General features: G+C 40.1%; 10 protein-coding genes and 1 long non-coding RNA gene across 17 annotated transcripts; 7 read left to right on the forward strand and 4 right to left on the reverse strand.

The window, feature by feature from the left end:
- The first annotated feature begins 925 nt into the window (after positions 1 to 925).
- Positions 926 to 1703, forward strand: LOC128742572 (60S ribosomal protein L44). The gene is made up of 3 exons (XM_053838974.1): positions 926 to 992; positions 1229 to 1402; positions 1468 to 1703. Exons 1-3 carry the CDS (start codon positions 990 to 992, stop codon positions 1603 to 1605), a joined length of 315 nt encoding a protein of 104 aa, XP_053694949.1. The 5' UTR covers positions 926 to 989; the 3' UTR covers positions 1606 to 1703.
- Positions 1704 to 1749: 46 nt separating this feature from the next.
- Positions 1750 to 2325, reverse strand: LOC128739419 (follicle cell protein 3C-1). The gene has a single exon (XM_053834905.1). It carries the CDS (start codon positions 2323 to 2325, stop codon positions 1750 to 1752), a length of 576 nt encoding a protein of 191 aa, XP_053690880.1.
- Positions 2326 to 2560: 235 nt separating this feature from the next.
- Positions 2561 to 4081, reverse strand: LOC128743406 (armadillo repeat-containing protein 7). The gene is made up of 3 exons (XM_053839969.1): positions 3750 to 4081; positions 3457 to 3623; positions 2561 to 3383 (listed from the first exon to the last, which is right to left on the reverse strand). Exons 2-3 carry the CDS (start codon positions 3563 to 3565, stop codon positions 2947 to 2949), a joined length of 546 nt encoding a protein of 181 aa, XP_053695944.1. The 5' UTR covers positions 3566 to 3623; positions 3750 to 4081; the 3' UTR covers positions 2561 to 2946.
- Positions 4082 to 15109: 11028 nt separating this feature from the next.
- On the forward strand, positions 15110 to 22183 carry LOC128744138 (GRIP and coiled-coil domain-containing protein 2-like). Its single transcript, XM_053840940.1, has 5 exons — positions 15110 to 15272; positions 15350 to 15464; positions 15543 to 19381; positions 19434 to 19542; positions 19611 to 22183. The coding sequence occupies exons 1-5, from the start codon at positions 15246 to 15248 to the stop codon at positions 19655 to 19657; spliced, it is 4137 nt and encodes a 1378-aa protein (XP_053696915.1). The 5' UTR covers positions 15110 to 15245; the 3' UTR covers positions 19658 to 22183.
- Positions 22184 to 32815: 10632 nt separating this feature from the next.
- LOC128744139 (elongation factor 1-alpha 2) lies at positions 32816 to 75099 on the forward strand. The gene is made up of 4 exons (XM_053840941.1): positions 32816 to 32895; positions 63411 to 64340; positions 64421 to 64626; positions 74609 to 75099. The coding sequence occupies exons 2-4, from the start codon at positions 63518 to 63520 to the stop codon at positions 74966 to 74968; spliced, it is 1389 nt and encodes a 462-aa protein (XP_053696916.1). The 5' UTR covers positions 32816 to 32895; positions 63411 to 63517; the 3' UTR covers positions 74969 to 75099.
- Positions 75100 to 84621: 9522 nt separating this feature from the next.
- LOC128743320 (nucleolar protein 16) lies at positions 84622 to 85477 on the forward strand. The gene is made up of 2 exons (XM_053839874.1): positions 84622 to 84842; positions 84904 to 85477. Exons 1-2 carry the CDS (start codon positions 84739 to 84741, stop codon positions 85439 to 85441), a joined length of 642 nt encoding a protein of 213 aa, XP_053695849.1. The 5' UTR covers positions 84622 to 84738; the 3' UTR covers positions 85442 to 85477.
- An 8996-nt stretch (positions 85478 to 94473) lies between these two features.
- On the reverse strand, positions 94474 to 326513 carry LOC128744541 (spectrin beta chain, non-erythrocytic 1). 7 transcript variants are annotated; one of them, XM_053841617.1, is made up of 15 exons: positions 326457 to 326513; positions 324848 to 325182; positions 186639 to 186811; positions 176094 to 176261; positions 138197 to 138313; positions 125816 to 126202; positions 120968 to 125749; positions 120758 to 120903; positions 120521 to 120583; positions 110566 to 110680; positions 104730 to 110498; positions 104409 to 104666; positions 104098 to 104344; positions 103881 to 104045; positions 94474 to 95410 (listed from the first exon to the last, which is right to left on the reverse strand). In XM_053841617.1, exons 3-15 carry the CDS (start codon positions 186756 to 186758, stop codon positions 95112 to 95114), a joined length of 12636 nt encoding a protein of 4211 aa, XP_053697592.1. In that variant the 5' UTR covers positions 186759 to 186811; positions 324848 to 325182; positions 326457 to 326513; the 3' UTR covers positions 94474 to 95111. The 7 variants fall into 7 exon arrangements, with proteins under 7 accessions (XP_053697592.1, XP_053697593.1, XP_053697594.1 ...); XM_053841618.1 differs by having other exon boundaries at positions 326453 to 326501; XM_053841619.1 differs by lacking the exon at positions 326457 to 326513 and adding an exon at positions 326341 to 326408.
- Positions 326514 to 383795: 57282 nt separating this feature from the next.
- LOC128744548 (uncharacterized) lies at positions 383796 to 384718 on the forward strand. Its single transcript, XR_008412397.1, has 4 exons — positions 383796 to 383938; positions 384001 to 384289; positions 384348 to 384493; positions 384556 to 384718. It is a non-coding gene; the product is annotated as an uncharacterized LOC128744548 (long non-coding RNA).
- A 2828-nt stretch (positions 384719 to 387546) lies between these two features.
- LOC128739420 (E3 ubiquitin-protein ligase TRIM37-like) lies at positions 387547 to 389120 on the forward strand. Its single transcript, XM_053834906.1, has 4 exons — positions 387547 to 387925; positions 388144 to 388435; positions 388516 to 388617; positions 388676 to 389120. Exons 1-4 carry the CDS (start codon positions 387547 to 387549, stop codon positions 389118 to 389120), a joined length of 1218 nt encoding a protein of 405 aa, XP_053690881.1.
- Positions 389121 to 400406: 11286 nt separating this feature from the next.
- Positions 400407 to 402544, forward strand: LOC128744545 (acid phosphatase type 7). The gene is made up of 4 exons (XM_053841628.1): positions 400407 to 400808; positions 400868 to 401278; positions 401339 to 401759; positions 401882 to 402544. Exons 1-4 carry the CDS (start codon positions 400588 to 400590, stop codon positions 402179 to 402181), a joined length of 1353 nt encoding a protein of 450 aa, XP_053697603.1. The 5' UTR covers positions 400407 to 400587; the 3' UTR covers positions 402182 to 402544.
- A 10935-nt stretch (positions 402545 to 413479) lies between these two features.
- LOC128744546 (beta-1,3-galactosyltransferase 5) lies at positions 413480 to 414940 on the reverse strand. Its single transcript, XM_053841629.1, has 2 exons — positions 414643 to 414940; positions 413480 to 414582 (listed from the first exon to the last, which is right to left on the reverse strand). The coding sequence occupies exons 1-2, from the start codon at positions 414938 to 414940 to the stop codon at positions 413693 to 413695; spliced, it is 1188 nt and encodes a 395-aa protein (XP_053697604.1). The 3' UTR covers positions 413480 to 413692.
- Between the last annotated feature and the right edge of the window lie 3886 nt (positions 414941 to 418826).

A 418826-nucleotide genomic window follows, 5' to 3' on the forward strand; every position in this document is an offset into this window, starting at 1 on the left:
ACCGTGGACCCCCGTTCGTTTGACCGTTTTTAATCTGAACTCTTTTTAATTTGAAACCCGTTGGTTTGCACGACGTGCAAATTAAAAATGGTTCAAATGTCATACTCAATATGACATCATTTGCTTACGCAGACAATGCACATAAACACGATTTGTTTGTACTGATCTAGCGTGTTCAATCTATTTCACAATGCGCTTTCCCAACGATTATGGTAGAAATCTGATCGGAGAATGAAATATTCGCTGCTTGCAACTGCCACTGAATCAAACCACCAAAACTATAACAAAGAGCAGGGCAGCCAGTTTACACAAGCTCCGGCATATTTAGGGTTACCAGTTGTTCAAATTAAAAGCTAACCCCGTCAGTTTGCATGAGGAATCGTTCAAACGAACGGGGGTCCACTGTATTATGAAAGTTTACATACCGTTAAACAATCCAATTACCGGGCTATTTGCAACATTCTGAACAACTTCTATTAATAACAAACTGAAATTTGCTTAAATTTACCATCCGTGCCCGTGTTCGTTATATCTTCTGTTTGACATGCACGAGACTAAATTTCATCTAAAACATTTGTTTGTGCATTTGAGACGACTTTCCAAAAACCGATTTATGTTTTTTTAATTCAAGAGCATGTCAGAAATATTTGCAAATTTCATTGGATATAATTAAGAAATTTCACATTTTCAAATCATTTCAAATTCGGAGAAGAGAATATAAAAAAAAACTTTTAACATTTTTTCTCAGTTTTCGGCTTCTGGCACACCGACGAGCAACTAGGGCAATTTCGCAACAGAGGAATGTTTTCAATGCTCACCGCCAGAGTGCAGAGCCGTCGTTTTTGCGTTTGAAATCATTCCACTTGGCGACGATTTTCTTGCCACTTCAAAAACCGGAAACTGTCACAGTTGACAGATACAGCAATTTGACAGTTACCATTTCCTGCGCTCTCTTTTCGTTTGAGACTGAATCAACGAGAACATCGAAAATGGTACGTCGAAAAAGATTTTTGGTTGTTTTTTGCTTTAAACTTGTGTAATATCAATTTTTGGTGATTTACTGTTAAAGTACAAGACGTTAGCTTACGAAAAACCATAGTGTCTATTATTTTTTAGTGCTGTTTTATGAAAATATCTTTTGTTTTTATGTGCTTCGATTGCGACTGACCAGCGCGAGGTTATGAGAGAAACATTAATCGGTATTTTGTTGATTTGTTCTCTTCCGTAGGTTAACGTTCCGAAGCAGCGCCGCACCTACTGCAAAAAGTGCAAGGTCCACCGCGTCCACAAGGTGACGCAGTACAAGAAATCGAAGGAACGACAGGCTTCGCAAGGTCGTCGCCGTTACGATCGTAAACAGAAAGGTTTCGGTGGTCAAACCAAACCCATCTTCAGAAAGAAGGCAAGCAATCAATTGTACCTAATTGCATTCAAGATGGTAATTTTAACTGAATGTTTCTTTTTTAGGCCAAGACCACCAAGAAAATTGTCCTGCGTATGGAATGCGTCGACTGCAAATACCGCAAGCAAACCCCGCTGAAGCGATGCAAGCACTTCGAGTTGGGTGGTGATAAGAAGCGTAAGGGACAGATGATTCAGTTCTAAACCAACTTTGGGACATTTCCAAATGAAAGAAAACTTATTCTTTACTGTTTAATTTCCACTGAAGAAACGCACTCAATATAAGCGGAGTTTCGGAAGTACCAACGTAAACCCAGTTTAGATACGGTAAATATCACAGTTCTTTATTTATTCCGACGACGCATCAAGTTTTGTGCCGCTCGTTGTGGTCGTTGCATTATTGGTTAGTAACGTCCTTCGAATCAATGCTGCCATTTTTGTGCATCGAATGGGTCGGTCGTTTTGGCAGCAAAATTCCCGTCCTGCCGAAAAATTGGTGTTGATCCAACGCGGAGAGCAATTCTGATAAAACAAGTAGGCTCGCTCGCGGAAGCAATCCCGATCGATGGTACCGCATATCAGTGCCGGAGAGTTCGGTAAGTGCTTGAGAATGGCATCCAGACACCGGTTTGAGCACAGTTTATTTCCCGCTGCATTACAAGGAAAATTTTGCATCAGTTCCAACTGAATTGCCGGATTTCCTCGCGGCGGTTCCGTTCGGTTGTGCTTGTTGAATTGTCCGGTTAAAAAGATGGCACACGAGCAAGGTTCGATTTCCACCGACTTTTGAACATAGGAATTGCTTTCCAGGTCGGTTTGTTTCGCTTTTCGTGATCTTATTTTTTGACTATTGGCGAAAGAGCTTATGCTTAATATGCAAACTATTTTGATGATGATGACTACGGCACGGATTCGGTTAACCATTTTGCTACACGAATAGAACTAAATCAGACTTTGCAAACCACTAGCGGTTTTTGTTCACTTTCTTTGTCTGCGGAAGGTGGAAGTTTGTTTGTTGATTTTCAACACTCAATGTTTGCAACAACATTTTATTTCTTCAAAGTTGTTTTTCAGTTTCAAAACCAGGGTCAAGAGTTGCTTGAGCTTACATTATGTCATCAAAAATAATCAATGCCAAATGCAGATGTATTGCGAAAAATTTGTATAATACCTGCTTCTATCTACGATAACTTAACAGCAAACAATTTAGCCGTACCAACAAAAACGGTCTGTCCAGCTTGAACACACTTGTAAGAAAGACCGACAATTTTTCTTGCATCCTCAACTTTAACTTGAAACAAAACTTCTTCGTCCAACTTGCATCGATTCGGAAAGCGAAATTCTTGCGAAGTTACAACATAACCAGGAAAGGCATTTCCAATTATTCCTGCCGTAACCGCATTTAGCAGAGCACCGTTTACAAAACTGCTACGACTATCCTTCAGCTGATGAATTGGATTGCCATCACCAGTTAGTTCGACAAACCTAACTAAATCGTCCCGCTGAAAAGTTTTGCTGAGCGAAAGAATTTGTCCGGCGGGCTGTTTACTGCTGCAGAAGCGTCTGACTTGTTGTACCAGCATTATTCTGCTGCAAAAGCACTTCCACCAGGTTGGAAATTTTTCTATCGTTTCCGTTCCGTAAAGTTTCCAACAATTTGCGGAACTCACTGTCGAACCGATCTCCTTTGATGTAAATCAAAGTGGTCAATAAATGTCCTATCAGATCACTGCTATTCCTATGTTTCGCTATTAACGATTTGAGTTGTGTTATCGTTCTACCTCGTACGATATATTCCGCAATGTGATCATCTAAGCAGAAATTACAGATTCCGGCTGCTGCATGAAGCAACAATAGTGGATCGACTGAGTCGTTTAAAATTTCCACAAACAGTTCATGAGCTTTGGATTGCTTCAGGAAGTTCCAATTGATAGGATCGTATGCAAAATTTGCCAAATTAGCAGTTACCTGTTGTTGTGCTTCTGCAAAGAAAATATATTATAGGTACATAATTATTGTGATTGATGACAAATTTTTAAATGTTTTGTAACTTACCCAGACTTTTGGTTTCGTAATATTCGTCTACGAGTAGTGAAATGTATTCTCGCCGATCAATTCCTACCTTTGGAGTGCGCTTCCTCAATCGGTCATGAGTGCTAAACATTCTCTGATACCGCTATGTCGTCCCTCAAGTATTAATATTGACTTCGTAGGCTTACAAACTATTTTGTCGAAAAATACCGGCAATTTTAGCAAAATACATTCCTCATTCCAGATGTTTTAAATTTTGATTTTATCAACAACAAATTTGATAAGCTACGTTTAGTAGTATTTGTTCATACCCGTACCAGTGATATGTCATATGTGTGTGTGTCCTCCTATGTTCAGAACATGGGTTCGGTTCATTTTACTGCAGCGACATTTTATAGCATGAACTTATCCCAATGAACATCTAATTATTGCAGATTGCATCAAAAACGCGAAATACAAGGAACTTGCAGACAAAATGCAAGTAAAATCCCAGCAGCGAGCTGTCATTGATTCATGTCAAATTTTTGCAAGCCGTCAAATTGGTGATTACTAAACAGTAGATGCAGAAGAAAAGTGAGATAATAGATACGTTTTGGGATCGTTTGTTGGTTATTTCGAAATATACAACTGCAAATAATTCAACATATAGTGCAAAGTGACCTAAATTTAATAGCAGAAAAATTTACGTTACGAAAATTCGGTGCCACTATGTTTGTTTACTAGGCATGGGCGATACTAGTAATCGATACACTCGGTATCGATACCTACCCTAAAGTATCGAGTATTTTGGCATCGATACCTCCGGATACCAATGAGTAGTGGTATCGATACTTTTCAAGCGATACTTATAGGTATCGTTTGTTTTTTTCTAACCCGTCGTAAGGCTGATTTAGACTAACCGTGCCACCCATCCTTGCACCCACCAACATTTACGGTTGCCCAGCATGAGACCCTCGTAGAGAGAGGTTCTTTTTATCTCGAGTTCGAGAAGCGAAGCATGTTGACAGATTTAAAACACCATGCGCTCGGTTTGAAACGTCGGATCACCATACCTACGCATAGACCTGATACTTGAATACAGTACTTGATCTTGCTACAACAGACAAAATGACGCGAGATTTTCATCAGTGGCTAAGTCCAGCTCCACATGAAAATAATTGTGAACGATTAGTGTTTCTAGCTGATTCCGGAGTCAACCTCTCTGGTAGGAAAAGGACTCAAACTATTAGAACTCCACCAACCAAAGACATGAGAACCCCCACATGGAGGTTCGTCGCATTATTTCTAAACTAGAAAACTAGCAAACTAGAATTATTTAAGATCGGCCCTTAACGAAACTATTCGCTCTTAAATTGTATAAGTTATTTATTCACTGGTTTTTAATAACTTTCATTTTGCCTAGACCTAATTTTTCCTATCCTTTTCCATTTCTATTTTCACTGGCTAGCTACAAAATACGGTCGTAGAAAACTTTAAGTCGCATGCGCATTAACAAATTAACGAAAAATGTACTTATTCAATACCCGAGTTTTTACTTGAAGTTTACCGTTGCTGCGGGTTGTTGGTGTGGGAAATTAACATCCGCGCCACGCAGATCCCGATACTGCTTTTCCTGCGTACAGCGCACAGTGTACACTAAATTTGTTGGTTTACTCAATGGTTGCTTAAGCTCATTGGCTTAGGCGGTTGAGCTTAATGGCTAGTTATTAGACGATGCTTGTTGCTGTTTGATGTTATTCAATGTTACCGAATTCTTTTAAGCCAACCTATCTCGTACAGGGCGCAAGTTGACGGATGCAACCGGATGCTATGTCCGGTGTTGTATCATACAGGGAAATCTTGATACTGAACAACGGAACAAGAACAAACACTGGTACAATAGTGTGTTCCGTGACGAATCTGTTCAACTGAAAGATATCCCATACGTGGTATCTCAACATACCGCCTCTTGGCAATAATAGGTGTCATGCCTCTCGTACCGTCATCTGGGGAAACTTGCAACACTTTTGAACTTTGACTTGGTATAACTTTCGAAGTGTACTGTTTAGGTCCAAGTATAAGTAGCCAAAACTTGTATAGTGGTTAGTACTCTTGATTTATGATTATGAGAAAAATTATCAACTAAGTGAATTTGTAGAATGAACCCAGTAAACGGGGTTACTGGCAACACTTTTATGACTTTGCGTTTTTTATGATTTTAAATTTGATTTCAAACCGCGAATGACTATTTTTAGATATTTTGAGTGTGTTTGCAGTAAAACAAGTGGTACTGGAGGCGTATTTGCTTCCCAATTTCGTCTATCTCATTTTTTAAAGATATTCGGTAAAAATTCAGCATGTAGGCGAACTCCAAATTGCCGTTTTAAGGCACGTGGAATTTTTCACAATTTTAATTTTTCTGTAGACGCAGTAGATAAAATTACATCGTACAGACGCAAACTTAGCTTGTACGTACAGTCTATTACGATAATTATCTATTTTACAAGTGCTGAAAGCCGCGCCATATTGGAAGTAACAACACGAATTCATCGTTTCTTCTCCAAGTTCAAAACATAAACAAAGCTCAAAGTTGTTATTTGTTAGCTGATATGATGCACTAATTGTGTACAGGAACTAAACGATAAAAAATAATGTCAATGAACTGACGCAACTTTGCACATTCATTTTTCCTACTCTGAAAGTGAAATTACTTTCCAATCTTATAAAAACAAGCGAACAAATGATATAACGGATTAAACTTAACTAATCAGTAACTAAACGTCTCTTCTTTCAAACGGTATTGGCTACAAATAGTTATGTTAACAAACAAATGCGTTAGAGCTGTCAAAAGCGCGATGCGCAGAAATGTTGCAAGTAACCCCGGTATTGCAAGTATCCCCGGAAGACGGTAGCACATTTGTCCGCTCGAAATACGGTTGCACACGGGAGTTGTGGTAGGGAAAACTGCCTATTTAAGGGAAAAGATGATTGCTAAGCTAGACTTGTGACAAATCTTCATGCATTTCATCACATTACATTACTGCACATGCATTAATCACGATGTGAACAAAATTATGGGCCACTCGCCTCTTTCACAGGTAACATCAAAGTAAAAGATCAAGGCAAGGTGATCCTTAGATAGACCGTCCTTGGTAACCGGAAAACTGCCTCGCGAGGTTCTTTTGCGCAGTGCTTGAAATTGTACTTTCGATTAAAGTTGTCTTCTAGCGAACAGTTTATATAGCTAGCCAACCTCTCCCGACTGTACACGGGTCATTGGCCGTTTTCGGCAGGTCAAACTCCTCGGTAGCGTTAACGATACAGGCAAATCAAGCAAAGTAAGCGAGCCCCTAGAATCTCATTCTGATGTTACATTAATTTATTGCAGGTTGCAGTGAAACGACTAAATGCACAGCAATTGCAAGGAAACAGCCAAACATCTGCAATCAGTGTTGCGATCTAAATAGAGCCATTACAGTGCTTCGTAATAGAGAATATTATCAGTCGTTTTTCTTCTTCAAACAAATTCAATCATATTGTTTCCATGCTATTTTCAGAATATCTTTAACAAAAATTGTGTGATAGAATCTAAAAACATCACATGTTATGCTGCAAGCATGTTTGGTACACTAATGCAATTTTTTATTCTAAAGTTTTTCGAAATTTTAGCATCACTGGATACGAGCGCAGCAGCTCTGACAGCTTTTGGTAAACAAACATAGTGGCACCGAATTTTCGTAACGTAAATTTTTCTGCTATTAAATTTAGGTCACTTTGCACTATATGTTGAATTATTTGCAGTTGTATATTTCGAAATAACCATCAAACGATCCCAAAACGTATCTATTATCTCACTTTTCTTCTGCATCTACTGTTTAGTAATCACCAATTTGACGGCTTGCAAAAATTTGACATGAATCAATGACAGCTCGCTGCTGGGATTTTACTTGCATTTTGTCTGCAAGTTCATTGTATTTCGCGTTTTTGATGCAATCTGCAATAATTAATTTTATAAAAATGTTATGCATTGGGGTCCAAATGACCAGTTTTGAGCTTGCGCTCAATCATTCATTTTCAATCCGAAATTCGTTTTCTTTGCGTCATTTGAAAGATACGACCCCAAACTTGCACTCGAAGTAAGTTAGGGAATATTTTGTTGACTAATGGCCACTTCGGTTCCGGAACATTAGTTAAGGGCAGAATAGCGGTACGTGCCGGGAACCAACTGAGTATCGTAGAACGGATTTGAAGGATGATTTTGAAGCTTTAGGTTAATACCTAAATTGTTACGTAGCGGTTTTTGAAAATTCGAAAAATTACCAACATTTTTGATAATTCATTTTACATGCTGAAAAAAAAATTCAGCCAAATCGGTCCACTAGATTCTGAGATACACGTACCGTAGAGATGGTCGGGTAGCGGAAAATTTGCCCGAAACCCGCACCCGACCCGTACCCGCCGGGTTCGGGTCGGGTTCGGGTATTGGAAAAAAATAATTTGCGGGTTCGGGTCGGGTACGGGTTCTTAATTTTTGTTTTTGAAACCGGGTACGGGTCGGGTCGGCTATCTCTATTGACCACATTTAACACTAAGGATGGTCGGGTACCCGTACCCGACGGGTTGCGGTCGGGTTCGGGTATCAAAAATAATAAACTTGCGGGTTCGGGTCGGGTACGGGTTTTCAATTTTTTTCTTAATCGGGTACGGGTCGGGTTCGGGTATTCAAATTTTCATACCCGACCATCTCTAACGTACCGCCAGCTAAAGAAGCATGGTTTCGGGGAAAACGCGTTCAAAGTTTCGTAGAGCAATGGACTTGCTCGCTTGAGGTGACTCCACAATATTTACCTTAAGTTTTCAACAAGATCAGATATTAAAAAATCCTGTTGGTATGACCTTTCTTAATGGTTAAGCGTCTCGAAAACGCAAAAAAATTCGATTTTTCCGACTTTCTAGAATAGTGCTTTCTAAGATTGTTTTTGTTAGAAATCTGACGGTTTCTAACTTTTTTGTCGAAATATTCCAAAAGGTTTTCAGTGGGATTGATATCTGGAGATATTGTGGTGGAGTATCAATAAGTTTTGAGCAGTTGTAAAGCAACCGTGCGTTTCTTAAGTGCTTTGTTCTTTGGGTCATTGTCTCGGTAAAACTTGAACCTCTGACTAAATCTTATCTCACATAATGGTAATTGTCGTTTTAGTGAAAATATTCTCCGTACCGTAACAAAACGCGCTGCACAATTTTCTGGCAGCTTGAAATCGTTGGAGGCAAAAAAATTAATTTTGCACTCGTGACCTGAGATCAGCTCGGGGCGAATTTGGCGACGATTTCGTCCGCGACAGTTACAATTTATCGCGTTCGATAAGGTGGAGAATTTACAATAACATTTTCATCTTTTTTCTTGCATTTTGAAAAAAAAGGTTCGATACCGGTGGTATCGATAGTATCGATACTTTATCGCCGATACTTCGATACTTGGTATCGAATATTGGTAAGTATCGCCGATACCAAGGTATTCGATACTTTGCTTAGTATCGCCCATCCCTATATGTTTACCAAAAGCTGTCAGAGCTGCTGCGCTCGTATCCAGTGATGCTAAAATTTCGAAAAACTTTAGAATAAAAAATTGCATTAGTGTACCAAACATGCTTGCAGCATAACATGTGATGTTTTTAGATTCTATCACACAATTTTTGTTAAAGATATTCTGAAAATAGCATGGAAACAATATGATTGAATTTGTTTGAAGAAGAAAAACGACTGATAATATTCTCTATTACGAAGCACTGTAATGGCTCTATTTAGATCGCAACACTGATTGCAGATGTTTGGCTGTTTCCTTGCAATTGCTGTGCATTTAGTCGTTTCACTGCAACCTGCAATAAATAAGGTAACCTATTGCGAGCCTGCTGAAGTAAACTTTCGCTGCACTATCAGGGATTTTCATTCAAGCAGGCGGACAAAAATATTTTCGAATTCTTTTTAGGAATTTTCATGTTTTCCTAGTTGGTATGATTAAAATATGTTCTTGGAGTACATTTGCAAACATTTCACGAACATATTTTGAAAAGGGTTTACCTTTTTGCCTTTGTCATATGCGAAAAACTAATATATGACTTCGTAAAATCGCCGTTTTAAGATAAATTCTTAACCGATTTTCGATCTGTTTTGCATTTTTGCATTAGGTTTGTAAATCCTGTCTACAAATGTAAACAAATGGTTTTTTATATTAGACAAGATGGCGGTCATAAAACGTTAAAAAACCCTTATTCCTTAAAATTTCAAAATCGGCCTTTCGACTTAACTTTTTTCCCAGTGGCCAAACTCAAAACAAATTAGTTTTAAGTTGAAACTCATCAAAAAAATCGTAAAAGGAAGCCAGACTAGAACAAGAATTGAAAAATTGTTGCACAGTAGAAGACCTGACTTTTTAGCAAAGCTCAAAGGGCTGAGTGTCATTCATTGTTTAACTCAGGTCGATGAGATCGACAAATGTCTGATTGTATATATGTGTATGTATGTATCTATGAATTTATATATACACGTATGAGTTTCTAAATTTTCTACCAACGTTTTCTCGGAGATGGCGCAAACAAATTTCACACAATATGTTTCATTTGCTAGATACTATCGTCCCATATAAGCTTTGTAAGATTTACCGAAATTGGTCCATAAGTTCAGCAGATCTAGAAGATAGATCTCTAAATAGGCTATATAGGTCTAAGAATTCAGCCCACTCAATATGCATTGCAGTTTTAAATTTTCGAAGACGTTTCTTCGATGAACTTAGTAGGAGGAATGTATGCTTTCTTCATAGTTCCAATAACGTCGTTAGGAGGAAATCTTGATGGTGACTCCAGTATAATCAATATATATAGAATGCCAGTGTCGCTGGTGTTTCATGGATGTTTTGGTGGCAAACATCTTGTTGGTTCGTGTCTTGGATACGGAAACAACACTGTCAAATTGCCCAACACAAAAATTTCCCAGTCGACGAAATACCCCGAAACGACCAAATCGGGTGATTTTTCCTACGTGATTTACGGAAAAGCAGGAAGGGTTTTATTGGGTTGCCTTTTCAGTTTGACAATGAGATTCTTGTTTCGAATCGAGCACTCACACATATGCGCAGACAATGTAAATACATAGTTTTCAAATGTGTGATGTTTACCACGAGCACTGTAGCGACACTGGCATTCTATATATCGATTCTACTGTGACTCCCTATGAATTACTACATATGGAAATCTGCTTAACCCAGTTTCTAGATATGATTACACAGACAAACAGACATAACACTCGTTTTCCATTCTTTGTACCGATTAAACCGTCATTTCAAATTTGTGCTTAGTTCGGAATGTCTCCGTTTTGGTCAAAGTGGCGCTTTCTGACGAAAGAAGGGGAATTCCCCATAAAAAATACTTGCTACTTCGAGGGATACTCTTGCTGCTATTTGATATTTGGGAATGTCGATCATAGATGGTGCTAGTGTTCAGGGCAAATGTGAGGTACGATAATTTTTGTTGATTTTTCTTCCAAGAGTTAGTCTGTCTGTGATTACACTAAACGCTGCTTCTGTTGACACCATTGGTGGCTTTAGTTTTCAAAAGGTCGCCTAATCAACCCTTTTGTATGCATTATGCACCCCATCGGCATCTCTATATCGAGCTGCAGTGAACGTCAGCGACAGCATGTCCTGGGCTCAAAATTTGACAGCGGGCCCAAATCAGACTGCTGGCAGTTGAGTGAAACGCAGTGCTGACATGCTATCTCATTTTCGCACACACGAGATGTTGGCGGCGAAAACATGGTTGTCTGCCGATGGGTTGGCATTATGCGACCTTTTGAAAACTAAAGCCACATTTCCACATGTGTGTGGGTGCGTGCGTGCGTGTGTGTGGGTGTGTGTGGGTGTGTGTGTGTGTGTGTATGTGTATGTGTGTGTGTATGTATGTGTGTGTGTGTTATAAGAAGTTAGGGAGGCTATCATGCAGCTAAAGAACAACAAGTCAGCTGGAAAAGATGGCATCGGGGCGGAGCTTATTAAAATGGGACCAGAAAAGCTGGCCGTTTATTAACACCGACTAATTGTTAGAATTTGGGATACGGAACAATTACCGGAGGAGTGGAAAGATGGGGTTATCTGCCCGATCTATTAAAAGGGCGACAAATTGAACTGTGAGAACTATCGAGCGATCACCGTTCTCAATGCCGCCTATAATGTGATGTCCCAAATCATTTTCCGCCGACTATCACCAATTTCGAACAGATTTGTGGGAACTTATCAAGCCGGCTTCGTTGAAGGTCGGTCTACAACGGATCAAATATTTACACTGCGGCAAATCCTCCAAAAGGGCCGTGAATACAGAGTTCCCACGCATCATTTGTTCGTTGACTTCAAAGTCGCATATGATACCATCGACCGGAAAGAGCTATGGAAAATCATGGACGAGGAGAGTTTTCCCAGGAAGCTCATCAAACTGATTAAATCTACGATGGATGGTACACAGTGCTGTGCTCGGATTTCGGGTAATTGTCAAGTTCATTCGAATCACACAGAGGGCTTCGTCAAGGTGATGGTCTTTTATGCCAGCTGTTCAACATAGCGCTACAAAGTGTTATGAACCGAGCGGACATCAACAAGTCTAGTCAATTCGTCTGCTTTGCCGATGGCATGGATGTTATCGGCAGAACATCTGTGGCGGTGGCTGAACAGTACACCAGACTAAAGCGTGAAGCAGAAAATATTGGGTTAAAGATACGTCTGGGACGTGGGGGGCTCCGTAGCCGCAAGGTTACCGAGTCTGCTTTGACAAGCGAGTGGTCGTGGGTTCGAATCTTAGTAGAATCAAGCCATTGGATATCAAGTGACTTTAGCATGGGTTTATTCTCAGGCCCCTCGATTTACCCTTCCTTCGTGCTGAATTCTATATTTACCCTCTGAAGCCTCTTGACAGTGCAAATGTCCCTCCTATAGTTAAGTGTACTGGTCAGTAGAGATGGTCGGGTATGAAAATTTGAATACCCGGACCCGACCCGTACCCGATTAAGAAAAAAATTAAAAACCCGTACCCGACCCGAACCCGCAAATTTATTATTTTTGATACCCGAACCCGACCGCAACCCGTCGGGTACGGGACGGGCCCGGGTACCCGAACATCTTTAGTGTTAAATGTTGTCAATAGAGAAACCCGACCCGACCCGTACCCGGTTTCAAAAACAAAAATTAAGAACCCGTACCCGACCCGAACCCGCAAATTATTTTTTTTCAATACCCGAACCCGGCGGGTACGGGTGCGGGTTTCGGGCAAATTTTCCGCTACCCGACCATCTCTACTGGTCAGAGGTACGAATGAGTCCTCGCCAGGGACGGCTATAATATGGGATAGTGCTGGCAGCGAAGAATAAGTGGGTAAAGTAGATCAAGCTTTGAAGGAAGGGTAAACCCCAATACACGCAAGCACGCATACAAATAAGCATATTGCTCACTCAATAGCGATTATAGCAAAAAGAAATGCAGTGCAGGTCATACAGCAAACACCCGGGCGATATTACAATAGATCAACTATACTGGTCGCAGTAATGAATCCGCACATGGAAATACGTCTAAAACAAAGTACATGCTGGCCAGCGGAACCGAGGTCGAACGACACCGCTTGGGCAGTAGTATATTGATCGACGGCGATGGGTTTTGAGGTAGTCGATGAATTTGTCTACCTTGGCTTACTAGTAACGGCGGACAATGATACCAGCCGTGAGATTCGGAGGCGTATTATCAGCGGAAGTCGTGCTTACTATGGGCTTCACAAGCAATTGCGGTCGAGCAGACTAAGTCCCCGTACAAAGTGCACCCTGTACAAGACGCTATTAGACCGGCTGTTCTCTACGGGCATGAAACATGGACAATGCTCGAGGAGGACCTGCGAGTGCCCTGAGCTTTCGAACGACGAGTGCTAAGAACGATCTTCGGCGGCGTACAGGAAAATGGAGTATAGAGGCGGAGGATGAACCATGAACTCGCACAGCTCTATGGCGAACCCAGTATCCAGAAGGTGGCTAAAGCTGGACGGATACGATGGGCAGGGCATGTTGCAAGAATGCCGGACAACTACCCTGCAAAGATGGTGTTCGCCTCAAGTCCGGTAGGAACAAGACGACCAGGAGCGCAGCGAACAAGATGGTTAGACCAGATGGAGCGAGATCTGTCGGAGAGCACTCGGTGTCCGAGGAATTGGAGAGCGATAGCCCTCAACTGAGTTACATGGAGAAACTTTGTTCAACAGGCTTTGTCTTAGGACGACAAGCCACCGAAGTAAGTATTAGTGAAAGTCAGTTTTCTAATTTTTGTCCGCCTAATATCTCATAGTGCGCTGGCTTTAAAAGCTCAAGAAAAGGCAAAAAAAAGTTTGTAATAATTAGTTTTCCCGATAACGTTATACGGAAATATTTTAACTCTAAATCATCATTAACTGTTTCATCATCATCATCATCATTAACTATGTAACGATTTTGCTATCATCAAAATCTCAACGAACGAAAAAAAATAAACTTGTGAGAGGACCTCAGCTTCATGGCCTGTGAATAACATCGCACGCAAATCACTTTGATGATCACCGCTCGAATCGATACACCAATTCAATCAAGCGAAAGCAGAAATGCAGCGTTGTTCCTGATACATAGCAAAATGTGCCTCATCCGATAAACGAATCGTCTACTGTTTCCGCATTAAATATTTTCCGAAGGTTGTACCCACCGGGCGCCATCACGCACACGAAAAGGTGGATACGCGAATTTTTTTCGAAGCAAAAATTTTTCCCAAAGCACACAAACTAATACCAATACAGCCACACATCAGCAATCCTTTTGAAATTGCTAAGCCCAAAAGGCTATAAAAACTTATCATTTTTCATTACGCCGTATGTTTTTAACCGGGGTATAACTGGGGGGAAACAAACAAACGTGCAAAATCTACCAGCAGCAACAACAAATTGCGCGACGTTATTTGCGTAAGCTAAATGTCAGCAAGCTCAATTACGCATAACAAGTCAAATGGCGATGCGGTTTAGAATGCATTTGTCTTTGAATTCCAGTGTGATTCAAGGTGTCGCATGAAATCCATCATTTCAAATTACTTTCATTTTCATATTCCGAATTTACTGAAAATTATTCTGGCCATATCTTCGGGACTGGTTAGTCGATTACAACCATAGACTATAGCAACGTATTGGACATTATCACCTTCCACTTGGCAGTGATTGCTAAAAAATCGGTTCGGTTGTTGTCGAGTTAACTGATTAACAAAACCAGTACCTTGGGTCCGATTTCAGCCGCACTAGTTGATGAGCACCATTTTTTTAAATATTTAATCGGTACTTACTAAGCAACCAATGAAAAGCCCTTACAGTCTCTCATATCTTATTGAAAACAAATAAAAAATAATTCTTTGAGAGGAAATTAGCAATCGTTCCCCTCAGATCTTACAAAATTATCATTTCTCTTTAGGGAGACGGTCTGGCCCCGCAGATCACTATACATCGTTATAGCGCTCGCTATCGCTATTATGGCACACAAAAGATGGATACTCGGTAAAATAGACGACACCTTTCAAGCATTATTTTGACAGTGCGGCGCTGCACTTGCACTTGCAAACGTCATCTTTTCCATTAAACGGAGAAAGAGTTTTGTGAAAGTTTTTTGTTCCTTTTCAAAAAGCAATTTTTAGCAAGATTTCACCGCTATTGATTTTAATTCATATCAACGAAATGCACTAGTATTGTAAGCTTTACATTTCGTTTTTAATTTAGCCCTAAAAGTGATAGCAAACCACGTAAAAGATGGAAGAAAATGCGTCTGCCAATCTGGTAAATGTCGAGTCTTGTGATAAGATGATGTCAACATCCTTGACACTATTACCCAATTTTCGCTGTTTTATTTAAAGGATTCGTCCGGAGCAAAAAAAGCCAGCCCTTTCGATAACCTGAGCAGAGACGATCTGGTGAAGAAGTGTCGCGGTCTGCTTGGCATTGCGCAAAAAGCAAAACAAGCTAAGGATGGTAAGAGATCGTTTTTTTTGTTCAATTATTGTTTACATTTCGCCACAGTGTAATGAGTCATTTCTATATCGATAACAGAATGTCAGGAAGAAAACCGGAAACTGAAAGAGCAATTAGCACAATGCGAGACGCAAAAAGCGGCCGATAAGGAGGGGCTGAAAGCGATGCAGGAAGTGGTCGAGTCGCTGACGGATCAAAAACTAAAGGCTGCGATGCGGGTGGATGAGCTGGAGAAAAGTGCGTCCGGTTTGAGGCGAGAACTGGAGGGAGCTGCCCTGTTAAGGGAGAAGCAAGATAAGCTGTCCGTCGAGAATGAAGCCTTCCGGCGGCAGATAAAACGACTGACCGATGAGAACGAACAGCTTCTCGACGATCTTGGAGGGATGGAGAATAAGCTGAAAATTTTGGAGGATGACAATAGGAAAGTGAAACAGGAGATGACTGAAGTGAAAACAGATGCCACGCAATCCGGAAAGGAAGAAAAATTGGTGCGAAAGCTGAAGTTGTACAAAAACAAGGTACAGGAAATATCGGCTAAAATTCTGCTGCTTAAGTCCGATCGAAAAATTTTACTGAAAACCGTTAAGGAATATTCAGAGCAGGTTCCGAAATGGCAGAAAGAGCTGCTGAACGCTTCGGAAGCGTTATTTAGCCGAACACATGCCCTGGAGAAGGAGAATCATGCCCTGACGGAACGGTGCGCTTTGCAGGAATCAATTGAGGTCGAAAACCAAAAACTTCTTGCGGAAGTTGATAGTCTAAAGCTTCAAATTGTATCAAGCGGGAATCAAGGTCAAAGTCACGAAAGGGAAATTCTTGCATTGACGAATGAGCTGGAGGAAGTAAAAAGAAATTTACAAGTTAAAGAATCAGAGGCAGTAGAATTACAAGATCTACACGCAAAGGTAGTTTCAAGTAACAACGAAATTGAGCAAAGACTACAACAGGCGCTGGAAGAGAATGAAAAATTGCGTACGAAAATGAAAGTAAACGAAATGGAGATTACCCAAACGCAGTGTGGCCCACTGGAAGAGAGAATCACAGAATTAGAACAAAGCTTAAAGGATGAGAAGCAAAAACATGAACAGCTCAGTCTCGTCTTGTCAGAAGCTAAAACCCATTCTGACGAGCTTGCGGCACATTCTCAAGCACAATTAGAAAAATTGGAGGCAAATCAGAGTATAATCGAGCAGCTTGAGATGCGAGTTGAAGAAATCAGTAAAGAAAATGCTCAGTTGCAACATGAAATAGATCAAATTCATGCTCGTTACTCCAACCAGGAACATGAATTAGACTCTAAGCTTAAGGATTTCGACGAACTGGACAAATCCAGTGAAATGCTCCAGGAAAAAATTCGGCAATATGAAAATGATCTTCAGAAAAGTACGCAAGACCAAGCCGAACTTCAGAGTAAACTTTCCGAATCGACGACCGCTTTAGAAACCCTGCAAGGTCGCTTTAATGCTCTAACCGTTGAAAATCAGCGATTGCAGGTTGGTAACGCGCAGTTATCACAAGATCAAGCTGATGATCGTGAGGAACTAGCAACTGTTCGTTCGAAGTTCGAGCTGATTAAGCTGGAGAACAGTGAACTACTTTCGGAACTGAAAGAAATCAACGAAATCCTAAAAGAACGAGGAGGAGTCATCTCTCTGCAACTATCGAAGATTTCCGAGCTGGAATCGCAAAAGACTGCCCTGGAACGGAGGCTAGCCGAACTGGGCAGTCCGGACGTGGAGCAGCTTCGAGTGCAACTGCAAGAGGCCGAGTGCTTGGCGGCTGAAAAAGAAACCGAATTGAACGTCCTACGCGAAAGGGAGCGAAATCTGGACGCCCAAAGTGACGCAATGTCAACGTCGACAATTTCCAGAGCGGAAGAAGTGGCCAGAATGCGTGAGATTGACGACAGCTTTGAGGAAAAGTATAACAAGCTGCGCTCGCTGGCTGTGAAGTTGAAGAAGAAAGTCGCCGAGCAAACGGTTCTACTGCAGAAACACGAGAAGGAAAAGGAATCGGTTGGACTGGGCAAGAACCTTCAATCTTTACAAGCGGAGAATGATAAGCTGCTAGATTTGTTGGAAAGCGAAAGGAAGGCGAAAGAGCATTTAGATGCGGAACTGAAGGAGTGCAAAGAACTCGTGGATAAACAAAAGGTGGAGATAGAGACTTTCAACGAAGTTCGTTCGTCGGAGATCGACAGCAGTAAGCAGGACAAATCTTCTCTCGAGTCAACCATACGCGAGTATCGTGAGCAGCTGCAAAGCTTGAAGCGCGAAAAGGAAGCCTTCAATTTGGCTAAAAAGGAAATCGATTCGGAAAATCAAAAGCTGAAGTCTGCACTCAAAGCTAAGGAAAAGCAACTTAGCGATGAGCAGGAGGCTCAAAAGGAACTGAAAGCGGAAGTCGAAAGATCTCGGCTGGTCGTGAAAAAAGCGAATGTGTTGAGTTTAGAAATGGAAGCTTATGAAAAATCATTGGCCGAGCTGAACAAGAAGCTGGAAACGAAAAAGGCTCAGGTACAAGACCTCGAAGGAACGATCGATGCCCAGGAAGGAACAATCAAAAGTCTTAAAAGCCAGATGACTCTGTTAGAGCAAAGTTTAAGTTCGGAAAAAGTTCACTCGCAGGAGCTGAAAAAGAACGTCGATTTGCAGCAGGAAAAATTACGCATCAGCGAACACCAACGGGGAGAAGTTAACGTGGAGTTGGCCGAACTAAAACTCGAACACGAACAAATCAAGCTCGCCATTGAATCGAATCGAGCGGAATTAAGCGAAACCGTCAACGAAAAAGAGAAAATGTGCGCCGTTCTAGAGTTGGAGAAAGGCAAGTTGCTAAAGCAAGTCTACAGTTTAGAGAATGAATTAGCAGAACTGCGAGCAACGCTAAGTGAGAAGGAACAGGAAGTTGAAGATGTGAAAACTGAATTTGCTAGCTATAAAATAAGAGCGCAAAGCGTCCTCAAACAGAATCAAAACAAAGACACTGGAAAAGAGCGTGAGCTTGAAGAGGAAACTCAAAATCTTAAGAAAACGCTGGAACATTCGCAAAATAAACTCCAGCACGTGACTCAAGAAGCTGCAGAACTCGGTAAAACCTGTGATGAACTGAAAACGGATAAAGTGCGTCTTCAAAACCGTTGCAAAGAACTTCACGACCTGCTGGAGGAATCGCGCCTACAGAATGAATCGCTCCTAGAGGACAACCGTCGAAGCAACCTCAACAGCCAGGAGGCGCTGCGGACGCAAAGGCTTCAATCCGAAACGCTGGTAAACTGCTACAAAAAGCAGCTGGAGGAACTGCAGGAAAAACATTCGCAAGAAATTGAAACCCTCAAAACACAAGCGCAAAAGTCAGCGCGTGACGTTCCGGATACCTCCGGGGGCGGGGACCACCGGCACAATAACAACCTACCCGCCTTCGCCCGCGGTCAGCATTTTTCGGACGAACAAAAAATCAGTCTCCTTCTGCTGGAACGCGAAGAAGGTGAAGGTTCGGAAAGTACCAGCTCGCAAAGTGGTGGTGCCGCCGCCGGCACCCAACGAAATCGCAAAATTTCCAACTCTAGTCAAACCTTTCGGTCGTCCCGATCCCACCGGGATCTAGTGCCCCTGGACGAACTGCTAAATTCTTCTTTCGATGATTCGGCAACGCTGTACGATGGAACGAATGACTCCTCGCCGCCGCGAGCAGCAATTTCGCCGACGCTGGAACTCCGCCTAACCAAGGAGCAACTTGGCAAGCATGAAAGTCGAGTACGCCACTTGACGGCACTGTTGGCCGAAACCGAACAGGACTTGGCCAAGCTGACACAACTGAACGAACTGCTGAAGGAGGAGGTTCGCCGCCACGAGCGGTCGATCGAACGGGAGAAGCACGTGCACAATTCAGAGTATCTGAAAAATGTGATTTTCAAGGTAGGATTCGGAGATGATAAAGTTTGCAGCCAACTAAATGTTTCGTTTTCAGTTTCTAACTTTGAATAGCGGCGATGAGAAATCGCGACTGGTTCCTGTGCTAAACACGATACTTAAGTTAAGTCCAGAGGAAACGCAAAAGTTGAACAATGTGGCCAAAGGTAGCGAACAAACGATGTTCATCTGAAAAAAACCTCGATTTAATAACAACATCTCGTTTATTTTATAGGAGCGGAGGGCAGCGGACGTGGTTGGACGGGGATCCTCTGGAACTAGCGTGTCCGGAGAGCACACGCGTCAGTAAGCAATTCAAGTAACATTGAATAGTTCTTTTCGTCTGTTTCCTTTCCTATTTACTGAACTGACTTAGTCTATCCGTAATAAGTGTTAAATCATTTAATCGTTTAATCGGAAAACCGAACCCCGGCAAATTTTGGTTGTCAAATTTGTTGTAAAACTTTGCAAAAGGTGTGTTTTTGAAATACTGTCTGAACATTTGCCGTACCTGTTGTCGTACTATAGCATTGAAATGCAGCTTTATTCACGGTCTGCTGCGGTGCAAATTAAAATGACGAATTAAGAATTAATTTAGGAGTCCGTCGCCTTAGGCGAACAAAATTCTGATGGGAACTGTAATTAATTAGATATAGCATAGTAAATTTTATGGAACTATCAGAAATCAAAATGACGGCACGCAGTGTGAGGCTTGAAATTCGAGTGTACATTAAAGTAAATCACGTGGCACTACCTTTGGTAATGTTTATGTTTCGTCCGCAAAGCAGTTTGTTTTATTAAAGTTAGTTTAAAGGCGAGTTTCAAAGGTGTCTGAATCTATTCACGGGGTCTGAAGTGGAAGCGAAAGCAGACCAATGTTTGCATGTTGTTTTTATCGATGAGGCATTCCATGGCAAATATTTTTAACGATCTTTTTCGATTTTGCTGAAAATTTACTATGATTTATCTTTTTCTATACCTATAACAATGAATTTTTGCCTGTCGGTTTGTAGGTACCTTATAGATTCGGGAACTACTGAACCGATCGGCCTAAAAATTTGCATGCAGGGGTTTTGCGGTCAAGAATGGTTCTTATGATGGTTCGAGACCCCTCTCCTCTCTGGAAGAAACGCACTAAACTATGGCATACCGATGTAAATTCTGGGATGAAATATCAAAATGCTTGAGCAGGCAACAAATACCAGTGAAATAAGGCTGTTTAACGCCATATTTCGCAAGAAACATATAAAGGGATAATCCATTACATCCTTCAAATTAAAAATGCTCCTATGAAATGACCGCATTGGAGTTTTGGCATTCAAATTAGCAAAATAGAAAATTTCTCATTTATTCGATAAAAGTGGTGGTTTTCAGATAGGACTGGCTCAGCAAATGTCATAAAAGGCACAAGCAACTTTAGACTCGAAACCCTTAACAAACTTCAATCCCTAAAGTTCGAGACTTGTGACTATTGGTAAACTACTCGAGTTACCTAAAAATGTCCCATCTTGCCCCGTGGAGGTGCTCGTCTTGCCCCAGTATGTTTCAGACGGGTGAAAACACAACTATCACGCATATCACGTTTTTTGTCAGTATAGTTTCAAATATTTCAAATCAAAATTCTATAGGAATGTTAGATGTATAATAGAAAAACTGTTTATTTAGCAACGGTTAGCTGGAGATTAATGGAGCTTTTATAACAAAAACTTGAGCTGAGCTAACGGTGCTTATTAACGGAAACATTATAAAACCCGATCGAGTATTGTCGACTTCTGAGTGAATTTGCTGCCATCTAAATAAAACGGCAATACCCAAACTAACTCTTAGATCACGAAGCTGCGTTACTTCTTTGTCTAGTAGAAGACGATAACACAAAATAATCAGACTTCTAACCAGCTCTAGTTGCAGGTCAACGAAATCTATAAAAGGTTCATTTATGGCTATTATCGGGAAATTTGGTCCTAAAGTACTACTCTGTGGCACGCCAAATATATTTAAAAACCCGCAATCTCATTTTTTGCAACAGGTCCGCCTGCTCGCTACCCGATTAATAAGCGGGTGGCTTAAGCGCCACTCTCCAATGGAGAGACCACCCACCGAGATTAACGGTTGCCCAGCCTGAGACCCTCGCAGGGAGAGGTTCACTTTTATCCCGAGTTCGGGAAGGGAAGCGGGTTGGCAGACTTAAACACGTGACGCTATACTCCGTATGGCTACGTCACAAAACTTTACCTACGATACAGACCTGGCACTTAAGAACAGCAGCGTTTGAACTCGCAGAGGCAGACAAATGAACGGGGAATTCTCATCACTGGCCGAGTCCAGTTTCCACCTAGAAATGACCGCAAAATGATTGAAGAGAGTCCTTGGCTGATTTCGGAGTCAGCCGCCCCAGTAGAAAATGCTCAAAGACTAACAAGGAACGCAAACCGAACACATGAAAAATCCCTTCTAAGCCTACTGCATGGAGGTTCGTTTCATAACTTAAATGCGCCTTCTATCGTACTACTACAAATTTATATTTGAGAAAATTGGCATTCATCAAACACTCCACTTCCATTTCTTAACATGGTTTATTCGATCGATTGATTCTCTCTACTTGCCTAGGCCTAATCATTTCTATCTTCTAATCTTTCCCATTCATTCCCTACTCGCTAGCGGTGTGTGCAAGACAAAAAAAGAACGTACGTTCACTGTGCGGTGTGGTGGGTTGCTATCAACCGGCTGCTGTTGGTTTCGTTAGGGTCTCGGCCCTATTCAAGTCACATGCGCATGGACAATAGAAATATAAAAGTACTCACTCAATACCCGCGGTTTACATGAGGTTTACCGTTGCTGCTCAGTGGTCCATGAGGTTTCTAACAAAATGGCTGGGCCGCCATCACTGTCCTGGGCAATACGCGATCTATCTGATCCGCGCCACGCGGATCCCGAAATTCACTCCTGCTGCTAACGACACACGGTTTGTGCGAACTTGGCTGCCTTTTTACTCGACGCTAGTAGTCTGCTGGTTGTTGGGTGCTGCCGATTGCTGTTCGGCCAGCCTATCCCGTACAGGGCGCAAATTGACGACGCTACCCTCGTCCGGCGTTGTAGCGGGCCGGGAAAACTTGAAGCTGACGGTGGGGTCCGAAGAAGTCGCTGACAATGTAACGTGGTGTCGATGATGTGTTCCGTGGTGCATCTAACATCACAAATTTAAAGAAAAAACCACACGCAATTTTACGCACACCGCCTTATGGCAAAAATAGGTGCCTTACCTCTCGCAGCACACTTGCAGGCACGAACTGCGGTCGCACACGGGTAGCACTTTTAAAAAGCGAAACGTTCTATCACTGCCTATCTATGGGAAAGGGAAAAACTGCTTATCTGGCTAGAAAAAAGATATCTTCATGCGTTTCACTACCTTTGCTTTCAAATCACGTCGCGAGTTAACTTTACGGACAACTCCTGCCTCTTCCACAGGTCAGATCAAAGTGAACGATCAGGACAAGGTGACCCTCAGATAACCGTTCTTGATCGAAACCTGCCTAACGAAATTCTTTATCGCTGTGTTCGAAAGTACGAAGTTGCATTTTCGGTTAAAGCAATCTTCTTCCAGCGCACGGCTTGCATCTTGTCAACCCGACCAACCCCCCAAGGTTAGAGAGCAAAGTGAAACACTCTCCCGATTGCGGGCGGGTCATCAGCCTTTATCGACAGGTCAACCTCCTCGATCGAGTTAGCGATGATAGGCACATTAGGCAACGTAAGCGAGCGTCTGGGATATCATTCTGATAGCAGCACGTATGCAAATTTGATTTGATTTTGTGAGTCGGCGCGCGGTACCGCCGACCACAGATTTTTATTGAAAATTTACTTGGAAAAGTAACGATATGAAAAATGAATTAATATCTAAATTTACAAATAATACTAATAATACTACTGATGGGATGTTGGCGATTATTAAATTAATTCTAGTAACTTTGTACATGTGAGTTCGTTACATTTTATACAGTTCCATATTCCGATCGCTACATTAAGGATCATTCTCATTTCACGCCTATCAAAGTAACGTATTAAAAGTGGGCAAGCGAACCTCAACTCCGGTGTGATGTTAAAACGAACTACCAGGTAGAATCGGGCTTTTTATGTCACTTTTTGACTACCTATATACTGGTATCGATATACCGCGTCGATTTCAGCACCAACATTCCCGTTTGTGCAAAAAGTGGCTTTACGCATCATTATTACTTTTTGACCCTTGATACTTCTGTAGTTGCACACGTTATCACCTTTCTCGTATGCAAAAAATATGAAAAATTTTCGACGTTAGGGAAATGCACATCGTATGTGCAATAAATTTTGCTGCTTATAAATCGCAAGCATATATGTAGGACACATAAAATGCATGATGCAATGCCCCTCAGGTATTACAGTACAATTTTTGTAGGACCAAGTAATTATGATGGAGCATATGCACTACGTTACAACTGCAGCGGGAGTCATTGTCATCTGCGACTTGGCCGACATTTTTCGAATAATAAAAAATGGAACAGTTTCCTATCGGGAGTTTTGTGCTAGTACGTATTTAATTTCGATTTCATTAAGATACAGGTTTTGGGTACATAACTCGTTTAACCTGCCTGCATTCTTCAATGAATGAATTATTAGATTCGTGTTAACACCGTTAAAGAAATGTATTTATAAGTTAAATTACAATGTCAAAACGGCGAAGCACGTCTGATGAAAGGCCATAGCGTTATGTTGGAACGCTATAAAATAGACGATGTTGCTCTAATTCCACACCTACTATTATTTCTCTTAATATTATTTTATCTAATTGATTTGACGGAAATGGTCATATCTTGGATGTCTCTTAATTTATGTTCATTTTTTTAACTAATCGGCTAAAAATTGATTCTAGTTTTTGAATAAAATATAAATTATATAGACTTTTCACGCTGTAGAATGACACAAGCAGTAAAAATATCAGTTTTTAACATGTCTTTTTTGTAGAAGCTATGATCATTTGAATTTGGTCAAAATTTTTACTGTTCCGATCATTTTTTCTAACCCCTGTACTTACTTTACTTTAGTGGCGACGGCTGTTCTTCAATCCTCTTCAACACCAGCTGAACGTGTATCGATAGCGCAGCTATCAGCTGACTGCGTAATCCACAAGAATGTCCAATTCGCAGTTCACCAGTTTATTGCGCTTTTTCGACCGCGTTGCTTGGACTGATATTGAGCAACGTTAAAGTTGCTCAAATATTTTCTATTTCTTAACCATACTATCCAGCTAGATGCAGGAACTCTCTTTCTTCTGTTGGTTGGTAGCACGCTGTAACCCGCGTTCTAAATCTGGCAACGACTATTTATTTCATATTTCATTTAACAATCCTGAACCAGCAGGAATCCAACTATTCTCCAGTACTGTTTTTCCAGATCAGAACAAACCTCGGTGTCTCAGAGATCAGAAGTTTTCAATCCTACTAATCCTGCAACTGCATTTATTTGTCCATGTGCTTTTATGTTTGTCGTTTTATCTATTAAGCACTTACCTCGCAGGTCCACCATCAAATTGTAGTGTTTCAGGAAATCTGCACCCAAAATTGGAGATGTTACATTCGCAATTATGAATCGCCACGGAAAATTTCTGCGCATACCGAAGGTGGGTTTGCATATTTCGCTGCCGTAAGTAGAGATGCGGGAGCCGTTGGCTGCATACAGACTCATTCCTGGCGTTTGCTTTCGATTTTGATTAGATGGGCACGGCAGAACCGATAAGTCTGCTCCGGTGTCAACCAAGAATTTGTAGTTAGTGGCCGGATCGAGGATAATTAGACGGGATTGGTTGGTTTCGCTGCTAGCGCCCGTCGCCGGTTGCAGCTGCACTAGTTTTTTGCCTTGAATTGGCAGGGTTTTCGGCAGTTTCTGGCCTCAGCGCCGTCAGTGGCCGGTCAACGACCACGCTCAGACCCCTGAAATTCAATTCCAGACGACTAACTTTTCTTACCCGTTTTCCTTAGTTTGAGGTCTCTATCTCCCCGATAAGGCTACAATCTTGGGAACCATGGTTTATTAGTGGGAACTGTATATTGCGCCTTGAATTCAGTCATTCGCGAACCGTTCCTCAAGTTATTCTACTGAATAAGGTTGCGTAACATTTCGCCGGAAGACCACTATTTCGCGGAGAAAACTATTCTGCGAAAATAAATAGCATTTGCACAAGGTGCTATAAACGCTTTAGCACCTAGGCTTTACTCGGTTATTAATCTCGGGAATTCGCTGTCGAAAGACCTATTTCTTAAAGAAAACCTCTTACAGGCCGGACTCGATTATCCGGGGATTCGATTAACCGGGGATTCGATTATCCGGGTTTTTAGACTCGATTATCCGGGTGAAAAAAAAATATTTTTTTTCAGTGATTTATTTTAAACCTTAATGTTATAGTTTTCATGCTACAAGAGGATTGCAACTTGACAAGTATTGATATACCTCCCTAAAGCTACAAAATTCCTTTCTTGGATTCCTTTTATCGGCGAACAAAACAAAAATAAATCCTGCGATTATGGAATCAATTTTTTTACCTAAAAATCATCATCATCATCACCATTACCATCATCATCATCATCATCATTGTAATCAATAAAAAAATTGCAAAAAAGGAATTTTATGACTTTATGGGAGATTGATCAATAATAAAAAAACGTTTATAATACCTAAATATTGAAAAAATATAATACCTAAATATTGAAACATACAAAAAATAATATGGTACCAAAAAAAATTATCAGTGGAAAAAATCGTAAGAAAGGAATTTTCTGACTTTTGGGAAGATAGATCAATAATAAATAAAACATTTCTGAAACCTAAAAGTCAAAAAACTTGACATGCCTAAAATTTTTTTGTACCAAAAATGATGATTCGATTATCCGGGTGATTCGATTATCCGGGCTGAAAATAAAAATTGTCACCCGGATAATCGAGTCCGGGCTGTATTTACTTTCCTGTCCAAGTCCGCCGTTCCTGCAGAATAAAGGGATTAAACCGGAGATCTTCACTGCCGAGGGTTACCCGCCATGGCTTTCACCTGACACCAAGACACTTTCTCATTTACAATTAGGATGTCGTTGACTAAGCCGAGTCGCCATGAGCCTCTGGGTCTGCCTCTTCTACCTTGTATTTGCGGATTACATGCGAGTGCAGATCTCGTTCGCTGTTTTCCTCAAGGTGTGTCCGATACACTTCTACCCAGCAAAGCCTTGGATTTTATCGTCTTTAGACATTACCCTTCTTTATCGACAGATTTCATTACTGGTTATTAGAGTACATGACAATTACGAGGCTAATGTAAAGATCCTACTAACTCTAGCAGCACCGCCCAGCCGAGATTCCAACATACGACGACTGATTTCCTAGACCAGCATCGAACCTCGAAGCTAACTGGGCGGTCCAGTCCACTTTCACCTAAGTTATCGAATTTCTGTTGCTATCGGTCGTTGATGACACCGACGATGGAGTTCCTCAGCTGGATATCCAGCTGTTAGGTTCTGCAATCTCCGCTAAGACGCACCGCAGGCATACAGCAGTACGGATTTGAGTTAAAAATTCGGGTTTTCGTATGCAGAGTCATCCATAACGATGAGAAACAGCAGCGACGATAAAATGCAACCCTATCTCACACCACCAGTAAACCTTATACGGTCGGACAAAACGCCATTGTTCAACATTTTTCACGAGAACGCCTCATACTAAGCATCGATGAGATGGACTAGCTTTTGTCGTGGTTGAGTCGGTCGAACGCCTTTTCGATGTGCACGAACACGACCAGAAGAGAGTCTTGGAATTCGTTGATCTGCTTCTACATAATGCAAAGCGCTGTGATATGGTTTACACATGATCGGCCAGCCTGGAATCCAGCTTGCTGCCGCCACACAGTGGGACGGATTCAAAAGAAGACGGACATCGATATTTGTGACGAAACTTAAAGATATCAGCTTACTATCTTCTGCGATGTTTCTTCGATTCACGGGAACTTTTTAATAGTAGGGTAGGACGGGGCAAAGTGTGTCACGGGGCAAAGTGTGTCGGTGAAGCTTTCTATGTCCTATGACAGCGGTTCCCAACCTTTTTTCGGTTCGCGTACCCCCTGACGGATTTCCCTATACTATTCTGCAGCGAACTAAAGTTTTGGCGAACCCCTGGGGGTTCGCGAACCCCCATTTGGGAACCGCTGTCCTATGATATTAATCCAAGTTTGAAATATTTTTCTTTAAAAGAACGCATGAGCTGCTAAATAGACTAAACGATAAAACGCTCAAAACAACGTGTCGAAAATATTATAGAGTAGGGCGAGCATAAGTGCGATGCTTGAAGTTGTCATCAATTTTCGTGAGATAAAAAGAAGGACAGCAACATTATATATTTTATAGTGATGCAGTAACTTAATGTCTGCACATTCAACTATAAATCATCTGCGGTAATAGTATTCTGCAAAATAAATTCTTCTTTCTTCTGATCCACTGCCGATTCGCATTTTTACGCCACTAGCGGGGCAAAAGTGCGAATACCGCGGGGCAGAAGTGCGAAGCTCGAATCCATGAAATTAGCACGACAGTAGCTAACAAAACTATATTATCTTCAATCTGCGTTATGTTTCGGTAAGAAATATTCTCAATTTGCACCTTTCCTATTTTGCGCTGGTGTATTGCAGCCTCCGTTAGATCGAAACTTTTTCAAACGTTTATTTTTTGTTTCATCAGCGGAAAAACATTGTTTTCCGCAGTGCCTTAAGCTGTAAATAATTAGCTATACATTTTTGCCTCGTCTATGAATCGCACTTTTACCCCGCTAGGCGCTTGACGGCGTTAGATTAAATTACGGAAAAGCGAAATATATTTAGTAAATTCTTTTCACCGTATTTTCAAAACAGATATGTGGGTGATGTAAAACACTGCCACAAATTTTCAACAAGTAATATCCTCCTGTTGATAGTGTATTTGCCGTACAACGGAAAATTACATCAAAACCGCCCTAAAATAACATTTCTCATAACTCAGCAACTATGCTTCGTAAGCAACCAAAGTTTACGTTAGATTCAAGCTGTCAAAGTAGTCACCCATCCATGCCAATGTAGACAATTTACTCGGATTCTGCACCGATAAATCATTGAATCGCACTTTTGCCCCTCCTTACTCTATAGGGTTTATTTCTAATTCCCGTCGTAGTAAGTCATTCTAATTTTCATCATTTGTTGGATGGATTTAATGAATACTCCAAAAGTTTTTGTGCTGATTTGACTAAAACACACTTATCTTTCGATCCGTGAACTTTGAAATCGCTGAAAAGCGACTATTAAAGCATATTATTGAAATTACGCAACTGACTTTATTTCTTAAATTCGTCGTACCGTTTTATAATCCGTCAGGCAAAATTTTTCATCGTCCGAACTAAAAATCACAGCAATGTTTACAAAGATGACGCGCATGTATTTGTGTAGGACGGCATGACAAATATTATTCTGCAAAATTTCTGCAGGTCAGGCAAGTTTTCCTGGTTGTACAATAACGACAATGCCTTGCGTAAGTTATTTTCATTTATGAATGACGGAAATTAAAATTGTCTTCTTCGTTGCATGAAAAAATGTAGGAAATTGGCTGGTAGAACTTCTTTAATGATAAAAAGCATTTAAATAGATCTCAGCTCACTTTGATTGATCGCATGTGGTAGACAACAAACTAAAATATTAGGGAATAACTAGTTTTGCATTATGTGGCATAAAAATGCTGATATTTTTAATAATTTGTGTTGGATAGGACGGGAATAGGCAATTACGACAGGGTGGCAACTACCTGGGAAAACCTGGAATTGTCAGGGAATTTAAAATTACCTGGAAAAACCTGGAATAATCAGGGAATTTTTAACAAAATCAGGGAATTTTTCAAACAACACCAATGATTTATTAATTGATTAGTCAAAAACACTTACAAATAGATAAAGAAGCATGGCACACAAGCGATAGATTGGGTTAGCGATAATTAGCTCAGTGTTTTGCAAAGGGCCTTATTCTGCGAGGCAAGTGAAGTGATATAACAAATTTAGTTTGCACTCACTTTGCGCGTTTCGTTTGGCGTTAGTCAAGTCGAATCGAATGACACTGAAGTTTCAGGACGGACATTTTGCGGCATGTGACACAATTCGCAGAACATCGAAGTAAATGCCAGTGGCACCGCAGCGAAATTCGGTTTTCGAGAAAAATGTTGGAGAAATTCCACTGACTCACGACAGTACATAAACTTGCCATACTTTTGTAACAAATTGTAACCGAAATGCGGGTGTAGCGACCCTACCTTCCACGTTACGAATTTTTGGCTCTATCTTGGGCCCGGCAGAGTAAATCCCGATCAATCCATGCAAAGTGAAATAAGCCGCGTTGGTCAGAGAGTAGAACAGCCACCAGTGGCAAAGCGAAATTAAAAATTAGCTCAATTAAACTGCTTTTTTGCATGGCTTATGGCTCGAACATTTCCGCGTGGGTGGCAGAAAAAGCACCACGATGGGTTCGAGAGCTAGCCGCAATGGGCAGTAAAACTCCGCTTGCGCCTGAGTTTGCGAATAAACTTGCGCGGGAAAAAGAACAGATGATTAACTCACGGGAGGAGTGTAATTTGCTGGTAGGCAGAATAAGAGAAAGTGATTGAAGAATTCGCCTAGGGAAATACAGTAGGTGATGAAATTTTTCTCAATACCTCGTAGATTGATAAACAACTCAAATATCAATGATCGAAACACATTTTCAGTTAAAATTATATCGCAATATGAAACCTAGAACTTTATTAAACAGCTGGAAAAACCTGGAAAAATCAGGGAATTTGGTGTTTCGTATCCAGTTGCCACCCTGTACGACGAAGCAGCAACATACCCTATAACAAATTTTCAAAAACGAAAGTACTGGTGTCCGTGCTGGTAAAAAATACTGTTTTGTACTGCAAATGACCAAAAAGTAAACATTTGGCAATACTTCAATAGCTTCAAAATGAATAGTTTTATTTACTGGTTTCGATGCATAGATTTTTTCCTTCGACTGTCGCAAAAATATTGAAAATCGATCAGGAAATCGCTGAGTCATTAGCGCTCAAAACACAACGACACGCTTCTTTTCCATGAGACGTTATCCTACGTCCATAAAAGAACAGTAAGAAAACTTGTGCTGAAATCTTAAAACGTATTGTTCAATTTTTCCGTAAACCGTAGTCTGTCTTTTGCAAAAAAAACGTTATTCATCAAAGGTTAGAAAACTGTCTCGCATAAGTTTATTAACAAATAAACAAGTTGACAAGTATTAGGTTATGATGCACAAGCATTTTATACGTAAATTTTCAGCTGAATCGAAAAAGGTTTCCAATGGTAAAACGAACGAACTCTACACAAGTGACACAGGTCGAGCTAGTTTCGTGCGTGTTCAAAAAAAGGTGCATATATGCCAAGCCACATGATTACGCGTTTTGATTTCGCTTCATAAGTATTATTATTTACATGATACAGTCCATTACCTACAGGTTGAAAAGTTGTGTTTTATTTGAACCTAGTACCTTAGCATAGAGGTTGTACCGAGTGTAGTTTGAGCGAGATTAGTGTGCATGAAAATAAAGAAAAAGCAACGACTAGCATAGCAAGTTATCCAATAAAATATGATTTTATTCAAGTGGACATGTTTTGTTCCGATGTTTGAAAGAAATTCCATAAATTCGTACGGTGTGATGATAATTCAATGTTTAGGCACCTTCTGGACTAATTTATGTGACCGTATGGTTGCATTAAGAACTATTCAACTTTGCTAAACCAATTCAGTCGTTCGACATCATCTTATTATATTCAAACACTAGTCACTAGCAATTGATTTTCTGGTTATAGACTTTATATGAATTTTATACATGAATAAATCATGCTGTAATAGATCAAACATTTTCTTTCACGTGCAATGTTTTCCAACGGTACATTCAAAGTACGTTACCGAAAAGATAAATTTGATTTCGAAAGAAGTACCGCTGAAAGTAGTAACTCAGCAAAATTTCGTTTTTCTGTTATCTAAAAGAATTCATTTCGTGGTTCCCACCATCCACTTACCGCTTTAATTACCGCTTTTAATTCAAAAAGTTAAAAATCTTCCCCCTACCATTTACGTACAGATGGTAAGAAAACTATAGATACTTTTAGGTATAGACTAGCTTTCAACAGACCCAACACTGACTGCTTTCATGACGGCAGCCTACGTTGATCGCTCAGAGACAATTAATCATGTTTTTCACGAAGCCAAATGTGGGCCAGTCTGCTACCGTTACCGCCTTTAATGAAAAGATGTGCGAAAATGAATCGCCGCTCAAAAGATTTTTCATGTCGCTTTCCCTTCGACATGTGCGAATTTTTTCGTCGGCTCTCAACTGCTGCTCGTTCGCCATTCGCTCTCTGTATACAACAACGTTCACCGATTGCTCCTTAAGGAAATCGACAGCCGGCGAGGCAAGGCAAACCGGAATTGTCGCGATATTCGCTCATTTTCACATTTCATTCCATGGTGGCTGGAAGTGTTGATGCAACAGCAGAGCAAGTCGACTGCCGACTGCTGGCTCAATGAACCAGGCATAAGGCTTCGAAAAATTATCGATTATTTTGCCCGGGTTTGACCGAGCCGGCATCTAAGCGCGCGGTCAACACGTGGGTGGGTGGGTGGTTGGCTGGTCGGTTGGAGGAGATATACTGCCGGCCGGTGGCATCGCCTGTTGTGGGCAGAAGCACTTGCGGGGATACACACACGTATGGCGAGCCGGCCAATCGTTTCGTTGGGAGACTTTCCGTCAAGGACCACCACCGCACCGTCGACGTTCGATGGGGAGGTGGTGAAAAAACGGGTTCATTCTCTCTCGGGTGAATGGTTCTGCCGCGACGCCGCCGCTGCCGCTGGTCGACGCGAACAAACGGGCGCGCATGTGCAAATTCGTGCAAAACTCGGCCTTTCATTTCTTTGTGCTCGTGGTAAGTGGAACGTTTTCAGTTAGCTCCTGTTAATTTTGTGAAAATTTGTGGAAATTCTGGTCCAAAATAGTTATCCAGTTGATTCTGGCGCTACCGATAGGCTTTCCGCTTGTCGATGGTGTTTAGATTATAGCAGAAAAGTGTAGATTTTCCAGAAATTTTCACAAATCGCCCAGGACCGATCGAGGTTCGATTTTCCCTTCTCCACATTTTGTGAGTTCGGCAGCGTGTTGGAGCCACCCGGTACCGGCACGAACAGGGCGCCACAGTTGCCAGCACTCGGGTGGGTCACCATCGGTAAAGCATTTATCGAAGCCCTACCTCACTATCATTCCAAGGTTCTCCTCAGCTCGTGCTGACGTGCGGAGCGATTTTTCCAGAGACTGTGTGTGCTACTGTGGAAAAAACGGCAGCCATTTGTGGTGTGCTAGTGGACAAGGTGGAAAAACCATCCAGAAAATTGTGCGTGAATTGCCGTTTTACCACCGGATCAACCTGAAACCGTAAGTGTTAACCGCACTTTTTTCGCGAAACCGATGAAACATGTGGAACAGTAAAAAGGAAAATGTGCTTTTTCTAAATTTAAAATTCCTTCACGGCTGACTCAGCAGCGGCAGAGCCGTGAATCAGCGTGCAAGAGCCGATAACCTGACACCGGACTTGGTAGGGAAGAGGAAAATGGAAAATGTCTGCCATGTGGAACGTAGAGAAACTTCGAATTGATTTTTATCGTTACGCTATCGTCGTAGCACGAAAAGGATACAGTGTGCGAAATTATTGATTTCTCGGCTCAAAATCAGTTTTAGGGAATTTTATGCATACCAAACAGGAACGGTATGATGGAAATTTTTCATAAGATGGTGAAATGGCTGCCGTGGTGAAGTGTCTGTCTAGATGCTGACCGGCCATCTTTATCGTTTGCAAGGACGTTTTTTTCTTGCAATCTTAAGTTGTAACCAACCATGTGTTTGGATTTTTCTGCAACAATTTGTGAATACTTCATTTTAATCGGCCTTCCGTTTTCGATAGAAGAATTTTAGTAATGTTGAAAATATTTTACATTAGCCATTAAAGGAGCAGCATGGTGTTTGGTGGCGCTCTACTTGCAAATGTACTGTTCTGTTAAGGTTCTTTGGATAACATGACTGATTGTACTAACTGTGTGAATGTCTTAAACAATTTTTTTTAAATAGGTAATTACTTTGGTAATTTATCCACATGCTGATGTTAAGAACCATTATGCAATATGCGTTGTCATTTTCTACAACTCTTCTTCTCTTCAAAAGTGATTGCAGTAAAATCGATTTAAAACAAATGAAAATATAAAAATATCCAAATTTGCAACAAAAATAAGACATTTCGTTAATTAATTTAGAGGAATCAAGATAAGTTTTGCACTTTATTGCCCAGTGTGAGAGATGAAGCGTAGTAAATTTGCAGCCGATCGCATGTCCCTGCATCGATTTTTCTTATAGAAGTTTACGATCTACACTTTCCTTATTTATTAAAATTAGAATTTATGGAAAACCACGCACTTATTGCAAGTCTGTACAAAAACCCTTTAAATAAATGTCAATTTTATACTTACCCTTTCTGTTACTGGGCTTTTCTCAATAAATTTAATTTCAAGCATGTCTAGTGGACAGAGCTCAGTGGACCTCATGCAAAAGCTGCTGCCTCGCATGCGCTTTCTAGGCAAATTTGAAGCAACGCACTATCCTGGTCCTTATCGTTTAGTTCCGTTTTATTGGAAGAAAATCCTAACGACACCGGCCTAGGCACACAATAACAAACTATTATATTACATTAGTTCAAACGCTTCCGATTAAAAATATTACAAGACAACTCGCGACCGTTGTCAAGGCCAACTTTGTTTTTCTTTTAACACCATAATGAATGGAACCTCGGGTGAACAAGGTTGTTCACTTTAGCATACAAATATCCATGAAATATCGATTAAATTGAAGTCGGAATAACACAACCGAAAAATAAAATGATTGATTTGTAACAATTAACTTGAACAAAAAATTGTCCGAAACCATCTTTACCATCTTCCCAGAAACGTGCATCTTAATATTGGTCTTTTTCAAAGCATTTGTGGGTGCATGTTTTCTACTCAATGTTTCAATTGAGTAAAATAGGGTAAGGGACGGATTAATCAGGAGCCGCCTGTACAAACCAGTTGAACATATATAATATAAGTTGAGCTTAAAATGCAATATTATGTAAATATTTTCAGAATCTTTTGATAAGAACATCATCTAGAATAACTTAACCATAGATGTAATTTATTCAATCGCAATTTACTGTGTTTTCAATAAAAAAAACTAGCATTTTTCAAGCTGCTGAAACGAATCGTCACCTCGCTACTGCTGAAAAGGATCCTCGCACCTCGCTAGTTTGAGCACTGATTACTTACAGCATTTCTAAATATGTCTAAATATGTCAGCGCTTGCGTCATTTGAGGTCATGGTCACAAGCCTATGACAGTGGTAATTTGAGACAAGTCAGTAAAATTCAGGTCTGCTTAAGAAAGCACGCTGGTGATTAAAATTCGTTCGGACGGATTAAAATCAGTTCCAGCGCCTCAATTTTTAATGTAAAAAGTCAGAATTTTAGCTTAATAATAGTGACTTTCAGTGGTAACAGCTGAATTAAAGTTAACAAAAAGATTGGTATGCTGATATTCCCCACTTAGTCAACCCATCGCTAAATAGTAGGGCAAAATAATATCACACTTACTGAGCTTTCGACTAGACTGCTTAAAATAGGTTCCTTACCCCAAAATCATTGGGCCGGAGTTAAACTGAAGAAATTTTTTGTACTTATGTTAAAAGGGCAGCCTAGAATGCCAAAGTGGATCGGAATATATTTATGGCTTTTTATCCGTTTTCTTGAAGTAAAAAATACATTATTGAATTTGATTTCTTTGAAAAAATGTATTATAAAACAGAAAAAGTACAATAAAAAATAAAAGTCTACAATTTTGTTATAAAAAACAATCTCCGTTTTTTAGAGAACAAAAAGTTTCTTGGAAGTTTACACCACGTATACATGGAAAACACATATTGCAGTTATGCAAATATTTGGGCGTAAGACTTAAGTTCAATGGTTTAAAAGATGTGACTTTCAAAATAAGAGCTTGTGACAAAAATGATGATTTTTTGGACCACCACAATCCAAGAGGGACCACCAAATAAAATATTGTACCCATTTGCAAAATAAAGGGCGAAGAAAAAATTGTAGCGAAAGAGCGAAAAAATAAAACCGGCCCAAAATATCGATTCATTGAAAACAGGATAATGAGTTTATCATCATCAGTTCACTCTTCTACGATATCAACATTATTTTTATTAATAAACAACCAGCTGATACATTCCTCTTCAACTACTCTTTTGTTTACCACAGAGTAAAGACGTTCATCCTAATGTCGAGGGATGTGCAGAAAAATAAAAACCGTTATTTTGAAAGTGTAGCGTGGCGCTTGCTTCATTACAACACACACAGAAGTCTACACAGAACTCAGAAGTTTATGCATTCCGGGGATTTAATATGGTGCTGGATGGGTTCGTCTATGACGGGTTTTCGCCTATTTACCCAACATAGAGAGGAAAAATAGTCCTCCTAAATAGAGGAAATAGTCAGCATTAGAACCAACTTTGACATTAATATTTATGGATTGTCTTTTCATTATTGACAAAAAGATATTTGAAGAAAACCACTATTTCTCACTATTTTTCAACAAACAAAAGTCCCCTTGGTTTTGCTACTTGCTTGAAATATGACGAAGAGCTGATCACTCGGGGAAAATACTGGAAATTTCGAGCTGTGATTCAATTTATTCCATATTTTTTTTTGTGACAGTTGGATACCTCGTGCACTCAATTACGACTCAATTAATACATGAATAAATTTTTGTAAATGATTGCTGTTTGTCCATGATAGATGAAAGAAATCTTGCATATGCCGAACTTCCGCTGGAACATGAAAATTTGTTTCACTAAGAAATGTAACTAACTAACTAATATTTTATCTGACTGAATGGGTGTACATGTACAAACAAGAAGTGTCAGACTCATCTCGTGCCAAAAATTAAGCAGTTGCAGGTATAACCGGTGGCAACTAAAATTTTTGAATGTATTTCTCAAGCTATATTTTTAATTATCAGTTATTAAAACCGTTATTTCGCAGCAAAATTCACAAGGTTAGTTTTCGCAGCGCTAGTCTTTTTTGATGGCATGGGATTTCCTATTTCTTGCACTAAATTTGTATGAATTTTGTATAGATTCATATGGGAAAATCAACTTTCATTAGCATTTTCAAATCTAGACGCTACTATATATGCTTAAGTTTTAGCACAGACAAACAGACGAGACACTCGCGTAAGTTCCATCGTCCAATCAAAAACCACTCATTTTTCAAAAAAGCAAGTTTCGCAACATGACCACACCGCGGCGCGCGAGTGTTGCTTCGAGATTTCAGTACAAAACCATACAAATGTAAAAACCTTACAGCATAAAACCGTGCAAATGCAAGCTACTCCGCGACATGCCATAACAGAGGGTGCTAGTGTGCAAGCAAAATGTGTAGGACGATGGTTTTTAAAGGATTTTCTTCTATGTGTCATGTCAGTTCGTCAGTGGTTTTAGTTACTCGTACGAACCTAGATTCATAAGTATGCTTAAACAAAACAGAATTCACTCGAATACTTGCGCTACTTGGCGAAAAACTTATGAAATCTTGGTCTGTGCATCAACCTTACTGAAAACAGTAGTTTTCTTTATTGCCAAAGTCGCGAGATATACAGAGATAAAGCCTACGTTCCACAGGCGTTGTCCAAAATAGGGGAGAGACGTTTACAGTGGGACACTTTTTGTTCCAAAAATTAAAAAAAAAATTCATGATAGCTACCAACGAGGTCTACAACAGGGCGAGTAATCATGGGTTTAACAAACTGATTTTCTTCGTATAGATGTCCGATTGCGAATAACAGCAAGTGGATAAAGTTAAATTAAATTAAAATTTTGAAAAATTGAAATGAAATAAACTGCATTGAAAATTGACGATTATGTTTCATTACTTTTCCTGTATTTCAACGCAAATTGTACACACATACATCATACATACACATATACAGAAACATACACACCTGAATGCATGCATGCATCCATACACACACACACACACACACACATACACACACACACACACACACACACACACACACACACACACACACACACACACACACACACACACACACACACACACACACACACACACACACACACACACACACACACACACACACACACACACATACTTTGAATACAATCGATCCTTGATTGGAATATTCTGTTTTTACACGTTTTGAACGGTTCAATAGGGGAAACAAGGGAGACTTGATCCCCATTTTGTTTTATGTATATTTCTCAAAAGTCTACTAGAAAAAAAACCTGGGTTTTCAATTTTTCGGTAGTTTACAATACAGTTTACTACCTACAATTTATCAATTAGTGATACGTAGCGCTTAACAAAAGATATGAGATATTTTGGAAAGTACAGAAAATTGTACATATTCAAAATATGCGGGAGACTTGATCCCCCGTCTAGGCACAATTGATCCATTTGTAAATATATACTTTTAAAGCTCAACTTTCATTTGGAAGTTTTATTAAAATAGGCCTAGTTCATATAGTGCCATTATTTAGTGTACAACAGTTTAATTCAAAAGTATAAAAAGTATTTAGAAATCGTTATGTGCATTGATCTGTAAAAGTATAGCTTTGGACATCTTTTATAATTTGCGACGAGAACTTTTTCGTTGGGTTTTAATTTTTGAAGCATTATATTTTTCCTGTTTAATAATCAGAGCGGTCTCCAGCTTCAATTTCGTTGGTGCATCTGTAAGGATGTGTATCTCCTCGTTTTCTTACTCTTCGCACATTTTTACATGGTGATGCCTTTGGAAATGGTTTTATATTTACAGGTGTTTTGATAATTGTATTGTACGGAATCATCGATTTTGGTACCTGATTAATAGAATTCTTCAAAGAAGATGAGTTGTTTTGTTCAGATGAATTCTTTGTCCGAGCAGTCTTTCTTCATCCTTGGAAAATGCACAGGTTGCTCCTCCGTAGTCCGGTTGGTAGATGAACTTTTCAGAAGCATTTTTTCGCTCTCTCACATATCGCTTAAGTGTCATTACATTCAAATTGAACATTTTTGCGGTCGTTCTGACCGATTTTCCAAACTATTCGTGATTTTTACATAACGAATGTTTACGATATGGAGAATTGTTCATTTTATTATTTACGACATAACGGCCTCCAAGCTCTTCATTTCCTAACAAAAGGATCAAGTGTCACTGAAATTATGTGGATCAAGTGTACCTGTCGTAGTAAGTTTTACTGAAAATTAATTTTGTAAAATATATACAAGTTTTATTGTAAAATGTATACAGCATCAATGAATAAACATGTTTAGCTAATTTTTTGTTTGAAAAGTAATTCAAAAATTTCAAGGCAGTTTTCCGTAGCCAAAAAGTTGGACTTCACTAAAAAAAGAAGTATAGAGAATTATTCCGTTGCAAATCTTATTATATTATATTTTCTTTGCAATGTAAAAATTTATTACATTTTTGTTTTGCAATTTTGTTAGTTGAATGAAATGTACAACTTTGTTTTTTTCTGCATAAAAACAGCATTGTATTTACTGAGAAACAATGAATGGATCAAGTGTCCCAAGGGAACAAGTCTACCTGGTCTCCCCTAAGCGTCATGTTAAGTGTTTAAGTTTGAATAACTTTTGAATGAATTGTTCGATTTTCAATAACTTACTTTAGTTTGATAGATCTGAGCCGCAATTTCCAAATGATAATAATTTGCAGAAAGTTTACCATTGCATTATTACTAATTGTCGGAAAAATATGTTTTAAATACTTTTTTTGCACATTTCTTTTCTGTAACTTTTAAACCACAAGCTCAATCATCATAAAATTTGAAGGTTGTAGCTTTAAAAGGGTCTCCTTTCATTTGCAATTACTTTTGTTCAAATCGATTGAGGAACCTCTGAAAAAATTAGGTCTCGTATTTTTTATATTTTTATACATAACTTTTGAACTGAAAGTCCGATCAATATGAAATTCAATAGCGAACAATGGGACAACTAGACCTTTCATTTGATACTAAGATCATCGGAATTGGTCCAGCCATTTTTGAGAAAAGTGGGATAGAAAAAAGCGCTGCATACATACATACACATATACATACAGAAAATGCTCAGTTTTCGAAACTGGTACTATGGTACTAGACACTCGGCTCACAGGGCCTCCTTTCGAAATTCGGTTTTCCGAGTGATTGCTATACCACTGACGAACTGACATGACACATAGAAGAAAATTCTTCAAAAACCATCGTCCTACACATTTTGCTTGCACACTAGCGCCCTCTGTTATGCATGTTGCGGAGTAGCTGGCATTTGCTGGGTTTTATACTGTAGGTTTTTTACATTTGCAGGGTTTTATACTGTTGGTTTTTTACATTTGTATGGTTTTATACTGGAAACTCGAAGCAACACTCGAGCGTCGCGGTGTGGACATGTTGCGAAACATGCTTTTTTGAAAAATAAGGTGTTTTTGACTGGACGATGGAATTAACGCGAGTGTCTCGTCTGTTTGTCTGTGGCTATACCTTTATACTATATATAGTAGAAAGGCAAAAAGATCTGATTTACGGAATTTGTCCATTGTTGAAAATAAATTGACTGAAGCTTTTGGAGCGTCTTAGTAGAATACGAAACCTGGAATTAAATAAAAAGAAAACTAATCCAATTTATTTCTACTATGTATATGTATTCGTGACAGAGACGTATTTCGCCTACGACTTGCGGGCTTTCCTCAGTGTTTGTTTTCAAACTAAATTAGCGAAAGCAATTTTACAGTTTTTATAGGAACTTAAGATTACGTAATCTATGTGTGGGTATATAAAATTAGTGTGGGTAAACAGATGCAATGTGTAATTTGGTGCTTAGGACTACGTACGTAAACCTATGTGTAGGTAGGTAAACTATTTTTATTATACAGTACCACCCCGCTAATCCGACAAATTTATAGCCGGATTAGCGAATTTTGACTCGATAATCCGACTGTCAAACTGACGTCAGTGTGAATTTGAAATGTGGTTTTGTTTACATCCATACGTAAACAACTCCGGAAATTTGAGAAAATATTTGTCGTAAGTACACAATAACTATGTTTAATACTCAGTAATGCTCAATTTCGTCAACAAAATACTTTGAAACTCTTAGTTAGTATCGAAATAAGCGCAAGCACATCAGTCTATTGAGAATAGCAATGAAAATATTATGGCCATGGCAAAAGTTAACATAGTTAGAAGCAGCACCATGTATCATTTCCATTTAGTTAGAAAGAGTACCATTCTGACTCTAACGGAGACACCAAACGAAGGTAGTATTCGATTGAAAGAAGTTAAGTGCAATACTTTTTAATTCGTAATTTTCCGGATTAGCGAGATCCGGACTATTGAGTCGTCGGATTATTGGGTGTCGGATTAGCGGGGGGATACTGTAGATAGTTTAAGTGGTGTCTTATGCAAGAGTTTGAAATCTAAGAAGAAGAATTGTAAATCTTTAAACTCTCCGTTACATCCATCTTCCACGTAGAGCAGTTGTTTAGTACTGTTGCGTTGTCAATGGTCAGCGGGTGGTTGTCGTTCAAGATATGCTTAGCTACTTTTGATCTAAAATAGTGTGTCAGACCCTCCTGGGCATCTAACGCTTTTGTTACCTCTGCCAAGTGTTCTTTAGTACGTGTTTCTAGATTCTTCCTAGTCTGGTCGATGTAAACCTTTACGCAACGTGGGCAACTGATTTCATAAATCCCGAATTTTCTATGTTCTTCAATCGGGTCTTTAGTTGACACACCATTTTAGATGAAAAGTGGCTGAGCATATCTTTAACGACAACCACCCGCTGACCATAACTACGACACTATGCAGGCCCTTGCGACTTACAAAGTACTGCGCGAGACGCTGTTCGTCTGTCAGCGGGTTAGCCGCGATTTTCAGCGCGGGTTTTCGGAGAAAGGTTCCGTTCCTATGAAATAGACCAAACTCGTGTTTTTAGTCTTTGACCTTGAAATGCGGTCGGGCATTAATATTAATATTTTTTTGTAACGGTGGTTCTGCAATTGATGGAGGGACGGTAGGGGAAAGTAATGAATTTTTTTGAACTGGAGGAAAAAGAGCAGGAAGGTGAGGGGGGGTTAATAAAGGGGTTGCGCAGTCTCCTTTTGTCCAGCGCCTCTGCGGTTCAAAGGTACACGGGTACCAACGAGCCACATGCAGATGCAGTAGATTTATCCATGGAATAGTATCGATCATTTCCAGAAATGTGCGACTTCGAACGAGGGAAGAAACTTTAATCATCCAAAACAAAGCATTTTTTGAAATAATTTTTTATCAACCACCGGCACTGGGATTTCAGCATCGATATCTGTCCCTCAGTATATTTCGGGACTCTTATGTTCTTTCGGTACTTTATTCCGACTCATTTCAATGTTTTGCAGATGTACTGGTGAGAACAATTGAACTTTTTTTGCGGCATATCGTTGGCTCATGGAATCATTGTTGTTGAAGGCACGAGAAAGAGAACGAAGTCCTTCTGAGTCCATAACTTTGGCTGGTCTTCTACTACCTTGTTTGCGAGTAGTTGTTGGGGATCTTAGGCTTCGATCTACCATATAGTCGAAGCCGCAACATTTTCGCTTTTAAAATGTTGTACCGTAGGATACTTTTTGCCTAGATCTTTGTGCAATTTACAGAAGTGTACAACGCGCTCTTGTTTTAGTTGCTACCCGTTAATCCCTTTATCATCAGCTTTCGCATGGTTATCGTCCAATGCTTCTCTGCTGGATAGAACTGAAGACAATTTGGTGGATTCAGCTTTTTTGGGATAAACTGAACTCCATTGTGGTGGTACATTATCATTGCAGCACGTCTTTGTCATATTAGCAGCTGGCTGAATCTGGTCAAAACGTTAGTGGACCACCACTGGGCTTAATACGTAAAATACTTTTGTTGAGAGACTCACTTTTATATACTTCCGAATATAGTGTCTTATCCATCACAAAACGCTGGATTTGATGCCATAGGAACAGATCCCTTACCAAATCACGATTTTTTCCGAACTTATCCTCGAAAACCAACATGAATCTGTTAGAAATTTAGCCCCATGGATTTGCTTGCAATCATCGTTCGTATATGCTTTAACGTCGAGCTAGAATTTTTTCACTAGACCATAGTCTGGGAAGTTGAGCATAAGCCTTGAGCCTCCAACCGTAGTTGACGATATAAGGTTCCATTATGGCGCCTCAGTACTTTTGCAATAATCCAACAATTTTGCTAGCTTCCAAGTTGAAGCTAATGATCTTGCAGGTGACCTCCTGCATGATGAATATCTCAGAACCACGTTAGTTTATAACTTGCGAAAAAATAGCAGAACTGTTTACAAACAATAAATCGCAGTCGAAAACTGACAAATTCGACTACTGGAATTGCCACTTTCGCCATAATGAAGTGTTTTTTTGGCTCTTTCAATGAAATGTTGAAAATGATGAAATCTGAGAACCTTGAAATCGAAGGTCACCTATTTTATTTCAGAAATAAATACCTAGCAATAAAAGCTTTACTGCTGCTTTAAAACTTTTCAGTTTGTAATTTGGAAAACATGTTGAAATTGGTTATATCTAACAAAGATGTTTAAAGAAAACGTTAATTATAGAATTTGGCTGGTAATGCAATAATGGCTCCTAGTCTCTAAAGAAGTAATTCAAAGATTAAATAAATTTCAGATCTCATCATTATCAAAAATCTTCAGTACCGTAGCCAGGTTCTGTCAACCACTAAAAATTCGTCCTTACAGCCAACTCAAAATCAATGTACCTATACCCGGAAGGAACGCATGCGCATTTCTACTCCGTTCGTGTTCTGCAGACTGCCTCCTACACAGCAGCGGTTTACCAAGGTAGACTCATAAATTTCCAACAGCCAACAGCCTCATCCACATTGACCGGGTCAGTGTTCGGTGGATTTTTCAGGTGGAAATCTCACTCTAAACTCGTTGAAACAAATCTTTCCCATCCTAGCGTTCCTTTTTACATTTAAATATCTTATCGTAAGGGTGAAAACCCGTCTGCCGGCAGTAAAATCGGAACCGACAGTAGGTATCGATTTTCTCCGCCTTGCCGTCTGGATGGTTCCACGGATAGTAAAATGAACTTTGATACCTACACAATGATTTCCTATCGATCCAGCTCGGGTGGTACACCATGCGGCTCCACTGGAATGCAGAAATTACCTAACCCGAAAGCAGGAAGTTTTCCTTTCACGTTCGGTACGTGACATGTACTCGTACTTGTACGATGCTTATCGGTGAATAATAGTTCTTGAAACATAGTGGATGTTGAAATCAATTTTACCGTAATTGATCACGATAGCAACGGAAACTCATCACTGCAATTGCAGCTGCTGCTGCTGCAGCAGCAGCAATTGCCGAATGTGATAATGAGTCTAATGAAGTTATGACAATGTGCACATCTCACTCTCGCGGCGAATCCGATTGTGTGACGGTTGTTTTTTGCTATCACACGTTTAAAAATAGAATGCTTCGACGAGAAGCATAACAAAAAGACAAAATAAATCGTTACTTCGCGGTGTCTTACAGCGGCACTGCAAAACGCACCACAAGCCACCATGTGGCAAAATATTTTGCCTGATATGTTGAGGATTCACTCGCAACCGTTTTGCTGTTGCTAAGCAACCTACGAACCCGATCGTTCGTTGTAATGGCTCACATGCGTGACGATCTTTGACAGTTGAACGTACATGCGGAAATAAGAGCAATTAGAATTGTAATCATTAGAACTATAACTATCATTGACGGTGGCAAATAACTAGTTTTACATACTGTTTACGTAGGACAAACTGTTTTACATAGGACAATTTTGTCTTTTCAGTGACAACTGAAGCAATCGAAACTACCATGTGCTGATGAACTTTATAGCTCACAGCTAATCGCCGAATGGCCCCCGGTGGAGTATTTAATGTTGGCTATACGTTGTACCTAGGTTCGCGATGTGATAATGAAATTATCACCATGCCATGATGTTCGTATGCTAAGCGCAGTGCGTTCTATGTCTAGCTGGCGCTGAAGCACACAGTTGATGCTGACCTTGAACACTTTATTCGTCATTAATCGAATCTTTGAAATGGCTATTGCAATTGGATGAGCTTGATACACTTTTTAGGAGCGAACGCCATATAATCTGTCTGTTGCAAATATTGTCAGAATAATTTGATAAATCTTTTCTGTAATCAAGAAAATAAAGGGAAGCCACACACTCGGGAAAAGTGAGAAATGAGGGAAGAAGTCGGTAATTCAAACCTGCCGGGAAAAATCCAGGAATTTGGCAAAAGCTGCTCTAAATCGAGAATTTATGAATTTACGTGCCAACATTCAAGCTGTGTTCGTTGTTAGAATGTTTCATTAGTATGCCCGGATATAAACAAAAGCTGGGACACCGATCCTTAAAAAGCATGTTTTGACCTGGAAAAATCAAGTAGGGTGAACTTCCCCCGGGAAAGTCCTCTATGGCCGGACACTAGCATTTCTCAAAACTTTCGTTTCAATCTGGAAAAGTCAGGGAATGTCAAGGAATTTTATTAGATGTCAGGAATTTTTGGCATGAAAAAAAATATACTGATGAAGTTATGGCATCGCAAGGATAACATTTACTTCATGTATCTGTCACCTTTTTATTCAAGGCCTTCGCGTATGCCCAAATCAAATAGAATATGACATGTTATTTTTGCTCGCGTTAAACCAATCTCTTGTGTACAAATTTCCCAGTTTCATTAAAGTGGATTGATCTGCTTTAAACCATTATCAATAACTTTTGGATTCTTCGATATTAATCGGGTATTTAGATCAGAAGTGGTGTATAGAAATTTGCTTATTTTATAGGGAAAGTGACATAAAAACTTGGTGGATGTTAACACGCAAAGCGCATTGGGACAATATTTATTCTGTTTTCACTGCAGCCAATTCGGTCAGATTGTTAAAACACTCTTCGCTGCTTCGAGAACAAATATCCATTGATATTTAAACAAACCAGCATTTAAAACAAGCAAATTTTACCTCTTGATAATTCCAGACTTCCGGACCTAGATCGGTTTGTAACTGGAACGAGGACTAATCAAACTGAACCAAGATCAGCCTTTAAAAATTTGCTTCGATATTCAACCTGAACGGGTCAGAACCCGGACTTTAATTTTTATTCTCCTGTCGATTACTAGTGAAAACCCACGCTTAATGCGAAGTGAAAGACCATCTCAGCCTCAAAATTCTTATTTAGTCTAACAAATCAGTCATATCTTTGAAACTCGACTGCGAGTACAATCGATAGAGGTCGAATAAAAGCAAATTATACAACGATGCTGCGTTGCTCAATTCATCGTTGAGTCATTTTTCATCAAAAAAATTTAAATTCCTGAGGAACAATTATTTCCTTAAATTTTGATAACAAATAGCTGCTTAGACAAATCGAGCTTTGTGTCAGAAAATTACTTCAAATTATGTTCTAAACTAAAGATCAACTTTTATATTTGTTGTTTTGCATAGTTAAATGTGTGAAGTGGATTTATGCCCATTCATTACATGTGATCAAACAGACAGAACGATTTAATTTCGATGTGCGTTAATTAAGTTCGAAATAGTTTTAATTTTGCATATAGAAATTTCGCATAAAAAATGAATTTGAATTGAAATTTAAAAACGTTTAGAAAATAATTCAAGAGTAACCAATTAAGCCAAATGAACACTTTGAAATGAGGAATTAACGAGATATTTTGCGTCTGGATTTTTTCGAAATACACCTGGAAAAATCTTGAAAAGTCAGGGAATTTTATTTTCGCTGGATAATCGACACCCTGTTTAAATAAATTGGAGGTAAAATTAGATTTAAATTAGAATTGGAATTGGACCTGAAATAGGACACGTAATTCAACAGAAAATAGGACTTGAATGTAACATGAAATTACTCGTGATATTACACTTGAAATTGGAATTAGTTTAGACTTGAAAATGGACTCGAAATTGAGCTCATACTTATCCTGGTGCGATGTCGTTTAAGATTTCACCTGCATAGCAATGTTTCCGCGAACAAACTCGCTCCCTGGCTGTCCATCTCCAATTTTCGAATGCACTTTCCAGGGTCATCCTTCATTTGGCCTAGCCATCTGCACGCTGCACATCTCTGCGTCTGGTAGCAACCGGATTTTTGCGGGGTTGTTGTCTGCCGAAGCCGATTGAATTCGTATTGAACTTGAAAATAGACTCGAAATTGGACACGTATTGAACTTAACACTAGGCTTAACATTGAAAATGAAATCAAACTTACACCCCTATTCTGTATTTCGAACGAATCTTTATTTCGTTCGACTTGTTTCGAACGAGATGTTTTGCGCATTTGATTTTGCTGGCGGAAATTTCGTTCGAAAGAACTTTCGTTCGAAATACAAATTCGTTCGAAATATAGAATAGTGGTGTTTAATTGAACCTATAATCGGATATGAAATTGGGATTAAATTAGACTTGAAATTGGACTTAAAATGGGAAATAAAATTGCATCTGAAATTAAGCATAAGCATAAGCGTAGGATACCGCCCGTGTGAAATAGAATTGCATCTGAAATTAGACTTGAAATTGGAATTAAATTAAACTTAAAGTTTAACTTAAAATGAGTCATTAAATTAAATTGAACTTGAAATTTTAGTTGAAAATGGATTAATAATGAACTTGAAATTAAAGCTAGAAATGAACTTGAAATTTGATTTATAATTGGAAACTAAATTGAATTTTAACATGAAAATAAACTCAAATTGAAATAATTTGCTTTACCGTGACCGCTCCTAATTCTGCGCATTTTTCTTCATATAAGTATTTTTTTAACATTGTGCATAACTATGATCATTGCGTTATTTTTTATAAATGTTTATAAATTATAAATGTTGAATATTACGCCATTATTCACAAACGGGCCATAATATTTGAGAGCGAAATAATTTAACGTGAAACTGAAAGTATTTTATATGGCAGAAAACATCGTCGTTAGCGCCAACGCTAAGATTGTCCTTCTAGAAAATGATCAAATTTATGATCGAAATTCTTTGCAATGATCGAATTACCCAGCATAATTAGAAAGAATAATTAGTTTTAGTCATGTTTTAGACAAAAAGAATGATTGCATGCATTGCTTTCCTTAGAAAAATGCCATGCAATAATGCGCAGATTTAGGCACAGATTTTTTATTCATGTTCCAAATTCTGCGCAGTAATGTATCCTACAAAGAAATCGCGAAAGAATACGCAACCTCACCCAAATGGCTAAGGTATAGAGGCATGAAAGTAAAATCTTTGATTGGAATCCTGTGCTGTGTCTCGGGGTCCGAACCTACGAGCGCCGATTCATGAAACCATGTCCACTATTTTTTTTTTAATGTTCAACCTCATGGGGCTGTCAGAGAGTGTGGAAGTGGTTTCTATGTGAAAACACAATTTTTAGTATTAGTCTAAAGTTCAGTATGCAGAAAACCCGAATATATTCGCCCTTCACGTTATCGAGAATAAAATATTTAAAATGAGGCAATCAAAATGATAACAACATTCCTTTGCCACCCGGACAGCACAAGAAGGCCGGATCATGGATTTAATAATGGTAATGGCTAATGCCGAATTTTTTGGTGTGCTTTCAGCGTATAAAGGCATAAACAGCATGGCAGGAGTGTTTATTTTCACTTTTTGGGTGCGCAGAATTAGGAACATGGGCAAGAAAGTGCGCAGAATTAGGCACCGTGGATAAGTTTACAAAACGAAAAATATACTCAACTGTTGGTCGACTTATAATTCCTATATTTTTTTACCAGATATTATAGACCGTAGCACTACACGTTGCTGCTATCCGCGTTGTAAATTTAAAACTAGAATACTTGGAATAGCGGAAGAATCATAAAAATGTCTTTACTGCGCAGAATATGGTACGTTCACGGTACCAGTTTCTTTTTTTTTTTTTCAAATTGGACTTGAGGCGGACTGGATCTTCTTTACAGCAAGTAATATTGGCTCTTGAAATGATAACGCCAGACTTTCGGGTAATACTTTGAGGAACTACCTATGTAGTTTTATATTAATTTTTTTAGAGAATGTGGGGCACGTACCCTAACGTGGTCCACCCTTGGCACGCCAGTAGATAATTCCGGTTTCTATCTTCTTCTACTATGCACGAAGCTTGCAGCGAGACAAGTATCAATCAGGGATAACCTGGTTTAGGTATAAAACTTGTCTGCGTCCTATTAGGACGCCACAAATTTTGAGCAAAAATTTCGAGATTTTACTCTTGGCATTACAAATGCGACAAATATCATCTTGAACGAAACCAAGATTTCGAAGTTGATATCCTGTTATGAAATCGGTAAAGAGGCTGAGATCTCTCTTAATGTAATTGAAACTCAGCAACATTTGAATAAACTCATTACTAAATACAATAATTTTGCTTGATTGATTAAGAACTTGTAATGGGCCGTAACTTTTCGGCTTTCTCATTGTTTCAGCTTGCACTTAGTCAGTAATTCCTCAGAATGGTCATCGTCGTCAGAAGCAGAGAGTCGAGGTGGCCCGCTGTTCCAAGCAGTCGTCTCCATTCAACTCTATTCTTGGGCCACTCGTCGCCAATTCCCCAGTCGCCTCAGAAGTCGCAAATACTTTCGACCTAGTCGAGCCATCTTGCACGTTGAGCCCCTCTGTTCCTGGTACACCGTTGAATCTCCATACTAGTGTTGTTGTTTGCAGTTACCAGCAATTCCAAATACACGAATTCATCTACCACTTCTAGTTCGTCGTTGTCAACGGTTACCGTCCGTGGAAGGCTCGCGTTTGCTTCCTTTGAGCCTCTTCTTTCCAAGTATTTGGTCCTAGACGCATTTATTTTTAGCCCAATTCCTCTCTCCTTGGTAAAAATCGTGTCCCTCGTTTCGATGCCCGCTCGTCGGATTACCCTCTCAAAAGTGATGCTGAACAGCATGCAGGATAAGCCGTCACCTTGTCTCAACCCTCGCTGCGTCTTGTAGGGACTCGAGAATGTCCCCGAGATGCGCACGAGACACATCACTCGATCCAATGTAGCTCTGACCAGTCGTGTCAGGTTATCCAGAAACCGGGTTCATGCATTATCTGCCATGCAGCTAGTCTCGATCAACTGTATCGTATGCTGCTTTGAAATCACTAACGATGTGATGTGAGGGCGCGTTGTATTCCCGAATTTCTGCAAGATCTATCGGATGGTGAAAATTTAGTCCGTAGTGACGCGAGGGTTTTGAAACGCACCTTGGCTACCAAGAAAATGCAGATATTATTTGTATTTCTTCTTAAGGCAGATTTGTTTTTTAAATTCTATTGCAATTCTAATGATAATTCAGCCTCAAATTGTTATGTCCGCTTCTGGTACCGGTTGAGGCGCTACGATTAGGACGTTACGCACTTGCAAAAGAATTTGGTCAGCACACTGGAACAGACTACGGAACGGGTACGGAAGCGTATGTTTCTAAATTCAGCCTATTTTCCTTTTCTCTCGCTAATGAAATGACTTTGCTGATATACAATTTTAATATGTTATAACTATTTTTTCAAGACTGTAAGTAATCAGCTGTTTTTTTATTGAAAGAACGTCAAAACCACTTGTTCTTCCACTAGAACTGGGCCATAGGCCGAAATAGATGCAATCGCTTAATGCGCCGATAATACCCTCCCGTGCCCTAGCTGGCATTATTAAACTATCCTCGTCAGAAATGGTTTTTAGAAGGGACCCCCTGGAATTTTTTAATAGAATCTGGTAGTTCAATTAGTATAGAGTAGGGTGGGGCATAAGTGCGATGTTTGAAGTTGTCATCAATTTTCGTGAGATATAAAGAAGGACAACAACATAATATATTTTATAGTGATGCAGTAACTCAATGTCTTTACATTCAACTATAAATCATCTGCGTTAATAGTGTTTTGCAAAATAAATTCTTCTTTCTTCTGATCAAGTGCCGATTCGCACTTTTACTCCACCAGTGCGGCAAAAGTCCAAAGCTCGAATCCATTAAATTAGCACAATAGTAGCTAACAAAACCATATTATCTCCAATCTGCGTTATGTTTCGGTAAGGAATATTCTCAATTTGCGCCTCTCCTATTTTGTGCTGGTGTATTGCAGCCACCATCAGATCGAAACTTTTCCAAACGTTTGGTTTTTGTTTCATCAGCGGAAAAACACTGTTTTCCTTCGGCCAACATCTGAAGAGCACACAGTTTTCTGCAGATCTTCCATTTCTATTATCTGTAATATAGTGCCTAAAGCTGTATATAATTAGATATAAATTTTTGCCTCGTCCTTGAACCGCACTTTTGCCCCGTCCATGAATCGCACTTTTACCCCGCAAAGCGCTTGACGGGGTTAGATTAAATTACGGAAAAGCGAAATATATTTTGTAAATTCTTTTCACCGTATTTTCAAAACAGATATTGAGTGATGTAAAACGCTGCTACAAATTTTCAACAACAAATTATCCTCCTGTTGATATCGTATTTGCCGTATAACGAAAAATTACATCAAAACCGCCCTAAAATAACATTTGCACATAACTCAGCAACTATGCTTCGTAAGCAATCAAAGTTTACTTAGATTCAAGCTGTCAAAGTAGTCACCCATCCATGCCAATGTAGTTAATTTACTCGGAATCTGCACCGATAAATCATTGAATCGCACTTTTACCCCTCCTTACTCTATAGGGCGTAATAAACTGTTTTATAGATTTTAAGATACACGTAATTAACGCCTTTCTTTACGCTATCAGGACAATAAACAAACATTAAAAATGAAAAAAAAACAGTTTTGTTGGAAAACCATATTTAAGCATAATTTGCCACAGCTTATTTTGTTTGATTGAATCGTACGTCGCCTTGAAGTCTATAAACATATGGTGAGTCTGCAAGTTGAATTACCGGAATTTATCGAGGATTTGTCGCAAGGTGAACATTTGATCCATGTTGCGTTGAGGTGTTTCCAGATGTGCTTCCGAATGCTTCGTCATGCAAAATAGGTACTACAGATAGCCATTCCTCTGGCTGCAGTGAGGTTGATTAGCCGCAGCCCATTATTGTTTGTTATAGAATAGAAGCTTACTCTACCGGTACTCCGGTGAAGAACTTTCCCCAACACGTACAGACGGTCATTAATGGGTCTGCACCTAAAGACATCATCCTTCATCTTCTGCATCTCTCTTGCTAGGACATCCGCGCGTGACGGTTCAAATAGAGTCTTGACATTCCAAGCACCGAGGTTCCAGTAATCGTTGTTCTTTTTTGTTCGTCTAGATCCATACCGATTATTCGGTTGTGGTTCATTTCCGAAGCACAGCGTTTCATAAGTCAGCCACCCGCTCCGGTTCAGTCGCTGTTGTACGTCGCCCCTAACCTGGGATACAGCGGCGTACTCGGGAAGCCCCAGCCTACCTTCAACAACTTCAACAGATTAAATATAGATTCCAAAAAGATCAAGTCACTTCCAAAAAGTGCTTACAGGAAGCTGTTGCATTTGTTTTTCTTTCAAGTTCAAAACTATAGAACTCTATGCGAGTCGAAACTAGTCAGTTCGAAATAGAACCATTTTAACATCCTGCATAATAACTGTAAACTTTCTAACATAATAAATCCAATCGTGTAAGTCCCACAACTTATTTTACTATAATATTCAACTCAATTCAATTCGATCCGATAGATGAACGCCTTCTTTTCTAAGAATAGTAAAGATAAACAATGTGGGCACCGTCTTCAATTTGAACCCGAGTATCACATGAACGCCAAATAAGCTCTCCGATATCTGATAAAACGTAATCCGGTAAAGTCTTTGTTAGGGACAATATTCCACCATTCCATCTTTCCCCTTGATCCAGCCGTGGAATTATCACCTCGCCTCGTGTAAGACGACGACCGACGTGACGACGCGACGTGCTCGGTACCTGCATCACCTGCCCGTCACGAGAAAATCCAAATGCATTAGCAGATAACAGCAAATCCGTTCGGAAGGCTTACGAATATTTCACAAACACCCAGGTACTACATCCGTTGTTCGTCGTTAGCACCTTTGAATAGTTGCAACAGAACAAAAAACCGCGCGCCATAAATCAATCAAAACTTTCTAGCACACTAAAAAGTGAACTCACACGTCGTTTAATTATACAATTTCGAAGCTGCACTAATGATTGTCTTATCTGCATTTCTACATGTTTTTAATTGATTGAGCGGTAAACACTTAGCTGAAATACTTTCACCAGCACTTTCTTATCAATTTCACCGATGCGTGAGTTCGAGTCAAAATATGCTTCCCGCCAAGCAAGATTAGGGATTAGGGGTTCGCTGCAATAGTCACTGTATACCAGAGAGTTACCACTACTATATAGTTTGGCGGAATTAAGGAAGAGATTATATTTCAAAGATTTGAAAAATTTCTGAATACGTTTTGGAGGAAAATAATATCTACTCATATTTTTATATCCGCCAGTCTATATATTTAAAAACTTTCGGGGTTTGTCCCGCCGTTAAAGATTATGGACCGTACCAAAAATGAGCAATTTAACCTCTGGCATGGCCTGTTGGCGGTTGGTGCTTACATTATGCGCGCGCTGCTCTTATCAACTCGAACCAGCGCAAATGTTTACGTTTACGGTAGCAGACCGAAAGGTGCCTGAAGATGAGACATCAAGTGTAGACACGTAATATTTTTTTTCACACCCCCTCGAGAATTTTTCTTCTGAGTCAGGTTCAATCACTACTCAACCTGTCGGAGTTGTAATTACGAAATTAATTGATTGTTGAAGATTTTTTTCTTTGAAGCACTTGAACAGGACAAGGGCAAAAATGTTACACCTGTTGTCTGATGAATTGTTCACCTTAACATTAAAAAAATCTTTTAGAACACTTGTTCGAACAAAATGGGAAAATAAACCCAAAAAAATCCGCTATTAGTGATAACTACGAAGGAAAAAAGTGATCGTTAAACGTTCGTAGTAACTCTATGAGTATGTAACTTTACCATAGATACTTACACTGAAGTTAGCTATTGGTGCTAAGGAAAATCATCCTATCCGGGAGGAAAGTTCAAGGTCTGCATCAGGATAGCCTCTGCCGAATAGAAGCTTTTCGCTATCAGTTTTGTTTCCGGAATAGCTGTTTCGTCGCTTAGTGACCGTTGGCCAGCAACGATACTTTTTGTGTGATTTTGCTTTTCGAAGCAGAAAATGTTTTTGCGTTCTAGAGGAGAAATATTATTGTTTTGTAAGACTCAACTTTTGAAATTACAGATTCTATCGATATTTTGTTAAGCTTTCCTGCAGTCTAATTCTAATAAACGTCTTCAAACTGAATTTCCAACCAAGACACATAGATCAACTCAAAACTTAAATAGAATAAATGCACGTCAAGTCAAAGTCCGCGCAGCATTGCTCTTGCATACAGTACGCGTCTTCTACCATTTATAGAATCCGAGATTCAAAGTCCATATCGATCACAAAGAAAATCCGACAATCTGTTGCTGAACTTCTGCTGCTTTGAAACCATAATATTCATTATGGCCTTCAGACTTTTCTTAGATTGCCGGCAACTATCCGAAGTAATCCCCATAGTTTTTTCTGCCGAAACGTCTTTGATTAGTCACAGACGGACGCTTCTGAGTGCTTACTTATGTTAGAAAGTCAGCTAACTTTTGTAGGTTTCTCCGCAACTGCCAAGTTCTTGGTATGTGAAGAACGGCCATCTATCAACAGTAGCACGGGTTTGCACTTTCTTTAGCGTACACGTGTTCTACGAAATGATCAAACCAAATTTCGAACGCTTCGGTAGTCATGTACCCTGGAAAGTTTTGTTCCAGGTTGGGCTCTGAATTTGGGAGCTTCTAATGTTCGAGCTCTAGGAAATACAATGAATTGGCGGAAGGCACTTGCCGCTCGCCGACAGAGACATTGATTATCTCCCGTTGTTTTTCTGAAAAAACATTGCTTACTCGTTTTTTGTCTCGAGGGTAGCATACAGTGAAAATAGCCGTCTCCTCAATATCAAATACAATACGCTTCGGAGTGAAATTTGTCCCTTGAGATGCATCTTCCTGCGCAACGAAGAAGGCATTAACGGAAATTTGCCCTTGCAGCTGATGTTAGCTACTGTGTTACCTGATTCATAACGAACCTCTATTTCCGAAATTCTAAAATCTCTCATGCTTTTAATTTTGGATTGACCAAACTCGTGACTTTAGTCATGACCTTGAAATGCGGTCAGGCATATATTAATATTTTTTGAAACGATGATTATACAATTGATGAAGGGACGGTAAGGGAAAGTAATGAAGAAGGATTTTTTCGGGAATGAAGGGGAAAGAGTGGAAAGGAAGGGGGGGGGGGGGGGTAATAGGTAGCTACGCTTAACAAGTTGTCGTTGTGACTCCTATCTTTTGTCCAATGCTGGAAGGTGCATGGGTCGAACCAAGCTGTTTCAAGATTACAGCTTGGTTCGACCCATGCACCATCCAGCATTGGACCTAAGATAGGAGTCACAACGACAACTTGTTAAGCGTAGCTACCTATTACCACCTCCCCCTTCCTTTCCACTCTTTCCCCTCCATTCTCAAAAAATCCTTCTTCATTACTTTCCCTTACCGTCCCTTCATCAATTGTAGATTCATCGTTTCAAAAAATATTGGTAGAAAATGGTTAAAAAATAAGAATTACACTTTTGATACCTCGAAATAGTCGGCCCCTCGTTCTTCAGGGGCCTAACAGTTTCAAAAAAAGTTGAATTTTGAGCAAACTTTGTGATCTACATAATGTGATATTTCATAAATTTGCCATGAAACAACTAACAAATAGCCCGGTTTTGTAAAGAAGAAGAACAGGGCTTTCAAATTAAACAAAAAAATGTTTGCCGGCCATCTTGGATTTGGTCGTCATACTGGATTTTATCAAAAAATCGCCGTTTTCATCATGAGCCCCCTAACCGATTTTCATTTTAAGACCACCATTGGAAAGCTGAAAAACGCTACAAGAAACATTCATAAAATTAGGTGTGCAATGGCATTAACTGAATAACACAACCAGTTATTTGTAGCAAGGTTCACAATTTTCATATAATTATTGATATTTCCAAAATTTGCTATGAAACAAACTACAAACGACACGGTTTTATAAAGAGGACAGTTAGGGTTTATAAACGAAGTGAAAAAAATTGGCGGCCATCTTAGATTTGGCCGCCATGTTGGATTTTATCAAAAAGCACCGTTTTCGCCATGATCCTCCCAACCGATTTTAGTTTTAAAACCACTATCGGAAAGCTGAGAAAAAATGCTATAAGATACATTCATCAAATTACATGTGTAGCGGCAGTAAATAAACGAAACAATTAATTATCTGTATCAAGGTTAACAACTCTCATATAATGGAACATCTTGCTACAGAAAATTGTTTAGTGTACAGAAATTTAGTTAATGCCATTGCACATCTCACTTGATGAAAGTTTCTTATAGCATTTTTTCTCAGTTTTCCGATGGTGGTCTTAAAATCGGTTGGGGGGATCATGGTGAAAATGGCAATTTTTTGATAAAATCCAATATGACGACCAAATCCAAGATGGCCGGCAAAATTTTTTTTATTCCATTTGGAAGCCCTGTTCTTCTTCTTTACAGAACCGGGCCATTTGTTAGTTGTTTCATGGCAAATTTAAGTAGTATCACATGATACAGACCCCAAGGCTTGCTCAAAATTCAATTTTTTTTGAAACTGTTAGGCCCCTTAGAGAACGAGGGGTCCACTATTTCGAGGTATCAAAAGTGTAATTCTTATTTTGCAACAATTTTCAACAAATTAAGCGCAAAAGTTCCAATATTTGAAGACCTCGTGTTAATACTGGCCCCGCTTTTAGCGAGAATTACTCAAATTCGAAAGTTCCCTCCCATACGTCGTGTATTTCCGCAACATCGGCTTCAGATTACTTGATAAGTATAGTAAATATGATAAAAATTTGTCAAATCACTATTGATATAATCATGAATAGAATGCATTGTCAAGATCAAACCAGTGAAGCAATCACAGGTAAGCATGATTTTGCTCCGCAGGTCCGCGCGACGGCAAGTTTATACACTTGCGAATTCAATGACCTCGATATTAGAAATAAAGTGACAAGGCAGGAAACATCCAATAGTATGTAAAGAAATGTGTTTCGATTAAACCTAGAGCGGGATAACTGAAGTTGTTAGAGCGTCTAAGTGGAATACGAAGATTGAAATTGAAAACTTTCTGATTAAATTCGACTTCTAATTAAGGTGAAATTAGTCGTCATCGATTCTGCAAGTGTCGAAAGCAGTTTTTTTCATTGAAAAATTTTGTTCATGAAAATATATTTACTGTATTCAGGTTGACAAGAAGAATGCAGTGAGTACACTTCTATAAACAGAACCTCGCTCTTGGGTCCAAAAACTGCTTCCGAAATTGGGCTTTCCGACGAAAAGTTAATGACTGCTAGTTTTCCGTTAGTTCAAAAAATTAATGGTAGGGTAGCACGGAGCAAGATGCCCACGTTAAGCTCACTATCAATATATCCGAAGAAATCTACAGCAAAGGGCTCAAAACCCTCGCTACGTTATCTTTTACAGTCTTTTCTATAACCTGTATGCATATTGGGTGCTAAAAGTTATAACGCATATCAAATATTCACGAGCAAAAATTCATCGATTTTTGGGAATTTTTCCAACCAGCCGGGCAAGATGACCATCCTTTCCAAAAGCTATTAAACCTTCATTGTATTTCACGTATAATCTAAATAATAAATATTATGGATTCAAGCTGGACATAAACTATTTTAAACATTATTTGAATAATTTGGAGTGTATAGTTAACCATAAAAAAGTTGTTCATTGAATGTACGTATTCCTCTGTAGTCATTATTAGACAGAAATATGTTAAACAATGTATTTTTATCGAAAACAAATAAATATGCAAGTTTATTCCGTTACAAATATTTTATGCAGCGATTGTTGCTGATTTAAGGTTATGGTTATGCAATTCAGGGTAGCAATCTTGGTCTATAAAGCGGTGCGAATTTTGCCCCGCAAGTAAATGTATGTTTTAAAAGTAATTTGTGGTAAATACATTATCTGCATAATTCCGGCAATATCAACATCTGATTCATTACTAAAATCAATGCCACGATAACTCTTTCGTTAGATGAAAAATTTTTTAAATCACGATTAAAACCTTATTTTATGGCTGCGCAATCTTATAATAAATGCAGTATTTTTAATCATCGATCTATTATTTATGTTATCGAAGAGTTCAATGATTTTATTTTTGTAATTGTTTGAATTATTGTTAGATGTAGTGTTTATTTACGCGTACGGTTACTAATTATATAGCTTTATTATGGCGTATATAACGATTGGAAGGGTGGTCATCTTGCCTCGGGTGGGTATCTTGCCCCTTCCTACCCTAGAATTCAATCGGAAAAAGGTTACTTTAATTTCAATCTAAATCAAGTTAATGTCCCGAAAGTAAACAATTTTGTAAAAGTGTAAAACTACCCTTTATCTACAATTAATTTCATTATTTGAACGTTGAAGCTAAACCAAATTGACCCATTATATCGAGAATTGTACGAATTTACTTGAAGCGTGCGACGTATTTAAAACTCTACCACATTCTATTGGAGAGTTGAGTTATTTTCCTCCTTTCCTATTGAGTTATCTGTCCTCTGCAGAGATGCCATATTTTCTAAAAAAAATGTCTGCAACTACTCGAAAACCGAAAAAATCGAGCAGTTTTCCGGCTACTCGAATTTTCTGGTTTAAAAATAATCTGCGAAAATCTGCACACTTTTTTAGGAAGTCTATGAAAGTTTAAAGAGCTTCGAACAAAAATCTGCACCAAAACAATAAAAGTCAGAAAAACTGCAAATATCTGCAAATTTATAATGATCTGCAAGACCGTTCCAAAAATCTGGAATTTGCAGACAAATCTGCATGTCTGGTATCCCTGGTCCTCTGTCAATTGTCAAATCACTGGACTGAGAAAGTCTAGTCTAACTCGTTTTACTGACGAGAAGATGAAACTGTGCAGGCACTTGCCATTTGGCACTGCACGTGACGTTGCTCGTCCGCTAATGTGTTCGCCGCGATTCTCAACGTGGCTGTTCAGGGAAAGGTTCCGTTCCTATGGAATAGACTAGTCTCGTGTTTTTGTCTTGACCTTTTAATGCGGACAAGCATATAATTAATTGTTTATAACGGTAGTTTTTTACAAACAACGAAAGGGACGGTAGAAGAAAGTAGTGAAACAAAGATGTTGATAGGATCCAAACAGAATGGGACAAGGCGTGATGCTCCTTTTTCGCAGAACTAGCAACGCAATGACAATGACATTTCAGCAACTCTACTCTACTATCTATAGCTTCGATCTGGAATGATTAACACTAGCATGTTCAGTGCTCATAAACACAGTTAATCGCTGTTTTATAGTATAACTCCAAATGACTTGAGGGCCAAACAGCATTGTGCGTTAATGCACCCAGCGTTATTTTGATAGTTTTCTCAAGGATTTACCGACAAATTGACTCTGCTGATGGATGCGTTGACGGCGTCAACTTGACGCATAGCTCTATTTGGCCATATAACCCCAAGGTTGGTCTTATCCACATTACTCCTAATCGCATTACTAACGTATGAGTAAAAAAAGTTGACTAATCTCGAATGAGGCTGAAATAAAACCACAAAAGATATTTCAAACATGTTTTTCTTCAGTTCTACGTTTTTTTTTGACGTCTACGTTTACTGATGCTTCCGCATAAAATGTCCATATTGGCCAAATACTTTTTTACCGTTTGCCCGGAATGATGAAGCCATCTTGCTGTCGGAGTGCCTCTTCAGCTTCTGCTGCACTTTATGGTCGCTCAGCACCGTCGAGCAGCTGAAATCAGTCTTTCGTTCGTTGTTCTTGTTGTTGTTGTGTTTGACTTTCTCCAGAAGGGAGGTAGATTCATTGGATCGCGCCATGTCACGCAGGTCTCTCAACGCTTGCAGCTTGCCTCAGGAAACATTTTTGTACCCGTTCGATATGCAGATTCCACGACAACTGATAGGGGCACCATACCAAGCAAGCATTACCAATCAGTGAGCGTACCAACGGACAGTACAGCGCCTTCATTCAGTAAGGAGAACTGAAGTCACGTGCAATTTTAGTGATGAAACCGAGCTGCCGGGAGGCTAGAGCCCCTTGAAATTTGGCAAAGCGACCCTGGCAGGGTATTAGACTTTATAAAACGAGCCGAGCCTAACTGGGATCGTGTGCCATGTCAACCTTTGTCCATTACACCTTAATTGTGACAGGATATTTGACTAGCACCATGTTTGATTATGAGTTATACAACAATATTCCTTATCAATGGACGCAGTTGTAATATGGCTCTACACGAAAAAAATTGAACGTGAGTTTGGTGTCAAGCAGTACCCCAAGATCATTGACTTGGTCGACTCTCGTGAGTACATGCTCATTTATTCGGTACTTGGAAACAAACGCACTTGTAATGCGGTGGAAAGTCATCCCTTCACATTTTGTGATGCTGATAGCAAGCCAATTTTTCTTGCAGCAGCCAACAAACACCATAGACGATTGAATCCAAGGACCTGGATACAATCGTCTATGGAACGAACTGCTGAATATAGTTTCAAATTATCAGCATACATCAGTTTGAATCCAAATCCAAGCAGCGAGAAGCAATATCGTTCACAAATAGCAAAAACACAATCGCTCCCACGTTGCTACCTTGTGGTACACCCGAGAGGTTGGTAAACTGGGAAAAGAAGCAGAAGTCAAGCTGCACATGTAGAACTCTGTCACAGGTAGGAGCCGAGCCATTTCAGCAGCAGCAGTATTTTATGATCTATACGATCGAACATAGCCTTAACACTAAACATACCGACTGCACTCTACGAATAATTTTCGCTAGCGGACCGAAAAATGCCGTGATTGTCGACAGATTGGCGTTAATATTTTTCTCGATAAAAAGAGAAATATAAGAGCAGTAACCTTTGCATTATGTTTTGATATATTTTCTAATAAAAATAGTTAAGTGGAATAGTGTTATAACGCCGTGAAGATGAGCCAAAAGAGCGAGGGTTCAAATGACTCCTTCACTGTATGTTTAGTGTTAAAATCCGTGTAGATCATATCAATTTGTGCCTTTTGTTCCATGTTGAATATACAAGTAGACGTGAAATTCAATAGGTTTGTGCTTACCGATCGACCAGACATAAATTTATGAAGTAATTTGCGGTATCGTCACCAACGAGAATGACATTAGCTGCGGATCGTTTATGTAGGAGTGAGAGGGGAGCAAAGAGTGGAGGAGGAGATCCGGGAGTTTGAAACTTGATGCTGTTGATATTATTACTACTGCAAACAGCCTCAGCGAGGGCCTCAGCTAATGTCAAAAAATCTTTATATGTGTGCGTGGTGGAATACTTCATGTTGGTCGGTGGATATATAGTATTTTGTTCTAGGAAGAATAAAATTGCTCACTATTATTTCAAATAGCTAGCAAAGACTACTAAATCAGCAAAAACATTAGCAGATGCAACGACAACCTCCGAGTCAAATACAGATTTTTCGGTAAAAGTAGGCGCGAAAATTTTCGCGAACAGCTCACATGATTCCAAAATACTACTTCCTGCAGCGTCATCGAAAAACGCATTAAAAGGGGAGTAGCAGAATGTTTTCGTTTCTATATAACAAAATTCCAAAAACTTTTTGGATTTCTGCGGAGGTCAATTTGAACCCGCATAACATAGGATTCGAACAATGCAGTATTCAACCGTCGATATGCATCACTTGATCGTTTGAAATTCTGTTTTGCATTGCAATCTTCTAAAAACAATGTTTACGCTGCCAGAAGTTGCGTGCTCGTTTCAGCTCACGAAGGCGAAGAGTGGACCATGGAGGGGATCCGGTGGACACGAAATGCCTCACGTTCAACTGTTCAACTTTTTCGCTCCGGAGAAAGCTGGTAGTATGTACAATGTTTCGAACGTAGTTGCTGGAGTGTTTTCGCCACGGCTGCTGCAGCTGCAAATCAACTGATAACACTGTCAAATCTGTACACAACAGGGTTGCTACGATTGTCGACGCATAGGTGGATTCACCTCCAGGTGGCAGGGTAAACGCATAAAAATTTGTCCTCTCTCTGTCTCACCCACACACACATACAAACACTCATTCTATCTCTCTTTCAATCAATTTCTCACTCTTGTACTTCCACCCTATAAATTTTTTGTAAAGTTATGGTCATAGGCCACATTGTTTGTAGAAATCAGAGATTAAATCTGTGTGCCTCCGAAACCTGTTCTACGGCCATGGGGAGCATGATCACATTCAAAAAATTCACAAAATTCGAAAATTTTTAATACCCAACATGATTGCTCTTTGTTGGAATCAAAAAATTGGCCTCTTTCTTTGGACAAACCGGTTTCCAGTAGAACCTATGCTCTATCCGGCAATTCACGCACGCTATTTTTTAGTTCTTGTTCAAACCTATAAGTTTGCTAAACATCGTTTGATTCTAATGTGCTATTTAAGCTACGTGGATACACATTGTATTTGCCCTGGTTAAATTTTAAAGTTGTATACCCGAAAATCTTAAAAGCATTTATTTATCTTAGATTTTATGCTTTATGACCATTATGAATGTTCGATTCAAATGCTAATAAATCCAGGCAGTCACGGCAAGATAAAATACCTAAACTGTGCGCTAAAATCAGAACGGAAAGTTACCATTTCAACACCATTCAGCCGACAGACACAAAACGATCACGCACTCTGCTCGTGCACTCCAGACTGTGCCCGTTGCTGTGCGCGTGTGCAGGATTTGTGCGCGTTGTTCACACTGCGGCAACGTGCACAGACCAATCTCGCAGATACAAAGAAAAGCACGCAAACAGGTCAGTTACGTCGTCCAGCATGATTGCGGTTGATGAATCGGAAATTGGCAGTTTTTTGCCGGTTTGTTCCTTCTCGAAAAGCGCACAGTTTGCGGGCACTTAAAGATAAAGCTTATCGGGCCAAGTGACCTCGGAGCACCAACCGAACTGGATCAGCGTTTCCAGTCCGAATCGAATTATTGGATTGGAGGGCAATTTTATTATTTGGCAATACACATCCGTCAGCAATGCAGCCTTGAGCATAATCGTAATTCTGGTGAAATGCTGAACCAGTTGCCATAATTCAAAATATTTACTTCCAAGATTGATTGATTAATAAACTAACTATTTCCTTTGTTGTCCACCGGTTGGACTTTAAGACTATCGACCCCAATTGAAGCTCTCAAAAAAGCTTCCAGTAGGTACATCCTCTCAGTTCGACGCAAACAATTTTGAAAGCACCGCTTATCGCGGCTCATCTCTCGTTTTGTTTGTTGACGCGTGCTGCCGCTCGGCTTACCTTTTTTCGGCGGCCACTGGCGTGCGCCGTCCGTCGTCTAGAACTAAGAAAATTCGTTCCACGCACAATCAGTTCGGTGGAAGACTTTGGCTGAAGCGGTTTAGCCTTAGCACTTTCGATCCGCGCTGGCTTTCGGAAGTATTTGCCTCTTATTTCGAAGTTTACTGTTGTAAGAATTTTTGTTGTTAATTATGAAGATTTTTCACATTGCCCTTATGCTGTACTTTTGCTGGGTTCTGATGGTACATTCCAAGCAGATTACTGCCAAGTTCAAGCACATAAAATGCGAAGAAGAGGAAAAGGTGAATCCTGTGGCTTGTTTGCGGAGGTTTTTTTAACTGCAATTTTTACACAAAAAATACTTTTGTTTTTTCTTCCACAGATTTTCGGGAAACCTAGCGAGTGATTTTGTGGAATAGCACCAAGCCGAACCGGATCTCAATTAGTGTCGTTTGTGTTGAGTAAGCAGCAGCGGAAGCAGGTAGCAGAATGGGCAAGGAAAAGACTCATATTAACATCGTCGTCATCGGACACGTCGATTCCGGCAAGTCCACCACGACCGGTCATCTGATTTACAAGTGCGGCGGTATCGACAAGCGTACCATCGAGAAGTTCGAGAAGGAAGCTCAGGAAATGGGTAAAGGCTCGTTCAAGTACGCTTGGGTTTTGGACAAGCTGAAGGCCGAACGTGAGCGTGGTATTACCATTGATATCGCCCTGTGGAAGTTCGAAACTGCTAAATACTACGTCACCATCATTGACGCCCCCGGACATCGTGATTTCATCAAGAACATGATTACCGGAACATCGCAAGCTGATTGCGCCGTGCTGATCGTTGCCGCCGGTACCGGTGAGTTTGAGGCCGGTATTTCCAAGAACGGACAAACCCGTGAGCACGCTCTGCTTGCTTTCACCTTGGGTGTCAAGCAGTTGATTGTCGGTGTCAACAAGATGGACTCCACCGAGCCACCGTACCACGAGGCTCGTTACGAGGAAATCAAGAAGGAAGTTTCGTCGTACATCAAGAAGATCGGTTACAACCCGGCTTCCGTAGCTTTCGTTCCGATTTCCGGATGGCACGGTGATAACATGCTGGAACCATCGGACAAGATGCCATGGTTCAAGGGATGGGCCGTTGAACGCAAGGAAGGCAAGGCTGAGGGTAAGACCCTGATCGAGGCCCTGGACAACATTCTGCCACCGTCGCGTCCTACCGACAAACCACTGCGTCTGCCTCTGCAGGATGTGTACAAAATTGGCGGTATCGGCACAGTCCCGGTCGGTCGTGTTGAAACCGGTATCTTGAAGCCAGGTAATTTCCCCCGAAAACTGAATACAAAATTAACAACGATTCTAACGAGATCTCATTGACATACACACACACACAAACAGGTATGGTGGTCGTTTTCGCTCCGGTTAACATCACCACTGAGGTCAAGTCGGTTGAAATGCACCACGAGGCACTGTCGGAGGCTCTGCCCGGCGACAACGTCGGCTTCAACGTCAAGAACGTCTCCGTCAAGGAGTTGCGCCGCGGCTATGTCGCTGGCGATTCCAAGGCCAGCCCCCCGAAGGGTGCTGCTGATTTCACCGCTCAGGTAAGTCCCGTTCTTGTTTTTAGAAAATAGGTAAAAAGTATCAAGTAAAAATGAAGTGTAATTCCTTATTATTGTTGTTGACCGTGGTTCAATGGAGACGCACTGTTTCTAGTAGGAGAACGAAGTGTCGTCGTACGGTTGTTAGTTTCATTAAAATCACAGAAATATGTTTTTTGTGGTGTTTACTGTTTTCGATTTGTTTTGACTTCAAAAATATGCTTTGTGATGTGTGCAAACATCCAAGCAAGTCATTACTGTACTGTATGGAGTCAACAAAGTGGTGCACGTTCACAGTTTACACGACATTAAATTTGACTGCTCGAATTATCTGAAATGAAAGTTTTCTATAAGTGTAACAATGATCGTGCGCTATCGCATGCAGTGCAGTTTTTATTGGATTGAACAAGATGATGTTATTATTTTTTTCGTTCAAACTGACTTTTGCTCTGACTCGTAACATACGGACAGCGAGAATCTGTCCAGATTGCTTCACAAATAACCTACCGCAATCAATTGTGTCATACTGTACATGGTTATTGTTTTACAACGCCGGTGCTATTTTTATGCTTTCCCACTTCGGCGGTAGAATGGTTCAAAGGGAAAACTGCCTTGAGCCTAGTATCTTAATGAGATCTACCGGCTCGTGTGTTTTCTAGTATCACATTCTACATTTATTGTAGAGAACACATCAAAACATGAATTTAAGGACGTTTCTAGAACCATTCACTGATAACAATTCGCACTGACCCTTGGACTCTTTGAATGGCAACGGTTTTAAAAATTAAAATTTAACCAGAACCGGATAATTCTAGGTATAAGAAGTTGGCAAGTAAAAATGTAATCGCACAGATTATTCGATTTTTTTTTCTTCTTTTTCTGTAACTTTGTGATTCACCCTAACCGTTAGAAGTTGATTGGAAATTCGCAGCTGGCAGCGGATAGGGTAAGCTCTCCAGTAATGAACATGAAACCCTTGGTTTATCTTGCAAATCATTCTGGATTTAACATGCAAGTAACTGTTTTTTGAGTAATTTTAATAATACAGAAAATTGTTGCCAGTCCCGATATTATATTAATTTGCCGGAGAAAGCCTAAATTCCGGTAAACGTACCCTAAACGCGGTGGCAAAAGAAAATGAAAATAAAAGTCAGTTGCGTCAAACTTCTTATTCTGACTGACTGCTGAAAATAAACTTGTTGACATGTGAAATTTTCCTTCGCGCTGCACAGTACGAGCAATTTTCAGATGCATTAAAACTGACGGAGTTCCACACAGCCAGCAGGGAAGTTTTAGTTGGCTTTAGGAATTTTCTCCGAACCTCGCATTTATTCTGGAGATCGTAGCTTTATCCATAGCAGCACCACTGCACTTGCTATGCAGAGCGCATTGCACGAGTGTTCATATTAAGAAACTTAACTCTTATTAACTTTTAACTTTTCGAAAAAAAAGAAAATTTATCGAAATTGCTTTAAATTGAGGTAATTACATCGAGGTATTAGTACTGTACTAATATTTGTTTAGCAGGAGTACGACAAAAAAGGGAAATATTTGGATTTCTATTTCACAAATTTCGATAGTTCCTAATATGATTTCTGTACTGCGTTAGAATTTCAAAATTTTATACTACTGTGAAGTTAAAAAGATTATTATTCATAACCAAGTAGCTGGAATCTTTGCTCTATTTGCATTACCCTTTTTTTACACGATTAAGACTGTAAAAACTGTTCAGAAAACACTACAAAATGGCGATGAAAAGATGACTAAAATACGAAGAAAAGCCATGGAAAAGACGGCGAATCGACAGCGTAAAGACGACGAAGATGCGAAGAAAAGATGACGAAAAAGTGATGAAAAGATGCCCATTATACTGAAAAATTGACATAGAGACGACAAAAATACGTCGGAAATAATATAAAAATGACGGAAAGATGCCAAAAAAAAAAGAAAAGAAAATACAAAGCGTCAAAAAGACAACCAAACATGCAAAACAGACGAATATACGACAGAAATGTAACGATGTAAAAAAGAAGAAATGTCAAAATGACAGCAAAACGACGCCAAAATGGCAACAAAAAAGCCGCCAAAAATGTCAAAAGACGACAAAAAGACTGTAAATAGATGCAATAGAGGCGAACAAACGATAAAAAGACGGTAAAACAGCAACCAGAAATACCGAAAAAGGCTACAAATGACAATTAAAAAACGCCAGGAAAAGCCACCAAAACGTCACAAAAAATAACGGCAAATCTCTGAAAAGAGGCAAAAAACGATATAGATCCCAGAAAGGCAGATGTAAAAAGGAACAAAAAGCGGCTAGCAAAGCAAAACCTTGGGCTTACACGTCTTTTAAAGACTTGACCCTTCTTTATCGATAAACTGTTAGACTACAGGACAATTAGAAGGTGGCTACCTTATATGGCATAAAGACATTTGGCATAAATCCATTTGGCATTACGGTCATTTGGCATAATGATCATTTGGCATAATGATTATTTGGCATAACGACTTTTTGGTATAATTGATAATCTAGCCAGATTTCGTTGTTTAGTGCTTCGATCGCCTCACAAAGAAAGAGTGATCCGTCCTTACTCGCTATCGCTCGTTCGGACCCAACTGAAGGAAAGAACTAGAGATCAGTAAACCTAGGAAAACAAATAAACCTAGACAGATGTGATTTCTGCAGGGGGGCTGCCCCCCGCAGTGGCCGGCGCTTCCGACGGCGGGTCACCAGCGAACACTCGCCGTTGCCTACGGCCTGCTCGCCCTGAATCATCTAGGAAAACGAACATTAGGTCATAAAATAAGTTTGAGGAATTATGCCAAATGGCGTTATGCCAAATGGGACTGCTGGGCTCAATAACTGGAACTACGAATCTGTGTCAAGAAGTGCAATTCTAGGCTGTGACTGTCAATTTTGAGATTAAGCCTGGGTCTGGAACTGAGACTTTGTCAAAAGAAAATTGAAGGTTTTATTAAATTCTTATGATGGTTTTTATGACCAAAATTAGGTGGGCTGGGATCAATACGCTGAGAATGGGCCTCTGGGACTGTGACAGGAACTTTGACCTAGGCCTGGGATTGGGATTCTGGGGCTGAGATTTGCGGACTGCGACTGGAACGGGGATCCTGGGGTAGAAATTCCCTTCACTGAGCTGGTGCTCTGGAACTTAAACTAAGATGCTGGGACTCTAGGTTGAGACTGAGATCTCGGGACTGGGAATGAGACTCTAAAATTGAACCTCACAGCTGGGGCTGAGACTCTGGAACTAGAACTGGAACTCTGGGACAAAAATACTCGGGCTAGGATTAAGACTGGGACTGAGACTCTGGGAGTAGGGCTAGCAATCAGGTACAAATTTTCGGGCTAAAACTGGGACTGGAATTCTAGAACTGAGACTTTGTGCTGGAACTGATACTCTAGGCTTGGACAGAGATTCTTGGGCTAGGACTGAAGTTCTGGAAGATACTGGGACTACGACTAGAACTGGGGTCGGCAGTCTAGAATTGTATCTCAGAGCTAGGACCGGGACTCTGGAACTCTAGAACTGGAACTCTAGAATTAGAACTCTACGACAAGGATTCTCGTGCTAGGACCGGGACAGAGACTCTGGGAATAGGACTGGGAATCTGGAACAAATTATCTACCTAAAACTGGGACTGGGACTCTAAGACTGACCCTTAAGCTAAAACTGAGACTCCGAGCTGGTACTGGTACTCTAGGCTCGGACAAGGATTCTTGGGCTAGGACAGGAACTGTGGGATGCTCGTACTAGGAGTGGGATTCTGGTCTAGAACTGGAACAAGGATTCTCGTACTAGGACTAGAATTAGCACTCTGGACTATGAGTGGGACTTTGGGATAGAGATATATGAGCTAGAATAGGACCCGGAGTCTAGAATTGTATCTCAGAACTGGGACTGCGACTCTGCAATTATAATTGAAACTATGGGACAAGGATTCTCGGGCTAGGGCTGAGACTGGGACAGAGACTCTGGGAATAGGACTGGGATGGGAATCTGGAACAAACTCTCGAGCTAGAAGTGAGACTGAGACTATAAAATAGAGACGCTGAGTTGGTACTGGTACTCTGGGCTGAAGCTGGAAATCTGTGACTGGGACTCTAAGCTTAAAGTGGGAATCTGGGGCTGGGAGTTTCCTACTAGGGTTTGAACTCAGGTACTGAGTGCGTGCGACTCTAGGACAGAGATTCCCGTGCTAGAACTGGGACTGGGACTCTAGAATTGAATTTCAACTATAGAACCAAGACTTTGGTACAAGGATTCTAGAGCTATAATTGGGATCGAGACTGAAATTCTAGGAATCTGAAACAGAGCTTCTCGGACAAGAACTAAAACTCTACTGGTAGATCAAATAGATCAAAAGAATAGTCGGAGTGGTCCTAATCTTCCGACAAACTGGAACTGGAACTGTAAAACTAGGACTGGGACTCTGAAACAAAATTTCTGGCTTGAACTGAGACTGGGACTGTAGGACTGAGGCTGGAACTGAGACTCTGAGCTGGGATTGGTACTCTGAACTGGGACAAGAATTTTTGGGGCCAAGAATGGAACTGTGAAACAGGGATGCTCGAACTAGGAGTAGGATTCTGGGCAAGAGTTGGGACATGAACTCTCGAACTAGGACTAGGACTTTGGGACTATGAGTGGGACTCTGGGACAGAGATTTATGTGCTAGTACTGGAACCGGGAGTCTAGAATTGAATCTCAGAGCTGGCACTGAGACTCTGAGACTAAAACTGGAACTGGAACAGGGATTTTCGGGCTATAACTGAGAGTCCCAGTCTCGGACTTTGAGCTGGAAGTGAGACTCTGAGCTGAGACTGGTACTATGGGCTGAGACAGGGATTCTGAGTTAGAGCTGGGACAGAGATTCTTGAACTAAGACTAGGGATAGGACTCTGGGACTATGAGTGGGACTCTATAAGAGAGTTTCCCAGGCTAGAACTGGAACTGTAGGTCTGAATTTTTGTATATCAGAGCTGGGACCGGGACTCTGGAACTAATCTGAATGTCGAAAACGTGATGACAACCTGGCGAAAAGGCCATTGGAAAAGGACGGAAGATGATAAAAAAGCGATCAATAAAAAACGCCATAAAAGATGATAAAAAATGACAACAAATGGCTAAAAAAAGACAACGAAACTATTTAAAGATGGCGAAAATACGATGAAAAGACGTTAAAACAGTGAAAAAATAACAAAAAAAAAACACAAAAAGTGACAAACAGAGAGCTGTGAAAAAGACAACGAAAAGGCGTCGAAAAGACAACAATAACATGACAAAAAGAAGCCGAAACAGCGACAAAACGACAATGAAAACTTAGACTCGGCAAAAAAACGATTGAAAGTGTCAAAAAGGCGTCGAAACCAAAATGACGATTGAAACGGAAAAATCCGACGCAAAAAGCGACAAAAAATGGCAAAAGCTGACGTCAAAAAAAGACGAACAAAGGACGAAAATACGTCGAAATAATGACAAAAAAACCCTGAAAAGCCGATCGAATAAGACTACAAAAAGATATCAAAAAGACGGAGAAAAGGTATCGAAAAGGCAGCTGAAATAAGCTGACGAAAAGGCGACGAAGGTGCCTCGAAAAGATGATGGAAAAATGACAAAAAGTGATGACGAGCAGGCGAAAACACGATGAAAGACAACAAAAATACAATCAAACGAGGCTGAAAAAAACGTCAGTGCAACAACAAAAAATGCCAAAAGAGACAATAAAAAACCACGAAATGTCTATAAATAAATGCAAATAATCTGGGAATCTGGGACAGAGATTCGCGAGCTGGTACTGGGACTCTATTTAGAATTGACTGATAGAATCTCAGAGATGGCACCGAGACTCTTGGACAAGGATTCTGTAGCTAGGCCTGGGGTTGGGACTGAGATTCTGGCAATCTGAAACAGAGCTTCTCGGACAAGAACTAAAACTCTACTGGTAGATTAAATAGATCAAAATAATGATCGGAGTGGTCCTAATGTTCCGACAAACTGGAACTCTAAAACTGGGACTGGGACTCTGAAATAAATTTTCTGGCTTGAACTGGAACTGGGACTGTAGGAGTGAGACTTTGAGCTGGAACTGAAACTCTGAGCTGGGGCAGTAATTCATGGGCTAGGACTGGAACTGTGGAACAGAGTTGCTCGGACTAGGAGCGGGATTCTGAGTTAGTACTGGGACAGGGATTTTCGAACTAGGTCTAGGACTCTGGGACTACGAGTCTATGAGAGAGATTCCCGGGCTTGAGCTGGAATCGAGACTCCGAGACTCCGAAACTATGACTGGAACTCTGGGACTAGGATTTTCGGACTAGGACTGGGGCTGGGATAGAGACTCTGGCAGCAGCACTGAAAACCTGGGACAAATTCTCGAGCTAGAACTGAGACTCTAAAACAGAGACGCTGAGCTGCAACTGGGAATCTAGTATGGGAACTTCGGTACTATGAGTCTATGAGGACTCTAGAATTGAATCTCAGAGGTGGGACCGAGACTCTTGGACTAGGATTCTGTAGCTAGAAATGGGATTGGGACTGAGATTCTGGGAATCTGAAACAGAGCTTCTCGGACAAAAACAGGAACCCTACCACAATAGATCAAAATAATGGTCGTAGTGGTCCTAATCTTTGGACAAACTGAAATATTGTCTTAGTCTTAAAGACTAAGACTAGACATCTGGGATAAAGACTTTCGGATCAGGACTAAGGCGTCGGGACTATTTATGGGACTTTGAAACAAAGATTCGCCGGCTAAAACTGAGACTGAAACTGTAGGATTAAATCTCAGATTTGGGGCTGGGATACTGGGATTGGAATTCGAACTCTGGGACAAGGATTTTCGGGCTAGGACTGGGACTGGGACTCGGGAGCAGGACTAGGATTGGAACTCTAGAACAGGGTTGCTCGAAAAAAGGGCTGGAACTCTGAGACTAGGACTAGGACTCTAGAACTATGAGTGGAACTCTGGCACAGAGATTCGCAGACTAGAACTGGGACTTTGGGCTATGATACTCCCGGCTGGAAATCTTGGATTGGGACTCTGGAATACGAATTCTTGGACTAGCAATCGAACTCTGGAACAGGGATGCTCAAACAAGGACTAGAACTCTGGGATTGAGCTAGAACTAAGAATCTGGGACAGGGACTCTTGGACTAGGACTTGGACTGGGATTGAGGGATTCTCGGACAAGAATTCGGACTTTGGAATAAATTCTCAAGCTAGAACTGAGACTCCGAGCTGGTACTCAGGGCTGAAACTGGGACTGAAACTGGGATGCTCGGAAAAGGACTGAAATCTGGAACAAATTACCAGGATAGAACTGAGTATCAGGTATCAGCATCTTTGGCTCTAGCAGCACGTTCCTCACAGTGATGTGGAAGATTGTGCCCCTAGAACTGGGACTGGGCCTCTAAGACTAAGACTCTGAGCTGGCCCTGGTGCCAGGTAGCCAATAAGCATTACCAATGCCATTCAAATGCAAGACAATAAACATTTAAGTCAACTTAAACGCTGCTCAAAAACTACTATGGCACAATATACGACTACTTTACTGCTAACCCTCTAATAGTGCTGACAATGCTTATTTGCGGCTGATTATTACCGACAAAAGGAGTTTAGATAAAATTTTGGATGCCGATTTAATGCAGTTAGGCAGTCAAAAGGCTAATAAACAGCAACATGCAGTACAGAAGGCCGGATATGCTAATAAGCGGCTGATTTACTGCTTATATTAATGCTTATTGGTTACCTGGGGGACTAAGACTCTGGAACTAGAACAGAAACTCTAGAACAGGGACACTAAGCCTATGACTTGGACTGGAACACTGGAATTCTGGAATGGTACTGAAACACTAAGCCAATGAAAACGGCAAAATCAAACAGAGGACGAAAATAGGTCGAAATAATGGCAAGAAGACCCTGAAAAACCGACAGAAATATGGAAAAAATAAGACAACAAAGAGATGTCAAAAGACGAAAAAAAGGTATCGAAAAGGCAGCTGAAATAAACTGACGAAAAAGAGGCGAAAAGACGATAGAAAAATAACAAAAAAGTGCTGACGAGCGAACGAAAAGACGATGAAAGACGGCAAAAATACAATCAAAAGAGGCCAAAAACACGTCAGCAGCAAAAAATGCAAAACAAAAAGATAGTTAAAAACGACAAAGAACTCTACCACAATTGATGATAATAATGGTCGTAGTGGTCCCAATGTTTCGACAACCTGAAACTTTGAAATTTTAGGACTAACTTGGACTTGGACGACGGGCCTGTTTGTAGGACTTTGGAACAAAGATTTGCCGGTTAAAACTGGGACAGAAACTCTAGGATTAAATCACAGATTTAGGGATGGGATATTGGGACTGGAACTGTAACTCTAAGACAAGGATTCTTGGGTTTGGACTGGGACTGGAATTCAGGTGTAGATATTTCCAGACTAGGATTGGAACTTTGGAACAAGGTTTGTGCGAAAATAGACTGGAACTCTGGGGCTAGGACTATGAGTCTAGGACTATGAGTGGGACTCGGGGACAGAGATTCGCAGACTAGAACTGGGACTTGCTTTGATACTCTGGGCTGGAAATCTTGGATTGGGACTCTGACATAGGAACTCTTGCGCTAGCAATCGAACTCTGGAATAGGGATGCTCGGACAAGGACTGGAACACTAGGACAAAGATTTTAGGACTAGGACTTGGACTGAAACTCTGGGAATAGAACTGCGAATCTGAAACAGGGATTTTCGGACAATAACTAGAACTTTGGAGCTAGAAGTGATACTTTGGGCTGGGACTGGCACTCTGGAAAAGGGATTCTTCGGCCAGGAAACTCTGGAACAGGGTTGCTCGAGAAAAGACTGGAACTCTGAGACTAGGACTGAGCCTCTGGGATAGGGATTCTCTGACTAGAACTCGGACCTTAGGACTATGAGTGAGACTCTGGGACAGACATTCCGGGGCTACAGCTGGGAGAATTATCCTAGAATTAAATCCAAGAACAGAACTTATAACTCTGGGACTAGAACTGGTACTCTGGAATAAGGATTCTCGGGCTAGAGCGGGAACTGAGACTCTGAGAATAGGACTGGGAATCTGGAACGGATTCCCAGGCTAGACCTGGGATTGTAACTCTAAGACTGAGACTCTAAGCTGGGATTGGGACTCTGGAACTAAAACTCAGTCTGCGACTGAGACTGTGGGACTGAGACGCTGAGTTGGGACTGGTAATCTGGGCTGAAACTGGAACTCTAGTACAGACGGTCTTAAACTAGGAGTGGAACTCTGAAGCAGTGATGCTCGGACAACGACTGGAACCGTGGGACTAGGACTGGGACTCTGGGCTAAAACTGGGAATCTGGAACAGAGATATTCTATCCATGCCTTGGACTCCGGGACTATCAGTTGGATTCTGGAATTCTGGAATCAGCAGGATTCCTGGGCTAGAACTGGGATTCTAGAATTAAATCTCAGAGTTGAGAGCGGGACTCCGGAACAAGGATTTCCGGGCAAGGACAGAGATTGGGACTGAGATTGTGATAATCTGGAATAGGAATTCTCGGACAAGCACTGAAACTCTGAAGGAGGACTGGGGCTCCGGCCCAAACTCTCGAAATAGAGCTGGGAATCTGAAACTGGGATTGTACTGAGATTCTGTGGCTGGAACTTACACTTTGGGATTGAGATTGGAATTCTAACCTGGGATTGGGATTTTGGGAAGGGACTGAGACTGGGGGGCTGCTTATTTCCCAGATTTTATCTATGTATCAGAAAAGTAAGCTTGAACGGAAGTTGACATAAACTTCTTAACTCTGAATTTTTGAAGTAAAGTAAAAAATCAGTTTTCCGGGAAAAATAAAAGTGAAAAACAAGTGTAACAATCTCACGTTTTGCATGCATTTCAACGTCTTCCTGCCTCAAGCAATACTAACTGCTTCTGTTTTTTTTTTCTTTTCACCGTTTTCCAGGTCATTGTCCTGAATCACCCGGGCCAGATTGCCAACGGGTACACCCCGGTGCTGGATTGCCACACCGCTCACATCGCGTGCAAGTTCGCCGAAATCAAGGAGAAGTGCGACCGTCGTTCCGGCAAGGTCACCGAGGAGAATCCCAAATCGATCAAGTCCGGCGATGCGGCCATCGTCAATCTGGTGCCAAGCAAGCCGCTGTGCGTCGAAAGTTTCCAGGAGTTCCCACCGCTGGGACGTTTCGCCGTGCGCGATATGCGTCAAACCGTCGCCGTCGGTGTCATTAAATCGGTCAACTTTAAAGAGGCTACCGGTGGTAAAGTAACCAAAGCCGCCGAGAAGGCCCAAAAGAAGAAATAACTAGAGACACTGGAACACCCGAGTACCGTAGCGGCAGCGAAGAGCACTGCTAGCAGCAACAACAGCAACACTACTATAACTACTATTAAACCAAACCAATTCTCAACATTATTATTATTGAATAATGATGATCGTACGCGGATTTTGATTGAGTGCGCAATCCAATCGGTTGCCTTCAGTGGAAATCATCCATTATTATTAAATAATAATTTAAGAAATAATATTAATCATAAACTACAATTTAATAATAATCGTAATAATTTAAAGAAAAACACAGAGAGAAAAATTCAGGCCGGTTGGTGCATAGAGGATTTTATTGGTAACTTTGCTTACAAAACCACAGCAACAGCAAAAACAACAGCAACGCGATCATCACCGTCATCGTCATTGTCATCTTCAACAGTTTGTTTAAACCAATTGTTTGCATCGTCCTTCTTATCATCAGCCCTTTCCTTTAATTCCAACAACAGCAACAGCAGCAACAACAACAGCAGCAGCAGCAGCAGCAACACTAGCAACAATGATTACTCATCACCATCGCCATCTCTATCCGCAAAGAAGACTAATTTATTTTACCACCATAGAAAAGCATTTCGCAGGAAAGAGGAAAACCTTTTGCAGCAAGAACAGAAATTCTTCGCCTACATTACCACCATCGCCATCACTATCGAGTATGTTATCTCTGTAGCCATCAGTAATACTCTACTATCCCCACTCCTCACAACTGCTAGATTATTAGTTGGTTCTACTAATTATACGACCCTAAAATCATGATAAGATCCGTTTAGCACTCGTATGATACCAAAGATTTCGGATAATTTTGCTAGGTTTACTTGTTGATGCGTAAAAAATTAAAAAATTGATTTGAAAAGACACTCCTTTTTTGGTTCCAGTTAACCATTGACTATGAGAAAGAGAACAAAACATTAAATAAAGAACGATATATGAAAAATTGTACTCAAAATCGACTGTACTTTTTGTTGTTTCTTTCTGTCAAACAATTTGTGATATTCAAATTGCTGTGTTTTTGTCTGTAGCAAATGCGTTGCATGAAAATCTAATTTTCGAAAGCTGATAAATACACACATAAAAGACACACATACACACTCGCACGAAAAATCGAACAAAAAGCAAAAATGCTGCTATGTAGATGTGGCTGACTCCGTGTAGGTGGCGCAAAGGCATGATCTTTCTCCGTATTTATCCCTCAATCTCTCTACACGCACATTGTAGTATTGCCCTTCAAACAAACACAGAAATGGAACAAAAGGAAAGCCCCCACAAACATGGGCTTTCCTGCCAGCAGAGGACCAGTTTTCCATCCCGAACAGTAGTAAGCAGAAATTCTTTCGAACGTGGTATGCTAACAACCACTGGATTGAATACTAATGGCAAAGGTCAACACACATAGAAGAGCAAAACAAACACAGTACACACACTACACACAGATACAATTTCACCGTAATAAACAAAAATTAAAGAACAGAAGAGAAAATAACAATATATTGATGTAGCAAGATGCAAACATAAACGGAGAACAGTACTGACATTGAAATGAGAAAAATTGCCAATAAAAATCAAGATGAGGCTTGAAGCATTTCTGTGTTGCATGTAACTATTCGTTTCTTTTCCGAACTCTTGAAACCAATGCCCACCTTATACGTCCAGCTTTAACCGCGATTTAACTAATGGCAATGGGTTCACCATGAAGCTGCGTGAGTTCGTGGTTCAACATCCCCCCTCCACAAACTAAGTTCTCCTGTACTCCGAAGAAGATGGTTCTTAGGGTTAGCATCTCGAAAATTGTATGGGGCTTTGTTCGAATATAGTTGCTTGTGAAGCCCATAGTAAGCACAACTTCCGCCAATAATATGCTTCCGAATCTCACGGCTGGGGCCATTGTCTGCCGTCACCAGTGAGTAGACCAATTCGCCAACCACATATCTCGAAATCACCGCTACCAGATAATACTGAATACGATTCCAGGAAACTCGGAATGTATCCGCGTGAGATGTTCATTCCACAGACGGTTGATGAATGCCACTGAAGTCACCCAAAAGAATGTGACTCGGTGTCAGGGCTTCCCATGTAATGGCTTATCCTCCACTGTAAACGCAAGGACTACCAAAACGACGGCACATACATATCAGAAGTGTTTTTCTCTTTCGAGTCAAAAACTTCAGAGAGAACTAAAGTTCTTTCCCACATTGGTTCAAAAACATAAGAATGTCTTTTAGTTTCAACTGTCTAACAGTATGATCCTCTATATAGGGTTGTCCAAAGACCCGTAAACGCAATTGCATTTTTGTAGGACAGACACATATCAAATGATATGAAGTTCCATAATTGGACTCACAAAGATCACAAGAGTAATATTCTGCACGTTGAATAGCAGCCATATGATAATTGTGTTTACAATGACCAGTCAATGCTCTAACAAGAATCTTCATATTTTGCTTAGAAAATTTTAATAAATTCTTTGAAAACGCTAGATTAGGCTCTGCCAAAAATACTTTAGTTTGACGACATGTTTCAGAATTTCGCCAATAGGAGGCATGTTCAATTGAAGCCCAGCAGCGAATCTTTTGCTTTATCCAACAGCAGAAAATGGGCAAAGCTGGTTCCGGACCAATGAAGTCGATTTCTGCTCCGGCTCTTGCTAATTCGTCAGCCAATTCATTTCCAGATATACCAGAATGACCAGGAACCCATTAAAGGTAAACAGCATTTAAGATGCTCAAAACTTCTAGTTGAGTCCGACATTTAACTACAGTTTTTGATTTAGAATTTGTCGCATTTAGTGCTTTGATAGCAGCCTGGCTGTCAGAACAAAAATAAATTCTTTTGCCAGACAGGTTTTGTTGTAGTGCCGATTGTACTCCGCACATAATCGCAAAGATTTCAGCTTGAAATACCGTGCAGAACCTGCCAAGTGGGTACGATTCTTCCAATCGCAATTTATGGCAGTAGACTCCAGCACCTGCTCTACCGTCCAACAGTGATCCATCTGTATAACAAACAATATGTTGTTCCAGTTCTCTTTCTAAGTAACCAGACTGCCATTCACTCCGGGCAGGAATCTTGGTATAAAAAGTTTTATACGGAAAACTGTAATTTAGTCCAAAATCACTGGGAGCAACAACATATTTGTCCCAGGCCACACGCGGGTATGACTCGTGTTACGAGATAATAAATTACTATTCCAGTGTGCAGTTACCTGCAAACGGTAGGCACATAACAGTGCTTCTTGTTTCAGAAAAAACATGAAGAGGTTTGATGCTCAAAAGTACTTCGAGAGCGGTAGTTGGAGTTGTAGTGAAAGCACCAGTCATTACCATAAGTAACATTCTCTGAAGGTGATTTAGCTTTGACTGTATGCTAGCAACTTCTCCTTTCTGCCACCATACTAGGCAGCCGTACGCCAAAGTAGGTCGAACAACGCTTGTGTATATCCAATATATGTACCTGGGTTTTAGACCCTAAGTTTTCCCAAATGCTCGTCTGCACTGTCCAAATACCATGCATGCTTTTTTGATTCTGGAATCGATGTGAGCAGACCAGTTCAACTTTGAATCAAGAATGACCCCAACGTACTTAACTTGGTCTGTAATGACGATTTCAGAGTCAAAAAATTGCAGAGGACGGATACCAATTATTATTTTTTTATTTGTAAAAAGTATCATCGAGGTCTTGCCCGGATTAACTAAGAGTCGGATTTGCCGACACCATTGTTCACCAACATGCAAAGCTTCTTGCATTAAGTCAAACAGTATGCTTTCGCGCAGACCGGAGATCAATAGAGTACGGCGGGGCATAAGTGCGATGTTTGAAGATGTCATCAATTTTCGTGAGAGATAAAGAAGGACAACAATTTAATATATTTTATAGTGATGCAGTAACTCAATGTCTTCACATTCAACTTTAAATCATCTGCGGTAATAGTGTTTTGCAAAATAAATTCTTCTTTCTTCTGATCAAGTGCAGATTCGCACTTTTACCCCACTAGCGGGGCAACAGTGCGAATACCGCGGGGCAAAAGTTCGAAGCTAGAATCCATGAAATTAGCCCAGCAGTAGCTAACAAAACCATATTATCTTCAATCTGCGTTATGTTTCGGTAAGGAATATTCTCAATTTGCACCTTTTCTATTTTGCGCTGGTGTATTGCAGCCTCCGTTAGATTGAAACTTTTCCAAACGTTTGTTTTTTGTTTCATCAGCGGAAACACATTGTTTTTCTTAGGCCAACATCTGTAAAGCACACAGTTTTCTGCAGATCTTTCATTTCTAGTATCTGTAATATAGTGCCTAAAGCTGTATATAATGAGCTATACATTTTTGCCTCGTCCATGAATCGCACTTTTGCCCCGTCCGTGAATCGAACTTTTACCCCGCGAGGCGCTTGACGGGGTTAGATTAAATTACGGAAAAGCGAAATATATTTTGTAAATTATTTTCGCCGTATTTTCAAAACAGATATGTGAGTGATGTAAAACGCTGCTACAAATTTTCAACAAGTAATATCCTCCTGTTGATATCGCATTTGCCGTATAACGAAAAATTACATCAAAACCGCCCTAAAATAACATTTGCACATAACTCAGCAACTATGCTTCGTAAGCAACCAAGGTTTACGTTAGATTCAAGCTGTCAAAGTAGTCACCCATCCATGCCAATGTAGAAAATTTACTCGGAATCTGCACCGATAAATCATTAAATCGCACTTTTACCCCTCCTTACTCTATATGATAATCATCGATCCGCAAAGCCTTAAGTTGGATAACCCAGAGCATTTAATTTGCTATTTGCTGTAAGCTATCCGCAACTAGGTTCCATAGGAGTGGTGACAGAACACCACCCTGAGGGCAGCCACAGATGCTCAGCTTCCTTATTCCTGCTAGTCTCAATGATGAGCAAAGAATCCGGTTGCTAAGCATTTGGTGTATCCAGCTTATTATAGTACATGGAACTCCATGGTTTTCTGCTGCTTCCAGATAGAATTGAAAGATACGTTATCGAAGGCTCCTTCGATATCGAGAAATACTCCTAAACAGGAGTTTTTGTGAAAGAATGCTTTCTCGATCTTGTAAACGACATTATGTAACAGAGTTACAGTAGATTTACCACGTTGATATGCATGTTGCATATCATGCAGTGGATAATCACTCAAACTAACATCACGAATATGGTGATCAATAATTCGTTCTACAGTTTTGAGGAAAAAAGAACTTGATAGGCCTAAAATTTTTCGCTTCTTCATAAAAGACGCGCGACCATCCTTGGGGATAAATTTTACAACTGTTTCCCGTCACGTTGTCGGGATATAACCGGTGGCAATACTGCATGTAATAATCTTGTTTGAAATATGTTTGAAATGTTCATACCCTTTCTGAAGCAAAGCAAGGAAAATTCCGTCTTTTTCAGGAGTTTTATACGGAGCAAAACTCTCGATTGCCTATTTAATCGATTCAGTTGTCTCGAGTTTCCTGGCTAATGCCCAAGACTCGTAGTTTGCTGAAAAGATTTCACAATCAATCGTTGGAGTTGGCTCCGTACAACCTGGAAAATGAGTGTCCAACAAACACTTAAGTACTTCATCTTCATCCGATGAGTATTCACCACTAGCAGTTTTTAGTGAATTTACATTAAAATCCTTCGTCTTGGAGAGAATTTTATTGATTCTAGATGCTTCGTTTGTACTCGAGACATTAGAGCATAGGTTTCTCCACCCAGAGGTTTCTCCGGTACCAGAGCTGTAAACGTATGCTTTCTAGGGAAGATAATGGGAAATTTTACATCTTCATTCACATTTGAAGCTTCAATTCTGCTGTCGATTACGAAGGATTCCGTTTTCGTCAAGTAACGGATACCATTTTCGTTTTCTAACGGGATCTGCTGCCCTTTTGGCTTCGAACGGTTGCGATACAACAACACCATCTCATCAGGAAAACATTGGCATAGTGTTTCTAGTACCAACAATCTGTCAGCTCTTTATAGTTCTTGCGGCGTCAAAGGGACCTACTGACCGTTCCGGTCCTATTACCGCTCGTTTTGCATTGACAATGAACCGACAGACGTAGGATCGGGTCAACCGCGAAAACCTTTCCAGATTAATAAGAACGAGAATCTCCACCGCTTAATGGGCGTAGCATGGACAAAAGCTCTTCGTCAGTGGGAAGTGCCGGAGTCTTTTGTACCTGCCACTTTACTGCCGGTAACTGTAGTAATTCCAAGTGGGGCATCAACTGCGTCGTCTTCAGCGATGCAACCTTGGTGTTAGCCGTGACAAGTACGTTTTCAGGAATTCCCTCGCGATTCTACGTCCGAAAGTAGGTTGCGGCGCAGCGGGCAGACTCATTTGCGTCAACGAAGATGTGTAATTGTAGCTGTCGGTAAAGGTCACTTTGCAGCTTCCGGGAAGTACGGACGTCCGCGAACAAATTCGTCCAATTTCTCCACCTTCGGTGCAGATCATCGCCCATTTTCTCAACCCATTAGATTCCAGCTCTCCACAGGTCCTGCTGCAAAATCTTTCCGTGTACTATAAAAAGGTACAAAGCACCTAGAGGGTCGAAAAGTGACATCAGGCATATTGTCATCTGTCTCTTAATGGGAAGTTCGTTGCTGTTGCTGTGTTGCTGCTCGTTGCTATCAAACTGCCATTTTTTGCATTATCGCCGTTAAGAAACTCAGGCCTGTCAAACATTAAAGTCCAAGCACGCGCTCACAGTCCTTCGAATTATCTGCTGCCAACTGTTTATCCTCTCTGGCTTCATCCACCGATTCATAACTCTTCAAGAAGTTGTCCACATGGTGGTTTTGCACAATTCCTTCGACGGCTCGGTGGTACAGCTCTCTGAATTCTTCGGTATTTTTATTTTTAATGAATTGCACCGACGTAGGAGAGCATATTGAACCGAAAGTCATTACATCCATCCATGAGATAAAAGTCCAGAACATTAGATGGTTCACTGCACCTGCGGAACCGTTGCGAGTGGCGATCCTCTTTGCGTATGTACACTTGGGCGAATGGTTCCTTGATGTTCGCGGAGACGGCAATCTTAATTTGTCGAAAGCTGCCTAGAATGCCAGGGTTCGAACCCATCAGCCAGCAGTACTGAATTAAGAGATATTCCGTTTACAGCCGCTCTAACTTCCCAAATCATGCTAATTTTGGGTATGAAAGCAACTAGGAAAAAGCGCTCAACATAAGTCTAGGCCTAAGTCCTAAGATTTGTATAATCGAGTACCCAACCAACACCGAAGCTGAAATAGAATGATACTTATTTGGTTACAACTGATTTAACAATGAATGCAGGTGGCAGACGCTGAATAAATCTAAGCATAGGTCTCCGTACTCTATGAGTGTTTAAGCAGCCAACACGCTGTAAATCAGCTGCTTCACATAATAGTGTCACAAGCAAATTAGGCGCATCTTCAACCTCTCAACAACCCGTCAATATTCTCATTAATTGCGCTATACTAGCTGAATAAGCGATTGGTCATTTTAATAAAAAGCCCTTTAACGCCTACTGCATATCAAACCTATCCCGAGTAACAACGTTAGTTGAATTGCAAGCTCAATTCCTGTTTACGAGTTGGTTTAAGACGCGATCAAAGCTGCATAAAGGAAAGCACTTAAATAGTGTTTCAACAAGCGATGTTTAAGCTACTTTAATTTTTTCAAACCAGCTTTCCTCCAAAGCTTGTTAATAGCTGATTTTTCTGCTAAACAATCCGCTTCTAAACTGCCATAAACATCAAACTGTTTTACGACTGTTTACAGGTGTTAAAGTGGCTTTATAAACCAGTGGAGGCTTTCATTAGGCTCATAGTTTTCAAACTACTTTAAAGCTGCTTAAGGGTGTTAAAGTGGCTTTGTGTGGCTTAAAGTGGCAAACTAATACCAAGCTTTCATTCGGCTCACAGCACACATACTGTCAAATCATAGAATTTCGCAATTCGGTTGGCAGCAAAAATATATGCCAGTTATCGGTATTATCTATTGCTTCAATCAATGCTGATGGATCAGAAGATAGCGGTTCAATTCCCGAAAGAAGACGACATGCATTTTTAATTAGCTTGCATACACGAATTAAAGTTATTCTAAATTAAAAATATAGCATACGACGCCATAGCAAAATAAATATGACGCGTTCCATTTTCTGATTAAGCGTTGATTAAGCGGCTGAAAAAGCATTGCAAAACTATTTCTCGTTCTAAAAATAGCTATACGTTCTAAAAATGGCTATTTAAAAACGCCCAAAAGCCTCTCATAAGCTTCATTGCAGCTTCGAAAGTAGCTATTAACAAGCCCCGAAGCTTAATAAATCAGCAGATTTAGATGTTTAAGAGCTGAAAAAAGCTTTTTAATTCTAAAACTAAACCATAGTTCAGCCACAGAATGAATAAAACCAGCTATAAACGAGTTTGAGCAGCCTATAATTGTTACTTGGGTAGCCAAGCCAGGAGGTGCGGGGTCATGTGGTTTGCAGTTCCTAACTTTACAACTGTAGGCAACCATTGAACCACACGACTTTATTTTCAAGTGTAATATTATTTATACTAATATTTTTGGTAGACTTATCTAGTGTCAGAGAGCCGAATAAGGCGCTATATTCTCGGTCAATTACAGCCTGGCTTCAGGTTTAAATGCCATTAGTTGTTCTCGAGGGTCCGGACTCCCAACAACTGTAAATAAATCATTTTCTATATGGGAAACGTTTGGTACGGGAGGTCCACGCTTTCTTCCTTCTCATTGATTTTATGGAATTTAATGGAGTTAGGTATTAGGCTGTATGCATAACAGAGTTAGAGCAAACTCTCCCATAAGATTTACACGGCAAAGCAAACTGTATTATTCATACGGCATATTATTTCTGGTTCCAATTGATTCCTTGAAATTCTCTCTGCGGTACATGCTGCGCAGTTGGCCTGGCCGTTGACTAGAAAAATAATAGAGTCAAGTAATCCTCATTTTCCAGGATGCTTTCAAGAATTGGCCGCGTTAGTGTGAGATTAGATTAGATTAGAAATTACCTATTTCACGAGGAATTACTCTATATAGTGCTTAATCGAAAATCCGGCAAAATCCAGATTTTTTAACAAAATGGCAGCAGTGACCAAACTCGTACACAATTTTCTCATAATTTCCACCGAAAATTTAAAAATATTTAGTGATTTTTTTTTCTACAAACAAACTCTATCATAGGTTAGTTCTAAACACCACCACCAGCTGCCCATGAGTCGAAAGTGTGAATTTACGCATATGCCCTTTTGTTGATTTATGCAAGAAATGAACTGTCAGGCTTGTAAACATCTTTCCTAGCAGGGATACCAGATATGCAAAATTGTCCTTGCAGAGCAGTCTTTTGCAATACGAATGCAAACATCTAGAATTACAATTCAACATAGATATCTGTGGTTAATTTATAATTTTCTATAAATTTTCTAATATTTACACAAAATGCATGATAATCTGTGATGATAGATCATTAAATGAAATCTTCTTTACTGTTGGTGAGAGTGTATTGGTGACACCGGGCTGACTGTTAAGCTTTTTGAACTGTTTGAACTTGTCTGGCGAATCGCATAATTTTGCAGATATAACTGGCAGCTCTGTTCGTTGGGTTGTTTTCATTTTCTAGCACGTGTACTCTGTACAGAGTACAGGTAAATCGACCTGTTTTATTTAGCCAAAATCGTCGGATTACGGATTAGTTAATTTTGAAAACTATTCTTCTACTGTTAAGTTCGCTGTTAGCACTTCAGAATGGTTAAACGGTTACGGAAAACGAGGAAAAATCAAAAGTACAATTACAACAGAAACCGTAAAAGGCTCAACAAGAAGATTCGCAACACCGGCGTTATAAAATGGTGAGTTTACATTATTTATTTCTAGTTTAGTGCGAGATGTTATAGCTTTAAACTTTTCCAGCAAGGAAATCAGCAAAGCCCTTGATAAAACACAAAAACTTTCCACTAACATCCGTCAAATGGGCCTGGCATTCGACGTAAATAAAGCTCTTCCGGTTCCGAATGCCAAACAGGAACGTCTTCATTTGACCAGATACGTAAACGGATTTCTGGAGGAAGACAACTCGGATGATGATGCTCCGAGACCCAGTAAAACGAAAGCGAAAACACGCAAGCCGGCAAAGGTGGCCGTCCGCCAGCAGCTGGAGAAGGATGCTAACGAGTACGTGGAAAGTCGCTTCCGACTGCCGAAGGGTCAAGTGCAGTACATAACGGAGTTTATCGATGCTCACGGTTTCAACTATCGGGCAATGTCACGCGACAGGAGGAACTACGACCAGGAGACGTGGCGTCAGCTGCGCCAGAAGGTGCGCAAATTCCTGTCCATCCCCGAGCAGTGTACACCCTACCTGGAGCGGAAAGGTTGGCTCGACTGCGATATGGGTGATCCGAATGATGCCCGGTGGAAGGAGTACTGTACCGACGATGAGGAATGTTGAGTGAGAGGGGATTGTTAATTTTTTTAATATACTATTTGCGATGCTGCAAACAATGGTTGTACTGATTTTAGGGAAAGTCCTTATTATGCTAGAATATGAGTTCCTGTTATCGAATTTCAACCAGCTGCCGTTACCAACTATGTCAAAGCAATTTGTCTTAAATCGAGGTTGTCTTATATCGTGGTATCCCTGTATACGAGGCGAGCTACCGTTACCGTTACGAGGCGAAATGACCACCGATGAAAGTGAAACCAATCCTGCCACAAAAAGTTTCTCTGGAAAATTCTCACGTCATTCGATGCGAGATTTGTCTCCATTAACGGCGCCTAATTAAAATATTATCACTTCACTCGCCGTGCAGAATAAGTCCTATTATCTTTATGAAAGTTGAAGCAGATCAAGGCCATTCGGTTGATGGACAAAGTTTACCACTAGACGGCATTAGAATAATATGAGAAAATGTGTTTAAAACTGGTCAGTACGGGAAGACAATCCGGATAAGGGTGCAAAAATGAACCCTCACTCAATTTGTTCAGATTACTTCAGCATTATTGAATTGTTGGTCTTCAAATAGGATAGAAATAGGAACGTATTGCATACCATTTCCCAGAATGACCCCTTCCACAGAAAGTCTACCAGAAGTCATTATCCCGAAAGTCTACTTTAACCGACAACAGTTTGACTATCAAGCGTGTAGGGCGCTATATTGTTTATTGGCTCGATTTAGCCCCAAGGATTGTCACGTTAACATATAAATAGTCAAGTCAAATCAATAGTAAAATGCTATCAAACGTATAAAAATAGATCTTAAAATAAATATATATTCTTTGGGGTTCACCACTCCTGAAAAAAGCAAGCGAATCTTCCGAGTAGTATTGGTCATGCGTCGTGGCAGATTGATGTCGACAACATACAAGATAATATGATGCTTGCATGTTAACAGCGAATCTAAGATAACACCCAAGTCCCTAATTTGCGAAATACGTTCAATAACTGTGCCTTCGACTCGCAGCATTGAATCATTCCGCAGTGTCCTGGTCCTGGAACGTACATTCAGATTAATCGTACCCAAAATAGCAGGACAATCGATTCTTCCCTGCAACATATCAGCAGCAAACAAAGCTCTTGCGACGTTCCTTCGCACCTGAAGTGTCTCCAAATGGATCAACCGGCATCGTCTCTCGTAACTCGGCAATCGGAACGGATCTCGCCAAGGTAGATGACGGAGCGCAAAACGTAAGAAGCGGCGTTGAATCAACTCATTCCTAGCAATTCCGTTTTGATTATACGGATGCCAGACGATGGAACCGTATTCGAGAGTCGAACGGATGAGTGAGCAGTATGCCTTAAGACACTACACGTTGGTGAAGCCTTTAGCGATGCGGAAGACGGATCCTAGAGTTCTGGATGCTCTGTCCACAATGTAGGAAATGTGTCGCCTAAACGATAACTGACTGTCCAAGATAATGCCGAGATTCTTCACTTGGTCGACACGTTGAATTTCAGTACCAACGAGCTTGTAGTTGAAAATTACTGGCTGACGGATTCGGGCGAAAGAAATAATGGAGTATTTTTCAGGATTCACGAGCATGCAGTTACACCAATCAATAAAGGTATCAAGCTCTCGTTGAAGACGGATTGCATCGACATTGGAGCGAATCCTCAAGTAAATCTTCAAATCATCGGCGTAGGGTAAACGAGGGCCTTCAAGAACGTGGTTGACATCATTGAAGTATAGCAGGAAGATTAACGCTCGGGTACTTTTTCATTTCGACGTATCTGCAAATGAGAGATTTTCTTCGTGTCTCCTCTCTTCCGCTGTTTATGGCGATACTAATGCATTTTGACACATCAGCTTTGCATGAATCGGTTGCCGGAGTCACTAGCTAGCCAAATGTTTTGAAAATTTTCTTTTCAATACATTAGTATCGCCGTAAAAAGCGGAAGAGAGGAGACACGAAGACAATCTCTCATTTGCAAATACGTCGAAATGAAAAAGTACCCGAAAACGGTCCCAAATGACTGCCTTGTGGGATTCCAGGCGAGGCCGAAAACGCATTAGATTGAAAACCTTCAACCGTCACAATCAGTTTACGACCTACGAGATAGGAATTGAACCAACGCACACTTCCGCTGATACCGAGTCTTTCCAATTTGGCAATTGCAATAGCATGATTGGTTTTGTCGAACGCCGCAGATAAATCAGTATAGATGACGTCCGTTTGAGCACGATCCGCTAAGCTTTCCGCAATATATGATGTGAGACACATAAGATTTGTAGTGGTTGATCTGCCAGCTATGAATCCATGTTGATCATCACTTAGGCATTGTTTGCAGTGTGACAGCAGCGGAGTCATGATAAGAAGCTCGAATAACTTCGAAATGGCACATAATGATGAGATTCCTCTAGTCGAAGATTTTAACGTTGAGGCGGCTCTAGAGATCATTGTTTCGTCGATGTTAAGAGTACCCAGCGTATTCGCAGTCATTAGCGGAACCTTGTTGGCAGCCTGATTAGCTTGGTCGTCTGGGATCTTACTTTACTTTACTTTAGTGGCAACGGTCCGTTACCGATCCTGCGCCGAACGAATTATAGTCCTCCAGTACCGTCGGTCCTGGGCTGCCGTTCTCCAATCCCCACGAACACCAGCTGAACGTGCATCGTCTTCGACAGCACACACCCACCGGGTGCGGGGTCTGCCTCGGAGTCTACGGCCTCTTCCTGGTTCTCTGCTGAAAATAGTTTTGGCTACTCTTTCATCGGGCATTCTGGCCACGTGTCCAGCCCACCGCAGCCTGCCACATTGCACTACCTTCACTATATCAGCATATTTGTATACTTGGTACAGCTCGTGATTCATGCGTCTGCGCCACACTCCATTTTCCATTTTGCCACCAAGTATAGATCGCAGAATTTTACGCTCAAAAACCCCAAGCACTCGCCGATCAGCTTCCTTTAGCGTCCATGATTCGTGTCCGTAAAGGGCCACCGGGAGGATTAGTGTTCTGTAGAGCGCCAGTTTTGTGCGAATTTGCAAACTACGGGACTTCAGCTGGCTACGTAATCCGTAGAAAGCCCGATTCGCGGCTGCAACTCGTCGTTTCACTTCGCGGCTTACATCGTTGTCACATGTCACGAGTGTACCAAGGTATATAAATTCCTCCACTACTTCATATCGTTCCCCATCTAACTCCACCTCGGCACCAACACCACTTGAGCTCCCACGTTCCCTACCAGCAACCATGTACTTCGTTTTGGCGGTATTAATGGTAAGTCCCAATCTCGCTGCTTCCCTTTTAAAGGGCCTAAAGGCCTCTTCTACTGCTCTACGGTTGATTCCGATGATATCGACGTCATCCGCAAAACCAAGAAGCATGTGAGATTTCGTGATGATAGTTCCATTCCTTTCCACGTTTGCTCTTCGTAAAGCACCTTCCAAGGCAATGTTGAATAGCAGGTTAGAGAGTGCGTCCCCTTGCTTCAGTCCATCCAACGTCACGAAAGCAGCTGAGGTCTCACCCGCTATTCTAACGCATGATTTGGATCCATCCAGCGTCGCACGAATCAGCGTAACTAGTTTCGTCGGAAAACCATGTTCTAGCATTATCTGCCACAGCTCATTTCGTTTAACTGAATCGTACGCCGCTTTAAAATCCACAAACAGATGGTGTGTCTGCAAGTTGTACTCCCGGAACTTGTCTAGCAACTGGCGCAGGGTAAACATCTGATCCGTCGTGGAGCGACCCTCACGAAAACCCGCTTGGTACTCGCCGACGAAGGACTCCGCTAACGGTCTCAGTCTGCAGAACAGGATACGGGAAAGCACCTTGTAGGCAGAATTGAGCAATGTAATTCCTCGATAGTTTTTACACTCCATTCGATGTCCCTTTTTGAAAATTGGGCAAATGAGGCCATCCAACCACTCCTCCGGCATTTGTTCTTCCTCCCAGATCCTGACAATGATCCGGTGGATTGCTTCGTACAGCCGCTCGCTCCCCGCTTTTAGAAGTTCAGCCGGGATACCGTCCTTCCCAGCAGCCTTACCGTTTTTCAGCTCACTGATTGCCTTCTTAACCTCTTCCTGTGTTGGTGGCTCCACAGCTTGACCATCGCTTACAATTTCTATCCTGTCCCTGCTGATCTCCTCATTTACCTCTCCATTCAATAGTGTCTGGAAGTGCTCCTTCCACCTGGCTGCTACCGCCGTTTTGTCGGTAAGCAGGTTGCCAGCACTATCATTGCACATCACAGGCATGGCAAAATTCCTGCTTCTCACCGTTTTATAGAAACTCCGTGTGTCGTTGCTGGCGTATCGCTCCTCTGCGCCGGCAAGCACGTGCTCCTCGTACTCGCGTTTCTTTAGACGATGAATTCTTTTTTCCGCAGCTCTAGTCTCTCTGTATCTCTCTCTGTTTTGACGCGTTGCCGCAGTGAGCATGCGACTCCTGGCCTGGTTCTTTTCGTCTGTCACTCTCTGGCATTCGGCATCAAACCAGCTGTTACGCTGTCTTCCACGCGTCGTGCCTACCACCTCTCTCGCTGTTGTTTGGATGGCACCATGGATGTTCCTCCACAGCCCATTTATATCTTCTTCTTCTACCTGCTGTTCTGCGATTCGCTGGTCAAGCTTCCTGGCGTACTCCACTGCAACGCCATCTGCCGTTAACCGCTGGATGTTGAAACGCAGCGTCCTTTCAGTGCGAGCTTTCGCCGTGTTCGACAGCCTTGCGCGAATCTTACTCACTACGAGATAGTGGTCAGAGTCGATATTTGGTCCACGAAAAGACCGTACATCGATAACATCCGAAAAGTGTCGACCGTCAATCAAGACATGATCGATCTGAGAGCTAGAGTCTCCATTTGGATGCCTCCAGGTTTGTTTCCGAATATTCAAACGTGGAAAGTAGGTGCTACAGATGGCCATCCCTCTGGCCGCGGCAAAATTTATGAGCCTCAGACCGTTATCATTGGTCGACAGATGCAGGCTATGTCTTCCAATAACTGGACGGAAGAATTCCTCCCTCCCGATCTGCGCGTTTGCATCTCCGATGATGATTTTCACGTCGTGTTTTGGGCACTCTCCATAGGTCCTCTCAAGCTTGTCGTAAAACTCGTCTTTAGCATCATCGGATTTATCATTTGTCGGTGCGTATAAGTTGATTAGGCTATAGTTGAAGAATTTGCCCTTAATCCTCAACACGCATATACGGTCATCTACGGGCCTCCACCGGATAACTCGTTGCTTTTGTTTTCCCAACACTACGAAACCGACTCCATGTTCAGCTTTCTTACCGCCACTGTAGTAGATGTGGTACTTAAAAGAAGTGCCTGCAATAGGGTCTACTGCACGGAACTCCCTTTCTCCGGAATTTGGCCACCGAACTTCCTGAATAGCAGCGATCTCCACTCCGAGTTGATGCAGCTCTCGAGCAAGCAAGCCAGCCCGTGCCGGTTCATGGAGAGTTCGGACATTCCAGGTACCAAGTTTCCAATCGTTATCCCTTAATCGTTTCCTTGTCCCTTGCCGTGTCCTATACCGATTGTTCCGTCCTGAATTCCTTTGTTCGTTGTTCGTGGTAATTGAGTTTTCGGTATACTACCTCACCGGGGTCGCGATACCTACATCCCGCTGATGGGTCTGCCATCTTAGGTATAGCTTGCGGGATACAGCATTTCATATTCAGCCGCCCGTTACGAGACAGACGCTGTGTGAGCCGCCCCTCACCTGGAGAACAGGCGCTCTAGTTCGCACCTCCTAGCTTAGCTGCTTCAGTAAGTACATGAAGCATTTCCGGGTAAGGCCATCGACCGTCATCATTTGACTTAGATCTGCGTGGAGGCGCCAGGTGGGAGCTTGAGAGAGCCAGAGCTATGTTTGACGCTCCTTCCAGGTAACTCTCTCCATTTCATACCCACGTCTGGGATCACTTCATTGCAAAACGTTCGCCCGAATTTATCAGCAAATTGTTGACTGATCTACTGAGGATCCGGAGCAACCTCACCATTCAGGGTCATGGTTGAGGGAAGGCCCGATTCTTTACGCTGATCGCTAACATACTTCCAGAAAGTTTTCGGTTTCAACTTCAGATTATGCTGAATTCTGTGTAGGTATCGTCGATAGCATTCCCGACTGGTTCGTTTGTATACAGCGTTCAATCTCTCACGCAGCGAACGGGTGCGGAACTTGGAGTATGTCCTAAGCGCAGCCCTTTTTTCCGTCTTCAGAATACAAAGCTCGCGGGTCAACCAAGGTTTACTGTTTGGCGAATGTGCTATCTTAGCTACATGACGATCGATTGCGTGCCCAATTATGTGCGAAAGAGTCAATGCTGCGTTGTCGGCATCGTTTCCGTCGAGAACACCAATCCAGTCGATAGTTGCAAAGAATTCGGCAATGCTTCGGTGATCAGCATTCCGAAAGTCGTATGAAGCAGGCGGGATGATTTTCATTTGATCAGAATGATGGTCGTGGAGGGCTAGGATGAGTGGGAGGTGGTGCTTACTAGCTTAACCAGAGGCGACGGAGCGAGCGAAATCACTGGGGCAACATCTTGTACGCTGACGAAGCAGAGATCCAGACTGCGATTGTTCTCGTTGGTCACGTGGTTGATTCGTCGCAATGTGACAGAGCTGTGACAGCCGAGAAACCGTAAAGCTCCGATGTGTACAGTAGAGTGATCGGGATCCGGATGAAGAAAACTATTGCTGGATGGTTGCCACAGAAGTCCTGGAAGGTTGAAATCGCCGATAACAATTAGCTCGTCGGTTGCGGTAGCCAAATCGATTACTGACATAACCGACCGGGAGTGAACATCGCTTAGAGCATCATCGCGTACTCGATCAGGCGGAATGTAACTTCCACACACAAAAAGTTTGCTGTTTGCGAGTTCGATACACACCCATACCTGCTCAATACTGCTCCATTGATCATTTTCAATCACATTTGATTTCAGTTTCTTGTTCACCGCAACAAGCACAGCGCCGCCCATTGACTTTCGACTGTTTCCGGGCCCACGATCACAACGGAAGACTTCAAATTCGGGACCAAACACCTGACAAGAGAGAGTTCGCGGGTCAAGCCGATGATATCGTAGCATTCATCGGGTGCAGCCAGGAAGTAGTCGCTCATGTAGTCGTTATGCATGGCATTTTAGCCTCGATTGTTTTCGTGTCTCGCTCGTTACAAAACCAACCATTTTTCTGACAGCGGTTACTTTTGAAAGTCATTTCAGTCATTGTATTCTCCTGGTCATATTTAGCAATGACACGTTTACAAACCGGGTACTAATATTGAGGTACTATGAATATTTATTTCGTACATTCAACGAACGTGGGTTTCCCGCGACGGCCGAACAGAAAACCAAATCGACCACAGCTGCATCAACCGAAAATGGCGAAGGAGCCTTCTTGATGTACGCAACAAATGCAGCGTTGATATCGCATCCGACCATCATCTTGCTGTCGCTGAAACATGTTTGCGCATCGCACGTATTCAATGACGGGAGGTGAAAATTGGGTGCCGTTACGACGTCCGCCGATTGGAGAATTCTGAGTTGAAAAGGGCCTTTGTCGAACAACTTGAATCCCGGGCTTCGGAGTTGCCACCTGGTGGAACCGTCGAAGAGCAACGGATCGGCTTCAACAACGCTTTCATCACGACCAGTGATGCCAGCGCGCACCGGGCGAAGGGAATGGATCTCGGATGAAACTTGGAGGAAGATGGACGAGCGGACAGAGGCGAAAGCCAGCATTGAGCGAGCGCGAACCAGATCGGCCAAGACAGCTACCCGTCAACTATACGCCGAACTGGAGAGGGCTGTTAAACGTGCTTGTAGGCGGGACAAGAGAGCCTGGACTAACTCCCTAGACGAACAGGGAGAAACCGCCGCCGCCAATGGTGATATCCGTTTGTTGTACGATATTTCTCGCCGCCTTAGTGGTGCCAGGATGAATACAAAGATGCCGGTTAAGGACAGAGCTGGTCAGCTACTGACTGACCGTACAGAACAGCTTAAGCGATGGACTGAACACTTTGAACAACTCTTCCGAGTTCCTCGTTGTCTTCGTCGAATTAATCGCGTCAACTCAGAGGCGCCATCGCTGGATGAAATTGTAGCAGCCATCAAAGAGTATGAAATTCAATAGAGCATCAGGGACAGGCTGTATTTCAGCCGAAATGCTCAAAGCTGACCCATCTTTGTCAGCCCAGATGATGCATCAGTCAGCAATATATGAGAAACTGCTACTTTTCCGGTGGACTGGATGCAGGGCAAATTGGTCAAAGTCCCTAAAAAAGGAGACCTAATTGAATGCGGTAACTGGCGTAGCATCACATTGCTCTGTATTACTCTCAAAGTACTCTGTAAGGTAATCCTCAACCGGATCCAGGAGACTGTCCGGCGGCAGCAAGCTTGATTCCGTGCTGCCCGATCCGCATTATATTGGAGCAGATCAACGAATTCCAGGACTCTCTTCTGCTGGTGTTCGTTGACTTCGAAAAGGCGTTCGACCGACTCAACCACGAAAACATCTGGAGCGCACTTAGGCCTGTAGAGCAGTTCCAGATAAGCTAGTCCATCTCATCGAAGCTCAATACGAGGCGTTCTCGTGCAAGGTTTTGCACGGTGGCGTCTTGTCCAACCCCATAATGGTTACTGCTGGCGTGAGACGGGCTGCATTTTATATGAAGCCCCCGCTTTCAACCGCGGATCATAGGTGATTTAGGGTGAGACGGCCACAGGCCACGAGTGTTTGCTAGTGCCCCGCCATCGTAAGGGTTCATACAACGGTGGATAAATGCTTTAAGTAATCGATTTGCAATGGCTCAGCGATGCTAAATACTGAAACGGTTTCCCTAACCCAAGAATTATCTTCGGCCAAGCCGAATTTGGATTTAGAGTGATATCATCACTGTTACACTACTCCAATCGAAGTATATAAACATACAAAATCAGTTTTGAAAGAAACAGAATCGAGCCTGACACTGCTCTACAAAGATAGCGGCGAGAAACATACAATTATAAGTGCAGTCGAATAATTCGAAATTTTATTAAATTTACTTATCTAAAATCTATACGATAACAAAAACTAAGGTACTACAATAGTAAACATGTGTATATACTATTTTACGGTCAACCATCTCGGACGATGACTTCCTCCTCTAGACTAACGTTGCATATGGATATTGATCCTAGCAGTAAACCAGCTATTATTTTGTTTGATATTTTACATAATCGCTAAAATTTCGAACTCATTTCTGTGGGGATATAAATAAGATTCCTAACTATTCGCGATTTATAAACTCAACCCCATTCTACATAAACTGTTCTCTTGGCTAGATGATAAAAGATTAAATTTCTTTATTATTCTTTTTTTTAAGACAAAGCAGTATTCGATTGTAGATACAAGCTGCTATGGATACGCGTGATAAAATAACATTTTGCACTTAAATAAAAACAAAATACGGGGCTTCCAGAAGAACAAAAAATAAACAAGTGTTTTCAAACGAGCTGCTGGTGCTTATCTCTTTAAAATTATACAAAATAATTAATTAAAAGTAATATTTTACAACCGGATTACGTTGCCTACGAATTGCATCGCAAAAGCGAATCCACCAATCTTGGTTGATCAGTAAATTAGGGCACCCCTTCAAGCAAAGACTCCCCCAGCCTAGTTCTGATGCTTGGACTTTTTCTTGGAAAATATTCTAAACACGCCGCCTCCGCCTCCACTGCTGCCGCTGCTGCTCTTCTTGTCCTTGGCGGCACCGTCTTTGCTGCTGCCACCGCCCTTGATAAAGCTGGCTTCGCTTTCGCTCGAACTTTCCGCCGATTGGCCGGCATGCTGACGGCCCAGCAGTAGATCGGCTGTCGTTGGCAGTGTGGCGGCTGAGCCGGCCGCCGAACCGCTGCCTGTCACCACCGGTAGCGAAGCCGGCCGCGTCGTTTCGTGCCGCGATTGACCCCAACCTGCGGGAATAATGAGATCGAGATTTGTTTCGTGTCGCTTTGCTCGGGGCATGCATAAGTAGGATTGGTTTTTAGTGGTTTATTCGCTCGTACTAATGATTTTGGATTGGTAGTGTCCCAGAACCATACAGACCTACAGACAGTCTATGCAATGAGATGTTATTGATTAACCGGTCAGATTTGTTTGTTTTGAGGTCTCAACTTTTGAGAGTTGTTCATGGCGAACTTTTGATTGGGATTCTTAAGTTACTAATAGAAGCTTTTTTATGTTTAGTCGGTATTTAAGTAAAGATAGTAGCACAATAAAAGCAGTTGTATTAAAAGAGGTTAATTTCTAATTCAATCGTGTTAAATTCTAGCATTTTTGAGACTTCGCTCATTAATTGATTACACTAGAATCTCTTTTTACGTCCACATTTTTACGTCCGAAATTAGAGTTCTTTGGTTTTAAGACCAAATTTTAAATTTAGTCCACTTTTTTACGTCCAAAATTTTGAATTACGTCCTCGTCAAATATCATGAGGAAATCTCAAGGAATTCGACATAACGTCTGTTCTTTTTCAATCCAAAATTACAGTGTTCCTTTCCACTGAAAAAGGGAAAATGAGATAAACAAAGAAAAGACTAGACAGAAAAAGAGGAAGAACAGTAGAGAAAAGTAGAAAAATGAGAGAAAAGAAAGAAAAACGACCAAAAGAGGGGTAAGAAAATTAGGATATAAAAGGAGAAAAACGAGAGCAAAAAGGAGGCAAAGAAAAGGAGAAAATGTGGGACCATGAAAATTGAGAATCGAGAAAAGAAAAAGAGGAATTTAGAGAGAAACAATGAAAACGGAAAACTAACCGAATAAAACGAGCAGCAGAACGTGACTAGAAATGAGAAAAGGTAGGACATTGTGAGATGTAGAATGGAACAGACGAAAACAAAATATAGAAAAAGAATTAACCAGACAGAAAACAAAAACCGAGAGTGGAAAAGAAAAAGAACAAACCTGAAAATAGAAGAAAAAGGTCGAAAAATGGAACAGAAAAGAAAAAAAAATATATCAAAATCAGAAAGGGGCGAAGAACTGGACATGAAAAGAACAGAGAGAGAGATGAAAAAGCGGACAGAAAGAAAACGAAAGAGAAAAGGAGGGAAACCAAACAAGTAGTAGGAAGACTGGACAGAAAAAGAAAAAAATCGTAACAGAACCGGGAAAGCAAGAGAAAAATCCAGACAAGAAATGGAAACGGAATAAAAAACTAAAAGGGAAAAGAAGATAGCTAGAGAGAAAAAAACCGATAAAGGAGGCGAGGAAAACGGGAAAAAGAGATTAAACGGAATATAAAAGAAGAAGGATGGAACAAAATAGGAATGGGAAGGGTAAATTAGACAGAAAAATAACGTAAGAAAAACAGAAAAAAGGGTCAAAGAAAAAAAATTAAACTGTAGAGAAAAAGACGAAAAACGAGAGACAAAAAGTGAAACCGGAGAGCAATAGAGAGAGCAAAAAAAGTATAAGCGAGACAGAATAAAAGAAAAAATTGGGCATAAAAAGAGAAAAAATGAAAACAAAAAGAAGAAAAGTAGACAAGAGATAGAAAGACACAAAAACGAAAACAGGAAAATAGAAAGATAAAATACAGAAAACACGAAAGAAAATTGCAAAAAACAACAAAAAGCAGAACACACGGGACAGAAAGAAAAGAAAAAGAAGAAAAACAAAAGGAAATGGAAGAAAAGTGAGAGCAAATAACAAGAAAACGGTACAGAAAAGAAGAAAGGACGGAACAAAAAGTGGAAAAACGGGACTAGAAAAGAGAAAACGATAAACAAAAAAAGTTGAACGTGTAAGACGAAATATGTCAATCCTAGTTTAAAGTAAAACTTGATATCGCTGCCATCGCTATACTATGTAACTCCAGCACAATGTAATATTGGTAAAGGTGCATGCATATTTTTTATGCGTTTGGCAAACTATCCAATTTATTGTACTTTTTGATCTGTTACTTAAATTTGTTATCTGTTGTTATCAGTGACTGATATACTGAATCTTGTTGTTAGCAGATTTAAGAAGCCTTGGATAATATTATGTTGATTTTTAGCTGTTTTGGTGGTTTGTAAAAAATCGCATAAGATGACGTCAAATTCATCGTCAATTTTTCGTCTGTAAAACGTTTGTGTCGCCCACAAGCACTTCAAATAAAAGAAGCTTAACATACTTTTTTTATAGTAAAATCAATAAGGAAACAAAATAATTGATTTATAATGACTAGTTTTGTTTATCCTGCTTGTTACCACATTATTCGTAAAACGAGCACTTAAACGGGGTAACTTGCAACAGCTGGTAGATATAAAAATCTGTGTTCCGTTAACTTCACGAGGCAAATAACAATTTATTTTGCATCAAGCAATACTAAAGCACAACTGAAGAGTGTAAGATACTTTCGGTAAGTCGGAAATATGCCAGTTTTTCTCTGGATATACCGAAAATGGCCATAGAAGAGGCTAAAAAGAAAATATCCTTACTGAGAGAAATCGACCAGCGATATGACAGTGTCTAATTACGATCACTCGTAACGTAATTAACAGTCATACATTATGTAATCAAGATATCGATGATTTAATTGCCCCACTCCACTTCAAAACGCGATTTTGCATAGTGGATATACGACGTGTAATGAGTTGTTACACAACTTCCGCTCCCCTAAGTGCGTTACGTAATATGTGAATGGTCCTTGAAGAAGGCAGTTCTATCGGATCCAGACAAGGAATATCAACTACATGAATAATATAAAAAGTTTAATTCGTAATTTTCCGTTACGGGGTTCATAAATTACTTTCACCAACGTGACATAGGACGTTTTTGCGTATATTCATAGCAAAAGCATTAAAAATCGCAAGTCGGATTATCATTTACATATTCAAGTCAAAAGAAACTCATACAAATCATTGAATTCGTTCAATTTCCAAAAAATATTGCTTGTTGCAAGTTACCCCGTTTAAGGGGTTACTAGTAAAGTAGTAACAAATTAGTTAAAAAATTCTCCAACAGCCAATATTGATCGCATATTTTTTCTCAATATGTGAAATTGTTCTATCCTAGACCTAATAACTTTGTATTTAAGGAACAGATACAGATAAGTTCACAGATAAGTTTTTACTTGCACTAATAGTTGAGAACTGTTGCAAGTTACCCCGTTTGACGGTACTTTCTTCGAGCCTGTTAATCTGTTCTCTGTGGTAAAACTTCGTGTCTAATTTCATGTTCATGTCCATATTCAAGTCTAATTTAATGTCCAATATCAAGCTCGAATCCTCAATAGGCCTCCCAGTTGGCTTTGAAGTATGACGCTGGCCTAATAAGCCAGTCATCGTATGTTCGAATCTCGACTGGGAGAGGCTGCTAGAGTCAATAGGATCGTATCAACTGGCCCTGCAATTGGCCTGCACTCTAACAGCTGGCTGCGAAGTCTGTCGTATGAAAACAGAAGGTCAAGTTTCGATAACGGAATGTAGCACCTAGGCTTTGCTTTGCTTTCATGCCTACTTCCGAGCAAAACTTCCAGTCAAAGTTACGATTTACACGAACCTTTAAACGCTCATGAAATCACATCCTGTACAAATACAGCTAAGACAAACGCAATTTCAATCCACTGTAATAAATCAAGCCACTGTTTCAGCAAACACGTCCGGCGTCCCTTAAAGTAGTGCCTGATTCCGAAGAGCTAGGCTGTTTTTTGCCGACGATTTGCAAATATTTCTAGTGATTAGATGTAGCGAGGATTGTGAGAACTTTTTTCTGCATGAACATTATCATTGCGACCAGTATTTTGATCTATTGTGATATCGTTTAGGTGTTTTTTTTCTGTATTCCGAACCAGAACCATTCTTATAACCAGCTTTGACTAGTGGTTTCATGATCGGTTAAGCATAGTTCAGCACTAAGGGAGGGTGTTGTGGGAGATAAGAATAATAATAATAATTAATGATGAATAAACATCATGAACAAAAATAATAATAAAGCGATTCACTTCGGTCTGCTCTGACAACATTGTCAATGCAACGTATTGTAATCCAATATGGCAACGGCGCGTCAGCTGCCGAGCGATGCTATATAAACGGACGTCATCCATATGAATCCTCGCGGAGACGAATGAATCTCAAGATTTAAAGTCTCCGTTAACAAATAAAAAACGAACGAACGATGAATCCTCATTCTTGTGACGAACTTTGGAGAGGCAACAACTGGAGGATCATCCCACCTTGGACCATGGAGCAGCAGTGGCAGAAAGGAGAATCGGTGGCTAAACTGATGGCTGGGCAGATGGACGCCTTTTGGACTGAAAGGTACTGCCGCAGCAACAGGAGCGGAAATCCACTAGCAGCAGCAAGGACAACCGGTAGCAACACCGAAGGGTTCGGAAGCGCCGCAGTAAAAGGTGGCTGATACCCACCAGCGGCGCGGATCCTTCCGCTTACTGGTTAGCAGCTGTAAGAGCACGGACGGATGAACGCAAGCCAGTCGCTTCGGTTCACGACAGGTGTGTATGTATTTCTCCTTAGTACTCGCCAATCATGTTCCTCCGTTGTTGCTAAATACAGAATTTAGCATGAAGGAAGGATGTGGAAAGGTCAGAGAATAAATACATGCTGAGAATTCTAGAATTTGGATTTTGGATCGAATCTTTTGGATATTTCTTGGTGTGCGACAAATCTGTTAGCGTTGAATATCAACAAATGTTTTTTCATCGGTTACCATCGATCGCACTAGAAACGCTATATTGTTTGACTACAACGTCCTGGAGATTAACCTCGCTCGAGTTGAACAGGTGAAAGACCTAGAGGTCATTCTTGATGAAAAACTGACTCTACAGCCACATATTTCTGCAATGGTCCAGCAAATCGTGGCCTGAACTTTATGTTCAAAATTGCTAGATTTTGTTTTTGTCGGAATGTTAGCATCATTGCGACCATTATTTTGATCTACTGTGGTTTACTTCTTCTTTTGTCTAGATATTTGTTGCCAATAAAATACTATTGATGGAAGTGTTCGTCACTATCAATTCATACCTCTTCGCAGAGCAGATGTTCAGCGGTTTCGCTTTCGAATCCGCAGCCAACCAATCATTTTTAAATGGAGTTTGCTCGGACGGTGACCGGTAGCCGGACCGGGTCTTATTATTATATTTAGTTTTTTTTTGTTCAGATTAAACAATGCTAGGCTTTTTTGCAGTCTGGCTGTATAAAGCGCTTTGACTGTCTTAGTCCTGCAGAGGATTTTCAGTTTTCCTCTATTGTTTTTGTGTTACACGATGTTCGGATTTAAGTGCGCTTGGTGACATTCTGCAGAAGAGTTCTGGACCGATGAAGTCAGTAGATGAACCCTGCCTAGCTGAAGTATCGTGTTTTTCGTTTCCTGCCACTCCGCAATAGCCAGGAACCCAGTAAAGATTTACTTGATTATTTTTCGTCAGAGAGAGAATACACTCCCATACTAGGTTTAATACAAATACAAGATCAAAGTGCTTTAAGCGCTGCTTGGCTCCCACAAAGCTGGATATAACCTCCCACCTTTTTTCTCCATGCGTTGTCCTCATGTTGTTTCAATAGCCAGTCTTCCAAGATCAAACAATAGAATTCAACAATCTTAAGCAAAGTCGTAGGTTGGAACAAGAACTAATAAACAGCATGTTTAGACTTCCGAATAGAGACTCTGTTGTACCGGAAACAGATTCCTATTGTCCTAGGAGAATGACCAATCGCCGCTTCCAAAACAATAGGCATATCAAAATTTTCTGAATTTAATGAGCATGTTAATGGATTACAAATCAATTTAATTAAGTGATAATGCACATTCTATGGCTGTAGGTAAGGTTCCGGAAGAATACAGCGGAAATGGTTGATTTTGTAATGAGCATAGAGCGTGAATGGCAACTCAAAGCAATAAAATAGGAGACTGATGTTTTAGGTAGCATCATTGATATATCTCATAGAATACATGGGCTTCCAGAAACTGAGCTAAGTGAACATTTGTAGTGGATTCATTTGTGACATGTTCGTAAAATTCTGGAAATTTTGATATGCCGCATGACCAATTTTTGTTAAAATCACGGATTGTTTCTTTTCCTTGTGACTTCCAGCAGCCATTTCCGCGACAACCCAAGGACAATCCGCAAATTCATGCACGCTACCTTTTAGATTTTGTCCAAATCTACAACTTTGCTGAACATTGCCTGGATCTATCTTGTTGTTTAAGCTTCATAATAAGCATGGGTACACGGGTACCCCGTCGCCCTTCTACGTAAGTAAAAATCGTCACCCACACAAGGGTTAATTATAAGCTTGCTCAGCTCAGCTGCTAGAGAATTTAACGATCCCCTTACTTTAAAGCCCTCTACTGTTTCATCGTTCGGTATTCGCTGGAATTGGGTACCAATATAGTATGACCCCCTCAAAGCTGCCTTCGGATTAGCAGTCTAGGGAGCGTACATCGCAAGTTCGCAACTCGTGGATCGACAACTCACAGCACTTGCCTCCGTATGAAGATCGCTGTAAGTTGCTGGGAATCGCAACGTTAGCCAAAATGATAAATATGTCACAAGCAACTTTCATTTACAAGCTGCTGAATGTGCAAATTGATGCACCAGATCTACTGTCACAGATTGGACTGTTCGCACCATCGAGAAACCTGCAGGCTGGAAAAATACTGCAGGAGAGATTCCATTCTTCGCAATACGCCGCCAACGGACCGGCGACCGACTTTTTAGGCTCTCTATCGTGCCTTTTTGAGGTACTGAAGTCTGCGTCTTACTAGTGTCCCACAATTGCAGAGCGAAAATGTTCTAAGGTTTGGTTCTCGATATTATAATACAAGTATCACAGATATCTTATTGTAAGAAACCGAAAATTCGAAAAAGATATTTGCTCGGATAATACGCGGTAAATAGACACTTCTATTGAAACTCGGCAAATGTTTAAGTGACTTGTAAACTCGGTGTTATAAACTGGCAGGTTAAGCATGCGTAGGGCCTTACAGTTGACCACGACTTCTCGATTTTGCTATTACAACTCTTCGAAAAACAGCCAGAAATTACCCAGAACTGATCTGGAACACATCTGGTCCTTCTACACCGCAATGATTAGAATTTGATACAGATTTACTGAGTTTATTTGACTATTTTTGGCTTTAGATCCCATATTTTTCCTCCATTTTTGGAACCCATCATCCAGGGCAGATGTGTTAGTTGTTTTCTTATGAGAGGAGCAAATGTTTCTGGAAAGATGGAAGCATACCATTGTGGAACGTGAAAAAAATTGGCAGGGCAGGTGAATCTACAAATCTCTAGATTGGCGGTCGAGTGTGGTTCCAATTACACCACTGCACAAGTTTTCTTATCATTCTCACCTGCACAAACCTTTCACTTTTAAAACTTAGATGTTAGTTTCTAAAATTTACTTCATTTAAATACCGACCAATAGTCTAAGAAAGAAGTCAATGAATGAGTATACCTAAGATATTAGTTCGTAGCTCGTTCCTCTAACTAACGCCATGTGTGAGTGAATCCTACTAAGTACCTACTGACTAGATGTTTTTTAACTCGGATGAATTACACATGCTAAGCAAAGTATATGAGCTTTGCCAGCCATTTTAGTAGATGATCATTTCCCGAAGTGTGGTTAAGACGAACCGAAAAAAAACAAAACAGATTTACAGCAAACTCCCACACACCACAACAGACCACGCAAAGACAAAGGGTTTGATTGAGCAGGTTGTTTGTGAGTAAATTTTAAGGGTAAGTCGAAATACAGAGAAGAGGCCATCACCATCATTCAACAAACAAAACAACCATCGGCAAGGCAAGGAAGAAGAGGAGCAATATAAAATCCACCAAGCTAACCGGAAGAATATCCGTCTAGGTTGATATTGTTGCCGAAGGTATTGTTCCCGTTGTTCATCTGCTGGTGATGATACTCGACGGGACCACCGTTGGAACCGGCGGCTGCCGCCGGCAGATGCTGATGCCAGGTCGTTCGCGACAGGTTGTTATTGTTCTCCCGTCCGGCCGAGCTGTTCATCTTCAAGTAGCCACTGTTGTTGTTGTTGTTGTTGTTGCTAACGTTCGCTTGTTCCCGTTCACGCCGGATGAACTGATCCTGGAGCATTTTTTGCTGTTGCTGCTGCTGCTGCTGCTGGTGATGGTGGTGATGCTGATAGCCGGAAGGTGGCTTCAGTGGGGAAAATGTACTCAACGGAGGAGACGTAGCTGGTAACGGTGGTGGAGGATTCTCTGATGACGGTACGGACGGAGGGAGACCCATGGACACACACACACAGAGAACGACACAGTGGGACGAAACGAAAGTCGGGCGGGCGGGCAGGCAGGTGCACATGCGGCATGGCGGGTGAAAAAAGGGTGAAAAACATTTAGGACACATGGACACGCTTATTCGAAATGGGTATAAGGGTTTTGGGGCGCTGATTTACCTGATGACCTCAATTCACTGTGACGTAACCAGACGTCTTCGCCGCTTCCGTTGTTGTTATTGTTGTTGTTTTGGCTACCGTTTTGGGCGTTTCCCCGTTGGTTGGTCGAATTGTATTGGTAGGAAAAGGGTCGCGTGCTGCTGGTATAGTTTCCGTTATCGTAATCTAAAAGAAAGAAGTTATTACCAATCGATTTTTGAAATTAGTAATCACTCACCATTGCCATTAAAACTACCGCCGGCAGTTCCTGGCTTGGACCGGATTTGTACTGCACTGTTGTTGGCATTGTTATTGTTGTTTAGCACGTTGTCGGTGCTTGACTGTCGTTGGGGTACTGGCGGAGGAGCACAACGTGGGGGTATCGGTGGCTTATCCGCCAGTCCATAGTGTTCCTGGGGTGATTGAGGTGCCTGGAAGGTACTCATGTGTTGCTGATGCTGTTGCGGTTGTTGCGAGTGTCGTTGCTGTAACGTAGAAAAAACTCCATCAAGCCTTCCTAGGGAGCATAAGACATTCGTTAGGCCTCACCTGATTCTCTAACTCGCGAAGTTCTTTCTGCTTTTGCAGAAAGTTTATCTGAGGGGTTGGTACACTGTTACTGTTGTTACTACCGGAGCCTCCGGACTTGGCACTGTTCAGCGAGGCACGCGAATCCCGCCGCTGGGAATCTGGCGACGAAGTTCGTGAACTGATGGATGAATTGGCATCACTACGGTCTAGTATCGGGGATTGGGGATTGATCTGCAAGCCTAGCATTTTGGCAGGTTCAACACCATCGGAGGATTGCTAGACAGAGAATGGAACGAATTATTTTTCAAACATCAAGAAGGGAAACTCCCGTTAACTTACCTTCAGCGACTCATCGTAGCTCATCAGTTGCAGATTTGGCGGCAGGGCGGCGTGGAAGGCGATCTTGTTGACCCATTCGTTCATCGAGTCCTTGGAACCGGTTAGAAAGAGGAACTCCGACCCGTCCAGCAGAACCAGTCGGAAAACGTTCTTCTTTTTGGTGTAATCTTCCGCCCGTTCACATTTGGCATTCAGAATGTTTACCGGAGCGGTAGCTGCCTTCTTTTGGGCAAAATCTTCGACGTCCTTGAAGAAGCACAGCAACTGTCCGCACAGAACCGTGTGGAATGGCTTCCAGGAACGGACGGGAGCTTTTTTGCCTCCGGATTGTAGTTCATGTTTTCGCTCCAACATACCCTGAATTTCCACCGGAGGTAGATCGAATTCCGCGGGTTCGCTGCCGCGATGATTTTTACGGAAGCTTTGTGCTCTCCGCCGTGTGGTAAAGGACGGGGTACGTTTGGCTGGTTTTGGACCGATTTTCATGCTCTCGGCTCGTTTGATGTTACCCTCCGAGCCTCTTCGAAGCCTTTCCTGCAGCATGGCAGCAAATGAATTGGATTTCTGAACCGCCGGAGATACTTCCGGAGCTTCTTTCGATAGACGGGCAGTTACGGCAGGCGATAGATGACTAGGTGTGGATGATTTGTTGGGTGTACCGTCGGAGTATCCGTTAACAACCGAAGGTGAATTGCTGGCCTCGTGCCTTCTACGTTCTTCGGTGATTCGCTGGACTTCCTTCTGCTTCAGCGCTTCGTGACGTTCACGTTCGACTCGTTCCTTTTCGGCGATGCGAGCAGCTTGCTCGGCTTCCAGTTGTTTCTTGAACTTCTGCTCCAGTAGCGTGATTCGCTTAAGCGCTAGAACCTTCTCCTCCTGTGCGGCAACGGTCTTTTCGAAGTCTTCATGCTTCCGGATGAGATCCTCAACCTGAGCAATTGAATCCCCGAGTTTGGCATCCTTCAGCTGAACCTGGCGGGTGATGATCCAGTTTTCGATCACTTCGGCCTCCTTCAGGAACAGCTGCGTGTCCAGATTGAGTTCGTATATTTCCGCCCGTTGAATGATGGTGTTGTCCAGCAGACGCTTTCGCTGTCCGAGAATGGCGATCTTTTCCTGAATTTCATTCGCCAGGAAATGACCGTCCCTTATCAGCTTGGTTCCCGTTTTGTAGAATGTGTCGAAAGCTTCGTTGCGGGAGTCGACTTCCGTTTTCTGCTCTTGAATCTTAGCGATCAAAGCTTCCGCCCCGGCGACATCCTTGGCCAGCTCGGGAGCCGTGATTTGAGCTAGCATTTCATTGATCCAAGCCATCAGATCCCGATATTCGTCAAAGTAGGCTTGCAGCTGTTCGGCTTGCATGAGTTTCTCCTTCCGCTGGAAGGTTTTTTCTTTCAGCTCGGACCACGCCTCGATTGTTTCGTCCCGTTTGACTTCGATGTGTTCCTTGGCATCGGGGAACGTATCGCCAAGCTTTTGAGCTTCCGTAACCACCGATTCCAGCTGTTCTTTGATTGCACCGAGTTCTGCTTCGAAGCTTTCATGCGTGCGAACCAGCGCTTGGATGGTTTCCAAATCGTGACCGTAATCTTCGGAAAGAACAGCGGAGATCTTCTCATTGATCCAGGTGATTGTTTCATCCGCTGTGCGGTCGAATAGATGAACCTGTTTCGCCCCTGCTAAAGCTTCCTGCCGAGCCAGAACCAAATCCTTCAGTTCCTCCCAGAGTTGTTTCGTCTCATCCCGTTTACCTTTGATTATGTCCTTGTTAGGATTTCCCTCATTCAACAGTGACTTTCCTTTAGCAAGACAGGCAGTGACTCGACCCTCGTTGGAGTTCATGTTGGATACGAACGACTCGAATTGCGCCGCCAGCTGTTCGACATGCTCCACATCTGTTCCGTACTCTTCCGATCCAGCCGTCGTCATTTGCATCTCAATCCACTCCTGCAAATCATCGATCTCTCGAATAAACTCGTACAACTTTTTCGTTTCGGCAAGTTTCTTCTCCCTCTCCCCGGCAAGGCGATTCAGCTCCTGGAACTGATACTGAATCTTATCGTTCTTAACCTTGATTTTTTCACTATCAAAATGTCCCCGTTCTTGAAGCCCGGCGGCCAACTTATCGATCTTCTCGACAATCGGCCGGAAAGCCACCAGCTCACGCTGTAACGCATCCAGTTTCTTCTGTAGCGAACTAGCAGAGTCCTCGTCTTTGCCATAATCGTGGGACGAAATAATCGGTTTTTTCTCGCGCAGCCAAGATTCGGCTTCGTTCGCCTCGGCGTAAAACTGTTGACTTTCGACCGCATCCAGCAACCGTAGCCGTCGAACGCTGGTCAAATTTCTCAGATTAACCAGCTTCTGCTGCAGCTGGTTGGACTGCCGTTCAATTTGTTCCATGGCGTAATGATTTTCCCGAATCATCTGCTGACCGCGTTGAATTAGCGAGGAAATTATCGGTTCCTGGGATAGGATTTCCGCCTCCAACGCTTGGTGTTTCTTTTGCAGGGTTTGAACGGCAGTAAGACTGTTTCCCAGATCTTTGGAAGCTGCCAGTGACTCTTTTTCGTTAAGCCAGAACAGCTCGTCTTCGGCATCCCGCAGGAATTGATGCAGTTGCAGCGAGTCTTCCAAGTTATCGCGCCGGATTGTAGTCGGTTCGTGGAGCGAATGATAACGCTTGACAGTCAGCATGGCAATCTCGTGTAGTTCATCCTTCAGGAAGTGATCGGAAGCGAGGAACTTCTCATCGGTGGCCGTAACTTGCTCGCACGTTTCCAGGTGATGTGCAACGTCGGCTTCCAACATTTCATGTTTCTTTAGTAGATTGTTGACCGAAGCCAGATCACGACCGTAGTCTTCGGAGGAGAGCTGTAGTTCAACTTCGTCCATCCAGTTATTGAAATCTTCCAAATTTCGCTCGAATAATCTTGCCTCGTAGGCTTCTCCCAAGCGTTCCTTCTTTTGACCGGAAGCCTCACGCAGCTTCTGCCAATCCGCCTCCAGAATATCCAGCTGTTCCTGCACCAATGCCTTCGCGTAATGATCTGCTTTAATCAACGACTCCCCTTCCTCAATAATAGCCGAAACGCGAACGGAGTTCGCACCAAGTTCTGCATCAAAGGCCGTATGCTTCTGTATTTTGCTCTGCAAATTGCTCGGTTCCCGATAGTTTTCATCCAGAGCGACTTGCATTTTTTGCGAGATCCACTTCGTAACTTCGTACAGTCCTCGCAGGAATTGCTGCAGCTGCCAGGACTCCATCAGTTTCTGTTTCCTTGCAGCCGATGAAGCTAGCAGCTTCCGCTTTCTAGCCATGACGGCGCACAGTCTTTGCTTGATGACGTCCGCCTCGAAGGGACTCTCAGCGAGGATTCCTTCCGCAAACTTTTCCAGTTCATCCGTTCTACTAGCGGCAAGCAGTTTCTCGAAAGCTTCGTGCTTCTTGATCAACGCTTCCACAGCAGTGAACGATTCTCCCAGATCGTCGTTGTTGAGGAATGCTTCCTTGTTAGCGAGCCAAGCCTCAATCTGGTCGGCTTGTTCCTTAAACTGCTGCAGCTGATGTGCTTCCTTCAGGCCACGATCTTTACCTTTCCAGGAATCGTGCAGATGCTTGTTCAAATCCTCCAGCTGACGCAGGGCCTTTTCTACGTAATCGTTTTTGATTCCTTGGGCTTTGTTTTCAGCCACCAACCGCTCACCGTGCTCCTGCAGAGCTTTGAACACTTTATCGCGTCCATCGATCTCCGCTTTCCGTTCCCGATGCAGTTGAATTTGCGCCTGACACTCGCCGATCGTAGCAGGATTCGCAACCGAATCCATCTTCTTGATCATATCGTTCGTCCACAGTTCCAATTCTTTCACGTTTGCTGTAAACTTGTGCGCCGTGTAGCCATTGTCCAAGGCTTCAGCTCGCTTCACGCTCGCCTCTTGCAAATTATTCCACTGTCGTTTCAATTCTTCTAGTTTTTCCTCAATATTATCGGCATTGTCGGGGTATTTCTGAGCCAGTACAGCTGCTCGTTTATCATGTTCCGCGATTTTCTGCTGCACCGCAGTCATGTCTCGCTGCATTGCATCTTGCTTTCGCTTCAGCGATTCTACCGCATTCAAATCGCGTCCAGTATCCTCCACACTCATCGCCAGTTGCTTCTCAGCAATTCGCTCGGCAGTATCATCGATATCTCGATCGAACACATGAATCTCGTATGCTCCATCCAGCAGCTCTCGGTACTTGTTCAGCGCTCCCTGCAGTGACTTCCATTTATTGTTGAAATTATTTCTTCTCTGTTGTACATTCTTAGATTCGTTTGGTGCTTTACCTTGCGTTACCAACTTATCCGCTAGCACGTTGATAGTTTTGATTCTCTGATCATCAACTCGCATATCGGAATCGACATCATCCAGCTTTCGCTTGAGAGCATTGCAATGCTCCAAATCTCGACCGGTATCGCTGGCATTAACCATCATCTCCTTATCGCGAATCCAAGCCTCCAGCTTGTCTAGCTGACTGTTAAACTCCAGTATATCCTGAGCCTCCTCGAGTCCTCTACCACGCGTCAACACCTCATTCAGTAAAACTTTCCACGATTCACACAGCTTACGAACTTCCTCCTCAATCTCCGGCGCACATTGGTGCCGCTTAGCAATCAATGTCTCCCCCTTCTGCTTAACCTCCTTGATACGACCCTCGTTCGCTGCCACTTCCGCTTGGAAAGCCTGATGCTTCTGCAGCTTCTTAATCTTATCATCCATATTAGTCACATCAGCGAAGCTGCCCGCATCCGCCTCCAGTTTCTTCTGTTTCTCATTAATCCAAGCCCCAGCTTCGGCACAATCCCGTATAAACTGAGCATACAACAACGCGTTCTGTAGCTTCTGCCGTCTCAACGCGCACAACTCCTTAATACGCTGTCTTCGTTCGATAATTTCCCTCAATCTCCTTCGAATATTTTCACTATCATAATGGTTTTGCTCAACCAACTTCCTACCGTGATCCTGCAGTATCGCCACCTTCTCATCCTGCGTTTGAATCAACTTCTCAAACGCATCGTGTTTTTTCACCTGATCCTGCACCACCTCCACGGTCTGTCCAAAATCCGAACTGGACAACGCCGCCTCCTGTCCGCTGCTCAAGTTATCAATAACCTTCGCATCCCGCATAAAGCAGAACAGATCAATCTTCTGCTCCAGCAGAATCTTTTTCTTATTATAAGCCGAATGCAGCTTAGCCCTTTCATCCAACAGCGCCGAACACTTCTCCTCCACCTCCGTGGCGGAGTAATGCCCCGTCTGCACCATCGAATCACTCAGCTCGTTCAAATAGCGGAACGTTTCCTCCCGTGCTTCAATCTCCCCATAGATGGCATCATGTTGAATCTTCAGTGCCGTTGCTCCCGTTGCGTCGCTCACGTGTTCCTCTGCTTGCAGCGCCGCTCGCAGATTGGTCGCCCACGACATCAGATCCCGAACCTGGGTCAGGAAGTGCTGCAGATCGCAGCTGGCCTGCAGCTGATCGTTGCGCAGCGCAGACTTCTCCTTCAGTACGTTCCACGCCTGGATGACGTTCTCCTGTTCGACGGCGATCGCTTTCGCATTGTCACCGGGATACTTGGCCTGCAGGCGGAGTGAATCATCCACCAGGAACTGCAGCTGAGCTTCCAGCGCCACCAGCTCGTTTTCGAATGCTTCGTGTTTACGAGCCAGGGCCAGCGCCGAGTTTAGATCCTTACCCAGTTCGGTCGAAAGGGCCGCATTTTTGTCCTGTGTTTTGGTTTTGATTGATTTTTTTTAGTAATGGAAACTAGTACCTCGTTTTACGCTAACTTACCTGAATACGGAAAAGGGCTTCGGCGGCATCCCGATGGAAACGATGGATCTCGCCTGCGGCATGCAGTTTCTTCTCGCGGGCGGCCAACTGTTTTAGCAGGTTCTGCCAACAGTTACTGGAAATGAGGTTCAACATTTTAACCAGTGCTTCGAAGGCTTACATGTAGCAATTGAGCCAATTTTTAAAGCAAGTGAGTGGCTATGACAATATAGTTGCGATACTACGAAAAGCCTTAAGCAGATGTAGGTACAAACTAACTGTATATTAAAATTGCAGTTATTGTTTAGAATTTATTGAGTGAGTAGTATGTGGAAATGAAGATAATGGTAATCAGATGTAAATGGAAAGCAATTAAAATTATTCGTATTAGAGAAAAGCATTGGAAATCATAAACGAATCCATGAAAGAATACCGACAAAATACCTGCGTTCGCCCATTTCTTGACCGATTTTTAAGCTTTTTATTAATGTTTACAAAAAAATGAACGCAATAGGAGTATAAAAATCGAACCCAAATGCCTCTCACGAGCGCACTGGTGCTTCAACAACACCAAAACGCTCTTGGCCTTTATTCATTTTATCAATCACAGAACTGGGAAGCCAAGAAGCCTTCGACACAGTCAAGCTATCATTGTAAGCCATGCGAGGTTTGTGGAAAAACTTCAGAGGTTTTTATATTTCTGACTGTTTCATCCCTTCTGGTTACTCATTCGATGACATCAGGATGTAAGGAATCTAACGTTCAGCAGTCATTCCGGTTCTGTGAAGGAGGTCTTCCAATACGCTCGATTTTTTTTATCAGAACGTGAGAGGTTTGTGCTCTAAAATCACTCGATTACGGTTGTTATCCTCATTTTTTTTTTATAAAAACCGAGCAAATTAAATAAAATTTGTTTTTTTTTCAAATTGAGGTTGAAAATAGATTTCTTTAAAACCAAACGATCGACTTTATCATGCAGTCTATTAAAAATATCAACCGGTACATCGCTATGTACACCGAGAAAAGTAGCGTAAAATGTCCAATATTGGACCAAAACGAAGGTGTCGTGAAAAAACAACATATCTTTGGAACCTTTTTAATAAAAACCTTTCTTTTCACATCAATTAAACATAGTCCCGCGGCATTTAGAGATATTGAGATTATTGCCTTTTTCAAAAATCCCAAAAATTTTTAAAAATGTGCAGTGATTCTTAACCTCTTATCCTGCGGTTCCTAGGGTAACTAAGGGAAGATCGGATAACCAATTACGGTGCGATCTTGGTCGTATGCTAACAGGGATGTAAAGCGCTTTCGAGTTTCTGAGGGTCTATTCTCCGTATTGGGAGCGGCTTAAAAGTCGTCTGAACTCCATGTTAGGGACGGCCAATAATCCTCCTCGTGCCAGTCTGAGACTCTAAACCATTGGTGCCCAGGAGTAGGATTGGTGCGAGTCAAATCAGATTGCTTTATGAATGCCGCAAGCCGCAGTGATCTCTGGCCATAGCTGCGCATTAGAAAATGAAATATATATGACAGTAAAAACTATTTTCCAGGACTCACCGCAACATTTTTTCCGGGTCAAATGGTCCGGGCATTTATATTCACAACATGCGAGAGGCATCACAACTAAACTGGGTGACACTTGAGCCATTAAACAAACAAATTACTCATAAGTCTACCATCCCACGGGCAGTCCACGGGTCGCATGAATTATCTTAAAGGGCCGCAGTTTGGCCATCACTGCTCCAAACAATGCTGTGCACGATGGCCAGACTGCCTCGCAGCAGGTTCTGCAAGCCTTCATGATCAAGGAAGGTCGAAGTGGAACGATCAGAATGGACCCTCGCGACGAAAACGGGGAATACTCGAGTGTTCTCCGACGTATTGAAGAGCCAAAAGTTCGACATCGTAGTGCTGCAGAATGTGATGTGTGTTGGAAGGGCTCGATGGTACGTAACCCAAGTAACAATTTAGGTTTTATTAGACTTTAATGATGGCATTTAAGACCAAAATTGGTCATGAAAACCGTCATAAGAGTATAATAAAACTAACATTGTTGCTCGGGAAGTGCACATGAGTTGGAGCGTGAATAGGACCATTGGCCGAAACGTGACATCAAGGACGTAATCGGGAATTCAAATCGCGGATCGGAAGGTTTGGTGCACTCCAGCTGACCAATAATGTGGGCTTTAGACTGATCGACTTTGCAACTTTGCAACCGAAGGTCTGCAAATCAAACAGAAACACAGATCAATCACAATTTCCACTGTCGATACTTATAGGCGTTAACTCTGATCATTACATGGTGAGATGCACCTAAAACTCTCCGGTTTGAACAAAATTCGCCAGCCTCGGTTAAATCTCAAGCCTGACATCGCCGGAAACTACGCTGCCTATAATCACATATGAGTCCCATCTGCAATATCATCGAGTTGAGAAAACAGCGTTTGAAGGTATTTTTCTTGTTTTAGTTATTTCACCTATTGAGAGCAGTTTATTCTTATTTTTTCGATATAATATAATGAAATAGACCTTTAATATAACTTCTTTATCAAAACATTGCATTTTTTGTGAAAATTGCAAATAAAAATAAGGTAGAGACTGATATGCGATTACTTAGGCCACCGAGTAGCTAAATAATCGCATATCAGTCTCAGCTCTTGTCAGTCGCAACCGATCTGTGATGGAAGTAGTTATGCTACGAATAGAATTTTTCCTCAGCTTTCCAATGGTGATCTTAAAATGAAAATCGGTTGAGGTCTCATGGTGAAAACGGCGATTTTTGTCATAAAATCCAATAAAGTAACCAAATCCAAGATGACCACCAAAAAATTAATTTTTACTTCAGGAATTTCAACCTGTTCTTCTTCTTTACAGAACTATACTGCCGTGAATCGCATATCAGTCCCATATGGAAATTCATCAATCGGAGAAAACAGTGATGAAAGCTGTGATCATGTTTATCAAGATAAGAAAAATATCGCATGACATATCGTTATTAACTTGACTCAAGAATATGTATTACAATGTTTTTAATACTTTGGTAGTACTATACAATAAAATTATAATATTTTTGTATAAAAAAACAACAATGGGACTGATATGCCATTATTTTGCATGACATACTGCAAAATAATTGCATATCAGTCCCGCTATGACCGGTTTCTATTTACGGTGTAACTGTCAAAGTTGATTGTTTCGCTTAAAGTGTTGTTTATTTAAAAGTTTTAATAACTCCTGAAAAATGTCCTCGTTAAGTTTTCGGTACGAAACGCCAAAAACAACGTTGAAATTATGGATATGCTTCCCGACAGTTTTTTTTATAAATGTTTTTAGCATATCTCAATATGTTTTAAATAAGTTGAAGCCTCGACCCTATATCGACAACATCAGATACGTAGTTGTAAAAAAAAGATCATACGAATTCCATTACAGCAACTCTGTGAATGGGCTAAACCAAAACCATTGCAAGATTTTTACAACGAAGCAAGAAAAACAAGTCATGTCTAATGAATTTGATATTGAAAATCATTTAAAAAGACAATCAACCAAAATTTTGATGGATGATTGATGATGAAAGGAAAAAATCATTGATTAAAACCATCGTTCCATTAGTAGACGAAACTAAAAAACAATTTTGGATTGAATTACCAGAACAAAACCAGTGAACGCATATTTGACGAACGATCTGTAATGTTTGCTAACATTTTATCTATAATAAGAGTGAATATGAGTAAATAAAGTACGTAAGAGTTGATAAAATTGTGTTATCATTCATTTGAGCTTTAAAGTATGGGATATATTATATCTTCTTCCTGCGCCCACCGCTGTGGGACTGATATGCGATTACTTTTAAGATGGGACAAACTGACCTGATATTTTTTTTATATTTTTTGAAATGAAACTAGCTATTTTTTTGTTACAACCTGAAGAACAATGATAACTAATACTGTTTAGCGATTAAACTCAAAATCACAAAAAATACATATGGGACTGATATGCGATTCACGGCAGTATACCATTTGTTAGTTGTTTCATTGCAAATTTAGGAAACATTTCATGATATATGTTTCAATTTTTTGCTAAAAATTTATCTTCTTTTTAAACCATCGAGCCCCTTCGCGAGGAGTCCATCGTTTCGAGGTATTAAGAATTCTCATATTTTAACCATTTCCAACCAATCAAGTGTCAATCAAGTATAAGAGTTCCAATATTTGAAGACCTCACGTGTCATTAGTGGCCCCGTTTCAACGAAAATTACTCAATTAACTTTCGTATGGAATTTCTTTGAAACAACCCTGTATTAATTAATTAACTGATGATTTTTAATAATTGAAAAGCGTAAAAACAACAGCAAATATTGTTTACATGGATTGGAGCAAAATATATGGCCATACCCAGAAAAAACATTTGGTGGGACTGATATGCGATTATTTTTAAGATGGGACAATTTGTCTTCATATTTTTTCAGACTTTTTGAAATAAAAACAGCTTTTTTGTATTCTTAATGGGTAGTAAAACAAGAAAAAGAGAGAATCTGATATTTAACTCAAAAACGATGAAAATGCATATGGGACTCATATGCGATTATAGGCAGTACGCTGAGCGAAAGAAGCCGACCTGCACGAAGTCCCTCTCGTAAACTGATGGAACACCATTAAAACAACCATCAAGGAACGTCCGTGGAACGGAATCAACGGAACGACCGGTATGAGATGATTGCATAAGGCTGCTGGACGAAGAGAACGCTGCGCGGGCGGAAAAGGTGCGCACTCGACAGAACTTGGAAAGATACTGAGAGAAGAATGTACAGCAAACCCTAGTTTTCCAGGAGAAAAAGCCCTACATGGAGGAGGAATATGCAGAGTTGGAGCATCGGCAACGCAAACACGAATGTTCTACCAAAGCAAAGACTTTGTAGCGCGAGCCGAACGAAGCGCATACGGTATCAGGTATCAGCATCTTTGGCTCGAGCAGGGTAACCATGGTCATTGTGAAACATATTTTCAACGACAATGCGGACAATACCCGAGAAGAACCTGCGAGTGCTGGAAGTTTTTGAAAGACGAGTGTTTAAGAACGATCTTCGGCGGCGTACAGGCGAGCAAAAGTATAGAGGAGAGCAGGGTATGTTGCAAAAATGCCGGACAATTACTCTGCGTTTGTTTCAAAATCAATCGAGCAAGATGATTAAATGTCCAAGGACGTGGAGAGCGTCAACCAATAATAGGGAAAATTGGAGAAATTTTGTTCATCACTCCATGTCATAATAAGACGGACAGTCTATTAAAAAATAAATAAGCAATTTTGAAAATATTTTTTTGTTCGTCTGTTCCCAATCTTTTAAGAAAAAAACTTCCTGGAATATGGTAAAAAAATCAATTTTTCTGAAAATAATTATACTTCAAAATCCATAACCCCTAAGCAGAGAACCACAAAACAAATTATTTTTAAGAAAGCATAGATAAATTTTCTCAGCAATTTATTATTAGGAAGTCGTTTTCTATAAAAATGTTCACGATACTGGGAAACCTCCGCCGTGAAAAGCTTACTTAAATTTTTCTAAAAAAGTACTTTACAAAGCTATGAATTTTTGAATAAATTTCAAAATAATCGCAAAAATTTCATTGGGGTTTTCAGGGAATATATAAGAGCTTAAATTTTTGGTGCCTGGTGCGCTGGTGCCACGAACACAGGAAGAGCTTAAGGAGGCAATTAGTGCGCTGAAAAACAATAAGGCTGCTGGGAAGGACGGTATTCCGGCTGAACTTCTAAAAGCGGAGAGTGAGCGTAAAAACTATTTAGGGATCAATTCTGCCTGTAAGCTGCTTGTTCCCTGGTGCCCTGTTCTGTAGACTGAGATCGTTAGCGGAGTTTTTCGTCGGCACGGTACCAAGCTGATTTTCATGCAGGTTACGACGGATCAGATGTTTACCGTGCGTCAGTTACTAGACAAGTTCCGGGGTACAACCTGCAGACTCATCATCAGTTTGTGGAGTTTAAGGCGGTGTACGATTCAGTCAAACAAAATGAGTTATGGCAGATAATGCTAGAACATGGTTTTCCGATTAAACTAATTACGCCAGGGAGGGTCTGAACGCTGGATGAGTCAAAATCATGCGTAAGACCTCAGCCGCGTATCCAAGCGTGAGAAGCTTCCACTGGTGTTTATCGAGAAAAACTTGAAAATCAACGCCGCGTATTATAAGACCGCGGTTCTGGAGAAGATTGAAATATATGAAATATATGAGACTAAATATATGAGACGAATATCTAGACTACAATTCTAGAAGTACAATTGGAAATCCGAAAACTCGAGTGCTTTAATTTTAAATTATACATACAAAACCAAAAATTTCAAGGGTTCTAAAAATCTAGCATCTGATACCAACGTTCGTCAACCGAGAAGACAAAAAAAGACCGGAGTTCAGACTTCAATGTCCAGAGTTCAAAGTCCAGAGTCCAGAGTCCAGAGTATAGAGTGAAGAGTCCAGAGTCTACAGTCCAGAATTCAGAGTCCAGAATCCAGAGTGCAGAATCCGTAGTTCAGAATCCATAGTTCAGAGTCCAGAGTTTAGAGTCCAGACTTCAGACCCCAGAGCTAAGAGCCCAGAGTTCAGAGTCTAGAGTCCAAAGTCCAGAGTTCAGATTCCAGACTCAAGTCCAGAGTCTAGAGTCTACAGTCCAGAATCCAGAGTTCAGAATCTAGGGTTCAGAGTCCAGAGACCAGTCCAGAGTCTAGAGTCTAGAGTCCAGAATTTAGAGTTCAGAATCCAGAGTCTAGAGTTCAGAGTCTAGTTCAAAGTCTAGAGTCCAGAGCTCAGAATCCAGAGTTCAGAATCCAGAGTTCAGAATCCAGAGTTCAGAGTTTAGAAACCAGTCCAGAGTCTAGAGTCCGAAATTTAGAGTTCAGAATCCAAAATCTAGAGTTCAGAGTTTAGTTCAAAGTCTAGAGTCCAGAGTTCAGAATCCAGAATCCAGAGTTCAGAGTCCAGAGTCCAGAGTTCACAGCCCAGAGTTTAGAGTTCACAGTCCAAAGTCTAGAGTCCAAAGTCCAGAGTTCAGAGTCCAGAATCCAGTCCAGAGTCTAGAGTCTACAGTCCAGAATTCAGAGTTCAGAATCTAGGGTTCAGAGTCCAGAGACCAGTCCATAGTCTAGAGTACAGAATTTAGAGTTCAGAATCCAGAGTCTAGAGTTCAGAGTCCAGTTCAAAGTCTAGAGTCCAGAGTTCAGAATCCAGAATCCAGAGTTCAGAGTTCAGAGTCTAGAGTTCAGAGTCCAGAGTTCACAGCCCAGAGTTTAGAGTTCACAGTCCAGAGTCTAGAGTCCAAAGTCCAGAGTTCAGAGTCCAGAAGCCAGTCCAGAGTCTAGAGTCTACAGTCCAGAATTTAGAGTTCAGAATCCAGAGTCCAAAATTCAGAGTTCAGAGTCCAGAGTTCAAAGTCCAAAGTCCAAAGTCCAGAGTTCAGAGTCCAAAGTCCAGAGTTCAGAGACCACAGTCCAGAGTCCAAAGTTTAGAGTCCAGAGTTCAGAGTTCACAGCCCAGAGTTTAGAATCCAGAACCCAGAGTCCACAGTCCAGAGTTCAGAGTCCAGTCCAGAATCTAGAGTTCAGAGTTCACAGTCCAGAGTCTAAAGACCAAAGTCCAGAGTTCAGAGTCCAGTTCAGAGTATAGAGTCAAGAGTCTAGAGTCTACAGTCCAGAATTCAGAGTCCAGAGTTCACAATATAGGGTTCAGAGTCCAGAGTCCAGAGTCTAGAGTCCAGAATGCAGAGTTCTGAGTCCAGAGTTCAAAGTCCAGAGTCCAGAATTCAGAGTCTAGAGTCCAGAGTTCAGAGTCCAAAGTTCCAAAGTCCAGAGTCCAAATCCAACAGGACGGCGCACCGGCCCACACGGCGAATATCGTCCAAGCGTGCTGTTGGGAGAATTTGATTGATTTTCTCGATAAGACTTTGTGGCCTCTCAGTTCCCCGGATCTTAATCCCCTGGACTTTTATGTATGGTCGTACATGCTGGCCAAGCAGAGCAAACATAAAGTGAGCACTATGGATCAATTTAAGAAGCTCATTTCCAAGATTTAGGACGAGATGCCCATCGACCAGGTGCATTTTTTAAACACATTTTTAAAGTGTATTCGAACTTATTGAACACCCTGTATGACAACGATGCAGGCCGCGAAGTGAAACGACAAATTGCAGCCGGGCTTTTGACGGATCACGTAGCCAGCCAAAATCCCGTAATTTGCAAATTCTTTGTAACACTTATTCTCCCGGGGTGGCCTTGTACGGACATGAGTCATGAACGTTACGATCGACGAGTGCTTGGAGTTTTTGAGCGTTAAATTCTGCGAGCTATACTTAGTGCAAAAATGTAAAATGGAAATGGAGTGTGGCGCAGACGCATGAAATACGAGCAGTATCAAGTATACAAATATGCTGATTTAGTGAAGGTAGTACAATGTGACAGCATGCGGTGAGCTGAACGTGCGACCAGAATGTCCCACAAACGAGTAGCCAAAACTATTTTCAGCAGAGAACCAGGAAAAGGCCATAGACTTCGGAGCAGAACCCGTACCCGATGGATGTGCGCTGTCGAGAACGACGCACGGTCAGCTGGGTGTTCGATAGTACTGGAGGATCATAGTTCGTTTAGCGCAGAATCGATGACGGACCGTCGCCAATAAAGTAAAGTAGTACTTTCTTGGAACTGATCCGGGTGCGCAGCCCCACTCAATAATCTTGGAATATTTCGTAAACTCGCCGTCCAGTCCCCATTAGGGCGGTATTTGGGAAGCGGTAGTGAAAAGTGCCAAGAATTCGATCTGACTTTTCATGAGTTAATCATAGTGCTTTGTCAGATAATGAAATGAATAACTTGCGACTCTACAATTAAGGGAAAAATAGCGAACTAGATAAACCGAAACAACTCGTTTTGAGCAAAAGCGACAAATGGGCATCCTTCATCATGGAAGCTAGCCAAAGTGCAGTTGATTTGTACAGAAAGATCAGAGAAACAAAGTACAGGGCTACCTTTGAATAGTAAATATGAATTATTATTATTATTACTATTACTGCTTCGTCGTAATTGCCTATTCCCGTCCTATCCAACACAAATTATTAAAAATATCATCATTTTTATGACATACAATGCAAAACTAGTTATTCCCTAATATCTTAGTTTGTTGCCTATCATACACGATCAATCCAAGTGAGCTGAGATCTATTTAAATACTTTTTATTATTAAAGAAGTCCTACCAGCCAAATTTCCTACGTTTTTTCGTGCGACGAAGAAGACAATGTCGACTAATCGTATTAATTTCCGTCATTCATTAATGAAAATAACTCACGCAAGGCATTGTCGTTATTCTACAGCCAGGAAAACTTGCCTGACCTGCAGAAATTTAGCAGAATAACATTTGTCATGTCGTCCTACACAAATACATGCGCGTTAGCTTCGTAAACATTATTGATGGACGAATTTTAAAACGGTACGACGAATTTAAGAAATAAAGTCAGTTGCGTAATTTCAATAAAATGCTTTTAATCGCTTTTCAGTGATTTCAAAGTTCGCGGATCGGAAGGTAAGTGTGTTTTAGTCAAATCAGCACAAGAACTTCTGGAGTATTCATTAAATCTAACCAACAAATGATGAAAATTAGAATGGCTTTATTTACTACGGGAATCAGAAATAAACCCTACTTTAAAAAATAAAATGAAATGATAACAATGTATGAAAGAATTTGTGCAATGAGTTTTTTGATTCTACTCCTTTAGTAGGAGTTTTCCAATTGAAAATGTAGCTGACATGATAGGTACATTGTTAATAACAATGCATAATGAACATTACACTTAAGCAATCAACAGCCCAACATTTAGCAACATTTAGCTAGCGTTTAACAAATACTACTGAACATCGCCCACCAAAATGTGACACATGTGTGAGGCTACAACACAAGCAAAAATTACGGACATTACCAAATCTGATCAATGTTTTCAACGACATCCAGCTGGGCCTCGGTGTAAACTGGTTTCTTGCCGCTAATGGAGCGCATTTTAGTTCAGAGAAAAAACGATTCATAAAAAAACATTCCCGACAGCATGCAGCAATAGAGAAGGAGATAGAAAAAGGTAGAAATATAGAAAGAAGAACAGAAAACAGCATAGAAAGTTTATCCCGCAAAACAACAAGGTTTCCCCCGGGTGGTCACTCACCTAAGATGGTCCTGCCGTTTCTCGATATCCGCAGCATAGGGACTATCGCTGCCGATCAGTTTCTTGGCAAACTCTTCACACTGGTTGAACCGTTCGGCGCCAACTTCGATGCGGTGCTTCAGATCGTCAAACTTATTCTTCAAAATCTGAGCGGAAAAACAATGCAATTAAAAAACAATAGGAAAGCAATTTTTTCCGCACAAAACTCACCAGTAGATGTTCATAATCGTGACCGTAATCCTCCGAGTTGACGGCCTGTTCCTGCTCCTTGATCCATTGCTCCAGGTCGGTCGATTCCATGAAGTACTCGTGACGGTAGAGACTCTCCATCAGGCGCAGCTGTCGCTGCGCTGCCAGTTTCTGCAGGGATTTTAGCATTTTTTCGATCAGCTGCTGCTTGGCAGCAATCATCTTACTGTCCGGATGTTTGGAGGATACCATGGCCGACGCCGCGTGGCCCATCTCCGATACGATACCGGAGTAGGTGTCCAGTTCCAGTTCGATTGTTTTGTGTTTCGTTAGCAACTTCGTTGCGGCGTCCCGATCGCGACCGTAATCGGTCGAACGAAGCACGTTGTTACGTTCGCCGAGCCACGTTTCGATTTCGCCAGCTTCCGAAAGGTATTGCTGTGCTTTCAGTGATAGTTCGAGTTTTTTGGACCGCTCCGCGGCTTTGTCCTGCAGATCATGCCAGGCTTGTTCAAGGGTGTTGCACAATTCTTTGACCTTTACCTTCTCCGGGTGGTTTTGATTGATAAGGTTCTCTGCTGATGTCAAGGTTTTGTTGATCATAGGTTGGTGACCCTCGATTTCAGCTTCCAGTTTCTTGTGTTTCTTGTACAGGCTTTGGGCCTGGTGTAAGTTTTGTCCAATAACTTCCGAACTGGCAGCTGGCAGATGTTCGTTGATCCACTGCAGTTCAGCGTCCAGTTCGAAGACAAATTTATGGAAACGTAGGCTTTCCTCCAGCGCTTCACGTCGTTTCGCTGCCGGGCCTTTAAGATTGGCGAACTTATTCTGAAGTTTCTTCGTTTCGTTTTTGATGTTGTTAGCGTCGAAGTGACCTTCGTCAGCCATATCTTCCCCGGAGGTAACCAACTCGGCCACCTTTTGCTCCCACATGCTAATGTCATCCTCCAACATTTGGTGTTTGTTCATCAAATCCTTACAGCTGCGTAAATCATTACCGACTTGTTTGCTTTGAAGTGCAATATCCAATTCGTCTAGTTTGCTCTTAGCATCTTCGATGCTTCGATTATGCTCGCGTTGCAGCGATGCTTGCTCCAATCGTCTACCTTTCTCCAGCGAAGAGGAATTCAAATCTTTCCACTTTTGATTTACGACAGCCAACATTTGCGACACTTCTTCAGCGCGATTGTTTGTCTTAATCAGAGCATCTCCTTCTTTGTTCACCGTACGTAGTTGGCCTTCGTTGGCACGAAGCTCACGCTCAAAAGCTCTGTGCTTCTGGAGCTTTCTCGGAAGGTTCGTCAAATCTTTGTAGCTTTCATCTCCTGCGATACGCGCCTTGTCCGCCAACCAAACGTTCAAATCGTCCACGTCGGCAGAGAACTTCTGGAAGTCCTTGGATGCCTGCAGGGCGTTGCGTCGTTTTTGAGCAAGGTTCTTAACCTTGGCCCTACGGTCCAGTACTTGATCCCGACGATCGGCTATGTACTTCGAATCATAGTGATTGTTGCGGATCAACTTATCGGCTCCTTCGGAGAAGTTCTTCAAAATTTTGTCCTGAGCTCCAAGTGTGTTTTCGAAGTCGGTGTGACGTTTCAGGATAGCTTCAACGTCATCCAACGAGTCTCCCAGATCATCGTACTCGAGGTATGCCTCGTGACTCTTGGTGGTGGCGTCAATCTTGTCCGCTTCGCGGTTAAAGATTTGCAGTTCAATACATTGCTGCAGCTTCCATTCCTTGGCTTGCCAACCCGCGTACAGGGCTTGCTGCTCGGTGGCAAGTTTCTTTAACATTTCCGGAACTTCGACCAAATTTGGATTACGCTGTTGCAGCTGGTTACCCAGCTGAGCCAGCTGTTGGAACTCATCGTCGTGCGCTTTAATTTCCTCGGCAAGATCGTTGTGTTTTTTCAGTAAATTTTCGGCAGTTTCCACATCTCGTGCCGTTTCTTCGGCGTTCAACTGATTATGAACGCCCTCAATCCAATTGAGCAGGGCTTTTGTGCTGTTGGTAAAGATCTGCTGTCCAACGGCGTTCTCCAAACGAGAGCGACGTTCCTTAGCCTTCTCCTGGACCTTCTTCCAAAGCCCTTGGATGTCTTTTTGTTTTTCCGTAACATTATCCCGTTCGGATGGATAGGAATTCTTGACAGTATTTCCGAGAAGGTTAACCCGGCTGACTTTCTCCTGGACGGGAGCTAGCTCCCGCTCGAGGTTTTCGTGTCGTCTTTGTAAGGCTTGAACCGTTTTAAGGTCAGGCCCGACTTCAGCATTGTCCAACTGAGTCATTTTTTCATTCATCCAATCGATCGCCTCCTCGCAGGTTCGATTGAACAGCTCCACACTGGAAGCTCCCTCCAAATTCTTCTCTTTCTGACCCTTCAGGTAGTTCAAATGTTCCCACATTTGATGAATCTGACGCTGGCGGGCTTTGACTTTATCCAGCTGGGAATGACCTTGGCGAACGAAATCTTCGACATCGGAATCGATGGCTTCTACCCGCTTCGAAGAAGCGGACAAATCCGTAAGGAAGGTTTCGAACTTCCTTTTGGCACTTTCAACATTGTCCTTCGGATCATCCGTTCGCAGCATCTTCTCCTTATCTTTAATCCACTTTTCAAAGTCATCACACTCTCGATAGAAGCGGAACAAACAAATGGAATCTTCCAGAAGAGCTCGCCGCCGTTCGGCCAACTCCTGCAGCTGATCGTATGTGCTGTTGATATGCTTCTGGCGCTTATCGACACTGTCGTTACTATCGACGGAGTCATCCCCATCGGTTCGTCGTTTAACCAAGGGTTTCATTTGGCTGACCTTCGCTGGACGAACCCGCTTGACCGGCACGACCTGCTTGACCAGAATAGTTTTCTTAACCTTCTGCATTACCTTTACCTTTTCCGCTTTGCGGATTAGGCAAGGAACCGGACGAGCTTCAATTTCCTTGACGTAGTTTGCAGGCACGAAACCCTCGGCTCCGTCCAGTTTTCGCACGTTCCACCAATCGGGGTTGGTCTTGTTCTGCAGAATCATCACTTCCCCTTTTGCCATCTTCATACCTTGGCCGTCAAATGGATACAGGGCACGCACATGAGGCAGCAACTTGTTCTCCGTTACGGTCTTGTGTTCCAGTCGTTCGACGGGTTCCTCTTCCCATACCTCTTTCGGGACCAGACGCGTTTCATTCACCCATTCTTCCTGCTCCAGTTCTTGAGTAGGTTCCGGTTCTGGTGATAAATCCAGCGTACAAATACCAGCCTTAATAAGCTTGTCAGCTTGTTGATTCAAATTGAGAATATCTCCCGAGTAGGCGTTCAGTTCACCCTGAAGATCCCGATGCCGTTGAAGTAAAGCTTGAGCCGAAGGCTCATCAACTCCGTAGTCATCCGACGCTACCAGAGCCATTTTTTCGTTCAACCAAGAATCCGCCTCGTTAGCATCGGCGTAAAACTGATAGGCTTCGGCAGCATCATCCAGCTGTCGCTTTCGAACATCAACCAAATCTTCCAGCGCCTTCCAGTGCTCCCGAAGGGAGTCGATCTTAGCCTGGACGTCACTTCGTCGTGGATGTTTATCGGCAATCAGTTTCCGTCCGGCTTCCTTAATTTGAACCGTTTTCGGTTTACGAACTTTCATTTCGTCCTCCAAAGCCTTGTGCTTCTGCTGAAGCGAAACAACCGCCCGTAAATCCTTCGCCGTGATTGCCGCCTTACAGATGCGCTGCTTATCCACCAACCAACCTTCTTCGTTCTCGTGATCTTCCACAAACTGGTAGAAGTCACGTGCTTCGTCCAGCCGAGCCCTACGCTCGGCACTGCAACCCTGCAGTTCTTGGTAAGATTTTGCCAGCTCAGCCAGCTTCTGGTCGATTTGACTGGTGTCTTTGTGACCGGCTTTTTTGAAGGCTTCGCCCTGTCGTATGTATCTTCGCTGGGTTTCGCCCAGCGTCGTGACTTGAAGTTCCAGCAGTGAGTGTGCTTGCAGCAGTTCCTCAACCCCTAACAAATGAGGTCCCACGTCTTCGGATGCGAACTGAACCTTCAGCGCTTTGATCGTTCCCATCGTGGCATCTATCTCCCGCAGTAGGTTCAGCAGTCCACTCAACTGCGTCAGTTTATTTTTATGATTTTCCAACAATTCTAATAATTCTTTCCATTTTTTGATGACTTCGGTTTCGCGTGCCTTAACGCGATCCTTTCCGTGATAGTTTTCGTTGTGTAGTTCATTGCACATGTCCGTTAGGTCGTTGAATCGATCCGACCGTGCCAGTATGTCGGCCGATATTGCTTCGTGTTTCTTGACGGTTGCATCCACCTGGCGCAGGTTTGCCCCGTACCGTGGATCCGACAGTACCTGAATCATTTCGTTCAGATAACCTTCTCGTAATACTGACTTCTTCTCAAACTTATAGTTAAGCTGTTCCAGCTTCTCCTGCCGCAGCAACTCGTCTCGGAGTGCAACCTCCCGGTTGTGTTCGGCGTTTTCCAGCGCTCGCCAAGCCTTTTCGATGTCGTTGATCATTTTGCCGTCCTGGGGTGTGTAGTGCGGTTGGTTCAGTGATTTCAGCAGGGTGTTAACGTGGAAGTACAGAGCCTCGATTTCCGAGCGTTCCTTATATTTTGGAGGCTTTTCGATCGTGCGGTATTCCTTGAAGGCCAGCAGCTCGCGCTGGATGCCCTCTACCGAGTTGGGAAAGTTACGCTTCTCAAGTTCCGCCGTCTTGATTCGAATCCAACTCAACAGGTCAGTAATAAGGTTTTCAAACTGTACTTTTTTCTTGTCGGCGTCCATTAGTTTATTGACAATCTATTTGTAAGAAAAATTGAGGTTAGGTATTTCAGTAAAATAGAATAAAAGGTAAATGAAACTAACGTTAGCAATTCGCTTGCCACCCTTCTGTTCGTTTTTCATCCGAGCAAAGGTGTGATAGTAGCTGGCCACGTACGTCAGGATCGATTTCTCATCCGGCCGGGTGGTGTCGATGTCTTCGGCATCCAGCAGCCGGGGGATGCCGAGCTCCCGGTCGGCCACCTCGAACGCGTGGTTGAGGTTTTCGATGTTCCGACCCGGCGGCAGGCTGTTGTAGTCGAACAGATCCGGTCGGTGCGAGTGGATGAGCGCGTTGAAGCCCAACCCCGAGCGCCACGAGTTGGTGAAGTCGGTGATGTGTACATTCTGGTAGCCCTGGGTTTTGCGCTGGCACCACAGCAGCAGGGCGTCTTTGGCGGATTTCTTTTCCGATGATTCGTTTTCCTCGTCCTGAAAGAAACGGGGTGAAGGTGAGAGTTAGAAATGTAAGAGAGTCACTGGCGTGACCTGCTCGGAGCACACTGGGCACCACTCACGTGCCCAGACAAACAAAAGGTGGGGCACCAGATTTTTCAGAACCTTTCGGCCTGGTAAAATGTAGTAATCGTAGGTGGTGAAGCAATTATTACTTATCACAAAAAATACTGACCGATTAGATTGCAAACTCCTGGACTTTCGGGTGCCATTGGATTTAAACTCAAAGTTGAAATTGGACTAGAAATTAGAGTTGGAACTGGACTAATTAGAGTGTAACATAGGCACGAATTTTTACTTGAAATAAGGATTGACATTTTTCGTTTTATTCTTTCACACGTTTTACCTCTTTTCTGTTCCATTTTATCTCTTTTCCAGTCCCGTTTGTCAACTGTTAGTACCGTTTTTCCTTCTTTTCTATACCGTTTTCTTAGTTTTTGGTTGGTTTGCTTGGTTTGGTTCTCTTTTTCTTTCGTTTTCTTTGTTTCTGTCCTGTATTTTCTGTTTTTCTTCGTTTTCTGTTTTTTCTCATTTTCAGTCCTGGTTTTCCTCATATGTTTTATTCGTTTTCTGTTATTTTCTTCCTCGTATGATGATATTTTTATTGTTTTTCCCTTTTTTTTCGTTTTATTTTTTGTCTTTAACTCCTTTTACTTCCTTTCATTCTCGTCTTTTGTCTTCGTTCGATCCGTTTTTCCTCTTTTTGATACCTCGTTATTTCTTTTTTGTCATATTAATTATGTTTTTTGCTCCATTTTTCCCCATTCCACATCGGTTTTCCAGTTTTTTGTCTTTTTCCCTTCCGTTTTCCCATTATTTTAATCTGTTTTTCCTGTTTTTTATCTCTTTTCTTTGTTCCATTTTTCCATTTTTAGTCGCATCTCTCTCCTTTATGTCCCGTTTGACCTCATTTTCCCTCGCTTCCTTTTTAGTTTCTCTTGTTTTGTGTTCCGTATTTCCTTTCTTGTCTCGTTTTGCCTTTTTTCGCTGTTTCCACTTTCCCTATTCTTTTTCTCTTCATTTCCCGTTACTTTGCTCTTTTCCTGTGTCCCGATTTCTGTTCTGTTTTACGTTTTTTTCTTTCATTCTATCTCATTTCAGGTGCGCTTTTCCTCTCTTCCTGTCTCGTTTTTTTTTGTTATTTTCTAACTTTTTTCTTTTTTTTTGGTCCGGTTTTCGTCTTTTTTTTGCTTTTAAGCTCATTTTCAAACCCGTTTTTTGTTTTTGTCTGTTCCGTTCTTCCTCTTATTATGTCCTCCATTTCTGTTACGTTCTGTATTTCTTTTTCGTTTTAGCCTTTCCGTCTTCCGTTTTCTTTTTTTTTCTCCATTTCCTTCTTTTCTGTTCTCATTACCCCATTATCTTGCTCCCGCATTGTATCCCTTCTTTTGCTTCCTTCCTATTTCGTTTTTCTCCATTTCTCTCCAGTTTGTCATCATTTTCTTTCCCGTTTTCTTCCTTTTGTATATTGCTTTTCCTTCTTTTTTCCAATTTTTCTTTTTTCCTTTAACTTTTTCATTTTACTATTTTTGACTCATCTTTACCATTTTCCCGTTTGACCCTATTCTCCCGTTTTCCTCGTTTCCGCTATCGGTTTTCTTTATTCTCTCACGCTATTCTTCTTCTTTTTTTTTGGTTCCTCTTGTTTGTTTCCGTATCCCATTGCTTGTTTCGTTTACTCTCTTTCTCGCTCTTTTCCTTTTATCACTGTTATTCTTTATTTCCTACTTTGTTTCATCGCCTTCTGTTCTGTGTTTTGTTTTTTATTCCGCTTTTCCACGTGATCTGTCTAGTTTTTTTTTGTTTCGACTTCGTGTCCTGTCTTGTCATTGATCTGTTCTTCCTCTTAGTATGTCCTTCTTTTCATCGTTTTCTGTTACGTTCTGTTCTATCCCGTTTGTTCTTCTTTTATCGTCCCGTTTTATCACCTTTTCTGTTCAGTTTATGCTCATTTTCTTTCTCGTCCCTCGCTTTTCTTATTCTATTTTTGTTTCCTTCTTTTTTTAGTTCTACATCTTTTGCTGCAGAGTCCTCGTTTTTTGACTCGATTTCCCTCTTTTTCTCTTCCGATTCGTTTTTTTCCATTTTTATGTCCAGTTTTCCCTTCCATTCTGTGCCTTTTTTTTCTTTTGTTTTTCTTCTTTTTTATGCCAATTTTTGTCTTTTCTCTTCCGTTTTCTTGCGTTTTCCAACTTTTGTTAACGTTTCCTCCATGCTTTTTGACAATTTTTCTTTGCTTCAGGGGCAGCATGAACAAAACGAAAGAAAAATCGTGACGGAACGAGACGTAAAAAGAGAAAAACGCGAAAAAGAAGAAAACGAAAGAATAATGAGTAAACGAAGCAAAAAAAGAGAAGAAGTGGAGGAGGAGAAGTGAAGAAAAATGAGAGAAAATAAGTCAGAGAAAACGTAAAAACGAGAAATAAAAAACAGAAAAAACCAGAAAACAAAAAATGAGACTGAAAAAGAAGAACGGGTATGCAAAAACGAAAAATGGAATAAAAAAGAGAAAAACCAGAGGGAAATCAGGACTGAAAAGGGCGAAAAAAGAAACAGGAAAAGAAAAGGACAAGGAGGAAAACGTGAAAAAACTGGACAAACGGAATAAAAAAAGAGAGAAGAAACTGAGAGGGAAAAAGAAAAACTGGCACGAACAAAAAAAACTGGCATCGTGACACAATGGGAGAGATAACGGAACGTAAAAATAGAGAAAAGTGAGGCAAATAAAGTGCCCAAATAAAGCAAGAGCCCCGCAATTACAGAGCAGATGCGCTGAACTTTCAAGTTCAGAATTACAAATGCGGCAGGTGTTTGTATCATTCTATACTCTTTGAATGATGAAGAACGGGACTGTGTCCAGTTAAGAGTCCCCTGATTGTGTGCAGCTCACTGATTTCCAGCATAATCCAGGTTGGCAGCCACGTTTAGATTTTTATGCGCAATTATTCCAGGGAGTTTGATTTCATTACTGCAGCTCAGTTTGACACCAATCAGTATAGGGGGAGTAACAGTATGTGTTCTTCGCCTAGTGAATTGTCGACTGTTTATATTAGGCCCCTCTAGTAAACATAACAACATGGTGAATCTAGTGATTCTGTTTTGAAAGAGAGCCGTAAGAATTGAAGTGAAGGACTAATTTGAGCAAGAAGTTTTACTTCAAACCAAACATAGACAAAAAATTAAGCACGAAGTTTTACTTGAAATTAGGATTGATATTCTTTGTCTTATTCTCTCACAAGTTTTACCTCTTTTCTGCTCTGGTTTTTCGCGAGCAAAAACGGTATTAGCAGTTTAAAGTTTATACCGTAAAAGCCCAGTCGCCGTGCATGTTTAAGTCGCCGCGCACTAGGAAGCATTTTCATCAATTTCATCAAATTGAGATCAAAGCTTTTAATTCTATGCATATAGTTTTGTTGTCGCAATGAAGTTACATGCATTTATTTGAGTGTTTCAATTTCAATTTGCTGATATCGATGAAAATATCACCAAGTGCGCAGTGACTGGTGCTTTCACGCTACCGTTTTTCCTCTTTTTCTGTACCGTTTTCTTGGTTTTTAATTGGTTGGTTGGTTTTCTTGGTTTCGTTTTCTTTTTTTCTGTCCCATATTTCCTGTTTCATTGTTCTGTTTTTCTTCGTTTCCTTTCGCATTTTTCTTATTTTCAATTCTGTTTTCAGTCGTTTATTGTTATTTTCTTTCTCGTATTCCGACATTTTTATTCTCTTTTTTCTTCGTTTTCAGTTTTTGTCTTATTCTAACTCCTTTTATATCCTTTCAATCTCGTTTTTTGTCTTCGTTTGTTCCGTTTTCCCTCTTTTTGATGCCACGCTTTTCCTTCTTTTCTGTCACGTTGGTTTTTCCCTTTTCATTTACTGCTATCTTTCTCCTTTATGTCCCGTTTAAGTTCATTTGTCTATTTTCTTAGTTTGCCCTGTCGTTTTCTTTTTGTTTTTTTTGTGTACCGTAAGCCGCTTTTTCTCGTTTTTTTCCGTTGTTTCTTCTTCACCTGTTCCTTTTCTCTACATTTCCTGTGACCGCTTTTCACCCTTTTCCTTTGTCCTGATTTTTCTCTGTATTGGCTTTCGTCTTTTTCCTTCAATTTTACCTCGTTTTCGGACCCGTTGTTCTTCTTTTCCCATCACGTGTTTTGTAATTTTCTGACTTTCCTCTTTTTTCTGCTCGGTTTTTGTCTTTTTTCGCTTTTAAACTCCTTTTCAATACCGTTTCTCGTTTACGACTGTTTCGTTCTTCCATTCATTATGTCCTGCTTTTCCTCCTTTTATGTCACGTTTAATTTTCTCCATTTTCTGTTCTCGTTTCTCCATTTTATTCTTTTTTTCTATCCCGTTTTATTCTTGTTTGCTGTCCAGTTTGCCCTCATTTTGTAGTCGTTTTCTTCATTTTCCTTATTGTTTCTTTGGTTTTTCTTCTTCTGTACTGTTTATCCTTCTTTTCTCTACCGTTTCGAGTTTTTTAGACCGATTTTCTTTTGCTATTTTCTCTCCCATTTTCTCATTTTTTGTCCCATCATTCCCCTCTTCCTCGTTTTCGCTATCGGTTTTCTTTTTTCTCTCACGCAATTCTTCTTTTCACTTTTGGTTTATTTCGTTTGTTTCCATGCTTCCTTTCTTGTCTCGTTGTGCCTCTTTTTCTGTTGGTTTTTAGTTCCTATTCCGTTTTATCGCCCTTTTCTGCGTCCTGATTTTTCTTTGCTTTGCTTTGTTTTTTCTTCGGTTATTCCTCGTGTTCAGCCTTGTCATTTCATCTTTCGACTCTTTTCATCGTTTCTCTTCTTCTTCTTATGTCTTTCTTTTCTTACTTTTTATTTCTGTTACGTTTTGCTATCCAATTTATTCTCATTTTCTTTCTCGTCACTCGCTCATTGTGCTTTTTCCTTCGTTTCTCGCATTTTTTCTTTTTTTTTAGTTCTGTATGTTTTTCTGTTAAGTATCCTCGTTTTTGCCATGATTTCCATCCCGTTTTTTTTTTTAATTTTTTTCTCATTTTCCCTCCCATTTTATCATGTTTTTGCTTTCGTTTTTATTCTTTTCTCTCTCGCGTTTTCTCTGTTTTCCAATCTCGGTTTTTTTCAGTTTTTGTCACGTTTTCCTCCGTGCTTTTTCACGTTTTCTCCAGGAGCACAAAAGAAAAATCGTGACAAAATGGCAGAGACAACGGGACGTAAACAGAGAAGTGCAAAAGAAGAAACGTAAAAGAGTGGGTAAACGAGGCAAAAAAAGGAGAAGACAAAAACAGGTAAAGAGGGAACGGAAGAGAAAAGAAGGCAAAACGATAAAAAAATGGAAATAAACGAAATAAAATGGACAGAAAAGAAAAAATAACGGAGTAGAAAAAGCAGAAAATATGTGAGCAGGAGAATTGAGAAACGAGAAAAGTGGCTGATTTGGCTGATAGCGGAATTCAAACGGGATAAAATGAGAAATAGAACACGAAAAGGAAACAAAGTAGGGTTATAAAAATAGAAAAGGAGAAAATAAGAGAGCAGGAACATACGAGGAAAACAGCTCTCTATATTACTGAAAGCGGCAACATGACAAACATGGTAAAACGTGACAGAAAAGAAGAAAAAGCAGCAAATAATAAGAAAAAGAAAGGAACAGACGAGTGCAAAAATAGACAGATAACAAAAAACGACTTTGGATAAAGACGAAAAATAGAATAGAAGAGAAACATGACATGAAAAGGAGGAAAAACTGGACATGATAAGAGAAAGAATGGAACACACAGGAGAAACGGACCTGAAAATGGAAGTAAAAATACAAAAATTGAATAGAAAAGAGACACAATGGGAAAGAAAACGGAACGTAAAAAGTGAAAAAATTCCATAACCGAGGCAAAAAAGCGGATACTAGACAGAAAAAGAAAAAGAACGGAAGAGAAAAGAGAAATTTAAAAAAAGAAGGAAAAAGGAAAAAAAACATGTGAAAGAAATTGAAAATAAACTGGAAAGAAAAGGAAAAAAACAGAAGGAATAAAAAGGTGACAATATAAGAGCAGGAAAATTGAGAAACGAGGAAAACGGCCCTTCATTTGGCTGCAAGTGGAAGACTAACAGGATAAAACGAGAAACAGCTCGTGACAGTCTTGTTCTGTCACGAAAAGCAGCACATAATAATTGGAATTGGAACAGACGAAAACAAAAAATAGACAGAAAACAAAAAATAAGAAGAAAAACGGGCCTGAAAATGATTGAAAAAAAACGTCGGACAATAGAGTAGAAAAGAGAAAAACAAGAGGTAAGTCAGGACTGAAAAGGGCGAATAAAGAAACAGGAAACTGTGGGTAGATAAAGAGAAAAACGAAAAGGAGGTGGGAAGACAACGCATATAGATGGAAAATCAGATATATAAAAGTAAAAAGGAATCGACAGAAAAGACAGAAACGACACAAGAATGGAAAAACGGAACAGAAATCAAGAGAAACCAAAAGAGAAAAGAGGAATAACAAGAAAGAAAACAAAAACCCGATAGAAGAAAAAACAGGAAACTAAAAAAGAACAAAACGAAGATGAAAAAGAATCGAGAATCAAAAAAACACGAAAATTGGAAACAAAAAAAAAGTGAAAAAGTGAGAAAAAAAGACGAAAAGAAAATTATAAAAATATGAAACGAAGAAAAACGGAATAGTGAAATAGAAAGTACGAGACAGAAAAAAAGAAAAACGAGAGTAAACGACGAAAACTTCAATTACTGGTTTGTGTTAACATAAGAACTAGTATAAATAGTAGAATAGTAGTAAGAAGAAAAGTAAGAGCAAATACCAAGCCAACGAAAAGAAGACAAACAGACGAATAAATGGAAAACGAGACTGCAAAAGGAAAAAAAGAACAGAAAAGAAGTAAAACGTGTGAGAGAGCAAGACAAAAGAATCATCATCGTTAACAGCAGGCGAAATATGCCAAACCGATTTTAGGCCTAATTTCAAATCTAAATTACTTCCACTTTTATATCAAATCAAAATTCCAATTTCAAGTCTAATTTCAAATGTAATTCCAAGTCTGGTCTGAAGTCCTATTTAAATCCAATTTTAATTCTAATTTTAAGTTCAATTTCGAATTTCAACTTCAAATTATCTTTGTCAGGTGTCATCTCTAATTCTAACTAAACCTTCCAGTAACTCCGCCAGTGAGGGACCACGCTGATGAACTAGCACGTGTGACTCCATAAAAAGAGTGAACAAGTGATGGGGAAATTGGATCGGGACCCGAACTGTCTGTCACAAGCCAGGATAAAGGAGGAGTGTTGAGATTTGTCTTTCGGTGTGCAGCGCTGGATGACCCCATAACAAACACGTGATGGATCCATCTAGATCTGCAGACCGAGTCTCTTCCGCGGCAAATCTTGTAAAAAAAAAAAAAAAAAAAACGTTTGCTCCCAATGTAGCAAGCAACATTGGAGCATGCTGCATTCTGAGTAAATTGCGGAGGAGGACCCCAATCCTCGGTGTAACGCGACCCGTGCCTAAGGATGAATGCTTGGGGGGGTCTAATTAAGTCTCCCAAGGTCGAACGGAGCCTGCATGGTACCAGGGCACCCCGTGCAGTAATTTGCTCCCTCTGTTCTAAGCTGGTAACGGACAGCTGATTCTTTCTTCCAGCAAATTAAGACCATTGAGATGGAAACAATTAATGAAACTTTTAATATAAATATAAATAACAAATCAAGTGGGGGATCAGCATTCAGGAGGGACCCTGACATCGATAAGACCCAAGAGGAAACTGGCGATGCTGATATAATCAGTCAAATCCCAGGACCCAGTTGTGTCAACGGTGCAGGACTAAACCCAAAAGAGCCCGGTTGTACCACAAATCATATAAAATTACAAAGGAAAAATGTTAAATTTGTCCAGGTGAATCTTCATCATGCAAAGGGAGCAACTGCTGTACTTTGTAGAAGATTCACAGAAAGCAACCTGGATGTAGCATTGATCCAGGAGCCCTGGACCTATAAAGGTAGGATACAAGGAATTCCTACAAAGCCGTGTAAATTGATTTACGCCGAAGGTGAGCTCACGCCAAGAGCTGCCATTTTAGTAAGTGAAAACATAAAAAGTTTTCCAATTACAGAATTGATTACAAAAGATCTCACAGCAATAATGATGGAGGTTCCAACGACCCATGGCACGACTGAAATTTGCGTAGCATCTGCATATTTTCCAGGAGATTTGGGTGAAGTACCTCCACCAGAAGTGGTAAATTTGGTTTCTTACTGCAAGAAACAAAACAAAGCGCTTGTAATTGGATGTGATGCAAACGCCCATCACACTGTTTGGGCCAGCACAGATACCAATAACAGAGGTGAACTCCTTTTAGACTATATATCATCAAATGATATAGATATATGCAATAAAGGGGAAGAGCCAACTTTTGTAAACGCAATAAGGCAAGAAGTACTTGACTTAACACTATGCAGTCCAACGATGACTGATAAAATAAAAAATTGGCACGTATCGGATGAAGAATCTTTGTCCGATCACAAGCAAATCATATTTGATTACGAAGCTAATCAGCAACTTAAGGAAATTATAAGAGATCCCAGGAAAACAAACTGGGATCAGTATAATTTAAAACTGAAGGTTGGAGTCAAGAACTTGAAAGGCTGCTCAAGGACATGTAAAGAACTTGAGGACAACTCAAAACAACTTTCAAACCTGATCCAACAAGCTTATCACGAAAGCTGTCCTGCAAAGGAACGCTCTACGAATAGAGATGTACCTTGGTGGAACAAAACTTTGGAAAAATTTAGAAAGAAAACTCGGAAATTATTTAACCGGGCAAAAAGAACACAACAGTGGGAGGAGTATAAACAAACTCTCACTGCCTATAATAGGGAAATACGAAGATCAAAGAGGATTCACTGGAGGCACACATGTGAAAACATTGAAAATACTCCAGCAACTGCTAGATTGCAGAAAATCCTCGCTAAAGATCATTCTAATGGGTTAGGTACTTTGAAAAAAGAGGATGGCTCTTTTACTAACTCAACTAAGGAAACATTAGAGTTAATGATGAGAACACATTTTCCCTGTTCAATCATTAATACAAGCGGAGACCAAAGTGCACCGGCATTGAGAACTGTAAATCTTGAAACCAGGACAGACATTCACGAAATAGCGAATGAAATGACTGGGTTAGATAGAAACAGGAATGATGCTTGTACTTTGGCCAAAAAAAATTTTTACAAGAAGCAAGGTTGAATGGGCGATTGACACTTTTGAACCCTTCAAATCACCGGGTAGGGATGGAATTTTTCCTGTACTACTACAGAAGGGTAAGGCGTTTTTAACACCTATTCTAACAAACCTTTTTCAATCAAGCCTGATACTAGGTCATATACCAGCAGTATGGCGACAAGTACGGGTCACGTTCATTCCGAAGGCTAATAAGAAGGATAAGACTTCACCAAAATCCTTCAGGCCGATAAGCTTATCGTCCGTTGTGTTAAAAACAATGGAAAAAATAATTGATGAGCATATAAAATCATCATATTTAGCCAAAGATCCTTTGAGCGAATATCAATTCGCATATCAAGAAGGCAAATCTTCAATAACAGCAGTACAAACTGTTGTAAAAAAACTAGAAAAATCTTTTGAAGCGAAAGAAATTTCACTAGGTGCCTTCCTTGACATAGAAGGCGCATTTGATAATTCATCTCATAATTCAATGATTACGGCTATGACGAAACATGGTTTCGATATATCCATTATCGACTGGATTAGCGAAATGTTATCAAAAAGGGAGATATCAGCAAGCCTTGGAAGCTCATCTATAAGCGTTAGAGCAGTAAAAGGTTGCCCACAAGGAGGCGTAATATCACCTCTACTGTGGTCTTTAATAGTTGATGATCTTCTTCAAAAGTTGACGGCGCTAGGCTTTGAAATAATTGGCTTCGCAGATGATATAGTCATAATTGTTCGAGGAAAATTTGATTCTATTATCGCTGACCGAATGCAAATGGCTTTAAATTTGATTTCGTCATGGTGTGATAGGCAGGGTCTCAGCATAAATGCCAATAAAACTACTATCATACCATTTACGAGAAGGAAAAAATTTACATTAAATAACATCAGATTGAAAGGAACACTTTTAAAACTTTCAGACACTGTTAAATATCTTGGAGTATTTCTTGACAGAAAACTCAATTGGAACACACATCTAGAGCAAGCAGTAAACAAAGCAACAAATGCTCTATGGATATGTAAAAGAACGTTTGGTAAGCAATGGGGACTGAAACCGAAGATGATCCATTGGATCTATTCGGCCATTGTCAGACCCAGGATTACCTATGCTTCGTTGGTCTGGTGGCCAAAAACGAAAGAGAAAACTACCCAAATAAAGCTGGAAAAACTTCAAAGGCTAGCCACTCTCTCAATAACAGGTGCAATGAGAAGTACACCTTCGAAGGCATTGGATGCTTTACTCTATATACTTCCATTGCATCAATTTATACAATTAGAAGCTGAAAAAAGTGCTCTGAGGATCAAAAGATCAAAGAACCTGTTTGAAGGGGACTTAACAGGTCATCTCAGTATTCTAAAAACTATTAGTATTAATCCTCTTGTAACCAGTAATGAAGATTGGATGGAGAAAAAATACAACTTCAACCGAATATTTCGTGTATTTGAGCCTAGACGTGATTCCTGGGAAGATGGTGGTCCCGATATTCGTCCAGGCTCGACAGTTTTCTATACAGATGGTTCAAAAATGGACAATCAAGTGGGAGCAGGAGTCACTGGCCCAGGAATAGACATGTCAATTTCTATGGGCAGATGGCCAACTGTATTCCAAGCTGAAATACAAGCAATTCTAGAATGTACGACTGTGTGCTTGCACAGGAACTATAAACATTCAAATATATGCATCATGTCCGACAGTCAAGCAGCTCTAAACGCTCTAAAGTCGGCGACATGCACATCAAAACTTGTCTGGGAATGTATTCAATCACTCCAAAAATTGTCTCGTCGTAACCAAGTCAACTTGTACTGGGTCCCAGGTCACTGTGGAATTGATGGAAATGAAAGAGCTGATGCACTAGCAAGACTCGGATCATCTCATCAATTTGTAGGACCTGAGCCCTTCTGTTGCTTATCTGCTTCTGCTTTAAAAATGGAGCTAAAAGCATGGGAATGTACGAAAGTGGAATCAAATTGGAATAACACTTTCAATGCTAGGCAGTCGAAACGTTTCATCTCTCCAAACGTTTCAATTACTCGCAAAATACTGGAGCTTTCGAAGAAAGATCTAAGCATTTACACTGGTCTTATAACAGGACATTGTCCGAGCCGCTATCATCTGAAGCTAATGGGAAAACTTCATGATGATATATGTCGCTTCTGCGGCATAGAAAAAGAAGACTCGGAACACCTGTTATGCCGATGTCCGGCAACTCTCAATAAAAGATTAAGGTTCTTCGAAAGAGGGCTGTTAGAACCCTCTGACATTTGGAGAACAACTCCCAGTGCAGTAGTGCACTTCATCCGAAGTGCATCACCGGGCTGGACAAATGCTATTAGTCAAACAATGACAATCACTTCTGATAGTGGTGCGTCATCTTGATAACATAGCTATAATAAAACGGGGAATATATCACAATAGATCAAACAAATGGTCGCAGTGATAAATATACCCAATTTAATAAAAAAAAAAAAAAACCTTCCAGTCTGATTTCAAGTCGAAAATTTCCACTCCAATTTCTAGTCCAGTTCCAAGTCTAATTTCTAGGCCAATTTAAACTTTGATTTTAAAGCCAATTATACACGAAGGTTTCGAGTTTTCAACCTAATCGACCGGTATTGTTATAATAAGTAATAACAGATCCATTCTACGATCACTATTCGACCAGGCCAAAACATTCTTCTGAGGGGTTGTTAGGTACCCGCCCCATTTGTTACTGTTTGGACATGACGCTAGAGAAGAGAGTTGAGATGCAGTTACGGTACTGATAATACTCACCACATCGATTTCGATTTCCTGAATCTGAAACCGTAGAATGATTGTCCAGATGAGCCCAAGGATTAGTCGTGGATTATGATCGACAATATCTTCCGCTCCGATGGATTCAAGGCGAACCTGAAAGAAGAAAAGATTTAAAATAATATGATTATTTCCGGCTTGATGTGATTCTTAAAATACCTTCAAATAAATTCTTAAATCTTATTCTATAATGTGACTAGCGTGAGTCAAACATCTCGATATCTGCTATGTAGGCCTGTTACAAAGCTAATAAAGTTTAACAACCTTGAAAAACTCCAATTATGAATAAATTTTATCATATTTTCTGGTTTGTATAATTTGCCTTGTAGCCACCGATGTCCAGAGTCTACCACGCAAGTAACCTTTGACATCGAAAATACATATTAACATTTACATCTTGGCATTTAAAATCTTCATTTGATAGTTCCAAAATTTTATGCATATTGACGTAAAGTTGCACACCGCAAGCTTCCGCGAGAAGCAAGCACAAAGTTAACCGTTTCATTCATACGGATTCTCTGCCTACGCTCTTAGCCATCTTCACCAGCACAACACTACACACTAGTCGTCGTCGAAGAAGTTTCCAATTTACAAAACAGTTACACTTTTCATTATTCAATTCGCACTGACTTTTTAATCCCCGTCTCGTCCGTACGTATTACACCTCCGTCGTGCCGTTCCCCATATCGGCATCGGCTCCTCTTTTACTGGTTCGATAACCCGATGCACCACCACCACTCATTTGGTCGCCACCGGGCGGGCGCTCTGTGGCTGCCGCGGGACTAGTGCTAGTGTAGGTAGGAATCAACAGCCCAAAGCGAAAAGCGACCGGTGCCGGTCGGTGGTGGTCGGAATAAATAAAATTAATGCCCACACAAAAACGAAACGAAACGAAACAAAGAACAGAGCGGCGCGCGGCTTTGGAATTTTGCCCACATGCGCGGGTTTTGCTGATAGCAGTAGCAGTTTTAGTCTTTAATTTGAAAATAGAAACAACTACGGAACGGCTTGCGGTGGGTTACAAATACTGTTTTGCGTGAAGTTCTGAGTTGAAACTTTAAAAAGAAACTTTACCTGTAATATTACCAGTATTTCGAGATTCCACAAAATTCCACAAAAATATCCACTCGAGGAAAATTTCAAAAATAAAACCAAACACATTTAATATTGTAAAGATCTTAAGATAGACATTTTTCTGAACCTTAGAAAAATTTATTGGTTATTGAAATAGCAAGAAGACACCACCCGTTGTCAAAAATGAGAGTCAACTAGAAACTGAGGAAAATGTTATTCATCCCAGGTTAATTTCTGTGAACAAACCAAAGGGACGTCTATGGGAAATCCTCTGCCAGCTCAATACTCAAGTGTGAGTTACGCGCTCTAGCATAAAGAATATACATCAGATTCATATTTCTTTTTTTATTTGTTTTTATTGACTTTATAACAGTGAGGTTTACTTTTTCCATGGGGAAGAATAACCCTGATAACGTGGATCAGAGAGTGTTAAAAACCTTAAATCTAATACTATAGGCGACTTATTTCATCTGTAACCAAAACCAGACCCCTGACAGGACGTCATGGGTGCGTTGCAATAATCGCAGTTCGCTCTCTAATTATTTGACGCAAAGCTAAAACTAATACATGTGCATCTAAACTACAACCGGTACGAGCACCTCACGGATATTCTCTTATCCGGGTCAGGATTTGCTATTGGTAAACAGGAAAATGAACTTCGTGTTAGAAACATAACAGTATTCGAGATAAAACGAAGAACAGAGCACAGAGTAAACGAAGAATCAAACCAATTATGCCAGATTGCAGTCAAGACCAACATCAGTAACGTAGTTACATCCAGCGTTAGATGTACCTACATTTAGGCGTTTTGGACATACATTCCAGTTCTCTCCGTTATAGTAAATCTCAATTATCACAGCAAAAAAGAGTTTTTTCGTCGTACCGTGACCGCTCCTAATTCTGCGCATTTTTCTTTATATAAGTATTTTTTAACATGATGCATAATTATGATCATTGTGTTATTTTTTTTATAAATGTCTGTTGAATATTACGTCATTATTCACAAACGGGCCATAATATTTGAGAGCGAAATAATTTCACGTGAAACTGATAGTATTTTATATGGCAGAAAACATCGTCGTTAGCACCAACGCTACGATTGTCCTTCTAGAAAGTTAACAAATTTATGATCGAAATTCTTTGCAATCATGAAATTACCCAGCATAATTAGAAAGAATAATTAATTTTAGTCACGTTTTAGACAAAAAGCGTGATTGCATGCATTGCTTTCCTTAGAAAAATGTGATGCAATAATGCGCAGATTTAGGCACAGATTTTTTATTCATGTTCCAAATTCTGCGCAGTAATGTATCCTACGAAGAAATCGCGAAAGAATACGCAACCTCGCCCAAATGGCTGAGGTATAGAGGCATGAAAATTCAAGTAGAATCTTTAACTTGCATTGATTGGAATCCTGTGCTGTGTCTCGGGGTCCGAACCTATGGGCGCCAATTCATGAAACCTTGTCTTCTATTTTTTGATGTCCAAACTCATGGGGCTGTCAGAGAGTGGGGAAGTGGTTTCTATATGAAAACACAATTTTTAGTATTAGTCTAAAGTGTAATGTTCAGTATGCAGAAAACCCGACTTCACGTCATCGAGAATAAAATATTTAAAATGAGGCAATCAAAATGATAACAATATTGATTTGCCACCCGGACAGCACGAGAAGGAAGGATCATGGATTTAATTATGGTAATGGCTAATGCCGGATTTTTTGGTGTGCTTTCAGCGTATAAAGACATAAACAGCATGGCAGGAGTATTTATTTTCACTTTTTGGGTGCGCAGAATTAGGGGCAAACATGCGCAGAATTAAGAACATGGGCAAGAAAGTGCGCAGAATTAGGCACCGTGGATAAGATTACAAACCGAAAAATATACTCAATTGTTGGTCGACTTATAATTCTCATATTATTTACCAGGTATTATAGACCGTAGCACTACACATTGCTGCTATCCACGTTGTTAATTTAAATCTGGAATATTTAGAATAGCGGAAGAATCAAAAAAATGTCTTAACTAAGCAGAATATGGTACGTTCACGGTAGTTGTAGAAAATTTGGTTGAGTACTACCGATTCGCTCGCTGTACAATGAGCGTAACTGAGCGCTGTAACTTTGGGTGCTAGTGCCAATCACAGTCTAAGCTTACAACTAGCTTAAGGTGAAGGTCGTCAGAGGCCACCTTCTTTTTTACTGATTTCAGTACTTGTTCCCTCTATCGTTTTGTTTATGCTAAGTTTATGCTAAGTTGCTAGTAGTAGGTAATAATCTGTTATGAACAATTATGAAACGTAGAATCGCGTATCTATTTTTGCTGTTGATTAGATCCGACAGTAATACTATTACATAAATTTAATATATACCGACAGTAATTCTATCACATAAAATATTGTTTATGGTGAATTTTATTATCAGAGAATTTTATAAGTATATTTTCGACCGTTAATTTAATAGTGAAAATTATTGGCCCATTTCACGCTCAACGTAAATATGGCATCACTCCCGTTTCCTTGGTAACGTATCAACAACGACGGTCGCGGATTCGGAATTGCAATCGAAACGAAGTAAAGTTTTAAAATCATTATAATAACTGTTCGGGTGGTAAATTAAAGTTTTTTGTGTTTTAAGTTAAGTTTTGCGAGTGATGTGATGAATGGAACGGCCGAAAAAAATTAAAGAAAAATCGACGGCGAAAAAGTGAAAATATAGCGATGAATTTTATTTGGGCAGAAATCTCAGTATTTAGTGTAAGTTAAGCCCCAAAAAGTAATAGAACCTATAGAATGCAATGTTTAGTGCTTCGAGTTGCAAGATCTGATTACGGCTGGCAGGTTAGTTGAACTAGGGTATGTTGCTACATCGTCGTAATTGCCTATTCCCGTCCTATCCAACACAAATTATTAAAAATATCAGCATTTTCATGACACAATGCAAAACTAGTTATTCCCAAATATTTTAGTTAGTTGTCTATCATATGCAATCAATCAAAGTGAGCTGAGATCTATTTAAATGCTTTTTATCATTGAAGAAGTCCTACCAGCCAAATTTTTTACGTTTTTTCGTGCGACGAAGAAGACAATGTCGACTAATCGTTTTAATTTCCGTCATTCATAAATGAAAATAACTCACGCAAGGCATTGTCGTTATTCTACAGCCAGAAAAACTTGCCTGACCTGCAGAAATTTTGTAGAATAACATTTGTCATGCCGTCCTACACAAATACATGCGCGTAAGCTTCGTAAACATTGTTGTGATTTTTAGTTCGGACGATGAAAAATTTTGTTGGACGGATTTTAAAACGGTACGACGAATTTTAGCAATAAAGTCAATTGCGTAATTTCAATAATATGCTTTAATAGTCGCTTTTCAGTGATTTCAAAGTTCACGGATCGGAAGGTAAGTGTGTTTTAGTCAAATCAGTACAAGAACTTTTGGAGTATTCACTAAATCCATCCAGCAAATGATAAAAATTAGAATGGCTTTCCTTATTACGACGGGAATTAGAAAAAGACCCTAATTTTGTTTTTTTTTTGTGATGGTTTCCCGAGTCTATGGGAGCATGTTGATACACTGAAGAAGGGAAGGGAAAGGTGATATTCGGTGCCATACTGACTGCCATAAATGGACTCTGACGACCTTGTCCTTAAGTACAATAAATCGGTTAGAACCGGAAAAGCTGGCCGCATGTCTGCAAAGGCTGACCGTAATAATTTGGGAAAATAAACAGCTACCGGAGGAGTGGAACGATAGGGTTATCTGCCCGATCAACAACAAAGGCGACAAGCTTTAAGAACTATCTGTGATGCGATCACCGTTCTCAATGCCGCCTACAAAATCATTTTTCGCCGACTATCATCAATTGCGAACCGATTTGAGGCCGGTTTCGTTGAAGGACCGTTACCGACGGTTCATATATGTATGCTATGGCAGATTCTCTAAAAATGTAATGAATTAAAAGTTCACGTGCACCACTTGTTCGTTGACTTTAAAGCTGCGTGTGATACCGTCGACCTTTACGGGTAGTTATGGAAAGTTATAGACGATACCTTGGAAAGCTGGTTAGACTGATTGAATCAATCTACGAAGGATGGTACACAGCGCTGTGTACTGATTTTGGGTGAATTATTGAGGTCATTCGAATCTCAGGCAGGGCTATGTCAAGGTGATGGTCTCTCATGCCAACAGAGCGCTGTAAGGTGCTATCAAGCGAGACGGATATCAACGCGCAGGGAACGATCTACAATAAATTCGTCTGCTTCGCCAGCAATGACATGGACATTGTCGGCAGTACTGCACACCGGACTAGAACCCGAGGCACTAGATCTATGAAGCTCCGCAGGTTTGTCTCGAACCCAGTATTCAAAATATGCTAAAGCTAGATGGACATTGTGGGCAAGGCATGTTTCTAGAATGCCGGCCAACTAATTACCCTGCGAAGATAGTGTTTGCTGCATACAAACCAAAGAACAAGAGTAGATCATGTAATTTGTTTAGGACAACGAAGTTAAAAAGATCTCATCCGTTAGCTTTAAACCCCATCGCCCACAGCATTTTCTTCACCGATCGCACCATATGTTCCCAGATACCACCCAATTGCTATCGCCGACTACAATTTAGGAACGTAGTATCGATAGATAGTTATACGATCAACAATCCCAAAGGCTTCTCATGTACGATTAACTTTTTTATGCTGAACAAGACAAATTGTATGGAAAATTTTCACAATACGATTTTCGTTCGTTCCAGAATTATGGCCGAAAGCCCGAGGATAACCAATGGCGAAAACCGGAACTAGCTCCAAAACAAATCATAAATATCATCCCATTGTGAACGTGAACCAGTTCTAAAAATGAAAATATTCTGCTGCTATAATGAGAACTATTTGCCATTTGTGTCCCAAACAAGGCTTGGTTATGATTCAAATTTAGTAAGCGCAACTGAGTATTATTGTGAAGAGTACCACATATAATACAGATATATTAAAGATGAATTTGTGTAGTTTTATTTTGACTAAGTAATCAATCAAACTAAATCTTTTTGCAACCTACCATCCGATTCGCAAGCAATGTCGGGAGTACAAAAGGCCCTCATATCACATCTTTATTGACTTAAAAGCAGCATACGATACAGTCGGTCGAGATCAGCTGTAGGCTTTGAAGCACAGCAGTAACGGAGATCATTTTCTGAGCGAAAAAAGTGAAAAGTGAAAATCCTGACCCAGAGGCGCAAGTTATTTGCTTGTTTCCTGAGCCAAAAAATGGAAACTCGCATGTAAGCATTTTTGAGTACGGTAAGTGGTCGGGTAAACTATATGTAATTGGTGAGAGTAAAGCATAAAAGAATTCTAAATGGACGACTAACTAAAAATCAATCCAGCACTCTATCCTAATACCATTTTTCTTTAATATTTCATAGGATTTTTCCGAAGCATTTTCTGTGATATTTGTATTGCATGTCTAGCCTCATTTTAACTGCTGATTGGCAGTAATTTTGGAAAATGTCTTAATAAACAATTCACAAAAATGTTGAAAGGTGAATGCGATTGATGTTAGACGAATTCAGGAAGTTATAAATTCTGTCAAATGCAAATTTTAGTGGATCCAAGTATTAATGCATCATAGAAAAGATCTTGCGACTTTTGTGAATAGAATTTACTTTTAATTATCGTTGTTGTTGATTTTTGTTTGCTTTACTGAATTCAAATGCATTTTTAGAAGTTTTTCGAGGCACTTTTGTAAATTTCAGCAACGTTAGATTTTTTGGTGACTAAAATTCACTTTTTTCCAGTGAATTTGTGAAAATCTTAACCAGTGGCTATTCATAGCCATCATAACCTGAAGCACTTTTCAAAGATTTTATGAACCCATATGCCATTCAAGCGAAAGGTGGTTCATTGATCTTCAACTGAAGCATAAATAGAAATAGTATTACGATTACGACTTTAAGTAAGAGAAGAGCAACGATAGATTACGCCATGCTGAAGCCCTTTTACGGCTAGGCACATTGCATCCGCCATGACGATAAAAAAAACCACAAGGCCTGTCTTCGGAAGTAGGGGATTAATCTCGAGTTCCCATAATTTTCGAATGGAAGCCTGTAGAGCATATCTCTGCCTATTAGCGTTAGCAAAAGAAAATGCTTATCAGCTTAAGGACAAGCGATTGGTTTCGTTTTGCCCGTTTTTTATTATTTCGAGTTTGCCACATCCATGGTTTCCGAGCTACCGTGCATCTCACATGTTTATGTGCAAATTAGCAGAACGTCATTTATTCTCTGATATAAATTAACAAAGTATGATTGGTTATATGCTGCTATAATATTAAATTTATAAAAAAAATTTTTGGTAAAATGTTAATTTTTGTTATTTCGAATTTTTCGAATATTCTGATTGGATTTATATTTCCAGGTGGCGTCCTGTATGGCGGTTCAGCATCGTTTGCTTTCATGCCTCGCTCGTTGCGAAAACAACCATTTCTCCGACAGCGGTCGTATCTGAAGGTCATTTTAAAAATTTTTTAAACTGGCACGACTGGTACTTTCATTCTTGGCGACTGGTACTGGTTCTTGGAGAGCTCCTCAAGTAGCAGTGGTACAGTCGTTGCCGTCGGCAAAGAAAAAATGAAACCGAAATGCTGTCCAGGTGATGTTCAGGTGATTTTTTTTTGTTTGGACATCGTATATCGCGTGTTTCAGTTCATTTATCTTTCAATGTTCATAGTTTTTTATACTCTTTTAAGATACACAAATATTTTCTGGAACACTTACAAATTGCAAAGGTGTTCCTTGTCTGACCATTCAGGTAAAGTAACTTGATATTTTAATTTGCCATACAGAATGGAATAGTAGTTTATAACCCAATGCTGTCTAGTTGTCTAGTTGCAATAAGAAATATGGCCGTGTTGCACCGTGTTTTACCAGCTCGACCGTACACAGAAACAGGTACTGCGTGTCTTCAAGTATTAAATATACATACAATATGTATTAATCACGCAAGCTACTTACTGGGTCGGAACCAGTGAAAGTAATTGTAATTAATAGGTTTTACGCAGCGTCATTTTTGCTATCAGGTTCTACACGCAGTCGTCGGCCACAACATAATTCTCACGCATTATCCAGCCGGCTAATAACAGTGATCAACGTTTTTCGCTTTCTATCCATGTGTGCCACTAAACCACCAACCAACGTCATACAAGCACTGAGACTGCAGAGGCTGTGCAAGTAATTAAGTAGTGCACAGGATGAGGGTCTTTACAGCAACAATGTTATCAACGTGTTTTTCTTTCCAGAAGGTAAAGCTTATTATAAATTATTAAGTTATTAACTAAGGAAAACAATTAAAGTACAACTAAATTAAGAGCATTTTGAAAGTATCACGATTTCGGTTGAACGAAATACCAATTCATGGAATGATGCATTTGTGGCTTAAGGGTATGGTACCTTTTTATTGTTGTCGATTCGAACCTATTGGCAAAAAACAAACGATATACAAAGAAAAACACCATTACGGTGGTTGACACAGCGGCAAAGCACGGCAGATTTCCCACCGCCGCCGAGTGCAAGACAATGCAACTGGGAAAGTGGGTACCTCATGATAAACGGAAAGAAAACTGAGTAAGTAGGTAAAACACGCCAACCGCGAGCATGGAACATTATGCCAAAGAAAACAATGGTTTTGCTCATTGCAATTTTATATACATACCTCTACTGCCTGCTGTTGTGGGTGGCGAAATTGCAACGACGACGGCGGCGTCGTGTCGTGTATGACCGTAGGGTGGGTATGATCGAGCTGCACGTTTATCGTAGCAGAAATGCGTCGAATAAAGGAATACTTTTAGAAGATTGTGTCCAGTTATTACTGTATTAATTTTCAAATGTTAGCTCTAACACGAAATCGATGGTATTTATCTCTTTATCAATTTTTATCGGAGCAGAATGTTTTTGTGCCGATGGCGTACAGTTTGAGGACCAAAAGTGCACTGTATAGTGTATGTATGCAGTGCAATTATGCTCTCTATACCAACCAGAACCGGCTTTTGCGGAAAAGGGCACGCTGCTGCGGCGCTGCTGTGGTGCAGCTGAGGTTCGTTGCTTGTTTTTCATCTATTATAGGTCTCTCGGTCGAACGCAACGAGCGCATGCACGCCGAAGAATACCTACCGATAAAACTTTCAGCTGAGCAGCTCAGCGAGCGATGCAAGGGCTAGACTGGCTGGCCGATGGAGGAGGCGTTGACCTAGAAACAGGGAGCAAGCGCAGTGGAAAAGGTAACCCATTTATATGCGTATGACGTGCACGCAACAACCAACGGGGCAATGCGGAATAGGTCGAATGGCTTCGGCGGGAATGCTGTAGAAAGTGGTCTTCGCCTCACACGAGATACGTGCGATTATCTGAATTGAAGGCGGACTTGAACTTTTCAGGATGCAAAAACATCCAGCCCCAGTGCTGGCAGCAATCAAAACAAAGTTTTTTGTTTTTGATCAACACGGATTATCATGCTGCAACAAAATCCGGACACCTTCAGTAATTTATCATAATTAAGTAATGATATATGAAATTATAATGAGGTGTAACTATACAGACAACTTGAAATATTACTAAGATCGCTCAAACACAATGAGGGGTTAAGCAGGCTGCGCGAAATCTATACCTATAAAGAAGGATTTCTGTCTGTCTGTCCGTATGTTCCTTATAGAATCGAAAACTACTGAACCAATCGGCATGAAAATATGCATGTAGAGGTTTTTTGGGGCCAGGAAAGGTTTTAGTGATGGTTAGAAACCCCTCCCCCCACTAAGAGGGGGGGCTCCCATACAAATGAAACACAAATTTCTGCATAACTCGACAACTAATCAAGCAAATAGAACAAAATTTGGCATGTGGGTGTTTTCGGTGACAAGAATTTATTCTATGGTAAATTGAGACCCGTCCCCTCTCTATAAGGGGAATTATAACTCCTCTCCTCTTTAAAAGGGGGGGCTTCCATACAAATTTCCTCATAACTCGAGAATTAATCAAGCAAATGGAGCCAAATTTGGCATGTGAAGATTTTCGAGGGCAAGAATATTTTCTATAGTAAATTAGGACCCCTCCCCACTTTAAGAGGGGGGGGGGGGCTCCTGTACCAAAGAAACACAATTTTCCTCATAACTCGAGAACCAATCAAGCAAATAGAACAAAATTTGGCACGTGGGTGTTTTTGGAGACAACTTTAAGAGGGGGTGCTTCTACACAAATGAAATACAAATTTCCTCATAATTCGAGAACTAATCAAGCAAATGGAACCATATTTGGCATGTGGGTGTTTTTGTAGGCAAGAATATTTTCTATGGTATATTTTCTATGGATTTCCCCACTTTAAGAGGGGGGGGGCTCCTATACAAATGAAAAACAAATTTCCTCTTATCTCGAGAACTAATCAATCAAATGGAACCAAATTTAGCATGTGGGAGTTTTAGATGGCAGAAATTTTTTCTATGGTGAATTACGACCCCTTCCCCTTTCAAGAGGGGAGCTCCCATACAAATGAAATTCAAATTTCCTTTTAACTTAAGAACTAATCAAGCAAATGGAACCAAATTTGGCATGTAGGAGATTTTGGAGTCTTGAATTTATTTTACGATATTTAGAGACCTCTCACCCCTGTGGTAGGGGGATATGGACTCTCATACAAATAAAACAGAAATTTTTGCGAAACTCAAAAACTAATCGAACTCGAGAAATTCGAGACTCTTCCATAAAACATTAGTCAATACAAGACCACAAAAACTATCTATAGTAACACTAGATCATTCAATACATTCGCGAGTGTTGCCGGTGACCCGCCGTCGGAAGCGCCGCCCACTGGGGGACTTGCAAAACTCGAGATTGTGACAAAGATCATCCGAGATTCATGATTTATGTACAACACAGGTTAATTTGTGGCAATACGAAGTTTGTCGGGTCAGCTAGTCTATACCTATAAAAACCCGATTTAATCCACCTAGTGGTGAAAGGAACCTTTGTTATACGGTCTTACTTGCTATTTGAGATAGAAATCGACACGTTTTCGCAACATAATTAATCTATTGGTCAACGTTGCGTAACGCGTTGGTTTACATAAAATTTTTGAAAATTGAATAACTTTACAAATTTTGAAAAAAATAGGAACACTTTTAAATTTTGATAGATCCTTTTTTCATGAAATTGCTGAGTAAGGATAAGTAAGTTGTTATTAATTTGAGTAAGTGCAAATAAAAGTAAGTTGTAAGAGGAAATCTTATTCTTTAACATATACATTGCCTAGTAAAGCTCTAATTTATAGGTTTTTGAACTATGCATAATTTCCTGTAATACCATTCTATTTGATTCACATCAATAGAGTTTTCTAGAATAATTTTCATCAATTTTTATTAACCTTCGGTTACTCACGCTGTTGTATTTTGTACAACACGTGTAGGTTTTTCAACGCCATATTGTTATAAAGTTACAAATCGTTGTTTCACTAACGTATTTTCTTCAATAAACTTATTGTGCGCAAAATGTCATAATTATTCAATGCATTAATAATTTAAATTGTTGGGAAAATAGATCAGCATAAACCGCCATCACAGAAACGAAGCAATCAGCAAGCGAGGTGTACCGCAATTGACCCCAAGTGGAATTTTCTCTCGTTTCTCCATATGGAAAAATGGTGTCTGGTCTACCCAATGTAAAATGTTTAAAAGTAATTCGAGTAATTCGTAGTCAAAATTAGGGTATTTTTTATAATTAAAGTTCTACAGTTCCTAAACAAGGAAATATAGAGGTATACTATATTCAGCAAAGTTGTGTATTTTTATCATTTGTACAACTTTGTAATACATGAAAAAGTCATACAACAATTACAAAAAGAGCAAAAATATAAAACCTGATTTTACAAATTCATATACAATAAATAAGATTTTTCTATCTTAGCTGCAGAGATGGAAGGTTACTGTCTTTAGCAAAATTTCTTGTAATAATCTTGTAATGCTCTATAACTTTGCAGAACACATCAATGTGTTATATTGACACTGAAGAAATTTTTTTTTTTATTCACTTTTAGGGGGATTAATCAAAATTTAGATTCCACCAGACGATAGAGCTTTTAATTTCAAGAAACTATTCTAAAGTTTCGATAAACCTAAAACCAAGTTTTCCCAGTCAAACCTCTAGTGCGCACGTTTTCTTTGGTTTGGGGTTATAGTGCGTGCAAGTAACTGTGTTACAAAAGTTGGCGCGAGTGTTCGAGGGTTAATATCTTTTGACCGGTACAACCAATTCTTATGAAATTTTGCATATATATTCGTAGTGTCAAAACCTCTCGTTTGATATTAAAATAATTGAAATTAGGTAAATTATCTTGGTTAAAATCATTATAAATTATTGTTAATTTTGGTGTGGTGTATACGGTTGCTCATAACTTTCAAATTAAACGTCCAATCAAAAAACCATTCAATAGTGATCTATTAGCATATATTATCTTTCAAATGAGACTAATAGCGCATAAATCGGTTTGGCCATCTCTAAGAAACAGGCGATAATTATTACCTTGTCAAAACAGGTTTTTTAAGGCTAACTTTTAAACTACTTGTTTGTTTTCAATTAAAAATTTCTGAATAATTTAGCTTTAATAAGGGCTTTCATTTGATACTAAGATCGTTGAAATCGGTCATGTAGTTCTAGAGAAACCCGTGTCACGTATTTTTCACATTTTTGCTTATAACTTTTAAACGAAACGTCGTGTCACGAAGCAACTCAATAGTGATCTACTAGACAATAATACCTTTCAAACAAGAGTAATAGCGAACGATACGGTTCAGCCATCTCTGAGAAACAGGCGATAGAAAAAATCATTACATACATACACACACACACACACACACACACACAGACATTGCTCAAATCGTCGAACCCTATCGATTGGTATATGTGACTTGGCCCTCCGGGCCTCGGATCAATTTCGTGTTTTTCGACCAATTTTTAAACCTTTGTTATAGTATAACAAAGGTAAAAAGGATTTCAGTTTGTCTGTCCCTATGTTCCTTTTAGAATCGAAAACTACTGAACCGATCGGCGTGAAAATTTGCATGTAGGTTTGGTACCAGGGAAGATTCTTATGATAGTTAGAGATCCCTCCCCGCACTAAGAGGGGGGGCTACCATACAAATATATACCTATAAAAATGGATTTCTGTATGTCTGCCCGAATGTTCCTTATAGAATCGAAAACTACTGAACCGATCGCACAGTGGTTCAAACAGCGAAGTTCGTGATCGTGTGATATTGCGCCGAAACGTGAAGTTTTTCGCATGTAGTGTCTTTAGGAACATTTCTTAATCCTATGCTTATGCTTATGCTTATGTAGTGTCTTTAGGAACATTTCTTAGTATAACAATCCCCTTCTTGTGAGAGAAATCTTTGGGTGATTAATTCCCTTAAAAGTGAGATACGAAATTTATTTTCTCGTATATCCGAGATACAGGTGTGGTACTTTAGGCAAAGTTGTAGTAAATAATAATACAAACAACTTTATCAAAGACACCATACTTGTATCTCTTCATGGAAATTATCTATTAAGTGTTATTCGTGGACAAACCCTTTAAAAAAGTTTTTAATCCCCAACTTATTCTGGCCAATTTTTATGTGTTCATAGTGTTCTAGAAAGTTGTTCGTCTTGCTAAAATCAACGTTTCTGTAGAACATTATTATATGTTATTTTCTAAAGTTTCGGATATTTTGAGCTTTTTTGGTGAAAAATAGTACTTTTTTGAGTTGAAATATTTCTCAAGGTGGCAAATGGTGGCAGGTCAAACAACTCCTACTTAAAAGTACAACAAAAAACCTGTAAAAGGAAGTGTCAATTGACTGTATCTGTTTGTATCCTCAAAAGTTAGCGAGTTTTTTAGATTATCCAAAAATAGTGCAGGCTTTGTGAACTTATTATTATACAGATATCAATTTCTTAAGCTTCACATCAATATAGAAGTTTTAGGCAATTGAGGCAGGCATATTTTTAAATCCGGACATGCTTGACTAATGACGGTAACTACTTAATGTTTTTCTTAAACAATAGCGTAAAAACACGTTGAACCAAGCAGAAACTGTGGTACGAGAAGGAGTCTCGATCCATGGAGTCGTCAAAAAATTTAGATTTCTAAAAACTACGTTAGAAAATAAGGTGAATTCGAGATATGCAGATAATCGGAAGGGCTTTCAGATTGCGCCTACAAACGATGAGGAGAAAATCTTGTTGGATTACGATATTGCAAGTGCAGAGCCAGAATATCCCGTCACCAAGAGAATATTGATGCAAGGTAGATGCCGTAAAAGGTCTTGGGAAGTCAGCAGAGTTTAAAAATGGATTCCAGACCGAGGAGCAGATTGAAACAGTTCTTCGATGAACACCTCAATGGCGAAGTTGCAGAAGGAGGCGGAACGGAGATTAACCTAGGAGTGTCCTTGGAAGAATAATGTCCCAGCATCTGATCTCCAAGAAGTCTAACAAGAAATCAACGACTTGCGTGCATTGCAATAACCGTAGCAATGCCCAGCAAGCACCAAATCGTACATCAATAACCGAAAATTATCGTAAATAACTCTTAACCAATTCGGAATCGTAATTAAAGCTTAATACAGTCCGCCCAAGTTTATTTTCAGTCGTATATAATGATAACAGCTGGCATACATACGGTATTCGGCGCAGAATCGTATAGCAGTACAGAGCGGGTCGGGCTTAATCGAATATTGACGTATATAATTATTTATATCATTGACATTCGTATGTTTATTCCTCATCACGAATATCGCCTGCAAAATACCACGGATATGCCAATTTTGCGCATCAAATACGATTTATTAGCATGTATATATGTACGTAATGCTGATTTTTAACTTTTATCTATACCTAGAGGGAGGGTTTATCGACTGTAAATTATTATGCTTTGACGGTTTTTCGGCTTTCAGTCAAGTGGAGGTAGCAAACGATTGTTTTGCTTTTACTTATCCCACGTTTCGGTGATTTATTTCTCCTTTTTCTAAGGATTAGAAGCTTAATCGTATACTATACCTATAAAAATGGATTTCTGTCTGTTTATCTGTTTGTCCGTATGTTCCTTATAGAATCGAAAACTACTGAACCGATCGGCGTGAAAATTTGCATGTAGGGGTTTTTGGGGCTAAGGAAGGTTCTCTCGATGGCAAAAGACCCCTCCCCCTACTAAGAGGGGGGGTCCCATACAAATCTATGCCTATAAAAATTGATTTGTGTCTGCTCTATGTTCCTTACAGAATCAAAAATTACTGAACCGATCGGCGTGAAAATTTGCATGTAGGAGTTTTTGGTGCCAGAGAAGGTTCTTATGATGGTTAGAGATCCCTTCCACACTAAGAGGGGGGAGGCTTCCATACAAATCTATACCTTTAAAAATGGATTTCTGTCTGTCTGCCCAAATGTTCCTTATAGAATCGAAAAATACTGAACCGATCGGCGTGAAAATTTGCATATAGGGGTTGTTGGGGCCAGGAAAGGTTCTGATGATGGTTAGAGACCCTTCCCCCCACTAAGCGTGGGGGCTTCCATACAAATGAAACACAAATTTCTGCATAACTCGAGAACTCCCATAGAAATGAAATACAAATTTCCCCATAACTGGAGAAGTAATCAAGCAAATGGAACCAAATTTGGCATGTGGGGGGTTTTGGAGGCAGGAAGTTTTTTGATGATGGTACAAAAAAAACAGAAATTTTTGCGTGACTCAAAAACTAATCGAACTCGAGAAATTTTAGACTCTTTCATAAAACATTAATCAATAACAAGGCCACCAAAAACTATCAATAGTAACATTAGATAATTTAGCGCGAGACGGCCACAGGCCGCGAGTGTTACCGGCGACCTGCCGTCGGAAGCGCCGGCCACTGCAGGGGGTAGCCCCCCGTAGAGATCACCTCTATCTAGGTTTATTTATTTTCCTAGATCTACTGACTGGACTGTACTGTATTACTTTCCTTCATATGGGTCACACCTGCGAAATGGTACTTTCTACGAAAAGATTTTCCGCGAAATGGTACATCCCGCGTAAGGATTTTCGCGAAATTGTATTCTGCGAAACTCTATATTCCGCGTTATGGTCAACCGATAATTTGGTGTTCCGCAAAATGGTATTCGGCGAAATGGTTTGTAATGATGGCGAATATTTAAATGCTATCCGCTTTATTTTATCAGGCTAAGCAAAGGGGGGAGTTGTTTTCTACTTTACTATGAGGAAAATTTGTATTTTAAAACACCCATGAACTCCCCAGAAACTTGCAAAACTCGAAATTTTGACAAAGATCATCCGAGATTCCGGGTTAAGTACAACACCGTTTAATTTGTGGCAATACGAAGTTTGTCGGGTCAGCTAGTATACATATAAAACTGCTAGCTGGGTGTGTAGTACTCCATCGAAAGCATTAGATGCAATTCTCAATCTGCTTCCTTTGCATGAATTTGTGCAATTGGAAGCAGAGAGATATGCTATGAGGCTTAATAAATTTAAAAATGTTTCATCGGATCATTCTGGTCACATGAGCATTCTGAATTACTTTAAAATAGCGCCTGTGTTAAGCATGAATGGAGATTGGATGAAGCCTGAGGATAACTATGACATTCCCTACAAAGTATGGGAAACATTGCGCCACGATTGGGAGATTGGAGTTCCTATGGTTCGTCAAGTCTCAACGATATTTTTCACTGATGGCTCAAAAATTGGTTCAAAACTGGTGCTGGAATCTATGGCCCTGGAACAAAAATATCAGTGGCAATGGGAATATGCCCAACTGTGTTTCAGGCGGAGATTTTTGCAATAATTGAATGTGTAAATGTTTGCTTGAGGAGGAAATATAAACATGCAAATATTTGCATCTTCTCTGATAGTCAAGCAGCACTGAAGGCACTAGGTGCTTGTAAATGTACTTCTAAAATAGTTTGGGCTTGCATTCTATCTTTGCGACGTCTATGTCAAATGAACTCAGTCAATCTGTATTGGGTTCCAGGACACTGCGGCATTGAAGGCAATGAAATAGTAGACGACTTAGCAAAGGAAGGCTCTAACTCACAATTTATTGGTCCGGAGCCTTTTTGCGGAATATCAAATTGCGCAATAAAAATGGAACTTATTCGCTGGGAAGAACAAAAAGTGACAGCCAATTGGGTGGCAGTCAGAGGATGTAACCAGTCCAAAAGATTCATAACTCCAAATGCAAAAACCACCAAAAAGCTCATAGAGCTCAATAAGAGAGCTCTTTGTACATACACTGGCCTAGTAACTGGGCACTGTCCGAGTAGATATCATTTTAAAAACATTGGTCGGGTGGGTAATGATATCTGTCGCTTTTGCAATCTTGAAAGTGAAACTTCGGAACATCTGTTATACAGTTGTGGTGCGTTATATACGAGCAGATTCAAATTTCTCGACAAGGGTTGTTTATCTCCCGGTGAGCTTTGGTCTGCTAATCACGGAAAGGTTATTGGTTTCATAAACCTTGTCATACCTGACTGGGAACGTGTAGCGGCAAATGGCCAATCACTTGTATAATGGTGTTTGGTTTGCCTGACACGTACAGCAAATAAGGATATACTACAAAAGTTCAATTCAATGGACAAAGTAGGCCCCTAACAAAAAAACAAGAAATCGGGTTGCAGAAGACTAACAAACCCGCTTGGAAGCACCGGCTACCAGCAGAGCTTTACAAAAATGGCTGAGAAACGCCTCACTGGGTTGTTTCCAAGATTTGGAAGGAGTGGTTTGGCCCATCTACAGCAAGGGTGAATAGCCCAAATTTTTGCTATCCGACACAACTTGCAGAAATGTCGAGAGTACAACGTGCACAGCCCACTCTTGATTTCAAAGCAGCATACGATACAATCGATCGAGGCATTATGGCAGATAATGCACGAACCCGGATTGGATCGAATAATGTGTCTCGTGCGCATCTCAGGGAAATATGAGAAACCAAGTCGAGTCCTTCTCGACTTAAGACTTCTGAAACGTCTGGAAAATTGACGACTAAGAATCTGGAAAAGAGACAACTGCTTGAAACAACGCGTGCCCTATGCTGACAATGAGAACTCTGAAGTAAAAAAACAAATTTATTTAGAGGTAAATGAATACAAAATCACATAAATTTTCCAGTTGAATGCCCTTGTTTCCAAGTTGTAGCGTTTCTCTGAGCAATTGAACATTTACTGGTACGATAAAAAAATGATCAATACGGGACACTTTCCGTGATGCTTGGCAATTCCGGACAAGTATTTGCATCAGTAAAATCTCTCCAATCATAAATAGAGAATTTAGCTTGAACACAAAACATTATAAAATGACTTAATCTGACCGAAATTTACTTCCGTTTCTTACTTCCTATTTAGCGAACCGGTTCGTGTTATTTACCCAAAATAGTCAAATAAAACTGCAACTTTTTTTTACAACCTCAAAGCTTCCTGTCGCAGGGAAACGTTCGCCATTGTTAACATTCATTTTCCGGGTAGTTAACGTGACCGGCTGATGCCAGCAGCCTACACCTTTGACTGCAATCAATTTCGACTGTTTTTACCGTCCGTTTAGCCAATCATCACGTTTCACTTTCGCCAGCGCACCAATTGCGCAAACGATCGCTCCAGGTGATGATGAAGTACACACAGACATTACTTTTGAAATCACGGCCGGCCTTGTTATGATGCAATAATTGCACTACTTCCACTGTTTATTATTACACGTACGAGCCCTCCTTTCGGAAATATGTAACAAAACACTAACGGCGCCGCCGATGATGGGTTCAGCTCCTACCTACCAACCAGAGCAGGGCGGCCTGGCCAGGCCAGGCCAGGGTAGGGTAGCAGTCGCTGAACTTGGCTTCGTGCCGCGATAAACGGTCGGTCGTGCTGTTAGCTGACCGATTGAATTAACCGAACGGGCCGCGGCTGGCTCTGTCGTTGCACAGTGGGATGCGAACAGTGCGTTAGATTTGAGGGCAAAACAACTCAGTTTCAGTGTTCTGGATTAGAACATTGAAATTCGTGAATACGTTTCCAAGTTTTGTAACTATTATAAACTTCTGAGGTAACATTACCCTAGAAGCTAACCCCCTTTTGCGTACGTTGTTATCTAATTCGCAAACTTTTTGCTACATAGATACCAGTACTTGTCACGACGCAAAAAAAACTATTGCGTTTTCCAACGTGAGCAAATTATGTTTTACTGCACCGTAATAAAAAACAATAAAAGAAACGTGACACAACACTAGAGCGTAAGAGACTGGATATTTTGGACAATGGCTTGCACTGTTCCTACTACTGTGCGATGTCGTGACTGCGCACATTTGGTTTGGCAAAGTAACGCAGCGCAAAAGAATGGTGTGGTAAGTAGGTATGTACCTAAAGTAGGTACATACATACCTTTATATGAAAACGAGAAAAGGTTTATTGACGTCGACGTCGAAAATATGGGAATTGCTAAGCTACATGTGAGTTGAATTTTAAACACCTTGCAGTTCAGCGCGCTCAGACATACTTCTTACCGGAATTGAACTAATATGAACGGGGATGAGTTGGTAAACTTTCCCACAGCATAGGCATCGCCGCCTTGCCATGAGTTTTGGCCGGGTCTGCACTTAGCCACCAGGCAAAGGCAAGTGCGCTCCAAGGAGCTCCGGTGCTTTCGCGCGGAATACTTTGAACGGCTAATCAAATATTCAAAGCCAGTCGAATATACGATACACAAAAACCGTGCAGATTTGGAGAATAAACGTTCGGTAACCTTGATGTTCTTTGGTGTACATAACATTTCATTTGCAAAGACAACGAGACAATGACTCAATTGATGCAAAACATCTCTTATGAGGTGCAAAAAGTATACGGTTAGTTTATGGCTTAAAAAAAGCAAGGCCTAAGCCAAAGGACGAAACTTAAAACTTTCTAAGAAGTGCTGGCCGTAAAACAAAAGTAAAACAAAACAAAAGCAAAACAAAATTTTTGATGCATTATTTACGCCGATGACCCGTTGTTAGTTTTTTTTGGCCTAACACAGAAGCGAACATCAAGTTTTCATAATTGAAATATTAAAAATCGGCAAACAATGATAATTTAAAAGTTCTCTAAGATTTAGAATATAGTTTTCTCTGCTTTTTTTGCGAGTTTTCCACTACTGTGCAAAGCATTTCCATCACAAATTACTTTCAGAACACCAAATTGATCTAACTTCAAACGGAAGAAACAAAAATTAGAAGACAAAACAAAAGACAGAAGACGATAAAATATGGACTGATTTTGGCGATCTTTCATGCGATTAGCCTGCCATCTGGTGGTGAATTAACCAATGCACAACCAATCGTAGCAACCCTCTTGTGTACAGCAAAAATTAACAGCATTATCAGTTGATTTGCAGCAGCCAGGGCGAAAACAAGTAAGCAACTACGCTCGATACGTTGTACGTACTGCCAGCTCTACTCCGGAGCAAAGAAATTGGACATCGTGAGGCACGGATCTGCCGGGTATAGCCGGCATCCTCTCTTAGACATACTCTCTTTTCTGGAGAAAGCCTGGTTGTGGCCGACCCACGACCGTCAGTCGAAGCCAGCCGTGTCTGAACGACAGACAATCACCCAGAAGGAGCAGCTGAAGGTGCTGGTGAAGAACATTTTTGCCGGCAAAATGAGATGTCGTGCTCATAACGGATGACGAGAGCTACTTGACGCTGTATGGCAGCGACTGGCAGGGGACCGGGTATTTTACGTCTCTCTCACGTCATATATCTTCCACGCCAAGTTCCCGAAGAAGGTCCTTCTGAGGCTGACGATCAGCGAGAAGGGAATATCCGGGCCGCTGTTCTTTCCTTCGGAACCTGCAGTGAACGGGGAGACATACAATACGAAATGCCTATTGGAAGTTGCCACCTTCATCAGGAAGTAGTGTTTTGGCCGGACTTGGCCTCGGTCCGTCATGCCAAGAGATCACTGAAGAAGATGGATAGAGTATCTACTTCAATAATTTCGTGGCCAAAACGGAGAAGCAACTGAATAAAAAAAAATATTTAAAAAAATTGAAAAACATTCTTTCGTCCATAAATTTTTAATCTATTTTTAATACTTGGTTCAACAGTAATGAATATTCCAATAGGCCACGCTTTTCCAACACCTTTTACTATTAGAACATTAAATTGATCTAGATTCAAACGGAAAAAACAATCTCCGACCTTTTGGGGCGGAGAAACTCTGTCACTTTTACCTGAAACAGAAGACAGAAGATTGAAGACAAAACAGAAGCCAGAAAACAATAGACGGTAGTTAGAAGTTGCATAAGCAATGCTCATTTTTTAAAGTATGTGAGGATTGAGCACACATGGAACAGAATATTACATTTCCTTATTCCAGCATCAGAACATACATCGCGCAATACACTCTTGGTAGCTGTACGCTAAAAAATAAAAGAAACTTTAAATATAAAGGAAGTGGTGCGGTACAACCATTGTTAACGGAAAAGAAATGGTCTGGTACGATTATTGGTAAATAAAGAAATGGTTTGGTATGACCATTAGCAAATAAAATGATTCTATATAGCATTGAATTGAATGGTTCAGTATGACCATAGATTAAAAGATGTTGGTACGATCATCGTTAGATGCAGCATATGGTTCGGTACGACCATAGACAGATTTCTGGTTCGGTACGACCATTGTTAAATGAAAAGAAATGGTTCGGTATAATCATTGATAACTAAAAAAAATCAGATGGGTTGTGTACAATACACGACGCACAGATTTCGTAGGAATACGTAGGTAAGACTCTTTTTCGATTCTTTATGTATACATACTACATGCGTTGTATGCAACATTTATCAAAGTACATAGTAACATTGTATACGTTCAATCCTCAATAGATTTGAAAGTTATTTCTATGTGCATTTGGAAACAATTTAACAAAATCAAGAACACAAACTATTGCTTTGCTGCTACCTTACAGAAATTAATGACTGTTTTTTTTACTCGTTACCCGACGTTTAAGGGATTTTACCAATTCGATCCCGTTTTTAAAACAGCACATCTTTTCACTACCTTTTCAACGAAACAGCAAACATGCGTATCCATACTGAATCATATTATAACCGAACACTACAGCTGTAGCGTACTTTTCCAACACAGATATCAAATTCGCCTACCGATTAATCCAATCGCCGTGAAAAATTTACGTTCTGTTGGAACTAGGGACTTTTGTCATTTATTCTGGCCCACTTCCCTAATACAGACATCAAATTGGACTAGGTTTAATCGCGTTAGTAAGAAATTCGTTGGCCCGAGGTGGCTACTCTTTCTGGCATACTTCCCAAGCAAGGACATCAAAATGGTCTAGGTTTAAGCGCGGTGTTAAGAAATCTTTTTGAAACGAGGAAACTCTTGGTCACTGGTTTAGGCTTATGTCCCAAGCACAGATATCAAATTGGTCTATGTTCAATCGGCGCAAAGAATCTTCGACCGGTTAGGACGGGGAGATTTTGTCACTTTTTTCATCACACGTTAAACCAATGATGGCGTCTTTTCCAACCAATCACGAAGCGAAGATTTTCAGTTGGACAATGCTTCACTATTTTCAATTTTTCAATAATGCGTACTTTGCAATCAATAGGTTTCTTTATTGGAGTTCATGCATAGAAGATTTTCCGATCGATTGACGCAAAAATATTTAAAAACGATCAGGAAACCGCTAAGCTATTAGCATAAAAATCTTTCATGTTTTTGTGACGCTCGCATTTTTCGATTTTTTTGGAATGACACCCTATTCCAAATCTAGCCGTAAGACGTAGTAATACTTCAAAAAAGAGGGTTCGGTACGGCCATTGCACTGCACTATGGGCCAGAAATGAAAATTTCCGGACAAAAATATTTGCGGTTAAACAGCATGTCTCAGCTTAATGTGGTCTTCGGCAACTTTTTGAATAAAAAATTGATGCATATTTTGAAGGGGTCGTCCAACATTTAAGCGTTACTTAAACAACAATTTAAGTAATATCTTTTTGAGTAAACTTTTTTTCACCTTTTTGGTTTCAAAATATTGAAGATAAACCAATTTCAAGTAATTTTTGTGAAGATATGAAACTTAAAAATTTAAAACTTAAAATTATTTAAGAAAACAAAAGTTTGTATCACCTTAAGAGGAATTCATAGTCACCCTAATAGTGCAGGAAGATGCGCTATATTTTTTTATTTTACTTCTCCGAAGACACCACCCTTGAAAAATACACATTTTTCAACAAACGGTTTTTAGCCTAAAAACAGTTATATCTTATTAATTAATGCAGAAAAAGCAAAACAGTCTTCAGCAAAAATATTCCTCTTCTATGTGCAAAATGTTGTCTAGAACATCACATTGAGCTGTATGTTGAAATAAACATGTTACAAGAAGAAATGTGATTTGAGGGGTCGTTTATAAACAAAGGTCTATTGTTGAAAATGGGTAAAAGGTAAAAGTTTGATATCTTCAGAAAAAATACTTGAAATTGGTTTATCTTTAATATTTTGAAACCAAAAAGGTGAAAAAAAAATTACTCAAAAAATTATTAGTTGAATTGTTGTTAAAGTGACACGTAAATATTGGATGACCCCTTCAAAAGATGCATCATTTTTTCATTCAAAAAGTTGCCGAAGACTACATTGAGCTGAGACACGCCGTTTAACCGCCAATATATTTGTCCCGAAATTTCAATTTCTGGCCCATAGTCATGAGCTATTTTAGGGTGACCCTTAAATTAACCAAAATCCAGAAATTTATCTTCAAAACGAAACAAGATAGAACGATATTCACTTCAACAATTTTATAGCTTGAAGTATTTTGAGTAATATTGAAGAAGACGGAATCCCTCTATCTCGAACCGGAGGATTTTCCTGAGTCAAGTTAGGGGAACCTTGCTATTTTGCGATTTTTCTCCATAACTTTTTTATTTTGCATTTCTCGCAAAACACTTCTTTAGATGAATTGAGGCTCAACAAGACGCAACTTTTGGCGAAAAAAAACTAGCTATCTATTTTACTTCTACACTTATATTAAATTTTGTGACAAAAATGGGCCGTTTTCAAATGTTAGTATCTTAGAAAGATGCAAGCAGAATTAAAATCGGTTGATTGCTTTTGAAAGAACGTGATTTTCTGTGCATAATATCAGAAAATTGGAGAGGGAATTTTTGTCTATCTCAAATAAATCAACATTGAATATGTGGGATTTTAACAGATTTAAGTGTATAAAAGTTGCGCCATAATTCCGGAATGCCTTGAACAAAATGGCTCGATATAGCAAGTAAATTGAATGGTTCGGTACAACCATAGATTAAATGATTTAGTTACGATCATCGTTCGATGAAGTATATGGTTCGGTACATCCATAGACAGATGAAATGGTTCGGTACGACCATTGTTAAACGAAAAGAAATGCGAGCGAACGAGTAGCTTTGGAGAACTCGAGCCTATTATAGAAGTTAACGACCCATTGATCGCCGAAAATGACGTGCTTCGGATGGAAAGGCGAACGGAGAAATCCTAATTCTTATTTCGACCTACGGTTTCCGATGATTCTACCAAAAGACTACCATGTGACGGAGCTGATCGTGCAGCCCTTCGGACACGGTTCTACATTTCGAAGGTCGGTACGATGGTGTACAAGGTATCGAAGGTGTGTCAGTGGCGTAAAGTCCACCGTAGTCGTCCACGGGTCCCGATGATGGCAGCTTTTCCGGTGCAACGACTACAGCCCTATCGACGACCGTTCATCTTCACTGCAATAAACTATCTCGACCAAGTTAGCGTTACGTGAGTGCCAACTTGACAACACAGTCGTGTTTAATGGCCATTCATCGCTTCATGCATCGTTTAGGACCGCCACAGGAATTCTTTTCCGATACTGGGACCAGGGCTTGAAAAGGGATCGCAAGTTGAATGTGACTGCCGTGAATGCGAACTTTCCGCATTCAAATTCCGCTTTTTGAACGATCATTTGACTGTTTTTTGAATCCAGTCAATCTGCCGCTTGCGCTGCTGCCGTCTTACAATTCATGCGGCATCTCAGCAAAAGCAGTCGATCTCCCGTTTTGCTTTGCGCTTTGAGAATATAAACTGCAAACTGACTGGAAGCAAACGGTGACGTATTTTTTCGTTTCTCTTTTTGTCTCCAAATCGGCTGCTCCCAGTAATAGTTTGTAACCCAGACGTCGGTCGGACGCAAGCAAAATATTCGTTTGTATTGGACGGAGTCCGACCGACTTCTTCCATGCACATGCAGTGGTTGTTTTTTTGTAGTATTGAATCATACGATTGTGCGGTTGCTTTTCGTTAGCGTGGTGACTGCTAGTCATTTGACTGTTTTGCATTCATTCGCTGTTCCAAACGGTAAAGGCTACTTGATCGAAACGAAAATGTCAAAAAGTTTTAGAACGCGTTCGTTCTGTTGCGTGTAATCGGCGTTTGACTGAGCAAACTGCCAGTTGTGTTATGCATAGCGTTCGTATTCCACCTCTAAACGGACGGTGTGAACTTGAATGCGCGTTGGTGTGACTGCGGTAGAAAAAAAGGATCGGTCGAAGCCCTGACTGGGACCAACCTAAAAAAGCAAGAAGTTGACGGGGAGAATTAACGACATCAACAGGGACTGCGCGGATGAGTTGACCAACACGCGGATGCAGTGGATATTTAACCTACCAGTTGCCCCCCACTTGGGTGGGGTATGGGAGCGGTTGGTCAGATCGGTTAAGAAGGCAGAAGTTCTGCACACGTCAGTAACAGAAGAAGCAGAAGACATGATCAACTCGCAAGTCCGCTAGTGTACGTATCGCAGGAGATAGTTGAGAGAGAAAGCGCTCGATCTGAAGCATTTTCCGCGTGGCGTTTCACCGAACGAGCCACAGTTGGTTCCCCCTTTACCGCACCCGACAGAGGCGTTGAGGGTTGTGTATAAACGTTCGCAGGAGTTGGTGCAGAATATGTGGAGCCGATGGAACCAGAAGTATGTGCCGTCGTTGAACCAGCGGCCCAAGTTGCACGGTGAAGTACGGGGAGAGTACTAAAGAAAGGCGACTTGGTCTACGTAGTCGAGGGGTCCAAGCGGAGATCTTGGATACGTGGAAGAATAGAGGAGGTAATTCCGGCAAGTGACAGTGAAACATGATGGTAAAGCTAGACCGGTAGTGTCATCCGGGCCGGGGAAATGTGGGACACGGAACGGTTTAAAAGTTTGCAACGATTAGCTGGTTAAAAGGATTCTATCTGAAAGAAGGAATAACGAATAGGAAAAGGAACACAGATTATTGTTACTGAATTGGACTGAAAACCAAAGATAGAAGACGTAAAACTGAATATGAGGGATTACAGACGGAAGTTCGAAAGACCGAAAATCGAAGGCGGTACGTGGGAGACTAAAGACCAACAAAATCAGTTACCTGCACAGATTTAAGATCTTTTTGATTTTCGATGCTTCATTTTCTCAATTAAAAATTCAGGCAGCAAGAAAACTTGTGAACTTGTGAATTTAGCTCGAGCATTTGAAAACCAAAAAGAAACGATTTTAATAAAATGTTATGTTCCGGGTTTGAATGGTGAAAGAAGGTGAGCTCTACATGCTAATTTTCCTAAAGTCAAAACCCTTTATAAGGAAGACTTCGCAAGAGACTGTCGTAAAAGATAAATGGCACAATAAAGAATGAAATTGCTACAATTGAAAATTTGAAGCAACTTGATAAATGTTGTGATAGAGCTTTTCGCGCTATAAAGATCTTTAACGGTATTTTATTAAATACTTCGCGTTGCACTGTTACATAGGTTCACAACAAAATAAAAACAGAGACTTAAGTCACATTTAATTTCAGATAGAGCGCACTGAGGCCACCATCCATCATAGTGACGACGACGACGAGCGAGTGGCGATGATTCAACAACGACCAATTGTTTAATTATTTTTTTGCCAGTTTTGTTGTCGCTGATGCTCTAGTAGAGCTAGGTATTGCCATTTCCAAATGGGGCAGAGTGTTATAAGCGTGATTAAATTGTGAAACAAAGTTTTAAGAGTGAGAAAAAAACAACCCGGTGAATGGCTGAATTTGGTGTAACTTTTGTCGGTTGCAGAGGAGCAGCAGCAGCTTGTTTTGGACCGTCCACGGTTGGTTGATTCTTTTTTTTTTCTGCGGTGGCGTTTTATTTTCCGATGATTTTATTGTTGTTGTTTTTTGGGTAACCTGACCCAGATTCCTGTTGACGTTTCTACCGCACCGGTCGGTGATCGGCTGGTGGCCGGTGGCGGATGGACGGCTCAATGCTTATTATTCTGTTTTTTTTTTCGACCGAAAATGCACACCGCCTCGTCTGTCTACCTATTTAATTCGGCACTATTTCGATTAAAGTGACCGGGCCGAGGAATTCACCAGCCACGTTCGGGTTGGGGATAATTGGAGGTGAACCGCCCGCCCTAGTGTGCATTTAAGGTTGGCAAAGAGAGGAACAACATTGCAATTCATCGGAATTAAAAATGGTGATTTGCTGTGGTTTTGGCATTCGGAGATCGTGGGCCGTATCTCCGCGGCTTTTTATTTCGTTCCGTTTAGAGATCATTCGGCGGTGGTCTATTGAGTTCAAAGTGTTACTGTTCAGAAACGAAATGCGGTGTTTAAAGGATGAGATCCACTGGATGGAGGTTGAAAAAAAAAGAAACAGGGTGGACCGCATTAATGTGGATTGTTTTTATGCTAATGCTTCGGTGCTCGGATTTTGATATCAAGTAGGTATACGATGGATTGGAAGACTAGGGAATTATGGAGTCATGATGCTACCAACGTGCGTGGGAAAATAGCACATTTGTAGTTTGCCGATGGTGCTCTGAAAGCAACGACGGTGAGAGCTTTTACGTTTCAATAGTAAAGTGAGAGTTTGTTTGGATAACTCTTGGAAAACCATGTTTGGAATAATTTTACATGTTTTATCATCTTTGTTTTTAGCCAAGCTTACGAGCCCCGACGATTTGCAGTCAAGCAAATGATTAGAAAATCAACATCATCTGCTTCGAGTTGAATTATGCATGATCATTTTTGATATTTATTAATACAATGAACTTTGACTATTATCTAATGTGATTGTCCTTTGAGGTGATCACTTGTTTCTTATTACCATTCCGAAAACATCAACATATCACTCAAAATTTTGAGCGATTTATTCATCAGTCATATGATATGACACACAATGAATTCTGATTAGTGGTAAATCACAGTTATTTTTTAGAGCCTACATTTAGGACAATGCCGCAGCAAATTGTGTTCTATGCAAAACGACAATCCAACCCCAACAAAACGTGATCACATCGTTTCGCGTATGTCCCATTTGCACACAATTAGGTATTGCCAGCTCAACTGCTGGACTTTGTGGACACGAGATTCGTTCAATCACAACCATTTACCATCCACCGATGGTCATCATCATCATCATCAAAGTTGGGAATTAAAATTCTATCGTTTCGAGCCCCGCGCACTGAATTCCAATTGCGTTCGACTTGCGTAGTCGGCGCGGGCGGCTCTTCTAGGATGGAATGATGTTGTGAATCTCGCACGCAGTACGTGCAATTATCCACGTCCCTCAAATTCCCTCAATTGTTACAATACTCTCTCTCTCTAGCTAGACGGTTATGAAATATTCAGCAATAATACTAGACTTGACCTATTTCCGTCAGTATATGTATTGACGGAAGTTATTGAATCGTAACGCATTGTATGTAGGTTAACCGCCGCACCGTGGTCAATCGCCCGGCAATCATTAACACAATCGATAACGCAAATTACGACGAATACCCGAGGATTGGAATGTATCAAAAAGTGGCGAAAAGTAGGTAAACTTAGTTGTAGAATGGGTTCAATTTGTACTTCAAGTTGATTTTAAAAACAATTAAACTTTTCAAATTTTTTTTCTGTTTTGTGTGTTTGAGTAAAATGGTCTAATATTGGCTTCGGGTGAACGTTAGTCGACCTGGCCGTCGCCTCCGTTAATATAGAACTTTAGAGCTAGAATTGTAAATTTGTATTCGCCGTCTTGTTGCACTAGAATGTAATTGGTGCGGTTTTAAAATTAAATTAATTTATTCGCAATTCGGTCAAATGGTACTATTCCCACGGGCTGCGTTGTTCATTCGATCATTGACAAACAAAGCCACCCAGATGAATGGAGGAAAGACGTGTTTTGTTGCAAGGCAATTCAGTGCTGAACGATGCGATTAAGTGCGCCCGTGCAGTGGAAACTGATACGATGCGAGAAGTAAATGATACGCTCCTCGTCCTTGAGTTGACTATAAATGCAGATACTTTTTGTAAATAAAATGTAAAAGTACAAAAAAATCAAAATCTGTTTAATGTTACGTTTTACAACATGACTTGAAAAGAATTTTATTTGCTCATCTTTGTAGTTTAGAGATTCCTGAAGCGGTTTGAAACTTTCTGTCCGATCGTTTGCTTTGCTCGAGAAAAAGCTACTGTCTTTACCTGCCGACAAATAACTCAGCTTGTATGAGTCTCGTCCAACGTTGGAAAACAAACTTATGAGTACGGAATCAATCAATTTTGATCGGACTCATTCTGATCATAATTTCTATTATGAATTCCAATCAGAATGAGTCACAGCATACAGTTTGATCAGAATTCAAAATAAAGATATTGATCAAAACGATCCAAAATCAGCTAGTTTTGCAATCCATGCAGCCTCCTATTTGAATCGTTTGTTTGAGAAACCCCACAAGCGCCATTTATGACATGAGTCAATTTTCAGTTGTTGACAGTTTTGAATCCTCGGGGATTCTTACATATTGTCTCAAATTCTGGAAAAAGGATGGTTCCACAAACCCCTTTTAGTTGGGGTTGAACGTACCCAGACATACAAATAAAAGGTGGGGCACCCAACCTTTAAAAAGAATGTTTTGGAGTAATCGTAGGATGACGAATCTATCATTACTTATTACAAAAATAGGGTAAAAATCCGGACTTTCGGGTGCAATTGGATTTAAAAGCAAAGTTAAAATTGCACTAGAAATTAGGCTTGGAACTGGACTAGAAATTAGAGTTGAAATTAGGCTTAAAATCGAACTCGTATTGGACATAAAATTTGACTTGCATTTGGACTAATATGGACTTAAAGTTTTACTTTGAAACCGGACATTGATACACGAAGTTTTACATGAAATTAAATTGACCTTTTTCGTCTTATTTTCTCACACGGTTTACCTCTTTTCTGTTCCATTTTTTCTCTTTTTCAGTCCCGTTATTCCTCTTTTTGTTTCGTTTTTTTTCTCATTTTCTGTACTTTTTTCTTGATTTTTGCTCTCGCTTTCCTTCCTTTTTTCTTCTTTTTCTCTCGTTTTCCATTTTTTCTGTCCCGTGTTTTCTGCTTCATTGTTTCGTTTTTCCCCGTTTCCTGCCTAATTTTACAGGTGTTAGTCTTCCTTTTTTTAAGTTTTTTCAAGTTTTCGTTTTTTTCTAACTCGTTTCACCTTCTTTCCTTCTCGTTTTCCGTCATCGTCTGTTCCGTTTTTCCACTTTTTGATGCTTCGTTTTCAGACTATTTTATCAGATCCACTCTATTTTTGCTCCCTTTTTCTCCTTTCGTTTCCGGTTTTCCTTTTTATGTCCCGTTTTTTCGTTCTCTTTCGTGTTACTTTTGTCTTTAGTTGGTTATATCTATTTTTTTATTCACATTTTATGTCTAATTTCCTCCTTAATCCCCTAGTGCCTGATACCTTCTCATTATAGTTTATTTAAATACATTTAAATACATGGTTTGATTTATAATGGTAATTTGAAAGAGTTATCTAAGAAAAATCTTGGGCACTAGAGGGTTAAATATTTCATTTGACCTCTTTTTGCCGTATTCCTAGTTCCCTCTACCGATTTTCTTATTTCTCTCTTACTATTCCCTTCTTTTCCCTTGTTTTCTGTTTCATTTTTCCTTTCTTGACTGGTTTTTCTTCTCTTTCACTATCCTTTTTCCAATTTTCTGTCCGCCGTTTCGTCGTTTCGCCGTTTCTTTACTGTCTCGTTTTTGTTGTTTGCCTGAACCTTGATTTCAGTTTTTGGTCTTTTTTCTTCCGTTTTTCCGTTCCGTTCGTTGTATCTGAAACGATTTTTTTCTTTTATTCGTTCACGGTTTTCGTCTTTTTTTCGCTTTTTAATTCTTTTTCTATCCAACTTCTTTTTCTATCCAACTTTCTTCATTCTTCCCATTTCGTGTCCTCGTTTGACCTCTTTTTTCCCGTTTCCTCTATCGATTTTTTTTCTCTCGCCATTCTTCTTCTCTCCCTTTCTTGGGTTGTTTTCTCTGAGCTAATCTTCTTTTTTGGCCCGTTTTTATCTCTTCTGTCTCGTTTTTATCATTATCTGTCCGGCTTTCGACTTTTTTCTTTTACTAGATTTTCGGTTTTGTCGCTTGTTAACTCTTTTTCAATCCCGTTTTTCGTTCACGTCTGTTTCCGTTTTTCCCGGTATTTTTTCATTCCCGTTGATTCGTTTTTTTCTCTTGTTACCTTTTGCTTTAATTCGTTTTTTCGGTTTTTCTGTTTTTCTTTTTTCCCATTTCATGTACTCGTTTGACCTCTTTCCCGATTTATCCGCTCTCTCTCTCTCTGCTACTATTTCCTGTAAATTTCTTTTATTTTCTGTTTAGAATTCCTTTTTTCGCTCTCCAATTTCCCTCTTTTTCACTCTTCTTTTTCCTTTTTTTCTGTTCGCCGTTTCCTCTTTCTCTGTTCCTATCCCTTTCTCTTTTCTGTCTTGTTTTCAATATTTTCCGTTCCGTTTTTCGTCGTTTTCTCCCGGTTTTTTCTTATTTTCTGGCCCGTTTAATGTCACATTCCGTCCAAGTTTCGATTTTACCTTTGTTATACTATAACAAAGGTTTAAAAATTGGTCGAAAAACACGAAATCGATCCGAGGCCCGGAGGGCCGAGCCACATATACCAGTCGACAGGGTTCGACGAACTGAGCAATGTCTGTGTGTGTGTGTGTGTATGTGTGTATGTGTGTGTGTGTGTATGTGCGCGACGCAACTTTTCTATCGCCTGTTTCTCGGAGATGGCTGAACCGATTTGTTCGCTATTACTTTTGTTTGAAAGGTATTATTGCCTAGTATATCACTATTGATCACTATTCGAGGTCCGACATTTCGTTTAAAAGTTATAAGTAAAAACGTGAAAATTACGTGACACGATTTTCTCCGGAACCAAGTGACCGATTTAAACGATCTTGGTATCGAATGAAAGCTCTTGTTAACGCTAAATTTTTCGGGTAAATTTTATTGAAAACAAACAAGTAGTTTAAAAGTTATCCTAAAAAAACCTGTTTTGACAAGGTAATAATTATCGCCTGTTTCTTAGAGATGGCTAAACCGACTTAGGCGCTATTAGTCTCATTTGAAAGGTAACATAGCCTAATAGATCACTATTGATTTGTTTTTTGATTGAACGTTCAATTTGAAAGTTACGAGCAATTGAATACAACACATTAAAATTTATAATAATTTATAACCATTTAATCTAAGATGATTTATCTAGTTTGAATTATTTTGACATCAAATTAGAGATTTTAATGCTGCAAATATATCTGAAAAATTTCAGTAGAATTGGTTTTGCCGATCAAAAGATATTAACCCTCCAACACTCGCGCCAACTTTTGTAATACGGTTATTCGCGCGCACAATGGCCCAAAGCCAAAAAGATATGCGCACTAGAGTTTTGACTGGGAAAACTTGGTTTTAGGTCTATGGAACCTTTGGAAGAATTTCTTGAAATTGAAAGTTCTATCGTCTGGCGCAATTTAAATTTTGATTAATCCCACTAAAAGTGGAATAAAAAAATTATTTTTCTTCAGTTTCAATATAACACATTGATGTATTCTGCAAAGTTTTAGAGTATATTATTACAAGAAATTTTGCTGAGGACAGTAACCCCCTATCTCTTCAGCGAAGCTAGAAAAATATTATTTATTATATATGAATTAATGAAATCAGTTTTTTATTTTGGCTCTTTTCGTAATTGTTGTATGACTTTTTCATATATTACAAAGTTGCACAAATAGTAAAAATACACAACTTTGCTGAATATAGTATACCTTTATGTTTGCTTGTTTAGGAACTGTAGAACTTTGATTATAAAAAATACCCTAATTTTGACCCCGAATTACTCGACTACCAACAGACGGATACATTTTAAACATTTTACATTATTGCTGATTGTTTTGATGCATACAGACACCATTTTTCCATATGAAGAAACGAGAGAAAATTCCAGGCCAATTCCGGTACATCTCATATGCTGATTGCTTCATTTCTGTGATGTCAGTTTATGGTGATCAATTTTCTCAACAATTTAAAGTATTAATGCATTGAATAATTATGACATTTTGCTCATAACAAGTTTATTGAAGAATATACGTTAGTTACACAACGATTTGTAACTTTATAACAATATGGCGTTCAAAAACCTACACGTGTTATACAAAATACAGCAGCGTGAGTAACCGAAGGTTAATAAAAATTGATGAAATTTATTCTAGAAAACTTTATTGGTGTGAATCAAATAGGCATTACAAGAAATTATGCATAGTTCAAAAATCTATAAACTAGACCTTTACTACGCATAGAGATGGTCGGGTAGCGGAAAATTTGCCCGAAACCCGCACCCGTACCCGTACCCGCCGGGTTCGGGTCGGGTTCGGGTATTGAAAAAATATAATTTGCGGGTTCGGGTCGGGTACGGGTTCTTAATTTTTGTTTTTGAAACCGGGTACGGGTCGGGTCGGGTATCTCTATTGACCACATTTAACACTAAAGATGGTCGGGTACCCGGGCCCGTCCCGTGCCCGTCGGGTTGCGGTCGGGTTCGGGTATCAAAAATAATAAACTTGCGGGTTCGGGTCGGGTACGGGTTTTTAATTTGTTTCTTGATCGGGTACGGGTCGGGTTCGGGTATACAAATTTTCATATCCGACCATCTCTAACTACGCAATGTATATGTTAAAGAATAATATTTGCTCTTACAACCTACTTTTACTTGCACTTACTCAAATTATTAACAACTTACTTATCCTTATTCAGCAATTTCATGAAAAAAGGATCTATCAAAATTTATAAGTGGTCATATTTTGTTCAAATTTTGTAAACGTATTCAATTTTCAAAAATTTTATGTAAACCAACGCACTACGCAACGTTAACCAATAGATGGATTATACTCCGCAGACGTGTCGGTTTCTATCTCAAATAGCAAGTAAGACCGTATAACAAAGGTTCCTTTCACCACTAGGTGGATTAAATCGGGTTTTTTTTCTTTTATTCGGTCCCGGTTTTCGTCTTTATCCGCTTTTTAATTCTTTTTCTACCCAACTCTCTTCTTTCATATCCCGTTTAAACTCTTTTTCCCGTTTCCGTCACTTCCTCTATCGATTTTCTTTTTCTCTCGCTATTAATCTACTCCCTTTTAAATTCTCTTCTTTTTGTTTCGTATTTCCTTTCTTGTCTCCTCTTTTTTTCTTTGTTCTTTTTATTTTTCTTTTCCTGAACCCAGACTTTCCTCTGTTCCGTTTTTCCTCATTTTCTGGCCCTTCTTCTTTTCTTCGTTTCTTTTTTTCTGTCTCAGTTTTTGGCATTTTCTGTCCGATTCTCGACTTTTTCTTTTACTTGGTCCCGGTTTTCGTATTTTTTTCGGTTTTAAACTCCTTTTCTATTCGTTTCGTTCCGTTTTTCGTTTCCGTCTGCTTCGTTCTTCTACTAATTATGTCCTACTCTTCCTCTTCCTTCCTGTCACATTTTGTTTTTCTTTTCCGCTTTATCCATGTTGTCTTCCGTTTTCATTTTTTCTGTCTTGTTTTTCTTTTTTTTTCCTTTTCTCGTTTCTCCATTTTCATGCTCCCGTATTTTTTCCTTTTCTTTTCACCCGTTTCTATCCCATTTTTCTTCTGTTTTCGTCTTATTTTTACTCCTTTTCTGTTTGGTTTATTCTCATATTTCTTATTTTCTTCGTTTTTTTATGATTTTTTTCTTTTCTCTCTTTTTTCTCTGTGCTCTTCCGTTCTTCGTGTTTTTCTCCTCGTTTTTTCGCTTCTTTTTCTCTCGTTTATTTTCTATTTTCTATTTTCTTTTTTTCAACATTTTTCTCTTTTTACTTCTGTTTCTTTTTACGTTTTTTTCTAACGACGTATAGCAGTCGGCTTACTTTTTTCTGTTGAGGAAGAATGAATACTTAATTAATGCAAAAAATGCGTAATTCTCGTTGAAACGGGGCCACTACCGGTTCAAAAAAAGTTGAATTTTCAGCAACCCTTGAGATCTATATCATGTGAAATTTCATAAATTTGCAATTAAACAACCAACAAATTGCCCGGTTCTGTAAAGAAGAAGAACAGGGCTTTCAAATAAAGTAAAAAATGCTGAGAAAAAATACTATAGTTATCCGGTGATTTATTGATAAAATCCAACATGGCGGCCAAAATCTAAGATAGCCGCCAATTTTTTTCTCGCTTCATTTATAAGTCCTATCTCTCCTCTTTACATAACCGTGTCGTTTGTAGTTTGTTTCATAGCACATTTTGGAACTATCACAATAATTAGATGAAAATGGTGAACCTTGCTACAGATAACTCATTATTTTATTCAGTTAATGCCATTGCACACCTGATTTTATGAATATTTCTTGTAGCCTTTTATTCTCAGCTTTCCAATGGTGGACTTAAAAGGAAAATCGGTTGGGGGGTTCATGACGAAAACGGCGATTTATTAATTAAATCCAATATGGCGACCAAATCCAAGATGGGCGCCAAAAAAAATTTACTCCATTTGAAAACCCTGTTATTCTTCTTTACAGAACCGTGCCATTTGTTAGTTGTTTAATTGCAAATTTATGAAATTTCACATGATATAAGCAGATTGGACGAAAACAAGGCTTTTGCTTATAAAGGGGAGGGGGGCTCCTATAAAACGAGGGCGAGTTCAATCGGCACCAAACTTGAAATTTTTGCTTTTTGACCCAAAACGAACAATCTGACCGAATTTGGTAAAAATTCGAAAAGGTCAATTACAAGGTTGTACTTTTTCTCGGTCACTTGACGTGGAATGACCCGTTTTGAATATATTTCAAAATTCTCTTACAATTTAGGCCGAAAAGTTTCAAAATTCGAATAAAATGTTGTCTAACCATGGCAGGGTTTGCTGCGCTGAGTTTATGCAGATTTTGTATGAGTTACTAATTTACACGGTTTTTACGATAATTTACGCGGTATTCAATGTAAATTTTAACGGATATTATGGGCTTTTAGAATCTTATTCGCGTATTTCGAAATTTATGCCGATTTTTATACGAATTTCGGAATTTACGCTTTTCTTAATCGAGTTTTGGAATCTACAAGGTCGGGATTAACGAGTATTTTTACGCAGTCACTTGAAACAATTACCAGTTTCAATTGAAGCTTGCTTGAGAGATTCTGTTCAATAAATGAAAAAAAAATCAAACGTCGCATTTGAAATGAATCCCAGCCTTGGTAGTTCAACCGAGTACTGATATTCACTGAGAAAATCAGCGACCGTAGCTGTGTTGACTATACCATTGCAGCTTTGAGTCGTAGTTTCCGGTCCGATTGCTAATGTGCATCGAGAAGTAGCCAGTTGACACTGTGTGCACACCGCCGTTCACGGCAGCACTATGCCGAAGACAGAGGATAATTATTGCTAAACTGCCTGAAACTAATCATTTAGTTCAAGTTTTAATTGAAAGTATAGTCTTTCGGGTTCAATTCGCCTAGACAAATCTAATTTTGTATTTTTATTGCCAAATTTGCCGACTTTTTAAATTTAAAATGCTGATTTTTTGTATTTCATGAGATCATTTTTCTGGCATTGTAATATAGCACCCTATCACGCACAAATAGCACCGAAATAGAAATAGCAAAAAATCTGTGTTAGGAAGAAATACTGCTAATGGATATTGCCAATATTTGATGTTGCCATTAATAGGAAGCTTCGATATATGCGATTTGCTTCAATTTAGATTCGATTAAACAACGTCTGAACAGTACTATCCATGTACATTTACTACTTATGGAATTAAAACTAATTATCTTTCTGCCGCTAATTAAAAATAATAGAAACGAATGCTTTTTGATGAAATTATAAAAAAAATCGTCGGTAACAGTAACACACAAAACGACTGCTCTCAATCAAAACTGGCTTTTTTCGTCTGTACTCCTACTGGAACCGATTGAAAGTTTCGACACCCGCACTTTACCGTTACATGCCACTCCACAACAACAGGTAATGACGTTAAGTGGATACCGCTGCTGCTGCTGTTGAATTGGCTATCAAATGAAAGCGAGTGAGTAAAACCTCTTCTCGTAAATTGGCTTATTTAGCGACGATTTCTCGACTCCGTGAAATAATAATATTAATAATAATTTATTACCATCTCGCGCACACTGCACTGTCAGTGATAGCCCGGTGGTATTATGTTAAGTAATTTATGAGACCGTGTGGTCATGATCTGCGGCGTCGAATAAATTAAACCAGAAAAGGTGAGAAAAAAATAAAACCAATCTACAAAACACGAACACAATTTTATTGGCCAAATACCGAAAAGTGAAATTTAATAACCAACCGAAAGTGTATCAAGGTTACCGGAATTCACGCGCTGTTACACAGCGCATAAGTGCGCTTTTCATAAAACCTAGTTAACACTTCAGAATGAGCCATTTATGACTGAACTGGAACAATAAAAAAAGAAACCACTTACCTTAGTGTGCAGGAAGGCTAAGCTTTTGTTCACATTCTCGATCTTGTGGACCCGCATCCGGCCGTTGTTCGGTTTGCCGAGCTTTTCGCCCGAAATGATCTCGAGCAGCTTCAGCAGTTTGATTCCGTCGGCCAGATCGGTGAACAGGTCGTCGACCTCCATTTTGGCCTGGAGGAGCAGCATCCGTTTTCGGGTTGCAGCAGCAGAGCACATCGTGACGTGACGTAATGTTGATTTATTGGCGGGGACACCGGGTGGTATGAAACAAAAAAAGTAGCACAGAAGAGAAATCGATCAGTGGAAATAATAAAAACAAAGTCAAAAGGGTAATAAAACACCCTTTATAAGGGAATGGATACTTGATTTGCCGGTTAAGTTACAGTCAAACGGGAATGAGTCAGAGTTTCATATTTCATTCAATAGCAATAAGCTTGAGCTTGATCTAAATGGAATGTTCGGAAACCACAATCCAGTTTTCAATAGACATCATTTGCATTGAGAACCAACATGGTTAATACTACCGAAGGGAATAATATTGCTCCAAATTTCTTCTCATTTGAACTGATTTACATTTCAAAGTTCATTCCGAGCAGCGGACCCCCCTAGGAAATCGAGTGAAGAGATTTACAACACATCATAAATAATACCCGTCGGTTATTTTTTCCCTCGTTTGGCCGGTGGCTACCAGGGTTTTTATAACCGATCGGTTAACCGTGTGGTGTTCGGTGGAACGGACCTACATATCCGTCGAAACAAGTGCGATGGTCACGTGCCGCGAGACAAGCGGGCACCTCTAGTTTGTGTTTACCTTTATTGTCTGTGCATCGCTTGCGATGCCGTCAACCATTTCCGACAAAACAAAAAACATACATCCATGTGTCCATGTTCGAGGTTCGAGCCACATGGGGGCAAGCAAAAAGTGCACGAAATTCGGCCAAGTGTGACGGTTGTTAAATTGACCTAACCGAGAGGAACGAAAAAGCAAACTTGTCCACCGTCCCGAATCGATCGAATCGACAACCAAAAGTGTACGTACAAATCCAAAGGGGATCCATTTTCGGTCGCTTTATTTACCTCCATAAATCAGATCAAGCGCGTGTGTGAACCCCATGGACCATGGAGGTAAACAGTCGATGAATAAGAACTGTTTTGAATGGGTTTCTCGTTTAGTTTTTTTTGTGACTTGTACCGAGTCGTGAATCCTTTGTTCAGTTTGGTCCTCCGGCCAGCCAGGTGGGATTTGGGCGGTTTAAACGTAGGTACGCACCAGCAATAAGTATTTTCAGTACCACACTCTGTTGTTGCGGTGTGAAAAAATTAGCATAAAATCTGCGTCGATGATAAATGGCCCTTGCACCAAACCAGCCAACCAACACACCTGCCTGTGGAATGGAATGGAAGGACCGGAAAAGCTGCGTCTGTGTTCCATCATCGCGGGGAGTATGAATCAAAACAAGTCTTTTTGAATGTATGCACGAGTAATTGGTATGTGAGTGCGTGTGTGTTTGAAGAACTTATTATACAAACATAGTTTGAATTATGCGTTGGACTAATATTTAATTTAAATTGTTGTTGTTGCACAAAGAGTCGCATCATCAAACTATTGACTATCTAATTAGGAGGCCATTAGGAGAAGATCAAGTTCTATATCTGATAATGGAGCTTAAGATTTAGTCAATAAATCTTTCAATGCTAATTTGAAGATAAAACCGGTTTTCTTCTAGGGCTTCAATTTGATACACCAGATTCAGCTAAATTTTTGAGCTTTTCATAGTTCCCCAGAAAGACAGTCCACAGAACGAACCATTCCCTAGAAAATCATTCCCCAGAGAAAACCATTTCGTAGAAAGTTATAAATAGAAATAGACTTAGGGTAGAGAACTAGTTTTAAGCAGTCTAAGCGGGTCACTGATTGTTTTACCTTATTACAAGCGATGGGTTGACTAAGTGGGGGATATCAGCATACCAATCTTCTTGCTATCTTTAGTTCTTCAAGCTGTTATCATTGGAAGACACTATTGTTGAGCTAAACTTTTGATTTTTCGCTTTAAAAGTTGGAGCGGTGGAACTAATTTTGAACACACCGAACCCATTTTCACCCGCAAGGTGCTGTTTTAAGCAATCCTGAAATCTGAATTTTTTTACGTCCCGTTAAAAAATCCCTCGAACTTTTCCCCCTATTCAGTAAGTTTGCGTTCCTATCTGCGACCTACTAATCGGCATCTGATGCGTAATCGGCATAGCGTATCGGCATAGATGCGTAAAATGCCATCTGTCTAAATTGTTTATCGGGGCATACACTCACCGCACCGTTCGGCAAACGGTATTCGTCGTCTCTTTTATTCTCTGGTGTTCTTATGAAAAACTGCGAGTTTGACGTCTCACTCGCTGTTCATAAGGATGGTGGGAGAACAAAAGAGGCAGACATAGAAGTGCACACGATCACACTTTAGAACAGTGTTGTCAAAGCAAATAACATTGAAACACATCGTTGCTTTATTAAATCACTGAGAAAATCTTCGAAAATTATTGAAAAAGCTGTCTTTTGTGTTGTTTTTAATAAAGAAAAATTAATTATGAACATACATTTCTCTTGAAAGTATTGAACCACGTTTTCACCATAGGAGGTTTCAGTTAATTTCAAACTCAAAATTCTTATTTCCAGAACCGAAACAGTGGCTTGGCACGATAGTTCATCAGTTGCTGCAGCTGCTGCTACTGGTGAACAGGTTCCGTCAATTCAGAATTTGTTATCAGTTTTGTTAGAAAATAATAAAACTTTTGGCTAGTGACAAAGCCTTAGATAATAGAAAAAAAGAGAGTGAATAATATGGTATGTGACAATTGAGTGCTTGACTTTCAGAGTGGTTGTAATCGGTGCTGAAAATTTGATGAATTCGTTAGTAGCGAGGTGGCGGTTGCTGAAGAGCAGCTGAAAAATGTACGTTTTTGGACAACAATTTTTAATTCATCATATTTCTTGTCGGAAACCCAGTAAATTGTGTTTGTGTAAATCAAATATATGGTTGAGTGATTTGTGAAGATGATCCTATCAAAAGATTTTGAAAATATGAATAAAAAAGTGCATTTTCGGATCATTTATGTTCAACTGATTAAAATAGGTAACACTGCTTAACTCGTTCCTTACCCTACAACTGGAAGCAAAATTAGAAAAAGAAGAATATATTTCTCCGTGTCCCCCAAAATCCTAACACTGACGGATTGGAGCTTATGTAACAGCGGCTTCGCCGATTAATTACTTCGAACTGTAAATCATTGCGAAGGCTAATGGATTGTAACCAGAGGTCAGTAAACCTAGCAAAACGAATAAATCTTAGACGAAATGTTTAAGCATTCCCAAAGTAGTAATTTGTGATTTATGAAATGGAGCAATACGGCCTAGTCCATTGTTAAGTATATGCTGTCCTCCCTCGCTACCGCTCCTTTATGGGCCAGAAATCGAAATTTCGGGACAAATATATTTGCGATTAAACGGCGTGTCTTAGCTCAATGTAGTCTTCGGCAACTTTTTGAATGAAAAAATGATGCATCTTTTGAAGGGGTCGTCCAATATTTACGTGTTACTTTAGCAACAATTTAAGTAATAACTTTTTGAGTAATTTTTTCCCCCTTTTTGGTTCCAAAATATTAAAGATAAACCAATTTCAAGTATTTTTTTTGAAGATATCAAACTTCTACCTTTTACCCATTTTCAGCAATAGACCTTTGTTTATAAACGACCCCTCAAATCACATTTCTTCTTGTAACATGTTTAGTTCAACAGACAGCTCAATGTGATGTTCTAGACAACATTTTGCACATAAAAGAGGAATATTTTTGCTGAAGACTGTGTTGCTTTTTCTGCATTAATTAATAAGATATAACTGTTTTTAGGCTTAAACCGTTTGATAAACATGTTACAAGAAGAAATATGATTTGAGGGGTCGTTTATAAACAAAGGTCTATTGCTGAAAATGGGTAAAAGGTAGAAGGTTCATATCTTCACAAAAATTACTTGAAATTGGTTTATCTTTAATATTTTGAGACCAAAAAGGTGAAAAAAAGTTTACTCAAAAAGTTATTACCTTAATTGTTTTTTAAGTAACGCTTAAATATTGGACGACCCCTTCAAAATATGCATCAATTTTTTATTCAAAAAGTTGCCGAAGACCACATTGAGCTGAGACATGCTGTTTAACCGCAAATTCCGCTGTTTGAATTTCCATTTCTATTTCATGCTAGAAACGTTAACTCAATTCAAACACTCATTTTTCAAGTTTTTCAAGCTATAGAGCCCACAGACAATTGATGTTATAAAAAAAATTAACTCATATCCTACAAATTATTTTTTTGCTCCCCGATTTTTCAAGCCAATTTCCAAGGGGTGGGTGACAAAAACTTTTAAAATGATTTGCTAATTGTGGTGAATCAACCTCGCCAAGTAACTTCTTGGCCACAAACAAAGCCCGTTGAATTTTGCTTCGACAGTCTAACGTATCTAGAACAAGGAAGCGACAGCGATCGGGAGGTAAATTTCCAGGTTGTACCAGGGCAAACTATGCATGACCAAACGAATGAATCTGCTCTGCATTAGTTCAATTCGAAGTTTCCAATAAAGTATATGCGCAGAGTTCAAATTAGGCGCCCATCTTCCAGAAGGGGACGAACCCAAGCACAATACAGTGCTTTTGGGCAGTACGAGTCTTTAAAATCTCGTTCAATTTTTTCAATAATTTCATTTTTCAATCAGGTGGCGAGTCACTTTTGCTGTCCGAAGTATGCTTTTTCCAGCCATCATTTTGCAATTTTCATCGGTCCTAGTCAATAACGGAGATGCAGCACACGGGCGGTATGCTATGCTTATGCTTATGCTTAAATCAGTTGGCGAGTCACTTTTGCGGTTATCATTGTAAGCTGACGACGAAAGCTAATTTTGGACCGAGAATCAAACCAACATCACAGACAAACAGACATAACACTTGGAAGAAAAAACAACGAAAAATATCGTACCACCCATTTTGCCTGAACACTAGTACCATCTATGATCGACATTCCCAAATATCAAATAGCAACAAGAGTATCCCACGAACTAGCAAGTATGTTGTTATGGGGCATACTCCTTCTTTTGTTAAAAAGCGCCACCTTGACCAAAACGGAGACATTCCCAACTAAGCCCAAATTTGAAATGACGGTTTAATCGGTGCGAAGAATGGAAAACGAGTGTTATGTCTGTTTGTCTGTGCCAAGATCATTCACATGCTCAACCGCGCAAGTTTTCAATATCTGACCGCCAATTTTGTAGCGGAAAACTATGGGTCATTGTTTGCGGTGGAACGACATACTTAACCTCGCATTAAGTGACGCTTAAAGTCAAGTTATTCACTTTGTACCAATTCACAAACGTATCCAAGAGAAATTGAAGACGATGACAATCCTAAATTGTTTCATCGATCGTTAAGTAGATTTTAAAATCCAACCTCTTTCAAGGACAGAACAAACATCGGTAAAGAGCAAAATGAAGAAAATGAGTCGCAAGAGGCTGCCTTGCGGGACACCAGATTTTTTCGTGAAAGGGTACGATATCTTCAGCCAAGTTCCACTTGCACCCTTCGCACAAATGGCAAGCAATACATTGGAAATTATACTTAGGGTTCAAAACAGAGGACAAAGTCGTCAAAAAAGAGGAAGATTTTTTACGAAGGAATCACCTATTCTTACGTTTATTCGTTTATCTAGATTTACTGACTTCTAGTTACAAACCCTTGGTCCTCGTAACGATTTACACCTGAAAACCTGAGATTCAGCAAGAGTTACAGTCGAGTTAGTGTTATTACTGAAACTACAGATATTCTACCTAGTGACGTGCGACCAACTAATCTATAATAATTTTCTAAGAAGTATCTCATCCTGGTGCAAAATTTTCTAGCGACCTTCCATTTCTGGGAAATGGTTTTCTGGGGAAAAGATTTCTGGTGAATGGTATACAAACGTTAAAGAAATATGGAGCTTGTCTTTGTCTCACTTATGTTATAGAAACTGTAACATATCCGTAACTCGATTTATCTATCTGAAAAAGTTGAACCTCTAAACTCAACTATTTTAATGCTTGACATTAAACTACTAAGAGTGGTATTTTTCAGCCTAATCAAGCATAATTCGTCAAAACTCATTTCGCTTAACTGAATCGTACGCCGCTTTGAATTTTACGAATAGGGTAGGGGGGAGCGAATCTGTAAGTTAAACTCTCGCAATGTATTTTTTCAATGTTTTTCTTGGATTTTAGTCTATTAAAGTGACATCAAAGTGGCCCGTATTTTCAGAGTACGATACAAAGGAGACCTCCCAATTGGCCTCGAGATGTCGTATGTTCGAATCTCAGCTGGGAGAGGCTGTTAGAGTCAATAGGATCTTAGTAGCAACTGGCCCTGCAATAGTCCTGTACTCTAACAGCTGGCTGCGAAGTCTGTCGTATGAAAACAGAAGGTCAAGTTTCGATTACGGAATGTAGCACCTAAGCTTTGCCTTTTGCAAAGGAGAATATTATAGTTGTAGCTGCCAATGATGATGAGAACTGTGAATTATCGATCCCTCTCCGTTCTCAACAATTGGTATTATATTACTCGATCACACATAAAAATTTGATTAAGGATCTAGCCCTAAAACCGAGTAAGGTACATCTCGTTCAGGAACGGCAGCCGAATGGCACGCCACAACGTCTAATCTAATTTGTGGTGAACAGACCTTAGATCAACTTAGAAAAGATCCACCTTTTACTAAAAAAATTGTATAATTTAACAGCTCTAGACTAATTTTATGTGAAATTACGTAAAGTCTCTGTTCCATATTAATAACTCAGTAGCGACTGATACCTTGAAAGACAATATCATATGGATTTTTAGTGGGCAGGCCACCTGAATCACCTGAAAAGCGAAGTGAAATTGAACCTTTTGCATCGAGCGCAGTCTCTGCCAGCATTTGCATGAAATTCAGCCTAACGATAATCTTCTCGCCACTGAAAGATAATTTACTTCCTGATCCTATTTCTCCATCAACGGAACGCACATAAGAAAGTATGATGGAAACCCTCAACTCGCCTAATACAGTCGAGTATCGCTGTTTTGTCGATCATACAATCAGTTTTTCCCGTCCATAGCAATGCTCTCTGTAGCAAGCCTTTGATCCTATCGCGCTCTCATGCCTGCTTTTTACCTTCAGAGCTCAATAATGGAGCCGTGCAAGTAGCAACGTAAAAGATAACCACTCCATGCGCTTTTACTACCAAAACGTGTGAGGACTACGAACAAATGTAGATCCATTCTTCCTGGATGCAAGCGAGTCCGACTACGACATGCGTTGAAGAATGTTTATAAAATGCGCAATCGCACCGAGCATAACCCCTCGAACAGTATAAAAACCCGTGACCTGGGCGTTTGATGTCTGCGGTTTGATGACTTTAATCAATCAAAGCTTCGATGGTGGGACATCATTCCTCAAATGATGGGACATTTCAATGGAATAGCCAACAATCTAACGAAACTGTAACATCCATCAGTACCGTTTTTGAGCTTTTGATTACTCTCGACGCAGACTATCCTGCTTTGGAGGTTCGGTTGAATCTCCCAGCGCCGATTATATTTGAGGATTGAGTATTGACGACGCCGTCGAATATTTTCAGCAAATCCGACGCTCACCCGCGTTCTCAATGAGCACCCAGTGGAGTTAATAATTCCTTTTCAAACTTCAAAATAAACTAGACTACAGGTTGTAATAAGGCGCCTCCATACAGACTAAAACGGCTAAGGGCTAGAGAGATACTGTCGGAATTGTTCTCAATACGCAGTCATCTCTGTGCAGGAATCCAAAGCGATTCAGGTATTTCGAAAATTCTAGAAAGAAAAAAACCAGCCTGCCAGTCTTATTTCATTCTGGGGAACAAGTCGCTAACTCCGAATTGGAAAAGTGTGATCTTTTTGCTCAACACTTTATGAATTCGTTCAATGGAAGCTCTATCGCACCTAATCAAGTCATCATTGCTATCAACGATTTTCTAGTTATGCTTCTCAGTTCCGCCCATTTCACATTAGTGAATACATCGTCATGTCTGCTCTCCAAAAGTTACAGCTTTCATATGCTCCAGATGGCATTCCAGCGTCCATTCTGAAGTTGTGGTCGAAGGAGCAGCTTGCTCCACTTACGAAATTATTTAACAGGTCACTGCAAGAGAGTGACTTTCCTGAACTGTGAAAATCCTCATTTATATTTCCTGTTCACACGAAAGGTAATAAGAGAGACGTTCGGAATTACAGAGGCAGCAACTGGCTACGCTGCTGTTCAAAAGATTTTAGATCATTATTAATGCGGCGCTTTTCGGTTCATGTGAGAATTACATTTCAACAATTCTAAGCGGTCTGTTGCGAAAAATTTGACCGAATTAGCATCACTATGTGTTCACACAATGGACAACGATGGACAAGTCGTTACTATCTTCACTGGTTTTAAGGCAGCATTTGATCGAGTGGATCACGAAATTCTGTTGAGCAAACTATAACTTGAGAAACTTGAAGTCGACAGATCCTTGATCGCATAGTTCAAATCCTATTTGACAAACCGATCGCTTTGCGTTAAGATAGGAGTTTCTCGTTCTGAAATGTTTACGACTGTTCCAGACGTCTCCCAGGGGAGTAATCTTGGACCCCTTTTGTTATAGCTTTTTATCAGTGAGCTTTTTGACATACTGCCATCTGGATGCAGCCTACGCCGTCTACGCCTGAATTTACGCCGACGACGACAAAATCTATAACATCCATTCGTTATAAGCAGAGTTGGTTCTCCCGTCATTTAGCACGAACAAGTGCAATGTGATAACCTTTCATCGCCGTCAGAAACCGATCATGATGCTTATACAATTTCTGAACACATGCTTGAGCGGGTTAACCAGATTAGAGATTGAGCTGACTTGCAAATCTCACTATAACGATATTTTGTCGAAAGCTAACAAACAAAAATTCAAAATCTTCGAACACAGCCGCGACCCGCTGTGCTTCCGGGCGTTGTATTGCTCGCTAGTCCGCTCAGTTCTTGAGTTTTTTTTTTTCATCTGTGGACTCATTCACTGCGACTAGTATAGTTGATCTATTGTGATATCGACCGGGTGTTTGCTGCTCTCCATTTCTTTTTGCAATAATCGCTATTGGGTGAGCGATATGCTTATTAAATTTTATGCGTGCTTGTGTGTGTTGGGGTTTACCCTTCCTTCATAGCTTGATCTACTTTACCCACTTATTCCTCGCTTATAGCCGTCCCTGGCGAGGACTCATTCGTTCCTCTGACCAGTACACTTAACTATAGGAGGGACTTTTGCACTGTAAAGAGGAATCAGTGGGTAAATTTAGAATTCAGCATAACGGAAGGGTAAATGAGGGGGGCCTGAGAATAAACCCATGCTAAAGTGATACTTGACACCGAATGGCTTGATTCTACTAAGATTCGAACCCACGACCACTCGCTTGTCAAAGCAGACTCGGTAACCTTGCGGCTACGTAGCCCCCCCATGTAGTGAATATAGTTGAAGGTACGTTAAATTGAAAATTCCAGTTTCGTCAAAAAAGGTAAACCTTCGTCATGCAAACCCTGTCACACATTAGCTGCTTTCGTCATTGACTTAACGAAATGAACCATTCGTTCCCACGATCCACCCATATGCGAAGCGTTCGTGGTTGTTTTAGTGAATGCTTCCGGCATCGTTCCATTCAATTTTCTCTTATCTGTTCCTGTAGTTTGACCGATACTGTCGAAGCATAAAGTTCGGTTGAAAGTATATGTACAACCTCTCCGCTCTGCGAACAACGCCAAAGTTGCTTCGTCTGAACCTAGTAGGTATGAGTGATTTGAACACTTTCAATCTCGCGTAGTTTAATTGTCTCGTGAATCACGCCAGACGAGCAAGCGTAAGTGGAGTGATCAATGGAATTCTCGGTTTTGCATCCATGTGATACTATTGATTTCCGTGCACCATTGATACCCTCCAGCGATTAGCCTCTCGACCATCCAAAGTTTTAAGATAAAATACAGCTGTCTCACTGGTCATAGTTTCTAAATTTCCGTAATGGTACTTTTTATGGAAGAAGATTCGCGATGAAAACCTTTTATGTCGAGAAAATCGGTTTTGAAGTAATGCAGTAATTTCATTTCAAAGAACAAATTTTTTGGATTAACGAATAGCTCTTTAATTTTGAAAATTTCGAAAATCATATCGATATCTGGGAAGTACTTGAAATGGAGTTGATCTTTATAAAAACCTATGTTAGTCAATTTCCACACGGTCAAATGATGCGTCTTATGTCTCTTCTGAGTCAACACAGATACAACTGACTTTCAGAGCGTTTTCAACATAAGAAAAATAAAAACCAATTGTCCTCGCTTTAATCAGTTTACCTCACGACAGCCTGCGGCTCGGCGCGCCGGTGCCAAGCGGTTGTCACTCAAAATGGCAAAATATCAATTAACTATATATATACGAGTGGGGAATCGGACCTGTGGACTTACCTTGACTAGGAACGAATTCATCCATTTTGTGAAGGTTTTCTTCTGGATGTGCAACCGCTCCTCCTGCAGCGTTTTGATCCGCTCATTCTCGAACTTGTAGATGCCCTCGCGTTGCGTCATGTTGGACCGTTGCTGTACCTGCGTCGCATACCCGCCAGGCTCATACTGCGAACCTACCGAGAGAGAGAAGGAGATAAAGAAAAAGTTGACAGAATTAACCGACAATTAATGAGTTTGTTTATTAAAAGCGGGCCGCAGCAGTAAAACGGCCGAGAGTTTGCGTGCTTCATTCGATTTCGGCCAACCCCGCTGCTGGTCTCTGTAGGAATTCCGACGAATTTAATGAATTCGGACACTTTACCGCCCTGAAGAGTGGCCACCTATCTGCATACAGGGTGACATCAGTGTTCACGTGAAATCGCCAAGAATCACCAAGATACGAGCCAGATAGGGGTGACCCTCGAAATGGAAAAAAACGCGCAATCGTGCTCTGGCGGCGGCGAAGGCGATGACGGCTCAGTCGCTCGTGTTGAACAAATATAATTAATCTAACCGTTAGTGCGAAACGAAGCGACTTTAGCCATTCAGCCAAAGCAAATAGAACTGTTTGCGATCGCGCCGGAAAGGCGCAAAACCAAGTTCGGCCCCAGCTGCTGCACGCTGTGCTGTGGGATGTTAAAATGAAGGCAAAAAAACGGTAAAATTTCATTTTACTTCATTTAATAGTGCAAAAGTTGCTATTACGAATGTTTCGTATTTGGTACGAGAGCACATTCGTAGCACATTTCGCACTGGAATGCATTTTTAAAAATAGGAAAGGAAGTAAATTATATTTCTATAGGGATTACCCACAGATTGCATTCATAATAAGTAAACCTCTAATAACAAGCATAAATTGGTTGAAAACTAAACAAATCCTCAGTGCACAATACCACAATTCCATCTGCAATCAAAGTTTATATTCAAATCGATTAGAAAGTAATAAACATAAATACATAACGACAGAAAATATAACCCCGTACTTATTATCTCCCGATTGCACTTGGCCCGAGTGTCACAGCTGTTAGCAATTTACGACAATCGGTCGGAACCATCAAAGGTAGGAGAGAAATTTTTGATAATTGAACTTTAAGCCGATTTGATTGCAGTAGCGATAAAGTCAATGCACTACATGGACTAGGGTACGATTGAACTGTTTGCAACTGTTTTTATTTTTATGGAAGACTGATAGTTCAGATGCAAGTTGGCGAAAAAAAACAATTATGTAATTTTAGCGATAAGTTAGCGTCGTGACGCCTAATTAGAATGATTATGTTTGCTGCGAAGTTTTTATTTTTATCCTTTTTGCTGCAACTCTCACCGTGGCCTTGCTTTGCTTTTATCGTATTTGATTACACAACCAAAATTGTTATCTAAATTAGTTTTCTATTTTCTGTCGGCGGTTGCGTTGGTTCGATAAGAAAAGCGAGCAAGCGAAAAAATATCCCACAGTAAAATATTCTGAAATCTATTTACCGAACGGCAAACAGCCATCAATAAAATTTCGGGAATTTACACTTTCGCCTCGGCTCCACCATCCATCCAATTGAACTTGTTTACAGTAGGCAATCAATTAATTTCGTTCTCGACTAGCGAAGAAGGCTCCGAAGGCTTATCAACGGTAATCAATTTTGCACATGTCGACAGAATTATAATTATAATTGATGCTTAAATCCGCTGACCCACTAAAAATGTTACCGAATGCACAAAATGCAACCTACCGGTGACCGGTGACCGGTGAGAATAACATTAATAACATTTAAAGTAACCATCAAATTTGCTGATACAAGCTGCTGTTGATTAAAAATCGTTTACATTCGCAAATGATAAACGAATACGGTTTGCCACTATCGGAACAATAGTCTTCAATAAAAACCCTAATTGCTGATAATTATTGTGCTGCTAGACAGCGACTTTTATGGCATTATATGTAGCTACCGCTCTGAAGCTATTGTGGAAATCCTGATCTCACAGTCCGAATTATCCGAAATTCGCCGTGTTGCAATAAAAACAGTGAACAGTGAACAGTGGTGAGTGAACAAAATAATTATTTATTATGACGAAAAAAAATCAATTTCACACTGCACAGTGTCGAAGTGATCTATTGCAACAATAGTCAATTTTATGATGGTCATGAGCAATACCATACAGAGCAACTTGTATAAAATGTTTATGGCTATCAATAAGCTACCCCAATAAGCTATATTATAAAAACAAATGATGAAATAAGTGCTGTACTTTTTAAATGGTCTCAGAAAACAATACTGAACCACGTTGTAATAAAACCAAAAAATGAACTCATTGCGGTTGCCTGTTTTACCCCAATAAAATTAGAACGCGACAGAACATCTATTATAAAAAATAGTGACAAGTATTCCCGCGAAAAGGTGTAACAAATTTACAGCTGGAGCAATACCAAACCGGTCTCATTACGACTGCTTGGAAGCATACAATAATAATAATTGGTTATAAAATATCTGGTATAGAACAGTGAAAACTGCTTTAATGACGGGTTAGAGCAACGCATAGTTTTTCAATTTGATTTTTAATATTATGTAGCTACGACACTAATACTCAGGCTTGAACGTAATATGGATCATTCCACGCGAATTAGGTTGTTGCGAAAGTTCTTTCGCTTGTATCTAAAAAAATAAACTGAATCAAGATTTTTCTTCTGAGTACAATTTATTTTGAAAAATTTTCACGTGCTCCTCGAAGTTTTTTTTTACATAAAACCATTTTTATCATAAGACTTTTTGTGACGAATTTGAGAAACAGCGTTTTGAAGTAAATGACCTTCAAATTTTCATGAAAGACTCAAACAAAATTACATTTTATTGTAATACTGTGTCTCTATTGCAATGTCAAGGCACTATACGCTATTTTGAAATCATATCCACAGGACAGTCAATAATATAGTCGTATTTTACAGTCAGTGTTGCCAACTTTTTAGTTTCCCGCTGTCATTGGCTTGAATCACACAAGTGTTATTTGTACGAAAATGCAAGTAAAATATCTCTCTCAAACATTCAAAACACATTTGGACACATAGGATAAGATTATGTAGAAGTCCATTGAAGTATAAAGAGAAGAGGTCCCAAATGGGACCCTTGGAGGACACCTCGACTGACATGAATCGGGGTTAAGTTTCTTCCATTAAACCTTATTATTTTTTGACGATAATATGATTGTGATATCAGCCACTTTTAGAGCTCTGACTGAATTCCTTTTTTTCAGTTTGAACAGAAGCACTGATGTTTTTAAACAATCAACTGCCTTCACGTGGTTTCAATGATCTATATCGTTACAGAGCAAGTCCACGTAAAATCGCACTTAAAAGTTGGAATCTGAAGTGAGCCTCTCTGATATAGATTGAGTTTTACCAACGCATTTGATAGTAGACAACATGCATCTTACACAAATGTTGACGCAATTTAGATTCAAGATTTATTTTGAACAAGGGCGTATTTATTTTCATGGGTGAAAAATTGTATTACGAAAACTAACGATTGCTTCAAAACTATATCTAAAAATAAGTTGGAGAAAATTAATTCTTAAGCGTGAAGTGAAACTACATTGAATTTTCTATAACTTGTCCGAATACACCTTACTGATTCAATATTCCAATCGTCCCTGACACCCGCTGGTCTAGCATCCACGCTCACAGCTCACATCCAACGGGTATGGGGTCTGACTCGAAGGTATCAGTCTCTGCAAGATTCTCTGCAGAATATTGTTTATGCTGATCCCTCATCCGGCATCCTTACCACGTGACCAGCCCACGCTTCATGGCCGTAGAGTACCACCTGGAGAATTAGCATCTTATAGAGCGCGAATTTTGTACGGAGGTGCAGGCTATGGGACCTCCGCTGGCTGCAAAATACGCAGAAGCCTCTATTGGCAGCAGCTATCCTCTTTTTTACATAATTTATGATAAACCCTATCCTCGCCGCTTCCATCTGAATATGTGTGTGCACCTCTTCCATAGTTCTACGGTTAACACCAATGATATCGATGTCATCCGCCAATCTTGTGTGCGAATCGGAGCATGTGATGACTGTACTGCTTCTCTGCAGGCTTGCCTTTCGAATAGCACCTTCCAATGCAAAGTTGAACAGCATATCGACCGTCCGTCACCTTGTGTCAAACCATCAAACGTCACAAACAAGTGCGTTGTCTCGCTACTGTTCATTTTGTTTAACTGAACCGTACGTCGCCTTGAAGTCTATAAACAAATACCGTTCTGGTATTCGGCAACAAAGTTTCCTGCAACAACCCAGGTTTGCCGTTTTTCAGCTTTATTTCTGTCGACACTTCCATCTTGTTTAACATTTAACAGTGCATCGAAACGATGTTTCCAACACCTGGTCACCTCCAATCGTTCGGTAATCAGGTTCTCTTTCTTGTCGTTGCACATAACAGGAGTTGACACGGTCCGGATCCTGATTCCGTTAATGGTTTTAAACAAGGTTTTCGTATCGGGCCTCCGCAAGAACGCCCTCAGGCCATGTGGATGATAGATATTGATGGACCTTTGAACCACAGCGGACTAGATATGATTTCAAGCCCATTTTTATGTCCAGATTTCAAGTCTAGTTCTGTGTTCAATTTCAAATATTATTTCAAGTGCAATTTGAATCTATTTTATATCCAACTAGCTGACCCGGCAAAAATATTGTATTGCCATAAATTAAACTGTGCTGTACATAAATCGTAAATTTCGGATGACCTTTGTCACGATCTCGAGTTTTGTACCTTTCTGTGGTGTTAAACCTTAGACGATTCATTTTGGCAGTTACGTAACTATGAAACCATGGCTAGTTTGATTTGTATGGGAGCCCCCCACCCCCTCTTAAAGGCTGAAGGGGTCCTAATTCACCATGGAAAAATTTCCTTCCTCCAAAAACCCCACCGTGCCAAATTTGGTTCCATTTGCTTGATTAGTTCTCGAGTTATGCAGAAATTTGCGTTTTATTTGTGTGGGAGGCTCCCCTCTTAAAAATGGGGAGGGATCCTAATTCAGCGTAGAAAAAATTCCCGCTTCCGAAAACCTGCACATGTAAAATTTGGTTCCATTTGTTTGATTAGTTCTTGAGTTATGCAGAAAATTGTGTTTCAAGCGTATGGGAGCTCCCCCCCTTATTAGAGGGGGAGAGTCTCTAACTTCCCTGGCCCCAAAAACCCCTGCATACAAATTTTCACGCCGATCATTTCAGTAGTTTCCGAGTCTATAAAGTACGTACTGACAGACAGAAATTGATTTTTATGTGTATAGATTATAACCCCACTTTCAATTCCTATTTTTAGTTCAATTTCAAGACTTATTTCATGTCCATTGTCAACTCTAATTTCAATTTTGATACTAAGTCCAACTTCAAGTACAATTTCATGTAAAACGAGAAAGGAAAAAAGAAGAAAAATTGGCATATAAAAAAGAAAGCGAAAGAAAATCGTGACACAATAATGGGAGGGAAGACGGGACATAAAAAAAATAAAAGCGGAACAGAAGGAAACGGGGAAAAAGGAAAAACGCGGCAAAAAGAGGGATGACAGAAGAGTGAAGAAAAAAATAGCAAGAAGGAAAAAAAAACAATAAAACAAACAAAATGAGGAAAAACTAGATAGAAAAGAAGAGAAATACGGACTAAAAGATGAAAAGTTACATAGAAAAGGGGGAATACAAAAGGATAAAATACGGGAGTAGAAAAATTAAGAAACGATAACAGAAAAACAGAAAAAGGAAGAGAGAAAAACGAAAACGGAAGGCAAGCGAGATAAAACGAAAAACAGAACGTGACAGAAAAGGACATAATGAGAAGAACGGAACAGACGAAAAAAATAGAAGAGGAGTTTACGGAACAGAAAACAAAAACGAGACTGGAAAATAGAAAAAACGGCAACGGGAAAAACAGAAAATAGAAAGAAAAGGAGAATTAGTCAGAGGAAAGGACGAAAAAAAGAAGAAAAAGTGGAAGAGCCAGTAGCAAAAAAGCGAGAAAAGTAGAGGGACGACGGAACAAAAAAAAAGAAACGAGACAGAAAAGAAGGAAAAACGGGAAAGAAAAAGAGGGAAAACGATACAAGAAAAGGGAAACGGAACAGAAAACAAGGCAAGAAAATCGCGAAAAAAAAGAAACCCGATAAAGGAAACAAGGAAAACAGGAAGCAGGTCGAACGAGATATAAAAGGAGAAATATGGGGCTAAATGGGGATGAGAAATTGAAACGGGATGGGAAAATGGGACAGAAAAATAAGAAAAACGGACCAAAAAAGGTAAAACTGGAAAGAAAAAGGCGAAAGCCAAAAACAGAGTAAACGTAACCGAAAAGAAGAAAAAACAGGGAATCCAAAAGAGGAAATATGATCAGGAGAGTTACAAAAAAAATGAAACAAAAAAAAAAGAGAAGAGAAAAGACGGAACGCGAGAAATAAAATTACAAGAAAATGATTGAATACAAAAGGGACAACAGAACTGAAAATAAGAAAAAAAAATTTTGACAGGAAGTGGAGCATAACGAAAGAATGAAACAGAAAATACAGGACAAAAAAAGAAAAATAAGAGGAAAAGAAGAAAAATAAAAACAAAAACCAAATACAGTCAACAATACACACAGAAAAGATGGAACGGAAAAGAGGAAAACACGGGACTGGAAAAGAGAAAAAACGAACAGAATAGAGGTTAAACTTGTGAGAGAACAAGACGAATTATGTCAATCTTGATTTTGAGTGAAATTTCATGTTCGTTCAAGTCTAGTTTAATCTCCAATGTAAAGTTCAATTTCAAGTCCACTTGCATTTCGGATTTTAAACAAAATTTGAAGTCTAACTTAATTCCATTGTTATGTCAAATTTAAAATCTAATTTCATGTCCAATTTCCAGTAAAATTTGCATTCGGGGTCAGTCCCGGTGTACTGGTTAGCATTCACGCCTCTTACGCCGAGGACCCGGGTTCAAATCCCAACCCCGCAGAAGTCTCGAATGACCAAAAAGTTTTAAAGTGACTCTAACTAACATCTGACTAATAATCTAACAAAAAAAATTGAATTCCAATTTGAATCTTAATTTCAAATGTAGTTCCAAGTCTGATCTTAAGTCCAATTTATATCCAGCTTACATCCAATTTCAATTTCGTGCATAATTTCAAATCCAATTTTACGTCAAATTTCAATTGGGCAATTTCAATTATTTTAAATCCAATTTCAAGTCCAATTTTAAATCAAATTCAATTTCAATTTCATGTAAAATTTCAAGTCCAATTTCAGAAAAAAAAACTTCAAATTCTCTTTTAAGTCGGATGTCTAATTCCATGTAAAACTTCAGTTCCAATCACTCCAAATTTAAGTCCAATTTCAAACTGCAGTTAAATTTGAACTGAAGTTTCAAGCCCACATTAGTTCAAATTCAAGTCTGAATTTAATGCCCTATGTCAAGTTCGATTTGAAGTCCAATTTCAACTCTGATTTTAAATCCAATTGGACCCAAAAGAAGTTTTTAACTAAATCGGCCGGTATTTTTGTTACAAGTAGGTAATAATAGATTCGCCATCTTACGATTACCCGATTTTCGAGGTCAAAACCTTTTTCTTAAACATCAGGTGTCCCACCTTTTGTTTATTTCTGTGCACCCTCCTATAGTTATCCTCCTCGCTAGTGTCGAATTGAATACAATACGATAGTTTATGACATCCGAAAAGTACCGACCATCAACCAGAATGTGGTCGATTTGAGAGCAGGGAGTTACAGGTATATTGAAGGCTATATTCAAAAAAAATTGGACACCCATTTGTTTGTAACTTTTTACCACGTAAGTAAAAATGACTGAAAGTACTTACCCTACAAGCACGGTTGTTACAAAGTTGTTGTGATAGCCGAAATATGACTAATTTCAGTCGTAATCCGGTTGCTTCAACTAAATGGCCTTAAAGTGTGCTACTTGTGTAAAAATGCATTGTGTACATCGGCAGTATTTCGTCAAAATCGATTGAACGATTACAGTGATACATTTGGATTGAACGATTGAGCAATTACAGTGATACAAAGGGCCTCATTTCGAAAACTCAAACGCTTCTCACCGATGGATCGACAGACAGCCCAGAATTACACATTTAACCGTATTTCAAATGATCAAAATGTTCAAGAAACATCAGATGGAGATCCGAAGAATGCCAGACCCTGACCAGAGTGACAAACAAAACACGGTGGTCAAAACTCGCGCAAGGAAGCTGTACAGGAAGGGAGCGGCTCACAAAATCGTTCTGCACTGTAATGATGATTGATGAAACCTACATCCTTGCCGATAACAGGCCCAAATGGCGGCACAGGAATGCTATATTGCCGTCCCTTAGTTAGCAGTTTGCACTTCCTGTACATCTTCTTTGCGCGAGTGTTGGCAAGTACCTACAGTTTTTTTATTTCAAAGTTTATTTTTTTATCTTTATAAATAAATTTCCTATATAAATTTATACACATAATTACCACGATTGAAGCATAAAACAATTAAATAACAATTTTGTTTGTTTTTGATATAATTTGAGGGTTGCGCAAAGGCTTGAAAGAAGGGAATATGGACTGCCCTCCACGCTATTTTAGATCCTTTGCAGGTGTGCCTCTTTTAGGCTCCCAGCTAGCTTCGTTCGAGGTACAATACTGGTCTGACAAGCCAGTCGTGGTATGTTCGAATCTCAGCTGGACTGTGCTGTTAGTGTGAGCAGGCTCGCTGCACTAGCCCATAATTGCTCTGTACTCTAACAGGCGGCTGCGAAGTGTGTCGATAAAGAAGGGTCAAGTCATAAAGACGTTTAAGTCCAAGACTGAAACTTTACGTATAAAACGTTAATGAGAGGAGTAGTTCTGCACTCCTTTTCTGCATATTAAAGGAGAGCTGTAGGCACTGTTTGGATCTGGCGAAAGTCGGAATATTACGGTGAGCCGGTCACGTCGCGAAGATGCCGGATCGTGCGGCTAAAACTGTTCCCATCAAAAACCAGTCAGATACCAAGAATAAAGAGTACGGCTACCTTCAAAATAATTGCACATGCAGTTTTCACCAGTTTTGACTGGTGTCGAGAATTTCCCGTCTGCACATTCATTCCGTATCGAAGTGCGGAAGCTTCTCGAAAGATTTCACAATCAAACGCAACAGTTATAAAATTAGACAATCGTGAGAGATAGTTTATCCGTTTATTCGTCAGCTATACAACGCTCAAGGTCGATTTGATTCACAGTTGCATTCGTAGATAAAATACAGCAAACTAATTAGCAGATTAGTGATGCAAAGATGATTCGCTAAAACAATTCGTCATCAGTAAACCGTGCTTGACTAATGATTTAGTGTGGTATTCTGCAAATTGCATTGCTAATAAGTATTAAGTGATAAATCGGTCGTGATCGACGGCAACAGATTTTTTACTTATTAGTGATCAGCGACAGCTTGGAAAAATTGATGTAACATATTTCATGATTCGTCATTGATTATTTGTTTGTAATCGGTTATCCAGTACGCGGAAGTTTTAAGTTATTTAAAGGCAATATTTTGAAATCACCTTTCCGGTGGGGTAAATACTTAATTCTAACTACCGGACGTGACCAATCCGGTTCGAGCCGTTGCTCAATGACAAACAGCACTTCTTCCAGGAAGCGACACTCCTGTCAGTCAGGCCAAAAAGTAAGTACCGTGCAAAAATGCGCCAATGATAAGCCATTAATCACACGTTTCTAATACCGACAACCGTGACCGAATTGGACGCGGTTCGAGCATCATGTGCTGACTTGAAAGGAATTTAATCGCACAACCGCAAAATCAATGCATGACAGTTTTATAACTAATGCACATTTTTCTTATACGGGCCTTGTAAGTCAACGCAAGCGAACCGAAAAATGTGAGCAAGCTTAATTCGATTCGACCGAGAAGGGGAAAAGTATTGATAAGAGTATACAGGAATGTTCACCTGAGATAAGTGATAAACAAAATGAAGGTTCAGTTGGTATCAACCGGGACACAAGTAGGTACACGCCATTGAATGTGTTTTGCAAAAAAAAAACCTAGCCTGATGATGCAGAATCGGGGCGTTAGCGTCACGATCACGAGACAATCATCAGATGATTGAGGCTAGATCAGGAGTTTTTTTAGGGGCAACTTACCGAACCGACTGCTACTGGATCTGTAGGATCTGATCGACAATTTCCCTCGCTCCATTATCTTACGTAATCTTCTCTCAACGAGAAAAATTCCCAAAAGGTTTCACAATTTCCTGCTTGAAACTTTTCAACAACACTAACAAACAAGCACTTCACAAAACAATTGAATGTCCACACGAATTCACTCGAACTTCAGATCTCGCCAGCAGAAGACTGGCACTTATCGCGAGCACTGATTCGAGTATCGACCACCTTCGGAGCGAATCGTCGAGTTTTTCGCATTCGTCATCGAGCGTTACTTGTCCTTTTTCGTTTTCCGTTATCAATCGGAGTACTCTGTTACGCTGTTCTGTTCGTCCGGTAAACGAAGCACTACAACTGAGTTCACACGTCCACTAGCTAGCCTGCCCCCGGCCCCGGCCGGCCGCTCGCTCGCTAGACCGATATCGCTGCTGACGGACGAGATTGCTAGACACCAATTCACGCATCAGTGCTGACCGATGACACTTTTTGTCCACTTTACCAGTTTTCCATAGAAAATCGCCAGCAGTAGTAGCACACACTGATCGGACTGGCGTGGAAACCGCTAAATAATAGTTGGATTGGAGTCGGTTTGGATGGACATTTGATATTGCCTCTGGAAGCAGTACGCAGCCGCAGGTGGGGTGGCTTCGTTCGAGTCCGGATCGCAACTGAACCGATGCTGATGTTACGCTCCGCAATTCCACAAACCGACCGACCGACCAACCGTTCAGGTTGGCGAATCTCGGATGATATCGAGTTTGCTTGCCCGTTGCGACTATCCTATCGTTATCTACGGTTTGTTTTGTGCAACGGTGTTTTTATCTATAGACGTGAAGAACGGCAAACAGTCGAGTTGGATGATAAAATTTATGCTAATGGGACAACCGTATGGGACCGAATTAGCTAATTACAAATTGTTTTGCAGTTCGGACTCTACAAGTTGGATTATTGAGCAGATTTTAACATTCTGGAAGACCAATGTTGACTGTCGATGGCTCTGTACTTTTTATGAAAAAAATAAACCCGCTACTGACTGGTACGAATAAAAGTACGGTAATCGAGTTATCTAGAAGACGAAGCCTTATCAGTAACGTATGAAAGATACGAATCCCTTGTTACCGGGTCACGGTGGGAGGGAACATATCTGAGCTTGGACAAAACTGGCGGATACTTTAATCTACAGGATTTGAGCGTAAATACCTAACATTAATGTATCGAAAGACTCTTGATATTAGTATTGAAATGCAAGCGACAAGTGCTTCAACTCCGGCCGGTTTTCATTTTCGAATTCATTTGCGTCTACATGTGGCACAGTCAAAAAGGAGCCGCGGTACTTTTTTTCTACATAGGATTACGTCTTTGTTTACTAAATTTAGTGGAACACTGGTGAAACAGAAGTATAATTCACCCCGAGAAAAATTAATATATCAAACGGTAATAGACAGAGAGATGTAGATTGTAAACATTTTGTCAATACAGAACCTAAAAATTAGCCGTATAATTTCGCTATAATTTTCTCCAACTCGCCGAACACAGACATCAGAAATAGACACAAACAGTTGCATTTTTCCTAAGTGTAACCTATCCAGGTGTAACCTATTTATCACATTTGTCCACGGCCTGTAATTTGGCGACCACTATTCTACTGAAACCATTAGCTGATAGCTGCCGACGAATGACACATGCACGGAAAGCACAAAGTGTGATAACTAGACGAAAACGGTCTGAAATAACCATTCTCATCTGAATGAATCCAAAACAAAACTCCTACTATCTTGAAATTGCTGACGCTCAGCTCATCGTTAAATACCCGACCTTGGATATTTTTAATTAAACGAGACTTTATTTTTGATAAAGAAAATTTCATTGTTCTGCGTAATACACCGGTTAAGGAGGGACTTTTTGCCTTTCGCAATAAAAAGAATAGAGTTTAGTTCGCCTTGTTGACGTGAGATCGTACTTGCTATTGCTAGTGTGTAATCTATATCAGTCAACAGTTTTCGTTGTATTTAGATCACATTATCTGGCAAGATACTTATCTTGCCAGATCTTTAACGCACTATGGAGACCCGTGTCTTCCAAGTGATATAAAAAACCTTTGTTTAATTTTTATTGCTTCTATTTTTAAAAGGACGAACACGAAATTATTGCAACACAGTAAATTTACTTGAAATAAATTTACACAGATGAAAAACACGTTGAATTGTAGAGCAGTTTTATACATATACTAAGTTCAATTTGAAGGGAGTCTTACTTCAAATTACATCACGGAAAAAAAAACGGTGTAGAAAATTGCCCAATGTGTATTTTCTCTTAAAAAATTGAGTAGAAGTACTTTAGAGTGTTTTGTTTACACTGTATTTTTATCTCTGTCGGTTTTTCGAAAATTGGAAAAAATGGCGTCACCCGAAAAACAACGTCGCGAATTGATTTTGCGCAAGCACCTGGAAAATTCTCAACTCTCTCATCGGGACATCGGAAAACAACTCGGAATCGTGCAGTCAACGGTGAGTAACAGTTAAGTATGATTAAACGTTACTACGGGATTCTGAGCATCGACCGGAAAGAGAAATGCGATCAAAATGGATGTTCACTTAGTGATCAGGACCACAGGCGTGTCGCGTAAGCATTTAAGCAGAATCCCAATGCTTTCGTCAGGGATGTGGCCAAAAAGTTGAATGTGTCCAAGATTTTCTTTCAGAGAGCCAAGGACCGGGAGGGACTGCATACGTATAAAATGCAGAAGACTCTAAATTATGACGAACGCAAACTGAACACCCAGCCTCAAGCCTCATTATCCCATCATGGATAATGAGACGTAAGACCGTCAGTGTACATACAGGAAAAACAGGTGCAATGATCCAGTTAATTAGACAAAATAACAGATGTGCGACAAAAACAATTTTAACGACAAGTAATTTCTACGAGACACAGATACTTGACAAAGAGCAGACAGTATTCAATCCCTGAAGAAGACTGAAATAAACAGTTGAAACGTTGGAAAGATTACAAAATCTCTTCTACTATCAATAGACTGACAGCCAATTAAAATGAAGAAGACTGAAATAAACAGTTGAAACGTTGGAAAGATTACAAAATCTGTTCTACTATCAATAGACTGACAGCCAATTAAAACGAGGATAATGAGACTTTTTTTTCCTTGTTGGGGACCTTGGACCACTGCGACCAGTTCTTTGATCTATTGTGGTGTGTCCTCTTTTGCTGTATGCCTTTACTTATGAACAGCTACTATGTTGTTTAGTAATTGTTATTTTAATTGAAGGCATCATCCCAACACGGTAATATGTTGAGAATAAATTGTATTACTTTCTGAGGAGAACTAGCCCATATTTCCGAAGGCTCCAACAGTCCTTTATCAAGAAATTTGCGCCTTTTATTGAATAATGCTGTGCATTCGCACAGTATATGATGAGCACTTTCACACTCTAGATTGCAGACACGACATCTATCATCATTAAGCTTTCCTATCTTCAGATGATATTTGCTTGGACAATGACCAGTAACCACTCCGCTAAAAGTACTCAAATCTTTTTTTGAAAGATTCAATAGCTTTTGCGTGATTGAGGCATTTGGCTTAATAAACCGTTTTGCATGACGAGCTGATAGAGTATTATTCCAGTTCAATTTGACCTGATTCTCTTCCCATTTTTTCAGTTCCATCTTGCACGTACTATTGGATACCCCACAGAAAGGTTCGGGACCTATAAATTCCATTGCAGATCCAGATCTGCCTAACTCGTCTGCTCTTTCATTACCTTCTATACCACAGTGCCCGGGAACCCAAAAGAGGTTTACCCTGTTGTGTGTAGACAGCTGTTGAAGCAGTTTTACACAGTCCCAGACTAATTTGGAAATGCAAGCAACATATTTTAGAGCTCTCAGAGCTGCTTGACTGTCTGAGAAAATACAAATATTTGCATACCTATATTTTCTCTTCAAGCAGATCGAAGTACATTCTAGAATAGCATATATTTCGGCTTGAAAGACCGTTGGCCATTTGCCCATTGCCACTGACCTATTCAGTCCAGGACCAGTAATGCCAGCCCCCACTCGGTCTGCCAATTTCGAACCATCCGTGTAAAAAGTTATTGAACCATCTTTGACATAGGGGCCCCCTCGTTCCCGTTCACTACGATCTGGTTCATGGATGCTAAATAAATGGTCAAAATCGATTTTTTTTCCATTAGATCTTCAGCTTGAAAAATAAGAGGATTAATTTCAAATTCCTTTAGGATACTTAGGTGGCCTTTTAGATCACCACTGAAAAGATTTTTGGTTCGTCTGAGTCTTATCGCGTTTTTAACGGCATCTAGTTGAATGACCTGAGATAATGGCAGCAGATTTAATAGAGCATCTAGGGCTTTAGACGGAGTAGTACCCATTGCTCCTGTTATAGCGATAGTAGCGAGCCTTTGCAGCTTTTCAAGTTTAATTTGAATCGTTTTTTGTTGTTTCGTTTTCGGCCACCAAACTAATGCTGCGTATGTGATTCTAGGTTTCACTATAACCGAGTAAATCCAATGTATCATTTTTGGCCTTAGACTCCATTTTTTACCGAACATTCTTTTACATGCCCAAAAAGCACTAGTAGCTTTGTTGATCACTTGTTCGATATGTGTATTCCAGTTAAGTTTTTTATCTAGAGTAATTCCAAGACACTTAGTTTCTGTAGAAAACGGTAGAGAAGTTTGATCTAAGTGCAAAGTTATGAAATTAGTTTTATTTCTTTTTGTAAATGGTACAATTGTGGTCTTACTAGGATTTATATTGAGTCCTTCTTTTTTGCACCATGAAAGGGTGAAACTTAATGCTGTTTGCATTCGTTCTGAGACTGTTGTATCAAATTTGCCACGGACTATAATGACGACGTCGTCCGCAAAACCAATCACTTCGAAGCCTAGCAATTCCAGGTTTTTCAAAAGGTCATCTACCACCAACGACCAAAGCAGTGGAGATAGAACTCCCCCTTGTGGACAACCATTTTCATTGCATTTTCTATTGCGATATAGTTAGCATTATCAAATGCTCCTTCTATATCCAGAAATGCCGCTAGTGAGACTTCTTTGGCTTCAAAAGTTTTTTCTATTTTATTTACGATAGAATGGAGAGCAGTAACTGTTGACATGCCACTTCGATACGCGAATTGATTTTTACTCAGAGGGTTTTTGCAGAGTATCACACCTTTAACATATTCATCAATTAGTTTTTCCATTACTTTCAGGAATATGGATGACAAGCTAATTGGTCTAAATGAGAGATACGACATGAGATACGACAATGAGACATACGTAAAGGTGGACTTTCGGCAACTTCCGGGGCTACTGTTCTTCACCGTCCAGCAGTAGTTTGATGTTCCGGAGCAAGTAAGGAAGTAGAAACTTCCAAAGTTTGCCAAGATATACATGTTTTGGCAAGCGATTTACTCATGTAGCAAACGGAGTGCGCCGTTCGAGACTACCGGGACTGTAAACGGGTAGATCTATTTTAAGGAGTGTCAACAGGAGCGTCTGCTTCCTCTATTGAAGCAAAACGAGGGCCCTATGATCTTCCGGCCGGATCTAGCTTCGTGCCTCTATTCAAAGGATGCCCTGGAATAGTACGAAGCCAACGGAATCACTTTCGTGCCCAAGGATATGAGCCCCCACAACGCACCGGAACTACGGTCCATCAAAAAATATAGGGCTATTATGAATCAAGCGCTACGGAAGCATCCCATGGAGTTCAAATCTGAGGAAGACATGAAGAAAAAGTGGTCTTCCGTACAGAAGAAGCTGCAGCTAGATGTTGTATAGAACCTTTTGAGTGGAGGTGTGAGCATACTGTTATGGTATTCAATAAGTTGAATGACATAAATATACCAAAAGCTTACTAATAGGCAGGGATGGCACGATCACTTTGACTCAATTCAAATTCATTTGACAGTACCGTCTCAGCCAAGCAAAATTCGACAAAGTTTTATCTGGGACATTTGTAGAATTAATTATTATCTACAATTTTACTGCATAAAGTTTTGCTGTATCTTTTGTAGTTACGGCGCTATAATGCTAGTAGCTTGTTAATGACTAAATGAACGTTCCCTTAGTCACAAAAGAGGTACTAGCATTGTAGCACCGTAAATACAAAAGATACAACAATACTTTATTTAAAAAAATTGTAGATAACTAGTTCTTCCTTCGTCCGATATATAACTTTTTCAAATTCTGCATGACTGAGACGGTACTGTTAAATGAACATGAACTGAGTCAAAGTGATTGTGCCATCCCTGCTAATGGGTTATATTTTATTGTCTAAAAGTTTGAAAAGCTTTAACTGAAGTTTTAGGTGTGTAGTAGAATACGCAACCTGAAATTACATTAAAAAGAAAACTTTCCAATTAAATTCTACTATGAATATACATATACATAGTAGAATTTAATTGGAAAGTTTTCTTTTTAACTTAAGGTTGAAAAGGATTGGTCAACTAGGTAATTTTCTACAGCGTTTTTTCCGTGATGCAATTTGATATGGGACACCCTTTACATAAATTTGACCTAGGGTTTTCATTATGTTTTTTAATAAAATACTAGACGCACGCCCAAGCAGCACATTATTGGCACTTTTAGTTGAAGAAGCTTGTTTACGACTGATATTGGTTCTAAATCAGTTGCCACAACTGATTTATAACAACTGTGCTAGTGAGGCAATTTAGTCTGCTAGAAGCAATAAAACCTATTATGTATAATTCATAATAAAATATCCAATAGAATAAATAATAACATTTCAATTTCCGTAGTTGTGCAGCATATGCACATTAAATTTAATAGTGGCATATTGGCATTATCGGCGTGCTAACGAAATTTTACAATTTCTAGAAAATAGTTGTTTAACGGGAAATGCGCAATCATTAACTTTTCGTCGGAAAGTCCAATTTCGGAAGCAGTTTTTGGGCCCAAAACAGAGACTCTGTTTGTACGAATGTATTTACTGCATTCTTCTTGCCAAACTGAACACAGAGAATATATTTCCGTGAACAGAATTTTTGCTGAAAGTCTATTATATACTAGCTGACCCGACAAATTTCATATTGCCACAAATTAAACTATGTTGTACATAAATCATGAATCTCGGATGATATTTGTTACAAGTTCAAGTTTTGTAAGTTTCTGAGAGGAGTTCAACCTGATGATTCGTTTAGGCAGTTAAGGAACTATTACGCATGGGTAGTTTAATATACAAATTTGCAATTTTTCCTCACAGTAAAGTAGAAAACAACTCCTCCCATTGCTTAGCCAGAAAGCGGGTGATAAAGCGGAGCGAAAGCCGGCAAATTATTTTTAAAGCTTTTGAAATTGGCTTCAAAGTTCGGAGGACTAAAAATAATTTGTGGGATGTAAGCCGAATTTTTTTTAATAAAATCAATTGTCTGTGGGCTCCCCTGTGGGTACTGTCTAAAGAACTCGAAAAATGACTCCGTACACTCATGTTAACACGTCTAACACCAGACAGAAATGGAAATTCAAACAATACAATTCGCAAAACTCGCCATTTTTTCTTTCTTTTCGTTGGTTTGTGTTTCATTTGTATGGGAGCCCCCCCTCTTAAACAGGGGAGGGGTCCTAATTCATCACTGAAAAAATTCTTGCCTCCGAAACCCCCACATGCCAAATTTGGTTCCATTTGCTTGATTAGTTCTCAAGACATGAGGAAATTTTTATTTCATTTGTATGGGAGCCCCCCATCTTTTTTGTCGGAATATTTGACCACTGCGACCATTATTTTGATCTATTGTGGTAAACAAGGGACCCCTCCTAAACAGGGGAGGGGTCCTGATTCATGATATAAAAAATTCTTGCCTCCGAAAACCCCCACATGCCAAATATGGTTCCATTTGATTGATTAGTTCACGAGTTATGAGGAAATTTGTAATTCATTTGTATGGGAGCCCCCCATATTAAAGCGGGGATGAGTCATAATTCCCCTCTTAGGGGGAGGGATCTCTAACTATCATAAGAATCTTCGCTGGCCCCAAATCCCCTGCATGCAAATTTTCACGACGATCGGTTCAGTAGTTTCGGAGTCTATAAGGAACATACGGGCAGACAGACAGATAGATAGACAGACAGACAGCATTCATTTTTATAGGTATAGAAGATTCTTGCAGATTTTATTACGGTCCTGTCGACCAAATCGATCAGGAAGATCTTACAGCAAACTTTATCTTGTCTGCTCACGGTTATATGTTTTTATGTTAATAAAGCTGCCTGGGCGATTTAGCATTTTATACATGAAGCTTTATGCTTTATAGCTTTGTCCAACGCAGCGAAATGCTTCATTAGATTAAGGAGGCATAGTACCTTTTACACCATAGTTTTTACCTTATTTTAAATATTTTTTTCTCTATAACACGAAAAACCAATCGAATCGGGTTTTTTTGCATTTAAAACATTGCATTTCATACTAATATTTATAATATTGTTTTCATATGGGAACCTCTTCCCCTTTCCCCTACGGCTCCTTGAACATAGTCATCCAAAAAAACATGAATTGCGGTACCATGGATTGGCACTGGGGGGCCTATCCGAATTGAAAAATTTCAAAACGACTTGAAGAAGGTATATTAAATTATTTCATGCTTGGCCCATCCTTTTTGTAAAATTCGGACGCATAACAAAATGGCGGACATTCAAACATAAAAGTAACGTTTTTAGTCGAAAAAATTGACTTTAAACATTTCTAAAAAATACAAAAATTGCAATATCGAAAAATCAAATATCGAATATATTTATTTTGTTTAAATAGGGCTTATACAAATTTGAAAAAAAGTTTGTCGCCCCCCCCCCCTTTAAAAATTTTCGAAATTTGAAGGGGCAAAGAAATAAAGTGCAATATTATTATTCTTTAGTTCTTTAGTTGCATTCTTTAGTGATAAGTAGACTTTTTACAGTTCAACGAGTTTACATCTCTTAATTACCCACTATGCGCAAAGTTAAAGAAATTATCCGGTTAGTCTCGATCAACTTTCCTTCACCAACTAAGCTTTCTGATTCTTTAAATTTTATTCCATTCTAATTCAACTTGTTTTAAAAGAACCGAATCAATCTGAATTGAGGCATCAATAAACTAAACAATATATTAGTGACATTTGGCACCGCTTTTGACGGAGATATTCCGAATTGCAGTGGGGTTATTTTTGGCTACCATAGGTAGTAGATAGATCAAAATAGAAATACAACAAATTAGACATTTAGGAATACCAGCTTTCAGTGCTTTCGGGGCTCCAAGTGTTCGTTTTATTCCGCAGTGTCCAAGAACTAATTTTGGATATTAGGGACGTAAAACTTACAATTTTGCCTTACAAATAGAATATTTTACCATGCATTGGATGCATGCAGAAAGGATGTCAATGAATTGTTCGAAACTTTTCTGACTATTGTCATGTTGTGATTATCATTGGGACCAGTGGTGGCCCAGACCATAACATCAAATCATGTCTTTTTTTTCCTCTCCTGTAAAGCCATATTACAACTACGTCTATTGATAAGAAACCCAGCTAGCACCAACTCGTATATCAATGGACGAAAACTATCGTTAATATCTCCTAACAAACTCAAAATCGTAACTAAAGCTGGATAAAGTGGGATCAAGTTGATTTTTTGTCGTATATAATGATAATGACTGACATACATACGATTTTCAGCACAAAATCGTACAGTAGTACGGAGCGACTCGCGCTTAATCGGATATTATCGTAAATAAATGCTTATATAGTCGTAACGCTCAAAATTATTCGTAATCACGTATATCGCCTCCAAAATAGTACGGATATGCCAATTTTGCGCATGAAATACGATTTATTTAGCATGTATATCTGTACGTAATGCTGATTTTTACCTTTTTTATACATATGAAAATGCTAGCTGGGAATATTGTTGTCTGACCCATATTTGATCAAATCATGTTAGGCTATATTGCTTTTTTACTGAGTTTTATCTTCTTCTGCTTTAAAAATGGAGTTTTAGTATGGATTATGGAAATGTGCGAAACTGGAATTAAATTGTAATAATATTTTCATTGCTGGGCAGTCGTAACGGTTTATCTCTCCAAACATTTCAATGATTCGCAAAATCCTGGAGCATTCGAAGAAAGATCTAATCATTTATACTGGTCTTATAACAGGACATTGTCCGAACCGCTTTCATCCGAAGCATAAAAAAAAAGACTCGAGACACCTGTTAAGCCGATGTCTGGCAATTTTTAATTAAAGATCAAGATTCTTCGACAGAGGGCTGTTGGAACCCCTGATTTTTGGAGAACAACTTCATCCGAAGTGCATCACCGCATCCGAAGTGCAGCAATGACAATCGCTTCTGATAATGTGGCGTTTGCATCTGTAATATACAAAGATAAACACGTTATTGTTGAGAACCAGCAGAAATGGTCATTTGACTAAGAGCTTGATCAAGAAACAAGCGGTTTCAAACGTGAATAGTGTCAGAGCTTTTTTTCTCAAAAAATGTCAGTAGCACAGCACATGCAAAAAAGCAAGGCTATGGGTATAAACCTCCTTAAGAATTTGACCTTTCTTTATCGACCTACTTCGCAAGCACAGCACATTGGTTCCAAATAAAAGAAGTTGTAGGGAATTAAATTTGTCATTTTTACAAGGTAATTCCAAGGTAAAGATCCCGATACTATTACGTAGTTACCGAGTTCTGAACTAGTAAGTGACATGGTTTTGTATTATTCTAAAATACAAGGTAACTAACCGAGTGACACACAAGTTCAAAGCAAAATTCAAATGTAGGTCAAATTACACGCGTTCGGCTCTTTAAGGTGATGCTGTAGCATTCCATTATTATCAAGCTGATTCATCTCAACCACAATGCTTACTATATGTGCTTAAATTGAAAAATTTTGAAGGTTGGTTCGGTTTGAACTCAAATTTAAGTACTGTACAAAATTTTTGTATTAAATTTGTATTAATATGGAAAAATAAACACTGGTTTCTTCTCCTTTGTTTAGTTATTGAAGGTTCAATGTTATTTTTTTCTTGTCCCCCCTTGAAAAATATTTCGAGACCAGGACATAAACTTTTTTCCAAATTTGTATAAGCCTAACTGATTTTCGAAAATTGCATTATTATGACGACGCGTTAATATTAGCCACTTATCACTCCAATATTAGCGATAAAATTTAATGCGCATATGCTGTACAACTACGGAAACTGCTGAAAATTTATTATATATTCTAGATTTTATTATGGTCGCTGTAAACCAAATTGATCAGAATGATCAGGACGAGTTAATAAAACTGCCTGGGCGATTTAGCTTTTTACACATGAAGCTTTATGCTTTATAGATTTGTCGAACGCAGCGAAAAGCTTCATTAGATCAAGGCGATTGCCGTCAAGCAGCGAAAAGTATAATTCAGCAGAGCGTAATATATCTACTTGAGCTTAAGGCGTGACTGTTCAAGAGGTTATAAAAACCATCTGAAGAGTCGGCCTCTTGGTCGGAAGGAAGTTTTATAGCGGTCACCAGAAGATTCTAGCGGAGCTAATAGCTTTATTGGCGGTTTTATGGAAGTGGCCAGGAAAACCACTATGAGGAACGTAATGAAACTTAAATTGCTGCTTGGATGTCGTTTTGCAATAGTCTAAAGTGCAATGCTTAGAATGCAAAAAAAAATCATCACGTATCGTCAGAAAAATATTTGAAATGAGGCAAAAATATGGTGTAAAAGGTACTATTTATGCCCCTTAAAATAAATAGATTTAAATATAGACTCTTCACTATTTGATTTTTGGATTTTTGAACTTTTATATTTTTAAAATTTAGACTTGTAAACTTTTGGACCTTTCTTTTTTGTTTTTATTATAGACCCTTAAGACTTTTGGACTGTAAAATTTTTAAATTATGGGATTTTTTGATTTTTGGATTTTTAGTTTTCTGGACTTTGAAATGCTTGAATACTTTCGAGACTCTTGGATTTCAGGGCTCTTAGACTTATCGATTTTCAGATAATTGGACTATTGTCCAAAAAAAATTATTAGAAATTAGACTTCGAATCGATGGAACATTCTGGAAAAAATAATAAACAACCATAATCCTACCAATCCAATGTAAAAAAAACGCTTTTGAAGACTGGATAATCGAGAACGAAAATAATTCCACAAGATGACAATTCAACACTTACGGGTAAAATAATGTATGAAGGTTTAAGAAGCACATCCTAGGTTTTGTATTCATATCGAGATATAGCTTGTACACTGTTAGAACTGTTCAACTCTCTGAAAACGGCAAACGATATTTCGATTCACTCACCTGCAAGAAGAAAAAAGAAAAGAGGTATTTAATATTTTTGAATATCGCATTAGTTAGTTACTTCAGAATCATCATTCTCGTACCATTCTATTTCAAATAAAAACAAACATTATTTTGAAACTATAAATTTTACACAGCAGGTAACACTTTTCTACCAGGTATAGAAAAAAATGCTAATATGATTGTCTTGCTAGAAAAATATCTCGAAGGATTTAGTAATTGACAATGAGCATTCAAATTTTTTACAGTGCGGGACAATAAAACTGCAGCACACTTAAAACAATTAAAAGTAAATAACACAACAGTTTAAATTACGTCAAGAGGCTATGGACGGTACGTACCCCGCTCTGTGCACGCAGGTGGATGATTATTGATGTCCACACTAGATAGGTACCGTCAAACGGGGTAACGTGCAACAGTTCTCAATTTATGAGTGCAAGTAAAAGCTTATCTACAGCACATTTAAGGGCATTTAATTACCTCGAAGTTATTATCGAAGTTATATACCTAGTAACACAGTTGTTACAAACTAGTTGTGGCAACCGATATGTGACTAGTTTCAGTTATAAATAAGTTGCTGCAACTAAAAGTGCAAAATGTGTGCTGCTTGGGCGAAATGTACGTACTATCGAATCACAATTTTAGTGAGGATATGTACTATCGAGGCAAAATGTACGTATTATGGAGGGTACGTACTATCGAGGTATACCTGTACCTTGGTTTCAGTAGTTGCCGTTCTTTTTGCCTCATCTATGGCCATTTTCAGTATATCTCGACAAAAACCACATATTTCCGACAGACAAACAGACAGAGTTTTACAGATGAATAAACGACAATAAATTTAACACCAGGGATTTGTACTATTTTTTAAAATACAATAAAAAATCAACATAACAGGACTTCTTTGATTTCTTATCAACAAAATACAGAAGATGAAATAGATTAAAAAGTGAACTAACAAATCAAAAACCGATGTTGCAAGTTACCCCGTTTGACGGTAATCCCCAATGTGTGTGTTTGTTGTGGGTGTATATGTTTACTTCCAATCTTCAAGATAACAATCGACAGCACCAATTCATTTCCTTTCAGTTAAGCCAGGGATACAGAGGAGAACGCTTGTGCTGCCCCCAAAACGAACGAAATGATTTGGCCTCAGTGACACTTGTTTAAACAATTTACTCTTTCGGCTCTATTGAATTATCAAAGGGTTTCATAACAATTCCAATGTGTGTTTTTCACGAAAATAAATTTTACGCATGCTGTTTATGCTGCAATTTTTCTATTATGCATACTTTAAACGAAAGAAATAAATCTCTGCTCGCTTGTTGAAAGCGGTTCAAACTGCGAGATTAAAATTATGCACATCAACGTTTGTGCAGTAAAGATTTAACTGTGCAGTAAAATATTGCAACACACCACATTACGTACCTGCCAGTGATAAAAAATAAAGATTTCTGAACTTCTTTCAACGTCGCTGGGCACGATTGCAATAGCTTACGAATCACAAGTGAACTCAACAGCGTACCAGTGGAAAGCCAGGCGAATTTATTGCCACTTGCAATAAAGTTCATGTCTTTGATTAACTTTGTCCAGCCTATTTCCGAGTGACTGTGACTTAGCCCAAGTAGCAGCAAGTTAAATGATCAAAAGGCGAGTAGTTTAGGTGAAAGTACAACCACGGTGGCAAATGTGCAATCTTATGCACTCGGGTTTTTTTTCGATTCTCATGAATGTTAAATTATACATTAGCAAACTTTAACTGCGACAAACACGGAAATTAATAATTTCGTGACTTCAGATGTTTTTACAGTTACACAAAAAAACAATGGAATGGACAACAATTAAGGCATTGAGGTTTTTTTTCGGAAATAATTTACATGTACTGTGAAAAACTCATAACTTTTATAATGTTGCACTGTCAACGTACCATTCATTGTACTTTTAAAAGAGGAAATCCTGCAAGTGTACCTTTAGTTTTCTTCGAGTGTCTTTCTTCCGGCTCGACAATCGATCGAACAATTGAAATGGAAACTATGTTTTTTTCCTTCCCTAATGCACCACTCCATGCCTTATCTATTATTGTAAGTACACGCAGCCGTAGTTGAGTCCGTCATGACAATTGCTTTGTATACATGCTGTATCGGGTAAACAAAACCACTGGCATTTATTATTTGTAACTTACCCAGTTTTAAGTAACTTTAGTAGACTCTCTTTACACCAGCAAAATAAACATTCACTTCCTTGTTTCAGATTATGTTGTTCGATAAATTTTGTGAATATTTCCCCCCAAATCACTAAAGTAAACCCAGGAACGTCAACTCAAACTTCAAAGCAATTTCACCACACTACCGATAGTATCAATAGCCGTTCCACGTTCGTCACATTTTATAACATGCTTTAAAAGGCATTAACTTTAGTCGAAATACACTGTCACAAAATTCCACCTCAATGGAGACAGCTCGACTGTGTCAACAACAAGAAACGAGCGGCGGCGTACCGAAATCGTGCTCTACCTAGGACCTAATCACGGCTGCAAGCACTAACTAGCACTGAATCGTCCAAGTTATTATCAAGAACTGGTCTCCGGTTGGGTTGTACCAAGTCATCATGCAATTGTATGTTTATGGCGCTGACAACACTTACCGCACCGCTGCGCTGCGTTGCTGCGCTGGACTGTGTTTATTGTTGATACGAAAATGATTGGCAGCTGGTGCTGCTGTTGTCTGTCTACATTGGCTGTGTGTGGCGGGCAGCACTCAATTGGCAATGTAGTAATAACCCATCCCGTCCAGCCATCCACAGTCAGTCCAGTCCAACCGTACTGACTGTTCTACGCAATATCGGAATATGATACACATAACACATGTGTCACGTAGAAGCACTTGTGCAAACAAATGACAGTCGTCGTTTGCTGCAGCAGGAAAAGGATTTACAAAACTTAATTGAAAGTGAGCGAAGGCCGCGATAAGCGCCTCAATGGGAATTGGATGTGATTCGGGGAATGTGTGCAGTTTGGTTTACTTTTTTACTTACGTCTGGAATTTTTAATTGAAAATAGATTAATGTGATAGGAACCAGTAGAATATTTTTCAAATCCGTAATCATGCTGCTGATGATAGAAAGCCATCTTGTACACAACGCTGCTTGAGCCGTTTCGAAAAATGTAATTTATTGAAATATCTCCCGAAATGGGTACAAATCTATAACAAAATCTTCAATGACTTATTAAATTTGAATGAATAAACCTCGTAAAAATTAAACACCTTTAGGCGAATGTGTAAGTGTTTTACCTTTGTTATACTATAACAAAGGTTTAAAAATTGGTCGAAAAACACGAAATGGATCCGAGGCCCGGAGGGCCAAGTCACATATACCAATCGATAGGGTTCGACGATTTGAGCAATGTCTGTGTGTGTGTGTGTTTGTGTGTATGTATGTAATGATTTTTTCTATCGCCTGTTTCTCAGAGATGGCTGAACCGAATCGTTCGCTATTACTTTTGTTTGAAAGGTATTATTGTCTAGTAGATCACTATTGAGTTGTTTCGTGACACGACGTTTCGTTTAAAAGTTATAGACAAAAATGTGAAAAATACGAGACACGGGTTTCTCCAGAACTACACGACCGATTACAACGATCTTAGCATCAAATGAAAGCCCCTATTAAAGCTCAATTATTCAGGATTTTTTAATTGAAAACAAACAAGTAGTTTAAAAGTTATGCTTAAAAATCAGAGGGGTTGTGTACAAGACACGACCGCATATATAGGTGACGCAGGACTACGTAAGTCTCTTTGTAGTGATAGTAGCATGTATTCATGCTTGTAATCATTCAATTCTTCATGTATACATGCTATATGTAACATATATACATGCTACATGCGTTGTATATAACATTTATCAAAGTAGTAACATTGCATACATTCTCAAAAGAATGTGCATTTGAAAACAATTTAACAAAATCAAGAACACAAACTATTGCTTTCCTGCTACCTTACTGAAATTAAAGATTGTTTTTATTACCCATGGTTCCCCACATTCAAGGGATTTTACCAATTCAATCCTATTTTATCAACAGCAAATCTTTTCAATACACTTCTAATGAAACGGTTAGAATGCGTATTCACGGGAAACTAGCAGTCATTGACTTTTCGTCGGAAAGCCCAATTTCGGAAGCAGCTTTTCTACCCAAAAGCGGGATTGTGTTTATAAAAATGTATATACTGCATTCTTCTTGCCAATCTGAACACAGCGAATATATTTTCATAAACCGAATTTTTGTTTCAAACCAAAAAACTGCTTTTGAAATTGGCAGAATCGATGATGACTAATTTCACCTTCATACAGAGTCGTATTATTACCGAACACTACAGTTGTAGCACATTTTTCCAACACAGATATCAAATTCGTCGAGGTTTAATCGTCTCGCAGTAAAGAATTTGCGATCTCTTGGGGCAATGAACTTGTGTCATTTTTTCTGGCACACTTTCCTAACACAGACATCAAATTGGACTAGGTTTAATCGCGTTCGTAAGAAATCTGTTGGCACGAGGGGGCTCTGTCACTCTTTCTGGCGTACTTCCCAAGCAAGGACATCAAAATGGTCTAGGTTTAACCGCGGTGTTAAGAAATCTTGTTAAAATGAGGAAACTTGGTCACTTGGTTTGGCTTACTTCCCAAGCACAGATATCAAATTGGTATAGGTTTAGATCATCGTATAGAATCTTCCAACCAATCACGAAGCGAGAATTCTGGTAAAACATAGGTTCATTATTTTCAATTTTTCAATAGTTCAACATCAAGAATCCATACTTTTCTTCATTTGGGTCAATTCTTAGAAGATTTTCCGATCGATTGGTGTAAGAATATTGAAAATCGATCGGAAAACTGCTGAGCTATTGGCGCTCAAAACCTTTCATTTTTCGTGACGCTCGCATTTTTCGATTTTTTGGAATGACACCCTATCTCAAAACTTGCCGTAAGACGTAGTCCTACGTCAAAAATCTGTTTTGACAAGGTAATAATTATCGCCTGTTTCTCAGAGATGGCTAAACCGATTTATGCGCTATTAGTCTCATTTGAAAGATAATATATCCTAATAGATCACTATTGAATGATTTTTTGATTGGACGTTTAATTTGAAAGTTATGAGCAACCGTATACACCACACCAAAATTAACAATAATTTATAATGATTTTAACCAAGATAATTTACCTAATTTCAATTATTTTAATATCAAACGAGAGGTTTTGACACTACAAATATATATGCAAAATTTCATAAGAATTGGTGGTACCGGTCAAAAGATATTAACCCTCGAACACTCGCGCCAACTTTTGTAACACAGTTACTCGCGCGCACAATAGCCTCAAACCAAAGAAAACGTGCGTACTAGAGTTTTGACTGGGAAAACTTGGTTTTTGGTTTATCCAACCTTTAGAAGAGTTTCTTGAAATTAAAAGCTCTATCGTCTGGTGGAATCTAAATCTTGATTAATCCCCCTAAAAGTGAAATAAATAAATTTATTTTTCTTCACTGTCAATATAACACATTGATGTGTTCTGCAAAGTTATAGAGCATATTATTACAAGAAATTTTACTAAAGACTGTAACCTTCTATCACTGCAGTGAAGATAGAAAAATCTTATTTATTGTATATGAATATGTAAAATCAGTTTTTATATTTTTGCTCTTTTTGTAATTGTTGTATGACTTTTTCATGTATTACAAAGTTGTACAAATGATAAAAATAAACAACTTTGCTGAATATAGTATACCTCTATGTTTGCTTGTTTAGGAACTGTAGAACTTTGATTATAAAAAATACCTTAATTTTGACTACGAATTACTCGACGGACAGACGGATACATTTTAAACATTTTACATTGGCTAGTTTTGCTGCATACAGACACCATTTTTCCGTATGAAGAAACGAGAGAAAATTCCAGTTGGGGTCAATTGCGGTACACCTCGCATGCTGATTCTGCTTCGATTCTGTGATGTCGGTTTATGCTGATCTATTTTCCCAACAATTTAAATTATTAATGCATTGAATAATTATGATATTTTGCTCAGAATAAGTTTATTGAACAATATACGTTAGTTAAACAACGATTTGTAATCTTATAGCAATATGGCGTTGGAAAACCTACACGTGTTGTACAAAATACAACAGCGTGAGTAACCGAAGGTTAATAAAAATTGATGAAAATTATTCAAGAAAACTCTATTGATGTGAATCAAATAGAATGGTATTACAGGAAATTATTTATAGTTCAAAAACCTATACAGTAGACCTTTACAAGGCAATGTATATGTTAAAGAATAAGATTTCCTCTTACAACTTACTTTTATTTTCACTTCTCAGATTAATAACAACTTACTTATCCTTACTCAGCATTTTCGTGAGAAAAGGATCTATCAAAATTTAAAAGTGTTCCTATTTTGTTCAAATTTTGTAAACGTATTCAATTTTCAAAAATTTTATGTAAACCAACGCATTACGCAACGTCAACCAATAGATGAATTATGTTCCGAAAACGTGTCGATTTCTATCTCAAACAGCAAGTAAGACCGTATAACAAAGGTTCCTTTCACCTTTCACTAGGTAGATTAAATCGGGTTTTTTTTTATTGTACTGGCATTTTCCTAAAAATCAATACTTGTTAGTAATGGGATGAAGCAAGTCGGACACAACTATACGTATCTGTAGCAATAATGAATAGCAGATTAAGAAGTAAAACTTTCAACTTTCTCAATCTACGAATTTTAAGAATTCTGTCATGGAAAAAATAAAGACAAAATAACATTAAAATTTCACAAAAAGAAAAGCCTTGGGATTATTATACCGTCTTTAGACATTACCCTTCTTTATCGACAGACATCGCAGCCGGCTGTTAGAGTACAGGAAAGTTACGGGGCCAGTGCAACGATCCTTCTGACTCTGTCTAGCAAGCACCGCCTAGCCGAGATTCGAACATACGACGACTGGCTTGTTAGACCAGCATCGTACCTCGAAGCTAACTGGTCGGTAACTTCGCCAGTGAGGGACCTTTACCGATGAACTAACACGTGTGGCTCCACAAAAAGAGTGAACGGGTGATGGGGAAATTGGATCGGTATCCGAACAGTCTGTCACAAGCCAGGATAAAGGAGGAGTGTTGAGATTTGTTTTTCAGTGTGCAGCGCTGGGTGGTTCCATGGCAAACATGTGATGGATCCATCTAGATCTGCACCCCGAGTCTCTTCCGCGCGGCAAATTTTGTAAAAAAAAACTTTTGCTCACAATGTAGCAAACAACATTGGAGCATGCTGCATTCTGAGTAAATTGCGGAAGAGGACCCCAATCCTCGGTGTAACGCGACCCGTGCCTAAGGATGAATGCTTCAGGAGGGGGGGGGGTCTAATTAAATCTCACAAGGTCGAACGGAGCCTGCATGGTACCAGGGCACCCCGTGCAGTAGTTTGCTCCCTCTGTTCTAAGCTGGTAAAGGACAGTTGCTTCTTTCTCCCAGCAAATTAAGACCATCGAGATGAAAACAGTTAATAACTTTTTTAATTTAAATATAAATAACAAATCAAGTGGGGGAACAGCGCTCAGGAGAGCCTGTGACATCGATAAGACCCAAGAGGAAACTGGCGATGCTGATACAATCAGTCAAATCACACACAGGACCCAGTGGTGTCAACGGTGCAGGACTAAACTCAAAACAGCCCGGTTGTACCACATATAAAACCACATAGGAGAAATATTAAATTCGTCCAGGGGAATCTTCACCATGCAAAGGGAGCAATTTCTGTACTTTGTAGAAGATTCACAGAAAGCAACCTGGATGTACAGTCAGTCTACAACCATGGGTCACACACAATTATGGGTCATTTTAGCTTTTTCTGCCGATTGATGCGTGAATACTATACTAAAATTGATCGATGAAATTGTTACTCATAAGTTTAACAATTTGATCAATTATTAGCTGATATTCAAATGGAAATTAGCAGCTAAAGCTAAAAAGACCCACAATTGTGTGTGACCCATGATTGTGGATTGACTGTAGCACTGATCCAGGAGCCGTGGACCTATAAAGGTAGGATACAAGGAATTCCTACAAAGTCATGTAAATTGATTTATGCCGAAGGTGAGCTCTCGCCAAGAGCTGCCATTTTGGTAAGTGAAACCATTAAAAGTTTTCCAATTACAGTATTGATTACAAAAGATCTCACAGCAATAATGATTGAGCTTCCAACGACCCACGAAAGACTGAAATTTGCGTAGCATCGGCATATTGTCCAGGAGACGTGGGTGAAGTGCCTCCATCAGAAGTTGTAAATTTGGGTTCTTACTGCAAGAAACAAATGGAAAGGAGGGGGGGAAATTGGTAGCTACGCTTGACAAGTAGTCATTTTGACTCCTACCTTTTGTCCAATACTGGAAGGTGCATGAGTCGAACCAAGTTATAATCTGAGATTATAACCGGATTCGAACCCACAACACCCGCTAGGGCATGTGGTTCGCTGGTAATCTGCAATAGATGTAGGAAGAGGCACAGAATGTGTCGATAACCCAACCAAACGCGTCGCTATCTTGATAAGTGGATTTTGCAGTCTCCTTTTGACCAGCGCCTCTACCCGATCAGACAAACGTAACAAAATTATAACAAATCATGATATTCTGTTACGACGGTTTTTCTAACATGATTTGTTATAATTTTGGTCTCGTTAGTAGTTAAAATATCAAAAATTCTATCAGAACTTATATGCAGTTGTAGCAAAACAAAACAAAATTTGTTATGTTTAGAACAAAATTATATCAAAATTTGTTGTAATATATCTAACAGGTTTTGTTATAATTTTGTTAAAATATAGCAAAAACTTCTTTGCCTTTATCTGCTATATCGACATTTTATTTCGACGAAATTGTCAAAAATAGACAACTACTTTCGACAACATTCACAAATAGCACAGAAAAAAACTTTCATACATTTTCAAAAATTGTTCATCCTTCAGCCGGGATTGAACTCATGACATATACCGTCTTATCTCCTATGCCAGAACCGTCTTATCCCCTATGCCAGAACTACTCTTGAATGAAGGAAGATTAAAGACTTATATGATTTGGCCGATAGATTATTCGGGGTTGTCAGTTTTTGATTCAAGCTGGCTATAAATAGATAAAAAGCGTTCGGTGTTCGGTCCAAATCCGTGATCAAGAAGAAGAAATCGAATCCGTACTTTCCGTACTAGTACTTTTTCAATACCAGAAAATCGATTTTTTTTATTAATTAATTCGAAAGATTAACATTTTGAGTATATGTGGTAGAAGTCGTTTGGATGAATTTCGAAAATTGAATAAGTTATACCTATTTGTACTGCGCATGTCTGGAACGATTGCACAGTGAATAAAAACTTCAATGTCGTTTTTCTCGAAACCAGGTTTTCAAATTTGTACCGTCAAACGGGGTAACTTGCAACAGTTCTCAACTATGAGTGCAAGTAAAAACTTATCTGTAGTACATTTGAGAACATTTAATTAATACAAAGTTATTAGGTCTAGCATAGAACAATTTCACATATTGAGAAAAAATATGCGATCAATATTGGCTGTTGTAGAACTTTTTAACTAATTTGTTACTGGTAACCCCTTAAACGGGGTAACTTGCAACAAGCAATATTTTTTGGAAATTGAACGAATTTAAAGATTTGTATGAGTTTCTTTTGACTTGCATATGCAAATGATAATCCGACTTGCGATTTTGAATGCTTTTGCTATGAATATACACGAATATAACATGAATATAACGGAAATTACAGAAATAACTTTTTATATTATTCATGCAGTTGATATTCCTTGTCTGGATCCTTTAAAGCTGCCTTCTTTTAGGACCATTAACATATTACGTAACGCACTTAGGGAAGCGGGAGTTGTGTAATAACGCATTACATGCCGTATATCCACTATGCAAAATCGCGTCATGAATTGGAGCAGGAGAGTTGAACATCATCGATATCTTGGTTACGTAATATATGAATGTTCATTACGTTACGAGTGGTCGTAATTAGACACAGTCATATTGCTGGTCAATTTTCTCAGTGAGGTTATTTTCTTTTTGGCCTCTTCTATGGCCATCTTCAGTATATCCAGAGAAACCGGCATATTTCCAAATTACCGAAAGTATCTTACACTCTTCAGGTGTGCTTTAGTATTGTTTGATGCAAAATTAAATAATAACTTTCCTCTTGAAGCTAACGGAACACAGCTTTTTATATCTACCAGCTGTTGCAAGTTACCCCGTTTATGTACTTGTTTTACGAATAATGTGGTAACAAGTAAGTTAAACAAAACTAGTCATCATAAATCGATTATTTTGTTTCGTTATTGTTCATTATGCTATAAAAAATGTATGTTAGGCTTCTTTTATTTGAAGTGCCTGTGGGCGACATAAACGTTTTACTGACGAAAAATTGACGATGAATTTGACACCATCTTGTGGAATTTTTTAAAAATCACCAAAACAGCAGAAAATCAACATAACAGTATCTATGGCTTCTTTGAACTATTAACAACAAGATTCAGAGACTGATATAGATTAAAAATTGAAGTAACAGATCAAAAGGTACACTAAATTGGATCGATATAGCGTTGTTGCATGTTACCCCGCTGTTGCAAGTTACCCCGTTTGACGGTACCATAAATATCTCAAGAACGGCTCGAGCAATTCTCTTGCTTCGTTTTTTGTTTCAAAGATGACAACATTATCTAGTGTTTGACCCATCCTTTTTTGGATACTGCAATTTATATATTTTTTAGAAATGTTTAAAGTCAATTTTTTCGACTAAACCTGACCTGACCTGACTTTAATGTGCGTCATTTTGTTATGCATTCGAATTTTAAAAAAAGGATGAGTCAAACACGAGATAATTTAATACACTTTCATGTCGTTTTGGAATTTTTCATTTGGGATAAGCTCTCGAGCGCCAATTCATGGTACCGCAATTCATGTTTTTTCTGAATGACGTTTTTCAAGGAGCCGTAGGGGAGGGAGGAAGAGGTTTCCGTATAAAAACAAAATTGTTAATAATTGTCTAAAGTGCAATGTTTAGAATGCAAAAAAGGCGAATCGAATCGTCTCGCGCGTTATCGAGAAAAAAAAATTTGAAATGAGGCAAAAAATATGGTGCAAAAGGTACTATGCCCCCTCAATCTGTGTTGCACCTTTTTAAGAATGTTGTACAATGCGCCATCAAATACATAAGAAAATAAGGCCGTCAAGTTTTTTTTGCAATGAGCCTTACGCGTATATTTCAGCTTTCGTGTCTATAGACTTTTCTGCTCATTTTAGCAGGACCCGACCAAAGAGAAGATTAAAAACAACTACGAACTTAATTATTCAAATGATGCGTAAAAGAAACTATTTCTCAGTAACTATGTGACTTTGTAAACAAAACATAAACCGAGAATATTAGTGTTAAAATTCCATTTTAGATTTGAATGATGATGAAATATTTTGCAGAGTGGTAGACGTATGCCTGTTCTTTCTGAAAATATAACACTTGTTTATATTACAAGCGCTCAGCGTAAAATGGCGTCGAAAGAAGCGCATGTGCGAAAAGCAATTGTGTGCGCAATAAAAATCCGGATCTCTCGTTAAGAAAACTTGCGAAAAAGCTTGGATTTCCTCCAAGCACTGTTCACAGTGTATTCGTTATGCCGTGTGCATGAGCTATTCAACTGGCACCAAAATAATGCAAGTAGTTTGAATCAGAGCTTAGATATCGATGTTTTTACTCCGAGTAATCTGCTGATGTGCTGTTGATGCTCTTCGTCATATTCAAAACGGAGAGTAAAACCAAGAGGACTTTTATTTTTGAAGAAAATGGTAAAAATAGTGGTTTTCTTTCATTATCTTTTGTCGATTACTAAGGGACAATACATAAATATTGATGCAAAGTACATATTAGTTTGAATGTAATTCACCTCAAAGTTGTATTGCTTGTTTTTCACGCCTATGTCGTGAAAGTAGATGAAACCATCCAGCAACCTGTTTACAAAGCTTTTTCTTTCAGTGTATTTTTGTCTGAAAATACATCAACTTTACTACGACTTTTACTTTGACGTCATTTTCATAAAAGAAGTAGTTTTCGAGATAGGATTTTTCCAAAAATATATTCTTATTTCTAAATACGCCCTTTTAAAAGTTACTCTTGACGAAAAAACATGTTTCATGGAAAATGAATCCGTGCGTGGTTCAATGTATTAGCAAAATTTCGAAATTTAAAATGGTCGAGATAAACCATTTTAGTAGTTGAGCTGGAATTGCTCTATAACAATATTATAACAAATTTTGATATAATAACAAAACTTGTAATAATTCTGTTTGTCTCATTATTTTGTCTGATCAAAAATATAACAAATTCTGTTATTTCTATCTAATTGAGATATTTTTTTGTCATCTTTTTGTTATAATCATTTACTCGGGTATGGTTCAAAGGTACAAGTACCCTTTCAAGCGCGACAAAAGTCGAGACAAGTTGACAGCTTAACCTGCATGCTTTTCAACATCGTCCTTGAGAAGATGATCCGGCGAGCAAAATCGAAACGAGAGACTCAATTTTCAGTGAAAGTATCAAACTTCTTGGCTATGCAGATGACTTTGATATTGTAGGCCGAAACTTCGCAACGGCGGAGGCCATCTGCGACAGACTGAGACTAGTAGCGGAGACTAGCAGGATTGGGCTAAAAGTAAAGGCGTCGCAGACCAAATACATGATTGGGTGAGGCTAAACAAGACGAACGTGCACTTTTCGTGGAGGATTATCGTTGGGATCGCTGGTGGCCGCTGGTGGTTAACACAAATAAGGAGATCTTGCGGCGCATTTTAGAAGATAATCGAGCCTACATTGCCCTTCGCAAAGTGCTTCCATCCGCTAGCAAACGATAGCCACCGTACGATGCTGACAAAGTACATAGCCCTTATTAGACCGGTAGTTTTTATGGGTTTGACGATACTCAGGGAGGGCAGCCCGCACTTGCGGACGATATTTCACGGAGCAAAAGTTGGCAAGCGAAGAGCGGCGGAGGTACACTAGAATCTCTTTTAACGTCCATTTATTTTACGTGATTTCCTTTTGCGTCAATATTTTTACATCCGGAATTTGAATTAATGTCGTCTCGTTTTACGTCTAAGATTTGAATTAACGTCCATCCTTTTTTCGACCGATTTTTCTTACGTCCCATAATAGTAGATGTAAAACGAAATTTGCGTGTTTATGAATTACGAGCAGCAGACACAACTTGGGGAAATTACCATCGGACATCTGATGAAGCAAACGGTAAACTGCGGTGGACCGGACAGTCATAAGAAAAACGTTTCTATTTAACAACCCCACGGGCACTCAGAACAGAGGGGCTCTACGTGCGAGATGGCTCAACTTTGTTTTGCGATTTGCGCCTTCTGAAATGCCTAGAAAATCGGCGTCGAGTAACCCAAGATTGAGTTGCATGCAGTCGACTAGTTGAAACAGCACGAGGTCTATGCTACTGACGACGTTTTGTGCTCTAAGTAATTGGTAGCAGAAATTTCAAGCTTCAAAGTGTAAAAGTGTAGAACAAATTATCGTCTGGGGGGGGGGTTAGAAATTTCAGCCAAATCGGTCAACATTTGCAAATTTGAGACCATTTTTAAGAGTTGTAGAATTGATTGCTTCCCATATATCACCCGCCTAAACTTACAACTGAGCATCTTGTACACAATGTAAGATTAGGCGGGTGATATATGAGAAGCAACAAATTCTACAACTCTTAAAAATGGTCTCAAATTTGCAAATGTTGACCGATATGGCTGAAATTTATGGGATTTTTTAGTTAAATTTCATATTTAATTGAGAAAATCTCGTCTAACTTTTGTAGGACCATAGTGAATGTATATATATCCTAAAAGCTTATCCTCTAAGCTTCCCAAAAATGTATAAAAAACTTAAAATTGCTTGGAAAATTATTGAGTAATTCATGATAGTATGTGTACACCTAGCCAAAAAACGTTTTTTTTTTTTGCAATAACTTGAAATTTTGGGGGTGTTAGGAAGATTTCAAATGTATTTTTATGATGTACTAGGTATGCCTAACAACGTACACTAGGTCATTTGAGAAGTATTTTTCCGTGTAACACCGTGTAATTGATGAGCATATAAAGCTATCATATTTAGCCCAAGATCCTATGAGCAAATGTCAATTCGCATATCAAGAAGGCAAGTCTTCAATAACAGCAGTGCAAACTGGTGTAAAAAAACTAGAAAAGTCTTTTGAAGCGAAAGAAATTTCACTAGCTGCCTTCCTAGACACAGAAGGCGCATTTGATAATTCATCTCATAATTGAATGATTACGGTTATGACGAAACGTGGTTTCGATATATCCATTATCCACTGGATTAGCGAAATGTTATCAAACAGGGAGATATCAGCAAACCTTGGAAGCTCATCTATAAGCATTAGAGCAGTAAAAGGGTGCCCACAAAGAGGCGTAATATCACCTCTATTGTGGTCTTCAATAGTTGATGATCTTCTTCAAAAGTTGACAGCGCCAGGCTTTGAAATAATTGGCTTCGCAGATGCATAATGTGATGTCATAATTGTTCGAGAAAAATTTGATTCTATTATCGCACACCGAATGCAAATGGCTTTAAATTTGATTTCATCATGGCGTGATAGGCAGGGCGTCAGCATAAATGCCAATAAAACTACTATCATACCATTTACGAGAAGGAAAAAAATTACATTAAACAACATCAGATTGAAAGGAACACTTTTTAAACTTTCAAACACTGTCAAATATCATGGAGTATTTCCTGACAGAAAACTCAATTGGAACACACATCTAGAGCAAGCAGTAAACAAAGCTACAAATGCTCCTTGGATATGTAAAAGAACTTTTGGTAAGCAATGGGGACTGAAACCGAAGATGATCCATTGGATCTATTCGGCTATTGTCAGACCCAGGATTATTTATGCTTCATTGGTCTGGTGGCCGAAAACGAAAGAGAAAGCTAACCAAAAAAAGATGGAAAGACTTCAAGGGTTAGCCACTCTCTCAGTAACAGGGGCAATGAGAAGTACACCATCGAAGGCATTGGATGCTTTACTCTGTATACTTCCATTGCATCAGTTTATACAATTAGAAGCTGAAAAGAGTGCTCTGAGTGCTTGATGAAAAATACAAACTTGGCACACATGTCCCTTAATATAAGAGAATCAGCACTGGGGGGTTGACAAAAGGGGGGCGGGGTTCGTAACAGGGGGAGGGGGCCATAACTCCGAAATAGCTGGACGGTTATTCATCAAACTTGGCACAATTGTTCCTTGGCATAAGAGAATCAGCACTGGGGGGTTAACAAAAACGAGGGAGGGAGGTACCCTGATAGTAGGGGAGGGTCCCTAATAGGATGGGGGCCATAACTCCGAACGCCTTGACCTTTCTTTATCAAACTTGGCACACATGTTCCTTGACATCAGGGAATTAGCACGGGGGTTGACAAACGGGGGAGGGGAACTAATAGGGGGGGGGGGGGGCATAACTCCGAAATAAAAGGGAGGGGGGTTCATACCAGGGGGAGGCCATAACTCCGAAATGCCTGGACGGTTATTCATCAAACTTGGCACAATTGTTCCTTAGCATAAGAGAATCAGCGAGGGAGGTTCCCTGATAGGGAGAGGGCCCCTAATAGAAGGAAGGCCTAACTCTAAAACGCCTTGACCGTTCTATTTCAAATTTGGGGCAGAACTGAAGGGGTTGACAAAAGAAGGGGTAACAGGGAGAAGACTCCGAAATGTTTGGACGGTTCTTCCTTAAGTTACGGTGGGACAAAAGAGCTGATGACAGGAGGTTGCTGACAGGAAGGGGGGAGTAACGCCCACGTGACTGTTACAATTTATTCGTATAACAGAAAAAAAAAATTAAAATACGAAACACTAAACGGCAATGCTCGCAGCCGTAGATTTGTCAAGTGTAATTATGCGCCGAATCAAAGTGACCCGTATAAAAAGTGTTCGACCATTAGTGCTAAGTGTTGCTGGCCGACTCTATTTGAGACACAGGGGCAATCATTCAAACAGTGTGGAGTTGATCTGAGAACACCATGTTTTTCCCATGGTCAACTTTATGTGGCATGTTCCAAAGTGGGTTGGCCAATAATTTGTGCATACTTGCTCCTGGTGGTGAAAACTTGGTGGTTTACAAACAAGTTTGGTCTTAAAGTGAGATGAAAGGAATGACAGGTTTTTTGTATCCATGGAAGAAACACTGTTGCACCTTCTACTTTTTTTAAAAAGTACAATAACAAAACTATTCATCACCTATGGTGGGTCCATTGTTAGCGGAAGGTGCAAATAGGACAAATGTCTTTGTTTCTCTTTCTTTATAGGGTTTTATAGGGATTTCAGTTAAGAAAACAGAAGTGTAAGTGACAGGGTAAACAAAAGAGTGGGAGCTGACAAATGGGGAGGAGCGTCCAAAAGAGGAACAAGCGTTATATTTTTGCATTATAAGCATTTCGGTTACAATAACTGATGTACAAGTGGCTGTAAGACTAAGGCGCCCCGAGTAAGGTCGGGCACTCAGCTAGTATCATAATAAAATCGGAGGTAATGATTAATAATGCAAAAAAAAAAATATTTGTAAAACTCAAGTAATACCAAGTGGCTTTAGAATTGTCACTTGGAATATATAGCGCAAAACTGATCTGGTAACATTAAAAAGCACAGATTTAAAGAAATCGATTTATTCCACTCGGTGGTGAATTCATCTTGGATTCATCTTTAAGATTGGACGAAATTTTGAGGATATCCACTGTCTAAAATCACTGTATTTCTCCAAAGTTTGCCCACTGTTGGGGAATCGTAGTTTGGTGTGGTTCCCTAAACAGCTAACTTAAAATTGACGGATTGTACGCGTGCAAAGGAGATTCATCCGACTTGCTTCGCGACATCTTCCGCGGTACCAGGATTACTGCAAACACGGACTGCATTGGGTTACAATGAGCCAATCACAGAATGCATAAAGACATTTTCGAAGGTAGAGGAACTGTTCAATTTCGGTGAATCAACGCACTTGCTTGCGCACTAATTACGAAGTTAGAATTTCATTTAACTTGATTAAAAATTCCATGTAGACAAATTCTAGGTCAGATGAACTATATATATATATATAATGTAATTTCGTTAAAAAGTAGTGTGAATAACAGAGGTTCCATGTTGCTACCTTGTGGGACATTGATTTTCCACAGCATCGCACAAAAAAGTCTAACTATACGATATTGATAATAATGATTGAATTAATTAAATTCTATTGTTTTCTATGGAATTGTAAGTTTTATTCATCAGACATACCTGCAACGTTAAATAGTGCAACTCACTGATTTGATAGGGTAAGGAAGGGCATTTACAGGGTTTCTAAATTCAGCCAATTTGCCTTTTTTTTCGTCAATAAAAATACTTTGCCGGCATATGTTATAACTATTTTCTCAAGACTGTAAGTAATCTACTATTTTTATTCAAAGAACGTCAAACACACCTGTTCTTCCACTAGAACTAGGCCGAAAAAATAGATGCCATCGCTTAATGGGCTGAAAATACCCTGCCGTGTCCTACATATAAAACATTAGCTAAGCTCAATATATAGGTACTGACGCAACGACAACACGTTACACGTGAGAATCTCTTCCAGGAAACCCACCAATTACAGGTCCGATTACGATGTCATGAAATGCAATCAGCTTATCGGAATGATACACATGCGATGTTGTTGATTTTACCGTTATTTCTAGCTCATTGGATTACAAATTGCGACCGGATGGCGGTAGATTACGGCAACCCCCAAGCCAATCAGGTAGGCTCCAGCCTTATGACGCAAGAAGTGTCAATAGTCACTTCACGTGGACATTGCCAAAGCCGATAACCAATATCCACGCAATGTTTGTCGTAATTCGTTGCATATGAGCTCATTGATTACTGTTATTTGAGCTTAATTTGCGATACGCTGTAATCAACAAATCAGCTGCACGTGAGAAATCAATTAAAACGCCATCGTCACCATACATTGAAGAAAAATGCAGAGCAGAGACTTGTACTAAAGTGGATTTTACGATCGTACCTATCTCATGTTTATCCGATAGCTTCCAGATAAACAGGTTCAAGAAACTTTTTTTCACTGATAAATGTTTTTAATTTTTTTTCCATTAATAAAGTCATAATTTTCAACTTAAAGTAAAGCAAAGCAATAAAACTGTTCGTTTCAGTTAATTACTGATAAACAAAAATTTAAGTCTCACGAAAACGCATCAACTGATTACCGTTGGAGCTTGCATTGGTGAACTGAACAAACAAAATCCAACTTTCCAAAGCAAGCGTCCTAAAAGATGGTCTTAATTCAGCAAAACCGAACCGAACTAAATGTCCGCTAGCTCGTTTCACTCCATCCAATCCACCCGCTGCTCGCAGCATAAACAGTTGCACTTAATTGTTGTTTAAACTATAAAGAAACCGTCTAATTTAGATTTCAATTTCCCAGGCCGCTTGTTCTGCCGGCTTCGAATGTCGAGGCACAGTGCTGCTGGCTGCGGCAATTTCTCTTTCTCGGCTGCTGCGGCAAACGCCATTAGGCATAGGCTAGGGACGAGGCAGCTGGGTTCCATAGCTTTTTCGACGACGAAACGGCACACGGGTGAATGAGAAAAAAGCGGTCGGTTGACTGAAATCGCGCTCCACATTGGAACTGAAAGCAACTGTTTCAACCATCGCATCTGGCACTGCAGGCTCCCGCGCCTGGCGGCCGCTCTAGCGAGTGAGGAAAATTAACACTATACATGAAGAACACGCGATTCCAAAAAAGGTTTCCTCCCTACGACGGTTCGAGCCCAGTGAGTTCGAGATGAGATTAATGAAGTGAAATCGAAATCTAATGGTACTGATTTAATTCTCAAACATTTTTTAATTAAATGGTAGTACCTCAGTTCAAAGCCGGACACTGAATCTAGAAATCTGATCAAGAAAATTCGAAAAGTGTTTTGGTCACTTCACTGAAAGAAAACGGTCCACCATTTCCCTCGGAAAGGATATACCGGCACACAGAAGAAAAAGCACCGAAGATGATCGAACGGTGCGCAGATTCGATTCGGTGACTTTGTGGAATTCGAGAAGCGTGGTAGCACTTAGCCAATCGAAAACCGATGAAAAGGAAAGCGGAAATTAAAGATCTGCGAGAAGAGCCTATAACCACGATTTACTCCGCCGGCCGCATTGGCATTGGCGTACGGGCGTAGGGACGACTTTCGATTCAAATGTCGTGAATTGATCTGTCACGAAATCGAAACCAATTAGCTGCGTAGCAGTATAATGGGAAAACCACTGATGAGCTGGATTAACAAATTAATTGCGATCATCGTCGGCTGCGGCGGCGCTGGAACCAAGTCCCGGTTGGCGGCGGCGGCTGGTTTGCGGGACCATCATCGTGGTCAAATGAGATTTACGTGCGCGGCCGAAGCCGCATTGTACACGCCGGCCTGGAACCGGTTTGGCGCGCAAAGGGACGGGCGCGCACCCGGGGATGATTTGCTCGCACATCTCGAGCCAGTGCATCGACTTTAAGATGATTACAGCAGCAATTTATTACACGAGACAGACAATGTTGAGGGATACACCCACCCGTTATGTGGGTTTCGGTTGGTACGGTCGGATTTCGCCGCTCCTCGAGGAATGGGAAAATGAGCCAAACGTTCGAACCACGGCAGAGTGTAATGTAAAATGTCAGTGCCAATTATTTTACATCAAAGTTGAGCTTCGAATCAAATGTTCGACGTCCCACGATAGATTGTTTATGAGATGAGCTGTTTGAAAAAATAATGCAGAAATACTTACTTGAAGCAAAATATTGATTCTCTGCAAACATTCAATTAATTATATAGGTACGGATTGACAGTAAACTGAACCATGGTTTTTCCTACCTGAAAAAAGAGAAAAAAGTGGAAATTTAATAATCATAGCTAAGATCAATAGTATTTTATATTACTATATGAGAAAATTTCTTGAGTTAGCATTCTTATTTTTAGCACGTTTTTAAAAAATAAAATGTGACAAAAAACTTTGTTGTAAATTGTTGTCTGTTGATATAAATAATATTATTTTTCACCTAACAAGGAGGCAACCATTCATCCGAGTCCGTTGTCGCCACAGCCTTTACTATCTTATTTAAACATTTGTTTTGACTCAGAAAATATTACTGGCCCCAGTTGAAATTAAATGCAGACAAGCTGATGCGTAGGATGATTAATTGAATGAACTGGAAAATTTCGATATAGACCAAAAATACATCACGTTGTGCAATGGTAGGTGGGGTTCGGTTGGTACCCGAGTGTTTTACTCACTAAACTACTGCCGTCCGTTATATTAGGTAGTCTAATTTTCGTATGACTGCTCTTTGTTTCTATCGCCGAGAAGATAAACTGTTATTCACTCGGTTAGTATGATAGAAGCAGTGCAGTGCCGACTGTCGCTGCGGCAAGTCTCTTGATTAAAACCGCCATGGAATGTATTTTTCTTTTTCATTTACTTGTATTTGACTATACGCGGTCATGACGTAACTTAGAGATTATAACAGCCTTCTGAATAATGGACCACTTGCTCTGGTGGAGCTAATAGTTTTGTCAGAGGATTAATTAAATTGGTCATGAAAACCAGTAGCGAAACATTATAAAACTTTATTAAACTGAATTGTTACTTGGGTTGTCTTCCAGCCACTTAGATCTCTACTCTCAGTCAAAATGCAAGAGTAATGCACCCCATTTTATGTATTTGGACCTTTCCTTTCCCTTGTAAGAGACGAGCTACCCTTTTCTCAACCCCGAAACCGTCATAATAACCTAACTGGTCAGTTTCGAGTTACATGCAGGTCTAACAAGCCAGTTGTCGTATGTTCGAATCTCGACTAGGCGCTGCTTCTATGGTCCAAAGGATTGTTGCGCTAGCCCCGTAATTGTCCTGTACTCTAATAAACGGCTACGAAGTCCATCGATAAAGAAGGATCAAATCTTGAAGATGTTTGCAGTCAAGGCCTTCATATATCACGAAACATGTAAGCCAGATTTGATGGGGAACGATCCAGGCGCTCCGGAGGTATGGTAGAGCATACACAGATACTCACGTTAACTTATATATATATATATATATATATATATATATATATATATATATATATATATATATATATATATATATATATATATATATATATATATATATATATATATATATATATATATATATACTAACTGACCCGACAAACTCCGTATTGACACAAATTAAACTGTGTTGTACATAAATCGTAAATCTCGGATGACCTTTGTCACAATCTCGAGTTTTGCAAGTTTCTGGGGAGTTCATGGATGTTTTAATATACAAATTTCCCTCACAGTAAAGTAGAAAACAACTCCCCCTTGCTTAGCCTGATAAAATAAAGCGGATAGCATTTAAATATTCGCCATCATTACAAAACATTTCGCCGAATACCATTTTGCGGAACACCAATTTTGGGTTGACCATAACGCGGAATATAAAGTTTCGCAGAATACCATTTCGCGAAAAATCTTACGCGGGATGTACCATTTCACGTAAAATCTTTTCGTAGAAAGTACCATTTCGCAGGGGTGACCCAACTGAAGGAAAGTAATAGAGGTCAGTAGATCTAGGAAAATAAATAAACCTAGATAGAGGTGATCTCTACGCGGGGCTGCTCCCCGCAGTGGCCGACGCGGCCTGTGGCCGTCTCGCGCTGAATTATCTAATGTTACTATTGATAGTTTTTGGTGGTCTTGTTATTGATTAATGTTTTATGAAAGAGTCTCGAGTTCGATTAGTTTTTGAGTTACGCAAAAATTTCGGTTTTATTTGTATGAGAGTCCGTAGGGGGAGACAGGGGTGAGGGGTCTCAAACCATATTAAAAAAATTCCTGCCTCCAAAACCCCCCACATGCCAAATTTGGTTCCATTTGCTTGATTACTTCTCGAGTTATGAGGAAATTTCTATTTCATTTGTATAGGAGCCCCCCTCCTAAAGTGGAGAAGGGTCTCAATTCATCATCAACACCCACATGTCAAATTTTGTTCCATTTGCTTGATTAGTGTTTCATTTGTGTGAGAGCCCCTCTCTTAGTGGGGGAGGGATCTCTAACCATCATAAAAACCTTCCCTGGACCCAAAAACTCATGCAAATTTTCACGCCGATCGGTTTAGTAGTTTTCGATTCTAAAAGGAACATAGAGACAGACAGACAGATTTCCGTTTTTATAGGTATAGATTTAAAAATACGTGAGAATTTAAAACGTGATATTGAAATTCCATATTTCTTTACTCGCCGGTTGACGGATTCACATTGAATAAGTGTTTGATTGATTACATGAAATTTGCATTTTTGTGACAAAGGAAAGTAGAAAACAACTCCCTTCACCGCGCTTCTGTCGACAATGAGCAAAACTAGCACAGCAATACTACCCATACCCGAGAACTTTAAAATATAAATATCGCTCAGTAAAGTTAGAAAAGTTCCACTTCGTTAACTACTCTACTGAACCAAAGCCTATTTTCTAATAGTTTTGAAAAATAAACATGCACAAACTCTCTGTAATTTGAGATTCTATGGTAAGGAAGGAAGGAGAATGTTAGGTAAAAGGTATATGAACAATTTTACTTTAATGCAACATAATCTATTCATTTAGATCAATGAGTCGGTTGAAATTATTCAATAAATACAACATAGACTAGAATTCTGTTTAGCCTCATTTTACTCAAGTTTTTTGTAAGCAAAATGCCAATTCGATACTTTTACCAAAGAAGGCATGCCTGTTGGGAAGGTTGAAAAAGCCAAAAGATCGAACGACGATCAAGGTTTTATCAAAAATTTCGTGTAAGGGAATGTTTTGCCTTGTTTTGCCCTACAACTTGTATTGAAATCTGAGAAAGTATTAATAAGAAAACGAACAACTGAGAAAGTACTCCGATTTTGTTCAAATTTGGTGTGTTTGTTCCTAGTCGAAACATTTTAAGCCCATATTTTTTATAGGACGCTTAGGGTACTCCTTTTTGAGTTAGGGTTGCTACCAAAATCATCATATTTGTATTAAAGTAAAATTGTTCATATACCTTTTTACTCTTTTCTTCTTCTTTCCTTACCATAGAATCTCAAATTAGAGAGAGTTTGTACATGATTTTTTTCAAAAGTATTAAAAAATAAGGGTGAATGGGGCAAAATGGGTTACTTTCCGTCATTTCCGCGCGATGAGATGTCGTCGATGTCTCGTGATTTTTTACATAATAAAAGTCACTTTTTATAACTTAAAAACAGCGGCAACAAAAAGTTCCGTTTTTTCGAGCGGTTTTGCCCACTATGCGACGCAAATTAACCAGCAAATATATTTCGAAATATTTCGAATATTGTTCCACTTTGTAGGTTCAAAACCGTATGTTCTAAATATTTAGTTTAAATTTTTATTATTAACTTGAATGCAAAATAACATGATTGAAACACCTCAATAACAGTCCTTGTGACTACCGGAGGTCTGTTGTACCTGCATAAATGAATGTGATTAGGGGAAATACGAAAAATGCTAAATATTGTAAATTAGGCTAGGGATATGATTGTAATGAATGTGATTAAGGGGTTATTATGCCTGGATGGAAATATGACTAAACTGCATATAGTGTTTGCACCTTGGCTTTTCCCCTTCCCAGAAAATATAAAATATAAATATATATATAAATAGCGCAAAAATACTCGCCTCATTCAAAAAATCTTACATGTAAATTTACACTGTTTAAGTTTACAAAAATAAAAAATGGCTTCCATGTCCCTTAATCATGCCATTGCATTGAGCAAACCTTATTTGCCGATGGAAGATTTACGTGCATTTTCCGTATTTCAGTGCTGCGAATTATGTTTGGCTGTGTACAAACGAAAAGCGGAGAGTGGTGCGGGCGTATAAAACAACAGCTGCAAGCACTATATACTTGGAGAGAAGCCCATCGTACTCCTGGCAAAAGTCGGGAGATTACGATGGGCCGGCCACGTCGTGAGGATGCCGAACGACTGTGCAGCGAAACCAGTTCTCATCAAGAACCGCATCGACACCAGGATTAGAGGGGCCCAAAGTGCTAAATGGCTCCAGAATTAAGCCGGCTAGCGGTTGTCGAGACGCTCAACGATCTGCGACGAGTATCCCAAGATCGAGTATAATTCAGTGAAGGGAATTTTTAATGCAGCATGAGCCTCTCGGTGTTAATATCTGACGACTAAGTTGAACAGATTAAACTGAATTACTCTGCATGTGCCTATGATATGTTGAACTCTATTTGTGTAGACATGGAGAGGAACAATCGATTTTCTAATATCAACTCAGTTCACCAGATGATACTTGCTATCTATGATTCACTTTTGGGTGTTACTAACTCGACAAGTGTCTAAAAAAAGGCAAGTCTTGGTCTCCAGTATCAAGCAACCGTGATGAACCCCTCAACTTCGAAACCTTCGTAACAATCTTCGTTAAATACGCAACCAATATTTTTTACTAAAAGTGAATCTGATAGAGCTATGCTTCAAGATTGTGAGATAAGATATAGTGTAAAACGACTCTTACCGCGACATATGACAACTATTTGCGAAGGATTCAGTCAGCCGTTAAACAGGATCTTTCGAGTTTCTGAAACTTTGTTACGAAACGTAAAACTGGGTCTTCCGTAGGTCAACTTCGAGGAAACCACTCCTCACTCGAGCTCAAAATCTGCCAATCTCTTCGCTATGGCTTTTGGTAAAGCGTCGCGCCCGTCCAGCGGCAGAACTGCATCGAGTATATACTGCTCCATGATATTAATCTTCCACTTGTGCAGTTTTCAATAGACGAAGTTTTGGAAAACCCTTGAAGATATCTCTTCAACGAATGGACCCAGAACAGACAGTCTACCTGCAGTATCTGTTGTACCGATCATCTCTAACAACCAGCATGGATTTATGAAGCAACACAACGATATCACGTGAGCTAGGAGCTAAGCGATTCGAAGTGGATTCGATCCATTTTTATTTAACGAAAGCTTTTGACAGTGGTATGGTACACACAATTTCATTATTGAAAAACTGAACCACATCAGATTTCTCTCATGGTTTACCGAATGGCTTTACTCATACTCATCCGACCGCAAAGCTTTCGTTGCGGTAAACTCCATACGCTTCAGAATATTCGACATATCGTTTGGTGTACCTCAAGGCAGTGTGCTTGGCCCTCTCGTCTTTGTAATTTACGTTAATGACCTGGTTGACCTGCTTTCATCAATGAAACTTTCGATTGCCGACGTTTTAAAAGGGCATGCCGTGTGTTAACAGTAAAAAGTCCGAAATATAATCATCATCAATACTGTGTGGGATCGGATCTGTTGGAACGTGTTAGCTCTATTCTTGATCTAGGCGTCTAGTATAGTCACTGCTAAAGCAAACTCCGTGCTTGGCTTCATGCGACGTCATGTTTCTGGATTCACTGACGTTTATTACCTTAAGACGCTGTATTGCAGCATCTTAGAGTATGCTTCCCCGGTTTGGGCTTCTTCCCACGTAATGCAGATCCTTGCGATTGAGTGAATGCAGCAAACCTTTTTGCGATTCGCCTTGCGTCAGCTCTTACACTGATCCAGTGCAATGATCCAGTTAATTTTCCCAGTTACATAGACCGTTGTCAGCTGATTAATCTGGATACACGTACAGTCAGGCGCGTCAAACAGCAGCGTCTATTTATATTCGGTCTTATAACAGTACTACACTGAGAAAACTTTTCGTATAGTTTCTATGTGTTTCACAGATAGATTTTTTCCATGTGCCCAGTAAATGAACTTTATGTGCCAAACAGTTACCATTTATGTGTTTTTAAAATTTACATTTAAAATTTGCACATACTATTCATATGCATAGAGAGTAGGGCGGGGCATAAGTGCGATGTTTGAAGTTGTCATCAATTTTTGTGAGATATAAAGAAGGACAACAACATAATATATTTTATAGTGATGCAGTAACTCAATGTCTTCACATTCAACTTTAAATCATCTGCGGTAATAATATTTTGCAAAATAAATTCATCTTTCTTCTGATCCAGTGGCGATTCGCACTTTTACCCCACTAGCGGGGCAAACGTACGAATACAGCGGGGCAAAAGTGCAAAGCTCGAATCCGTGAAATTAGCACAACAGTAGCTAACAAAACCATATTATCTTCAATCTGCGTTATGTTTCGGTAAGGAATATTCTCAATTTGCACCTTTCCTATTTTGCGCTGGTGTATTGCAGCCTTCGTTAGGTCGAAACTGTTCCTAACGTTTGTTTTTCGTTTTATCAGCAGAAACACATTGTTTTCCTTCGGCCAACATCTGCAGAGCACACAGTTTTCTACAGATCTTCCATCTCTAGTATCTGTAATATAGTGCCTAAAGCTGTATATAATTAGCAATACATTTTTGACTCGTCCATGAAGCGCACTTTTGCCTCGTCCGTGAATCGCACTTTTACCCCGCTAGGCGCTTGACGGGGTTAGATTAAATTATGGAAAAGCGAAATATATTTTGTAAATTCTTTTCACCGTATTTTCAAAACAGATATGTCAGTGATGTAAAACGCTTCTACAAATTTTCAACAAGTAATATCCTCCTGTTGATATCGCATTTGCCGTATAACGAAAAATTACATCAAAACCGCCCTAAAATAACATTTGCACATAACTCAGCAACTATGCTTCGTAAGCAACCAAAGTTTATGTTGGATTCAAGCTGTCAAGGTAGTCACCCATCCATGCCAATGTAGTTAATTTACTCGAAATCTGCACCAGTAAATCATTGATCGCACTTTTACCCGCATCGCACTTTTACCCCTCCTTACTCTATTGAAAAAAAAAACAGAATACTAGAAATAAGTGCAATATGTAGGCACAATTGGTGCGTGCGTTTTTAAACATTGTGCATACCGCGGAAATGTATCCATTAGTGCAGTAAAGAGCATTTACTCCCTTGAAAATTGTAAAGTTTACTATCGCATCGCAGTTGTACTGCAGTCAGCTGTCCGTTTCAGACTGACAAAACGCCGGCCAGTGCGCGATAGTGGAATGCCGCTCGCGTCACCGCATCTGCGATTTGTAACACATTTGTTTAGCCTCACACACATTCCGAGTCCGACTGACTGTATAACGCTTCACAGAAGTCAGAAACGCTGTGTGCGGTCAGTAGCCTCAGACCACATCATCCATCGGATGGGAGATAATTTTGTGCTTAGTTGTGCATATAGCTGTGGTAAGCTACAGTAAATGACGAATGACATCAGCGTGCTAAATTTGGTCTCGCGATGACGGTGCGGGTTAGAGTAATTGCGCGCGATTGTGATTGTGTCTTGTGTGGTGTGGTAGCAGGGAGTTTGACAAATTGTGATACGGCAGCGTCCTTCACGGTCGAACGCCACGTCATTGGTGCAATCGTTCAGAGGTCTTCTGAAACGACTCGCTTCTCCGAAGCGAACTAATAAAATAATACCGTAGAGTTTGTGTGTGTGTATTTTTTAATTTGATCAAGAACGATGCATAAACTGGTCCTTTGTCGGAATGTATGTTATGGCAAAGTCGTTCTGGTGTCCCGTTCAGTGATCTCCCGAGAATCGCCGGATCTTAATTTACCAATAATTGCAGGAACTTATGTTCGGAAAATTAACAATCATGTTTCGCCGTAAAACACCTCCGCCGAGATTTACATCGAACGTCGTTGGGCATCCCATGGTTATAGGTGGTGCTGTGGCAATCTTGCAATCACGTATTGAAAACATTCGTTTCCTTGTAAAATCGCATGTAGTCGATCTCATTAAATGATATGGCATCGTAAATTCCCCCCGCAACATAGATAATTAGGTGAATTAGCCGAGGTGGGTACCACATATGTGCACGATCGAGGCGCGGCGGGTGTGGCCATTAGCAAATAAGCGACCGTCAGCGCCGTTGGCACGTGACCCCACACACTCTGGCTGGACGTCGTGGGGCAATTGCACACAAAAAAGCGAGCGGGGAAAAAAACCAGCGGACAACAAGAAATACGAGTCAGAAAAGGGCCAGCAGTTTGAGGGCACAAAGAAAATTGAATCTCCCTTGTTCTACACAACACATGTAACTGGCGGAGCTCGATGTGTACAACAAGTCATTAATTTTGCCCGCGTTGCATCCATTAGAAACCGATGCAAAAACCGGCCGCTCTGCCCTGGGGGAAGTCGGGAAAGCGAGAGGAGGGCGTTCGGAGAGCATTAGCCAATTCCACGCTAGAAGGAAAACCGAGAACGGGATGTGGCGATGAAGTGCGTTCTGCTCGCGAAGCCGTGACTCCTGTAATTATTTACTGCCCTCTCGCTTCAGCGACACGATGTTCCACAGCTGTAGACCATGCTACAGGGCATCACATTTCTTCAGTGTCGGCGTGACAGAGTTCTACATAGGCGAGTTGCCCCGTAGACGGCCGGAAGAATATGTTTGGCACGCGTCTCCAGCCGGTAGGGAGTTTATTTATAGTCCAGCTGAAACGAGTTGTTCTAGTACTTTTGCTTTCGTTCGATAGAATCTGTGGCCTCCATGGTGACGGTTGAATGTTGACCTTTCCGGGGAAGACCTTGAGGGTGTGAGTGAGTTCCCATTGTCCAAATACGGTTCCCCAAGGGGATAATCTTTACGGCTTCCTCTACTAATCCAATTGCCTCTTACCCGCTGGTGTTGGTTTTCTAAGTGAAGGTTATGGTTTTCAATGTCTTGGCTAAATTTGAGCTCATTTACCACTCGAGCTGCTTTTGTTATGTAAATCAACGGTCGGTCGACTCGTCAGTGTTGTTCTTTTTCGATGCGCAGTGAAGTTCGACCACTCGTCGACGATCGGAAGAAGAGGAAACAACGGAACGCTGAAGCAGCGAAAACAATTTGCTCTACACATGTGTGCGCGCCGTGGTGCCGCCGGAGAGCTTCGCAGGGAAGCAGATTTGCCTGCGCCTTCGAACGAAAGTTAACTCCCCGGAATGATTTAATGAGTAAACATTCAGGTTCTTTTGGTGGGTCGAACTAAAAACAAGCCTCGACTGGCGTGTACGCGAACACTGTAAACAGGCAGCCCTTTTCAAGTACCCCCCGGAAGCTGGAAAGCATCTGCCGTTGAAGAGTGCTGCCGAGAAGCAGACAAGGAAAAAACGTTTCCAACACACATGGTCCAAATATGTTCATTCGAGCGCGATTACAATCTACTGTTTGAAAACATTTACAAAACATCTTGAAATACAACTCCAGTCCAGCCAGATAGGCCTTTAGGGTAACGATAAACGGCGATGAGTGTAAATTGAAAACAAAAAAAATGATTTGAAAAGATGAATGCAGTTTAAACTGCAATAAGCAGCTCCAGCAACAGTTTCTGTTAGGTACAAACAATCCTACTACGCAATGAAGCTAAAAACCTGAATGAAGGCAAAATTAATTGGCCATTTCAGCAGCTAATGTGTTTCCGGAATAGCTTCCTGAATGAACTGCTCTAAACCAGCAATCTTGGTCAGCAATCAATGTGGGTGCTCCTCCGTCCGATGACACACGTTGACGAAGCACCCGGAGCAAGGTGACTGATCTCATCGTCTGATGAGATGTAAAAAACAACAACAACTGATGACACTATTTTAAATGCAACAGCAGCAGCAGCAGTCGGTCGCTGGACGTTTGGGCGTCGTACTTAAAACTTTTCTTGACCACTATTCACATTTACCTACGTGAATAGGCCCCCACCTGATCAAGTTCCTTTTCGGCGTATATCTAATGTGTGTTCTGCTGCTTCCAGTTTTACAAAACCAGATGTGCTTCTTTCGCTATACGTCAGATAAAAAAGGGGTAATTTCATGAATTATTTTCTCATGCTTTGAGTGGTTCCTTTTTATCTAACTAAATCTGATAAAACAAGCACAATTTGTACATTTGAAAAAATGGTTCTCAAATACGATTGCATTTCGAAATAACGGTTTCTCATTTGACAGTCAACTTTTCAGTTAAAAATATAACCATTTTCCTAAATTGGCTTCATTTTTAGGACACATAGGACACCGTCAAAGTGTGTAGCAATTTGAGTTTCATTGCACCACTCTTATTGTGCGGTTTCAATTTTTGCCTCGTCAAAGCCGCCTGGCAGTAAAACCCACGTTATTACTCAACAAGAACGGACTATGCCTAGGTGCAGCAAATGGTGAACATAATGAACGTTAGTCATGACGTGATAGTTGTTATAGGTATGCGAGGAAAATGCGTGAGATGTCAGTACAAAACAAGGCGATCCAAAGCCGAATCGAAGCCGGGTCAATCTAAAAATCTTTTAAGATCATGAAATTAAACGCTATCGTTAAATTTTCAATGTTAGGTGAACAAAAATCAGTGAACACAAAAAAATTTATAAAAAAATTTCAATTTCATTCATCAAAAACAGGAAAGTTATAATTTCTACCATTGAGAAAAACAATCGTGAAACACTTTTTGCAGAGTATATTTTATCCTGATTACTTTTAAATTTACTTTTTTACAAAAATATTTGCTCTACAATTATATTTGCACTGTGGTCCAAAAGCTTTGTGTCCGAAACTTTTGTTCGTATGAATAAAAATCAAAAAACTAACTTTTTGTGTAGATCGTTAGTTCGGCAAAGTTGCTGAAAATGTAAACACAAGCAACTTTGTTGAAGAAATAGCATTTCTATCTCTATCGTGTGCAGAGTTATTGATCATTTTCTTTAAAAGCTCCCTAAAAATTAGTTTTTCACATTTAACTTTCTTTAGTTGCATTTTACAAGAACATATTGTTCTAGACAATTATCGAAGCACTCAAAACACAGGTTTATGCAGAAAACCGCAAATCTCTACGGACTTTGCTTGCAAAGTTATCGCATATTTAAGTATCTATTTACCTTGACTTCATAAACTTATAGGGTAAAAAGGCGCAAGTGGAGACATGGGATCAGTTCATGGAAACTATAAAATAACTTGTTCTTTTTTGCAAACCACTTGATTAAGGTTTAACACAGTGCGTCCACTAAGCTTACCTTCTCGCAAAACACACAAAAAATATGTTTGCCTTACTCTAATATGGGTGGATTGGGAACACCTATACAAGCACCTATACAAGTTGGTAGTAAGGTGGAACGGGGCTAGTTGATCAGAAGGGTAAGCTAATCTATCAAAACTATCAACTATCAAAAATTATGTATGAAAAAACAATTTTTAAATAGCTGAAAATGCTCTATAACTCCGCATTCGACGGAAAAACGAGTTCCAAAGTTGTCGGTTTATAATAGGTTTGCTGCAAGTTTGCCCAAGTAATTTTGTCTTTTTATCGCAACACAAAAAGCTATATTTTTGGTTTTTATCATAGTAAGCTTTGACTAGGTTTTAACACTTTCAGATTATAGGAGGTATTTATAAAAACAAAACCCCTGAACACGCTAAATCTATACCTATAAAAATGGATTTGTGTCTGCCTGTTTGTCTGTCTGTCTGTCGGAATGTTCCTTATAGACTCGGAAACTATGAACCTATCGGCGTGAAAATTTGCATGCAGAAGTTTTTGGGGCCAGGAAAGGTTCTCATGATAGTAAGAGAGCCCTCCCTCCGCTAAAAGGGGGGGGGGTTCCCATACAATCAAGCAAATGGAACCAAATTTGGCATGTGGGTGTTTTCGGAGGCATGCATTTTTTCTATGGTGAATTGAGTCCCGTCCCCTCTTTAGGAGGGGGATTATGACCCCTCCCCCCTTTAAGAGAGGGTGCTCCCATACAAATGAAATATAAATTTCCTCTTATCTCGGGAACTAATCAAGCAAATGGAACCCAATTTGACATGAGGAGCTTTTGGAGGCAAGAATTTTTTTTTAATGAATTAGCCCCTCCCCTGTTTAGGAGGGGGGCTCCCATAGAAATGAAACCCCTCTCCCTTGTGGTAGTGGGTTATTTATTTGTTTCCCTAGACCTCTATTACTTTCCTTTAGTTGGGTCCGAATAAGCGACAGCGACCACCTCTGCGAAATGGTACTTTCCACGAAAAAGTTTTCCGTGAAATGGTACATTCAGCGTAAGGTTTTTCGGTATTTGGTATTTGGCGAAATATTATACAATCACGGCCAATATTTAAGTGCTATACACTTTATTTTATCTGGCTAAGCAAGGGGGAGGGGTTCTACTTTACTGTGAGGAAAAATTGCAAATTTGCATATTAAACTACCCTTGCTTTCATAGTTACGTAACTGCCAAAATGAATCATCTAAGGTTGAGCTCCTCAGAAACTTGCAAAACTCGAGAATATGTCATCCGAGGTTTACGATTTATGTACAACACAGTTTAATTTGTGGAAATACGAAGTTTTTCGGGTCAGCTAGTTACTAAAATAAAAGCAAAAGACGATTGGAAAAAAAGTTTCACTTTTTGCTCTTCTACTTCTACTTGGGATATGAATTTCGTAATATCGTGAATATCGTAAAATTTTTATCACTAAAAGACTACGAATTGACAAACAAGAAAATAATATTTTGAAAATTTCCTATGAGATACACCATAGTTTTTCCGACTTATTTTTGGAGTGGCGTGGAAAATTTTGTGAAAAACTTTTCACAGATATTTTTTCTGGATTGCTGAGAAAATTTGCTTCTATTCTCATGAAAATTTTGTTACTCTATAGGCGATGTCTAAGCGAGAAGCAAGCGATGCCTACTCCCACGCGAGCAAGTAAGAGCGTAGCATCCAACTCATACGCCACTGACGTAAGCGTACGACCAACAGCCCCCGTTGCTATGTGCAGACATTCTGCTACCTACGCACTCGCGAACGCATAGCCTCGTACCGTCTTTCAGTATAACCCGCTCATGAGGCAAACAGTTCGTAAGCACCCAGCTGCCCCGTGAGAGCTAGCGGCACAATGGGAGACAGGTTTTGCATTACGTTTTCTTTTCTTCTACATTCTACAATCCAAAGTTTACACGCGGATGGGAGTTTCAGCCCTCGGGAGTAATCGGTATCAGCTGCTCGGGCTGCAATTAAGAGCGAGAGCGATGACCGCGCCTATTAGCTAAATATACACTCACAAAAACACAAATAAATAAATAAGAGCGAAAGACCGAAAGGGATGCTTATGTTGGCGTGTTCGACAGAACGAGTATGTGTATGTGAGAAAATTAGATCACGCGAATGAGGGCTTCGCAACACAGTCAACGATTTGTTTGTTTCAAATAAACACGTTTCAAACAAACTTCGCAAGTTTAACGAAATTATCTCAAAAAGTTGTATTGTGGTCTCTCAAGAAACACCGAAGTAACTTCGGCATCAAGTGACCTATGATCACCAGGCCTTAGAAATCTCATATTCAATTTAAGCAATACGCCTGAATTAATACAATGTACTGCACATACAGATGAAATAACACAGCATTGCCAACTTGAAAACAACGATTCGAGCGAATTACTTGCGTTCATGTTCTTGTCGTTCTCTACATTCATTCATTCTTGATAATAAGGAATGAAATCAAATGCGAATCATTCATTCATTTTGAACTGCCGAAATTACAATTAACGTAAACATTGCTTCGAAATTTTAACTAATTTCCTTCAGCCAGGTTTTGGTTGATTTTAAAAAATAAACTTTGAGATCTAAAAGCTCAGTCAAGAGCAAGAACATTGACTGACAGGTTAGTCGAGCATTCATTCAGCACTGCAATTCATGAGTGAATTGTTTTGAAGGGCAGAAAACAGAGAGATAAACACAATCAGCAGTTCAGTAGTCAGGACCATGGGCTGAAAGATAAAAGAATACTATTAGGGGTAGAACTGTATGCGCTGAATGCGTTTTATATTCGTCTTCATGCAGGGCTGTCAATTTTTTCGAGCACTGATGATCATAATACACTCCGCTATTGACGGGACGTAAAAAAATCGGACGTTAAAAAGAGAACGTTAATACACTCAACCCCCGCTAATGTGAAAAACAGCTCGTTCAGATTGGGCGAGTTCATTTTTAATCTGAATATTTGGTAACTCTATTCATTTTCACACGCGCAAGACGCGCTCCCTATGAACTTGTTGTTTTGATTTGACGAAAACAAACGTTTTGAAAACATCTCAAACATGTGCGAATTCTAAAGGTTTGGTTTGTATAATACGAAATTGGCTCGGCAGTTTCGACTAAAATGGTCTATTTTGAGTGCTGGAGAGAGATAAGTTGCATATGAGTTATATTGCCAAAGCTCCAGAGCAAGAGGAAACGCATTAAGATTTTTTGCTTTTTTTTACGGTCCACTTTAACGTCAATTGTGTGTGACGCTTCATCGGTTTTTAATGTGAACGCATTCATACCACCGGGGTACAGATTAAAAATGTTCAGATTAAAGAAGGTCATACCAACGGGGGTACACGGTACAAGTTTTGGACGTAAAACGAGAGGACGTTAATTCAAATTTTGGACGTTAAAAGTAAAACGTAATTCAAATTTTGAGCGTAAAAAGAAAGGACTACAATTCGACTTCTAGCCGTAAAATAAACAACGTTACATAAAAAAGCAAAGCCTAGGTGCTACATTTCGCTATCGAAACTTGACCCTCTGTTCTTATACGACAGACTTCGCAGCCAGCTGTTAGAGTGCAGAACAATTGTTAATTCAAATTTTGGACGTAAAACGAAAGGACGTTAATTCAAATTTCGCACATAAAAAAGTGGACGTAGAGAGAAATCACGTGAAATGAATGGACGTAAAATGAGATTCTAATATATTTAACAATTATGAAACTGACAGATTTCTGTTAGAGTTCTCAAATTTTTAAATTTTCAATTATTTTTATCGCGCATTTTTTATTTTACTTGTGCTTGAGTATCAATAATTTTAACCTTTCGAATTGATAAATGCCAGACAAGACACATTCAATAAAATTACTTGGAGTATGAAATTGTCGTCCGAGAGTGCATATATAAACCAAATCAGGCCAAAATTACCGCGTAAAATCGGTTGTTTTTATCTTTGTGATCCCAAGCAATTTCAGTTTTTTTTCGTTCCTCTAGTGGTTTTTATGATCAATTTCATAAAATCGCCATTAAAACTATGAGTTCCACTAGAACCTTTTGATGACCGCCAAAACTTCCTGTCGACCAAGAGGGTCTTAAGTAATGCGCCTCTTTCCACCGAACCATAACGATCCGCTTTTCAGAAGGTTTTTATAACCACTTGAACAGTCAGGCCTTAAGTTCTCAATAAAACCAGGCTTCATTTTCGGTTTTTTGCTCAGTAAATGCTCATTCGACTGCAGCGCCTCAACGAAACAGAACTCGAAAAAGTAGTGTAAAGGGCAATTGTAGAGCTAATTATTGTCTATATTATTGTTGAAGAAACTAAAGTTCTATCTTTTGTAATTACGACGCTATGCGATTGCTACCCCGTTGGTAGCCAAATGAGCGCTCTTTTTGCTACCAACGGGGTAGCAATCACATAGCGCCGTAAATACAAAAGATAGAACTATACATTCCAACAATAATGTAGATAATAATTAGCTCTACAATTGCCCTTTACACTACTTTTTCGTATTCTGTTTCGTTAAGGCGCTGCAGTCAAATGAGCATCTACTGAGCAAAAAACCGAGAATGAAGCCTGAAAAAAACACCCGAAAATATATATAAAAAATTTTCAGCAGTTTGCCTACTTGTGCAGCATATGCGCATTAAATTTTATCGTGCATATTTTGACATAAAAACCGCTTAATAAGCGCGTCCTTTATACAACTCTGCTTTGATGAATTATTGTTTGGCGTCAAAAAAAAAAAAAAAAATAAACAACGCATAACGCATAAAGAAATGTTTTCGGGGTTGAACTATGATATTCTTCATAATAGCAGTAATAAATTTGTTTAGCCAAAGTGTTACCACATTAATAGCAACATAAAACTAGCGTTTTTATTGCAGTTTGACAACAACCGCAATAAGATCAACTTTGATTGGTGTGTCATATTGTATTACTACGCCACGTTTATAGTAAGCTTATAGAGAGAGGGATGCGTTGCAGTCATGGGCGTAGCGACGGGCGGGGGGGGGGGATTGGGGGTTCAATCGCCCCCCCTCCCAGGAGAAAATTTGTTATACACTTTCAAGTTTGAAATTTCACAGCCAGCTGTTGTTTAGAGCATAGGAAAATGTACGGGGCTGATTGTATGACCCCCGTCGGCGTCATCAACTTAGAGCCGGGGTGTTTCGTGCTGTTTTAAGCTCCATTCATTTCGACCTTGGATTACTCGTCGCCCATTTCCAAGACATCTCTGAAGTCGCAGTTTTTTGCATAAAAGATAAAAAATGTCGGTTTAGACCTGGACGAGCTATCTCGCACGTTGAGTCGCTCTATGGCGGTGGGGTTGTTGTACCGTTTCCTTACCGTTCCTAGATCCGTTTTCTTTACGACGTGACCGGTTCAGTGTTGCCGACTTCCGCCAAATGTACGTTGTTAATCTTCCCAAGCAGTGTTAGTTGCTTTTGATTCATGCACCTCCGCTACTCTTCGCTTTCAGTTTGTACTCCGTCAAATGTCGTCCGCAAAGTCCTCAATGAGCATGGTCTGTCGGTCTATTAGGGAGTTTGAACATTTTCAGGTTCGTGAAGTGGCTTATGCCTCTTAATCGCAGTGTTTGGCGAAGGCCAAAGTAGGTCCGTTGTCCTGCTTGAATATGCCGCTCCTTATTTGTGTTGTTGTCTGCGGCTACCCGCGATCTCACATACACGAGCTCGTCTACCACGTCCACGTCTGGTTCGTCGCCGTCAACAATTACCGTCTGCGAAAAAGCTACGTTCGTCTCATTTGGTAGGTGTTAAATCAGACCGGACCAAGTCACAAAATTTAAAAAAATGAGTTGAATGAGAAGAATGACAGCAAACGAACACGAATTTTCTAAGCTACATTTTACTTTAATCAGAATTCCTAAATGTTGCAAACAACCAGTTATGTGATGATTTCGAACAATTGATAGCTATAAACCATACAGAGCAGCAAACTTTGAACACGTTTTTCTCAAAATAAGAATTTTGTTACTTAGAGGCTTAGAGGCTCAAACACTCGCTGTTAAGTCAGACGGCTCGGTCCGTTTGAGCCTCTATCATTCATGTATTTGGTCTTTGACGCATTGGTTTTAAGCCCAATCCAGGCTCCGCTTTCAGTCTAGCACAGATGACCTTCGTCGTGACAAAGTTTCTGGCTCCAAGTCATCTGCTCAGCCACCTGGCAAAGTCACCTGCTTAGTCAAGAACTTTGCTACCACTGAGAATCAAACCTCTTGTTTCGATATCTGATCCTTGGATCACTTTAAAAGCGATGTTTAGAATCATACAGGATAAGTTGTTCTGCAGCACCCTCGCCGAGACTCTATGGACATTAACAGCTTCTCCCAGCTGAGATTCAAACAACGTACCTCAATGCTGGCTGCGAGGCCAAAATTTTAGCTCTATTATTTCAATTTGATTTTTTTGTCTGACGAAGAACACTCAATTTGAACCAAAATAGTTTTCAATTGAAAATAATTCCGCATTTCCTGAATAAACTCCTTACGGTGAGGCTATATCAGATTTTTTTCTTGTAAACCCCCCCAATACTCTAAGGAGCTAAAGGCCGATCGTAAAGGGCGAAGAAGAGATCGACTGCAAAAATCAGTAGACAATGTCAATACCAATACGTAAGGCAACCAATGCTAGAATGACTAGAAAAGCTAGAAAATGACATAGCTTAATCTCAACCGACGTCAATCAGGCGGGCTTTTTGGGGGCCCGTGCTACTACGGATCTAGTTTTTACTCTCCGAAAAATTCTCTAGAAATTTCCGGAGTACAACGTGCCCATGCATCATGTTTTCGTGGACTTCGGGGCAGCATACAATACAGTCGAGCGCGAACAGCTATGGCAGATAATGCACTATTTTTGGCGGAATACAAGCGGAGAGTGACTTAGCCGTATGAACCACAAATTGCAGGCACTACTTGAAGAGATTCCTATCGTACAGCTGACGAGAGTTGGGAGACTACGGTGGGCCGACCAGTGTCGCCGTGCCAAGTTCTCTTTGTAGCAGCACAATGCCGAATAGAGAAGATAATTTCCGTATTTTTATGTATGTTGGTGTTGTTTGTTATCGAAAGTGGTAAAAATTCAACCTGCAATTTTTTGAGTTCCGGGTTTAGACGGTATTGTTTTTACGTAATGACCTTGTTTTGCATTTATTTTGCATATAAATTTACACGAAAACGATTCGTTTAAGCGTGATTTAATACATTAATTATATCTCGAATAATAATTAGTTTTATGCCATGCGTATGGATACAATTGTTGTAAGAAAAAACTTGTTTGAAATCCCTTTCTCGTACCAACAAACAACCCGAGGCGATTGTTCCTACTCCAGAAACGTTGTATCGAATTACCGTTCAAGTAATCGATTCGTGAAAGTAGTTAAGAACCGGGATACTTGTTTGATCGAGAATCAGTATGGCTTTGTTTACGAAATCGTTAAAATTTTCATGATGGTGTTGTTCCCTTAGTCAGGCTCTTAAAAGAACCTCCTAAAATTCTTTACTGGAGTGGAAATTCGATGCTCTAATCAGCTCACTAATCAACTTTCAGCGAACAAAATAATCCCGGATTGGACATTCTCGTAAAACAACGCCCCAGCTAGGCTTAACCATTTTATTATTACCGCAACAGATTCAACGGTAACTAACTAAAACGGCTACTACTGCTACTACACACAGCTATCATCGCACTATACCAGTTCCTTCCGATGCGACGACGACGACGACGACGGTGGTGGTCCGAGCGCGGAGAAGCAAGGAAGAAGGGTGGAGCAAAACCGGCTCACATCGCTGACCTGTTTCTGCGGAGTCTTGATGGAATTCCTTTATTCTCGCAGCCAATCTGGCCACCGCGCAAGTGTTGGTCGTGCATAAGGAATTACTATACACAGCTTTTCAAGACGGCCGAAGCCAACGCCGTGCAGCGCCGCGCCGGAGCGATGGGAAAGGTTCTAACTAAATACGTGACAATTGCTTCGTACTATCGTACACCATTAAGGGATACGATCTCTGATCGTAGATCTGTTTAGTCTCAGTCTCAGGCATTCGAAACCGTTGGAAATTGTGATTTCTTAAGATTAGTGGCTTTTAGTGGCAGTTCGCTCGATGTGAGCATCGTCATAAACTTGACTCGAGTTTCATACGTTAATGATTGCATTTAATTTAGAATGACTTCAACGACATCACTCAATCTGTTGACTCATACGACGTTTGTAAGAGGATCAAGATTATTATTTTCATCATGTTGGATAGGAATTTTTTTCTGAAACGTAGAATCTATTATTAAAACTTTGTTGGAAGGTTTTTCACACGTAAGGGCAGTTAAACAGACGCTTCAGAAGGCACAAATAGTGTGGATGGCGTCATGGTGGAAGCTCTAGTGTGTACGGCTTTCTCGTGGTTAACTTCGAAAATCCGAAAAAAAATACGCAACAAAAATACTGCTGCAAAGCCGGTTTTTGCCGGTTTTGAAGTGATTGCCATGAGGGGAACCCACAGCCACAGCCACGGAGATTGCGGTTTGCCTTTCGAACCACCGAACGCAGCGGATAAATGGTTAAACCAAAACTGTCGAACTGCTCGATCTTGCGAGACCGGCCAGAAGATGGAAGAAAAGAATGCCGAATGATACCGCGCTCCTCCGAAAGAGGGATGTAAAGGAAAACACCAGAAACGAAAATCCTAAATTCACCTAACAGTTTAGCTACGTAACTGTATGGTTTCTACTATAAATAAGATGACAAAGTTATGGTCTTAAGGATTGAAAAATAAACATAAAACGGAAAGATATTTAAGACGGATTAATTCATATAATCCATATATGTACATATAATTTTAAAGTGTAATTAGGAGCATTCAAATCGGCTGAACTGTTGTTGATCGGAAAAATATTTAAATAATTTCAACCAAAAAGATCGTTTTTTTTTGGAACGAAACCAAAACCTTTCCCGCGGCAAGTGAGGAACGCAAAAGAAAACGCAACTAAATTCAGTGAACCGAACCGGGCTGGAAGGAAACAATCCGTTCAAGGTCATCGCCGTCACAGCCGGGGTTGGGTTGGTCAAGTAGAATCAATCAGCGCGAGCGAGCGGAAGCGAGACGGCACGCTGCTGTTTTGTAACCTCATCGAATGAAAAACGACGGAAAAAGGTCGCGGGCTCGGTCACCCGGGTGCCGGGTGCGGGTTGGTTGTTGATGTTGTTGTGCTGCTAATGCTGCTGCTGCTACTAATATGCGAGGAATTTCGAAGAAACGATTTCATCATTTGATTGAGCAAATTTTGAAATTTGACATTCGACGAGAAGCTGAAACTGATCGTCTAATAAAAACAAACAATGCTTCAGATTAGTGCCAATGACAGCCTTCTTAGGATAAAGTAAATAACTTCGGCGTTAGTCATTCAGGACATTAACGGGTAAAACAGATTATTCATTGCCTGTATATCGTGTTATGACGACGGACGATGAGGTTGAGAGAATATCGTCAGTTATATCACGCTTCGAAAGGTCACACTGGAGTGAATTGAATTCGTAATTAACCTTTGTTTTTGTCATATAGTCTTTGTTCAACGCTTGCAGTAGCCGCACTATCCTGTGAAATAGTGTTTACTATTTATCTGACTCACAACGTACCCCTAGGATTTAAATTTATAAAACTTTCATGTTGACATTTTTGTGGCAACACAATTAGGCCATTACAAATAGCTTATAAAGTTTTTTAAAAAGCATAAAACTCTTAAAACGTTTTCATGTTAACTTTAATCGTGAAAACCGAATCTATTCCTGCTTTTCAGATATATTTTATAAATTTTTGTGAATCACGGCCAAAATTTTTTTGTCCCCCAAACTTTAAAGTTAAAAACTTTAAAAATAATTGGCAGTGGTGCTATGGCACAATTTCTAAATGTTCTACTTTTTGTTCATTCCACGTGTAAATTATTGTGTTGACCTGTAACTAACCGTCCGCTATGCGACAATAAATCTTGTAGACTTCGCGTCTTGAGGCGTTAAAGAACATCATCTGCGTACGATGCAAGTGAACGTTATGTAGCTATACCGACTTGAAAGTGGACCAAATCAATCATTACATTGATCCGTTTCCATTGACAAAAAAATCTTGTGCGCCGCAAGGTAGTGATTTGAGACCATTTTTGCTAAATTAATTATTTTACTGTGCCAGATTGGCCCTTTAAATTGATGGCTGATGGTATCTGTTTATGACTTTAAAATCCACTAAATTAGAGATCAGATCTGGTCAAACTTAACTTACTAAATCTACAAGAACGATAATAAGCGTGTAGGGCGCTATAGCTCTGCATATTAGCGTTGGTAAGAGGAAATGCTTATCAACTTAGGGACTATATTGGCTCGTTTCATTATCCCTGATTTCGCTGATCGTAGATAAGTTCAAGCTGTTACGTGGTTTTTGAGCCGTAACTCTCGCATGTACATAGTATTTTTCGATATAAATTAAATTATGGTTGTATATGAGCGCCATTGGCATTATATTAAATCTGTTAAAAAGGTATTTTTTATATCTTAATTTTCGTAGTTACTGGCTTTACAAGAAAATTTTCGAATATCCAGGTTAGTCTCATATGACTGATGCTTACATACTTACATTATCCATCTAGCCCCGCCCATCTACTAATAACAATTCCTTTCCCGAAATACTTGTGAAGATGCAGAGGATTCCCTGGTCTTTAGTAGCAACAAGTATTGGACTAACATTCCTTTCCATCCCACCAGGACCCGCATTCGGACGTGGCCGGCGTCGGTATTGATCAGCGTTGCAGGGACCTGATAATGTTGCACAATGAAAAATAGCCTGCTGTCCCAAGTATGCTTTTTCCAACCATCATTTTGCAATTTTCATCGGTCCTGGTCAATAACGGAGTAGCAGCACACGGGCGGTATCCTATGCTTATGCTTATGCTAATCCTACAAACAAGGACGATAATTATTCAAATGTGAAGATACATAGCAGGATTTTATTACATGGAATTTATGAATTCAAACGCTTCAAAAGCTTACATAGACAATTAAATTGAGCGTCGTCAGCAGCATAGAACTGGGGTGGCTCGTACTGTTTCAAGCAGTCGTCTCCATTCAACTCGTCCTTGAGCCACTCGTCGCCAATATCCTAGTCGTCTCAGAAGTCGCAAATCGCTTTCGACCTGGTCGAGCCATCTTGCACGTTAGGCCAGTGTTAGGTGCCAGTGGGGTTCTTGAAGAAAACTGTTTTCGTCATACTGTCGTCTAGCATCCTTTCGGCGTGTCTGGCCCGCCGTAGCCTACAGACTTTCACCAGATGTACGATAGGAATCTCTCCAAGCAGGGCCCGTAGCTCGTCGTTTATACGCCTATGTCATTCTCCGCTTTCAGTTTGTACTCCGCCAAATATCGTCTGCAATACCTTCCGCTCGAGCACGGCAAGTTCCGTGAGCAGCATCACGGCTAAGTTCATAAAGATCGTAGCGTTTCGCGAAGAGCAAAGCAGCCCAGCTAGCACCAACTTGTATATCAATGTACGAAAATTATCGTATATATTTACGATTAACAAATTCGAAATCGTAGCTAAAGCTTGATAAAGTGGGACCAAGTTGATTTTCTATCGTATATAATGGTAATAACTGACATACATACGATTTTCAGCACAAAATTGTATAGCGGACAAAGTGAGTCGCGCTTGATCGGATATTATCGTATATAAATGCTTATTTAGTCGTAACGTTTAAAATTATTTCTAATCACGTATATCGCCTCCAAAAGAATACGGATATGCCAAATTTGCGCATCAAATACGATTTACTAGCATGTATATATGAACGTAATGTTGATTTTTATCTTTTTACCTTTGTTATACTATATACAGTACCGCCCCGCTAATCCGACAAATTTATAGCCGGATTAGCGAATTTTGACTCGATAATCCGACAGTCAAACTGACGTCAGTGTGAGTTTGAAATGTGGTTTTGTTTACATCCATACGTAAACAACTCCGGAAATTTTTGAAAATATCTGTCGAAAGTACGCAATAACTATGTTTTATACTCGGTAATGCTCAATTTCGTCAACAAAATACTTTGAAATTCTTAGTTAGTGTCGAAATAAGCGCAAGCACATCAATCTATTGAGAGTAGCAATGAAAATATTATAGCCATGGCAAAAGTGAACGTAGTTAGAACACAGAGAACAGACTACCAGGTAATTGACAAAAAGTGTGTAAAAGGTTTTTATGTAAACTACGAGAAATCCTTCAATAGAGCACCCCTCGAGCAGTAAGTGGCAAACTAAATCTTGATGGCACTGCCGTCGCTGCTATGTAACTCCAGCACAAAGAAATATTGATAAAGGTACATGGATATTTTTTGATGCGTTTGGTAAACTATTTCTGGAGGGCGCTACCGACAGATTTTACACACAAAAAATCGATTACTTCCTTCGAGCCTGTTAATCTGTTCTCTGTGGTTAGAAGCAGCACCATGTGCCATTTCCATTTAGTTAGAAAGAGTGCCATTCTGACTTTAACGGAGACGCCAAACGAAGGTAGTGTTCGATTGAAAGAAGTCAAGTACAATACGTTTTAATTCGGAATTTTTCGGAGTAGCGAGATCCGGACTATTGAGTCGTCGGATTATTGGGTGTCGGATTAGCGGGGGGATACTGTAACAAAGGTTTAGAAATTGGTCGAAAGATACGAAGTGGATCCGAGGCCCGGAGGGCCGAGTCACATATACCAATCGATAGAGCTCGACGAACTGAGCAATGTCTGTATGTGTGTGTGCAGCTCATTTTCTATCGCCTGTTTCTCGGATATGACTGAACCGATTAATTCGCTATTAGTCTCATTTGAAAGGTATTATTGCCTAGTACCGTGACCGCACGTAATTGCGATCAGCTCCTAATTCCGATCACTTGATCTAAATGGTCAATTTTTAGAAAATTGAGCCAAAATCTGTAGTAAATGAGCATGCTCAGTTATTGTACTATGTATTTATGAATCAGTTGTTGAAAAATGACTGCGTTAGGCGCACCATGCACTTCAAAATAAATTAAATTCGACAGGCAGTAAACGCTATCAAAATGTATTTTCTTAGTCGATGTGCTAAGCGCACCGTCAAATTTGCTAAGATTATAGCAGCGTGGAAACATATTACACTCAAGTCGCTTTTTACGCGAAGGTTACGTCCCGCGTAAATCAAAACCGTGTAAATTCCGAAAATCGCGTAAATTCCAAAATTCGCGTAAAAAACCGCGTAAATTCCGAAAATCGCGTAAATTCCGAAATTCGCGTCGAAAAGCCGCGTATATCCGAAATTCGCGAAAAAAAACCGCGTGAAATCCGAAATTCGCGAAAAAAAAACAAAATTTCGCGTAAAAAAACTGTGGATTTCAACACTACGCGATAAAATAGACGTTTTGAGCACATTCGCGTAAATTCCGAAAATCGCGTAAAAAAACCGCGTAAATTCCGAAATTCGCGTAAAAAACCGCGTAAATTCCGAAATTCGCGTTAAAAAACCGAGTAAATTCCGAAATTCACGTAAAAATAGTCGCGTAAAAAGCGACTTCAGTGTACCTTCTTCGTTATTCTGTGATAGCAAGTAGATACAAGCATATACAGGGTGTTAGCTAGCTTAGTGCAAATATTTCTGGGGGTAATAAAGGATTTTTGACGAAAAAAATCCTTCTACGCATTTGGCTAAATCTAAATCGTTACAATCTGGTACAAAAACTATGCTAGCTAGCTCATTTCTGTTACTTTCATTCGGAAACTGAGTAAATTTTGTAGTGAAAATTGGTCTTATACCTCCTACTTCATTAGATTCAGTAACTTTTTAGAAGCAAAAAGCTTTGAAAAGAGTGTTTCTCAAAAGATTTTTAACGAATTTCTCCTAGAAATGTGTGATAAAATTGATTGCTGTTATTCACCAATTAGAAGCTCTAGTACCGTTCTACAATTTGTTCCTTGACGTAAGACTTATATCTCTTTTAGTTTCGTTGCAATTTCATTTTAAACGTATGGTTTTGGGTGTTGAATTAGTATCTGAAAACTGCAAGAATTCATACATCACGCATATCACACTAGATTACCGCGTGCGATGAACACATTCTGACACGTATGAAAAACAACAACAATGTTTTTCATAAATTGAGGGTTCGCCGCCACTTTTGCTTGCATTATCCTGCAAAACCGCTCAGGCCGCTTAGGTTTATTCGCTAGCAGCAGCTCTTGAACCTGCAGTGTGGAAAGGATGCTTTTTACCCGGTACAATAGGTTCCACCACACCTCCATGGTGACAAGGGACTGTGCCGCAATTTGTCTCGTGCTTGTCTTGAAATCATTTCCCACGATTCGCAAAATTTTATGGTCAATTGCTGACGCCTACGCTGATGGGGTATGGAATGGGGAAGGCAAACGAGAAAGCGACCAATATAGCTTTTGCCAGCCCAAGCTCCTACCTAGCGCCTCCACGCGGCCAAACCCGGTAATACTCTGTTGAGTAGCTAAGCTAGGGGTTGCGATGCTGCGTGGTTCCCAGATGTCAGACCTCAAAACTGAGATTTTGCGCGAACGGCTGAGCCACCCGGCCTTGGTAGCAGGTAAGCCTAATATGTTATTTTAATTATTTGTTTCGTTTTAGCTCATCAAGCACCCCCTACTGTGCAATTAAAACTTTGTAACCGTAACAAGTTTTAATAATATACATGGATATCAGAAGAAAAAATTAAAATAATATTTGGATATTAGATGCACTGATGGAAATTCAAATGACGTAATTGAATTCCACGCAACGGATTGCTGGTGAGATTGTTCTATTTTTGTCCATATATACTCAATATGTACTATATACAGTTTATTATTGAATAAAGCATCCTCATGATCCTTATTATTTGCCTTGCCCTACTAACACGATATGCTCTGTTTTCTTGTAACATCTATGAAGGTAGGGTGGTTCCTTGCACTTTCACATGTAGATGCTACACTAACATTCCTACCCACTTCCCCTGCGGTTGTTCGGACGAAGCCAGGTATATAATGCGATTATATAGCCACCTACGATGTGTGCAGCCTCATATGCTAATGCTAATGCTAATTACTGACGGTAGGATTATTGAAATCTTTTGACATAGAACTACGTTTTACGCAGGGTGTCAATCCAAAATTTGGAGTCAAGTCAGCGTCTCGAAAGAATGGAAGATTTTGAATGCTAACAGCTCTTCCAGTTTAAAACGGATTATGATCATAAAAGATGCAGCAGTTGTATGGCTTTCTTGAAATGAATATTTTCCAATCGCTAAATGGTGAATTTAACCAAAACTTTAAAGCTAAAAGTTTTCCTTACATTTTTCGTATGATAATCTTGCTTCCAACGCTCGGACCATTACACACACCCAGCTTGTGGCTGCTGCTGCTTCAAGACTCTTACAGCCTCTTTCAATCGGAATTCGAACGTGCGACGTCTAGCTTATTAGGCCAATGCCGTACTTGAGGCCATCTGAAAGGCTCAGACTTTTTGTTTTTCTAACACTGCAAACAAGCGATAGGGTTCGAAAACAGATACTGATGAAGCCTGCAAGTCGTAGGCGAAATACGTATCTGTCGCGAATAAATATAAATAGTAGAATTTAATTGGAATAGTTTTCTTCTTTTTAATTTAATTTCAGGTTTTTAATTTTTAATTTATTTTTAGTTCTACGCCAACCATGCGGTCATGTCTGGAACACAATCTTTCTGATTTGATTTTTACTATTATTTATAATCAAAACTTTATGTAAACGTCGAATGTGGTCCAATTTTATTGTAATTGTAACTGTTGCTCTCTAGAGCTCTCGAGTACACGAATTTTATTAATATTAACGGGAAATTAGCAGTCATTAACTTTTCGTCGGAGAGCCCAATTTCGGAAGCAGTTTTTGGGCCCAAACGTGGGGATCTGTTTGTAAAAATGTAAATACTGCTTTCTTCTTGTCAATCTGAACACAGCGAATATATTTTCATGAACAGAATTTTGGTTTCAAACAAAAAAACTGCTTTTAAAATTGACAGAATCGATGACTGCTAATTTCACCTTAATCTAATGATAATAATGATCATTGACGCAAGTAGAAAATGACACCTAGGAGGTTCCGCGGACGTGTCGATTTCTATTTGATCATTTCCAGTTCAAAACGCAAAAAAATCCATTTTTTACTCGACTATTTTCGATTGGAATTGGAATGTGAAAATGTGAAAATAGTTTCTAAACGTAATATTTACATGTTTCTCTATAAGTAAAATGAAACTAAAAAGTTTTGACAAAACTTAAACGGGTCTTTTCTTTTAACAAGGTATCACCAATCGTGGAGAGTATCAATCGGCACCAAATTTAAGATTATTGCTTTCTGAACTGAAATGAACAATTTGACAAAATTTGTCTATTTTGATTAAAGCAGAGGAGCGTTTAGTGCGAAAAATGTTAGACTGAATACTGGGCAAGTTTCGATCTGCGGCTAAAAATATATTGGGTTTAGTTTGTGGCAGTGGGACTCCAACCCACAATTTCTCGAGTGCTTTACGCATTTAAACTGTACCACACCCATGTATTAATTAGTCTCAGATATAGTTTTGTCCCTACTAGTTCAAGCATTCGATCTTTCACACACATACGCTCCCCCGGTGACGGTTATTATTTATAATATGACTGCCCTTTGCTTCTACCACGAGAAGATAGACTGTTACCGACTGCTTTGTTGTAGAAGCTAACAGGCTGGTGCCTACCGTCGTCGAGGCACATATTTCATGATTTTTATCATGATTTTGCGAAGTTTTTTCTTTCAGTGAATGTTTTTCTGAAAATACACATAATTTCCCAAAACTTTTCCTTTGACACCATTTTGATCAAATAAGCAGTTTTAAAATACAGTTTTAAAAAATAATCTTATTTCAAAACACGTCCTATTGAAAGTAATTCTTGGCGAAGAAATTTTGTTTAATGGAAAATGAATCCTTATGTGGTATCCAACATATTAGCAAAACTTCATTTCAATCAAAAAATAATATTTGACCTTGAAATGCCCATATAAAATGACAAATAAGATGATATAACAAAGGTTCTTTTCAGCACTTGGTGGATTAAATGGGGTTTTTACACATATGGAAATGCTAGCTGGGAGGCCCGATTTCCCGTTTTTTCTTCATGTGTGGACTCATCACTGCGAGCAGTATAGTTGATCTACTGTAATATCGTCCGGGTGTTTGCTGTATGACCTGCACTGCATTTCTTTTTGCCATTATAATCGATATTGAGTGAGCGATATGCTTATTAAATTTATGCGTGCTTTTGTGTATTGGGGTTTACCCTTCCTTCAAAGCTTGTTCTACTTTACCCACTTATTCCTCGCTGCCAGCACTATCCCATATTATAGCCGTCCCTGGCGAGGACTCATTCGTACCTCTGACCAGTACACTTAACTATAGCAGGGCCATTTGCACTGTCAAGAGGCTTCAGAGGGTAAATATAGAATTCAGCATGAAGAAAGGGTAAATGGAAGGGCCTGAGAATAAACCCATGCTAAAGTCACTTGACATCGAATGGCTTGATTCTACTAAGATTCGAACCCACGACCACTTGATTGTCAAAGCAGACTCGATAACCTTGCGGCTACGGAGCCCCCAGCCGATTTTCCGTTTGAATGCGCCGCTAGATCGCCTTACTAGTGTTGTTATCTGCGGTCACCAGCGATCCCACTTCAAGTTTGTCGACGTTCACGGTTTCCGTCCGTGGAAGGCACGTGCTTGTTTCCTTTGAGCCTCTTCCTTTCATGTATTTGGTCTTCGACACATTTATTTTTAGCTCAATCCTCGTAGACTCCGCTTTCAGTCTGGCGTAGATGGCGTTGGATCACCCCCTCAAGAGCAATGTTGAACAGCATGCAGGCAGGATAATCCGTCACCTGGTTTCAACCCTCGCCGCGTTTGGAATGGATTCGAGAGTGTTCCCGAGTTGCACACGAAACACATCTCTCGATCCAATCCAAACCAATCCAAAACCGATTTAATTGATTCTAATTTAATCATAATTTTAATTTTTTTATTCTGATTTTGTCCCATTTCTGTTCTAATATTGTGCTAATATTGTCCCAATTTTGCACCTATTTTGTCCCAAAGTATTTCATCCTAGTTTTGAGCTATTCTGAACAGAAAACTTTAACCCCTTGAAAACGTATTAAAACTAAGGTCGAAACATTAAGTGAAAGAAGGAAAAGAAACTTGTTTTGGAGTGCAAAGTTCGACTGAAAGTCTATCCTAACCTAGAAAAAAAACTGGATTACAGTCGGGATCGTAAATTTGTTTTCAAGGTTTTTAATCTGTGGTAATAATACTCCCCATGGCGAACAAAACAAACTATTCGAACCAAGTGCATACATATAAAACCGAAGCAACAATTTAAGTTTAATGGCACTCGTAACCCGAATGATCCTGGAAGTACCCTGTAACTTTGGTTCTATTTTCTTTTATAAGAGTGCAGTAAAACCCGTGTTGTTACTCGTGGTGGTGCTCGTTAATGTATGTGATTTCTAAGCAATTCTATGCCAAAAGACAAAAAACAATAAAACAAATAGATGCAATAAGGGACATCGAAGTACTTTTAACGGAAATCATTAGTTGATCGAGACAGTGTCGATTTATTGATACTATCAAAATACACCGAACTAAAGTGGCTAAAACAAATTAAAATGACGCTTATCAATGTGTGCAGTTTCATGCTGATAAAAATAAATTAAAATAGGCAATATACTAAATTAATCGACTGAAGCAAGCATATAAAAATGCTCATAAATGTATGTCATTTATGATTCAACTAATTGAGTTTACCGCAACTGTTCGAATGACAGCAATCGATAAATCAATTAAGGCTGCTACAATCTGGGTAACGCTGGGCTACCGCAACCGGTGCCGTTTTTCTCTGTTTCCTCTGTCACATACAGACGTACGTACACCCAGCGCCCATCGTGTATCGGTGATGACCCACTTGCTATAAGTAGACACAATCGCAACATCACCTTTCCGGTCCGGTCGCAGCACCAGCAACAGGAACCTGTTGCGCGCTCTGCGAAAGTGTAAGGCTGTCCCCGGATGACGCGTGCACCACATTTCTTTCGGCCCGCTCGCTCGCTCGCTCGCTGCAACCGGGTAACCGGAATCCCTGTGGCCCGGTTTCTGCCTGTCCCTATCGGGAAACAGAGATCTTTCTCCCATTCGCCATGCCGCTGCATGCCGCGGCGAAACTGATAGCGCCAGCACCAGCTAGCCAGATTGTGTGTGATAGATTTCAAAGCACCCAACAGTGATTGACAATTAATCAATCAAAATCTTGAGCTTGTTGTTCGACGTGACAAATGCTTATGGCGGCGGTATTAGCGGCATCGATTGCAATGATTTTTATTCCGGCGGAATGGAATCAAACTAGCCACCGACGACGACGACGACGACGACGACCGCGACAACGCGGTTTGACCTTTCACGATCTGCTCGAATATCCAGTTTCCCTCCTGCTGCCGCTGCGATCATCGCTCGCTCGTCCGAGCAGGGCCGTTCGACACTGGCGTTTTCAGGAATTGCTCATATCGATTGGGCCCGTAATCATAAACTGTGGCAAATTGTTACAATCGATCTTAAACGGTTACAATGAGCGAGCGGAATTGAATAAATTTACTGTTCGAAATGTATTAATGTGGCTTGTAGAAAGTGGGGTACAACGCATTAGACATTATCTAAATGATTATTTAGATCACAGCAATTTATGACTGTATTAGTTTTCTAATGCTTTCCAACAATGAAAAAATATAAAAATTTTTGCATATTGGTAAACGATTCTGCTTTTTTAAACACAGTGATGGCCTCTTTTTGTCTCTTTTTGCTGTGTTTGTCAAACCTATTTATCAACTAGGTATGACTTCATGGTTTTCTTGAGACGCTCAAACAATGAGAAAATTTTATGCAACATATTAGAGCACCCACAAATTCTAAAACACTTGACTGCCAGTACTATATAGGCAATCTCAAATCTGTTGCAAAACAGAAATTTTGTGTCTCCCTGTCATACGTCAAAGCCAAAAAAAGAACTTACTTTTTGTGTTATACTTATGTCACTTTCTAACAAAGCAGCTAAAGTACGAAGCTGTGGATTCAAAATAGAGATATATTGCATGTTATTTATACTTTGACGTAAAACCACTTGCTGTTTTTTACTCCGAAATGCAGTTCGACGTTTCTTTGTTTTCGGAATGCGAGGTATTTTCGCTGAAGGCTACTGTAGCTTTGTTTATGTTTTGACACTTTCTCCTAGACAGCAGGTGATTGCTAGTAATTGGTACTTGTTTTTTTATGAACAATAATATAAATAAAATATAACATCCTCTAACTCTAACTATTTTTGTGTTGTTACAGTAAAGAAATTAAACTGTTAAATTAATAGTATAACGTCTAATTATACGGCTTCAAACCGTCATTGTTGCCTTGGTTAATTGCCATGTTGGCAAACCAATTCAGACGATAATTAACGCTTTTATTAGTTGATTAGCTTTCTAAAAACTTTTTTTCAAGGAGTTGAAATGCCCGGCGGTGCGATTCAGAAAATTGACAGTAAAAGAAATAATAGCGACAAAATAATTTCACTGTAATTTGAATCGACGGAATTCTTTATTTTAAATTCGTGAGTCAAAAATCAACTTTCAATTGCACAATTGGCTTGCTTCAATCAAGTAGTTTAGTAATTGCTACAATCTTATTTTGTTCGGTTACTTTCTAAAAAAACACGAAATTGTGCTAATTGTGCCACTGCCATTAGGTATTTTCTGGCGACCTTTTTGCTCAAATGTTGTGTATTAAAATAAGGAGAGAATTGGAAGTGGAAATTTCTTAGAATAAAATTGGAAAATTAGATAAAACTGGGATAAAATTAGTACAAGATTTAGATAGTATAGGTCTCAATTGTGATATAATTAGGAGATACACAAAAGACCAGATTAGTACAAAATTGGAACACACTGTAACCAAATTACAGAAAAATAAGAACAAAATCAGAAAAAAATAGGATTAAATAGGGAAAATTAAGGCAACGTACTAGAATGTACACATAAAAGTTATCTGTTTGACACATAATCTTTATTTATTGGGCTAATCGCAAAAATCTATGTGTTAGACACATAGAAACTATATGAAGTCCCAGTGTAGGGAAAATTACAAAATATGTGCGGAATGTACAGAAAACAATAAGTTGAATTACATTAACATATAAGTAAAATTACAACAAAGCAGAATTGAGAAAAAGTCGAAGTAGTGTAAAATCAAAAATTGGAACAAAATATGCAAAAATAGAGTTAAATTAGCGCAAAGCTGGAGCATAATTAGGATGAAATTGGTGCAAAACTATAATTCAACTGCCTCAAACGGTGAGTATCTTTTCGTCTCTGTCTATAGTCTTTGAAGGTCTTATTTGCTCACACGTGCATTCTCGTTCTAACAAACACAGTTGCATGAACACTCTCTTTTGGACTTCGTCTCCTATTTTCCCCACAACACAGCTAACGACAGCACATCGCTCGCGATGGTCTGCAATCTTACTCGTGTGTGCAAGCGAGAACGTAAGATAGAAAGATAGAAAGAAGAAAAACTGAGTCGTATCGTACCTGACATTTGGCCTGCTGAGCGATATTTTTCTAATCCTTGAAAAAGATTTAATATAAATCGAAACGTCGGAATTAGAAGAAAACGTTCGTTTTTATCAGTAACTAGCTGACCCGACAAACTTCGTATTACCACAAATTAAAACGTGTTGTTCATAAATCATTAATCTCGGATGATCTTTGTCACAATATTGAGTTTTGCAAGTTCCTGGGGAGTTCATGGGTGTTTTAATATACAAATTTTCCTCACAGTAAAGTAGAAAACAACTCCTCCCATTGATTAGCCTGATAAAATAAAGCGGATAGCATTTAAATATTCGCCATCATTACAAACCATTTCGGCTGAATTATCTAATGTTACTATTGATAGTTTTTGGTGGTCTTGTTATTGATTAATGTTTTATGAAAGAGTCTAAAATTTCTCGACTTCTATTAGTTTTTGAGTTACGCAAAAATTCCTGTTTTATTTGTGTGAAAGTCCTTATCCCCCTACCACAGGAGTGAGGGGTCTCAAACCATCATTAAAAAAATTCCTGCCTCCAAAACCCCCCACATGCTAAATTTGGTTCCATTTGCTTGATTAGTTCTGGAGTTAGGAGGAAAGTGTCTAGCCGGTTTTCCATACAAAAAATGCCCCCGAACCTAATGAAATTATGCAATGATTCAAACAAAATACTTGACCTGAGGAGCATTTTGGCAAATTTTCAAATCATTAGACGCCATCTTGAATTAGTAATGGCGGCTAGAGTGAATTTCATTTTTCGCAGTTTACTCCGAAACCAATTATTATAAAAATTTGAAAAAAAACACAGATGTTATACTCACTACAGGACACATTTCCATTGTTTTTTGGAAATTTTCCGATGCGAATGTCACAGTAAAAAAAATCGAAAAAGTTTTCAAGAGCATTTTTTTCATTGTTCCAAAGATGGCGCCGCTTATTTTTTTCTATCAAAAAATTGTTCAACCAAATGTATAAATAAAAGGCTTTTTTTTAGATTTTTAGAAAATGTGGATGGCGGTCAAATTTTCTTTTGAAAAGTTCAATATTAAAATTGCTCTTATATGTAGCTCAGGAATACGTCAATAGGTTACTAAACCAATACACTGCTTACACTACTGGTAATTTCTGATGGCTGGCAGTGCTTTTGAAATAAGAATTGTGTTTGTATTTGAAATTTCATGTAATTTTTACAATTTCACAGTAAAAAAAATTGAAAGAATTACAAAAATATTAATGAACATTTCTTTCAGTGTTTCAAACATGGCGCCCCAGATTTTTTCATCAATAGATTACGAAATCGAAAATTTGCCAAAATGCTCCTCAGGTCAAGTACTTTGTTTGAATCATTGCATAATTTAATTAGGTTCGGGGGCATTTTTTGTATGGAAAACCGGCTAGACCCTTTATATTTCATTTGTATGGAAGCCCCCCTCCTAAAAAGGTAAGGGGTCATAATTCATCATAGAAAAAATCATGCCTCCAAAAACACCCACATGCCAAATAAGGTTCCATTTGATTAATTAGTTCTCGAGTTATGAGGAAATTTGTATTCCATTTGTATAGGAGTCCCCCCTCCTAAAATGGGGAGGGGTCTCAATTCACCATAGAAAAAATTCTTGTCTCCAAAAACACCCACATGTAAAATTTTGTTCCATTTGCTTGATTAGTTCTCGAGTTATACAGAAATTTTTGTTGCATTTGTATAGGAGCCCCCCCCCCCTCTTAGAGGGGTCTCTAATCATAATAAGAACCTTCCCTGGCCCCAAAAATCCCTATATGCAAATTTTCACGCCGATCGGTTCAGTAGTTTTCGATTCTATAAGGAACGTACGGGCAGACAGACAGAAAGCCATTTTTATAGGTATAGATTTGAATGGAAACCCAAAAAACAAAACTCTATATTTATAGTAGAAAGGCAAAAAAGAAGTAAAGCAACATTTGTATCCACATTTCCTAGTGTGCCACTCGCGCTCACGCATTGTTGGCATTGGCTTGCCTCGTGAGTGGGTTGTGCAGGAAGACGGTACGAGCCTACAGAGGCGACAAGACAGTCACCATTATGGACAAAGCGGAAAGTTCCCCTATTAAATATTTAGGACCCAGATAATTATCACATAGCACAAAATTCGATACTACTTGATCTGTAGCGAGTAAAACACTATCTATGCAAACTTGAATTTAAAAGCAGCGAAATAAATTACAATACGAAATAAACACCGTTCTTTGTATGTTTTTGGGCCTTCATATCTTTTGCACTCCCTTCATAACTTTTCCATGCACTGCAAAGATGCATATGTGGCTACGGAACAAGGCCAGGACGGAAGGGGGGACAGTGGTTAGGGGGAACGTGAGTATTTATGTATGTTTCGATTATATTGGGTATACATTGGGTCGTTCCGTGGCAGGTGGCATTCCAACCCACATTCTCTCGGTTGGAAACCAAGTGTTTTTGCAATTAAACTAACGGCCGCACACTTATATATGATAGACCGTCTCTGATCTACTGCTTTGCTGCAGCTCATGTGCCACCGCACGACGTTTGGATTCAATGAACCGTTGGCCATGCGTACTTTTCGTTCTTAGGATAGAATGGAATTAGAACGAAATTGGGAAAAAATTAGGACGAAATCAAAACCAAAAATAGGAACAAATTCAGACAAAATTGGGCGAATATCACATAAAATCGAGACGAAATCGGAGTAAAATTTGGACAAAATTGAGCAGGTAAATATACGATTGAATTAAAATAACATTAATACAATATTAGGAGTAAATTGATACTAAATCGGTATAATCTATTCTATTCTTTCTAACCTATATAACTCAAGTCGCTTTTTACGCGAAGGATACGTCCCGCATAAATCCAAATCGCGTAAAAATTCCGAAATTCGCATAAAAAAACTCGTGAATTGCAAAACTACGCGTAAATATGGACGTAAATATGGTTCCGAAAATCGCGTAAAAACTGCGTGAATTCCAAAATTCGCGTAAAAAAACCGCGTAAAAGGCGACTTCAGTGTATATATGGCAATGAACGTGAACATTTATGTATGCTCAACCATAACTCCGGAACGCCTAGACCGTTCTCCACCAAACTTGGCACATATGTTTCTGAGCATAAGGAACTCAGCGCTGGAGGGTTGACAAAAGAAGAAAAGTCTCTAACTCCCTTGGAGGTCGAAATAAGTAGGGGCCGTGCTCTACTTACGCAAGGCATAATGAGGGGAGGGGGGGTTTCGTAAAATCTTACAAATTCTTATTTGGGGGGGAGGGGGGCTTAATCATTACTTACGTAAGATTTTCATACACAAAAAAAGTTACGAAAACTTCACATTTTTTAATAGCAAGTCATGTTACTTGTTACAAAAAATTTTAAATTGATGAGTTAAGTTGTGAAGTGTCAACATCCTTCAAGCTACAAGTAAATGCGTAGCAACCTGCTGAGTAGTTTAACCTTGCCCACTCAGGGAAACAGCAGTCGGCCTACTTGTTCCAGAGCCATTTGATATCATCGGTTTATGCTATTATTCCAACATATTTCATTGCAATTATCTATCCCAATCCCACCAGCCAGCCGCATAATCCCTTATGATATCACGAGAAATGTTTTTGTTTAAAAGTAGCTTATTCAACTAATGTTTAGCTGTAATGGAACAAGCGCTTGATAAGCTACTATACAACAAAAATATTTCTTGAGATGTCCTGTTCTTCTGTTCCCTAAGATCTTGCCTCCCACCTGTGATCAGAGTGGGGTCAGTGTTTTGCTTCAAAGAAAACCGTGGATGGTCATTACAGATCTGTACATTAGACGCAACGCAGTCCCAATACCAAGTTAAGAGCATTTCGCGTGTCATCTAGAAGAGGCAAAGAAGTTCTTTGTATGCTATTTGACAAGGACACGTGTTCAGAGGATGTAGAGTGGATCAATGCAAATTATGTAAACGCTAGTGAGTTTCTGAGCATAAACCAACATCTATTGATGGGTATGAAATGGGGAAGGCAAATGAGGAAGCGTCCAACATAGCTCCAGCCATCCTGAGCCCCTACCTAGCGCCTCCACGTGGTTTTACCCGGCAATGCTCTATTGAGTAGCCAAGCTAGGAGGTGCGATGATGGGTGCTTCTCGGCTGTCTGATCTCAAAACTGCTGAGCCACACGACCTTGTTAGTAGGTAAGCTTAACATATGCTATTTTAATTATTTGTTTCGTTTTAGCTCATGGAGTAAGCACCTCCTACTGTACAGTGAAAACTCGGGTCGAAGAAAGTTTAAATAATGCTCATGGATACCAGAAGAAAATTTAAATTAATAATGGAAGCACTCATGTAAACTCAAATGATCCAAGTGGCCTTGACAAGCGAGTGGTCGTGGGTTCGAATCTTAGTAGAATCAGGCCATTCGCTGTCAAGTGACTTTAGCATGGGTTTATTCTCAGGCCCCTCCACATCCTTCCTACTGCATTCTGCATTAACTAACAATGAAAGCCTCTTGCCAGGGCAAGTTATAAGAGTGGTACTTGCTTGAGGTGCGAATAAAGCCTCTTGTTCAAGGGCAAATTATAGCTTGTTCCACTTCCTGGTTCTAGGAACGAGATTGGTAATGCATAATAAGTAGTAGTAAGGAACACATACATACACACAAAACACACCCTCACTCTGTGCTGAACTCTGCTTTACCGACCATGAAACCTTTAGCCGGGGCTGGTGATAAGAATGATACTTGCTCGAGGTGCGAATGAAGCCTCTTGTCCAAGGACAAATTATAACTAGTCTCCGCACTTCCCGGCTCTAGAGCTAGATTGGTTGAAAAGTAGTAAGAAGCGTAGAGGGAAAAAGGGGTGAAAACACACCGAAAAGCACGGATAATAAGCAGTTCGCTCACTCTATAGCGACACTGCAATAACAACGAAGTGCGGAACAACACCTGGATAAAAGCACAATAGATCAAAATGCTGGTCGTAGTAATAATATCCACACACACGCAAATTCAAGTGATGCAACTCTATTCCATTCGAAGGACTGCTGGTGAGATTGTTCTATTTTTGTCCATATATCTTCATATAATGTATATTCATACAACACATATCTTATTACATTGCCATATACCATCATTATCGTAAAGGGGAAGGAGGATCAGGGTATCGAATGAATCGAAGACTGGATGAGGGATGTGGTAACCAGCCCAAATCATATAAGGTCGGAGAGGATTTTGACACGCCCTTCTAGCACACAAATCACGCAAGATAAGTTTGCACGGCGAAGTTATGTATCTAGAAACCGGAAGTATATGCTGGAATCAGTGTCTTATATTCTCGTGGAATCATATAAGCGACATTGCTTATACATCCACCCAACCCCTTTTGGTCCTTCACGAACAGCATTGACATGAAAGTCGCTAGGCCAACATCTATTGATAACCTCAATGCTCAAACACGTTCTGTTCGTGAGTGGGCTATGAAGAAATACAACAGATAATTGATTTTTTTTTATGAATTTGTTTGAACTTTGGTTTTTATGAACTTTTTTGAACTTTGTTGTCTGTTTCAATATTCTTTCAATGTCTAACTTTTTAAATAAAACTAGAATATTTAAAAATTTCACAGTTCCAAAAAATCTTACTGAGATTTTACGGGGGGGGGGGAGGGGGGATTGGTCAAAATCTTCCAAAATCTTATATAGGGAGGAGGGGGCTTCAAAAATGAGTAAAAAGCCCTTACGTAATTATTGCACGGCCCCTTAAACGGAGATGAATATGGACCGAGAGCAGTTAGTTGTACAAGTGGCTGGCAGGCAATATGTATGTTTCGCCATAACTCCGGAACACATGGACTGTTCTCAATCAAAGTTGGCATATACGTTCCTTGACATGAGGAGATGATCGGAGATTGACAAGAAGGGAAGAACCCCTGCCAAGGGAGCGGGTGGGGGGGGCTTCTCCGTAGCCGCAAGGTTGCGGAATCTGCCTTGACAAGCGAATGGTCGTGGGTTCGAATCTTAGTAGGATCAGCAGGCCATTCAATGTCAAGTGACTTTAGCATGGGATTATTCTCAGACCCCTCATTACCCTTTCTTCGTGCTGAATTTTATATGACCCCCATAAAGCACTCTTGACAGTGCAAAAAGTCAAACTTATCTATTTATATAAGAGGCTTATGTCTGTCGCCAAAACGAGGGGCGCGATATGTATTTTCGTGGTAATAATCGCCCTCATTAAGCAAAGACTCAAACCAATCATACCAGATTACATACAAAACGAGCAAAAGTAATGTAGTTGCACCTCATACAGCTACATAGCGTTAGCGTCACATAGCGTACCCCTATTTGTTCTCAATGGATCATTGAAAAAGCTGAAAAATTTCACAGATGGCTCCAGCATAGACATGTTCTGTCAAACACTCTCGACGAACGTCTATGACCGACTGTCAAACTGCCTTGCAATCTGATTGGTCCACCTAAAAAGACCGGTTCAGATTAACCGTTATCAACCGTCAACAACAACGGAACGGCAAGAAATTATGACGTGTAATCTGTATTAGCCTTAAAGTTTACTAACTATGCCACGTGGGGCTTCAGTGTCCATTTAGCGGTAAGCATGAGTAAAAGCTATCCACAATGATCCATTAGACGCGAGGCGACGCGCGCGGGTTACAACTATCTATTGCTGTTGCAGTTGAAAACTGTAATAATCTACGTGCGACATTCGGTTTTACTCTTATACTGTGTGTCGCAACTTTGTCGCACGTGGTGCGCTGTATAGCGCATCAATGTGTGATCACAGCGCACCACGTGCGACGTAGTTGCGACATACAGAACACGAATAAAACCGAATGTCGCACCTTGATTACTACGGTTTTCAACTGCAACAGCAATATTTATATAATCTTCTATTTATATTAGAGGCTTATGTCTGTTCCGAAAACCAGGTCTCTGACAGGACGTCATAAGAGGCTTATCGGTAACTAAAACCAGGTCCCTGACAGGACGTCATGCTTTCGTAGCAATGGGTTGTATTCTCAGTCGACCGCTGGCCTGCTCGATTGCTCAACTGGTTGACTAGACTGTTCGACTGGACTGGTCGATTAGACTGCTCGTTTTGATTGCTCGATTGGACTGATCAACTGAACTGCTCGACTGAACTGTTCGATTCGACTTCTCGACTCAACTGCTTGATTGGACAGATCGACTTGACTGCTTGACTGAACAACTCGATTTAACTGCTCGAGTGGACTACTCCATTCGACTGCTTGTCACATAAGCTTGACTTACTACTCGAGTTGACTGCTCTACTTAACTGTACGATTGAACTGCTCGACTGGACTGTTCGATTCGACTGCTCGACAGGATTGCTTGACTGGACAGCATGATTTATCTGGTCGACTAGACTGCTCGATTCAACTGTTCGATTAGACGCTCGACTCAATTCAACTGCTTGATTCCACTGCTCGACTGGACTACTCGACTCAACTGCTCGAATGAACTGCCTGACTCAACTACTCGGTTGGACTATTCGAATCGGCTGCTCGACTCAACTGTACAACCTGATTGCTCGATTCAACTGCTCGACTAGACTACACGATTTGATTGCTCGACTTAACTGACAGCTTGATTCTACAGCTCGACTAGACTTATCCACTCAACCCGACTGCTTGACTCATCAACTTTTCTCAATTAGTAGACTTAACTGCTCGATTCAACTGCTTGACTGGACTACTCAACTGAACTGCTCGACTCAACTGTTCGACTTAACTGCTCGACTGAACCGCTTGACCCAGCTGCTCGACTAGACTGCTCAACTCAACTGCTCGACTAGACTACTCGATTCAACTGCTCGACGCAACTACTCGATTCAACTGCTCGACGGGACTACTCGACTTGACTGCACGATTAAACTGCTTGACTGGACTGCTCGATTAAACTGCTCGGCTCGACTGCTCGGTTCAACTGGCCATCTCGACTGCTCGACTCAACTACTCAGCTGAACTGCTTGACTGAACTGCTTGACTGAACAGCTTGATTTAACTGCTCGACTAGACTGCTTGATTTGACTGCTCGACTCAACCGCTTGACTTCTGTTTAATTCGACAGCTCGACTTAACTGCTCAATTCAACTGCTTGATTCAAATGCTCGATATAGCTGCTCGACTGGACTACTCGACTCAACTGCTCGACTGGACTACTCAACTCGACTACTCGACTCAACTGCTCGAATAAACCGTACGACTGGGCTACTCGACTCAACTGCTCGACTGGACTACTCAACTCGACTACTCGACTCAACTGCTCGAATAAACCGTTCGACTGGACTACTCGACTCAACTGCTCGAATAAACCGTTCGACTGGACTACTCGAGTCGACTGCTCGAATGAACTGCTCGACTCGACTGCTCGAATGAACTGCTCGACCCAACTGTTCAACTTAACCGCTTGACTAAACCATTCGATTCAACTGCTCGACTCAAGTGCTCGACTGGACTACTCGTTTCAACTGCTCGACTGGACTACTCGACTTAATTGCTCGATTAAACTGCTCGACTGAACTGCTCGATTTAACTGCTCAACTTGACTGCTCGATTTGACTGCTGGACTTGACTGTTCGACTCGACTGCTCGGTCCAACTGCTTGACCCAGTTGCTTGACTCGCCTGCTCAACTCGATTGCTTGTCGCGATATCATATGGTCGGTGTTAAATCAGACCGAACCAAGTCGCAAAATTTTAAAAAATGAGTTAATGATAGCAAACGATCAAGAATTTTCTAAGCAGCATTTTACTCTATTCAGACTACATAAATGTTGCAAACAGCCAGAAGTTTTTATTCAGTTAAATAAAATCCAATACGACCATAAAAACTATTTGTTCCAGCTTCCGGCTATGACTCTTTTAGGTACAAATTCTCAGAGCTATATTATGCAATATAAGAACTCAAAGAACTAATACAAAGATTAAACATCTTCGCAAACATTGGCCAATGGAATGTATCCGCAGTCTCCGGAATTCTAAACAGACATTTATATTTTCCGGATCGTAAGATTCGGGCTCAACTAGTAGTTAAATATACTGGTCAGCCTCGCCAGGGATGGCTGTAATTGAAGACAGTACTGGCATTGAGGAGCAAGGCGGATAAAGTAGAACTAGCATTGAGGTTATTTTAGGAAGCGACTCTACTATTATTGTCTATTGTTAGGATTCATAAACACTACTTGTGGAAAAAATTACTTCTGGACAGTTTCGACGCGAAACTATCTGATAATGAAATAGATCGCCCCATAGAAGTTTTAGAAATGTAATTTTTCCTCTCTTTTACATTTTTTATGTATTACATGGCATAGCACAACCACTATGACTCAACTTTCACAATTCATTTGACTGTACCACCTCATCCAAGACTACATTTTAAAAATATATATGGGAAATTTATTTCCTAGTAACAATTTAGGTTTTATCACACTTTTATGGTGGCATTTAAGACCAAAATTGGTCATGAAAACCGCCATAAGAGTACAATAAAACTCACATTGCTGCTTGGGTTGGGCTAGTCATTACCTGCATTATTCGTGAATGAAGTTTTACTGCATCTTTTGCTGCTGCTTCTTTGATAGCCAAGTGAACGTTCAACGTTGGTTACGATTACCAAAGGAATAACAGCTGGATAGCATCGAAAATACCAAAGATACAGCAAAGCTTTATTCAACAATACTGTAGATAATAACTATCTCTACAAATATGTTATGCATATTTATTTTGATTTCAGAATAACGCACAGTTCATGTCCAATCCCATAAAATGAAAAAGATTGCAAGACTGACGATACACACTGTTTCGAAAGACAGCCTCTTGTACGTATGTACATACATATAAATAGATGATTGTATGAAGATCCATTGAGGAAATTGTCAATTACGATCAATTCATCATGTATGTAAATGGAAGAAAATTACACTATGAACAAAGAGTAAAAATACGTGTGTCTGCAATACCTTTAAATATTAAAATGATTACATGAGGAACAGAAATTTACTATAAAACAGGAGTTAACACCTTAAACCAGCGTCTCAGTTCGACAAATCAACCATCGAACCAACCACACAACCTGCATTCGATTGACCGACGGCATTCAGCAAAAAAAAATTGCACCCTGGCCTCCTGTCGAAACGCGGCAACTTCATTTGCTGCCAATTAGAATTGCAGCGCACAAATATGCTGAAATATCAAAACACTTCGACAAAGCATTAGCCATTCCGGGGCTGGCTAGCTGTACCACACGGGCCAGGCCAGCTCTAGTAACAGTAAATATTTTATTAATGGCACATATTTAATAATTCCCGCACGATTCCGTCGCTGTCGTTGCAATATGACTTTCCCCGCAAACCGTCGTCGTCGTCGTCGGAATAAGCCGTGTGAAGTTTCGTTGCATTTGCTTTTATTTATAGTGCGATGCAGAAACAGAACCGCAGCGCACCAACAAACAACAACCGGGGTGCAGAGTTGAGTGGTTGTGAGATAATCAACACCGGGCCGGCAGCCAACGACGAGTTCCCTGTCACTCGTTCGCCGCTCGGTTGTCCCCATGGCCGGAGAACTCGTGAACGCAAACTCGGACTGGCACGAGGATGTCGTCATGGTGCAACTATTTCGCACCAGAGGGCATGCGAAAAAATGAATAAAAAAAAATCTAGCACTCGAAAGACTACCGTCGGCCGAGGCCGACTTTGCGCTACTTACTGATTATAGGAACCAGTTAAGCCACCAACACCAGGTGACATTACAAGCCCTAGTTAACTTAACGGAGTTTGAAGCTGTGAACGCAATACGACTAGCGCTATTCCGTCCGGTGTGCGACCATCAAATTTGGGATGGGTTCGTCGCTTCATTTCACCCGGCAAAAACATGTAGAGAAACTTTCTACCAGCTTATTAGCTTAAACTAACGCTCATGTTGCTAACAAGCATAGCGATGCATTTATGACTGTTCGTGTAACCAAATGAGAGGCAATGTAGAGGCCCTCAGTAAAATTTTTAACTATTTTTCCGCTTCAATGATCGAATGAAACAAATAGTGGCGAAAACATGATTGCGTGATCTTTACTTTCGGCGATACACGATACAGTGATCGAAACCTAGTCATTGCATACAATGCTTTATCATGTAACTGCATGTATCTTGAGTCTACTTACAAAACTATAAACGTATGATTACCAATACTTGTCAACTCCTTCTTCTGGTAAAGTCAACACCGCCAGTACTGATGCCGCCGTAGTCCGTGGTTTGTGGACCAACTCTCAGACCGACGACTGTTGCACAGCCCCAGTTCGACACAGCGACGAAAGTAGAAAGTTATTTTGCATTATCACCGAGCAGGCAGCAGTTGTTTTTAGTTTTCCTTTCTACAATTCGCCTGAACACCAAACCAAACAGCATTGACTGCCAACTGACTGACTGACTGGCTGACCAGCAGCAGCAGCAGCACCGAATGCCGAAAGGCGCATTAAAACAACCGGGCGAAATCGACCAAATCTAATCCCGCATGCAACGATGGCTGCATCATACACTCCCAATTTAGTGTCTGTTTTTTTTTCTTCTCGAAATATGTAGATTGGGGAAAATATCGCCCGGAGAAAATTTTTCCGCCAACAGCCACCACAGAAGAGAAGAGTTTTCAATTATGCAATCGACACTTACTCTGGCTGGGGAAGGAAAAGTCTGTACCGTAGTACTGCGTGTTACACATCAGTGAATCCCTGCGCGCGCGCGTTGCAGAATAGCAACAGTTTTGGATGATCGTGCGTAACAAATTGCCGGATTTCTTGCCGGAGTTGTTGTTTTAACTACGGCAGTTGAATTCGCTTCACTTCAATTAGTAACCACCATGTTGGCACCTTGGAAATACCGTTTTTTTTTTCCTATTACCGTTGTTATCTGATACTGACAAATTTGTCGCCGTGAACTGGACACGCTGTTTGTCTGCCGAAATTCCGGCTGGTTGACTGGCTGACTGACAATACCGCAGGTACCTGAGCTGGAAGTGCTTACCTGTAAAGATAAGAGAAAACAAATTCATTAGTTGATTACTCTTGATAGGAAGCACAGTCGCAAATGTGGAAGGGAACATGATAAAATACTTTTACTTTCGATGATGTAGATGTTTCAGTATTTCGAGTATCGAAAAACGAAACTGGAATTCAGAGAATTTGTTTTTGGATCACAGAATATTAGCAAATTTGGAATGCGGTCAGGAAAATAATACCTGTGTAATTCAACTCAAACTTATTAAAATGTCACTCCCAGTTACTCTTTCCTACTTAAATGATCTCTTAATTTTCTGCTCATTTTTTATTGATTACTAGCTGACCCGACAAACTTCGTATTGCCACAAATTAACCTGTGTTGTACATAAATCATGAATCTCGGATGATCTTTGTCACTATCTCGAGTTTTGCAAGCCCCCCAGTGGGCGGCGCTTCCGACGGCGGGTCACCGGCAACACTCGCGACCGGCTCGTCCTGAATGATCTAGTGTTACTATAGATAGTTTTTGTGGTCTTGTTATTGATTAATGTTTTATGGAAGAGTCTCGAATTTCTCGAGTTGGATTAGTTTTTGAGTTTCGCAAAAATTTCTGTTTTATTTGTATGAGAGTCCATATCCCCCTACCACAGGGGTGAGAGGTCTCTAACTATCATAAAATAAATTCAAGACTCAAAAATCTCCTACATGCTAAATTTGGTTCCATTTGCTTGATTAGTACTCAAATTATAAGGAAATTTGTATTTCATTTGTATGGGAGCCCACCCTCTTAAAAGGGAAAGGGGTCGTAATACACCACAGAAAAAATATTCTGCCATCTAAAACTCTCACATGCCAAATTTGGTTCCATTTGCTTGATTAGTTCTAAAGTTATGAGCAAATTTGTATTTCGTTTGAATGGGAGCCCCCCCCCCTCCTAAAAAGGTAAGAAGTCCTAATTCATAATGGGAAAAATGGTTGCCTCCAAAAACACCCACATGCCAAATATGGTTCCATTTGCTTGATTAGTTCTCGAATTATGAGGAAATTTGTATTTCATTTGTGTAGAAGCCCCCCCTCTTGAAGTGTGGAAGGATCCTAATTCACCGTAGAAAATATTTTTGCCTCCAAAAACCTCCACATGCCGAATTTGGTTCTATTTGCTTGATTAGTTCTCGAGTTATGGGGAAATTTGTATTTCATTTGTATTGGAGCCCCCCCTCCTAATGTGGGAAGAGGTCCTAATTCATCACAGAAAAAATTCTTGCCTCCAAAAACACCTACACGCCAAATTTGGTTCCATTTGCTGGATTAGTTCTCGAGTTATGAGGAAATTTGTATTTCGTTTGTATAGGACCCCCCTCCTAAAGTGGGGAGGGGTCCCAATTCATCATTGAAAAAAAAATTGTCTCCAAAAACACACATATGCCAAATTTGGTTCAATTCGCTTGATTAGTTCTCGAGTTATGAGGAAATTTGAATTTCATTTGTACAGGAGCCCCTCCTCTTAAAGTGGGGAGGGGTCCTAATTCACCATAGAAAATTTTCTTGCTCTCGAAAACCTTCACATGCCAAATTTGGTTCCATTTGCTTGATTAGTTCTCGAGTTATGAGGAAATTTGTATGGAAGCCCCCCCTCTTAAAGGGGAGAGGAGTTACAATTCCCCTTATAAAGAGGGAGGGGTCTCAATTTACCATAGAATAAATTCTTGTCACCGAAAACACCCACATGCCAAATTTGGTTCTATTTGCTTGATTAGTTCTCGAGTTATGAGGAAATTTGTATTTCATTTGTATAGGAGCCCCCCCTCCTAAAGTGGGGAGAGGTTCTTATTCATTATAGAAAAAATTCTTGCCTCCAAAAACACCTACACGCCAAATTTGGTTCCATTTGCTGGATTAGCTCTTGAGTTATAAGGAAATTTGTATTTCGTTTGTATAGGAGCCCCCCCCCCCACTTAAAGTGGGGAGGGGTCCCAATTCATCATAGAAAAAAAATTTGTCTCCAAAAACACACACATGCCAAATTTGGTTCCATTTGCTTGATTAGTTCTCGAGTTATGAGGAAATTGGTATTTCATTTGTACAGGAGCCCCCCCTCTTAAAGTGAGGAGGGGTCCTAATTCAACATAGAAAATTTTCTTGCCCTCGAAAACTTTCACATGCCAAATTTGGTTCCATTTGCTTGATTAGTTCTCGAGTTATGAGGAAATTTGTATGGAAACCCCCTCTCTTAAAGGGGAGAGGAGTTATAATTCTCCTTATAAAGAGGGGAGGGGTCTCAAATTACCCTAGAATAAATTCTTGTCACCAAAAACACCCACATGCCAAATTTGGTTCTATTTGCTTGATTAGTTCTCGAGTTATGCAGAAATTTGTGTTTCATTTGTATGGGAGCCCCCCCCTCTTAGTGGGGGGAGGGGTCTCTAACCATCACTAAAACCTTTCCTGGCCCCAAAAACCTCTACATGCAAATTTTCACGCCGATTGGTTCAGTAGTTTTTGATTCTATAAGGAACACAGGACAGACAGACAGACAGACAGAAATCCTTCTTTATAGGTATAGATAGATTTCGAAAGATTAACGTATTGAGAATATTTCGCACATATTGAATATTGGCCGTTTGGTCAAATAAAAACAATGACAAAGTTACTTTAAATGCGTTTAGTATCTGAGAGCATCTCAGGGGAGACGAGGTGCGAAGGGGAAAAAGCGGAAAATTGGGTAAGGGAAGGTCATTGAAGCAACGCTTCTTAGGTTTGTATAACGTTCCGCTAGTTATCTAGTAGTTATTTTACTCCTGGACAAGAAATTTCTTTTTTATCTAATTCGAGACAATACTATTGTTATTTATAACATGCCCTTACAAGAAGCTTCACTCTTGACGTTTGCAGAATTCAATTCAGTATGACAGGAGGATCTTGTTTTGGCTGACTGTAGTTGGTAAAATAACAAAAAAAACTTTTTTTTGGGGGCGAACCAACCACTGCTCAATGGGCAGAAACGAGCTCGTAATCCCAGGAATTAGCAGCCGCTGGTTTGGAATCTTACAAGATACATATTCCTATGTAAAAAAATGCAGGAAATCGATTGGTGATGGTTTCATCCTGCGCAGACTTCGGGAAGTAGTCCATTTTGCCCTATTATCCCCAAAAAACATGATTAGAGCTAATTAAACAGTATAAAAACTCATTTGCCACCAGTGAAACGTACTCAAATAGCTTCCAAACGTTGTCAAAACATCAGAATCCCTTTCATTCCATACTGTGCGAAATGCGGGAATTGTCCATTTTGCCCAATTCACCCCTAAATACATATTAAAACCTAATTAAACCGATTAAATCTAATTCAAAGACAGGCAAATAAACTCGAATAGCACCAGTGCATTCGAAAGACATCAGGAGAGTTGAATGTCATCGATTTAGTACCGTGATAAATTCACAATCGGTCCGTTTTGCCTGATTCTCTCTTAGATCTACAAAAACACGTTTATTTGCCATTGCGTAAAAATTTCGTAATTTTTCAATGATTGTGTCTTCAGAGAAGTTTATCAATAAAATACAGTGCACCTTTTTACACTAATAGCGTGATCTTATATTCATCTATCAAGGTGATGCAAACTTTTGGTTTTTTTGAATCCACACAAAAAAAATTTTTTTCTTCAGAAAAATTGTACAACGCACTAAAATAAGCAACTTTGCTGAATATAGTAACTAAATATCTTTTACTAGTTGCGAGATATAATGATTTGCTTAAAAAGTACGCTTAAAAATCAATTCTGCACAATAACTTTGCATCCAATTTATTTGTTGCTTTCAACTGTTCTCCCAAGTAATTCAGTTTTTGCCATTGAATTGGTTTTAATCGCTTTAACTAGGTTAGGTATATGGGGGTGAATTTGAAAAAAATGGACTATTTTTGCATTTCGCACAGTATGGAATGGATAGGATTGGTGTTTTCTGTTGTTTTGAGAATGTTTGGAAGCTATTTGAGTTCATTTCACGGGCGGCAAATAAGTTTTTATGCTGTTTAATTAGCTTTAAGCGTGATTTTTGGGAAAAATAGGGCAAAATGGACCACTTCCCGAAGTCTGCGCAGGATGAAACCGTCACCAATCGATTTCCTGCATTTTTTTACTTAGAAATAGTTATCTGGTAAAATTCCAAACCAGCGGCTTCTAATTCTTGGGATTACGAGCTCGTTTTTGCCCATTGTGCACTGGTTGAAAGCCCCATTAAAAATAAATAAATAAAAACCATTTAATGGACTAAATGATAACATTATGAATGGTGACTTGGCGGGGGAAACCTTTTACATGGAGGGGTTTTAGTAAAAATGAATCGGAAAAATCGGAATTTTTCTCAGATTTGACAGGCTAATTTGATCATTTAGTCCATTAAGTTGCCTTTCTAAAACACTTAAAACTCTGAAAGTTTTCGGTGAGATATAGCAGTTTAAATTTTGGGGTCAAATTGACCCCAATGTACAGACAACGTAAGTATTTTTTATACAGATCGAAGGTTAACAACGTGTGTTATTTGAATAATTTGAATCTCTCTACTTGCCCAACTCTTGCCAACACTTGCCAACAATATTGGCTTGTAAAGATAAGAATAAGTTTCTAGAGATTTTCGGCCTTCTGCAAAAACATTTGTTTTGAGTACTTTGATAATTGCCTCGTATAATACATTCTTGTAAAATGCATTTAACAAAAGTTAAGTATAAAAAACTCATTTTTAGGGAGCTTCCAAAGAATATGATCTATAACTCTGCACCCAATGGAAATAGAAGTGTCAATTCTTACGGAAGGCATACGTGCACTAGTCGTATTTAAACGAAAGGTGTTGCGGACTATGTTTAGCGGAGTACAAATGGAAAGCGAAGAGTGGCGGAGGCGTATGAATAACGAGCTACAGGCACTACTTGGAGAGATTCCCATCGTACACCTGGCGAAAGTTGGGAAACTACGGAGGGCCGGACACGTCGCAAGGATGCCGGACGACTGTGCAATGAGATCCGGTCTCTTCAAGAACCTCACCACACACGTGGTCACACGACTTGTGTGTGTCGAGACGCACGTTAGGCAAACTGCCGTTAGTTTGCAAGCGACCCAAGCGACTCAGTGCAAAAATACATTGCATATAGGGTTAGCCAGATTACATACGAATGTCCGTATTATGAATGGACAAAGCTCAACTGGACGAAATAACGAATGGTCTAGTGTATCTAACTGTTCTTATTGTAATATGTTTTACGGTTCTGAGACTAAGATGCCAGTACTTTACGAAATGCTTTTTTTCTTCATTATTTGATATTTTTCCAAAAAGGCATTAAACTATATTTTAATAAGCTTAACATGAACGTTGAAAACATTTTTTTAGCAATATTATTCGAGAAAATAATTTTTGGCGAGATCTAGCCAAGTTAGGGCTTGGTCTTTTATTATCCGGCCAAATAGGGGGTCGGTCTTCTGAGACAGTTGTTGAAATTCGACCGTTTGGATTTCGGCTATTTGTTATACAGCTATTCAGTACCAATGAGTCCATGCAAGGCAACCCTTTATTTGGTTTCGAGGTACGATGCTGCTCTAAAAGGTCAGTCGTCGTATGTTCGAATCTCGGCTTGGCGGTGCTGCTAGATAGTGTCACTAAGATTTTTGCACTAGCCCCGTAACTGTCCCGTATTCTAATAGCCGGCTGTGAAGTCTGTCAATAAAGGCCAGGTTTTAGTAAGGACGTTTAAACCCAAGGCTTTGCTGTTTGTTGAGTTTTTCACTTCCGACGCCGGGTCAGCGGCAGTCCTCGCGGCGTGCGGCCGTCTCGCCCAGAATCGTCCATTAAAAATATCATAAAACATTGTTCACGGAATTATACCAAAGGTTCGTTATGCCAAACGTGTTTCTGCCAAATTTTCCCTTATGTTTATGCCGATGTTTTTATGGCAAACGACGTTATGCCAAGGAGGATTATACCAAATGAATTTATCTATACCTATAAAGAAGGATTTCTGTCTGTCTGTCTGTCTGTCTGTCTGTCTGTTCTGTGTTCCTTATAGAATCAAAAATTACTGAACCAATCGGCGTGAAAATTTGCATGTAGAGGTTTTTGGGGCCAGGAAAGGTTTTAGTGATGGTTAGAGACCCCTCCCCCCACTAAGAGGGAGGGCTCCCATACAAATGAAACACAAATTTCTGCATAACTCGAGAACTAATCAAGCAAATAGAACCAAATTTGGCATGTGGGTGTTTTCGGTGACAAGAATTTATTCTATGGTAAATTGAGACCCCTCCCTCTTTATAAGGGGAATTGTAACTCCTCTCCCCTTTAAGAGGGGGGGCTTCCATACAAATTTCCTCATAACTCGAGAACTAATCAAGCAAATGGAACCAACTTTGGCATGTGAAGGTTTTCGAGGGCAAGAAAATTTTCTACGGTGAATTAGGACCTAAGAGGGGGGACTCCTGTACAAATGAAATACAAATTTCCTCCTAACTCGAGAACTAATCAAGCAAATAGAACAACATTTGGCATGTGGGTGTTTTTTTTTGGTGACAAGAATTTATTCTATGGTGAATTGAGACCCCTCCCCTCTTTATAAGAGGAATTATAACTCCTCTCCCCTTTAAGAGGGGGGACTTCCATACAAATTTCCTCATAACTCGAGAACTAATCAAGCAAATGCAACCAAATTTGGCATGTGAAGGTTTTCGAGAGCAAAAAAATTTTCTATGGTGAATTAGGATCCCTCCCCACTTTAAGAGGAGGGGCTCCTGTACAAATGAAACACAAATTTCCTCATAACTCGAGAACTAATCAAGCGAATTGAACCAAATTTGGCATGTGTGTGTTTTTGGAGACAATTTTTTTTCAATGATGAATTGGGACCCCTCCCCACTTTAGGAGGGGGGGTCCTATACAAACGAAATACAAATTTCCTCATGACTCGAGAACTAATCCAGCAAATGGAACCAAATTTGGCGTGTAGGTGTTTTTGGAGGCAAAAATTTTTTCTGTGATGAATTAGGACCTCTTCCCACATTAGGAGGGGGGGCTCCAATACAAATGAAATACAAATTTCCCCATAACTCGAGAACTAATCAAGCAAATAGAACCAAATTCGGCATGTGGAGGTTTTTGGAGGCAAAAATATTTTCTACGGTGAATTAGGATCCTTCCACACTTCAAGAGGGGGGGCTTCTACACAAATGAAATACAAATTTCCTCATAATTCGAGAACTAATCAAGCAAATGGAACCGTATTTGGCATGTGGGTGTTTTTGGAGGCAACCATTTTTCCCATGATGAATTAGGACTTCTTACCTTTTTATGAGGGGGGGGCTCCCATTCAAACGAAATACAAATTTGCTCATAACTTTAGAACTAATCAAGCAAATGGAACCAAATTTGGCATGTGAGAGTTTTAGATGGCAGAATTTTTCTGTGGTGTATTACGACCCCATTCCCTTTTAAGAGGGTGGGCTCCCATACAAATGAAATACAAATTTCCTTATAATTTGAGTACTAATCAAGCAAATGGAACCAAATTTAGCATGTAGGAGATTTTTGAGTCTTGAATTTATTTTATGATAGTTAGAGACCTCTCACCCCTGTGGTAGGGGGATATGGACTCTCATACAAATAAAACAGAAATTTTTGCGAAACTCAAAAACTAATCCAACTCGAGAAATTCGAGACTCTTCCATATAACATTAATCAATAACAAGACCACAAAAACTATCTATAGTAACACTAGATCATTCAGGACGAGCCGGTCGCGAGTGTTGCCGGTGACCCGCCGTCGGAAGCGCCGCCCACTGAGGGGCTTGCAAAACTCGAGAAGTGACAAAGATCATCCGAGATTCATGATTTATGTACAACACAGGTTAATCTGTGGCAATACGAAGTTGGTCGGGTCAGCTAGTGTTAAATAAACAGTCCCGGTTCTCATTGTATTGTGACGCAGCGATGATTGACTCAAGTGCGTATTCGTAGAAAAGCGAAATTTTGTAAATTATGCCTAACATCCATTATGCCTGCCGTTCGTATGCCTAATGCCGCGCACCCGGACCACAGTGCAGCGAATATTTAGATTTAAGAAATTGTACCATGGCCTATAAAATATTGAGATACTCAACATCGCTTCCTACACTCCAAAGTTTCCAACTGCCTCCAGCATTTCCTAGGTTCAAGAAAAAGGAAAACTGCACTTTCGCAGTAATAATGCATACCATACTTTGAGAGTTTTGGGCAACTGGGCAGATTTAAGGTTGTTGTATGAGTTTCGTGAAGTTATATAAAGTAAATAATTATATTCCAAAGCTTAGTAGGTTTATCAAGGTAGGTACAAGTTTTAAATATTTAGCGGCAAAAAGTGATTGTTGTTTATACTAACATTTGTATATCGATTGAAGGTTAGACCGCTACCCAGTGAAGGGAAATATATGTAAAATATTCAGCATTGTTGACTCTAATCTATATTAAAAGAATATTGTTCGAAAAATAAGGTTGAAGAGAAAAACACTAAAATGTAAGTGACTTTTGTGTGATACTCGCTAATGTTAGTTTAATAAAATTCTAGTTTTGAAGCTAACGTAGGTTAAGCTGTCAAAAGACGTTCTAATCCAAATCACAACTCGTTTCCGAACATTGCTCTATTTAATTTTTTATTTTACATTTTGTACTCAATTACTCAATTAATGGGTTTTGTGCTTATTGTAAGATCATTGTTTTATCCTTTCCCCATCATAGTTTGCACCATTTTTGCTTAAAATATTTCTCGTCGCTTGAAGTTCCACCCTTCTTCCTCAGTTTTCTCTTCACAATCGATTACTATTTCTCATTCGACATTACCGTCGGGGTATCGCCCGGATTGGCACTCTCTGGGAATAATAGTTGACGCCATTGTCGTTGTACCACCGTTTGGTTGAATTTTAATAGTGATAGATAGCCAAGTTCGCAGTGAAAAATGGTTCATGGTTCCAGAAGTTACGAAAGCGTTACTTTTCGGCAAAACAGTTGCAGATTGCTTTCGACAAAAGGAAGTATTTCGAGAAATTCAACCTTTTTTAGCTGTCTTGTACAGGAGTTTGTCTAAAACCGTTCTTATAATACGTTCCATCATCTAATTGCAAGACATTTTCCAAATCGTTCCAAGACACACACGTAACCTTTATTTCGACCCATATATTTAATGCAAATTGTTAAATTGCACAATTATTTTACATGTATAGCTTGTTAATACACCAATTACGTTTACCTACTATCAGAAAAATATGTACTTTCGCGAACGTTAGCGACCGCAACATCATTAATACTTTAATTTGATTGGAATGCGAATTAAAATTAATCTATAATTTAAATGTTTGCGTTGAAGTGGTATCTTTCATTTCTGGAAAGGTTCTGTTAAACTAAATGAGGTTGAAGCGAGTTATGTGTTCCGTTTTCACCTGCCACGTCCCGGTTTCCTCTTGTCCCGCCCTGGTTTGACCACTTGTTCAGCTATCTCACGAGTGAATAATCCGAGATTTTTATTGCGAGCGTGCAAAATCGACTCGTGACGCGCTTGTTCTGGATTACCAGAATATTAATCGATGATGTAAGCAAATGAACTTATATTCTCTTAAGGTAATTTAGTGAAGTTTTCAATTGTTTACCAGTCTGTAGCGGTCCAAGATTAGTACCCAAACCCAACTTCAATTTAATAAAAGTGTTTTTCCTTGGGAAAAATCGTCCTCTCCAGCATTACAGAAATCGTATTAGCAAGAGCTGAGTTGAATATCTCTCTGTTGCCATTCCTCTCTGGCCCATTCCGGATTTGTCGCCCAAAAAGGTATTCAACAACTTATCACTTCCACTTTGAGCATTTTCAGAAGAAACAATTTTTAATTCATAAGCAAATTCATTCGCAATCATAATTCGGAGTGATCCTTCAAAAGTACAAAACCGGAAATATTTTAGCTCAGTGATCGTTTGTTTGTGTATCTCACGAATACGGGAAATAAACGAAAACCCAAATTTCAATTTCAGAGAAAGGTGTGCAAACTCAAGACTCGACCCGAAGAAACCCTTCGCATAATATCCACCTACTAGCGCCTGTATTGGGACTAAACCATTCGGAAAACAAACAAAAATTAAAAAGTATTGAGTGCAGTACCAAATCTAGGCCAAAATCGGAAATGCAAAGTATACGTTTGTTTGGTTTCCGTCCGTCCGTCCGTCCGGATTCACCATGCGTCCGGGTCACACATTCCGTTCAAGTAGTATAATCCCATTAGCTCTAGCTGGCAGCAAAAGCCGGAAAACCGACAACCGACGACGCGTCGATACCTACCTAAAGCGGACATGCAGACAGAGCCGTTTTGGGTTGTGTTGTGGCTGGGATGGGTGCAGTCGTGACTGCGGCTATTACCGCGTATGTCGGTCGAATGTGGGGAAGCCTTTGAACATATGCCGTTCCAGCAGTCAGTGGTGTAAATTTCCCGCGTGCGAAGTGCAATTCGACTTTTTCCGACACACTGAACTGAGCTCTGATTTCTATTCAATTTTTAAAGTGCAATATGTTAGAGAAAAAGCTACACAAGTAATGTTTCATTTTAGGGGAAAAGTTCGTGGCGACCTTCGGCTAGCATCATCATAGGAGTTCTAGCCGTATCCGTGTACTCTGTATATTTGGTCAGCAGGTTCCCATGCGAAACACACGATAAAACAAAACGGGAACAACTTGCCGAGATAGATCTTAATTACCCGTCCAATTAACTTTTGAATGTGGTTCTTCCCGGAACGTTCGTTGGTATGTGCGGATGAATAATTCGACACTGACCGGTTCCTCATTGCGCGTTAGACCGCCCGGCCGCTGGGGTGGCTCCGATCCGAACTCGTGATGTACCGCAGATAAGTGTAGCCGAATCACCCTCAGTTGAGTGTGCCCGCCGGGTCAAAGCGATGCCAGAATGATGAATTTATTTGATACTTTAAATCGTTTATTTTGTCGCTTAGTGTCCCCTTCGTTTATGCGAAGAACTGAAGCTGCGCAAACGGCGCGGTCGTCAAAACTTGTGATGATTTCACATCAAACTCTGCATCACCGAGTGCGTTCCTCGTCTCGATGCTGGTGGAGTAAGAACTTCTCTGTGTGTGGTATGGTGGTGAACCCTGCGGTGACAGAAGCATGTAGAAAGGCGCAAAAACTCGCGTCCACGAAGGTTAAAATTAGATTAACGCTTAGGCTTGAAGCCGAAGGCTTTGAGGAATGTAAAAATGGTGCGAACAGAAAGGATTACTTTCAAGCAGAAAAAAAAGAGCACAGAGCTACTTTTGACTACGCGACATCCAGTCAGTCGAAATACGGGTAACGAATGTGTTCCTGAATCTGCACCCCTCCGAGGGGACACCGATTTCAAATAATGTCTGATTTATGATCCGCCTTCAGCTGTGCAAACACTCGCAGTGTTTGGCGCTTAGTGCCTAGAGAGCGCGCGCGCGCACGCGGGACAGGAAACCGGTTGAAGGACCGCATAATCCACATTCCTGTTCTTTACGGCGCTGCGACGCTGAAGCTGCAAATTGAACGACGAACGTTCTCGTCGTCGCATTCGTCGTGTTTGCGTGTGAGCTGTTAAAAAAACCGGGTCGCAATTGTATCCATGATCCGACGACGACGACGAATCATGATGGTCGGCCTAATTTCCACTTTGCACAATCCAGTCTCGCGCCTGGCAGACGCGCTAATTAGAGAAGTGTACTTACTTAGCGAAGTGACCGGCCGGCCGGTTCGCTTTCTGCGGAATTTTATTGCGTACAATCAAGTCTGTCGCGATCCGGCAGATTACCGTGGGTAACGACTTCGAAAAGTAGGATGATGGGAAATAGATCCGGAGAGTGTCAACTAATCCTATGCTACCGATTTATCGTTTTATGCTATCATTAAAGTAATTGTTTCCAGCTGATAACGAAATTTAAAATTAACTTTACGCATAATCGAAAACGGTAGTTCGTAAAAGAAAATACCCAATTAGTGATCGATATCGATATGTGTAGAATCCGTTCCGAAATCCGGTCTAAAGTCAATTCGGAACGTAATTTAAAAGTATAAAGCAGTATACAGATTACACTGCGAAAGCCAGTTTCTCTCAGTTACCGAAATGGTCCGGATAAATTTTGACGAATATAGATCTATACCTATAAAGAAGGATTTCTGTCTGTCTGTCTGTCTGTCCTGTGTTCCTTATAGAATCAAAAACTACTGAACCAATCGGCGTGAAAATTTGCATGTAGAGGTTTTTGGGGCCAGGAAAGGTTTTAGTGATGGTTAGAGACCCCTCCCCCCACTAAGAGGGGGGGCTCCCATACAAATGAAACACAAATTTCTGCATAACTCGAGAACTAATCAAGCAAATGGAACCGAATTTGGCATGTGAAAGTTTTCGAGGGCAAGAAAATTTTCTATGTTGAATTAGGACCCCTCCTCACTTTAAGAGGGGGGGCTCCTGTACAAATGAAATACCAATTTCCTCATAACTCGAGAACTAATCAAGCAAATGGAACCAAATTTGGCATGTGTGTGTTTTTGGAGACAAAATTTTTTTCTATGATGAATTGGGACCCCTCCCCACTTCAAGTGGGGGGGGGGCTCCTATACAAACGAAATACAAATTTCCTTATAACTCGAGAGCTAATCCAGCAAATGGAACCAAATTTGGCATGTAGGTGTTTTTGGAGGCAAGAATTTTTTCTATGATGAATAAGAACCTCTCCCCACTTTAGGAGGGGGGGCTCCTATACAAATGAAATACAAATTTCCTCATAACTCGAGAACTAATCAAGCAAATAGAACCAAATTTGGCATGTGGGTGTTTTCGGTGACAAGAATTTATTCTATGGTAAATTGAGACCCCTCCCTCTTTATAAGGGGAATTGTAACTTCTCTCCCCTTTAAGAGGGGGGGCTTCCATAGAAATTTTCTCATAACTCGAGAACTAATCAAGCAAATGGAACCAAATTTGGCATGTGAAGGTTTTCGAGGGCAGGAAAATTTTCTACGGTGAATTAGGACCCCTCCCCACTCTAAGAGGGGGGGCTCCTGTACAAATGAAATACAAATTTCCTCCTAACTCGAGAACTAATCAAGCAAATAGAACAACATTTGGCATGTGGGTGTTTTTTTTGGTGACAAGAATTTATTCTATGGTGAATTGACACCCCTCCCCTCTTTATAAGAGGAATTATAACTCCTCTCCCCTTTAAGAGGGGGGGCTTCCATACAAATTTCCTCATAACTCGAGAACTAATCAAGCAAATGCAACCAAATTTGGCATGTGAAGGTTTTCGAGAGCAAGAAAATTTTCTATGGTGAATTAGGACCCCTCCCCACTTTAAGAGGAGGGGCTCCTGTACAAATGAAATACAAATTTCCTCATAACTCGAGAACTAATCAAGCGAATTGAACCAAATTTGGCATATGTGTGTTTTTGGAGACAATTTTTTTTTCAATGATGAATTGGGACCCCTCCCCACTTTAGGAGGGGGGGTCCTATACAAACGAAATACAAATTTCCTCATAACTCGAGAACTAATCCAGCAAATGGAACCAAATTTGGCGTGTAGGTGTTTTTGGAGGCAAGAATTTTTTCTGTGATGAATTAGGACCTCTTCCCACATTAGGAGGGGGGCTCCAATACAAATGAAATACAAATTTCCCCATAACTCGAGAACTAATCAAGCAAATAGAACCAAATTCGGCATGTGGAGGTTTTTGGAGGCAAAAATATTTTCTACGGTGAATTAGGATCCTTCCACACTTCAAGAGGGGGGGCTTCTACACAAATGAAATACAAATTTCCTCATAATTCGAGAACTAATCAAGCAAATGGAACCATATTTGGCATGTGGGTGTTTTTGGAGGCAACCATTTTTCCCATTATGAATTAGGACTTCTTACCTTTTTAGGAGGGGGGGGGGGCTCCCATTCAAACGAAATACAAATTTGCTCATAACTTTAGAACTAATCAAGCAAATGGAACCAAATTTGGCATGTGAGAGTTTTAGATGGCAGAATTTTTTTTCTGTGGTGTATTACGACCCCTTTCCCTTTTAAGAGGGTGGGCTCCCATACAAATGAAATACAAATTTCCTTATAATTTGAGTACTAATCAAGCAAATGGAACCAAATTTAGCATGTAGGAGATTTTTGAGTCTTGAATTTATTTTATGATAGTTAGAGACCTCTCACCCCTGTGGTAGGGGGATATGGACTCTCATACAAATAAAACAGAAATTTTTGCGAAACTCAAAAACTAATCCAACTCGAGAAATTCGAGACTCTTCCATAAAACATTAATCAATAACAAGACCACAAAAACTATCTATAGTAACACTAGATCATTCAGGACGAGCCGGTCGCGAGTGTTGCCGGTGACCCGCCGGCGGAAGCGCCGCCCACTGGGAGGCTTGCAAAACTCGAGATAGTGACAAAGATCATCCGAGATTCATGATTTATGTACAACACAGGTTAATTTGTGGCAATACGAAGATTGTCGGGTCAGCTAGTAGTCTATATAAACGTTTCCTTTTTACTTTACGGGTCTACAGACGGCTTAGTATAGACGGCTTAGTGGTGTAATTGGTTAAACAACACGCTCAACTAGAGTTTGAGAGCTGTGAGTTCGACTCTCACCTTCGCTAAGTCTATATTTTTGGCCTAATATCAAGAATTTTCAGTTTGCCTGAATGTACATTTTTCGCATTAAGCATTTCTTCTTGCCCAACAGATTGTTTTTATAAACAACTAGAGGACCCGGCGCGCGTTGCCACGCCATTCTAAAAAGGGGGTAGATGCATAATGCTGAAGATTTACTTAGTTGTAATCTTGCAACCAATAGCTTCCTTTTTGACAAACCACGATATTCCTAAATCATACCGCAAATTTTTAATCCCACGTAACAATTTGGGTTTTATTACCAACCCTTAAAATGGTAATGTTGGCAAAATCGCAATAAAATATCAGTGCAGTTCGTTTAAAATCATTCAAAAACTGGTCAAAAACCATAGACTTAGAGTAATCTTAATTTTTTTTTCTTTATATTTTCATTTCAACAATGTATTTTCTCTTCAATTTTGCTTTTAAAGTAAGCATTATATTTCTTTACTTTTATTTGATTTGACTCATTATCTAGATTTATTATTAACAGCTTTGTTCCAAATTGATTCTACATTTTAGTATGGACGGCAACACTCGTGGCCTTCGGTTGTCTCGCCCTGAATCATCTAGTGTTGCTATAGGTAGATTTTGGTAGTTTTTCACTAATGTTTTATGGAAGAATCTAAAATTTCTCGAGCTCGATTACTTTTTGAATTATGCAAACATTTCTGTTTAATTTACTATAAAAATCTGAGGGGTTGTGCATAAGACACGACCGCATAGGTGACGTAGGACCACGTAAGTCTCTTTGTAGCGATAGTAGGATGTATCCATGTATGTAATAATACAATTCTTCATATATACAAGCTACCTACGTAACGTTTATCAAAGTAGAAACATTGTATACATTCAATCCTCAACCGATTTTGGAGTTATATCCATGAATTGATTGAATCTATTTTATTAAAACGAAACCAGTAGTCAGTAACTAAACCAAACAGTAAATAAATTTTTATGATATGTTTCTACGTTGAATAGTGCTTTTCCTCTGGTAATCGGTAGACGGTACGCGCGAGTTTTCAAAAAGTTGCACATTTTGCACAACTTTTCTGCGGCTTACAAAAGAACACTGATAAAGCATTTACAACCTGCAGACATTTTGGAAGTTGCAGAAAATGTCGCCAGTGACCAGAAAACTGATTTCCGTCATTTCTTGGTCGTCCGCAATGGCGAAAAATTCAACTTTTCCCTCGTTGCCTGTGTTATTATGGTATTAACTGGGCAAGAAAATATAATAAACTCTTCAATCGTTGTGTGGCCCTTGAAAGGATTGTTTGATTATCATAACTCCAGCTTGCAATAAACTTGCACTAACGCACTTAACGTAATTTTCTGTTCGATAAATTGGAGTACCGATAACCGCTAACCAGGCACGACTTGTTGCAACGGACCAGCCGGAAAGCTTCAGCAGCTATGCGACCAACGAAGCCGTTCGTGTATGGTCCTGAATCACGATGAAATACCACTCCAAGTGGCCAGCTGCAAATGACGTGGGATGCTTGTGGTCGTTTTGTTGTCGCGTGCAGCATATTTCCTGCCAATTCCAGAACTTCAGCAGCCAGATATTTCATCACGGCAGCGAAACGAGTGCTCCAGTTCCAACACACTGCACTGCACACACACTACACTACACGCACACTGCAAAAGTGCACGAGTCGAGCGTGACTTTCGTTTACCCTGGCAAACGATGTTGGCAGTAGCTCAGCTAGCGTTTGAATAATGCTGTTCGCCGGCTTACTTCGTGTTATGTACCAGAGCAAGCGACAAGAATCGACCACACCTATTTTTCATGGTCCTTCATTCTATCATGTACGTAAAATAAAATAGAGCAATTCAATTTCTGTCTGAACAAACGAGCAAAGTTACCAGTGAGCCGTTCGCCTTTTGCTGCCAAAGAAAAATTACGCTACGTATTATGGATGGATAAATTTGTGTTGCTAAAGAAAACCGAGTGAAAAGCCCTAGGTTCCAAGCTTCATAGGTTTCATCAATTACCGAAAACCGTTCTTTGAAGAACGAACAAATTCTTATATGAAGATGCAAAAGATGGTACTAAAACTCTTTCATTTTATTAAACCCATGGTTTCATTCATTTTGACGCTTGACCGAACACATTTACTTGGAGCTGGAATATTTGTTGGCTGCTTTGGTACCTTCCGAGACGACCAACTTCTTAACCAGCACCAACAAGCGAACAAAAGCGCGAAGGTGACCGGTTAAAATTATTTGATAAGAAGCGAGCAATTAGATCAATCTAAATTAAATAGAATTAAAATCAGTGAGTGAACATTCCTTAAATCTTCATGAACATATGTTTCGTTCTTAAAAGAACGGTTTTTCGACGTGATATGCTGGAAATTTAAGCCTTCTTTTCCATCTTATTGGGCAGCAGCAAATCAGCTTGGATGTTCGGAAAGAAACTTCTCTGAGCAGTGGTGACACGGGACAGCAATTTGTTCAACTCTTCGTTGTTGCGGATGGCCAGCTGCAAGTGACGATAATTCTGATCGTTTCGTTGTCGCGAGCAGCATATTTTCTGCCAATTCCGGAACTTCAGCAACCAGATATTCCTTCACGGCAGCGAAACGAGTGCTCCAGCTCTAACACCTCGCTTGATGAATTTGCATGTCTTCGTTGCCTTATCCGTGGGAAGCAGCAAAAGCTGAAGCTCAACAATTTTCGATCGGATTCTATGAGGCCTAAATTAAATACAATCATAAGGAAGCTTAACCCATAGCTTATATCGTATATATTTCTGTCATCCGTGCTAGGGAAGCACTGACGAGGGAAGGCAAAAATATGAAAATAATTCAATTTTCCAAAATCAATTCAAAAACAAAAATTTTTCAAATTCAATTTCAAAAACAAAATCAATAGTTTTTTTGTATTTTCAATATTTTCAATCGATTTTCGGATCAATTGGTGTAAATATCTTGGACATCTATTGAAAATTGACTTAATTATAAGTCGAAGCGTGAAAACGCGTTTCTACTTTGATGACGTCATTTCCAACAACCAATCACGAAGCGAGAATTCTGGTAAACCATAGGTTTATTATTTTCAATTTTTCCATAGTTCAACATCAAGAATCCACACTTTTCTTCATTTGGGTCAATTCTTAAAAGATTTTCCAATTGATTGGTGTAAGAATATTGAAAATCGATTGGAAAACCGCTGAGTTATTAGCGCTCAAAACCTATCATTTTTCGTGACGCTCGCATTTTTCGATTTTTTGGAATGATACCCTATTTGAAAACTTGCCGTAAGACGTAGTCCTACGTCAAAAACCATAGTTGTTTTATTCGTATGGGAGCCCCCCATCTTAGAGGAAGGAGGGGTCTCAATCCACCATAGAAACATTTTCTGCCTCCAAAAACCTGCAGATGCCAAATTTGGTTCCTTTTTCGCGGTCAAACGTAAACTCAATTTTGATTAAAGCAGAGGAGCGTTTGGTGCGAAAAATGTTAGACTGAATACCGGGAAAATTTTTCGCACCAAACGCTCCTCTGTTTTAATCAAAATAGAAATTTGGTTCCATTTGCTTGAGTAGTTCCCGAGTTATGCAGAAATTTGTGTTTCATTTGAATGGGAGTTAGATGGGCGAGGGGTCTCAACCCAAGAAACAATTTAGGTTTTATTACACTCTTATGATGGCATTTAAGACTAAAATTGACCAAAAAGACCACCATTAGAGTACAATAAAACTCACATTGTTGCTTGGGAAACCACCATCATCTTGTCTCTAGAAACCCCCACATGCCAAATTTGATTTTATTTGCTTGATTAATAGTCGAGTTATGAGGATATTTGTATGGGAGCCCCCCTCTTAGAGGAAGGAGTGGTCTCAATCCACTCCAAAAAAGCTTTCACATGCCAAATTTGGTTCCATTTGCTTGATTAGTTTCCGAGTTATGCAGAAATTTGTGTTTTATTTGTATGCGAGCCCCCCCCCCCCTTCCAAAGGGGGGAGCGGTATCAAACCATCCTAACAACATTACTCATATCATACGCAATATGTATGCCAAGTTTCATCAAAATCCGTCGAGTGGTTTACGAGTCTATACCGGACACACGAACATCATTTCATTTTTACAGTGTGACTCATATATATTCAAACAAAAATCACTTTATACTTGCAACGGTACATACAATTAATACAATCAAACTAATATCGTGCGCGTGTCTTACTTAGGTCTTACTTGACGTACGGTCGTTGATAATAAATAAATTCCGAAACGGTGCTGCATGCAGCATTTTTCCTGACCTCGAACAGTCGAAACAGGATCTGTTGGAAACCGTAAAAACCCGAAACAAAACGAAGCGTAGAACTGCAGAGGTCAAAAAGGTTGTTCGAGAGCGAATTCTGCTGCTCCGTCGGCACGGTGATTCCGAAGTGATCTTTTCTGATGTTGAGAAATTGTTTGTTCTTCAAACCCCGCATCATGCTCAAAATGATCGCTTGTGGTCAGTTTCGATCATCGACGTTCCAAAGCAAAAACGGAATGTATCACGATACCAGAATTCATCAACGGTCATGGTATGGGGAGGCATTCTAAAGAAAGGGAAACTTCCTATATTATTTATTGACAAGTGTGTGAAAGTTAATGCAAAATACTATCTGGAAATGGTCTTAGAACAAAATTTGATACCTTACGTTCGGGGAATGTATGACGAAGAAGATTACGGCTTTCAACAGGATGGAACTCCAGCCCACACTGCAAATCTTGTGAACGTGGAATGGCCTCCAAGTTCTCCTGATTTGAACCCATTGGATTTTTGTATATGGTGGTACATGTAGCAGAAACTCAAGGATTATAAATATAATTTGGATGAATTTAAGTTAGTTATCAACCAGATATGGGATGATATTCCGATAGAAGTAGAGCGGGCCGCATGTAACGACATTAAAAAGCGTTTGAAGCGTGTTATCCAGGCAAAAGGCGATTCAATAGAATAATGATTGTTTGTTGCGTTCTATGGGTATATATCTATGGGTAAACAACTTCCAAAAGTAAAATTCGAAATTCAGACTTTATTTACAAAAATACATGACTTTGTATTTATTCGAATACATACTGTACGAATACTGTAGATGTCAACTCCAATGTTATGACCAATTTACAGTTTAACTTCAAGTTTAGTAATGAGTCAGTGATAGGCTGGGTCCTCTGCCCTGCCTTCTCATTAATATTTAATGTAAAAAAATGCTCGTGGTGTAACTCGCAAGTTAGCGCAAGGTCGCAGTAATGAGTCCACACATGAAAAAAAAACTCGCAAGTTCGGCAGATTGCGCAAAAATAGATTCACCATCCAACTTGTTTACTTGACTTAGACTGGGCACACCAGTGAGAAAAAAATAACTCATTGTCGAAATTATTCAGTGTTGATTTTAGTGAGGAATTCAACAATATTTAGTAATTTATTCGTAAAATCCATCGGACAATTTGGTTTTAAATGAACACTTAAAAATTACTTAATTATTATCATTTACATTGTCAAGTGCAGAAATTCGTTATCGGTAACTACGTGATGGTTCATCAAAATTAAAATGGTCAGCAAAACAGACGAATTGTCGTATCATGGAAATCGATGAGAGAGTTGACAGCGTATCGCATTGAACGGGAGTCTACCTGTAGTATCATTCTGGGTCGTAAAAGATTGAAAAATGAAACTCGCAAATGAATGAAATGCGCTTCTAGTGCGATAAAAGCTGATTTCTGCTGACGCAACATTTCTCCACACAGAAGCTAGAAGCTCCTGTAACTTTCTGCAGTTCTCGATTCGTCTGACTACAAGATAGATCTTAAAGTCATCAGCGAAGAAAAGCCTTCTACCTTCATTATTGAGTTTACTACTCGTTGCGTCATTTATGTAGATACAAAAAAGCAGTGGCCCCTAATTGCTACCTTGTGGTACATCAGAACTGTTTGTAAACGCGCCAAACCTGCAGTTACCAAGTGGTACGAAAAGTTACCTATCCGTAAGATATGTTTCCAACCATCTTCAAAATCTGCATCAAGAATCAAAATTGCATTAAAAAATCAGAATATGTGCTTGTGTTGACATATTTAAAAGTTTGTTTTTATTGACAGAGGGTTTGTCAATGGTCAATGGCAAATGAAGTGCATCATTTAAACTTCAAGCCAACGCGAGACTCGCCGAAGGATTAACATTAAACTTTGTTAAAATAAATAAATGATATCTGTCGATATAGGTTTGGTGATGCAAAACAACAGCCAAACCGTCGTCGCTGCGAATCTTATTCGAAAATGCTTCGTCAGGAAGACGCAATAAAACAAGAAATTAGAAACCAGTGAAGCGAAACAGAATAACTTATAAGTATCTGTATCCACATAACCCAACCAATGCATCGGATCGAAATGACCGGCCAAAGAGGGAGCGGTTCGGTCACTGTCCGCTGTTGTTTTGTATGATATATCGCCTGTCGATGTCACTTTGGATTAGCGTTTGACTGTTGTAGAAGTGAACATATACGGAGCCTACCCACACACATGCCTTCTTTCCTTTCCGCAGTGAGTGTGCGAATCGAACAAGACACGGGAGGAAAACAAAGCAAACTCCAAGATGCCAGGGAGCGAAGCTTTCGCAAACATGACACGCTCCCGGCGGGATCCAGTTGCAAGGAATTTCTAGTGCACTTATCAGTTTCCACCACTATTTTCTCAGATTGCAATGATGCGAACTGGCGAGACTGTTTTCACACCATAACCCTACACCGGCACAGTGTCCGCTCGACGACGTTCCACCTTTGATTGGAGTCTTGGGAAAACTGTCGACAGTGCGCTGGGTGGTGTCATTTGAATGATTATGTCTGACAGACAGCAGCAGCGGTCGGCGGTTTGAACGGGGTGCCACCGCAACTTTCGCCGGAAGGCTGCTACCGAAAACCGCCGCACCGCGGCCCCGCGCCCTACAGCTGTGCGGCGGTCAGGCGGTATCGTGCACTTTAAACAGCTCAGTGCCACAACTTCCCGATTATTATGCATTCCCCGAGCGAACCCATATGGTGCACCGTGCCGCGATACATACCACGATTGATTGCGCAACTCGGCTTTTGTGCTGTTTAAAATGCGGTGAGAGACATTTCGCCTGTTGCATTTGCTGTTTTTATGAACTTTTTTTGATGACCCATCGGGCTGTCATCAGCCGGAGAAAGTTACGATGGGTACGTGCTGTAGGTTGGACCGAGTTTGTGGTGGTCCTGAATAGTGCAGTAACCGAGGTGCAACCAATTTTATTTTATTTAGTGAAGAATTATCTGAGAAAAAATGTATGTAAGGCACATTCTATTCTGACATGATAATTAAATATTTTAGATAATGGAACACAATTCGCCATAGGTCAAATCTAGGCCCGGTGCTCAAGACGGTCTAACTTTCAATTATTCCCTTGTATAGTCGGCATTCAATAAATAAAACAGAGCCACATGGTAATTAACGAACAAAACATTCGCGTTGCTGGTTGAAAAAGTTAACACAAAAATGTACCCAACTGAATGTTGTGATCCCATAACCTAGAAGAAATTAGTGAGCATTTAGAGCACATAAACTAACTAACTTCTCTTTCTACCTTTCAACAAAGCAAGAACTAAGCGTTTTACCGTAAACCCAGCGGAGGAGAAAAAAATATCTGAATCACTGAGTATTTACGTCTGCAACCAAGCGAAAATGCGAGAATCGTTGAAGAAAATGACGAACAAAAGTAGTCCCAAATTGCTTCCTTGCAGAACGCCAGACACGCAGCGTCCGTGCTTGGCATACAGCTTTCTTCCAGTTAGATTGAACGAAACCCACGAAACCAATCTGCTTGATGCGCTCCCACTGGCATCATTCACGGAGTAATACTTTATGGTCAATTTGGTCGAAAGCTGCCTTCAGATTCGTGTAGATTGACATCAACTTGCGGCTCTGCCTTCCATAGCCGTCGAACAAGTGGTAACGAAGTCTAACAAGTTCGTAATTACAGATAGATAGATCCTGGAACGAAACCATGCATGAGGGTCAAAGGAGATATAAGACTTCATCATGGCTTGTAGGATTCGGTCGCCGAGGATAATCTCGAACAGTTTCAAACCGGCGATTCCTATACCTTTATCTATACCTATAAAAATGGATTTCTGTCTGTCTGTCGAGATGTTCCTTATAGAATCGAAAACTACTTAACCAATCGGCGTGAAAATTTTCATGTAGAGGTTTTTGGGGCCAGGGAAGTTTCTTATGATGGTTAGAGTCCCCTTCCCCCGCTAAGAGGGGGGGGGGGGCTCCCATACAAATGAAACACAAATTTCTGCATAACTCGAGAACTAATCAAGCAAATTCTCACCACCTCACCTCAAATTCAACCTAGCGCCTCCACGTGGCCTTACCCGGTAATGCTCTATTGAGTAGCTAAGCTAGGAGCAGAGCTGCAAAAATTCAAAATCATACTGTTAAAATGCGCCAAAATGAGTTAGCTACGAAATCAGCAACCTATGATTCGTGCTACCTGATAAATGAACTAAGGGCGCTATCGTGAACGCCGCCGTCCAGTATGTGAACTTTGTTTTTCCTTTAGCGATTGTGGCAGTCAACTCACACATGATATCACTGAGTCTGAACTTTAAAGAAAATCATTTTCATTTCAACTAAATGATTTTTTTCCGGTAGCGCCTATGCGTATCAAGAGTGTTAATAAAAGTGCTTATAATATAATTTACATTGTGTGTTCAATCATGAATGGTTAGTTCAGACGCTATTAGAATTTCATTTTTTTAGGTATATGCAGCAAGATTTTTTGTTTAGTTGTACAATTATTGTGATTAAAATTAAAGTGTTAAGTAAAAAATTCTTACGAACATAGGCGCAATGTATGTTAACTGCCTGTTTGTCTAGAGGCGTTACTGAAAAAATCATTTCATTTGTTGAATGCTGATTTTTTTGATAACTGAAAGTAGCTCACTAGACTGCGTAGGGAAAGTAAAACGCGCGCAAATTCAAAATCAGCCTTTGGATATGTAGGTATCAAATATCTCCGAGTGCTATGATTTGATGTTGGTGTTACAATAGAGGGAATATAATGAACTGATATTTTCCTTTTTTCAAACTCATTATTTTCTGTCAACTGTTTTCAGCCCTGGCTAGGAGGTGCGATGTTGCGTGGTTCCCGGCTGCCTGATTTCATTTCAAAACTGCGATTTTGGGCAGACGACTGAGCCACACGGCCAGGCAAGCCTCATATGTTATTCTAATGATTTGTTTTGTTTTAGCTCATTAGGCAACTCTTACTGTATAGTGAAAAGTTTGGTCGTGACAAGTTTGAATAATGGACATGGATATCAGTAGGAAGGAATAAATTGATTATTGGATATTAGATGCACTAATGGAGACTCAAATGACGCAATTATATTTCATTCGACGGATTGCTGGTGAGATTGTTCTATTTTTCCCACATATGCTCCATTTCATTTTATTTTTAATATTTTATTCATATCGTATATTACTGGGTACAAGGACATCTATGAAGATTGCGTGAGTTTTTGCGCATCCTCTTAAAGTAGGTGTTCAACTAACGTACCCATTTCTACAATCGTAAGGACATGGTCAGGTGTATGGTGTACTTACGGGTACACCTTATCATCCACCCATTAAGTGTACGGTTGTCTATGCTATGTTATGCTATGCTAGCTCGAGAACTAATCAAGCTAATGTAACAAAATTTGGATGTGGGTGTTTTTGAAGACAAGAATTTTTTCTATGATGAATTGAGACCCCTCCCCTTTAGAAGGGGAATTATGACCCCTCTCCCCTTTAAGAGGGGGGGGGGGGCTTCTATACAAATGAAATTCAAATTTCCTCATAACTCGAAAAATAATCAAGCAAATGGAACCAAATTTGGCATGTGAAGGTTTTTGGAGGCAAGAATTGTTTCTATGGTGAATTAGGGCCCCTCCCCACTTTAGGAAGGGGGGGGCTCCTATACAAATGAAATACAAATTTCCTCATAATTCGAGAACTAATCAATCAATTGGAACCATATTTGGCATGTGAGTGTTTTTGGAGGCAAGAATTTTTTCTATGATGACCCCTTACCATTTTAGGAGGGGGGTTCCCATACAAATGAAATACAAATTTCCTCATAACTCCAGAACTAATCAAGCAAATGGAACCAAATTTGGCAAGTGGGGGGTTTCGGAGGCAGGATTTTTTTATGATGGTTTGAGACCCCCCACCCCTGTGGTAGGGGGATAAGGACTCTCATACAAATAAACAAATAAATTTTTGTGGAACTCAAAAACTAATCGAACTCGAGAAATTCTAGACTCTCATAAAACATTAGTCAATAACAAGACCACCAGAAACTATCAATAGTAACATTAGATGATTCAGAGCGAGACGGACACAGGCCGCGAGTGTTGGTATTCAGCGAAATGGTTTGTAATGATGGCGAATATTTAAATGCTATCCGCTTTATTTTATCAGGCTGCCAAGCAATAGGGGAGTTGTTTTCTATTTTACTGTGAGGAAAATTTGTATATTAAAACACCCATAAACTCCTCAGAAACTTGCAAAACTTGAGATTGTGATAAAGGTCATCCGAGATTCAGGATTTATGTACAACATTTGTGGCAATACGAAGTTTGTCGGGTCAGCTACCCAGCAAACACAAACTCGTATATCAATGTATGAAAATTATCGTTATTGACTTTTAATAAATTCAGTATCGTAAATATAGCGTAATGAAACGCATATAAGTTTATATCCTGTCGTATTTGACGATTGCAAGTGATTGACCTACGACTTTCAGTACAGAATTGTATAGCTTTATAAAACTAATCGCTTTGAGTCGGACCTTATCGCATACAAAGACTTATAAAGTTGAATTGGTAATGTATATTTTGTAGTACGTATAAGGCCTCCAAATTAGTACGCATATGCTAGTTTTGTGCATTAGATACGATTTTTCAGGGTATATATAGGTACATATAACTCATTTGTTACTCTGATATGCATATGAAAATGTTTACTGGGTAGTCTATATATATATAAAAATGAAATGCTGTTCGTGTGTCTGGTATAGACTCGCAAACCGCTCGACGGATTTTGATGAAACTTGGCAGACGTATTGCGTATGATGTGAGAAACGTTGTTAGCATGGTTTGAGACCCCATGGTTTGCATGGTTTGTATGGGGCTCCCATACAAATGAAACACAAATTTCTGCATAAATCGGGAACTAATCAAGCAAATGGAACCAAATTTGGCATGTGAAGATTTTTGGAGGCAGAAATTTTTTCTATGGTAGATTGAGACCCCTCCTTTCTCTAAGAGGGGGGCTCCCATACAAATAAAATACAAATGTCCTTAAAACGCGACTTTTAATCAAGAAAATGAAACCCAATTTGACATGCGGGGGTTACTGGAGGCAGAACTTGTTGTTATTTGGTGGATTGAGACCCCTCCCCCACTAAGAGGGGGGCTCCCATACAAATGAAGGGTTGTAATCTCAGATTACAGCTTGATTCGACTCATGCACCTTCCAGCATTGGACAAAAGGTAGGAGTCAAAATGACTACTTATCAAGCATAGCTACCAATATCCCCCCCCACCCTTTCCTTTCCGCTCTTACCCCTCCTCCTTCACCAAAAAATTTTCCATTTCTTTCCCCTACCGTCCCTTCATCAATTGTAGAACCATCGTTTCAAAAAAATATGTGTTTAGTTTACAAAGCTCAAAAGTTATAAAAGTGTTTGCCAAGCTTCTACCAACAAAACAAAAAAATGTTTGTTCCAATACGTTGTGTAGTTTCTGAGAAAAAGGTACATAAAATTTGAAAATCGTGGTTTTACAGGAGCGGCGTTTTATTCCGGCGAAGTTCTTCCACGCCGCTCTGAAATGCTTTTGTATTCGATCGTTTTTCGGCCACTTCCTGAGGTCGGATTAATAAAAAAATGTAGTATCAAAACAAACGGAAAAGACTTCAGAATCAAAATATGAAATAAAAAATTTATGACTTTTTCAAAAATTTTAGTCGTTTATGTTCCCTTAAACAAACTGCACTGATATTTTAATGCGATTTTGCCAACATTACCATTTTAAGGATTCATAATAAAACCCAAATTGTTATGTCGGATTAGAGACTTGCGGTATGATTTAGGTATATCTTGGTTTGTCAAAAAGAAAGCTCTTGATTGCAAGATTACAATTAAAATCTTCAGTATTATGCATCTACCACGTTTCTAGAATGGCGTAGCAACGTGCGCCGGGTCCTCTAGTACTATATATTTATATAGTAGAAAGGCAAAAAACGTGCACATTAGTTTTGAGTGGTAAAACTTGATTTTAGGCTAATGGAACTTTTGGAAGAGTTCCTTGATATGAAAAGACATTTCATCTGGTAAAATTCAAATTTTGATTAATCCCACTGAAAGTGAAATAAAAATTTATTTTTCTTCGATTTCAAATTTTAGAGCATATTATGTATTATGTACAACCACTACCTAGCGCCTCCACGTGGCCATACCTGGTAATGCTCTATTGAGTAGCCAAGCTAGGAGGTACGATACTGGGTGGCTCCCGGCTGCCTGATCTGAAAATCGAGGTTTTGGGCAGACGGCGGAGCCACACGACCTTGTTAATAGGTAAGCATAAAATAGGTAAGCGAGCTCTTCTCCCCACCTGCTGGAGTCATTCTGCATTAAGACGGTTTATTCAACGATTGACTCAGGCGACTTAGCCCTTGGAAGGAGATTCTCTAAATTCCTGGTACGTGTAAGTGATGTTGCTTATCGACCAATTCCCTTTTGGCCCTTCATACAAGAGTTGGGAAGCATGACCAATCGTTGAATATGTTCAGTTCTTTTTGACATGATAGGCTCATTGCTATGAACGGATGTTCTGCTAAGGCAGGTGGTAATACCATATATTCATATTCATATTATGTATTATATACAAGAAATTTTGCTAAAGAGGGTAACCTTCTATCTCTTCAGCGAAGATAAAAGAATCTTATTTCTTATAAATCAATCGTTGAAATTAGATTTTACTATTGTAGCTCTTTTTGCAATTGCTGTATAACTTTTTCATGTTCTACAAGTTCTAAAACTATACTGTATTTGGCAAAGTTATGTAGGGTAAAGAACCGGTTTTAAGCAGTCTAAGCGGGTAACTGATTGTTTTACCTTATTACAAGCGATGGGTTGACTAAGTGGGGGATATCAGCATACCAATCTTCTTGCTAACTTTAGTTCTTCAAGCTGTTACCATTGCAAGACACTATTGTTGTGCTAAACTTTTGATTTTCCGCTTTGGAGTTGGAGCGGTGGAACTAATTTTGATCAGACCGAACATATTTTCACCCTCAAGGTGCTTTTTTAAACAATCCTGAAATCTGAATTTTTTACGTCCCCGCAAAAAAACCCTCGAACTTTTCCCCCTATTCAGTAAGTTTGCGTTCCTATCCGCGACCTACTAATCGGCATCTGATGCGTAATCGGCATCTGATGCGTAATCGGCATAGCGTATCACCATAGATGCGTGAAATGCCATCTGTCTAAATTGTTTATCGGGGCATACACTCACCGCACCTTTCGGCAAACGGTATTCGTCGTCTTTTATTCTCTAGTGTTCTTATGGGAAACTACGAGTTTGACGTCTCACTCGCTGTTCATAAGGATGGTGGGAGAACAAAAGAGATAAACATAGCAGTACGCACGGTCCGACTCAGAACAGTGTTGTCAAAGCAAATAACATTGAAACACATCGTTGCTTCATTAAATCACTGAGAAAATCTTCGAAAATTATTGAAAAAGCTGTCTTTTCTGTTGTTTTTAATAAAGAAAAATTAATTATGAACATACATTTCTTTTGAAAGTATTGAACCACGTTTTCACCATTGGAGGTTTCAGTTAATTTTAAACCTATAATTCTTATTTCCAGAACCGAAACAGTGTCTTGGCAACACGATAGTTCATCAGTTTTGCTGCAGTTGATGCTACTGGTGAACAGGTTCCGTCAATTCAGAATTTGTTTTCAGTTTTATTATAAAATGATAAAACTTTCGGCTAGTGACAAAGCCTTAGATAATAGAAAAAAGAGAGTGAATAATATGGTATGTGACAATTGAGTGCTTGACTTTTAGAGTGGTTGTAATCAGTGCTGAAAAATGTGATGGATTCGTTAGTAGCGAGGAGGCGATTGCCTTCAGCAGCTGAAAAATGTACGTTTTTGGACAACAATTTTTAATTCATCATATTTCTTGTCGGAAACCCAGTAAATTGTGTTTGTGTGAATCAAATGTATGGTTAAGTGATTTGTGAAGATGATCCTATCAAAAGATTTTGAAAATATGAATAAAAAATTGCATTTTCGGCTCATTTATTTTCAACTGATTAAAATAGGTGACACTGCTTAACTTGTTCCTTACCCTATTTTTACTATTTGTACGTTTTTGTAGAACATGAAAAAGTCATTCTAATTTATTTTTGTTTTTTTCCAGTATTTTTTATGATAACTTAGGATATTTTGTAATTCCCATGGATCATTAATTGTAAGTCTTACTATTTTAAGCTATATTTTTTTATAAAGAGAAAAAAAATTGAGCCCTTTTCAAAAGTTAGTCTGGACCAATTTCGAAAAAAAAACTAATTATGCCAAGTTTGCTAATTAGACGAGCTCTTTACACCCGCCAGGTTTCATTTGATTCTGAAAGATTCCATGCCAACCTCTGGTCGAGTTGGCGCGAAATCCGTTAATACCCTTTTTTGGGATGATTCCGTGCTTCGACCGGGTAATAATTTTACAACTAACATCTCTTAGTTTCGTTTCCATTCGCGACTCCACCAGCACCACCGCTGCGATATTGGTTTCGTGTTCTTTCTTCTCCAGCGGTTCCGTTAATGAATTAATTTGCACATTACCATCGTTTACGGATTCACACCGCGATGCCGTGTGCTTTCATCCTCACAACAACAACAACAACAACGGTCAAACGGCAATAAGCAGCAAGGGAAGAAGAACAAAACCAAACTGGAAAGAAGTTCAGTAATAGTAGTTAAAGCGCGCAGTAAGAGAAAAAAAATAAAGAAATGTAAGTCAGCTGCAGCAGCTGAGAATTACGAGTCAGCAAAAGCACTTAACCTGTTCAACGCTTCAGCGATTACGAGCGGGCGAAATTCTTCTTCACTTACACAAATGTGAAATATGCCAAACCGGGTGTATTTGTTCTGTCGGTCGGGTAGGGACTAGTTGGGAATGCTGATGGCATCCGTCATTCTTTCGTTATATCGTTAACCCCTGCGCGATAACTCTAGGAATCTTCTTTTCTAGGAAGTTACCATGAGAAACCAGTTTTCCGAAAGCTCATTTACTGCTTGCACAAAACAACGTCCCCAGCATCGCAATGCATGCACTCTTTGACCTCTAATTCTTTTATTTTTTCCGACCAGTCTTCAGATTATTAGGTATCCATATCCAACAACATAATAAGATCAAACGAACAACTTTTATGATACCGCAGGAGACGAACTCCGGCCCGGGTCAATGCAGTGAGTTTGCCACGTGGGAGGCCCGCTCTAAATGCGTCACTTTTTCAGCCCATCAACGTAGATCTTATCGGTGCTTGAATGTCGAAACGAATTACCGCACTCCACACTGGAAAGCTCATCAATAGTTTCCCCCTCTGTTGCTGCTGCTGCCGCTGCAGCTCCAACCTCCAAGAAGTGATCAATTGATAATCTTGATGATCGTGCTGCTACCGGGCTTCTCTCCGGGTCTTCTGGCGGTCGGCCTGGTCGGTCAACCGAAGAGGTAACAACATTTCACGCGCAGTACACAACATTGATCTTGAAAGATCTGCCCTGCCCTAGAAGCACAAGCTCGGTCCCAGCACGCCGCCACTGCCTGCGCTGGCAGGCAGGCCGAACCAACGATGTGAATAAAATACTCACACAGCACAATCCCTCACGAACTATGGCTGATGATAGAAAAACTTTGCAAAAAAGCTAGACCCAGTGGAGAGGAACGGTCGCGGCAAACAATGTAAAGTCGCTTTCCCCCAGCACGGCGGACGCTGCTCGTTCATGCCCCCAGAGAGGCACGCTGCTCTGCTTTGCTTTGGTGGGTGGTTGGGTGGCTGGGTGGCCGGCTGGAGAGGAGAAGGGTGCTTGCTGAAAGATCGCCAAGGTCTGCCCCGTAGTACGTGTATTACCTGCAGTCAACGAGCGATCTGAATCGGTGATAAATATTTACCGCCTTCTTTTTTTTTGTTGCTGCTTCACTCGGCTCCACTCTGCCGCCCCAACGAACGACCGACGGTGGTGCATGTTGTTACACTATTCGAGGTTTTGATTTGTGAGTCTTGTTATTATCTCGCTAGGTACGTTGCTGCTGCTGCTACGGTAATCATCTCGGGCAACGGGAATGGATTGCGGAACCGATACTTGCGCACACGTTTCAGAGTTTCAGCAGCAGCAGCAGCAGCAACAGCGGGCGGAAGGTTGCTCCGCTTCCCGGCCGGGGAAATAGACGGACGGACCGGATAGTTTCGGCCGAGATGACTAATTTCCTGATTCAGTGGTGAGCTTTTCTGGTAGCAGGTGGAACATGAACTACTACGATTTTTCAACGTAGAACTACGTCTTACTGGAAGGTAGCTGGTATAGCGGGGACATTCCAAAAAATCTACCTCGAAAGGTGGTCAGGTTTTGAACACTAATAACACAGACTAACAGACATAACACTCCGTTTTCCAGACTTTAGAGTGGTGTACGATTCAGTTAAACGAAATGAGCTGTGTCAGATAATGCTAGAACATGTTTTCCGACGAAACTAGTTACGCTGTTTAGGTTGGATGGTCGGGTTCTGCAGTCTACGAAAATAATTTCAAACCATATTTGTAATATATCCGACGTTTCGACCATTAGTTTCGATCTTTTTCGAAGGAAATCAGGTAAATATTTGTTTTATAGACAGCATGTAACATACACAAATAATTTTTACTAACATATCGTTTCGTTTTTCGTTGAGCGGGCACTAGCTCTGAGGTCTATTGTTAAGAACTTATTAGCCCAAGTTTTACAGCTAATTTTGAAGATATAATGATATCCAAACTAAATACCGTCCACAGTCGAAACCGGTACAATACTAATTACGCGGAGTCATGCGACGCTGTATGAGTCAAAATCACGCGTCAGAATAGCGGGTGAGATCTCAGCCACTTTCAGGACGTTGGATGGACTGAAGCAAGGTGATGCACTCTCTGACCTACTATTCAACATTGCCTTGGAAGGTGCAATACGAGGAGCAAACGTGGAAAGAAACAGGACTATCATCACAAAATCTCACATGCTTCTTGGTTTTGCGGATGATATTGATATTATCGGAATCAACCGTAGAGTAGTGGAAGAGGCCTTCAAGCCTTTCAAACGGGAAGTAGCGCGATTGGGACTTACCATTAACATCGTCAAAACGAAGTATGTGGTTGCTGGCAGAGAATGTGAGAGTCCAAATGGTGTTGGTACCGAGGTGGAGACCTGAATAGGGAACAATATGAAGTAATGGAGGAATGTATATACCTTAGTACGCTCGTGACATGTGATAACGATGTAAGCCGCAAAGTAAAACGACGAATTGCAGCCACGAATCGGGCTTTCTACGGATTACGTAGCCAGCTGAATTCCCGTGGTTTGCAAATTCGCACAAATCTGGCGCTCTACAGAACAGTAATCCTCCCGTTGGCCCTGTACGGACATGAATCGTAGACGCTAAAGAAAACTGATCGATGAGTAGGGTTTATTTCTAATTCCCGTCGTAGTAAGTAAAGCCATTCTAATTTTCATCATTTGTTAGATGGATTTAATGTTTTAAAATCCGTCCATCAAAATTTTTCATCGTCCGAACTAAAAATGACAACCACGTTTACGAAGCTAACGCGCATGTATTTGTGTAGGACGGCATGACAAATGTTATTCTGCAAAATTTCTGCACGTCAGGCAAGTTTTCCTGGCTGTAGAATAACGACAATGCCTTGCATGAGTTATTTTCATTTACGAATGACGGAAATTAAAACGATTAGTCGACATTTTCTTCTTCGTCGCACGAAAAAACTTAAGAAATCTGGCTGGTAGGACTTCTTCAATGATAAAAAGCATTTAAATAGATCTCAGCTCACTTTGATTGATCGAGTATGATAGACAACAAACTAAAATATTAGGGAATAACTAGTTTTGCATTGTGTGTCACAAAAATGCTGATATTTTTAATTTGTGTTGGATAGGACGGGAATAGGCAATTACGACGAAGCAGCAACATACCCTACTTGGGGGTTTTGAGCGTGAAATTCTGCGATTTATTCTTAGTGGCAAAGTGGAGTGTGGCGCGGACACATGAACCACGAACAATATCAAGTATACAAATATGCTGATAAAGCGAAGGTAATGCTGCAACTGGTCGACTAGACTGTTCAACTATACTGTTCGATTCGACTGCTCGTCTCAACTGATCGTTTGGAGAGATCGACCTGCTGCTTGACTGAACAGCTCGATTTAACTGCTCGATTGGACTACTTGGCACAACTGCTCGATTCGACTGCTCGACTTACTACTCGACCTTACTGCTCGACTGGACTGTTCGACTCGACCGGTCGACTTGATAGCTCGACTGGACTGTTTGACTGGATAGCTTGATTCAACTGTTCGAATTGACTGCTCGACTCAACTGCTCTACTCTATTGCTCGACTCAACTACCCAACTGGACTGGTGGATTGAACTGCTTGACCGCACTGTTCGATACGGCTGCTCGACTCAACTCTGATTCAACATCTACTCTAGTCGAGACACGAGTAGCTCGACAGAACTACTTGATTAAACTGCTCACCAGAACTACTCGATACAACTGCTCGATTCGGCTATTCGAATCGGCTGTTCGACTGGACTGCACGATTCACTTATTCGAATCAACTGCTCGACGGGACTACTCGACTGAACTGCTCGACTTGACTACTCCACTCAACTGTTTGACTGAATTACAATTACTAGACTCAATCGGCTATTCGAATCGGCTGTTCGACTCAACTGCTCGATTCAACTGCTCGACTAGACTACTCGATTCAACTGTTCGATTTGACCATTCGAATCGGCTGCTCGACTCTCAAGTGCTCAACGTACTACTCGATCCGACTGCTTGATTCAACTGCTCGACTAGACTACTCGATTTAACTATATTCTGCAAAGCTACTTATTTTAGTACGTCCTGCAACTTTTTTGAGGAAAAAAAATTGAAATTAGGAATTAGGCCATTGCAAATTATTTTTTTTATGGGTGCCTGGACCACTGCGACCATTAGTTAGATCTATTGTAGTATACTCCGTGTTGCTGTTTGCATAATCAGTTCGTTCCATCACTATGAGTCAGAGTGTTGGTCGCCCTATGAATTTGCATTTCCCCCCAAGAAGGTATGAATGAATTTCAGTACCTTTTTTGTTTCAGCAGACCATATCTTGCTAGGCGTTAGAACGCCCTCTCCGAGAATACGCAGTCTTCGTTGAATTAGAGCGCTGCATTGACACAGTATATGTTCTGAGGTCTCGATCTCAAAATTACAGAATCGACATATGTCATCTGTCAGCTTACCTATATTTTTAAGGTGATATCTGCTCGGACAGTGTCCGGTTAAAAGACCGGTCAGCGTACTCAGATCCACTTTATTCAAACTGATTAAGCTGCGTGTGATGCTTTTGCATGGCGTAATAAAACGCTTTAATTGTCGTAATGTTGGAACAGCTCTCCAGTTGGCATCAATCGTTGATGATTCCCAGACTTTGAGTTCAGCTTTTACGCAGGCTGTGGACACCCCGCAGAATGGCTCAGGCCCAACGAATTCTGTTGACGAACCAATTCTCGCTAAGAGATCGGCCTTTTCATCTTTTTCTATACCGGCATGACCGGGTACCCAGTATAAATTAACATTGTTAGTTAAAGCCAATTGTCTTAGGGAGAGGATGCACTCCCAAACCAGCTTTGACTGGCATGTGTGTGCTTTTAAGGCATTTAGAGCAGCTTGACTATCGGAGAAAATACAGATATTGGCATGTCTGTATTTCCTAGTCAAGCAAATGTTTGTACAAGTTGATATGGCATGTATTTCTGCTGGAAGACTGTGGGCCACTGTCCCATTGGAATTGATATGTCGATTCCTGGTCCAGTGACCCCAGCTCCTGTAGATTTGCCAATTTTAGAACCATCGGTGTAAAACAGGAGTGATCCTGGACGAGTCTTAGGACCACCTTCTTCCCATAATCTGCGATCGGTTTCGATTACTTTGAAGGGTATATCGAAGTTTGTCCTAGTTTCCATCCAGTCTTCGTTCATGATTACCAGGATGTTCAGTTGAAAATCTCGGAGTATTCGTAGGTGTCCATTGAGATCCCCATCTTGAAAGTGTTTAACACGCCTATAAGCCTAAGAGCACCTTTTTCTGCTTCAAGTTGTACGAATTGGTGCAACGGTAGAAGATATAAAGGAGCATCTAGAGCTTTGGAAGGTGTGCTGGTCATTGCTCCAGTTATTGAAGAGCACGCCATACGTAGTAGCTTTCCAAGCATTTTCTGTTATTTATGTAGTTTTAGGCCACCACAATAGCGAAGCATATGTTAGTCTAGGTCTCACAATTGCCGAATAGATCCAGTGAATCATCCTCGGTTTAAGTCCCCACTTTTTACCAAATGTATTGCTGCAATCCCAAAGAGCACTGTTTGCTTTTGAGATTGCATACTCTAGATGATCGTTCCAATTTAGCTTATGGTCAATTATAACACCCAAGTATTTTGTACGTTTGGATAGCTGCAATTGGACTCCCCTCAGCTGCAGATCTATAATACTGTATTTCCTTCTTCTTGTAAATGGTATTATGACTGTTTTAGAAGGGTTAATACTTAGTCCTTCCAAGTCACACCATTTAAGTGTGTAGTTCAGGGCAGATTGCATTCTATTGGAAATAGTATGTTCATACTTTCCCCTTACTAAAATTGTTATATCGTCAGCGAATCCTATGACTTCATAGCCTTTTTCAGCCAATTTATTTATAGCATGTATCCAACTGGAAATGCACCTGTCAAAACCCCGTTTCTCCATGGCTCTATTTATTGAATTGTGGGAGGCATTATCAAATGCTCCCTCAATATCAAGAAAAGCTGCAAGTGAGATTTCTTTATTGTCAAAAGATTTTTCTATTTTCGAAATCAACGTATGAAGTGCAGTTTCAGTTGATTTTCCTGCTTGGTAGGCAAACTGGAATTTGTTCAAAGGTCTTCTTTTTAAATATGATAAATTGATATGAAGATCCATGATTTTTTCAAACGTCTTTAAAATCACCGATGTGAGACTGATTGGTCTGTATGCTTTGGGATTTGTCCTGTCACGTTTTCCCGCTTTAGGAATGAAGATAACCCGGACTTCTCGCCATTTCTTAGGAATGTATCCTAGTATCAAACTTGCCCTAAACATCTTTGTCAGAAGAGGAACCGTGATATTCTTGCTTTTTTATAATAGCACTGGATAAATTCCATCTAATCCTGGAGACTTGAAGGGATTTATAGAATCCACTGCCCACTCAACTCTCGACTCCGTGAAAATAGCACTGGCTAATTCTTGAACTCCATCTTCGTCCATAATTGAACTAGACTGAGCTGCGTTAAAGCCCTGTGCGTCATCGGAAGACGTTTGAATTGAGCCTGGAAAGTGTGTGTCTATCATGATACTAAGCAATTCCTGATTCCAATTGCAAATTATTATTAAAGTTTTTGTCACCCCGCCCCTTAGAAATTGGCTTGAAAAATCGGGGGGCAAAAAAATAATTTGTAGTATATGAGTTAATTTTTTTTTATAAAATCAATTGCCCGTGGGCTCTACAGTCTGAAAAACTCAAAAAATGAATGTACGAGTTGAGTTAAAGGTTCTAACACGAAAAAGAAATGGAAATTTAAACTATTAAATTTCCGAAAATCGTCCAAAAATTTTTTTTTTGTTTTTTTTATAGATTTTTGCATGGAAAATAATAAGGAATATATTAAAAACAAGAAGAGATTTGGTTTTCATGTTTAAACTTTCAATAAAAATGCTTAAAACCCATTTTTTTTTTGCTCGATTAAAAAATTCACATTGTTTTTTTTATCGTTCTCTCGTCATCTTTTCGTCGAGGAGGGACCTGTAGCCGCAAGGTTACCGAGTCTGCCTCGACAAGCGAGTGGTCGTGGGTTCGAATCTTAGTAGAATCAGGCCATTCGATGTTAAGTGACTTTAGCATGGGTTTATTCTCAGGCCCCACCACATCCTTCTTACTGCATTCTGCATTTACTAACAATGAAAGTCTCTTGCCAGGGCAAGTTATAAGAGTGGTACTTGCTTGAGGTGCGAATGAAGCCTCTTGTTCAAGGGCAAATTATAGCTTGTTCCGCTTCCTGGTTCTAGGAACGAGATTGGTAATACATACACACCTTCACTCTGTGCTGAACTCTGCTTTACCGACCATGAAGCCTTTAGCCGGGACTGGTTAATGATACTTGCTCGAGGTGCGAATGAAGCCTCTTGTCCAAGGACAAATTGTAACTAGTCTCCGCACTTCCTGGCTCCAGAGGTTGGTTGAAAAGTAGTAAGAAGCGTAGAGGGAAAAAGGGGTGAAAACACACCGACACTTTAAGCACGGATAATAAAAGCAGTTTGCTCACTCTATAGCGATACTGCAATAACAACGAAGTGCGGAACAACACCTGGATAAGATCACAATAGATCAAAATGCTGGTCGTAGTGATAATATCCACACAAAAAAAATCATTTCGTCGCCTTTTTTTGAGTTAGACGCTTTCTACACGTTTTTTGTTCCCTGTTTTGGCATCTTTTCATCATATTTTCATGTTACTTCCATCGTATTTTCGTCAATTATTCGTCAACTTGTTATTGTATTTTCGCCATCTTTTTATCACTTTTTCGTCATATGTTCATTTCTATTTTTCTGTTCAACATTTGTGTTTTCGGAAGGCTTAAATGTTCAACCGTTTTTTAATCAACGTGTAAAAAGAGCAAGTTGTTTGTATTGAGATTCACGCACTGCATACAACCGATCGTCCATATCTGTTGTATTTCTCAACTCAATCATGCAATGCACATGATTTGGCATGAAGTTTATCATAATCTATACAGATCGCGACAAAGCAATTATCATTTACAAGTAAGTAATGTCAGTGAATCTAAATCTGATTGCTCCTATCCCGGGTTTTGTCGCATTACAGAAATTATATCAAAATTTGCGAAGCAATAGAATCAATATAATCTTGTCTTTTCATTTCACTACTCATTAGAGTAAACCCTCTTTACTATTCTGTTCGTTGTTTTCTCTCAAGGGAACTCTGTTAGAAATTATTCATATCGGCTGTTAAATCGGAAAGTTATACTTTTCAGGATATTATTTACTGAATGTAGCCTATTCGTTATTATTCTAACAAAAAGACATTTTCAACCTTTTGCGTAGTTTATGAAAATCCATACATACGAGCACTTGACCCGTAGGTCTATAGAAAATTTCTGAATCCATAATCTGAATTCGCAACCTAGCCTCCATTGTACTCGGATGGAGACAAGTTCTTGATAGAGCACGAGTTATCCTGGCTCTATGCTGCTCTTCGCCAAATCACATTCTCAATAATGATATTAAAGGATATTCAGGATTACACATCTCTTTGCCACAACCCGCTACAAGATGCGAAGGGATTCTAAAGTGTGCCCGAAACGCGCCCCAAGCACATCACTAGTTCTAGAGGGGCTTCAGATCAGCTGCGTCAGTTTATCTGGAAATCCCTACTCGTGCATTGTTGGCAATAACTATTCCCGCTTGACTGTATCGTCTGCCGCTCTGAAATCCACGAAAATATATTGCGGATCTGGAGAATCTGTTGGAGTGTGAAAGTTTCGTAGGTCCTAAAGTAGTTTTTGCCTCCAACAAAGTCCTAAAAATTATACAATGATGTACCGTTAGTACTAGTGGCTCATTGCCAATTTTTTAGGGTTCTGTTGGGAGTCGGTCCTTTTGGAACATTTTCCAGATCGCTCCAGGACACATCACAGATCGTAAATTTGGGATGATTCAACCATTTAGCCAACTCACGAGCGGATAGTCCGAGATTTTTTCTCATCGCAATTAATATTGAAACTTTAAAAAATTTCACTCGAAAAATAAATAAATGTCAGCAACTTTTGTGTGAGAAGATTTCTTTGTGTTTAACTTTTATAGGTCTTCAGATCTTCAATTCAGACAGGTAGCTAAAATTAGTGATTGCAAATTTATTTACATAGCTTACGTTTAATGCTTCATAAACCCTTAGTTCATAATTTCTAAATTAATATCACGTCTCTGGGTAACGCAGAACATGCTTACATTACGTTATAATCGTTATTGGTGATTAACTGAAAAGTATAAGCAACTTCTAGCATCAACTTCCAGTTTCAAATTAATTTTCCACAGAAAATAAACAATCCCACATCTTTGCAATCAAGCCATATAATTTCTTCATTCGTGGAATACATTAAACCACATTTTTTTCAGAGCTTCGCTTGATTCGGTTCCGTAAAAAGCTCAAATTTGCCACAACTAAGAAAAAACAAACCTATTAGATCGTTAGATCTGTTTCCCATTTTCTCGAATAATTGAGGAACAATCATCCGCTTCCATGATCACCATAATCACCATTCCGATGAGCATCCCAGAGCAACCGATCGAAAGCCCTCGCTTCTGCCTCCCGATCCGATCGCCTTAGTTATCTTACAACAAGTTACCGCTGGACTGTCCGCCGTGCAGTGGCTATTAGTTATGAGCCATTAAACAGAGAGGGAGAGAGAAAGAGTCTAAAGAGAGAGACTAAGTCGCTTAATGCACGAATAGCTCATTCGCGACCACCGTAAGCCCTCAGGAATAATCATCACACAATACCTTGCCTTGGTTTGGAAAAAAAAAAAAGAATCGTTAAGGTTTACTCGTTGACGTCACCTGGTGGCACCTGTTTACCTGTTGCCTTGCGGTGAATTCTTTTATACGTTAATCCCATAGTTAACGATTTGGAAAGTATTCCGCTGGCATATGACCGAAGGTGTGGAACAAACCTAGGGGTTTTATGACTTCGTTGTAATATGAACGGCACAGTAGAAATTTTGATTTTGTGCAGAATGTTTTGTAATACTTAGGCTTTGTTAGGAGTTGGTAAAGAATTTAACAACATAATTCAAAAAAAAGTTTCCAACGCGATAATTTATCATGAAACAAATCCGGTTCCCACCGCGATAATGGATATCACGGAAAAAGAAAACTGATATAGAGTAGCCATCAATCACCCACACAAGTGCGATTTTTACTGTGTTCACTCTGAATCATTCCTGGCACTACTCTGCAGGGCGAGTATACCTAATTTGAACACAGTCCCTTGACGCTTAATCAAATGCAAATCAATGCAGCAGCCATCACGGCCGGAGGCTTTCTCCAACCTTGAACTTCCCAATGTCAAAGCAGCCGTTTATTCGTTACGATGTTTGCCAATGCGACGGATCTTTCGGCTAGCTAAGTGGATATGCTCCGTAGGCCACCCGGATCTTGGATGTCGGTCGGGGCTTTTTGCCTTTGGGCAAAAAGGCATGAGGCGTATCGAATCGAATCAACGGCGACGACACTCGAGACGACACTTTTGAGTGAAGCCTCCGGACGTTTTTTTTTTGCTGCCGAGGCTTACTGGCACGCTGAAAGGCAGGGAAAGTAATGTGGGGTGGGCACTGGAAACGAAAAGGAAATCTCAGTCTACCCAACCAGGCTCCGGCGCGGTACGGTAAATAATACTACTTACGGTAGAGCCGTACACAGTAGTAAGCAGTTGAAGGTGGTGGACCGGTGGGTGTGGGATATCAAATTCAGAAATCACTAGAGTGGATCGCTGTTTTTAACCGCCACCGCACCGCAGTCTATTCATTGAGACTCCCGGACAGGCACCGATCGTGCCAAATGCACAACTTCTCGGATGTCTCATCCGAGCGTGTACTCCGAGCTCCTGCGCCGCCAACGCTTTGCTGACTTCGAACTAAATAGATACTAGAGAGACTTTGTTGTTGCTTACCAGGGAGAAAACAAAACCATTTCTATGGAACGATCGCGATGGCGCTGGCAGTGGCGCTGCTGCTGCTGTGGTCTAATCATGGCCACTGTTTAGTGAATTAAGTTTCACTTTATTGTAACGTAAACGGTTTTCGTCATTTTACCGGTCTAGTGTACACCAACGAGCGCTGGTTGCTTTGAACTGTGGTTAAATTATGCCTCTAATGTAGGAGCAAAAATTTCAAAAAACCACGGTGCCTAACCAGTATGGAGTGACAGCTGTCACTGACGAGTTATGACAGCAGCCAATTGGCTAAATAAAACTGAAAATAACTTTTCAATGCTACCCTTAGTGACTATATAGGAATACCTAACTCTTTCTGTTGTGCTTAAAATAGCAATTTCTTAAGTTTTTCGTTCCCATTTGGCCTCGACAACTTCACTCTCTGACTTCCATGTTGGAATCAACAATTCCAAAAGTGTGTAAGCCACGCTGTTTCTATTTTCTAATCGCTGATGCATATTCAGTAGGTTGGCCCAAAATAGCACTTTGTCAGGAAACCTGGGGGCTCATGCTTCCAAGTAGTCAAAGTTATAAGAAAATAAACATACCTTTTCTACGAGTTGATTCGCCTGGAAATAAAATCGTGTTTCGATTGATAAATATAGGAAGTGAAAATTGATAACAAGTAAAAACTCCTCAGAAATTTCGCTCATTGTGCTGTGTGCAACAGACAACAATCATTTTTGGAACTCTGTCGGTCGACATTCGTATTTAGGATTATAGAATTGGAAATCTTTGCTGCAATTAACCAAAGGGCCTTGCCCTATTTATAAAAAGAGCCTTCGACTCAAATGCAGCAATTATCGGGGCATTACTCTCCCCTATTCTGCAAAAAAAATTCTTTCCCACATCCTGTTTCATAGCCTGAAGCCGTTGCAGGAAACCTTTGTTGGCGCATACCAGTGCGGTATTCGAAAGGAACGCTCTACGACGGACCAAACGATAAAGTTCAAAAATTCAATTTGCAGACGGCGTACGATTCTGTTAAGCGAAATAAACTGCGGCGGATTATGCTTGAACAAGGTTATCAACAAAACCGATTAGGCTGATACGTGCTACTCTTGATGGTTCAAAATCAAGCGTCAGAATAGCGGGTGAGATAAGAGTTAGATGTTTTGAAGCAAGGTGACGGGCTATCGAATTTGCTTTTCAACATTGCATTGCAAGGGGCTATTCGAAGAGCAGGCATGCAGAGAAGCGATACCATCATCACGAAATCTCACTTGCCCCTAGGGTCGGCAGATGAAATCGATGTCATGGATGTTAACCATAGAACTGTAGAAGAGGCGTACACGCATCTCAAGAAGGATGCTGCGTAGTGAAATGTGACAACGATGTAAGCCATGAGCCTGCCAACAGAGCCTTCTACAGATTGCGAAGCCAACTGAGGTCCCGTTGACTGCAACTCCGTACAAAACTGACGCTCTATAAAATGCTAATCCTCCCGGGCGGTACTCTACAGTCACGAAGCGTGGACGTTGAAAGAGAGCGACCGCCGAGCTCTTGGTGTTTTGAACGTAAGATCATGCGATCAATTCTTGGCAGCATATTAGAAAATGGAGTGTGGCGCAAGCGCATGAATCATGAAATTTAGCAAGTATACAAAGGTGCGGATATTGTGAAGCGTCTCTGGGTACTCAGTTACTTTGAACCAATGAAGTCTCCAGATCCGGATGGTATTTTACCCATCCGAGCTTATCAACCTCTTTCGTAGAACGTAGAATGCGCGTAGCAAAAAAAAGTAAGCTGGTTGTAATTCTAGAATGTTTACTTTTTTAATTTGTAGATTAGCTCCGCAATTGTCGTGTACTCTAACAGCTGACTGCGAAGTCTGTAGAATAAAAAGAGAATGTAAAGATTGGAAAACGGAATGTAGAACGTAGGCTTTGCTTTGCTTTGCTTTAAGGGGTAATCATCCATGTGCTAATCATCCGGCTGGACTTGTCAACTCTCGTATATTTTTTCTATACAGCGGGTCTCAACATAAGCTACCGAAACGGCGAAACTTCCCCACCTACTCTATTTCCCTAGGCGAGTTCTCCATGCGAAAATCGCTTTCTTCTATTATGTTGACACTGCGCGTTACACTCCGCGCGTCAGTTCCTTCTCTGTTATTGTGGGTCCAGGCAAGATTTCTGAATTGGATTAGATAGAGGGTAGGATCGTTATCTAAGTTAGGGTGCATTGCTGTGAGGAAAACCTTGCGATAGATTTTAAGAATTTCCTGAAATTGGTTAAGAATTTCCTGAGAATTCCAAGTTTAACCAGAGTAAATAAAAATCCCTGTGGATTCCCGTTTTCCAAGTAGTAGACACCCTAATTATTGAAAAGTGAACATTGTTCGTCTGCCAGCGTGTTAGCCCCGGTTCTCAGCGCGGGGTTTCGGGGGAAGGCCCTGTTCCTGTGAAAATCGACCAAACCTCGTGAGTTTAGTCATGACCTTGAAATGCGGTCAGGCATATATTAGTATTTTTTTGAAACGATGGTTCTACGCACTCCCCCTTCCTTTCCATTTTTCCCCTCCATTCCCAAAAAATCCTTCTTCATTACTTTCCTTTACCATCCCTTCATCAATTGTAGAACCATCGTTTCAAGGAAATATCAAGCAATGCTGTCGAGCAGGGAAATCACAATCTTATTGGAAGATACATCGATTACGCTTTTAGCGGTCAAAGAATATCCTCAAGGAGTTCTCTCTCCCAAGGGAGTCCCTTGCTTTGGTCACTGGTTTTCGACACATTCCTGCACAAGCTGCACGGCCTGTGAACTACGCACAACCACGGGACTCTTCGCCGGATATTTTCCCTCTCTTTATCGTTTAAAGAGGATATGGCAAGATCTTAACTGACATCTCCCGCTTTGGCAACTTAGTACTAGAAAGTTCAACACATTTGTCAACACATCCTGTGGAGCTCTTGCGTCTTCCAGGACAGCTTCTTCGGAAGCTATCTATTAACTCAATATTTTGTATGGAAACTCAAACCCAACTAGGTTATTGGTTTTATTAACCATGCAGTACCTAATTCAGGCACAACCGTCTTACAACCGTCTAGAATCTAGCTGAATGCTTTCAGTATTGCCTTTTCCATTAACCATACTGTTAACAGATATAACTTGTCACCCAACAAAAATGGCTCCGCACTGATTTTCTCAGTGTGCAGATGAGAGCTACGGATTGCTCCGTGGGCTTGCATCGTGCCACGGTTCCTGTGTATCAACAATCAGCACTTGTAAATACTTCTAGGGTGGGCGTTGCCAGTCGCCTGAATATTTCCTAGTAGCTATTCCTTTTCAGGTTTATACACTCGTCCCTGTACAGATTCGACTGTTTAATTGCTACATGTGCGCAATCTGTTAAACCAAAGGCTGACGGGAAATGTAGTACGTTTTCCCAAAGAACTTTTTCCTTTTTGAAATCTTCGGTGAACTACGTTTCTAAGCAAGCTACAGTGACGGACAAAATGCTTTGGAAGTGATCAGAACGTTCAAAAAATCAATTACCTTTTAAGCAAACAGGGATGCCAAAAAATAAGGGACAAAAAATAAGACTAACAATCACTTTCTCTGACAAACTGGTTCTGCTGGCCCCAATCATTGATGGTGGTATAACCGTGGTTCCGGATAGCTACACTACAATGAAATAATTGCCAAGGCTAATAGGCAGTTTATATTCATTCACGCTCAAGGTAGCAGAAGAATTTCGCGATCCCATGTGCCTGCTACCACTTTACTTTATTCAGAAAATTGGATCGATCCCGTGCTTGGAGAAACATCCTCAGATCATGAAATTTTCCTTTTCATTTGTAAATGGTTTTTATTGTGTAATGAGGTTTGAAAGCAGAGTCAAACCTCATTACATAAGCAGAGGCAGTCGGCGAACCCAGCGTTTTTTCATTGCTTGCCATCAAATCCATCAGACATCATGTATCATCAGACTATAGAATATTCCGCCATTTCTTACCCCTTTCGGATCCAATCCACTCTAGATGTTGCTTAGAAAATTTCACTATTCTTGGACTATTACCGACGAGCAGCTTCCCAACACGCCATCTCTGAATTGTCCTGGAACTCACTGGCAAACTTAGCTCATCCCTTATCTCCGATGCTGCCTTGAGCGGATCGATATTGGACAGTCGGTTGATTTGATCGTTATGCTTAACTGTGATTTCCCGAGGACGTCCAGTTGCCAGACAAGGTTTTGGGTCACGGAGAGCATTGAAAACAACTCCAAGAAGCCAAAAAGGCTGCGATCTCTCGTTGGGTTTTACCTAGCTTGGCCATTTGACGGATAACTGCTCGCTGGGCTTTCAGTGCAGTGATAGTTCCGGTCCATTTTGTTTAAAATTATACCTGAAGTTAACGATCAAGTATTCTTTTTTGGCGGTCAACATCATTAAATGTATTGAAATGCTTAGAAAAAGGACTTACTGGAGGAATAATAAGATTATAATCAAAAAATCAGTTAAAAATCGGGATTGAACTTAGTCTTTGTCGCACGATTTCTGCAGCATGTGCGGCTTTCGATGACTCTAGATCGAAATCATCATTTCTGGTGGTTCAAAGCGTATGTAACACTTTGTCATAATAATACGCGTACTCACCACTAGGTGTCGCGTACACAAAGTCACAATAGGAACGAATTGGACGATTGGAATTTAGAAGACTTAAACATTGAAGATTTCATTAGACCGTGGTCTTATAGTTTTATCCGTCACTCACTGATACCAAGTCGTCTTGCAGACTTGAGTCTGATGGAGGGACCAAACCTTCTACCATAGACGTAATACTGGAGAAAAACGATCATTTCAATTGTCGACTCTAGCCAACACTCAAACAACAGTCGCTGCGCGAGAACGTCATTCGCCTACGCTGGTGCTGTTAGCAGATAAAATACAAAGTAAATTTATAGCAAACTAAATGTATGGTGAGTCGTTTTGCGTAGCGCGAAGACTGCACCAGGTGCTGCTAGTGTTTTTTGCGAAATTTAGAATAATCATTTAAACGACGTTTTGTTAGAAAATTTGTTCGAAGTGTTACGTCTGTTAGTCTGTGCTTCTACTTCAACTAATTTAAATAAAGTATGAAGGTCTTTGCCTACGGCCACGAACGCGTGGTTGACGTAGAACTACAAATAAAGGTACACTTCGAAAATGCATCACATCATTTTCATCAATTTTCACATCATTTTTATCAGTTTCTTAGAATTTGGAGTTCTACTACACATCGCAGTTGCACATCCTCTGGAGATTGACGATGATACTGCTTAACGATATACGTTAACTTGCTTAAAATATTTCTCATTGGACGCACAATTTTCGTTGAACAGAAAATGATGAAGATTTAAGCTGGGCTATTTTTTACAAAACCGATTCGCTTTCGAAAATGGTTGAAGGCGCCGTTTATTATAACAGATTGATTTGAAGGTCTTTCAAACAACATACGGCCAGCCAGTTAATAATAATGGCGGAAAATAGTTCATTAATTTGTTAACGGTCTGTACCTTGCAAATTTTCTTAGTTTCCGGCTATTCACCAACTAGTGAAATGCAACAAATCAAATGTCCGCAAACTGTTGTCGGATAAACCCGTCGCTATTCTTTAAGTGCGAATAATTCTTCACTCTGAGTATTAGTCCCGTCTTATGTACGAACATTCCGTCCATCTGGTTTTCATACAGCACTTCAGTTTCAAATAAATTATTTCAGTATTTCGAAATGATCGATTGTAGCAGGTTGCTCTTTGTTACGAATGCATTTTACGACCAAGACATCAAAAGTTCGTCTAGGTTCAATGTTCAAACGATATAATCGTATATAAACCATCGAAGAGGAGGTTTATATTTAACACTTAGCTACAAAATTATTTATCATAGAGGACATCAACTTGGTGTAGGCTCAATCGAACCAAGCAACTTTCCGATTTGTTGGACGGGAAGACTCACTTTTTTTTCGGAAAACGAGGTAGGGTAAATGTACCAATAGTGGAGCAATTAGTCATCATGCTTCAAACACAGAGAACAGACATTCATCTTGGCTTCGCAACATGTGTAAAAGCTCAGCCACCATTTTGAAAGTAAGTGGTAATGCTTCCGCTACATGGCGCTCACATCACTAATAGTATGAGCTTTGGTTATTAATGTCCGTCAATACACATCAAAGCTTTCGTCATACTTTCACCAAAGCAATAGGAATTATTGTATAATTCCTTTTTAATTACTCAGAGAAACTGTTTCTGCATCGGTTACGAGCCATTGGCATGCAGACTGAGAATAAGCTGTGATTTTCGCAGCCGCCATCTTTGGATCAACGAATCGAAGCCAAACACCTCATCACCGGCGGATATCGATGAAGTGGTACAGGTTTTCCGGTGTTCAAGGATGAAAAGTTCACTGCTAGTACCACCGCGGTGGGGTCATGCTGCGTGTAACGATAAAATGGTACAATTGTTGAAAAACTCTAAATACTCAACTCTAAAAACTCATAATAACGAAAAAAATTGAATTGCACTTTGGTTTCTGTTTTCAATGTCCAGCCGTGTTCAACAACTAACATAAACAAAATTGATCCGTTGCTACAACCGTTGCTTAGGTTGCTACCAAAGAGTTGCTACAGTAACTAACATTAGAGCTGCCAGTATTTCGAATATGTAGATTATGATAAGAATATATAATAAATTTGGCAACGTGGATATTGAGCAACTGGTGCACACTAAGAGAGATGTCGCTAGTGTCTTGTTTAATAGCTTACACATCATTTGCGATGTATTGTATATGAACATAATTGTCTGTTCTCTGTGCTTCAAAGATCTGTTGAATACAAAGCAAAATCCAGCAAAATGATCATGTATCAACATGTCCTTTGTTGGATTTTTCTATTTCTGTTTTCGATAGTGATCGGTTTTGGTATGGAAAACGGAAGATATTGATGAAAAAAATTTTTTGTATCTAAACTGGAGGTAGAATTCCCGCAATGGTGGCAGTGTGTACCTATTGTGGCGATAGCCAAAGAAGTATGAATACATTTTAGTTAAAATTTATAGAAACCGTATCCTCAGGCTTGGATCAAATTGCTACCCCAAACATTACCCTTCTACGAGTTAATTTTTCATATTTTACATGATTTTCACGAATAGACTTTGGTGTAAGAATTCACTAGTAGTGAATGTCTTAAAAATCGGACTTTAAGTATTTCAAGATGAGTATATAAAATAAGTTATAATGAAATATTCACCATAAAAATACTACTGTAAAACACTTTTATCTCTTTTTCGTCTTTCGTAAAATTCTTGAATAAGATTCGCTAGAGCCCAAATCCCACCCAAATGGAAAAAAAATTTCTAAATATTTTCGGCTTCAGCTATTTTATTCAATAAAAATATACAGTAAAAGGATATTGGGAATAACTGATTGAGGTTTATTATGATATAACTAAAGATAAAAAGTAAACCTTGTTATCCGCCAAATTAAAGATTGTTTAAGACTGCAACTATTCTTAAACCTATCTAGCGACTGGTGTGAGAGCAATTGATTGTCATTATGCGTGGAAAAATGTTACGTCATTAGTTACCATCGTACAAAGAATGTAATACAGTTTGATTACAGTCTTGCCGGAACCAAACTCAGCAGAGTCAAGCTAGTGAGAGATTTGGGTGTGATACTGGATGAGAAATTATCTTTTAGGCAGCACATCACAACAACAATCGAAAAAGAAAGCCGCCAGCTTGAATTTATTTTTAAAATACCACGCGAATTTGATGACCCGGACCCCCTTTGCTTTAAAGCTTTGTACTGTTCGCTAAGCCGTTCAAAACTCGAGTATGGCAGTATAGTTTGGAGTCCGTATCAGGAAATCTGGATCAACAGACTAGAAAGTATTCAGCGCAAATTCGTTCGCTATGCCCTGCGAAATCTTCCTTGGAATGATCCGCATAACTTGCCTACCTACGAAGATCGCTGTCGCTTATTGGAATCAAAACCGCACGATCTAGAGCCCTGCGACCAAGAATCATGCTGCAGGTAGATTTTTAGTCAACTCAATATGCAGCCTTCTTACTAATCGCATCAATGGTCCGTCAGTTCAACCAATATACTGATCTATTCGACTGATGTGACTTGATATAATGTTATATAACGTATAACAAAAAATGGTGGGATTTTTATGCACACTTGAGGAAGATCTTGTTGTGATCACTTCAAGTGAGCTTTTCCCCACCCACACCACTTCATGTAGACGTCAAATGAAAAGTAAAATAAAATAAAATAAACAAACGACCAACGATGAAAAAGAACTTCAACCTGTTAAATCTATCTAATCCATTTAATGCTGGCTATAGTTGAGGCACTTTAGGTAGTTTCAACTTTTGTACTTTTGCTGGATATCTTCCGCGTATTTATTCTGCGATTTCTTTTTGTTGCTCAGCTTCTTTCTGCTTTTGCTTTCTGATTTGTACTAGGGTCTGTTGCTGCTTCGTCGTATTTACCTATTCCCGTCCTATCCAACTCAAATTATTAAAAATATCAGCGATTTTTATGACTCACAATGCAAAATTAGTTATTCCCTGATATTTTAATTTGTTGACTGTCATACGCGATCAATCAAAGTGAGCTGAGATCTATTTAAATGCTTTGTTTCATTAAAGAATTCCTGACAACCAAATTTCCTACGTTTTTTCGTGCGACGAAGAGGAAAATATGTCGACTAATCGTTTCAATTTCCGTCATTCATAAAATGAAAATAAATCACGCAACGCATTGTCGTTGTTCTGCAACCGGGAAAACTTGCATGACCTGCAGAAATTTTGCAGAACAACATTTGTCATGCCGTCCTGCACAAATACATGCGCGCTAGCTTCGTAAACATTGTTGTGATTTTTAGGTCGGACGATGAAAAATTTTGATGGATGGATTTTAAAACGGTACGACGAATTTATGAAATAAAGTCAGTTCCGTAGTTTCAATAAAATGCTTTACTAATCGCTTTTCAGTGATTTCAAAGTGCATGGATCGGAAGGTAAGTGTGTTTGAGTCAAATCAGAATGATGGAAATGATGGAAATTAGAGTGGCTTTCCTTACTACGACGGGAATTAGAAATAAACCCTACCTCATTTTTACGTTGCTCCAATTCCTCCCATTTTAATTGTTATTTATGCTTATTTCAATACAGTAATATTCCGATTTTGTCAGCTCCCGATTTTGTCTACCCCCAATTTTATCAGCTTTTTATCCCGATTTTGTCAGCCTATAAATTTTGTTTAACTTTTGAACTTTTAAACATGATTTATAAAACTTTACAGTGGCAAGTGTGGCAAGTTACTCAACACACCTCCTGCTGTTTCTCAATGGCTATCGTACTCAATACTACTACAGCAAGGAAATTCAACATTAAAATACCATCTACCAGTGGAGTTGGAAATTATTAGTTATAATCGATTCCATCACGAAAATAATTAGCAATCAACCGGTAATATTGTTCAAATCGTGGCTTCCGAAGTCATTACCATATGAAATCAAGCCGGTCTACCACATTAACTCAAGCGGAATGTGGTTTCTAGAGGTAACTCTAAGCTTGTGGTAGCTTGAAAGGGCACAAAATAGACTTTAAATTAAAGAAAATAGTTTAGCATTCAGCTGCAATTCAAGAGGAGAGCAGTGCATTTAAAATGCGGTTGAATTTTTCCAATATTGTCGTGTTCCAGATCGATAAGCACTTGGCCATCATCAAAAAAAGGTTAATTAAATTGCGAATCGAAACCTACGGAGAATATTTTTGTAATGTAAAGGCCCAGACACAATGCATACGGATTTTAACTATGTTGCGGCAATTTGACAGTTTTTCCATGGGTTTTCTGTAACGCTTCTGTCTTGCGGTATCATTATAATTCCCTGCATCCCGTTGCAAAGGTAAACACGTCTCCCAAAGATAAAACATTTCCCAAAAATAAAGCAAAACAATGGACATGTAATCCGTAAGCGACTAACCTTTAAAATCGTCGGCGTATCCGTAATCCAGAGTTGCAACTGTTGCGGTCACAGGATTGCAACGAAAACAGACAACTTGTTCGTGTTAAAATCCCACCGTCCGATAATAGCAAATAATTTCACGTCCACCGGTGCACCGGTTGTTCGTACGAGCGGTTTCCCCGCGGTGGCCGAAGGGATTTACCGTTTCCACCCCGCTCAGGAAATTTTTTCACCAAAAATTTTTCTTCTCTTTATTTACACCACATTCACTGCATTCACTGCGCAGTCGAATCAAATCATCAATCACTTTATGAAGGTTGAAAATAAAATAAATTAAAAAAACACTGCACCACCTGCAAAAAATTTCACATTTGACATTTCTGTCGATGTCCACCCTGTTCACCGCAAACATGTTCACGTAAAGGTGTGTGGATTCTTCATGGCGATCGTGCCGATCGGTTCATCGTCGGTTATCACTATTCGTTGCGTTCACTGAATTTGTGGTGCACAATTCTTGATGCACTGGGTTTATAAAAGGACAACTACTGTTTACGGTGAGTTTATCGTCGTAAGAATAATAGAAAATCACATTCCCATTCACTTGTACGTAACGTTTCAACCAAGTTTACTATTTAATACAAAATTATTTTTAAAATCGGTTCTGCTGAATGAGTCTTATTGAATCAATAACATTTTTAAATAATGGACCAACTATGTTTAACCATAAAAAATATAACTATAGGCTTAAGCCTATAAATATATGTACCTAAAATGAAATTTCTATAACATGTAACAAGTAAAATTTTCGCGATAGCGATAAAAACCCTAGAAATCGAGGAAAGCAAACTGAAAAATTTCGATAGAAATGTGCTTTTCGTGTCGAATAAACAAACGCAGAAGAATCGAGGGATGATTTCAGGCATTCCGTGCTGCAGATAACAGCCAACGCAACATGAATGCTTATCACCAACACAAAATAAGCAACCCCTCGGCATCCCGCTGTAGCCACAAATACCCGCCGAACCTGTACGTTGTTAAACCGTATTGATCTTGAGAACGATTATCATCCACAAAAAGCAACAAATAAAACTGTTCCACCAAGATCAAGAACACACAAACACGTCACCGAAGCCGAACCGAACCGGGTGCGCTCTCCCGTAAAACTCCTGATCACTCACACCAACACCGTACCGTACGTATACAGAACGGTGTAACCCCGCGCCGAGATTCGATCCTCGCTGGCTTTTTATTTTCGATTTCCTTGCTCCGCCGGGATCTTTCACCACCCGGGCGAAGCCCACTTTAATAATGCTGTATATGTTTGCGTACGAGAAACCGACAGAAAATTCGAGTTTATTGAATCCAACACACACTCGCTCTTTCTCTTTTTGGCACACACTTCTACAGCAATAGTGATGATGCTGGCTGTTCAATCTTCGCAATAAAAAAAAATCTGATCGAAAATTTTAATTATGTCCCATATTAACTGTTCACACACCACGCTGCAGTACCGAAAACGATTCCACTTTCTAAGCGTCCAAATAATTACGGTGCTGCATTGACGCAACTGCACCGTAGGCATGCGAAAATGCAACCCCGCTAGTTGAAAACTTGTTCCGCGACCTACAAAAATTTTCAGCGAACAGCACTTTCCCGACCGATACGATTGAAGTTGAGCTCAAGACTGAATGGCAGCCTGACGCTCTCGGTGCTGGAATGCCTGAGTTTGAGCCTGTTTGCTGCTGTACCACACACGGCCTACGTGCGGTTGTAGTGTGTAATACTACGTACTATACACACCGCGCGCGTAGTGTAAAAGAGAGAGAAAGACTAGGAGAGGCCACGATCATCAATGAATGAGAGTAGTTTGCTTCTCCAGCAAGCAACAGCTACGTATCCGTTATGTCGGTTGCGGTTCGGCACTGTCAGCAGCCTGACAGAAGCAAGCTAGAGCGAGACCAACAGATTTTTGTTTACGTTTCGAACGTTTCGAATTTTCGAATGTCGCTAACGCTTCGCTGCTGCTAACGATGCGATGGTAACGCGGTCATAACGACCACGTGGCTTCACGCGCTTCACGTTTATAGTGGCGGGCATTTCTGGTAACTGCAACGGGTTGGCACACTTAGCGCCGTAGCTTACGAATAGGCACTAGGTCTTTTGAGTGCCAAAAGCCTAAAGTAAAGTAAAGGATCAAACCGAACCTTGCGTTAACGCATCTGCCTACCGTCTTACCGTCTTATCATAAAAGATGTTATCAATTGCGTGGTTATCCAACGTTAACGTAACCAACGTTTTTATAACCTCACACCATCGAAATTGCTTTTTTTTAGATCCAGTAAAACGGTTTGCTGATTATTAACCAGCAATGAAGTTTTCCACTGAAGTCTAGCAAATGATTTAAATGTTGATGTCGTTTGAATTAGACTGCAATTTTTTTACTGTATTACCATCAGCATCTCGATTCATCTGTCAACTCAAATGTCAAAACGACGCGAGGCAGAATTAGTGTTGCGATTGCTTTTCAATTAATTAAATAAATGGAACGAGAATTGCAGTCCATTGTTGAAGGATGAAACCTGTGCCATCGAAGAATTGTTAGGTTAAGTTGTATTGTTAAGTGAAATCTCATCCTAAACCCTTTTTTTGCAGGCTTTATTCAAACTGGAGGAGAAAGAGGCCGACTAATTGGGATCAACTTTTCAGGGGTGACATTGCGATTCTCCACGTTAAACGAATTGGCGAAACGAACCAAAACCTCTCGAAACGAGAATCGCAATGTCACCCCAGATAGGTGACTTAAAAATAAATTAAAACGGTGGTTCTACAATTGATGGAGGGATGGCAGGGGAAAGTAATGAAAATTTTTGTAATGGTGGGGAAAGAGCGGGAAGGTGAGCTTCCGCTTAACATGTAATCGTTGTGACTCCTACCTTTTGTCCAATACTGGAAGGTGCATGGATCGAACCAAGCTATAATCTGAGATTATAACCGGATTTGAACCCACAACAACCGCCAGGGCATGTGGCTCCCTGGTACCCATATATCTTTGAACCGCAAAGGCGCTGGACAAAAGGAGACTGCACCACCCCCTTGTTAAAGTAGCGACGTATGTGGTTGAGCTATTTGTAGACACAAAATTGTGCCTCTTCCTCCGTCTACTGTAGATAACCACCGACCGAGAAGTTTAAATCTAAGTTGTTTTTACTGGCCGGACGACGACACTATGCAGGCCCTTGCGACTTACAAGATACTGCGTGTGACGCTGTTCGTCTGTCAGCTTGTTAGCCGCGATTCTCAGCGCGGATTTTCGGAGAAAGGCACCTTCCCGCTCTTTCCCCTGTATTCCAAAAATCTTCATTACTTTCCCCTACCGTCCCTCCATCAATTCCACCGCTTTAAAAAAATATTAATATTAATGCCTGACCGCATTTCAAGGTCAAAGACTAAAAACACGAGTTTGGTCTAATAAATTAAAGTTTATTGATCGTATTTTTAATGGATTCATAACCAAAATTCCTCCCAGTTGGCCTCGAGGTATGATGCCGGCCTAATAAGCCAGTCGTTGTATGTTCGAATCTCGGCTGGGAGAGGCTGTTAGAGTCAATAGGATCGTAGCAACTGGCCCTGCAATTGTCCTGTACTCTAACGGCTGGATGCGAAGTCTGTCGTATAAAAACAGAAGGTCAAGTTTCGATAACGGCATGTAGCACCTAGGTTTTGCTTTGCTTTGCTCATAACCGCAATTACCGAAAATTCTTCTATTAATTTTTCACAGAAATTTTTGTTTGATGTTGATGTTTGATGAGCCAATAACACAGCAATCCCATGGCTCGTACACCGAAACGAACGATAACGGCCAGCGATGCATCAACTTTGCAGCTTCCCGAGGCTTTCGGAAATTAGACAACCCACGAGCTGCCGAAAACTGTTTTCCTCTGTGGAGCTAGACGCTCGGCCGTCAATAAGACCGCAACCGCGGTGCTAGGTGAGGAAACTTCGAGCACACGATGTTCCTTTGAAAAGGCACTACACTTTCTATTTAGCGGTTGAAACTCTTAGTTCCAGATCGGCTCAAGCTACAATATTTATTAATCGATATTATTTGCATGTATGTAATATAACAATGTGGTCACTTACAATTTAGTGTAGGCTTCGTAATTTAGGTTAGATTATCTTATTCAATCCGTATGTAGTTTAGAGTATTATCTAGGTTTAACTAGTTAAATTGTAGATAATCACTAGATTTTTACTAATTATATACATGTATAGTAGTTAGGTTTAGAAATTCACGTGGTGTGCAATCAATAATAATAGCTTCTTGCAATAAAGATGGCTTTTCATTAGTTAAGTTTCAGATCTTCTTCTCCCACTTATTATATATCAACTGACGTCTCACTGACATCGCTTCTGTCAAGGCGAAACGGAACATTCCGAAGGGCTGTTGTCGATGACACCAGCGTTGCCAGAGTCGTGGCAATACACAAAATGATTGGTTTGACGGGGAATGCCAACAAACAGCGGGGTGCTATCCTTATCTTAACGAACGGTGTTTGACAGTCGACTTAACGAAGGGCGCTATTTGCAAGAAATGCAGGAAATAGCGCCCGTCTGACAGGTAAATTTGCTACCAACCTTGTCGAGATGTGCTGAGGATGTTGGCAACAAAAACATGGCACCCATCGCAAGCCCCTGCCAACAAACGATGGAGAGGAAAAACTATCTAAGCATTTCTACTAGAGAGGAATTTAGCCAAATATCGACGAGCGAAGAAAAAGCGCCAGGACAGGGATCGTGAGGAGCTGGAACAGCTATTCCGGGCTACTGAAACGCGCAAGTTTTATAAGAAGGTGAAACAAACTCCTAAGTGCTACACTTCTAAACCTGACATGTGCAGGGACGAGAAGGGGATCTAATCACAAACGAGCGCGATGTGGTCGATAGGTCGAAACAATGTTGCAAGCGAGAAGCCAACATTGTCTATTCTCACGCGAGTGAGTATGAGAAGCATAGCATTCAACGCTTGCGCCGCACATGCAAGCGTAAAACAAACAGCCACCGTTGCTGTGTGCAGACATTCTGCTACCTCACACTCGCGCACGCACATCGTCTTCCTGCATAGCTTATTCGCGAGTCAAATAACTCCTGAGCAGAGGTTGGAAAACTCGCAAAATGAATAGATACGCCGAGCATCGGCAAACGGTTTTTATCATGATAAAACAGCTACGCGATTGGTTCAATTCGTCTATAACAATGAGCAACATACACTCACGCTTCGTAGCATCGCTGAATATACGAATATCGTGAGCAACGCAAAAGTACGAACTGACGCTTTCTGCTGCTTGCAAAGCCACTAACACTACTTTAAAGTATTCTCTTTTCGTGGTAATATTATTTTGAATACTTTCCGACGTCCCCGGGCATTCTATATCCGAAAAATCGAACACACTCAATGTTCAATATTCAATTTTTGAACGAATTCTGATGTTCATAATGAGGTTCTGTTCGTGATAAAATTCAAAGCTGATGCGTGCATTATCGGCGAGGCAGGCGAATAGTGTATGTTCATGAGGGATATTCATCGATTCGAATGATCACTTTTTCGCGAATTCTCCAACCACTGCTCCTGAGCAATCAGTTGCCCGTGAGGCATAGTGGCGCACTGGGATACAGGTTTTGCATTACTTTTCCTTTTCTTCTTCGTCTTCGCCCCCGATTCTTCTTACGAGCGGGAGTGCGATCCCAACGCGAGTACTCGGCATCAGCAGCTCGGGCTGCAACGAAGGCCGAGAGCGAGGACCGTAGCTATTAGCTAGACACACACTCGCAAAAACTCGTCGTAATGCATGAATAAGTAAGAGCAAGAGTCCGAAAGGGACGCTTACGCCGGCACGTTCGTTAGGATGAGTACGCGTGTGTGACAAAATTAGACCACACGAGTGTGGGAGTCGCCGGAAAGAACCGACTACCGGTAGAACTATACAAAAAAGGCCGAGAACCGTTAGCAAAGGCACATCAGTGGATAATTTCAAGGATTTGGAAGGACAAGAGATTACCGGAGGACCCAGCTAGCATTTTCATATGTATATAAAAGATTGAAATCTGCTCTACGTACAGATATACATGCTAGTAAATCATATTTGATGCGCAAAATTGGCATATCCGTACTATTTTGGAGGCGATATACGCGATTAGGAATATTTAGAAGCGTTACGACTATATAAGCATTTATATACGATAATATCCGATTAAGCGCGAATCGCTTCGTAATGCTATACGATTTTGTGCTGAAAATCGTATGTATGTCAGTTATTATCATTAGATACGACAGAAAATGGGTCCACTTTATCAAGCATTAATTACGATTACGAATTTGTTGAGAGATATTTACAATAATTTTCGTACATAGATATACGAGTTGGTGCTAGCTGGGGAGTGGATGGAAGGTCATCTACAAAAAGGGCGATCGGCTAGATTGCTGTAAGTACCGTGGTGTTACGCTGATCAACGCCGCCTGCAAGGTGCTCCCTCAGATTTTGTTACGTCGTCTATTCCCAATAGCAAAAGAATTCGTTGGATCGGATCAAATTTTTACTCTCCGACAAATCCAACAGAAATGCCAAGTGTACAACGTGCCCACGCATCATATTTTCATGGATTTCAGAGCAGCATACGATACAGTTAAACGCGAACAGCTGTGGCAGATAATGCACGAGTACGGTTTTGCCGGACAAACTGACGCGGCTGATCAAGGCTACTAGCGAGTGATGCGCTAAGTGTGCGATACGGGGAGACTCTCGAGTCCTTTAGAATCGCACAGAGGATTGCGGCAAGGGGATGGACTATCCTGTATGTTATTCAATATTGCTATTGAAGGTGTGATCCAGTGAGCGGGCATCGAAACGAGAGGAATGATCTTCAGCAAGAGTAGCCAACTCCTAGCCTTCGCAGACGACCTCGACATCATTACTAGAAACCTTGGAACGGCGGAGGCAACCTACGCCAGACTAAAAAAAAGCAAGGAGGATTGGGTGCGAACTTATGTGACGGTTCGCCGAACCCAAACTGTAGAGAAAGTTCGAGTGCAGGCAGTTATTGGTTCGTTGAATCCAAAAGTTGTTCGATGGATACTCGGCTGCAGTAGTCCGGTTGATCGGAGGGAGCGTTGCGACGCACGGAAGCTCAAAACAGATAGAATTGTCGTGAATCGATTAGTAAACTAAAAAGAGAAATAGGAGTCAAGCTGCACACGCAGAACTCTGCCGCCTGCCAAGCCATTCCATGAAATCCGAGGTGCGCCAAGTCGCGAGATGTTCTGTAGTAGTATTTTATGGTCAATGCTATCTATTCTGTATGGTCGGTCAGTAGCTGACCAGCTCTGTCCTTCACCTCAGGATGCTGCGAACTACTACCGGCGGAAATCGTAATGGCACCCGACTTTCTCCTCCCGTCGTTGGACACGTTTACGCGCAAACGTATCTCAGCGATAACAAGGTAATGGTCGGATGCAATGTTAGCGCAGCGTTTGTTGCGAACATCAAGAAGGCTTCTTTAGTGGTTAATTTGGGTTTCTGTTCAACCGTCACGGGAAACCCACATGACTGTGTGCTAGGTTATGGGGAAAGAGCGATCCACCAATGACCATGTTGTTATTACCACAAAATGCTGTAGACAAGGTGTCCTATGACGCGTTCCAGGTCCACGTTGTTTGAACCAATCTTCGCGTTGAATTCGCCCAAGCGGATTTGGATGTCCCCCTTCGGGATTTTCTCAACCATGCTGTTCAGCTGGCAGTAGAAACTCTCTTTCTCCTGCAGGTCGGCAGCATCTTTTGGCGCATAGCACTGGATTGCTGTAAGGTTTCTAACCCGTGTTCTGACGATTGTCCTTTCGTTTATCGGTTCCCGCTTTTCGGGGCCGCATGTGCCCCTGGGCTCAGTAGAAATCCAACTTCTCTTTGACGAGTAGCATTTTCACCTCCCATGCCAGAGTAAAGATAGACTTGCCCGGATGATGTCTTGTGTTCGCCCGTACCTGGCCAGTGGACCACGCTGGACCCAGGATTTCAAGAATCAGGCAGCTAGCTTCCCCTGCATGTTGAGCCAGCTTGCCTTGCTGGGCAAGGGTCAGTATATTTCATGTTCCGATTCGTGTCCGTGTTTTCATGCTAAAGGTCGTTGCCAATAATCCAGAGATTTCTTCTTCTATTTTCATTAAAGATTAACGGTCCCAAATGAGTGCCTTGTGAGATTCCAGGCCGGAGGCCGGAAACGCATTAGATTGAACACCATCAACCGTCACAATCAGTTTATGACCTGCGGGACAATCCTGCTGATACAGAATGTTTCCTATTTAGTTACAGGACGCAGGAGATTCGTAGTGGTTGGGTTTCCTGCGATGAATCCGTGTTGATCATCACTTAGGTATTGTTTGCAGTGTGACAGCAGCGAAGTCGAGGCAGGCTAAACAAAAGCCGAAGCTCTTATCGAAGGATTTTCACGTTGAGACGACTCTAGAGATCACTGCTTCGTCGACGTGAGTACCCAGCGTATTACCACTCATTAGCGGAACATTGTAAGCAACCTAAACAACTTGGACGTCTGAAATCACTCCTTCGTAAAACGTTCACCGGAATTTATCAGCAAATAGTTGGCAGATATCCTAAGGATCCGAACAAACCCCACCATTCAGGGACATGGTTGAAGGAAGCTTTCGGTTTCACCTTCAGATTACGATGAAGGTGTTCTGCAAGTGTCGTCTACAGCATTCCCAACTGGTTCTATGGGTTAACCAAGGCTCGATGTTCGGCGAATGTACTATTTTAGGTACATAACGATCGATTGCGTGCCCAATTATGTGCAAAAGAGGTGATACTGCTTTTTCGGCATCGTTTCCGTCAAGAACACAATCCAGTTGATTGTGGCAAAGAATTCGGTGATCAACATTCCGAAAGTCATACGAAACAGTTGGGATGATTATCCGTTTGATCATAATGGTGGACGTAGACGGAGGGGCTTTACTGGCTTAACCAAAGGCTACGGAATGAGCGAAATCACTGCGACACTTCAGAAATCCAAACTGCGATTGTTCTCGTAGGTCACGTTGTTGATCTGTAGCAATGTAGCAGAGCTATAGCAATCGAGAAGCTGAATGGTTGCCTCAGAAGCCCTGGTAGGTTGAAATCCCCGATAGCAATGAGCTCGTCGGTTGCTGTGGCTAAATAGAACACTGTCTTAAAAGAACGGGAGTGAACATCGATCAGAGCATCATCGCATACTCGATCGGGCGGAATGTAAATTCCTCTTGAGAAAAATCTGCTATTTGCGAGCTCGGTCGATACACACCCACACCTGCTCAATACTGAGTAATTCTCGCTGAAACGGGGCCACTACTGACACGAGGTCTTCAAATATTGGAACTTTTGTGCTTAATTGGTTGAGAAAGGCTAAAAAATAAGAATTACACTTTTGATACCTAATAATAGTGGACTCCTCATTCGCCAAGGGGCCTAACAGTTTCAAAAAAAGTTGAATTTTGAGCAAACCTTGAAATCTATATCACGTGATATTTCATAAATTTGCCATGAAACAACTAACAAATGGTCCGGTTTTGTAAAGAAGAACAGGGCTTTCAAATGGAGTAAAATTTTTTACGGCCATCTTGGATTTGGTCGCCATATTGGATTTTATCAAAAAATGGCCGTTTTCACCATGAGCCCCCCAAACCGATTTTCAATTTAAGACCACCATTGAAGAGCTGAGAAAAAAATGCTATGAGAAACATTCATAAATTTAGGTGTGCAATGGCATTAACTGAATAAAACAATCAGTTATTTGTAGCAAGGTTCACAATTTTCATATAATGATTGTGATATTTCCAAAATTTGCTATGAAACAAACTACAAACGACACGGTTTTGTGAAGAGGAGAGATTGGGCTTATAAACGAAGTAAAAAAAAAGTTGGAAATAAGCACGAATATTATCAAAACGTAGTCATAGACTACGAGAAAACAAAAGTAAGCTAGTATAACCGACTATTTTAAACTTACTGAAACAAACTAAGTATTATTTCATAAAGATCTTGCTACATATTTCTTTCCATTACAACTTCCAGATGCATAAAAATGTTTTTCCTATATCCGAGAATGTATTTTTCGCTTTTGTATTTATCATTTTCAATGACTTCTAGGACTACTCAGAAAAGTTAATAGTTCGGAAAAGTTAATCGACCCATTCTGCAATCGATTAACTTTTCCGTACTATCATGAATAACTCAATCAGTTTCTAAGCAATTTTAAGCTTTTTAGACATTTTTGGAAAGTTTATAGGACAAGCTTTCTGGATATATACACATTCACGTTCTACAAAAATTAGAAGAGATTTTTTCAGATCAATATGAAATTTAATTTTAAAAAATGAAATTTTTCTCACTTTAGGGGTCCTAAAAGTGACCTTAAAAATTACCCACATTCCTTAGATCAACACCACTTGTTTTATATTCAATCTTGAGGCTTTGGTTAAAATTTCAGCCAAATCGGTCAACTTATGCGAATTTGAGACCATAGTTAAGAGTTGCAGAATTTTTTGCTTTTCTTATATCACCCGCCTAATCTTACAACTCAGCATCTTGTACACGATTTCTGTCTTAGTGGGCGATATTAGAAACTATATACCGTGGACCCCCGCTCGTTTGACCAATTTTAATCTAAACACTTTTTAATTTTAACCCCGTTGGTTTACATGACGTGCAAATTAGAAATGGTTCAAATGTCATTCTCAACATGACATCATTTGTTTATGTAGACAATGCACATAAACACGATTTATTTGTACTGACCTAGCGTGTTTAATCGGTTTCACATTTCGTGTTCCTAACGATTAAGATAGAAATCCGATCGGGAAATGCAATATTCGCACTTGTAACTGCCAACTAAAACAAACCACCAAAACAATAACAAAGAGCAGGGCGGCCAGTTCACACAGGTTTCAGCATATTTCGGGTTACCAATTGTTCAAAATAAAAAGTAACCCCGTTAGTTTGAGGAATCGTTCAAACGAACGGGGTCCACTGTACAATGTCCTGAAAATCCGCCTTTTGATCCGAGGTTCCTAGGGCCGAGTCTCATATACCATTCAACTCAGCTTTGACTAATTTGACAACGACTCTAGGCCCATACGCCTCTAAACCCAAAACCACATGATATGACACGTGACATGGGTAAATTCAACGTTTTTGTAGTAAAACTAGAAGACCCGGCAAACTTCGTACTGCCACAAATTGGGCCAAATATACGATATGTAAACTTCAGATAAACTCCTGCTGCGTTTTTGAAAAAGGGATATTTTCTAGGTATAAGTCAAGTTTTGCCGTTGTCTAAGGAGTTCTGCGTTTGGTTTATTAAACGCTGGGATTTCAGAGAATGTCTAAATTTAACAACTGTATTAAGTCATTAGTAAGAAATGCATATCGGTGTAAAAGTTGGTTTGCCAATCCCAGCAATATCAACAGTCGTGTTTGTGGTAGTTGCATTGAGTCTTGTTTTATAAACTCTGCTGGTTTAAAGTAGTAATACTGGATGTTAATATATTTGTTGTAAAATTTGGTACGACGGCTAATATCGTCTGCTGCAACTTTGGAATTTCTCGATAATTTAAGGGCCAATTTTATATTCTGATATGTATTCAATATCAATAGTCATCAGATTTTTATTTTTTTTTTTAATTCATAAATCTATTGATAAGAATTACCCAAAGGAATTGCATTGCTGAATCTCGATAACTGTTATTCCCAATTCTCAAAACAAACTAAATTTTATTATTCCACAAAATCAATTGATCGCTGTATTGTTCCTTTGGTAATTCACGCACTAAAACAATTCTTCTTATATATAAAAATGGAAGTGAAAAAGTTCGACCGCGCATCACTTGAGAACGGAGCGTCCGATTTGAGCCGTCTTTTCTTTATTGTGTTCGTTTCCACCACCGCTATGTTTTTACGGCGAGAAAAGTTGAAAAATTTACTCGGAAGATAGGAAAACTCGAAAAATTAGTTTTCCATATAAAACCCGCAACGCATTGTATGCGCCATGTCGTTGGCTGCTATGATCATCGTACGATTTTTTGCAGCACCGTTGTCGTATTCAAACAAACACGTGGTTACCTTCATTGGAATCGCCACATCTAACAATGCTATTAAACATTTTGGGGGTTTACAATTTCAGAAAATAACCAATCAATAGGTCCAACTTATTAATCAACCTAAACCAGCTAAACCAGCTTGGGTCATTCGTGACTTCTGCGGGGTTGGGATTTGAACCCGGGTCCTCGGCGTGAAAGGCGTGAAAGGCGTGAATGCTAACCACTACGCCGGGACTGATCCCTTAAATACGATGTATAATAGTTGCTTCGTTCACTATTTTTAAAAAAATTCTAAATTATATGCTCTTACTGTTGATTTATTAGCTTGATATTCAGTTAAACCGAATATGCTCATAATCGGTTAACATATGCAAAATGTATTCTTCATTTGACGATTGGGAAGTGGCAATTTAGTGAATTTAGTGCTTAAACCTTTTGTTAACCTGCACTGGATCTTCCGGCTACGCATCCGATGTAAAAAGGAATAAAAATGATTCGTGTTTGTTTCATAAATTTGATAAATGAATGAACGAATGAATGAAATTAACGAATTTTATTGCTGACACTTTAGGCTTGAGTTTAGGTTGATTAATAAGTTTAACCTATTGATAGGTTATTTTCTGAAATTGTAAACCCCCAAAATGTTTAATAGCATTGTTAGATGTGGCGATTCCAATGAAGGTAACCACGTGTTTGTTTGAATACGACAACGGTGCTGCAAAAAATCGTACGATGATCATAGCAGCCAACGACATGGCGCATACAATGCGTTGCGGGTTTTATATGGAAAACTATTTTTTCGAGTTTTACTATCTTCCGAGTAAATTTTTCAACTTTTCTCGCCGTAAAAACATAGCGGTGGTGGAAACGAACACAATAAAGAAAAGATGGCTCAAATCGGACGCTCCGTTCTCAAGTGATGCGCGGTCGAACTTTTTCACTTTCATTTTTATATATAAGAAATATATCCAACAATTTTGTCGACAACCAGAAAATGATTCTAGTTGACGGAATAAAGTTAAACCCTGTGGCAAAAAATGAGACCTTATCGAAGTTCATAAATTAATTAAAGCTTTGGATGACCAATTGCATATTTTCTTCCAGCACCTTGTTCATTCTCCAAGAGTATGGGATTTTTTTGTAAATATTGACACAATTTTCGTTTTGGATTATTATTTGAAGCGCCACTGGGACTTTAACAGCCGGTTCTTCCACCACCGGTACTCTCGTCGTTCTTGAGCAATCTTTGTTACAGCTGGGGCGCCGCCGCGATCCTCAACGTTCTCGAGCGATCGCTGGTGAAGTAGAGGGCGTCGCTGTAACCCACAATGTTCTCCAGCAGTAATTGTCGAAGTAGGAGAGCCACTAGGACTCTCGTTGTCATCCATCCAGCTGTCGTTCATATGCTACGAAACGCTGCCGGGACTTTCAAAGTCCTTCTGCGGTCGGTCGATGCTGTTGGGAGCACCAAAGAGACTCTCGCCGTTCTTAAGACCAGACGTCGTTGAAGTAGGGGTCGCCTCTGAGACCCTCGACCTCTTCCAGCGGACGTCATTGAAGCTGGTTGTTCCGCCGAGACTCTCAACGTCCTCCAGCAACTGATCTACTTAAACTAGCAATACCAGTGCATTGGATAATTTCTAAGATTAGGGTGTAAGAGAATTTATCGGAGGCATGGATAAAATAATCAACCTATTTTAAACCCATCGGTACATGATTTGGACACAGCCAAGTCAAATGGAAGTGTCCAAATTATGTGCAGTAGTAGCTGGGGGTTAAACTAATTGTGGCTTGTCCCTTGAACAGCGATCGGTTGATTGCTGAAATTACTGGGGAACGCTGCCTGCAAGGAGCATTTTCACCTAGACATTAATATTGAAATTAATACAAACACGATTTCCGTTAAATTTGTTTTAGTCAAAACCAAACTGAACTTCGTAATACCGATTAACTAACAATCTTCTCCTCTTAACAACCAGAAGAGCTCGGCTAGTGCGACTTATCTAATCAAGAATAAATTAAGGAAGCTGCTCTACATCGAAGGGAGAGAACTACGTCCAATTGGCTAACTTTGTTCAACACACACACATAATCCACACAGCAAAGTTTTAGGAATTTGATGCGGTTTTTAGTGCTTTCAACGAACATTTCGAATTTGAGGAACAAACCAATAAACAGGCAATTCGAATATGGAGTTAGATCTTTGTTGAATTGATTATTCTTCAAAGCAAATCAAAACAATGTATCCTTAATTTACTATATACAATTTTAATTTATTACACCTACTTACAGGTTAAATTTTTCGTTATCACGCCAAATAGTTAGTTATATAACGTACGGGTATGTGTAGCTGTAAGCTGTAGAAATAACCGGTTACTCTAGTTTCATAATTTAAAAAAAATCATATTTTATATGACAAATATTACCTAGTCCAGGATACGCAACTGCCGCATACGGTGAGACATAGCTAGCGTATGGGGACACATAACTCGAGTAGCTGTATGGGAGGGCACCTACGGAGTATGCGAGTGGAGCTGCAGCTAAAAATTGTGCCTTTGGATCGGGTTTAGCAGCAGGAGCGCACATCACACCACTGGCAAACAATGCAGCGGCAAGTAGAAACTAAAGAGAAAAAAACACTGTAGTAATCACAGTAACTTTCACGACGAACTGGAACCAAGCTGGAACTCACTACTAGTTTGACGGCCATTTTGTGTTGATATGGTTATCCTGACAGGCGCAAGCACTAGTTCACGTTCACGTCTTAGATCACAATGATACCGATTGGAGTAGTTCAAATTATTTATATACCGAATCACTATTAGCCTCTACCACCGGCTCACCACATCATTGATACTTTTTTAGAATTGCCTCTAACGCAAAAGAACAGGTTGACGCATCCGTATAGTCTTGATTTTGCTGGAGGAAATAAATTCATATCAATTACTCTTGAAAAAGCAAATCAAAACAAACCTCGGAACCGCGCCAAGTAATTTAGCGGATTTCGTATGCAAAGTGCGTCTGGTGCGGAAGCGCATACCAAAGTACGTGCGCTGCTCGATCTATTATTACTGAATGGTCGCCCAAAAAGGTATACAACTGGCGACCAAATCGCTTACTGAACCAATGATGAGTGCAGAGCGTTTCGCGGTGACATAGAGAAAATGATATCAGTCTACCATCATCGAATACCGTACGATATCGATCATCCTGGCATGTTCATGATAATCAAATTAGAGTCTATAACCAGTTGTAGAAATACATATATTACAAGCGTACCAATACCATTTATTTATTAAAACGACATCTAATGTTTGCAAATAGCAACATTAGTGGTCTGCAAAGATACATGCATATTTGGAATTGTTACAACATATTTAAGTGTCTAAAAATTAGTCTGTTTAGCATATTAGTGCGAACCATCACGAGGCGTAATGAACTTGAAATATTCGTGCTTTACTCTACAACGATGCTCACTCAAAATCTATCTATGGCCATCATAAATTTCGGCAATCAATCTCAGCATAATTCGGGTGAAGCCGGACGATTGTGACGACAATCAATGAGCTTGAGCTCCAGCACTTTAAGGTGCTGGAAATTCCAAATAACTTCACATATTCACTGTGCCTGCATGGATGCGATCGCCTTGCTATTAGAGGCATATTTCTGCGTACAACTGCTGCGATAAATAGTTTCATTTTCCTTGGAGTTGCAATTAAAATGGATAAGTTGACGACTGGGTTGACGGTCAATAATTATATGAGTTATGCGTGGGGATTTTATTTTTAGAATTCGAAGTCCCTCGATTTTGATTCAGTTGTAAAGTAACGTCATACATTTAGTAAAAGAAATATCTGGGGTTTCTAGCCATAAATAACAAATGCGATGAAATAAGATCTCAGTCTAATTATAACCTTCATAATAAATTTAATAACGATCAGGGATCAGGGATGGAAAAAATCGCTTCTAGCGATCAGATTCAGATTCATTACAAATACTTAGTCGCGATCTGTATACAGATTATGACGAACCTCATGTCAGCTCATGTTCATTGCTTGATTGTGTTGAGAAATATAACAGATACAGACGATTGGTTGTGTGCAGCGTGTGAATTCGATTCATTCCCGATTCGATTCATTTCGTGATGGTTTCATGCAACCTGCGCAGGCTTCGGGAAGTGATCCATTTTGCCCTATTATCCCCAAATATCATAATAAAAGCTAATCAAATACTATAAAAACTTATTTGCCGCCAGTGAAATGAACGCAAAGAGCTTCCAAACGTTGTCAAAACATCAGAAGAATCAAATCCCATCCATTCCATACTGTGCGAAATGCAAGAATAGTCCATTTTGCCCAATTCACCCCCATATACATAGATAACCTAGTTAAAGCGATTAAAATTAACTCAAGGGCAAAAATAGTCTTTAGGAAAAGTTTGTATTTTAACATACTGAATAACTACGAAGAACAGTTGAAAGGAATAAATAAATTGGATGCAAAGTTATTGTGCAGAATTGATTTTTAAGTGTACTTTTTAAGCAAATCATTATATCTCGCAACTATTAAGAGTTCCTACATTTAGCAAAGTTGCTCATTTTGATGTGTTCTACAATTTTTCTGAAGAAAAATTTTTTTTGGACGTATTCAAAAAAAAACAACAGTTTGTATCACCCTGATAGATGAATATAAGATCAGTTTAAAAAGATGCGCTGAATTTTACTGCTAAACTTCTCTAAAGACACCATCGTTGAAAAATTACGAATTTTATACGCAATGGCAAACAAACGTGTTTTTGTAGATCTAGGAGAGAATCAGGCAAAATGGACCGATTGTGAATTCATCACGCTGCTAAATTCAACTCGTTACGAGTGAGATTACGAGCTCGTTTTTGCCTATTGTGCATTCCCTAGAAAATTATTACCCAAAAAGGACCATTTCATAGGAAGGCAATTCGAAGTGCAATTCGAAGTTTCCAATAAAGTCTATGCGGAGTTCAAATTAGTCGCGCATCTTCGAGAAGGGGACCAACTAAGATACAATACAATGCTTTTAGTTTTGGGCAGTGCAGGTTTTTAAAATCTCGTTCAATTGTTGCAGTACTATATAAATCCCAGTAGGCGAGTCGCTCTTAAGATTATCGGTTTATTGGAGGTATTGTACGGTGACGTTCGAAAGCTAGTTTCGGACCGAGAATTACGCTAAGATCTTTCAGCTTTCACATGCTCAACCCTTTTCAATATCTAATCTTAAACAAAAATAGGCTGGCTTACAACTGGAAACAAAATTAGAAAAGGAATTTGTCGCACCGTATCCCCAATAGCCAGTCACGCTCATGGCTTATAAAGTTAAGTAACCGAATGCCAAACCGGTGGTTCTAAATAAGCAAGCAGGGCACGTTGTGTCTGTTCCCGTAATTGATAATTCGGCAGACAAATGTTGGGTTACAAATGAACAAATTTCTGCTATGGTACTAGCAAATCTCGAGCTATCCCATGAACCTGAACTTATAAGACTAGTAGGAAAAGGTGCGGACATTATTTAGTAGTACGACGTTTATTTCTTTCGAAGCCGGTCTCGTTCCCGCTCTAAAGTCTAATGCCCTTGACCCTTCGACGTGGCAGGAAGGTATTGTATTCCGCGAGTTTGAGGATTATAAGCTTACCATTACCTCCACCGATGATGCCCTCTGGTTTTATTATCAGAATGTAATTCAGGACCAAACTTGACGATACCTTTCTGGTATCTTTCGATTAGAGCTACGGCGTTATTATGCTAACGGAGACTGGGTTAAATGACAGCGTCAATTCACTGCAGATTTTTGGTACCTCATTCAATGTTTTCCGTTGCGACCGATCCATTGTTAACAGCGATAAGGCATACTTTTGGCGGTGTGTTGATTGCTGTTGTCGAACGGCATCGTTCCTGATCTGCAGTATTTACATCCCTCCCGATAAAAGCCGGTCAGTTGATCTAATTGAAGAACACATTAGCACCGTCCGTGAACTCTGCAACAGGGCCTCTCAAGTTGACACTGTTCTTGTGTGCGACGATTACAATCAACCCCGCCTTGCATGGTGCAAAGACGAGAACGGTACTTTTCCTAACTTTAACTTGTCGTATTAAACTACTGCGAATATAGCATTGGTCGAAGGCACGGACTTCTTGACCAAACCTCGTGATTTTAGTCATGACCTTGAAATGCGGTCAGGCATATATTAATATTTGTTGAAACGATGGTTCTACAATTGATGAAGGGACGGTAAGGGAAAGTAATGAAGGATTTTTTTGGGAATGGAGGGGAAACAGTGGAAAGGAAGGGGGTACTAGGTAGCTACGCTTAACAAGTTGTCGTGACTCCTACCTTTTGTCCAATGCTTGAAGGTGCATGGGTCGAACCAAGCAATAATCTGAGATTATAACCGGATTTGAGCCCACAACACCCGCCAGGGCATGTGGCTCGTTGGTACGGGTACCAACATTTATCTGATTACTGGTTTAAGGATCTGGCTCAAACTATTGGACGCACAACTTACGGTTGAATGGAAAAAATAAATAAATAATCTGGGTCATCATTTACCACTGGTCCACATTCGTCAAAGTCTTAGAAAATAGTTGAAATATAGCACCATTTATTGTAACAGGTTGATTTGAAATATAATTGCCTTTAGACTAACATACAATCAACGAGTTAGAATTATGACATCTAAAATATCATCAAATAGCTAACGTCTTCAGCACACTGCAGTTCTTTTTGACGTTCTATGTATCAGTTCTTTTACACTTGGCCGCAATACAATCGAAAGTATATGAACAATTTCATGAAACTAATTGTAAAGCAATAAATCAAACGCCCCAATACCTTTATTCGGACCAGGCAGTCCCTAATTCTTACTCCCTTTGAAAATGGCTGCATCACGTTTCATGCATGAATATTCCGTCAATCCCTTATTTATATAAGACATCAGTTTTGAATCAATTCTTGCAGTATGCGCATACAATATGGCGAAAGAAAACGTTGGTCGCTCACTCATTTATAACTGTTCACTTTCAGGACATCCAATTGGACTAGGTTTATCGCGGTCCTAAGAGATTTGGTTGGAACTTGGAACGAGAGGATTATCACTATTTTTGGCGCACTTCCCAAGCACAGATATCAAATTAGTATAAGTCTGAAAGTCGAATCTACGACCTGTTGGGACGACGGGGATTTGTCTTTTTTGTTTTTTTCTAAAAATAAAGTAATCAAAATCGCAGTAAACAGCTGGTGTGTTTAACTGTCGTCCCTGGCGCCTGCCTGTGAAGCAAGGCGATCACAAAGAAAATGTATAGAGATATTTGACCTTGAAGTTTTTCGTTATTTTTCACTCATTCGTGATTGAAAAAGAAAGCTATAGTTGAAATCACATAATTGCTACATCTATTATGATTCGATCGGTATCCAAACTATGAAAATCGATGCATAAGTGGCAGAGCTATTAGCGGTCAAAATTTTTGATTTTTTTTAAATTTACACTTTTTATCCCAAACCTTGCCGTGAAACGTAGGCCAAGGTCAAAAAAGAGGGGGCTTAAGAAGGTCAAAGCAAAGTTCTCCACCAATAAAAATGACTGCCAAACCATTGACGGATATACAGGTATACCTCAATAGTACGTACCCTCGTTAATACGTACCCTCGATAATACGTACCCTCCATAATACGTACATTTTGCCTCGATAGTACGTACATTTCCCAACAATGATTTTTTTTTAGTTTCTATATAAAGCAGAAACATTTTTATGAATATTTATGAGTCAATACAAGCAAATACGTATTCAATAATTATAAATTTTTGAATAATATTAGTTATTTCTATTATGTAAAAACCATTATTTTAAAATTAAAAACAGTTCTTAAATAGTAAATTAACCAAATATACGTTCTAAATAACAGTTATTTAAGCATTCCGGGCAGACTCATGGTCGTTACTAGATTTTGCAGATTTTTGCTCAGAGAATTCACCTCTTCTGCGATTCGCATTCTTCCCTACTGCGACGGGAGAATATATGTTGTCGTCATTATACAAGAATTATTTTACTTTCTTCGGAGAAAAAATTACGTTACACTACTGTTTTACCTGACTCACTGCGAATATGCGTATTATTGAAATAAAACGTAACCAGACGTTTTATTCGTTTATAACGCATATGCAGTTAATATCGATAACAAACGATTTTTTATAAGTTGTGCTTTTGTTATTGCATTTAATTTGTAAAAAGTTAAATAAATAACAATTCAGTTTCACAATACAATTATTGCGTACCACTGGCACATGAAATATAACGTTTAAGTACGTTATTTTTAGTGATCAAAATTAACGATATTTTCGATACAAGGGCGATATTTTTCGAAACCTTTCGAACCAACACGATCCCGCGAACACAACGCATATTCGCAGTGAGTCAGGTAACACAGTAGTAATGAAACTATCCACATTAATTTTGTTGTAAAGTTAAACACAAATGCATTTTTTTTCTCAGAATTTCGAAGATTGGACAATTATGCTTTTATTTACAAGCGTTTGCTAAATAAAAGCATGTCTGTCCCACATGTATTTTTTTTAAATTCGGTCTGGTTTCGAAATACACAATTTATATATCCCAATATCTCGAAGGCATTTGAAAGACTATATTCAAAAAAGGGCAGCTTCACTGCCAAATACAAACTTGATGAAGTTTGAATTTCGAACTTCAAGTGTGCTCTGCTGTCGAAAAACCAACACGAGCTATTTTTTGAAAACTTCTCAAATGAAAAAAAAATCACCATTAAGGACATTGTGGAATCGAAACGTAGAGAAAAGTCGCTCTACACTGAGAAAACTTTTCGTATAGTTTCTATGGGTCCCACACATAGATTTTTGCAATGTGCCCAGTTAATGATTATATAGTTATAATGGTATATGCCAAACAGTTATAATTTATGGGTACGCGAAACTTTTGCACATACTATTGATATGCGTATATTTTTTATGTGTATAATTGCACATACTATTCATATGCGTATAATTTGTATGTGTATTTCTGGGAGGATTGTGTTTATATGCGGCTCATGATAACTATAGGGAATTTCATATGGAAATTTACTATTAGTTATGTGCAGAATATTTTGAGTGTATCAAATACTCTTCTCCCTGTCATCGCCGAAGAAAATTATGCCTGTGTGAAATCTTTGCCGATTAAGGCTGTGAACCATTTCGCGAAATTTTTAACTTTTTGGTTAAAATTTGACAGTTCGGTGGTTATTTCTCCTTGAGTGGTTAAAATCAGTTCAGAATGTGAACCATTTCATATTTGACAGATTGATAGTTTTTTTGCTCAATGAGAGCATGTAAGGTGAGGATGAAAATATTGTTTATTCTGTCCGAGTTAAAATCGGCTGAATTTTTGATGTTCATTTGCTTTTATGTTATAGCTAAAATGCATCTCATTTCAACCCGGATTGTTTGGACAAATTTATTATGCGATAAGCATCCATACCAATGTAAAAAAAATCCAACGAAAAATCAGTGAAATACATCGAAGCTCCCTTCCTCACCTCTGCATATCTCATTGGATCTCAGAACTTGGTTAAAATTAACCATGCTCCCGAGCAGGGTTATTTTCGAAAAACCATCGTACTGTCAAATTTTAACCAAAAAGTTAAAAATTTCGCGAAATGGTTCACAGCCTAAGAAAAAAATCGTGGTAGAACTTTTATATAAACTTAGAAATAAATATTACTGTCATATTATCTTTTTGTTAAGTTATTATCACACTCAATAGAGGCGAAAATTAAAAGAATATTGTTACCTAAATTGGCAAAAAGAAAATGTTTATAATGGATAATATTATTATGGGACAGTTATGCTTTTATTTTGCATATGGAACTGTTAATGTTTGATATTTTTTGGAAAATTTTTCAAACAAAGTCCGTCTAAATTACAGTTTGTAAGGAAAATTAGGATATAAATAAGTTACTTCCGTATTTTTCTCAAAATCGATCAATATTGACAAGGGACAGGTATGCTTTCCTACGCAGACGAGCAGCCTTATAGGAACTTCTCCAATTTACGCAGCCTACAGCTGAAGCTTCGATTATTGTAGTTAACTATTTTCTGTTCATAGCACTCACTCAGCTTATTGTCCAGCATGTAGACTGGAAGCTCACTCGATTGATATTAGTGGATTTGGAATGAAATATCCCGAATGACGGCTATTGAGCTCCTCTTGTCATGTTTCCTCATTCTAGCATATATTTACAACTATGTATCAAACCTTTACCTAGATTTATTCGATTAAAATATGTAAATTTTCAATTTGAGAGAGAATTTTGAAAAAATAGGTATTTTTGGATTCCTTTTGCTTTACGTTTCAACTATTTTTTAACATTTGTAGTTTTTTTCCAAAATAATTTTACTAAGATAATTATTTATTTTATAATATCTGATCTGATCTACCTAATTTGGAAGTTTTTGGCAATATTTAGTATAATAAAAATAATACTTTACCTTAAAAATTATGATTCGATAGTACGTACGTTTCGATAGTACGTACACTGAGAAAAAAACCATGGTAATGCGAAACATGTATGCATGGTCATCTTAACTATATTGCAATATTGTAGCGCTTACCATGATTATTGTCAAGTTGAGAAGTTTCGTGGTTAAAACTACTATGACAACAAGCAAATCGCTGACTATTTCCGTGGTTAAATTGACTTTTCTCTCATACTTCTAATGACAATATTTTTGCAGCTTGATATAACAATATTGAATTGTCAACAGGACCATAAAATTGGTAACTTACTAACTGTAAGAATATCATGGTAGTTTTAACATTTTTATGGGTTATCGTAACAGTATAAGTTTAGTGCTTTTCAACCGACTATGGAAACGCGTTTCTTGATGACAATTTTATGTTTATTTTGCCCTTTTTCTTTCTGTCATTTGAAACCGCACCGCCATTACGAAAAATTTGAGTCACGAGTGATGTGCTTAGTTGTGAGTTTTTTTGTTTTTATTAAAATTTTTTTGATATTATGAACAGTTTGTTAGTGCAAAACAAATAATAAAAAAAATCTAATCTTTAAGTGACAAATTGTATTAAATTATTTTCTGTGTACGTGAAAACAGGTTGAATTATTTTACTGTGTAGTTCACTAACAAAAACAAACTGCTAAACTGTTATGGTGTAATCGGTGTTATTTATAGCTTGTCTGTTTTATTTTTTTAATTGCGGATGGTGCTGGACTTCCGCTCTAAACAGTTCAATCGGTGGTTTAGACGTGACCGTGAAGTGTTTTTGGATAAAACGCGAAATGATGTCCAAATATTTCCATTTAACTTGACTGCGGCGAGGGAGCTGCGGGATAGACTGTTGGAAACGTATATTTGGAACTGTAATAAAGGCAATTTATATATCCTATCTGCATGCAGACCATCATCTATAGGTAGTATTCGATATTTTTTGATTGTATGAATTATTGGTATTATCTTTTCTTTAATATTCGTCAGGTATATTTGGATTACTACACATGAGACGCAAACTACTAGGAGCAAATTGTGATAAATAACTTTTTTAGGAAATGTACTGGCTAAGCTATGGCTTTACGATTGCCAATTGCAATCCTTGAGCGTAAAATATACCCTTGTGAATTAGTCAATGACCTGGTGAATAACGGTTGAAAATTTAATAGTCATAATTTAATTGAAATGTTTTATACAGATCGAGTAATCCTTAAGCGACAAACATGCTCTTGAGTTAGGCCTTAGAGAGATCGCAATATGTGGAGGCGCGAGTGGAAAAGCACTATCGCAAGCGATTGAGCAGAGAATCATTACTGAACATAGATTGCAAATTGCATCAAAAGTTGCGAAACACAAGAATCTTGCAGACAGGTATGCATTTAATGTTTTTATTGTAGGGGTGGTAGGGGCAATATGGGCCACCTAAGCAAAACGCTTCATAAAACATGTAGCGCGTAATCAAAATTCTAATAATTGCCATAAACTTACGATTTGACATGTCTTTGATAAATTATCAATGTTAGAATATTGATTGACTATGAACAGCCATTAAATTTAAATGTTTAAAAAATGATACTTTTTGCTTCGTTCAAAAACCATACGGGGCATAATGGGCCACCATACGGGGCAATATGGGCACATTAGTTAAAGTTACCAATTTAGCCAGTTTATACTGGAAAATAACAAAGGATTATATCATATAGAAGAAAAGAGAAATGGTGACTATTTTGATTTCATTCAGCGGTTATTTTATGATTGTTTCTATTTAACGATTTTTTTTTTCAGTTGCACAACACATGCAACATGGCAGTTCAAGTGGCAGGTAGATGAACGACACAACTTTTGCTCTGTAACCGCTATTTTCGGGTTGATTGTTGCTTACAATTACGCAACATTATACTTGACTGTGTCATTTTTATGTTTATATTACTTTCCAGCCTTTATTGGTTATGTACAAATACATTGCCAGGCATGCTCATTATGCCCCTTACAGCCATGCTAATCAAAAACAATTATAATAATGCGATAAAACAAAAAAATATATCAATCATACAAAGTAATTGTTCGTATATGGTAATAGTAACCATATATGGAGTGGAGAAGTCCATAGCACGCAACAAATGGCTATAGAGCTTATTTTATGGATTGCAATTCTTATAGTATTTTTACATTCCTGAATCGGCTCGAGTTTTTTCTCAATATCTCAGATATGTCAACGAATTTGGACGCGATTTTTGTTGAGATGCTTATTAAGAACATTATCAACAAGTTCATTAATCAAATTAGCGAAATTGATTGTCCAATATGCCCAAACGAACGGTGGCCCATTTTGCCCCGTATGCTCATTATGCCCCTATTACCCCTATTAGCTATTAATATGCTTTGATTTCAAATTCTCTTTTATAAAAATTACTCAATCTAAGCAATTACTTTAGATACATTAATTTCTCTTCCATGAGTAGGTGGTTTGTTGAGTCCTTCAGCAACCGCCAGTTTTAGTTTCATGTATAGCATGTAACCTAACCCAATAACCCAATAACCAACACTCTCTACTTTTAAAAGCCGCAATTACCGTCACCGAGAAAAATTGGAATAATGCGAACGATTGCCATGTCCCCATTATACTATATCTGCTCGATTTTTCGTACTTCTGAGCGATAACACTGATCTTGAATAACTGTCAAGAATTGCGTTATGAAACTCCCTCTTCTGTTGAGTACTCTTACCACTGCGTCCATTATTTTGAACTATTGTGCTATGCCCCGTTTATTTCTTTTACTGTACGCTTCAAGCTTACCTATCACTTGTTAAGTAAGTAATAGGCTCTTAGCTGGAGCGAGACAGATACCAATCAGGGATGACTTGGTTTTTGAACGTTGTTACCTTGATCGGCGACGCAAAGCAGATCTCCCTTGGCTCTGGTAGATCATTTTTGGGATACTGCACTCTACGTCCTATTAGTGCTCCACAATTGCAGAGCAAGTGTCCCGAGGTATCACGCTCGGCATTACACAAGCGACAAATGTTATCTTGTACGAAACCGAGATTCCGAAGATGGTATTTACTCGCACAATGTCCTGTCACAAGACCGGTAAGCGTGCTGAGATTTCTTGATGTCAACTTTTGAGTAACCCTAATACACGGCGTTATAATTTTTTTGATTGTTTGAGGGATTGTACGGCCATCCAATTGGCCATGCCTGTTCGGCTCTCCCGTTGTGTCAGCTCACTTTTCAGCACACAGTCAGGGATGCAGCGAAATGGATTTGGAACCGTGAATGGAGGGTTAGATCCACATCTGGCTGGTTCGTCTGCAAGTTCATTCCACTCTATAGCGCAATGACCAGGAACCTAGTACAATTTTACCGAGTTCACTTGGCTTAGTTGCCGTAAGAAGCAATTGCAATCCCAGACAATTTTTGAGGAGCACTTAAAAACTTTAAAGGCTTTTAGTGCCGCTCCCATACCAATGAAACACAAATTTCCTCGTAACTCGTGAACTAATCAAGCAAGTGGAACAAAATATGACATATGGGTGTTTTTGGAGACAAGAATGTTTTCTATGATGAATTGAAACCTTTCCCCGCTTCAGGAGAGGGGGCTCCTATACAAATGAAATACAAATTTCCTTATAACTCGAGAACTAGTTAATCAAATGGAACCATATTTGGCATGTGGGTGTTTTTGGAGGCATGAATTTTTTCTATGATGAAATTGGACCCCTCTCGGTTTTTAGGAGGGGGGGGGGGCTCCCATGCAAATGAAATACAAATTTCCTTATAACTCGAGAAGTAATCAAGCAAATGGAACCAAATTTGGCATGTGGGGGGGTTTTGGAGCCAGCATTCTTTTAATGATGGTTTGAGACCCCTCACCCCTGTGCTAGGGGGATAAGGACTCTCATACAAATAAAACAGAAATTTTTGCGTAACTCAAAAACTAATCGAATTCGAGCAATTTTAGATTCTTTCATAAAACATTAATCTTGTTATTGATTAACCACCAAAAACTATCAATAGTAACATTAGATAATTCAGCGTGCGACGGCCACACGCCGCGAGTGTTGCCGGCGACCTGCAGTCGGAAGCGCCGGCCACTGTGAGGGGCAGCCCCCCGTAGAGATTACCTCTATCTAGGTTTATTTATTTTCCTAGATCTACTGACCTCTATTACTTTCCTTCAGTTGGGTCACCCCTGCGAAATGGTACTTTCTACGAAAAGATTTTCCGTGAAATGGTACATCCCGCGTAAGGTTTTTCGCGAAATAGTATTTTGCGAAACTCTATATTCCGCGTTATAGTCAACCGAGAATTGGTGTTCCGCAAAATGGTATTCGGCTAAATGGTTTGCAATGATGGCGAATATCTAAATGCTATCCGCTTTATTTGATCAGGCTAAGCAATGGGGGAAGTTTGTAGGGTCAGCTAGTTTGTTATATACTACAAAGTTTTAAATAAACATGTATTTTATTCTACCAGCTCAATAGGGGCAAGATGGGTTAGACTGAAAAAGACTTGTGTGGCACTCTATGTTTGTCCATATATCTATATTTTTGAGTTTATTAATTGTTGTTATTAAATAAGTTTTTAGCTGGCCCGGCATATATTTTATCCACAAAACAGTTAATGCGGCAAAAGGGTAGTTTTCCGACATTTCACTTTTTGTCTGATATAACTTTTATTTTGTTTCGTTTTATTTATTTTGGTTATTTATGGATTTATATTATTAGCTTAAAATTGAATTCGTAGAAAAACGCATCGGGTACTTTCCTTAGGTGACCCGTCTTGCTCCACCTGACCCTATATTCTATTATAGCTGTTATCGCTGCCTGGACGACTGTGGGCCAGTCTCCCATAGCTACAGATATTCTTGTTCTGGGACCGTACACTCCAGCACCCATTTTGACTTCCAATTTTTACCTGTCGGTATAGAACTTGATTGAACCACTGTGGAGGCTAGGTCCCTCCCCAACTCATACCGAACGTGAGGGTTCGTTTAATGTGTATGGGGTGTCATAGTTGGTTCTAGCTTCCATCCAATCACTATTCATTTCCGCAGCTGGACCGACAAACAGGTAGAAGATTCAGGATACTCAAGTGACCGGTTTTATCTCCGTCGAGTATTGTCTTCAATCGTTTAAGTGTTAGGACACTTTTCTTAGCCTCTAACTGAACATGTTGGTTCAGGGGTAGTAAGTGGAGGATAGCTTCTAGAACCTTTGAAAGTGTGCTTTTCATTGCTCCAGTTACGGCCATGCATGATAATCGTTGAAGTTTGTTCAAATTTTCAATAGCTGTGGCTTTTATTAGTTTTTGGCCACCATATCTACGAGGCATAAGCTATCTTAGGTCTCACAACGGCGGTATAGACCCATATCACCATTTTTGGTTTGAGGACCCATTTTTTTCCTACCAGTCTAGAACATACCCATAAGGCAGTCTGCCTTGCTAATTATTAAATCTAAGTGTGCGTGCCAAGATAGTTTAGCGTATGGATTACTCCTGAGACGAGACTCTACATTTAATTTCTTCCTTAAGGTGTAGAGATTGTAATTTCAGTTTCTTCTTCCTAGTGAAACAACACAAACAATTGTTGTTATAGAGGGATTGATGCCCAGGCCTTCTTTACTACACCAAGGCCCTCTGCATTCTATCCGATATCACGTCGTCGAATTTTCAAAGAACCATGATGACCAAATCATCAGCAAAACCCACAAATTCGAAACCTTTTGCCTCTTAGCTTCTCACAAGATCAGGTCCAAGACTTCCTGCCTCATAGCATTCATGAATGTAGGTTCATTGTTTTTATTAGCAATGTCGATATTGTTTAACGAGAGAAATTCTAAAAGGCACTCATCTCGATTGTTGATGTCGGTGCCAGCGAGGTGGTGTGGCTGTCAAATCACATACATTGTCCATGTCCCACTCATTGGTTTTAATACCTTTGGTGCTGGGACCTACTTAAAGGTTGATTCGTTTTAAAACAACTGAAATTAATTAGAAAGCAGTTAAACGTAGCCTTTTAGTTATAATTTAACTATTATTAGCTATTATTTTCGATACTGGCTGGTTCCAAATTGTCGCCATTCATGGATGTTTAGTCCGCAAAATTTTGACAATTTCACACCCCTGGTCGGTGCTTCCCCACAAAATGCGATAGCGTTGGCATCGCAGCCGATAATACACCCAAGTAACCAAGAGTTCGAATAATGGTGTCTAACAAGGGTTAAACAGCTTTATGTATATCAATCTATAACTTGCTAAGCAGCGTCACTTTTAAGTAATTAACCGAACTTTCAAGCTGTCTTGGGTCCACTGCATAGAACGCTAAGCAGCTTCAAAATAAACTGTCAAAAACTAAGAAAAAACAAATTTAGCAGCACTTCTATGTTCTATTTTTATATTTCTACCTAACTTCTATATTCGTTGCATTTGCCTGCTGTTGGGTTTGAACCCGGGTGTTCCGCGTTGTAAACCTATACCGATCCACTGCGTCACCTTTGTCGTATACAAGCGATGTGAATTTTGCCAATGAGTTGTTAAGTAAAAGTTCGTTTTAGAACTTGCAGCAGCTTTATGCAGCGCGAGTTAATTATAGAACATAAAATTTGGAACCAGGCAATTAACTATAGTTGTGAGATACCGACAGCATATGCTACACAACACAACACAACACAATAATGAAGAGCATTACATTCTAATTTATATTTGTAATTAGAAATGTGCGAGGATTAAATTTATTCAAGTGAAATAAAAATAATTAATCTCCAATAGTTTCAGGTTCTGCTGGTTTGATCACCAGAAATATAAACAAAAAAGCAGCACGCAGAACTTGTTAGCAACTAAAGTTACTTCAGAACTTCATGTAGCATCCTAATAGCTTTGAAGTATCTATGAAGTACCCGCAGCACTTCTTAAGGCATTTAGTTCCACGTATACTTGATATACACTACTAATAAAGCGAGAAAGTTCCACGGAACTGAAACTGAACTAATTATGAACTTTCGAGTTCGCGTGTCAAGTAATATTCGAACTTTTGGTTGCTTGGGCAGTCTTTGTTGACTTCTATGCAGAATTTGACGAACGCCGCAACCTCTTGAGTTGCAACCTTAGGAACGTCTCCAGGAAAATGGGGCGATGCTACGATAATATCGGATTTCCCTTGGCGATTGATACCTCAACTCTGATCGCCACTATGTCTCGTTTGATGAACTCTGTAATGGGCAAACAATTAATGTTTGCGTTGGCCAAGACAGCAGCTCTCGGAGGATCATATTTGTCATCATAGAAGAACTTACATGTTCTTGTTTGAATACCTTGTATTCTTCCTTTGTAGACCCAGGGCTCTTGAATCAGGGGTGGTATTGCGATTTTCGTTTCGAGTGATTTTAGTTCGTTTCGCCCATTCATTTAACGTGGTCGAAACGAACCAAAATCACTCGAAACGAGAATCGCAATGTCACCCCAGGGCCAGGTCCACACCGTGTTCGATAAACCTCCTGAAAATTACGCCCGAAACAGCTTTCGCAAGTGGAAGGTTTATCTGCACTGTATTTTTGTGATTTTTCCGCTCACTGGCATTTAGGAGAGACGGAATTACCGGAGGTTTGGCCTCATGGAGGCCGTAGTTTTCTTACTACCAGTAGCCGAACACACTTTGGATCGAGGGGGAGCTGGCTTCGTGTGGTCTCGCCTTTCCCACGTATATTACCGGAGTTTCCTAGAGACCACTTTTTTGGTTCCGCTCGAGGTTGCGACCCCGTTGACGGCCGAGCGTATCATACTCCATCCGTTTTCGAGGGTCGAAGCATCTAGCTTTAAGCGCACGTGTACTGCTATTAGGTAATTGTCCGAGTCGGTATCCGTACCCCGTAGGGAGTGTACGTTGGTGATATTCGAGAAAAACCGGCCCTCGATGTGAATATGGTCGATTTGGTTCGAAGTTCATTGGTCAGGTGATCTCCAGGTGGCTTTTTGGATATCTTTGTGGGAAAAGAAAGTGCTTCTGATCACCATCGCTGGTGATCATGCATCGCTGGCCGTTGTCGTTCGTATCGGTGTGCAGGCTATGGGACCCGATCACCGGTCTATACATTGCTTCCCTGCCGACCTGGGCGTTCATATCGCCGATGACGATCTTGATGTCCTGTCGTGTGCAGCTGTCGTACGTTGCCTGCAGCTGCACATAGAACGCTTCCTTCTCGTCGTCGGGTCTACCTTCGTATGGACAATGCTCGTTTATGATGGTGTAGTTGAAGAAACGGCTTTTTATCCTCAACACACACATCCTCTCGTTGATCGCTTTCCAGTCCATTACGTGATCCTGCATTTTTCCCAATACTACGAAGCCCGTTCCCAGCTCGTCGATCGCTCCACCGCTCTGGAAAAATTTGGCTTTACCGCCACGGATCCTCCACACCTTCTCGCCTTTGCGACAGATCTCTTGCAGTGCCGCGATAAAAATGTGAGCCAAAATATTTCGGGGGAGGGGCCAAGGCCGCCAGGCCCTCCTGGCTACGTGGCTGCTCCCTCCATTATTATTACGGCAGATAAAATAAAGCTATTAGTATTTAAATATTCACCGTGATTATATAACATTTCGCCGAATTTTCGCGGAAAACTAATTCTCAGTTGACCATAATGCGGAATATAGTGTTAGCGGAATACCATTTCGCGAAAACCCTTTTAGCGAAAAGTACTATTTCGCGGGTGCGATCCTCACTTACCCGCCGTCGCTCGTTCGGACCCAACTGAAGGAAAGTAATAGAGGGCAGTAGACCTAGGAAAACAAATAAACCTAGACAGAGGTGTTTTCTCTGGGGACTGCCCCCCTCGTAGTGGTCAGCGCTTCCGCCGGCAGTACTCGCGACCTGCGGCCGTCTCGCCCTGAATCATCTAGTGTATATAAGCAGTTTTTAGTGATCTTGATATTGACTAATGTTTATGGAAGAATTTTTCTCGAGTTCAATTAGTTTTTGAGTTTTGCAAAAATATCCGCTTTATTTGTGTGAGTACAACCCCTTCCAGAGAAGGGAAAACCCCACCTCATCCAAAATTTGGTTCAATTTGCTTGATTGGTTCTCGAGATATGTAAAATTTGGGTTTTATTTGTATGGGAGCCACCCTGTGTAGTATAGTAAAATATTTATAAACTCTATTATCCGTTGATCTAGTAAACATAGATTCTTGGATATGCTATTTAATATACATACTGGGAAGTACAAACTTTACAACTGGGCGGCAAAGACGTATTTTCATTAGCAGCACTAGCTAGTACAATAAGAACCTTCCCTGGCCCTAAAAACCGCATACAAATTTTCACTCCGATCGGTTTAGTACTTTCCTAGTCTATAAGGCACATGCAGAACAGACAAAATTCATTTTTCTGTATACCCAACAAACATTTTTGTTTAATAGTATACCTTATTAAAACCATTGTATAGCTAATACCGAGTAGCAAACGCCTGATAAGTTGTTATATAACAAAAATATTTGTTGGGTACAATATTTTCTTTTTCTTTATATTTTCCGCAACATATTTTTAAGAAAATTTGCATCTCCTGCTTGCTTCCGAAATATCGAACATAACCGGATTGCAGCTCTTTACAAAAACTAGGAATGAGCCAACACCATCCAGCAATCACAACATTTAGCCTCTATTGTGCGAACGGTATTGTTGCCGGGTCCAAGATCCACGTCATAGATCTTCTTGATTCGTCGTAAATACAATACAATGATCACGGTTTGCTCACCAACAGATGTTTTATATCGGAATCCACAGGCCAGTGAAACTTTTTATTTTATTAGGCCAGTGAAAAAAAAGAATCAATCCAAAGTTTTAATCGCCGTCATCATAACTCCATACCGTACGGACTACAGGAAGCACCATTTGTGCTTTAGGTAAAGAAATAGAAAAATCATCTTTTATTATCTTCAAATACACCATAATAACTCTTTTTAGGACCAGCAATGAACTCGATTAGGACTGTTTCAAACGGTTGAGGCTAATATGTTGTTTTCCAGGTACAGTGTTTTACTGGATATTTCAGCAAAAAAAAACAGAAGTAAATACGTTTCGACAGAGGAAAGCGGCAATATAGTAGACCGACAGGAATCAAAAGTTAGTACATATTTTTCCTGACCGGTAGAGTGGCAGGTGCGGAACAAGCGTAGCATCCAGATGATCAGACAAACCAGTTCGAACATCCTGCCACACGTACAAACAAAAAGCAGGTTCTGGAACTGCCAACGATGGCTGATTCGTGTCGGGAATTGAGGATTACACTTTCGGTACCTTCAGTCGAATAATTCAAAATGACATCCTATGTAACACCAGCTAGACCAGTGATGGCCAAACTGCGGCTCTTGAATTTGGCCTTTGCGGCCCGCGAACTGGTTTGATAGATGGCGGACGGACACTATAGGTTGAATTTATTAATGTCAGAAGTCATTTAGGGCCGCGGATCTATTGGGGAGATCTGATTTAGCCCGCAATATGCTTGTACCGTGGCCACCACTGAGCTAGACCATCGTTAAACTATTTCCGTCAGCAGACACTGGAGCACAATAGACTTCTAAAACCGATCAGAGTCACAATTAGCAACTCCGAGACTTTGAATCGAGACTTTCAATCGTAAAATCTACTTCTACCAGCAGTTATGACGTCCTACTTGATCGGAAAATTTCGGCCGGCCTTTAAACTACCCCGAAACTACGGCATATCCAACGAACGAACGAAGTGAGTATTTAATTTTTGTCGTATTTCAATGTTTATTCAATTTTGTTCATTTCAGTCGTCTGTTATTCAAGTTGCTGACACACTACGAACGGACATAACGAAAACATCGCTCACAGTCGATGGTATTTATTATGTGGTTAATCCAGGATTTGTTGAGCAAAAAGTCTTCATCTCAAAAACTAGAATGGAACGTAAAACGCTTCCGATGCTGGTTCCAAAAATTTAGCGTACCGATTTGACCACAATGATATTTCAGCTGGGAATTAACGATTTCCTGCAGTTTGATTTTATGGATGCTCCGCTAGTTGAATTACTGTTGCCTGCTTCAGACCTATTGCACTCTTTATCTGCATTAGACAACGAAAGACAGCCGGCATGATTAGATTGCCGTATGACAGACTTTCCCTTAGAACCGAACATATATAAAATGCTAATTATGTCGGTTGTACCAACCTGTTCTGATGAAATTGATCAGAAACCAATTGTTAAATCACTTGACGGAGATCACCTTTGCTTGCCGTTTATAACAGTTGAAATAACAATATTTTCAATGCATGGTGCACGGTGGAGAATCTTATCCTGTAGTTAATTGGCATCATGGATAGGCTTAAGTTAGACGTGTTGTCTGCAGTCAAGAATACGGCATATGTCCAGAAAACTATTTCCAGGATTATCGATTTTCCCATCCGTACAGGATTCTGCTGCATAATGCCCCCGGGAGATGTTTCCTATTTATTCGAAGTCCCAATAACCGATGATCGTCATTGGATGTGCCATCATGATAAGGATTTTTAGAGTAGTAGCTACACGGGCTCGACAACTTTGAGGTAAATATTGGTATGTGTTAGTTTAGCACACGTCTAAAACCGCTTCTCATCCCAAATAGGATAACGTGAAGTCTATGCCACATTCGATTAATGTTCAGGCAGTTCAAACTAATAGGTAGCCAGTGGTTTCACTTCAGTATATTCCAGCTAAATATGCCAGATCTGACCGGCTCTGCTGCAGGCTGAGCATCGCAAATTGTGGTTTTAGCCGCGGATGAATCTATACTCGCAATGCAGGTAACCACAGTCAGCAAACCTACACTGCAGAGCCACACCAAAAACGCACGTAAAATTCCTGTTAAAATTATAGTAATCTACGATATATATGTATAGACATAACCGATTGTTTGTTATTTGGATTGTGAAATAATGAGAAATCCGTCTAATTTATTTATATATTACCGTTCACATTATGCTTACTTCGAAAGAATCATATGAATCTTTTGCAATAATTGAATGTGGTGCATCTGCAAGTATACTTGAAAGTTTCTCTGCAAGTATACCTGCAGGTGCACCACATTCATTTATTGCAAAAGATTCGTTTGATTCATTCGGAGTAAGTATAACGTGAATGATTATAAAAACTATAAAATTTATAGTTGAGATGACTACGTTCATGGTTATTTCAACAATAGTTAATAACGTCATTTTTACCACGAAATTGTCACGACAACCAACTCGTCCCGTTCATTGCGTGTTTAAGATGACTATTTTCTTGTCAGCAATATCATACAAAACCTGGTCATGATAACAAAACCATTGTCATGATGACAATTGTATAGTTTTAAATTATAGTTGTCCCAACCATACATGGTCATTTTTACCATAAAATTGTCACTGCAACCAGCTAGTTCCGTTTATTTTTTTGTCCAAGATGACTATTTTCTTGTCAGTAAAACTATACAAAAAGTGGTTAAGATAACTAAAGCATTGTAATGATGACAATTTTATGGTATACAGATTATAGTTATGCCTACTATGCGTGGTCAACCGTACCATGCGTCCATTGTTCAAGCTTATAGTCGAAATAACCATGAAAATGTTGTCTAGACCAGTTTTCCCAGTCGGTTGAAAACCACCATACTTTTCTGGTCAAGCTTACCCCTAAAATGGTAGAATTTACCATGAAATTTTTCTGTGTGTACGCTAAACGATGCGCAGGTGTACGTACTATCGAGGTATACCTGTAGTAGACTTTCTTTCTATTAAATAGACAAATTTTGTTCTTTATACTCAATCATGGTAACTGAGGTTCTCGGTTGAAGCTAATTATTTTTATCACAACACTGTGTAATAATAACTGGTTTTGGGGTGGTGTAGAGCTTTTTAATTAATCAGTAAATGAACAGCGGTCACGTTTACTACTGAATGGGGGTATATGTCTAAATACTTTTGTGATTTCAAGTGGGACTCGGAGTAAAAATTTACCAAATGTGATTGTTGCGTTGTTCAGAAAGCGCTTTTATTTTGTTTAAGAATAACGCCAGTACGGGGATCTCTAATGATTAATAGATGAATATTTCTGGGGTTCATCCAGATTTATCACGTCTGTCACAAATATCTCCAAAAATGTCGGATTGATTGGGTCGGCCGGGGGCTTAGGGTTAGTAAGGGGATGTAAGCGTGATACCAGATCCAGGTTGAATGCCGAAGGAGCAGCGAAGTGCTTAGGTAGCAAATGGGAAATGTAGGTCAATTCTTATACTCTTACATTTAATTCACAATAATAGTGTTTCTAGCTGTCGTTTTTCGGGTTTTGGCGACGGATTTTCGTAATAAATACTGCACTAGCTCTTTGGTCTCGAGGGTTGGGTGGCTGGTACGACTCTATATTGTAAAGTTTCTGCCGACTACCGCGAACGCCCAGGTTGTGCTGCGCTCAATTTACTTTGTATCTTAGGACAGTCCATAAATGCTGGGGGATGAAAGATTTAATTTGTTCTGATAAGTTGATAACCACTAATGCTCCGAAATTTGTTTTTCCTATTACAGTAATGACCCGATTTTGTCACCCCCATGATGAATTTAGGGGTGACAAAAACGGGAGAGTGACAAAATCGGGTATTTTTTCAATTTTATATTTTTTTGTAGATAACTTAGAACGAACTACATATATTTCATTCTGATCACTTTTAGGACCTTTCGCACTTCCTTCTACCTCTCTGTGGACATTTGTCACCTGTGCTGTGAGGTCCCACAGGTATGAAAACACGCGTTTATTAATTGCGCCGAAAGGGTTGATTATACTGGTTGACTATGTTCAGAGAAATGTCACAGCGTAAAAAGCTCTTTCTTATGGTATGAACGATTCTTTGATTAACCCCCCTAAAAGTAAGATTTATATAAGAAAATTTATTTTTCAAGCAGTAAGAGGTAGAGCAAAACAATGTTCTACAAAATTTTTGAGAAGATTATTCTAAAGAACTTTGCCAAAGAAAGTGACCTTCTAGCTATTATAGTTGTGGAGATAAGAAACAACTTTTGTGGAAACTCCACGAAAATCAACACAGTTCTTTTCACAGTGTTTTAACACATTTGACATGTTTGAAAATGATTTTCAAACTAAGCTTTTGATAAATCAAAAGCGTGACAAAATCGGGTAAAAAACGTGACAAAATCGGGTCAAAAACGTGACAAAATCGGGGGTGACAAAATCGGGGAGTGACAAAATCGGGGAGTGACAAAATCGGGTTACCACTGTAGTTCATTTGTGGTTGTTTGTGTTGGAAAATTGATAGCGGGCGCGCGGTTGAGGACCGGTGCTAGGCGGGGCTGACAAATCTTTCACTTCTTCACTATACTACATTTTACAACTCAAGTAGTACGAACCTGAATGAATAAACCAGTTTAAAGGATTGTTAATAAAATGAAAAAAAAACTCAAGTAGATTACGGGAGGGTATTTTTAGCAGGTTTCTAAATTCAGTCTATTTGCCCCTTCTTTTGCCAATAAAAATACTGTAAGTAATCTACTATTTTTAATTCAAAGAACGTCAAAACCACCTGTTTTTCCACTAGAACTAGGCCATAGGCCGAAAAAATAGATGCCATCGCTTAATGGGCTGAAAATACCCTCCCGTGCCCTAGTACCAAAAGTCTAGGCCAAAGAACGTTTACAAATTCGAGCTATTATTTTTCTTCTCATCATCATTATTTAAAATATGGCATTCCGGCCTTTGGTAGAAAGATCTTAGAGTCAGTTTTTGGAGTCCGCGCAGGACCGGAACACCTTCGCCTGTGGGCATAGGCGTGACAGCTATGCTTGGGGCTATATCTGTATTTCAGTGGGCGACATTGCCTGGCTCGTCAGGTAGAACTGATGTTTAAGGTCTGCCTTTTGTGAGGTCTGTTGTGATGTTGATGTGCTACGTGCACGAGTCCGTTCGAATCACGTAGAGGATTGCGGCTGGGGGATGAACTGTCTTGTATGTTATTCAACATCGTTATTGAAGGTGTAATCCGGCGAGCGGGCATCGAAATGAGAGGAATGGTGTTCAGGAAAAGTAGCCAACTCCTAGCGCTCGCAGACTAGCTCGACATCATTACTAGAAACTTTGGGATGGCGGAGGCAATCTTCGCCAGACTAAAAACGGAGGCTAGGGGAATAGAGTTACAAAGGAGGATGGTAGGAAGAGGCTCCAGAGAAAGCAATGTTTGCCTCCCACGGACAGTGACTGGTGACGGCGATGAACTGGAAGTGGTTGATGAATTCGAATATTTCGATCTCTGGTCACCGCCAACAATAATAGGAGTAAGGAGAGGAGACCGACACAATCAAGCCGGATATCGAGCCTACTTTCACTCCGCAAGACGATTCGATCAAGGAGCATACGCGACCGTGCAAAGCTAACGATAAGTGGAGTACAAACTGATAGCGGCGTGGCGTAGGCTTATGATCCACGAATTGCAGGCACTACTTGGAGAGATTTCCATCGTGCACCTGGCGAAAGTTGGGAGACTACGGTGGGCCGGCCACGTTGCAAGGATGCCGGATGACTGTGCAGTGAAACCCGTTGTCTTCAAGAACCCCACCGGCACCATGAATAGAGGGGCCCAACGTGCTATAGATGGCTCGACCAGGTTAAAGCTGATTCACATGTTTCGAGACGAATAACCCAGGACCGAGTGCAATGGAAAGGAATTCTTTTGACACGGCAAGAGCCACTCTGGCTCTCGGCTGGTAAATCATTATGCCAAATTTGGTTGTATTTGCTTGATTAATTCTCGGTACGATTAATTAGGTACGACCATGTGGAGGCGGTAGGTAGGGGCTTAGGATGAACAGAGCTATGTTGGGTGTTTCTTCAGTTGCCTTCTCCATTGCATACACGTTAAACAATGGAAATTTATCATAAAATAAACATTGAAATTATGATGTTAACATTCAGAACTTTTTTTGGTATATGGATAAGAAAATAATATTCGCTTTTTCGTTTGGTTAATCAAGAAACATCCAATGCGCATTAAACCGTTGATATTCAGCTAGAATTTTTGCTCTGCCAGTCAGCTAGTGCCCGAAGGATACTTTTATTTTCGTTGTTCTCCGCCTCAAGCTGTTTTACGTACTTTTCCAACTGTGTACACATTTCCTGAAAGGTTTTCGCCTGCTGAATGTGAACCCGAACCGTTACTGAGCCATCGCTTTCGACCGTTGGATTTACCTCGCCAAGCTCGACGCTTTCGCCTTGTTCTTCAATCTCAAAATATTCTTGTGGTTCGTCCTCCAGTACAATCGCATACTCACCGTCTTCGCCTTTCATCAAACGTAGAAAACAATGAACATTTTCGTTTTCTTTCTCCAGACGGAGCATCCACTGAAAGCCTCGGCAATTCTGGTGTGCTTCATAAAATTCATGTTTATCGATAACTTCATCGAATTGTACAAAATGAAAAGATAGTGTTGTCATTTCCGGGAGAACGCCGCTGTAAAATAATTCGGTATTAATTCAGAATAGCGCACAACTATGACACTGTAATTTACCTAATGTACGATGGTTTGACTACATATTCACAAGGATCCTCTTCCAAACGCATAGAATCAGCTGTGTTCCTGGCCTCCATTAATTGATGCAAAACATTAGCACTGATAATTAGAACAAGTAGAAGGAAATATTCCTTGAAACGATAGTTCTCTAAGCCAACAAAGAAGGGTTTTCAGACCCGAAACCCGAAAAAATCCGAACCCGTCGGATTCGGGCTTTGGGAAAAAAATAAATCCGGGTTCGAGTCGGGCTTGGGAATAAGTAATGAGAAACCGGACCACCTCCACATTCAATTCGTGTAAAAGTATTATTTAAACATAATAAAACAAGCAATAATTTAATGACATTTAGTATAACTCAGATATCAGATACACTGAACTGGTCGCTTTTTAGTCCGCTGAGTATTTTTGAATTTAAACCTGAAGTTATATAGGTACAGGCAGAATTCGTTATTTGGATCAGACGACTAGAATTGTCTGTATCATAAATTGCTGGTTTGTGTTTCGATTTCGGAAAAGTTTCGTGCCTCGGAATAGTCTTTTATGTCTGCTAAATTTACGCTATAGTATAAAGAAGTTCAAAGACTGCCTTTTGGCCACCGTTATAACATAATGAAAGAAAATCCAAGCATTTCAAAATAATTCGAATTTTTTCGTTTCACTTTTTACACAGTTTCATTGAAAACTTGGGACGCAAAAAGTAAAAAAAAAAACGATTCTGCTTATAGGTACTTTAATCTCTTAGAATATTCAATTAAAAAAGAAAAGAAAACTGAAAAGACGGGCCGAGTTTGGGTTTGGAAAATATGAGACCCGATCATCTCTATATAGAAGACACTTACTTGGTATCCGCTTCCAGTAAAGCAGACCACATGTTGCTTAAGTTGTCGGTTTGCTCCTTACTATCTTGCAGTACATCCTTTGCCGTTTGTTGCAACGCTAGTTGCTCTTGGTAATTTTCTTCGGTGATTAGCTTCATCTCTTTGAGCTCTTCTAGCGCTGCTTTACGTTTATTCGCGAGTTGATCCTCGTGATCCTCAATTTTGCGCAGTGAGCTATCTATAGCAGCATTGCGTTCGTTTAGCCAGAGCAAATCTTTTTCTAGTTGCTCCTGATGCTTATTGCAAGCTTCGTCTGCAATTAAAAGTTGCTATCAACTCACTATTGATAATCAACTAACCCAAAAAAAGCCTTTATCCAAACAACTTAAGTAAAAAACAAAGATTTATAGATTTCCAAAGTAGTGGGAATTAGAACAGAGACCTTGTACGGCGTGCTGAATCATACATACCAACCGGTACAGCCTGATCCTTGTGGTCAAGATGTGGCTCACCATTCCAGCAATGGGTACAGATCAATTCCTCGCAGACCAAACAAAAGAGCGACAGTTCACGGGTTTTGTGTCTGCTGCAGCGGTTTCGCTCATCCAGAATGTGAAAGTTCTCAAACATTTTTTGCATTTCCTCAATCGGTCGCCCTTTGACCAGGCTAGCTTTACTGATTGCTGCCCTGCAGCAAGGGCAGGAAGAGTCCTTTTCAATCCACTTAAGTATACATTTGTTGCAGAACATTTTGCAACAATGCGGACACAGCTGAGTATCCTTAAGTGTTTGCTGGCATATGCAGCATTCAAAAAGGGTTATTCCTTCTTGTGCAAGAACGTGTGCCATTACGATTACAGGTCGTTCACCGGACTCTATCAAAATTGCAGACGATACTTAAAAAACAGGGTAAACAGTAACTAATCACCGATTCTTTCTTTTTCACAGCAGAAGCAGACTACGTATATATAAAGATAAACACAGTGACTATATGAGAAATGAGACAGCTGACAGATGACACAGATCACATCACACAGATGCCGCAGAGATCAGATACTTTGAAAATTATTTACCATGAAGTTCAGAGATATTGCCCTTTGCATTGAAAGTTGGATTTTGAGCACACTTGAAGATAGAATTAACAAAAGGGCGAATGTCGCAAGCGTAAACAAACCGAGTGAGGGTTGATTTCCCTATGCTGGTCCAGCAAAAAGTAACTCTCATCCGGTTTGTTTACATTTGCGACATTCGCCCTTTTGTTAATTCTATCTAGGTGAGAAAAGTTGCCAAAATTTCGTGATAAAGCGGGGCAAAGTATTGTCAATTGCAAGGAAAACTGTACCATCCAAAGTGCGAAATCGTCCATAAAAGTGCTATTTTGCATTAAATCGTTTCGGTATCTTCGGTGCACTTTTTCGTTATCTTCCAAGCAATAAGTGCGCCAAAGATACCGAAACGATTTAATGCAAAATAGCACTTTTATGAGCGATTTCGCACTTTGGATGGTACAATTTTCCTTGCAATTGACAATAAATTGATATATATCAGGTATATGACAATGCGAGCTGTCATATACACTTTGCACTAACACATCTACACTAGTTCTGAGATTTCGAGCATTTTGTATGGAAAATTAGTTAATTTTTTAAAAAAATCGTTGGATACGCAAGATTTGTCTATTTTTTTTCTCACAGTTTTTATGTTTATGCTTAGAACATTATTTCTAGTATGTATTTTCATGAATACAATGAAGTGCAACATTCCAAATTGCAAGCGGAAATTTTTTCGTCAAAACGGTATCAAGATATCTCGAAGAAATGTCGTTATATCGCTTTCCTACAAAGTAAAACAAAAAAGATTTTTTTTAAATGCTCGGACATGATTGTTCAATAAGCAGCATGAGCAACATTGTTATCCGCCCGCGATATTTTTCGTCTGATTTCTGGTAAGCTTTTAAAGTGTTAATTATCTTCTAAGACCGTTTTGTATAGCAATCTAAGATTACTTTTTATGGTTTTGTACGTAGTGTTGAGACGGGTAAATTTATGATAAAAAGGTATCATCTTGGAACAGTGACTTCAACTTAAGGATTTTCAAGCAGTAGCACAAGCATCTATTCGAATAAAACTATTTTTTAAAAGAAGACATCAAAAACAGATATTCAAGAGCATCATGCAAGCAAAACGTTGGATGGAACGTGTTTTAATTTAAGCAACCGTATACCGTAGTGATCGTGAAGTATTAGAAACATTATTTCATTTTTCAATTGCATATCGAAATAATTAGTCACCCATGTTCTCAAATTTTTAACGCATAATAAAGAAGGCTACAAGTGCAAATGACTTTAAAATATATTCCTTACATTTCATTGTAAATGTTCAAATATTTCTCTGGAATAATATAGCTGCATTCATTAATTACAATTAATTTAGTTTTAATTTTCATGCAAGTTCCACCATATTTCAGAACTATTTCTTCTTCTTTCTACACACACTAATGCAACCCTCGATGGTCACATACCTGGTATATATCAATTTACTTTGATAAAGCGGGGTACGCTGCTGAAAATTGACAGGTGGTTGCTTGCATTGGAGTTGTCAAAATTTCTTCGGTAAATAGCAAGCTTTTTTCTTGAGCTGTTTTCTTTTCAGCAGCGTACCCCGCTTAAAGACCCATGAATCTTAGTTGATTCCTATTTGAATTCTAATGCTTAAGTAGAGTTGTTATCGACGCTACGAATAATATAAAAATAGTTTCTAAATACATAATTCCGCGCATAACTCATAATTTTAACAAATATACAGCATATATGAAATAAATGAAAAATTAAACACTATTTGCTTTTCCTACAACTGGTATTAGCGCCATTGCTAAATCAAATGTCAGCTCAGATGGGAGAGTTGTAATGATGGGAAATGCCGATCAAAATCTATAACGATTATGGATCAAGTTTTCTTATAGTTAATAATTAATAACGATAATATGACAGTATAAGCAAAAATACGTAAGAAATAGAACAAAAATGTTAAAATAATAACAAGTCAAGAAGAAGATTTCATTTTAAACCCTCCAATTTTCGATACTTTTCCGTGACGATAAAGTTTGATGGTATTATCGATATAAGATTACTATTACTATTATCAGTATAGCACACTTTTCATCACAGTTTTGAAGGTTGCACTTTATAACCACAGAGAACAGACTACCAGGTAATTGACAAAAAGTGTGTAAAAGTTTTTTGTATAATCTACGAGTAATACCCTAGACAGACATACAATTGGGTCCTAAAATTTGTGATAAAAAGATGATTTTTTTAGAAGGAACGATAAAGCTTCCCATTATGACTACCAGAGTATAGTTTTTTCTTTTTTAAAAAGATGCAGAGCACTAAAAAATTAAAAAACAAAAATATTGTAATTTATTCTCCCTTGACATTATAGATCTTCCTTGACATAACGAAAATAACACGTTTCTGGCAACAATGATAACTTTTTCTCACTGGCAACTCTGGTTTGACATTAGAGCAGCTAATCGTTTTGACAGTTACAGCTTCGCAGTTGTCTCTTGTTCTTGTCTGCGTTTTGCTGGTCGTGAGGAAGTGGAACATCAAATTTGTACTAGTTATCGGATAAAAGTTTTGATTCGGGCAATGTATTTCAATCCATCGATTCACGGTGCTAGACTTTGCCCAAATCTAGTTTGCGCTAATGACTAAACGATGTCAAACTGATGGCCAACAGTATAATCTCGGTACAATCGACCCCGCAGAACAGTATGAAAAAAAACGCCAACCGAAACTGGCACCGTATTATCAATCAGATTGGTATGTTCTGCTACTCCGATGTGAATCAGCAGTAGGGCGAACGGCAGACCAAAAATTTCTGTGCGTTTCTAACCAAACACGGTCGCATCTCGATGGCGAGTATTGCATCCGAAAACTGAAGCCATCCACGCTGTGACCAAGTGCAGTCACTACGCTTATTGCTGATTTTGACAAAGGCCTTAATTAAACTGAGATGACCGGAACCGGAAAATGAGCTGTAAACTCAGAAAATGTTTTAGGTCGCGATTGCCAAGCCATTTCCTGACTTTGCAACTTTTTGACACACTATCACATGAGCGTGAAGGTAAACAAAAAGTTTTCCGTGACATTTCAAGACATACTATGGTTTCTTTTTATAATTCGTGTTGTCTAAACACCGCTTGACACAATCATGCACAACTATAGTTTGTCTATATAAGGTTGCCCAAATGTTTATTTTTTGTTCAAAATTTCACAAAATTAAAAAAAAAAGGTTTTTAACGGCAATAGCCTAAAAATATAAAATTGAATATCAAAATATTTGTTCCTAACCCTAACCTCATCGATTCAAGCTAAAAACGACATAGGGCTTTAGGACCCAATTGTACCAGCATTGTACGTGTACAGCGTTGTACATGTACAACGGAAGGGTGACAGACATACTGCTGTACGTTGTACGTGGTTGTGCTCATCACCGATAATCTCTAATTGCATGGTCTAAGCGTTGGTTTTTGTTCCTATTCACGAAATGTTAACACAAATTTCAAGGTGCCGAGCGTTTAGCGTTAAATCTTTGCCAAAATCTTGCAAAATAATAATTAATATAAAATTCTGCCTAGTTTTTGTTATCACAACTACCAGTCATTGGCGCTGCGCGCAGTAAAAATCGAGCAGTTGTAGCTTCGTACAACGGTGAAAGAGGTAGGTACAGAAAACACCGTTGTACCACTTTGCTTGCGTGGTTCTATAGGCGAGTTCGAGCAAAACTAATAGCAACCGTTCGCTACCTGGTTGTGATAATTGGAACTACAAAAAAAGTGCAATTCCCAAAATGCTTGCTGGTACCTATATGGAACTCGACTTTAAATGTAATATTTTATTGAATTACCAACAGTGGGAATGATGAAAATGGATAATAAAGGTAAGAAAAAGTATTACCTTTCACTTGATATATATTGTTTCTGTTTCGGGAGATTATTAGAGCTTCGCAAGTGAATTTATGTCTACGAACTGATAGGTTATATGTTTGGTTCTTGGCGCAGATTATGCTAATCACGAAAAAAAATTTGAAAACACATTGGAAAACACTGAAGACTGAAAATAATTGGTGATTCTCTATCCAGGATATGTAAACTTTACAGCTGACTCTATGTACTTTTGATTCATGCGGTACAAAATCAAACATTAACATTTTTCTGCCATAAAGTTAATTAATTCGAATATTTTCACTTGCCTTAACGTAAATAAACAAATTTCTTCCAATATTTGGCTATCTAAAATCCTGACAATTGAAAGGGTTAATCAAAAACAGCATTTTATTTCAGCTTTTTTCAAAAATGTATGGAGTTTGACAGCGATTTTACTTTTCATCACTTTTTTTATGCAGCGCCTCCAAGCGGGCGATAGCTTGTCAAAAACGCCTATCGTTGTACACGGTGACAGACATACAATTGTACAGGTACAACGCTGGTACAATTGTATGTCTGTCTAGGGTATAATCTTTCAATAGAACACCCCTCGAGCAGTAAGTGGCAAACTAAATCTTGATGTCGCTGCCGTCGCTGCTAACTCCAGCACAAAGAAATATTGATAAAGGTACATGGATATTTTTTGATGCGTTTGGCAAACTATTTCTGGAGGGCGCTACCGACAGATTTTACACACACAAAAATCGATTACTTCCTTCGAGCCTGTTAATCTGGGGTGACATTGCGCATCTCGTTTCGAGTAATTTTCGTTCGAGACGCCCATTTGTTTAACGTGGTCGAAACGAACCAAAATCACTCGAAACGAGATGCGCAATGTCACCCCTGTTCTCTGTGCTTAAATGGTGTTTAAATAAGCGATGTTTAAGCTACTCTAAGTTTTTCAAACCAGTTCTCTTCTAAAAACTGATAAACAAGCTTAATAGCGGATTTTTCTACTAAAAAATCTGCTTCTAAACAGTCATAAACATCAAACCGTTTTACGACTGCTTTAAGGTGTTAAAGTGTAGAGTGGAAGCTTTCATTAGGCTCACAGCTTTCAAACTACTTTAAGGCTGCTTAATAATGTTAAAGTGACTTTACCCAGATAACACAAAATCGTAATAGAAAGTTCACATTAAATCGTTTTCATGTCAATTTCATATTGGAGTTGTATAATGATTAGAGTATGTCAAATCGAAGTGAACAATAAGTTGTTTTGCAGTCGTGCGTGTCTTCATATACAATTCAAGACTGTGAATTATAAAGCAGGATAGACAATTGAAATATTTGATTATATCTATATCATATATTCAGTAGTATTTAGTTGCGTGTTATAAAAACTGCGCAAAATAGAATTACAAATAGTTGTCAAAATTCTCGCACGTATATCGTCTCCACTTTGGTACATACAGTGGACCCCCGTTCGTTTGAACGATTCCTCATGCAAACTAACGGGGTTACTTTTTAATTTGAACAACTGGTAACCCGAAATATGCTGAAACCTGTGTGAACTGGCCGCCCTGCTCTTTGTTATTGTTTTGGTGGTTTGTTTTAGTTGGCAGTTGCAAGTGCGAATATTACATTTTCTGATCGGATTTCTATCTTAATCGTTAGGAAAACGACATGTGAAACCGATTAAACACGCTAGGTCAGTACAAACAAATCGTGTTTATGTGCATTGTCTGCATAAACAAATGATGTCATGTTGAGAATAACGTTTGAACCAAGACTGGCTGTCACAAATATATTAGTCAATATCTAGTAACATGAAACTTCATCGCAACATCGTGTTATTATAATGCCATTGCTAAACAATAATGTCACATGATGTTGCATCATGTTGATTACGGCATATTGTTAAATAAAATGTAACCAAACAAATACAACCAATGTAACATCATATTCCGCCATATTTTTATGAAAAAATATTTTTCAACGAAGGAATGTTTTTATTTTAACAATAATTACACGAACATTCATCAGGAATCCATGGCATTTACTAAAATATTATTTGATTACAGTATCTAGTTCGATTTTACACCGCATTTTTCCATCGTAAACGAATTCTTAATCTGGCTGGGTTAATTCTTTAAACTTGAAAATAAATAAATTAATAACTTTCACGAGGCGCATCAAATAATACAAAGCAAAATTATATTTTGCACGATAAATTTTGAATGGCATGGAGATTAGCTCATAATAGGCCCAAAAAACTAAAGTCGCATTAAGAATATTTATTAATGTAAATAATTTTCGTCTTGGAGCCCAGAGAGGAAATCCCGGTTCCCGCTAAACATAATTCGTGATGAAGTTGCTCATAATTGTTTGGTTTTTGTGCGAGGAAAAAAGAGAAGAAAGTATTTTTGTTTTTGTTTTCACGCAAGTTTTGACAACGCGGCATAGGATTTCGTGGGAGTGCGAACAGGCCTAAAATCTCTTTTAGTATCGTAGTCGCAAGTTTTGACAACGCGACATAGGATTTCGTGTGAGTGCGAACAGGCATAAAATCTCTTTTAGTATCGTAGTCGCGAATACCTGCTTGTATTTAGATAACGCGCATTGGTTTTTGTGCGAGAAAAAAAGAGAAGGAAGTATTTTTGTTTATATTTTCACGCAAGTTATGACAACGCGGCATAGGATTTCGTGGGAGTGCGAACAGGCTTAAAATCTCTTTTAGTATCGTAGTCGCGAATGGATAGATAACGCGCATTGATGTTCCATAAAACATCTGTGTGACAATTGGTTGCATATAGGCTCCACCTCTTGCGCTTTTTCAATCACATAACAGTTCGATAAAGGTAACTGATGCGAACTTTTACCATATTTGAATGTTTCAATTATAGTTGCGTAACCCTTCATGCAACAAATGGTGCTGCTTGGGAAACGCAGCGCTGACATTGCATCCGACCATCATCTTGTTATCGCTGAGATACGTCTGCGCGTCGCACGTGTCCAACGACGGGAGGAGAAAGTTGGGTGCCGCTACGACGTCCGCCGATTGGAGAATCCTGAGGTGAAAGGGCCTTTGTTGAACAACTTGAATCTCGAGCCTCGGAGTTGCCACCTGGTGGAACCGTCGAAGAGCAATGGACCGGCATCAAGAACGCCCTTATCACGACCAGTGTTGAAACCCTCGGCAAAGCGCGCAATTGGCGGAGGGAGTGGATTTCGGATGAAACTTGGAGGAAGATCGACGAGCGGAGAGAGGCGAAAGCCGGCATTGAGCGAGCGCGGACCAGATCGGCTAAGACAGCTGCCCGTCAACGATACGCCGAACTGGAGAGGGCTGTTAAACGTGCTTGTAGGCGGGACAAGAGAGCCTGGACTAACTCCCTAGCCGAACAAGGAGAAACCGCCGCCGCCAATGGTGATATCCGTTTGTTGTACGATATTTCTCGCCGCCTTAGTGGTGCCAGGATGAATACAAAGATGCCGCTAAAGGACAGAGCTGGTCAGCTATTGACTGACCGTACAGAACAGCTTAAGCGATGGACTGAACACTTTGAACAACTCTTCCGAGTTTCAAATGTCAGAGACCAACAAAACCAGCAGCGTACGACGCCTACAGTTCGTCGAATAAATCGCGTGAACTCGGAGGCGCCATCGCTGGATGAAATTGTAGCAGCCATCAAGAGTATCCAATAGATCCAATCCAAATCCAATAGAGCGCCAGGGATAGATCGTATTTCAGCCGAAATGCTCAAAGCTGACCCATCTTTGTCAGCCCAGATGATGCATCAGCTTTTCAGCAATATTTGGGAAACCGCAACTTATTATCCGGTGGACTGGATGCAGGGCATATTGGTCAAAGTCCCTAAGAAAGGAGACCTAACGGAATGCGGTAACTGGCGTGGCATCACGTTGCTCTGTATTACTCTCAAAGTACTCTGTAAGGTAATCCTCAACCGGATCCAGGAGAAGATCGACGCTACTCTCCGGCGGCAGCAAGCTGGATTCCGTGCTGGCCGATCATGTGTAGACCATATCACAACGCTCCGCATTATATTGGAGCAGATCAACGAATTCCAGGACTCTCTTCTGCTGTTGTTCGTTGACTTCGAAAAGGCGTTCGACCGACTCAATCACGAAAACATCTGGGGCGCACTTAGGCGTAGGCGAGTTCCAGATAAGCTAGTCCATCTCATCGAGGCTCAGTACGAGGCGTTCTCGTGCAAGGTTTTGCATGACGGCTGTCGTGCCCTTAGCCTTTCATTTCAGCGGCACGCTGAAAACTTGACTTTATTCGGCAAGTATATCCAACAGACTCATCCTTCAATTAAAAAAGGCCTGAGAAAAAGAGTATTTGTTTGCCCGCATATTTCCTTCTCGTTTCTTCCTACGCATTGCACTATTCTCGCGTCAACTGTATTCCTGTTTGTGTCCCCTTTCGCCGGCTGGCTGGGCGAATAATTTTGGATGCGTACTTGTATCAACACCCTAAAATCACTTATTACAAATGACCGCATTTTAGCCTTAAAATCATTATTTGCATTTTACTTACAAATAAGATCTCCTTAAGTGTTTGCTATGATCCCTACAACGGCGTTTTGTCCGACCCCATAAGGGTTACTGTTGGCGTGAGACAAAGCTGCATTTTATCACCGCTTTTGTTTCTCATCGTTATGGATGAGATATTAGTTGGAGCAATTGACAGTAGACCAAATCGAAGATTGCCTTGGAATCCTCTAACGATGGAGCAGCTAAATGACCTCGACCTAGCCGACGACATTGTCTTGCTCGCACAACGCCGAAACGATATGCAGAACTAACTTGACCTCTCCGAGAGCTCCCAGGCAGCAGGTCCCACAATCAATGTAGCGAAAACTAAGTCTATGGTAGTGAACACTGACAATTCCACCAACTTCACAGTAGCGGGACAACAAGTTGAGCAGGTAGACGTCTTTCAATATCTTGGTAGCTAAACAACGCCTGATGGTGGTACCAAGACTGATATAGCCACACGGATCAGGAAGGCCAGGGGTGCCTTTGCAGGTCTGCGAAACGTTTGGCGCTCAAACCAGATCATTCTACGTACGAAAACCCGAATCTTTAATTCAAACGTTAAAGGTATTCATTAACCGGTGCCTGTGATACATCATTTGTGCCTGGTGGTCTGATAACTGAATATCCAATGAGGAACTCCATCGTCGGTGTCATCAACAGCCGATAGCCACAGAAATTCGTGAACGTAGGTGAAAGTGGATCGGACACACCTTGAGGAAAGGAGCGAACGAGGTTTGCCGAGCAGCACTCGACTGGAATCCACAAGGACAGCGTAGAAGAGGCAGACCCAGAGGCTCATGGCGACGGAGCTTAGCCAACGACATCCGGGCTGTAGACGAGAACCTGTCCTGGCAACAGGTAACAGCCATGGCGGGTAACCGTCAGCAGTGGAGATCTCTGATTTCATCCCTTTGTTCTGCCGGACCGGCGGACATGGACACATAACTAAGTAAGTAAAGTTAATAAAATCACCAGATTTAGATGTTTAAGAGCTGAAAAAAGGTTTTTATTTCTAAACCTAAACCACAGAGAACAGACTACCAGGTAATTGACAAAAAGTGTGTAAAAGGTTTTTATGTAATCTACGAGTAATCCTTCAATAGACCACCCCTCGAGCAGTAAGTGGCAAACTAATTGTTGATGTCGCTGCCGTCGCTGCTATGTAACTCCAGCACAAAGAAATCTCGCGTCACTTTTCATTTCGTCCAATGTAACAAATGTAAACAAATCCGGTTTATCACAACAAATTATTGCTCCTTTTAAACTCTATGTTATACAAAAACACCTACCCAAATAGAATTATTTTGAGGTTAAAAAATTAGCATTATCAAAATGTCCAATGTGCACATTCGAACTGCGGATGACTGACTGTTACTTCGGTCGTTCTCATCTGATGTCCAAAGTGCAAAAAAAATCAAAACAAACCCAATCTGTACATTGGACGTTGAGCAAGTGAAAGTTTTTTTTCGCATTATTTATGCATTTTAAGTGAAACAAGCGGCCTAATATTGAAAAATAGCCTCGAAAATAGCGTAGCACGGCAACGCAGGTATTTTACGGTGATCTCGCTTAATTTATGTGCAATAGCCTGGAAAAATAACAACGTCCAAAGTACAGCATGAGATGGTAAACAGTCCAATGTAACTTTTTCCATAATAAACCAAAACTGCTTAGTTTTAATTAGATTTTTAAAATCTCCGTTAAATATTGAATGTTATTATTCATCAACCACGTTGAGTGAATGACTGAAAATTATTTCATTTTGAAACAATTTAAAGTTCAATTCGAAGAACTTCGATCTCGTTTTTCTCAATATGGTGGAATTGTTACATTGGACGAAATCAAAAGTGACGCGAGAAATATTGATAAAGGCACAGAGAACAGATTAACAAGCTCGAAGGAAGTAATCGATTTTTTGTGTGTAAAATCTGTCGATGGCGCCTTCCAGAAATAGTATGCCAAACGCATCAAAAAATATCCATGTACCTTTATCAATATTTCTTTGTGCATGGAGTTACACTGTAAAAAAACAGCACGTTCGATCCAAATGCCACCTACACTTGAAAGTCAATAATGATGAACACTTCAATTTCATTTGTAAATCCCTACACATTCCAAGTGGAATTCACATCACTTTCGAGTGCTTTGGCACTCACACACTTCAAGTGACAGGCATATGACTTCGATATGCAAGGTACCAAACAATCAAATGTGTTTACACTTGAATTCGTGCTCACTGTAAAAAACAGCACTTTCGATCCAAATGCCACCTACACTTGAAAGTCAATAATGGTGAACATTTCAATTTCATTTATAAATCCCTACAAATTCCAAATGGAATCCACTATCCACTTTCGAGTGCTTAGGCACTCACACATTTCAAGTGACAGGCATATGATTTCGATATGCGAGGTACCAAACAATCAAATGTGTTTACACTTGAATTCGTGCTATATGCTAAAGCACATAACATTCAAGTGTGAACCACTTTATACACACGTGAGTAATAAGTTCAGTGTCAGTTTATCGTAAACAATATGGCAGTAGTGAAAAGATATGCTGCTGCTTGCAGATAAATTTGGTTCTGCTGCATATTTCTGTCTTTAGCGGTAGGATAATTATTGATCAATTTGTAAATAATGCAATTTATAATCGGTTTCATTTTGTTTCCAGAGCGTCGCGTAGTCACTATCAAGATTTCCGGCAAAAGTTCTTGTGGCTGCGGGATCTCTTCCGGTTAGGTGAGCGGAATGCAATCGCCGCCCTGTCCGCTACCGTGTCGAATCTCAAAAGTTAGCCCACTATGGAGGAGCGAGAGACATTACTGTAGGGGCAGTATTTCTGGCCTACGGTTTCAAGGTATTTTTACTACTGTACACATATTACTGATTTTTAATTTAAAACGGTATTTAATACCGTTTCAGCTTGGATCAATTACAGGGCGGTGGCGGCGGCCAAGAATTCATTTCGATAAATGGACAATCGACAATCATCCAGTGTATAGAACAGCAGCATACTCATCTTTAGTTGAACTTTTCGTGGTGCAAGCAGTGGTAGCGCCTACAGGCAAACAGTTGATCCCGAGAAAAAACGAGCAGCCATCTATACCCGTTTATCGTTGCGACTATCCTTAACTTCTACGCTAGAGCAATGAGTAAAAATGTTTTTTTTGCTTATTTAAAAACACCCACTTTTACGGGGATCAACCGTGGAACATCTGAGTTTCAGTTTCAGGATAATGGACAAAACCGAGGTAATTTTTCTGTTTTCTTCTGTCGTTCATTATTTTTAATCATATTATTATATTCTTTCTTTAACCTGATATAAAATTGATAACTAACAGGATATCGTTACAAATAATCAAACAAATTACAAATTTTATTGAAATTTTTACTTTACTATATTTACAAACAATTTAGCTAATTTGTATATTTTAGCATGTGCATTTATGAGCTTAGTGAATGGTCTGCAAACAAACGAATTAATCGTAATCTAAGCATATGTTCGATTGTGTCAATCAGTTAGCAATTGACAATAACAGGTAGAGGTGCAAAAATTGTTATATTTCCTGTTTAATAATAGTCTATACCTATAAAGAAGCATTTCTGTCTGTCTGTCTGTCTGTCTGTATGTTCCTTATAGAATCGAAAACTACTGAACCAATCGGCATGAAAATATGCATGTAGAGGTTTTTTGGGGCCAGGAAAGGTTTTAGTGATAGTTAGAAACCCCTCCCCCCACTAAGAGGGGGGGGGGGGCTCCCATACAAATGAAACACAAATTTCTGCATAACTCGACAACTAATCAAGCAAATAGAACAAAATTTGGCATGTGGGTGTTTTCGGTGACAAGAATTTATTCTATGGTAAATTGAGACCCCTCCCCTCTTTATAAGGGGAGTTATAACTCCTCTCCTCTTTAAAAGGGGGGGCTTCCATACAAATTTCCTCATAACTCGAGAACTAATCAAGCAAATGGAACCAAATTTGGCATGTGAAGGTTTTCGAGGGCAAGAATATTTTCTATAGTAAATTAGGACCCCTCCCCACTTTAAGAGGGGGGGCTCCTGTAACAAAGAAACACAATTTTCCTCATAACTTGAGAAGTAATTAAGCAAATGGAACTAAATTTGGCATGTGGGTGTTTTTGGAGACAAAAATTTTTTCTATAATGAATTGGGACCCCTCCCCGTTTTAGGAGGGGGGGATCCTATGCACATGAAATACAAATTTCCTCACAACTGAAGAACTAATCAAGCAAATGAAACAAAATTTGGCATGTGAAAGTTTTCGAGGGCAAGAATAATTTCTGTGGTGAATAAGGACCCCTCCCCACTTTAAGAGGAGGGGCTCCTATACAAACTAAATACAACTTTCCTCATAACTCGAGTGCTAATCAAGCAAATGGAACCAAATTTGGCACGTGGGTGTTTTTGGAGACAAAATTTTTTTCTGTGATGAATTGGGACCCCTCCCCACTTTAGGAAGGGGGGCTCCTATACGAATGAAATGCAAAATTCCTCATAACTCGAGAATTAATCAAGCAAATGGAACCAAATTTGGCATGTGAAAGTTTTCGAGGGCATGAATATTTTCTATGGTGAATTAGAACCCCTCCCAACTTTAAGAGGGGGGGCTCCTATACAAATGAAATACAAATTTCCTCATAACTCGAGAACTAATCTAGCAAATGGAACCAAATTTGGCACGTGGGTGTTTTTGGAGGCAAAAATATTTTCTATGGTGAATTAGGACCCCTCCCAACTTTAAGAGGGGGTGCTTCTACACAAATGAAATACAAATTTCCTCATAATTCGAGAACTAATCAAGCAAATGGAACCATATTTGGCTTGTGGGTGTTTTTGGAGGCAACCATTTTTTCTATGATGAATTAGGACCCCTTACCTTTTTAAGAGGGGGGGCTCTCATACAAACGAAATACAAATTTCCTCATAACTCTAGAACTAATCAAGCAAATGGAACCAAATTTTTCATGTGGGTGTTTTTGTAGGGAAGAATATTTTCTATGGCGTATTTTCTATGGATTTCCCCACTTTAAGAGGGGGGGTGGGCTCCTATACAAATGAAAAACAAATTTCCTCATAACTCGAGAACTAATCAAGCAAATGGAACCAAATTTGACATGTAAGTGGTTTTGGATGCAAGATTTTTTTCTATGGTGAATTGAGACCCCTCTCTTCTTTAGAAAGCGAGTTATGGCCCATCTCCCCTTTAAGAGGGTGGGCTTCCGTACAAATGAAATGCAAATTTCCTCTTATCTCGAGAACTAATCAATCAAATGGAACCAAATTTAGCATGTGGAAGTTTTAGAAGGCAGAAATTTTTTCTATGGTGAATTACGACCCCTTCCCCTTTTAAGAGGGGAGCTCCCATACAAATGAAATTCAAATTTCCTTATAACTTGAGAACTAATCAAGAAAATGGAACCAAATTTGGCATGTGGGAGATTTTGGAGTCTTGAATTTATTTTACGATAGTTAGAGACCTCTCACCCCTGTGGTAGGGGGATATGGACTCTCATACAAATAAAACAGAAATTTTTGCGAAACTCAAAAACTAATCAAACTCGAGAAATTCGAGACTCTTCCATAAAACATTAGTCAATACAAGACCACAAAAACTATCTATAGTAACACTAGATCATTCAGGACAAGACGGTCGCGAGTGTTGCCGGTGACCCGCCGTCGGAAGCGCCGCCCACTGGGGGGCTTGCAAAACTCGAGATTGTGACAAAGATCATCCGAGATTCATGATTTATGTACAACACAGGTTAATTTGTGGCAATACGAAGTTTGATTAGGTCTAAGGTTATGAGGAAATTTGTAATAATCTTCAAATGGGAGCCCCCCTCCTAAAGAGAGGAGGGGTCTCAGTTCACCATAGAAAAAAATTCTTACCTCCAAAAACCCCCACATGCCAAATTTGGTTCCATTTTCTTGATTAGTTCTCGAGTTATAAGGAAATTTGTATATTATTTGTATGGGAAACCCCCCTTTCTTAAAAGGAGAAGGGGTCTCATTGCACCATACGAAAAATTCCTGCCTTCTAAAACCCCTACATGCCAAATTTGGTTCAATTTGCTTGATTGTATAGGAGCCCACCCTTTTTCGCCCTCCTTAATATTGGTCTCTTGCCCCCTCCATAAAATTGCTGGTCATTTTATCTATCCAACGACATATAAATTGTTCAGTTGCATTTAGTAGTTGAGTAGTTATTAGCATTTGAAATCTTTTATTCAAACGTTACACTTTTATTTTCGTTTCCACAAAGTGCTACCCAGCCTCAGTATAGTAAACAAAGACGTAGTCCTACGTCAAAATTCCACTATTAATTTTATTCACGACAGAAATACACGATGCAAAAACTGCTTAAAGATCGCCCAACGAGTCCAAGAAGAAAAATTATAGCGATGGTTATTAAGTCTATTACAACATTTATAAGTATAAGCGTTAACAAGTAACCAAGAGAAAACTCACGACAAAATATTAATCAACCACAAGAAGAGTATACCATAAAGCCTAATGCTGAGCGATTAATTGCTGAGTTTTAAGATAAAAAAAACGAACGAAACCAAGCAAGCAACGAATTTCCATTCTTTCTGGTGGAAAACTTAAAAGTCCAAAGTCGGGTTAATTTTAAAATAAATATAACCTCATTAACTTCAAGAAAGTTTGAAATCGAATTAGGCTTACTTTTTCAGGACAATATAGGAATTCTCAAAACAACACCCAGTGGATATGATTGCCGAGATAATTCCAAGTAACTCAGACGGGATTGGCCCCAGCAACCGTAGTCCGCACTCAGAAGCCGTTTCATCGCGAACAAGTCAACTGAAATCGAAGGAATCTTCAAAAAAGCAGTTCAGTTTCGGTTGCACTGCCAACAGTAAACGTTCGAAAATTTGTTCCAACTCTAAAATCAAAGGAAAGCAAAATGCAAAATTCCCCAAACAGAAGAGCAAAAAAATACACGATCCGCGAAAAGCGCAGGGCATCGAGAAGCAAAAGGCAAAAATAAAGCAAGAAATGAAGTCTAGCGTTCCACAGACAGTCGAGAAGGGTATCATCCGAAAACGACTCGAAGAGATCCGGAAAAACAGCGGAATGCTGATCAGTAAAAATGTTCAAAAACGTTCCCTCTCGGAAGCACTACCTTCGTCTGGAGGTGTTGGAAGTCATTAACCGATAGCTTTAGCTCCAAGATGACTAGTAAAGATCTCGCCAACAAAACATTTACATCTATCTCTTCGTTACCAATTACGTACTTGTTTTAGTGGTTTGCTAATCAATGCGAAAGTAACACAGTAGGCAAGAGATGATCGTTGCTTTAGAAACCAAATTTGTCGGAATTAATAGGGATCATGCGGAAGCCGGATGGAGTGGTTTTGGTGGATGCGGTAATCAGCCCACTAGGAAGTCGGTGTATTGCCTGTGAATCTAGAAGGAATTCTCCTGAAAAGGAAAATGAAATAGCTATTGATAAATCAAGTCACGAAATCGCTTCACACTGTTAAATAACAATTAAAGTTAGAAGTGCCGGCTATGACGTTACTGTCGGATTAGTCGTTGCAACCACCGACAACGTTTACGAATGAAAAGAAGGACAACAAAGTAACTCCAACATGGTTAAAACATACGCTGCTTCAGCCAGGTCCGTAACCATTCATAATTGCCGTTCGCAAAAAGCTGGAAATGGCTTTCAACTCGAATCTTGAATCGCGAATCGGACATCCACGCAAAGCAACTATTCCACGCAAACAAAGCATCACGAACAACAGTCAAAGGTCTCTGAAATGCCTGCCTTATATTCGCAAACCCGTGGAAGATAGCAAAAGCGATCAGCATAACTCTTCAGTTTGTCGACAATCAAAATCGTATACTACGCCAAAAATTAGTTCAATAAACTTGGATTTGGTTTAGCATTATAAATGTAGACCTTCCTGAACCATCGACTAGAACGCGACAAGTCTCCACTGGAATTACAGTATTGCAAAAAAGTGTTGGAAGCCTCTAACCGAAGTTCAGCTCAACCCATTCAGGACAATCAAAAGTTCTATTCTGCGCTTCAAAACACTCCAGGACCTATCGCTGCTGGTGAGCGGATTAAAATTCAAGATGAAATGACTCAAACAACCCCAATTCCGTCAGTGCCCAATGCATCCACTATTAATTCACTACACTGAAGATTCCGAGTGATCAGAAGCTCAGAAAACCATTACCACCGTATCTACATTGGCGAAAGGCAATTCAGAATAGATTAGTCACAGTTCATCGTATAGAAGTACTACAACTAGCACAACTTCAACAACGATTAACGCCACCGAAAGTAGCCCCAGCTAAACGTGTGAAATCAGTGATTCGCATGCTTCCTTAGAAACCACCCAAGTAACCAGTGAGCACTTAAAGAAGCAGAAATCTAGCTTTTTATTAGCCTATGGTGCACACCATATCGTGCAGCATAGTTCAATATGCCTATAAAAAGCTGCTAGAAAGCCGGTTTTGGCGAAATATCCGGCTACATTAGTGCTTGGAGCTCTACAAAAGTCATAAAACGTAACGCCTGTTGCGTAACGGTAAAACGTCAAACATAAAAAAATGCGAAAAATATATTGTACATCCTTTTTTATCTTCCCTCTCTGTTATGCTTATATATGGCGTACTTTGTTGACGTTTCAAGATTGCTTTTTGTTATTTTCTTTATCGGTTAGAATTGAACCGCCAGCCAATCTGTCGATAGGAATAGGAATAGAGGAGTAGGACAACGCCTTTACCAATTGATCTGTAAACGGTAGTTGCGAGTCAGCTGCCAATAGCTCTACTTAAATTACCGAAATTCTTAACTCGGATGTTTGATTTGCTTATCAAGGCGGAATGGAGGGAAAGATTTTGTTTTTCACATATCTTCCATAAGTTGCGCTTTGGGAGAATTACCTACCTTTTATTTTCTTTTTATGTGATGGCATACATGTATAGAAATATTTCTTGCATATTATCCGTATGCATATGCCCTATAGATTCGTGTTGATGTTTATTTAATCGGCGGTGCAGGATTTTGCGTAAGACAAAAAGAGAGGGAAGCATTTTTTCTGTTATCACGCGTACGTTCGCAAGGAGATTTCCTGCAAGTGTAAGCAGTGTTCAAAATCTCTTTTGATGCCGGTAACGGCAATAAAGCTTGCTTAGAGCATCTAATCAGCTTTTCATAGTGCTTCAAGTAAATATTAATTCAGCATTGAGAATGCCATTTTAAAGCTGCTATGCTTTGACAATGCTGAATTATATCTGGCAGCATGTAACTTGCAAATTTAGAGCAGCTTTCAAGCTTAATTCAGTGCTTAGCGGTTACCTGGGCAGACCTCTAGAAACCTCAACTTTCCCGATAGTCATCATACCAGTGCTCCCCCGCCGGAGGAATATTCGCTGTGTTTTAAAGAAAGCTTGCAATGTCACTCGAAAAACCATCCTGCCAAGCATCTAACGAAATTTCTGCAATTAAGAATAAACTGCAATTCTTGTACGTCTCGAGAGGGAATGGGGTGGACTGAACAAACAAGTAATGTCATAATTTGAATGTACCTTTGTGTAAATAACTATATAGTAATATTCTATTTACAGTTTTCATAAACTTTCTCTGTACACATCTAGGACAAGGAATAGCGCACGCTTGCCAATTATCACCGAAATCAGTGAGCAATTTAAATTTGTTTTCATCGAACAGGTTACAAGAATCCGGAGGAGGTGCATCCGCTCTGTCCAAAATCATTTTAGCGTCCTGTCCAAGCCGCATCCTAGCCTCGTGAAAGTTAAAGATGACCACGACAGTGACGACTTCGATATCAAACACGCTGCATCTTCATTTGTCGATGGTACCGTGCATGGTGTGGAACTGGAACCGAACGATAGGGTTAGTAGCCAATTGTGTGTGTCCTAACAAGTCTAATTAACTTTTATTTTGATATCAGCCGATACTGCTGGATGTGCTTAGAAAGCGAACATGTCCAGCCGAAGTCCATTCTCTTCAACGAACGCTACTAAGCTACAAAGAAACGAAAGACTGCTTCCAAATTTACGCCAACGACGACTGCTACTCGTCATTAAGTAGCAATTGGTAAGAACAATAGTTTATGGTACCAAAATCAATTACTATTATTTCCTTTTTCACATTTTCAGTGATCTGATCAAGGATGCCATTTCGCTTGGCCATTGCCTCTGGATAAATCATCGACAGCATCGACAACATTAGGAAGGTTCTTATTACATTTTAATATTATGTACCGTGCAAGCAACATATTCAAAACAGTGCCTAATTCTGAAAAGTCTCATTATTCATAAATATTGACAAAATTCTAGTTATATAAACAAATTAATCACTACATCTGATGATTTCATATTACTAAAATGGTTTAAATAGCTAGAGTTTTGTCAATATTTAAGATAAATTTGCAGCTGTTCAGAATTAGGCACTGCTTTGAATATGGTGCTTGCACGGTATATTCATTAATTGATTTCAATAAAAATTGCATTGTTAGAAGTAAAAGCTATACTATTTTATTAATTATATCACATTGCCTAATCATATGCCAACACCACAAAACCCAAATTGTCGCATTTGGCTGTCATATAAAATGTCATACGAAATCCAAAGTGAAAACCATTTAATTTTCATAAACAATGCATTGCGTATTCAACAAAAAGCATTTAAGATCCAATAATAGAACCTTTAATATTCATAAGCATGACACGTGAAATCTTAGTGTTTTGCTTTTTGATTATCAAATGAACGTCACGTGAAATCTTAATGTTTTGCTTTTTGATAATCAAATGGACGACACGTGAAATCTTAATGTTTTGCTGTTTGATAATCAAATGGACGACACGTGAAATCTTAGCGTTTTTCTTTTGAAATGCTGGTGTAGCATATTGATTGAATCTCAAGTGTATTCCACTTTAATACGATGTGGTTCATCCTATAGCATAGATCTAAGTGGAATCCACTTCATGAGAACGTGTTGATTTTTTACAGTGTACATAGCAGCGATGGCAGCGACATCAAGATTTAGTTTGCCACTTACTGCTCGAGGGGTGCTCTATTGAAGGATTACTCGTAGATTACATAAAAATCTTTTACACACTTTTTGTCAATTACCTGGTAGTCTGTTCTCTGCTAGGGGTTTCCAGCAAGGCATATAAGTGCGTAGTAATCAGAGATTACTTTTGTAATCATTTACAAATTAATTAGGTAATCAATGGTAATCAGTAGAGTAATCAATGATAATCTTAAGTAATCATTGGTAATCATGATTAATTTATAGTAATCACAAGAGATTGATTACTGGTAATCAGAGGTAATCAGTAAAGTAATCAAAAGCTGAGAGAGATTCGCGAAGAGGAAAAATTCTAACGTCAAATGCAGCCAGTACGATCTGTCAAATGCAGCCAGTCGTTATCGTTGTCCCAAAATGGAAAAGTATTGTTAATTCTCATAAGTTTTCTGCCGGTGTTTTTGTGAAAAACACATTCGGAATTGAATTAGTCTTGTTTGTCTCAATTGTAAATTAACATTTTTGCAAAAACTGAAATGCCCGTGTGACAATTAACACCAAAATATGTTATTATAAAATGCACACTTCACACGTCCAATGAGATGTTCACGCACAAGTTTCATTTATTTGCCCGAAAATGAAAGCAAACGTAATAGGAAGAAGAAGAACAGCCAAAGCATAAGAAAAAGAAGACCGTCTCCGCGACTCTCTCTCAGATCAAAAGTAACTTTTTTCGAAGGTGCGTAGTAATCATTGCTGTTGGAAACCCCTTGGTTCTCTGTGCCTCTAGCTGATTAAAAAACACTGATGGCATCTCTGAACTTCATCAAAGTAAATTGATATATACCAGGTATGTGACCATCGAGGGTTGCATTAGTGTGTGTAGAAAGAAGAAGAAATAGTTCTGAAATATGGTGGAACTTGCATGAAAATTAAAACTAAATTAATTGTAATTAATGAATGCAGCTATATTATTCCAGAGAAATATTTGAACATTTACAATGAAATGTAAGGAATATATTTTAAAGTCATTTGCACTTGTAGCCTTCTTTATTATACGTAAAAAATTTGAGAACATGGGTGACTAACTATTTCGATGTGCAATTGAAAAATGAATTAATGTTTCTAATACTTCACGATCAATACGGTATACGGTTGCTTAAATTAAAACACGTTCCATCCAACATTTTGCTTGCATGATGCTCTTGAATATCTGCCTTTGATGTCTTCTTTTAAAAAATAGTTTTATTCGAATAGATGCTTGTGCTATTGCTTGAAAATCCTTAAGTTGAAGTCACTGTTCCAAGATGATACCTTTTTATCATAAATTTACCCGTCGCAACACTATGTAGAAAACCATAAAAAGTAATCTTAGATTGCTACAAAACGGTCTTAGAAGATAATTAACACTTTAAAAGCTTACCAGAAATCAGACGAAAAATATCGCGGGCGGATAACAATGTTGCTCATGCTGCTTATTGAGCAATCATGTCCGAGCATTTTAAAAACAAATCTTTTTTGTTTTACTACTTGTAGGAAAGCGATATAACGACATTTCTTTGAGACATCTTGATACCGTTTTGATGAAAAAATTTCCGCTTGCAATTTGGAATGTTGCACTTCATTGTATTCATGAAAATACATACTAGAAATAATGTTCTAAGCATAAACATAAAAACTGTGAGAAAAAAAATAGACAAATCTTGCGTATCCAACGATTTTTTTAAAAAATTAACTAATTTTCCATACAAAATGCTCGAAATCTCAGAACTAGTGTAGATGTGTTAGTGCAAAGTGTATATGACAGCTCGCATTGTCATATACCTGGTATATATCAATTTACTTTGTGAACTTCATGTCATTTTATTTTTGAAAATATCTAATCTGGTACCTCTGTCTCCTTTCCTTCCAACGGTTCCAACGGCGGGCCGGAAATTCTGAATAAAAATTTTGAATTCTAGTCGGCGTAACGAGCAAGTTTTACTGGTTGTTTTACTTTCATTTATAATTACATAGTTAGATAGTCTGCGGTGAAAGAGAAATAATCGGTGCTTAGTTACTGTTTACCCTGTTTTTAAGTATAGTCTGCAAAGTCCTGTGAACGTTCTGTAATCGTATAATGGAACACGATCTTGCACCGGAAGGAATGACCTACTTTGAATGCTGCATATGCCAGCAAGCACTCAAGGATACTCAGTTGTGTCCGCGTTGTTGCAAAATGTTCTGCAACAAATGCATCCTTGAGTGGTTTGAAAAAGAAGAAAGTTGCCCTTGCTGCAGGGCAGCCATCAATAAAGCTAGCCTGGTCAAAGGGCGACCGTTTGAGGAAATGCAAAAAATGTTTGAGAACTTTCACATTCTGGATGAGCGAAACCGCTGCAGTAGACACAAAACCCGTGAGCTGTCGCTGTTCTGTTATGTCTGCGAGGAATCGATTTGTACACATTGCTGGAACGCTGAGCCACATCTTGAGCACAAGGATCAGGCTGTACCGGTTGGTATGTATGATTCAACACGGCGTACAAGGGCATTGATCTGACGGATTCATCTGAGAATTGCGTCTGCAACGCAGCTCTCGTCGTTTGTCCTATAATAGTATATTACCAGTCAGCGCAACTGGCTTGTTAGACCTGCATCGTAACCCGGAGTCAACTGGGCGGGCCTTTTTTTGGTATAGTTGACTTAGTAGGTAGTTGATAGCAATTTTTAATTACAGATGAAGCCTGCAATAAATTTCAGGAGCAACTGGAAAAAGATTTGCTATGGGTAAACGAACGCAATGCTGCCATAGACCGCTCACTGCGCCAAATTGAGGATCACGAGGATCAACTCGCGAATAAATGTAAAATAGCGCTGAAAAAGCTCGAAAAGATGAAGCAAACCGCTGAAGCAAAGTACCAAGAGCAACTGCAGATGCAGCGAAAGGCTAAAGATGTGTTGCAAAATAGTAAGGAACAAACCGACAACTTAAGCAACATGTGGTCTGCTTTGCTGAAAGCGGAAAACAAGTAAGTACCTCTTATATTGGGTTATAGAGTAGGTATTATCGTTTCAACGAATATTTCCTTTTACTTGCTCTAATTATCAGTGCTAATGCATTGCATCAATTAATGGAAGCTAGGAAAACAGCTGATTCTCTGCGTTTGGAACAGGATCCTTGTGAAAAGGTAGTTAAACCATTGTACATTAGGTAAATTACAGTGTCACAGTTGCGCGGCATTCTGAATTAATACCGAAATATTTTACAGCGACGTTCTCCCGGAAATGACAACATTATCTTTTCATTTTGTACAATTCGATGAAGTTATCGCTAAACATAAATTTTATGAAGCACAGCAGAACTGCCGAGGCTTTCAGTGGATGCTCCGGCTAGAAAAAGAAGATGAAAATGTTCGATGTCTTTTATGTTTGATGAAAGGCGAAAACGGTGAGTATGCGATTGTACTGGAGGACGAACCACAAGAATATTTTGTGATTGAAGAACATGGCGAAAGCGTCGAACTTGGCCAGATAAATCCAACAGTCGGAAGCGATGGCTCGGTAACGGTTCGGGTTCACATTCAACAGGCGAAAACCTTTAGGGAAATGTGTACACAGTTCGACAAGCACGTGGAACAGCTTGAGAAGGAGAACAACGAAAATAAAAGTATCCTTCGGGCACTAGCTGACTGGCAGAGCAAAAATTCTTCCTGAATATCAATGTTTTAACACGCAACAAATATTTCTTGATTTCACTTCTTGATTAACCAAATGTAACAAATGTTATTTTCTTATCCATACACTATATTAACACCGAAGTTCTGTAAGCTAATAGCACTATTTAATTTTTTTATTTTATGACTACATTCTCACTGTGTAACATATGAAATGAGGAAGGCAACTACAGAAGCGCCCAACATAGCTCTGATCATCCTAAGCCCCTACCTAACGCCACCACGTGGCCATACCCGGTAATGCTCTGTCCTTAAGCGGTTATATATTATAGAATTTTCAACTTGTTGTCCCGCTACTGTGAAGTTGGTGGAATTGTCAGTGTTCACTACCATAGACTTAGTTTACCATAGACCTGGGAGCTCTCGGAGAGGTCATCTAACTTGCTCTGCATATCGTTTCGTATCAAGCAGTTTTCGCGGGGCTATGCCTATGGACGATCGAGAGGCGATCGGGAATAGAGAACCGTTGGAATTACGCTGCCAAGAGATCGCGCTTAAGTTGAAATCACCCAAAATAACAATTTTATCTCTAGGCTTTAATTGCGACACAATCCAATTGATAGCTTCAAGATCAAGTTTTCGTTGTTGACTCGATCGGGAGGGATGTAAACTACGCAGAGATAGAGTATTCCATCAACAGTGGTAATCGCGACCCATAGTTGTTCTACTGCCGAACTGCTGGGAGGATTAACTGTGCAGGACTTGAATCCTGAGCGAACAGCTAACAAAACGCCACCTCCAGTACTTTTACAACTATTTGAACGCGACCGATCCTGTCGGTAAACGAAGTAAGAGTCGTTAAACAACTGACTTGTCGTCGTATTTTGATTCAACCAGGTTTCGGTGAGGTCGTATACGTCATAAGGGTAATCGCTGAAGGCTAACTGGTACTCAGCGAGAGAGCTGTTCATTCCTCTAACGTTTTGATAGTATACCAGGACATTCGAGGTAGCAGATGCAGCAATACTTGATCCGGTTGATGTCCTGGGAATTGAGGATGCGTCAGAGCGATGGATACCGTTACTGATAGGATACTTGCCATGGAAGGCGGCTTGGAAAACCCCTTCACCAGCACTAGACTCAGGGCCGGGACGACTTGGATGGCAGGAACGAGTCAGATTGAGATTGTAATTCGGTGTCTACGGCGGGCTCGACTGAGCTAGGCGGATCAGGGGTTTCCATATTGCGTTGTGGTAGGCGTCCAGGACCGGATGATAAGCTTAAGTTTAATTGACTTGTAGTGTTTACCAAAGGCGAGGTGTAGAAATGCGGTAGAGATGTAGATGTACGTGTAGAATAACCAGAAGAGAGACCAAATAAATCCGCGCTGGAACCGGAGGAGCGATGAGGAGTACAAAGCCGTGGAATCGTGAGTACTTGCCTGTGAGGGTAAGTTGGAGGACCTCGACTGCAGATTCGACAACAGGACCGCGACGACCGAGATGAACGCTGGCAGCAAATGACCGGACTGTGTCGATCTGAGAAGAGGCCTCCATTGAGCTTTCGAATACGCGTCGCGGTGTTCTAAGTCCAATATGTCGACTACTTCCGTTACGTTCCAGGACCGCGACGACTGCTGGTCGCTGGCTGGAAAGGTTCGACTGCGGCGGGGAGGTCGGGGGCGTCCATAATTCCATCTACAGTGCGTCCCGATATTACATGCGATTGTCTGAAGTCACGGTCGTTCTGATGGAATATCCGAAGTCCAGCAGTCGGAGTGTCGTCAGCAAAGTTTCGTTCAGTAATTACCGCTAACGGATCATGCAAGTACGTAGTACTGGAAAGACGATACGGGTCAGTGGACGAAAGGGTATTTACAAGTGTGTACTTGCCGTGAAGAGAGTTTTGGAAGCCCCTTTCCCTACGCTCAGGGGGGTCGGGGGCATCCATGATACCAACAACAGAGCGTCCCAGTGTCATGCTATTTGATGAAATAAATGGTCGTCTGAAGATGGCAGTAACGTTAGATTGGCAAAAGTCGGCTGGTGGGAGCTTGGTGCAGTTTAATATCGTCGGTGTGACGGAAACTATGGTCCGTCTACTGCAGGAGTCTGCGGTAGATCTGCAGTCGAAGGGAGTCCTAAAGGGACTGGAGATAATGATGTTGCTTATCGTCCAATTCCCCTTTGGCCCTTCATACAAGAGTTGGGAAGCATGACCAATTATTGAATATGTTCAACTCTTTTTGACATGATAGGCTCATTGCTATGAACGGATGTTCTGCTAAGGCAGGCGGTAGTACCATATATTCATTAATATTCATTGACTGTGAGACCATCTGCCAGGAAGCTTGTCACATGGGGAGGAACGCTCCCGCGAGTATGAGACAAAAATTCATCAGATGAAAATGAAGTGGAGATTTCGGCCCGTCCTTAACGGCTTACAAACAGGCTCGCGATTCAGCGCAAAAGTACTACGACAAATTACTCCCGAAATCACGCAGAAGCATAAAAAAATGCATCAATTTCACAAAAAGAAAAGAAAGTAACGGCTAACTCTTGACTATTTTATTTATTTTCCCTCCCTCATGGCCTCTTAACTCTATTCTACTTATCTGTTTAAATGTTAGAGTGTGTGTTTGTGTATTGTGGCCTCCGAGATGCATGCGACGTCCAATTCTTCCGCAAGTGCACCCAGGGCTCAACAGGCCTACGGCGGTACATGGCTGACGTGCCATCTTCAGCATTCGTGCGTATTTGTAGCAAAGAACAATAGGCCTACATGGAATCGAAAGGGGCTTTTAATATTGCAACTAGCACTTCGGCTGTCTAATGTTTGCTTACCGATCCCACTTGTCTCGGTGGTAAGCTACTCCATCACTATGCTCATGTGCCTCAGCTCAAAAATCCTCCCGTGCAGCTTAGCGTCGCTTGATCCAACTAACGGATATATGGACTTTGTAATACATATGTTAAATACTGGACGTCTGCAGGTGCAGGCTAGTACAAACCTTGCTGATGCCACTAACACGCACAGGCCGGCGATTCCCAGCCTCACTGCACCCAAACAGTCGAATCTTTCCTTCGCAGGGTTCACGTTCGATAATCTTCACTGAGTCCAGCCGACTCGATTTGAACTAATAGCCTCGATAGGCGATGCGTGTACACCATTTTTAGCACTATCAAAATAGCAAACTGGTCTCTCAAATTGTCACAGGAATATTGATTCCACAGAACTACAGAAGTCGTCTGTGCTGAGATCAATTTGTCCGATCGGTTCTGATCTATTGCGATCCGATAACGGCGCTGAAGAGAGCGTGGGAGAGCGCAAGGATGGCATTGCCAGAGTGATTCACTGCTGTGATCGGGATGCGATGTTTTAGATTTGCCCCTTTTCGTGAGCCCGTTTTTAATTACTCCGAGAATGTGGATCGGGAGAATGCGGTCTAGTGACGTGACTCAATACGACAATTGTCACTCGCCGTGACTCACCACGGCGAGTCGAATTGAGTGCTGTCACCTAGGTTACAACCGTGTCACCTAGGTAACAAACCCGTGTCACCTAAGTGACAAACTGTGTCACCTAGGTGACAACTGTCATAAGTTGCTAGTTCTGTTGATCTCTGACGGTCAGTCAGTAGCTGACCAGCTCTATCCTTTACCATTGGCGGCGGCGGTTTCCCCTTGTTCGGCTAGGGAGTTAGTCCAGGCTCTCTTGTCCCGCTTACAAGCTCGTTTAACAGCTCTCTCCAGTTCGGCGTATCGTTGACGAGCAGCTGTCTTAGCCGATTCGGTTCGCGCTCGCTCAATGCCTGCTTTTCCCTCTCTCCGCATTTCAGCGATAACACGATGATGGTCGGACGGGATATTAGCGCTGCGTTTGTTGCGTACACCAAGAAGGCTCCTTTGCCATTTTCGGCTGATGCAGGTGTGGTCGATTTGGTTTTCTGTTCGGCCGTCGCGGGAAACCCACGTGACTTTATGTACTGATCTATGGGGGAAGAGCGAGGGTATGAAATAGGGAAGGCAAATGAGCGTCCAATATAGCTCTAGCCATCCCAAGCCCCTACCTAGCGCCTCCACGTGGCCATACCTGGTAATGCTCTATTGAGTAGCCAAGCTAGGAGGTGCGTTGCTGGGTGGTTCCCGGCTGCCTGGTCTCAAAACCGCGGTTTTGGGCAGACGGCGGAGCCACACGGCCTAGCTAATAGGTAAGCCTAATAAGTTATTTTAATTATTTTTTTCGTTTTAGCTTATGAAGCATCTCCTGCTATATAGTAAAAACTGGCCAAAACGAGTTTTAATACTGCACATGGATACCAGAATGAAAAATTAAATTAACTTTTAAAAATTAAAATTAAATAAGAAGCATTTATGGAACCCAAAGGACGCTACTCTATTCCATACGAAGGACTGCTGGTGAGATTGTTCTATTTTTATCATTTATACCACATTTCATCTTAATATCATATCATATATTAACAGTATTATTATTGATATCATAAATGTGGAAGGCTGGATGACGGAGTGGATTGCCAACCTGAATCCTTAAGGTCTGAAGCAAATATGGCACTTCTCAATTCAAAACAAACAAATCATCACGTGGGTTAAAGTTGGTATAGCGAAATTGATTATTACATGGAAGGATCCTAATGCTGGAAGGCGACTCTTATAACCCCGGAATGCGCACAAGTGCCTCTGCTTGTGGGTCCGCCCAATCCCTTTTGGCCCTTCTGTAACAGCATTAGTGTGAAATTCATTTGATAATCAAATTTGGATCTACTGTAATTCTACCCACATACATTGGCAAGTCCTTGAAATGATGGTGGCTTTCCCCTACTACTACTACTACTACTGATCTATGGGGGAAGAGCGATCCACCAATGACCATGTTGTTATTGACTGCAGTTTTTGGAGCGTCTTAGTAGAATACGAAACCTAAAATTAAAAAAGAAGAAAACTTATCCAATTTAATTCTACTATGTATATTTTATTCACGACAGATACGACTTGCAGGCTTACTCAGTGTCTGTTTTCGATCGTTTGGAAACTTTCTTTCAGTTTGGGACAACGGTCAAGCAACTGTGCGATTATCTCGAGACCGCCCGTCTACAAGATCATCTGACCAAGCCGATGTTGGTGCAGGAGCCAGTTGACAAGCTGCCCCCATCTTACAAGCTCGATTGGGTGCGGTATAAGCGAAACAAGGTAGGTAGTCCGTTGCGAATATTTACGAATTTCATGAACGAAATTGTGTCCGATGTGTCCGAGATGGCGGAGTTTACCGGGTTGTCGATCAGCGAGTCTAGCCATTCTGGGAAAGGAAACCCTAACAGTAGACAGTTTGTGCATGTTCACGAAGCGGAGCAAAGGTGGAATGATGGGTTTCGAAGCGAGTCGAACAGCAAAGTGTGCTAAGATCTGTGAGCGGTCGGACCACCTTATGAAGTATTGTGATGAGTTTAGGGGAATTAACATTGCGGATGGGTTGCGCACGCTGCCTCCAGAAACACGGTAACGGACGAAATTGTCAGGGAAACCATCATCCTCTGTTACGCCGAGTAGAAGAGTCGATTCAGTTGCAGAAAGCTGAGAATAGTGTGAATAACGGTGAGAGATGCTCGATAATTTTTCGCACGATGCAGGTTACGCTGTATGCGTGAAATCGACAGTTAAATACTGTGGCGTTTCTCGATGAAGGGTCCTCGGCAACGTTGGTGGACAATTCAGTGGCTAGTCTGCTGAGAGCGGAAGGTATGCTAGAGCCTCAAATTGTCACGTGGACCAGTAACATCAACCGTATCGAAAATCGTTCTAGAAAAGTAGAATTGATGATTTCAGCGAGAGGATCGAAGGAAAAGTTTCCGTTGTTTATATATCAGAACAGTGTCGGAGTTGCAGCTACTGAAGCAGAACGTACGCTTCGCGGATGTGAGGCGCTGCCAGCATTTGGCTGGAATTCCCGTACAGGACGATCCAGAAGCGTTGCCTACCATTCTCATCGGTTTAGACAATCTACATTTGTTCGCGCCGTTGGAGTCAAGAATCGGTAAGCCTCGTGAGCCGATCGCAGTTCGGTCGGAACTTGGATGGCCAGTCTATGGTCTATATATATTGGAAGATACAGTGGTTACTTTATTCACTCCACCGGAACCAGTTCGTGAGTAGCATGCTTGTGAAATCCTTGAAGCGACGACGAGAAGAGTAGGGAATCATTCTGAAACGGGGTTGCTGAGGAGAGGAAATACACGCCGGTTTACCGATAGCTATCCGACGGCCGTTCGGAGAATGAAAGCAGCTCGGCGAAAGCTGGAAAAAGATCCAGTGTTGAATCAGGGGACCAAGTGTGTTTCTAGTTTCAATCGAGGAAATTATAGCCAGCCATGACTTATTAGGTTTGCATAAAATTTTCATTCGCTTAACAACTATCGTTGAAGTTACAAGCAATAAAACTGTTATCCTACAATTTGCAAATAGTTATTTTTAACATTGGTCCTTCGAGCCGGATAGTAAACCACAGGCCCTCCGTCGTCTCGCCATCATTGAAAAGAAGATGGATGCTGATTCAGATTTCGCGAAATAATACTGTCAGAAAATTGAAGATTATATTTCAAAAGGGTACGCCAGAAAGCTGAGTGCGGAAGAACTACGTGAGACAGCAAATACCTGGTATCTACCACATTTCAGTGTCGTTAGTGCTAATAAATTCCATTTGGTAATAGATGCTAAGGCTAAGTCACATGGATTTTCGCTAAACGATCTGCTACTGAAGGACCCCGACTTTGTTCCACCGTTAATTGCTGTTCTGATGAGAGGAAGGCAGAAAACAGTAGCATTCATGGCAGACATAAGGGAAATGTTTCACCAAATACGCATCAGACAACAGGATCAACATTCTCAGAGGTTTTTCTGGAGAGGAATGAACCGCACTGATCCACCAGATGTTTATGTAATGGCTGCAATGATTTTCGGTGCCGCGTCATCCCCATCAATTGCACAGTTCGTAAAAAACTTCAACGCTAAAGAATTAGAAGATCGTTTTCCTGGTGTACAACGAGCAATAGAAAAGCAACATTATGTAGACGATTATTTGGATTCAACAAACACCGAAGATGAAGCAATTGAACTGATTCGACGAGTTATAACCGCACACGAGCGCGGCGGTTTCAAACTGGTAAAATTTGTCTCGAATAGTGAAAAAGTACTGAACTCCCTACATCCTTCGTTGAGAGCAGACACTGGCGGATGTGCTCGAGTGTTAGGACTGGAATGGCAACTTCGAACTGATGAATTCGTTTTTCGACTGGATTTTCCGAAGCTAGAAGAAAAATTCCGTTCCGGTAACGACGTTCCGACTAAGCGCCAGTTGCTACAGTTTATGATGAGCATTTTCGATCCACTTTGTGTACTTAGTCCTGTGACCATTCATTTAAAAATATTGTTTCAAGATTTGTGGCTGGGATCAAAAACTTCCTGACGGATTGATTTCAAGATGGACCGAATGGCTTGAACAAACTTTAGCGCTACGTGAAATTCGCGTTCCTAGATTTTACTTTCCTGGACTTAAGACGTTTAGTAGTGTCGAGCATCATGCTTTTTCCAATGCAAGTGACAAAGCATATGCTAGCGTGATTTATATGGTGCAGCGATTTCCGGAAAAGGTGCATGTTTCTCAAGTACTCGCCAAGTCCCGTGTTGCCCCTCTAAAGTCACAAACCGTGCCGAGATTGAAATTACAAGGATGTGTTGTTTCTAGTCAATTGACTCGCAGAATCCAAAATGAACTTGACGTCGAAGTAGTTTCTTCACACTTTTGGACAGATTCGAAAATTTGCTTAGCACGGTTGAATACTAAGGAAAAACTGACTGCATATGTAGGGTCCCGATTAACGAAAATCAAAGAAAACGGACACTCTACATCAATGTGGAGAAGGATTTAAATGTAGCCGATCTGGCAACGAAAGTTTCCAAATTTGCAAAAATGGCAGACTGGTTAAGTCGAAGTGAATGGCCTGAGTATGATCTTGTTGCCCTATCTCCTGAAGATTCCGTCAATTTTCATCTGGATTTGGAAGCCGACATGGTAGTTTGTCATCACGTCTTGGAAGAGGATTCCTGGGACTTGCCTGATATAACGAGATTTTCAGATTTTATTCGACTCATTCGGTCTACCGCATATTATTTGAAGATGAGGCAGATTTTGGGTTTACCAAGAAAAGAAAAACCGAAAACATTCGTCATCAGCGTTCACAATATGGAAAGAGCCAAAAATCTATGGCTCAGACGAGTTCAATTAGAAGTTTATTCGGACGAGTTTAGCAGTCTGGCGACAAATGGTTATGTGAAGAAATCGAGCCGTTTGAACCATTTTTCTCCTTTCATAGTTAATGGTATCATTATGATGAAAGGTCGGATCCAGGATGGAAGCAAACCGTTCAACGTTAATAATCCAGTAATATTGCCAGAAAACCATTCATTTACAAATTTATTGATTCGGACCTTTCATTTCGCAAATGCACATCAAGAACTGGAAACTGTTCTGAACAACTTGAAACACCGATATTGTATCCCAAAACTTCGATCACAAATCAAAAAATATGTGAAAGGTTGTTTAAAATGGCGAGAGCTACGTGGCAAGCCAAGTGTGACGCAAATGGGAAATTTACCTCCAGAACGAACAACCCCTTTCGTGTTTCCGTTCACGTTCACAGGCATTGATTATTTTGGACCATTGATTGTAAAAATAGGGCGACGTCTGGAAAAGCGATGGGTCGTGCTGTTTACCTGCATGAGTAGCCGTGCTATGCACTTGGAAATAGTTCCCTCACTGGATACCAATAGTTGTATAATGAGTATTAGATGTTACATAGCTGTACGTGGAGTTCCTCAAAAGATCATCACTGACAATGGTACGAATTCTTATGGAGCTAATCAAGAACTAAAGAGTTTGATCCAGCAGCTGGACCAGCAGCAGATTGATGAAACAATGAGCGTAAGGGGAATCGAATGGTGTTTTATACCTCCTGTTGCGCCGCATTATGGAGGCTGTTGGGAACGATTGGTGCGATCTGTAAAGATGAGACTACACACAATCCTGAAAGAAAGACATCCTACAGATTTGGTTCTCCGAACGGCGTTATGTGAAATTATGAACACGATAAATAATCGACCTCTAACCCACGTGCCAGACGACCCGCAGGATCCTGAACTATTGACACCCAATATGTTGTTACTGGGAAGAAACAATCACATGCAGTATGATCACGATTTCGACGAAAATGATATCGTAAGTGTTATAAGTATAGTGTAAGTATATGTGTCGTAAGTATATGCTGATCGTTTCTGGAAAAAATGGGTTTCAGCTTATCGTCCGGAACTAATCAAACGACAAAAATGGCAGGACAACCGGAAATACTGCGAGTACACTGTTGGCGATCTGGTAATGATAATTGACGAAAAAATGCATCGTGGCTGTTGGGCAAAAGGAATAATCGAAAAAGTGTTTAAGGGTCCTGATGGGAAAGTAAGGACGGTTACAGTGCGTACTTGTCGATCTACCTACGTCATACCGATTATAAAGGTCATACTACTAGAAGTCAATACCTTGGCCGCCCCGGAGGATGTTTCGAACAATCGAGAAGGCTAGAATGTTTCTAGTTTCAATCGAGGAAATTAAAGCCAGCCATGACTTATTAGGTTTGCATAAAATTTTCATTCGCTTAACAACTATCGTTGAAGTTACAAGCAATAAAACTGTTATCCTACAATTTGCAAATAGTTATTTTTAACAAAGTGGTTGGACGAAACTAAACCTTTGCGATCCAGAGACTTGGAGGATGTGGTGAACGGGAATAATCGGAAATTCTGGGTTCGTGGTGTCGTAGAGGAACCCATTCTGTCTGGTGATGGAAGGATTCAACAGGCACGACGGAAGGATTCAACATGGGTACGAACGAAGAAAGGACGTTGCAAGCGAGCGACGGCATGACTAACTGTGAAGGAGGTTTTGGAGGGTAACTCTGATCCGGATTGAACTTCCGGCGCAGGGTTACGGGCCGGGGAATGTTCTGGCCACACTGGTGAGGCCCTCGCGCAACGAACTTAAGTTGACCGCCATGGTAGTTGATAGTCGGATGGTTTTCAGAAAAATAAACAAGTCAGAAGAAAATAAACAGTGGAGAGAAAAATAGTTGTGGAAAATTGAAAGTCATCATTAAGTTGTAGTTTATAGAAGTTTTTGAAAGTTGGAAAGCTAAAAGTTGGACAGATTTCTTAAAGTGAGTTTTAAAGGAAGCGCGAGAAGGATCATGGTTTTGTAAGCGGAAAGTGTTTAGGAAAAGCAACATAGTTTGAGTACGAGTGCACGATTGAAACGGAATAAGTAAAAACACTACAACACTACAGATAGCGGAATTGTGAGTAATTGATAATGAATTATAGTAAGACAAATGAAACTTAAGCCGGAAAAATATTTGTTAGGGTGGTTCAAGTTGAACGACGAACGACAGGAAAAGAAGTTCACATAAAGGCAGATAGAAAACAATAATGTGAGTAGAAAGCAAGAAAAACATTAAGACAAAAATAATATTGTGCTTTGCAGCTGTACCTGGATTAATCCAAATTATTTTTTCTAATGCCAATGTATATGATAAAACAAAACGGCAACATTGCAGTTGTTACTCTTTCTCACTCACACCATTTGCATTTTCGCACTTTTTGTGCCAGTCGCACTTTTAGACTGCGGTGTCCACTAAGGTGCAAAATGTGGGATACTAACGGTCAAAATATATTTTTAGTTTTGATCGACGCTAAAAAGGCTCGAATTGCAAAGATCGTTTTTTATGCTGCGACGTAACAACAACGTAGGTGCATTTGCGTGAACATGATAAGCGCAAGAGAGGAGAAACGAAGAGAAGAGAATCTCTCATTTGCACATTGGACCTTTTGACATGTTGCTCGCGACTATATTGTCAATTGCAAGGAAAATTATACCATCCAAAGTGCGATATCGCTCATAAAAGTGCTTTTGCATTAAATCGTTCCGGTATCTTCGGCGCACTTTTTCGTTATCTTCCAAGCAATAAGTGCGCCGAAAATACCGAAACGATTTAATGCAAAATAGCACTTTTATGAGCAATATCGCACTTTGCATGGTACAATTTTCCTTGCAATTGACAATACTGCTTTTATACTTTTTGACCGGAAGCTTTCCTAACAATAATTTTTTAAAAATACTGGCAATACTGGACATCACAACGATCCGTCACAATCACAACAAAAGTAGCATCGCACAGCGCAGTGACAGCGCAGTCGTCGCAGCTTAACTCAATCAACACAACACAACACCGACGGACGAGGATGATTATCGCTTTTTTATCAGCAGTTGTTGAGTGAAAATAAACACAAACACACTGTGCCGCGTCACAAAGAATATTTTCTGATCGAGGCCAGACGCTGTAATACGCATTTTATAGTTTAGTACGTGGTCAGTTCCCTGTTCGACTCGGGATGAAATCCGAACGTACAATCCGAGCAACGGCCTCGTCGCTGTTGATACTATTTTCACTGCTTTTGCTTCGGTTGGTCAATGGCCAAGTGTTCTACTACCAACCGGAGCAGGTTCATCTGGCCTTCGGTGAAACGACCGACGAAATAGTGGTCACCTGGAGTACCATGACGGCAACAAATGAGTCGATTGTAGAGTACGGAATTGGTGGATTGATATTACGGTAAATCACTTGAAACTGATAAAACAAATGTTTGGGAATAAATGTTTCGGTTTTAACAGAGCAACCGGAACGGAGCAAAAGTTCGTCGACGGGGGCTCGCAGCGACACACTCAATACATACACCGAGTGGTGCTGAAAGACCTGCAGCCCTTGTCCCGGTACGAGTATCACTGTGGCAGTACGGTGGGCTGGTCAGCAGAGTTTTACTTTCATACCGTTCCGAAGGGGGCGGATTGGTCTCCTTCGTTGGCTATATTCGGCGATATGGGAAATGAGAATGCACAGTCGATGGCCCGATTGCAGGAGGACACTCAGCGGCACATGTACGATGCAATCCTGCACGTAGGAGACTTTGCGTACGATATGAACTCGGAAAATGCTCTGGTCGGGGACCAGTTCATGAATCAGATCCAGTCGATTGCAGCTTACACGCCGTATATGGTGTGCGCTGGCAATCACGAGGAAAAATAGTAGGTTTTAATCATGCGGATTATTCAACATAAATTCACTTTTAATTTGTTTCTTTGCAGCAATTTCTCCAATTATCGTGCACGCTTCAGCATGCCGGGTGGCACCGAGAGCATGATGTACAGCTTCAACCTGGGACCGGTGCATTTCATCGGATTTAGTACGGAGGTGTACTATTTCATGAACTACGGTTTGAAAGCGTTGGTCAACCAGTACGAGTGGCTCCGGCGCGATCTGGAGGAAGCGAATCGGCCGGAGAACCGTGCCGAGCGACCGTGGATAGTGACCTACGGTCACCGGCCGATGTACTGCAGCAATGATAACGATAACGATTGCACCCACAGTGAAACGCTGGTGCGCGTGGGACTTCCCTTCACGCACTGGTTTGGCCTGGAGGACCTGTTCTACGAGTACGGCGTTGATGTGGAGATTTGGGCGCATGAGCACTCGTACGAGCGGTTGTGGCCCATCTACGACTACAAGGTCAGTAGCTTACGTTTGCACTGTTGGTGCAGTTCAAACATGTGGCTTATCGTTTTCATCGCTGCATGCAACAGCAGCTGATCGTATTGGTTTTGCTGGTTGAGAAACGTATTTTATTTTAGGTATATAATGGTTCCCACGAAGAGCCATACCGCAATCCGCGGGCTCCGGTGCATTTGGTGACGGGATCCGCCGGCTGTAAGGAAGGTCGCGAACCGTTCATCCGCAAGATTCCCGAATGGAGTGCCATTCACAGCCGTGACTACGGCTACACCCGGATGAAGGCATACAACCGAACGCATCTTTACTTCGAGCAAATTTCGGTGGACAAAGAAGGAGCGGTCATCGATCAGTTTACCATTATCAAAGACAGACACATTCCGTACAAGCAACTGTTGCGTGACGAAACCGAAGAGGACTAGAGGAAGCAAGATAGATCAGTGTTTGACAATTAAAAAAGATGAATCTTTATATTTTTACTATGAAAGACGTTACTTTTAGCTTAGTATCTAGGTAATCTGAATTGTGTGCTGTTTCGGTAGTTACCAATGTGATAGGAATGCTATATTTCGTGCTTATTTACTGCAATTACACGCAAATTACATAGATTATCACAGATTCGTGTAATAATTGTTCATTAAGCTTAGCACCTAATGGCATACCTACATTAATTTATCGGTCGCATATTCTACGTCGTTTCTAAATTGACAGTAATTTAGGAGTTGGAAACCATGGTATTTTGGGCAATGTAAAGTTGGCACATGCATTTTCAAGTGGAGTCTCGGTTGTGCTATCGCTTGCTACATTCTAAATTTATTCTTATCATAAATACTGAGATTAGTCCGAGATTTAAACATTCGTTTATTCATTGTTCATTGTTTCCTCTTTACCTTGATGGGAACTTGAGATGATATCTTATCGCAACTTGAGTAGTCAATTTGGTGAAACAACTAAAACCCTAAGAAACCAACCATATATGAAGTAATTCGTTGTCGAGTAATTGTCAGTATGCACCGTTATCATCCCAATTAGGCAAAAAATCGAAAAGCCATGGGTATACCCGTCCTGTTGAGAACTTGACCCTTCTTTATCGACAGACTTTTTCGCAGCCGGTTATTAGAGTACAGAACAATTACGGGGCTAGTGCAACGATCCTACTGACTCTATAGCAGCACCGCCCAGCCGGGATTCGAACATACGACAACTGCCTTATTAGGCCAGCATCGTACCGCGAAGCTCACTGCGCGGGCAACTAGGCACTGCACTTCTAATGAACTTAACTACCTTATTGCGTCTTTCAGTTCAAATCTCTAAAGAATAACCTACGATCACAGCAAAGGCTTAGCAACCGAGAGCTGTTCAGATCAAGATTCAAACTCATTGTTCACTATAAACGCACTCTTCATTTCCACTACAAGTGGTTATGGGCCCAGAGTGTCCATAGTTTGGAATCCTGAAGAAACGAAATGTTGATAAATCAAAGTTTAATTTCCGGAAGAAAACGAAAGGTCCAATTTAACTGTAAGAATGATCATCGCGAGAGACAACGACCGAATGGGACGAAGCTTTGGTAGAAGTAAAGTAACTCCAAGTACACGGACGATGTTCTAGAACGCTCTGGCGGAGATGCAACTCCGGAGGCAACAGCCGTTTCGGCGGAAGTAGCTGCATGAAGAAGCTGCGAGGACGGCAAAACGTTTGCGTTTGCTATGAAGATCACTTTGGATCGAGAAGGTTCCTGGCGAGCCGTGAAACTGGCCGAAAATCAAGTCGTCGACCGTCGATTTGCACGAGTCGGCGTTAGCGAAGATTTGTCTAAGCCACGAGAAGAATAATTACACCCTGGCTGGTTCAGCGAGCAAATACAGCAAAAGAGACATGAGACAGCTGCGAAGGTTGGACCGGCTGATTTCAGTGAAGCTCGAGGAGTGCGGAACGGTAGAGGAACAGCTTAAGTGAAGTCGGTTTCGCGGTTAATGGTTTGGGACTTTGTTTGGGACTACGCCCGCACTAACGGGGACTTACTGTCACGATTGTGACTACGCACAATCGACGCCGCTTGCACGCTTTCACGCTAGTGCAACAATGTGATAGATAGCCTTTTATCCTCCCGACAATGCAATATTGTCCGGGAGAATCTATAAATAGCCCGTGCAGCACCGGGTTTGAGTTAGTTCGGCGTGATAACCGTTAACCGTCATGTGGTTTAAGTACAACGTTTGTAAATAATGTATAAATGTTAAGTGTTTAATATAAGTAGTAAATGGATAAGGAATACAGTGTATTAATTTAAATCCAATCGGCCAAAGGAAGAGAAACGATGCCCGTGCGCAACCTGACTGTGGAAGTAAATCTAAGGATAAGTTTAAAATAGGAAAACGTGAGCCCCTACCCACCGTCCCCTCTTCGGAATACCAAGTTGGAATATTCATTTCATACAGTCCACCTTGCTCTCCGCTGGCTACCGAACAGACTTCAAGCGTCCGGAATGGAATTGACGACGGAAGTCGTAAAAGTAAAGATTTTGCAGGACGTGAAGTAGCCGTTGAAGGCCTCTAGTATGAAAGGAGCTCTCTGCACCAAGCAAAAACTATGACAACTAAAAGTAGGGAAAAATTCAGAAAGGTTATATTCCCGGCACACTCTTATTGACCTATGCATGGCGTAAAAAAGTGTTAAGTAAATAATAGTTCCATATCTTGATTTGACTTCACGCACTGAGAAGTATCAAAAAGCAAACTTGTACAGATGCCATTTAATTCTATATTTTACCATCTGAACATATTCGCTCTTGTCTGCCTTCTCATTCCGCAGCTGCAACCGACGAAAATTGATTTACATTAGCCAGTCCATGACTGTTAGAGGCAGGTAGAGTCAATAGGATCGTAGCAACTGGCCCTGCAATTGTACTGCACTCTAAAAGCTGGCTGCGAAGTCTGTCGTACAAAAACAGGTCAAGTTTCGATAACGGAATGTGGCACCTAGGCTAGTCAGTCCATGACTGCATATGACGCTTGTTTGCAGCATGATGTAGCAAACAAAACGCTTGAGCCGCTTGAGTTGGCCACAAGGTACGACATTGGTCTAACAAGTCAGACGTCGCATGTTCGAGTCTCAGCTGGGAGAGGCTGATAGAGTCTAGAGAATCGTTGCACTAACCCTACAATTGTCCTGCATTCTTACAGCTGGCTGGGAAGTCTGTCGTTAAAAGCAGTAGATCAAGCTTCCAAATCGGAATGGAGCGCCTAAAATTTGCTTTGCTTTGTAGCAAGCAAAATACACGATCGAAACTGAAGCTTGCACAGCAAATTTCCAAACGACGATATCTGAGTCGGATTACCACTGGTGGGGTCCAAGCTTAGATCGAAGTAGAAAGTTACTGTAATCAGCTCGGAAGTCGAGCAGCGAATGAATGGTGATAATGGCTTTGCTTTTCTTTTTATGTCATTTTAATAGTCTTTACATGTCAAGAAGGCAGCACTACGCAACCGTCATAAACGTTTATCCTGCTCCTGTCCTGAAGCAGCCACAATCACAGGCTTGGCGAACGTCAGAGTCGTCCGTGCCTGGAAAGCAAGGCTATCACGGAAAATTTTAACGTGAAAATTTCCGTTGATTTTCAGTATGTAGTGAATGTAAAACAATCTTTTCAAGAAGGCATGCGAACCATCAAAGTCCGTTTTAAATTGGAAGAGCTATTAGCTAGCGTATTGGCTGGTAAACGTCTAAATAATGCGTACCGTCGGTGCCTTGTGCACGTGTAGGCATAAAATAGACCCTTCAGTGGTTCATAGCCTCTTATTCAGCAACTCCTATACCTACCTCCTCGTGGTACCAGCCGGGATACGAGCAACTTTGGTGGAGATCGGGTAACCAACCCCGGTGGAAGCCAAGGTCGCATGCCGACAGGAAAGGAGGGCTCTTTCGAGCTTCGTCGGCCCTCCGGCGAAACAGGGGTAGCAGGCTTTGCAAGCCGTCACCAAGAAAAATACTGAAGCACGGAACGAAGAACAAGGAAATTCTTACTGGAACAATCGGAATAGACCCACGCAACGAAAAAGGACTAAGGATTGGAAACTCGGGACGCCAAACTGCCGATCTCTCAACTTACAAGGGAGCACTCGAGTGCTCTCCGACGTATTGAAGAGCCGCAAGTTCGACGTCGTAACGCTGCAGGAGATGTGCTGGCAGAGCTCAACGGTACGTACGTCCAGAGATGGACATACCATCTACCAGAGCTGCGGCAACACACGAGCTGGGTACAGCTTTCATAGTGATGGGCGAGATGCGAAAACGAGTTATTGGGTGGTGACCAATCAATCCTCGAATGCGCAGGTTGAGAATCAAGGGCCGATTCTTCAATATAAGCATCATCAACATGCTCAACACTCACCTCAGAAGTAACGATGACGACAAAGGTGAATTCTACGCGCAGTTGGAGAGTAAATACGACCGCTGCCTAAAACATGATATCAAGATCGTCATCGGAGATTTCAATGCTCAGGTCGGCCAGGAAGAAGAATACACACCGGTGATTGGAAGGTTCAGCGCACACCAGCGGACCAATGAAATGGGCCTAAGACTTATCGACTTTGCTGCCTCCGAGAACATGGCCGTACGTAGTACCTTTCTCCAGCACAGAATCCATCACAACCTGGAGGTCATCAAATCAGACAGAATCACAGATTGACCACGTTTTGATCGACAGCCGACACTTCTCAGACATTATCGACGTCAGATCCTATCGAAGCACTTACGTTGACTCGGACCACTACCTAGTGATGGTTAAGATGCGCCCAAGACTCTCCGTTGTGAACAACATTCGGTACCGACGCCAGCCTCGGTTAGATCTCGCGCGGCTGAAGCAGCCAGACGTCGCCGCAAACTACGCGCATACACTCGATGCTGCGCTGCCGGAAGAGGACGAGCTGGAAGAAGCCTCTCTCGAGGACATCAAAACAGCCATCAGCAGTGTAGCGGAGAGCTCCATCGGGCATGTGGCCCGGAATCAGCGGAACGATTGGTTTGACGATGAATGTAGGAGAGTGATGGAGGAGGAGAACGCTGCGCGGGCGGCCAAAATGCGCAGTGCCACACGTGGAAAGACACAAACAGACGCAGATGCAGCGAAACCAAATCTTTCGGGAGAAAAAGTGCTACCTGGAAGAGCAGGAATATCGTTCTCAGGAAACGCGAAAGTTCTACCAGAAACTGAACGGATCTCGCAAAGGCTTTGTGTCGCGACCCGAAATGTGTCGGGATAAGACTGGCAGTATTCTGACGGACGATCGTGAGGTGACCGATAGGTGGAAGCAGCACTTCGACGAACACCTGAATGGCGCCCAGGCGGAGAACCATGGCGACGCAATTTCGACGGTGCAACAAACGGGGAAGAGGTGCCAGCCCCAACGATAGGCGAAGTTAAGGAGGTCATCGCTGCATGATGACAAGAAGAACAAGTCAGCTGGGAAAGATGGCATCGGAGCGGAGCTTATTAAAATGGGACCAGAAAAGCTGGCCGTTTGTCTACACCAACTAATTGTTAGAATTTGGGATACGGAACAGCTACCAGAGGAGTGGAAAGATGGGGTTATCTGCCCGATCTATAAAAAGGGCGACAAGTTGGACTGTGAGAACTATCGAGCGATCATCGTTCTCAATGCCGCTTATAAAGTGCTGTCCCAAATCATTTTCCGCCGGCTATCCCCAATTGCGAATAGATTGGTGGAAACTTATCAAGCCGACTTCGTCGAAGGCCGGTCTACAACGGATCAAATATTTACACTGCGGGAAATCCTCCACAGAGTTCCCACGCATCATTTATTCGTTGACTTCAAAGCCGCATATGATACCATCGACCGGAAAGAGCTATGGAAAATCATGAACGAGAACAGCTTCCCCAGGAAGCTCATCAAACTGATTAAATCTACGATGGATGGTACACAGTGCTGTGTTCGGATTTCGGGTGGATTGTGAAGTTCATTCGAATCACTCAGAGGGCTTCGTCAAGGTGATGGTCTTACATGCCTGCTGTTCAACATAGCGCTACAAGGTGTTATGAAAAGAGCGGATATCAACACGCGGGGCACGATATTCAACAAATCTAGTCAATTCGTCTGCTTTGCCGATGACATGGATATTATCGGTAGAACATCTGTGGCGGTGGCTGAACAGTACACCAGACTAAAGCGCGAAGCAGAAAAGATTGGATTAAAGGTAAATCGCCTGCGGAACCGAGGCCGAACGACACCGCTTGGGCAGTAGTATATTGATCGACGGCGATGAGTTTGAGGTAGTCGATGAATTTGTCTACCTTGGCTCACTGGTAACGGCGGACAATGATACCAGCCGTAGATTCGGAGGCGTATTATCAGCGGAAGTCATGCTTACTATGGGCTCCACAAGCAATTGCGGTCGAGCAGACTAAGTCCCCGTACAAAGTGCACTCTGTACAAGACGCTTATTAGACCGGTTGTTCTCTACGAGCATGAAACATGGACAATGCTCGAGGAGGACCTGCGAGTGCTCGGAGTCTTCGAACGACGAGTGCTAAGAACGATCTTCGGCGGCGTACAGGAGAACGGAGTATGGAGGCGGAGGATGATCCATGAGCTCGCACAGCTCTATTGCGAGCCCAGTGTGCAGAAGGTGGCTAAACCTGCGAGATCTGGCGGAGAGTACTCGGTGTCCGAGGAATTGGAGAGTGGTAGACCTCAACCGAGTTACATGGAGAAACTTTGTTCATCAGGCTTTGTCTTAGGACGGCAAGCCACCTAAGTAAGTAATTAGCGTTCAAAATCTTTCATTCTCTCGTGATACTGACTACAATCCAAATTTTGGATTGACACCGTACGGTAAGACGTAGTTCTACGTCATAAGAACGGAGCGTGCTTTACGTGCACGAAACCAGGAACCGGTTCACTGACATTCGTAATTTCCCGCGAGCTGCCAGACCGAAGACAGCATGTGACCTTCTACCAGAATGTAGGCGGCATGAATTCTAGCGTCTCTGACTGTTGCATAGCCGTTTCCGATGTAAGATATATGATATCATCGTCTTAACCGAGACCTGGCCCGATTCACCTACACTTTCTAGTCAAGTGTTTGACTCCGTCTATGAAGTTTTTCAACTGTGACAGAGATCCACAAAACAGTTAAAAATCAACTGGAGGGGGCGTCCTGATAGCCGTATATAATCCGTATCTCTCGGGGATATCCCTCGAAACGTCGACTGTAAACGGAAATTAAATATTTTCGCACGTAACCCGTGACCGAAAGCCAACCAAAAATTTGAAACTACAAATGTTCTACTGTATCCGCACAACTAAAGATTGCCTCGCACTTCAACTCCAGCTGGATGTCTTCGCTAATTGGTGCACTACCATAAACAGAATGGTTGTAAATCCCTCAAAGTGCTCTGTAACATCACGAAAAAAAAGATGCTGTTATTTTTAGCTACACGCTGCTAACGAGCACTATCGAGTGGGTCGATCATATTAAAGACCTAGGTGTAATCCTCGGTACAAAGCTAACATTCAGACAGCATATATCGTATATCATCAGCAAATCCTCCAGAACCCTGAGATTCATTTTTAGGATTACCAAAAGTTTCACAGATGTCTACTTAGAAGCATTATACTGCTCCCTGATCAGATCGACTCTGAAGTATTGTTCTGCAGCCTGGAACCCGAACTACCACAACAGTTCTGAACGAATCCGTCCCACGTCGCTCCCTCGCTTTGGCTCTTCGTCGGTTACCCTGGCGCAATCCGAGCTACGAAAACCGATGTCTGCTGATCCACCTGAATACTCTTTCCACACGGAGGGATACATCCAAAGCTCTGCTAGTTGCCGACACTCTGCGAGGAAAATTAGACTGCTCTCAAATTCTTGAACGAATAGAACCTAATGTGCAACCTAGAGACCTTCGTAATACTGCTATGCTTTTAGGATGTCACATCACGTCATCCGAGTCGATATGCGCTCCCCGTAGGGAGCATATGTTGGTGATGTTTGAGAAATATCGACTATCGATGAGAATATGGTCGATTTGATTCAATGTGCGTTAGCAAGCTGATCTCCAAGTGGCTTTGTGGATATCTTTGCGGGGAAAGGAAGTGCTTCTGAACACCAGGCCTCGCAGGCCGCTACCGTTCGTCTCAGTGTACAGACTATGGGATTTGGTCATCGGTCTATACAACGCTTTCCTGCCGGTCTGGATGATGATCTTGATGTCCCGTGGCGCACAGCTCTCATACGTTGCATCCAGCAGCACATAAAACGCTTCCTTCTCGTCGTCGGATCTACCTTCATGTGGACAGTGTACGTTTATGATAGTGTAGTTGAAGAAACGGCTTTTAATCCTTAACACACACATCCTCTCGTTGATCGCCTCACAATCCATCACACGATTCTGCATTCTGCCCTACACTACAAAGCCCGTTCCCTGTTCGTTGGTCGCTCCACTGCTCTTCACGGTTACTCCACATAATTCTCGCTTTTGCGACAGATCTTTTGCAGTGCGACGAAGTCGAAATTTCGGGGTTCAGCCCCCGCTCCGCATCAAACGCTGTCGTGAGCCGCTCCTAATCTGAAGTTGGAGTACAACCGCGCACTTAATTGAGGAATCGTCAAGCCATCAAGAGCTGCCCCTGACATGGGAACAGACGCTCAAGGATGATAAGGCCATCCCTCGTTGTATTGCACTCTCAGCATTCGCACGAATGGCACCTTCCCTGTTGGTATTGTGAACTATTTCCGGTGTCCAATGAAAAACAGACAGTGGCGAAAACGTGCGAACCCCGAGCTGCGAGCACTACTTTTCATTGTTACCTAGCCAAAGTTGGGAGATCACAGACGCTCAACGAATTGGCAACCAGTAGCCGAGGATCGATTACAGTGGAGAGGAATTCTTGGTACAGTAAGATGCTACTAGAAGAAGTAAGCTTTAAGATAAGAAAAAACTTGCTGCCGCAAGGTGAAAATCAGATTCAAACCATAGACCACTATAGTCTAGTTTGTGCTCATACCGTTCAAACTCTCAGGCTCCAGCGAGGTCTACTGTTCAAGTCATTTTCATACTCAATATCTTTATCCTAGGAGTGGAGATCGCTGCTATTCAGGAAGTTCGGGGGCCAAATTCCGGAGAAAGGGAGTTCCGTGCAGTAGACCCTATTGCAGGCACTTCTTTCAGTTAATCAATAAATAAATAAATTGAGTTGTCAGATATAGCCTGCATCTGTCGACCAATAATAACGGTCTGAGGCTCATAAATTTTGCCGCGGCCAGATGGATGGCCATTTGTAGCACCTACTTTCCACGTTTGAATATTCGGACACGTTTGAAACACACCTGGAGGCATCCAAATGGAGACTCTAGCTCTCATATCGATCATGTCTTGATTGACGGTCTACACTTTTCGGATGTTATCGATGTACGGTCTTTTCTTGGTCCCCTACTCTGATCACTATCTCGTAGTGAGTAAGATTCGCGCAAGGCTGTCGAACACGGTGAAAGCTCGCATTGAGAGGACGCTGCGTTTCAGCATCCAGCGGTTAGCGGCAGACGGCGTACCAGTGGAGTACGCCAGAAAGCTTGACCAGCGAATCGCATAACAGCAGGTAGAAGAAGAAGATATAAATGGGCTGTGGAGGAACATCCATGGTGCCATCCAAACAGCAGCGAGAGAGGTGGTAGGCAGGACGCGTGGAAGACAGCGTAACAGCTCGTTTGATGCCGAATGCCAGAGAGTGACAGATGAAAAGAACCAAGCCAGGAGTCGCATGCTCACTGCGGCAACGCGTCAAAACAGAGAGAGATACAGAGAGACTAGAGCTGCAGAAAAAAGAATTCATCGTCTAAAGAAACGCGAGTACGAGGAGCACGTGCTCGCCGGTGCAGAGGAGCGATACGCCAGCAACGACACACGGAGTTTCTATAAAACGGTGAGATGCAAGAATTTTGTCATGTCTGTGATGTGCAATGATAGTGCTGGCAAGCTGCTTACCGACAAAACGGCGGTAGGAGCCAGGTGGAAGGAGCACTTTCAGACACTATTGAATGGAGGAAAATGCGAAGATCAGAATGGACAGGATAGAAATTGTAAGCGATGGTCAAGCTGTCGAGCCACCAACACAGGAGGAGGTTAAGAAGGCAATCAGTGAGCTGACAAACGGTAAGGCTGCTGGGAAGGACGGTATTCCGGCTGAACTTCTAAAAGCGGGGAGCGAGCGGCTATACGAAGCAATCCACCGGATCATTGTCAGGATCTGGAAGGAAGAACAAATGCCGGAGGAGTTGTTGGATGGCCTCATTTGCCAATTTTCAAAAAGGGACATCGAATGGAGTGTAAAAACTATCGAGGAATTACGTTGCTCAATTCTGCCTGCAAGGTGCTTTCCCGTATCCTGTTCTGCAGACTGAGACCGTTAGCGGAGTCCTTCGTCGGCGAGTACCAAGCTGGTTTTCGTGAGGGTCGCTCCACGACGGATCAGATGTTTACTCTGCGTCAGTTGCTAGACAAGTTCCGGGAGTACAACTTGCTGACACACCATCTGTTTGTGGACTTTAAAGCGGCGTACGATTCAGTTAAACGAAATGAGCTGTGGCAGATAATGCTAGAACATGGTTTTCCGACGAAACTAGTTACGCTGATTCGTGCCACGCTGGACGGATCCAAATCATGCATTAAAATACATAGCGGGTGAGACCACAGCTGCTTTCGTGCCGTTGGATGGACTGAAGCAAGGGGATGCACTCTCTAACCTGCTATTCAACATTGCCTTGGAAGGTGCATTACGAAGGGCAAGCGTGGAAAGGAATGGAACTATCATCACGAAGTCTCACAAGCTTCTTGGTTCTACGGATGACGTCGATATCATCGGAATCAACCGTAGAGCAGTGGAAGAGGCCTTCAGGCCCTTTAAAAGGGAAGCTGCGAGATTGGGACTTACCATTAATACCGCCAAAACGAAGTACATGGTTGTTGGTAGGGAACGTGGGAGCCCAAAGTGAAACGACGAGTTGCAGCCGCGAATCGGGCTTTCTACGGATTACGTAGCCAGCTGAAGTCCTGTAGTTTGCAAATTCGCACAAAACTGGCGCTCTGCAGAACACTAATCCTTCCGGTGACCCGGTAGGTAGACTCCGAGGCAAACCCCGCACCCGGTGGGTGTGTGCTGTCGAAGACGATGCACGTTCACCTGGTGTTCGTGGGGATTGGAGAACGGCAGCCCAGGACCGACGGTACTGGAGGACCATAATTCGTTCGGCGCAGGATCGGTAACGGACCGTTGCCACTAAAGTAAAGTAAGTAAGTATCATTATCCTAGCAAGTGACTATCATCCAAGTTAATTGAAGTGATTGGTATTTTTGATTAAGTGATTGTAGGTATAATATAGCTGTCATGGCATGAGCTCATAGTTTTCAAACAAGTCTTTCTTGCTGCTCTGTCAATGAAGTCGTGGCAAAAGTGTTGCCCAGCAATAATTAGACAGTAAATAAGCATTACTATAAAATTCACTTAAAAATTAACATGTCAAAATAGCACTTTATGGTTGAAAAAACTAATTGGACTGAGATTTAACGTCTTAAACCTACTGATCGTTTGAGCATTGATAACTTTTCGACAAATAAACATCTACAATCAGGAAATGACTGTTCTTAACTTATTCGTTGCAAGTTTTTTCAGTTCACAACAACAATTTATCAGACTCCTTCCTGAACAATAAGTCAGCTTGTTGCCTATTAGTTTGTGCTTTCACGTGATTAAAATTTGAAAATTGTTCACAACGCAAGCATGCATTTTGCGTTAAGACTTCCTATATCCTACTATACTTACGTAGCTAAGTACATAATTACTAATGGACGGTTTCCGGGGAGATGTACCAACTACTCGGGATGTAGCGCTAAAATTGGTCAAATGTCCACTTGCTTACCGAAGCCGCAGAGCACTGATCTGAGCCACTCCTCGCTCGTGCAGAATACTTTTGTACTCGGCAACGCACGTTTTCGTCAGCGGTTTCCCACTGGGGCGCTGATAGCAAGCGTTGTCGTAGCAACGTTCCAGTTCCTGTACGAATTCCACGATCAAATTCGGGTTTCCACCGTTAGGACCGACGTAGTAGTCGCACTGAAACGAGTACCGTTTCATGTCACGAATGCAGCAATCAATGAACTCCGAGTTGGCACTGAACCACTTGTTCAGGTTCGTTAGCTTTACTTGAGCCCGTTCGGCAAGGATTCCGGTTATGTAGGTGTCATCTATCCAGAAAAAGGGAACCGATTCCGACTGTAGCACTAGCTTACGGGCCGTCCACTGGTTGGTGATGTATAGCCATCCGGATAGGTACGGTGGGTAGCTGTCGCGGGCATACTCGGCTTTGGACACAAACCACTTATTCGCTTTTAGTCGAATGACTTTTTTGTTGGTAAACATAAAACCGGCCAGTAAGCTCTTTTGATTTTGCTGACCCAAATCGGACAGATGATTCTGAATGTAGAACGGATCGAACACAATATCATCGTCCATTTTAATCAGAAACTTAGCCCTGATGCAATGTTCGGTAGCCCATTTGAGGCTCATAACGTGTTTGAAAGTTAAGTTCCGGTACGCTTCCGTGAAGTTACCTTGGATGATGTCGCCAAACAGCTTCTGTTCGTGTTCGATTGCATTCTGGTGGATAAATTTCTCCGTTGAAGGTATACTGCCTAGTGAAAAAATGCGCAGCAGTCCCATCGATATGAGTTTCTGCTGAGAAATGGCCTGTCTATGGGCTGCCCGAAGGGCATCATGCCCCACGTAGGAAGTTACAAGAATCACGCCTATAAAGAATTACACTCTGTTGTTTCCTCGGAAGTCAACCCAATTATTCAAGTACCTACCTAGGAGTTCAGAAAAGCTCCCGTTTTCCTTGCATATATCGTTGGGAATCAAGTATCGAAAATCCGTCAAGCTCACTAATCTTCGTGGATCGGCTTGCTTTTCCTGGTCCATTGAAGAGAAATCCTCCGGTTTATTTTCGGTCTGCAGCAATGTTAGAAATCCACCACTGCCGGTGCTATCCAGCGGTTTTAGGAATAGATAGTTGCCTTCACTATCTACTTGAAACGAGTACCGATACACCAGGTACAGTATAAACAGGGCCACTACGAAGACCAAAATCCGATGAAACTTTCTCATGGTTATATTCAACTATAGAACTCCGAGGCAGATGTTACAAATTATTTCCACTAATTTGAAAATAACGACTCTCGAGAGATATGCTTTTCGGCACAAATTGGTAAAATTGAAACTCGAAGATTTGTTGATCAAATTTGTCCAGAATGGGAAAAACTGGGAAAAACTTTTGGCTAGTTTTCTTGACAACTTTCGTTGTAGGCGGTCTGTTTTGATCATTGAAGAAATAACAATCATCAATGATGGTACAGCAAAAGTTATAGGATACAACGATTGGGACAGTTCGGAAATTGGAAAAGCCGAGAACGAGTCAACGATCAAAGTAATTTGAGGAAAAGGTGTGTCACAATGGCAGCGACGTCTTTTCTGTAACTTTAGTTTTCAATTTTCACAAGTTCGCATAAAGGTGTCGTTCACAAAGGAATACCGGTATTTTTAGTCGTTTAAGAACCTCCCCCCATCGTCCTTTTGGCGTAGGACTACGTCTTTGTTTACTATCTGGAAGTGGGTAGCACTTTGTGAAAACGAAAATAGAAGTGTAACGTTGGAATGAAAGATTTCAAATGCTAATAACTACTAAGCTGCTGAACGAAACAAAACAATTTATATGTCATTGGAAAGATAAAATGCCCGCAAATTTATGGAGGGCCGAGAGAGCAATTTTATGTACGATGTAAGACGGAGGGCTCTTACACAAATGAAACACAAATTTCCTCAAAACTCGAGAACTAATCAAGCGAATGGAACCAAATTTGGCAAGCGTACAGACGGTAGATAATCTACAGACGCGCAAAGAGCGTGGCATAAAACACCAATCGAACCGTCAAATCGAGACACCAAATGAGCAAAGTAAACAAACTTGTGTTTCGTATAGGCAGGGAAGACTTAGTTTTGTAATCTACCTGACATGTTAAAACATTAACTATTGATTTACTAAAAACATATGGATTAGTTACCTTCGATAAATCATATAATGCTTTAAAAAATTCAATTGGCTTGTTCACTTTGCAAAATTTGCGTCGTAATTCGCGAAGTTCCATGGAACATACCAGGTGATTCACGCAACTTACTGCTGATTATAGGAAGATTGATCCAATTCTGACTGGTTGCCAAAACTGTTTAAATAATATAAACACAAAAAGTGTTGCTGAATTGGTAATTTTTCTCTTTGCGCGTCTGTAGATTATCTACCGTCTGTAGGCAAGCGGGGGTTTTAGAAGGTAAAATTGTTTTCGATGGCGTACTTAGACCCCTTCCCCTTTTACAAGGGGGGGCTTCCATATAAATGAAATACAAATTTCTTCAAAAAACGAGAACTAATCAACCAAATGGAACCAAATTTGGCATGTGTGGGTCTCAGAAGGCAAGAATATTTTCTATGGTGAATTGAGATGCTCCCCTCTTTAGGAGCGGGGCCTCCCAATCAAATAATATACAAATTTCCTCAAAACTCGAGAGCTAATCAGTCAAAAGGAACCAAATTTAGCATGTGGGGGGTTTAAAAGGTAGGATTTTTTTCTATGGTGTACTAAGACCCCTTCTCCTTCTAAGAGGGGCGGGGGCTCCCATACAATGAAACACAAATTTCCTCATAAATCTAGAAGTAATCAACCAAATGGAACCAAATTTGGGGGTTTTGGGAGGTAAGAATTTTTTCTATGGTGTACTGAGACCTTTTCGCCTTTTAAGAGGGGGGGGGGGGGCTCCTATACAAATGAAAAACAGATTTCCTCATAACTCGAGAACTAATCAAGCAAATGGATCCAAATTTGGCATGTGGAGATTTATGGAGGCATGAATTTATTTTATGATGGTTTGAGACCCCTCACCCCTGTGGTAGGAAGATAAGAACTCTCATACAAATAAAACAGAAATTTTTGCGTATGTGGCATATTTTCTGCTATATGTAACAAGCGGTAAGTTGTGAAAGTAAACTAGTAAAATCGGAGCAGAAGACAGTGAATCGACGCCGTTAACCTACGTGCCTGTTGCCATTCATGTTAAAAGAGAAGGACATTCAAATGACACGTCATATTTGCGATGAACATGCTTTGGCTTTAATGTCATTTGTAACCAATATGGCCCTTTTAAAGGTCACAAGCGAGTAAAAGTAAGATTATTGAAACATGTCAGGCTACGCATATTCATATTTAATACAATAATCTGGAGGTAATACATTACTATTTCAACCTTTATGATGCACACAAGTGATGTTCAAAAAATATCTTTTATGTCTCAATGGTGGCAAACGTTGTACTTATGAACCCACCGTCCAAGTATTTTCAAAGCCACCGTTGCATTTAATGAAGAACTGAATCTGAATATTTCGCTCTTCTCTTTTAAACATTCACTTAAGCAATGGCACTCACAGATTCTTATAAACATGCATATGCCAGAAATGCAGTTTACAATAGTCTTTGATTTGATGATCTGATATAGTTCTACGTCACCCATTCGTATAACCCTTAGAGCTTTATACCTTGTAGTTTTTCTTCCACATCAGCTAAACCTACCCCCCCCCCACGCCCGCCGCTAGGGCGGACGTCCAATGCAAAATATTTTTTTGAAAATTAAGCGTTTTATTATACACTAACTGTAACTCCCGCCCGTCGCCTCGCGTCTAATTGAGAGCAAATTGGAGGTATGCTATGTAACGCTAACGCTATGTAACTCTATGAAGTGCAACCAGGGACCGAAACGGCTACATTTTTTCTATACATTTGCCAGTGTGCAGTGCGATGTCATAATCTCAGCCAATACCGTCGCTTCGTATTGTTTCTGTATCGAGAGAACCTATCTCTCGATGTGTTGAAACTAGCTGGAATACGTACATGATAATAAGCAAACATTCATATTTCACTGTGACCAGTCGAAAAAAGTGTCACAGTATAGAAGTGACAGGCTTTCGCCGCTTTTTGCTTACAGTTCTAGCTGGAATAGTATGGACAAGCGATAGAGAATAAGGTGTAATTATTGATGCGTTTTTCACCTGAAATTTATGTAATGAATTTTTGCACGGTTTTGTGGTTGACCACTACTTTAAAGATCTTGTAGGAATTAATGCAGTAGAGTTCGTTTTCAAGTTTGGGAACGTTCTTCTCTGAATCCGCATTATTTGGGGAAAAGCTGTAGGCATACGAATGAAGCAGCACACGAGAATACCAAAAACCACTACACCTTTGGTCATGCATGGTGCTAGAATGTTGAAGCGTGGCTCTGTCGCTCCGAAATGTGTGCGACACGACGAGCAAGCGATGTTGTCGTTATTCTGGTATTTCTTCTCGGTGCGTGTGTACTAGAAATGTGCCGCATGACTGGTCACAAGAAATAATGTCAAATATCTTCAGATTTTGGTCACCAATCAGTACATTTTACGTCCCTGAGTGCAACTACGTTACTTTTGCTCGACTTGAATGTAATCTGGTATGGGATTGGTTTGAGTCTTTGCTTAATGTGGACGATTATTACCACGAAAATACATATCGCGCCCCTCGTTTTGGCGACAGACATAAGCCTGTTATATTTAAATATGATGATTGCATATTTTTCTATCAGCCCTTGCCGCCCCATTGACATCATCATACCAAGCTGCAGCTGAATGATAGCTGGATTTGCCGAATATTTTAATTGTTTTAGATTTTTGTGATTAGACGTCCGAAAACACGTCAAGCCTTCCCCCCCCCCCTTGACCAATCCAGCTTTTTGCCCGTTATAATGGCGGACGGTATAAACTGTGTTCGTAATACGCGAACAATCTTTTTGACAACTCTTCACCCATCAAATCTGGCACTCTTCTCCTGTACAGCATGGCGTTGCTTTCTTTCGCGTGTTCACGGTAAAACTAAAGGAATGTACAGAAATAAAACGTGTGATGTATTGGGGAAATATC

This window comes from Sabethes cyaneus, chromosome 3 (genome assembly GCF_943734655.1).
Source record: "Sabethes cyaneus chromosome 3, idSabCyanKW18_F2, whole genome shotgun sequence".
Lineage (NCBI taxonomy): Eukaryota > Metazoa > Arthropoda > Insecta > Diptera > Culicidae > Sabethes > Sabethes cyaneus.

Bases quoted from the DNA above. Each gene is read 5' to 3' on its own strand.
- LOC128744138 (XM_053840940.1), top strand. From the start codon at position 15,246: ATGGAAGAAAATGCGTCTGCCAATCTG. The intron at 15,273-15,349 runs GTAAATGTCGAG...TTTTATTTAAAG, and splicing joins AAAATGCGTCTGCCAATCTG to GATTCGTCCGGAGCAAAAAA. The intron at 19,382-19,433 runs GTAGGATTCGGA...TTTCGTTTTCAG, and splicing joins TGAAAAATGTGATTTTCAAG to TTTCTAACTTTGAATAGCGG.
- LOC128744541 (XM_053841615.1), bottom strand. From the start codon at position 229,092: ATGTTTGCAGAGAATCAATATTTTGCTTCAA. The intron at 138,314-176,093 runs GTAAGTGGTTTC...TTCTTCTTTCAG, and splicing joins TAGCCTTCCTGCACACTAAG to GTTCGCCTTGAATCCATCGG. The intron at 120,904-120,967 runs GTGAGTTTTGTG...TTTTCCGCTCAG, and splicing joins ACGATTATGAACATCTACTG to ATTTTGAAGAATAAGTTTGA.
- LOC128744139 (XM_053840941.1), top strand. From the start codon at position 63,518: ATGGGCAAGGAAAAGACTCATATTAACATCGTCGTCATCGGACACGTC. The intron at 64,341-64,420 runs GTAATTTCCCCC...ACACACAAACAG, and splicing joins AACCGGTATCTTGAAGCCAG to GTATGGTGGTCGTTTTCGCT. The intron at 64,627-74,608 runs GTAAGTCCCGTT...ACCGTTTTCCAG, and splicing joins CTGCTGATTTCACCGCTCAG to GTCATTGTCCTGAATCACCC.
- LOC128744545 (XM_053841628.1), top strand. From the start codon at position 400,588: ATGAAATCCGAACGTACAATCCGAGCAACGGCCTCGTCGCTGTTGATA. The intron at 400,809-400,867 runs GTAAATCACTTG...CGGTTTTAACAG, and splicing joins ATTGGTGGATTGATATTACG to AGCAACCGGAACGGAGCAAA. The intron at 401,279-401,338 runs GTAGGTTTTAAT...GTTTCTTTGCAG, and splicing joins GGCAATCACGAGGAAAAATA to CAATTTCTCCAATTATCGTG.
- LOC128739420 (XM_053834906.1), top strand. From the start codon at position 387,547: ATGGAACACGATCTTGCACCGGAAGGAATGACCTACTTTGAATGCTGC. The intron at 387,926-388,143 runs GTATGTATGATT...TTTTAATTACAG, and splicing joins GGATCAGGCTGTACCGGTTG to ATGAAGCCTGCAATAAATTT. The intron at 388,436-388,515 runs GTAAGTACCTCT...TCTAATTATCAG, and splicing joins TTGCTGAAAGCGGAAAACAA to TGCTAATGCATTGCATCAAT.
- LOC128744546 (XM_053841629.1), bottom strand. From the start codon at position 414,940: ATGAGAAAGTTTCATCGGATTTTGGTCTTCGTAGTGGCCCTGTTTATA. The intron at 414,583-414,642 runs GTAGGTACTTGA...AATTCTTTATAG, and splicing joins GAGCTTTTCTGAACTCCTAG to GCGTGATTCTTGTAACTTCC.
- LOC128743320 (XM_053839874.1), top strand. From the start codon at position 84,739: ATGGTTAAACGGTTACGGAAAACGAGGAAAAATCAAAAGTACAATTAC. The intron at 84,843-84,903 runs GTGAGTTTACAT...AAACTTTTCCAG, and splicing joins AACACCGGCGTTATAAAATG to CAAGGAAATCAGCAAAGCCC.
- LOC128739419 (XM_053834905.1), bottom strand. From the start codon at position 2,325: ATGGTTAACCGAATCCGTGCCGTAGTCATCATCATCAAAATAGTTTGC.
- LOC128742572 (XM_053838974.1), top strand. The intron at 1,403-1,467 runs GCAAGCAATCAA...TTTCTTTTTTAG, and splicing joins AACCCATCTTCAGAAAGAAG to GCCAAGACCACCAAGAAAAT.
- LOC128743406 (XM_053839969.1), bottom strand. From the start codon at position 3,565: ATGTTTAGCACTCATGACCGATTGAGGAAGCGCACTCCAAAGGTAGGA. The intron at 3,384-3,456 runs GTAAGTTACAAA...TTTTCTTTGCAG, and splicing joins TTACGAAACCAAAAGTCTGG to AAGCACAACAACAGGTAACT.